General features: G+C 40.8%; 8 protein-coding genes, 2 long non-coding RNA genes, 1 other non-coding gene and 1 pseudogene across 33 annotated transcripts; 2 read left to right on the top strand and 10 right to left on the bottom strand.

Annotated features, from left to right (window-relative positions):
• Positions 1-2,099: 2,099 nt before the first annotated feature.
• Positions 2,100-9,444, bottom strand: LOC107501892 (translational activator of cytochrome c oxidase 1). The gene is made up of 5 exons (XM_016128469.2): positions 8,895-9,444; positions 8,501-8,607; positions 7,040-7,167; positions 6,335-6,512; positions 2,100-6,001 (listed from the first exon to the last, which is right to left on the bottom strand). Exons 1-5 carry the CDS (start codon positions 9,172-9,174, stop codon positions 5,801-5,803), a joined length of 894 nt encoding a protein of 297 aa, XP_015983955.2. The 5' UTR covers positions 9,175-9,444; the 3' UTR covers positions 2,100-5,800.
• A 4,390-nt stretch (positions 9,445-13,834) lies between these two features.
• On the bottom strand, positions 13,835-36,776 carry DCAF7 (DDB1 and CUL4 associated factor 7). 2 transcript variants are annotated; one of them, XR_004951360.1, is made up of 8 exons: positions 36,427-36,776; positions 24,275-24,433; positions 23,491-23,602; positions 22,969-23,087; positions 21,949-22,158; positions 20,910-21,027; positions 18,528-18,764; positions 13,835-13,911 (listed from the first exon to the last, which is right to left on the bottom strand). XR_004951360.1 is itself a non-coding variant. In XM_036222635.1 (7 exons), the coding sequence occupies exons 1-7, from the start codon at positions 36,562-36,564 to the stop codon at positions 18,592-18,594; spliced, it is 1,029 nt and encodes a 342-aa protein (XP_036078528.1). In that variant the 5' UTR covers positions 36,565-36,694; the 3' UTR covers positions 13,846-18,591. The 2 variants fall into 2 exon arrangements, 1 of the variants encoding a protein (XP_036078528.1); XM_036222635.1 differs by having other exon boundaries at positions 13,846-18,764; positions 36,427-36,694.
• LOC118603851 lies at positions 30,114-36,418 on the bottom strand. Its single transcript, XR_004951361.1, has 2 exons — positions 35,707-36,418; positions 30,114-32,079 (listed from the first exon to the last, which is right to left on the bottom strand). It is a non-coding gene; the product is annotated as an uncharacterized LOC118603851 (long non-coding RNA).
• Positions 36,777-39,399: 2,623 nt separating the features above from the next.
• KCNH6 (potassium voltage-gated channel subfamily H member 6) lies at positions 39,400-59,790 on the bottom strand. Of its 3 annotated transcripts, none has more exons than XM_036222634.1 (14): positions 59,715-59,790; positions 58,674-58,904; positions 53,384-53,545; positions 53,076-53,281; positions 50,315-50,740; positions 48,571-48,970; positions 47,364-47,563; positions 46,955-47,207; positions 43,781-43,974; positions 42,104-42,208; positions 41,684-41,777; positions 41,405-41,573; positions 40,540-40,726; positions 39,400-40,218 (listed from the first exon to the last, which is right to left on the bottom strand). In XM_036222634.1, the coding sequence occupies exons 1-14, from the start codon at positions 59,788-59,790 to the stop codon at positions 39,922-39,924; spliced, it is 3,000 nt and encodes a 999-aa protein (XP_036078527.1). In that variant the 3' UTR covers positions 39,400-39,921. The 3 variants fall into 3 exon arrangements, with proteins under 3 accessions (XP_036078527.1, XP_015983936.2, XP_015983931.2); XM_016128450.2 differs by lacking the exon at positions 41,684-41,777 and having other exon boundaries at positions 42,127-42,208; positions 48,571-48,656; positions 48,816-48,970; XM_016128445.2 differs by lacking the exon at positions 41,684-41,777 and having other exon boundaries at positions 42,127-42,208.
• A 3,085-nt stretch (positions 59,791-62,875) lies between these two features.
• Positions 62,876-73,840, bottom strand: LOC107502259 (angiotensin-converting enzyme-like protein Ace3). Its single transcript, XM_016129315.2, has 13 exons — positions 73,682-73,840; positions 73,131-73,289; positions 72,788-72,875; positions 72,447-72,590; positions 71,386-71,577; positions 71,191-71,288; positions 70,940-71,112; positions 70,355-70,578; positions 70,092-70,236; positions 68,213-68,311; positions 67,608-67,730; positions 63,801-63,985; positions 62,876-63,285 (listed from the first exon to the last, which is right to left on the bottom strand). Exons 1-13 carry the CDS (start codon positions 73,838-73,840, stop codon positions 62,876-62,878), a joined length of 2,199 nt encoding a protein of 732 aa, XP_015984801.1.
• A 1,271-nt stretch (positions 73,841-75,111) lies between these two features.
• Positions 75,112-75,230, bottom strand: LOC118604914 (annotated as a pseudogene).
• A 1,525-nt stretch (positions 75,231-76,755) lies between these two features.
• ACE (angiotensin I converting enzyme) lies at positions 76,756-96,849 on the bottom strand. Of its 3 annotated transcripts, XM_016128346.2 has the most exons (25): positions 96,547-96,849; positions 95,746-95,913; positions 95,046-95,139; positions 94,253-94,396; positions 93,596-93,787; positions 92,904-93,001; positions 92,330-92,502; positions 91,776-91,999; positions 91,294-91,438; positions 90,909-91,007; positions 90,494-90,616; positions 89,918-90,129; positions 89,110-89,246; positions 88,097-88,255; positions 87,726-87,813; positions 86,405-86,548; positions 86,034-86,225; positions 84,198-84,295; positions 83,824-83,996; positions 81,704-81,927; positions 81,271-81,415; positions 80,836-80,934; positions 78,799-78,921; positions 78,252-78,439; positions 77,679-78,065 (listed from the first exon to the last, which is right to left on the bottom strand). In XM_016128346.2, exons 1-25 carry the CDS (start codon positions 96,838-96,840, stop codon positions 77,836-77,838), a joined length of 3,966 nt encoding a protein of 1,321 aa, XP_015983832.2. In that variant the 5' UTR covers positions 96,841-96,849; the 3' UTR covers positions 77,679-77,835. The 3 variants fall into 3 exon arrangements, with proteins under 3 accessions (XP_015983840.1, XP_015983832.2, XP_036078793.1); XM_036222900.1 differs by lacking the exons at positions 94,253-94,396; positions 95,046-95,139; positions 96,547-96,849 and having other exon boundaries at positions 95,746-95,814; XM_016128354.2 differs by lacking the exons at positions 89,918-90,129; positions 90,494-90,616; positions 90,909-91,007; ... (7 more) ...; positions 95,746-95,913; positions 96,547-96,849 and adding an exon at positions 89,374-89,911 and having other exon boundaries at positions 76,756-78,065.
• Positions 96,850-96,870: 21 nt separating this feature from the next.
• Positions 96,871-100,842, top strand: LOC118603870. Its single transcript, XR_004951403.1, has 3 exons — positions 96,871-97,356; positions 97,672-97,796; positions 99,446-100,842. It is a non-coding gene; the product is annotated as an uncharacterized LOC118603870 (long non-coding RNA).
• A 4,485-nt stretch (positions 100,843-105,327) lies between these two features.
• Positions 105,328-112,538, bottom strand: LOC107502213. Its single transcript, XM_036223353.1, is given in 7 exon segments — positions 105,328-108,103; positions 108,481-108,583; positions 109,346-109,386; positions 109,389-109,495; positions 109,498-109,561; positions 109,563-109,915; positions 112,382-112,538. Coding segments are annotated over 7 exon segments (1,191 nt in total). The 3' UTR covers positions 105,328-107,737.
• A 2,463-nt stretch (positions 112,539-115,001) lies between these two features.
• On the top strand, positions 115,002-128,430 carry LOC107501825 (cytochrome b561). 11 transcript variants are annotated; one of them, XM_036222901.1, is made up of 8 exons: positions 115,873-115,988; positions 116,420-116,608; positions 121,326-121,536; positions 123,999-124,216; positions 125,005-125,103; positions 125,280-125,383; positions 125,822-125,979; positions 126,215-128,430. In XM_036222901.1, exons 4-8 carry the CDS (start codon positions 124,012-124,014, stop codon positions 126,405-126,407), a joined length of 759 nt encoding a protein of 252 aa, XP_036078794.1. In that variant the 5' UTR covers positions 115,873-115,988; positions 116,420-116,608; positions 121,326-121,536; positions 123,999-124,011; the 3' UTR covers positions 126,408-128,430. The 11 variants fall into 11 exon arrangements, with proteins under 11 accessions (XP_015983880.1, XP_015983912.1, XP_015983873.1 ...); XM_016128410.2 differs by having other exon boundaries at positions 115,874-115,988; positions 116,539-116,608; positions 121,421-121,536; XM_016128379.2 differs by having other exon boundaries at positions 115,874-115,988; positions 116,539-116,608.
• Positions 128,431-131,078: 2,648 nt separating this feature from the next.
• On the bottom strand, positions 131,079-419,443 carry TANC2 (tetratricopeptide repeat, ankyrin repeat and coiled-coil containing 2). Of its 8 annotated transcripts, none has more exons than XM_016128285.2 (28): positions 419,289-419,443; positions 373,842-373,935; positions 338,657-338,728; positions 319,295-319,366; positions 287,382-287,492; positions 258,582-258,730; positions 253,181-253,367; positions 247,790-248,053; positions 234,703-234,828; positions 214,048-214,329; positions 209,840-209,973; positions 197,144-197,375; positions 193,122-193,288; positions 188,964-189,571; positions 174,430-174,538; positions 168,467-168,589; positions 167,677-167,913; positions 163,019-163,204; positions 157,951-158,044; positions 151,989-152,122; positions 150,934-151,057; positions 147,155-147,330; positions 146,719-146,851; positions 145,898-145,927; positions 144,973-145,064; positions 142,885-143,031; positions 140,179-140,279; positions 131,079-138,606 (listed from the first exon to the last, which is right to left on the bottom strand). In XM_016128285.2, exons 2-28 carry the CDS (start codon positions 373,906-373,908, stop codon positions 136,638-136,640), a joined length of 6,126 nt encoding a protein of 2,041 aa, XP_015983771.2. In that variant the 5' UTR covers positions 373,909-373,935; positions 419,289-419,443; the 3' UTR covers positions 131,079-136,637. The 8 variants fall into 8 exon arrangements, with proteins under 8 accessions (XP_015983771.2, XP_015983742.2, XP_015983780.2 ...); XM_016128256.2 differs by having other exon boundaries at positions 319,184-319,366; positions 419,289-419,442; XM_016128294.2 differs by lacking the exon at positions 419,289-419,443 and adding an exon at positions 364,724-364,801 and having other exon boundaries at positions 319,184-319,366; positions 373,842-373,932.
• On the bottom strand, positions 141,622-141,740 carry LOC118604565. The gene has a single exon (XR_004951780.1). It is a non-coding gene; the product is annotated as a 5S ribosomal RNA (ribosomal RNA).
• Positions 419,444-458,455: the final 39,012 nt, after the last annotated feature.

Raw genomic sequence — 458,455 nt, 5'->3', positions numbered from 1 at the left:
CCGCTAATAACCAATCACGTAGAAGACTTTGAGCACCCGCCTCTGCACATCCCTCACTGGCTCGCCTCTTCTCTCTCCGGGAGGTGTTGGTTGCTCCAATCACAGCTCACGCGTGAGGCTCCGCCCACATTCCCACCTCCCGTCAGTCAACCAGAAGCTGCCCCGGCGCGCGGGCTGGCGCGGTTCCCTACTGGCTACCTTGGGGCCGAAGTTTGGGAAGGCGGCTGGAGGCGACCCCCAGCCTCCCGCCCTCCGGACTCTCTGCGGTCCCGGTGGTCTCTAAGGCCAGCTTCTTGACCCTTCATGTGGCCACCCGGTGCGTTATCAGCAGGGAAGGTTTTGGCTCTGAGCGCTTCCCAGCGTGTGGCTACCTCTGCCTTGGGATCCCTTGGCAGACCCTCCGGTTCAGACGCTATGCTTGCCAGAGGTAGAGGCGGCCTCACCACTGCCAGCCTTTTCCTGGGCCTCATACCTCCGGGGCCACACCCTCCGAGGGGCTGAGGTAGTACTGGAATATGGGTCCTCAGAAATCGGGGAATTCCGCGACTGGCCAGGGCCGAAACCAATAAATGGCAAAGCCAACAAACTTCTTTGGGGGAAAAAAATTAAAAAATAAAAAACTTTTCCAGTTTCTAAAAGCAATGCAACCTCTTTGTATTGTCATTGGTGGGAGGGGGAGAATCCCACGTCAGAGTTAATTTTATCACTTTCCTCCTAGATATACGTTTGACAAAAAATGGCTCATATTGTTTTGTAGTATGCTTACATTTTATTATAAGTGTTTTCCCGTGCCACTGAATATTGTTCCAAAACAATTGTACGGAATGCATGATATTTCAAAATGGATGGTGACCATAATTAATTTCCCCAACCCTCCGTTGTTCAACATTTTGTATACCCAGATCTTCAGATTCCAAGTCCACCACAATAAGGACTCCCTTCCTCTGGTGCCTGTTCCAGTCTAATATTCTACAGGCCAAAACTGAATTATTTTTTCCCTAGTTTTGTATTTCCTTTGTTCATCTTCATTCTCCAAGTTGGATACCTTTGAGTTATCTAACTTGGAGAGCTCTTCCTCTCCATTCCCTTCCCTTTCCCCCTCATCTAATGTTGACCATGTCCCCAGCCTGTCCACTCCTCTCCCATTCCCAGCTGCACCATCCTAGTTCAAACCACCAAAGCCATTTACTTAGATTATGTATGTGTGCTCACATCACAGGGTGATCTTTTCAAAACAGATACCTGATCCTGTCATGCTCTGCTTAAAAATTTTAGTTTTCCATCGCCCTTAGGATAAATTGAATGTGTGAATGTTGCTAAGAAGGCCATTCCTTCTTTGGCCACAAGTTGTTTATTTCCTACCTTTACCAACCACACTGTTCAAATTCTATGCTCTGGCCACAGGGAACCACTGGTAGTTCCTCAAACATGACTCTTGGCTCTATACCTCTGCATGTGCTCTTCTCCATTCTTGCCCTCTACCCTTCTTTCAGAGAAGAGCTAAGTCTAAACATCACTGCCTCCACAAAGCCTTTCCAGATACCCCCAAATCTGGGTAGCAGAGCACCTAGTACTTTCTTCATCAGAGCACTTGTCGTACTCTACTGTAATCGCCTTAAGCAAGCATAAAAACAGAAGCTGTGTCAAATTGGCATGCCTACCATCTTCCATGGCACATTCAAAAAAATATTTGTTGAATAAGTAAACTTCAAATGGGGATGTTAGCAATTGAATGTAATTTCCACAGGTGTGTGTGCCCTTTCAGCTATGTATTTTGTGTTCTTTCTGTATGCTGTTTCTCTCCTCACTCTTTATTTCCTGCTGTGAAGCATCCCAGCTGGGCCATGCCTTCTCCAGTCTGTTCCCCTGGTTTTTACACTGAGTAGACGCTCCTAGTTAAGCGCCTGAACCATATCTGACCCCAAGAATCAGTGTGCAGAGCCTCAGAAAGTGCTGGTTGCATTTAGCTACAAATTTTCCTTCTTCCAAGAGCATAGAGACACTTAGACACATGACAGGGAACAATAAATACAAATGAATGATCAATCTTAGGGGATAGCTGAATGAATTTGGTGTAAAAAAGGAAACCAACAAACCTATCACCAGATTTAATGAAAATTCTTTTAATTCAGGGGTAAAGTGGAATATATTCAGATTACCAGTTCAACGTTAGTTTATCTGCATTGTTGAGAATGATATACAAATTATAGATTTTTTACAATGACAATGTTTATATATTATTGATATTTACTTTTAAAGAAAAATTGCTTTTCATTTTGAAATTCCACTTTTATAAATGTATCCTAAATACTTTGCAAGTGAGTAAAGGTAAAGAATGTTCACTGCAGCATCTTTTGTAAGACAGACAATCCAAATGTCCTTTGATAGAAGACTCGTTAAATAAATTATGGCACAGTAATAAATACAATAAAATACTATGTGGCTACTACAAAGAATGAAGCAGACTTCTTCATATTAATACCAAAAGGTGCCCAAAATATATTGTGAAGGGGGGAAAGGCCAACACTTATTGAACACTTCCTTATTGAACACTTTTTGATCACCAGGCACTGCTGTAAGTGCTTAACTTATATTAACTTATTTAATTCTCAAAAGAGTCCTATGAAATAATTACTATTATCCCCATTTTATAGTTGAAGAAATAAGTGCAAAGAGATTAAGTTCTCATCCAAAGTTACTCACAAATGGCAGAATTGTTCCCCAGCAGATTGGTTCCAATGAGTAGAATAATATAGATTGTTAATGATGGTTGTATCTTAGGAGGTAGGATTAGATGGGACTTTTATTATTATGTATTTTGATGAGGTTTGCCTTTTTAAAAAAGCAATAAATATGACCTTTCTTGCATAGACAAAAGAAAGGTAAAAAGAGGAAAAAGTAAAAACTGCTATCCCATATCTAAGGATAGAATAAAGAAGGCAATTTCAGTCAAAACTAGTGTAGCTGGCATAACACTCTTTTGCTAGACCTACTGGCTCATTTCACAGATTGTCACCAGAAGAGTCTCTGGGGATTTGAATAAGACTAGAAGTGGGGTCTTGTAGAGTTTACAGCTTTACTTACTGCTGTTTCAGAGACAGAAAAGTAATTCAACCCCATGGCTGAATCTCCATAATGGGCTGGAGGCAGAGCCTTCGCTGTTCCTGTTTGATTCAGCCAGGGCCTCTGGCAGAGGGGAAGCAGGTACACGCCGCGTTAGTGCTTCTTGTAAGAGGCAAAGGCTATGGACAGAGCTTATTACAGATATCTCCATCCCACTGAAATGATACCTGAAAGTGAACCCAAACCAGCTACAAGGTGCTGAATGATTTTGTATTGCTAAGACAATGACCAAAAATAAGGCAAAGGCAAGCCAGGACCAGATCGCATTCTTTTGACTTTAAAGTATGCCTGACTTCCACCCTCTCACACGTTGTCTCCCTAGCTGGACAATAATACAATTAGTTTTCTTTTTTAAAAAAAAGTTTCCCCTGATGAAAGTAATACATGATTATAGAAAATAAAACTCAGTTAAAACACCATCATCTAGAGATAATCAGTTTTGACATTTTGGTATACTTCCTTCTAGTCTTTATGATGGTACGATAGCTATTCTAAAATGTGGACCATACATTATTACAGTTTTACATCTTTGTTTTCTATTTAACATATTGTAAATATTTGCTGACAAAATATTCTTTGAAAAATATCTAGTGAAAGAATAACTCATACCCTATTTATTTAATGATTCAGTTAAATAGTTATTTAACTAGCTTATATAGCTAAGGGTCTCTTTACCAGATCTAGAGGCAGAATAGGTTCAAGTAAGGTTCCGTTTCTGCCTGTCTCATAACTGCAGAAGACTGTAAGGCACCACCAGGGGTCAGTGCAGAGCTGTCCTGTATGCCTTGACATAAGAAAACTGATTACACAATACACATTAACAAATTCTATTAGATTAGAGGACTACTCCACAGGAGTAGGCAAGTTCCCTTCCAGAGTGGGCTTCCTTAGTTAAAAAATGATCACATTCCTCTAAATTAATTTATATTCAACATTTACAAAATATCTCTTTTAAAAACCAAGGTCTCTCTATACAAGATGTAGTATTAGACCTGTTCACTCACACCTACTTGGGCATAAATACCTGGCGTATTTTACAACTATTTTTGTGTGGCAATAAGATAAATAAAATATGAAAGTATCTTACAAATTATGAAGCAGCACTTAAATTTTAAGTTGCCCTATTTTAACGATGTGCTATTCAGATATTTGGATGAGTTATCTCCTGTAAAACCTAAAGAATCTCAAGGAGTAGTAGCATGATTATGAAATGAGGTATAAGAGCATCGAGGTATAACAGCCTGTCCTTTGGCAGGATCACGTATTATTTCATTGGTTTTCCTCCCCCTAGGCTTCACTTTCCAGCTGTTGAAGTCATCGTGGAATTAGTAATGCTTTTCCTAGAAGCTGAAGTTATCATTTATAACTAATTTGGTTTTACTTCTTTTCCATCCTTATTTACCTAAGGCTTCTTCAAGAAAATTGCTCTGATCTCAGAACTGGCTTAAACAACTTATAAGTAGGTGAATAACAGGGATCAAAAACTACTTCAGGCCCAACATGTTTGATGGGCTCTGGCACAGGTGGTTGCCACTCCTGATCTCTCTAAACCCAGAAGTAACTTTTAGGAGCAAAAGGCATCAAGGGCCCTATTTCCCATGTAGCCAGGCTTCTGGCTCAGCTTTCACCCCTCTTTCTGTTCTTGTTTCTTCTCCAGCTCCCAGTGTCCCATCGTCTGGCATCAGGGATGAAAAGGAGCTAGGGCTGGGCATTCTGGGGACCAAGCAGCTTTCCAAACCAGCTTGGCAGAGCCTTTTCTGAGCACAGCCCAATCTGCTGACAGGTCCATCTGGACAAATCTCACAACACACAGAGGCCTGGACAAAACAGAACCTGGCAGTTCCTTATCAATAGCACCTGATTTCCGATTAGGCTAGAGCGTTAAGGTCCCTGGCAGAAGAAGGGCACAGAGGCCACGTGGAGAGGATGCATGCACAGCAGCTTCAATGCCCTAGGACAGCTCCAGTAGAGAGTGGTCCTGTGTCTTTCCTCTGCGGGCCCACATCTCAGAGTAGGACCTAACAAAGGGCATCAACTGAACACCTTGTGCTCTTGATAAGTACAGTTCCTGGTACATAGTAGGTGTTTGATAAATATTAGTTGCATGAATGAATGACAGGTTTTTAGGCCATTAGACCATCATTAGAGCACAGACTACTTGGAGGGAGCTATATTTCTAAAGACGATTAAAAAAACACAAACAACAGTCCTGGGATCGGAAGAGAAGAACTAGGCCTAGAGACTTGAAAAGAAGTCAAGAGGGTCCAAAAAGCTGGCCACAAACCCAGAAATACTCAAGAGCCATACAACAATGCAGCAACCCAGATCAACCACTGTTATTATTTAAGAGCAATTTCTAGTATGAGGGCCCTCAGAGGACGTACCATCCCCACAAGGTGCAGCTTCCTGGAACCAGATTGTGACCAGCTGACTGGCCCCAGTCTGCATGTAGGAGGAAGGGGGGAACTCATCCAGGAGGGCTCTGAGACACCAGAGAGATGACAAAAAGGCCCCAGAGAAGTATGGAAATTCCCTTGGCCACAAAGCTGCAGGTCTTGTGTCCCCAAACTTGCTAGGCCCCTGACCTGCTTTTGTCTTAAAGGACGCTGCAGAAACCAGGACTCCAGAATGAGCTGCCAGTTGCCTAGGAAGGAGCTGGGAGACATGTGCAGTCTGGTTACTCAATGTTGTCATAGACCTGGATCACGTCCTCATGGTTGCCAAGAGCCTGGATGAGGTGGGCAGCCAGCTCCAAGTCAGGGTCAGCAAGCTGCACCTTTGTGTTGGGGATGAACTCTAGTGTACAGGACACAGGACACAAGCCCAGGAAGTCCAGCTTCTTTCTCACTTCGTGCAGTGAAGAGGCATCACAAATAAACTAGAGACAAAGGAAAGTTGGGAGATGAGCCAGGAGATAACAGGACAAACCAGACAGAACATTGCAAAATCTGAATGGAACTATTGTAATGTATCACTGGGTTTAAGCCCTTCATTGGCAGAGATATAGTTTTCAGTGTTTGGAATCCTTCTCGTGGTCCTCAGTAGAGTAAGTCCTATCCAGTATTCACTTAATAAAGTTTTGTGGAATATGTGAACTCTTTATCTTACCTGTATCCTGGGTGCAGGAAAAAAGAAACCAAGAGAGGCATGCCATCACATGGCTGTCAGGACACTCTCGGAAGTCCATCAAACACTACGGCTTCATACTCACTTTAAAAATGTTCTTTTCCTCTTCATCTTCAGTTTCCTTGACATCTTCAGCTCCTGCTTCAATCGCCAGCTCCAGGGCACGCTCTAGGTCCACTGCTTTCTTTTCTTTGTCCTCCACTCCAACTATGATCACCCCCTTTTTGTCAAAGGAGTGGCGAGCTCCTTCAGCCATCATTCCCCTGATAGGAAATGAAATGGGCCAGCACCAATGCCTTTAAACACTCAGTCTCCACAAAGCACTGCACAGTACTGTCTGTCCCACCCAGTCTCTGGAATATATATATACACACATGGAGCAGCTCTCTTCCCGAAGAAGATGCAGCTACCACTGGGCAAGGGAATAATCCAGACATATCCCCACTGTCTATTTTATGCCCTGATTGAAGTCTAGAGGATGCAAAGACTTTGCTCATCCATTCCTGTGCCATTTGGATTCCAGTCCTGCTGGTACATTTAAGATCTGGACATTAAAAGGCTACAGATGGGATCATGGGAAAAGAAGCCCCTTCTACACCTGATGAAAAATCTTTTGGATCCTGCCCAGTACAGAACACATTAAAGAAGAGTAAATTATCCCATTTGGATTCTGCTAAGGATGAAATGTGTGTAAAACCTGAACAACCACCAGGAACAACAGTGCTTTCCTTACACAGAATTAGAACCTAGAGATTCCGACCCCTTTCACTCTCTCCAAACACACACCTACCCATTCTTGTTCAGGATATGTTTGATGTCCGAATGGCACTTGGAGCCACTGTTAGATAATGCCTCGATGAGTAGAGAAGAGCCACCAGGGCCTCGACCCTCATACAACAAATAAACGCCCTTGGTTTTCTGCAAAAACAACACAAGCACATTTCCCTTTTTCCAGTTCTTTCCTGCATGCCAGCTCAGAGTCATAGACACCACCATCACAAAGTTGACTCCATGAGATGGGCTCTCTGGGTGCAACTTAGACTCTCAAGTCTTTATTCTTGTCCCCCCTCTCTGAGAGGAGGCCCATGGGACCAACCTTTGAGGTTTTTGGAATATTACCACTTACTTGGAAAGGAGTCTGTTCCTCTGGTCACTGAACAATCAATCAGCCATCTCCCAGCTTTGTTTCTACCCCTCCCACACCACTCCCACTAAGACATCCTCTTATACTCTATCCCACATGAAATCTACCTGTGTTCCTACCCCTTGGTTATGCAAATTCACACACCTATGCCTTACCATAAGAGCTACTGAAAATAGCATGGCCTCAAAATTTAAACACTCAATCAAAAACTCTAATGACTAATCTCATTTGGACTTCCCAAGCTGCCTCTACTCATCCCCTGCCAATGCATCCTACCTTCATCACCCTCTTCAAGCACCCTGCCCTACTGCCTTTCCAGGAACTCTCGACTGATGACTTCTCCCTTCCTCTTTCACAAAGGAGGAAAGGGACCACCAGGTGGGGGAAAATCCTCTGCCTCCACCACCTTGTCTGCACCATGGTCAACGTGAAGGCATAGGTTAGAGCACAGGCTCTGAACTGACTATATGGTTTCAAGTCTGTCATTTTCTGTGTGACTTAGTCAAGTAGCCTAATCTTCCTGTGCCCAGTTTCTACCTGTTCTGAGGATTCAGTGAGATAAATGCATACAGAGTTTTTATCAAAGTACTTGGCCTGAGTAAGCACTCAATAATTGTTAGCTATTAAGATGATTATTATTTCCTCAGATCCTTCTCACTTGGCTCAGAGGAAGAGTCCACTCAGCTGGGCTCAAAGACAATTCCCACACCAGGGCTCTACATCCCTGCCCCTCCCACCATCACTATCAACTGTACCCTCTCTTCTACTGTTTTTTCTCCTTTAGACATAAATAGCAGAAAAACAAACCTCTTCCTCAATTTAACATCAGGGGCTTTCCCCACACTATGTCCCTTCTTTCTACTTCATCTCCTCACAACTCAGCTAAGCAGTCCTAGGCTCTATTGTTCTGTACATTGTCTATCCATCCTATTCCAGACTGTGCTCCCATAACGGCCATGGAAATAGAGCCACCAGAAGGCTCCGGATTGAAGGTGTCAACCACATTGCTACCTTTCTTTGATAACTTAAGGAATGTTTGGTGGACTTCCAGACATGGGCTCTGTAGGGACTGTGATCAATAACAAGGTTGTCAAACTGAAGACACACCTCCATTTTCAGCGATGCCTCAATCGTTGACTTGGGCATGTGTTTGCTGCGACACACCTCTAAGATGTTGGCCAGGTTGTTGTTGAGCTCAGGGTTGGGGCCTCCTTCTGAGATAGAAAATTATGAGCTAAGACATTTCATTATTTCTAGCTCTGCCCCCCACCCAAAAGAGTGGCAAGTCACCACTTAGCTCTCAGGTATTTTAGAACACTTTATACAGTGTTTGTATGGGATATGGAGAAGTGTTTTTCAAAAGAATTTTTTCATTCACTGTCTTTAAGAAAAATGAAGGGCTGAGGCTAGAGGTGGGCCTTAGCCCGGCTCCGGGAGACTAGCAAGGCCTTATGCAGAGAGGGAAACAGCAGCCAGTGGTGGGCGACAGTGAGGTTCTCACCTTTAACCGCTAGGCGGATGCTCAGACAGAGCTTGGAGAAGATGCGACTCCTTTCGGTGTCCTTGGGACCCTTGATGTGCCGGACTTTGGACCACTTGTTGTGCCCGGCGGGGATCACCGTGGTTAGGTGCAGCGTCCGGCCCAGAGTGGGGTTGCACCCAGGAGGGTCAGTAAGGGAGGCTAGGGGTACGCGCGGAACAGCCAACCGGGCCCCAGGGCCTAGCGCTCGGAAGCACGCGATAGCGGTCCTGCCCAGGCTGACAGCTGCCCAAGCCGCCATTGGCTCCGACCCTGGGCCAAAGTCACCAAAAGCAACGAAAGAGCAGCGGGCCAAGGTCACCAAAAGCAACGAAAGAGCAGCGGGCCAAGGTCAGCCCGTCCCGTCCGCCGCCAAAACAAGCAGGTTCGGAGCCTGTGGTCGCCCTCACCTGTCACCGGTAACTCAAAGGTTCAGGCCCCGCCGGGAGTAGCCCGAACTCAAAGGACCGCGCACTGACCCCGCGGCAGCCAGGAGTAGGTCCTTTCAATGGGGTAGCACACTTCCTTTCCTTGGTCCGTTGTAAAAACGCGTCCCCGCTGCCGGCAAAATCCGTTCCGCTGCTGCACCCGTACGCACTCCTCTCTTTCCGCTGCTCAAAACCTGACGGAGGTGAAGCCTCCCGGTTCCCCGGAACGTGCCTGACTTTATTTCCTAGAGAGAGCTCGTAGAGATACATTTGAATTAAAAAACTGATTTTGCTTCCAAATTGCCTCTCAACTTTGAGCAGGTTTCAGAACGATAAATGTTTTGTTGCAAAGGAATATGTAGTTGAACAACCTCATTTTACGAGAAAGAAATAGCCACCCAAAGATGAGATTTGCCCTATTATTTAGTCTCTCTAAACTTTGTCTTTGCTACCTGTAAATAAGGATGATACTGAAGAAGGGCCCAGTTGAGATCCCATCCTCACCCCTCACTACTAGTAAAAGTCACAGCGTCCCTGGCTTCACTTTTTCTTGCCCTATAGCCTAACAATAGAGTGTCCCCAGCAGCTTGACCCAGAGCTTGGAATGTCCCCTGCCATAGAAAGTTGCCCTGCAACTTATGATTAATGCCTTTATGCTTACTGATCACAATCCTTCTGGTCTAGCATTCTTTCCAAACTTACTCCCATCTTTGTTCCTTGGGTGCTAAAGCTACGGGAAGGACCACTGTTGCCAGAGAAACAGCTCTTTGAAGCACAACAGACCCCTCCACCCCCAACCATCACGTAGTCTCCGCAATAATGCCCATATTTTCTTTTAAATACCCTAAAAGGGACTAAGAAAGGAAGACAGTTTTTTTGAAGGCGTTAACCTGCTGCCTTCTCATATCACCCGTACTGACAACAAGTGCTTATTCTAAATATACCAACTCCTGGGTAAGTCTGAGTGGCGCAGACAGCCCCAGCCCCAGGCTCCATAGCCCTCCAGTTTCAATACTTGCTTTACCAATACAGGAAGGTTGAAAACACAAAATAAGACCTTGGAGCTTTAAGGTAATAAACTCATTTAAATAGAAGCAGCAATCCTAATGATGAAGCTCCTAAATTCAAGAGATGGCTTGCGATTCAGATGAAACAGGCCATTCTGAAGAGGGAGGGTGATCAGAAGAGGCATCTGGAGCCAAATATCCCTCTCCATTTTCCTTCTGCTCTCCCAAAAGAGAAAATTGAGGTCATTAGGAGAACATAGAGGAGAAACAAAGTGGCAGCTGCTGAAAAACCTTTTAGTGGCTCCTCATGCTGGTGAGATTAATTCCAAAGGATTTGGTGTGATAGAAAACTGGACAGTTTAAGTTTGCAGCCTCTGGAGTTAGACTGGGTGAGTTCAAACCCAGTTGTTATACTTACAGGTGTAACCTTGGGCAAGTTCCTTTACTTGATTTCAGTTTATTTACCTGCTGAATGGCCTTGTGAGGATTAAATGGATTAATGTATACAAAGTACATGGGCATAGATTTTGTTACTTATTATATAAAAACCTCCATAATCTCAAATCTACTCATTTTCCCATTCTCGTCCTTACATTACACTCTGGTTAGAGGGAATTACTCACTGAACTCTGAATACAAATTCTTTATCACTCTCTTTGCTTCTGTCTCTCTGATAAGATCTTTACCATGCTTCAAGACCCAGTTTAGCCATCACCACCTCTATAAAACCTTGAGTCCACCCTGAATTTTTAGCTGTAACTAATAATTCACTTATGAATTGTTCTTTTGTTGTGTATTACCCAAGATGCTTGGGCTCAGCTCTCTCCTCCTTGTACTTTGCAGATTAGAAACACCAGCCTGCTCCTAGTACTTCTCCCAATTCCTGTATTTTTGCTGCTCTGTGTTCCACCTCATTTCACTTGGCTCATTTTTGTTCTTCCTTCAAGATTCTCCTCAGACATTATTTCCCACTGGAGGAAAAGATCTCCAGATTCTCCAGTTGGGTTCAGAAGACCTACGCTGAATGCTTACATAACCCTTCTGTGTGTCTGTACCTTAGCACTTACCTTTTTTTATATCAAAATGTTTGTCTGTTTCTGTTACAATATCAAATTATTTGAGAGCAGATTGTACTCCTATACCCAGTTCTTCATTTTTTAATAACAATTTTATTGACATATAATTCACATATATGTTATCAATTTAAAGCACACAATGACTTTTAGTATATTCACAGATTTGTGCAGCCTTCACTACAATCAATTTACATTTTAACCATTTCCAAAAGATATACTATACCCACTAGCAGTCACTCCCCATTTCTCCCCAATTTCCCTAGTTCTAGGCAAACATCAATTTACTTCTGTTTCTATAGGTTTGTCTGTTCTGGACATTTCATATGAATGGAATCATAAAATATGTGATCTTTTGCAACTGGCTTTTTTCAAATGTGGAATGTTTTGTTCAGAAGCTGTACATGTGGGCTGGAAATCAAGGCCACTTCTCCATCAAAATGACTTAGAGTCTTCAAGCAAGACTGCAAGGCTTCATTTTTACTTACATAATTTCAAGCAGCAAACTTTTTGACAGTTTGATTTTAGAGAACAAAATTTGTCAGTGAATTTTAAAGTCACTCAGAGAAGGAAATTGTTGTGACACTTTAAGTTGCAGTGTATTTGGGAGAAATATCGTTTCCTGTTAACTTTGCGGCTGCTTTTTATCTGTGTCTGTTTAACTGTGATGAACGGCAGGGCAGATTTTTACTTTCTCAGTCTGAGCAAATATTTACTGTCTCAAGATAAATTCACAGGTGACTGGACAATCTCTAGAGATCTGTTTGTCAGGACCACTGGTCATTAACAATGAACCTTGGATTTGAAGACTGGCTAAAGGCATCATTCTGTTAGGTCTGAGTATGCATTGTCCATACTAACAACTCTCAGTGAACAAGATGACGTTGGTTATAGTCCAGACATTTTGCTAATTTCATGGTGTGCCAGAGGCATTCCTATTTATTCACCACTCTATTTCCTCTTCCTAGGTACATGGGAAGACTACATTTTTGAACTTCCTTATAATTAGACTGGAATCACGTGACTAAACTTGGCAGATATGGGCAGAAATAAGTACTTCCAGGCCTACCCTGAAAAACACATCTCCTGCCCTTTTGTCGTGTTCAATCTCTGAGATTTGGGGGTTTGTTACTGCACAACCTAGTCTATCGAGATGAATAGTCAGCACTACTCTCCCAGTTTTCCCCTTAAAAACTAAAGAGTAGGAATCATGTATTTCCCATAAAATATGTTGTCAGACCATATAGCACAGTTCTAACAGAGCCAGCACTCATTTGGCCACAACAAAATTTAAACCCTCATGGCACATACTTCTCTTCACAGACCTATCTGCCACCCCCAGCTCCATGTCTTCTGACACCATGGCAGACACCAAGTCCTGGCCCACTGGACCAATCACATTTTGCTTTCCTTCTCTTCCCTTGAAATGGCCTATGGCCTAACATGAACAAAGACCGACAATAAAAAATGAGGGGAGTACTCATCATGGGCTCATAGCTTTCAAACAGCAGTGGGGACAGGAATGCCTTCCCAAGCGACCATGTTGGGAAGTGGCACAGGCTTGGGAAACTGGCTTGGACGTGGAAACTCTAGGCATCACATCGGAGGCTGGCGTCCAAACCCACAGGATCTGGCAGTTACCACTTCCTTGTCATCCTTCACAGCCAGTAGATTACTGAGTCCTGATCATCTCACCTCTTCATTCTCTTCTGTTGTGCCCTGTGCTCTTCCCTGCTGCTCCATTGTTCGGGCTTTTCCCCCCTCCTCACTTTAACAAGTGAACTAACTCCTTATCTCATCCTGCCCTCGGAGGCGCTTTCTTCATTGCCTCCTAAAATACAATTCTGAGCATATTTCCTATGTAAAATTTCCAAATACAGGAGTAAGGTCTAAACTTTCTGTATAGAACAAAAGATACTGTCTGACCCAGCTCCTGCTTACCTCTCTAGCCACACTTCTTACCATTCCCCATACAAAACCCCACATCAAATACAACCACATTCTCTTGCCTCTATAGATTGGTACACAGATATTTTCTCTCCCTTAAATGCCTTTCCAGATTCCCAGAGAACTTCTGCTCAGCCTTCAAAACCCAGTTCAAGCATCCATCTTGTGAAGTTTGCCCGGACCCACTCTGGCTCCCACCCAGTTATAGGTGATTCTTCAGGGCCACCAGTAAGCCTGAACACCCCTGTTATGGCACAACACTGCCAGTATGTGTTTATGTGAATGGAGTGTGAGCATCTTGAGGGTCATGTTCCCTGGCGCTGAGTGGGTTCTCTGTGTTTTGTTCAAGGTCATGAGTCAGGCTGTCAGATAGTGATGGACTGATGGGCTTGGGGTGAAGTCTAACCCCCTAGCCAGTGTCTCTGCAGTGGTAGACTGGGAAGAACTGAATTCATCACAAGAAGAAATTCAGTCAATCTATACATGTTCAAGTTTTATTACAAAGTATGATGGGCAGAAAATACGGTACTTCTTATACAGGAGGCTGAAACAGAATGAAAGGGCAAAAATTAGGTTTAATATACTCAGGAAACAAGAAATAAAGTCATAGATATAACACTCCACTTTCAGGTGCCTTTGAAGTAGCCTTCAATGGGGATTTACCATCATGGTTTCACAGCACAGTGTTAAAATTTTATTACAAGCCCTGTGTACAATCAGTCCTGTGAAAATAATATTTTAAAAAGAAAAATGGTTACAGTACAGATCTGCAAGGGGCAGCTTCTTCTCCACCTGACCATGGGATGCCACAAAACCTAGAGTATAGAGAAAAAGTTTAAATATATAACAAGAAAGTAAGTTCAGACACACTAAGCTAACGGGGACAGAGACCGACTGGCTAGAGCTTACATTTCAGAGAACAAGAAATCTCATTTTCTACATAGAGGTTTGTACAATCATGCTACAAATTCACACTAGGAGGAGGAGGAATGGAAAGTCATTGACGGGGGGCGGGGGGGGGGGAGTAGGGGAGTCATAAAATACACAGGAACCAAAGCAAATGATTCATATTCGACTCCAAGAAGTCAAAGCTTTAGCTCAACAAGTTTCATTACATACCGTATATCACAATCAACCCAAGGTGATAACGTATCTTTTAACTAGCAGATATCACGAATTCATATTCACTGGGTTGTCCCAAAGGTGGGTACTCATAAGTTTTCTAGCTGTTACACAGACTGCCAACATCTTTTTTTCTTGAACTGATACTTTCATTAGCTTATTTGTTTCTGGTTCAATATACCAGTCCAAGCCTTTTTGGGAAGGCACCTGCACATTTCAATATTCAACAAATAACATCCAGAAAGTAGCCTGAGAGGACCTGGCCCATCTTGTGTGGCCATACATTTGACTTTGACCATTAGCAGCAATGACAACTGTGGGAGAAGAAGAGGGTGCATGTGGGAGAGGTGGGCAAGGCTCTGCGACATGAGACACTCAGTAGCTGGCTCAGCCAGTACAAAAAGGACGATTCTCAGAGAGCCTGGCCCAGAGTTCACAGTGACTGCTCAATTCAGCTTCTCTCCTAGGGAAAACCCAACTGAAATGCCAAGCATGACCCTCCTTTGGCATCTTGAAGTGCAAAGAGTAAAGGAAAGAGTCTGCTTTGAGCCTTCTACTTGGTCTCCCTTAGCCCAAGCCAGGCAGTTGAAGCAGCTGCCATATTCTCAAGCTGGGAAGGTGGAAAGATGATAGTGGGCTAGCCCTTCGATGTTCGGAAAACCCTGCGACTCCTATACCTTCTTACACCCTGGAACTCGAGGCGCAGGTTGCAGCAGAAAAAAAGTTCTAGAGTTGGAAAGAAGAGAAAAGGCGGTGGGGAGAGTCAGCATGACTGTTTACAACCTCTGCTTCTTCTGCTCTCTACAAACCTGCCACCAGGAAGAGCCTTGGTCTGGAATGATTGCGGAACTCCCAAGACCTGAAGATTTCTGCCACCAACATTACCTGTGGCTGCACTGCTGCAGGGAGAGGCTCCTCTGCCCTGAGCTGTCATCCTGTCCCCACAGTTGCCCAGCGTCACAGACACCCGATGAATGGTCCAGGAAGACTGACACAGGCTGAGGACACAGTCTCACTCCGTGGCCACACGGCAGACAGCCTGACCGCTTCCCCGCCTCAGGCCATTACTGCCCTCTGATATTTTCTCTTTTGATCTCAAGAAATATTTACCATTGATTTTCTCCCGCATCCTAAATCCCCTTCTAAAATTTCAGCCACAATTATCATTAACACCCTGTAGGAGTCTCAATTTTTTCTTTTTCTTCCCAAATCTTAACCAGTTCTCTGAGATCCGATCCTGAGTCTGGTAAGAAATTCTCACCTAGTTGTCAAATACCTTCCCTCTTCGAATCCTCACCTTACAGCCCGATCCCTCTCCGGATGGAGAGGCTTCCAACTCTTCTATTGTAAGCACTCAAGCTCTTGAAGGGTTGTTAGCCATTCACCAGCTCTCTCATGTGGAGCCTGAGGCCTAATTTGGTCAGCACCTCCCTCCTCTTCCCCTCAGAGCAGACAAGGAAAAGGCAGCTTCAGCACAGGAGGCCAAGAGCACAGCAAACAGCCACCACCAGCCAAGCCAAGCCCAGCAGTGCTGCTGTGGCCTTACCAGTTAAATTCCAGCAGCTGCTCTTCTCACACTCAGGGAAAGCAGAACCTCCCATCCATGCTCTCTGGCTGCTCTTCAAACTACAACAGACTCTGCTTTCAGGACACGACTGGCTAAGAGGCTTCCCGAATCCAGAAACTACAGAAATCCCTTCCTAAGCCATGAGGCCACCTGGCCTGTGGCAAAAAGAGAGAGTATGAGCCGGGACCTCCAAACACCAGCACCCCAACAACTGTGAGTGTGTGTGTGTGTGTGTGTGTGCGCGTGTGTGTGTGTGTGTGTTTGCTCAGGGAGACTGCGAGCCCCACCTGGGCCCCAAGTGGGATGTCACGAGGAGGACTGCACTGTATGGCCTAGGGAGGGCAACAGGGCTGGGAGTCCACAGGGTGAGGAAAAAAATAAATTAGAAATTGTTGGTTTCCAGAGTAAATAGCAACTTTACCTAAATATATTCTAATTACTATTAACTCATTTTTTTCAGGTTGTTTTTGAGTTCCAATTGGTTAATCTTCTCACCATTTGGACTAGATTTAAGTGCAGATCAGAAAGGAACCTTAACTCTGAACTCGGTGTAGTTAAGCTCCGCCCCTCTGCTACTCTGCCCTCCACTTCCGACCCCGGACCACAGGAAGGAACTGATGGCCTCCTAGAGCAAGCAACCATCAATGTAGACATGCTACCTTTGAGAGAAGCACCCTGAACCATCCAATACAATTACAAGGAGAAGAGGGTTTGGACCAAGAACTGCTCACTTTATATCTCCAAATGACACAGGGCAAATCTGGTGGAAAATGCAGGAGGGTAAACCTCAAGCAGATGGCCAAAGAGCCCCCAAATCAGAATAAAACAAGTAAAAAGGTAAAAAAAGAAAATACCCTGACTAAAAAAAGAGCCATTTCCTTTGGGACAAGCCCCTGTGTAGTAACGCCGAGCTATGACTTTGGGGATACAAATACATCTGCTTCTGAAAAGGAAGTCTCAACCAAGTGAGCTACAGGGCTCAGAGGAGCAAAGCTAACTGTTTTGTTTCTCAAGAGCAGGTGAGAGCCTAAGTGGACAAAACCACTGGCCTTGAGCTCTGCTACTCTCCTACTCGATTCAAAACTCGGAGGGTCTCAGAGACCTTCAGGCACTTGGCAGAGCATGATGAACCAGGCAAAGTCCCGCGTGGACTCAGCATCTCTCCAATTCGGCCTGCCCAAGAACTCATCTACCACCAGAATCACACACAAGCCCCCTCCATGGAACTCATTTATGTAACGGAAACAAGACACCTGCAGCCTACAAGTCCAATATTGCTCAGAACCTAAAGTGGGGGCGGGGCAGTTAGCAGGTGTGTGCAGAGCTCTTACCTGGCTGACCCTGGGACCTCTGATTCTTTTGTAGCTATTTTTACTTGATGACCTGGGGTCATCGCAACCTGTCGGTCCCTCCCTTAAGTCCTCCACACTCAAGGAGATCTTGTTCAGGGTTAGACGCACAGATTGTATGCCTCTCAAGCAGGAGTCCCTCACCTCAGAGCACTCGGTTGACAAGAGTAGCTGATATACCACCAGTCACAGTAAACTAAAGAAAGAGATACCGAATTTTGGCTTATAGATCATTCTTACCTATCACTCGAGACATGAGAATGGCCCGAAGCTTACATTTAGAGGGAAAAACAGACTCTGAAATCATGTACTGGAAATATACTCTAAGCTCAGCTTTCCTGAAACTATGCCCCTCAAATCAGGTACCCCCATCAGCCTATCTCAGCTCCAGCACGTTCCCAAATGGTCCCAGTTGGGTTGGACAGAAGTACTTCAGGGAGGATCAGAAGGCTTCACATGGCTATTATGGAGCCCAGAATGCCCTTGAGAAGAGCCAGGCTGAGCAAAGGTGTGAGAGCTGGTTGACTTTAGAGCACCAAGGTGGTTTGGAACTCCCGGTCAGGTACGTTCTGCTCAGGCAGTGATTCAAGAAGGCAAACTGCTCATGGGGTCAAAGGCAGAGGAAGGTGCTGACAGGGAGGGCTATGAAACAAAGGAAGAAACCAGGGAGTAAAATCCTTTTCATAAAAAAATTAGCCTGATAGATAAAAAATATACAAAGTTGAAATTTGTTATAGACATTGATAATAGGAAGAAAGACAACTTCAAATTGTTCCCACTTAAGTGCTAACATGAACATGGACACAGATCGCTGCCTTGGGCAGCAGACAGACAGACATCTGGAGCAGATGAATACAAACACAGCCAGTGCCTGTAATGCTCATTAACACAACGGCTGACAAACAAATACACAGAAAAATTTAATTGAGAAACCAAAAGAGAAGAGGAAAGGAGAGAAAAATCTTAAAACTCAGCCCTAGGCTGAGGAGGCGCCACATAGCACTGAGTCCGGCACAGAGAGTGATGGGGTAACTGGCCAGGTACTCCTAGAGCAGCTTCTGGTAACAGTGGGTGCAAAGCAATGAAAGACATACTGGCCACCGGAAACATGTTTCTTCTTACTTTGGGGGTGGGCAGAGGCAGGAAACACACAAGCCCCTGCCCCGTGGGCATGGCGCCACAAACACTACACTCTGAGTATCTCCAGGCAGTTGTTGTAGCAGATGGCAATCCAGTCAGGCTGAGTCGAGGCCCACTGCACGTTGTTGATCTCTCCTTCAGCTGTATAGGCCAGGATAGGGTCCTCGATGGCCCGGGGCATTTGCTGGATGTCCCAGATGAGAGCCTGATGGTCATCCGCTAGGGACAGAGAAAGCCAGCAAGCAAGGTCAAATCTCTGGCAATGAGGACGATGATTCCTGCATTTGGTGGTGGAGGCAGTAGTAGCCACAGTTTACAAAGCATTTGTTCACCAAAACCCCAATGAGAGAGACTTTATCTTAAACCCCGATTTTATAGATGAGGAAACAGATTCAGGAATGTTAAGGTACTTGCCCCAAACCATAGAGCTAAGCAGCCAGCAAGTGGCAGAGCCGGGTCCCACAGTGAGGCCTCTGGCTGTCCCAGGGCTCTGTTCACTGTAGCACAGCTAGGACAGTAGAACAAAACTTAGATGGACACCTCTCATCTTAGATGGGTAGGGACCAAGAAAGGACAATGGGATAGGATCAATTTGATCCCAAAATAGGACATTTTCAACTACTTAAAGTACTTGAGTGATTAAAGAACCCTTTTGATGATTCAAATTAATGGAATTTTCCCCCATTTTATGGACATTTATACTTCATGAAGTGTTATACAGATAATGAGATAAAGTGCTATTTGAATGGATATGCGGTATTAAAAACAATTTTCCCAAAAAAAAGGGATTTGGGAAACACCAAGAAGAAGGCAATCACCTTAAATAAATATACAAGCACACGAGAAATGACTAGAAGGAAACACATCAAAATGAGAACAGCCATCCTATTAGGATGGTAAGATTATGAGTTCCTAAGTGATCTATAATGTGGCCATATTACTCTTAAAATCAAAATAATAAGTTCTTAATTTAAGAGATGAAAAAAAGGCAAGAACCTTTAATAACATTAATAATCCCTCCTGTCCATCCTGATGTGGCAGTCTGTCTCTAACACACAGGGAGCCTGAATAAACTCAACCCTAATTGGCCAGACTCATGCAGGAAGCACTGGCCTCCTGCCATGACCGCAGAACCTGGGCGAGGTGCGAGATGGCCTCCTGGTAACGATCTGTGTAAGAGAACTGGGGAGCCGTTTTAAATACTCAGCACCTCTAAACACCAAGTTCCTTGGCCTCAGGGCTCAACCACACACTCTCTTCAGCAACAGCTCCTTCAACCGAAAGGACTCCACACAGGTGCAACCCACGCAGCAGCAGTGAGCCAGGCGGAGGCAGGGCCAGGAGCAGACGATGGCCTTCTGCTGGCAGCGGGGGCCACTCCTGTTCCCCACGAACAGTGGACAACACCTTCATTTTTTCCCTTCTCCCGCCCCTCCCTCCCTACCCACACCCCTGGGGAAAAAGAGTGTGATGACAAAGAAGTCAGACCACAACCTAAGTAACGTGCGGGGGAAGGCAGCTTCTCTGGCTCCATAATGAACAAAACATAAGGATAGTACTGACTAGTGGGGAGAGGAAAAAGTATGTTAGAAAGAAACCAAGGCACTGAAAAAGGAGAGGAGTACTATGGGGCTAGAGCAGAAGCCCACCTGAGTCACATAAAAGGACAGACATTCATACTGGCCTGCATGCGCCTGCATACACCCACATAAAAAGGTCTGGGAAGAGACACACACACTGTTGTTAGAGGTCACCTATGGAGAGCGGCACTGAGGTGGACGCGGGATAGAAAGGAAGGAGAAAAGATGACTTTCATCTTCCTATTTTATATAACTGTAGTTTTAATTTTTAATGAGACATTATTTCTAAAATAAATAAAAGTACATGGACAGCCAGCATATTTTTAAGGAGTACTCTTTTGGGGCAGGCAAATGGAGAAATGAAAGATACAAGTCACACACCACAGACCAGGCAGGGCTATGCAGGGCCCTTCAATACATCCAGAGCTCACTGTGAGTTCACTATATCCCAAGGGAGATGTCAATCTTGGCAGTCCCAAAGATTGTTACATCTAAGAGAGACTGGACCTCTTCTCCATGTTCCTGAGTCCTATGGCAGCCTAGGTTTCTAGGGGGACAGTATGAGACACAAGCCTACTACTGATACATGATGTAAATAGTATATGGAAGGGGCTCTGTTATCACAGAGGGTCAAAGATCATCTGGAAATTTGGACTGCTTCAGTTCCACAAGTGGTGGAGGCTCTCACAATTGAATTACTTTATGTAAATCTCTTAAAATATCCTTGGAAAATAATAAGGATTACAACTCCCCAGGCTTCCCCCTGCCCCACCACCATGATTACCTGCAGTACAGATGTGGCAGGATGAATGTGGGGCCCAAGCAATGCCATTGACACATGCTCGGTGGTTGTTTAACCTTGCAACAGGTGTGCAGGGAACTCGGACATCCAGAATCACTACCTGCAGAAATAACAAGTGAAAGGCCCAGGAACATCAAGGTGTGGCAGAAAAAAATAGAAAGAAAGAAAGAAAAATACACTACACAAGAAAAAATTTTTTTTTCTAAAGCACGACTTCTTCATTTGTGGATTTAAAGACTATTTGATACAGAGGGTCTCTGTCCCAAACACAGCTACTGGGTTGAGAAAAAAGAAAACCAAGAAGACATAGTAGTTTATAGTCTGTACCTAAAGCGAGACTGATAAGGAAGGGGAGATGCAGAAGTAGGTAACATGCATTTGGATAATGCACCAAGTCCTGTTAGGTGCATGTGCTGAGATTCTATGCATGCTCAGTGGGACGGAATGAGAGCATTCCCTATCCCCAAAGCAGAGTTTGGAATGTAAGGAATCTGAGGTGCTGGCTTCCCCAAAACCAAGTTAATCACTGTATCATCTCTACCTACAACTTACTGCTTTTATCCAGAAAGAGGCTACAGAGAGCTGCCACTTTCATGTCAGTTTGCTGAAGCTGGAAGAATCTGTCTCGGCTACAGAAGGGGGAAACTACCTGTCTCTTCACTCAGCAGCATCAGCGTGTATGACTTGGTTTAATTTTTAGATACTGCTTTTCTTGGCTCCGACTCCAACTCTCCAAGCATTAAAAGTTCTTAACATGTTGTCCTTGGTGTTCTCAATCTCAGGACTATTGACATTTTTGGTTGGATAATTCCTTGTGGGGAGCTGTCCTGTGCACTGTAAGATGTTCAGCAGGATCCCTGGCCTCTGCTCACCAGATGCCAGTAGCACTGCCCTCCTTCCCAAGTTGGGATCACCAAAACTGTCTCCAAAGATCCATGAGGGAGCACACAGCCACCAGCTGAGAACCACTGTGCTAGATGTACTAAGCAGTGCTGGAGTTAGGTAGCAGTGGGGTGCTCACCTCCATTCCATCCATGGCCATGGTAGCCAGATAGTTAGGGTCCTGCTTGTTCCAGCAGAGGCGAAGCAGTGGGTGATGCTGTGGGTCTTCATAAATGATGGTGCTGTGTTCTAGATGGCGAAGGTCAAACATCCGCACTGAGCCATCAGCGCCCACAGAGGCAAACATGTCCCTGCCACCCCCAGCCCGGCTAAATGCGATGTCATAGACCTGTTGGTGAAGAAGATGTTTCAGTCAGATTCTGATCCCTTACCTCCTTCCTTTTCCTATATCGGGTTCATTTCTTCAAGACCAGGGTGCTGGTCTTGATATTAATACTCCTCACTGTGCAAAGTAAGGTAGAAGAGATGAGGAAATACTACCCACAGGAAATCAAGAGTACCGGGAGCATGCAGAGGCTCTGGGAGGGAAAGATTAATGACCATTTTCCAAAATCACTCAGAATGCTTTGATTAAACCACAATCGCAAATAGCTCTCACGGCTTTTCAATAAACACAGAAGAAACATCACCACCAAGATAAATCATATTCAATTCCAAATAGTTTTAAAAGTATAAGTATTAAGTAAACATAGTAGAATTTCATGAAACAAGTTTAGAGAAAAATTGATGAATTACATTTGTCTGCCAGGAAATTTCTCTCCTCCCTCCTACCGCCTCTCCTCCTCCCAAAAGCAAATATATTTCAAGATAAGTGTTACTCTAAGATTCATTTTTAATTGCATCAGGTCCAAGTTTGTCTATAAGAGAGTTCATTATTTAAAAAACAGCAGTTTCCAGCATGAAAAGAAAAACATGAAAAGACTATAGAACAAATTGTTCATATGAGCCAAAAAAACACATTCCTTTACAACGGTGTTATTTTCCACTGTTTTGACACGTTACTATTTTCAATTCAGACACAACATCGGCATTATGATTTTCCACATCACTTGCAAAACAGTGAGGACAGTCTGACCTCACACTGAAGGCACAGAAGGCAGCGGAGGAAAGTAGAAGAGGAACAAAACTGCAGGATTACCTCTTTGTCATGGGCGATCAGTTGGGTCTTCACATGGCCAGACACAAGATTCACTCGCCCCAACACCTGCCCTGTCTCTAGCCCCCAGATGGTACAAGTTGTATCAATGCTGGAGGTACCTGGAAACAACCAATGAGAGTCAGTAGCTGACAGGAGTGAGGCTCCTGTGCAAGCTTCTCTCTTTGTGCCTCCTCAGTTCAGCCCAGGGGACCACATGCCACAAACACTTCCTAGCATAGGAATGGGCACCAGGAGAGCCAAAAAGAGAGTCACGTGTTCAAACATTACCACAAAACCTTAGACTCTGACTAAAGAGACAAGATATATACACATGGGAAGCTCCACTCTGTACAAGGAATTAATAACCACATTATATATTTAGCCTCTTTCCCACTTGGCCCCATTCTAGGATGATGCATGTTACCTCAGGACCCTGGTCAAAAAACTGGCCGAGTGTTATATCTGAGAAAGTGTCTATCTTTGCCTCTTCAAGCTGGAATCCACACTCTTTTACTCCCTTACCTAAAAGATAAGGATCCACCTCATTCCAGTCGAAGGAGGTCAGAGGAGCACAGAAATCTGAGTTCTTGTTATTGTTCAGCAAACATTCCAGCCTGGTCTCTGTTTCACCAACCTAAAGCAATAATTTTTAAAGATCAGCCAGTCTTACTGTCACAAAAAAATCTTTAAAGCCCTGTTTAGACAATACCTTAGTAAGGGGAGTGAACTTTTTTTTTTATCAGAAAGAGTAATAAAACCCAGAATAACTCTCTGAATGTTATTCTTTCCAAGGTTTCTCCTCTGCCCAGCTTTATTTTCCAAGTTTTTCTAGAGAAGAGGTCTCACCTTACCCACCCAGGATCTGAGTACCCTGCCCAGCTGGGCACTATATCTCCAGGCTATAGGAGATGCTGATGATGAGTTCAGCTGGGGGGTGGGGGAGGTGAAGCTCCCTTACTAAAATCAGTGGTCTGATATTTTGTTAAATTTGCTCAAAAACATTTTGGCTGTAAAGCGAATAAGAGGCCTGCAGCATCCTTACCCCCACGGAAGGTTTTATCAGGCTAATTGAGCCTTGGGTTTCCAGAGCTGCCTGCAGCCAGCGCAGGACTTCAAGGAATCTTGGCTGGGTTTTAGGAAATTTGCTGAGCCAAGCAAGGTCATTCCAAATACACTACCAGTTGTTTCTCCTGGGCTGAAACACTTGCTGCCTCCAACCCGTTTGTTCTTTGTACCTTTGTGTTGCTAATAACAGCTGACACGGAGAAGGCCCACTCGTCTGGCTGCTAACTGAGCACTTGCTTACCCTCCATACACGGAGATAGTCGCCACTTGTCGCCAGTAAGTCTGGATAGACGCCTTTCGTGTCAGGAATCCACATGAGCTTTGTGGTGGGGTACGGATGGTCAAAGGTGTTTCGGCAAATGAACTCCGAACTCTCTTCATCTAAACCAACAAGCTGAACCTGGAACACACCAAAATTGAGGCCCATAAACATTTGTGTTTTTCCAAGCAGTGTCAAACACATCAGGCCTCTGGTCAGTGACAGAAGTCCTAACACTGCACTGCACTTAACTGCAGAGTCAAGAACTATTACAGAAAGAGAGCATCTAGTCTAAACATCACACTGCTCGGATGAGGAGACCCAGACTCGGAGGGGTTGTGTTACAGTTAACACTGCAAAACCAGGAAGAGGCAGAGACTGAACGCAGGTTTTCTGACTCCGACTCCTGCACTCTTGACCCGGCGCCACAGAACCACACCAGCTGCGCAGCGGGTCTCACCTCCCTCCACACCTGAGGGATCTGACGACGCGTGGTTTCAGTTACCCCAATGGCTTGAAGTGCTGTGGGTACTCAGTGCCCAGGGCCAGGAACATCAAACGCCCTGTGCGCAGTCCCACAACGAAGTGACTCTCACCTAAAAAGTTAACCGTGTCAACTGACCACACCCTCTCTCATTGGCTAGTAACATGTTTATACATAAAGGTGTGTCAAACCAGCATTCAAGAGCTCAAACCATTCTAACTGGTAAAAAATAAAAAATAAAAAAAAAGGGGGAGTACCACTGATGAGAAAGTTCCCTGGTTCTGGCTACTTTTTCTGAGTCAGTTTTGGGCCAATGTTGACTTCCATTCTTTGCCATCAAACTCAATCTAAATCAATGGGAAATGCCATTTGCTTATGAACTTCCACCAATTGGAATACAGAATGGGAAATTTTTGGTAAAGCTCCATAATGAGAGGATAAGCACTAACCATATGCAGACAATTAGCATTCTTTTTACTCCTTCCAACTTCAGTCTTAGATACAAGTATGTTCCTGTCTTTTTAACAATTTTATTTCAGTTGCATACAATAAAATTCACTCACTTTAAGTGCACAGTTCAATGATTTGGAACGTAGACATGAGCAAATGTATACAGTTGTGTAACACCTCACAATGATTAAGATATAGAACATTTCTATCTCCCAAAAAGTTATCTTGGGCTTCTCTGCAGTCAATATTCTATCCCTACCCCCAGGCAACACCTGATCTATAGTTTTGCCTTTTCTGTAATACTGTGTGTGGAATCATGTAGTACTGAGTCTTTTGTGACTGGCTACTTTCAGAATGATGCTCTTGAGATTCATCCATGTTATATCGGTAGTCTTTTTTATTGGTGAATAATATTATATCACATGGAAACACAATTTATTCATTTACCAGTTGATAAACTTTTGGGTTATTTTTAGTTTGCAGCCATTAGAAATATTACTGCCATAAACATTCATGTATAAGTTTCTTTTTGGATAAGCTTTCGTTTTTCTTGGGTAGACAACTAAGAGCGGAATTGCTGCATCATATTTTATGTTTAACTTCAGTAAAAGACAAAAACAAGCTGCTAACCCATTTTCTAAGTGGCTTTGTCATTTTGCATTCCCACTAGCAACATTTGAGAGTTCCACACGCTCCACATCCTTGTTAGCACTTGGTATTGCCAGCTTTTCTTTTTCAATAATTCTAATATATGTGTAATAGTATTTTCTCTAGTAACTAATTATACTGAACATCTTTTCATGTGCTTATTTGTCATCTACAGTTATTCCGTTCAAATATTTTGTCCTTTTTAAAAAGATTTTTTTTTAGATTCACAAAAAAATTGGGCAGAGTTCCCATATACCTCCTGCCCCCACACATACACAGCCTTCTCTCCACTATCAAAATACCTGCACCAAAGTGGTACGTTTGTTCCAACTGATGAAACTTCACTGATATACCACCATCCAAAGTCCATAGTTTAGACATCAGTCTTTGTGTTGTACATTCTATAGGTCTGACAAATGTATAATGACATGTATCCACCAGGATAGTATCATACGGTATAGTTTAGCTTCGATTTTTACTGTGTTGTTTTATTTGTTGTTTATGGAATTCTTTGTATATTCTGGGTACAAGTCCCTGGTTATGCGGTTTGCAAGTATCTTCTCACAGTCTATGGCTGCTCATTTTCTTTCAATGTTTTTGAAGAACAGAAATTTAAAATTTTGATGACATCAATTTACATTTCTTTTCTTTTATAGCTCATGCCATTTGTGTCCTAGCTAAGAAATCACTGCTCAACCCCAGGTCACAAATATTTTGTTTTCTTCTAAAAGTTTTGTACTTTTAGACTTTACATTTAGGTCTATGACCCACAATTTTATATGATGCAAAGTATGAATCGAAGTTCACTTTTTAACACATGAATAAAACTGTCCCAGCATCATTTATCAAAAAGACTGCACTTTCTTCTTCGAATTACCTTGGCCTCTTTGCTGAAAATCAATTGACCAGGTATTTGTGCATCTATTTCTAGATTCTCTATTCTGTCCCATTGGTTTATGTGCCTATCCATTTACCAGTACCACACTGTCTCCATTACAGCAGCTTTCTAGTTAAATATCAGATAGTGTGAGTTCTCCAACTTTGTGGTTCTTTTTTAAAAAGGTTTTGCCATTCTATATATTTGCTTTTCTCTGTAAACTTTAGAACCAGCTTGTCAAATCCTACAAAAAACTGGGATTCTGATTGGGATTATTTTGTGTCTAGAAATCAGTTTAGAAAAACTGTTATTAAAAATATTGAGTCTTCCAAACTCTAAACGTAGTAATCCTCCACCCATTTAGGTTTTCTTTCTCCCAGCAGTTTTGAAGTTTTCTATGTACAAGTCTTGTATTTCTTTCATTAATTTTATTCCTAAGTATTTTAATGCTATTATAAGTGGAATTATTTGAATTCCATTTCCAATGGGTTATTCTTACTATATAAAAATACAATTGGTTTTTGTTTTGAATCCTGTAACTTTGCTAAATTAGTTATTAGTTTTAGTAGTTTTTGTAGATTCTTAAGGGTTTTTCTAAGTATTAATTATAGATCTTGACGTCCATGTCTGACTTTAAAAAATTTGTATGAAAATTAAATCTACATATTCATTTTTACAGTGCACCTGTAGGCTTTCAAATATCATGTGTTGGGAGAGATAATGTAAAAGGGGAAAAAACCCACTGCCCTGAAACAGTAATAAAGTGATGCTGCAGGTAATATATGATTATCTGCTTATTCATAACCCAGATAATACCTGGTAATAGTTTAGAGGAACGAGTCATACATCAAAGTGGGCAAGTGAGGAAAAGTGGAGTTAGGACCTAAGCAATCATCAGAGGTGTGAGGAAAGGTTTGGGGGAGGCAAAGAAAAAAGCGAAGACATCCAAGGAAGCTGGGACAGAAGAACAAATGTACTAAGGTGGCGAACTAAATGGACCCACTTGGTGGCAGCAAGAAAACCTGTTTGAGAGGAACCACCTGAGAGAGCTGTGCGGACGAGGCAGGGTGGACAGCCTGAAAGCACCCCGAGGATGGTGGGCTGTTCCCTGTGAAGGTGTCTGAGAAGGGAGCAGCAGGACTCAGGCCTTGGAGGTACGAGCCTGAGGCCTGGTAATGCTGGGCAGGACTGACTGGATCTGGGAAGAAGCTGGAGCCAGGGAGCTCGGCCTGGAGACCCACAGGGAAACAAGTGGGAAAAGTGCAGGCCCTGTGGTGACCGGCAGTGAGAACGGCAAGGGATAAACAGCAATGGACACAGAGCGATTTTGACCAAATGAATAGTTCTTAGAATTAAAAAGTTGACATTCTGACCTTCATAGAAAATAATATGTAAAGAAGGAAGACTCTAGATTGGCATCAGCCTTGGTAGGGCAGGGAGGAGCAAACAGATGAGAGGCTAAATTTGGGGCTTCATTGGGCAGAATAAATAAGCCTCATAGATTTTGAGCCGGATAGTTCATTCATGTATTTACTCAACAAATATTTACTGAGTGGCTACTAAGTGCTGGGGATACAGCAGGGAGCACCAAAGACAAAAATCCCTCCCTGTAACCCCGCAGATAACACTGTGAGGTTAAACTAGAAGCGAAAATGCTACTCACTTCTAAAAGCCTTTCAATTCATCATATTTCCCCTCAAATCTTAATTTTTGTTCAGATACTCAGACATTTAAAATTTAATGATGAAAGTAATTTCTTTGTGAATATTTATATAAAACAGAGTAAAATGGTAAAGTATCCCATTGTTTCACTATTATAAACAATACTTTGTACACGGGCAAATGCTTTTATTGGAGAATGCTAGAAGTGTTAATTGTTGCGTCATACATTTTAAATGTTAACAGATTCTGACAAATAGCCTACAAAGAGGTTGCTTCCATGTACTTTCATTAACAGTATATGAGAGTGCCAATTTCCCCATACCTTTGAAAACACTGAAAATAATAAATCTTTTACATTTTTGCTAATCTGATGAATAAAAGGCACTTCATCACCATTTCACTATTGAGGCTGAGCATATTCGTTTACTATTTTTATTTCTGAGTAACAGTAACTGTTCATATCTGAGTACTTACGATGGACCAAGTCATAACATTATGCTTCGTGTTTTACATGCATTTCATATGCATTACCTCAACACCTCGATGAGGTGGGTTCTATTACTCTTTCCACTTTTAGAAGAAGATACTGAGTAAAAGATAGGTTAATTTCTTGCATCTTAAATATAAGCAGTCCCTTCCCACAACCCAAGCTCTTCGCCATTATGCAGAACCACCAACTTAAAACATTTGCTGTCTTCCACCGAGTTGTATCTTTTTCATGGTGATTTGCGGGAACTCTTAGAGATGGCTACTGTTCCTTTATGTTACAGATTTCCTTTGGTTAAATTAACCCACAAAACTGAGGGTGGTTCAGTTTTGGAGATAGATCTTTGACTACACTTTCAATTCTTCCATGACTTTTAAATTGTTTTCTACTCCTTAAAGTTTAGTACTACTTTGCCTTAAAACAGATTTTTAAATTTCATTTGGATCATTTTTTACTGTAGTCTTAAAAAATTGTAGCAGCACTCTCTTTACATTCCTAGTCAATTTTCTTTTATTATTGTTTGTAGGATTTGTCTTTGGATATTTGAAATGGAATTGAGTTTCATAAATATGAATTAGACGGTTCTGAATTTTCCTGCCAGATGGACAATTATGTCATACAATTTACTATTTTTTCCCCAGTGAATTAAGGTTCTATCTTATCATATACTACATTTCTATATATATTTAAATCTGCTTTGGAATATTCTATGTTTTTCTACCAACCCCTCTGGCTACAACTATACCATTTCCAGTATGCTTATTCTAATCTGGTAGGGTAAGTGTTCTGTTCCCCATTGTTCTTCAACATTTCTTTTTACCATATATATATATATATTATATATTATATATATATTTTCTGACACCAGTATATATTTAAGACTTTGGAGACAGACAGTATTCCAATTCTGGCCCTGCTATTACTTTCTATGTCACTTTGGGCAAGTCACTTAGTATATCTGGGCTTTAGTTTCCTCATCTCCCCAAAAGTTTTGATATGTAATATTTTTTCCAATCTATTGATTTCCCTTAAATTAAAATTTTGTCTTAATACGTCAATTTTTATAAACTGAGTTATCTTTTAAAAAGTGCATACTTTTCCCCATATAAATCTAATATATTCTTCAGTGTATTCTAGGGTATTTACAGTAACACAACCTAAAACAGTTGCAGATTTACAGACATTGCTCTATTACCCTGTGACCAATTTCTCCTTTTCCCTCAAGCATTTTTGCCTCGATGTCCAAAAGACTCTTCACCCTTAAACTATAGAAACTTCCCTAGGAAATGTTTCAGTGCCAATTTGTGACATACTTCAAATCTTTATTTCTATTAAAGTCTTTAACTAAATATGAGTTCTGTTTCATTTCTTTGGTTTTCTTCAGGGACACCAATTATACTTAAGTTAGATCTTTATTTTCTATATCTAGTTATGTTCTAATTATTTATTTCCATTTCATTTTCTCAATCTCTCTTCCCTATCCTTCGCTGTGTTTTCAGCAGTTGATACTCATTTTTATTCTTTCTAAGAGCTTTTAAATATGTAATAATTTTTGTTTTTGCTTCCATTATTTTCCTGGGCTCTACCCGCTGTTGTTCCACTTTCTCCTGTCACCATGCCTTATTTTATCTGATCTCCTGTATCTCTCCTTGGAGTTCCTTATTTTCTTAAGTTCTCTGACGTTACAGTGGCAGGAGAGGCACTAATTTCAGCTGAGGTAAAAACATTTTCCTAGGGTGGGTACTTTACCTGCCACTTGTTTCCCTTTGTTTCCCTCCTTTTTTATAGTATCCTTCTGTAACTACTGTGCTGGTTCTTTTATGAAGAGTTCTTCCTAGATAATGTGAAGAAGGTTCCTGTGGGAGAGAGGTCATGGCCACGTTCCAAGTTAGCAGAAACCTGTAAAGCCTCTGCATCTCTCCAGCCAACAAGATGAGGAGGTGCCAAGCTGCTCACAATTTAATCTCTTATTCAGCCTGCCTCATCTAATGTTTCTTAAGAAGATGGCACAACTACGTGTCTCCTTACATAGCTTAGCTCCTCTCTTGCCCAACCTCCTTCTGTCAGCCTGTGCACCCTCTTCTGTCTCAAAGGATTATTCATTTTGCCCATCAAAATCCTATCCTGGAGAACTGTGCTCTTCTGCGTTTGAAACTGCAGCCATATACTCTTTTGTAGCATCTTCCTACACCCATTTGACCTTCTTTGTACTGCCATCCATTCCCACTTGTCGGAACATAAGGAAAAATTGTTACTTAATCATCTTGTTGTCAACATTTAGGTTTCCCCATCTGCCTTTTTCTCCCATCTTCCCTGTCCTCCTGCTACGCTTATCTCCCACCTCCACTGCCTGTCTGTAACTACTGCTTCACAACACTTTACCCCACATGTGAAACAAATGCCCCTACAATGAAAAGGCTGTGAAGCAAGATCATTGTTACTTATTTTTAAAGTGTGGATATTACTACGTCAGATGTCTCCTAAGGAGCAGATACATAACATAAAATATTTACTCCTCGAAGGCATGACTACATTTTTCACTTTCACTTTTATTACTCTCGGGAATAACATAAATTATCGTTCACATTACCCATACCTTATATTTTTAAAAAATTAAAAGATGCCATGTCTATCTTGTTAGTATAAGCTCCCCGAGGGAGGAAACAGTGTATTCCATTTATTACACACAGTGCTAGTACCAGAACATGAAGGTGAATGTGCATTTATATATATATGTGTATATATAGAATTTTTTTAAAAGATCCCAAGTAATCCAAATCATTTTACCACTCTGGTCAGTGGAATATTTTCCCATAACCATAATAGCTGAAGCAAAATTCTGAGAGAATAAACCAGCTTATTTTGGTCTTTTCCATTTGTCTTCCCTTCAAGCTTGTTCCTGACTACTGTTGATCAATGTCTCCGGAGAGATCCTGCCTTGTCAAACTTTGAGATGAATTCTGACACAGCACCCCTTCAGCTCTTTGCTCAGAGGCTGAACAATGAGCTCTGGCCTCACAGCCTTAGGCAGGCCAGACTACCTACAGAATGTAGATTCATTCCTTGTTCAAACCACAACATCTCCAGTAAGTCTGTGTGAACCAGGTTAAGGCAAAAAGCAATAAAGAAGCAGCTCTTTTATCCAGGTGGTCCTATGGAGGAATTAGTTCTCTCATTGTCTAGAAAAAAGAAAGGAGGAAGTTAAAACTAGAAGAGTTTTATGTTTTAAATTTCCCTGCTGACAGTCTTGTGAGGGCCTGATGGAAAATTGCAAAATTTGCAAAATTCTAAATATCTATCAAAAATACTTATGTATATTAAAACACTTTCTCTTTATTGTAATCGATATCACATCTGCTAACAAAGGTTACAGGTTACCAAGCATCATCACTGTGCCTAAAACATATATGTACGTGTTCAATACGTAACTGTTGAATTGATGAGCAAATAAATGAGAATCCTGAAGGGCTGCCACAAACACTGAGACATGAAAAATTATATCCCAGAGTCAAAATCATTATGCACCAAATAGCTAAAGTAATTCTGCATTAAAAAAAAAACTCAGAGGAATCAACACAGGCTGACAAGTCAAGCATTCACCCCATCTGTATTTCAAGTACAAGTTGGTCTGACCTAGATTCACTACCAGTATTCTTCAAGAAGCATCAGGTATACCTATAGTCTTTCTTCACAATCTCAAAAATGTTTTCTAGATACTAAATATTAAAGCACGAGTAGTCAGCTAGTTAAAAGTAGGGCAAAATAAATCCCAATCACCCTACCAATTCTATTCAAAACCAACCCTGGAACATGCAACTAAGTGGACTAGAAGCCCAAGAACTGCTGCCCATCTTTCTCCACAGATATTATCAAAACTCAGGAGAAATAAATACCAGAGTTCTTAGATCAGTTACTGCGTCTAAGCCTAGTAGAACAAAAGAAAATGGCCTTAAACTTGTATATTATAATACTTGGAGTCTGACTACATGAAGTTTCCAGACCACAAAATGAGTTTTGTTGAAAGGAATCAAGTAAATTTTTTCTCCTGGGTCTTTAAAAGACAGAACTGAACATAATGACCTTTTAAGGTAACTTTCTTACCCAGCGTCTTGCTTCCTCTCTGAAAAATTCAGAAGTCAAATTTACATAGCACCCATATAATTCTCCTTGATTATATTTCAATTATGGGAATGATGATGATGATGATGAAATAATAACATTTCCAAATTGCTTATTATGTGCCAGGCAGAGTTCCATTACATAAATTAGCTCATTTAATCTTATTACACTCATTTTACAGATGAGGAAACTGTGCAAGGCCACACAAAACTGGGAACTGGCAGGCCTGAGATCTCAACCTAGGCTATCCAGGTTGGCTATCTGGTAGTAAAGCTTTTACCATGGGATGAAAGACAGAACCAATGTTTAGGCGCTTGTAGATACAAAAAGATTGGATTCCTGCCTCTGTTAAGCAGATGCCAAGGTAATTCCAGGGCAATCTGGGCTACCTATGTGTGAATCACCTGAGCATCTATTAACTTTAGGGGTGGATCCCAGAAATGTGCAAATCCCTCAGATTTGACACATAAAAATTTAGAGAACCACTGCTCCAAAACCAGTGCTGCTGCATCCCCCAACAGAGACCACAAAAATAAAACATAAAACACAATTACGGATAAGGGTACTTTTTATTCCAGGTGTAGTTGACAGGTTCTGGTTCTTTACTCTGCAGTGATTCCCAAATTTATTCAGACAATGGAACACCTGGAAGTCAAACTGTTCTCGAAATGCTAAGCGATTTAATTCCATCAAACTACAAATAATTTTACTATAGTAAAATATAATCACGTTAATACAAAATTTAAAAATTATAACCATGTTTTCTTATAGTCAATGTCTCCACAGTAAAAAAAAACTATTTCTGGGCTTTTTCATCAATGTTAATTTGCTATGTCCATTTATTTTCTCCTTTGCTGGCAATCACTATTAAGGTCAAGCAGGAACCAGAGGTTTAAAAATTCAAACCAATATTTAAATTACTGTAAATTATGAAGTCTGGTACCTCCATGTCAAATTGTCTCCAAAACTGAGCCTGAGAATCACTACTAAAACGAGATTTACTTCCCACCATCCCCTAGGCACAGATCCTCTCTACAGCATGACTTCTTGGGGTCTATGAACTTGAACTGGAAAATGACGTTCATACTTTCACTAATTTCTAGCTGAAATTCAGCATTTCCTTCAATTACAAATTAATGTGGCCACTCACAAGAGCATGAATACCTGTGACTATATCACAAACATAATCATTGATTTTTTTCACATCGGAGTGGTTAAACATCTTGAAATGCTGTTTACCTTCATCACTACTTTAAAAGTACTGTAATAGTTACACTGCATGATATAATTTAATGAGTTAATTTAAAAGTACGCATTACTATGTCATCATTTAAAAAAATGTTTTTGGTAACTGTAATTCAGTGTTTCCTTCATAATCCTATGCATATTATGCATTTGAAAATGTAATGATGAAAAAAGGATATTGGCTTCTTTCTGATTGTCAAAGGTGTCCATGGGCGTGCATGCTCACTCACAAACACATTAAAAACCCTGTCCTAGATAGGTGGGGGCACAAAAATAGTTTTAAGACACTGATCACCTACAACACAAGAGTTAAGATATAGTTAACTGCTTATTCTGTTACTACTGGGATTACTTTGCACTACACTACTAAGCCACACTCACTGCCTGTGTGCCCAGCATGAAGCAGCTCTTGAACAGTTGCTAAATCAAAGTACGAACTTTGGGGTAAAGTTCCTGCACCTGAGGTTTGACATCAGTTATTCCCAGCAGCCTGTGGCTCAGTTTGTCCTCTCTTAGAAATATAACTACTACTGCTTATGAGGCTAACCCTGGAAGAACCTTCAAGAAAAAAATATCTACTTGTGTGAAAAGACTCCAGGCCTTTGAAAGACACATTTTACATTTTTGTTTTTTTACATGTATCCTTAACAATAGTTTTAGTGCTATCAATTTTACTAACATGGGTTTTTACATCACAACTGTGAATTCCATTCTCAGCTCTGCTGTCCACTGCGGCCATAAGGAAGTAAGAGAAATCAGAGAAAAGAAAATAAAGTTATGTCTTGCCAGGACTCTGCTTTCTGCGGGCAATGGGTGGACTTCAAGATCAGTGTGTACTCCTTGGTATTTGTTGTAAACTATATATGTGTAATGTCTGGGCAATGAGAGTCCTTTGCTTTCATCAGTTTCTCAAAGGGGATTCCAAAAAGTTAAAACCTAACTCCAGAGAAACAACTGTGCTCCTGAAGAACTATAAACAAATTCATAGTGGTCAAATGTTTTTTACGGTACTTTCCTGTGTGAAAAAGAACCCCTTTCCTACAGCAAACTGTGGGTCAGAAATACTAAGATTAACATGTGCAATGCCCCACAGCTAGTCAACAGACCAGACAGGACTCAATCCTAGACTTCCTGGATTTTTTCCCCTGCATCATTTCTGTCAATGTCCACAGTTTTATTCTTAAGTCATGGTATTTATGGTGTCAAGCAGGAGTACTGGCTTTAAACACACTAGCCAAGGCTTTCAATTGCTCCGAACCCTAACAATAACAACGTTTACTAACACAACAAAAGGAAGAGATTAAGAGGAAAAAGACAAAAAATTCTTCCCACTGAGTTATTCAACAACATTCAAAAATAAATTTATACTGTACTGCTAGCTTAAAAGCTTCCCCCTACTACCCGTGCTTCTATGAAAGCCTCGCAAATTGATGGATACTTACCACTCAAGATTATGTAGCTGTATTAGCATGAAAGAAGCCAAGAAAAGATATGACAAGTGTCATCCTTCTCAATTCAGAAAAAAAAGTGGCGGGCTCAAGGCCATAGGCCAAGATTTCCAAAAGAAGATAGCTCTGAAGTGGACGGATACGAGCCAGCAAGAGCAATCCTGGCAGAGGGGCTGGGTATCCACGAAAAGTACCTGCAGGTGGGAGCAGGGGGAGGGGAAATCTGCGCAATAAAGAGCCTAATAGAAATCCAGCGTGGCCAGGCGTGAATGACCACCCACTGAGGTACTAGCATTTTCCTTCGCAATCATTACTCCCCCCCTTCCTTCCTCCGCACCCCAACCTGAAGCAATGTGGCAGGAGGGGAGGGAGATAGGGAGTGATAAATGGCGTAGCTTTGAGGTGTAAATTCGGGTTCGAGACCTGTTTCCGCCACAAATAGATGTCTGACTCGGGCAAATCACAACATTGTGCCTCAGTCTCCTCATCAGCAAAATGGGGGAAGGGGTAACTACACTTCAACTACACAGGAACGCTGTTAGGATTAAATGAAACAAGTGCGAACCCCTCTGCTCAGGACCAGACTCAGAGGAATCGCTCCGTGGCGCTAAGGCAAGTCCGCAAAAGGGTCCTGAGGTCTGGGCTCCTGCCCGGAAAGGGAGCTCAAGGGTCCCGCTCCCCGCCAGCCGGGTTCCGAGCCCCTGCCCGGCCCACCTTGTTGTTGTACTCCTCCACGAAGCTGCCCAGCGCCAGACGAAAGCGCTTGTCGGGCCGCACGCTCCAGTTCATGGCGTAGACGGTCCAGGGCGCTTCATACTTGTAGATTTCCTTCCGTTTGCCGTGCAGGGACATGGTGGCGGCGGCAGGTCCGCAGTGCGGGCCGGGTCCGCAGAGGGCTGCGGCGGGCGGGGCGCGAGTCGGGCTGGGAGCCGGGCCTGGGGCCCAAGGGTCCGAAGGGAGGCGGGGCGGGGGCGGGCAGGGACGGCCTAGCCCGGAAGCGGGGCCGCGGCGACAGACAACGACTGCCGGGCCCGACCCCCAGTTTCAAACCAGCTAGAGCTCGGACGACAACCACCTTCCGTTTGAGATGCTGCCCCGCCCTCTCGGAACGGAAGCCATGCGTCCCTTCAGCGGCGTCGGCTGTTGGCTGCCTGACACGTCCTTTAGAACAGTTCCCTCTTCTCATTGGCTATTTTACCCGTAGCTTTTGAAACATCCTCTCTATTGGTGTAAATGTCTGTCATTTCAATCACTTGTCCCACCCAATGCCAAGGGGCTGGCACTTTCTCAGCCCCAAAGGTCATTGGCTGACAAAGATGTCAGTCAGGGAGATAACGGCGCAGTGCGGGTGAATGGGGGCGTGGGTGAAGAGAGGGGAGCGTGCGGAGCCCCAGGCCTCCAAGTTCTAGGCCAAGTCTCTGAGAGTGAAGTGTGTTGTGTGACCTCCTTTGACTTCCACTTTTGCAGCTGCTATTCCGGGCGGCTTCTTAACGCTGTCGAGTAAAAATTTAAATCCTGCCTTACGCGAGGGCCCGCTGCATTTCGTGGCACTGAGCCCCGCGGCCTGGCAGTCTGGCCCACGAGCCAGACGGGAACCACGGGAACCACATTTCCTCTTCGCTCATGCCAACGCCCCCTTTAAGCCGGGAGAGTTGTTCTCCTAGTATTCCAAGGGCAGGCCGCGGACAAGCTGTTTGCGCACCCACCCACCGATGTACTCGGAGTCAGGCCAGCTTCAGTCTGGCCTTCCCTGGCTTTCCTATCCATTCTAGAAATGCTCAGAATTCTAGGGTTGGTTTTCAGTAGACAGAGACCCGACCAGCTCGGTCCTAAGTGTTTTTTTGTTTTTGTTTTTGTTTTTCTTTTTTCCTGTTCCCGTTCCATCTTTTCCCGCCCCAGATCCCAAGGCAAATGCTAATCAAGCTCTAAATCTACCGGGTCTTGAGTTTGAAATGGAGAAAAGTCCGAATCTTTATCATTTAAATGTTTCCAATTCTTTGCTTAAAAAAAATATATAGTGTATTGACGTTAGATGTTATCATTAAATATCGTTTTTAAAATAAGTGTGACTGTTAGATGACTATACATAACAAACCTCTTAAGGTCTCATGTGAACAAGTTTTCTCTGTGCTTAAGTTTTTTAAAAAAGGAAATAAAAATAGGAACAAAAGTGTTGCTGAAACTTGTCTTATTCTAATAAAAAAGTGATATTCATCCACATACATGAGAGGGAAATATCCTCTTTTAAGAGATGCATTTCCAATAAATTTTAGTTTTTATAAAAATATGTATATATTGTTTTGAAAAACTCTGTAATAAGTATAACCTTTGAAGCCTTAGTAAGATTACAAAAATTAATTTAAAACGTTCAATTTATATATTTGTGTTGCAGAGATATGATAAAGTTATCAATAATAAACTTTAAAGCATGAAAATAAATTAGATGCAGCATAAACTGGGAGGAATATATTGGAATGATGAGAAGAGAAAAAGCAATGATGCTAAAGAAAAGCTTGTTCTAGTGTTTTTAAAACTAGTGATGCTGGCTCTCAAATCACTATGCTATTTGGATCGAAATGGATCAATATAAATGAAATGGTTTATAAAGTGCCACTATTTACAACACACTGGAAATTATATCATTTGCATCTATTTAAACTTATTAATAAAATATCTCAGATGTCAATTTAAAAATATGTGAGAGGGCAAACACATTTTCAAATTTTTTTAAGGGAATATTGGAGCAAAAAGAACCAAAGATCGACAACTAGGTATATTTTAGACAACAGCCCATTTCAGCGAAGTAGTTAACTGCATGTATTCTCAAGCCAGACCATTTGGGTTGAAATTATATCCTCTTTTTCCTGTATTGTTGGGCAAGATTCTTTTTCTTTTTTTCCTTTCTTAATTATTATTTATGCCTACAGCAGCACCTGGTCTTCCTAGGTGGTCTCCCATCCAAGTACTAACCAGGCCCAACCCGGCTTAGCTTCAGACAGCAGGCTTATTCAGGGTGGCATGGCCATAGACCCAGACTGTGGCTCCACTGGGACGTGAATCCAGGACCTTCTGTGTGTAAAGCAGATGTGCTAACCGCTACACTGTGGAACCATGTCCTTTTTTTTTTTTTTTCCAAAGTATTAGTTCCACATAGAAGTGCACATATTTTCACAGCTTGAAACACACACTCATGTGGCCAGCATCTAGATCAGGAAACAGAACAGTATCGGCCCCCTAGAAGTCCCTTTCATGCTTGCGTAAATTTCTTATTCTCTCTCTGCTTCTGATCCCACTTCTCTAAAATAGGGAGAATAACATTGACCACACAGGGTTGTTGTGAGGATTAGATGAGCTAATATCTGCAGAGAAGTCAATACAGTGCCCACGACAGGGTGAATGCTATGAAAGTGTTGGCTGTTGTCATGATTCCCAGTGACCACCAAGCCAGTACCTCTCTGCTTCCCTTCACCCCAGCTTGGCTAAGAGCCCCATGATCCAGGGACTCCTGGGTCCAGCAGAAAGCCACCTTCGGGTCCCCAACACATTGCTCCTTGTGAGAAGGGCTTAGAGAAGACAATAGATGTTGGGATCATAACACAGTCAAGGACACGATTACCCTCAGGCAAGTTACAGACCCAGCCCAGTGTGCAGACTTTATTAGCTGTGACACACTCCACTATCCGCTAGAGTCCCAAAGGTCATCACAGAACCATCAGGGGCGAAGCAGCTCCAGGCTGGAGCTCTGTGCCCTGATATGTCCACTACAGAGGACACTTTCATCTTAAGCCAGGTCACAGGGTCTCAGCAGGAGGTCTGACCAAGCTTGGGTGTTGGGCCAAGAGGCAATGGAACAGTTCTGACTCAGGAGGTGATTGTACCCAGTCCAGGACAAGGCTCTCACACAGAAGATCAGGAACTTCTCTTTTCCTCACTGACCCCTCTGTCCTGTAAGCTACCTCTACACTCAAGGCTCACCCACCCTCCACCAGGCCTGCTATCTAAACAGAGCCTTGGAGGAGGCTGGGAAAAGTCCTGAACCTCCTCATCCCTGGCATCTTGGGTCACCTGGGTTAGAAGTTTGTAGCTAGTCTAGGAGAATGGTTTTCAGAGGCCCATTCGGGTGGTTGTCTGCCTCCCCCAAACCCTTAACTCTCACTTCACTCACTTTTAATTCCTTCATGATGTCCTTTATCTTGGGGTTCAGTGGCTCTAACTCCCCATAAATCCAGGATCTGAGCCATGTCTCTGGAACTCCAGGTGCTTAGGGACAGAGCCGAGGTGTTCAGGGAGAGAGGGGAAGCGGGGACCACACACGAGTCCCTGTACCTCTAGGGGACACAGAGGTGAGGCTAGGGGTGACAGGAGCCCCTCAGGCTGCTCTGGGGGCTGCTCTGGTTCCAAGGACAGTGTCAGAGTTTTGTCCATCTCCATGACCAGGTGAGGCATTCTGGAAGAAGAGTTCCTGCGCTTCGGCCCACATTTGTCCAAGTCACTGTAGCTTGCGGTCTGAGAAGGGCAAGGAAGAGGGAAGTATGCAATGTGGTGAACCCCCCCCCCCCCGAAGCCACCCTGACTTGAGGGCTAAGAACTGGCAGGAACTGTGTTGTTGTACCCTTGACCCAGCTGTGGGGTCTCAGTCATAATCCAGGCTTTGCCGCTAATTGTCCAAACGGCCCTGTCATGACTCAGACCATAAAGGAAGACAGCAGAAGCCACAGTTACTATCCAGCCACTAGGCTCTAGGCCTGACACCACACTGAGACCAAGGTGGGGGCAGGAGAAGGCATGTAGTTGCCTCCAGGCAAACGGATCCCCTCACCTGCTCACCTGTGCTGGGGGCAGACTGCTCCGGGGCAGCCTGGTTCCTGGAATCTGAGTCGCTGAGGTCACAGGAAACAAGGCCAGGTCATTGGAGGCTGGGGCTCCCAGAATGTAGCTGGTGTGGCCTTGGGGCAAGGGCTGCTGAAGGAGCTGCAGGATGCGGCTGAGGTCTGAGGACATGCGGGACTCCAGCCTGCCCCACAGAATTCCACAGTCAGGGTCAGATCAGGGTCAGGAGTTGGCAAGAGTAGTTCAGGTCCTAAGGACAGCTCTCAGTTTTGTAGCCTACATGCTATTCCTGCTGGATGGAATGGCAGCCTGGGACCTATCTGAAGCTATTTCCCTGCTACAGTCCACGGCCCCTCCCCAAGTGCGCCTTAGCACAGCCCTGACTTCGATCATAATAGTGACCAGGCACCATGGGCACACATCATTCGGTCCTCATGAAGAGGACCTCACAAAAGGGCAAACAGAGCTCTGCTCAGAGTGGTTAAATAATTTGCCCACACTCTTGCTGGTAAGTGGCAGAGTCAGAATTTGAACCCAGGACTATCCTCCCCCTAAATCCTCATTCTGCCACCACAGTCCTGCCTTCCACAGGTCACGCCCCCTTCCCAAGAGCCCATGGAAATTATTTCTGCATGAGGTTATGCCCCCCACCCCTTTAGAAAACTTCCTGGGCATGTTCCGGGGTTTGTTGGGACAAGAAATTATACTTAGCGACATAGAGATATTTAAATGGGGTAGGCCATTCTGAAACTCGTAGGACACCCAGTGATGTCCCTGAGTCACCAGGAGGGGGCACCCGTGCCTAGCCTGCTGCCAGGACTGCACCCTGTAGCCATCGAAACCTGTCCTGCAGGGCACTCACCTGTTCATCTGGGCCTGGAGCTGCTCTAGCCTGGAGCCCAGCTCCCGAGGCCAGCAGTCTGGGTCTCTCTGAGGGTCTGAGGGGCTGTGCCTTGGCCTTGAGGGCACTTGCTGCAGCAACTCAGGCCAGAGGCCAGATGCATCTGAGAGGCTCAGGGAAGGGGCTGCACCTGCAGGAAGGAAAGTCTGAGCTTGGTCTAGCTGGTTCCACAGGCTTGAGCCCATGCCCCTCCCCCTACTCGCTTTGGGAACACAGGGTGGGAGAAGTGGATCTCCTTACCTGCCTGCCCTGGAGTATGAGGCCCTGCCCCCATAGAGGTCTGGCTTCCAAGACCCAGAAAGTTATAGCCCTGAGAGGGGACCTGAGATCCCAGCTTCAGGGAAGGGGGCTGGCTGGGTGGGGATGCCCAGCCCTCGACTCACTGTCCAGGAAGCTGGGTCCCCTTGGTGCCTTGACATGGAACCCCAGGGGCTTAGCCGGTATCTCTGCCGTGTGGCCACATTGGTTACCTGGCTAGCCCTCACTCTGGGTATAAGGATACAGTGGGAAAGAAGGGGGAAGGGCCTGTAGTACTGAGCCTAGGGAGCCCTTTTCCAATTCATCCAGAGGCTGGGGAGGCCTCTTTCAGGGGAAGCAAGATGGAGGATGGAGAAGGGGCAGGAGGCTGGCAGAGGCTTTGGGCTAGGGTAGGGCAGACACTGGTGGGCGCCGGTTTTGCTCACCTGAATGGTTGTCACTGAGGAAGAAGCCCTGGTGGTCCTGGCCTGGAGCCTGTTGGGGTGATGACTGGAGACCCCCATCTGCCTTGTGGGGAACAAGAGCATCAAGTAACAGGGACCAAATCTGGGACAGGGGCTTCTTTGTTCGCTCTTGCGCCCCACCCCCCCAGACCCTTGTGACAACTAGGTAAAAAAGAAAAGTGGTGACAAGGGGCTGGGCTCTTCTCTGACTCTCCAGGTACCTTCCTGCCAGCTCTCTCCTGCTCGGGAGCACAGGAGATGGACAGGGGTTTGGGCATGTGCCGGACTCCATGGAGTCTTGGGAGAGGTTGCCTTGGGCATGAAGATTTTGGAGGGAAGGCAGAAGAGCTATTCTTCTAGTCTTCCCTTTCCTGAATGCCCTGGTACTCCTTCAGTATGGGCCAATGGAGACTCTCCTTTGAGGAGGCTGGGTCTGAAACCCCCGATCCATTCAGGAGGTGCCTTTAGCAATGCCCTTGGTAGCCCACCCTCCTGGTACCTTGAGACTTGAGGCACCCAGGGGATGCAGATGCCCCAGACTTGTGGGGACCACAACCCTTTGGCCCTGGTGTCCAGCTAGTGAGCACTCAGGCCACCTGATGGCTCCTAATGGCTGGGCCCCCCAGGACAGAGTCCTTACAAAATATCTCCCAGACTGATGAGGTGGGAAGGGAAAACACTGGGGGAGGGGGAGAACAGACCGCACAGGGTGGCGAAGGCTGTCTCTAGTAATGAAAACCTGCCTCAGCACCATGCCCTCCACCTGGGTGTGGGACCTAGGCCAGCAGAATCCCACCTCCTGAGGCTGGGGGAATATGTGGGAGGAAGTGGGGCTCAGACCCCGGGCCTCAGCCACTGCTGCCCCACCCAGCTGTGCCTGTTCTTTCCTTCCTACTAGCTGATTCCAGGCCCCCTCCTCCATGTACCGCCTTTCTTGGGCTTCAGGCTACGCCGCCATCCCACTCCTTGGCAACCCTGAGTTCCCCAGAAATTTGGTCTCCCGGCACACCCTCGTGACTTCCGTGGTTGTTTAACTACATGGCTCTTTATTGTTCTTTAGTCGTTTAATCTCCTCCACTGAGTGATAAGCTTGAGAGGAGACACAGCTTGATCACTTCTCAACACCCCTAGGCCCTCGCACTATAAGCCCCTGGACAGCAGACACCCTCCCTTTCAGCTTGGTTCAAAGTAGTGAGAAAAGCCTGGGCTATGGAGTCACACAAACTTGACTCCACAGATTGGCTCTGCCATTGATTGTGTGGCCTACTGTGAGGATGTACAGCTTTGGTCAATTTATTTACCCTCTCTAACCCTCAGTTTTCTCATCTGGGAAATGGGGATAATAACACCATTTGCAAGGAGAGGACTAAATAAGATAATGTAAAAGGAGCCCAGTGCTTAGCACATAGCTGGGGCTCAAAAATTGGTAGCTATCATCATACTCAGCATTTTGCTGGCTTTGGAAGACACAGAAAAACTTATGGTGAAGGATACAGCATGGGGTTGAAAGGAAAGGAGATGTCAGATGGGTTCCCCGGGCGAAGCAGGCCAAGCTCTCAGCAGGCTGCCTGGGCATTACCGGTTACCAGCTGGCCAAGGGCCACCACCCACCCTGGCCCACCCAGCCCAGACTCACGTCCCGCAAGTTGAAGGTGACTTCCAGCTTACTCCAGAAGCTGTCTGCGAAGGCAGGGTACATGTCCAGCACCTCCAGCAGGTCTGCGCGCTGGATCTTGTGCAGGTCGCAGTAAGTCAGGGCCCGCACGTCAGCGCTGGACTTGCCTGGCTGGGCATGGAGGCTAACGGGCTCCCCAAAGATGTCATTCTTTCCTGCCAGCCAGAGGGGCGAGGGTCTCTCCAGGGTCTGGCTAGAAGCTCTCTTCTGAGGCACCTCCCTGAAATCCTCTTGTCCATGACCTCTCTCCCACCTCAGGGATCTTGCCCGGCTCAGGCCTGGTACTCAGTACCAAGTTCCAGGGACAAGTCTGGATGTGCTGGCTGGGGCTGAGGAGTATGGTTCTACCTTGTCCTTTAAGCTCTGCAGAGACCCCCACCCCCCTTCCATCATGTGGGTCCTTCCGCTGTCTCCAGGACCCTCAAGACCACCCTCTATCAGAATCCCCAGTCCTATTTCTATGTGCTTTGGCACTGTTCCGCGCCCGCCCCCCACCCGCTGCCCACCCCAGGAAAGTGTGGGGCAGTAAGAGGCACTAAGGGCTCTCTGCTCAACCTCCTCCCCTCTCCTCAGCCCACCGCAGTGATGTAAGGGTGCAGGAAACCCAGGTCCAGGAGCACCTGGCTCCCCCAGGCAGCGCCTGAGGCTTCTGTCTCTTTGTATTCCTACTCCCCACTGTGGGGCCAGGTAACCAGCATAGCCCTGGCAGAGGAAGCCTAGAGAAGTCACTTCCCCTCTCTAGACTCCAAGTTCCTCATCTCTAAAATGAGTATAACCATATTTGCCTTGCCTACCCCACTGGGTTGTCCAGAAGAGCAGATGTGATGCTTGAGAAAGTGCCTCAAATAGCAAGAGACATCAGACAGGTGGATGCAAGGCATTGGTAGCAACAGATGTAATAGAGTGGACATGGGCTGATACTTGGGGCATGTGACGAGAGTATTGGGCCCTCCTGGTGCCAAGCACTGTGCTGGCCATAGGGTGTAAACAGCAATAAGATGCTGTCCCTCCCACAAGGATCCCCTAACATCCCCTTGGGACAGCCACATAAGCAAGTAACTAGTTTGTAGAATGATCCGTAGAGGCTTAGAACAGGGGAGAACCAAGAGCTACGGGGCTATAGAAGAGGATGGGGCTAATTCCACCAGGGGTGGCTGAGAGTAGGGAAGAGGGGGGCTTACAGAGGAAGCTAAGTGGGGGCCGGATTGTGAGAATTGTGGAAGACAGGGTCCCAGGGGAAAGGCAATCCGGGCAGAAAAAAACTGTGTAGTTCGTGCTGCACTCAGGGCTGTGGGGCAGAGAGCCCAGGGGAGGGGTGCCAGGAACCGTGATTGCTTTGATGTCCACTCCCTGAAGGAAAGTCCAGCCCCCTCAGCCTGGTGATACCACACAGGGTCATTAATAGTTTGCACAGACAATGATGGATGGAGGTGAAGACATGTCGCCCAAGAGCACAGACTCAAAGGCCATTCACAGAGAAGGGGACTGAGGCCTAAAGAGGGAAGGGACTTTCCAGGGTCACGTATGAAACCCAAGAGCTTGAAATCTGGGTTTATAAAGTGATGGTTTTCTAGTAGATGAATGATTATGCTCTAATGTCCATTTCCACTCAGGACAAAATGAGAGGATTTCATGTCTCTATCCAAAACTTAAATTGGACTGGCTTCTTAATTATTAATAATAATTATTATTCCTCCCACATGGATGGCACTCCTAAAGTAGGCTAGGAGTGAGGGAAGGTCGCATAGAGGAGCCTGTGCTTAAGCTCAGCTCAAAAAACGACTAGGATCTGCCAGGCAGGGGCGCAAGGTAGGTGCTCCAAGCAGAATGGCAGCATGGGCAAAGGCACGGACATGTGACAGAGACAGGCAGGTGTGGCTGGAGCCTGAAGTATTGGGGGAGGACTTAGGGTAGCCAGACCGGGAGGACTGTGCTCATAGGGTTCACCCTTGTGTCGCAGGCCATGGGGAACCATGGAAGGATTTCGAGTAGAACACGAATCTCAGGTCACCGGCAGAAGGTGGAAGATGGTGTATGGGGCTAGACCAGATGCAGGGCCATGGCTAAGGAGCTCCTGACACCTGCCCAGGAAGGCCGCAAAGAGGGTCAGACCCAGGCAGGCCGAGGAGACAGGCGTGGGATAGAGAGGGGAACAGTCAGAACTATGTGGCTGCCTCGTTGGTGGGGGTAGTGGGGCAGGAAGGTCTCTGGCCCAGGCAATGGATCATTCACAGCCAAAGAGGCTGCTTTTGAAGGCAGATGATCGTTTCAGACTGAGATACGTTGTTTGCTCTGCCTATGGATTAGAAGGGTGGCCCAGGAAGGAATGGAACATTTTAGTCTAAGGAGAGGTTGGGGCTGGGACAAACTGCTGTGGCATAGGTGGAGGCGGAGACCCTGGGAGAAAGGAGCTGGCTCAGGTGAGGAGAGGAGAGCAGAGCCGCACACGCACTTGGCGAACATGAGTTGACAGCAGGCCAGAGGGAAAGGAGTTGGCAGAGGAGCCAGAGGGGGCCTGGGCAGAGGGGTTGCAGGAGAGCCTGGCCATGGAGACCAAGGGAGGGCAAGGCTGGCATTCTAGTCAGGGACTTGTGGCGGGCTGAAGTCGGGAGGAAGGCAGCGAAAATGAGGAGAGAACCCTGTGAGGCTCAGAGAGGTGAAATGCCCTGCCCAAGGTCACACTCACACGGCTGGTAAGCGGCAGAGGCTGCATGTGCCCCACATCTGTCTCCTACTGGGTGCTCGTATCCTTCCTCCAGGGTCCAGTTGTCTCTGCAGCTGTACTGAAGACCCCCCCTCCACCCCAGACAAACCCTCGCCCTCTCATCCTGTGCTCCCCAAGAGCGAAAGAAGAGAGAAGCCTGCCTGGACTTCTGAGTCAGACCTGTTGCCCTGGAACCCCTGTTTGGCCACTTAGCAGCATGACCTTTCTGAGCCTCAACTTCCCTATCAGGAAGATGGACCCATGGCAGAGGTTTGTTTTACGGATTCAGTGAGCTGGGAATAAAGCTCTCTGTGGCACACGCTCAGCACATATATGCAGGTCATAAAAGGTGCCACCATCATCATTAAGAATGAAGCGATGCAGGCAGGACATCTCCGGTCCCACTACCTCACCCTCCCTGCGCGACCCACCTAGGATGGCCACGACCACGTCATCGCGCAGGATCTCGATGGAGCCTCGGGAGATGAAGTAGAGCGTGGAAAGCACGTCGCCGAGGTGCACCAGCGTGTCCCCCGGTGGCGCGTGCGTCGTCTTGAACTTGACGGCGAGGGCGCGCAGGCAGCCCTTGCTGGCACCGCGGAAGGCTGGGCAGTGCTGCAGCAGCGCACGGTGCAGGTGCATGCAGATGTCGGCTTGCAGGCACTCGGGGAAGCCCTTCAGCACCTGTGAGGCAAGGCGGATGGAGCTGGGGAAGCGGGTGGGGAGAGCTCTGCGGGCGACTCGTGCTGGTGGGACCTTGGCCTCCGCCCAGGCATTAGCCAGAGCTGGAACTTGAGCTGGGTTACCCGTCCCAACCCAGGCAGGGAAGAGGGGGCTCACCGCGTTCATATCGATGCCGTTGGTGTAGGACCAGGCGTGCTGGAAGTACTCTTCCAGGCGCTGCCGCAGTGGGTTCGGGATCTGGTGGAAGCGGATGAACTCCTTGACGCGCAGCATCTGCGTGTGGTAGCGCGCCGTGCCTGAGTACAGGCGCTGGATGATGGCAGATACGTTGCCGAAGATGCTGGCGTACATGAGGGCTGGAGCAGGGGAGCCGGGGTGCAGGGAGTGAGCTCCTCCGCATCCCCACCAGGTCGCCACCCGAGAGCCTGATCTAAGCCTCCCTCTTCCTGGGAGCCCCATGGTCAGAGACTTCTCAAGTCAGTGCAAAGTCAGAATTGGCCAAGACAGCACCGGGGGCACCTGGGGGACAGAGGCCCCTGGGCTTCCTGCCCTCCTCCCTCTTTCCTGTGCCTTTTGGCATCTTTCTGGGCCCAGAGTCCAAAGTCCTGAGAAGAAAGAACTAGGGCAGTGGAATTTTTTAGTTCAGGTTTGTTTTCTCTTTCAGTTGTAAAAACACAATAAAGGGAAAACTCTTGGTCTACTGTTTTCACCATTTTTTTTTCTTTTTGTTTTTGTTTTTCTGGGTTTTCACATCTCTAAATACTCTGAACATGACAACTTAATCTACCTGTAAAATTCCACTGCCGCTTATGTTCCTAGACCAGGTGTCTTGGGGGTGCAGGCAGCTCAGTGCAGGGCCTGAGACCACACGCAGCCCCGGGCTGGAATTGGGTCTTTGTGTAGCCCGTGGTAAGTTAGGACCTTTCGTTTCTTGGTCTGTAAACTGAGCTGACAATATGGCCCTCAAGGAAATGGCGAAAACAGAATGTGGGGCTTTGATAAGCACTTAGAAAAGTGCCTGACAGGGTGGCTTCATAGATGTGGGACCTAGGCTAAGAAGGGCCCCACGCGTCATTTAATTTTCTGCTGTCGCCAACTTGAAATTCTTAATACTTTTTAAACACCGGGCTCCACATTATCATTTGGCACTGGGCCCTGCAAATGACGTAGCTGGCCCTGTGGCTGGCATATAGCAAGAGGGTTAAAGTCTGTGTATAGTTGATGTACACAATGCAATATTTCATTGTGCCGTATGCTTAGGACCTGCCTATCACACACGTTGTTACTGTGTTACGTCGTGCCTCATTACAAAACTAAAAATCGAATTCTATGGGTAAGGCCTGGGTCGTGAAGTGGCACTCACAGCCGATGAGCATGACGCAGATAGAGAAGACTTTCTCTGAGTTGGTGTTGGGGGACACGTTGCCAAAGCCCACGCTGGTGAGGCTGCTGAAGGTGAAGTAGAGGGCGGTGACATACTTGTCCTGCACGGAGGGGCCCGAGGCCGGGTCACTGCCATTGTAGCGCTTGCCGAGCTGCGCACCCAGGCTGTCCAGCCAGCCGATCTTGGGCTCCAGGTAGGGCCGCTCCACGTTGCCGATGGCGTACCAGATGCAGGCCAGCCAGTGCGCGATGAGCGCGAAGGTGCACATGAGCAGGAAGAGCACGGCCGCCCCGTACTCCGAGTAGCGGTCCAGCTTCCGGGCCACGCGCACCAGCCGCAGCAGCCGCGCCGTCTTCAGCAGCCCGATCAGGGTCGTGGTCTGGAGGCGCAGAGATGGGGGGCCACAGGGGTAGGGGTCAGCCCTTGAAAGGTTGTGCTCAGGACCACATTCGTTTACTCGTGCATAGTCATTCAACAAACGCACTGCATTGAACGCACAGTCATTCAACAGACAGTCATGGAGAACCTGCTCTCGTCAGGCTTTTGGGAGTGCAGCACGGTGTGGAACCTTAGGAAACTCTCAGCCTAAATCTCAAAACAGTGTTATGGTTACTAGGAGAGAAATCTAGAGAGAGTACAGGGGAACGGGAGGTGAAGTCTGCAGGGTCACAGAGCAGGGAAGCTTTGTGGGGAAGGTGACAAATAAGCTGAGTCTTGGGAGATGAGGCTGGGCCTCCAGGCAGACAGGCGAGAGAAGGAAAAGGCCTTCTAGGCTCAGGGAGCGGCAGGAGCAAACGCTTGGATTGTACAAAATGGCACAATCCACGTGAGAAACCAAGTGTGGAGCTGCAGCCTGGAGCACAGGGAAGAAGATGGCAAAGTAGTGAGAAATGATCCTGACAAGTGGGCAGGGGCTGCTCTCGTGGGCCTCGGGGTCTATAAGGAGCTCGGCCTTTATTCCAAGCCATCGGGGAGCCATCGAAGGTAACAGGGTCAGATAAGTGATCCAAAACTCACTTCCGTGTGGAGGCAGTTGAGGCTGGTGCTATAGGGCTGGGGCAGAAGTGGGTAAGAAGGCCACTCAGGCAGGGGCAGTGGGGGTGGAGAAGAAGGGAGAGAACTTGGGGATTTTCTGGGAGTGGGTGGGCCTGGGAGAAGGGAGTCGTGAGGGCCAGCCCCTGATGGACAGTCTGGGGTGACCGGGGGGGTGACTGGAACACAGAAGGCAGAGTTAACTAGAGTGGAAAGCTGATCCCAAAGAGGTGGGGGCAAAAGAACATAGTGGGACTAGAAGCTGCAAGAAGAGCATGAAAATAGCCTCACACCAGCTAAGGGAAGCAGAGTGGGCACAGCGGAGGGGTGGGGGGTGAGGAGGGGGTCTGGCTGCATCGAGGGAGCAGCTTGCAGATTCCCTTTCCAACTCCAGTAAGTGTGGTTTAGAAGTCAGCATGAGGGGCTGGGACTGGGGGAGCATCCATCCCAGAAGACGCTGAGTTCTGGAGCACAGGAGGGGTACCCAGGCCTTGGGCACAGCCTTGGTTGGTCCTTCTCCAGGGCTGGGAGATGTCGGATGTCTGAGAGGTCCCCTTTTCACCTCCACTTGCTTTGGAGGAGGTGCCCAATGCCAGGTGCTCTCTGTACCCAGGACTGTGAGGCCAGGGAGGCTCCAGAGCTAGGGCACAGGGGACAGCTGCAGGAGCTGACCTACATGGGGTTTGCTCACCTCATCAGAGCCGGTGCGGAAGATGAGCAGGTCAAAGGGGATGGCGGCCACCATGTCAATGAGGAACCAGCCCTTGAAGTAGTGGACGGCAATGCGGCGGGGGTGGCTGACCACCTCGTCATTGGTGTTGACGTAGGTGGTGCGGAAGTTGATGACAATGTCCACGACAAACATGATGTCCACGATGAGGTCCACCACGGTGAGTGGACTGCAGGTGTAGCTACAGTCTCCGCGCCGAGACTCATCCTGGTGGCTGAGCAGGAAGGCGGCCGAGTAGGGCGTGAAGACAGCCGTGTAGATGACCAGCAGCAAGATGAGCCAGTCCCACACGGCCTTGAAGGGGCTGTAGTGCAGGAGGGTCCCACGGTGAATGCGCGGCGCCTGCAGCTTGTACTCTGGCAGCACATCCGCACCCAAGGACAGGACCTGGGGTGGGAGCCATGGGGTGGTCAGTGGGACGGCCATCACTGGGTAGACGGGTCTGGGAGGGGTGAAGACGTAAGGATGAGGCCTGGACCAATGTGGGCCTCCCTGGGGCCAACTCTCAGAGCCTTCCATCGGAAGAGTCAAATTTGGGTGTGCAGCTAATCTGGTCCTGGGTACCAGGGAGCCTTGACTATTTAGAACATGTCCAAGGGGGTTTGATCATTACATTCAGCTGAGCCCCCTTCCACCCTGCCTCTGACTCTCTGGCAACATCGGATCAGCAGGGCCCAGCCCAACACACTCAGGTTCGACCCAGATGCCCAGTATAAAAAATGGCTGGGGCATCTGCAAGGATATGAGTTTTGAAACCATACTTCCCAGGTTGACCCTGGATCTGACATTATTATGTCTATCTTGGGCAAGTTTTATAATCTCTGTGAGTCTCTGTTTCCTCATGGGCAGAACAGGATAACAAAGCACAGCAAACTCCATGGGCTTATTGTGATTAAGTGAGATGGTGCATCTATCTGGATGGCACATGATTCCTCCTTCCGCTCATCCTATGTTAGACACTGCCCCAACAGGGGTGGAGCCTGAGGGGTGCCCCATTAACCCCACTACCTCCACTGGATAGGGCCTGGCAGATGGTCTTGGTTTAAGAAAATCTGCGATGTAATGTTCTGACCTTGAGAACCAGATGAGGTCACAATAAGGAAGAGTCACCAGAGGGCTGTTTTTGACATGAGGGGCCCTGACCTGCCATCCAAACCCGCGGGATAGGCCACAGTGTCCCCACTCTGCAGTGACCTCCTTCTTGCTCAGCCTTTAGGTCTCAGCTCCTATTTTGCATCCCCAGGAAGTGTCCTCTGGCACAAACTTAGACCCTCTCTATCCAGGTTCCTCCTATCCCCGTGAACACCTCTGACCATAAGGTTGTTTTCCACTGGACCATAGGCCACAGTCCCCTAGTTCAGCATGCCCATCCTATATGCCCAGCACTTAGGCCACACAGAGGCTCAGCTAAAGTGGACTGAATGAGCACGAAAGCTTGGACCATCATAGCCACTCCCCCTCATCCCAGGGCTGCTGGATCGAGACCAGGCCAAAGTGAAACGGCAAAGCACTGGGTGTGGGAGGGAGGCAGCGGGAATTGGTGAGAGTGGGGTGAGAGGAGAGTGTCCAGATGGGGGTGCCTTTTCCCCCACCACACAGACCTCCAAAGTCTCCCACTGCCTCTAGAGCCAACAAGAAGAGCCTTTCCTGGCACAGCCAACCCTTCCTAGTGTCACCTGGAGCTGCAGGGCCCTCAGGATGTAGGAACTCAGCTGTGGGATCATAGCCCTCTAGGCCAGGAAATTCTGGTTGAGGCCAGCATGACTTCCCTGCTCTGGGCCCATGGCGGCCCCCTCCCCTAAGCTCTGTCAGGCACCTCCCTACCTTAGTGTCCACATCGGATGGGCTAGTAAAGCCAAGAGGAGCTAGGGTGGGAAGCAGGATGGGAACAGGCCTGTCAGCCTTCGTGGGCAACTCTAGTACAACAGCTCCACCACCCCTGCAGCCAATTTAAGATCCCTGGGGTGAGCAACTAGGTGGGCTTCCCAGGGTCAGGCCACTGAGCCACCTGCCTGACCTCCAAGGGCCCAGCCCCGCTGCCTGGGGTGCTTTCTTCTCCAGGGTTCTTGTGCTTGGTAAGGGGCTGGATCGTAGGGACTATTCCAACGCAGACTGTGCTTCAGGTGAAAAAGGAGCAGGAGAGAAAAAGAACTGCTCCCTATCCCCCCCCCCCCCCCGTGAAGGCCAAGCCCCAGGGGAAGCTGGAATAGGCCCTCTTCCATGCTCGCCTCCTGGGACTGGTGTTACTCAATATCTAACGAGTCCTTGGAGACCATGTCATCAAGTTCTGCCCTCCAGATGACAGCCTGGGGCCCAGAAAGGGGAGAAGATTTCTTGCCCAAGGTCATGCAGAGAGTTAGTGGCAGGACCTTGGTCACCTGAACTTGGGGCAGGCTGTTTGCATCTCCTTCTGAAGTGGTCATGTGGGAACTGGGCACTGGTGTCCATGAGAAGGGACAGTTGGGTCAGCTGAAACAGAGGACCCAGGGAGCAAGCTTTCCTTGGGCTGGCCGAGTAAGGGCTGAGGGGTAGGGAGGCATTCAGGGCCTGATCCCAGAACGCTGCTCAAAGAGAGCTGAAGATACCTGTGCTGCCTTCCCTTTGCCTGGACTGTAAGAAGATCCTGTTGCGGGGAGGGGGTGGCTGTCACCTCAAAGGTAAGGGGCAGAAGCAACCCTCAAATCCCGGCACAACCCCAGCTGCCCTGCCCTGCAGGCCGCACCTGAGTGACCTTCTCGGTGACATTCTGGGTTCGCTCCACCACCTTGTGAGGCGCGATGATCTCAATTTCCGTGGTGGAGCCTGAGCGGTGCTTCTCCAGGTTGAACTCCACAAAGTTGAGCGTGAACTGCGGAATCTGGCTGATGGTTCTGTACTTGACCCTGCCTGCGCCAGGCCCCTGTGCACCTGGCCTGCCATGAGAACCCTCTGAAACCAGGGCCAAGGTCAGAGCAGCCAGGGCCTGGGACCAGGTGCTCCACCTGGTGCCCCCACTTCACCCCTCCCACCGCCACTTGCACCCTGCCTCACCGGAGCCCAGGAAGCTCTGGGACAGCAAACGCTGGGACAGGCTGCGGCTCCCGCTCTTAGCCAGGAGCTGCGCCAGATCCTCGAAGTTGAGGATGAACATGATGACAGCCCCATCCTCATTCTTCACAGGCACCACGTCCACCAGGCAGCGGAAGCTGGAGGCTGCAGACACCATTGGCGGGAAGTGGGGGTGTCACTGAATGGGTCCCCTCCTATAGGAGCCAGCTTGGGGAAGCTAGGGAGGGGGCTGGGTTAAGGTCAGATTAAGGACAGCTGTAGGGTGAGGAGGCCTGGACAGAGACCAGAGGTATTGGGCAGAGAGTTGGTGACGCTGCCCAGCAGTTGCCTCACCCACAGGGCAGAGGTGGGGAGAGCAGCTAAGCTGCTCATTAGGAGATAATGTAGCGTCGGGTCCAAGGCAATGCTCGGCCCTCAGCTCAGGGCTTAACCTTGAGGTTTGCTTCTGCTGTAATTAAAGCTGAGCAGATGGGAGTGGATTAAATGGGAGGTGAGGCTGGGCATTCTACCCCATGAAGCTCTGGCTGGCCCTGGGTTCAGCTCCCATATTCCCTTCCCACAAAGCTGCCCTGTGCCCTTGACATGGGAAAGATCTCATCGTTGAGAGCACACTAAGTGCTGGGCACTGAGCCAGTTGGCACCTTAGGCCTCAATCTCCATGGTACAGCCCAGTGGGTCCTTGTGGAGAGGCAGAGACCCCCGTTCTGCAGATAGGAGCCTGAGGTTCCGAGAAACGGACTCGCTGGGGCTGGGAAGGGACATGGAGCAGGGATCCCAGAACTTTCAACACGCAACAGCTTGGAGAGGGGAAGGGATTGTCTGGGATTGGGGATGCTGGAGTGAAGGTCAGGCTACTCCAGGCCTGGAAGGGGCGCAGGGACCCAAGGCAGAGGCACTGGGGCAGGGGAGCAGGAAGGGCAGTGACCTGGGGTCTGGATAATAAGAGAGATGGCAGAGTGGGGGCAGAACAGGCCTCTCCTGCCCCTCTCTGCACCTTCTTGTGCAGAGTAGACCCCGCCATTTGCCTCACTGTTCTTGTTCCACTCCAGGGTCCTCCTCCGTCCCCATAGGTTGGTGGACACACCATGAACCCCCTCTCCATGGTACTGGTGGTCCCATGTCCCTCAACTCAAGCTGTTGGTGGGTATCAGATCCAAAGAGCAAGATCCTAAGGGGCAGGGGCCTCAGGTAAACATGCAAATCAGAAGGCAGAGCTGCTCAGGTCTGGGTCTGCCTCATTTGCCAGCGGCCAGCCCTGTCCCAGATGTTGATTGAGTGAATGAAATTATGCATACGTAAAAGTGGGAGGGTGGAGGCTGGCTGGCAGGAGTATTGCTACTTTGGGATCCACTAGAATCACTTTCCCCCAACTCCCCATTTACTGCTCGCTTCGCTTGGTGCTTCCTCACAACCATCAGCACTGGCGTACAGCTGAGCTGCCCCAACCTCCCTCCCACGCTCCTCCCTAGGAGCAGGAATCTCCTGGATCAGATTCCCGGACTCCCAGGCACCAGGCAGCCATCTGCCAGCTGCTGTACTGGGCCCCTAGGGAGACATCCACACCAGAGAGGCCACCCACCTGCCTCTGTGACTTACTCCTGGGCTCACAGCGCTGTAAGCCTGCCTTCCAAGCCAGAGCCTGGCACTCTTGTCAGCCCAGAGCATGGCAAGGCATGGGCACTGGGACATAGCCAGGAAGCCTCCTTGGACAGCAGCCCGAGAAACTGCCCCCAAGGTCAGACTATCTCCTCATTCTCTTGGCACTGCAGAGATCTGGCCTGACAGGGAACAGGGAGAGGGCAGAGCTGGCCAGAGGGACCGGGCCTCCAGGATTTCTGTGCTGCTAGGAGCTGCCAAGGCCTAGTCACTGAGTGGCTGTACCCAATCACTGATGCTATCTTTGGAAAACTGAGGCTGGAAAGGGACTGAAGACCAGCCCATCATAGCACTGAGGGCTGATGGGGGGCTGTGCATGGCACGCCATGCCTGGCCTTCATGCTTGCTGCCTGTGGGGTGGGCAAAGACAGGAGGCTACGAGGATTTGGATGAGTTCAGAGCCTTATTTTCCTCCATCCATATGCTGTTCTTGCTCATAAGTAACTGTCTGGGTGAGTGTGTTGCCCTAGGTTGTGCCTAGAAGTGGCGGTCTTCCTGCACCCTTGCCCTGTCCCTGGAGCGGGGAGCCACAGTCACTGCCTCATACTACCTTTCAGGGGCTCCTCCTGGCACCCACCTCTCTGATCAAGGGCAGCAGGTTTGCCTGCGCCTCCTGTCCCCTGGGACACTGCCCTTCTGCTCTTCTCTGCCTCTTGGATGTGCTCCTTCCTTCAGTTTCTCTTCGTTCCTGCATCCTCTTCTGCCCTCTGGCCCTTGCTCCTCCTCTGCACAGCCTCACTGACATGTTACCTCAGTTTCTGTGTGCACACCCCATCCAGGACTGCGGTGAGCCTTCGGGGAGGAGCTGGAGCAACAAATAGCTGCCGCTAAGACTATGGTTGTTCGGTACCCTCCCTGCCTGGTGTTTCTGGCATTCGTTGGTGAGTGCGCGGAAAACACTAGGGCCCCTGACCTCAGCCCTTGCCCTGTCCTCCTCCGGAGCTGAGGACTAGAGGAGCCCTAGGCTTCCTCTAGTCTGGTTTAGGATTAGAGGACTTTCCGGTTTAGGGTCATCAGAGAAGAGGACCTGGCAAAGGTGGACAGGGCTGGGCCCCTCTGGCAGGTGCCCAGTGGAGGCAGGGATAGGGGCGGGGGAGATCTGAGTGCTCTCCATCTCTCTCTCTCCAGATTCTCATTGGTTTTAGTCTTGTGGCCATCCCATTCCTCCTAATTTGTTAGATTCTTTCTTTTCCTATAAAGGCAGATGGAGGAAGAGCCATTTTCTTAGGGGTCTCCGAGTCTGTCTCCCGGGGTAATTTTTGTCAAGTGCCCTAGCCTCTTTGAGCCCAACTTTATGCAGCTGTATATGTGGAAATATATGGAGACAGACCTTCCACTTTGACTTGGAGAACTGTCAGTTCCTTTAGACAGAAAGATAATTATAAATAAACTAGCTAGAGTTCTGTTCAGGACACTTTCCCACCTCCCTGGAGTCAAGGGGCAGTGGGCCAGAGGAGATAAAATATCTCTATCAGGATGCCTCTCGGCAAAGATGTATGTGAATATGATATATATATGTGTGTGTGTGTATATATATATATATACACACATATAAGTCGTGCAGTTAGAGTGGACCGTAAAGTGAATGTAAGTTATCTGAGAACCACATTCTTCCCTTAGGGTAGTGTAAGCCAGCAAGCTCCCCTTTCTGGGTTTCAGGCCAATTTCAGGCAGTACAGGTAGTCAAAGTCTTAAACTATAGGGCAGGGAAGGGCTTGGAGTAGGGGTGGAGGTCGACTGAGATTTGGGGGCTTCAGGTGTGTGGGCAATTTTCAATTTTTACCCAGGGCCAACCTCCAAAACTAGCTTGCTGGAGTTTCTTCTGATAACTGGATCATCCCAGCTGGGTTTCGAAGAGCTGCGTTCTAATCTCAGAGGGCCAAGGCCTGGCTTTGACCTTTGCCCCCTGCCCAGTCACATGCAGGGTGCTGAGGAGACCCTGGAGCCCTGATCCAACATCTCTAGGAATCTGGGATCCTCACCCATCTGGGACCCAGGTAGAGCTCTGGGGTCAAAGAAAGGGACAAAGGAGGACCTGTTGGTCCCCCTCATATTCTGTTGTCCTATCCTGTTCCCCCAGGACCTTTCTCACTTCCCTGACTGTCACCTCCTTCCTGCAATGATATGAGAAGGTGAGGTCGCAGCTTTTTAAAATATTCTGACTTCATTAACCATGTGCATGCTGTCAAACTAAGCCAGATTCTTTCTGGTCCCCTAATCTCTAACTCTGCATTCACTTGGGTGCCAGCAGCAAGAGACAGCCACAGGGACAGCCAGGACCTGCCCAAGAAGCACCCTGGAAGCCCTTAAATACACACACACACACACACACACACACACACACGCATGCACTCACACACTCATGATTACATGCTTCCTCTACACACACACCGGGTCCCTGGTACTAAAGCTCTCAGCATTCCTCAGTCCCAATCCAGAGGTACCTGCCCTCCAGCTGCATTCAGGTGGCCCTCATGCCTGCCTTCCCCGGGGAAGCCCTCTTCTGGGGTTTCTTCTTCCAAAAGTCCTGCCTCAGAGCACACAGGCAGTTGGGCTCCATTCTCGCTTCTTGGCATTACTCAGAACTGATGTCTCTAAGGAAGAATCTGGAGACTTGGGTTCCAGCCTTAAGTTGGATCCCAGGAGTAGGATTCTGGGCAAGTCCCTTCTTTTTCTTGGGTCTGTTTCCTCATCCATGAAAAGAAAGTATTTGTTTAAGTCGGTGGTTCCTAAACTTGGCAGAACATCTGAACCAACAGATTTTTCCAAATACACCTACTCAAGCCTCACCTCATACCTCCAAGTCAGCCTCTCTCTAGGAAAAGTGTTTTGGAAAACACTCCAGGTAATTTTGATGCAGAACCAGGTTGGTGGTGGTTGGGGGTGGGGAGGTTTCGATCCATGATCCAGGTAATTTCAAAGGGACTTTCAGGATTCTAGTCCCCCCCCATCTCCTCCCTCCCCTTATCCAGTGGAGACTCAGAGAGGTCCTGGGTGAAGGGTCTCAAAGAGCTGCAGAAGTCTCTATTTATTATCAACCTCTGCCCTATGCTTCTGTTCTGCTTGCAGTAAGCTTGGGCTGGCAGTGACATCCCAAATTAGTTGAGCCTCCGGGTCAAGCCAAACTCCAGACCTTCTTTCTCCATGAAGCCAGGGTGGGGTGAGCCAGACCTACCCCTCTTTCCCATCCAGCAGCCCCCATGCCTTGTCTGGCCAGAGAGGGGGTGACTCCTCCCCTAATCCCCAGAGCAGACAGAGATGAGGAAAGGTTAATTTCCGTTCCAGCTGCCTGACAGCTGGGGCTGACAGTGACAGAGTAGGCAGCCAGGAGACTGGGAACATGGGGGAGGGACAGTGGAATGGGAAGCCTTGCCTGGGACAAGGACAAGTCAGTGGCTCGGCCTGGTGTCCAGTCTCTGAAAAGGACCTCAGAAGGCATCACATCCAATGCCCATGACTTCCCCCACACAGATGAGGAAACTGAGGCCTAGAGAGGAGATAGGATTTACCCAGAGACCCTTGGTCCTGGGATCAGTACCCTCCCCATGACCATTCTGGCAGGACAAGAGAGAGGCCAAGCCTGCCCTACACAACCCGTGGCCCGAGGGCACCTCACCATCCTTGCGGTAGTAGAGGATGTCCACCTTGCACTCCTCGGCCCCCAGCAGGGCCTGCGCCAGGCGGGACATGGCACTGCGTGGGGTGTTGGGGCCCGTGAGGAAGTCACAGGTGCACGGTTGCTGCATCACCTCCACTCGGGAGTAGCCAAAGAGTTCACAGAAACCATCGTTGCAGTAAATGATGGCGCAGTTCTCCATCTGAGCATTGGCGATCAGGAACTTTCGACCTGGGGTGGGAGGGGGTGGGGGGAAGCCCATGGCAAACAGAATTGGGTGGCAGGGAGGGAACAATTATAAGGACTCTTGGTAGCAGTGAGGGGGGATCTAGAGCAGAGCAGTGACTAGAATGAGGTAGGAGGAAGTCAGGTCTAGGGAGGGTGGAAAAAACCGAGGAGGCCAGAGTTATGGAGGAAGGTCATGAGACTCCTGAGAGTAATGAGGGGTAGTCAGGAGGGGAGAATCAGGGCAGTGAGCAGAGAAATGGTGGAGGGGAAGTCAGTTCTGGGTGTTGTGGGGAGGCCAGGGCAGTAATGCAGTCAGCCAAGCGAGAAGGCAGCCTAAGGCTTCCTGGAGACTGTGAAGGGGGTCCGGAGAGGGGAGCAGGGATGTGACCAGATGGGGGTCAGGCATAGGGAGAGTTCCTAGAAAGACCGGGGTGTTCAGGGTCAAGAGGTGAAGAGGAAAAAGTCAAGGAAACCTTTGGAGGAAGTGCGCGTATGGGAGGTGGGTGTTTAGAGGGGGAAATTGAGGCAGCGATAGGAGGCGATGTCAGGGCTTGAGGAGACAAGAAAATAACCCAGGAGTGGAGGGTGGGGCTGTGCTCTGCCACTTGCTCTCCAGAAGAGAAGAGAGCGGGCATCGGAGGCAAGCGGGGCCCGCTGGAGGAGAAGGTGTTGGGGACATTAAAGGATTTTGCATTCAGCATCCCGTAGCCCACACCCTGCTTCCAAAGAAGTTAGCAAAAGGGTCTGGCTACCCCTGCCACCGAACCACGACTCTGGATCTTCCCTCCACCCCGCCCCAACGCACACACTCACTCTGGCCTTCGAACTTGCGGATAATGGTATCCAGGTAAGTGTTTTGGGGCGCGACGTGGCCCCTGCGGACAGGCATCTTCCGGCCGCGGCCTCTGCCCGGAGCCACCAGCGCCCCGGCTCCTAGCGTCTCCGCCGGTCCTCGGGCTTCGGGGTGTCCGGCTCTGGGTGGGCGCCTCCCCCGGGGAGGGCCACGGGGCTCCGTGCCCCGCCCACCCGCCTGTGTCTACCGTCTGCTGCCCTCTCCGGCCCTCCCCTGTCGGCCTTTCGCCGCGCTTCTTCCCTTCGGCGCCGGCCCGGGAGCTGTCCGCGCCGCGGTGCTGAAAGAAGCCGTGCGGCGGCGGAGGGGCGGGGTCCGCGGGGCGGGGGCAACTTCTCCCAGACTCGACGGGGCAGGGGCGGGGCCCTGACTCTTGGGGGGCGGAGCTAGGCAGGAGTTCGCAGCCAGGAATCGCGCCGGGCTTCTCTGAGGATCCCGTGTTCTGCCCTTGTCCCAGTACACAGTGGCCTCGGCCCCTCTCGAACCGTCTCCCGATAACGAAGGGCAGTCCGGACGTTTCCGGGCGAATCTCTCAGGGAGGGGAAGGGGCGGACAGAACGAGTCGTAGGACTCAGGTGGTCTTTTGCTGAATGTTTCTTTCCTAGTTTTACCGCTAGGCCTGCCCCTAGCAATGGTATAGTTAGATCTGTTGCCTGCCCTTACGAAGTGCCCTCCAGTTGAACTCAAATGCCCATGCAGAGCTCCTAGTAGCAAGCCCATCTACGACCTGGTCCTGGGAGAATGGGGTAGGAGTACACATGAAGGGTACAAGAAATATGCAATAAGTTACTTTCTTCAGAGGCCTGAGAGCTCTTGGCATACAGACTCTACTTGAGAGGAGACCAGATTTAGAATGAACTATTAGCAAGTGACCACTGATAAAAGTTTCTGAATATTGATTGTAAATACACTAGAAGAAGCAGATGGGGTTGGATGAGGTTTATTGAAAGAGGCTTCTTGGAAAAGAGGGAGAGAAAGAGACCACTGTTCACGGAGCATCTTGGTGGGCTTGGAGCTTTGCAGAAGGTCCAAAGACCAGTTTTGAGCCAGGCCTTGGAGGGCAAGCATTCAAATGGAACATGTACCTTAAGCAAAGGCCGATGGTACAATCAGTGCAAAGGGGCTGAACTAGGGGCTGGGAGCAGTGAGATTGGAGAAAAGGGGGATTGATAAAGACCCTCAGATGCCATTTTGAACATCTAGATTTAATTGGATGGACAACTAAGTTCTTAAGTAGTTAAGGCATGAAGGAAATATTCCGGTGAAATAAACTTTACAATGGTAGGTGGGGGAGGGAGGATAGACAAGGAGGCTCAGTGAGATTTTTGCTGGAGTCCAGGTGAGAGGCTTGGAGTCCTGGGCTGGCTGTGCCTTTGCCACTCAGAGCCACAATGCCTGATGGGGCCTCTTTGGCCACTGTGGCTGGGGGATGGGAACGCTGCAAATGTGGCCTCCTTGGGGGCAGAGTTGTCTTGGCTGCCCCTGTGGGGTGGGGCAGGTTGGCTGTGGAGGAAAGGTGGGGCTGTTCCTCATGGGCTCAGTCTGTGGGGTGCTGAGCTCTGAGGAGGGACTTGAACAGTGGGACACTCATTCACTCACTCATTCACTCATTCAAACATTTTCCAGGTCCCCACTATATGCCATGGCCCATGCTGGCTACAGGTGTTACACCAGGGGGCACAGTCCTAGTAATGGGGACAGATAAGGACATTACAGCACAGCAATGTAGTGATAGAGACATCAAATGAGGGTGCTGTGGAGCCTGCATGAAGCATGTGGGCTCAGCCAAAACTCAGGACAACCTTGTGAACCCTGGGCAGAGGTAGAGTCCTTGGAGATCTCAGCCTAGTCCCTGTCCCTGGAACCCCTGATTTCTGGGCTCAGATCTTTCTTTAACCTAGAGAGAGGTGGTCCCATCTTTTGTCCACCTCCCCACCAGCTCAGCTGCAGCCCTGGTGCCTCCTCTCTGTAGTTACTAGCTGTGATGCTATTTCCCTCCCCCACCCCCAAGGCTCCCTTAGTCTCTGATAGGCACTGATTCTCAGCCTCCCCAGGAGCCCCTGGGGCCTCAGTTCAAATTCAGTTTGTCCCCATAATGGGCAGACCCAGGCTGGAAAAAAAAGAGCTTGAAGGAGCAAGAACAGAGGCCTTCTCTCTCTCTTCCCAGGCTTGTCCTTAAAGTATCATTTCTCAAATGTCCTCCAACAGCATTCTCTCCCTGTCTGGCGCCCCCCCCCCCCTCCATTGAGTGTGGAAAGGTGCTGTTTGCCCTGTGCTCAATCCCCAGGGCAACAGGCCAAGCAGCAGGTGTGTGTGTTGGACAAGGCAATCTCCAGAGCAGAATGGCTAGAGATGAGCTTTGTTTAAATATTCAAGAAGTCAATCATTAATCAAGCCTGGCTTGGTGCCCAGCTACCCACTGTTTCCATTTGGGTGGGCCTAGACTGGAGCAGAGGGGGCTGTAGGGCAGTTTGTGAGGCTACTCTCGTGTCAGGTGGCTGAAAAGTAGCTTTTGAGGGCTGGATTATGCAACTCAATATAGGGCAGACCAGAAGATTAGCAGAAGAATGTGTTGGCCAGTATACAGAGCACTGCTCATAAACTGGGCACCTATGATTTACATAGGAATGTCCAGTTCTATTTTATTACATTTTAAAAGGGGACTGAAGCAACATCCTCTTTCTAACTAGAGCAAACATTCCTTGGACACTGCAGTCCCAGTCTAGCCTGACAAATTGGGCGCCTGAAGAAAACAAGGCTGTGTGAAGAACAAGTTCTGGGCATGAATTGAGGTGGAGGCTGTTTTGGAAGGATATAGCCACTGAGTCATTAAAACCATGGTTCCTGGGTCCCTAGGGGAAGGAGATTGGCCTAGAAGCCATGACATACATGGAATGTATGGAATCACGCAGAATCAATCACCTGTGCACATGGCCTTGCATACATGAATTCACAAACACACAGTTACAACTTCCCATGTACCCAGATCTGCCAAGGCTGCACTCAATTGCAGTTGGGCACTATGCGTGCAAGCTGCCCCCTCCGCATCCTCCCCCCGCCCCCCAGCCCTCTCTGGCTTGGCCTTCCTCCTCCCATCCCCAAGCCTCACCAGTTGCACTGGTGTCTAGTCCAAGCTCCACCATTCGGCGCTCATCCATGGAGGCTTCCTGTTGTGCTGTGTGAAAATCCGAATGGTCAGGATGATTGAGCACAGCATCAGGATGAGGCAGAGGCTCAGAAGAATCCACTGTCTTTTGGCAACCTTGCTGGGCTCCATGGCTATGCCCAGGAAGTAGGTGTTGGATTGTGTCTCAAGTAGTTTGGTTTTCTGTGAACCGGAGTCCTGTGTATTGGTGTCCTGTGCATTGCTGTCCTGAGTCAGTGACCTTTTTTCCACGGAGTACAGTCTGCAGGCCAGCAGGAGGACCACCAGGAACAAGACAAAGCTCAAGGCCAGCAACACCCACTGCCCGAAATTGGCCTGCTGAGAGTCCAGCTGTAGACTCAGGAATTTTACCTCGCCCGTGTCTTTTTCTGTGGAAGACATGGGAGTCTCATGAAGCAGGTGGAACTGGGGAAAGGGCCCTGAGTTGCCCTGTGGCCATCAGAAAGGGTCTGACTTCTACTGGCCTTTTCTCTCCGCCTCAGGCACCTACCTTCCATGCCACAGGTGAGAACATTATGCTGGAAGGAGGGTGAGAAAGAGAAGTAGAAGGAAGAGAAGGAGTATATACCCCATGGAGCCTATCAGGGGGTCCATGCAAGGGTTAAGAGGCAAGATGCCCACTCTGTGCTCAGATGTCATCCTGGAAGTCTAGCCAGACAGTGCACGGGAAAGCAATTGGGGCATGGGCTGGGGCATGGGCTGTGTTCTTGGCCAAGGCTGCATCAGGTGCAGATAGGGTCACACAGCAGCCATGTTGTGCTTGTTCAAGCCAGGTGATAGATTGGCTAGGGGCTAAGGCTGGGTTGGGTTAGGGGCTGGCCTGGAAGGCTAGTGTAGGGTTTGGGGCTGGACCAGAGCTGGGACCAGGGTCAGATTATCAAACCTTCAAAGGAACAGGAGAAGTCTGGCCAGCCCAGGATCTCCCCTTGACGCACGTTCTCGGTGACCAGCCAGTTTAGCAGAGGCTTGAAGTAGGTCATAAGGGCCTTTGTGGACATCTTGCTCTCCCCAGTTATCCTCTGCAGGACCTCTGGCCAGGGTTTGCTGGAACCCAGCTTTAGGATGTCCCTGAGAAGGTGGGTAAAACTGTAAGGCTATGTAGAGTCATCAGCTGGTGCTGCTGGGACCCCCTCAGTATGCCCAACTTTGGCTCAGAGCTCAGCACAATGGATAAAAATCATAAGCTTTGAAATAAAACCAATCTGGGCTTGAATCCTGATCTGTCATTCAGTAGCTGTGGGACCTTGGATGAGTAACAACCTTTCTAAGCCTCAGTTGCCATATCCGTAGGAGATTATAATAGTACCTGTCTCCTAGGGTTGATGTGATGATTGAATAAGTCACAATGCTGGGAGCATAGTAGACAGGCAATGAATGTTAGCTGTCCACATGGGACAGAGGAATAAAAATTACTATTATTATCATTTTTAAAAATTATTATTACTATTTTTATTACCACTACTGTGGTGATTATTATTCCGCTGGACCCCGATGGGCATGAAGTCTCGAGGCACTGTTTCCCATGAGGTACTCAGTGTCAATAGGGAGAGGCAGCTCTTCGGCCCCTTTTGGTCTCACAAGGAGTGTTTGAGAGGATTAGAGAGATAAAGAGCATGGGATGTGATCTGTGTATGGCCGTAGTTCTGCACAAATGTCAGATCTGCTCAAGACACGCCCAGCACTTGGTGACAGGGCATCAAGCCTCAGGCTCGGCCTGCATACTCGTGGTGGGGGTATAGCGTGCTGAAGCCAGGCCTCTAGGCTCTTCCAACTGAGGATTCCTGCAGAGGCAGCATGGGCATATATTAAGGCTTCTCAACGTGTTTCCCAGTCTGAGCAGGAGAGAGATGGGGCTTAGAGGCTCAAAAATCAGAGAGTGGCGTCTATACCAACAGGACGCAGGTTCAAGACCTAACAGTGTTACTTATGGACTGTATAACCTCAGGCGATCAACTTAACCTCTCTTAGCTTCAGCTTCCTCATCAATAAAATGGGTCCCATTAATACCTGCCTTTCACTGTGGTTAAGATTAAGTCACATAATGGGGCTGAAAGAGAACTTTGTAGCTTGCAGACACATCACTTAATAAACAACTAGGAAAGAATGAGGTAGGGAAACTAATGGTCAGTGAGTCCTCAGCAGAAGCCACTGGGATAGAAATGTAGTTCAGATCCAAGAGAAATGGAAGAGAAAAGTCATCAAGATTAATAGAAACAAAAACAAAAACAAAAATCCACAACCAGCTTTAGGTAAGAGGATTTTATCAGATGCTGGGGCCTGGGAAAAGGGAAGGACCCTTGTGGGTGAAATGCTTTGACTATTGAGAATCTGCCTACTTAGAAAGAGTCCTTCACACAGCGTAGAACAAAAGGTTAGACTTAAGCCCAGCTGATGACCCATGTGGGCAGCATATGAGACTTGCAAAGGTGGCATCTGGAAATTGCCTAAAGCTCTGAGCTCCAAGGTAGCAGCAATGGGCCCCACGGACAAGGTCAAGTCCACCATGGCTGTCTGCATGAGACAGAGGGACTTTGGGAACTTGGACCAAGTTCACTTTGACCCTCCATTTACAACAGAACCAGCCAGGAGGCTGTCTCAGGGCAATTCCATTTAGAAAGATGAGTCAAAAGTAGCGAGATCAAATTTTCAGATAAAGTAGGCAACAGAGCAGCCAAGACTCTTGCCCCAACTCTTCTCCTGTATAAACACTCATTTCCCCCTCCCCTCCACAGCCCATATTTCACTCTGCTACCATCCCACCTCCCCAAAGCTCATGACATCCCCCTTTCTCAGAGACCTCTCCTCTGCCCTCTGTAGTGGTGTTCAAAGTCCTCAACTTGGAACTTAGGGTCTTCCCTGAGCAGGGGTCTGGACAATGATGTATGAGGACTTGTGAGCAGTGACCAGCCACATGTGGCAAGTCCTCTACATGCTTTGACGTCAAGTCATGCCCTGGGTGAAGTGGAGGAGGGAAGTGGTGAGAAAGATTGACTCAAATGTCCCACCAACCAAGTGGAATGAAGGCTCAGAGTTAAAAGTGAGTTGATGTCTAGAAAACAAATGTCTTATTTTTGGCACTCTTGTGTTTGGGGACAGAGATCCCTCCTTTGTGCCGCAGCATGACCTTCTTACCCTTTTTGCATGTTCACCAAAGTCCTTTTCTACTGCACCAGCTCTTTTTTTGTATTATTGTTATTGATTTATCCTGTGACCCATTGCCCCCTGCTGGATACAGACAGGCTGGTCACCATGGGCACAAGTAAATGTTTGCTGAATGAATAAATGATGGGCAGTCAGACATGAATTCAGAGAGCAGAGAGGCCCCTTACGTTCCATGCATTCAGAAAAGCTCTACCTAGGCAGTCAACTAGAATAAACCCCTGTAGTGTGAAAAGATGGAAAAACAAATAGCCTAGAGAGACAATAGGCTGGCAAGGTACAGCCTTCCCTGGGAGCAAAGCCAGGGGATCAGTCCGGTAGCTCCATCTGGCCTGGTGGTTACTGACAAACTGCATGGTGGGATCACAAATATGCTCATTACATTTGCAAAGGATACTAAATGATGTGGATTTGTTAATCCTCTGAGAGACAGGAATAAAACTAAAGATGACCTTGACCAATTAGGGAAATGGACCTATTGAATGAAATCAGTTGAAATTCAAAGACCGTATCAGTGGTTGAAGCACTGATCCTAAGACCAGTAGACCCAGGTCTGACCTCAGAAGAACTGTATCCTTTGACTGAAAGCACCAGGGTGAAAGATACTGTGTTCTAGATTCAGTTTGGGGCTCAGTGCATGACTTTGCCACTTGTCAGATGACTGACGTGCAATCACATCACCTCTCATAGTGCCTGTGTCCTCGTTTGTGGAATGTGTATAATACCCACTTCGCAAAGTTATGAGCTACTAACATGAAACCTTGTAAGAGCACTCATTAGCGAACTTAGCCTAGAGTAGTAAATGCTTCCTACCATCAGGTCAGCTTGCTGCTACGCCCTCGGCCTCCCCCTGCCAGGACCAAAATCCAACTCCACAGGGGCAGGAATGGAAAAGAGAGGCAAGATACCAAGTGCAAGAAAAAAGACTTGGGGGAGAGGGTCAAAGTGGACCAGAGGCTGGCCAGAGCGTGCCGAGAGGTTGGTGTGAAAGCAGCCTGGATCAGCCTGGGAACTGGATCCAAGCACCTCCAAGAACAGGGGGCGAAGGCAGAGTGCACCCAAAGATGCATCCAATGCTGCCAAGAGGATAGGCAAGGACCTTGCAAGAAAAGACTAAGGGGTTTCAGATGAAAGACTGAGGCCTAGGCGGAACTCTCACTCTGCCTTCTCATCTGGGATAGTGTGATTTATTGGCATGTGCGAGTGAGTGAGTGTATGCATGTGAGTGATTGTGTGTGTGTGGTGGGATGTGAGTGAGTGGTGAGAGTGTGTGTGAGTGTGTGAAAGTATTGTGCTCATGCATATACGTATGTGTTAGCAGGAAGGGCTAAACAGTCTCTTTGACGGGAGTGGGGGCTACACGAGAGGACATGGGCTTTGATTACTGCAGGAGAGACTGCAGTCCTACGGGAGGAAGAATTTCTGTTACAGGACAAGCTCTCCTCAGGGTGCCTAGGAGAGGGGCCTGGGGCGGGCTACCAGCAGGGGAGGGAGGAGGAACAGAGAGCAAATGAGGGAGGAGGGCACTCACTCCAGGACCTTCCCAGCCATCTTAGAGTTGTAGATGTCACACCGGTGCAGCGGACCCGTGTGGCCTGAGGCCTTGCACAGCGCTTCATGGAACTGGAACTGGATCACCAGGCTGAGGAAGTACCTGGGTAAAGGAATGTGAGGGCAGACTGGGAAGTGGGTATCAGGGGTGGGCAGCCCAGGGCCACGTGGAGCCAGTCAGCTTTGACAGGCAGTGGCCAGGAGGGTCCAGTCACCAGGCGCAGCCAAGGCCGAGGTTTCTTTGGCCAGGCCTCCCCTTGGGCTGGCTCTAGGATACTGCAAGGCCTCTCCCCTTCAGCCCTGGAAACAATCCTTGCCTCCCTCTTTCCCACCGTCCTCTGGGGGACAGCAGAGATGGGTTAGAATAATCGCATCAGCTCTGCCCTCCCCACAGGATCTGATGTCAAAGCCCACAGGATTCCAGGCATGGCCCTCTCAGGGCCGTGCGACCTGATGGTAAGAAGTGGGTGGGGACGCAGGGAGATATCTGGATATAGGGCCTTCCTGGAAGTCCTCAGCCTGGTTCCCATGTCCCTAACCCCCAACTCCCTAAGCTGGTCTTGCTGGCAGGGCCCAGACCTTTACCGTAAGTAGGGCACGCTGGCGGAGATGTGGAATTTGGCACCTGGATCAAAGTCGTCCTCTGTCCGAGGGACAGGGGGACACAGGCCCTGGTACTTCAACCTGACAGGGAAAACAGGGGATTTGATGGTGCCACCCTTTAGGGTTCTTGGAGCCTTTTTTATTATTATTATTTTGAAGCACTTGCACAGCTATCGAAACAAAACCTGGTGTGCAGAGGACACTTAATGCATTTTTATTGATTAAATAAATGAGTCAAAAACATATGGGACTGGGAGTCATAACACAGTAACAGTAGTTAACACTGACTGAGCACTTCCTCTGTTCTAGGAGCACTCAACACTGTCCTGGTTCTGGGGATGCAAGAGGGAATGACAAGGTCATTTTATCTAGAAACAAGTACCAAGAAGAAGACAGAGTAACATCCCTGTGGGGTAGCCCTGCTGTTATTCCCATTCTACAGATGAGGAAACCAAGGTTTAGAGGTCAAGGAACTGGCTGCAGGACACAGAACTAGTCGTTGGCAGATCCCGATAATATTCGGGTTCGTCTGGTTTTGCCCCTGAGCTGTGAGACTGTGGGAAAGTCACTAATTGCCTCTGAGCCCTGTTGTAAAATGGGGTCTGTAAAATGTGCAGAAAATGACCCATCTTTAGGATGAGACAGTCTTTGAAAAGGCTCGTTGTTTTATCGTTAGCTCACTAGAACCTCTGAATCATCCTCTGGGGTTGACAGAGAGTTGGGAGGTTCCTCTCCCAGTTGACAGGGCCTTGTTCAAGGCCCAGAGTCGCCACTTCTCTCCCTCAGCCCCTGGTCTCCATCAGGTGGTGCCGGGTGTGGTCCACAGAAGGAGGAAAAGGGTCCCCGCAGGCGCCTCGGGTGGCTGGTAGGGGGTGCCCTTGTAGGGGCACAAGGCCAAGACTCTGCCAATCCTACTGGTGAGACCTGGTCCTGAACTTGGGGTGGGGTTGGGAGGGTGAAAAGACAAAGGAAGGAAGGCCCAGCTCTGCACCCCTGGGCTGCTGTGCAACTGTGGGCTGGGCACATATTCTTCTGTGAATGACTGTGGGTTGTTACAAAGGCTCAAATAAACACAAGGGCTTGTGCAGACCCTTCATGGTTGCTCCAAAACATGCTATGGCTGACAGATTTGAGTGGTCAGTTTGAGGCCGGATGGAGAGGGAGGTGCTCTGGCCAACAGCATTCATCATACAATCAAGTGGCCAAGGGTCAGTGATGGGGGGCCATGCCAGTGCTCCTCACTCAAGAGTGAGGCTGCCTGACTGCTGGTGGCTCCTTCGGCAGCCAGTTCTGACCTCAGACATGCCGGGGATGCTAAGTCAGAGGCGGGCGTGCATGCGTGTTGGGACAGTGGAAAAGAAGACAGTGAGCTTGCCTCTCTCTTTTGGGGACTCTTTCCACAGGAGGGAAAGCGTTCAGGTCCTCTCTGCTGGCCCCAGCGGTGGGAACAGAGAGGGAGGAGAAGAGCAGGAGGGCCTGCCTGGTGGTCGGTGTTCTGTTCTTGGAGGAGCCCAGGTGCCACCATTATGCTAGGGTCCCAGCCACCCAGGGAGCAGGTGGGGCCACCACCAGGACCCCAAGAAAGGTTAAGAGGCCTGCTCAGTGCCGGTGCCAGATTCAACGGGAGGCCTCATGACCTCCCATGCTGGCACCTATCCACTTCAGCAGGGATGCTTTTGTCTGGTGACTGCAAACAGCCAACACTGTCCCAAGACTTCCCAGAGGCCCCCAGGTCACCAGTATTGCATGCCTAGGTCTGTCTTCAGAGGAGACTTGGCTGCCCCCTTGAGGCTGACCTGAAAGGCCTGTCCACAGCAGGGGTGCAAAGGGGCAGAAAGCACAAGGCAGAGGTCTTCCTCACCTGAGGTTCCACCACTCCAGGTTGTAGGAGCTCTTCTGGATGGTGCCATCAAAGACCTTCCAGCGAAACAGGTCCATCAGGTAGGCGAAGGGAATGAAGGCGATCTTGTCCAGGGCAATGCCCATCAGGAAATTGACCTCCTCCTCTGGGGAGGGTAGGGCAGTCAGGAGGTGGCTCCTGGCTCTCCCTCCCTTCAGCCTTGCCTAGGGAGCCCTAGCTCCAGGCTTCAGCTGTCCTCCTGTGGTCCTCTCAGGCCCTATCACCTGAGTCCTGGTGCTGATGGCTGAGCAGGCCTCTGTTGAGCAGGTGCTTGCGGGAGGAGGCCGAGAGGGTGACCACCGACCCTACAGCCTCTTCAAAGGCTGGGTTGGCGCCTGCGCGGAAGATCACTGGGAGGTTCTTATACTGCATGAAGTACTGGATGTGGCCCATCTGGTGGAAGATGGATAGCAGGTCTTCCAAGGTCACCTCAGTGCACTTCTTTATCCTAGGGTTAAATGACAGGGGTCAAGGAGCATGGGGATGCGCTGGGAGGAGGAGGGATTTCTCCATTCAGACTCGTAAGGGATTTGGGTGGTTGGGCCAGAGATCAGCAAGGCCTCGGTTGCTGTTTTTTCTGCCTCCAGACACCATATCTGACCAGTGGCCATGACTTTTTGTTCTCACACTCACCTCGCCCATGTTGCTGGCTCACATGCTCCCTCCTCTGCCCCACCTCCACTCTGCCCGCCCCTTTCTCCTACTTCTCCTACTTCCTAAGACAGGCAGGGCAGACAGGTGGGGAGTGGAAGGGGCAGAGGAAGAGCGAGAGAGGGCCAGGAGGGTGGTGCCGGCTGCCGGGTGAGCACCTGAAGTCCTTGCCGTTGAAGAAGTCCCAGGCAGAGGTATGGCATTCCACCTCCCGCCCGTCGGTTGGTCTTTCTATCATCGACTTTTCCCAGAACTCAGGAGGGGTAGAAAGCAGCCCCAGGGAGGTGATGAATTTTTCAGCCTCTTGGAACATTTTCTCAGGTTTCCAGTGCTGTGGGGAAGAGCAGGTGCGTGGGGCCCGGCCTAAGGGTGTAGAGCAGGCAGGGGCAGACGGAGGCCAAGCACTTACCTGGATTCGCATGATCTTTGTGATGTCCTCAGGGGGCTTATCCGGGAAGGGCAGGACCAGGTCTAAGATTTTGACCCAGGACTGAGCCCACATGTTCCCTGGAAGGGGAGTGGAGGGGCTCAGAGGAAGCAGGAGACAACCCCTGCCCTTACTGAGTGCCGGCTTGGAGGCCTCCCCTGCCAGCCGGGGCTTTACCTAGGAGGTGGGCAGGGATGGGCCCCTTCAAGTTGATGACTCCGGGCCCATAGTGGCGGTGCAGGGCCCGGCGCACATAGGCGTGCAGATTCAGGTAGAGTGGCTGCAGCTCCTGGTAAAGCTGTTCCAGGTCTTGTTCCAGCGTGTTAGATTCATAGTGGGCTCGCCACTGGGCTCCCATGTCTTTGTAACCTAGGATGGCAGGGGGTGGGGGCTGGGCTCAGAGGTGCTCACCACCCACCCTTCAGCCCCGGCCAGGCAGTCAGGAGACCTAGGCACCTTCGAAGGAAGCCACTTGACATCCCTGGTCCTTGGGGTGTTCACCTGTCAAATGGGAAAAATACCTCCCAAGGCCACTGTACTGGATGAGATCAGAGGTAGAGAAGCACTTAGCGCCATGTGTACTCTGGGCTCCACACCGAGCCTGGTGGCATAGGACATGGATGAGGCCCTGGTCCTTGCTCAGCCACCCTGAGTCCCACCCATCCAAACCCTGCAGCCACACTGGCTCCTTTCAGGTTTTCCCAAACGCTGGCTTCCCCCATCGTGGAGCCTGCGATGCTCTTACTCTGTGCTCGCCTGCCTCGTTCCCATCTCTCAGGCCTCGGCTCTGTGTCAGAGAGGCCTTCCCCGACCACTTATCTGAATGAAGCAGGTTTCTCCTTATGCTCCCTCTCTCAGCAGCCCCTGCCTTCTCAGCGTTCAATCCGAGTGGTCACTGGAGACGTGTGTTTGCAGGAATGTCGTCTGTGTCCCAGAGGACTGAAAGCCCTCAGAGGGCAAACACCCTCTCCGTTTCGGTGCTTATACATCCTCAGAACCTCCTTAGCACCCGCACATAGTAGGCGCTCAACCAATGTTTGTGGAACAACACAGTGAATGAACCACCTTTGCTCTTCCCAGCGACAGGTCTCAGGGTTCCCACCTCCAGGTCCAGCTACTGCCCTCCCCGCTCTGAAGACCCTGCTGCATCCTTCTGGGGCATTGATCTGAGACCCGTGCGTGTGCTGTCTGCTCGGGTGGGGCTGGCCTGGTGTGTGTGTGTGTGGGGGGGGTCTTACCATTGAGCCTTGCAGCCTTGTTGCTGAGGTGCACGTAGTGCTCAAAGGCGACACGGAGCTGACGCCCCGCAGCATCCCTCCAGCCCTGCCAGGCCCACAGCAGCTCCTTCTGGTCCCGGGAGGTGGCCATGACTTCTTCGAGGTCTGTGCCCGGAAAAGGAGCCAAGGTGGGACCCTTACTCCCTCCTGCTTTCCATCCTCACCCACCCTAGACAGCTCCCAACCCCCAAACAAGGAAACACAGGGGCAGGGAGGAGGATGGGAGTTGGGAGGGGCTCTTGGAGGGGGCTGGTACAGTTGGGTGGGGGGGAGGCGTGTAAGAGCAGGGCTTGGGCACTCACCAGGCTCCAGGGGCATGCAGGGCCCCTCATTCAGGCACACCTGGGCCGTGCTGTACGTTTTCTCCATGTAGGCCAGAATCTTGTTGTACTGGGGGCGGGCAGGTGTCACCCAGGGCAGGCCCGTGCTGCGGGCCCACCCCCAGTGCCAACCCCACCAGCTGGGAGAGGGCCTGGCTGAGGCATCTTCCCGCCAGCCTCCGCTTCCCTCCCTCCCCAAAGGAAGCTCTTGCCCTGCCCACCAACCTCCCTCCTGCCCCATGCACTCCCAGCTCCCGCCCTGCAGGCCCACCCACCCCTGGGGTGGTGAGCATGCTCCTGGAGACCTGGGGGCTCCGTCCATCACCTCCCGGAGCTCGTCCTTGGGCAGGGCCGCCTTGTCTATGTTCTGCAGCTTACTCAGCATGCGCTTAATACTCGGGTCCTGGAAACTGGCATTCTTAAACAGGCGGGCCCGAGTGCCAAAGTACAGCATGTGCTGGGACTTCTCTGTGTCTTTGTGCAGCTGGAAGGAGGGTCACCATATTTGTCATGGGAGGTTGGGGGAGGGAGTGAGGGTCCCACATTGAACTCTAGGGCCACGGCCCCCCAGCCTCCTCCTGATCCCTCCTTTAAGGAATCGGAATCATCGAAAGTTTGCTAAGAGGGAGAAAGGAAGGATCCTGGGTCCCTAAAGGCAAGTAGGGGATATTCACAAGGGGAAAGCAGCAAGAGATTCTTGCCCAGAGAACCTTTAGTGCCACCAAGAGGCACAGAGCTTGTAGCTTGTTTTAACAAGTGCTTTTGGGCTTCCCTCTTTCCGCTAGCTCTGGATAGGGGGTGCAGTGGATTCCACAACCCCCAAGACCCCTGAGAAGAGCGAGGGGAGAAGGGGTTAGAGTGAAAGTGGTACCACACCATCTCATTCCGATTTTTCTTGGTGATGTTGGTGACATAGTTCCAGGTGGCCTCCATGAACTGGTTCCACACAACCTGGGCTGTATGCTCATAAAACTGCAGGAACTCCTTTGCCACAGTCTCATGGTAGAGCTTGCCTGCCGAGAAGGAGATGGGCATCGTGCTGTCCTGGTAGTGGCCTGCCCCTGCCTGGTCCCCGTGTTACATCCCATGCTGCTTTGGGTCCCAACCTCACCTGAGCTCTGATAACCCTCGGTCCTGAGCCATGGTAAGAGCTGCCCATAACAGAAGAGTACAAGTAGGGAAGGTCCATGGCAAGTCCATCTTGTGCCCATGACCAAGAGAACAGCAGAGCTGGGGGAGGCTATAAGCCAATCGCAATCCAGCTCCATATTATGACATCAGGGCCTAAAGGGTCAGCCATGGAATGTCAGAACTGGAAAGCTCCCACCCACCTTCCGGTTTAACTGTCCCCATTTCACAGGTGAGGAGACTGAGGTCCAGAATGGCCAAGCCATGTGACCTGGTTCTGACAGCTAGTTAGTGACAGAGCCAAGAGGAGAACTGGGGCTCTTGACTTTTAGGCTAGAGCTGTTCCACTCTGCTTGTTCACTTCTCCCTGGCTCTGGAGCCATCCTTGGGCCTGGACCAGGAATTGAGGAGACCCCTCCCTTCACAGGCTGGAATCACCTCTGAGCAGGTGGGTGGGGGTGATGGATGGATGGATGGGTGGGTGGGTAGGTGAAAGTGACATCTCTGAGTCTCTGGACTCCGGAATCATAGTTCTCTCTCCATCTTCTTCCGCTTTGACCTATGCTCACATTTTCTCTCCGTGGGATGTGCGATCATCTCCAGGGCTGTGCAAGACCCTTCTTCTCTCTCCCTTGCCTGTACACTTTTTTCCCCAGGGAGAACCTGATATTACGCGTTTGCAGTCAGTGGGAAGAACAAAAGAGAGAGAGGGCCGTGAGGGGTGTAGGGAGGTGTGGCTGGCACCGTCCATGCATGGTGCACGTCCCCGATACCTGAGCCTGGCGTGAGCACCAACCGTCAGGATTCCAGCTCTCTGCCAGCCTTTAGTGACTCCCCAGTAACCTGACACAGAGTCTGGGGAGACCGGCCCCATCTATCTCACCTTGGGGTTCCTTTCTTAGACTTACTTTCCTCCACAGCCCGACTTCCTCCGTCCTGCGTTTCCTTCGCTCACACTCCTCAGCCTAGTGCACGCACATCCTCATACCCCTTCACACAAGTCGATGTCATTACCAGAGAAACTGACCGAATCACTCTTCAAATATGATGTTACACTCAAAAGTTCTTATTATTTATTTTTTATTTTTTTAAGTGAGGCAACCCTTGGTTGACCTCACAGATTGCAAGGACCTTGTCAGCTCACAATCCCTTATTTAAAAAAAAATTTTTTTTTTTTACACCTATAGCACCTGGTCTTCCTAGGTGGTCTCCCATCCAAGGACTAAGCAGGCATAACCCTGCTTAGCTTCCGAGAGCAGACAGGATCGGGTTTGTTCAGGGCGGCATGGCCATAGACTATAATCAAAATTTATTTAAAACACGAGAAAAAAATCAGTGACACTTCTGGTTAACTGGCAGACGGATCCCTTGGGGAAGTCCCTCCTCCTGCTTCAAGCATACAGACACGCTTGATCAAACGGTATTTTTTGTCTGCTAACTATAGTCACCATGATATACACTACATCCCAGGACTTATCTTACAACAGGAAGTTTATGCCTTTTGACCAACTTCACCCATTTCATCCACCCTCTCTCCTTCCACTTCTGGCAACTACCAATTTGTTCTCTATAAGTTTATTTTTATCTTCTTGTTTGTATTTTGTTTTTTGATTTCACATATAAGTGAAATCATACAGTATTTGTCTTTTTCTGACTTATTTCACTTAGCACAATGCCCTCGAGGTCCATGTATGTTATTGCAAATGGCAAGATTTCCTTTTTTAGGGCTGAATAGTATTTCGTGTTCCATTCATCTACCAAAGTGGGGTTTGGGAGGTGCTGGAGAGATCAGAGAAACTGCCCAGCAACCATAACTACCTTTGGCCCCTGTAGGTAAGAGTGAGCTGGTCACCCAGGAGTGGTGCCTGGCAGGCACAGCATGGGGAAAGGCTCAGGCTTCAGGCCACCAGTAGAAGGTGCTGGAACAGCCTCTATTCCCGCTTTCAACACTTCTTCTTCCTGTGCCACCTTCCAGGTAAACATCCTCCCTCACCCACAGTGGCAGAAATAGGAGTCTAAACAATTTTAATATTTCAAAAGGCCTAGTGGATATGGCTGATTGGGCTGACTGCAATATGTTTCTTTGCCCTCATTCTGCAGCTCAGACCTGTGGGCATTGAAAGCTGGTTCCTTCACACTGCTCACGAGCTCTCATAGGCAGCATGAACCTCTGAAGATCATAGAGATAGGAAAGAGGGTAATGTGGAGATGACCTTTGTCTGCCAGACAAAGAGCTTTCAAAACATCAGGGTGGGGAAGAGGGTAATTAATGGAGTCTATTGTGGGAAAGGCTTGGAACTATTTAGAGGATTTGTTTATAAATTCCATTGTCCTAAGTAACCATAAACTTCCACACTCTTGCGTATCCCAAATACCTCAACTCCACATCCTGCTTTGTGGAACAGGCCTGTACAATCAAATCTATGTGCAACACACACACATACACACACACACACACACACACACACAAACACAGACATACATGCAGCTGGAGGTGCAGGGAAAAAGTAGATTAAAGGATTATTGGGGGACAGATATTAGGGGTTGGGCCTCAGCAAAGCTGGGAAGAAGCTCAGGATCGAGGGTCCTGACAGAGGGGGGCCAGGCTGGCAGCGGAAGCCTCTGGCCCCAGAAAACTGACCAACTTTCATTTGGTTAGGTTCTGGGTTTGGCCTTTAAATATCTGAAAAACACATCTAGTCATGTTCCCTGGAAAAAGGCTACACAACTATAAGTACAGTGCGATTCCGTTTAAAATAAAATGTGTTGAGAAAAAGGGCGGGAAAGGTATACACCAACATGTCAACAGTGTTTATCTCATGATATCGATATAAAGGGCTTTTATTTTATTATTCTCTGTATTTTACAAATTTTCTATGATAAACATGTCGATAAAAGATATAAAAATGTCCCTCAAAATGATACTCCCTCAAACCCGTATTGGCCTTCTGAGGGGAGGCTCAGGGTGAGGGCATGCCCTGGGGGACAGGCAGGGGTGGCCTCTGGCAGCAGTTCCTGCATGGGCGCCAGCCACTGCCATGCTCCAGCATTTAGGGCCCCTCTCCAGCTGGGGAGAAGGGACCTGGACCTGGGCCCCAAGGGCAACACTCAAGTGAATCTGTCCACTTATGCAAGTGGACACGGAGCTGATGTAGGCAGGAGGCTGAGGGGACCGCAGGGCCAGTTCTGTACCTTCAATGAGTCAGGCACAGGCAAGGCACTCTCCCGCAGGGGAGCCTTCCATCTGGGAGACCCGGCTATTTATGGAAACAGCTGGGGTAGGACTCCCGAAGCAATGGGAATGTGAGGCCAGAAGCTCAGGATGTCTGCTTCCCAGAATCCTCCTGGGTTGGTGCCTGGGCTGGGCAGGGACTGACTGCCAAGGCAAGGACACTGGCCGATTGCCTTGCGGGAGGGAAGACAGGCGTGGGCGCTGCTGGGTGGTGCCAGAGCCAGAGCGTGGGGTCATTTTCCCAGGCTCTTCTTGGAGGGGTATGAAGACGCCCATTGAAGTGACCTGCTCGGCTGCCAGGAAGCGGGAGAGCATCCCTGACCTTGTCCCTGGCTTCCCGCGAGGGACACAGACTCAGATGGGAGGGCAGGACCTTTAATTGTATTCACAGAGAGACTGGGGTTGGGGTTGGGGGTTCCTTGTTAGGTGGCCTGGTGCCTGGAGACTGGAGAACAGGGGTCAACGCGGTTCGGGATCTGGAGGACGGAATCTTAGCGCAGGACCGGAGGTGAAGGGAGGTGAAGTGGAGAGGAGGGACCGGGCAGGAGGAGGAGGAGGGCGGACTGGGGTGAGCTGTGAGAGGAGTGGAGGGTCCTCAGCCCACCCCGTGTCCCCATCCGGGTCTCTCGGTGGCAGATGCTCCCCGGCTGGCCCACATGGCCTGGTCATCTCAGGAGTGTCTCAGTTCCACCTCAGAGCCGAATTGGGGCCCGCGGTGGGGCCGGCGCAGGTTGTGGTGGCGGATGCTGAAGAGCCGCTGGGTGAGGCCCAAGGTGGCCACCAGCAGGGAGACGCCCAGGAAGAGCAGCACCCACTGGCCCACGCGGGCCTGCTGCTCCTCCAGGTTCAGGCCCAGGAAGTTGACGCGGCCGTTGCCCGGGAAGGGGCTTTCCGAGCGAGCTGGGCAGGGGAAGCAAGGAGAGCAGGGCGGTGGGCGGGGCAGCAGGCGGGGCGGGGCTCACTGAGGCTGGCTTCCCTATCCTTGCTCTGAGGTCAGACTTGAACCTGCCTGAGCTGGGGAGGGGGCCCGGTCCTGAGTGAGCTCGGGGGGCCGGCCCGGGGCTGAGGTGGGGGTGGTGGTGGTACCGGAGTCTGGTGTCCAGTTGTACTGAGGCCAGCCCAGCTTCTCCCCGTGCCGCCCGTTCTCCGTGAGGAGCCAGTCCAGCAGTGGCTTGAAGTAGTTCATCATGGCTGAGGCAGTCATGTTGGGCTGGCCCGTAATCAGCTTCATGGCTTCCGGCCAGGGCTTACTGAAGCCCAGCTTCATGGCGTCCCTGGGGGAAGCACCAGAGAAGGGAAACTGAGTCAAAGGACAGGTCGGGGGACTCACTGCCCCTCTTGCCTCAGCCTAATACTCATCCTCCAAACCTCCCCTGCCAGCCTCAATGTCCCTTTGGGTTTGGAAGGGCCTGGGCAAGTCTGGGGTGGGGTGGGAGCTGGAGGATGGTCCGGGCCCAGATGGCTCCGGTTCCCTCCTGGAGAGGGCACATCCACAGATGGCACAGGCTCCACCTGGGAGTTCCCAGCCTGAGCCCCCAAAAGGCAGTATTTGCAGAAGAGCCCCCACAGGGCCCCTCAAGGCTGAGGAGTCAGAGGGTGAAAAACAGTCGAAAGAAGGCCAGGAAGGACTCACGCCAGGCGCTTCCCTGCTTCCTTGGACTGGTAGATGTCACACTTGTGCAGGGGGCCCTTGTGGCCAGCTGCCTGACACAGCGCCTCGTGGAACTGAAACTGGATGATGAAGCCGACAAAGTACCTGGAGGGGAGCGAGGAACTGGGTGGGGCTGGGTGGCGAGGGGCCTGTGCCATCGAGCCTGGGCGTCCCCCGCTCCCCCGCCTCCCACTGCAGCCAGGATGTCAGAGTGAGCCCACCCTGGCCTTCAGAGCCATCGAGGTCCCCTTCCACGCCTCCCACCTGAGAGAGAGGCTCCCTTCACATTTCAGGAGGGCCTGTGCTGAGGAGCTTGGGGGTCACTCGGGGAATAAGGTCAGGGCAGAGCCCTGCAAAGGTTTGGTAGGAAGCTTTAAAGATAGTGAGGTCTCCATCCCTGGGGTATATGCAAGTAGAGGCCAAGCGTCCCAAAGAGTCACATCTATCTGGCAAAGGGTCTGGGCAGGGAAGCCTGCCTGAATCACCTCCTTGATCCCACAGCAGCAGGGATTGCCTGGTAGAAATATGCTGGTCAAGGCCAGAGCAACCTCTCAGTTGGCAGAGGTTTTGACTGTCCCGAACAAGCAGCACAGGCCTCCCACTTTGAATGCTGGGCACAAGCCACGTGCCACTGACTTTCCTGGTGTTTCTTAAAAGTACTTTGCCAAAGCTCCTGATCAGAATTGGCAATGAGTCTTCTTTGCCCACTCCTGCCTAGGGAATTGTCTACGCTAAGGTCAAAAGCTAATCATCACGTGGGCAGCTTCTGTGTGATACTGAGTGCTGGCTTAGAAGCCCAGAAACCAGTCAAGAAGGCCAGTGAAGGCCCTCCCTACAGGTCGTGCTGGCACACTGTCAAGGTCGGACCTGTTCCAAGGCGCCCTTGAGTTTCCTTGGTCCCTTGCCCACTGCTGCCGAGCAGGCTTTCTTTCCCTTTCTGGACCCTGGGGGACACAATTCATTCTCTCCACGCTTATTTATCACGTCTTGATTATGTGCTGACATCATGCCAGGTACTGGGGTAAGAAGGTGGGTATGGTGGGCCCTCCCTCACTGGGCTTCCAGGAACCATAGGAGGTGAGGGCCAGAGGGGGTCAAGCCCTCATTGCCCTCTGTGCTTTGCCTCACAGGTGGCCTGGGCCATCTGCAGCCCAGGGGCACCTGGAACCCCACGCTGAGGCCTCCCCAGATGCCTACTTCCTGGGAGAACTCCAGATCCTACAATCGCCCATCCCAGCCTGCAGCACACGGAAGGAGAAGGGCTGTCCTGGACACCTTCATGCTGTGGCTGCATGACGCATGGTGCTGGTGCGTGGACACATGCCATTTCAGAGAGTAATTTAATAATGATGTGTTATGGCCGCCATTTCCCAGGCCTGCTACATGTTAGTACGTTAAGAAGTTAACTTTTGCAACTATTCTGAGGATTATGGGATTTCACAGACGAGGAAACTGGTGTTCGCAGACACTGAGGGATCTGCTCAAGGAGAAGCGAAGGCGTGGAAACAAGATTTGAACCCAGCTCCGTCTGTCCCCAAGCCCATGACCCTATGCCCTCTCAGCACAACCTCCCAATCTAATTGGGTCTCTAATCCTAATTTTAGTGCATAGAAGGTCTTCTAGGTACAACTCAAATTATATTGCATAGAAGGTCTTCTAGGTACAACTCAAATTATATCTTGACAGAATCACAATTCTGTCAAGAAAAAATCAACAACAACAGAACAGAACAACCGTGCTCAAGCTGCCATTTAGCCATGGGTCATGGTTGATGATGTTCATTACTCAGCCACGGTCTCATAACCATTAGCCAATTATAGTAGAGTTTCTGTTTTCAACAGTCCAGAGGGGAGAGGCTCTTGTCGTACCAAAAGAGTGAAACTGTGGTCAGCCGTGGTCACAGGCGAGTGGCTCAGGTACAATGTGCCATGCGGCCAGGCCCCTTCAGGTCACCGTGACCTGACGCAGCGGTGACAGCAGTTTAAGCACTGAGTGGGCCTCGCCCCTTACTCTTGTTACCTGATATAAGGCACACTTGAAGGAATGTGGAACTTGGCGCCTGGGTCAAAGTCGCCTTGAGACCTGGCCACCGGGGGGCAGAGGCCCTGGTATTTCAGCCTGTCGAAAGGGAAGATGCGTTGGAGGGAGGGTTTGGAGAGAATCAGGCCAGGGAGGGTTGGCATGTTTGACTTTAAAAACAGTCCCTGCACCTGTGGCTACACTGGGCACTCAGACTCTGGCATGCTACACCTCTGTGCGCAATCACCCCCTACTTACCCTACCATTTACACACAGAAAGACTCATGTGCACATGCACACACACACATACACACTTAGATGTCATATACTCAGACACATTTACAGTGTGCACATGCACACACATGGGCATGCACAGACACCCATGGAGACTCCCCCCCCCCCACACACACACCCCCTTCAGGAATGTTCTAGGACCTGAGGCTCCACCACTCCTGGTTGTAGTTGTCCTTGGTGATGCTTCCGTCAAACACCCTCCAGCGCCACTGGTCGATGAGGTAGCTGAAGGGGACAAAGGCGACCTTGTCGAGCGCTATCTTCATCAGAAAGTTGATGTCTTGCTCTGCCAAGGGAAGGGAGCCCACTGTCAGATCTACACCTTCCTCCGGCCGCATCCTAGCAACTCAGCCGTGATGCGTTTGTGATGGGCGGACAGGGGAGGAGTGGGCTGTACCTCTTTGGGTCCTGTGACCTGCCTCTTGGGGTGGTCTGTGGGTTTCATCCTCCCAGCTCCCTGCTGGTGGCCCTCTTATTCCCCATTACTCTGTCCCAACCTCTGCCTATGTGTCTTTAAGTCCCCTCCCCAACCTCCTAAGTCGCTGCCCGCCAGGATCTCCCATTCCTCTCTCACCGTAGCTGTCACCATCACTGCTCAGCAGGTTGATGCTGTGCAGGTGCTTGGGGGTAGACACTGAGAGGGCCAGCACATCTCCGATGGCCTCGTGAAAGCCAGGGTTGGCGCCCTCCCGGAAGGTCACAGGCAAGTCTTTGTACTGCATGAAATACTGTATGTGGCCCATTTCATGGTGGGCCACCACCAGGTCCTCCATGTTCACAGTGGTACACTGCTTGATCCTGGGAACAGGGAGAGGGTGTGGAAGGGGACAGTGAAGAACCCTGGGGCAAATGGATCTGCTGTCCTTACTGCATACGGAGCAGACCCCCATCACTGCTATCAGCAGGAACACAGCATTATGGGGGAAAAAAACAAAAAAAAAATGAAAAGGAGTTATGAACTAAGCCTGAGAAAGAGGGAATCGGGATTGGAAGCCCCTAAAGTATAGTTATTCTGGCCATTCCTCTGCCTCCAACTTCCCTGAATAGCTCCAGCCCACATGGCCGAGTTGCTTTCTAACTATGCACAGTACTTGCTCTAGAGGCATTGGGACACTTGGTTATGGCCAGTGCAGGACTTTCTAGAAGCCCTATGGTTTCTCATGCACGTGATTTGGCTCTCCCAAGACTTAGGCTTCCTGAAGGAAACAACAGTATTGGAGCTGCTCTGCCTCCCACACGGCCAATGGCAGCAAGCACAGTCACCCATGATTTCTTGTGGCCAGGACTGAAATGACATTGGCAGAGCCATCCAATCCAGAGTTTCCACTTCCCTCTTCATCCTTCCTCATTCTCTTTTGTGAGCCAATGAAATTCACCCTAGGATCGAAGCAGAGCCCTTCAGTCCAGTCGACCCCATTTTTTTGCCACTCCATCAGGAGAGGAAGAGGTGCTCTGTGTCCTGGTTACAGTGAGGCTGCGTGTCTGTCCACCTTCCCCTATGACTCCCATACAAAAATGTGCTGCCCCACTCGAGTCTGGCTCTGCCCAGCTGTAGTCCTCATGATTTTGAAGGAAGGGCCCAAGGCCAGGTGACCCAGTGACCCATCTGGTTTGTTCCAGGCTCTCCGTGTCACAGATCTCATAAGAGACACTTCGTTCACTGTCACAGATCATCTTTGCCCCTCTCCCAAGAGGTGGGGGTCTTCTTTCCCTTCTCTCAAATGTGGGTTGGCCTTGTGATGTGCTTTAGTCAATAAAATCTGGCAGAAGTGACTCTGCTCATCGTGGACTTAGCCTTTAAGAGACCTGGCTGTTTCTGCTTTCATTCTGGGGGACGCCAGCTGCCAGGTAAGAAATGGGACTGCCCGATTTCTATACTGTGAGGAAGCCCAAGCTAGCTGGGAAAAGAGAGATGTCCCACTAATCCCCAGCTGTCCTGCCATCCCGGCCCAGGGAACCAACATATAAGTAAAGAAGCCAACTTGAACATTCCAGCCCCAGAATGTGCCACATGGAGACAAATTGAGGAACCAAACCAATAGCCAGAACCACGGCCCCAGACAGACGGCCCCGCTGAGCTACCCAGCCATCTCTAGGCATCAGAGCTACCCCCCAGCTGAGGTCTCCAACACTGCAGAGTAGGGACAAGCCATTTCCACTGTGTTTTGCCTGACTCATAACATCATGAGAATAATCAAATGGTTGTTTTATACCTCTAAGTGCTGGTGGTTTGTTATGTAGCAATAGGTAACTGGGACACTATCCCCTGATGAAGATAGCTTCTGAGTTTCCATCAGTGGTAAGGACATATCTGTATGAAGCACCCCCTGTCCTCATGTGCCTCCCTGTGTCAAGGCACATGCACCCAGGGGGAGGCTGTATTCAGGGGCCACCCCGGGGTGAGGGAAGCCTGGGCAGCTTACACCCAAGACTGGAAGCTTAGGTGCCAACAACTGACCAGGCTAGGTCGGCACTTGGGAAGACCCTTGCCTGGTGGATGGGGTTTGCCTGCCGGAAGCTCATGGCCAGCCTGGGACCAGGCCCCATGCTCTTGACCCTCCATCCAAAGCTCTGGTCCCTGCACCCATTTCTGTTCGCTCTGGCTGAGAGGGGACAGAAGTGGAGGCTTTACTTGGCTCACCGCCTTGCCCACTGGGCTCAGAATAAGGTCCCCTGGCTGCGGCCTGGACATACCTGAAGTCCTTGCCATTGTAGAAGTCCCAGGCAGAGGCATGGCACACCACTTCCCGCCCATCAGTCGGCTTCTCCAGCATCGACTTGTTCCAGAACTCGGGAGGCACAGACAGCAGCCCCAGGGAGGTGAAGAAATTGTTCGCTTCCTCAAACATCTTTTTGGGTGTCCAGCCCTGCAAACGGAAGGAGCTTTGACAAAACTGGGGACTGTGGGGACAGACTGTGTGTTGCAGGGGGGAGGGGACTGGAAAAGAGCCCAGTTGGGAGGAACTCCTGGATCAGAGGGCCCTCTCCCACCCCGGCAGGCGCCTCCCTTGCCCTGTGTCCTGGGGCCTCTGGAGGAGCAGGAGTACAAGGAAGGAGCAGGAGCGGACCTGCTTTATCATGGCCTCCGTGGCATCCATCTTGGGGGCTGAAGGGAAGGGTACCACTATGTCATAGATGTTGGACCAGGTCTGCGCCCACATGTTCCCTGGAGACGGGTAGGGTAAGAGATGGCGGAGAGAGGAGAGATAGGTGTTATCCTTAGGCTCAGCATCACCATGCAGGGCAGGGCGAGCAGACCCCAGCCCTGAGGGTCATCACGGTGTCTCCTGAGCTCCTACTCTCTGCAAACTTTGCTGGGCATTTGACATACATCATCTTCAGTTTGCATAACCAGCCCACAAGGTCATTACTTTCCTGGTTCACAGGTGAGTCCCTTGCTGGCCATCAGGGAGTCAAGGTGGTCCTCACTGTCCCTGAGCAATGACGACCGTGCGACTACAGCTATGTACAAATGTAGACGTTCTGGGTTCCTGGAGCATTTTTGCATACATGGCCACCACCTACTGAGAGTCAAGTAACCCCCGGGGGCCCATGGCTCCTAAGTGAGGGGGCTGGGGTTTAAAGGGGCGGGCAGTCAGGCTGTACGCCTGACCAGCCAATATCGCCTGAGGTTGGTTTATGCAGTCACCTGGCAAGAACCACCCAGGAGAGGTTGATGCCTTTGCATTTAGAGCATGAGAAGAGGTCAGTTTCCAAGGAATGGAGAAAAAGAAGATATTAAGAATGAGTGGAAAGGTCCAGAAAATTAGATTCGAAATAGAGAGTCTTTCACAGCTGAAGGAGATTGAGCTTGAGCTGACATCCAGTGGGGTCCAAAGTACAAAGCAGTGAGAGTGAGTGAGAGGGAGGAAGGAAGGGAGGGAAGTGGGGGGAGAGAAGGAGAGAGACAGAGAGACAGACAGAGAGAGACAGAGAGAGACAGAGAGCGCGCGCGCATGCGGGCAGGCCCGCAAGCAGCTCCAACCAGTGCCTGGCCACTCAAATCCCAGGGACTGAGTTCTAAGCCCAGACTCTGCCTCAGCTGCGCAGGCCACCTGGGCACATCGCTTCCCCCGCCAGGGTCTGTGTTTTTCAGTCATCGAGATGATGTCCACTCTGATGTTCTTTGGTCTCACCAGACAGGGATCAAGGACAGCTGATATCTTGGGCTGCAAAGACCCTCCAGGTTGAATGGGAACTAGACCCAAAGCCAGGCCAGCTTCTGGGATCTCTCTCTTGGTTTGTAAATGATCTGTGGCCCTGTCTAGCCTCTCTGCTTATAGTAACGAGTCCCCCAGGAACGTGTTCGCAGTGGCCCAACAGGGACAGGAACCTGGTAGCCTCTACCCTACCATCCCTTATTGTCTTTCACTATATACATCACATGTTCAAGGCATTTGAATTTACGATCTCTAAGAGGGATGGAAAGTTGACGCGCGTCCACCCCCTCAGGGTTCTGTTCTTCTGGTTCCCCGGGCCTGAAAGGCGTGTCTGCCCTGTCACTGCTTTTTCCATCTGGCAGAACCTCTCGTCTATCAAGGCGTCACTCGCACGCCTCCCCTCGCAGAGGCCTCAGTTCCCACTCACAGCCCCTTCCTCGCCCTCCACATCATGCCGTCCTGAGCTATGATGGGTGACGTGGTCTCCCTGGGACAAGATCGTGAGTGCCCCGACTGCCCCATCCACGGTGACTTGCACCGCGTGGATCTGCAGCAAGCCGGGGCTCTTCCGCCCACACCCAGGCCCACCCCACCTCGCTCCAGCCTCTGCGACATTCCTTCCAGGCTCAAGTCTTTTCACTCCCCCAGCCCAAAGAGCCCTCGGCAGACCCTTCCGCTCCTGCCCGTTGCTCTCGCCTCGCCTCACCCTCCCTCATGCTGACATGTGCCAGCACCTGCCCTCACCCAGCAGGTGAGCGGGAATGGGGCCCTCCAGGTTGATGCGCTGGGCCCCGTAGTGGCGGTGCAGGGCCCGGCGCACGTAGGCGTGCAGGTTCAGGTAGAGCGGCCGCAGCTCCTGGAAGAGCTGCTCCAAGTCTTGCTCGAGGGTTGGCATCTCATACACAGATCTCCACGAGTCCCCTGCGTCTGTGTAGCCTGCAGAGGGGACACAGCCGAGCTCTCCGAACACCTGGGCATTCCCTGAGCATCCCCCCAAACCCACCACCTTCTCCGGTGACCTCCTTTTCACCAGGTTTAGGGGCTCTGAGGACCTTTCTAAGGGCCCCAGCGGGGCTGGGACCAGAGAGCCAGTCATATTGATGGGAGGGACTCACCATTGAGCCGGGCAGCCTTGTTGGAGAGTTCCACATATTTTGGGAAAAAAGGGAGGATGGATCGTCCCACCTCATCTCGCCAGCCCTTCCATGCCCATGACAGTTCTTCATATTTCCGGGATGTGGCCATCAGGTTCGTCAGATCTGGGGAGGGTGGGGGTTGAATGGCTTGAGCCCCCAGCCCGTGGCCCACCTCCCTCCTCCTTCCAAGGTGAACTCAGTCACAGAGTTCAGAGCTGGAATAAAGCTGTACAGGTGGCAAGTCTAGTGAAACAGGAGAAAGGGTGGTGTGTCCTTTCTACAGGGTGCTGGGCCCAGGGTGCCACCCTGCATGGACGCCATTCATAATTGGTGGGGTGGGAGGGGCTGAGGGCTTCACACCCTTCAATGCTCTTTTCCATAAACACACGCAGACACATACGCACATACACGCACACATGTGCACATGCACGCGGGCACCGCCCCGCCCCCCCCCCCCCCCAACGCTTTGCGTGCATACTCACACACACAACCCATAGGCCAAAGCCCTGTCCCGGGAAAGCTGTTTCTCCCTCCTGTTTATTTTCTGTTTCCCTTTCTATTTGTTATTGCTCTAATGTGGGAGTCGGGCAGAGGGCCAGGAAGAGGTTGTTGTTTCTGGGTGGAGATGCCTCAGGAAGCATGCTCATGCCTCTGGCTCCCCAGCCCCGGGAAGGCTGGGTCGGGAGGGAGCGGGGAGTGGCTCTGTGTGCAGGTACTTGGGTGCCCAGGGTGAGCTCTTTCAAAGGGGAGAAGGTAAGAGGGACCAGCCAGGGGGGTAAGAGAAAGGGGACGAGGAACAGCTGGTCCGCTCTTTCCAGCAGGAGGTGGCGGTAGAGGGAGTGAAGTGGGAACAGCGTGGCCCCTGGAAGTGGTTTCGACAGGTTGTGGCTTCAGTTTCTGGGGGTGGGTGGTGGCGAGAGAAGGGCCCGAGAAGGTAGGGAAGCCTTGGATAGGATCAAGAAATGAGCGCGGAGGGGAGGTGCCTCGAAAGACAAATGTCAGGTATGGGCTGCTCTGAAGAGAACAGCGTGGGGAGGAAAAGGGCATGGGAGAGACTGGAGGGGTCCCAGAGGGTGCAGATGGGCAGATCTGAGGGCGGGCAGTGGATGAGGGTGAAGAGGAAGTGGGTGCTGGGTCTAAGTGGTGACAGAGAAGCCCCACCAGTGGAAAACGGGGAGGTGAGTTTCCTGGGCATGCTGCCACCACAAGTGAGGAGTGCCTGAGCCCCTTTCATAGGTCAGCACCCCCAACACTGTGCGAGCCACCCCCAGCCCCTCCTTCTCCTTCCATGTGTGCTCACCAGGCTCTAGCTGCAGACAAGTGCCATTGGAGTGGCACACAGAGGCCACACTGTAAGTGGTTTCCATGTCCAGCAGGATTTGGTTGTACTGTGAGAAGAAGAAGAGAGACCGTGAGCTGCACCCCCTTGCTGCCTGCTTCCCCCGGGCACCATCACAGTATGGGGAAGCTCTGGAGCTGGGAGAGCGTGTTCCCAAAGGTGCTGCCTTCCTAGTAATGCTGTAGGCGCAAGTTGATACGGCAAGTGTCACAGCTTGATAAATCAAGGAAGCAGCGGCAGCATGCCCCATCTCCGCACTGGGCTCGCTCCCTCAAGCTAGGACCTGGCCTTGACCTTGGACCTCCCACCTCCTGCTCCCTCCAGCCACACACCTCCTCCAGCTCCTTGACAGGCAGTGCTGCGCGCTCTAGGTCTTGAATCTTGTGTATTATCCGCTTCATGGTGGTGTTCTGGAAATAGGTCACGTCAAACCGCCTGGCCCGGGTGCCGTACTTTAAGGTGTGGTTTGCCATCTGTATGTTCTTCTGCAGCTGAAGGCACAGGGGGAACCGTGTTGTGAGGCCCAGAAGCTTTGGAGAGACCCCGGAGGAGGAAGTGCCATGCAGGGAGCCAGAGGGACTGGGAGTGGCAGTGAGGAAGGCAGTTTTGTCAAGTTGTTGTCATTGTCTGTAAAGACCCTCTTTGACCTGGACTGTGTATAATGTCCTGGATGCAGTCTGTGTCTCTCAACAGATGCCCACAGACACGCCTCGGCAGGGGTAGAGAAGAGGTCCTCCCACCCTGTATCTTAAAGGCTGTCAGGATGGAGGCAGCTTGGTATTAGCATCCTGGTCTCCCTGAGCCTCGGGGTCCCATCTGTAAAGTGGGAATAAGATCGTAGGTTTTGCAAGGCTGTTGGAGAATGCATGAAGCAACAGATATAAAACACCCAGAGGTCAGCATCCGGTGGTCTTCAAGGGACGTTGGTTCCCCGCCGCTTGCCCAGCTGTTATCTGTGCTCGCCACGCAGGGGTGGGGGGTGGGTTTGGAGGGAAGGGTATGATGGTACACGTGGTTCCACGCTCTTCAAAAGCTGACTTTGGCGTCACTTGTTTGTGTACAGACCACTCTTTTACTAACAACAGATCGTTAATGAAAAACAACTGTTCGGGCATTGCGTATACGCTTGCCCAAATCTGCAAGTGAGCATTGTTCTAAATATTCCATTTGGAGTCTTCACAAGTTCCGATAGCCTCTTCACCGTGAGGTGACACGGGAGGGAGGGAGGGGGCGCCCTGCCCTGCCTTGGGGTCTGGAGGGTCGGGCCCTGGGCGGAGGGGCCCGTGAGCGTGCTGTGCGGGTGCGCGGGTGTGGGCGTGGGCGTGGGTGTGAAGAGGGCCCCTACCAGGGTCTTGCTGGCCTCTGAGGTGATGTTGATGTTGTAGTTCCAGTTGGCCTCCGCGTACTCGTTCCATACCACCTGGGATATCTGGTCATATTCCTCCACAAACTTGCTGGCCTCAGCCTCATCAGTCACCAGGGCTGTGGGACAGAGTGGACGGAAACAGACAGGCCTCCCCTTGCCCTCTCCTGCAGATGGGCAGAGGAGCCGCCACGCCCCCCTGCCGCCCCCCTCGCACAGCCCGCCCCATCCCTCCGCTGGTCCCACTTGGGCTCTGGGTTGTCTGGCTGCTGGTTGTTGCCTGGTGAGTTGTTGTCTGGCTTCCAGTTGTTGCCTGGCTGGTTGTTGCCTGGCTGGTTGTTCCCTGGTCGATTGTCACCTGGCTGGTGACCTCCTGGCTGGGGACCAGCAGGGGGTACCCAAAGCAGAGCAGGAGGAAGAGGAGGCTGGGCAGTCCTGGGGCAGCCCAACCTTGGCCCATGGCCGCAGGATTGCAGAGCCCTGCAGCCACCACCCCCCTGCCAATAAGAGCTGAGCTTGCAGTGTGACCTCATAGAGCAGTGTGGCCCGGTCAGCTGGCCCCAGGGGGCCTCAGATCTGGGCACACCCTCTTTAGGAAGCTGGGGAAAATATAGGCCCATCCCTACCCCAGAGCCCTGCTTCCGAGCTAAGTGGCTGCCTGGACCTCCAGAGCTGGGCTCCAGGGCCCAGCTGAGGGGAGCTGAGGGGGACCTGGAACGGGGCCTGGGTCCAGAGCTCAGAGTGGAGAACTTGCCTCAGTGCACTGCCCCACCCTCACTTGGAAGTTTACCAATGTCCTCTGGGTAATCGTCGGGCATTGGTGGCTGCCACTGATATTCCGGCCAGCCCAGGACCTCTTTGTTCTTCTGATTCTGCTCCTGTAGCCACTGGCTGACTGGCTGGAAGTAGTTGAGTAGTGGCTGAGCGTCCAGGGTCTCTGAGCCGATCATATCCTTTAGGACGTCCTGCCAAGGCTGTGAGGAGCCTGCCCGTAGCACTTTCCTGTCAGGGAAGGCAGGCACCGTGAACGGGACTCAGGCTGGTGTCTGCAATCGGCCTACCTGCCTCACGTCTGGCCACTTCTGCCACACACTGGACGGTAAGAACAGTGGCACTGAGCCTCCGGGACCTAGGAGGCAGGGCACGTTTGTCTTGCCCCATGCTAGCCTGCCCCGGGGGCCTCAGATCTGGGCCCATTCAATAAATATTTGATGAGAGAAAGAAAGGAGGAGGTAGGGGTGAAGGGCGCCCTCCACCGGGCTGGCCCTGCGGTGTCCCCACTGGAACAGCCAGTTGCCTTCCAGACGTCCCCATCAGCAGCCTCTCCTCTCACCCTCCCACTTGCCCTCCCTCCCTCCCCACGCACCGGAGCTTGTCCCCCGCCTTGGTGGACTGGTAGATGTCACAGTGGTGCAGTGGCCCCTGGTGGCCTGCCTCCTTGCACAGGGCCTGGTGGAACTGGAACTGCAGGACAAAACTCACAAAGTACCTGCAGGCACACGGGGGGGCGGGGGGGCGGGAGTCAGCGGGGGATGGTGGGGGTCCCTTGCCCAGGAACCAGCCAGCTCCCCACAGAGGAGGGCAGAGGCCAGACCAGGGCCTGCCTGCGGCGAAGGGAGAACCAAATCTGGCTCAGGAGGGGGGCCCACTCGAATTCCAGGAAAGAATGTGGGGACAAGCCCTGGGAATGAGGGGCCCAGTATCATAGAGTAGAGTGAGGGGGCTTCAGGTATGACAGAACTGGGAAAGGGAAGTCGGGGGGGGGGGGGGGACAATAGTACCTGATGTACGGTGTCACATGTGGGACATGAAACTTAGCTCCGGCATCGAAGTGAGTTTCGTTTCGGACGACTGGAGGACAGATGCCCTGATACTTAGTTCTACAAGAGGATAGTTAAAATGTCTTAGGATCTAAGGGTTGCATACGGGTTGATTTAGCCTTTGCAGAAAAGGCTGCTAAGCAGGAATTCACGCCCAGCCATCTCTTCTCCATCCTGGTGAACTGGGGAAGAATTCCTGGAGGAGGAATTCTATGCAGGAAAGGAGAGGCCAGTGGGTACAAGAGTGGAGACAATATCGGAGAGGAGGGGCCCGGCACCGGCGAGGCTTGCCCAGGAGCGTCAGAGGGCTACTGGGGTTAGGCCCTTCCTGTCCCTGTTTACTCACCGAAGATACCACCAGTCAAAGTTGTAACGGGAAGGCGGGGTACGTCCGCTAAAGACCCCCCAACGCCACTGGTCCACCAAGTAGCCAAAGGGCAAGAAGGCAACTTTTTCCAGAGCCATCTTTAACAAGTAATTGATGTCGCTTTCTGTTGGGAGATGAGAAGACAGAGGTCAGAGAAGAAAGTCCAGCTAGGACAGGGTGGCCTGGGGAGCAGCCAGTGAGAGGGGAGGCTGGGCAGATGCAGAGAAGGGAAGGCTGGCCTTCGAGACCATGGGCCCTGCTTGGAAGAGGGTGCGTGGGCAGTATCGCGTTGGGACTCAGCATGCGCCGTAAGGCTCCAGGAAGATCCCCCAACCTGCCTGACCTGGAGCAGTGAGGCAGAAACAAGAAGGGAAGGTGGGAGCAGGGGCAAGTGGGGTCCTGCTGTGGGGTGGAGTGGGGTCTGGGCGGAGCTGGGCTGGGTCCTCTACACGCCCCCATACCCGTGTCATTGACGACATGGTCCAGCAGGCCAATTTTGTGCAGATGTGCAGGAGTGGAGACAGACAGCGCCAGCACATCCCCAATGGCCTCGTGGAAGCCAGGGTTGGCACCTTGGCGCAGGGAGACAGGCTGGTCCTTGTACTGCAGATAGTACTGCACGTGGCCCATCTCGTGGTGCACCGTGGACAGCTGGTCCATAGCGACCCGTGTGCACTGCTTGATCCTGGGATGGGGAGAGGGCGAAGGGCAGGGCGGGACAGGAATCAGCATGGGGAGGGCACTGTCCCGGGGCTGGAGGAGCTGGTGGAAACAAACCGACCCTTGGCCCCGCCCCACCCCACACTCAGGCCTTTCCCCTCCATTCCAAGGCACAGAGTTGACACTGACTACCCGTCAAAGCTGCCGAGGGCATTTGGCCTAATGGCAGCCCTAGAATAGACCGGCCCCCAGCCAGTGTTGGGGCTGGGGGAGAGTGGGCTTGGGAACTGGCTTTTCTGTGCTTGGGCTGCCCGATTCCCGCAGCCCCAGAACCCTCCTCATCCCGAGTCTAGACCTGAAGTCTTTCCTGTTGTAGAAGTCCCAGGCAGAGGCATGGCACACCACCTGACGTCCGTCGCTTGGTTTTTCCAGCATGGACTCTGCCCAAAACTCAGGAGGCATGGGCAGGAGCCCCAGGGAGGTGAAGAATTCCTCCGCCACCCGAAACATGTGTGTAGCGTTCCAGCCCTGGTGGTAGAGCGTGGGTACAGTTCAGGGGCTGGCTGCCAGCAGCTCACTGCGGCTGCCCCGAGGCAGGTTTGGGGTCCCCCACCCAGGTCAGCTTCCTGCCCACGAAGGGTGTCTCCTCTCTGCACCCTCCCTTCCCAGTGGTGGGGTCCCTAATGACCACAGAGGATAAGCAAAGTGAACTCCTCGCACCCGACCAGCGGGGACCTGGAGGGAGGGGCTGGCACCTCATCAAGGACTCAGACCCCTGCTCACCACTTATACACACACTCCAGGCTGCTACGCTGTAGAAAGGGAGAGAATGAGGTCCCTGCCCAATCCATCTCCCTCATGTGACTCCTTCCCATCTCTCTCCCATGTCTCCCTCTTGTTGCCCCCACCGTGGCCCACCCTGAGCTTACCTTCTGCACCATAGTACTGGTCACATCGAGATTGGGCTTGTCAGGGAAAGGCACCACCATGTCATAGATGTTGTCCCAGCTCTGGGCCCACATGTCCCCTGGACGGAGGAGGGGAGCCGGACAGCTTGGCTTCTTGTCCAGCCAGTGCCTGTTCTCCATGCCTGTCACTGACTAGTATACTGGGCCCCTGGCACCTGCAGCCGGGGCACTCCTGGGCAGAAGCCCGCTCAGCTGGCTAAGGCCAGGAACCTCCACATCAGTCCCACCCACAGTCTCAAGCGCTCTGTGCCTGGGGGCCGGCAGAGGCCAAGCAGGAGCCCAGACAAGGCTGCTGGGGCCCTTTCTGATGGGGCTAGGGTCCCTGCTTTCCAAGCCTGAAGCAGGGCCACAGGACTGGCTTCTTGGATCACACACTAGGATTATTATTACTCTTCCCTGGACCTGGAGTCTAAGCCTTAGGCTGTGACTTTTAGCCCCGCCTTTTACTAGCTCCCCACCCTCTGTGCCCTAAGTGTCAGGGTCCCTGTCTGGAAAGTAGCAATGGTAATGACAATGAGAAAGATCACCTGCTTTCTGGTGGTGTGGGTGAGCCACATGGGCTCATGAATGTAAGAGAGGACAGTGCAGTGCTCTGAAACATGACATGATGAGGACAATCCCTGGGACGTGTGGAGGCGGGGCCAGATCCTTACCCAGCAGGTGAGCGGGGATGGGTCCTCTGAGGTTGACATATCGGTCCCCATAGCGGCGGTGCAGTGCGCGGCGAACATAGGCATGGAGGTTCAGGTAGAGGGGCTCTAACTGATGGTAGAGGTGCTCCAGATCCTCCACGAAGCTGGGTGATTCATACCAGGAGCGCCAGTAGTCCCCTGTGTCCGAGAAGCCTAGCAGGGGGTGGGGTTGGGTGCAGCTCAGGCCCAAGGCTCTGGTACCTCCGCCTCCCAGCTACCACTTTGTCATTCTCCTGGCTCAAGGCCCGCGCATCTGCCAGCTAGTGGAAAAGATGGCTTGGGGATTGCTGGTCTACAATTTTCTAACTAGGGGTTGAATTCCAAGCTAAATAGATCCTGGAGAGCATGAGAGGCAAAGATGAGTGCTGGGTGGGGGGGAGTACCTGGAGGGGTAGGCAGGAGGGGCCATGTGAGGGCAAGCAGCAACCTGGTGGAAGGCAGACGGGGCTCAAGTCTGGTTCTACCATCTACGGTCTGCGCAAGACCTTGGGCCAGTGTATGGAGTCATCCTAACAGCTGCTCTGTCTGTTGGGGCTCAGTGGACACACAGGATGAGAGAGCACCTCGCAAGCTGGGGAGGGTGGCACCCACACAAGGGGCGGAATGGGGCATGCTCACCATCCTGCTTATGAGCCTCATTGCTGAGGGCAGTGAACTCCTCATACAGGGGTTTCAGAGGGATGCCCACAGCATTGTGCCAGCCCTCCCAGGCATAGAGCAGCAGGCCGTAGTTTCTTGAGACAGACAGGATATGCATGAGATCTGAGACACAAGTGAGCAGTGTCAGGAGACTTCTGCGTCGAACTCAGCATCAGCCCGGTCCCACACTGGTCCTCGCCATCCCCACCTGCTTCCTCAACATTGTGATACCCCCGGAGCCAAAGGCAACCAATAAGCTGGGTGGGATGAGGCAAGCACCCAGGCAGGGCCCTTATCTCCAGGTAAATGATGATCTAAGGAAGGCGATTAACACAAAGAGGACATTCAGAGGCTGCAACCCGGACAGACCCTTCATGGCTCTCTGAATGCGGTGGCTAACCTCAAGGTTGCCTCGTAAATGGGGGTAGGGAGTGGGAGAGAGGAGGAGGGTATAAGTGGAAGCCATGAGAGGTCTAAGGCCTGTGGAGGGCTCTTGGGGAGACTGAGAGGACCCATGAAAGGTAAAAAACAAGGTAATCTGGAAGAAGGCTAGTGGTAGTGGGAGAGGCCAAAACACACAAAGGGTAGGAGTGGAAGCTAGGGATTCCGGAAGTTGGTCTGTCAAAAACAGCAGGGGTGTGGAGGCACTTGACAGTCCAGCCCCAGCTGGAGGTCAATGCCTTTGGGTTTATCCACTCTCTCCACCAGCCATCCTCCTCGATGCGGGGTGATGGGGAAGGGCTAAGGTGCCCCAGTAGTGATGGGGCCGTACCTGGGTCCAGAGACCAGCAGGTGTCATTCCTGTTGGGGTAGCAGACCTTGACAGTGGAAAAGATTCTGTTCATGTTGTTTAGCAGAGAATTGTACTGGGGAGTTAGAGTTGAGAACATGTTAGTGACAAACAGCCCCAGGATCACCTGGTCAACCCCTCCTCTTCTTGCTAGAAGGCAAAAGAGGCCTAGAGAGGGCATGTGGCTTGGACAGGCCACTCAGTGGCACTTCTGATCACCAGTATACCTGATTGCCCTCCCAACAGAGCAGCCTGTGGAGGTGGAGACAAGGTGGAGAGTTAGAGGTCAGGGTTCAAGTCAGAGCTTGGCCACCACCTCACAGTGAGGGCAAATCCCTTTCGCTCTCTCTGGCCTTGATGCCTTCTCAGGTCTCGATATTTCTAAAGAAGCCCATAAACCAAACCAGCCTATGGAGAAATTCTGAAAACCTGTTTCATCTTTTACGGTTTACTCGAATTGTGCTTTCTACTTCATAATACTTGTTTTAATATAATAAAGTAACTTCCCATCCCATCTCCAAGGAAAATTGATGCTTCAGGAAGCTATTCTATGCTCATACTGGCTTCCCCTACAGATCCCAGGGCCCTGCCTAGCCAGGCTCCCCAATGCCACCACCACAGTTGGGCCCAGGGAGGCCCCACCACCACTTCTGCCTCTGCCCTTCGGTTCCATGGGGCTCACCTTCTGCCGCTTCTCCAGGGGCAGGTTGGCAGGGCCTAGAATGCGCACACCTTTGAGGATCCTTTTCAGTATTGGGTCAGTGAAGTTCTGCCAGATTGGGTCATACAGCTCCTTGGCCTTCTGGCCCCAGGCCTCAGAAAACTCCTGGTTGAGCAGGGCGGCTTCCTCCTGTGGGCACCAGGAAGGCAAGGGAGTCTATGTAGGGGACAGGTCATGGTGCTGAGGGAGGGGAGAAAGGCCAAGGGCTCCTGGAAACTAGGGCTTCCTAGAGGGCTATTTCCACCTTCTGTGCCCTCAGGGGCAGGAACTAGGAGAATCTGCCTCCGGGGAGCGGTGGAGCAGAGATTGGGGCCATAAGACAGGCAGGAGGAGGACAGGGAGAATAGACAGTGACGAGGGGGACAGGATCAGTGAGGGAGGGGCAGGTTGAGGCCAGAGAGGACCAGGGCCCAGAGCAGAACGAGCCCCGTCAGTGAAGACTGCCGCTGACTCAGCCGGAAGTCATCCCCGGGCGCTGCCACCTGGGGGAATTCGGTGTCAGGGGAGCCAGCCTTATCCATACGGTTCCTGTACTGGGCACGGACCATGTGCCCAGCACCGCGCCAGGGCCACCCAATGCCTGTCCGATGGGGCAGGGTGGGACTGCGTGGAGGGGCAGTGCGGCCCGCCGGCCCCACCCGGTCCCCGCGGCCCCACGGCCGGGGGCGCGCGCCCGGCGGTGACTCCCCGCCCCCCAGCACCGGCCACAGGCCTGTGATTGGGCGCCTGGGCCCCGCCCCCGCCCCGGGCCCGCGCGCCCACCTGGCGCCGCGCGTTCTCCTCGGTGATGTTGGTGTCGTGCGCCCAGCTAGCGACCATGCTCTGGTACAGCACCTGCTCGGCTTTCGGGTTGAAGCTCTGCACGAAGAGCTGCGCCCCAGCCTCGTCGGCGGGAAAGTCTCCGGGCTGCAGCGCGGGGTCGAGGGCCAGGGCGGCAGGCGGCGACGGCGGCGGCAGCAGCAGCAGCAGCAGCAGCAGCGGCGGCAGCGGCGGCAGCGGCAGCGGCAGGAGCGGCGGCCCCGGCCCCGGCCCCCGGCGGCCCGACGCAGCCCCCATGGCGCGGTGAGCGGTGCGCGGTGCGCGGCGCGCGGTGCTGTCCCGTCTCCCGCGCCGCGCCCGCGCTGCGGATTATAAAACCCGGCCGCCGCCGCCGCCTTCCGACACACCCCCACCTCCCCGCCCCGCCGCGCTTCCTCCTCGGCTTCAAAATCCCCCGGCCGCGCGGGCCTAACGGAGCGGGGCGGAGACCGGCGCTTCTTGGCCCGCCCGGGCAGGGGCGCGGGCCCGGGGAGGAGCCGAGGCGGCCCCCTGCGAGATGCAGCCCGGGGGTGGCTGATGGGCCTTAGGTCAGGCTCTGGTAGGGGAAGCTAGCAAGGGGACCCACCACCCCCGACACACACACACCTCTGAAGCTGAGCGACCAGGCCGTTTGCTGGAACACCCAAGCCTTCCCACCGTGCCCTCTCCTTGCCATCGCGCAGCCTCGGCGCAGGCACCCGGGAGCCCTGCGGTCTCTGACGCTCAGCCTTCCAGCCTAACAGCCCCTGGCCTCTGGGGCTCCTGAGTGACAAGGTGGAGGAGCTGTCCTCAGCGCCGCTAGCGCAGCAGGGATTGGGTTAATGATCAGTCACCCCGTCTGGCTTCTTCAGTATGCCTGGGGCGGGCGGGGGGGGGGGGGTAAGGGGGAGGGTTGGCTTTTGCAGGTGGGGGAAGTTTAGACTTTGGCAGGCACCTGGGGGAGGTACTGCAAAGATGCTGGGAGCCTCTGTGTGCCCCCCCCCCATCTGGAGACTGGGTTGGGGGGCTACCAGGAAAGGGCGAAAGAATGATGGGGGTGTTTTGGGAGGGGGCACAGGCGTGCCCACATACCTGCCCTCTTCCCACTAGGACACAGCTGTCAGTTGCTCATGGAGAAGCAACCACACAGACTGTCAGCCTGTGAGAACTACAAAGATGAACCTGGAAATGAGAATAGCCCCTTCATTTGACAGATGAAGAAATTAAGACTCAGGGTGAGTGGCTTGCTCCAAGTCACCTCAGGTCTCCACACTCCCTGTTAGTTTTTCTCTGTCTCATTCCTCTAAGTGACAAGCATGGGGCGGTGGTACAAGAGAGTGGCATCCTTTTTGAGGTGGTTATGGAGGCCGAGGATCCTCCCTTAACTCCTCAGCACCATGGTGTCTGTCCCCAGAGGTGGGAGGACCCTACAGCCTAGCAGACACCCCAAGGGTGTGGGAAGGGACCGTGAAAGAAGTGTAGGCTGGGCAGAGAGAGCAGGGAAGGAGCCCGTGACAGCTACTTAGGAGTCCCCAGCCCATTTGGCAGCTTGGGGTCTTTGGGAGTCACCTGGACTCCTGGGTATCTGCATGTGGTATGGAGCCCCGGGCTTTGAGGGACACACAGGCTCAAGTGTCACTCGGTATATGGAGTGTCCATGGGAGGCTGTGTGACCTGAGTACTCCTGAGGTCATGCTGAGTTGTCAGATGACATGGTGCCAGGGAGAGGTATGTAGAGGAGGATGGCGGTAGAGGTGGGGAGGAAGGTGGGCAGAAGAGGAAGGCGGATGCCCCAGCCCTAGGAGCGGGGGGAGGCAGGGCCATGCCAGTGAAGGGGAAAGAAGAGGGAGATGGAAGCTGGAGGCCTGTGGCTTTCCTTCACACCAACGGACACCACTTCAGGGCTGGCTAAGTGGATGCCCGCGATCGGAGCAGCCCTAGCCAGGACGAGGGGCCAGGCTGTGAGTGAGGCAGTGGGCCCGGGCTCTCCTCCTCAGGGCCACCCAGCTCTCCAGTGGTCCTAACAGCTTGGTTCTCCAGGCTATGAAGACAATGGGCCATAGGCGCAAGTGAGCTGCTGTCTTCTGGGAGGGAGGCTTGAGGGGAGGATTCTGAGAATGATACCCCTTCAGGCCCTGAAAGAGTGGTTGCTGGGGTGAGTGGGTAAAGGATGGAGAGAGAGGAACAGGAGGCTGCGGCTTAGCCTGTAACCAGGAAGCCCTTCTCTACTATCAGGAAAGAAACTGCAGAAAGCAGGATAGAGGCAGGTTTCAGCTAGGGCCTCGCCTCTGAGGAGCTCCTGAGAACCAACTCTGGGAGGATGGTAGCGCAGGCTGTCTGCTCTGCCGGTCCATCCTCAGGTCTAACTGTGGCATTGAGACAGTGGCTGTAGAACATCTGGGTTAGGGCCTGAGCCTCTGCCTCAGTGAAAAATCATAGAAGCAAAGGCAAATCAGGGTTGGAAGATACTCTAACCCCCTGGTTTACATGGAGCAAACTGATACCAGGGCTGGTTGGAGGCATCACCCTGCATCTCCCTCACGGTCACATTTACTGAATGGCTCGTTGAAGTGCACAGCTTCATGTTAACTGTGAGCTCCAGAAGGGTGGAGGTTGTGTCTGCCTATTTCTCTGGTTTCCCTAGAGCTTGGCACAGTGTCTGGCACAAAGCAGGCCTTCATTCAAGGGGGGGGAAATGGAAGGGATGACCAACATTCATATTTCCACTCCCAGTGTCGAGCTCACAGCCTCCAGCAGGAATAACATGAAAGGCCGAACCTCACTCATTTGGAATTTGCAATAATACAGACATTGCAACCTCAATCTCAATGAGTAAAAGTTAAAAATAACTTCTCTCTCTCTTTCTCTCTCTCTCTCTCTCTAGGTCTTATTCATGAGGAAGAGGGATAATAATAAGAATACACCTTACATCTGGACAGCACTTTAGACTTTTCTAAATTCTTTTGTGTAAATTATCTGACTTGTTATTTACAATAACTCTGAGAAGAAAGAGAGAGACAAGGTCTTTTGTTCAGTCAGCTACCTCCCAGCTGCCAACAAAATAATGGAGGGCCTTCTGAATCCTGCAGGAGGCTGTAATTAGGATGAGGCTGTGCAGAGAGCCGTGGGGGCTGACCCACCCGAGGAAATGCAGTCTGCTTAGGGGATCGCTCCATCTCTTCATCGCTCTTCTAGGGAAAGACAAGTCACCAGGCACCACAGTTTTGAGAAAAATATCTCTTAGAAAAAATGCCCAACAGTGGAACAGAATTGAGAGCCCAGAAATAAACCTTACATTTATGTTCAACTGATTTCTGACAAGGGTGCCAGGATAATTAAACGGGGTGGGGAAAAAGGGAAGAAAGTCTTTCTAACACACAGTGCTGGGACACCTGGATTTCTACATGTAAAAGAATGAAGTTGGATCCCTACGTACAAAAATTAACCCCAAATGGATCAGAGACTTAACGTAAGCGCTAACACCACAAAAATCTTGGAAGAAACATAAGTATAAATCTTTATGACCTTCGATTAGGCAATGGTTTCTTAACCAAAAGCACACGTTACAAAAGAAAAATTAGATAAATTGGTCTTCATCAAAATTTAAAACTTTTGTGCTTCAAAGGACACCATCAAGACAATGAAAAGACAACTTGTGGAATGGGAGGAAATATTTGCAAAGCGTGTACATGACAGGGGCTTGTGTCCAGAATATATGGAGAAGTCTTACAACTCAATGATAAAAAGACAATTAACTCAAAAAATGGGCAGAGGATTCAAATAGACCTTCTCCAAAGAGACATACAAATGACCAATAAGCACATGAAAAAATGCTCAACTTCATTACTCATCAGGGAAATTCAAACCAAACCACAATGAGATACCACTTCACACCCACTAAGTTGTCTAAAAGAAGATGGACAATAACAAATGCTGTCGAGGATATGGAGAAATTGGAAGCCTTACATTTGGCTGGTGGGATTGTAAAATGGTACTGCCTCTTTGGAAAACAGATTGGCAGTTCCTCGAAATGTTAAACAGAGTTACCATGTGACCCTGCAGTTCCATTCCAAGAGAATTAGAAACATGTCCATGCAAAAATTTTACACAAATGTTCAAAGAGGATAATATTGTGAATAACAGCCAAAATTTGGAAATAACCCAAACGTCCATCGATGGATGTGTCAATGGATGAATGGAGCAAAATGTGTTATATCCATAAAATGGAATGTTATTCAGCCATAAGAGGAAACAAAGTGTTAGTTTTATGCTACAACATGGACGGACCTTGAGAACATCATACCAAGTGGAAGAAGCCAGTCACGAAAGGCCACGTATCATATAAATCCATTTATATGACATGTCTAGAATAGGCAAACCCACAGAGACAGAAAGTAGATTAGTGGGGCTGGGGCGTGGGGGTGGGAATGGGGGTAATTGCCAATGGTATGGAGTTTCTTTGCGGGGTGATGAAAATGTTCTCATGGAATTATTGGTAATGGCTGCACAACTCTGTAAATATACAAGAAACCACTGAATTGTACACTGTAAAGGGGGAATTTTATAGCCTATGACATATTTTGATATTGCTGTTATTAAAAAATATGCCCAAATGTTTACTTTCATCATTCTACATTCGCCAAGGAATCTCCTGATCGTCGATTGGTTTTCAGAGAAGCCATGGTTCTCTCAATGAATACCCTCTTTGCTTAGGCGAAACCCACCCACCTCTCAAAGCCCAGCTCAACTCCCTCTAAAATGAACTGCTCTAGTTCTCTCAGCCCACGCTAACCTCTCCTTTGTATATTTATTCAGCGTTAACTCCTGGGGGCACCTAAAGCAAGGTGCAGGGGAAATAGCACTGGATTAGGAGCCAGAAAAATCTGGGACACACAAGTCTTATGACCTGAGCATGACGACCTCTTTCAACTTCAGTTTCCTCATGTGGAAAATGGCTGTAAACATTTCTACCTATTCTCCTCTCAAGGGTTGTGGGGAAGACAGACCCTTTGTCAGATGTCATGCAAAAACAAGATATTAATATCAAAATCATTAGCTGACATTCCTAGATGCAAGGTCCTGGGCCAGGAGAGAAATACAGGGTTATCGCCTTTAGCTTAAGACTCAGGGTGAAGAGAGAATCAGCTGTCTGAGGCTAAGTGCTTACGGCTGGCAGCTGGAGTGAATCTCAGACGCTAAGGAATCGGCAGGAAGATGGCTCAGGCAGGCTGGACGGGACAGGCAAGACAGCTTTACTAGGAGGAAGGCAGGGTTTGGCCTCAGAGGATCAGGGGGGTTAGAATGACAAGGCACAGGCTCTTATGGCTGCAGGAGGGCGAGTGGACTGAGGACCCCCGGCGATGGCGGGGGTGAGAAGACCTGGCTCCTCAGTCACCCACCTCCTCACAGCGAAGGGGCAAGAGGAGCCCCACCGAGCTGGGGAAAGAAAGGTGTCATTTCTGTCCACGTTCAGAAGGGACCGCCCTGGAGGTAACTTCGCTAGGAGCTAAACCAGAAGAGGTGGGCTTAAGGTTTGGAATTAAAAATAAGAATGTCCTGACTCAAGATTATAACACTTGTCCAGTGACAGGAGACTGAGGCAGTGAACATTCTGGAGGGTGGAGGAGGAGTGGGCCCTGGGGTGGCTCCAGTGTGGGGCCCTTGTCGACCTTTGCACTTGGGCTCCAACTCTTGTGTAACCTTAGCCAATTTACTAACCTCTGTGTGCTGGTCTCCTCGTCTGTGAAATGAGAATCTTAGGGCTGCTAGGAGGTTTAAATGAAATTATGTAAAGCGTAGATGCCTGGCTCAATAGACACGGCCTGATATTATACGTCGTCATATCCCCAGCATCCACCCAGCACCCAGAGCACAGGAGGGGCCATTAATGCTGGTGACATGGAGAAGGAGGCACTGTCAGGGCCGACGCCAGGCCTGGCTCCGCACAAGGCCCTGGGCTCTGAGTGTGCCTTCCCGGGTCTTGGGCTGGCTTTTGAACTCCTTGGTCCTTCCCAGGCGGCTCTGACCTGCCACTCCCCCAATCCCCTAACAGCAACTGCCACAGAAAAGTTGGTGAGCTGTGAACGCACTGGGCTTGGGGAGTTGGGGGGAAACTCGACATCTCCTGAAGTGTCTCTGGGTGGATGCCTGGCCCAGCAGCCTCCCAGGGCAGGTGGCAGGCAGAGACAAAGGGCACAGGCTCTTATGGCTGCAGGAGGGCGAGTGGACCGAGGAGCCCCGGCGATGGCGGGGGTGAGAAGACCTGGCTCCTCAGTCACCCACCTCCTCACAGCGAAGGGGCAGTGCCCTCCCAAATCTCGTCCTCTTCTCCTCATCCTCACGCCACCTAACCTGCTTCTAGAACATTCCCCTCCTAGGTACATGCCGTTCAAGGCATCACCCTCTTATTCCCCCTCCATCCAATCGGTTGCTATCTCCTTTGTCCCACTGGTCCCATGTCCCTCTGCACACCTGTGAATCTACCACTCCTCTCTGTCTCTGGCTTACCTCCCCCCGCGCCCCCACCCTCTTCGTGGCTGTCTCTTGACCCTGTGTCTGGGCCTTCTGAGTTTGCTAATCATTTATCTCCACTAATTGCTTTGAAACACAAATATAGTCAGGGTACAGCTCAACCTAAACCTCCCTTGGGAGGAGTCTGACCTCCCACCCTGTTCTTTGGCAGCCTCAGCTCACACCCCAGTGCTGACGGGGTGGAAATTTCTTTGTATCTTCTGCTTGACATGTGAGTCTTCCAATGACAGGTCTGCTGAACTTTTACCTCTCCTTCCAGGGCTCAGTCCAAGTGACATCCCTAGCCAGGGGCTCAGGGCCCTGCACTGCCTTGGGAATTATTTGTAAAGCTCCCCGGAGTCTGTGTTGGTGAGGCCACCTCTGGCACAGGCACCGTGGTCTCAGGAGAAATGTGTGAAGGAACAAGTGAGAGAGAGGGAGGGAGGCATTTTAAATGAAGACCAGGCAAGATTAGGCAATAGGAGATGGAACAGATATGGGGCCGGGATTACTCAGACCTTCTGGGACAGGGAGGCGGGGCTGGATGATCACTGTCCTCCTGGAAGCAAAGCCGGGCCTCACCCTGGGCCAGGGGTAAAGAAATGCACCTCCCCTGGCCCTGCTTCCTCGGAGTCGGGGGCCTGACACCCCAAAGACAGAGTGTAAGGGGGACAGGGTCCAAGGAGGCTTAGCTGCCACAGGCCATTGTCCTTTGAATGTAACATTAAAAAAAAAAAATAAGTTTGTTTCTTATTAAATTTGTGCTTGACGTGAAGCTGAGCGCAGAGCTAAATGGAGACGGGAAAGTTAAGAAAACTTACTGAGTCAGCGCAGTAAGATCGAATCCTATAGATACTCTGCATTTAGAGGGAGAAATCAGACGCCTATAAATAAACTGTTAATTTTTCACATGAAAAATATCTGTGGGGTTTCGTCAACTCCCAAGTTCAGCATGAACCACAGGGCTGACGAGGCTGCCAGAACGGCTGCGAGCCTCTCTGGCTGCACCCACGGACTGACACGACCTGGATCAGGGCCTCCTCTGAGCCGGGTTCTCCCCAAACGACGGTGTGCAGTTTATGAGGGTTCTGGAGCAGGGGGTGCGCAGCGCGGAGGGATCCAGGAACCACCTGCTCCCAGGTGTTTCTCCTGGAGAAAAGGGGACATGGCAGACATGGTGCTACCTCTCATGTCGGAGGGCGGACACAACAGAGAAGACTCGCTGTCTATCTAGAGAGAGGAGTGGCGAACAGTGAGCAGCAACGACGAGGCAGGAGACAGAGGGAGCATTAAAAAGCAGCGAAAAGCAGTTTACAACAACTGGAGCGGTCAAGCCCACCGAGGCAGTGAGCTAGGCGGTGAGCTTCCTGGCCCCGGCAGTGTTCAAATGCAGGGCGGCCTCACGAAGGTCACAGACGTCACTGGCGAGAGAAAAGTGGCTCCCAAACTGTTTTTCTGTTCTAAACATTCCGTTGTTAAGAAATCCCATGTTTTCAAATACTGTCTCTTTAATAAATTGTACTCACTCGAAGTAAAGATTATTCCATGTTAATAGTCGAAACCCTGCATACTGCCAGTCATCTGATGCTTAGATAGGCCTGGGGCCCACTGAACAGAGGAAGAATTGACTCAGCCTCGGGGGTCTGGAAATGCTTTTAAGAAGAGAAGGTCATGCCTTTCGGCTGGAACCGCATCTTCCAGTAATTTGCCAAAATGACCAACACGAAGGGAGCAAGGAGAGTCACTGCTGCATGTCCTTTAGGCCTTCTAGAAACATGGAGTTGTTCCTTTGGACACGTGCACGTGAATCTATAAGAAAGGTGGTATTGTAGACATCAGGGAACGGGCGCTCTTCAAAAGGAATGCCCCACAAATGTTACCATGGCAAAGCTGGCCGGGCCTGCAGTGTTGCCCTGTTGGCATTGTTGGAAACAAACAAGCTAAGGTCGTGATTCCTGCCAAGAGAATTAGTGTATGTACTGAGCATGTTAATTACTCCAAGAGCTGAGATGGCTTCCTAAAATATGTGAAGGGAGGTGATCAGAAAAAGAAGGAAGACGAAGAGAAGTTACTTGGGTTCAACCGAAGCGCCCGCCTGCTCCATCTAGAGAGGTTCGTTTTGTGAGAACGAGTGGAAAGGAGCCTGAACCGCTGGAAGCCTGTGAATTCATGGAGTAATAGGAATTTAATAATAATAATAAAAGACTTCTGTGCTCTGAGAGAGAGAGAGAGAGAGAGAGAGAGAGAGAGAGAGAGAGAGAGGGAGAGAGAGAGGGAGATGGAGGGAAGGCAGGAGGGAAGGAAGGAAAGGAAAGAAGGAAACACAGAAAGGAAGGAAAAAGGAAGTTGTGCCAGCGCTGGGGTTCGAGGAATGACTTGGGGTTCTATGAGCAGACTAAAGGAGGTCTTTGCAGCAGGGAAGGACTAGCAGTGAAAACATAGACCCTGGAACAAATTACTGAGTATAAAGTGGGCCTGAGGTAAGGCTGGAGGCAAGAGGGTGCAGATTCAAAAAAAGGGCTATCCACGGCCTGCTCGGAGCTTGTCAGTTCAGTAGGGGCCCTGCCGGAAAATGGCTCAGTCTGCAGGGAGGGAAGAGGAATGAGCCAAAAAAGGAAAGAGTAGATCAAATCCAACTACTGTAAAAGTAAGACCTTCTGTTATTAAAAGACACCCCAAGAATATTCAAATAAGTCTCAAACTGAGAACGAGATCTGGAATACATTCAAATGACAAAGGGCTAATATCTAGAGGTTATAAAGAACTGCATGGTTAATAAGGAAAAGGAAAAAAAATGGGCAAAGGAAACGAACAGGAGTAGCACAGAAGAGGATGCACAGATGCCCCATAAACATACGTGAAAATGTTCAACCTCATTTAGCGATGAAGGAATGAAAATATCACACCCACAAAAGTGGCACAAATTTAAGGATTGAACAGCACTAAGTGTTGGCGAAGGTGCGGAGCTGTGTGGGAACTCTCACCCACTGCTGGCAGAATGCAAATCATTACAACTATTTGAGAAAGCAGTCTGACATTTGGACGGCCTTGAATTTTTGCATACCCTTGACCCAGCAATTTTATTCCCAGTATAGTCCCTAGAGCAATATATCTCAAACCGTGATGAGGAGCAGTTTTGTTTTGTTTTAATTTTCAACCTGTTGGCGCAATAATTCTTTTGTACAACTCGATAAAAATGAATTCCTAAAAAAAAATGAACTGAAAAAAAAATGCAGCCTACAAGTCCTGATATTTCCTTATTAGATTCAACAGACATAAAGTATGAATACCAAGGAGACGTGTACAGGAATGTTCCTGGCAAATTGTTCTATAATAGATAAAAACAAGAAGTATGTCCAGTGACAGGATTGGAGATTGGAGAAATAAAGCGTGGTGCAAGGGCACGATGGGTTATAGACGATTACAGAGTTGTGAAAATAAGTGAATGGCAGCTCTGTGCGACAGTGCCAGTAAAGTCTCAGAGACATAATTGAGAGAGAAAAACGAGCCTCAGAGGACTATAATATAATGCCTTTTCTAAAGCAGCTTATATTGCCATGTTAATTCACCCATTTTAAGTGTGATTTAATGATGAGATCATTTAGAGAATTGTGCAACTATCGCACTGTCTATTTTCAGTACATTCCCATCGCCCCCAAAATATTCTCGTGTCCACTTCCGGTCACTCCCCATTCATTCCCACTGGCAGCCACGGGCAACCTCTGCTCTATATTCTGTCTCTATAGATTTGGCTTTTCTGGACATGCCATATAAATGGAGTCATGCAATATATGTAGTCTTTATGTCTGGATTCTTCCACTCAACACCACATTTTAGGAGTTCATCCATGTCGTAACATGCTTCATTCCTTTTTATGGCCGAATAATATTCCATCGTGTGGACGTACCACATTTGGTTTACCTGTTCACCAGTTGATGGACATTTGGGTTGTTTCCCCTTTTGGCTACTTTGAATAAGGCTACTTTGCAGTCAGGGCTTTGTGCAGACATGGTATCATTCCTCTTAGGTACATATCTAAGAAATCCCATTTTTATAAAGCTCTTAAACAAGCAAAGCTAAACCGCGTGATGTTTAGAGATACATACAAAGTACTGAAACTACTCTTGAAAAGAGAAGGAAATGCAGGGATGCACATGGCGGGAGGGGGGGATGGGACAGGGAAGGGCAGGGATCAGCTAGACCAGGGTAGTGCTGGGTGGCGGGGGTATGGGTGTGCTCTTATTACGCTTCATAACTTACATATACATTAGATAGCTCCTCGTTTAGCCTGATCCTGGCTCCCTCTGCCCCAGCCCTTTGATCTCTTCCTCAAAGGCAGAGCCGCTCCTGCAGGTGCTGGTGACTCCCCCGAAAGGCCCTCTCCAGATGGCTGCCCTCGGGGCCCTTCTCCCCTCGCTGCCCTCAGCGGGACAGCACACCTGTGTCCTCCTCCCGTCACCTCACCCCTTGGCCTCATTTGCTTTTTGACATCATCGCCCCCCTCATACCTCTTGTTTATTTGTTGTGTCTGTTGCCACCCAGAGACCCACAAGTGGAGAACGTCAGTTCCATGGGAGCTGGGCTCCGTTTAGCTCATCGCCAAGTCCCCAGCTTTGGTACCCAGCTTCTCCCCTCCTCTAGTCCCGCTGCCACTGTCCCCACCTTACTACAGACCCTCATTTCTCACCAGGCCCCTCCTCTGGTCTCTCCCTTGGTCTCTTCTCCCCCCAGTCCGATCGTATACAAAGCTGTGAGAATGGATGCTTGCCTGAAGCCTGAATCCGATCACAGCATCCATTCGCTTAAAATGCTTCCCTATCCTGGTCATCTGAGGGGCAAAATCCACACTCCTGAGCGTGAAGTCCAAAGTCCTTCCTGGTGTGGCTCCAGCCTCCTCCATGTGCCCAGGACTTGCCTGACCTCCATGGGTCCCTCTATCAGTGCGTCCCCGAGGCCAGTCACCTGAAGGGCCTGGCCCCTGATAAAGTGCTCGGTAGTCAGCATCGAAGGAAGACAAGAATAGTGAGGCACACGAAATCAATCAGCACGTATCCATCATGTCGCCAGCCGTCTTTTCTCGGTTACAATACCTTTTATTCCAAAGAGCCTTTCTTTTCTTTTGTATTTAAGATATTACTTCTTTCATTAAAGGGTAGTAAGAGGAAAAATGACATATTCTTTTAATGTCTTGGAAAACCAAAAAATGTTTGCAACTCTAGTCAGATTCCATTTTTTTTCCCTGACGATTTCATGGTCCACAGAAGCTGGCCCCACTGGCGTGCCAAGCAGAAGCTGATCTCTTGGGGCCCTGAGGCCTTTGTGGCCTTCCATTCCTTCTGCTTGGAATGTCTTCTTCCTGCCCTTCCCCACAAAGGCTTGGTCATCACTCATCATCCCTCAAAGCCTGACCTGACCTTCCTTCCCCGCAAGCAAGTCCTGGAATTCTGCACAGTGTCCAGTGAAGAGGACAACACTCATCTGCACATCCGTCTTCCCACGGAGCTCCAGGACACTAGAAACCGGGCGCCATCACAGCCACATTCCGGAGTCTAGTGCTGCCCAGGCTGCATGGACATGGCAGCTTTGCTGACGGCCCGACTAGAACAAATGAATTCCGACCGCTTTTGCAGCAAGTGAGAGTGTGGTGGTGGCGGTGAGGGGCTGTGTGTGCGTAAGGGGGTTCCCAGGCCTCCACTGGCTTCAGCTGTCAGGCTACATTCCTGCCTGGGCCTCAGCAATGCCATCTCCCTCCTGCTCAGAGGCCCAGTGGGGCGCCAACAACCCCCACCCCCAACTCCACTGGGGCCCAGCTTGGAGCTCAGAGGCTTGGGGGCTCTAACTGGCCCTAAAGCAAGCCCAGCCCCTGTGTGTATCTTACTGTGGCTGTGTGTATCTTACCGTGGCTGTGTGTATCTTACCGTGGCTGTGTGTATCTTACCATGGCTGTGTGTATCTTACCGTGGCTGTGTGTATCTTATGCACTGTTCCTGGACATGGGCCAGTAAATGAATGAAACCACCCACACTCTGGAAGCCCAGGGAACCTCATGCAGACAGGAAGACAGATGGAGGGAAGGGAGAGAGACTGTGAGAAGCTGAGAAAGAAAGAGACAATCAGAGAAACAAAACAAGGCCTGCGGTGGCAGCAGAGAAGGAAATGTGGGGGCGCACAGAGAAGGGAGGGTACGAGGGGCCCTTCAGTAAACAAACTTCCTGGAAGATGGGTCAGATGAGGGATTCCTAGGGGAGAAAATGGCATTTCGTTGTGATGTTACCTTAGGGTAGTTTGCTTTGTTTTAGGAAACCCCTCTGGGGGAGGGCCTTTGAAGCAGATGTTGGGCAGAAAGTCCCGTGTTGAAGGGAAGGTGGCAGCGGACTTCTGTGGCTAGGCAGAGGCCACCTCCTGTCACTCCCCATGACAGCGGGCTGGGTGGTTTGACCAGCACGCAGAGGAGGAGAAAATAACTGAGATGAGACCCTTCTATCTTAGCAGGCCTTCTCTAGGGTTGGCTGGTGAGGAAGGCACGGACCTCCGGGGAGAAGACATTCCCTGGAGGAACCTGGGTGGAGCCAGGCTCCGTGGGGGCCCCAGTCGCCTAAGGGAGGCCTGGTGCTGGCCGCTGCTCGTGCCGATACTGACCCGGCTACCCGAGCACTGTGGGGATGACAGGTGGCACGGGGCCATCTCGCTTGCTGGTGTGCAGCTGCCCAGGAAAGCAGGTGCCACTGGGTCCTGACTCCACAGTGAGGTGGGGCAGCCAGGACTGAGCCCTGGGCTGAATTAAGCTCTGTATGTGCGTGCCTGTGTGTGTGTGTGTGTGTGTGTGTGTGTGCGCGTGCATGTACTTTGATTTATCAGACGAAGAGAGGCCCGGGGGACGGGAGAAAACTCGAGATGGATGAGAGTACATATCATTTGGACCTGACATTGCCCCTCAGGCTGGGAAGGGCGCCTCACTTCCCAGTGGATAATGGGGTGTGGGGATGCGGGGATGGATAACGGCTTATTAAAGACTCCAAGTAGTACCCTCTCATTCCAACAGTCTTAGGCCTTGGAGCTTTGGCGTAAGGCCCTGAACCAAGCTTGCCCAGACTACCAGAACTCTCTGTGGCTGTGAGGGCAGGGGGCCCAGCTCCAGCCCTGCTCCAGGAACTGGCGCCTGTGGCGCCTACGGGAGCAGGAGGCATGCCTGCCCCACAGCAGGTCCGAGGCAGGAGACCGAGAGACTGAGGACCATTCCAAATTCAGGGGCCCGCTGAGAGGCATGATTCTCCCTGGCACTGGGCCACCTCTTAGGATCCCCCACTGGCTCAGAGGGATCAGACAAGTGTGGCTTCTCGGGTGGAGAAGCTTCTGCGCTAAGGTCAAAGTGCCTTCAAATCGAATCTGTTCTCAACGAGGACCAGCTGGCGGAATTGGCACACTTGAGGCAGGAGGCATCAGTCAAGGTCAAGAGAAGCACACAGGATGGAGACGGGGGAAGGGCAGGTAGCACGGGGCTAAGCGAAACCTCTGACTCAGGACAAGTGTGTTGCTGCCTTGCCGTGACCCTGGAAGTGACCCGGGCTCAGCGCGCTCATTGGAGCCAGTACCTCACGTGACCGCCCCTCCTCCTGCTCTCCCGGGCTCAGCCGAGGTCCTGCGCGGGGAGCGGGCTGCAGTGGAGGAGCACGGCCGGTGCCTTCGCCCATTGTCCACTCGGGGCCCCCTCTAGGCCATGCACGATTTGGTCGCCCTGCACTTTTGGCTCAGAGTGGTCACTGCATCCTCTCCACACTCCCGGCATAAGGAGCTTGGCCAAGAACCAAGGCGGTGGGGAGCCAGGGTAAGGATAGCTTTAGGACCCAAGACGAGAAATCGGAGCTGTCACAGGCTTTCAACAAAGTGTAGACGTCCCAGCCCTGCAGTTTATGGCCGGTCTGTGGAGAGGGTCAGATGACCGATGATCAACAGCTCCGATCCTCCCTCTCCGCCCCCTGCTGACGCCATCCAACGCTGTGGCCGTCCCTTCATCCCAGGCCTCTGGGTGTTTCTTGCTCTCGTCAATGCTTTTAGCACTCACATAGTAAGTCTCCCATGTTTGTTGACTGACTAACTGACTGTCTGACTGAGGGAGAAAAGCAGGGAGGTGAGGACTGAGCACACAACTTGGACACAAACTCCTCACGATTTCCTCCCTGGAGAGGAAAGGTGGCCAAGGTGAGTTGGAGCTGGTTGCCTCCTGCTCAGGACACACTACCAGCCGCAGAGCAAACCTTCTGGGCTGGATGAGGGGAGCTTGGTGGTGCCCTGCTGACCGCTACCCAACGTCCAGATTCTCCAGTGTGTGGTGGACACGGTCAAGGTCAGACACAACTACAAGCACAGGCCTACGGCTCCTCAGATGCCCCAGGAACCGCTGGCAGGGCCCTGCTCCACACCTCGCCCTCACGCCTTCCACCTCTGCCCTCTCGAAGGACTCGTTCTATTCCTGCCTTTGATCTACACAGGCTGCTAATTTCCCCTGAGCCCGAGAGGGAGGCGGTTAGAGGGCAGGCCATGCACACTCCTGCCTCGGGGCCTTGGCCCTTCCATCCTCCTCCCTCAGCTGGAGCGACCTTCCTCTAGATCTTCACATGGCTGCACCCCCACTAGGCTCTAGCACCCCTCACCAGTGTCTTCCCTCCCGTGACGCTCCGGGCCTTTCCCCTGCCTTATTGTCTTCATCCACTTGTTGCTACAGGCTATCGGGTCTCTGTGTACATACGCGTGTATTGTGTATATATGTTGTCTGCTTGTTAGTGTACTTTTTAATGACCTGCTTCCTCACATCACGTAAGTTACACGAAGCAGGGACCTTGTCTGTCTTGTTGACTACTATCTCTCCGGGGCTTAGAACAGTGCCTGACGCAAGTAGTGCCCAATAAAACTTTGTTGAAAGAAAGGAAGAAAAGGAGGAAGGAAGGGAGGAAGGAAGGAAAGTAGGGAGGGAGGGGGGAGGGGGCGAGGGAGGAGAAGAGAAAACGACTTCTTCCTGACCCCTCCCTTTCCCAGAGTGCTGCACAGAAACACATCGGGAGGCTGGGAAAAGCCGCCTCTTTCATTGCCTCCCACCTCGGGTACCCGGGTACCGGGCGCTGTCATGCCACCGCCTGCACCTGGCTGGTCCCCGCCACTGCATGTCCAGCCCACACCCTCTTCCCTCAGTGCCTGGCAAAGGTAAAAGGTGGCCTGACTGTCCTGGTTCTCATCACTTCTCCAACCACCCTACAGTGTTATTTTGGCTTGTGGGCAGGTAGGTGGCTCGTGTTTGCCTAAGCCGTTTTCTCACACGGGACCAGCTTCAGGGGCAGCTGGGACCCACAGCTTGTGATGTCCCTCAGTCCCATCCTCTCAAATACTGGAAGTGCCAGGTGACTCACCGTCTTCATCGGAGGCTCAGGAAGCTTGTGGCCCATCCCCGGCCCCACCGCCTCTCCCGCCACCATCGCTCCTGTTCTGCCGGACGCTCCCGCTGGGGCTGTTCCTTCTCCGGCCACCTCTGCTGCCCTGAACCTAGAAGACAGGTTTTCTCCCTGAGTGTTTATAGTTCCATTTTAAACTTATCAAAGTAGCCAAGCACTTTCAGATTCTGACTAGTTTTCTTTTCAAGGAAGTTGGAGCAAATTCCCCAGCCTTCTGTATCCTGTCAGGGTAGATGCCTTGCCATCCCGAGGCAAGGCCACCTCCCAGAGCTGGAGCGGGCTTTGCTTCGGGCATGTTGATTACCTTGGTGGCCATGAGCCCTGAGGGTGTGCTGGTTAGGTCTCCTCTGCCTTCCAGCACAGCGAGCTCTTGTTCCTTTGGCCAGGGACACCACTGTCCTCTCCCTGCCGTCCCTTTGCCAGGTTAACCCCTGCCAGTCCTGTAGCTCTATAATTTGATGTCACATGCCCAAGAAGCCTTCTCTGACCCTTTCTATGTGCTGACCGTTAAGGCCTAGGAGAACAAGGCTGTACCTGTCATGTTCATTGCTATATCCTCAATGTCACCCAGCACCTGGCACATGGAAGAGATTCCATCAGACTGTTGTAAAGAGTGAATGAATTTTATGTGTCTGCATCTTACCATGCCTTAGGACTGGGGACCATCTCCTGTCCTGTACTCTCTGCAGTCTGGGGTTAAGGCCTCTGCCTGAAGCATGTGCCCAAGAGGAGTTAACTGGGTGTTTCAGCTTGCTGGGGGTGGGGAAGCTTTGCTCGCAGGGTCAGAATGGCTAGGAGGCCTCTCTCCTGTACTTCCTACATAGGAACAAGAGTAGGATTGCCAGATAAAGTACAGGACACCAAGTTCGATTTGAATTTCAGATAACCAATGAATGGTTTTTTAGTATACTACATGTAATATGTGGGACGTACTTATGCCAAAAAATATTAAATTCAAATTTAACTGGGCCTCCTGGTTTTTTCCTTCTTTCTAAATCTGGTAATCTTAGCAAGGGCAGATGTGATCGGCCAGGTGCTGGGGGATTTGAGGTCCTGTTTACATGGCGCGTGCTGTCTTGCTTCTTCCTGTCCTTTAAATACTTTTGGCTAAAACACAGGGTGAGCGCAAGGCGTGGTTTCCCAGAACTGTTACTACACACTTATTCTAGGGTATCTCTCTGCATTTTAATACCCGACCCCAACTCCTGGACTGGATGGTCAAGGAAGGCCTGAGGAAGGAATGTTCAGAGTTGAGATGTGAAGGAATGAGCCAAGTGATGATGATGATGATGATGATGATGATGATGATGATGTTGTGCTTGAGGGGGGGATGGGCATGCCAAAGGAGAGGTGGGAGTGGACTTGGTGACTCTGAAAAACAGAAAGTCTAGTGTAATTTTGTGAGTGTGCGAAGGGAAGGGTTTGCATGGAAAATGTCATGGGCCACATCCTCAGGCCCCGGGAAGGGGCCTTGAAGCTGCTCTCCTTTCCCGCCCCTCCCCCAGCAAAAGGGTGGATGCTTTTCTGGCTTCTGGGGCAGGAGTCTCAGCAGTAGAGAGCGAGAGGAGGAAGGGAGAGGGTCTGTCATTCTGGATTGGGGATTCTGACAACAGGGGCCAAGGCCACAGGGTCCCAGTGCTTGAATGTAGTTTAGTGGGATCGCCTGCACTTTAACATGGCTGAGTGGTGCCATGAACCCTTTTTCTAAGACCCCATGCGGCTGGTCCCCATGGAGGCGCCCCGCCTCACTCAGAGCACAGCCTCCATCTCCACACTTTAGGCAGACCCCTGAGGGCACCGCTGGCAGGGTGCGCTCTCTCCTGAGGGGACCGCATGGCCGTGTGGGGGGTGGCAGTGGTGGGAGGGGCGGGGGAGGGGCTCAAAGGGCCCCATCCTGCCTCAGGAGGAGTCTCTCTCCTGGCTTTGGAAGGGGTTCACGGCACTCACATCAAGTTCACAGCAAGGCTCTGCTCCTCTGCGCACCCTCCCCACCCCAGAAATGGCTCGCAAGGTGTTTGTTGCCTACTGTTTGCCTGTTGGCACCCGAAGGAAGCTGTTTCTTAATTTCAAATGTCCATGAACTCCCCTCCCACTGGGAAGCTACCCCAACGAAGTTTATGTTCATGGAAGGTTTAAGCTTGGTCACTCTGAGGAGGTGGGCCCAGCTGTGTTTGTGCAGTGGACACCCTTGAGCGCTTTGCCATGTGCTTGAGACTGTTCTCTCTTTAAGGGAGTACGGCTCCCAAGGCCCGCCTTGGCCAGAGCCCTTCTGGCCACTGCCCATGGTAAGCCCACAGTGCTGGGGGCAGGTAGGGGAGGGGTGTCCTTTTGCTGAAACTCATTTATGTCTCCAGGGGAGGAAACCCCATTTCCCTCCTTCCCTCAGGCCCTTGGCAAGTCTTGCCAGAAAACCCACAGGAAAGAACCTTTTGTTCTGAGCTGCTTATCTACCCACAGCATTTCCTGAAAAAAGGACCTGGACTGGGGCCGCACTAAGGACTGGCCCCTACCTAGCCTTGGCCTTGGCCCCGCCCTCTCTTAGCAGCTGCGGCAGGATAGGCTGTCGATGGCAGTCTAGGCCTTCATGAGAGGCTGGTAAGGGCTGATTTGTATCCTGAGGCTGGTTGACCTGGGGGTTTGGGTAGTTTGTCTCAGCAAAGCCCCATGGCTTGGGAAATGGGGCAAAATGCCACCTAGTATGTGTAGGGGGGAGGGGAAAGGTAGAGCTGAGAGAGAGGGTTGTCCAGCTTTCTTGTAAAGTGACATCTCCCCTTTGCGGCTGGGAGGGAAGAGCGGCAACGTGGGCTAAGGCCCGAGCCGTGTCTGACACCTAGTGGCCACCTGAGCCCGGGGCGGGACGAGGGGCGGCAGGAGGGAGGGAAGAGAGGGAGGAAATCAGGAAACGCGGAGACTAGGCCATGGCGGGCTCGCGCACCTGGCTGGCACTCCGTGCCCTCCGCGCGGGGGCCCAGTCCGCGTCCCCGCCCGTCCCCCGCGGCTTGGAGTCAGGCCTGGGCTGGGAGGGCCCCCTCCACATCGATGAGGTCGCAGGTCCCCGTGCTCCCCCCAACGTGAGGGACCCCGCAGGCCAGACGGTTACCCGAGCTCGGGTCCAGAAGGCGGGTCACGGTGGCTGCCCTTTCGCCCCTCATCGCCCTGCGCCGCATCCCCTGCCACGCGGGCGTCCAGGTTTGGGCCCGGGTCTGGCGGGGCCCCGTCGGGACCCGGGGCCCATCGCGAGTTGGGCCCTGCCCCGAGTGCGGGGACGCGCCAGGTCACTTCCGGCCCCCCGCGTGACCCTCGCGTAGCGCGCTGAGCCGCCAACTCGCCGTCGCCCGGTCGTCATGGCGACGCCGTGGCACCCAGGGCGGCGTGGCTCGCGGAACCGGCAGAGCAGCCTCGGCACTGAGCTGGGAGCTCGCGGGCGGGTGAGCTGCGCGGCGGGGACGAGCCCCAGGCCCTGCACCTGGCCAGGTAGGCGGCCCGGGCCGGTGCGGGGAGCGGAGCCCGGATGCAGAATCTGGGAGGGGGCCAGGTGTGCGGGGGTGGGGCGGGCCCAGGTGTGTGTGTGTGTGTGGGGTGGGGGGACGGCCGGCCCAGATGTGCCGGGACTGCGGCAGGACCGCGTCCGCTCCGGAACAGGCCAGGCTCCGGAAGCCGCGGCCAGCCTTTTGTCCGCCCTCACCTGGTGCCATACCTGACTCATCCGCTTTCTCCGGCTTGGGGCGGAGTGGGAGGTGGAGCAAGACCTGAAGTTAAAGAGCTCGTCTTGCTCCTTTCTGAGAGGTCAGCTTTGGGCTCCGGGCCTACCTCTGTGCGGGGTCTCTGTGGAAGTTAGAATGGAGGGGCAGGTGACCCCGAGGCTATCTGTGGGTCTATGGCTAATGCTTTGCCACGTTCTACAGCAAGAAGTAGGGGAGAAGATAGGAGTAGTGATCAACGTTTGCCGCCACTGGTCTTTTGAAACCTGAAACCCAGAATGCCAACTGCTTCACCTCCCTCCACCTCACTTTTTTCCCTGTAGCAGGGTCTTGGGTTGACATGTCTGGTTAGCGGATCCCTTCCTTGCTGTCCTCAACATCCTCAGCTTCTTGGTAAGCGCTTCCTGTTTGGGGAAATCCTGACTCGTTGGGTTGGCCTTGGTGGGTTCTGACCTGGGGTACAGGGGGTGCAGAATGGAGTTAAGGGACATGCTGCTGCCTTTGACACCAAGGCGATGCTAGGGCCACCTCTGCTCGTTGCCTGCTCTTACCCCCAGGGGACCACAGAGATCCACACAGACCCTGGAGTCCTGACAGGTCTTCAGAGGCTGGCACCCCTCCCAAGTCCCTCTCTTTTCCGGTTGTCTGTCTCCTTTCATTCATTCTATCCTGGTGTTCTTTGAGGATTTTCTAAGACTCATTAAACGAAGCTCCATCTTAGGATGCCCGGATGCTGTTTCTTCATTTTCAGAGAGAACGAAAAATAAAAATAAAAAATAAAAAAACAACCCTCAAAACGAAAAACCAAAACTGCCACGTTCTCATAGATACCTTGATTTCTCTTGTGAAATTGGACCGAGGCAGCATATTCAAGTAACTTGTAAATGTCGAAGTGAGTCACGAAGGGCTGCCGCGACTCTGCCCCCGTGCAGGCGGAGCCTCGGAGGTGGAGCCATCCGGCTCGCCCCGCTGCTTCCCCGCCCTGCCACCTTCTTGTTAGGCAGAGCCTGGGCTTCTGCTGAAATGGACTGGTTCAGCGGCATCAGAAGTCGTGCGTGGAGGAATCCACCCCAGATCCAAAGGGCTGTGCCGAGTGGGGAGCTCATGGCAGACGGAAGGGAGTGGATTTCTCAGAGGGTGTCTTGCTGTCCACTGCTATCTGGCTCTCTGTCGCACTAACCCTCATGTGTTAACAGCTTCTGATATGTGACTTCCTAAGGTCCTATCAAGACCGGATTCAGTTTTCGTTAGATTACTGATTAAATGCGTGCTGTGTTGCAGGCACTGTGCTAGGCAAGGTAGATATTTATTCCACTAAATCTTTGCTTTGGGCCAGTAAAATGGCTTCAGTGTCTTCCTGCCTTATGAATGAGGAAGGAGGCTCAGACAAGGGACCCGCTTGCCTGGGAGCACACAGTCACTAACAGCTTTGAAATCACATTCTTCTGACCAGGGCTGCATTGTAACTTCCATGAGCCCTAGGCACTTTGCCACCCCGGGCCCCTTCATCTATTAAAAAAAAAAAAAAGTATATATATATATCACCTGTGTTGGTCTAAAGGCAAACATCTAAGGTGGATTAAAAAATAAAACATATGGTTCCGTCCCATCTTGGAAGCTAAGCAGGGTCAAGCCTGGTTAGTACTTGGATGGGAGATCACCTAGGAAGACCAGGCGCTATAGGTGTAAAAATAAATAAATTAAACATTTTCTTCCACCCTAATTTTTTTTTTTTTTAAATCCCTCCTGATTTTAACACAAATCAAAACATTTCTGAAGGGTCCCTACAAGTAACGGGATCCCTGGCGCTGAGAAAACCAGGCTCCTCGCCTGACTTCAAGCTCTGCTTTCTTCCTGGGGGCTCCTTGGTGAGGGCGGTAGCAGAGCGCCCTGCCTAGCAGCTCAGCCCTCATTTTGCCTTCTCTTTCCTCGTATCCTAGGACATTCTAGGACAATTGAGCTGTTTACCTGCCTCACCCATCAAGAAAAGATCTAGTCCTGGCCCCCAACACTGTCTTTTCTAACTCAGTTAAAACCCTGTTGTTGATAAGGAGCGTGGTGGCCAGGCACCCGGCTTCTAGGCTGTAGGACATGTGCAGTGTCTGGTCCCCATAATGAGATTAAGCCTGGTGACCTTTTAATGACTCACTGTGAGCATGGGGAGAGAGAGTGATGTTTAGCACGTTTGAGCCCTGCGGGTAGTTCCTGTTCCTGTTTGATTTCATTAAGTGGAGTCTGACTCAGGTGTATATGGGAGGGGAGGAGTGACTGTTCCAGAAGCTGCCAGAGATCTGTCATCCCCATCCTGTGCCCTGAGAGAAGAAGGAGGGTTGCAGTGTAAGGGGCCGCATGCGCTCCCTCTGGTTCTAAGACTCTGGTCTCCTGGACAAAGGAAACGTGTGGGGCCAAGAGTGGCTGCTTCCAGGTCCTTGAAACTGCTGCCCACATTTCTGCTCTGGGAACACAGGAAGCCCAAGAACAGCCGGGGTCCTGGGGGCCAACCCGGTTAGGAAGGAAGAGCACGAATGTTCTCATTGTCCAGACGGGGAAATGAAAGAGCATGACCGAAAGTCATCTACTCACTAGGGAGTGAATCTCACTCAAGCGATTTCAACATTTCAAGATGAAAACGCGTTTGTGGATAGGTCAGATTCCATCCAGCGTCACTGAAATGTCTTCTCTGAACACCACCCCCCCCCCCCAGCATCAGAAGCAGCCGCTCCTTGCACAAAGATGGGTTGTCAGTGTTGTTGAACTGAATAAGCAGTGTTGCCGAAGGAATCTTTCGGTTCATCTATAGAGCACAGAACCACTCACTACTTTGTCTTTTTTGTCAATCTGGATTTCTCATACTTAGATCTTACTGACTGTGAGCTCTCCTATGAGCGGCAAGGCATAGGCTTGCCCAAGGTCTCGCTTGGTGTGAGTTTTCCTGTCACCCCTCATACTTGGACTTAGAAGGGGGTATGGCAGAGACAGCTTGGGCTCCCATAATTCAAAATGTCATTCTTTATCTCTGGCTTCCTCCTGGTTGCCTGTTTACCTGGAGCCCATATGAACCAAGAGAGCTGCTGCCTTTGGAGCAATTGACATGAAGATCTTGCAACTAGCTTGCCTCCTGTCACCCCTTCTCTCTTGACCAGTGGGTCTGGCCCTGCTGCCTTTTCTCCCCGGAGAGCCCACAGGGGACACCAGTGCTCATGTGACTTGGGTTTAAACTGCTTGAGGAGCGTGGTTCCCCCAGGGATGAGGAAGACACAAGAGAACTGACATGGGATGGGGAGAGACTGTCTTGGAGCCCCGGCTCGGTGTCTTCCTTGGCAAGCACACATTCAGATCCTGGACGGGCTTCAGTATTTGCAAAGCATGACAGCTCTGCCCTAGTTACTGGGTGTTAGAAAGTACAAAGTCACACCACCAACAGACAGCCAACTCAAAGACGAGCTAGAGGAGCGTGCCACTGGAGTGTATTAAAGTAGGGGAAACTCTTCAGTGTGTACAGCGGAAAAAGCTCTCGGAGGCCTGAGTTTAACTCGTGGCATGAATCCTTACTACCCTTACCCTTTACATCAAAGTCTGCCTCTGTTCTGCAACTTATCTATGAGCCACTTGAAGGCAGGGACCGTGCCTGACCTGTAGAGTTCCAGCATCTGGGAAAGTGTCTGGCATATAGTAAGTTCTCAAGAAACAATTGAGTCAAGCAGCAATTTGCTGCTGATTATTTTGGGTATGTCATTTATCCTCTGTGAGCCCCAATCTCATCCATCCAATTGGGATAATACTCCTATTATTGTGGTCTTCTGGAGAAGTTTAAATGAGAGAATGGGAGGTGCCGAGTTCAGAGCAGGGGTCCCCGAGCCGTGAGGTCCCCAGTCCTCCCAGCAAACACGGGCATGCCTCTCTACTCCACCACTGTGGGACGCAAACAGTATTAGGGTTCCGACTTTCAAGGGCATTCGGGATGTGAACTTACAGGGCAGAGTGTCATAGCACACACTGACTGGGTGTCCTGCAATTCAACACAGCCCTGACACTGTGTACCTGGAGACAGCATCCCATCCCTCAGGTTAGGGGCTCAGAAGACCGCCTGCTCCCCGCCCCCAGTCGCAAGACCAGATTGTTACATGTGCTGCTGACCGACGGGGCTGCATACAAGAGGTTCCCAGGACTCCCTCCTTGGGTTCAAGTAATTCTCTAGAGCCGCTACCCGAACTCAGAGACCATTTTACTTACTAGATTCTGGTTTACTATAAAAGAATATAACTCAGGAACAGCCTGATGGAAGAGGGGCATCGGGCGAGGTCTGTAAGGGTCAGGAGCACTGGAGCTTCAGTCCCCAGGGAACTAGGGTGGGCCAGTGTCCCTGATCTCCACATGTTCATCAACCTGGAGGCCCTGGACTCCGTCCTTTTGGGTTCTTATGGAGTCCTCATTACACAGGCATGATTGATTAAATCATTGGCCTTGGCCGATTGAACTCACTCTACAGCTCCTCTCCCCTCCCTGGAGGTTGCAGGGGGTGGGGGGGGGGGCGGTGGAATTGGAAGGTCCATCCCATATATTCACTCATGGTTGGTTCCCAGGGTAACCAGCCTCCCCCCCTCCACCCCACCCATTCTTAGGTTACCTAGGGGCTCCACTTACATAAGATACCTTTATCATTTTCTTCACTTGGTAAATTCCAAGGGTTTTAGGAGCTTTTTTTAAAAAAAATTAAATTTATTTGGTAACATTGGTTAATAACCTGGTCAGAATTCCAGGTGTACAACTTTATAGCACAACAATACTTACCGCCCGGAGCCTGGTCTCCTTCCATCACCATATATTTGACGGCCTTTACTCTTTTTGTCCTCCCCATACCCATACTCATCACAGATTCGAAGAGACCCTCACTCCAATTTCTGCCTGTCTCCCTGGGAGATTGGTTGGGAGGGGAAAAAAGCTGGCTTTGGCCTGCCTTACCACCTAGTGGCTCCAAGGTACAGGGGTGACAGTCCTCGGCCGCCCCGAGTTCCCACCTCTGTCCTTGCGATTCACTCCCCTTGGCAGAAAGAAGCTGCGGCAGGTTCGCCAGCAGCAGAGCATGTTCCTTTTGTTCTTCCTAATTCAGAGCTAATCAGATTCTGGCCGCCCTGGGCTCTCTGGGGATGAATCTAATCAAGGCGAGGAGGACAGCATTTGTCTTCGGTGCATTTTGCCTCTTAGAGTTGGGGCAAAGGATTAGATCCCAGAGGACACGTGAGGAGTGAGACGCGCTCTCTGTCTACAAGGAGCTTCAGCCCAGAGGTCCCACCAGCTCACAGGACAGGACGCCCACGAGGGTAAGGAAGCTCCAGGCCAGCCTTGGGGGCGTGGAGGAGGGGGACGGGTTGTGGTGGAGGGTGGGCTGGGGGAGTGGAGGAGGTGACCTTTGGCAGGGGCAGGGAGCGTGGCACAGGGGAGCGTGAGGTGGCGGGAATGACAGCAACAGGTTGCGTTGTTAGAGCCTGGGAACTGGACAGTCTCCCCTGAGAGGACTTGGGGCTGCAGATGGAAATCGAGTTGGTGTTTCGCTGGCAGGGAGTGGATGGCTGTTTGTGTGGGGTGGGGCCACATGATTTTGTCTCTGTCCCTGGGGGGTGCGGGGGGTGGGGTGTCAGGCAGATTGCAGAGGGTAGAGAGACAGGGCAGAAGCTCTGTGCCCCTGGGCTTGGGTGGTGACAGTGAAGATGGTCAGGAGGGAGGCGATGGCAGCAGACTTGGGGGAGGACCCCCAGCATTCGGTGGCTTGTCTGCCGAGGTGTAGGTGCTGGGACTAGGAGAAGGATAGCCACGCTAGCTACCTGGGAGGTCAGCAGAGGAGTGTGACCTCAGATGTGCTGGGTTTGAAGTGTCTGAGGATATCCAGGTAGAGACATTGGTGGACAGTGAGAAATGGGGTTTGAATTCAGAGGATACGGACAAGGCTGTCACTAGATTTGGGAGTCACCGGTGTAGAGGTGACAGATAAGAACAGAGGCAAGAGTTCTAGACATAGAGATTCATTGTCTGCCAGGGCTTCTGGAAACAGGTGTTCGCACCTGCCATTGGGGCGTTTCCTGGAAGACGATTTGACAGGATATATAGAAAACAAAACAAAACTAAAAAAGAACTTAGCTCTTGCCTCAGGATTCCATTTCTCCATTTAGGAGTTAATTAGACAAGTGTTTATTGAAAAAAATGAAGTCTAGTTAAATGTTTAACAAAAGGTATGCCTGACATATCATTAAGTTAAAAAAGCAGGTTAGAAATTGGTATGATCCTGTTTCTATAAAAGACTATGTATATATTTCTAGAAAAAAAGGATATAAAGATATAAAGCAAAATGTTAATTACTTGTATTTTTTTTTTCTTATCTGTGTTTTACCGTAGCGAGTGTGTATTATCACACCCCGGCCTCCTTTTAAATGGCGGCATTGTCAACAGTTGTCAGGCTGGCAGAGAGAACTGGGGTAAAGACAGCCCCGTCACCAGGGAGACGAGGCCAGGCCAACTGGAAACCAGTTCTCAGCAGTAAGGGTAGAGAGTTGTGCTCAGTGTTAGAGGGGCGACCCCCGAATTTGTTAGCCTAATGTCTGCCCAGCAGTCATTCTCTGCTGATAATGGAGAAGCAGGATGTCTGCTCTGCTGCTGGAGAGGCTGGGACAGTGGGGCGGAGGCCGGCGGGCAGCCACCTAGGGAGGGGAAACTGCTCTGCCCTCTGCCAGCACCTTGGTGAGGCAGACGGAGGCCTTGCCGTTCACCGCCTGCCTCCCCTCCTCCCATCCCCCGGGGTGTGTGGGCCAGGCTGCAGGGGGGGAGGGGGGTGGTTCAGGAGATCCAAAAGATTCAGGGTGAAGAGCTGTGCACAGGCCGCCCTGATCTTGGACGAGGCTGTGGAAACAGGGGGGACAGGCCGGGAGACTGGGCAGAGGAACCAGGAAACCCGCTCTCACATGGCCCCCAGAGCAAGGCTTTCCCAAACCACCCCGAGCTGCCATTTTCCCGTCTATAGAATGAGAACAGCGACAAACTTGTTCTCTTATAGGACGGTGTGAGTTAAATGACTTGTGTGGGACACACCGTCAGCTCTGAGCCGCGAGGTCTCACCTCATAGGTCTCATTTATCGTGCCTTCAGTTTTGGAAACCTCGCCGGAGGGAGCAGTGCCTGTCCAGCCCGCCCTCAGTGGGAGGGGAAGGGAGGCAGGAAGGGTGACAGGCTGCCTGGCTGCTCCTGCCCCCAGTGGGGTCTGCATGGTGGAGGCCAGCTCCGGGCTGTGCCCACGCCTGCAGGGGTGGGGGGTCGAGGGCTATGTCTCAATGCCAGCTTCAGGGTTAAAAACCAGGCATGGGCAAGGCGGGGTCCCCATTTCTCACCCCAGATATACTTTATAATTCATCTGGAAGAAAAACTGACTAACTCTGTACCTTTAAGGAATTTACTCCTTCTGTGTACTTCACCTGTGAACCCCACCTGAGAAAACCCACAGCCTCAGGAAACAGAAAGTAAAGCCTAGGCATTGGGCCCAGAATTTGGAGGACCTTTCCTTGTGCCATCTTTGCGTGAGGAACTCCTGGCTCCGCCAGTGAGGACAGCTGGACCCTCCTGCCGAGTGGGAAAGCAGGGTGGGGGGCGGGAGGGGCTTGGACGGTGATTACTGCGATAGCACCGAGCCTGGGGGACTGGGGCGCGGGGGGCGGGGCAGAGGTCGGCCTTGGGGGCCCTTGGATGTGTCATTTGGAGGTTGTGGGCCACCCCTCTGAGCTCTGCTGTCTTTCCTGCAGCTGCTGCCTCAGCATGGAGAGCCAAGCCAGCATGGCGCCCACCCCCAGGGCGCTGCCCTACTACGTGGCTTTCTCCCAGCTGCTGGGCCTGACGGTGGTGGCCATGACGGGTGCTTGGCTCGGTCTGTACCGAGGAGGCATTGCCTGGGAGAGCGCCCTGCAGTTTAACGTGCACCCCCTCTGCATGGTCATAGGCCTGGTCTTCCTGCAGGGAGATGGTGAGTCGCCCCCGTCCCCCGAGATCCCTTGGAGCTGCTATCCTGAGAGGCAGTTTGTGGACTGATCATCCGAGGGCTCTTGCTGTTAGATAAACCTAAGATTCTAGAAAAGACAGAGAAGGAAGCTGGCTTAGAGCCTGGGGACACTGGGGGTCCAAATAGGGGCACTGAGGTTGCTGGGTGGCAGGTCCTTTCCAACTAGACCCAGCTCTTTCACCTCTTGCTTCGATAAGGAGCACCCAAGGGTGGGTGTGCTTCGCAGAGGGGAGGTCCAGGGGCTGGGCTGGGAGCTAAGGCATCCTCTTCAGGGGCAGTTTGAAGTTGGGGTAAAAATATCGCCTGTGGGGGGCGCACATGCTGGACTTGGAGGCGGAGCTCTCCTCTCCAGTAGTCTCGAGGGGTGTTGGCCCCGCCCCGCTTCCTGAGAGCAGTGAATTTCTGATCAGGCTTCAAAATTGGACAATTCGAGAACCATCATAGCTAAAAGGCGTCAGAAGCTTGGGGACTCCTGTGTGTGACTGAAGGATCAAGCTAGAACACAGCCTGGACGTAGGACCCCCGACAGGAAGGTGGCGGTGGGTGGGGCGGTGCCGGAGCTCCCTTGGCCAGAGGGCCCTGCGGAGCCTTGTTTCCTCTGCGGCTTCGCGGCTTCTCGGTTTCTCGTGGCTGAAGGACCCGGGAAAGCCCTGAGCTCAGAGCGCCTTCGGCCCAGGTGTGTCTCCTCGCTGCCCGCGGCAGGAAGGCTCCCGCTCCGGCGAGGGCACCGACCTTCCCTCTCATTCCCGCAGCCCTGCTGGTTTACCGCGTCTTCAGAAACGAGGCCAAACGTGCCACCAAAATCCTGCACGGGCTGCTGCATGTCTTCGCCTTCATCATCGCCCTGGTGGGTGAGTTCCTGGGCTCAGCCCTCCCCACCCCCACTGGCCTCCTCCCCCCTCCCCCTTCCAGGCATCCCAGGCAGGGACACTGGCTGCTGGGACAAGAGCCCAGAAGTCCCTGCTAGTCAGGTTTCCCTTGGGTCCCCACCAGCCTGTCCTCACGTGAGCTCTCATCTCTGGTCCAGGCCTGGTGGCGGTGTTCGACTACCACAGGAAGAAGGGCTATCCTGACCTGTACAGCCTGCACAGCTGGTGTGGCATCCTCGTCTTCGTTCTGTACTTCGCGCAGGTGAGTCCTTTCAGCCTCGCAGCGGTGCGGGGAGGTGGGGAACAGGACTAACCGCCTCACAAGGGCCCGTTCTCCAGGTGCACCCGCAGTTGAAAAGGCTGCTTTAGTACAGCCGGATGCTGCTTTCGGATTCTGAGATGGGTGCAAAGGCAGACTTTGCAGGCGAGGGGGCCTGGGGGGCCCGGGGCCCTTCAGCTGCGCACGCGTGTTCGGCCACCGACCCGGCCCCGCCCAGTGCTCAAGTGTGATGCGTGGGACGAGGCCTCAGGTGCCCGGTCCGGGACCTTTCCCACAAGTGCTTCGTGCCTCCCCCGTAACTGCTCTTCAGACGGAGGAAACCCATGATGGGTGGAGGGATTTGCAGGCCGCCCGGACGTCCCTGGGTTGGTCAGACGGTGGCCAGCACCGTCCCCAGCACCACCCCGCCTTTCCTTCCAGTGGCTGGTGGGCTTTAGCTTCTTCCTGTTCCCTGGGGCTTCGTTTTCTCTGCGGACCCGCTACCGCCCACTGCACATCTTCTTTGGCGCTGCCATCTTCCTGCTGTCTGTGGGCACAGCCCTGCTGGGCCTGAAGGAGGCGCTGCTGTTTAAACTCGGGTGAGTGTCCCCCGCGTTGTGATCCCTTCAGAGGCCGAGCCCTGTCCCGCTTCCCTGGCCCTCCTCCGCCTTCCGAGCCGGTTCTCGGCGGAGTTAGCCGCCTGGAGGTTTCTCTCTGGGTGGGGGACGGAGGGGCTGGGGCTGGGCCGAGGCGTTTCTCTGGCCCAGGTGCAAATGGCACTTGGCCTGATGTTGACTCCTTGGGTGGCTCCTCCCTTCCACCCTGACCCTGCAGGACCCAGTACAGCACGTTCGAGCCCGAGGGCGTCCTGGCCAACATCCTGGGCCTGCTGCTGGCCAGCTTCGCTGTGGCTGTGGTCTACATCTTGACTCGATCCGACTGGAAGCGGCCCCCCCAGGCGGAAGAACAAGCTCTGTCCATGGACTTCAAGACGCTGACAGAGGGTGACAGCCCCAGCTCCCAGTGACTGGGGCTGTTCTTGTCCTGCGGGCAGGGGCCTGGCTGTGGCTGGCCTCCTCAGGTCCAGGGGTTTCTGACAGGTGTCTTTCTACAACCACGGAGGCTGCCTTCAGGGCTCCCGCTCCCCACGAAGGCTGGGTGGGGTGGGTGGGGAGCGTGGGGGCAGTGTGCCTCTTTGAGCAATGATTTCTGGGATTTGGAGCTTGGCCGCCTCTGCTTTCCCCTCCTCGCTGCTGCTTTAGTATCCTGTTAGTCATGCGCACACCCTGGCCCGGGTCCCCATCAGCCCCTCCAATGGAGAAGCTTTGGGTGGTCAGTTCTGGTCACAGAAGCTCAGAGCCCTGAAGGAGACAGAGTGCGTCCCTCCCCCTCGAGGCAGCGGGTGCTGGACGGAGTCCAGGGGCTACAGAGAGCACAAGGCAGTGGGAGGAACCCAGGGGCCTCAGTGACAGGCTTGGCAAAGCCAAGACTTGCTTTGTGTAACTGAATTCAAACCAGGAGTCTCACTTGCTGAGTAGCACGTGATCTGAATGGGCTCAGTCTTTGGCAGGGGAGCAAGTGATATTATGTGCAAACTGTGCTGGTGTTCAGAGCGAGGTTCCCCAGGAGAGGAGAGGGACTGGCCTCTGGGAAGCTCCAAGGATGTGGCTTTGGCCCAGCAGTGCTCTGGAGCCTTCTCTAATTTTTTTTTTTTTTTTTTTTAACTCTTTGGCTCCAGAATGGCTTTGCTGGGCAAGGGGATAGGGGCTGGGCAAGGGGATAGGGGCACAGGACTTCAGACAGACCTGCCCTTGGGAGCTGTGGGCACTTGCAGAAGAGGAAGGAGACAGCCCCCTGCAGAGGCTGTGGCGGGCGGTGGGTTCCCTTGCAGCTCAGCCTGCACACTCCCATGTCCCCCCCTCCGTGGGCCAGCGCAGGCACTGGTCTGACCAGAGGTACGGACACAAACCTTTTTAAACGAAAGGCTGCCTGCACTTTTGGCCCTTTTCATGTACTTGGGGCGGGCCAGGGCTGCCCGCTTCTGTTGGGGGGTGGGGAGAGCCTCATCTGCCCTCCACCTTCGCAGGAAGTTGGGACGGAGTCGGAATGCCTCCGACCCCACACGTGAGTTATGCTGTTAGCTGAGTCACTGTTTGGCCTCAGTTGAGAGATAACGTGATTGGGGCATTGATCTTGTGCTTCTCTGACTTGGCGAAAGCTCTCTCCTTGTTTTCCTCGTTTTCTGGGCTTTGGGGAGTATGACACAGTTTGAGACAGACACAGTTTACTTAAAAGAAGAAATTAAAAAAAAAAACGAACAGACCAGATTTGACTGTCGTTCTTTTAGGGGTTGCTTTTTCCACACCTAAATGCTGCTCAGATGTCTAATCCGCCACTGTCTCTGTGGGCCCTGCCTCAGGTGAAGCCACTTCTCCCAGCCGGCAGCAGCGGCCCAGCGCCCTCCCCCGCCTGGGCTCCCGGAGCCTCTCTCATCTCCACTGCAGCCTGGATGAGGGTGTTGGCCTCCTGTTTAGATCATGAATTAATGGCAGGGGTGCCATTAATTCATCACCTGGCACACCACACACTCGTGTAGTCAAATGTTTACATGTGGGAAAAACTCCACCCTTGACAAACTACCAGAGTACAATGTGTATCTCCCTTGCCAGAATGCCACATAGAAAAACGACACCTCGGATCTGCAGTGGGAGTCTGTAAACTGGTCTGTTTGCCAAAGTGTATGTTGGAGGACAAAGGAGCCAAAAAGCCCCCGAAAGCGGATTTGCGGTGGTTTATTTTATTTTGCCCGCGGCCAGTCTCCTGTGTTGGTGCAGCATACGATCTAATAAATGTCCAGAGCACCTGTCTTGCCTGTTCCCTTCATTCACTGCGACGATAAAAGGAGCCAGTGCTTTTAGCAGGGTTGAGAGCAATTGAATATCCCCAGGTGGGCGTGGAAGGTAAAGGGACTAACGATGTTTATCATGGCACAGGCTCTGAAATGGCCTGTAACTGTCTGTAACCGTCCAGTCTCTGGACCAGTGGGGATGCCGTCCTCGTGGGGAGAGAAACCCTTTTCTCAGTCTGGAAAGAGTGGCCAGGAGGGTGGAAGCTGGAAGGGCCTGATAAGGGCCTTGGCAAGAAGTTTCCTCCAGCATTCAATTAACCTTTTTCTTAAAAAAAAAAAAAAAAAAAAAAAGTCTCTATTCCTTACGGAGCGAAGCTTTGAGAACAAGCCAAGATTCCACCGTGGGTCAGTTCCCAGGGCTCAGCAGATGTGTTTATGGTCAGGCTGGGTGGGATCTCATCAGGATGCACTGCGCTAAAACCCCTTCAAAACTTAGCCGGGGCCTCGCTCTTTAAAGGGACCCTAACAGCAAATGCTCTGATAAGGTAAATGACCCTTCAGTGGCATGAATTCTTCCTAATATTTAAGTATGGTATCTAGTTTCTAATATCTAGGAACCAACACCTGAGAGGTCTTTGCTTTACGTATCTGTGGAGTCCTCCAGAATCAAGGCTTCTACATGACCTTCATGTGCTTCCAAGCACGCAAAGCACGTGGCTTGATACACATCACAAGCTGGTCTCTCTCTTAGGGTCAGGGCTGGGTCTCGCGGTGAGGACAGAAGCATCTTGACCCTGTGAGTGTGCCATCTCACTTCTGGCTTTTGTGCTAGCCTCCGACTCTCAAGGGTCATTGTGTCTGTGAATATTAGAACAATCTCAGACAGGATGATGCCTCTCCCTCCAGAGGGTCACCCCTTTACCTCCTCAGGAGGGACCTCACCGTCTTACCGGGTTCGGAACCCCTGGAGGTCCCGAAGTTATTCTTCTTGCCCTTGGCACAGTTGTTTCTCCAGAGGCGCACAAAGTAGGACTCTCTAAGCTTCCTTCTTAACCCACCGCCTGTGCTCCACCTGGTGCCATTCAGGTTGCTTGCTTTTCTCCGATTGCCCCTTCTGAGGAGGGAGCAGCACAGCATGGGGCGGGGTGGGGGGAGGGAGACTTTCCAGGCAGATCTGATTCAGACTCCCCCACCCCCCACCCATTCGCCTTTACTTTGAGCAGTTCAAGCTCTCAGGACCTGCATCCTCATTCGTGACCTGTAGAGAGCAGTGTCGTCTGGCAGAGGTTATGTGAGGGATACGAGAACACACGTGTAAAGTCCTACGCACAGCGTCCGGCACATGATGGGCACGCCGAGAGAATGGCCCATTACAATGCGCCCTGAGCTGCGTCCCTTCTGAGGGACCTTCCTTTTTATCACGGGGCCTTCTGGACGCAATGCCCTTACCACGAATGCCCTATCCCTGTGTCTGGGGGTGGAAGGACTCAGTCTCTTAATTTCTCCAAAATCTCCCAGCTTCCATGTTCAAAGCTGAAAGAGGGTGACACCACGCTCTGCCCCTCAGCCTCTGTGTACCCAGCCCAGCCTGTGGTGGGGCCCTGGCGTACCGCACGCACGTGTGCACGGTGGCGCGTGGACGGGCACCCGTTAGGGAATGAACACAACAAGGGGACAGTCGGATTCGGGACTTCCGAGAACCGACGAAGAACTTGCTGGGTTAGCTGTTTGCTGCGCCTCTGAGTGGTTTTAAAAATCAGATTCAGGACAAATTCCTTTTAAGAATTAGCTTTTTAGGAAACAGTTCCTTTCACCTTTCTTCCAATGTCCCAGGAGTCCTTAAAAAGTTTTTTTTTTTTGCCAACCACTTTTTTTTGGCAGCCATTTTTGATTTTTAACGAAATAACTAGAGCGACCCGGCGATGGTTCCAGACTACGCAGGTGAGTCCTTCGCGTCCTCTCCTCTCTAGAGACAATTCCGGTGTCCAGCCAGCAGGGGTGACCGCATGCCTGGAGTTTCCTGCTTCCCCAGCTTTGCTCGTTTTTGGGAAATGGATGTCGCTACACAGCAGGCATATTTGTTCAGCACTGTCTGGTGTCTAGAGGAAGTGGTCTCCTTCCTTGCTTGTCCCTGACGTAGACAGAGGGGTAGCCAGACAGGAAAGGCTGCAGGACTCAGCCTGCTGGACACTTTTTTAAAAAGGTGTGTGTCCAGCCAGTTTTGGGAAACCTGCAGCCTCTCCATTCACGACACAGCCGTCTAGCTCTCTACAGCGTGAGGACTGGCGTATCCGGCCAGATTTTTAAAGAAAATGAAAAGCCACTGGAAGCAGTGGGCTTCCGGCCCTGGGAACCACAGCCACGGCTGCCCCTGCACCCGAGGGGAGCAGTCTCTGAACTCAGTAGCTCTACCTGGCGGTCCGCTTCAGCCTTGGGTTTTGGTACGGTAGCTGGGTCAGGGTGCAGCCTGGGCTACTGACGTGAAACAGGAGGGCTCCGCACTCCTGCGGTATGGCCGAAGAACTCCACTGAGGACAGGGCCTCCCTTTGTCAACAGACGCAGTGAGCCTTCACGGGCGGGCCCTCGCCCACAGCTGTCCGGTGCCTACTGTGGTGTGTCCAGCTCCGAGCGGGTGCTCAGCCACTTCACTGAGTGAAGAACAGCCTGAAGGGGAGATTGTGAATGTCCCGCAAGAGACCAAATCATCGGGAATTTGGCCATCACCTGAATGTGCCAAGGTCGTCCTCAGGGGAGTGTCCTTGGCACTGCAGGCCTCAGGGAGGGTGAGCTTGAGAGTCAGCTCCCTGGAGAGAGATCGTAAAGGAAGGAGGAAGCACCACAACGCCATGTTTTTCCAAGTGTTACCCATTTATAAATAAGTACATTTGCTTTCATACATACAGTTCATTGTACAGATGGCGATCTGTATACATGGGCAGAAAAATGCATTCATTTAACTTTTCACATCTATCTCACACAGCTCACATGTACAGACAATAAAACTGCTCAAGCAAGTACAGCAAAGGAAAATGTCTTTCCTTATACACAGGGGGCTAGATGCCTCTGTTGGGTGTGGGACATCCCCACGGCACGAGTTCACAACTGTGTGGTGTTCAATATATCGGGATAGAGAACAAACATGCATTGAATAATATACTGTACAGAGAAAGTCCTTTACATCTGAGTTATAGAAAACCTAAAGGAAAACTAAGTGCATTAAAGCTTTTTCCAGCAAGTGTCTTGAAAGGACAGCAAAGAGGAGGAAGAATCAAAATCATATTAGTACAAATCGCTCTTTAATTGTAGACTGTACACGTCTGTACTAATTAAAATCATCCTGGATTTGGAGGAGACGGAACAGAGACAAGGATGCTGTGCGAGATGGGAAGGAGGCCACGCCTGAGAATGGCACCTGCCCTGAGCCTGACGAGGAACTGGCCCCACTCAGCAGGCATCAGCCAAGGGGGGAAAAAATAAAAAAAAAACGGAAACAAAACAGAAAAACATAACAGGAAGCGTAACTTGCAGATTTCCAAAATAACCTGTGAATGAGAGAGAGATCTGGAGCCGGCATTTCTAACTCCTTTTTTTTTTTTCCAGTTAAGTTGGTACACAATAAGGCAGGTACAGTCAAGTACTGAATTTTCCAGAATTAACCCTTTGTCTGGTCCTGGGGACTGGGGATCGAGTCCCCCTAACCAGACGTTCTGGTTAGTGCTTAGGCAAAAGAAAAATCCGGCCAGCAAGTGCTACAAAAACACAGCAGCTAGACTCCTTCCCTCCCAGAGTAGGTCTGTCTGAGAAACATGGAAGCGACGCTGGCCTGCACCTACAGGCATCCAGCTAGAACCTGACAGGTCAGCTTAGTGGAGATATCGCAGACTCGGCAGGAAGAAATGAGGTGATGTGGGTGAGGAAACATGAAAGTAACACTTGATTTTTGGTGTCCAATTATGCGTTCATTTGGTACTGACTTTCAAAGCTCTGACTGTGGCCACCACACGGCCACAAGCATCTCAGGGTGGCTCAGCTGCTGTGAGGCATTGGACACCGAAATGCAGGTTACCAACACTTCAGCCCTTGAGTGGTCTGTGTTATAAAAGGAGTTGATGAAGACCCAGTGGTTATTCAAGTAGCTCTGCACATGGCTCCACCAGCCCCATTGTGCTTGTGTCCAGGCCCCCAGCCAGCCACCTTTTCTCGGGAGCAGCCAGAGCTGAGTTCAAGGCATTGCATGGTGAAGGTTTCCATGACACGTCTTTGTAGGTAGCTCTAACCCCTAAGCCCTTTGTTCATTGTTGTTAGGCATGGTAGATGGTCAGTCTGGAATTCCTAGAGGAGAAGAAACCACACCTCCTATATCGCACATGCAACAGCAGCACAGGCCTTGGCGGGGCGGCAGCAACGGGCTGCCTCTGCGGATCAGCTTGAGAAGTGGGCAGCCCAAGGACGGACGGGCAGGGCGAGGGAGGCTGGGATGGGGCTGGGTGGGCACGTCCTGCCCCTTGAGGGGAGCCTGTTCCATTTTGTGGCAAAGATTCAGTGAACAACTGGTTTCGTCCAAGGCATTTCTGCGGTAGAAAAATAACTATCTGAATCAAGCCATCCAACTGTGACACTTCTGGGGTCATAAAAGTTGGAGGCCAAGAGGAACTGCGATGGGTACTGATAGGGAAGAAAGGGGTCTCTCAGCCTCTGCCTGGCCGAAGGTCCAAAGCAGGCAGCATTCAAAAAGCTTATCTTGCCACCGCTGGCGCGGATGCACGAAGACCCCGTTCCAGACCTCTTTGTTCCCTCCTTCCTAAACCCTCTGAGCGAAGGGCCTGCCTGCTGTCCGGGTAGTGGCTTCTCAAGAGGAGATGCGTCATTCTTTGCTACCAGACAAGCCTGGTGCAGAGCCACAGTGACACCTAGTGGTAAGGTATGGTGAAGCAAGGTGACATCCACAGAACCCACTGTCTATGACTAAAACCTAAGGAAAATACGTATGGATATTAAATTAGATACCGATTAATTTTTCTATTGGGTACATCTCTGGAATATAAAAATACCAATATTTAGAGAGGGGTTCATAAACTACTATACAATATAAGGACTGAGAATACCTTTCTGTAAGCTGTTCTGTTTACAATAATTTAGGAAAAGTGTTTAGTAATCCAGGCTTAACGAAATTAGCAAACTTGTATCTCTGGACAACGACCTGGGGTACTGTACATGATTCTAATTAGTGGAATTTTCCTGAGCCTTCAAGTTTCAGTTAAACACATCTAAAAAGAGGGCACATGGGAGAAGAACAAGAAGGGTTTGTGCTCTATTAACTTGGGACTTTAATAGTGCACATCTGCCACCTGGACAAGATACAACAGCAGATACAAAATGGTCTCCATTTTGTCCATGCCAAATTCTCATGTTACACAGGTTTTCCCCTTTACTTTGTAAATAAACATTAATTTTTAAGTGTTAATTGTGTGCCTTACTGATCCAGTAAATAAAGTAACCATGTCTCAGGAGTCCCTAAGAACATTGCTGGAAAAGCACTTTAAAATCACTGCAAATATTTTTTTCTTGTATTTAAAAATTCTTAATCTTTTTGATGCTTATATACAAGTTATTTCTTGTGCTATAAATGTTGTGATCCACTGCTTGACTTCTTTTTTCCTTTTCCTTTTCTTGAAAAATACACTAAAAGACAAGAGCAGTTTTGCTATTTTCTAATGAAGACATTACTCACACTTAAATATCCAGTATTAGTTACAAATTCAAACAGTAAAGTGCACCCATTTATAGACATGATGTGACGGAAACCCATTAGTGCAAGAATTCCGGGCAAACAGAACATACAATTTGGTGAGAAACCTATAAGCTGGTTTATCACCACTGTCTCCATTTTGGGGTGATGTGAATTGGGTGAGAGGAACTTACCAGTTTCATTTGAACAGCTTCCCCCCACCTGAAACCAGACATTGATTCAGTAAGTGCTGCTGGGGGAGGGGCACCCCTAAGATACAGTACTAATCCCATGGCAGTGAAGTAGCCAAACAGGGCACAGGAAGTCTGCTTACAAAGAACTCTGCCCCCTCCCCGAATAAGGTCCAGTTGGCATTTTCTTGTCAAAAACAACTGGATCCCAGTAGTGATATTCACACCTTCTACGAATGGCTAAAAAAAGAACTGCATTTTGACTGTCGACATTTTAGGTGTTTTGCCCAGTAAGGCATAGACCCTAAAATGTTTAACCTGGACAACCGAAAGAGAGACCCTGGGAGAAGCGGCATCAGTGGCGTTTGTAAGACTACGGAGCCTATTCACCCACTTAGGCGAGTACAGGTGGTACGTGTCGTGTTCCAAAGAGGCAGGGGCACTTTACTGATAGACACTGAGACGTTTTTCAAAATGTAGCAGCAGCTCATCAGTGAGAGATGGTTAAAAAGGGGTAAGATGCAAAAAGCCCTATCGGGTTAAGACCTGGACAAACAGGAAGTGAGGCTGCCGGGTGTAGGCTGTGCTAATGCTGTACATTTCCTCTTTGATGAGAGAGACACAGAGGAGGGACGCAGACGCCCACTCTGCTCTCGCTGAGTGCGAGAGTCCTTCGGCATCGGAGAGTGGAGAGTGTCTGGGTCTCGAGTGACCTGGGCGGTTTGCTTCTAGCACAGGGACAGGTCCTGGCCTATTTTGGGCTTGGGGGTGGAGGGAGTCCAACTATTTGGCAGAATCTAAATTAGTAAAGACGTGTTTCTGATCTCAGTTTCACGCACCCCGTCTTGGCGATGCTTCTGGAGGACACTTACTACTACAAAGAGGTCTGGCCACATCTGGATTTTTATTCAAGAAACTGCCCTTCCTGTAGCCCTTTACTAACAAGAGCAGAATGATCCCTAATGACAGAGAACGAACCCTCTTTGCTCAGGCTTAGCCGTTTGTTGGACTATGCACTCAGTCCCGGGCCTGTGCTAAGGCTTTGGTTTCACTGTTCTTGCTGTCATCACAAGCTGGCCTCAGTCACTCAGAGGACAGCTGAGCAAATGACCGCAGGACACACAAGATGTGTGGAGGGTGACCGGATCAGAAGACTTGCTGTCTATCTCGTGTGCCCCCACCCAGGCTGAAAGGGGTCCCTCTTCACTCTAAAAGGAGACGCTCTGTGGTGTCTTGTTTTTCAAATATCACTCCTGCCTGAAAAATGAAATAGATAATGAAACTACAGACCTTGAAATGGGATCAGACGACATCTACTACGGATTGCAATGGCCCTGGGTGTAAACCCTGGAAATAAGTTTTTCAGTCTCAAGAGAGTTCAATTTGCTTCTCAAAGAACCAAATTCTTCACTATACCATCTGGGTTTTAAAAAAGAGGGCCAGTAGAACGAGATCTGGCTCTAGGTGAAGATCCAGCTAACAGGATTATTGCACCAGCTAATCTTCAGGAAGAGTTTGCTTTTTGTGGATTATGATGCTCAGGGATATATCAGGATCTAAAAGGGAGATTTCTACAAGCAAAGATTTTCTATAGCCTTTCACTGAGAATCAGAAGTCTTTTTTTTCTCTCTTTCTATATATTTATTTACTCCCTTCCCCACCTGTGGAAAATCAGTAGTTTTTAATGGTTGTCAGCTTAAATCTAAAGACTAATTTTCAGTGGCTTATTAAAAAATACCCATGATTCTCATCCAATTTCCTCGTCTGACGGAAATATTTAAAGGGTTGGTTGTTTTCTAAATGTTCCTACAATGCTTCTTGGAAAAATTAATGTAGTGATATTTCAAATAACTATGTATATTTTTTCTTCCAATTTAATAGACTCATTTCTTCTCTTTCTCCTTGATCCTTTTACCCCCCCATAGGAAGACCAGTAATAATTTAAATGAACGTTCAGGACCTGACTGCAGGGAGCTGGAGCCCAGGGGAGAAGCCCATGGCCCGAGAATGCACTGGGGCTGGCTATTTGGATAACACTGGATAAGGACGCAAAGGCAAAGGGGCATCACACTCTTTCTAAAGTTCCTAGGAGAAAACAAACGAGAACATCTCATTTTTGTAAAAAAAAGGAGAGAGACATTTACACAACGAGAACATCAGTGAAAGCGATTGTCTCCTGGAAAAAGCTGACCAGTGTGTCTGATCTCCCTGGGTTAAAGCACACGGCACAGCAATCTCCTCGCTGGCATCTGACGAGAGAGAGCGCGAGCGCATGTGTCTGGGGCACAGACAAGAGAAACAAGTCCTGGCTCACTGGAGGCCAGCTTCCCAGTCGGCTGCATGCAAAGGGTTTCAGCATGTGAACTGCCACCTCTGAACACCACACAGAAACTACATGAGAAAATAAGCCAGAGAACTACCTCGGATGTGGAAACCAAGCCTGAAAATGTGCAGTGAAAACATAGGGGTCTCACTCCAACAAACGTCTTTTAAACATTAGACTCCACAAATGGTCTCTTTGGTTTGATAGGGGATGTCTGCCCTTGTCGAGAGTCCCGGGACAGCTGCCTGTACAGGTTGTCCTGGTATGCCTGAGCCACAGGGAGGGTCCGAGCCACCTTCACGTCGGGATACGAGGAGGCCTGGCCGACTCTCTCCAAGAGGTCTCCGCGGGACCCATTAGCCAGCATCCCATGGGGGCTGTAATAATCGTCCTCCAGCAAATGGCCATTCTGTGCATTGTTGGTTTTGTTATAAAAGGCAATGTTGCTGATAGAAGATGGTGGGCTGAAGGACTCAGGCTGGGGCAGGTTGCCTGGAGAGGTGGGGCTGAGGACGGTGTCCACTGACGACACTGCCCAGGTCCGATTCTGCTGGTGAAGGTGGGGGTACTGTTGAGTCCGGGCTGTTTTATCTATGATCCCCATGAATGGTGTGGTCCTGGACCGGGTGGGCTCACTGGGGTAACCTCCCTGCGTGGGAGACACTGGCGACAGCTCGTCACATGACCTATCATACGCCGGCTTTAGTGGGATCTCCATTTGTTGGATCGAGGAGGATGGCCGGAAGGTGGGAGCTAGGTTGGAGGCCGACGAGATGCTATGGCTGGATGGAGAGAAGCGAAGGCCCGCGCTTTGGGAGTGCAGCAGCGGCCTGGGGGTCGGCGGGTGCGGCTTGATTTCATTAGGGTTGACACTAATAGGTCTTCTGATTAGATGTGACACGTCGGGGGAACCTAGCTGGCTGGAAGAACGCTCCAGATCTAGTTTTGAGTGACAGACTGGGTAATAGGATGCAGACTGGCTCCGCCCAATCTGTGGCGTTTGGCTGTATCTCATGCCACCTCGATATGCTGAGGAAGGCCGCTGGGGAAGGTCTTCTTTGGTCAACCCTCCATGCTGACAGATGGCGCCTGCACTCAGACTGGCCTGGACGTGCTGCACAGGTCTCCCATCCCCCACAATCCCCCCAATGGACCCTTGATAAACCAAGCGGCTCTGGCTTACTCCCAAGTCTCCTTGTGAAGACTGGTATTTACTAGCCATGGAATGGGCTACTTGGCCATAGGCCCCTGTGGAGATGACAGTGCTTGAATGCACTGCGGAGCTGGGCTGGTTGCTTCTCACAATCTGGGCCTTAGCGGGCTGCAGCCTGAGCCCTTGCTGGGGAACCGCCACGGGAAGCTGAGGCATCTGGTAGGGCCGCTGGGCCATCTTGGATAACGGAGATTTTGGCCGGCCAGGAAGCTGGCTGACATTTGTTTCTTGCTGATAGCGCACGGGTGAGCCAGACTGGGACCTGTAGACACTCATGCTTTCGGCGGGAGGGCTGGCCCGGTACTGAGGGCCTCTACGGAGAGGGGAGGGGGGCGGGCTTGGGTACTCTTTGCCCTGCCCTCCTGCAGGAGGGGGGCTAAAGCGGTACGATGCACCCTGGTGAGCTGGGGAAGTGTGCGGTGGGCTAGGCCTGTAGTGAGAGTTCTGGTGAGTCGGAGAAAGAGCGGGTGAGGTGGACTGATAGCTCTGTCTAGTGGGAGAACCTACGGAACTCCCGGACCGGAAGTCAAAGACCTGGTGCGAGCCTAGCGGGGAGCCAGAGATGTAGGCGGAGTCCCGGTGGGCTGGGGAGGACGGTGGGCTCTGGATGATCGGGAGGCCCTGACTGGGCCGGGCCTCTGTCTGCAGGCCGATGGAAACGTTTTCGACATCCTGTTCCAGGTACTCCTCCTCGAATATGTCTTGCACAGAGTATATATCGTCATGCTGTGGTTCCGGTTCCGTTTCTTCCGGGAGCTGCTGCTGGGGCTGCTGCGGCGGCGGCGGCGGCGGCGGCGGCGGCTGCTGCTGCTGCATCTGTCTGCACTCTTCCTCCACTCTCATCAGGAGCCTCTGGATCTCACGATTGTTTGGACACAGCCTGATGGCCTCGTTCAGGTCCTCTAAGGCTGCTGCGAACTGTCTGCTTGACAAAAGGTAAACACAGGAACTGGAGTTATTCTGAAGCGACAGGAATCCCCCAGGGCTGAGAACATGGTGACTATTTCAGAGGACCGTGGCAGCACCTGTGGGAGTTAGGGGGTGGGGTTTGGTTTCCTTTGATTTGTAAGGAACGAAACAGGTAGGCTGTCATTTTAGAAGAGTCCAGAATGATTCCCTAACCCGTTCAGCCTCCACCTTCCTTCTGGCCTCTCTGGGATTAGTGGGGGAATGTCCCCATTTTGCCAGTCCAGTCAGGCCCTTCAGGAAGATTTTCTTAGTGCCCAAAGGCACACCAGGCAGTATGAGGGTTGGGTGGGGTTGTCATTTACAGGGTCACTGTCAATGAGCTTAGGAACAAAATAGCAACTACCATATTTAAAAATCTTGCTGATCCAGCAGAATTTTTTTCTTTATATTCTTGATTTTTTGGCTCCAAATTTCAGGCCTGTTCCATCCTAGGCAAGAACTCTGTCCTCTGCCCTTTCTAGCCCTCACCCCACAGGAACTGGGGCTCCTCCATTCCGCTACATCAGAGCTGGGCAGGCATTATTAGGCTTGCTGACTACACAACTCAGACTCTAATTTGTAAATGAGGACATGGACCATCAGAGATATTCCCATCCTCTCTATTCACATTGCCCAGAAAAGGAGCGACTGGCCTTGTGGGGAAGGAATTGCCCAGTGGGAAAGAGAGTTTGACAGTCAAGCTTCTGTAGGAACTGCGCTACCCCGGCTAGCTGAGGCTAGGATTACTGCCACTGTCATCACTAGACTGAACCCGGGGGCATTTCCAGGACCCTTACTTCCCCTGGTCATAGCAGTGGACCTGAGGCACTTCCTTCCTGGGCAGTTTGGGAGAAGGGAGGGGCGCTGGGCAGGAGGCATCGAAGACAGTGACAAGTTATCTCAAGATCACCCATGGCAGGTTCCAGGTCCTTCTGGAGCTCTTTCTGCCCACTGGCCGAACCGCAGCAGATGGGCGTGCGGGATGGGTTTCTCTTGGGCCCTCTCAAACCCCGCGGCAAGGACCTCCTGTCTCCACGTGTGTGTGGTGTGGTGGGGGGTTTAGGTGAGAATTGGGTTTGATGCTATCAGGCTTGAGGAGAGCCCCAGAAGGAAGACTACCCCCCAATGCCTACAGGAAAAGAAAGAGGGGCTTGTGACGTAAGTGACTCATCCTCCTTTTCCCTTTAAAAGGGTCTGCTTCAGTGACCTCTTCTTAAGTCACTGGTGTCTCTCATGCTACCTGCTTTGGGGGTTAATAAGTGACTGAGGTATGGCAGAGGCTTCTCGGAAGAAGGTGCCATTCTCCAACAATGAAAAGGCATTTTTTTTTTTTTACCCAAAGCAAAATGCTCTAGAGTCCCACAGCCCCGAAGATTTGCCATTCTTACGCTGAGCACTGTGCTATGGGAGTCATCCCCGAAGCTTGGCCCGAAGAGTCCTCGGGGACAGACACATTTGGGTACTTGTGCCCCAGGATGGCCTACGTTGCCTCGGCCAGATGTAGAAAAGGGACCTCTTGCTTTTCACCCTCTCTCTCTCTCCTCACCTGCTGCTGCGTTTTGCCCTTGCTCTTGCATAGTAAGCTTCATAAGATTTCGGTTTCAGCTCCAGGGCCTTAGTAGCAAATTCCTCCGCCATTCCAAAATCCTGTCATTACAATAGGTGTGCAAATGAGTCATTGAAGAGATATAAAAAATAGACAACTTGGGAATAACACAGATCATATGTACATTTCTTTGACACTTATAGACGGAACACCTGGGATTCCCGACATGCCTAGAATGGCTCTAGCCACGTGGCCCAGTGCTTGAAAGTTCCTTCTGCCTTTGCCCTGTGTGGCCCTGCGACTGCTCATGGGAATTTACCTGCCCATACGTATGGAAATACTTTAAATTTGCCTTCTTTCTGCCTTTCCAACAGAGATCTTTCTAGCCCAGAAGCCAAATGTCAACCCAACGAAGCACCTGACTTTGGAAACCTAAATCTCGTTACGCACGCATGTAACGAGGAGAAGACACACCTCTACACCTCACGTGCAACCTCGTCTTACCTCCCCCGCCCCCACACACATTCTTGCTGCACCCGCTACTCCTTGGCTTTCGCAGAGATGAGTGGCATCCAAGAGGATGGGGCTTGTGAAGGAGAAGTGCGCTGGCTACGGAGACTACATGGGGGAGGAAGTCAGACTCGGGCTCGAGTCTCTGGTTTGCTCTGAGTGCGCTGTATGATTTCTCATCCATCCCTACTTCACAGGTAGGATTAAGAGCAATAAAGCATTTAAAAGCTCTTTACACAGTTCTCAGCACGTCGTAGATGCTCAATAAATGGTAATTTCCTTTCTGTTTCACAGAGGCTTCTCTGGCCTGTTCCTTAACTGGTTCCTTACTTAGGACACATTTAAAAACAAAACAAAAGGAGAGCTAGTCGGTGGCAGGTCCGTGCTGTCGCCTCATCTCTAGATCACTGAGGACCCCTGGACGGACAAAGCTGGGGCTTGTAAGGCACCCTTATGTAAAAGGGAAGTTTCTCCTCCTTTTTTAGTGTCAGAGCCATAGTACAGCACAGGAGCCTCTGGTTACACTTGTGATTCCTGACGCAGAAAACGAGGCCTTAGGTAGAAAGAAGGCCCTGGGGCATAGGTAAACATTAAAACAAAGTCAGTGGGCAGTTGTGTATCAAAGAAGACAGACTTCATGTGCTTGGCCTAGCACTGGCCATGGGAGGTGATGGTTAACTGTTTCTGAACAAATGTGGAACTAGACAGAAAGTATTCCATCTTAAAAGGGTTGTCTTCTATCCCTACTCTGTTTCTAACCATACTCTTTAATTTTTTCTTTTGGGACACTCATTATTTCTGGGAAGATGATGATGATGATGATGATGATGATGATGATGATGATTTATTATTATTTTTTTTTTTGGCGAGGCCAGCCTTGGTTGACCTCACAGATTGCAAGCACCTTGTCAACTTACAATCCCTTATTTTTTATGCCTATAGCACCTGGTCTTCCTAGGTGGTCTCCCATCCAAGTACTAACCAGGCCCGACCCTGCTTAGCTTCTGAGATCAGATGGGATCGGGCTTGTTCAGGGTGGCATGGCCGTAGACTGGGAAGATTATTTTTAAGAAAAATAGTGTTTGTTAGGCAAAAAAGAAACCAGCTTTGTCTCGTTCTCACTAGCTGGTATAATAAGAAAATATGGTGCAGATTCTTCTATTTCACCCAAGAACCTCACTGCCTCCCCCTAAGGCAACCACGCCCCTCACCACAAGAACCTCTGCCACATCCCCACTCTCCTCAGCACCTCTGCCACTTAGGGTCCTAACTGTGTCCTTCACGACACCCAAGGCTGCATCAGGGCTCTTCGTCAGGTTGTAGACGGATGGTATGAAGATCATACACGCAGATAATCTTTCTGGAATTGACAGCAGGCCCATTGCCACTGAGGCTGAAATCTGACTTTAGTACAGCTGAGTTCCTTACTGATCGACACTCCTAGCTGGCTTGGATTATTTCTATCTCTTGGCGAACTGTGAGACCTCAGGCTGGTGGACGGCAGCTCCCCGACAGAACCTCAGCTATCCCTGCCACCTGAGGGAGGGCTCTCGACCCTCTGTGTGTCGAGGCTGCTGAGGGCACCAGAGGTTGTGTCTGCGAGGCAGGCAAGAAGGACCAAAAACTACTTGGGAGACAATGAAGGACCAGGAAGGGTTCTAAGATTCTCTCTGTGAAAGGAAGGGACATGGCCTGCTACCACAAAAAGATGAGGAAAGAAGTGAAAAGTTCGAGATTAGCCTTAGAAATTAAACCTTGAAATCCATGGTCCTGAGCCCTCTTTCCAGCTCTTCCTTAAATGACTCAGGGGTCTTCTAGAAGGGGAGGGAATGACTAATTCCTATCTAACTGCAGCTGGAATCCTAAAGACAATCGCTCTCACATTTTCCCGTAGACCAGAAAGTTGACTTGGGGGCTAGGAGAGGGTCACGGAAGTATTCCAATCACATTCAGTTGGAATTACGAAAATTCAGAAAGCGATAAAGTGCCTACAGCATTAACTTTTTTAAAGTTTTGAGATATGGATTGTACTCAAGAGTTGATTTCTTTTAAATCGCAAATGTCAGTGCTCTGTGAAGGACAACCAAGTTCCAAATAGGGCAGAGAAAGAGTTCAGGGCCTGGTAGAAGCTAGTGAGTGACATGGACTGTCAACCTCCAGGACTGCAGTAAAGGAGCCGGGATGAGAGGGACTTACATTCATTTTCCTGCGACATCGAGAGAGGTTGAGGAGAAGAGACACCTTCAGTTCCCGAAAGGTTTTCAAGTCCTCACCAAACCCTTCTCTGGGGAATTTCTTCAGAGCGTACTGGTAGCGTTGGGCAGCCTCCTTCACTTTGCCTTTCTGATGGGAGGACAAGACGGCAAAGCACACAGTTGGTCGGCAGAGACTCTGGGTGAGTCCGGCCCCGCCCCCTGCCTTCGTCACCAGCTGTGCCTAAGGGTCAGCCCCGCCCAACCGGCTGCCTAGAGACTAGCTTTAGCTCTGATGGTGAGAGCAGAGGGTCCAGACTTTCCTTCAGGAAACCGGCCCAGCAGGAAAGGCACAGTGGAAGGGATTCCCCAACACACAAGCCAGAGAAGGGAAGCCTTGGTGAATGAAAGGCCTGGGACCTCAGCTTCCTGACTGGGTTCTCAAGATACTGACCCTGCTCATTTCAAAGGAGCTTTTCTTGACCCCATCTCCCTGGCACATGAATCATGCCCAGTCCCAAGCACGCCAAAGTTATTGCTGTTTCCTTAGTTTTGGCTTGTCTGGAAAACTCTTTCCTTGTTTGCTGATCCACTTGTCGGTTCTCTAGAAGAGGTTATCTCTTCTCTACAAAGGATGCAGGAGCTGAAACAATCTAGCTGCTGGTTCCCGAACCTCACGGCATGAAACAGTATCAGTCAGTTTGCCCTGCTTTTGGAAGAGGCACGGGGTAAGGTGGTAGCAGAGAAGCCGAGCTGAGAACCTGTGATTCCATCTGACTACATAGGAAGGATTTTTCCAAGACGAAGTAAATCTATGACCCACCTAGGAACGTGGTCACAGGGGCCTTGAATTTCTCCTATAGTCTGCATTTGAAAACCTATAAACAGCGCAGAATGACGCAGAAGGCACCGCCCGTTCTCTTAGCCGATCCCGGGCGGCGCCGTTCCTCCCGCACTGCTGCAGCTTCACCCGAGGGCCCCAGCTCTTATTTTCTCCTCAGCTCTTTTCATTAAGGAGAGATCTGGAGTCTGCCAAGGCAGCACTCTGGGTGGGAACGGTAGTGGCTCTGCCCATTCCCCTTAGGGGGTAGGACTTCCGATCTTGAAGTATCAGAAGCCATATTCTAACCAGGGTTTGGACTCTTGAGAGCAACGCCATTTTCAAGTTCACAAACATGACAGCTAATGAGGCCCTTCCTTGAAGTCATGTGAAATCATGGTTACATCAGGACTCAAGTTTCCTAGAGGCCTAAGAGTCCTAGATTATCAGGACTCATACTGAAGGGTCCTCAGGAAATGTTAACTCTGCTCTCAGGAACTCTGTACACTCCTTATGTGGAGGTGGGGGGAGGGGGGGGCGAGGTGGAGGGTAGTGTGCTTCACAATTGTTTCCTAGTCTTTGGGCCTGGGGATGTCTTCCTGACGCCCACTGCCAAAAGCTGGGTTGGATTTGTGTTTACATTTAGAAGATTCAGCTAATCTGGTAATTCTGACATGGAATGTTCTGAAGAGACTTTCTATAGGCCACGAGAAATTGTGTTAGAGTATGAAGCCTTCGGTTTGAATTGTGAGTATAAAAAGACTCCACTCTTTTTTTTTTTTTAAAATTGCTGTCATTCGGTGAGTGACTTCAAGCAAATCTTATAATTGCTATTTGTCTCAGGTACTTTATCATACTCAGAGATGCTGATAAACTATTATTATTAATAGACAATCTACGTATATATTAAATATGAAAGCTAAGATAAGTGACTCTCGATCTTGCATAGACTGGAAATACCTGTACTACATAATTTTACTTGCCCGTGAATTTTCGGGTCCCACTGAGCAGATTCCATGCTGCCTATCAGTGACCAGGTAAAGCTAGGTCTTCAGGATGATCTGCTGTGGGCACGTGCGGGCCACTCTTGCTCTCTTGTCGGGAAGGAAAAAACCCAAGATTCTCAACTTATCAACCTGTTGGTGAAGGATGGCGTTTTCCTTGGCCTCTAGAACCATAGATGCGAACTATCAAGAAGTCGGTAGATGCTAGATGCAGGAAACAGTCAGTGGCTGTTTTGAGGAAACGCTGCCCCTCCCTCCCGTCCCTCACCTTATAAAACATGTCCCCCTCTTCCATCAGCTTGCTCAACAGGATGATCATGATGTCTGGTTTGGAGGTGGCCATCGCCCAGGTGGCTGGACCTGTAGTGTACAGGATGCATGATGGGTAAAAAACTCATACAATGTAAGGGTGGTAGGAAGCTAGGTGAAAAAAACATCCTGGGGGATTTCTGCTGAGAGAACAACTTGCTCCACAACCATTGCCTCATCTTTTAGACCTGGGAGTACCTTAGCGGCTCCCACCTCCAAGAAGCTGCACTGGATTTGTATTCACCTTAAAGTAAGAATATCTGAACTGTCTGAGTCTTCACCACAGGAGGGCAGCAAAGCATGTTGTATTTGGCCAGGCAATGGCTTGGGATGGAGTTATTCGAAATAAGAAAATGAGGAAAAAGGGTTTACATTCAAAGTCACCATAAGATTTTAAATATCTAAAAAGGGTAATTTGTTTTAGGATCTGGGATGCAAAGCTCCCAGCTGTTTCATCTGTTAATATTTAAACATGTACTTTGCAGGAGGGAAACCATTCCAGACTTTCTAAAGGCTCCCTTAGTCTGTAAGTGTCGAACAGGACTCTGTGGCATTTACTGTGAACTGGGAGCACAGTCCCTACGTCAAACAGATGTGAAACGAGCCAACGCTGCTGAGGGTTACTTTACCCCCAAAGAGAAAGAAAAGGTTAAATTGATTAGTTTACAGATACCTGGATTATTTACCAATCAAGCTTTTCAGGGTTAGTTATCAAAAGTTCAAGTTATTCTCTACAACAGTCGTTAAAAAAAAATCTTCTTTTAAGGTGAAGTAAATTAAAAGATTAGAGGTGTCGGGAACTCATGCAGGCTAAATCAAAGAGGAGAAGGCAAAGCTGACCAAGCCATCAGACCACGCCTGATGCTGACAGCGGTGAAATATACCTCGTGGGCGACTCGGTAACGTCTGACAACCTTCAAAGAAAGGAGAAAACAAAAAGTTGTAGGAGAGGAAAAAAAAATGGATGAAGGTGAAAAAAAAAAAAAAAGAAGAAGGAAAAAGCAGCAGTGAGAGGCAGGCAGCAAAAAAAGCCAGCATTTCAGCCAACCCTTGTCTACAGGTCCGTGGACGGGGGGAGCAGATGGGGCAGCAGCAGCGGGGACCTGAGAGTCTGAAGCACATACAGAGCAGGGGAAGCAAAGGCTCATGGCCGTGCAGGGATCCAGGACGCTCACAGGGTGGGCTGGCGCAGAGGCATCAGCACTAAGAGGCGCTTAAGACCAGAACAGCCTCCTGGCTAAGGCTACTAGGGGCATGGCAGATAACCATGTGATTTTGGACACACGGCAGTGTAGACCAGAGGGCCCCAACCTTTTTAGCACCAGGGACCGGTGCTCCTATCAGAATCTAATGCCTGGTGATCTGAGGTGGAGCTGAGGCGGTGATGCTGGCGCTGGGGGGCAGCTGCAAACACAGACAAAGATTCGCTTGCTTGCCTGCTGCTCACCTCCTGCTGTGCGGCCCGGTTCCTAACAGGCCATAGACCGATACTGGTCCTTGGCCTGGGGGTTGGGGACCCCTGGTGTAGACTATGGCTCAGATGGCTTTCTCAGGGCCAAGAGTCTTCCTGCTCACTTGGACAATAATTGGGCCAGGGCAGAGGGGAAACTATACGCATTCACACCAAACACCCAGGGCAGCCAGACCACTGGACCAGTCTGGCCCCTGGGCACAGATGGCCGGCACCTTCTTCCTTTTCTCCTACCTATCTTGGCTCCTTTCTTCAGAAGAGTGACGACGACAGAAGTGTTCCGGCACCCCACTGCCCTGTCCAAAGGGCGCATTCCGCTGTAGTCAACGTGCTCGATCATGGCCCCGTGGTCCACCAGGAACTGGACCTAGGACGGGGATCAAGCAGGGCAGTCAACGCGAGGGCAGCGGCTCAGCACCGCTCCGCTGGGGCTCTGGCCGCTGTCTGCCCCTGGCTCAACTGCTGGTCTGGACCAGGCTGGGCAGCCGTGGTGTTCAGGTCACATTCATGTTCTTGGTCTTTAACCGTGTTCTGAATATTCCTGTTCTCTAGCAAGTATAGACCTGAGAATTTTGTTATCAGGGATCATCAACGTGTTCCTCTACCCTCAACCTCAGGTAAGATTACGGACAGGGGGCCGTCCCCCTCCCTACTTGTTAAAGGCACTCACCACCTCGGCATCACCATAGAAGGCTGCCAGATCCAGCGGGGTGCGGCCATTCTTGTCGGCATGGTCTGTGGCAGCTCCGTTATCCACCAGGGAGCGTACGACTGAGAGATGACCCTTCAAACAGGCCCAGCTGAGGGCTGTCAATCCTTCTTTGTCCATCAGAGCAATAGAGGCGCCTATAAGAGCCAGGACAACATGGCCAAGGAAACATGAAAAACACGGAACTTGAAATGGAAAGGAAAGCTGGTACTTGAGGAGTGCACGCTGCCGAAGGGCGGCTTTTGTTTTTGGAACGTGAGTTCTCTTTCAATAAAACTGTTTAATAAAACCCCTGCCCCTACAGGCCATCAGTAGAATGTTTTACTGCCCGGTTGTTTTACTGGGCATTCCAGGTCCTCTACCACCTAGGGACTCTCTGTCCTTAAGTTCATTACTCCTCTGGGAAAATCCTCTACTTTGTCCAAATGGATGTGCTCGCTGCTTCTACAGTATTCTTGAACCCTCACTTTTGATTATGTTACCCTTTCCCTCCATGACTTGCCTATTTTTTTAAACCCAATTTGTACCCATTCCCTAGGAACCACTTCGAATTCCAAGACACTTCTCCCGATTCACTGTTACCTCATCCTCAATCTGCCTGCCATGTTACCTTAGTCTATTATTCATCTTTGAAAATATATCCTACTTGCATGTAATAAATTCTCAATGAATGTTTTCTGAACTCAGTGAAAGTCTTCTGTTTAAAACAGTATAAACTCCTTGAGAGACTCCTGTAAAATAAGTCAGTGCACGCTCGTCACTGACGACAGAGCCAGCCACCTGCACCTTCCTGAGAACGTGGGGGAAATGGATTCACGGGAAGGGACTGATGAGCCCAGGTCACAAGGGAAATCTGGAGTTGAATGAAACTCGTCAGCCTCCAATAATCCCATCCCCACTCTCTTGGCGCCTTTTATAGTCTTCATCTGCCTTCAAACTTTCTATTTTCATCTGTCAAGATCAAGCGTACTCAACACTGTTTTGTAATTAGTCTAAAATTCAACATAAACTTGGTTCTTACTTAGGCTGTACGCTCTGCGCTGGCAAAGAGCCTATCACTCCCTTGCTAGTTCTGAAGAGCACCCTAAGGTAATTCTTTTCACACAGCTGGCATGTCATCCTAACTAGAGATGGACCGACTGCACATGGAACACCCGCCAGGCTGCCTCCTCAGCAGGACAGAATTCAATGTCAGATCGAGCTCGAGACCTGCCACAGCCAGCTCAGGATCTACTCAGCAGTCATCTGGCCTATCACCTTTGTATCCCTAGGGTCAGACAACCAGACTTGGTGGCTTCCCATAGCAGGATAAAGGGCTGGAAGGTACCATGGCTCTAAAACTGATGAGAGACATTTATGTACTGATTATCTTTTCATAATGGCAGAGTCCGCAACTCAAACATTGCCTCTAACATGGAATGGCTTTGAATATGGGACAGAATCCAAGGGTTTCTTCTCAGACACGACATCCATAAATTGCCTGGACAGAGCCTCCGGCGGTGGGAAGAGCAGGATAAGAAGGTTCTGGATGTATATTACAGATAAACTCCTTTTCCAAATATAAGGAAAGTTGGAATTTCAAAAAATTAAAAGGAGATACACATGAAATGTATTCAATTTACTTCCCGAACTTAACTTGTAATCTTCCCCCTGTCTCTTTTCTCCAACTTGCAACTAAATGAACCACAGTTCTCAAAGACATCAACCTTAAAACTCTGGCATTATCTTCAACTCATCCATCCTCATTTCCTCCATGCAATCAATCTTTATATCCAAATTCTTTTTTGCACTTGCCCTTCTGTTCTGTTCTAACAGCTACTGCACCTGGACTGGGGCCTCATTACCTCTCATCTCGTCTACTACAATGGCTTCCTAATTGATCCCCTGGCCACTATAATTCCTTCATCAAATCTATTCACACTACTGCCAGAGTGATTTTTTTTTTTTTTTTTTAAAAGCACAACTCTGGCACCAATTCTTTTTTTTAAAAAATCTTGAAACGCTCCCCGTTGCCTTCAGAATTAAGTCCTAACTCTTTCAATCTGCTCCTTTTCAATTTCTTTCCACACATGTTTCCCATTTTATTTCCCAATCGTCCCCATGTACTTCACCGGACAAACTTGCATATTTCCCCAAACCTGTTGTGTACTCTTCCTCCTCCTCCACTTCTCAAGTCTATTACCTCCCCTCCAGATATACGGAACATTTTTCCTATTCAGATTTCACGGTCTGTCCTATTCTAACTCAAATACCTTTATCAGAGCACTTGGGATTCTCTGCTTTTTAAGGTAGCTATTTATCTTTGCTTCATCTCTTCCTTGCCAGATCACAGACCTTTTGAGGGCACAAATTATACAGTATATTAATTAAAAAAAAAAATCACTGATAGTTCCTAGCATAGTTTTCTACAAATAATGTAGGCTAAATGTTTGTAGGATTTATTGATTTAGTGAACATTTCTGATTTAGATGTGAAAAAATGAAATAGTACAAAGACCAGAATGTCTGCAGTGATAAGGGAGATGAACTCTCTGCAACCTGTGCCTGATGAGCTTCTGCTGGAATGTGGCAGACACAGTGTAACTATCTAAAGGTTATCAGTGGCTGAAGAGGTCCTGCCTTTTCCAGTAGACTCGGCCCGTTCTGGACATTTACTCCTGCCACAATGTATCCTGGGAATCTAGGCACATCCCCTTCCTTCCCCAGCCCCCAGAAGTGAGGGGAGATAGCATGAAACCAGACCCGTTTGGTGGCTTGTACTGGGGAAACAAGAACCACTTTGCACACTGGGAGAGCAGTTCTCTGATTGTGACCCAGTCTTGTGAGTCTGAGGCTGTGGAAGGAAATCTTCTTTGGAAGATACAGCTAAGATCCAATAAATCTCTAACTGAGTTGTAGTTTGAAATCTTAGAAGAAACCTTGTCTGCTTCCTAAGTCAACTACCCTCAGCTGCTTCAGCTCGAGCATGATTCTTCAGAAGGCTGGTTTCCTTAAAGTGTATGTTCTTGTGGATATAATTAGACGTTTAGGTCCGGTTTACTAATAGGGGAGGCTAGCTGGAATGGAATCGTTAACAGTGGTTGCAATCACAGTGCGCCCTGCTTCATGTCAATGCTCAGGCTCCACTAGATGGTACTGTAGAGTCACCAGTGACCCGAGCTTTTTCTACTACAGAGGTCCATGTCCACCATCACTCGCCACTGTTCTCACAAAGGTGACTAAGGTCATAGCAATCATAAGAAGCCTGAAATGTTCTGATGGTGTTGTGTATCCTTTAACTTACTTCTCTTTCACCAGGAATACAGGAATGTTGGTGAATGTCAAAAGGAATTTATAACAACAGGAGGATAATAATATCCCGATTTCTCAAATAGGGTCCCATTGTCAGCAACTGTCTTAACCTCCCATTGCCTCCTTGGGATACAAAAAAGGTATCAGTGGTGCAGGCCTACGAAAGAACTGATAAAGGTGAAGTCCAAATACACTCCCTGGAAGATGAACATTTACTGAGTGTACATTAAAAATTCCAAGTTTGGAGATCATGGATTTAAATTAAAGAGTTTTAAATATGTTAATTGGATGAGGATACTAAAGACCCCCTCAAGCCATAAAGAAACAGAATGTCAGAGTTGGAAGGGACCCGACTGCATACAGGAGAAGAGCAGATGGGCTTTCATTTCTTAACCAAGTGGATTACTAATATCTATTCCGACCATCCAGCTCTGGCCTCCCAGTACTGACCTTGTGCAAGCAGAAAGTCCACAGTTCCAAGATGGCCTTCAGAGGCAGCCATCATCAGAGGGGTACGGCCCTGCTTGTCTGCCATGTTGACATCAGCTCCATGGGTGAGTAAAAGATCAACAATCTGGAAGGGCAGAGAAACAGACCAACTAACTACCCAGGAAGAGCCGCCACGCAGGCACGCGCAGGTGTCCCCCGCACTGTGGACTCCCGCTGCCGTACACGAGTCGCTTCTACACGTAACTTTCCACTACGAGAGCCCCCTCCGGTTCCCGCCCAGCCCTAGCACCATGTGACTTGTGCTCGGACCCTCTTAAGGACAGCCAAACGAGAATTCAACTCAATGTTTGACTCAGCCACCAAGGAAAAAAGAATTTAAGATAACAAAGGCCAAGATGTAGACTAAACAATCATGTAACTGAAGCTCCAACACAAGTCACTACTTCTGTCACTGCCATTTTATGGACCTCTAGGAGTCGCAAACCTGCCTGCAGTGAATCTTTACGACTGAACTGAATACAATAAAGTGCCTCTGATAAGTCTTTAGCACTGTCGGGCTTCTAGAGCTTTTAATCTGCTCAGATTTTGAAAGATTATTAAATGATATGCTTCCTTTTCCACCCTGTGTGTATAAACTTATCCAGAAGCCAAACATCTGGAAAGATCGTATAACTAGAATTTATATACACCACATTTTCCTTCAGCAAGTCTGAGACACCTGCAAGTAAGTGGTTAGCAAGGATCTGTTGAGATATGAATCTTTGCAAGAACCTGTGGACACTGAAATGTCCTCTGGAAGGAGGTCATGCCACGACCAGGCCAAAAGGAGCTAGTCTTTCTATAGTCTAGAGCATGACGACAATTTTGAACGTGAACTTTTTGATATATTCTCAACTAACCAGAATATTAATAACAAATGCCCAGGTCCTCAAACTCGATGACTGCTGGGTAACTCAAATTTTGTGATTGTTTTTTTCTTTTTTGCTCTCTGCATCAGAAGTTCCCACCTAGAACTCACCCTTGCTCATGGGACTGGAAGCAGCTACCCTGCTTACCTGCCAGTGGCCTTGGCGAACTGTGCTGAACAGGGGCACCGCCCCTCGGCGGTTTGGCTGTGCCACTGCTGCTCCTTGCTCCAAGAGCAGACGACACACCTCCAGTTTGCCCCTTCCGGCTGCAGCTGTCAGGGCTGAGGGCAGAGAACACAGACTGAGGACAGGTGGTTCCCGCCCTCTCCAGCTCTGTGTGTTACGCATGGCAGTGTACCTGTATTTGATTAATATAACTGCTCCTTTACCTCCAAGAATCATGATTTTAGCTACTTTTGCCATGAAAGAAAGTTTTGGAGACAAATAATAAAATAAAACAATAAAATTATTGAAAAATCACCTTTGGTCAAACTTCCTTGGTTTCCACTTTTCCTACCCTGATCGTCTTCTCTGCTTTTGACCTACATCTGTTTTGGTATCCCTTCCTAGCTACGATCCTTCTACTGGTCCATGCGTGGCCCCAGAGAGAATGGCCTTCTTAGAATTAGCTAGGAAGCACCTCTGGCCAACCTCTTTTCCTGGGTCCTTAAACCTAAAGAACCAAAGTCAGGTACTACAGTCTAAGGGCCTTGGGCCAGTTTTTATTCTTTTTCTCATTAGTCGAGACAGAAGTTTCTAGTATATTTGCAACCATTTTTATGGGAGGATCAGAACTGTTCAAGGTAATAGTCTTAAAGATGAAAGATGTGACAAAGGCTCTTTTCTTCTGAATATAAAATGGAGTCACAGATAAAAAATAGCTCTAGTGAGTATGCAGGACCTAGCAGGAGAAACGTAAACATTCTTTATGTGCTGTTGGCCACTGTTGAAGATTTTTGATACAGTGGAGATTCTACGAGTGCCTATTTCACCCTCTGAGCACTATTTCAATAGTTGCAAGAAGAATTGAAGCTATACTTTCTACTAAGTCCGTATCTGAACAAATATGTTTTTGTCTCATTTAACTGGGAATCTCAAACATATAGGTTCAGTGTTTAAAAGAATAGATGAGGGTAGGGAAGATGGTAAACACTGTTAGAAGATAAAGAGGATCGGGAACTTTCTCCCAAATTAACTTGGAAAACTGATGTAGTAGTTTGAGCATCCTTCCTTTATTATGGCTACCTACTCCAATGACAAATCAGAAAAAGATAACATTTGGCAGATGTTATCCCAATCCAAGCAGACCTTGGCTAGTTCCCCAGCTGTAACCTGCATCCTGTCTGCCTCTTCAAACTCCTTAGATGTTTCCATCTGAAAAAGGACCATTTGTGTCAGATAATCTCATCGGATCCTGACAGGCTAGGGAACACATAGATGAGGTATCATAGAAAGGAGGAGTCTTGGTCCTTCCTATCTGAGTGAGGGTCATTTTTAAGCCCTGAATGAATGAGCACAGGTAGTGATGGGTGTGATTATTTGATTGAAGAAGTTTGACTCTTATTCTTTAAATCAGTGATCTTTCCTCTTTCTCCAGTTTATATTCCTAATAGTTCAGGAAAAAAAAAAAAAACCACTTTAGTTCTTGGGTCAGAACACAAGAGCAGTTTAAGAACTTGACTGGAAGTCATCATGTTGTACACCTTAAACTTATACAATGTTACATGTCAATTACAGCTCTGTAAAGCTGGGTTGGGGGTGGGGTGGACTTGACTGGGTCCTATGTTTGTTAGGAACCAGAGTCACCTTATTGGTACGTAAAACAAATGATCTGGAAAATCTCTAACTCCCATGTTCTGATTCTATTTAAAGTAGCTACTAGGTGATAGGGTTGCTGCAAACTTCCCTTTTAATGTCCTGTGTATGGGTGGGAGGGGAAAACACATTCTTCTTCTCAAAATAATTTATAGTGCCCTGGAGGAAATACAGACAGTATTTCAGAATCAAGTATCTCAGCAACGATGCTGAGAGAACACAGAACAGAACACATTTGAAAATGCACAACCAGTGCCCATCTTGAAAGCTAAAGTTATACTGTCCACTCTAACCTGGAATTATATTGCTCTGACTGGCCCGTTTCACTCCACTGGATAATAAACTTATGTGAGAGAGAATGTTCCATTTGGACTTTTTCTTTGTTATATCTTCTCTATTGCTTAGATCATGATGTAACTGGGCAGGAATCTCCGGCTGATAGCTGCACATGGTCATTAACACAGCTGGCCAATTTTGTCTCAGAACAACACAACTATGTAAAATGGGATCTGGGCTTTTCTAAATCCAAGAGCAAGGAGTTGCTTTGGCTGGATTTTACAGAAGTCTTATCAAAAACTGTTAAAACTTTTGGAAAAAAAAAAAAAAGATTAAAGTAAAGCCAGTTCTGTAAAACAACAAGCTGATTCTTAGAGCAAATAGCGATTTAGAGCCAAATCTCTTCCGGAGAGACCAGTAACAGAATTTATTCCCTTAGCCTGTCAGCATCTGATGAGATTATCTGACACAAATGGTCCTTTTTCAGAAGGAAACATCTAAGGAGTTTGAAGAGGCAGACAGGATGCAGGTTACAGCTGGAGAACTAGCCAAGGTCTGCTTGGATGGGATGCTGACACTTATTAGAATGCAGTGAAGCAAATGGTTCTTTTGTTTTTCTATTTTCGACCTTGAAAGAATACAGCAAATAGGTCATTTAAGACCAATAGGAAGGAGGTGGTTGGAGAGACATAAACTGATTACTGCTATCCAAAACAATATTAATTAAACATTTATTGAGCTATTTGTCAGACACTGTCTCTGCTCTCAAAGAACTCATGGTTAAAGCAAGGATAACAGACAAATAAACACATATATTATTCTACAGCGTGACATGCCCAATGGAGATAAGTCCATGGAGGCTGGTAGTATAGAGGTGGCAGAGAGGAAGAAGTGTCTGAGAATGTCTCCAGGAAGACATGACAAGCTGAGCTAGACGCTCTAGGAGAAACAGGACACTTATAGGTAAGCGAGGTCAAGGGAGAGTATGTATAAAGGGAAGGAGATGGGAAACAGCATACTTATTTCTTACTGGAGTTGCTGGAGAAGACAGGTAACAGATGAGGCCAGACATCACGACTGGACTTTTTATGCTACCTTAAACAACCTAATTACTACTACAGGTGGTCACTGAAGGGTGGTAGGCAGGAAAGTGACCCGAATAGACTGTGGCTCAGAAAGATCACTCTGGCTGAAGTCCAGGAGATGAATCACAAAAGGGTGAGGCTAGGCACAAAAAGATCCACTACGAGATAGCCAGGTAGCCGCAAAAATCTAGACCAGAGATAATGAGGGCGTGAACTGAGAGCATCTTGTTTCTTTTGTGAACTCTCGCTTCTTTGGGGCTACGGGATGGCTCAGGCCCTCCAGAGTTGCTAGAAGCTTTTAATGCTGGTCCCAGTCTGTGCCCATAAGACAGGAGAGGAGGGGATGGTGAATGATCTCGTCACCTTAATTGCTTCTGTGTTGTTCCATAAGAAGTCTGTGAAAACCCTATGGGATGCAATGGGGTCAGCCAGCCGGGGAAAGCTGGATGTAGGAAGATGCCATCTGAAAGGATAAAGAGGCTGCAAAGGGGGACAAAGACAACTAGGGTATTTTAATGATCTGCTTTTAGAAAATCGAATATGTAAAAACTACATCTCAGTTACTATTTCCCTATATGCTGAGACATGTTTCATCTATTCTAAGATGCACGTTTTCTTCTTCACATTTTACCATGTCTGAAATGAGAATGCGTCTTACAGCTGATGTGACAATAGAGAATTGTGTCAGTTTAACAGGCAGAGTTTTTTTTAAATTTTGTAGTGGCACATAATATAATGGTTATACAGTTTCTTACAGTTAGTAGTGTCAGATTCGATATAGTAAGTGATACGGATTATTGGAAACATAATCACTATGGTATTTTCCTTAGGTAAAATTATGCTGTTTAGGCTAGGGTTGCAGATATGAGATGCCAGCCAGCTGACTGCAGGTCATAGCCCTTCATTCTCCACATGACAGAAACATATGAGATTTTGCCATTGGAGGAAACATTACAGTTCAATGGGTGTTTATCAATTATAAATGATGTATATGCTACAGGTTAGAACGGAACGTGTGTACTTAGTGAATCCATCACTATGGACAGAAAAGCAACTTGGAGTCTATTCTATGCTCGTAGTGGGTTGTCGGGACATTTTTATATAGCAGTGACATTGTTTCCCAGAAATTTTTCTGAGGTCAAATAACTTTTTATAGATCTATAAATTATATTACAAATACACTTCATTCTATCTCGGATTTAAGTAGCACTTCATGTTTATAATGCTGAAATTATTTCATATAAATAGCAAGTTAAACATAACACAATTCTGATCATAAGCAAAATGACATGAAGCTTTGATTTTTTACAATCTTGAGATATGATACATATGTTAAGACAATGGAACAAGCTTTACTGCACAGTTTAAAGCATGGCAAGTTTTAAAAGTCCTGAGACCATAAAGTTTTATTCTAATAAGAAATTCATATCAATAAAAATGTCTTCTACTTAGCCCACACACTTCCTGAACAGTTCTAAGGAATTCAGTTTGGCACTAGAATGTCTGACATCTATCACTGTGTGAGGCTGTGATGTCTGTCCATCAGCACCGCTGGACCACGCCTTTTTTTTTTCCCTCCCCATGGTTACATGTGCATGGCCCAACGACAGGAGTCTACTGGGAGCTGTGGCAACGCTGTGCCGGGGAAGGCTTTGTTGATGGGAGAAGGAAACCAAGGTGTTGCTTCCGCAGTGCTAGGTTACAACACGCATCCTCCAGAGCTGCTGGTGCCTAGGCCGGGCTCTTTCCCTCCGTCTGCGCTCTGGCTCCCTCAGGGTGGGGTCCCAGAGACAGCAGCTGTTTCCAGCTGCACATTTTCCTTTAATCTGTCACAGGGTCTTAAGCTGCAGCTGCCTGGCATCTGCTCTCTTTGGCTCTTTCAGAGGGAGAGACTGTTTGAGAAGTAGATTCCTGGGCTTTAGGCCATTCTACAGGATGTTAAAGAAGCATGAAACCTATACAAGATTTTTGCCATGGGTGGAAACATCACAGTTCAACAGGGAATTATAAATTTTAAGTGAATCTGAGGTGTCTTTTATTTTGAATAACACTGTGACTCTAACCAGAACACATACCCTTCTTGTTTGGTCAAATATTCTCCCCAAACCGGCCAACTCATTATGGGTCTACTTCTCCTGGCAAAAATGGCACATACCTGTGGTGACACTACAGTTCGCATTGCTCTGGTTTCAAAAAAACACATACGAGGTTACTACGGTTTCTCCAGATGTTCCAGTTTAGACTTGGGGGAAAGACAACAATCGCTTCCTGCAAGGTCACAAGGAAGAGCGTGTGTGTGTGTGCTAAGTACCAGGGAACACAGAAAGCGCCACGCTGCAGACCCAGAGAGGCTGCACGGGGCCGGGCTTCACAGGGTGCTGCCTTCATCTGGCATCCAGGTCGCCACTTTACTCACAATGCGCCAGTTTAATTGTGTCAGATACCACTCTGCCATGAGAACACTTGGCTAGGCCAGAGATGGGGATAGAAATTTAACTTCCTTAACTTAACTTCCTTTAACTACAGGTGAAGAGAGTTATTTTGATGGGAGAAATAGATATTCCTAACTGTTAAGAGGATCGCATTTTTAAAAAAAAAAAGAGAGAGAGAAAGGCCACAACTATTTTCTGCTCTGGTTTGGCACATTGTAAGGAAACTTTCAGTCTTTTAAAAATATTTAGGAACAAGAGCAGGGGGAAAGTTTTGTTTGAAGGGAGACTCTGGTGTTAATGTACGGAGAGTCCAAAGGGAAAGAGGATTAAAAAAGGGAACTGCTTGCCTTTTTACTTTGGCTGAACTGGTCTCCGGTACCAAAGCCATCAGAGAGGCCCGAGGTATGCTAGAGAAAAAATCGGGGTGGGAGAGGGCAGAGAGCATCTCCACACAAACACAACGCACTCATGAGAGGACAGAGTGACGTCCGTGACAGGTACCTGTCTCTCCCCAGAGACTGTCAAAGCTGTTGATCTGTGCTCGCTCCACCTCCTCTTCATCTTTTTCTGGAAGATCAAGTAGGTAGGAGACAATCTGAAACAAGAAGTTGTGTCAGCTCAAACTTCGGGTGGAAAACTATGCTACTGGCACTAGCCTGTGAGGTGTGGAAGGTAACCGGGTGATCCCTCGCACACAAAACGAAGCCGGACTGCCCGTCCCGGCAAGGAAACCCAAAGCTGTCATGACGAGCATCTGTTCAGGTACACTGTACATGTTTCTCTTGGACATAATTCACTTATACAGCATGTGATTTAAAAAAAATTACATATTTATCATATTTAAGACGTAACCCCTCATCTTCCCCATAAGATACCAATAAACAAACAAACAAAAAAAACAATCAATAGACAAAAACCAGAAAATAAATAAGGAGGAGACTTAGGGTCTGCATTTCTTCAGAGCAGAGCGATGATCTTTTTCTCTCTCAGAAGTACCAGGACTGTTCCGAGGACAGTGAAGGGAGAACGGCTACCAGGAACAAAGGAAAGTGACAGCTCCGTCCCCAGGAATTTGACTATGGAGAGAGTTAAAAAAAATCTCCCATAGATAATAAAAATTCTAATTTTACTCAATATTCCCGCGGTGACCTATTGGTTCAGCTGACGGGATAGCTGTGTCACTGAATCATCTCACGCAGTGGTGAGTCAGCTTGACTGGTCCATAAAAGCTGATCATTAAATTTTCAGGAATTTGGCAAGCCAGTTGTTAAACAAAGATGTTTATTAAAAATTAAATTACAATTAAATTATACTTAAAACAAGGTCAGAAAGAAAATCTCATAACGTCCTAATTACTTAACTACATTTAACTATTATCTATGCTCTTGAAATTATTTATATTTATTGTGCCTGTATGATGGAAATATTACAGAATGGTGTAATACTGCGCATCTCTTTGCAACTTTGTGTTCAGAGGTGTCACACTGGTAGCTTGAAATCAGCCATGGGGGGAGTATTTACACCCTGAAAACCGGCAAACATTACAAATTCAGGATCTGCTGTAGTGCTAAAGCTGAAAGAGGTTCTAGTTTAATTATTATAATTTGCATAAGGATGAGAAGTAGTTTAACAGTAGATCACATACCAGATTAAATGACAATAAAATTATCAGGAAAAGAGTTAGTAAATGTGGTACGACTCCATTTATCAAATCATGGCTGAGTATCCATAGCAACCATAGGCTGGCTACGAATACAAATTTAACGAAAATCAACAGAATCATTCAATTAAGAGGACTGTACATTCCACTATTATTTGAAACTGTATGCTGCTACATGTTCTTGACATCAGTAAAATTTATTATAAACTTAAGTGGTCACGCATTGCTTAATGATGGGGATACGTTCTGAGAAATGTCATCAGGCTGGAGCTGTCATTAGGTGATTTTACCTCTGCGGGAGCATCACAGAGCATGCGCACACAAACCTGGGTGGTTAAGTCGCACACCTAGGCTATGTGGTACAGCCTATTGCTTTTAGGCTACAAACCTGCACAAAATGTAACTGTACTGAATGCTATAGGCAATTATAACACAATGTTAAGTATCTGTGTATCTAAATGTATCTAAACACAGAAAAAGTACAGTGAAAACAGTCTGGAAGATAAAAATCAATAGAACCGTGAATGGAACTTGCAGGACCGGAAGTCGCTCTGGGTGAGTGAGTGAGTGAGCCGTGAGTGAATGTGAGGGCCTAGGACATCACTGCACATCACTGCAGACTTCATAAATGCTGACTAAAGGCTAAATTAAAATTTTTTCAATAATATTAACTTCAGCTTACTGTAACTTTATTATTTTGTAAATTAAATTTTTTAATTTTGACCTCTGTAATATTTAGCTTAAAACACAAGCACATTGTACAGCTGTACAAAATAATTTCTTTCTTTATATCCTTATCCTATACATTTTTTCTACCTTTAAAATTAATTTATTTTTATTTTTTAAAACTTTTTGTTAAAAACTAAGACACACACACACACACACACACGCGCGCGCGCACGCACACGTTAGCCTAAGCCTACACGAGATCAGGATGGTCAACATCACTGTCTTCCACATTCTGTCCCAAGGGACGGTCTTCAGAGACAGTAACACCCACGGAGCTGTCACCTCCTGCGGCAACAATGCCTTCTTCTGGAATTGCCCCCGAAGGACCTGCATGCCACTCTTCTTGAGGAAGTGTCACTCTTTTCAGAAATATGTCCATGGGGGTTTGCTTTTTTTTTAAATCACAGATTTGCACATAAACAGATAATGTACCATGAACATTCCCCTCTTAATGAAAACGTTTTGGTGTTGCAGTCCATGTTTTCGAACTTATTAAGGAAGGAGCTTGCTGAGGTCTGCAAAAGCGTCTGCTGAACCCTTCACTGTGCATTTTCTTAAGTGTTCTTCTTTTTCTTCCGCAGTTTCCTTTCTCCACCTCGTCTTCAGCTATGCGTTCCTGTTCCAGTTCTAACGACTCCTCATCGGCCAATTACTTCCTCGGGAAGCACCTCTGGCAGATCCTCAGTGTCATCCTCAGCCTCACCCAGGTTAAAGCGTTTGCCACCTCAGCCACAGTGCTGCTGATTTCTGAAACCTCCTTCTTCTTGGTAAATCCCGTGAAGTCATGGATGAATCTCGCTTGTCTTCTTCCAGGTGCCATTCATATTCGCCTTGGTGACTGCACCCCAAGCCAAAGCAAAGTTCCTAATGCAGTCGTAGGTGTGGTAATGCTTCCAGAACTGCACTGGTGTCTTCCTCAGTTGCAGCAATAACTTGGGCAAAGGTCCTCCTCTGGCTGTGGGCCTTAAAAGCCACTATGACACTTAAATCCATTTGGTGGATCAGAGAGGTGGTATTTGGATGGAGAAACATCACTTTGATATCAGAATGAAGATCACCGATAAAAAAAGGGCGTCCAGGAGCACTACTGACAAAAAGCAAAATCTTGAAAGATACGGTATTCTCCAAACAGTACTTTTTCATTTTGCTGACAGAGCAACTCAGAAGGGCATCTTGGGAGAGGAGCTGGGTCATCCATGACTTTTTATTGCTCCTACAGTACACCTGCAGGGTGTGCTTACTGATATGCTTGAAGGGCCTGGCCTTCTCACTGTGCCTGACCACAAACGGTTTCAATTTGTAGCCTGCAACATTGTCCCTAAGCAAGACTGTTATCTGTCCTAAGAGCCTTGAAACCAGCACTGACTTGGCTGCCTTATGTTTGAAAGTCCTTAGGTATGAAATGGAAAGGCATCGTTTCCGGAATAGGGAGGTTGCATCCATAGTGAATATTTGCTCTGGCAAATAATTTTCCTCTATAATCAGCTTATCGAGTGTTTCTAAAAATTCCTCAGCTGCCTTCACATCGGCACTCACAGACTCACTACTCGCTTTCACATTATGTGATGAATAACAATTCTTGAATCATTTAAACTACCCAGAGCTAGCAGTAAAGTCAACATCATAGTTGGGTCTGGACTTTTCTTTCGACATCAAAAACAAGCCTTTTGCTTTGGCCATGATCGCGGTGGCTGTGAGGGATATGTGTCCATGTCTGGTCTTTAGTCCAGGCCATTAGAAACTTCTCCACGTCTGATGAAGGCCCTTCTTGAATTTTTTTTTTTTTAGTTCCATTGCTTTCGATGAAGCGGATCGTTTAACTTCACTCACTTTGTTCTTGTTCTTCTAGATTGCAGCTATCGTGAAATGGGACTCGCCTGACTGGCGAGCAGTAACCCTCACTGATTTTCTACCTTCGTAGTTCCTGATCACTCTTAATTTTGTTTCCAAGTCAATCACTTGATGTCACCTCTAACTAGCTACATTAGCAATGGATTTTGAATGCTTATGGCCACAACGAACAAAACACCGTGAGATTAAATCGGGTGTAAGAGAAAATGTGCTCGATCCATTGGTTGAATCACAGAAGTGGTAACACAGTAAACACGAGATGTGTGAGGCCACTGCTGGCATCAGCGTGCGCAACGTTTCACACCAAACTTTTATTTTATATGTAAAAAGAGTTTATTCTAAAATAATAGTAAAAAGTATATTTTTTATTAAAAAATAAAAGTATGCATTGTCAAGTATTATGTACTGTACATAACTGTATGTGCTGTTCTTTTATATGACTGGCAGGGTAGTAGATTTGTTTACACCAGCATCACCACAAACACGAATAATACATTGCACTGTGACTTTACAACGGCTGTGACATCACTGAGAGACAGGAATTTTTCGGCTCCATTACGATTGTATGGGACCGCCCTCATATATGCAGTCCACCACTGAACGATGTGTTGATACGAGGTGCATGATGGTATGTCCGTACCCTTCCTCCCAACCTTCCTCCCTCCTCCCTCCCTCCCTCTCTCCCGATCCACTGCACTGCCCTCCCCAAAGCTGGTTGTCAAACATTTCCTAGCACATTACCGATTCCTTGTATTTTGCCACTATATTACTAGCATTATTAGTAAGTTAGCAAAAAATACCGTTTGTATAGTGTTTAACAGTATACAAAGCACCTTTCATTAATAGTCTTATAAAAAAGAACTAATCAGACTCTCTTTACTGATGGGAAACTAAGGTTCTAAAGAGATAAGGTAAATTGCCTGAGGTCCAGAGCTAATGAGTAGCAAAGATGGGACTCAAGATGTTGTGGTGTTCCCATGACTCCCTGTCCACCCATGGGAACAGACGTCAAGAAATAATCCCTCTGAGCCTAGTGTCACTGTCTATTAAATAGGGTAGAAAGACAGAGAGGAATTGGGTTAGATGAGTCCCAAGGTCCTTTCCAACTCTCACATTCTGTGCCCATAATTCTAAGTATCATGACATTTGAGAATTAAGTGCTTCATGGAGTCTAATGTCCCTATTCCTCAGAGTCGTGACCAAAAAACTAATTCACATTAATTAGGCTGGCAATTTTGTAATAAAGCCACCCTTTTCTCCCAGTCTCTTAGGTCTTTCAACACATAGCTTGAAAAAAACAAAACAAAACCTCATCACGTGCTTTCTTACCTCGGTGTAACCCATGCTGGCTGCAGCAATGAGGGCCTGCTGGATGGCGTGGCTCTTCTTAAACACCCCTTGCTGCTGGCCAGCCATCGTCCAGTCACACTGAATCAAGAACTTGACAACCTCCAGATGACCTCGGAGTGCAGCATGGACCAAAGCACACTGCCCATTCTTATCCAAGTGATCCACCTAAGGGACAGAGAAGCCCGTGTGAACGAAGGCCTGTGGCTGTACTCCCAGCCCCGTCATATGAGGCCACTGCACATGTCTAGACTACCAAGGTCTGTCCTTCCTTCCCCACCTCCGGGACTAAACTCTGAGATGCTTCAGAGGACATGCTCCTGCTCAGGCTAGAGCTCCACTGGCTACAGGTCTGGCAGACGCCTCCCGGCGGAGAACCTCATTTCATAAGGTCAGACTTTTGTTTTCACATCAAAAGAAACCAAAAAGCAAAACTCCCAGCTCCAGCTTTATTTTCCTGAGGTACATTCTCCTTTGTTCTTAAATAGTTCTTTTCTGACCAAAATTTGAAAGACTTGTAGCTCTCTTGGTACAAAAAACTGTCTTTGAAATCATGAAAGGAAAGAAAAACATTTTGAAGCTCAAATTTTTTGGTCTTCCAAAGAAGCAAAATATCTCATATCATGAATCACACATTTGACCCCCAAGCTTTGGCGAAGGCTGCTTCTCTTTTCCAATGGGAGGGTGGAATCTCAAAGATCTGGCCAAAACGGCCAGAGGTGCTTGGAGCTTAATGCTAGACTGAGTTCCAATAGCAGTTTTTACAACTGCAGTGCTGGTTACAAGTTTAGGCTGAAAGAAGAGCCTGGTTACGCTCAATCTCGTGGCAGGTCCCTAGCCACGAGTCTCAACAGATGAGGAGCCTTTTCTGGCAGGTAGGAGGTACCTGCCAGTAGTAGACAGAGCACTTGAAACAGAAGTTCTCCATCTGATCTCCCTAGCTTCAGGTCCACTTGGCCACCTTAACACATGTGTACTGAATGCCTACTATGTGCAAGGTACCACAAAGGATAAAAAGGTGAATGAGATGGTAAAATATAGATTCTGTGCTCAAGGACTTTTGGACAAGGCAGGGGATGTGTGACGAGTATGACAAAAGCCTATCCAACAAAGGAGTATATAATAAATGCCATACGGAAAGTAACAGTGCAATACAATTTCAGAGAATTCTCAGCTGGAATCAGGAATGAATTCAGAGGGAAAGGTGTTATGTCTGAATGTTTGTGTGTCCCCCAAATTATATGTTGGAATTCTAAGCCCCAAGGTTATGTCATTAGGATGTAGGTATTGAGGGCAGAGCCCCCATGAATGAGATGAGTGTCTTTATATAGGACACAGAGAGCTTGCTTGTCCCCTTCCACCGTGTGAGGGCACAAGGAGGAGGCATCATCTGAGAACCAGGAAGCTTTCACCAGACACCGGATCTGCTGGCACCATGATCCTGGGACCTACCCTCCAGAACTGTGAGAAATAAATGTTGTTTATAAGCCACTCAGTCTACAGTATTTTGTTATAGCAGCCCCAATGGACTAAGAAAAGGTTTATCTCAATTTGCTGAGATAAGAAATGAGGAATTCTAGTTTTTGCAAGGGTAGGGTACATGAAGGGGAAGTTTAAACTACAAAGTTGAGGTGGTCTTTCGGGACCAGAGCATGGATATTTTGAATTCAGTCTAAGTGCTCTGAATTTTAATCATTATAATAGAGAATCACTGAGAATTTTCATGCTCAGAACTGTATTTTCAAAAACTAAGCGGATGAATAAAAGAAGCACTGGTTTCTCGAAGAAATGGTTGATTTCATGGCCAGGACAGTACTAGTAAAAGGTGAGTCTGGAACATCTCGTGGTGCCAGGAAGTATGGAGGTGCTCATAAAATAATGGGGTGGGGGGATTTGAAAGGACAAAGAAACCAACTTGAAGGAGCTGCCAATGGTCAAATCTGGGCAATTTGAGCAACAAAATAAATAATAATGGCAGTGGGTTACAAGTCACAGTATAAAATCAATATCCAGGAATCCATAGTATGATAAATCAATAACTGAATGAATACTTGGGGGAGAAGAAATAGCTCTGCTTTACAGTAGAATTCCAATTAATAAACGTTGACAGAATGAAAGAAACAGAAAATCGCCCTTAGGCAAACACCAGAGCAATAATTATTGCAGTAAGAATCACTGACGGATCCTAAAACTAGTGGACAAAAGGATGAGAAACAGGTATCTGCCTAGTCACGAAGGCATCTCCCTAAAAGGTAATTCTCAGTTAAAAAGGGAAAACAGTAACTTTCGATTTGAGAAACCCGGAAGACACTACCTTAACCAGTGACGGAAGTTAACACCCTCTCATACCGTCCGGAAGTGCTGTGCTGTGTTAGTGAGGGCACGGCATCCCTCCTGTGGTATTCTTTACGAAAACAGACAAACTCAATCTAACGATGAGAACATACCCGACAAACTGAAATTCAAGAACACTCTACAAAACAACTGGCTAGCATTCTTCGGTATTCTAATGCTGAAGTCATGGGTGAGGGGACAAAGGTGGAGAAGACCAGAGGACAAAACCTTAGTGAAGTTAAGAGAAGGAAGAGAGGCAAGAGGAAAACCAGGGGAATATTACAAGTTTTGAGAAGTGTAGTCAATACCGCCAAAACTATGGAGAGGTTTAGAGGGGTGAGAGATGAGAAAATTTTACTTTATTTGGTGACTGGCATTTGGTAGTGATTTCTGAGAGAGGAGCTTCATTTGAATGCCAAGAGGTTGGGTGTTTCTTTTTTAAAGGCTATTATTTACTAGGCACTCCATGAGATTAGAAATTTCATCTCTTTTTAAAAAGGCTTTAGGACGTAGTTCCCTACTGTAGCGGTTAGCACGTCTGCTTTACACGCAGAAGGTCCTAGGTTTGCTCCCAACTGGAGCCACGGTCCATGGTCTACAGCGATGCCACCCTGAACAAGCCCGATGTCTGATCTCGGAAGCTAAGCACGGTCAGGCTTGTTTAGTACTTGGATGTGAGGCCACCTAGGAAGACCAGGTGCTGCAGGCATTAACAATAATAATGAATAATAAAAAAATAAATAAAAAGACTTTATCATTTTCAATTCTCAAACTGACTACAAATCCTTTTGCTAGATGAAAAAAATGAGATTGAGACAGGTTAAATGATTTGTCCAAGCCCTCAGAGAAAGTAAGTGTGAATGTAGGCTTTGACCAAGTTATGTTTAATTCCAAAGTGGATAATTTTAAGTGGCTAAGAGTAGCAAGGAGGCAGAGGTAGCAAGTAGAGATGACTCCTAGGATGGGCTTGGTGGACATGGAAGGGAAGAGATGGGATGGCAGCTTCTGGTTAGTAAGAGGGTGGAAAATTTCTTTTTGGGATAATAGGAGACATTAGGTTTGTAAAAACTGGGGAACAAGGTAGTGTGAATTTAGAAAAAGAATGAAATAAAATGAGAGAATAAGAAACACTGAGATAAAAAATAGATAGGTGGAGGCAATTGCTTTGGAAAAAAAAGGTAAACTCTCTGTCCCCGAGGTGGAAGTGAAGGTGAGTGTGGGTAAGGATCAGAGTTCTGAGACAGGAATATTGAGGTGAACTCCATCTTGGTCATGTGGGGGGCAAAAGAAGTGTGACAGGGTCTTGAGAAGAATACAAATGATGTATATATACATCTGCTCTGCGGAAAACGAGAGATGAATAAAATGACAGCTGAGCAGCAGAAAAGGCCCAGCTGAGATTAGAATACGAATTTAGAGCAATAATAACGAGGCCCAGTTTTTCTGTTCCTAGAGATGTTCATTCCCATGAACAGGACGTCTTAGGTGGGCCATCCCCGGGTCACAGTGAACATCTAAGGCTCTGGGATTTCTCAGAGAGCCCCAGGTCCCAGTTCCCAAAGGAATCTGAGGTCCCACTCTCTTCCCTGGTAAGAACATTGGGCACCTCAGCATGAGGTCCTACATATTACCTACATTTCCCTGTAAAAACACCAAAATACTCAGTTTATTTTCAGGACTGAAACAAAATACCACGAGGCTACGATTTTCCCCAGAGGCCTCCATTTTTGAGACCAGCACTTTTCTTCCCACCAACATTTTGAAATTAAGTTCCTTTGGATCTGTTGAGATACTATAAGGCAAACGCATTTTTTTAAAGAAACATTTTCAGAGAATTAAAATATACTAACAGAAACACTTCTGAGTGCCTCAGTTTGAGAATAAGCAGAGAGAATCGTCTTCTCCCCCTGCCCCACGGGGGTGATCTCCAAGGACAGGATGAGGGAGTCTGGTCTCTGTTCTTATCTCCACGGCTGACTTGTCTTCCTTCCACATGAAAGGCTGAGAGTCTGCAGGCACCACCAGTTCAGACTTCCCACTGCAGCCTCCCTGCTCCTCCACTTCCCCTTCCTCACCCTGCGCTCAGGAGAGGATTTCTTGGTTGTTAGGTCAGGGCTGTTTGTGGCTGCTGATAATGTGTTCTCACAGGTTTTACGATGCAGAGAGCAACTTGTGTGCAAAAGCCCTCCCTTTGATCTGCTCCCTAATAGGGTTTGATATGCTCTACCTAGACCCACGAGATGACACGAGAGAAGGAAGACAGCAGCAGGAAGAAAGGAGGAGCAGCAGAGCCAGGTGGCCAGTACCTGGGCCCGTTTCTTGCACAGCAGCACCACGATGCTCAGGAAGCCCGCTGCGGCGGCATAGCCCAGGGGCGTCAGGCCGCTTTCGGAAGACGCGTCCACATTGGCCCCAAACTCCAGCAGCAGAGCCACCATTTCTGTGTAGCCAAGGTGAGACTGGACACACAGAATTGGAGCATTATTTAAAACCTCTGTCCGGTAATTAATGTTGGCACCTCCCAAAATCAGCAGTCGGCTGACCTAGAAATAAGTAGATAAATAAAGATAATATGGAGACAAATATCAGTCGCATCTTTTTAGTCATCATTTATCGAGTCATCTGGGACCCCAGGAGTTATTAAGTGCCTAGGAGCATTTCATAACTACTTTGTTTTCTAATCATCTTTTGTTCCTTTTTCCATACTTTGCCTTTGGAAAGGGATGTAAAATGTCTCCTTACATAAACCGCTCAGTAACCAGAGCGAACACCACTCATCCTGCAGCGCTGGACGGTCCCCACTAAGCGGCTGTTGGGCGGAAAAGCTCCAACCCAAATGAAGGCTCTTCGAGACCGACGGCTCCCTAGAAGGAGCAGGACCTGATCCTGTCAACCAGAGGCCGCTTACAGAAGGTCAAGAGGCCTGGTCTTCAATTCACGGAATAAAAATGTAACAGTTTAAAATACATCAAATTATCAATAAAAGGCTAATTGGAGACAGTCTAAGGCAAGTCAAAGACAGATTAAATAGCCACTTAAATGTCCTATTTTATTTTTTTTCAGTTAATTCTTTAACTGTAATTTATGTGCATTTACCTTTATATTTGGAGTGTAGAGATTTCGTAGAGATGCCAACGCCATGGAAAGGCCTTCTGTGCTATAGGAGATCCAGAGACCTTGGAGGATGGAGGAGGAGACGCCAACTTTTTTACTCAAACCCTGAAAAAGAAATATATAGACGATTAAATTCTTAGCCCAGCTATAAAGTACCATCAGAAGTAAGTTACTGCCCTCTAGGTTTGTGACACTAACAAATGAGAGTAGAATCTTGCTCTAAAAACATTTGTGCCCAGCAAAGCCAATCCCCTGATGGGGACAAAGACTGCTTCTGTAGGAACAAGCTAAGTTAAACTATCTCTACCTTAGCAGTCTCTGGCAACAAATCTACTCAATATCTCTCTTTTCTGCTATGTTTCAATGTAATTTTTTCCTCATACTTTTCTTTTAGCTCTCTTGAATCAATCTCTTAAATTGAAGTTAGTAAATGACATACTGTGACAGAGATAATGCGATGTGATCATGGATCTCCATCTCACTTCCTGCCTGGGCATTTGGGAAAACTGTATTTCCCAGCCTCCCTTACAGTAATGAAGGCCATGTGATTGAATGCTGGTTAATTAAATATGGGCAGAATATGTCGCGTCCGGGCTTGGCCCCAAACCTCCTACGTATTTCTCCACACTTCTGCGGTTCTTTTTGATTGTAGGCCAGAGGATCCAACTGAGGTTTCTGAGTCCCTAGGAGATTTCACTACTACATGAAAGCTGCTGCTCAGTGATCTGTACTGGATTACAATATAGTGAGAAACAAACCTTTGTTAAGTCATCACTATTTTGTATGTTTGTTATAGCAGCTTGCACTCCTCACCTTGACTAATGCATCCTGCATTGATCATGTTAGGAAAATGACAACATAGGTTGACTGCCATCAGCAACAAGTTTTCTCTGGTATCACTGGCTTAGGACCTATGACATGAACTAATGTTTGCTCCTTTCACTTGGACTTCTCTAAAAGGAAGCTAGAATAATTTGTTTTTTTAAAATTTTCTGTTGTTACAGCAAGACTAGCAATCTTATTGTTCCGCCAATATCTGGGTCAAGTGAGTTACGGTAGGCAATCTCGAGGGCAGGAAGATATTAACAGTGAAGTCTGAGACATGATAAGCAGGTCTGGGGAGGGCTTCTTTTTGAAAACTTAAGCTACCTCTGCTTGCTTTTTCCTTGAAACAGAGGTTGTTCTTGCCTAGACTATTATATTCAAATCAGCCATGTAGCTTCTCTGAAAGATACAGCAACTCACTTCTCTGCTCAGGGCCTACGAGTCTGGATTTGGTTTCCTTGAATGTAAACTGCCTTTTTCTTCCTGTGTAATACCCAGGACAGTTTCAGGCATTTAGAGTACCAAAGAAATTTTAAATGAGAAAGCCTAAGATGTATAGGGAAAAGCTGGATGTTCCCAGAATGCCAAGCTATAATTTTTGCTAAAGGGAACTTGGGTGAACTTCCACTTCTGGTAAGGGTGCATAAAGGTAATTTGGACAAACATTCCTGCTAAAGACAACTAGGAAAAGTTGTACAAAATTAAAAAAAAAATCCGCCTTGATGACATGGAGGGCCAGCAAGTTGGAGAAGAATAACTGGGCCAAGATCCAGGATACAATGAAGCCCAGGAGAGCAGGTTAGAACTGCCTGTCCACCCGCTGTGTTGCCAATTCTGCAGTTACCTAGGAGTATTTTTGATAGTTTTGGAATTTGGATACTGTATTTGGATACTATAATGGCGGATACATCACATTATGCATTTAGCAAAATCCATAGGATTGTACAACACAACGGTGAATTCTAATGTAAACTATGGACCTCAGTTAATAATATATCAATATAGGTTCGCCAACTATAACAGATGCACCAGACATTAATAATAGAGGAAAATCTGGTGAGGGGAGTGAGTATATGAGAATGATCTGTATTTTCTGTTCAATCTTCTGTAAATCTAAAATTGCTCTAAGAAATAAAACCAATTAATTAAAAAAAAAAACTCCAGGACAATGAATAATGAATGACCTCTATAAGTAAGGCTCAGAAGTAAAGTGCTTCCTTTAGGTGAAAAGGTGAAAGTTCTTTAACAAGGAAAAAACAACCGTATGCTGAGGTTGCTAAGAACTATGATAAGGATGAATCTTCTACCTGTGAAATTGTGAAGGAAGAAGAAAATCGTGCTAGCTTTGCTTTTGTACCTCCAACTGCAAAAGTGATGGCCACGGCGTGTGATGAGTGCTCAGTTAGGATGGAAAAGGCATTATGTTTGTGAGTAGAAAGCACTGAGTCTGCGTGAAGACTTCGGCAAGGGATCCCCTGAAATGAGTGACGCCAAGCCATCTACTGCAAGTAAGGAATGGTCGCACAGATTCAGGAAGAGGTTTGGACTAAAATCTATGAAAGTTACTGGGGAGGCTACATCTGCTGATGAAGAAGCTGCTGCCATATCTGCAGGTGAGTCGAAGGGCTCGGCACTATCTGTGGTTTCGGGCATCCACTAGGGGTCTTGGATCGTACCCCCCGTGGATGAGGCAGGACTGCTATATGACCAAAGGTGAACACCACTGATTGAGATCTATAGACAGATCTCCAATATCCACAGAAATATATAAAGAGTATGATACTATTTATGCCAAGTTAAAAAAAAAAAGGAAAAATTTTGTATATTTTTTATGAATATATACCTATATTGGAAAAGTACAAATTATAGATGAGGAGAACACATGCTAACTCAAGGGCAGAAATTATCTCTGAGAAGGGGGAAAAATGGGGTAAGAGGGAGATACAAAGGGGGTTTCTATATTTGTTACATGTTTGCTTCCTAAAAATAAAGATTTGAGTCCATGACTTTTGGTTGATGTCAAAGGATTTTTACCCTTCAGATGCCTATTTACAGCACTTTGCCCCACCCTGGCCAATAGTTTTGTTTTGTTATGAAATGTTATATGGGTGACCAATCAAAGGAACACTTTAGAGGGCAGTATTTAGGGAGCTAATGGTAAGAGTACTCTGAAATCCTTCCAGTGACGAGACCCAACCCAGGCAAACACCCTGCATTACAAACTAGATTGAAATATCTCTGGCCACAATTCACAAACGTCCTGCTTTCTTTTCACAGATTAAAAAAAAATCTGAAGGGCAATTTGAAGTTACAAAAGATTTATAAGTGCTCAACATCATTAGTCATTAGGGAAATATGAATTCAAATCACAATGAGACACTATTTCATACCCACTAAAATGGCTAAAATAAGACAATGTCTAAGAAGTATTGGCAAGGGTTTGAAAAAACTGGAACCCTCATACATGGCCGGCGGCATGGTGCAGCCACTCTGGCAAACAGATTGGCAGGTCCTCAAAGTGTTAAACATAGTTGCTATATGTCTAGCAATTCTACTCCTAGCTATCTAACCAAGAGAACTGAGACATGTCCACATAAAAACCTTACTCGCTAAATGTAAATGCCACTGAGTTGTGCATTTGATTTTATTAAAAAAAAAAAAAAAAAATTAAAAACGGAAAAATCTTTATGCTAATGTTCGTAGCAGCATTATTCACAATAGCCCAGACACAAAAACAACCCAAATGCCCGACTAGTGAATGGATAAACAAAATGTGGCATATCTACAAAGTGGAATATTATTTGGCAGTAAGAAGGAATCCAGTTCTGACCCAGGCTACAGGATAATGAACCCTTAAAACATTATGCTAAGTGAAAGAAGCCAGACACGGAAGATCACATATTGTATAATTCCATTTCTATGAAATGTCCAGAAAAATCAAATCTGTAGAGACAGAAAGTAGATCAGTGGTTTCCAGAAGCTGGGGGAAGCATGGGAGTGACTTCAAATGGGCACAAGGTTTATTTTTCGGGCAATATAAATATACCAATAGTGGTGATAGTTACACAACTCTGCAAATATACTACAAGTCATTGACTTGTGTACTTAAAATGGGTGAATTTTATGGTATATAAATTATGCCTCAATAAAGCTTTAAAAACAAAAAGAATGAAAAGGGCTCTGTAGCCAACCTGAAACCCAGTGGTACAGACCCTTAATGTCATATTTTTAAGGTGATTAATGGCATTGTGTGCAGCTTTTCAAAAACAAAGATAAAACAAGGGAAATTTAAAATTAATTGGAAAGAAATGGAAATTGGACTACGTGTCACCTCTGATGAGGAGCTCAAAGTGGTACTGATTATAAGAATAGAGCCTGTGTTTGCCTTTTCATGACCTTCAGCTGATGGGGACTGAGAATTCTAGCACTCTGCTAGAAGCTAAAGCCTATCAACGGGGAGCACTCCGCATTTAAATAACCCGGAAAGTGTGGCATCAGGAAAACCATGGTCCAAGCGGACATTCTTCAGCTCACAGTCATGTCATCACCATATGCTGTACACCCGAGTATTTACATTCTGAGTCGCACAGGGAGCCACTCTTATCTCAGGCAACCATGTTGTCTGGAGCAACATAAAACTGTGTCAATGACAGGAGTGTATGGTTTAAATAGAGGTCTCCATGTATTGGATAAAGTCACACTGGGTCAAACAAAACTTCATATCATTTATCTGTTAATGTGGTGATTATTTTATGCTGCAGAAAAGACAGGCACAGACTTCTTTGCATCTGATCCTAGGCAGATGGTGATGCTAACCGTAAGTGTTTAAAGTGGCGATGCTCAAAAGTTAAATTACTTTCCTACCTAACTGAAGGCCAATGATCTCAGAATTTGCAGAAGTAGCCGAAACCCTTTGGTCCACTTGAAACTGGAATGAAACACCTTGCCTCTTATGTTAGTCTCACTCTACTCCCACTGAGTCAGGTCACGGGGTAAGGTCATTCTTTTGGTACAGTGATTTGTTAGGAAAGACAATTATAAGTCAAATAAAGAACCTGTCGCTGTGGGTTTTGCTTCTGTCTGTCTGATGAACAGGCTTCTCTGGCTGTGTGCTTATATACTGGGAAGGATTTGCTAGGCTCTTGGAGTTACCCTGAATGCCATCTTTTTCTCTCAAGAGAACTGTTTTATCTTTAACACTATCTTCCGGGGGAAGTCCGAACCAGAGAACTATTTAAGATACCTGTATTTCTCAAACCTGAGGCAGAAAAATCAGTCTGGAGACACTGCAGGGATTAGAAGGAGCAGACTTCTAGCAAACTCTGGACTAGAAAAATCAGAAAAATGTATTTCTTCTTCGACCTTTGTGCTTTATCTCACCCTGCTTTCAACGCGATAAATTTCTTGAGATTAGGGGCTGTATCTTTTTTGTTTCTGTATCCCTCTTACCTAGGACAATGCCTCAGTAAGCACTGAATAAACAAACAAATGCATAGGCGAGCAAACTGAACCGATGTGCCCTCTTCTGGGTCCTCCGTTCCAGCCTGGTGGATGTCGAGAGATGGGGCCTGATGCTATAGAGTTCTTAAAAGTTTCGAAACTACTAGGAGAAAAACTGGGATTAGAATGTGAAGAGAGAATGGGCGAAGTAGCTCGAAAGAAGGCTATCGTTGGTTCTAAATAGTTTGAAAACACCACCAGAAATATTAAGATCTTCACTAAAACAATTGTAAGAAAATTGAAAGAAATTGCTCTTAGCGATTTTTTTTTATACATTGCGAAAATCTGCAACCAATTGCTACAACATGACTGTCCTCAGGAGAGTGGAGGTCACGTATGGAATACACAGGTATATGTATACATGCTTCTAATCTAAGTGATTACACACGTACATTTCCTGGAAAGCCTGGCAGTCTGCTAAATAGGGAGGTGACAAATGTGGTTTTCTTTCAGAGGCCTGTGGAAGAACAGGCCATAAATTTTAGAAGATGGACCCGCTTTGCAGCAAAATAATTTCAGAAAGCAAAACTACACTGAAATAACAGTAGCTTCATAAACCTAGTTTTAAGGAAACCCTGCTGGAGATGGACAGAAAAAAAGCCTCCAACTTCTCTAATTACCTTAAAAATGTGTGCTTTGAGGATGTGATGTCCCAGTTCAATAGTCTGCTGTCGATTTAGTTTTCCCTCTTGGCGGGAAAACCAGAAGGCAAGCAGCGTGTGACCACTCCTGCGAAGAGAGAGAGACTCATTTTAGAAACGTCAACGCCCCCGCGCTGCTCTGGGGTGGGGCGCTGTTCAGGTCCGGCCGTGAGTCTGTCTCGCTGTTCCCCAGGGAAGGACACCTGCTACTGCGCAGATGACGGGCATTAAAAGGTTCCTAGCTTTTACCCAAGTCACACGTGTGAATACCACAAAATGTCATTTCTAGCTGGCTCAGGCCCATCCCACACACAGATGGCATTAAAAGATTTTCATTTTTATTCTCCATCTCTGTCAACTCCTCTGATTTCACCCATGCTTTACATGTCAGCGTTCCTCAGGACCTCATTTTTGGTCCCAGTCTGTCGTCTGGATTAGCTTATCCATCCTCAGAGCCTTCGCCACCACCTACATCCTCGATCTTGTTCCCTAGTTAGACTTCTCAGTCTTAGGTCAATGTACATCCAACTGTGGATTTCCCCATTCTCCACCTGGCGATCCCACGGTACCTCAAAGCCAGCGTGTCACACACGGGATTAACCACCTCTTCCTCGAGTGAAGTCTTCTGCAATCAGCTGCCACCCCTTCCCTCCAGTGGAGAAAAGGGAGGACTCTCCCTTGGGTGGTTCCACTGCAGATGGCACACACCTCTGGCACAGCATCTGCCACACTGTGTGCTCGCCCCTCTACCTGACTGCCAGCTTCCTGATGGCATCCGTTTCCCCCTATCTCCCTGCTAACAAATCCCCAAACTGTCAAGAGAAAACCTCTGCCTCTCCACATTTGTCCCTGCCCAGGATGTCCAGAACTACTGTGGCCCTCTTGTAATCATGTGCCGGCCTAAAACGAAGTCAACAGGAGGGCTAAGCTAAGAGAATTGGAGAAATACAGAGCCTGAGCCCTGACTGTACAGCATGAGAAGCTGCCCGAATTCTGGACTTCCTCTTATATGACATCACAAATTTCTTTATTATTGAATCCATCTGAGTTGGAATTTTTCTTCCAGCTCAAAGGATCCTAATGATAAGAGTCCTTTAAGTGTGAATGTATATATGTATGTATACATATGAGTGTATGTGAGGTAAGTATTTCTGTTTATGTCTATAACAGAAATTCTAAGTTGCTTCTCGCCACGGGCTCTAGCTCGTAGGAACCGTCCACCCCACCAGGCCGGTGGTCGGTGGAGCTCTTTACACGACTGGCCACACGACTCTTCTATTCCTTTCATGGAAAAGGGAAATGAAATCATTTTCTCAGTTTCAAATCTAATGAATTAATCCAACAGAGGGAAAAAGTAGCAAGCGAATTTTTGTTGGTGATACTTCTATGAAAGGAGGCCCAAGACATCTACTGGACAGTTCTCTCTCAGATTAAACACTGGCTTCTCTGCCAGGTTTAACATGTGAAGACATCTCACACTAGAGTCTGAAAAATAAACATGTCCTTTATTTTTTCTTTTTTAAAAAATGTTTTAAGCTTCAGTGGAGAACCTGGAGAACAGGGGACAGGAGAGCACCTATCTTGTAGGAATCGTCTCAGAGATTTCATTCCAATAGGCTTTAAAAAGAAATTCTACCATGTTCTAACCTTGAGCTTCACAGAACTTCCGAACTCTTGTAGATACCACGCCACCTTATTTGAGTGGATAAGATGAACCGTAATGGAAAAGAAGTTATTTAATTGAGAGAATGTTTCAGACAAGTGTAGTCTGCATGGAACCATGAGTATCATCTGAGCCCGGGGTTGTTTCACACTCATGGAATCTGAAAATTGCTACTGTACTTTTATTTATCCCTTGAAAGCCCGATTTAGTTAAGCTATTTTAATGGTGCATAGGTAAGTCAGAAAATAATGAACAGCATCGATAAAGTGCCATATCTCAAGTTCTCAAAATCCTACCCAGTTATTAACGCTGCAGTCTCCCTGGGGAAAGAACTATTACTTTAAGTGACTAGTCCATGACCGTACATAGTGACCATAACTCTTGAAATACAGGCCCCCGATCCACTACCTATGCTTCAGGCCATTAATGGGAATCCATACCTATCAGAATTAAAGGAAAAAAGCTCATGCTTGACACAGTAATGAGTTTTCAGTTAGACATAGAATTGGTTTTACCCTGGTGCTTTCCTTTTTACTGTCATAACTAAGAAACCCTGGTAAGATGTTTGCATGTCTCTGCTATACATGTATATCAACTGCGGATAACAGTGCCTGCTTTTGCAGGTGTTGACCAGGCACTCAGGAGTAACGGCAAGCAAAACAGGCCAAGGAAATGATGGAAGTGACAACTGTAGTTCACTTCCTTTTGGATACAAGCAAATTACATTATTCATAGAAGTCTGATTCTGCCTGGTTCATTGGACTCAAAGCTTATGGTGTTCAGGACACAGAGGGTAACAGTAATTTACATTATATGCTGGCATTTCATTTTGTACCTTATTATGATAAAATATGGTGCCAGTGGCTAACCTACAGTCCAAATGTTTACTTGCATTTTTATCATTTTCTCACTCCTCAACTCACTTCCTTTTGACTGCTAGTCTCACTATCCGCTAAGATCAACAGTAGCTTCTTATTTGGTTTTCTTTTAGTCTTTGATCTTGTTTCTTTCTTTTTATGTTCTCTCTTCAGCATCAGGTCTTACTGACTACTTACCTTGAAACTGTCTCGTCTCTCGACATCTGCGACACCACCCGGGTACTTCCCCTCCCCTTTCCTTCAGGGATGTAACTTCTCTGCTCCATCCCCTATTTATTCTTCTCTCTTAGGTCACTCTCATCCAGTCTCCTGGTCTCAACTCTAACCTTGATGTCAACGGCTCCCACAGTGACTTCTCTAGCACTGAAATTTCCCTTTGCTTCTCTAAGTGCCTGCTGGATCCCTTACCTCCAAGTGACCTGCCAATGACAGTTTGAAGTTGAAGCTTTCCCTCAAAACCAATCCCCCTAAGACTTCTTTATTTTTTAAAGTATTGCCATTCACTCAGGCATAAAACCTAGCAGTTGCTTTTTCTTCCCTTTACACTTTCTCTCCCGGATAACTGCAAGGGCCTCATTCTCTCCCCTGCCTGTTCCCTGAGCCGTGTCAATAACCTACACTGCAAAACCCCAATCAAAGTTCTGCTCGAAATTCCCTAATGGCTTTATAGCTCCTGCTATATATAATTTAAACTCCTTAGCATTATATTCGAAGGCTCTTCACAATTTGTCTCTTGTCTATTTGTCTGTCTTTACCTCCTTATCTTGCATTTCTAATTTCAGACAGAGTAAATTATTTTATAGTTTCAAACATGCTTTTCCCTCTGCCTGGAATTGTCTTCCCCATTTAGTTCACTGGGCAAACAGTTTCTCATTCTTCAAGTCCTAAGTAATAGTACTTATTTGCAGAATGAATAAATACGTAGTAGTACCTTACATTTACACACTATCTTATGATTTTCTAAATACTTTAACATGTATTTAGATAATCACAAACACCTATACTATAGGCGTAGGAGTAAATATTATAGTTAATATGGCGGAAGACTGAGATGCAGCCCAACTGAAGGACAGATCTCAGCTCACGTGGCTACAGGATGTAAAAGAGATGAAATGAGAACCCGGGGTCGTCTGAAACCTCATTCCATTACCTCACTGACAAGATCAGCGACTTGGTTTTTCATTTCTGGGCAAATTTGTGTGAAAAAGTCAACCAGTGAAGAACAATATGTTCATTTATATAGTGTAAACTCTGAATTCTTAACATAATTAAAATTAACAACTGTTAATTTTGATATTTTTTGATTGGCATTTTGGGAGACAGTAGTTAAGAGAGAGAGAGCCCTAGTGTGACATGATTTCAGGAATGACTGAACACAACTGTTTTCTCTTTATAGTTAAAGATGGTGGTAAACAAAATCAACAGTAACGCAGGTTCATATGTAATTATAAAGACCAGTGGGGGAGGGCAGGCTTATATCCTCCATCGTAAATAGCATAGTGCTACACTAAAGAAATGAACATTAATCATAACTGACTTTCAACACTGGAAGATGGCTGTGTGCTCCAACAGAACTTTACTCTTTCATGTGTGCAGAGTGAAATGTGATACCTTACCCTTAACCCCAAATCCTTACCCCTCCACACCTTATCCCCACTACCTTTACAGCCAAAAGAGAAATCCAATAATCAGGGGAAATTTATTAGGTGTGGGTGCCATTCACTGTTAGTCAATGCAGGAAAACTTGGTAGTGAAACTTTAGGCAGAGACAGGGGATAAGGACAGAGCTAACTGGTCCCTAAGAAATAAAATAAAAATCAAGCTAACAGGGATAATGATAAATTTCTCATACAGACCAGAGATTTTCAAGAGGATATCAAGGTATTTCTGATTTTAGATATTTTAGGAGAGACTCATTCACAGCTCAGAGTTGAGGCTTCTTCCCCTGGCACTGTCCCCATCCCCTGTCCTGAATATAAGTGCTCTGTCGAAAGACAGAGCAGGTAGTTTCCAGGAAGAGTAGAGGTTAGATCCAGCCTCCATCCTCATTTACAAACATCGGCAGCCCCTTCACCGTGGATTACTGGGGACGGGTGATACCCATCTTTGGACAACTCTGAATTATAAGACAGTGAGGTGCAGCCATTACCTGATGACGCTGCACCCCTATACCACAAGGGTTGAGGGCTGTGAAGCCTCTTAGAGTAAAAGCTTTTCTCAAGCGAGAAACACCCTGCCTCCTCACCTCGCATTTGACAGTTTGGAAGTTGAATAACAGTTGTTTTACACAAAACAGTGGCACCATATTTGTTTTTCTAATAGATTTTCACTTAGCACCCCAGGGAGATAGCTAGTTTTAAAGTTTCTATTTGTAGCACTAAAACACGCTAACAAATGGACTCAAATATTTCCAACATGGATGTTTTCTCCATTGTTCTAGTCACAGTCACTAATGTGTAGTCACAAAGATTTCATTAGCTCTTGCGATGACAAAGTCGATACACAACACTTTAGTGTTTCTGAGAAACAATTCTGAGATGTTCTGATATTTGTGTGGTGCTCAGGTGACAAAATGATACAGTTACAGTTGGCTGGCAAGGAACTGCTTACAATCTAAAGCCTATTTCATCTTATGTGGGCTAAAATAACGCGTGCGGCTGTGGAATGCCTTTGTATCACAGAGGTGAATGTGCGGAATTACTTGGGGAGACCTAGTGAGATCAGAATTACTGGGGCAGAGATGGACAGCCGCCTACGGAAGGTTTGTGCTCCCCTCCACAGTCAAGAGCTGTTGCTGGGAAGTGGCTACTTTTCCAGGGATCTCACACTCGCATTCAAGTGGGGTCATGTGACTGAGATCTGACTAATGGAATTTAGGCAGGAATTATATTCATCGTTTTAGATCTGGCCCAGAAAAATCTCCTTTGACTTCTGTGACCTTTCTTTTGTGTCACTTTCTAACTAATGTTACTCTTGTAAATTATTTAATTCATCTTTTTCCCCTAGCATTTAAATACAACTATTCTGTTTTCACATTTCTATACTTTCTGCTTTATACTCTTAACTTGGGTGATCTTGTTTAGTCCTATGGCTATACTGTCAATTATTTGCTGATAACTCCTAAATCCATAACTCCGTTCCTTAGCTGCTTCTTTTCCTATTTTCCAAAGTCACATGTCTAAACATATTTTTCATCTTCTCTTGGAGGCAATTCATTGTAAACATGTCCAAAATGGGACTCGCTTTCCTCCTGCCTCTGCTCGTGTTGGAACCTCTCCTCCACTCGGAATGCTCTCTGCTGGTCAGTAGCTTCACTATCCTCCACTATTCAAGATAACGGGTGAAGTCATTTTTGATCCCTCCACCCTTACCTTCCACACATAAAGAAAGACTAAGTGCTTGTGGGCATCTCTCAAATGTCTCTCCCCCAAGTACCTTGCTCTCTGTTCCCACATTATAGGTCTTGGCATTTCTTACCTCGGCGACCGCCATAAACCTCGTAACCAGCATCCCTATACGCAGTCTCTCCTCTTCTTCGACTTGCCTTCCACATACCACTTGTCAGAGCTATTTTTCACATCATCAGAGTATTCTGATCATTGTTTCCTCCTCCTCAAAAAGTTACAGAGACTCCCTGTGATCTACAGAAAAACTTGTAAAGCCTTAAACTTGGTATTCAAGGCTTTTTTCCTTTTTTTCTTGACCATGTGTCTTATTCTCTAATCACAGCTTCTCACAATTCCCCCGCGGCACTCTGTAGGTTCCTACGTGCTTTTGTTCCTGCCATTACCTTCCCTTGACTGTCTACAGTGCTCTCCTATTCCAATGCTGCTGAATGGAATAAATTCATTCTTTAAGGCTGAACTTGAATATCACCTCTTCTACAAACTCTCTCTTCTTTGTCTAGGTCCCTGTGGCACTATTACTGGTTGCTATGTGTCTGCATTGCCTTTAGAGGGTACCTGCTTTAACTGGTTTTAATCTCGGTGTCTTACTCACCTAAGTTTCTCTAGTGTATAGTACAGTCCTTGGTGTAGAGTCAAAGTTTAATAAATGTTTCATAAATAAACAAATGCTAAGCAGATGGGTTCCAGAAAGAACAACACAAGAACTTCCAGATCCACTTTCCAATTCACTACCCGATTCAGCCTTGAATTCGCAGGCATCTCTATTGCCACTGTTCGACTGTGAAAGAATGTGACTATGACTCAAATATTGAAAATAGCCTGACAATCCTCATCTTTTTCACCTTTCATCTTAAAAATTCTGCCTGCAGTTAAACTTCGGTGATAGCAGCCTCACAGTCTGCTTGTTGCTATTGATTCTTAGCCAACGACACCCACGCGTCTTTGCAAAAATTCTTCAGCTTAGCAGTCGGTAACTGCTTTGACATATTCTTTTCATGGCTTTCTCATGGAACCTGAATACATGTACATTTCTAGTCAGCTTATCTTATCGCTTCATATTCAATGTGGAAATGAAAGAGCCAGATGAAAGTGAACTCTAAGTAGCAGACTGTAAGTATAAAATACGCCCAAGATCTACTTCTGCGGAAATGGGTGGAACAGCATTATTTCTTTTTAAACACAGATCTGGGATTGCTGCTTTCTCCCACTTTGCCTCACAGATTCCTACCGCCCTTCTGTTCTGCTAACACATCACTGGCCCTAGGAAAATGGCCACCCTTCCTCTGCCTCTCTGACCGAGTCCTTAGGCAGCTGGCCGAGCTTCATGAGGCAGAAGAGCTATGACTCCTCTGAACTGTCGTAGTTTGAATCACCAACTATAGGAACAGGAAGATTTATCAACTCTCTCTTCCTCTTCCATGTTTCTTAGCTCTTCGTTTATACCACGAGAACTGTGCTCAGCCTTGTTATAAATATAAATGTGTCTGTTAAAACCGCTAAGCTATAAGTCCGGGCAGACAGATCTATGGTACGCGTATTTGTATCCCCTGCGGTGGTTAACAGAGAGCTCTGAATAGATTTCATAATAAATGTTCATTAAATGCTTGTTGAAATGCATGTCTTCACTTACTCCTGACACATGGTCACAGACTGAACAAAAGACAATGTCTACTGAACTGTGACAAGAGTTCCTCAAAAGGTTTTCAGTTGCAAGTTTATCATTCCTTTGTTCACTAAGTCATTCAGTTTTTCTTTTTAATACTGAGTGCTTACTGTATGCCACTATATTAACGATGAAGAAGACCAAGGTGAGCATGGCAGAACACGTTCCTGTCCTCACTGAGCTCACTCACACTCTAGAGGGGAAAGTTAAGGAGAAAGGCACATTCACACATAATAATGTAACGAGGGATTGTGATAAGTGTTAGAAAGTAAAAAGGCCACTAAAGAAAAGCAGGAGAAACTTACTTAGATAAGGTGACAAGTGGAAGTCTCTCTGAGGAGGTGGCATTTAAGCGGAGATCTAAAGGGGGAGTGCGAGATCTTGCCACGTGACGCGGGAACGTGAGCTCTAGATGGGTGGAACTGTTGAGTGCAAAGGCCTAGAGGTGGGAAGGAGCTCGGCAAGTTCTAGGAACTGGCAGATGAACAATTATAACCAGGAAATTGTGAATAAGAGGGCGAATAAATTAGCTCAATTTAGAGAGGTAGGCAGAAGCTATCTTTGTAACAGGGCTTCGAAACTTTTGGCTTTGATTTTACTCTAATCACAATAAGAAGCCATTGAAGGATTCTGGGAAGCAGAGATGGAAATAAGAGGGTACCTACAAGTAAAATCTGGGTGGTAGGACCAACTAGGTGCGCTACAATGAATATGGGTTCTTATAGTTGAGAAACAGAAGACTATTAGTGCTAATTTTACCAAATGTGGAGATTTAGCTGTTCTTGAAAGTCTCTAGAGACAGCTAAGTTGCTTTACTCACAGAAAAGAAAATGTGCTGTCATATCCCGCTACGCTGATGATAACTCCTGATTGCTGTGCCATTAATCTTGGTTTGACAACCTAGGAAAGTCTGTGGGAGCCCCATCCTTTCATTCAGCCAGTGTTGCTTCAGAGACTCATTAACAAGACAAATTAGCCTCTATTTCCTATGTAACTTTCAGTACAGTAGTTCCCCCTTATCTGTGGTTTTTGCTCTCCATGGTTTTAGTTACCTGCGGTAAGCTGCTCCAAAAATCTTAAATGGAAAATTCCAGAAATAAACAATTCATAAGTTTTAAATTGCATGCTGTTTTGAGTAGTGTTACAGAATCTCATGCCATCCTGCTCCATCCTGCCCAGCACATCAATCATCCCCTTGTTCAGTGCATCCAAGCTGCGTACGCCACCTGCCTGTTAAGTCAGGTAGTATAGCCAGTTCAGTTATCAGATCGATTATCAGAGATAGAGAGAGACACAAAGAGACACACAGAGAGAAACACACAGAGAGACAGAGACATAGAGAGAGACAGAGAGACCAAGACTACATTCAGATAATTCTTATTACCGTATATTTCTATTATTGTTCCATTTTATTATCAGCTATTGTTGCTAATCTTTTACTTTGCCTAATTTATAAGTTAAACGTTATCATAGGTATGTGTGTACGGGAAAAAACAAAGCACATATAGGGTTTGGTACTATCCAGTTTCAAGCATCTGAGGGTCTTAGAACATATCCCACGTGGATAAGGGGGGACTGCTATACCCCAAATTTTCCTTAACCACCTGCTCTACTTCTCCCTATTTTTAGATTTTTGGGTGAAGTTGTTTTAACCAGCATTTGCTATACCAGGCATATTCACCTTAAAAAAAAGATACATATTATATATATATATATGCATACATCTATGTATATATATACACACACATATATGCAGAACTATATATCTCTCTATTTATTAACTTATCAAACTTCATATGAGTTTTTATGATAGTAAGAATAAGTAGTTCTCAGTTTTAAATGTGTTGAAGAAGAATTCTGATTACCAGCTTTTTCCAAACTTAATTTTGGATTTGGAAAAGGAGAAAAAGATTATTGCTGCCTATCTTCAAAGGTATGAGAACATTAAAGATGGGAGCCGTTTGCCTATTTGACAAGTAGATGTTGGTTCCATGATTTCTGCTGAGAAAAAACAAATTTGTAGAGTTGAAGAATAGTCATGCATTGGCAAACTGGACATATTCCAAGGTATATATTAGATTTCTTGTAATTTTCCCCTTGCATTACATCATAAAACCATGACTATGGTCACTAGAGTAATACTTCAGATTTGAGGCTAAAATCTATTCTTGATGCCAATAGGAGTTAGAAACTTAGATAATAAGAAAAAAAATTATTGGCAAATTAGACAAATTCCCAATAATATTACAGTTTAATGAACTCTTTCCCTGGAAATCATGACATCCAAATCATGACATCCAAAGACTGATTTCCCCTCAGTGGTAGAAAAAAATTAGAAGTGAAGCAGTGTTAGACCCAGAGCGGACCAGAGAAATAATAGTTTTAGGCGGGTAAGGTCATCTACTAATAGTCTAGTGCTGGTGAAAGATGTTTGGTACACCCCCTTCTCTTGCTTCAACCCATCCTAACCTCCTAAGGGCTGATTTAGCTCCAGGAGCCCTTTTTCTCTTCCCATGATCCATGACTTTGCTCAATTCTTTCTTAATGCTTTTAGAAAGTGGAACCCATCCCCCATTTAAGGGTTTGTCATAGGAGTCTGAGATGGCTGTCGGAAGAAGTAACCGTGAGTCTGTGCTTGGGGTGGGGGTGGGGGGCGGTAAGGTTAAACGTCATCTGGCCTGGAGGTTCATGCTCAGATGAAAACAAACAAAAAGCAACTCACCATTTTGCGGCCACTTCAGACCCACAAATTAGACAGGAAGCCAGGCTGCACAGGCCCCCAGCACAGAGTTAGTTTTCCTTTATAGGAAGAATGACCTCTTTTTTCCCCCTTAGATAAACTGCTTCTTTGACACTCTGCTCTGCGGCATGATTTTGGAGCACCAGGTCTCCAATGTTTAATTCGCTAATGTGGCCAAAATAATTAGCAAAAATCTCAACAGACCACAAGTTATAATACATCAACTCTGCTCACAATCAACTAAGTACTCCACTATCCTCACAGATGTAAGTCCGATTTGAGTAGCCTTTTCCTTTTCATCCTCCATAAAACCTGCTTCTCTTAGTTTGAGGAAATCAAGGCAATCCGAATTAGGTTCCCGAATCACCACCTCAGGCTGAATCAGCTCAATACTCATGAAATAAAGTTCACAGCAAGCTTTATATGTTTCAGTCAAACACTTAAAAATAGGGTAGCTGAGTCTTCTAATCTCTGTATCAAAATCTTACATATATATTCCCATATATACATATATAAGCTGATCTGCAAGTTGTCCCTGGGGAAGGGGAGGCTAGATGCCTTGAAAATAGAGATATTGATGAAAGGAAACATAAAAAAAGAGCAGAGATTCATTCGGGGATAGCCTAAAGTTATGGACAAATATTAAGCAGCACCACCGGGCTGGAGGGCCCCAAGGGTCTACTCTATCAGCCTCGAATTTCCACTATCAAGGTCATTAACAGGTTGGATAACAAAGGCTGGTGACTTTTCAAACGCCTTATTTAAAACGCACAAATTGTTTCAAAAGGGTTTCTTACCTCCCTCTTATTAGCATAACAACAGAGATTACCTTATTAGATTTAATCTGATCTCTCAGTGCCCCAGGGAATAAACCACAGGACAGAGTCATTTCAGAGTATGACAGTGATGAATAATGGGAAACAAAGCAGAATAAGGTGGGAGGTCTCAGGCCTGTGAGTGCTTCAAGAGGCATCCTTTTATCCAGAGAGCAAATCTAAAATTTTACAAGTTTTGATGTGATAAAAGATTTCTGAGTGATTCTTTAAGTTTGATTAACGCACACATGCGCACACATACAAATACCCTGCCCTGTTACCAAGACAAGAAAAGACATCTATAACTCATCTCTTTCTGTGACAGTTATACATCTGTGTGACATTAAGTCATTCTCTCTGGGATGTCAATTCTCTGCCCTGATTCTGGGACAACAGAAAGTCTGATATTTAAAATAAAGAAAACTTTGTCTCAACTGTAGCGGTGACCTCTGGCTCTGACATTTCATCTTTCTAGCACCATCCTCAGATGACCAACTCTCTTCAGCTTAGCAGAAGTACCTCCCTGGCTGGCCTATTTCTGATGAAGGTCAACTACTTTTGGCTTCGGCAGAATATTCTCATCTGTGTCTAATTCCCTAATAAGGTCAACGAGTAAGAGCTGACAGTCCAGGAAAACGGTCTAGAAATGATGGGGATGTTCTGGTGCTTCTGAAAGGTCTCCTTACGCAGAGACAGGCATGTCAGGCACGGGCCTGCCTACTGTGATTTCAGAGGCACTGAGCTGGTCTTCTCTGGTCTCCTGAGATACATCAGCTGCTCTAGAGAGAAACTGGAGAGAAAGTGGAGAGAGAGGGGAACAGTGTACAGAAGTAGAGGCTGAAGGCCACAAAGATGAACCCTGCTTAGAGCATCCTGCTGATCAGACTCGCCTGAGATGGAAAGTAATTAGTCGGTTTCTTTGAAAGGCCAGTTTAGGCTTTGCCAATAGCATTAAATTCTCAGTGAATTTCTATTTCATTGACCCATGGGGCCTCAAGCTTGGAGACAAAGCTGGTGCCACAGTGCTGGGTAGAAGGCTGAATTCCAACTGAAACGAAACGTAAGAAAGCTTTTATGGTAACCCCTGGTCCTAGTATTTTACTCTCTGCTACTAGTGACATATGATGATCCCTCAGAAGCGCCGTGTGTTACTTAATCCCCGGGCACACCTCATTTTACTGCACCCTGCTTTATTGTGCTCCATGGATGCTGCATTTTTTAAATCTACAGACTGAAGGTAAGACCCTCCATCAGCAAAAAGATTACAACTCTCTCTATGGTGGTGGTCTGAAACCGAACCTGCGGCATCTCCGAGGTGTGCGTGCATGCGGCACTTGAAGTGAAAAGTGTCTGCTCTTCTCGCCCCAGTGTATCAGCCTGTTGCCGAAATGTTCCTAGTTAAGAAGCCTGTAAAGCCATGTGTGGCTTCATAAATAATATATGTTCTTCTTTGGGAGCCCCTGAGGTTTCATCTGTTATAGGAATACTGTTAATCCAATGAGAGTCTGGCTGTCTCGGATCTCAGATTTCAATCCTCTGTCACGTTCCAGGATGAGAGAGCAGACCAGTTAGCAAAGTTTCCCTGGAAACTGATTTCAAAGTGTTTACAGGCAATTCTAGATTGGTCTCTTTTTCTTAACCATGTGGTTGCCAACTGTGTGTTAAGCGTCAGTAGCAGTAGTAGTGGGATTTATAATAAAACCCTCTTGGGAATGCCATACAATACTTAGAAGAGACTCAAACTCAGTTTTGTTATTTTTGAATCTTGTGCCCCTAAATGTCATGGCATAAGGCTGTTGCTGCCTAGCCAGTTAGCTACAGGAATCAGTACTTGAAGGGTCTATTACTTTAAAGAAAGGGAAGAAAAAAGAACACTTCCTAAACACTTGGTTTGTCCTCTGTACTATTCCAAGAATTACACCTACTCCACGTACTCACTTAATTCTCGACAACTTTAGGAATTATTATCTCTATGTAGATAAGAAAACTGTCTAGAAATATGTAACTTTCCAACAGTCACAATTCCTAGAAGAGGTAGGATTTATAAGCAGATAATCTGACTCATAAGTTCAATGTTCTTTCCACTGCTTTCTTTAAAAGTTTCCCTCTCAGGGAAAAATACCATGAAATCTACTGCCTGGCTTGGTATCTTCATCAGAATCTGGAACTAATTTTCTAATGAATCAGCATGAAGTAGGCTGAGCAGCAAGCCCACAATCACAGTTGTCTCTAATAAGGCTGGGTGAGGAACATGCTGGGAGAGCAATAAAACCCCAGCACGGTCAGAGAGGTTTAGTTTCTCTGATGAGTCACAGCGGCAGGCGCACTCAAATCTGGCCTATCTTCTTTGTGGGCCAGAAGAAGCTCTACAGTTGCCAGCAATGTTGTTGGTGTCTTCTTTGTTGCCAGGAAATAAGGCACATACCTGCTTTTGAAAACACCAACTTTATTAAAGGCATAAGTCTTTTACAAAGTAATGTGGAAGGGTACGAAGCACACCCTGCTAGGATGCTAGAGTCCTGGGTTCTACCCAAGAGAATGGGAAACCATTTCCTATCTACTCTAGTTTGTTGAGCTCAGAAAGAGTCTTAAGTCAAGGTCAAGCTCATCAGGAAAGAGTGCTGGGGTAAACCAGTGATGTCTGCTGTGGCTGCAGGACAGAGGAGTGGGGGGGGGGTGTACATACTGTTCGTCTGCCATCTCTACTCTAGTCGCTCCTCCTTTCTCTCACGTATGATTGGATGACACTGGAGAAGTAATGCAGAATCTTAAGGCCTTTGTAGTAAAATGGGGATCATGACACCTTATCAAAAGGTAGAGTGGCTAGACCAGCTGATCTCTTAAAGTCTTTTTTCGGCTATGAGGTTTAACATTCCATTTTCCGGTATAAATCTGAGCACTGGTTGGGTTTTAATGGGGTCAGTCATTGGTGACTTTAACAACGGTATGGCTTTTAAAATGACAATCACAATCTAAAATGATTCTGCTCTAAGTCAAAGAGATGAATAATATATCAATTCTTTCTCCATCTCTGAAGAACATCGAGGAAATCTGTTAAATGGCTAAATTAATTATTGTCTGAGAACATTGGTGGCATTAGAGACGATTATTTAGGAAAATACAGGAATGTATGAGAGCATTCTAAATATTATACGGCTTTTGAGTCTTCAGGAAAAAACACTGTGAGGAAATAAATCAATCTCATTACAGCCCTGTCTTGAGAGAAACCTTTCCCTTATGTGAAATGTTCAATGAAGAACACTTCTCATGTTTTCAATACCCATGCTCCATGCAATAAATACAAAATAGGCTCAGAATTGCTTATTATAGGCCTACAGGTGGCTTACCTGGGGTCACAGAGGAATTTGGTTTTCTCTCCTTCTTCTCTCCAGATAAGCCATTCTCGAAAAGAAGGGTGGACAAACATACGAGTCATGTCTCTGCGCTTGATCAGAAACATGGAGAGGTTCTCCATTCTCTGCTGGAAGTCCTCCCATTCTAGCGTGCCGTCAATGCTACCAGCATTGATGGCCTGGAAGATATGCTCGTCAGTCAGTGGGTGGAGAGAGGCCACTGCCACATTCAGGAGAGGCATCACTCGGTCAAAGGAAGACTGGGTTGGGAACTTCATATTGCACTGGAGTAAATAAACTTCAGAGAGCGAAACAGGAACGACTTTGTAGCTAGAGCTCTTCAACACTAGGTAGCCTTTCTCTATGAGGTCAAATGTGAGCTTCAGGTATAGATAGGACCCTTGACTGAGGGTCTTGAGATGAGAACTGAGTTTGCCAAACGTAGTGTTGTCCATTTTGCCATTAAGTGAAATGTTATTCTGGATCTCGGAGCTGCTGTGTATCCGGTGTAGGATGTAAGCCTGTAGGTCCTGGTCTATGGCTTCATTCTCTTCTAGTCGATCCAAAAAAATCCTATGGAAAGGCAGCAACTTGGTAATTTCCTAAAACAGAGAGAGAGAGACAGAAAGACCTTCAGTTTCCCCTAACTCTTATGATAAACTATGGGGTCCAAAAAAATCTTATGCTGAACTTCCTAGTGGCCAAAGAAAAGAAGGAAACGTGATGGGCTGTTAGTACCCAAAGGTTAAAACAGTTGCACAAGAGAAACACGACTTTTCCTAATATTGAGACTTAAGATAATTTTTTGTGGGTTTTCATAAAGAACACTTTAGGAGTGATTTAATGGTCACTATTTTAATAACACTTTTAAAAGAAACAGAAAATGGAGCTCTATGTAACTTTTTTGTTGTAACTTTTTTCAGTGTAAACACGGCATAATGTCAAAGTACGATTCAGTAAAAAATAAAAGTGGCTTTCTAACCTTTCTGATACAATGACAGCGTTTTAATGTAGGCCTTTTGGAGCTGCCTTAGCGCAAAGGAATACTTCTCATGGTGGGAAGCTCTGTACTTGGCTGATCTGCTTGGAGATTACACTGGGGAAAGTTGATGGGTGACAGAGCTTTGCAGTGACTCTGATGCCTGGGATTCCATCGTATCTGTTCACAGATTTTGCTCCTGTCAGTATCCATTCTCGCTTGCATCAATTTCTTCTCTCCTACTGGATCATGTGGACAAATGACCCCATAATTCTGCCCCCCAGCTACAGTCCTATATCTTTGTTCCTTAGCAAAATGGGACATAAAAGTGTTCTCTATGCACGAGATCCAATTCCTCCCTTCCCCTTCTCTCCTTTATTTGCTGCAATCGGGCCTCAACCCCATCTCTTCACTGAAATGGTTCTTGTCAAGGTTATCCGTAACCTTCACCTTGCCAAACTCAATAAGCAAGTTGCAGTTCTCATGCTCCTCAGCCTCTCAGCGGCAGGTGACACAGGTGACCACACCTTTCTCCTTGAGTCGCTTTCTGCAGCTTGCTTCCATAGCATGTTTCCCTCTTAGCGCACAGGCCACTCCCACTCAGGCTTTTTCACTGGCGCCTCTGCCATTTCTCAGTCCACGCGGGATCAGGTCTCCATTCTTTTCTCTGATCTAGCCACTCTCACTCCCTAGAACAGTTCATTTGGTCTCATTGTTCTAAATACCACCTATATGCAGGTGACGCCTAACTCTGTTTCCAACTTAGTCACCTCCCCTGAGCTCTCATCTTTTATCTCTATTAAACATTTACACTTTGATGTTTCATAGGTAACTTTAATGTAACCAAATCGGAACTACTGAATTTTGCCCCCTTCCACAAGACCTCCCATGCAGTAACTGGTATTAACATCAACCCTGCCACCAAATCGTAGAAGTTATCTGCGATCTTCCTCCTTTCTTCAAACCAGCATTTACACACTCGCTCAGCGAAAACCCACGACTCATTCTTGAACTATCTCCCTAGCTCACACCCACATTCAGCCCGTCATCATGTCCTTCTGATTCTCCTTCACAATCCTGTCCAAAAGTGAGCACCCCACAGGGTCTGCACCAGTACCGCTCCAGTCTAAGCCACCGTCATCTCTCACCTGTGCTTCTGCTTCCATTCTTGAACCCCTACATTTTATCATCTACACAGCCAGCAGCCAAAGAAATCTTTTAAAAAGGTAAATCAGATCTCACCACCTTACAAGCTCCTTGAAGGGGTCTTTCCCATCTGCCCTATCTAAAATAACTATCACCCCCATTTATTGCTTTATCCTACGTTATTTGTCCTCAAAGTACTAACAGTACCTACAATTTTAATGTTTATTTATTTATTGTTTGTTTGTGTTCTGCATTAGAATATAAGCTTCTTGAGAGAAGGGATATTGTGTCTTGTTCACTGTTGTATATTCAGCTCCTAGAAAGTGCCTGACATACTTAAGAAGTGTTTGTGGAAACAATGAATGATCGATATGAGGGTTCATTTTTTTAAGACCTATGAATTATTTCGCTGTCAGAGCAGAATAAAAAATAATTTTTAAAACTTCTTGGTTGAAGTGAGTGAAGTATCTGGGAAGTTATTTACAGGGCTTAATTTATAAAGACACTGAAATTTGAACTTTGTAGATTAATAGGTATAGTACTTTTCCTATTCTTTGGTATAGCTGAAAAATTAAAGACATCTACTCTACCAAGTCATAGTTAAAATGTCTTTTCCGATTACACATGGCATTAGGTAAAACTATAAATGATGAAATGTCCTAAGCATACATGTAGTACAACTAGTCAGGAATTGTGTCCCTGAAAGTTTATTTTATGCATTCTTCATCTTTAACAATGAAGCTACTGACCTGCAATGGGAGATTACAGATTTTTAGTTGTACAGATGCATTTATGTTGATTCCCACATTATTTAGTTCATATTTCTTTGAGATTAATTACAAACATCTGCAAGGTAGTGGACAGTATTAGAAGTACAGTGTTTGATCAAAGAAGGCAGCAAAGCTAATGGGTCAGTATCCAGGAACAATACTAAGTGCCTGGGAAAAGGAAAAAGTAGGGAGCCGAGACTATTTTCTGTATATTAGCTGATGATACGAGGGGGCTGCATCAAAACACAGTAAATCTTTACTTAACATTGTTAATAAGTTCTGCGATTTTAAGCAAAACAAAATATAACCAAAACCATTGTTACCATAAACTAACTGATACAAACAAGAGTTAAGTTCCTATTGCATCTCATCACTGTTATAACGAAACAACGTTGAATGAGACAACAATGTTATTCGAGGACCTGCTGTAGTGGAATGGGTGTATAACCTATGAGATTTTAATGTTCATCGAAAGAGGCGATGGTTAGGAGAAAAAAGGTTGAAAAACTGTGTTCCAAACCAAGTGCGAATATGTAAAGAATGGGAGATACCAACTCGGCCGCAGTGAGAACGGTAGAGAAGGTAAAGTTATTTATCCTTAGCCCAGGCTCAGTGCCACATTCCTAGTCCTTCTTCCAGGTCCTTAAGTGACCAATGAGTGAACAGGAACTTAAAAAAAAAAAACTTATCTCTTAGTTGTCGTTTAATCTGAAGTCTTAACATTGCCGATATTTCCTAGAGGAAGGCACATACAGGAAAAAGTCCATCTTCATGTTATAGAAAAGTTGTTCAAGTGGAAGCAGAGGGAGGAACTAGAAAACCTGGCTCTAGACTGTAGACTGAACTGACTTTGGTGTGGCAGTAAATGATAAAAAATATATAAGATAAAAGTTAAACAGTAAATTTGAGTGTTTAGGGACTCTGTTTGCATTGCTGTCTGTCCTCAGGACAAAATCTAGAAAAATGGACTTTCTTTGCATGCTATTTTGAAGGACACTTTATTGAAAATTTATCCAGAGCAATGGGAATGGGAATCTGAGTGAAGAGAGTCGTATATAGAGAATGTTCTCTCCAGATCATATTTCTTACTCCCAAGATATGCTCTTTGGGAATTATTCTTGCTAGGAATTATTCTAGGGCTCGAGGACATGGCAGAGGTTTAGAAAAACTCATCACTAAAGGAACAAGGACCCAGAACTTTTTTAGCTTAAGCGCTTGTCAAGGGAAATAATTTATGGTCCAAATGCAAACACATACCTGTAAACTGGTCCTAACCGTTACAATTAGTTTGAGCCAGGAAGGAAATTTTCCAATCATTTTACTCAGAAATGATACAATTGTATCCCCATAATCCGGTTTGTGAAATTCTGCTTCATTTAATCCATCAATTAAGATGATGAAATCTTCATCTGGAATTTTTCTCTCTGAGATAGAAAGAAACAAATTACTTAATAATTACCACGTAGACAGTGAATTCGTTTGGGTCTTTGATTTAAGTAATCTGTTTGGAAAAAAATATTAGAAAAGGTCTTTTGTTTCTTTTCTAAATGCTCAGGGTGCATAATTAATTATAAGGACATGGAAAAATTCATTCAATGAATTCACTGTTTTTTATCACATGTGAAAGCTTGTCACATATATATGAAGTGTATACATCGTCATCATAATTTTCCGCATGTAATCAGATTTGAGACAGACTGAGCATTGCATTCAGATGAGAATTTGCACATAGCAATTCATTTTTTCTCTTATACATGAAAAAGCTGAAAAGAATTTGTTGATTTTTTTCCTAACCTATAGCATGTTCCTTTGGGAATTCTCCCCCTTGCCCTCTCCCCGCAAGGGGGTTTAATTTGAAGTCCAAAGTAGTATATAGACTACATTTGAATGTATAGTGGGAAAGAAGAAATGGAGAAACAGAGAAAAAAGCAATTCTGGCCAACGGACAGATCTGAACTAGCCAGGTTGGATCAAACAATCTCACGGAACTAGTGGCCTCCTAGACTATCTCTAGGATAGCTTCAAGGAGGCCAGACCCTTGCACGATTTTCCCAAGGGAGTAGTCACGTGGGGAAGATAAATACCTGTCCTTTTGTGTCCGGCTCCCTCCTGGACTATACTGTTCTAAATTGACAAAATCAGTTTATCTTTAGGACTAGGCTGTACAAGAAGGGTTGGTGAGATTTCTCACTTCCACTCTCATTATATGTTTACTGATTTTTAAACTACATTGAACAAGGTGGTTAAAAATCCCCAGGTTGAATAACATTTTCATATAAATGAATTGTGAGTAACAAGTAAAAATTACTAGTTAGTAGGACCTTATAGATTCTGAAGGGAGGAAGGCAGTTGGAAGAGAGAAAGGAGTCACCGGATGCCTGAATCGGGAAACAGGTTATAGCTGAGGAGGAATAATATTTAGCTGGGGACAGAAGGAAAAGTCTATGGACTTCTGACCAAGACGGGCTCTTTTAGCCTTTTAAAGAATCAAGACCAACTGAAACTACATAAATTGGTTTCACATTTGAAAATAATGTAGTTTTTCTTTGCATGATTAATAGGACTTTATATTTCCCCACTAAAGTACAAACTTTATATAAAGGAATTTAATTTCAACATCCTAAGTATTATAAGTCAGTTCTCAAATGATGAAGAGTTTTAACCATTACTTTGATCTGGTGCCTTTTTAGAAAGAGAAATGAACTAGGATTCCAGCTCAAACCATTAACAATGATTATTAATGAAATGGCATTTTATATGATATAGTACTAAGAAAACACATTCTTCCGTTAGGGAGTCTAAAGAACTGAGAGAAGTTGCTTGGCACTAATTGGGATTTAACCATATGACTGGGGGCTCCTATGTTCTTGATTTTGAGGACCTTGGCTCCCTTAAATGTAACTGTGTCTTTAATTTCCATGGAGGAATTTTCTAGTTGCATTCCACTGGGCAGATGTAACAGACTCATCCCTTGTTGCTGAGCACTGCTACCTAACCCCACCCAGTGGTGTGCTGGAGCCATCCTGACTGGTTCAGGAGAGCCCACTGCAGTATTTTCAAGAGCTAGTTGTTAAGCAGCTGGTAGCCTGCAAATGGCCAAGGTGGGGCTATTTATTTATTTATGCAGTGGAAACCCACAAACCTTACGAGCCCTCCTCTGGCAGCTGGCTGTTAAAAATTTACCAGCACATCACTGTCTCCACCATTTTAATTATAAATCCTTTAACTTCACTCAGCCTGCTTCATAAGAAAGCCATGATTTTCAAGTGGAGAAAAAAGTTGATGATAATGCATCTAATTCAGACCTTCTTTGGGAAAAACATTTCAAACACATTCTCAAGCATACAGATCTAAATTGTGATCCAGACATTTTAATGAACAAAGTAATTCAATGGCTAATAAAATTTAAATTTTTGTTTGCATAAGTTCCCAGTAGAGTATATTATTCATCTAGTGAGTTAAGTAGACAATGCATTATGTTTTTTCTTAAAAAAAATGTGCTCCATTTACGATAATTATATTATTCCAAATCTTGTTTTTTCTTTCTTTTTTTTTTTTAAAGCTTCCCTTCCTTTGAAGGAGTTACTTAGAAGTCACCTATATCATATGTGGTATGAGGTGTCAAAAAACATTCCTCTGTTAAGAAATAAGGATGGCATGTGTATCTAAAGATACATTCTTTAGGATTCAGAAGAATAAATGCTAAGAATTTCCAAATGGTTACTAATATTGCAAAACGATGAGAACCAGTCCTTAAAAATTTCCTTTTCCTTTGCTAAATGATGAAGTTTTTCAATTATCAACTTTAGAAGTGAGGCCCTAATGATCTTTAGACTTTGCCTTTCAAATGCAACCAGCCTTGAAAGAATGCTCCTGCATGTTCATTTTCAAACTTTTGTAGGTTATTTACATACACACCCTAACTTGGTAGCTTTAAAGATTTTACAGACTAATGAAAATTTTTTAAAAATTGGGGACCAACAAAGGATTGCATATTTTGCCACGTAAGAACATTTAAAGTACAACTACTATCCACTATCACCACTGTTTCAAAGCATAAAAGATATGCTAACATTAAAAAAGTAGGAGAGGCATAATTTATTTAACTTTAACTACATGTACATGCAAAACTACAACTATATCCACGCAAAGTCTAGGCTATTTCTCTTTCCTTATTCCATCACGGACGAATGAAAACCTCAAATGGAGTGCCTCTTAGGAGCCACCGTTCTGGCTGGCCAGTCCCTGGGAAGGTTTTCCAAGCCCCTTAACCTTTGTTTTAAATCCTTTGTAAATACAGGGATTTTTTTTCACCAGGGATTCTCCAATGCCCTCATTTACATGCATACTTAAATGCTTGAACTGTCTTCTTAGTAGTGCCATCCCAAGACTCTACCTAGGTACCTGAGAGAAATAAGAATTATGAAGACTATGAGAGAAGAGATGGTAGCTAGTGCTAAAGTCAAAAGTGAATCCTAGTGCATGAGATCTTACGATTGGTGTATTGTATAGAAATTATCAAAAGTGAAAAGAAGACTCATATCAGACAACATTTTTGTTCAGAAAGCTACGCATGAGAATTATCTTCCTTTCAGTCGTGATAACAATATCTCCTTTCATTTCAAATTGGTGGCTGAGAAACTTCGATGGACAGAAAATATGCTTACAAATATTTGTGGATCAATTCCAAGATTTAAAAAAGACTAGAGTATGGTAAAGCTAACAGGTAGTAGAAGTGCAGACACAGGTCGTCAGAGTTGAGAAGAAAAACTCTGATATCTGTGTAACTAGTATAGAAGCACAATAACTAATAACCAGTAACTTGAAATAACTGAAGATGGTGGCCAGGGGAACGGAAATTATAATCAATTGTTCTTATGAGTATCTCCAAAACCCCTGAGAAAGGTAAATAAGCCTCTCAGGAATCAACAGGATTGCTCAGGAAATCTTGTTCTTACTCAAGTCTTTTTCTTTGGCTTCCAGCATTGATGAAACATTGTTAGAGACAGGTAAAGGAGTTGGGTGCACTTTAGTATAAGAAAACTGTATTATATTTGAAAATGAGAATGGGATTTTTTATAAAGAAAAGAGGAAGTAGCAGTTCCTGTAGGAATTTTAATTTTTTCAAGTAAAATCTTTTTATCTGTGAACCTGAAGGCCATCAGCTATGGAACATTTAGTTTGGCTATGTGATTAAAAAAATCATATCTATGACACGATCCAGGTGAACTTGGGCTCCAATGCTTTTGCCTTTCACCTTTTTTGCACCTCATCTGTACCTTTGTGGAGATTCTCCAGGGGCTCCAGGACTCCCCTCCGGAAGGAGGCCATGGGGTCTTGAACACAAGACCTAAGGCTCAGCATGCTCTGTAGGTGAGGCTCCCGGAGAAGCTGCTCCCGATAGGCCGCCAGTTGAGGTGAGCGGCAGAGAAGGGCAGCAACGTTGTGGACAAATTCTGGCACCAGGCAGGTGTAGGCATTATCTGCCTGGCAATAGTGATAGGCAACCACCTATCAAAGAAAGATGACAATGCAGATGGGTTGATCAGTAGCAAGAACAACTGCCATGGTTATTATATGATCATTCTCTAACATGGTCTTCTATCTCCTCATTCCTCAACTTTACAATTAAAAATAAAAGCTGCTAACTCAGGAACTGCCTGATTTATCTAAGAGCAGAAATTTGATACAATATTTCTATTGTAGACATATGCTATGATAATTCACAATTAAATATAAATACAAATTGAGTTTTCCCTCTGGATTATAATAAAAAGCCTGAGAATAAATATTTACATTAATCTCTATAATATTTATTCAGCATGGAGCAGTATAGGAAAGAGTTAATTTATAACAAAACATTAGGAATAAAATAATCACAGAAAAACTATGTTAGTTTCAACACACACCGATGCCATCATCTTTAAAAATTATAGCTGTGTTATAAACGGCTTTATAAAAAGTAAAATAATTCAGACTTAAGAATTATCATTAAATATTTTCTGAATACCTTGAGAGAAGAGAATCAAAATTAGGTAACAGGAAGATGGAAAGGAGTGAGATTTTTGTTAGATGCAGGTCTTAAATTCAAAGAACTCAGAAAATGTTGTGAGTCTTAGTATCATCCATGGGCTGCCTGGCTGGAACCCAGAGTTTTAAGGTCTGTTCTGTTTCGATTTGCACAGAGCTCACTCTTTGCCTCAATGCAGAGGATGATTTTAATCTAGATCACTCTGTTAGCTCAGTAGTACACACAAAAGTGATGGGATTGTGTAGGTAACAAGAAATTGGCAGGGAGGTTCAGCTTGAATGCATGGAGAGCACTTGGCATGGTGCTCAGCACATACTACGAGCAAAGTAATGTTAGCTGTCCCGTCATCATTGCCGTCCTCCTCCTCTTCCTCTCCATCATCATTATCAAGGTTCTGTATACTCGTTTGTAGCTACTGGCTTTGTGCCTGTCGGCATCTGAAATTTTCACTAGAAGCATTCATAAACCACAGGGACTCCAGCTCGTCAAAGATCTCCCAGAGAATAGTCAGCTACTAAAGAATTTTGTTTTGAACGGACTCTTAATCTGTAAGTACCCTACCTCTTTAATGCTGGAAATGTCACTGTAAAAAAAAATACCTGAAATCTTTCTCCTTAAGCATAAGAATAACTGAACAATACAAGTAATGTTACTACACATATAAATCTGAGGATAGGAATTGCTTGTTGAGTGAAGCAATGCTATGTGAGCACCATATGAACTCAGAAACAAGAAGTTATACTAAAAATATCTTCACTTTCTTTTAGATAAATTGGTCATTACTTTATTACCTATCTTAAGCACAGCGTAAGGAACCCAAAGAAAAAGAACCAGCAACAATTGATCTGTCCTCTTAATGAACAGTGAATGTCAGTGGTTATGTCCACATGGATACAAATCTCCACTTTATAAAAAGCGAACAGCAAACCTCTGAATCAATATGAACTTTCATCATATTTTACCTCAATTGATTCCACATCTCAAGGAGAAAAACAGCTGAGCAAACCAGCTGCAACTTGCCCTTTACCTAAAGTAATAGGATTAAGTTTGAAGAGAAAAATTCTGAAATTTAGGAAGAGGGTTCTTTTACTGATTTCATTAAAAATCATCTGTGCTCTTGGCTGAATGAGGTTTTACCCACCAAGGTTAGATAACATGACTAAAGTTGCTACCTTTCTTTTAATTTTAAATATTTCTTTGGCATTCCAAATATAAAGTCATGATTCCTTTGTAGAATTCAGGCAGAAAGATCATTCAACATCTTTATGAAATTTGCACTGTGGCTCAAAACAGGTTATTTACTAGACATTTCAAAGTAGTTACGTACATGAACATACAATCTGTCAAAAACATTTGGAACTTCCCGAATATTGTTGATTGATGTTATCTGCAACTTTTCCTACGTATACAAGTAGGGAACAATTCTGGGAAGGCAGTTTTTTCCTTCAGTCTCTCATTGTACCAGTGTTCAGTGATGGATATTAGGTCACCCCCTATAGCTCTGAGGAAGTCGTCATGACCGCCCATGCTCAGTCACTATTATTCCAACTTCCTGGAAATGGTTCCCAATTAGTCCACTCTCAATATATCAGCAGGTAAAACCTTTCTCCGCAGTGAATTGTTTCTCACAATGACCTGGTAAAACTTCATTTTTGGCTATGTCTTTCTTATATTATTAATTTTTACAACTTGTTTTCTCATGTTAAATTACAAAACTTTAAAAACATGTTATTTATCGGTGCATAATATTATACTATTAAAATGATTTTATCCAAAATACATTTGATATGACCAGAATCATATTAATTCTTTGAAGAAGACAGTGAGTACATTTTAAGATTACTTCTGTGAGGGGAAAAAAGAAAAGAGGGAAGTCTGTAGGATATATAGACAAAAGAAAAGACTGGAGGTCAGTATAGCCTTGGGTATAAAAAGCTTCATCCTCATTCAAAAGCCCTAATCAAATGATGGAATGGCAGCAAATCTGTCAGCCTTGTGTTAAAAGTTCCAGGCCTTCACTCTCCAAAGACCATTTTCTACTTCAAATGAATATCGACAGAATTAATCTAATCTCACATAAAGAAAAAGGCAGCTTTGAATATTTGGAATTCATTTGGACATAAAAATTTAATTTGCATAATGACCGGCATCTGTATCAGTTAAATCCTAATGCTGCAGTTGCCCTTCCTTCAGGCCTGCTCTCATATTCTTACTCCACGTTGCCTTTTCATCAATCTTTTTTGAAAATAATTTTTAAAATTTTCAATTATAGTTGACATACAATAGTATAATTGGTTCAGGTGTACAACATAGTGATTTGACATTTACATAATTTACCAAATGAGCACCCGGATAAACTTGGTACCTACCCACCTCAAACCAAACATGGTTATTATACTATTATTAATCATATTCCCCATGACTATTTTGTTATTATCAATTTGACTTTTTAATCTCTCCCCCTTTTTTCACCCACCCTAAACCCTATCCCATCTGGCAACCATCAAAATGTTCTGTCTCTATGAGTTTGTTTCTGTTTTGTTTATTTTGTTCCTTTGAGTCCACATATAAGTAAAATCATACGGCATTGTCTTTCCCTGTCTGACTGATTCCGCTCAGCGCAATACTCTCTAGGTCCATCATGTTGTTGCAGATGGCAAGACTTCATTCTTTTTTATGGCTGAGTAATATTCCTTTGCATATATGTACCACCTCTCCTTTATCCATTCATCCACTGATGGACAGCCAGGTTGCCTCCATATTTTGGCTATTGTACATAATGCTGCAATGAACATATGGATGCACATGTCCCTTTGAAGTGGCATTTTGGGCTTCTTTGGATAAATACCCACAAGTGGGATTACTGGGTCCTTCTTTGTCTCTTGTTACAACCTCTGTTTTAGAGTCTATTTTGTCTGGTATAAGTATTGCTATCCCAGCTTATTTATTATTATCATTTTTGGTTTCCAGTTTCACGAAATTTCTTTTTCCATCCCTTTACTTGCAGTCTGTGTGTCTTTTGATCTGAATAGAGTCTCCTGTAGGCAGCATATGTAAGGGTGTTGTCTTGTTATTCATTCAGCCACCCTATGTCTTTTGATTGAGGTGCTTAATCCATTTACAGTTAAAGCAATTATTGATAGATATGTAGTTATTGCTATTTTATTATTCATACATTTAATTATTGGTAGGTATGTAATTACTGCTTTTTATTATTCATATTTTTCATCTTTTCTTCTTAAAGAAGTCCTGTTAACTTTCTTGTAATACTAGTTTGGTGGTGATGAACTTTAGCTTTTTCTTGTCTGGGAAGCTCCTTATCTGTCCATAGCTTCTACATGATAGCTTTGCTGGGTAAAGTAATCTCAGTTGTAGGTCTTTGCTTTTCATCACTTTGAATATTTTGTGCCACTCTTCTGGCCTGCAAAGTTTTTGTTGAGAAATTAGTGGACAGTCTTATGGGAGCTCCCTTCTTTTCTCTTGTTTTTAAGATTCTTTGTCTTTTGCTTTTGGTATTTTAATTATGATGTGTCTTGGTGTGGGTCATCACCGCTTCTTGAATACACTCATCACCACCTAATGGACTTCCTACTCAGCACATCCCTTTCAACACTTTATTTGGCTTTCAGTATTTCTAGGAACCTGGAGGCTCAGTGTAAATAACTACTTTCTCTTTTTTTTCTCCTGTTCCTCAACACTGACTCTAATCCTCGCCCTGGGACTGAAAGCTAAGAACAGCTCTCAGATTTGAGTTCTGCCTCAGTAGTTTTCCAGCTTGGAGCTCTATCCTCCCATTTTTTTTTTTTTTTTGGCAGTAGTATTTTTGTTTTATTTAACTTTTTATTTTGAATTAATTTTAGATTTATAGAAGTGTTGCAAAAGCAGTACACAGAGTTTCCCTATATCCCTCACCAGGCTTCCCTGATTATTAACATCTTATATAAACACTGCATAATTATCAATACCAGGAAACAACTCTGGCACAATACTATTAACTAAAGTCCTTATTCAAATTTTGCCAGTTTACCGCTGGTGTCCTTTTTCTGCTCCAGCCGTCTATCAAGGACCCCGTACTGCATTTAGTTATTATTTCTCCTTAGACTCCTGCAGTTTGTCAAGAACCCCTCAGTCTCTGCCTTTTATGACTTTGACACTTTTGAAGAGTACTGATCAGTCATTTTGTCAACTGCCAGCGAGTTTGTGTTTGCCTGTTTTCCTCAATCTGACTGAGACTTTCTGGCAAGAATACCACAATGTTGACATGTCTTGTCACTGGTGATGCTGACCTTGATCACTTTCTGCCGGGTTTCTCTACTGTAAAGTTACTATCATCTTTCCTTTGTAGTTAATAAATATCTTGGGGTAGATACTTTGAGATAATGCATATCCTGTTTCTCCTCAAACTTTTGCTAATTTTAGAACCCATCAGTGGATCTTGTCTGCAACAGTTATTACTGTGGTGTGTGCCTAATGGTGATTTTCTATTGCTCTCTTTCCTTTTACATTTATTAAGTGGAATTCTACTGGAACAAAAAGCTAGCCCTTCTTCCTCATTTATTTACTTGACTACTTAATAAATATGGTCTTATTTTATTCCATGGGTTATAATTTAATACTATATTTATTTATTTTTGCTCAATTTGTTCCAACTTTGGTCATTAGGAGCTCCTTCAAGTCGGTATCTGTGTTCTTTCAAGAAGCCCCCAACTTTTTAAAAGCACTTTCTCAATTTCTGGAACTAAAAAATGTTCCAGGCTCATCTTGTACTTACCCTGCTCCATATCTGACATCATTTACTTCTTCAGAGCCTTGGTTCTGTTTATTGGAGAATGGTGTTTGGAAAACAAGATCTGAGCAGTAGGTGTACTTATTGCTAATGAAGTACTATTGCTTTGGGGCCCTCTCAAAGGACAGAGCTAGGAAGTGCATGTATGTATACTAACTCACACACAAACATCCATCTATATTTCTGTATCTCTATCTCTATATCAATAGATACATCTCTGTCGTCTATCTATCTGTCTGTCGGTCGGTCTGTCTATCTATCTATCTATCTATCTATCTATCTATCTATCTATCAATCATCAATCATCTTTTTTAAACTATGAGTGTATACTGATACCTCGAATTTCTATCCGTTGTCACCTGGTTCACTTTAGACTTCTCTTTCCTCATTTGTAACTTCTTTCTCCAACAATGAGAATCTAGGCTTTGTTATTTACAATGTATTTACTTATTCATTTAGTTCTAGTATGCACATGAATGATTTTCAGAACTGTTAACACATTCATGTGAGAAACACATTTATAGACTAGATTACAGCATTTATGTACATTTCCTTTTGTCTTTAGCCTTATAGCATTCAGTCAAGATATTGTTTTCCGAACTTACAGGGGGGTTGTACCAATTTTCATTCCCATTAGTAAGAGGGTGTCTGCTTTCTAACAGCCGCATCAACAGATGTATTTTTATAAAGTTTTTTTTTCCAGTCTGATAGATAAAAATGATGTCTCAATGTTGTTTTTGTTTGCATTTCTCTAATTGTGAGTTGGAACGTGTTTCCGAATGTTTGAGGACCATTTTAATCTCATTCTTGTAAACTGTCTGTTAGTCTTTTCCCCATCTTTCTGTCATGTTTTTGGTCTTTTTTTAAGTTCTTTAAAAATAAAGGATCTGTGGTATATGTTGTGAATATTTTCTCTCTTTTTTTTTTTTAGTTTTCTTCTGACATCTTTTGTTATGAAACATTTTTTAATGTAGTTAAATTTATCAACCTTTTCTTCTACTCCTCTATTCTTAGACCTTAGAAAGCCTTTTCCTTCACCATAGAAAGAGAAAGTCACTCACGTTTTCTTTTGTTATCTGTCTGGTTTTATTTTTTCACATTTAGATACCTAATCCATTCAGAGTTTATTCTTGTTCAGGGTGTGAGATATGGATTAATTTTATTCACATGGCTACTTAGTTGTCCCAGCACCATTTAATTAAAAAGTTCATTTTTATGCCAGTGTTCTGAGATGCTGTTTTTTTTTTTTCATATGCTAAGTATCCATATGTATTTGGGTCTAATTCTGAACTTTCTATTCTACTCGACTGGCCTATTAGTCTATTCATGCACCAGTACTACACTGTTTTGATTATAAAGGTTTTATAGCATGCTTCCATCTCTGGTAGGGAGAACCCTATCATTTACTTAGTTGTAGGAAAGCACTAGGTAATGTTTAAATTTGTTATAATTTTAGACCTAAGTAGCTGCATCCCATAGATTGTTACTATTAATCAATTGTAGATCACTGATTAGCAAGGAGGTGAGGACTAATACCAAATACAAATTTTCAGGAAAAGTGACTATTTTATTTAGTTCATCTGCAATTCCTAGAGAAGTAGGACTGGTACAGTATGATAGCCCAAGTGCATTTAATCCAGAGTTTATGAAACTCTGTTTCAGAGAACTGGTTGAATTTCAGACTCTTCACCAAGATTTTGGGCATATGAATCTGATTCTAATTTGACCTAATAACTTGGTTGGGAGCCATTATTATGAATAAGCACTCAGTTAAATGTCCATGATTTCCTAATAGAAAATATATCCTCAGTACATATTAATTGAACTTTCATTATGTGCAGACATACAATAACCTGCATGACCTTCACAGTCTAGCAAGAATGAGAGACAATTAAACAAGTGATAATAATAGTTAATAAGCACTATGAGACAGAGGTTCCTCAGAAAATTAAAAATAGAACCACCACATGATCTGACAATTCTGCTTCTGTAAAAGGAAATCGCTCTCTCGAAGAGATATCTGCATGTTCACTGCAGCATTATTTACAATAGCTAAGACATGGAAACAACATAGGTGGCCATAACTGGATGACTGGATTAAGAAACTGGGATCTAGATACATAACGAAATATTATTCGGCCATAGAAAGAAGAAAATCCTGCTATATGTGACAACATGGATGGACGGCATTATGCTAAGTGAAATACAAGTCAGACAGAGAGAGACGAATCCTGCAGAATCTCACTTGTATGTGGAATCTAAAACAATGGAACTCATAGAAGCAGAGAAGACTGGTGAGGCCAGGGGCAGGGGGTCAGGGGTGAGGGAAATGGTGGAGGTGGTCAAAAGGTACACTTCCAGTCATAAGGTAGATAAGTTCTGAGGATATAATAACCGCATGGTGAGTACAGTTATTAATACTATATTACATATTTGTAAGTGGCTAAGAGGAATCTTAAAAGTTCTCATCACAAAATTTCGGTAACTATGTGAGGTGATGGATATTAACCAAGCTTATTGTGGTAATCACTTTGTAATATATACATATATCAAATTTCTACGCCGTACATCTTTAGCTAATACAATGTTAATGTGTCAATTATATTTCAATAAAACTGGGGGAAAAAAGCCACTCAGAGAGAGGAAATACAGGGTGCTGGGGCAACACACAAAAGGGCATCTAAGTAAGTAACTTGGGGAGCCAGGGGAGGCTTCTTAGAAGAAGTCATATTTAAGCTAAGATCTAAAGACTGAGGAGGAGTGAACTGAGGCGGTAAGTAGTAGTGTTCCATGCTGAGGAAAACAGTATGTGTGAAGGCCCTCGGGTAAGACACAGTTTTATACATTCGAGGAATTTGAATCAATTTTAGTGTGGCTAGAGTGTGAGTGAGTGGAGATTGGTGGGAGATAAGACAGAACAGCGGTTTTCAACAGGGGTGGCTTTGCATCCCAGGGGACATCTGGCATTGTCTGAAGATTATTTTGGTCATCACAACTGGGAGTGGGGTGGGTGGGGGGGTGATGCTATTGGTAGCGAACAGAGGCCAAGAATGCTTCCAAATATCCCACAGTAAAGGGACAAAACCCCTCCCATACAAGCAAAGAACTATCTGGCACAGGATGTCAAGAGTGCTAACACTGAGACACCCTGGGCTGGATATAAAAGGTAAAGGCCCAGTCATCACAGTGCATATGGTGTTTTAAAAAGTAAGTCTGGACTTCATTCAAGTGCAGTGAGTAGACGTTTACAGATTTTTAAGTAGCAAAAACAAATAAATATGTTTTAGAAAGATTATCCAGGCATTAGTATAGAGAATACACTATTCATTTATTTAACAACTATTTATGTGCCAGGCACTGTGCTAGGAGCTAGGGAAACAGTGGTGAACAATATTTTAAAAGCTGATCCATTCTGGTAGAAGAGAGAGATAAAAACACTGAAATTGACAAACAAACAAGGTTGTCTTCCATATTCGGTATCCTGAAGTTAGATGAAATCTGGGTTTATTAACTCGGTGTTAATTCTTAGAGGAAAGAAGCCCTAGACACATTTTATGAAACATCATCTACAGGTCACCTGTTTAGTTTGGATCTCATTTCTCCTAAAATGTAGATCATTCTAAAAATAGCCAAAGGCAACACAAATAAAATTTTACAGTATAAACTTAAATCTTATAGTATATATTTATATCGTTAAGCATAAGCTTTAAAATGTCCCATCTTTAGGTGCAAACAGGTGGATTTATATATTTTGCTAAGGAAGAAATAATCAAGAAATTTAAAATACGTTCCTTCAGCAAGTGTAAATAACCACTAATTTCCTACTTAAAATGTTTAACATTTTCCAAATATCGAATATAAACATCAATTTTAATCTAAGGAGCCATTTCTTATACAATGTTTAATATAAATTAAAAAAAAAATCCCACCTCTAGGTAAAAAAGGATTCATTTTTATTTTGCTTAAAAAAGACACCATCATGGAATTTAAAATGTTATCACTTTTCAAGTTAAGTGTAGTCACTAATTTCCTACTAACAATATTTAACATTTTCCAAATATTAAACATAAACATCTCAAGCTTTCTTCTCGTGATGAGAGAGACTGACGAGTGACAGCGTGGTGAGACTTAATTCTCCGAGCTCTTTTTAGCACTCATTACCATCTGACGCATGCACGCACGCACGCACACACACACACACACACACACACACACACACTCGTTTGCTGGCCTTCCATCATGACAATGTGGGCTGCATGACACCAGGGATTGTGTCTATTTTGCTCGCTGCTTTAACATCAGACTTGCATTATGGGAGGTCCCAACATACATTCTAAATGAATGAATGAATGACTATGATGATGGAAGCTCTTCAACATTCATGTATTTCTAGGATGATATTGATTCTGAATATTTAGAAAAAAACACAGATGTCTTTTAAAGTTGCACTGAGTTAGCAATGAATGAAAAGTTAGCAATGCCCAATGAGGGAAATCCTAGGCTTTTTTTCCAGAAGCCCACTTATAAAGGGATGTGTACCAATAAGTGGGGACAATTAAAAATGCATTTGGAGGAAGCATGCTGTTTCTGCCTCTGAGCTGGACTGGATTTTATTAGAACCTTATGATATTGCAGATGACTCTCTGTTTCTCATTACGAATTAACTATGACAAGACTTCTTTAAATACTTGAGATAGACATTTTACATTTTGCTGTTCTCTTGAAAATCCTCAAAAATAAGGAGAATACAAAACAGAAATGTAAATTTCTACAGGGTTATCTACCAATAATCTCAGATTATAATACATAAAGATGGAATGTGTATGTAGAATTCATCAGTGACCTGACAGAAGGTGAAGCAAATGCCTGCTGGGGGTAATAACAGGAGGGAGTCAAAGCATCTCTAAAACCTCAGAAGAGCACAGGACTTAGAGGCACCAGGTATTGTGGGACTAGGAGTGAGGAAGGGAATTGAAAACACAGAAATCATTTGAAGTTTATAGAAAAAGCAGTTAGAGTCCCCAAATATCCATTCCCACCCTGCCCAACACCCACAGGAAAGAGAATTATATTCACTAAAGAAACTAAATCAGAAAGAATCTAGACTTAGGGACACTAGACACAGAGCAAGTGGGACTGAAAAGAGGCTGACGTAAAAGTCCCCATAATGAATGGTAAAACTCCAGCCCTCTTCTCCTGCCTAGGTCCAGAATGCTGGCACCCGGGATACATATCCTCCAGGAAGAACACCGATGGATCCTTTGCTAGAGAAGATAAATAGCACAAGAGAAAATCTAACAAACACTGACTCTGGGGTATTTCCAATAAAGGCTCGTGGGTCATATTAATGCTCTGTAGTTAAAGTCTCTATGCACGCAAGCTTCCAGTAAGTTTTTCAGTGCCTAACTATTAAAGAAGAGATATGAGAACATATTGCACCCATAACATGAGAATGGATGCTATGTAAAAGAAAGGAGCAACTGGAGAGAAAGAAAGAACTTTAGAAATTAAAATTGTAATAGTAAAAAACAATTTTTTCTGAAAGGATTGGAAGGTAATGTTAAAGAAATCTCTTAATGGTGGATCAAAAACCAAAAAAGCAAAAAGTATAGAAAATAGGAAAGAAAAGTTAAGAAAACTAGAGTATCAGAATAGGAAATCTAATTTTTGATTAAAAGGAGTTGTAGAAAAACAGAGGAAATGGTGTAAGGAAATTATCAATACATAATACTAGTATTTCCCAGAATTAAGAATATCTGCAGGTTTTGTTAGGTATCAAGAGAATAAATGGAAAAAAGACCCGAGAACAATGGTGATAAAAAGAAAATACTAAGAGAGAGAAAAAAAGCAGAGAGGAAAGGCATATATAAAGGATTAGGAATAAGAATAGAACTGTATTATTTAATAGCAATATTGGAAGCTCCAGACAATAAAGCAATGTCTTCAAAGTTCTGAGGGAAAATAATTTTAAACCTAGAAATATATACCATGTTAAACAAATAGTAAAGTAAGAGAATGAAATAAGTTGCTTTCAGAAACATTAAGTCTCAAAAACACCTCCTATGTATTCGTTCTTAGGAAACTACTGGAGGATGTGCTCCACCAAAATGAGGAACAGAATCCAGAAGGAAGATGACATGGTATCCGACACAGAAGTAATAAGAATTTTGAGGGTACTGATTAGGTGATAAGCCTTGAGAGCATCTCAACCACACCTAGCACAATGAAGGGCTCTAGGCTAGATGTGGAATGTAATTAATGTGGAAAAGCGTATCGGCAGGTATTTTACAAAGCTACTAAGGGTTATGCAGTGACTTAGATGTAGGCTTAAAGAAAAATGAGCAACTTTTAAAATGAGGCATTTCATAAACTCAGGAAAAACAAAATTGTTCAAGAAGGAAATTGTAATCCTTGGTTCCACAGTGACCCATATTTGCATAGTATTAATAATGAAAATATTATAATATTGATTCAGACAAAAATCATGGTATAGCTGTACTGAGATGGAGGAAGGAGGAAAAGAGCTAAAATTCTCATCATGATAAGAAGTAATAGATAATGTGTAAAACTTAAAAAAAAAAAAAGGTCACAGTGGTATATAAATATTAGTTAGAAATATGAAGGTTAAGGTCAGAGAAATAGTCCTAAGAGGTGACAGTGGCTGTCTTTGAGAAGACGGTAGGCTGAGTGGGGAAAGAGAATTGCAGGTTTTTATGATAAGGCTTTGAGCATTATTTGACTTTCTAAACTATATGCATACATTACTTTGATAAAAATAGAAATTAAAAACCCAAACACATAAGAAATATTACAGTGTAGTATATAGCAGGATGAGTTTCGAACTAGAAATGAAAATAAAAAGCTTTTGATTACTTATACTGTGATCTTGGGTAAACCACATAACTCCTTCAAGTCTCAATTTCCTTATCTGTTCATTAGAGGCTCTGACTATTTCCAAGGGCCTCTGCAACTCTAAGGTTCTGGTTCCATTGTAATAAAGTATTTTTCTAGAACAGCAAAGAAAGAGAAACCCTTCTCCATGTTCTCGTGGTATACTGGTACATGTTTTCGTTTGCTTTGCCAAGAGTCTCCATACCTTTGCCCCCTTGAATGTTCCAGTGCAACTCGCGCGCTCGCGACCTGGGATCCCCACTGTACCTGTGAGGCTAGTCTCCGCATGGCCTCCTCCTGCCGCCGGCGCATTTCTGGAGTTCCCGGGCAGCTCCCACTGGTGATGGATGAGTGGGCTGAAGTTGGCTGTGTGAGTGGCAGCTCTCTGTTGGCATCCACGTCTGGATTAAAAAGATGAGATATTTGCATCCGATAATCATACGACTCTGAACTAAAGGAAGATTGGTTAAATTCCATTTGTTCTATGATCCAACAACTCTACTCCTAGGTATGTGCCCGAGAGAAATAAAACATATGTAGATGTAAAAACTTGTATACAAATGTTCAAGGAAGCAAGATTCATAACAGCCAAAAAGCAGAAACAACCTATATGTCCATCAATTGACGAATGCTTAGAATGTGGTATAGCCATTCAATAGGCTAGGACTTGACAATAAAAACAAATGAGAAAGTGACATATACTATAATATGGATGACCTTTGACAATATTACACTCAAAGAGGCCAGTTAAAAAAGACCATATATTGTATGACTCTATTTATATGAAATGCCCAGAATACAGAATCTATACAGACAATAAACGAGCGGTTACTGAGGGGAGGGGGTAGGACGTGAAGGGGAGTGTGGAGACAGATTGCCAAAGGGCACAGGCTTTCTATCGGGGGGATGAAAATGTTCTCATATTAGATTATGGCGATTGTTGTAAAACTCTGTAAATATACTTACAAAAACACTGAATTAAACATTTAAATGGGTGAATTGTATGGGAGCTTAATAAAACTGTATATTAACAATTCCATTTGTACGTGTCATTCAAAAATGTCTTACTAGTAGATATTATAGAATACATTTATGAATACAGATCATATTTTAGAGATAAATACCAAAAGAAGAGACTATTTGATAGTCAATAGCTATTGAAAGGAGAGAGAATCAGGTAAGGTGGTCCTCATTTAACGGGTATGTCTTCCCTCCATCAGCTGCGGTAATCCCTGGGTCACTGCATAGAGATCTGAAAAACTGGAGGAGGATAAATGTGGGAGATGGCAATGAAAAAAACTTGAGGAGACGTGTCAGCTGGGGTAAAGTTCGATGACTGTCACTGTAGCATTTCTGTCCTTCGCTCCCTTTCTTCACCCCGTTCCCTTTTATCTGCTATCTGACTTTGTAATTATCGTCTGAATACCTCTGTCTTCTAGCAATTTCCTTTTAAAGATGCCTTCCTTTTTGTCTGAGTGTCTCTCCTTTCTCTTTGGTATTTAGAGAACAGTAGAAATAAAGTTAACATGTAGGCAGTGTGCACAGCAAACTGGCAGAACAGACTTCTGAAATGAGCGGAGTGGGGAGGGATGGGGTTAGTTACTAAACAGCTGTTTGGGGGCTTGGCAGCTGTTGGCAAACGTCAAATCCGAACAATAACTACACTGAGACTTTTAGCGACAGGAAAGTACAGTCTTTTATTAGACAGAACTTCCCTAACTACAGTACTGCGTATACTTGTTAATGTAATAATGCCCGAATTACACAACTGGTCTATTTTCACAAAATGTTTTTGCTCTTTGGTGTGTATGTGTTGGGGGGTGGGTGACGACGGTGGTGGGGAGACTGATGGGGGAGTCAGGTTTGGGGAGGGGTGTGGGCGGAAAGCAGGATGACAGGCTGGTGCCTGCCTTGACAGCTTTTCTGTACCTTACCAGTGAAATGACAAGGAGGGGGCGGGCTGGGGGCTGAGTGTCTGTGGGGGAGGGACAGAGCCAGGCAATTCGGTGCTGCGGGCTAACTGCTCCCATCTTCCGCAGCAGCGCTGCTCAGTGCGGAGGCGGCAGGGGCAGAGGAACGAACGACAGATGATGCAGAGATGGGAGCTGGCGGCTCCAGTAACGCTCCACATGTTCTCATCATTACGACATCACTGGCATCGCCGACTGAGGGTTAGGAGAACCAGTGGCATTCCAAATAAATCTACCCAAGCTTAATGTAAATTAAACTGTAAAAGATTAAGACGAATCTCTACACAGACATCATTCTTATTCTGCTGCTGCCAGCAACATTCTAGTGCTGGCTCATACGGTAACAGATTAATGCTTAAAAACGGCTTGGGCTTTATCGGTCACTTATTTGTGACCTTTCTTAAGGACTAGTGGTTCGGTGAAGATGGCAGAGGTAGAATATAGCTTGGACATCAAGAGATTACAACAAACATTATTTTGTTCAAGTTAACTGCTGGTTCGACCTCCTTTGACACATTTTCAGGTTTTGAAAGTTAACTATCAGGCCAAATCTACAGTTTCAACATATGGACATTTATCTCATGAATGGGAGTGTCCTGGTATTTTTAGAGTTTCTCTGGAGATAAAAGGCAATGAATATTAGAGAATAACTTAATGAACTACCTTCAAAGAACCTCTGCTTTGGGGAGCACATGGCTGTTTTCTATTAATTCTTGCTCTCCCAGACTTAGAAAGGGGGCACTCCCAGGTACCTTTGCTTTCTGAGAAAGCAGCTCTTCTTGCCCTTGGCATTTATCCTCTGCATGCATGATTCTACCATTCTGTTATCTGCAACAGTGATAGACAGAGGAGTCAGAGAGACTATCAGCTATCTGCTTTTCTTTCTGACACACTCAAATAGTCAACCTCTTGGATTACTCAGATAAGAAGCAGTTTGGTGTGATATTTAAGTAGCCAAAGGAAAATACTGGAAAAGGTGTAGAAAATTACTTTCAACTATGAAGACGTTCTTAGAATCACCTAATTTTAGCACAGAAACAAATCTTAAAGTAAATCTCGTCCAACATCCTCATTTTACAAATGTGAAAACTGAGGTTTAATGAATTAAAGCAAAACTCTCGAGGTTACAAAGTACAGCCAATTTGAGTGTTCGGGCTCAAACTCTGGGCTCTCGACTCCCATGACACTATGCCAATCTACTCCAGAAAAGCTCATGTAGAAACTAAGCATGACATTACTCTTAAGAAAATATTTCTTTAATACCAATTCTTACCATACCCTGGTAAAAAAAAGACTCTTGATTCAATCAGTTTTCTTTCTACATGTTGGATTTCCATAAATTTATCAGAGGCAATCTGCCTCCTTAAGGACACGACACTGCTAATGAATGTCAACAGGAAGCCAGGATGTTTGGAGAGTGTTCAGTGAGTTCCTGTTGAGTTTCAGCACTGTGCTAGACTCTGTAATGACTATGATCTCAAACGAACCACGTCTAGTGGTTGCTATCTGAAAATCTGTGATGAGCTGGATTATTGAGTTGGACTAGATGCAATAGTTTCATTTTTTTTTTTTTGTTATCGAATAACAGAAGCCAGAGAGACTGGTTCTATACATATAGTGTGTGTGGGAAGAACATCTATACATCTCCTTTTATTTCCTTTACTCAAGTGAGTTCCACCAATAAGGAGAGGCGGCACAGCAAAATGGGGAAGAGAACAGCCTCTGAAACCAGACTGCTTAGGCTCAAATGCTGGTCTCACCATTTAATGGCTGTGAAATCTGGAAGGCTTACTGACTGAACCTCTCTGAGCCTCAGATCATTTATCTGTGAAATAAAAGACAATGGAAATGACCTCGAACAGTTGATAGGATGATTGGATGAATTAATATTTGTTAAGCTCTTAGAAAGTGTCTTGTATTAAAAACCACGTGTGTATCTTAAGATTAAATAAACAAGATCTTTGTGGTGATCATTAAGCTGCGCCCTGCCTAGGCTGAAAGAACCATGGATATATATAGGATCTCAGCATCTTCTCACAAGGGAGACGGAGAAATCCCTCAAGGACACGATGAAGCTCGAGCCCAAGCAGTGCTTGGCTGACATCAACGGCAAGTAAATGAAGGCTGCAAACAGACTGTGCTGGCATGTAACTAGAAGACATGGGCACAGGCTAAGAAGAAGCTGACAGTGATGGATGCAAATGGCTCTTATAGGCAATTGCTGCAGTTATTTTCCACAGGACAGAGTAGCCAGACGGCCAGTAGATAAGAGTCATAAATTTATTCTGAGAGAAAGGTTTTTTTTCTGTCACACTTAGGTGACTGTTGGATATGTGGGTTAAATATAAACAGAGTATTAGATTCTTTCCCTCAGCTCTGAATAAATGGTCCTCGCATGCGAGTCAGGTTTTGCAGATCAGAAAATAAAGGGATATGAGACTATAAATACGTCAGAAAACATTTCAGAGCAATGAAGCAAGGAGTTCTTTAAAAGGGAATACGTACGTTTGGGGGAGGCATGCGGGCTGTCCGAGGCGATCTGTCTCATCCGAGTTCCGTGGCAGCTGAGGGCCACAAGCCGGGAGATGATGGCGGTTTTGCCGAACCCAATGTTTCCCACTATCACTACTCCTTGGTTCACGCTGGCATTTGAACTTTGAAGTTGAGCATCTATTTCGTGGAAAACCCAATCCCGGCCAACGAACACTGACTCTGTAGTGATGCTGGGCACTTCAAAGAGCAGAGGCTTCAGCGAGATGTCTGGAGGCCTGTAAGGTGCAAAGCGAACTGCAAGGAACAATAAGAAAACAGAACTCAGACCAAACTATCGACACTGAGAGAAATAAAGAAAAAAACCAGTATGGTTTATGAGGCTATGAGAGTTACAGTATGATGGCGTTCTGGTTTATTCAAAAAATAATAAAACTGAATTTTGGTTCTATACACATAAGCAATGGCAGGTGAGCTAAGGCCATCTGAAAGTCTAGCTGGCAGAACACAAACACTGTTGAAACAGTAATGATTTATGGAACAGTGAAAAAATTAGGGTTAATATCCAAATTATTAAACGATGGGGATGGCCTGGGAACCAGCGATTAGGATAGATGCAAAAGGAGGACAGAGGAAGGGTCTTTAAGGTCTGGAGATAACCTTTCAATTGAAGGACTGTGGGGAGATACAGAGTTAGGAGATCCTGGGGGAGAGACCGGGCTGCGGTGGAGCATCCGGATGGCTGGCAGGGGCAGCTCTTTACCAAACAGTGAGAAAGTATTTCAACATTTAACTACCAATATGGTCATACCAATACATATCAGTCCTACAGGAAGCAATGCGAAGGAGAGCTGTCTGTTTCTTTAAAAATCCCAATAAAAACAGCGATTCCTTTAAGTTCACAAAGGTATTTTTAAAAATCTAGTAGGTATATTAAGGGAACAAAGCCTCTAAAAGGTCTGATGGAAACAGATTTATAGGTAAAAACAAATTGATGACTAACTGATGGGAGGGGGGTTGGCGGGCTGGGTGAAAAAGGTGAAGGGATTAAGAAGTACAAATTGGTAGTTACAAAAGTCACAGAGATGTGAAACATAGTATAGGGAATATAGTCAACAACATTTAATAACTATGTATATACCAGGTGAGTACTAGACTAATCAAGGGATCACTTCATAAATTACATAAATGTCTAACTACTATACTCTTCACCTGAAACTAACATAAAATATTGAATATCAACTCTAATAGAAAAATAAAAAATAGAAAAAAAAAACAAGAAAAAAAGGACACAGTATTACCACCTGCATGAAATTACAGTTTTTAAAATAACGATTCTCAAAATGAATAACTTTGTTATTTTAATTATCTTTAATATGAAAGTACATAGACTACAGTTACCTGATTTTGGTTATATATATTTTCACAAGTATTTTTAGGGAAAGGTTTTAACTGAGTTTATATTATTTATATTTGTAGTAATCCAATTTGTCTAAGGTTACCTATAACGTGTTGAATAATTTTTGTGTGCTGACAAAAAAAAGCTCTGATGGTTTCAAAGGCCGTCAACATGCTAAACAGTTAAGGAAGCAGGAACTAAACTTCCATCTAATGTCTTTGTACCTGCACTAATCGTATTCGTGGCAATCAAAAAAAAAAAAAAAAAAAAAAAAGGTCTTCGGCTTATACGCACCTGTCTTGGGGATGAATCCCTATTGCCTTTCTCAAGACTTTTTTTTTTTCTATGCTTGTATAGTTGTGGGATGTGTTAAGGGCATAGCATGAGCTCTTTTTTCAATAGTTCTCTAAAAAATGCATAATAGATGAGACTTCATTTCAACGATCAACCTTCTAATTGTATTGATGGTAAAAAGAAGTCCTGCCTGACCTCCCTTATCTGGGGTAATACTCTCCTAACTATTCTGAGAGTAGCTCTAAGATACATCATTTTATCTGTCTGGCACCAGGTATTTCATTTCTGTATCTTTAACCTTAGCACAATGCTCTCACATAGTAGGTGCTCAAACAATATGAACTGACAGAATAGATTAAAAATAAGATATTTCACTACCTCTATTTAATACTGTGGTGAAGAAAGGCCAGGGATAGGAAAGGGAAGAGATGAAAGGGAGATCATAAAGGGAGAAACGAGATCTATTTATACTGCCTTTATTATCCTAGAACCACTTACACATCATAAAATGAGACCTAGAGATGGCAGCTGACTTGAGAAAACACACGTAAGCACGTATACACGTACACAGTCTCATTTACAAATGTCTGAAAGCCATTAGAATGGTAACTGAGCATTTAAAAAAAAAGGATAATAATTATGCAAATCACGCAAATAATTAAATCTATAAAGCTAAACTCTAATGACAGAAGCAAACACTTTCCTTTATCACTTATCAAATTTTCACTTAAAAAAGGGGGTATCCTGTGGAGATATATCTACGTGGTCACTTATAATTTTCTGATTCCCATATCTTTGTCAAAACTTACTATTTTAAAATCCATAACTATAATTACAGAATTCAGTGAAATATTAAGACTTCAACTTCCTAAAGATATATTTTTAATTCTAGGGTCTTGCAGCTAATAGAGTCTATTTTACTTTCCTTAAACATTATTTTATTAATCTATAATTCACACGACATAAAACTTGCCCTTTTAAAGTATACAATTCAGTGGTTTTTAGTATATTCATGAAGTTGCGCGACCATCACTAACTCCTGAATATTTTCATCATCCCCTAAAGGAACCCTGTACCCATTAGTTGTCACACCCCAGTCTCACTTCCTTTAGCCCCTGGCAACCAGAGACTTCTTCTCTTTACAGATTTGCTTATTCTGGACATTTCACATAAATGTTATATACTATGTGGCCTTTTGTGTCCGGCTTCTTTTACTTAGCATGTCTTTGAAGTTCATTCACGTTGTGGCATAATCAGTGCTTTATTATTTTAATGCTGAATAATATTCTATTATATGGATATATCACATTTTGTTTATCCATTTATCAGCTGAAGAGCATTTGGGTTGTTTTCACTTTTTGGCTATTATGAATCATGCTGCTATGAACATTCATGTGCAAGTTTTTGTGTACATATGTTTCCAATTCTCTAGGGTATATCTAGGAGTGGACTTGCTGGGTCATATGGAAACTCTATGCTTAACTTTTTGAGAAACTGCCAAACTGTTCTACTTTACTTTTGCTATTTTTTTTTTTAGAGAAGTAATATATATTCACCATAGAAAATTTAGGAATAGCAGATAAACAAAATAACAATTGTATTCCCACCAGCCAGAAACACCATTCACATATATTCTGAGTTCTGTTTGTACCATATGCACTTATTTTATAAACAAGAAATGGGATCATAGTATAGACACTGTTTTATGATCTGCTTTTTTCACTTAGTAATTTCGGAGTCCCGAAAAAGTTGATTCTGTCAGACTTGCCAGCTTAATGGCAAGTTAATCCTTGGAGTGCCTTACTCCACCATTTTCCATGATGTCACTTGACAGTAGGGGGCTGCTAACCACTCATGCATTTGGTTTCTTAGGTATCTGCATGTCCTTGGTGGACACTCAGACAAACTGGCTGAACGGTCATAGGACTCCCCAGCAAGAAAGAGAAAAATGAAAGAACAGGTGGCTTGAGCTGAGTCTAACTGGCCCAGAGAGACCGAAGGTCACACAGAACTTGGGGAAGGAATACAGAGCTGGTTTCAAAACTAGAAATCAAAACCTAACTCTGACTCCAAAATTCAAGTTTTTTCTATTATATTATGCTGTAACTGTTCTATAGGATGTCACTGTTAAGTCTTGAAGTGACACACGAGTTCTCTCATTGATGAGCGGAACCGACAGGCTTAGGTGACATGTTAGGCTATCTTCTTTCTCTTTCACCTCTCCTGTGCCTTCCTTTAGGAATGACATGCTTGGCCACAGATGACCTTTCCAGGGAGGGAAGAGCTACTCAGAGACACTCGGCTGCTTTCTAAACCGACTTACCTCTTCAGGTCTGAGATTACTTACCTTTTGTATCAAAAGGGGCTTTCATGAACGTGACTGGTGCCAATTTATAATATGGAATAAGCATAGACTCAATTTAAATGCTTAAGTTTTTGATAAAAATTCTATTAACATAACTTGTTCTCATGTTGACGTAATCTCTCATATTTTATTCCACTGAGAAAGCTTTGACATTTTAAAAAGTTATTTTAAAAATTTTCTAAAAATGTAATCAATTCACAAAAGCCTCAAGGGAAGAACAGACAAAATTAGCCTAGTACCATATGGTAAAACAACTGTAGATATCAAGAACAGTCTAGAAACAATTTCTGTACCTCTGAACCTAAGGCTTTTGTCAGATCCATACGATAAAACGAAGACATACTTCTTACGTACCAATAGTAAATTTGGGTCACATGAACAAGAATGTACTTTGGCCTGTATTGTGGGACATGGAAGTAATGAATATTCTCTGCAGAGTTCACATTCCTAAATAATTGTTTCTTTGTCTGGGAAATCGGCTAGTTCCTGGGAGATTTTCTAAGGCAGTAACCACTGAAATAATCCAGTGAGAAATGACCACTGCAACTATAGCTGAGCTAAGGGAAAAGATGAGCTAATCTGTACCATTTGTAACAGAGGTGGCTTTCTTACCCTTGGCACTCAAGTTGTGGCAGCCCCTGGGCAGGGACAGAGCAGGAAGTCCCTCCTATCCTTTTCAAAACATGCCAGTAAAGTGTACTGATATCTGTAACTTACTTTGAAAATCGTTAAAAATGATGAGTGAATAAAGACTGGGTAGACGGATACAGATACGTGATAAAATAAGACAGTAAAATGTTAGTGATATAATCAAAGTGGGGGGTATGTATTTATTGTAAAATTCTTTTCTTGTATATTGGAAAATTTTCCTAATAAAATGTTGAAGGAAAAACCATGAAAAGGAAAAACATTTGGACAGGGCACGCAAATAAGACAAGCTTCAGAAAGCAGCTTTTAAAAGGGATTTAATAACCATTCCAGACTCAGATTAGTGTGTGCATCTATCTCTTCAATGCAAATTAGGCTCGCAGCAGACAAATGAATTCTCTCTAGGAAATAGTCGCTGTGAGACCATCAATAAGTATAATTATATATCTAGGCTCATAGAGAAAGCTGACCTTTCTTTAACTTTAAGGTAAAGAGTAAACATTTAAAAAACAAAAGTGCATTCAAGCTAGCACATTAGCTTGCCCAACTGCAGATACGAACAGCTGCGGCAGTGGGGAAAAGGGAAGCGGAAGTGGGGGCCAAGGAGCTCAAACTGGACTTACACTAAAGCATATTTACTCATGGAAACAACCGGGCATCATCGCAAAAGAAGTCAGTCACAGGACGGCAGAAGAAAGAGTGTGTGTGACACAGCCAAGGTCTGGTGCAAACAGGAGCAGAGCTGCGTTTCCTCACATTCTTCCATAATGACTGTAAAGTCTAGCCTGGAAGAACCCCCGTTCCTCAGAACAAAAGACAACTTCTTAGGGTTCATGCCATGCGTGCGTGCTATTCACAGAGCAGAAGAAAAACACATGTGCTTCAGACAAAACCTGGTATCACATTAGCACAAAACATAAGTAAAAAAATACTTTTTTTTTTTTTTTTTTTAAAGAAATACTTAAACCGAGGCACAGGCTCATTTGTCTATTGAATTTCCAGAAGGCTCACTCACCCATTTACAAGAGTCAAATCTCTTTAGGGTCTGTTGTTTATTCTTGGCGCTCTGAAATAGGACTACAGTAGGCAGCTATTCTTACCCCAGGAAATGAGTTTTTGAAGAATGTAAAGCAATTTGAAGTAGGTCCTAAAGGACAATCTAAAGATAATAGTCTGTGATATGTTCATTCCAGATAAAACTTCTGTTTAAAAAAAAAAAAAAGGACTAAATAAAGCAGAACCACTTTCTGGGTCCGCAGGGAAGCACACAGCAAAGTGTGTAAAACCGGATCAGAGCCGGATGCCTCGGCTGGTATCCTCCCGTGTTCCTCACTAGTCTGTGACCCTAGGACAGCGACTCGTGTTCTTGATATCTCGGTTTTCCTCGTTTTAAAAAGAGAGATAACAATGATTCTGTGAGCATTCAATGAGTAACAAGACCTAAGTCCAGTGATTTTTTTTTTCAATCTTTAAGCTCCTTAACCACCCTCAGTATTTAATACTTTTAACTAACACTGACTTTTTGAAATACATTCCCTTCTTGGGCTGAAGATGACATTTTCTTCTAGTTCTTTTATTTGCCTTCTGGTGTATCTTTAATGATACCTTCTCTTCCGCCTATCTTTAAAATATTGTCAATCCTAGGTTCTATATTTTTTCTTTCTTTTTCGTGATCTCCCTGGGTAATCTCAAAGGGGTATCTTAATGGCTTTCACAACTATCTAAGTGGTAATTTTTTTTTTTCTATTCCTGATGTCCTTCCTAAGCTCCTGTACAGCATTTCTGACTATTTGGATTTCTAACAGAAATGTCAAACTTAAAATGTTTATAACTAAAGTTACTGTCTCACTCACCTTAACCTGTTTATTCTCTTCTATTTGTTATCTCAGTGAATGAAATATCACCATCTGCCTGGTCTTCCAAGATAGAAACTTGAGACTTACCAGGATTTCTTCTTTCTTAATCTTTTTCTTTTTCTTTTTAAGGCAAGGCAACCCTTGGTTGACCTCACAGATTGCGAAGACCTTGTCATTTTATAATCTCTTATTTTTAAAATTTTTTACGCCTACAGCACCTGGTCTTCCTAGGTGGTCTTCCATCAAAGTACTAACCAGGCCCGACCCTGCTTACTTCCTTAATCTTTACATCTAATATGGCACAGGTCCTATTAAATATACTTGAGGAATATCATTCAGATCCGATGCCTTTTTCCCCCTACTTCACTACTACTTCTAATGGTGTAACCTTGGAGGAGTTGCTGAATCACTCTAAGCATCAGTTTTGTCATGTAAACTGAAGATAATAAGAACATCTATAAGGTTAAATAAGAAAATGTACGTTAAGCTTTTAGCTCAGAACCTTAATCCTCAATAAATGATGGCCACATAGTTCTCAACATCTCTTGCTTTTACTATGTACTTAAATAGGCTTTTAATGGGTAACCCTGAGCCCTGCATAACCCTTCTGTCAGCAGCCGACAAATATATGTATCTGACGTGTCAATCTCTATATGCTTCTACCTTCACATCTCACCAACTCACCCTACTAAAATCACCCAACCGATTAAGTCCTTATTAACTAGTACAGTTCTTGTCATATGGCATGTATATTCAAAAACATTTAATAAGTGAACTCATGAATGAAAACAGTGACTATGGGTTTTCCATTCTCAACTGCAGGGAAATGTGTACGGACTTGGTGTTATTAGAACAGGAAGGGTAGAGGAAGACAGTTACAGACTGCAAATCCAGGTCTTTGAAAATCATTGCTCTGTGCCAGGATAATGAAAGGAAATAAATCATTTGTTTGCCACCTTTTAGGGATATATTCCTGTTTAAAGGCTACGGTCATAAACATTAAATAACAAGACATGGGAGAAAACTGTTATTTTCCAAGCTCTGTGCATATTATAGGCAAGGCCTGGATGTTGGCCAAGGCACCGACAATCAGAGAACTGTATTCATACAGGAAGCTGGGGGAAAAGAGAAAATGTGCCTTAGAGTTAGTGTCCAGGGAGGACAGGATGTATTTTTTTAAAGACTATTTTTTCCTTTCTTTTAGAAAAGTTATTGAGAAGGCTGAATCTACACGTATCCATTTGGGTAACTAAGTTCTTTCTAATGTTATAGGTGAGATTAACTGTTGTGATAAAAATGACCACATTTAATTCATTATTATAGGTACAATATGTATTTTAGCTTACAGAAAACCCAATTCTAACTACCAAGATAGTCATTTTCTAATGCGAGATGGATTCATGCTCTAATCCACTTTATCTATAATTTTCTTTTTAAAAATTTGATATGAATTTCTACTTCTGGCCAACATGGAATAACAAGAACTAAATTTACTCTCCCATCTAAAAGAACCTCCAAACAAACAAACCTCTAGTCGAGATATATGAAATGATAGTTTTCAATACACTAGACGTAGGCAATGAAAAATAATGATCCCCAAGAGAAGAAAAACAAATGAGGCAAACTCTATGCTTACCTATGGCCCTGAGAAAATTTATAGGCTACAGTATAGGGAGAGAGAACCCAGTTAGATTCTGGCAGATTCTCTTAGTTTAGGAGATGAAATTGAGAATCTAAGGAGACCAACGCAGCAACTGTTAAAAGAGCACTGGGAAGGAGAAAGCGGTACAGAGATAATTCTGGAGATTTGTGGAGATTAGCGCTTGAGTAATTAGCAGAGTACAGACTGGTATGCATATCTGAGAAAACTACTCAAGACCAGGAAAAGACCTATTCCCGAGGATTAGAGAGAAGAGTGTGCACTGCTTACACAGGGCCAGGAATAAGTGCCTGTTCCTCATACTTTACAGGACTTTGGGTAGAATACATAGAAAGGTCTTGTCTCAGTAGTGTCAAATAATGAGACCTGTAATAAATATTGTTCTGGTCCTACTCAACAAATTTTAAAAGCAACACCCAAAACTAATCATACTTTTTCCAAATAACTTAATCACATTCCAGAAAAAAGTTTAAGAATATTTATTTATAAAAGTACAAAAATATTCAACACCAAGTAGAATTTACAATATCTGGCATCCAAACAAAGATTATCAGCCATGCAGAGAGGCTAGAAAATATAAACCATAATTAGGAGGAAAACCAATATATTGAAAGTGACCCAGGACTAATAAAAATGTTCTAGTTAGCAGAGCAAGATAATAAAACAGTGATTATGACTATATTCTATAGGTTCAAAAGTAGGGGCACAAAAGATAAAAATTGAACTTCCAGAGAAGAAACTACAACATCAGAAATAAAAGACACAATAGATGGGATTAGTGATAACTCTGACATTATAGAAGAAAAGATGATTGACTTTAAAGACATAGGAATAAAATCTATCCAAAATTAAACAAACAGAGAAAAATGAATCCTCTAAAGTAAAAAGAGCATCAGTGAACTGTGAGACGACTGCAAGTGGCCAAATACAGGTACAACTGGAGTCTCTGAAGGTGGAGGGACAGAAAATATCTTTAAAGAAATAATGGCTACAAGATTTCCAAATACTATAAACTCACTGATTCGAGAAGCTCAACAAGTCCCGAGTGCAACAAATATGGAGAAAATGATACCAAAGCACATCATAATCAAATTGGTCAAAGCAGTGATAAAGAGAAAACTTTAAAAGCGCCCAGAGAATAAGACACATTAACTACAGAGGAACGAAGATAAAGATGACAGTCAATTTCTTTTCAGAAACAATGTAAGTGAGAAGGCAGTGGACCTACAGCTTTAAATTCTGAAAAGAAAAATCTATCAATCCAGAATTCTATACCCAGTAAAAATCTTTTGAAAATAGTAGTGAAATTAATCCTTTTCAGCTTTTATATGTCTGAAAAAGTCTTCATCACCAGCAGATCCACAATACAAGAAATGTTAAAAAGAAGTCCTTAGGCAAAAGAAAAATGACACTTGACAGAAATACGGATAAACATAAAGATATGAAGAACACTAGAAATGGTAACTGCATGAATTATATGTACATATCTTTTCCTTATTTTTTAAAAACTCTCTAAAAGATACTTGACTCATCTGGTGGAGGTTTATAACATTTATATAAATAAAATATCTAACAATGATAGCATAAAGGCTGAGAGGACATAAATGAAAATACACTATAGTGCAGAAAAGAGTTAATGTAACAAGTCTAAGACTTTTACTCTTAGAAAGCCTGCTTGCAACATTGGCCCTTACCTGAAGTCTGGGAATGTGGATTTTGAGAGGAGTCCTAACATTCTCAGAACTATTAAGAGTGGCTCACTGTGCATAAATTGTTTTATGTTGAACACTGCTCTTCTTGGAGTCTTGAATTTTGGTATGTTTTAGGCAAGGAGGTCTATATGATCAGATCCCAGTAAAAATCTTGAGTACTGAATCTCTAATAAGCGTTCCCGGCAGACAGCATTTCACATGTGTTGTTACAAGTCATTGCTAGAGGAATTAAGTGCCTGCTGTGTGACTTCATTGAGAGAGGCTACATGGAGGCTTGTATCTTGTTTTCTCTAGACTTTGCCCCATGCACCTTTCTTTTTGCTGATTTTGTTTAGTATCTTTTCACTGTATTAAAGCATAGCTATCAGAATTACTATATGCTGAGTACTGTGAGTCCTCTTGGTAAATCACTGAACCAGAGTGGCACTTTTGACACAAGTATTATAATTAGGCCTTATACTATGCATGAAATGGTGTAATATAACTTGAGGTTACACTGCCATAAATTAAACCTATATACTAAAAATAAAGTAACCACACACAAAAAAAGCAAACCAAAACAAAGAGTATAACTAATGAACTGGGAATATAATATATACACTCATAAAAATACTCAATGCAATAAACAGAAAAATAGAGAAAAGTGAGAAAAGAGAGTAAGGAATAGAGGGGAAAATGGAAAGCAAATATCGAAATGTAAGATTTAAAACTACCTAAATAAAAAAATCAAATAAATGCAAATGATCTAAATATATCAATTACAAGTTTGGATAAAAAACTAATACCCAACCATACGCTGCTTGTAAGAAACCCACTTCAAACATAAATATACAAATAGGTTAGAAGTAGAGAGAAAAATACACCATGCTAACAAAAATCCACAGAAAGCTGGAATGGTTATATTAGCATTGGACAAAGTAGATTTCGAAGCAAAGGAAATCATTAAGGATGAAGAAGGCCATTTCAAAAAGGTCAATGGGTTAATTCATTGAATTCATCAAGAAGACATAACAATGCTAAACATTTATGCAACTAATAACAGAGCTCTAAATACAAGGGGCAAAAATTGTCAAGAAGTTATAGAGAAATCCACAATTATCATTAGAGATTTCATTATCCCTCTTTCAATAACTGAGAAAATAAGTAGATAGAAAATCAGCTATATACTGAAATGTTGAACAAAACAATCAATTGACTTGACCTACTTGATATTTATAGAACTATCTATGCTAAAACTGCAGATTATTTCAACTGCATGTAAGATATTTATCAAGAAAGACCACAGTTTGGCTCAAAAAATTCCATATAAATTTAAAAGAATTTATGCCATACAAAGTACGTCTTTGGATCATAACAGAACTAAATTAGGAATCAATAGCAGAAATACATCTAGAAATTCTCCCAGAAAAATGCATGAGTCAAAAAGACAGCAAAAAGCAAATTAGATTTTAAACTGAATAAAAATGAAATTACAAAATCTGTAAAATGCAGCTTAAGCAGTACTTAGAAAGAAATCTATCGCACTAAACGCCTGTATTAGAAAAGAAGGTCTTATATATCAACCTCAGCTTTTACCTTAGCATATTAGAAAACAAAGAAAAAAAACAAACAAGAAAGCAGAAAAAAATAATAAAAATCAGAGAGGAAATAAATAAAACAGTAAATAGGAAAATGACAGAAAAAAAACAATGGAAATATTTAATAAGATCAATAAAACTGAACAACCTTTAAGAAGATTAATCAGGAAATAAGAGAGAAGATGACATACCAATTAGAATAAAATCAAGGATGAGAGTAGTTACATGACTACAGATTACTAAATGGGTAAGGAAATATTATAAACAACTTTATGCCAATGAATTCTACAGTTTAAACAAATTTCTTGAAAGACACAACTGCCAAAGTTTACTAAAAAAGAAACACATAACCTGAATAGCCTTATGCCTACTAAATTAATTGAACTGATAGTTAAAAACGTCCCATAAAGAAAACTCCAGACCCTGATGGCTTCATGAGCAAATTCTAACAATCGTTTAATGAAGACATAATACCAATTTTATACAAACTCTTAATAAAAACTAAAGAGAGGAGAATACTTTCTCATTACTATGGAATTAAAACCCAACAAAGAGATCACAAGGAAACTACAAATGAATATCTCATGTACACTGATGCACACCCCCTTAAACTGAAGCCAATATATAAAAAAGTAGTACATTACTAGGAATGCAAAGTTGGTTTAACATCTGAAAATCAATGTAATGCATAATATTAACAAAGTAAAAAAGAAAACCATATTATTATTTCCACAGATGTAGAAAAATCATTGGACAAAATTCAACATAAACTCCTGATTAAAAAAACAAACAACTCTCAGCAAACTAAGAATAGTAGAGAACTTCCTCAACCTGAAAAAGTAATCTACTGTACTTATCTAATGGCGAAATACTGAATGTTTTCCTCCAAATAAGAATAAGGCAAGGATTTCTGCTCTCTTCGCCTTTATTCAACATTGTACCAGTTCTAGTCAGAGTAATAAGGTAAGAAAAAAAAAAGGAAGAAGTAAAACAATATTTGCAGACGGCATGATCATCTATAGAAAATCCCATGGAATCTATAATAAAGCCATTAGAAGGAAGTAACAAGTGAGTCTAGCAAGATTTCATGATACAAAAGCAATATATAAAAATCAACTGTACTTCTATGTACTAGCAATGGACAATTAGAAATTAAGGTAAAAATATACTATTTATAAGCGCATAAAAATACGAAATACAGAGGGATAAATATGATGAAATATTTTCAACATCTGTACCTTGAAAACTATAAAATACTGCTGAGAGAAATTAAGGAAGACCCATACGATTGAAGAGATATATTATGTTCATGGAATGGAAGATTCAATATTGATAAGTCAATTTTCCCCAAATTCGTCTACAGATCCAATGCAATCCTCGTCAAAATTCCAGTGGGCTTTTCTGATAGAACTTTAAAAGGTTTCATATGGAAATCCAAAGAACCTAGAATATCCAAAACAGCTCTGAAAAAATACAACCTTGAAGGATTAATAATACCTAATTTTTTTATGGCTGAATAATATTCCATTATATGTATATGCCACATTATCCATTCATTCATTCATGGTTAGGCTATTTCCACCTCTTCACTATTATAAATAACGATGCAATAAACGAGAGTGCGAATGTCTCTTCGAGATCCTGATTTCAATTCTTTCGGATAAATACCTAGAGGTGGGATTGCTGCATCATACGGTAGTTCTGCTTTTAATTTTTTAAGGAACCACGATACTGTTTTCCATAGCGGCTATACTATTTTACAACCTAATAGCAATACACAAGGGTTCCAATTTTCCCATTTCTTTGTCAACATCTGTTGTTTTTTTTTTTATACTGGCCATTGTAATAGATGTAAAGTGTATCTCACTGGCATTTTCATTTTCATTTTCCTAATGATTAGTAATGTTGAGTATCTTTTTATATATCTGTTGGCCATCTGTATGTTATCTTTGGGGAAATGTCTATTCAAGTCCTTTGTCCAATTTTTAATCAGGTTATTTGCTTTTTTTGGCTACTGAGTTGTAGGATTTCATTATATATTTTAGATATTAACCCCTTATCAATTAAATGATTTGCAAATATTTTCTCTGATTCCATAGGCTGTCTGTTTATTCTATTTCATTTTAAGTACTTTAAAATAAAGATGCCAAAGTAATTTCTTTCAATTATAACTCCTGTACTTTTGGGTTCTAGATATCTTTCACATTAGAATTAAACTTCCACCCTTATCTTGAATATAATTTAACATAGATTTATTTTTCTATTTCTTCTTTCTTATACTCTACTTGTCTCCCCTGTTATGATGGCTCAGTTAACACAGCTGAAAATACTGAGCTGCTGTCAGTGACTCATATGGAAAAGGACAGTCCTACACATTTTATTGTGTTAATTCTCAACTGACATGGAAGTGATTTTAGTCTTTATTTCTTTTTTCTTTTTTGGATGAATTAATAAAGTTCATTAAGGACTGCCTGGGCACTTTCTCATGCATTATCTTAGTACAGTTGCTCCTGTAGTTCATGGCCCATCTGGCAGTGCCCATTTCTCAAAAAGTTCTATAGCTTTTCTTATGTATCAACAGAGTTAATTTTAAAGGTAAAAACCTCTCTTGTCCAAAACTACTTTTTAATTTTTCCAGTTTCTATACTACACAAGAATGATAGCAATGATAACCGTAAGACAGAGAAAAGACAGTATGTGCTGCATTTTAGAAAGAATAATTTGGCAGCCAGGCATTTGCTTCCTTAGACTATGGAAAGTCCCAGAGCAGGGAGACAAGCTAATTAGCTGTACCGAGAATGGGGAACAGGGAAGAGTGTGAGAAATTCTGACAGGAGAACCCTCAGGGCAAAGAAAATGGCTGGATATAAGAGATAATGAAGATGGTGATTCTAAGCTGACTCCAAGATCTAAAGCCTGAATGAGAGGGAAATTGGGGTACTATTAATAGAAATAAGAAAGAAGGAACTGTTTTGGGCTTATGAATCACTGCGGTGTCTTCTCTGATCATAGCCCCTGATGAAAGGACAGCCATCTGGCAATTAGTGTATATATGCAACTCTGTTTCCCATCTAAAGCCCCAGAGTATTGAATATCTACAATTAGCCATTATACTGCTATTATTATATTGCCTGTTGCCTATTATCTTATATTGTCTATGACATAGTGTATAGCATGGTGTTTAAGAGCAGAGGCTCTAGAGTCTGCCAGATATGAAATGGATCCTGGCACTGCCAATTACTAGACATGTAACCTTAAGCAAGTTATTTAACCTCGCTAAGTCCCTGTTTCCTTACTACCACTACGTACATCAAAGAGTGTGAGGATCAAATAAGAACATGTTTAAAGCCCCAAGCACAATGTCTATAAAGAATAAGCGCTCCAATAAATGTAAGCTATCACTTTTATATCTGTTTAAAAGTGTTCTATTCTCAACATTTGTCTTAGTTTTTTAAGAAGTCCATTGTATTCTATTAATGTGGGGATAAAAAAGGGGAAAGGCTTATTTTACCCTAGAAAGTAACACTTTGACTCTGAATAACTTATATATTAAATTTAGCTCTGTGACACTGGTCTCATAGGAAAATACTTTTTTTGAGAAAAACCTGAAGTCATTGCTAAGTAGAATTTTCAGAAAGGGAACAAAGATCTTTGGAAGACAGTAAAAGAAATAAGGAAAACAACCTAACTCTCCCAAATATCGCTACTTTTTACACGTCTCCTAATATTTAATATCACAAAATGTAGGGGAAATATAAAAACAGTAATGATTTTAAAATGTGAAATCTTTCATAAAATTATATAAGTATGTCAACATGATTTTGTGCTATTACATTGTCAGCCTTGAAGGTGAGACACAGATTTATTTTTACTGGAGAATTAAAATTGGCTAATTATTTGAAATTTAAGATTAAATATTTTTAAGTGAATTCTCAGTGATGAAATAGCTATCGTCCTACAAAGGAAATTCTTTGGTTCTGTATTTTATTAGTATCTGGGGAAGTTATTCCATAAAAGTCTTTTATATGCTAAAAGACTGGAATGCTTAGATCATTCTACTGAATCAAACCAATGTTGTGCAGTGTTACCTAAGTAAATTTGTTGTCATTATGGCTAATCTTCAATAAGGTTTAGTCATTTTTGAAGAAAAAAAATGATTAACTGGGAAGCTAGTTCTTTAAATCTAATTTAGATCAAAACATCAAAATGGCATAATGGTTTGTTATTTTTCTTTATTGTACTTAAGGTATTTATAAAATATTTTTGGTTATTTATTCTTTCAGAATTAGATATCATAATTAGAATTTCTTTCATGTTACCCCATAGCCTTTCTTTAACTCATGTGTAGTGTAACACAGGAGATCAATGTGTGCCTATTAGAAGATTATGTACTTTATAGACTCTTTCTCAAAGGTTATTTCTCCCTTGTGGATCTTAGGGGGGAACTTTGCTGTATGTTAACTATTGTTTGGGTTTTCAGAATTTAAGATGGAGTTTACCAGATAAGGCTGGATTATGTAAAAACCAGATTTGTGCACCTAACTGGAGATAGTTTAACAAGTAGTGATCTGCTTTAAAAAAAAAAAAAAATCATAGCCAGGCTACTCAAAAAGCAGAAACTAGTTTCTAGCAGACATTCAAAGACATCCCGTTTGAATACTGCATTTAGTGTGTTTTGCAAAATAACTGGCTGGGGTGAGAGGATCAACCTCACACTAGTGAGGTTTACAATCTACCCATCTAATATTTACATGTAAGGCAATTATGGTAATGCAACCTTAGCTCTGGATTTTGAATTTACCTAAAAAGAACAATCTAATCTTGCAAAAATAATACAATGAACAAAGAGATAGAAAAGAATGATGGAATATTCCCTTGTAAATGTGAGAGCCAGCCGGGCAATGATTGAGATGACTAAGCAACTTCAGGGACATGTGACTCAGTGGGCTAATGCAAGAGTAATAGCTTCATGACATGCATCTTAGTCATCTTCATAAAGGATTCATTGTTTTGGAAAAAGGACTCACAAATGGTGTAGAGCACTGATTTTATTTGATAAAAATTGAATTCTCTGCTTTGACAAAGCCAAGTTAACTATGGCAGGGTCAATTTCACATAAATTCTGCCAATGAGTCAGACTATCATTTGCACATACACCCTTCAATAGTATCTATTAAAGCAGCTATTAATTAAACCCCAATGCCTGCAAATGGCCACTTATATAATGGAATTTAGTAAAAGTCCTAAGGAAAGCAGCATATTTTGAGAAATAAGTTTTAATTAGGAATGTGTAATCTCTTCAAGCAGAATGATGTGATGACTTAATATCTCGCAGGTTAGAGTCTTACCATTAATAATTTATTGTTAATTTACCCCAAGTAGCTACTATTCAAAGTCATTATCCTATCATTTGCTTTGTATGTTTTAATTCTCCCTTCTTCCCTTTATATATTCCATCGCAAAGTTTATTACATTTATCCATAAAAACCAACAGCTTCTTCCATCCTTTTCCTAGCCAGCAAACTTAGTTTGTCTTTTTCTGGGGAATAAGGGATTCCATTAAGATGGTCAGAAAGAGTGAGCAGTTTCAGGTGGGTAATTCCTAGCATTAACTCCACATTAACATACTGACAATTAAATTTTTAAAAATGGACTCCGAAATAATTTTAAAAACTGGAATTAAAAAATTTAATAAGGTTTCAAATTAATATCTGTCAAGGACGTCAGGCTTTGAGACTAGAAAAGGCACTTATGGAAGGTTAGCCAGCTATATAATTTGCGCTAGTACACAATCTTCCATAACCATTTTATCATCAAAGCTCGAGCCCATGGATGATTGACAGCTAGGAATCTAGTAACTTGCTGCAAAGGGATCCCGGACAGTGCACTTATGTGACCTCTCCATTGTTGAGTTGGGTCTCTGGAAACATCAATATTGGCAGAACAGCTGTTTAAAACAGCTGCCTTAAGTAAAGAAAAAAAGACTTCACCAATGAAGCAAATGTTAATGTTAATGCCCCATGTGAAGATCCAAATTCTAGCTTGGATGTTACTCCAGCAACTTTTATTTCAGCGAGCAAAGGACTGACTACCCATTACGATCAAACAACTGTAGTTACTATGAAGGCAACTGTTAAATAAACTATGCTTGTACTCTGAAACTATGTTCATGAACAACTTCTAACCAATTCTCAAACATACTTTTTTGCATTCTGTAAACACACTGCATGGTTCCTAAAGACATAAAATTTACCTTCAATTATGGTAACCTCTAATCAAATTGTTCTTGGGAATGTGATTCAGGACCACCGGGGGTTCTCAAGACACTTTCAGGGGGTCCAAAAAGTCAAAACTATTTTCATAATACTGAGAGGTTATTTGTCTTTTTCCACTCTCACTCTCTCACAGTGTATAGTGAAATTTTCCAGGGCTTGCATGATGTCAATACATCATGCTGTTGTTTTAAAAAAATAAACTGATATTTAAAAAATTTCTCAGTTTTAATTAATAATATAATATCAATAGATATAACTCATATAAACACAAGTTTAGGGTCCTCGAATTTTTTAAGTGTGTAAAGGGATCCTGGGACCAAAAAGTTTGAGAATCACGGCTTTAAACAGATGAGTACAAGAATGCCTGTATGAAGCATCTCATAAATGCTTGCCACCTCTTTAGACATATATTTAAGAAATATTATTTCAGATAATCTCTATACTTGAAATCAGTCAGTAAATTTAGTACCTATTGAATACATTATAAATGTCCATGAAGTACCTTCCCCGAAGATCTAGGATCATTTAAAACCAGAATTCTTAAAAAACTATTTCATATGACTTGTTTGAATATATTTTTTAAAAAAGAAAGATATACTTCTAATGTAGAAAGGTATATTTTAATTTATACTTAAAAAGGTTTTCAATCATTTTATTACTTACTTTGGGTAAAGTTGTTCTACTTCAACCATAAGCAGAAGAAAAAGATATAAAACTGAAATATGACTGCAATTTGTATGTTCCTTTAAATAAAATTAGCAAGCATGATATGACATGTTTTGGAAAATTATGCTAGGAAAACAATATGATTCTGTTTCTACAATAAAGTGCAATGTTTTGGGTATAAAAGCTTGCCAAGCAGGTCTATGGAAACATAATGACAGTCTGTCCAAGTTTGCTTTCCTTTCCTGTTAATGTGTTTTAAGTCATATCATAAGCCACAGAGTATATTTGTAAACAGTAATCAAGATAACATGATACTTTTTGAGGGAAGATTATTGTCCAGGGCCTCAGAGTTCTAAATTAAAGTATGCTGATTTTAGAAGGCAAAATACTGCTAAGTAAACATCCAGTCTCTGATGGATTAATGCACTTATCAGGATGGCATGTACTAACCATTTAGATTGCTGAAAGAAAACCTCTTGAAATAAAAGATAATTTTAAGAAACAGAAACTCTAATATCATAGTACCTTTATCAGTGGACAAACTCCATCTTTAATTATTAATGTAAACAACAAGTAGAGACACTATCTGCAAGGGATATAAGATTTGTTTGGTTAGGGATGCATTATTTAGGCACAGAGCTTCCTAAAGACGTAGGTACACTTTGAATGAAATCTGTGGATGTACTTCAGTTCTACTGAATGTTTAGGCTGAAGCTCAATGCAATGAAAAGGATTTTTGTTGTGTTCAGATATAACTGATATCTGTGTGTAAACATCAGGCTCACTAGAATGCATTTGTCAAAGATCTTATTAATTCTTTAGATACTAGATGCAGACATGTGCCATCAAGTATCAATAAAACTCAACCTGAAGAGTTCTGAAAAATACATAGCTGAAAGCTGTTAATTAGTTTTGTTTTTTATACAGTATAAAATCCATTATTCATTGACTAGCAAAGCAGAAAATAAAATCAACAATGTCAGTGTGCTTTTCAGTAGTGAAATGCAACGTGATACCAATGTGGCAGATTTCCAACTAAATATGAAGGTCTATGTAGATCAATAGTTGTATCTAATCTTCTTTATTATGGCAATAAATCTGGTCCTGGCACAATTTATTTGGTATTTTGACTAAATTTACTCAGGCTTTGGATGTACTATAACTAAAGTAATACTTGATATAACTCCACTTTCTGAGTTGAAATACATAGTTACATATACTAAGCAACTAGCATGTGGCTAACTGAAGAAATGGCAAGCAGGATGGGTACGATTAAGAACTAAAACTGTGACTAGGGCCATCAACTCACTGTTGTTGATGGGAGATACCGTAATTGTAGCAACATAATCAATTATTTTATGCTCCCAGTTGCCTAGCTGTCACTGAGAAACTGTTAGCATAATGACTTCTGGAATGGACTGCAGGTGTCTGTGAACCTCTTCCTGTCATTTATGCATGTGGCACTATGTAGGCTGGAATGGGACATAGGACAAAAGGTGAGGAGACACACAAAGGAAAGATGAAAATAATCTGTAAAATATAATAAAAAATATACTCAATGTAGCTGAGCGGTGGATTACCAAATACTAGAGAAAGCAGGCCATCTGTTCAGATTATCGGAGATAGTTTGGTTCAAGAGATAGTTTGGTGAACAAGAGGCATACAAGCAGAGATACCGATAATGGCCTCTCAACTGGACTGTGGTTATAACAAACTGAAAATCTTTGAAAAGATCAGGACCTGCTTGTAGAAGCATGTAGCATGCACAAAGGGTGAAAAGAAACAGGGGCCTGAGTGGGAGAAGGCAAGTTGTGTAGATGTTGCCAGTGCAGGACTAGAGAAATGGCCACTAGGATAAAAATGAAATAAATTCTCTAGCAAAGCACACAATTATCAGCATGAAGTCCCCCTACAATATGGCTAGGGCTGAAGTTGGTCAAGAATCGCTTCTGAAATCCAGGACGTTAAAAAGGTTATTTCCCTCATCACCACCAGCACTTTACACCTTTTTCTTTCAGAATCATAAGGAATAGAACCTTCCAAATGTTGGTAATTACAACACCTTTGGGCAATCTATTTGTATTTATCTTTCTCTTCTATGGTTACATGCTCACCCCTTAAGGGAGGTTTAAATAAGAGCGGAAACTGGAAACAAAGGAATTTTTGCCTACTGCCCAATTCCATTTTCTCCTGGGCAAAGCCCTCCTGTGGTTCTAACCTCTTAAATCCTGTTGTGTGCGAACACCGCCCATGCTCTGTCTTGGCATTCGAAGAGAAGTTCTCAAAGGTGTATGTCTCTGCTCATCCAGGTAAGCAAGGTCCTCCAGGTGGGCTGAACTGGTGGCTGACAAGACAGAAAGTTTAGTCAGAATATGTAAGTTTTCAAGAACTTTCGGTTCGCCTGTATCTCCCAAACTCTATAATCAGAGATTACGCCAGCAAATACATTTACTAAGAGTTTGCTAAACTCAAAATCCTCATCAGTGTCAAGAACACATGCCAGGGAAACATGTCAAGAGCTGTCTTCAGCTCCTTCATCACTGTCAACTGCCTGAGCTTATGGAGAGCACTAGCAACAAGTTGGCAAACATTAGTATCTGACAACAAAGATTATTCATTTTTGCTTCTTTTGGGTCACAAATCCCATTTGCAGAACAAGATATAAACATCATCAGTGGAGAAACCTGTTTCAAATTATATTGAGCTGTAAGAAAAACATGAAGCTCTATTTTCAACATTTTCTCTTCATGGTAAAGAACATGAAAACAATTTTCGTGTGTGTGTGTGTGTGTGTGTGTGTGTGTGTGTGTGTGTGTTGGAAATGTGGACACCTGGGACAATGGACAGAGACTTGCCAAACAGCATTTAGGGAACTGCCAATGTTCATAAATTCCAAAAAAATATTCTGTTGCTCTCTCAAGATAATCAAATACTAATGGCCTCACATTGCATCTTTAAATCTTTTAATCCCTAACCCAGCCATGAGAGAGCAGAAATGGCAGAGGATAGAGGAAAAAACTGGATATTGGCACTGCTTTATATGGAGAGCTGTTAGGTCCACATACAATGAACCAAAAAGTGAGGAAATCAAGGATCAGGAAGCACTGAAGACAAAATAAGTTAACAAAAGAGGAAAAAAAAAAACCTCCACAAATTTCTTTCAGAAAATGGTTGTCTAGCACTTATAAATCATCACTCAAACCATTAATCCAATTGGTTGCTAACTATGTAAGATACTGTGCTGGGGGTTAGGTCAGTTATTCAATGACAATTATTCACTGAGACTCTACCATGTGCCAGGCACTGTTCTTGGCGCCCTCCCTGGCTTAGTTGCCTCGTTTATCTCTGGTGACTTTTTTGAATGGGTGAGAGGAGCACACTGTGATCACTCTTCCTTGAGCTCTAATGAAGTACTGTCCCCATCAGGATAAGACACAACAACAATAATACAAAGTAGGTTATGATACGCGGCACAAAGAAAGTCACATAGTGCTCTATGAGCTGGAAGAGAGAAGCGACGGAGAAAACAGAAGGCAGGAGGAGGAAGGGGAAAAAAAATAAGAGAAAACAAGTGCACGAGATACATATTTCCCTTATCCTTCAGTTGTTACAATTGTCTGAGTTACCTGGGTCTCCTGGGAACTCAGACAAAGGACAGACCAAATTATAGATAGAGTTTTCATAAGGAAGTAAAAGTCTTTGAAAGCTGGTCTAGGGAACTTAAACCAAGAAAGAGAAGTCAAACGGCACACTAGAGGAGAAAGAGTATCAGAGGAATAAAGATAATCTTGATCTCTGCATTCTGAAATTAAAACTATCCAGAGTCGATAACTAATCTTTTATTTAAAAACACTGGGGACGATGACTCTCACACTATTCCCACTGTGTTCTAATGTGGTTCTGTGAATTAGTTTTTCTTGTCCCTCTTGCTTTAATCAAAATCTGTTTCCTTGTTTGGTTCTTTATTCATAGGTGTGTAGCTACCAAAGGAAGGGAGCCCTCAGAAGTCACATCGGATACAGAGCCTTCCTTGGAACTCAGACATATTAATTCTCGTTGAGCAGGGCCCAGTTCACAGGGATGAGTTTCAGCTTTGTGGGGTTTTTCCTCCAGTCTTTGACAGTTTAACCTCATCACCTCCTTGTTCCTCAGGCTCAAAGGTGGTAGCTGCTTCCTGCAGTCGCTTAGTCCATGGTACTGCGGTGTTCTCCTTTTACCCTTTCCATAATTTAAGATCTAGTGAACAATTCTTTTCATGTCAAATTATCTGTTTAAATAACTGTGGTTTCTGTCTCCCGGCTATCCCCTGCCTGGTAACAGCATAGAAAATAACCTAGACAGCAATCCCTTTCATATATATGATGCTGATAATAAAGCATTACCATAGAATGCAGATGTGAAAGGAATCTTAAAGGCCATCTGGTCCAGAGGTCAGCCAATTAATAAAATAAATAGCCTTGTCTGTTCATTTAAGTATTCATTTACAAAAGAGTTGAGTAGTTGCTACAGAAGCTATTTGGCCTGCAAAGCCTAAAATAACTTACTAGCTGGTCTCTTAATAAAAAGTTCATTGACACCAATCTAGTCAAATCCCCTCATGTCACAGATTAAGAGGCAGTAAAATGACTTGTCTAAAGTGAATCACTCATTCATAGTAGAGCCAGGCTTTGAAAGCAGAGATCCTGACTCTCAATTGATTGAGTGCTGTTTGCATTGTACCTACATCCCTTTTTAAAGCTAAACAGACTTAACTCTCCCTTAAAAGGCTTATTTTCCATCCCTTACTCAACTTTGTCACTTTATCTCAACTCCCTGTTGTTTATGGCTTTGAAGGACAGTAAATCAAACGGTGGGCAATAAAGAAAGGCCTTGTTAATGCAAAGTAAAGGTGCCCTGCATGTCACAGACTAATACATCTCAGCACTTAAAATATTCTCCAAAGTAAGAAACTAAAAGGTAAGAATAAACAAGAGCCCCAAATTTGTTTTTGTAATAAGTACTTATAAGATATTTTTAAAGCTGATATACTGAAGAGTAATATGAAAAGAAGATCAATGAGAATCTTTTATTCACATTAAAACAAAATTCAAAGGAAACCTTAACCGCCGGATGAATGACAATTTTTGGTTACCATTATGGCAATATTAATGGCAGGGTACATAATTTTAAAGCAAGGTCCAGCATGGTTCTTTTACGAAAACAGGTCTATGCACCAACCCACTAACATGGTTTGATATGTTTTCATAAAATGAGACTGCGTATCATTCATTAATTGTAGGTAGAATGGTATAGAAATATACAACATGGAGTGGAGAAAAAAGCTATTGCAAGAAAAAAATGCCTAGAGTCCACCTTTCTTTCTTGTATCTTATCTATCCATGAATCTTTTAAAGATTAAACTAAGGGAGATCTATAATTTGAGTACAGATTTAAGTTAAATAACAGTTACATAATCTATTTAAATTCCCTTGTATTAAAAAAAGTCTTCTGGCAAATACTTTTAGCGTTGGTTTTACATGTTTCACTTCTCAAATCCAATGATGAGCTGTTGACAATTTCTGTAAAATCTAGATGTTTAGTGTGAACTTAAGTTTTACTAAACTAATCTTTACCATGTTATTCCTGGGAAAATGAATATCAATTGTTTTATTACTTTATTTCACAAAGCCAAGCGATAAGGTATATATATTGTGGAATGAGCACATTTCTCTATTTCAGACAGATGACATTAGAGGAAAAAGACAAATATTGTGATTACTGAGCTTTATTGAAGTTCATTCTTTGACAAATCCAAATACTGATAGGCAAAGTGAATCAAGGAAAAGCAGTGATATTCAATTATCAAGTGCTGTGAAGCCATGATTCAGGGTTTAGATAGGTCTGAAATTAGCTAATGGGGAACTACTGCTTTAATCTGAATCACAACTAAATCATGGTTGGTGTTACCTAAGTTTACGAAAACATTCGTTCTTTTTCTTATTTTAGCAATCAATATCTTCTTTGTTGTTGTCTCTGAATTCATCACTATTTTTTTAATCAAATAATCCAAAATAATAATTATTATTTTTCCTTATTAAATTCTTCTTCGTAGTCCTATTTTAAGTTTTTCTATGTTATCATTTTAAAAATTCTTGTCCCTTCAAATTCATTATTTAAGGGATAAGAGATGAATACTGGAAAGATCAGCCAAGAGACCTAAAATTCTGTTAGCTGTGGCTCTTTGTTCTACTATTTGTATGTAGTTGTTCTCTCCCTCATAGCCACTTCAATCTTTTCCATTTGCAAGCCACTTTCTGAGAAAAAGTCTTTATCACACTTTGTCAAACTTCTCACTCCTTGTCAAAATTTGCTCAGGCTACACTTGCTCTGTTTCCCCGACTGATCCCTAAGTCAGATTAACTGTGTCTTCTTTTCAGCAACCACATACACATATTGCTAATTAGAACTTGTGTTAATTGAGCTACTTGTTTACATGTCTGTCTTCCCTTATTAAATTACAGGAGGTTCTTGAGGGCAAGAAGGCAACATCTGATTCAGCTTTGATAACCCAATCCCTTCAGAGTGTCCTACACGTAATGCTCAATACAGACATGAATTCCCGACTAGTCCTACTTAGATTTAGAAATCTGACTGGCTCTGTCCTCACCCCTCTCGTTGGCTCTGCTTAATGCTTAACAGACACTACTGCAGTAAATTTGCTTGTCCACGCAGATGTGCATTCGATCCTTTCGTGTACTGTTGATCTTTTACTTTTCTCTATAGCGCATATCACTTTTTACCATACCATATAAATTACTTGTTTATTACATTTATTTTACTTTCCCTGGCTAGTATGTAAACTCCGTGAATGTAAGAATCTTTGTTTTGTTTATTAATGATTCTAAAGAGCTTTAAACAGTCCCTGGCATATATACAGTACATGCTCAATAAATGCTTAATGATGAAATAATTGTATTTAATGTATACTTTGTGTTTTGGCTACATTTAAACAAGCGATGGATAACAAATTAGGTTTTGTCTTACTGGGCTATTTAAAAGCTAAGGATGAAGGAGGTGGTTATAGCGACAATGCCTTATACATCACCATTCCTTACAAACACCTATGACAGCTCTATACGAACGTACACATTCCCACCTCACGGTGTTACCCTTACTATAAAACTGTACTGGCAAAGTTTTTTGAGCTAATTCCATCAAGTTCAGTTAATACTATAATATTTAATAAACGCTTTCCAGATACATGTGTAAGAGATAATTAGGTCAGTGGAGGGGAATTGAATAAATAGGAAAAAATGAATCTGTAATAAAAAATTTTATGTAAAAAGAAAATGTTTCAAGTTTAAAAAGTAAAGCCATAAAATCTATGTCATTAAAAAACTTTGTTTTCAGAGAAGGAAGAGGAAATAGAAAATGAGAGCGTTTTTTTTTTATTTTTTATTTCATCAGATTGGAACAGCTGACTCACTTATAGAACATTTAACTGCTATACTTTTTTGAAGTCAAAATAATTTAATACACAAGTGGGCAGAAAAAAATCCAGCAGACACCATTTGGTACAAAACATTCCAGAGGCAACTCTATATTGAGTCTGAATCCAGTTTGAATTGTTTCTTCTATCAGTTGCCACTAATGCAAACAGATTTTAGTAGCACAATTGTCATTCTGGCTGATCTGAACAAGGAGCCTGAAATGACACTTTATGTTTGCTATAGCATGGGCAAGAAGCCACTCTGCTGTCCTTTAATTCATAAAGCCAACATTCTAACTGCTGAAAAGCCTTTTTTTTTTTTTTTTTTGTAAAACTTTCATTATAGTTTCTGACTGGATTCATTTATATCCCCCAGGATTCCCATTTTGCATTTACCTGATTTTAAAGATCCTTTTCTTAGGAAAATGTGCAGCTCCCTCCAAACATTAACAAGTAGATGGTAAGAGTTTATATTCTAACTGACTTCTGTTGTTTGTGTTTCCCTGATACACACCTCATTCTCACACAAAGCACTGAGGACAGCTGTCGCAAGCGAACATTTCCTGCTTCCCACATCTCTCCAATTCATTGCCAGTCTCATTTTAAGACATCCAGGAGGACTATAGGCAGCCTACTCTCTGATAATTCTGCATGCAACCACAAGTTCACAAGGCTTCTCTACTTCCTTCCAACACAATAGGCTTAAAAATAAATATGCAATAGTGATTTACTTTTGAAAACAGTAAAAGACATAGTTCTAAGTTTCTTCATATTTTAGAAGTTTAATTGAAAGGTATATAAACACCTAAATTTATATTCAGAAAACTGAGTTACTCCTGGAAAGAGCCTTAATGCTACAGACTGCCAAAACTCAACTTTCATGACTTCATCATTCTAGTTAAAAGTTTCTGTTTTCAGTAAATAGTACTTTCTTCATATATGGTATATGGAGCTTTTATTTGGTATATCTTACTATAAGACTTCACTTGTTTGAGGCTTTATGTTTCTAAAAGTCTATATAGCTAAATCTAATGACCAATATATTTATAAAATCAGACTTGTTTTAATAGTTAATAAAAAGTACACAATTGTTTAAAAGATTTCATTACATATATTTCTTCCATCTTAATTGTGAGTTAAAAGCTCAGAAAATAATTTAAAAAATAAATCAACATAAACATTTGTATATGCACTGACTCCATTCTCTGTAACAAGTATTAGAAAAGTCAAAGTGTTATAAAAGCCACATGTCCTCTCCATTCTTTTTAAAATCAAGGGTTTTATGAAATAATATAGTTTAGAGTTCAATCCAGCAGTAACCTCAAAGATGGTAAGTAATTCCTTGGCAACTTCCTGGTCCTGCTGGATGTGGCTCTGGAAAGATGCCAGCGAGCTCAGGCAAGAAAGGGGTGCACCCCTTCTCTAAGTGGGGAGCAGCCTGGAAGGAAGCAAGGACCACTTAAACAATTACTCCCCTAGGTTTTTTAAAAACTGAGGCAAATAGTATTTTCACATCATAATTCAGCATTATTTGGTAGCTAAAATAAATAATTGTATTACTCGAACTGAGATAAAGGTTTTTAAAATGGGGAAATTTAAAAGCTGGATTTGAACTTTTATTATTGGCATTCAGCACCCCCTCCCCCTCAGCTGTTTGTATGCTTAGAGCAAGTGAAGAAATATAAATATACTGGAGTTTTTCCCTATTTCAAGCTCATCTCATATTTGAAATCCTCAATTATTCCTGGTAACCAAGGAGATTTGAGTATTTGATTTCCCTCAGTTTGGGGAAAGCACTTCTACGTACACACTGGAAAGTAAAGGGAAATATGTATATCTAGAGCTAAAAGGAGAAGAGAGGACCCTCTTGAGTTAAGAAGATTTATTTAAAAAAATGATTTGGATAGCTAATCACTAAAACTACCAGAGGCGGTGGGCTTATCAAATATTTACACACATTATACAGTTAGCAGAATCATTCCCTGTGACAGCAATTTTATTTCCCTACATTCAGGAAATATTTTCAACCTTTAATCTATTCAAGCTTGAAAATAACTGAGTCATTTGGTTTATAGCTTTTTCCTGCCTCTTTGTGAGGACATCGAAACCATGGTTTCCAGATACAGAAAACAAACTATTTCCTGACCTGTGACTTGCCCTGCAGGCAGTAGTAGGTCTGTTTGTATACTCTGACGGTATAAAATCCTATTCTCCAGGACAGATCTATCTGGCTTCTGATGGTGCGCTACCTTTCACCCTTCCTTTCTTTTGAAGAGCATGATCAGTACTGCCTATGAATGTGAAGATCTCTGTCAGCCAGAAAGACCGGTGCAATGGGATGACCACTGGGAGGGGATGGTAGGTGAAAAAATAATCAGTAATTAAGGTCTATGAGTGTAACGATTGAGACTAATGTTATCTCTTTTATTTACTGAGGGAGGGCAGGAGAGGGAAAAGAGAAGAGGAGAAAGCATTTACATGTGTACAGAAAAAATTTTCCAATACTTGAAATAAACTCCGATAAAGAAAAATCACTTTTAGAACTTGATATATTTTCTATTCAAAAAAAAAAAAAAAAAAAAAAATGACACCAAAAGCATGGTTTTTAAGAGAAAAATCTGATATATATTGATATCATCAAAATTTTTGTGCTTCAAAATATATCAGTAAGAAAACAAAAAGATAAGCCATACAAATGAGAAAATATTTTGCAAACACATTTCTGATTAAAATTTATATCTAGAATATGCAATAAATTCTTATATAACTCAATAAGAAGACAAACAACCCAATAAAAAATGTGTAAAAGATTAGAACAGATATTTCACCAAAGAAGATACATGAATAGATAATAAACATAAAATAAGCTCAACATCATTAGTCATTTGAAAAATGTAAAGTAAAACCACAACAAAATTTCACACCCACGAGAATAACTATAATGAGAGATAAGACAAAAACAAATGGTAGAGGAGATGGAGAGAGACAGGAATCCCCTTACTGTGGATGGAAATGGGAAAAGGTGCAGCTGCTTTGGAAAACGGTTTGGCCATTTCTTAAAATGTTAAAAACAAATTTACTCTATGATCCAGCAATGCCACTCCCAGTTAGCTATCTATCCAAGAGAAATAAAAATATATGTCCCACCCAAAGTCTTACACATGAACGTTCACATAGTTTAAATTGGCACTATTCACAATAGTCAAAAATTGTCAAAAACCTCATGTCCATCAATTGGTGAATGGATAGATAAAATGTAGTAACAGCCGTACAATGGAACACTATTTGTAATAAAAAGGAAAGAAACTTCTCATACATGGATGAACCTTAAAAACATTATGCCAGACACAAGAGACCACATATTGTATGACTCCATTCACATAAAATGTCCAGAAAAGGTAAATCCATATAGAAAGTAGATTAGTGGTTGCATGGGGCTGGAGGCAGGAACAAAATTAACATTAAATAGACATGAGAAATATTATTGGGATAATGAAGTTCTAAAACTTATTTCTAGTGAAGGTTGCATAGCTTGGTTTAGATTACTGAAGATTACCAAAGATTACTAAATTGGGTGAATTACTTAAAATGGGTGAATTTTATGATGTGTAAAATATGGCTCAATATACTTGTTTTTAAAAAAGGATAAAAAAATTCACACAGAAACTGCTGCTTCAAGAGTTTATCTAGGCTACCACAGAACTACGGTGGCAATTAGAATTATTTCTGGCCAATCTGGGTACTGATCCTAGGTTTATGGTCTCTGTTAGGTTATTTTTAATCAACACTAAACATAGGCATTTCTTCAAATGTCTAGTTATGTTGCCTAGGACTGCTATTTCTAAACCAAAGATAGGTAAAACCCTTCTAGAAAGACAGGAGCCTATATATACTTTACATGTATTTTAAGTTGAGGTATGATTTACATACATAAAGTCTATAAATCTTACATGTATAGCTTAAGAAAAATTTTAATATATATATACCCATGCAACCATCATTCAGATCAAAATATAGAAGGCTCCCTTAATTGGTATCCCCACCAAAGGTAATCACTACTTTAGTTCTATTGTCACACAAGTGTCACAATAGTGTCTGTTTTTCTGAACTTTATATAAATATACATACTTCATACAGTATGTACTCTCTCTGTAATGTTATCTGTGGCACTAGTACATTCTTTTCATTGTTGTATACAATTTATTTGTCCAGTTTACTGTTGACGGACATTGGAATTATTTATAAAAAAAACCGACACAAACATCCCTGTAGTTGCCTTTTGTTGAACCTGAGGACTTCTTTTTGATGGGCATTCTATGTAGGAGTAAAATTGCTAGGTGTTAGGCAACATGCACACATAGCCTTATGCACCTTTGATGCATCTTGCCGGCAGCTTTACAATTTATTGGCAGTGGGAGTAATGATCTTGATATAACTCAATCAGCAACGTATGACAATTTCAACTGCATCACATCCTCACTAACATTCAGCATTCTTTTAATTTTGTGAGTATGGGTACAGTGGTATCTCATTGTTAAGAACTTTGAAGGATCTGATATTTTATCCTTCTAAGCTAACAGGCTGGGATGCTTCAAGAAGACATGAGACGTCCAGGTCAGAGATGAAAGACATTTGTTCCTCAGAGGAAGAGCAGTAGCCAGAGTATCGACATTTCTGCCAGTTCTCTGAGCCCCAGTTCCCACAGGGAAATACACAGAAGGCTAGGTGATACCTGCACATACAGATAGTTACAGAGAGGCATTCTGTGTCTAGAGATTTGATTCCATTTTTGGGGACTTTATATAAATGAAATCATAGTATGTACTTTTAAAATCTGGCTTCTTTCATTAAGCATCTATTTTGCGATTCATACATGTTGTAGTATCAACAGTTCATTTCTATTTGTGGCTGGGTGGTATCCATTGCAAGGATATACTATAATTTGTTTATCAATTTACCTATTGATGGGCATTTGGGATGTTCACAGTTTTTGACTATTACAAATAAATCTGCTACGATCATTTGTATACATTTTTATAAGAACACATGCTTCCATTTCTCTTGTATAAATCCTATTGTTTTTTTCACGTCAGGTCTCATATGTATTATAATCATATGTAGATATATAATGTGAATATGTATTTTAAAGAATCATGCATAATATTAACTGTAGAAGAGAGCTGGAGAGGAAAATCTCTTAGGCCACTTCTCAACTCTGCTGATAAAGCCTTTGACTTGGCAATTCATTCCCTTTCATTCTGCAAAATACCAGAGCTTTTAACTATTTTCTCTAACTCATGGCTTTCCTTCTTCAGTCTATCCTATATGGATCGATTGATTTATCTATCTATCCATCTATCTACCTACCTACCTGTGTATATAAATATGTACACAAGTAGTCATTTTTCTAAACTGTAAATTTAATATGGCTCCTGCTTAAACTCCTCTGTGTCAACAAAATAAACCCAGCACTTACTGTCTGAGTACAGTAAGTCCTCAGTATCACCTTTCGACATCATTTGCTACCACTCCTCCCACGTACCCCAGGCTCTACTCACGCAGAAATACCAATAATGTGCCTCCTTCCTTTTTTTCTGTTAGTCTTTCTTGCGATTTCTTAGTCATCCTTCTCCATGATGTCTTCTATTCCTCTCTACTCTACTCATCCCCTTTGCCCTTAGATGCTTCCTCCTCTGTGTTCCTACAGTCTTTTATAGATTACTGTATTATAGCATTTATCGCACTGTAGGTGAGTGTGTTACAAAAACAACAATAGGCGCCAATTAGAATTTCCTCCTGTAATTCTCCAAAAAATTCTTATTTTAATATTTGCTTCAGTCACTGTTCCAACGGATATGCCACGACTGTAGCCACGGTTATGTTGGCGCCTTAACCAGTAAAGTCGCTAAATGGCAAAAGCAAAAACTATATCAAGGGAGGTAGTTTAGAAGCCCCCAAATTACAAATTGGGTGACAATTCTCTAACAGCTGACCACAATTTAAAAGATTTTTTAAGTAACTAGAACATCAGCTCTTAATAAGATAAAATTCTAAATAAACTACAATCTTACAACTCATGTAATGAAAGAATGTATTTTGATACATTGTCTGATAAAATACTGCTTGCTTTGTAAAGTTTTTTTTTTTTTTTTTTAAGACATATTTCAAATGATATTTTGACCTGGTGATTAAAGTACCTGGTATAGAAACCTGGGTTCTATTTTCTGTAATAGAGTTATACAGTCAATTTCTTCAATATCTATTAGTTAAATAACTGGTAACTTATTAATACTTTCGACAGCTGCCTTCTGCCAATTTCTGAAAAGCAATAGTGTTAGGAAGCTTGAGAGACAGTGAGGGAAGAATCTTAACTGGCTAACTAGTCTGGACAACTCTTTGGAAACCCTAAGATTAGAATTTGTATAGGGTAAAATAATAAATCTCTACAAACATTTATGCTCAAGAAGAGCAACACAGGTTATAATCTCTTCAGTAAACTAAAAAGAGGACATGAGAAGCTTGTACCTCCATCTTCTAGAGCCCGAATTTTCTTAGGAATCACTGCAGCTTAGCTGTGAAGGGAACTGGATGTACCATTAAGGAAGGTAGCTGAATTTCCCCGTTTTTATATAAGCAAGGATGTAAATCCTTCTTTTCGGGATGGATTGAATTCGTCTAGCACTTTCTCGTAAGTTATAACATTCTAGGATCCTAATATGACATCATGGTTAAGAATCAACATATTTTAAAAAAATGAGAGAAAATTTTCTGTCATTATATAAAAGCAAATAATCTTGAAAAATTAATAAAATCTTCTGAGTTACTGATCTTCCAAATGAACCATTCATTCTCCCCATAATCACATCTGATGACAGTCACTGATGGTCTCCCAGAGGATGGAACAAAGAAAAATGGTTTAGAAAAGGTACAAAAAGGAAATGAGAAGGGCAAGAAGCATTACGCTATCCCTTGCATAACATAAATAATTACATCTGAGAAATATGAGCTCTTGACTACGGTGTTTTATCATCTTGTGTCAGTGAGATAAACATATCCGAGCAAGTAAGACAAGCATAACTTTGATTTTGTAGTATAGACAAAGTTCAGATGATGATGAATTTTGGAAATGCCAGAATGCCCAACTATTCTGCAAAAGCTCCTGGTCTGAATTAATAAATAGCAATTTAGCTGTATAAAAAATATCCCTTGACTAAAATTCCAAGCTGCTGCTAGAGAATAATGGCTCCATATTCTAGCCACTTAAACTTCTGTACCATTCCTTTATGACAGAGACTGCTAGTGGTGTTTGACTTGTCTTTTAGCAACGTAGGTACCTCATGGTTTTGTAATAAGAGCCAGGGGATTGTGAAAATATCGAGCCCTCAGAATGGGGAAGCTGAATTCTTGCCTGCCGGCCACTCCCTCAAACTATGGGTATATTATTTCTGATAATACAAATTCTACCGAAATACACTTCAATTTAATAATGTTTTTTTAAAACTAAAGTTTTTAAAAACTTAAACCTCAAACTGAAATCCTTTTAAAGACATCTGATGTGAAAAAAAAAATATTTTTAGTATTTCGACAATATACTTTCTAGGTTCTGTTTCTGATTTTATGTGTGTTTGTATGTATTTTAGGAACAGAACTAAACAACCACTTGAGGAACACAAGCCTTCCCCTGGGATCAAAAAGATAAGTACATGTACATTACCAAAACATAAAAGGGTAGCTTGATCAAAGAAGATTCAAATACTGTTAGAGCAGAACTTGGTTTCATTTCATTTAAGATATATACTGCAGTAAAATGACCATTAAAAAAAAAACAACACCTTACCTGCTACTGAATTTGGTCGTGGCATAAGATACAGAGGAATAGACTGTACTGATTGAGACAAAACCGTTTCCAAATTCCTCTCTGGGATCTTGTTCAGGCTATAGGTGGAAGCTGTCATGTTTTCATCTACCCGATACAAACAGGAATCCATGCTAGATTTTTGAGACTGCCACGGTTTCAGGTTTCCTCCAGATCCTAATTCTTTACTGCTTTCTCCAACATATTTTGTGCGTTCCACATTTTCAGAATAGCTTGTCAATGTAGCTGGAAAAAAAAAAAAGAATAAAATGAATTAAAAAAAAAACACCTGGAGATTAATGTTAGTACTATCTGAATTCAAGACTAAATAATGAGATTAGTAACATTATTTTAAAAAGTAACTGATGATCATTTCATTTCCACCATGAAGTTTAAATAATTCAAACTAAAATATAACTATCACATATTTTCTCTCACATCCCTCTCATGTTTACCTTAACAACTCTAAACATTTATACATCGGTGCTAAAAGACCTACAATGAAGGCCTATCAATGCTAAAAATTTCATAATTTCATCAAAAGGGAATTTATATAATTTTCATAAACCACTGGAGTGCTAGAGGTCTCAAAAAGATCTTTATATTCTTTTTATCCTATAATTTCCCTCATGTAAATTTACTTCCAGGCCCTTTACATGTAACAAAGAATTAGAAAAAAGTAATGGTCCCTAAGTAGAAGCTAATACAGGAGAAAGAATCTGTCCAAATATGGAAGCAATACAGGGTATTCTTGTTTATATAGCCGACTATAGCTCTAATCCTATGCAAGTCCTTTAATGAAATTAAACCAAAACTGAAAAGACTTCTAGAATTTTATCTAGTCTTACCACTAATTATAAACAGGAAAATTTTCATCAACCCCAGAAGTGGAAGGATTCAATACATTAAAATCTAGATTATAAAAATCTTAGCAATAATTATAAAACAAGAATAATATGTCATTCCAGGGGAGTTTTTATATGTTAGTTCATATTCTCTTCTTATAGTTAATATAACTATTGTTAAAAAAAGAAATCTAGGTTCATGAGGTAATTTCCATGACTCTTTTAGTGTGGTTTTCACTCTGGAAATTTAAATGGAATTCTGGACTTTGTAGTAACACGGGAAGAAGATGAATTACAAAAGACACCTGGTTGCCTTCCAGCCTTGCTGCTCTTTATGATATGTCCTCCTTGCATCTGAGAATGAAGTGCTGCCAACTGGTCTCTGTAGCCTCACGGGTATTAGGGAGCCCGGCTCTGTGGCAACATCTCCCTGTCAACCCCATCAGAGAGGGCAGTCACCGTTAGGCTTCTCAAAATGCCAGTCCCTACCTCCACCTAGTTATGAGTTATTTTTTATATGTTGTCCTGCGATCCTTTTTACACACTGCAGGATTCAAATGGTAAGAGTTTCGTTATGTACTTTCAGGTCTATGTTCATAACAGACACTGGTCTGTAGTTTACTGATCACATCAAGTCTTTGTCTGGTTTGGTCTCAGGGTCATGTTGGCCTCAAAAAGTTTTCTGTTCACTTCAACTCCCTAGAGCAGTTTGTGTAGAAACGGAATCATTTTTTCCTCAAATGTTTGGTGGAATTTACCTGTCAAGGCATCTGGACTAAGAGTTTTCCTTCTGGTAAAGTTTTAAACAAAAATTTCAATTTATATTTAACAGGTATAAAGCAATTCACATAGTCTCTTTCTTCTCAAATGTGCTTTGGTAGTTTGATATTCCAAGAAATCTGTCCATTTCATCTAAATGGTCAAATTTATTGGCATAAAGTTGTTCATGATAAAGTTATTCCTTTATCATCCTTTTAGTTTCTGTAGGGTCTCTAGTGATATCCTTCTCTCATTCCTTAATATTGGTAATTCATATATTCATTTTTTTCCTGATTAATATGGCTAGAAGTTTATTAATGTTATTGATTTTCTTAAAGAACCAGCTTTCAATTTCATTGATTTTTCTTCACTGTTTTCTATTTCATTGATTTCTGTTCTTTACTATTGCCTACTTTCTGTTTACTGTGGTTTGAATTTCTTCTTTTTCTATTTTCCTTAGTTAAAATTTAGTTCACTAATTTAATAACTTTCTTCTTTTCTAAAATAAGCATATAATGCTATAAATTTCCTTTTAAGCACATCTTTAGCTACACTGTACAAAACATTTTTTGTACGAATGTTTTGTTTTCACTACATTAATTAAAAAATATTTTCTAATTTCTAATCTGATTTTTTTGACCCAAATGTTATTTAGAAATGTGTTGTTTATTTCCAAATATTTGTGAAATTTCCTGATATTTTTCTATTATTGGTTTCTTGTTTAATCACACTGGAGTCAGAGAACACAGTTTGTAAGGCTTGAGTCCATTTAAATTTTTGAGACTTGTCTTAAGAATCAAAATATGGTCTATCTTGGTTATTCTTCAGAGTGTATCTAAAGAGAATCTGTTCTCTGTTCCTGCTGAATAGACTGCCCTGTAAACAACAATAAGGTCAAGCTGGTGGATAGAACTGTTTAGGTCTTCTATATGTTAATTGATTTCCTACTTGTTCTATCAACTACTGAGAGATGACTGACAGAATCTCTGACTGTGGATATCTCGCATTTTGAAGCTGTTATTAGGCATATAAACACTTAGAATTATTTCTTCTTAATGCAATGACCCATTACCATTATGAAATGATCGCCCTTTATAGGTGATCAGTCTTTGTTTTGCACTGTATTTTAACATTCTTTGTTCTTAAATGGGTGTAGGAATGAAATAATAAACATACGTTATGAGCTCCAGGACCACTAGGAGCAGGAGAGACTTAATCTTTATTTATTAATCCTTCCTAAATCTTTTTGGGAGAATGCACTAGCCACTTCCTTGAAGGACTGAATTTGGACCTCTCCTCTCAGAAAAGAACTGAGAGTATCATAGCATCATGTTCCCGGATGACACTAGAAGCTAAAAAAGAATACTATGAGATCTATGTGGTGCAAGGGTTGAACTGTACGGGATTTGCCGCCCTAGGTATATTCACCTGCCTGTAATCTGGCTGCCGTGGTCCTAGCAATGCTGCGAACCATTCCCCTGGACTGAAGCTGGGTCCCTGTTACTAACATCCCTGCTGGTCACTCCTAGTCTTTTGTGTTGGTCATGGGCACAGTGAACCAGTGCCTTGTGCCTTGCTGCATAAAGCCTCTCTCCTCTGTTCCTGGACTTCCTTGTTGTCAATGAGACATCAGAGGCAAGCTACTAGATTCACACAATAAGAGTGGGGAAAATAATGCTATATTAGGGCTAACACACCAATATGAGAAGGGAACTGGCAGGAAAATCCCCTTCTAATCCCACCTTCCACAGTTCAGAAACGTGGTCTTGCCTAAGACTTCCAGCAGGAGCACGTAATCCTTGCCTCATCTTTGCTCTCCCTCTTTTGCTGCCTCACGCCCCCCCCGTCATTCACTCCTGCTTCCCAGGGTTACATTTCCTTAATAAAGTGTTAGCATGTAACCTTCCGTCTCAGGATCTGTTTTCTAAGGAATTTGTGCTAAGGCCACCCTGTTGGTGAAAATTTTGGGAACCATGAGCTAGAAATCCTTAAAGCTAACTCAAATGTTAAAGTCATATTAAGTTATATTATTTTGGTATGTGGTTAAAATCATTTACTTTTATTAAAAATTAATTTCATATATTCAGTCTTTCAGTCAAAAATAGCCCAATGGTTCCTAAATTTTTGCCACCAAACTCAATGTTGCACCTTCCCTGATGAGATTTTTATGGATTCCACAGCATATTTTATAATTATAATTTCTAAATGTGTTTAGTGATATATGTGTGTGTGTGTGTGTGTGTGTGTATACAGTATTTATATTATGTGTGTATATATCTATGTGTATTCTTTTTTAACAGATACATGCTTCTTATCCTAATTTCTGGAAATTGTCTCATTACTTTAAAATATACACATTTTTCAGTAAAATCTGACTGAAATGTAACTTCATTTGGTGTGAAGTTGTGGAGATTCAGCTGGCTTTGTAATTCTTAGCTAGAAGCTTGGAGTTCACACAAGTGCCAGGGTCAGTATAATGAAAGCCAGAAAATGGAAACTCCTATTTCCCAAAGGACTTGTCTACATGTAAAGTATCTGTTATTTAACCCCTTGCCTTTCACGATTTTTTCTGTGTTGTGTCCTAGCAGAAGTTTTTATCATTAAGTCCCAAATCAGAGTTGGCTAAGATTTACTCATATCTGTGTGGTCTTAGCCTAGTATATATCCCAGAAACATATCCCCTATTTTCAGATAAACCATGAGCACATTCAGTAGGCTCCAAACATTAAAACACAACTTATTTAAAGGTCTGAGAAGATTGCAATGGGTTTCACTATTTTCAATATTTCGAATTATTTATAAATAATAATGTTTACTAGTAACTAGTTAACTAAAACATCACGCTTCTGTAAACTTAGCTGAAATTGTATCAAGGATGAGAGTACCAGTTAATTCATTTTGAATAGAAGCTTTGGCAGAGATATATTTGTATGATAAATTAAAAATGAGAAATGTTAAATAATGTTAAAATTTCTTTCAAAAATATAAGATCAACAGAAATTATAAAAGTCCTGATTGGTGGTAGAAAGATTTGAGAAACTCTGACTTAATCTGTGGTATAAAGAAAGAATTATTCAGTGGTCTATGGACCCTTTCTTATTATTCAAATCCTAAATTTTATAATAAGGAAGGGCTTTTATGGTCATGGTATTTAAAAGCAAAGACAAGGAAGACAGTTAGCTTTCCCAGTGTGAAAGGGTACTGGTGTAACTTTGCACTAATATTGTAGTCTTTGCATAAGCCAAACCTATTATTACATGGTTCACTTGTTTTTCAAAAGTGAAGCCAAGAGTATGCCTTGCCCTTTTTTCATTAGAAAAAGTTTGATTTCCCAAAACTTCACTCATCCCCATGTGACTGACTGATTCCTCTTAACAAGTATACAACAGGCAATAAGTGTAAGAAGAACAGCGAATCTCCATGAATGCCACTAGCTCGGTAAAAAAGGAACTTTTTCTGAACCACTTCTGTTGGTATTTAACAAACATGAATTTACAGAAAGAAGTAGAAAACACTTTTTCTATCCACCACTCCTTTTATCAGGTAACGCCTTTACAAGGGTGGCTACGCGGAGAGGGACAGCTTTCATTTTGTGTACTACTGTTTCTCTCTCCAGCATCATTACAAAGAGAACACATTTTATATATACATTTCGACGACTCAAAATCAGCTTTTTTTTTTTTTTTTTTTTGGAAAACCTTAAGCTTGTGTCATTATTTTAAAAAGAAGAAAAAAAAAGACAAAATGATTAATATAAAAACCCACTCACCAATGATGCCACTATCTCTGCTTTCGAGGGTGGAGGTCGGACTAGTGACCGCCCCGTAGCTGCAGTCCTTGGCAGTTGCATTTGTACTGACCGGTGGGAGGGTGGAGCAGGGGCTACTGGCTGGCGGAGAGGCAGTGCTGCTAGTCAAGGTGGAACAGGGACTTATCCGCTGGGTGATGGCTGAGGTCTGAAAAATTAGAATGAAAAATAAATAAGACAAACTGATCAGCTGTTAAAGTAAACTACATCTAATGGTAAAATATAAGCTTTGATGAGAAAAAGAAGAAAATCTACATGCGCAGCTTTTATACCTTTTAGGTTCTATTTGTTTTTGCTTTCTAGGATAAGAGATTCTGCATTCCACAATTAAGGTGAAACTTAATACACTTAACATGAGCAGAGACTATGGCCTTGGAAATTTCCAGTGGCAAGTATTCTTTATCATTGCAATGAATTAGTAGAATAATTTTTAAAATTAAGAACCAGTTATCCTTGCTATTTCCAATCAGTAAAACTTACGAAGTCTTTAATTTTGTCTTGTTAAGAATTTCCTTTAGATAGAAAAAAAATATGTACCTCCAGCTGAGGAGAAATAAAAATAAGGTTATTAATGCAAACAAGTAGGATTTTTTTTGATACACAGGTAGCTGCCTGGAGATAATAAATGAATACAGAGAAAATGCCTTGTTCTATGAGTCTAATAAAACAGATCAAACAATATTAATTTCATACAAAATTAAATTTCTCTGTAGAAACTAATTACAGACAAAGATTATTTTGTATCCAGAATAATTCTTACACCAAAGTTACATCCTTTTTAAGCTTCTGATGGGAAGGAATAATCACCAAAACGATTGGTGGTAATATATTCTGGTTTACTGAATGTAATGACAATTCACTTTTCTTTAGCTCTTTCTATTCAAATTACTGAAATAATGAATAAACATATTTTTTCAAAAACTATAAGAAATTTTATCCTTTTCAAAATGATAAGTGATCAGTGACAAAATCACATGGAGGATTAACGATAAATTAGACATCTTTAATTCTTAAAAGAAGCAGAAGTTTTTCAACTTCTTTAAATACAAGGTCTTCATATTCTCTCTGCTAAAATTAAAGATTTATATTTAATACGTGATTGGAAAACATGTTGATCACTAGATATGAGAATTTAAGGCTCTTTGACTCATTCTAAAAAGCTTTCTAGATGCAAGCCCTTGTATTTAATCATCTGTGTAGGATCCAGGTTTTGATTTTTAATTTAAATGCTATAATCTGGTCACAAAAGATACATTCAGCTCAACCAAGCCCAAGTGATATTCTCAGAATCCTGCAGGCAAATAAATCTTTTCAATCATATTAATAATATTAGGAACTGATTTTTCTTATGTAAGCCATCAAATCTACGCCATTTCTCCTCAATTACATAATTTTCCTCCAGAGCAGGGAGGAGCTTCAATTTCTTTGTATCTATTTTTTTTAATAAAATAATATTGACCTATCGGAGCAATGATTTTTAACCAGGCATGCAGTACAATCACCTGTGGAATGACAAAAAACAAACAAGCTCCCCTACAAAACTGACATACTGAGCTTCACCCCAGACTTACTAAATCAGAAACCTCTCCAGTTAGACTTTGGCATGGCAATTTTTAACCTTCTCATTCTCAGTTTAAGAAACATGTGGGTAATGAAACGAACTGTACTGGGGTCTTTTACATAGCTACACCTGCAGCCATCCCACATTGAAAAAGTTTCATTCTGGTATGGATCTATTACTTCTATAGCAACTCATTTCCTCATTTCCATTTTTAGACAAGATTTGCAGTCTGTTCTTTGAGAAAGGAAACTGTATTATATGCATTAATATAGCCAATTGGAAGGGCAAGCTCAAAGGACACTATTTTTACTAAAAGTTATTTTCTGCAAAATATAGCATATATCACAGAATGTGTCTTTAAAAACTTTAACTATAGAAGCAAAGCTTAAAGGTCAAGCCAAGAGCAGAAAATTGTTCATGGCTTATGAACTAAAAGGCAGGCTTCACATTTATTTAGGGAAGCCAGTTAAAGAGATAGAAACCTCTTAGGCACAGAAAGACATTATCCACTTTCCATGCTGCAGGCTAAAATGGACATCTACTTAAGCCATTCCACTTCCAAAACCTTTCAGTGGTTTCCCCACTGTTCTTAGTGTTCCTCAGAAGGGTCCAAAAACTCTCAATCTGGATCTCTTAAAGGTCCTACAAATACAGAAGAACCTAATGATGGAATTCATAAGGCACATCCTAATACCTCAGAAACTACTGAGAGAAGAAAATACAGCGATCAACTGATTATCATTTTCAGTATTTAGTTTTTTGCAGAAAAATGATACATGCTAACTTGCCTGTGCTGGATTCTGTTGTTACTAGTACCAAGGATTCCATTGTTATTATTCTGTTTAGCTCAGAAGGTCACCAAATGAACATGGCCTCCCAGTTCTTAGTAGTCTTCCCAAGAGCATATATTCTGATGGTCAATTTAGCCACTTACTTCTGTGGCTCTAAGGTAGTTTTATGGTATATTATATTCCAAGAAAGCTAACATTAAGCTTCATTATTAATACTTTACATTTGTTTAATACTTTACAATTAAAAAATTTTTAATGTTATTTCATTTACTTCTTATCAACCAAGTATGAGACATAATGAATATTATTTTTCCCATTTAAGAAATGTGAAAATGAGACCCCTGTAAGCATGAGCTATACATTTTCCCTAAATCATACAGTCCTCACAAATATTTACATACTAATTACAGTGCATATTACTTTATATCTTTTATATATACGGCATTTTACACCTTACAAAGTGTTTTCATATTCGTGATTTAACTTGATCTTCACGATAACCCTGTCAGGTGTTGTTATTATTTCATATTACACTGGAACAGCATGGTGTAGCTGTTAGGGACATGGGTATTCCTTAACAGGACTACCCATGAAAGCAGACTGCCTGGATTTAAATACTATTAAATCTCTTTTGGCCGCGTGTTTCCTTTTTTTTTTGTCAGTCTCGAGATGGCTTCTTCTGTAGGTCCTCAGTTGAAGGATTACTGTTGAACTAACCTTCAGGTGATTTTTAATGATGGTTGCTCTGTAGTCTAGTTGTAATTTTGATGTGGTTGTGAGAAAAGGCAAGCACAGCATGTAGCTACTCCACTATCCTGACTGGAATTCCTGTGTTTTCACTTTTTTAATCTAAAAATTGGAATATAAATAGATCCTACCACACTGGGTTGTAAGAAAGCTTAAACAAGATAGTGCAAATAAAGCAATTAGTACAATGATTAGTACACAGTAAGCATTTAATAAATGTCAGTTATTATCATCTATGAAAAATCTAAAGTTCGGAAATGTTAAGCGACACGTCCAAATTTACAAAATAGGAGGTGGTAGAGTTGGAACCAGAATACAAGTTTTCTACCTCCTGGTTTGGTGACTATTCTATTATACGATATCACTTTAAGTACACTGAATCAATGATACTACTCATTTACTTATTTCAGACCATATTTTTCAGTAAATACACAAGTAAGGCGCGCTCCATAGATTTGTGACTTTATTCAGAAATCATGGCAACATGCTGTAACGTGCAGTATCTCAGAAACAACAAAGTACAAATTTTAGCACCTGAAGAAATGTAGCTTTTTAGAAACAACAGGGTCCTCAGAAAATAGACTGAAATGTCATGTTAGCTAAGTCATTTTTTAGAGCAGACACATTTTAACTTGTCACGAACCTCAAGAAATAAAAAGTAAAATAAATGTCTTATTTATATCAATATTTAAAAAGCCCTCAACACATATCATCCTCATTTTTTTATTCACAGGGAATAGGACTTAAATGGTTACAATGTAAACTGATGAAAAAAATCATCACTCCTTGCCATCATGACACTGCATTCTTCTATGAGATACAGAGCAAAAAACCCCAGAGCAATGAAGTGAGGAAGTGAGGTACACGGGGAAAGCATTCCAGTACGAACGACCGTTTTATGTGTTCGAGGCATGACAAGGAGGTCAGGGTCACTGAAGAGCTGCAGGTGAAAGGGCGAAGGGCAGGAAATGATGCTGGAGAGGTTTGCAAGGGGTCAGACCAGGTGGGGCCTTTCCGGTCATGGTAAGGATTTTAGATTTAATTCTAAATTGGATGGAAGTACAGTGGAAGACTGAAAGCAGAGAAGTGAAAGGATCAGATTCCCATTTTACAAGGATCTCTCTGGCTATCATGTACGCAGACGACAGGGGGTGATAGTGGAAGCAGAGACCTATTAGGTGGCTATTTACCCATGCGGTAAATATTTATCTAGCACCTACTAATTACAGACACAGCAGTAAAAAGAACAGGTAAAAGTTTCAGGCTTTCCAGTCTTACATTCTAGTAGCTGTTGTAGCCCAGGCAAGAAATGACAGTGGCTTGGACTTAGGTGGAGCAGTGAAGACTGTGAGAAGGGATCGGAGTTAGTATACATTTTGAAGAGAGCCTACATGATTTGCTGGAAGAGTGAATGTGGAATATGACAGAAAAGTCAAGAACGGCTCCTAAGCAACGCAGATGATACCGTCTACTCAGACAGAAAACACTGCAGAAGGAGAAGGTTATGGGAAAAAATGCAAGGGTCCAGATTTTGACATGTTAAATTTGAGATTTAACATATAGGTAGAAAGGTGCTGTAGGCAGCTCTATACGCGGATCTGGAGTTACAGGAAAGGCAGGGCTAGAGATAATGTCTTGTTATATTATGTTTTTACTATTTCAGTTTAAAATATTTTCTAATTTTTTCTTTGATTCAAAGGCTATTTAGATGTATGTTAATATCCAAACATTTTCTAAGTTATCTTTTAGCTACTGTTCTGTTAAGTCATTTTGTAATTGATTAATTCTACCATGGTCACAGTAATTGGAATCTTTTGAAATGTGTTGAGATCTGCTCTATAGCTCAGCATGTTATCAATATGGTACATGATCCATGTGCACCTGGAAACAATGTGTATTCTCCAACTTTTGGGTATGGTGCTCATATACATGTCAATTTTGTTTGTTGGCTTATTTACTTATCTACTTATTTATTTTCTCATTTGTTCAATAAATGAACCAAAACCTGAAAGTGGCTTTTTAAAGCTAAGAATGAAACTAAAAGATGTTTCACAAACTGAAGAATATAGAAATTATGAAAAACTTAAGTTATATCTCCAAGCCTCAAAAGGCATTCGACTGGGATTATTCTCAGAACACGAACACATACACACACACACACACCCCAATCCAACACCCCCCCATCTCCCATGACATTTTTCCTTTCCTGATTTAACAGGATGATTCATCTCATGTTTCACAAAGTTGGTTACAAGCTGTTTACCTGATTTTCATCCTGTACTTCCATGTTGTATTGGTCACCTGGCTGAACTTCCGTGACTTTCTCTCCAAGGAGGAAACCCAGACGAGTCATGAGTGTGTTTGCTGCCTCATCTACAGATGGAGGGGGACCAAGATCCTGTTCAGCATCACCTAAAACAGGAAGACATTGAAACACATGAATATTTCATAACAAAATGGCCGAGTTCTGCAAATATTCTTATATTCAGTTTGGTCGTTTCCTTTGTTTTCACATTCTAAACCCAAAATTACAAGGTCCCTGTCTAGAACCTGATTTTTCCATGTTTATATATTATAACTGCTATACAGTCTACTCAGATTATCCTCTACTTAATGTGCTCAAAAAGAGTCTGAATGTTTTTGTAACTTACTGAACAGCAAAAGTTTCCCATTTCCTTGACAATTAGACTTCCAATACTGTCCTAGTCTTGGGATCTAGTTCCTGGCTACAATCACTACCTTCATTTAGGTTCATTCATCTTTTTTTCACCCTTAAAATTTGTGTGAATATCCTTTTTTTATTTTGAAATCAGTTCAAACTTACACGAAAGTTTCAAGAATAGTACAAAAAATATTATTTTCCTTAACCATCTAAAAGTACTGACATGCTGTTTCATCCTCTCCAGATAGTATGTATTTCCTTATAAACAAGGATATTCTCTTACATAACCATAGGACCAGCAGAAATATCAGGAAACTAACATTTTACATTACTATGCTCTCATCCACGGACCCCATTTAAGTTTAGATATTTGTCCCAGTAATGTCCTTTCTAGAAAAAAGATCCAACAATTCAGGATTGTATAATGCATTTAGTTCTTAGTTTTTTTTTTTTTTTTATCTCTTTTGATCTAGAACAGTTTTTCAATCTTTTCTTAATCATGACCTTGAAACTGTTTAAGATTTTAGGTCAGCTGTTTGCATGATGTCTCTCCATTTACATTTATCTAATGTGACCTCATGATCTGATTCAGGTTATCCACTCTTGGCAGGAATATCACAAAAATAATGCTGTGTTAACTTTGACCACTTGGTTATGGTAGTGTTTGCCAGATTTTTCCACTCTAAAATTATACTTTTTCACTTTGTAATGAGTAAGTATTGTGTAAAGGAATTCTTTGGGATTATGTAAATATCCCAGTCCTCAACAAAATTTTAAATTAAAAAAGGTTTGTGATAAAATACACATTACAAAATGTGCCATTCTAACTATTTTAAGTGTAAAATTTAGTGGCATTAAGTACATTTACAATGCTCTACAACCATTGCCACTGTCCATTTCCAGAATTTTTAATCTTCTCCCAAATAAATTCTGTACCCATTAAATAACTCTCCATTACCCTCTCTTACTAACCCCTAGTAATCTCTATTTTACTTTCTGTCTCTGTGAATTTGCATATTCTAGGTATCGCATATAACTGGAATCATACAATATTTGTCCTTTTATGTCTAGCTTATCTCACTCTGCATAATGTTTTCAAGGTTCGTCCATGTTGCAGCATGTATCGGAATTTCACTTTTTATATTTCACTCCTGACTGAATAATATTCCACTGAATGTATATATGCCACATTTCGTTTACTTATTCGTCTCATGCTGGACATTTGTTTCCACCTATTAAATAATATGAATAATGATAGTATAAACATTGTTGTACAAGTATCAATTTGAATCTCTCCTCTATAAATTATTTAGCATCCATTAATGTTTCTTGGTTGAATTGACTAATATTATGTTTGCCGAACAGTGATTTTTCAAAATCATTACTCTTTCTACAGTGTACTTTCTTTTATCCATTTATCCATCCATCCATCCATCCATCCATCCATCCATCCATCCATCCATCCATCCAAACTCAAAGATTCTTCTCTGATTCAATGAGTTGTAGTTTGTTACTATCATTATTTAGTTGCTCAAATTGTCCCAGAGTTGGCCAGGGTAAGCCCTTTCAATTTGGCTTCTATACCTTTTAACATATCCCTGTCATTTTCTGAGCACTTCTTTGCTTTTTGGCATAAGATATTCCAGGCTCATCTTGTACTCTCCCCGCCCTAGTCCTGGACTGAGTCTTTTTTCCAAGAAAGCCCGGTTCTTTTTAGTAGAGAAAGGTGTTCAAACGATCAGGTACGCTCACTGCTATTAGGATGTCACTGACCTCTCCAGATCACTCAGTAGGCAGAGTCAGGCAGTGTGTTCACACATACCCATGCACACACACATATACACATATACACACATTTGCATTTACACATATTTATATCCATCTTTATTTGTAAATCCACATACACGTGCACAAACATACACATATACATACACATACACATGCACACACACATATACACATATACACACATTTGCATTTACACATATTTATATCCATCTTTATTTGTAAATCCACATACAAACACACATCCTAAAAGTTTACAGTGACACTCTAACTCCAGTTTAATACCATAGGGTTAATTCTAGTTTTCCTCCTTTCCAAAATTGTAATTCCATTCTCTAATAGTGAGAAATCTGGCTCTCATTATCCTTACTTATTTAATCTATTCCCCCTACATGTAACAAATTCCGCTGTTGCTCATTGCCACCCTGCACACAGATGCTCTACTAATCCCTACTGAGTTCCCACCCCATGCCAAACAGACCCGAGCTACCACTTCTCCCACAGTCAGAATCATTTTTTCAAAGTTGATATGTAATTAACATATGTACCATAGTGGTTACCAACTATAGGAATTATTCTTTTTCAAACCTTTTCACTGAGGGATGTTGAACAAAGTCAGTATAAGGTTTTCCCTTTATCTCTAAATAGAGAATTTATAGAAATCACATAAAAAGGAACCTGAGAACTCAAGATGATCTGTTCTAAATGTGATGCAGAAGTAATTTACTAAACTGAATATCTGTTCACAATAACTCGATTCGCTATCAACATTTTTTCAGGGTTTATATATATATATATGTATATATATACACACACACACACATACATTTAGATGCATTTAATCTAACCTTGTAACAATCCACAATAGCACACATCCTGTCAGACATCACAAAAACAAATTTTTTTTTTGGAGTCAGATATGTCCTTTCAGCATTTGCTACAGTGTCATATAATTTGATGCCAAAAATACAATAGCTTCTTAATTTTTAGGACACTTAATATTACACTATAAACTATTCCAATGACAAGTGAGATTTATATTGTTATTATTCAATTTAATAGTTATCTTAACTTTTCTACTAAAGTCACAAGCTGAGGGTCAGAGGAAGGGACTATATGTATATCTTTGATGGAATTCAAGTGTTCCATCTGTGAAAAATCTATATAGAACTCTCATTGAATTTATGTCAGAGTAGAAAAATTGGCTCAATTTCCCCTTCTCTACTTCCTCTCCAAGAGGCAACAAAAATTTCTCTGCCACAGAACAGAAATAAGAGATTGGTAGAATGATTTTTACATTACAAATATTTAGATTCCCTCTGAGAATGATTAAAAGCTTCTTATTCCTTGATAAAATAAAAAGGTAATTGCTACATTCAAATTCATAAATTACCCTTTTCCCTTCTAGAAATTAAACTGGCTAAGCTTTTACAAATTCTCACATAGATTCCTGACTTGTAGATTTTCTGGTGTTCCATTTCACTTTTTTTTTATAGAAAGTTATTCTGATAATTACCAAATATATTTATTTACATGTTAACATTAGGTATAATGAGGATATATATAACATGGAGAAGTTACAGTTACTGACTTTGAAACATTTATAATCTACATGAAAAATAAGACATGGTTCATTTATTTAACATATAGTGCTTATTATGTACAAGTCACTAATCTAAACACTTTACAAATATTAATTTAATCTTTATAACAGCTTGTAAAGTAGGTATTATTATTCTTATTTTACAGAGAAATTAAGTTGCCTACTCAAAGTCACACAACCAAAAATGGTGGAGCCAGATTTATAGTCCAGGTTCCTTGACTCCAGAATCCATGCCCCCAACTAGTATGTCATATTGCCTCTCTCACCAGAAAGTAATATTACAATTAGTGAGCATGTTTAAATAATACACAACTTATTAACAGGCATATCACTTACAGTATTTGTGATATTATGCTATAATAAGAAATACATATTCAGTCTTTGTTCTCAATTCCTGAAATGGAGCTTCTAACCTCTTGAATTTCCTGAGTGACAGGGGTGAGAGAAATGTCTTTTGTTTTTCATAATAAGCCCCTTTCAATCACCCATGAGTTTATATCACTGTAGTGACTCTTAGCGGGATACTAGATAGTGTCAGGATAAAAACTGGTTGCCAGAGGACCCAACCATGTGTTTAGAGGACTGGAACTTTCAGTCCCACCCCTGAACTACAGGGAGGGAAGGGAACTGAAGATGTAGTTAATGACCAAGGGCCAATGATTTAATCAATCATGTCTACATAACAGATTTCCATGAAGACATTAAACAATGAGGTTTGGAGAGCTTCCAGGTTGATGAACATATCTGCCTTTGGAGGGGGTCGTACACCTGAAACTCCGCAGGGACAGAAGCTCTTGCGCTTGGGACTTCCTGACCTCCCCCTATGGACCTCTTCATCTGGCTGTTCATTTGTATCTTTTAAGATATCCTTTATAATAAACTGGTAACAGTAAGTAAAGTGTTTTCTTGGGTTCTGTGAGGCATTTTGTTATTTTGAGAATGTTAAAGAGCAGGAATTATACTCTGTGTAAGCTTTTGAGATTGGCTTTTTAAAAATTCAACATTATGCCTTTAAAATCTATTCAGATTATTGCCTGTTTCAAATAGTTTGTTCCTTTTCATTTTTGAGTAGTAATGCATTGCATAGATGAACCACATTTTGTTTAACCATTGACCCACTGGAGGACATGTGGGTTGTTTCCAGTTTCTGGACAGTTTGAATAAAGCTGCTGTGAACATTCATGTACAGGGTTTTATGTGAACCGAAGTTTTCGTTTCTCTAGAACACACACCCGGGAACACGATGGCTGGGTCCGTGTCCCTGACGGACTGATGGTGGGTACATGCTTAACTTTTTCTTCTGGTTATGTTCTCTCTCCTCTTCTCCTTGTGGGACTCTGATCTTAGCAGGCTTCTTGAAGTGGGCTCATAACTCACTTCTAGTCTTTTTTCACTGTTTTACTTTTGATAGTATCTCATTTTTTCCCCTGCAATGTCTAATCTGATGTTAACTCTACCTATTGTATTTTTAATTTAAATCTCTGATAATGTACTTTTTATCTCTAGAAGTTCACAGTGGGTCATTTTTATATGTTCATGTCTCTAAAATACTATTTCCTCTATCTCCTTGAACCTATGGGTTAAAGTTATAATAACTGTTTTACTGCTTTTGTCTACTAATTCTATCACCTGAATAATTTGGGCATTGACTTTGATTGACTGATTTTACTCATTATAGGAAGTATTTTCTAATTCCTTTGCATGCATTTTGTTACTGTTGTGTGTGAATTTTCCTTCTTGGCCATTTGGATACTATTTCTAAACTACTGAATTACCTACTTTGCATTATTAAAAATTACTAAAGTCCATTATAATAATAAGAGTATGTATAGTACACGAAATATGAAGTAAACAGTTTTTGATTAAAATGCTAACCGTTATTCTTAAGCTATCTGTAATAACATAGTATCTAACCTCATTAGATTTCACAACACATTACTATGCCATACTACACACAAATGGCAGGCAAGAAGCTATAATTATGTATTATAGTGTCATGCATTATTCACAATAGTCCAAATGTTACTCATTTAAGAAATGAGTTTAGTAATGAGCTAAACTCTTCTTTTTCTTCTAAGCTTTATGCTCATGTCACTCTTATTCTCACCGCATCACTCTAATCTCTTAACTGCTTTTCTTCTATGGTTCTTATAGAGGCTGAAAAGAAACTAATATTTACTACTTTTAAGAAGTCCAAAAGTTCATATACTTTATATAACACTGAAATATTTATGGGAGAAATGATATAAAGATCAGTTCTGGCTGAAATTGCTACAAAAATGGGGAAGATACAGAGAAGCAAAGTTGTCAAAATTATTGTTTTCTGCACTACTAGATTACACTATAATCTTTTCGGTCCTCAATAAACCTTAGTCTTATAATGGTACATAGACAGGACTCTTTTGGGTTACCTTGTGTATGTCAAGGATGGGGAATTATATCAAGGCACAGAACTTAAGACTAAAAATATATCTCATATTTTTTACATATTTTAAAATGATAACAGCTAGTACATACGTGGATTAATCATATGTGAGGTGCTGTTTCTTAGTATTTTATATATATTAGCTCATGTAATTATCACAACCGCTCTCTGAGATACAGCACTCCTATCTCCATTTTACAAATAAGGAAAGTGAAGCACAGAAGGGATGAGTAACTTACTTAAATTCATATGGCTATTAAGTGGCTGGGGCTAGGTAATCTGGACCTAGAACTCAAGTTCTTAACCCCTAGAGTTATATACACTGTCATCCTCGATTCCAGTCTCTTCCCGTGCTGATGGGCATCACTCCGTACCTCTTCCCTGCCCAGGGCATTTGCTCAAAATTCTCGAAATTCTTCTTAAATCCTCATACCAAATATTTCACCTATCTTTTTGTCTCGTCCATGACCATCTGGGCGATGTGAAGAGGGTGTCATCTTCATAACCAAACACGCCCAGTTAAGGTATGTCCCTAAACAAAGATAGTACTTTCCTTGAGTGGAATTCTACTTGTGACTTCTTTTAAAATGATGAACTTGGAGTATGATAAACAAAACAAGATGGCTGGTAGAGTGTTAAAAAATAATGAGGCACAAAGTAAACCGTACAGCATCCATACGTAATGCTTATAAAAGCTATTTAAATTTACAGCTCTTGGTTTTATTTTGGCTGTGTGGGAGTAGTGTGTTTATGCATTAGGCTTTGCTCCCAGACCACGGAATGAGAAACACTAAAGGATTCTAAAATTTACAAGGATATGGAAAGATCCAAGAATAGTAAAGAAAACTTGAAGAATGACTTTTATTACTTAATATCAAGAATTAACAGAGGGTAGGGGGAGGGGAGAGATAGACAGGGTAAGGGGAGTCAAATATGTGGAGGCAGAAAGAAATCTAACTATGAGAGGAATATACAGTGTAAATATACATATGCCTTACTGTTAAAAAAATTAATATAATGCTAAAGTAATTAAGGCAGAGTATAACTGAAAAAGTATAGATAAAAAGACCAATGGAACTGAATAAAGATTCCAGAAGCATAGCTATACATATATAATTACCTCATTTAGGACAAAGGTACCGCTGCAATATTTTAGTAACAGAATAGTGTTTTCAATAATTGGTGATAGATCAATATGACATGAATAAAAATAAAACCTGTTCCTACCTCATATCATATACAAAAATCAATTAGAGATGAATTATAGACCCAAATAGAAATGGATTATAGAAAAGTAAAACAATAAATTTTCTGTAAGACTAGCCAAAGACTTCTTAAACAGGAAAAAAAAGGTGCTAACTATAAAAGAAAATATTAGTAAAGTGAAGTTTATTAATAAGAAAAACTTCTGTTCACCAAAGATCAATAAAGACAGTAAAAATGCAAGCCAAAGAGTGGGGGGAAAAATATCTTTAATTCATATATCTTACAAAGGACTTATATCTAGAATATATAAAGAACCTATACAAATTAATAAGAAAAATACAGACAGTCCAATTAATAAACAAAAAAAATCTATATGAGAATTTATAAGAAGACAGCCAATGACCAATAATCATAGGAAGAGCTGTTCACCACTACTGGGAAAATGATAACCAAAACTACAATGGGATACCACTACATACGCACAGTGCTGAATAAACCTGAAAGAAACAAACCGATAAAACACTCGACAATATGCGGTGAAAGAGCACTTAAATACTACTGTGCTGGTGGGAACAGAAACTGGTTATCATCAAATGTGGAAAAAATTTTAAGAAAACCTTACAACTCAACATATATGTCCACTACCAGGTATATACCAAAAGGAGAAGTATGCACCAAATATATGTAAACAAACATTCATAATAGAACTGTTCATAATAGCCATCGATAGTAGACATAATGAAATATGACATCAATAAAAGAGAATCTGATATACTACTGAACAAAAAATATGTATAAATGATTTCATTCATATAAAGTTTGAAAACCAGTAAAAGAAATAATTGATAAGGGTAATCAGAATAATGATTATGCTTGTAGGGAGTGGAAAATGATGTAGAGGAAGAATGAGAAAGCTTCTGAAGTGCTAGTAATGTTCTATAACTTGATTTAGGTGTGATTACATCGGTGTGTCCACTTCATAAAATTTTATAGCTGCATTATTATAATTTGTGTATCTTTCTGTACTTACGTTACATTTTAATTTTTAAAGATTACGGAAACTGTATTAAGGACAAAGGACACTGGGTTTGAGAATGAAACAATATTCATAATACCCAGGTTTTTTCCCTCCAAGAAGGATGTCTAGAGTTATGAAAGTAGCCAGTGTACACAGGAAATATTTTATAAGTTAAAGAAAGTACTAGAGAGCAAAGCAAAAAATGAACTTGTCTTAGAAGAGTGGAGGGAGGAAGAGGTGGGAAGGTGTTCTTGGAAGAGGCTATATTAGAATTTCTTGTGATGGAGGAATCTGATTTTTTTAACAGAAGAGTTAGGGAAAAAGAACACAGGGAATAATTTTCAGATTCAAATTCGGTATGACATACCACTCTGACACAGATACAGAACTCTAAGATCAAATCTGATTAAATGTAATATATTTAATGTTTTATTTCTGGAATAACAATATTGGTAGTAGCACTAATAATAATAATAACTAACAATGAGATATTTTTGTCTGGTACTTTTCTAAGTGCTTTACGTGTATTAAATCATTTAATCTTTACAACATTTCTTACCTTACAAATAGTAAAAGTGAGGTATGCAAAGATTACATCCTTGCTTGCCCATGGTTCTACAGTTAGGTGAATGACAGAGTCAATATTTGTCTGGGTTGGCTGGCTCCTCAGCTTATATTCTTAACTAACTCATTATTTTGCCAGGAAATATGTGATAATATTGAGTATAAATTGTTTACGTGGTCATTTTATTTATTTTTATCTTAATAGTATCCAGCGGAATTATCTGATGATAAACGATTAGAAAAGCATTCATTAATTTAATGAATATTTATTTAGTACTTTCTGTGTGTGTCTAGCACTGTATTAGGTGTTACATATTCATTTATGAAGAAAAGGCATAGTCTCTATTCTTAAGGTGCTTATGGCCTCATGGGGAAATTAGAAAATAATTTAATTAACTCATAGTGAATTAAACTCTATGTTAAATATAATGTTGAAAAAAACCTAAGTGCTGAATATTTCAGAACATTTTGGTCTTTATTATTAAATTAAATTTATTGGGGTGACATTGGTTAACATATTTATGTTTTAAGTATGCCTTTATTTTTCTTGATGACACTAATTCCCCTTTCAGACATGGTTTATACTTTATAACATTTGCAAAAACTGCCTTCTACTTGAAGTAGCCAAACTGCAGAGGGATTAAACAATGATTAAAATTGTGCCAAGACATAAAAACAAACACAAAGATCAATGAAACAATAGAGAGCCCAGAAATAAATCCATACATATATGGTCAATTAACTTAAGACAAACAAGGTAAGAATTTATAGTGGAAAAAGAACAGCCTCTTCAATAAATGGTGTTGGGAAAACTGGACAAACATGCAAAGGAATGAAATTAGACTATTTTACACCACACACAAGAATTAACTCAAACAGATTAAAGAACTGAATGTTTGATCGGAAACCATAAAAGTCCTGAAAGGAACCATAGGCAGTAAGCTCCCTAACATAGGTCTTGGATCTTTTTTGGATCTGACTCCAAAGGCAAGGGCAACAAAAACAAAAATATACAATTGGGATTACATTAAACTAATACGCTTCTGTAGGAAGGAAATGAAGGAAACCATCAACAAAATGAAAAGGCAAGCTAATGAATGGGAGAAGATATATGCAAGTCACGTATCTGGTAAGGCATTAATATAAAAAAATAAGATATATATATATATATATATATACATATATATAGTCATACAACTCAATTATAAAAAAAATCTGATTAAAAATGGGCAGAAGGTCTAAATAGACCTTCCCCCCCCCCTCAAAGAAGACATACAGATGGCCAAAAGGTACATGATAAGATGCTCCATATCACTAATCATCAGGGAAATGCAAATCAAAACCACGATGAGCTATCAGATGGTAACCAGACATAGTGGTGATCATTTCACAGTATATATAAATATCAAATCATTATGTCATATACATGAAATATGTTGTGTGTGTCAATAATACCTCAATTAAAAAACTATGCCAAGGAATGAATGCCTAATAGGTAATGCATCCAAATCCCTAATCTGTATTCCACATATGGTGAGGCTACACAAAGTCTAGTTGCATAGACTCTCTCAATTTTCAGCATTTTCACATTGGGCTGTTTACATTTTCCTTTATGATCTGTTAATTATAAACTGCTTGTTCTCATCTATTTCAAATTACTCAGAAAGCTGTATTACATTTAATCAAATAAAGAAACCCATACTTTCTCTCTAAGAGAGTTACAAAACCTATGATTAGCTTGGCCCAATTGCCAAAGCAAACCTGGTTACATTTTCATTTCTTAGTTCTTAAATGATTACCTAAATTTTCCCTTTTCTGATGAATATTGAAAACACGGATGACTACTAAAAGCACAGGCTATTTGTCACATTAAGTGCTGAATCAAGAGGCTCTTCCACATCCTCCCAGAACTGAAATCCAGATTGTGAGACTCACTGCGTACCAGCGACCAAGACCCAAAGCAACCACCACCGGCTGAACTCCACTCACAGAGAGGCTGACTTTAAAGCATTTATTCCCATCTGCCCCCACCACCACTTCTTAGTTTTCTTGGGAATACTTAAAGAGGGGGAAGAAACCAACGAAACAATTGTTGAAACTGGGGGATGAGTAATGTGAGCTTCTTGAGTGTGTTTAAAACTTTACATGATAAAAAATTTTTTTTCTGGCTTGGCCTTGTGACTTTACTTGGACCATGGAATGTTATGGGCAGAGGATTGAGAAGTGCCTGTGCATTTGGTTTTGTTCTTGTTCTCTGCTGACCCACCAAGAGAAGAGCTTCTCTTCACCTGATGCTCCTTTAGCCTGGACTCCAGAAAGAACATAGGCAGACCTGAGTCCAACCTGAACCCTAGAGCTGCTCAGCCAATGCGCAGCCTAAAACAGAGTCATTCCAACCAACATTTGAAAATCCACAGGTAAGAAAAAAATGCTTATTTCTGGTCATTACAAATATCTGAGTGCTTTGTTACACTGCATTATTATGAACATTTAACTTTTAGATATTTAATTTTTCTCAAATACAACCATAACAACTTGCAAACTACAATGACATACTGGTGGTTTTCCTATCATGTATTTTCTGATCAATATAACCATTCTCTTACTCAGCTTCATATGCACTCTCCGTTGTCATCTTAGTCTAGATTCTATTTCTTACTCATCTATTGATCTCTTTTTAAAGATATAATTTACATACAACAATCATATTCCTATAAAGTGTACAATTCAGTGAATTTTGACAGATATACACATCTGTGAAACTGCCTTCAAAATCAAGATACAGAACATTGCTATCATCTCTGGAAGTTTCCTTGTGTCTGTTTAAAGTCAAACCCTCTCTCAGTCCCTAGCCACGGGCAACCAGTGATCTGCTTTCTGTTATCTGATATTAACTTATATTTTCTATAACTTCATACAAATGGAATTAAATAATATATATTCTTTTTTGTCTGGCTTCTTTTATGTAGCATGTTTTTGAAATCCATCCATGTTGCTGAGTATTTCAATAGTTCGTTCCTTTTTATAGCTGAGCAGTATTCCTTCACATGAATTTACATTTTGTTATTTGTCCCCCACTGATGGACACTGGATTGTTTCTGCTTTTTGGCTTCTATACATCAAGGTGCTAGGAACATTCATGTAAATGTCTTTGGGTATATTTTTTAATTTCTCTTGGACAAATTCAAAGGTGTATAATAGCTGGGTTATAAAGATTAAACATTTTAAAATTTAACCTTATAAGAAATTGTCAGTTTCCAAAGGGATTGTTAAAAATTACATTCTCAGAAGCAGCGTATGAGTTCTAGTTGCTCCATATTCTCACCAACATCTGTATTGTGAGCTGTTTTGAAGCCAGTCATACTAATGGGTGCCCAGTGGTATCTGATGGTTTTAACTTGCATTTCTCTGATTACTAATGATGTTGAGCATCTCTTTCTGTATTTATTGGCCATTCTTATATCTTCATTTGTGAATGTCTCTTCAAATCTTTTCTATATTTAAAAAATTAGGTTCTCTTCTTGTTAGTTTTAAGAGCTATTTATTTTGGATATAAGTCTGACAGACATATGTATGTTAATATTTTCTATTCTACGGCTTGGCTTTCCCTTTTCTTAACAGTGTCTTTTGAAGAGCAAAAGTTTTTAATTTAGAAAAAGTCCAATTTTTAAATTTTTTGTTTTATAGCTAACACTTCTTATGTCCTATCCAAGAAACCTTAGCCTACCTCAAGGTTGCCAGGATTTGCTTCCTACCTCTTATATTTAGCTCTATAATATACTTTAACTTTTGTGCATGGTATAAGGTAAGGGTTAATGTTCATTTCCCACTGAATTTCTCTCACACCGTTAGTGAAGAATAATGTACATCTTTTAACTTTGTTATTTTCTGAAAATTGCTAGGTCATTTTCATTTTCATACAAATTTTACAATCATGTAAATTTCTAAATTTAGGATAATATAAATCTTGTAAATTTCTACAAGTATTTTTTTCCTTGGGATTGCGGTGAGTCAATTTAGGGAATATTGCCTATTGTCACAGTAAGTGCTGTGACAATATTTTAACAATATTGAATCCTTAATTTTTAAATACAATATATCTCTTCATTTATTTAGATCTTTAATTTGTCTTGGCAATGTTTATTTATAAATTTAGTGTTCATGTTTTGTTAAATTTATCCCTAACTATTTCATGATTTTGGATGCTATTATAAATGAAACTGTTTATTTTCCAGTTGTTCTTTGCTAGATATAGAAATACTACTGATTTTTATATAATGACCTAGCTGTCCTTCTCTTTTGAACTTGCATTAGCACATTTGTGCAGATGTAATTGGAAAGGTATGTTGCAAGTACTGGTTTGTCTTTGGCGCATTGCTCTGCTAATACATAATATAATAAACATTATATACGTATATACTATGAAGGTAACTGGAGTTGGAGAGGGAAGTTCCACATTCACTGTGAAACGCTGACATACCAAGGCAGGTTCTCAGGGGCTTGTTTTACACCAAAATTGAGAGAAACAAGGATGAGACACTCAAGACTTAAAAAGCTCTAGTATTAAGATTCGTAACCAGAAAAGGGAGTTGGACAAAGATTATCTCCTGAATTCCTCAGGCATGTCCCTAAACTTTCTTTAATGTTAGTAGCAACAATTTGGGGTGGAAACAACTTGAGATGTCATTATAATGTTTTTAAACTTAACTCCAGAAACCTGGTTCTGAGTTCCTCCAACTGGGAATAAAGATGGGGGAGTGGAGGTAGTGTAAGGTTGTAAGAAAATGAGGCTAATAAGAGCACTGTAAAACTAGGGGTGCTGTAAAGAAGTGAAGGATAAGTTAATACTAATTCAGAAGCCTGAGGAGAGCTGTAGTACTAGTAAGCTACAAAAGGGCTTTACCTTAGTGACATGAGATGACTAGGTCAAAAATTGATTAACGTGGAATGTGATACATTACCAAGGTATTAATAGATTCAAAGTCATGTCCAGATCTGCCTTTGTCATTGGGAGTAATGGCATGGCAGCTGTCATGAAGGTCACAAAGTGCAGATGGGAGAGAATGGCACAAGTTGCTGCAGAGAAGGATGCTAAGGTAAAGGTGTAAACAACGCAGGCCAGGAAAAGGAATAACCTGCAACTATGTTGGTCCAAGTAAAATATTGTCCTTGTCATTTTTACTACCACAGGTGCTGTGCTGTAGTTCTCATAAAGTGTAGTGTAAAAATCACTTTGCTTTTTGTGTACATAAATGTGAGTCTTATCAAACAAAAGCCTTTCTTTTGTATATATTTTTTTTTGTGTTCAAACATGGAAGTCATATATGTTTTACATTAGAATACTGCAATTATGTTATTTGACAAATGTATGGAAATAAATGAAGATCACCCACATAAGAGAAAGCAAAGGCTATTCAGAGCTTCCTACAGAGTAAAGGAGTCAGCCACCATTACTTGCACTTGACACAGACTCAAAAGCAGGCAGAACAGAAAAGCTTCACAGTGGGGAAAAAAGGAAAGTCTCAGGTTTGCTCTGACTGAAGGCACTCAGCATGAAGAAGCTGAAGGTGAGCTACTAGAAGCCAGGTGTCCTACGTGATTGGACAGGGGTGCATATTTAGCTCTTTGTGGTTGGTCCTAAGTTGGAAGTCAAAACAAATACTAGGGAAGCTGCCAGTTAATAATCAAGCCCAGGTCATTTTGTTCCAGTTGTTACAGGGGTTATTGCTGGCTTCCTGGACTGGCTGCTGGACATGGTAGTCTCACTTCCCACAAGTCTGACTTGTAGATAGTAAGCTGACTTCCTGAGCTAGCTGCTGAAGATTGGAGGTCAAGAGTTCTGTTTTCTTATATGTTCTGGCTATAGTATATATATTCAGTTTCTCAAAAGATAGTGTTAAGTTTATTCTTGTTTTTCTTTTTCCTGATCTTTAAGAATACATGTCACATGGCTAGTAGATATTTTCCTGAAATCCTCATTCTTTTATTTTTATTATGTCTTCTAATTGCATTTATTACAGTTTACTCACAGCTGATTGATCTCAGCTGGCTGCCTTGGCAGAATTCTCATTCGGTGAAGTTTTATGCCCCTTCCCATGTGCTAATCACATTGGCCTTGTATGCAGCCTTTTTCTCACGGAAGGAGAAAGTTTAGCAGAAATTTAAAACAAATAAGATACAACAAATCAAAAACCTCTGAAAGAAAATGCCACTTCCCAATTCTTGACACCATAGTGAAATTACAGTAAGTCCTCACTTAACATCCTCAATAGGTTTTGCAACTATAAGGAAAACTACACACACAATGAAACCAATTTTACCATTGTCTACTTGATATAAACAAGAGTTAAGTTCCTATGGCAACTCACCATTACAATGAATGATGCTGAACCTGCTGCACTTAACAGGGATTAAAAAACCACAGTCCCATCTGTTCAAGTATACGAGCCCCTTTGTAGTAAATTAGAGAGTGAGCTATTCTTAATAGAAAGAAAAATATGTCATTTACATATATTTATAACACACTAAATTTTTCATTTTCTCTTCCTCTGACTTCTTGGGTACATTTTACTCATTTCATTCAACACAAACTGAATGAACATCTACTGTGTAGTAGTCACTACACTAAGCACTGTGTATACAGTGGTTAAGCATAAGAGAAGAAATGCAGCAAATTATCCAAATGGCGTTTTTGATACCTTTAGTGTTTATTTTTTGTTGTTTGGATGTTTGAGAAGAAATGGTTAAGGAATAACTATTATTCGAAAACTTTCACAGAAAAATGCGTTGGCGATTCAGCTATACAGCAGTCCCCCTTCGTCTGATGCGTTGCTTTCCAGTAGTTTCAGCTGCTCACGATCAATAGTGGTCCGAAAACATTAAGTAGAAAATCCCCAAAATAAACAACTCATAAGTTTTAAATTGCACGCAGTTCTGAGTAGCATACAATCTTGCACCATTTTGCCAAGGACGTGAATCATCCCTTTGTCCGGCATATCCACGCTGTCTACGTCACCTGCTCATTTGTCCTTTAGTAGGCATCTCAGTTATCAGACTGACTGTTGTGGTATTGTAGCGCTTGTGTTCGAGTAACCTACTTAATAATGGACCCAAAGCACAAGAGTAGAAATGCTGGCAATTTGGATATGCCAAAGGGAAGTTGCAAAATTTATTATAGATATATATATGCATGTCTGTATAGGAAAAAATATAGTATATATAGCTTTTGGCACTATGCAGTTTCAGGCATCCACTGGGGATCTTGGAACTATCCCCTGTGGATAAGGGAGGGGACTACTGTAGTTTAATTCTTTCTTTCTTCTCTGTAGGGCAAATACCATATCATCTGCGTCATTATTTTAAAAATGTTACTTGGTGAGGGAAAAGATAAGGCGTATGTTGTACTAGCAAATTCATTGTCTAGAATAAATTTTAACTAAGAAAATAAGCATCCTTGCTCTAGTAAGGTACCAGAAAATTGCATCTGTATTTTATGCTCTTGATTGTAATGGAAGTTTTACATGTATACAAATAAATTCTAACCAGTGTTCTTTCACATTAAGACTAATAAATAGAAAAATTATTTATATAAAACAAATAATACTTTTAGATTTTAAGGGTAGCTTTTTTTATAACATCAAAGATAATTCACATGGATTAACAGAAGAATAAGGTTTTAATATATACATTAGGCATCTTGTGGTATAATACAAAAAATGTATTATGTGGCTTTTGATATTCTATGTTTTAATAAAACATTAACCAGCAGATAAGAAAATTTCCTTAAAATTGGTTTGTAACAGAGCCAAACAACAGAAAGCCAGACGGTAGTAAGCTTGTCTCATGATCTTATTCAAATGTTAAAAGAAATTCTCCAATCATTTTGCATAATGACTCCTACTCCCTAATAAAATTTTTTTCTAGCAGCAATATAAACATCAGCTTCATCTACTTTCAGTTATAATTTAACTAGTAAGGCTATTGTAGAAGGTAAGATAAAAGCAGAAAACATAATAATCCTAAATCCACCTCAACGATCTATAAAATACATTGGGGATTCATGGCTAAATGAAACAGACATTTAATTTCCCTCCACAATCTAATTGTAATAGGTCAAATAATGCCAGATGGAGATCAGGAGGAAGAAGGAAAGTTTTTCAGCGATTCAGAATCATGAGTGATATCATAACCACAAGAGGTAAAATTTGTCAAAATTTTGATGCAGAAGATTGACTTTATTGACACTGAGTTTCTAAGTCCAAACCAGAGACAATTTGCTAACGACATGGACCATGAACCAATTCTAAAAGCCTGCTTGAAAGAGAACTTCTTTATATTTCAAGTCATCAACTGGCTAATAATATCATTTCAAATTCTTAATATATACCTCTCAGAGTTTAAGGGGACTGGTTTGTCCAAGGAGGTAGTGTTCTAAGACTGTTTTAGTGTACAGTCTGTTCCTATCTAGCTTCATGAGGAGCAGAGACCATTGAAGTAAAGATGCTTCTTTTATGTACCTTAAGATGTACATGCAACCTAAAACACAAATGCTAGAATTTCTTTTCTCCAAAGAAAACGATGGTGATAGGAACCTTTCAGTAACTGGATACCCTCCAGCTGATGACAACTAATAAAAACTGGACAAAATATATTTTAAAAACCTTTTAAAAATCATTAAAGACTTACAAGGTGGTGATAAATTTTCAAGACAAGAACAGAGAGAAGAAAATCCAGATCTTGTGTGGCGTGAAGGGCCACTTTAGCATTTGTTAACGCGGAAGAAAGGCTTGAGCAAATGAGCTGTGCTTTTGACTGTCTCATGAGGTCAGAGACAGTCAAAAGGTCAAAAGTTGGAACCTAGGATCTGCCAAGAGTGGACATTCTACTAAAACACCTGCACTTTTGGTTGAGACTCTCAAGAACTATACCCTAGGAGTAAAGGTAAATCAGAAGTAAACTAGGCCTTGCAGTCCTATTTGTATTGTCTCATTAGACTGGAAAACCTCAAACCTTGAACTTGGATTGAACTTGTCCCAGGTGGCAGAAGCAAATGAAAAGCCTCTGGGGTGGGGGGGGGGGGGAGGGGGAAGGGCACAGGAGGGATCTTCAGATTATTTCTACAAATACTTAAAAATATTAAATCCAGCATACAAAAATAACTAAGGGTATGAAAAGACAAGAGAATTAAAAGAAATAACGGGCAAAATAAATAGTGGTAAAGAAGATGGGGTTAGAGTACTGTAATTAATCTCAATTATTGGATCAAGTATAATGTTTCCTCCTGGTATAGCTAAACCATAGTACTTAATAACAAATGATATTTCAAAGTGTAGCATATGTAAGCTAATAAAAGATGTAAATCAGGAACTTGATCTAAGGTTCTCTGATAATGCTCTTTTAGAAGTCTGTGAATTCCCTGAAATTTATGTTTTAATAGGGAGAGAGTAAGGAAAATTTCTTTCTCCCATTCTCCAGTTCTTCTCTGCCACCTCCTAAGGAACATAACGACTCCCAGTAATCCACAGCAGAGGCTGCAAACTCAAATACCTTCAGGATACAAGCAGTTTTAATATACCTGGCCTGGCTATGGGTAACGGTGGTAGGATTGACAAAGTATACGTCGAACTGCAGAGTACATAGCAAGCCTGAAGGTATTCTAATTTTTTTAAATGTGCTTGCCAGTTTTTATCCAAAAAATTTTGTCTACTGCTTTACAGTTAAATATGAATTGGAGGTTAGTTAAGATGGTGCTATGAGACGTTTTCCATAATTCTGAGAATGACCTCTCACTGTGGGGGGTTTAGAGGGGCTAAAAGGGGGAAGAATGGTCCCATGAAAGTAGATGAGAAAACTAGATCCACTTTTTGCTATCAGTGACACATGTCATTGTCAGTCCTCAACTGGAGTAAAAGATTCCCAAGTCAGGGCAGGTGCACAAAAATCTAAGGAACCTTTTCTCATAGGACTCCATCTCTGGAAAGTGGAAATATTTGAATCTCTCCTATCTACACTTCCTTTCTCTTGCTTCCCTTCTAAACTACTGCCTTCTTTAAACTAACTCACTTAGGGCCTAAGTTAAAAGAAACAACTCTTAGGAGATCTTCCCTGTTGTAGAGGGGAGTTTTCAGATGCCTAGCTTTTGCGTATGGAATGGGAGCTGGCAATGATGCAACTCTGTTAGAACACTCTTCGTCTTTGAATCTTATTAATTTTGGTTTGTTAAGGCTATTTTCTAGATAAAACTATTACACAGGGCAAACAACCCTAAATGTTTTATTTATTTATTTTTTAAAACTAGACAATATGCGAATTGTATGTAGGTGTAATTATCTGGAGAGGTTGTTCATAAATTTTATCAGTAATCATTTCCCAATAAATACATCAAATTGTCATGTTGTACAACTTAACCAATGTTGTATGTCAATTATATCTCAATAAAGCTGGGGAAAACAAAGAAAAACTATATGCGCCCTAAAAAACAATAAATAAATTTATCTACTTAATCTTCAATAATCCTATAGGATTTTTACTAAAAACTTAGATATACACGAATTAATAGAAAAAACCTTACACACACACACGTGTGGTGGCTCAACGTTTTGCTATTTAGATATGAAAACCTGGTAAGAAGAAGTACTTAGCATTTTTAGAAACTCATCGGTTTGGCACTTCCCTAAGAGAACAGACTTTTAAATGCTTATAATCTTCCATCACAACATCCCATTATCCCGATTCTCTCCCACTAGAAGTGGTAATCACTGTAAAGACAGGATACACAGAGACAGAAAGTGCTCACTGCTGGCAACACTTACACTAGTGTTTCCTTGCCTACATAATTGTCCCCAAAGTACAAGAAGTTCTACATCCACACTGATGCATGATGATATCTGGCTGAAATGAAAAGCGATAACTGACAAGCTCAAGACTCTAAATGCTTCAGTGAGATCTCTGACTGATGTTTCTCCCTGAGCATTCCTTTGGGGTTTACACTCAAGTTTCTAACGTCTGCTTTGAACAGACATATGTCTGAGATACAAATTACGGTAAAGATGTGTTACTTCTGTAATATAGTATTTCCATATTATTTATTCCCTTAGTGGCCTGGATTTCCTTATCCATAGCACAGTTTATTCTAATGTGGAAAGCAGGACATTCATACACTGGTCAACATAAAAGAAGTATTATCCTCAAAAGTCACGTTTGTCTAATTTATTCTGTTGGCTTCCAAATCCGAGATTTGTTTTTAGAAATTGCAAACGAAAAAAACGCGATGTTAATTACCCAGGCTTAAAGAGATAAGCACCATTCTAGGAAGTATTTCACTGTCCTGTAGTAGTCAGCACAAATTAAGCAAAGGGAACGACCTACAGATAAGTTATAACATAAAAAGGGTGGGATACCAGGATCTGGTGAACCAGTAGCTAAAATCTTCGAAGAATGAGTGGCACAACCTGAGTCCAGAGAAACTGCAACGGGAAAGGGTAGTGATTGGTATGGTTTGATGAAGTGAGATTTAAAGCTGAAGTATTAGGGGAAAAAGCAGAATAGTCTAGAATCAACTCTCCTGGGTTAGCTCTTATTAGAATTTGAGTATATTTCATATACTCCTGATCAATTTTTCTATCCTTAATATCTACTATTATAAATCCTGAGTATCTACCTCTACCTTTTATTCTGATGTTTCTCTTGTTTGAAAAATGTTCCATTTTTTTTAGTAGCTGCTATTATTTCATAGTTGAGAATATTTACTCATTTAACATTTGCTGTGTACTAGATAGCATACTCTGGGGAAACAGTGGTGAAAAAGTTGAACAAGTCCCATGTTCACAGATCTTATAGTTTAGCATAAGAGTTCATGTAGCATAAACTAACATCTCAGTTCCCTGGATCACAATTTATTTAATCCCGTTCTATGTAAAATATCTGTTCTAATATGGTGACTATAGTCTAAAATGGTAATTGGATATAATGTATATAGTTTATTTATTTTTTTTTTAGCATGAATATGTTTAAAGACTGGCCATTTGGATCAGGGGAATAATGTTATATTTTGAAAGACAATTTTGAATAGTGGTACAAGAGAAAGGTATAGTATAAAGGGATGGTAAATTATCTTTGTTCTTCTCCCTTTCTACGTTGATCAAGGAGAACAAATCAGTACTGGGAGATAAATCCACATACGTTAGCTGTGCATCAGAATCTTAATATGGCATCATGAGACAGATTTCCCAAGCCCATACCTCATGAAGTGGAATGAGTTACTTTATATTACTTAGTTATTGTCAGTGAATATATTTTTCTAGGTAAGTCAAAACTCATTAAATTTAAAAGTATAGTGGCATTGCTTATAACTTGCTTAATAGTCAGTACACATTAATCTAACCATTTGAAGTCTGTAAATAATCTGTACAAATAAATCAAGGGGAAAGACCTATAGCCAGTCATAAGAGCAGTTAGGAAGTTTTGAATATAAAAAGGGTGGAGTACTAAGAATACTATGGGAATTTTCTATTGGGATGCAAGGATGAGAAGAATTCATGCTTCCAGGCCCTGAATGAGCACATATTTTAAAAAGGAAGGAAAATTCATTGCTGCATTTAAGCAACTTTCCTAAAGATTCCAATCTTCTCCCTTGAGTGTGGACCTACTGACTTGCTTCTAACAAATGGAATACGGCAAAAAGTGCTAGGATGTCACCTTTGAGATTATGTTATAAAAGACTGTCACTTTCACCTTGCTTGCACTCTTCCTGCCTCTCGCTTGCTAGCTCTCACGAAGCGGGTTCCCAAGTTGTAAGGTGCCCTACTGAGAGGCCCACAGGGTAAGGAACTGAGGGTGGCCTCTGCTTAAAGGCCAGTGAGAAGCTGAGACCTTTGGTTTAACAGCCCACGAAGAACTGAATCCTTCTAACAACGATGTGTATAAACTTGAGAGATGACCTTCCACAGCTGAGCCTAGAGATGACTACAGGCCAGGCTGTCATCTTGACTGTAGCCTGTGAGAGACCCTGAGCCACAGAATGCAGTCGGCTAAGTCGCATCTACATTTGTCACCCACAAAAACTGCGAGATATTGTTATTTTTTAAAGTTACTGTTATGGTAATTTGTTAATAGCAATATATAACTAATACAAGGATCTATGCTCGAGGGTACTCAATAATAGTAAATAGAACTTAAGCAACACCCCCACGAGTCTTATAAATAGTATAATGAATAACTTCTGGATAACGAAAAACAAAAAGACAAGGATTTAAGTGACTTAGAGATAAAGAACTGCAGTGGTGACATCAGATATGAATCGGAATTCACAAATCTCTAGTTTCTTGGGTGTCAAAACTCAAGTTGAGAATACATTTCTGTCCTTTGCTCCCATATAATTTTTCATTAACATCGGGCTGTAGGACTATAATATCTACTGCTTAGGAAAAGAAAAACAACAACAAAAAAACCCCATTTATTTTCAGAAATAAATCTATAATAATACATACATGTGAGAGATGTTATTAGCCATAATAACTGATGTTCTAGATATTACACTGAGTAAATTATGTGTATTTTCTTATTTAATCATTACTAACACCTTATGGAGTGGCAACATTACTCTCTTTACAGACAAGGAACCAGAAGATTAGAAAGATTCATATAAGTTATACAGCTGGTATGTATCACAGCTATAACTGAATCCAAGCTTGCCTGATCCCAGAGCCTGAGCTATTCACTGCTATGAAAAACTGCCTCCATTGAAAAACCAAAAAAACAAAAACCACACAACTTAGTATCTATACATAGACATCAACTGCTTGTGAAAACAGACAAATGACTAAAGATTACAGGTTTAATTTTATCCTCTTTGTGAAGCACTCATAAAAGAGCCTTACCTAAAGCATTCCTAGAAAAAGGCACTAAAGGTTCTAAAATGCTATAAGTATGGCTAAGATTTATATAGCACAAATTATGGACCACATAACTGTTATTATTTGACATATTTTAATTTATTATATTTTCACAGCATGCCTATGGTGTAGGTAATATTATAATCCCTGTTGTAAAGATAAGGAAATTAACCATTCTTGTGGTTAAGTAATTTGCCCAAGGCTCACATGAGTAGTAAGTGGCAGAGCTAGTATTTAAACTCTGTCTGGCTCCAGGTCTATATTCTAAACTAGTGTAGTTTAGTTTACTCCAAATCAGAGGACTTTACTGCCTCAAAACCAAAATTTAAAATGGTTCTCAGAGTTAATGGGAAAACTGTCCATTTGGATACCTATCTAAATGATAGATCTAAGCACTATACTCATAGGCTAAGCCTTCAGAATTCGTGATGCAAAAACACCTTGAGAAAAGTTAACCTAAAAGTTAGTGTGATGAGACTAGTAATCTTTTAAACGACGATAAAATATAAATCAGGAAAACAACTAAAAATGTTCAAAGTGAAAAGTTTTATTCAACAAAGCATCTGTCCACTGAAATAACTTCCTAACATGTTGAGAACTTATTAGTGGATAGGGGAGTATGGAAAAGAAAAGCTAGTCATATTCATATTCTAGTCCTTTGGTATACTTATTTTCATAACCTATAACCATGCAGTAGCTCTCATCTTTAAAATATACTAAAATTATTTGTTTCTCTGCTTCTGATCCCTATTTTCTATACTGACTTTCTATACTGATTAGGGCAACACTGCAGTTCAATTATTTCCTCCATTCGACTTACGAGTCTGTCTACTATCTAACTTTTAGAATTTTTTATGGTTCTATAATTGTGCCACTAACAGCCTTTGTTTCCCTTTAACTTTTACAACAGTATTTCCTTATGCCCTTTTTTGGGGGGTGGGGAAAATGTGTGTCACAGACTGCTTTGAGAACCAGTTATAGAAAGAAGCACATATGTACATGTAGAATAGTGTTTGTATATAATTTTAAGGAGTTTAGCCCCCCCCATTAAACTCACCAATTTAACTGAGTTTAAAAATCCTGCTGTACACTTATATATTGTGTTTACAACATAGTAGACATAAAGAATACAAACACAACATAACGGGAGATGTGAATTGCAAGAGAAAGTCTCCTGGTACCCAAATGGGAATCAAAAATAATATAGAGGGTTTCATTTATAAGTGTAAAATTCAAAGCAAAACAAATGAAGCGTGCCTAACTATTTAGGATAAAATAACATTTGATAACATTTTCAGGAAAGAAAAATGGAAGGAAGAAAATGAGAAAATAAATCACCCCTTTCTTTTAAATAAAATGACCGTGATCATATAGGAGTTAGGAAAAGAGGTTTCAAGGAACTACTCATTTTAAATAAAACATTTTATTTATTTATAGTGGCCTATACTTGTGCTGTATATAGAATATACAATGCTGATAAGTAATCCAAATAAGAAATCTTTTACAAATTCAAATACACCACACACACACACACACACACACACACACACACACACGAATGAATATGCACCAAATAACTCTCATAAGACTCTCCTCCATTCTTGAATTTCGAATACACATTTTGTTGTCACCTTTAACATTGTTCTTTTGCAGAAGAGTGCTATTTTAAAAAAGATTTAAAAGGTTCTATTATAAAAAGATAAATCTCAAATTTCTCTGAAAATATTTGGTATGAATAAGAAGCCCGTCTATTTTTAGAACACTGGCCTGGACTTTGGTCCTTAACTTCCCACATGTAGTCAAAAGTCCTATAAAACTGTCAAGTTGGCCTGCTCTCTGTATCAAGGTTCATTTCTACACTTGAAATTATTTATTTATATGATGTGCAACATAAAAACTAAAAAAAAAAAAACAACAAAAAAACCCCCTAAGATATAAAGAATATACCACCCTTCAACAGCATCTGATTACTGAATATTTTCAGTACAAATTCATTGTAGAAATTTTAGGAAATGAAAAGTGTAATGATGATGAGCAGGAACACTGCTAATATCTCACGATTTTGTCTGAGCTAATAAGCATTTGGCAAATACATTATTTTATTTAATCTTAACAACCCTATGAAATACATCTATCATTTAAAAAAACACATTTTTATCACAATTTTACAGATAAAAAATTTAAGGCTATGAAAGTTACATGTAGTCACACAGCTAGTAGGCAACGAAGTCAGAAATTAAACCCAGAACTAAGTCCAAAACTTGAGCTCCCATTCACTAATATATGCTGCCCAAGAAAGAAAATTAAAACCACCTGTAACCCCACTCCCTAGACACAACCCCTGCTAGCATGAGCATTTCACCAGCCCCACTTGCTCCTGACTTCCCAACAATCCCAATTCTCTTCCTCTTTAGACGACCAATGTTAGTTTCACGAATTCTTCTAGATATTTTTGCCTACGAATGTATATTCATATATCTATACAAATACATATTTAACTTGTTAAATTACAGAAATAATATCATGTTATATATAATGTTGTGGTGACAGGAAATTCAAGCAGAGAGATGTTACATGACACATTCAAGATCAAAAGACTAGTAAGGAGAAAGTCAGAATCGAAACACCGTAAGACACATTTAACAAAAAATGACTCTAAATCTTAACATCTCTTTTTTTCCTGATATTTAGAAAACACTTTAAGACCTCGTGTCAGACCTCAGGATTATCACTATAACAACAAAATAACTAACAGTTACGAACATTTACTCTGAGCCAAGCATTCTGCTAAGTGCTTTACATTTATGAATCTGATTTACGATTATGTCCCCCTTTTTACAGATGAGGAAACCAAGGCTTTAAAAAGACTAAGTGACTTGCCTAAAATCATACAGCTAATAGTTAATACTACAGGCAAAAAAGTTAATAATTTGTTCTCTTATTTTGGGAATTGTTTTATTGAAATCAGCGATGTTAGTTAGTTACCCTAAAAACAGAATTTAGCCCTGTCTCATACTTGTGACCTGCTTGTGACCCTATACAAGTCACTTAATTTCCACTGCTGTAAGATAATTATCAAACACGATTCACTTAACATTTCCTACCCTGGTAGTTTAGTTATGTAACATCATCAGTCATCTCCATGGTTTCAGTTGCAGAACCAGGACATATTGTTTACTTGTATTTTTCTCACATTTTCTGTATATAACAAGTCTGATTTGAAGAAAAGTAAAACTTAAATTAGGTATTTTAGAATCTAATGCTGTGCAGACTGAATCTCCCAATTTATTAGGCAGATATTCTGGAGGAACAGTTTTATCCCGGTGTAGCTTTCCCTAGACTTTCAGACCAAATATCAATGATTAGTTCTGGTTTGATCCACAGTCTCCTCTTCATATAGGACAACACTGAAAACCAGACATGGGTACATAGAACCAGGTACAAAAAACAAAACGAGAAGAATATGTGTTTCTCAGACACAAAAGCTTTATTCTTCCAACCCGAAATACAAGCACTAAAAAGTTTAAATTTAGACAATACAGAAAAAACACCCCCAATTACTCCTCAGAAGTCAACAGCAGAATGATCCCTACAGACTCTTCCAGCACTGTTCATTGGACAAGCACTGGATAATGCTGTAAGCAGCCTGCAGGAGCCCTGCAACCCAGATGGCTCCAAAGTATGGAAGTTCAACCAGCTGTTTCAGCAACACCTGGGAATTTGTTAGAAAAACAAATTTCTCAACCCACCCCAGGCTTATAGAAGCAGAAACTCTGGGGGTGGGCCCAGCAATCTGCGCTTGAACAAGTCTTCCAGGTAATTCTGAAGCATGCTAGAAAGTGAGAACCACTGATCTCACTTCTGGCTTATAACTCTTGCCTCTGTGAGATGTGACATATTCCTAAATTTGCATATGATAATGAATAATGGACAAGAAGATATCAGAACACTAGCTTTAACTGCATTATTATGTAATTATATGAGTATACAATAAAATATGATCATGACTGTTAACATATCCTATGTAAAGGAAATTTAAAAAGAATGAACAGTTATTTGTTTGCTTTACAGTGTACTGAATTCATTTATTTATTGTTAATTTTTGGTACTATGTGGAAGCTTCAACCCTCAGGTCATTACTCTTATCTCAGTAGAAACTTATTATCAGAGAGTTTAATAATCTTATTATAAAAGAGCACAGCACTAAGAAGTTTCTGTGCTTAAACCTGCCTTCAGATAAGAAAAGGAGAGCCTGCAGAGCATGGCAATTAACATTTTGGCAACGTGTTTTAGTTTCTTCATGGCTTTCTGAAAATCTTAACTGAGGTTTAGTTTGGTTCAATTCCAATTCAGAAAAAATTCATCCTTATGGAAAATATACGTAAATAACAAGGATAAGATTTTTCACAGTGATTCCGCCATGGCATTCCAACAAACAGCAGCTACCTGGCTTCTTGACAAGGGCTAGATTATATTAAGGATGAGCAATCAGGAAGTGAAAACCCAAGTCTCCCTTACAATCATTCTGACTTGCAAATGTAGGGAGGTAAAAAAAGGCCTTGGACAGGGTGTCTCTTTCAAAACCCAATGCAGGAAAAGGGAATTACTGCATTTGTTTGTTTTACTTCTTTACACCAAAATCTGTGTGAACAAACACAAAGCACAATATTCTATTGCCCAAAAAGTGTGACAGTACCTCAAAACATGAAAAAGATTCTTCTAACAAATGTGCTACCGTGCCATTGAAAGAGCTATTTTGTTCCTTTTAGAAAAAGAAACCCTGGTTCTTAATACATAACGGTGATTGACTTAAAAATGAATATTCATCTACTACAGTCGATGACACTCAGGGTTCTGCACCCTGAAAGTGAAATCACTAAGTCTTTTAATATTCAAAAGTGATTCTTAAAATGGAATGTCTCTGATCAGGTTGGGCCCAAGTTTTTGCCTATTGCCTTTTTTTTTTTTTTTTAACATGTTTTATCTAGGTTCAGAGGTATATTATCCTGACATTTCAGAGGAAAGCTACTGATATCTTCCCTAGAACTAGAAATCATTTTATTCTGCTTATCCTCAGTGCTGTAAATATGTAGTGGTTGTATTTATTGTGGTTTAACATCAATTTTAATGAGCAGAAATAAACAAAAGACCTAAAACCAAGTCTTCTAAGGTCCTTTACTGAAGCTCTGATCTGTATACTCAACGAGAGCTGTGAACATTTCTGACACAGCTCTATAGACTTGCTGTAGAGTGAGTGTAAAGGATGTTGCCAGGCAACCCATCTAAGTTTGGAAGAATCTGAGCATTGATAATGAGTCTGTCTCAGTTTGGCTCCCACACAAGAAGGGTTTAGTGAACTCCCACATGTGCTTACAGGCCATTCATGAGAAGAGCTATTTCTAAAAGTGAGTGTCCAGGAGTCCAAATCAGGAACCTATAATGTTTCTTTTCTAATTCAAGTTTAATGTTTCCAACATCACAAATACTTTCTATAACTGCCCAAAAATCCAATAGGAATTAAGCAAAACAGGTCGTATGTAGAGGGGTAGCGCTGAATGAACATTTTTATTCATCTCTTTATAAACATTCCTGTTTGCACAAGGCCAAAGCAAAATTTCTTCAAGTATCTCAAATCATGAAAATCACCCTGAAAACTATCTAATAAAATTATCTGTTATTTTGAAAATTATCTTTGAAATTGTTTTCAAGACTTACTCTCATTATTATAGCAATTGTAAAAAAGGATGCTCAGTAAAAACCATGTTCTAATAAGGAAAATATGTGATCAGTTACGAAAGAGGTAACAAACATGTTTTTATAAATAGGATACATGCAAAATACTGCTCTGCTAGATGGGCCTGTTCCAAACCTCCCTCTTTCGAAGCAGACACTTCGCATGCGTGCTTACCAGGGCAGTATGCGTCCACGTCCAGTTTCTGAGCTGAAGTGAGGGTTGGTGAGCCAAGCTCGGATTCTGGAATTCGTGGGCTCTCAACAAACTTTGCCTTCCTCAAAGGGGCTAAAGACAAAAAAAAAAAAAAAAAGAAAGAAAAAAAAGAGAGAGACACAGAGAGAGGGAGAGGGGGGAATAGGAAGGAAGGAAGGAAGAAAAAGGAAAGAGAAACAGAGGGAAAGAGAAGGGAAAGAGAAACATAGAGGGGTCATGAGTAAGGGGAACAGCAAGCAACAGATGGAAGCACTTAAATGAACGGCACACTCTGTCAGACTCGGATCAGGTTACCCTATTTTTTGTGCCAGAAAAAAAAAAAATAAATTGCATTCTTCATAGAGGAGATGGGTCTTGTTAAAAAGTCACTGCAAACTGAAAAAGCTAAAATCGAATATTCAAAACTATGAGCGTGAGTAGTAATTGTTTATAACCGTTAGCTATTTTCTCTCTCTTTATAAAGCAAAGAGCTTTCCTACTTTGTCTTCCTTTGCCATTAATTACAGGTATTGACTGAGGAAAGCACAGGGCTAAGTTTTTAGGATTTTGTTTACAATAATTGTAATCAAAGGTGTTCTTTATCCAGAAGTAACTACTATCACACTCAGTTGTGATAAATACCACAAGCAGGATTCATTTACCTAGCTTAACAAGGAAATCAATCACCTGCCTGTTCAGCTACTGCGGTAAGAAGTCAAAACTGCTAGAGAACTAAGATATTAACTAGGCCACGCCAGTCTGACACTGGATGCTAAAGAGATGTGATTTAGTTACATATATAATCATGAGATCTATTGAATAGAAATAATCCATGCCATGAAATCCATTCATTCTTATAAGAAATGAAATATAAGGTACAATTCACCAATCGAAAGTTTTACTTATCGAAAGCTCATATACATTTTATTTACTGATAAATACTTCAGGGAGAAACGTTAAGACACTACTGATACACATTTAAATCATCAGTTAAATATATTAAAAGTTAAAATTATGAAGACTGCTTTGGTACTTGCAGACTGAGTTCCTTTAAATAAACTATGATAGGGTGAAAGTGTTTAGCATAGTATCAAAAGGATTTGTTGAATCTGAAATTGATTTGCATGCAATTCATTAGTGTTATGATTATAGGTGTTCAAGACATTGAGTGCTTAAGACCATGTTACTTTTTTTCAAAAGTTTCTGCATGTTCTTCAAAATCCTCATCTATTACTGATCCACAAGGGACTCTAAGTTATTCCTAAAAGACTCTGTAAAAACTAATATAAAACTTAGTCATTATAATGGCCAGAATTCTCTACTTTCTTTGGAGGATAAAAATAATAAGGTATTAAAAAATACAGAAAATACTTTTGAAATGTGCCAATATTAAAAACCTATAGACAAGTAATTCACACTTAAAATCCTAGGGCATATATGTATATTTTAAGTGTATATTTAAAAAAAAAAACGCAGAAGCCCATTACTATCTCTATGGCAACAAAGCCTAAGGGTGCTAACAGTACAGTTTTCTAACCAAAAGTAAGCTTTGAAATAGCAGAACTCTCACCTCTGCTAAGAGTGCAATCAATACCTGAGCCTATTTTTAAAAATCACTATCACAAATGAAGATCTCAAGTGATTTATATGCATATCTGCAGGCCACTAATAGCCTATATTGGAATCTCTTTCATCATAATCTCACCAATCAATTCTAAAATAATGAAACATTTATCCAATACTTCTTAGTATAGGAGAAATTATTATTATTTAAGTCTGAAAGCTCTTAGGCCCTTTACTAGAATTTAATTAATACATTGTCATGGCAGCAGAATAACTATTTTACCTGCTGAGTTCTGACAAAGAGAACACTGGTCCCTGCTCAAGGGACTCTATATATCTAAAAATCTTAATAATAATGTTCATAATAAAATTTGGGGCTAGTAGAGAAACAGAAATCAGCAACTGAAGGTAGATATGTAAGGAAGAAATTAAAGGATGGCAGGAGAAACACAGAGAGATCTGAGGAATGTACAAGAATTATGAGATGAAGTCAAGGGGAAAAATCAGGATCCTAGAGATCTGTGAAGCTCAGTGCCACGTAGATTTCTCTGTTTTCCCTTCTCAGGGAATTCCAACTGTGGTTATCTTTATAGCTTGTAGTAGACATTAAATTCTTTTTTCTACCTTTATCTCTCCTTCATCTATGGGATATTTTATATGTCTATTAATGAATTTAAATTATTTTATAAGTTGAATTATAATGTTGCTCTGATCCAAGTTATAGAAAACTAGTGTTATCTGTAAGTCAATTGAACACAGAAGGTATAATCGCAGGTATGACAGGTTTGTCCAATAGTCTTAATGCTGCTTGGTAGAGAACATAAAAGGCCAACTTGGAAGATGGGACATGGTATATTGCTTGGAAGCCTTGAATTTTAATATACTTCATTGTAAAGGAAAAAAAAAAGGTATATAAGCTGATTCAGATGGGTAAGAGAATTCTATGTCAAAAGGGTTTACCAGATAGCAAAAACAAACAAACAAACAAAAAACTGGCTGAAATGAGATGGTTAAAAGGACTCTAAAACCAAACCAGGATTTTATTGTGATATAAGACATAACAGGAAACTATGGCTCTGAGAACTGATTTGAACCAACACTGGGAACATGATTCTTATGCTGTAGGAGACTTGAGTTTGGGAATCTGGCAGACGTTGAAAGGAAGGATGCATGTGGGTTCACAGTATAGGCTTAGTCATTTCGAAGATTTAGGTCTTGGCTCTAGTACTTATCAGTAGTAGGAAACTGAGCACCTTACTTAGCCTTACCAAGCCTCAGTTTTCTCACAGAAGCATAGGATTATCTTAGGGCGTGTAATTCCAAGCACGTAAAGTACTAGGCACAATGCCTGGATATGATGATAAAGCTCATCCACGAGTTTATTAAGACAAGGAGAGGGGAGGGCTGTGGCTTCAAATAAGCAAGTGGCTTCAAGACATAGGATGGAGAGGCGGCATAGCACAGCACAAGAGTGAGGGCTAGGGAGCTTAGGGAGTCAGGATCTGGGCTCTGACTCCAGAAAGCCTAACTTAGACTCTCGGCTCTTCCCACTTTTTCCTAGCTGTGAGAAACTTCCTGGGCCTGTTTCCTTATCAGTTACTTGGGGTTAATAATAGTACCTACGCCATAGGGATGGCAAGAACAGTGATAGCAGCCATTACTTTTTAAAAATTGAGATGAGAACAATGCAAAAGAATGAAATTGGACCTTTATCTTATATCATATACAAAAATCAACTCAAAATGGATAAAGCCCTAAATGTAAGAGCCGAATTTATAAAAAATCTTAGGAGCAAATATAGGGAAAAAAGATTTGAACCATAGAACTGGTAAAGAAGTAAAGAAACAAAGGAAAGTTTATCTGAAAGAGAAAACTGTATTTTAAAAAGCTTTTAACAGAGCTTTCATAGGTAGAATCTTACAATATTCATAACATTTTAGTTTCTAAACATTTATTTGAAAACGAACCTTTGGGTACCATGAATTTCCTAGAATGAGTCGGGGATAAAAAGTATAGAATAAGACAGATCATTTGTGACACTCTTTATTTCCTCCTCCTTAAACCCCAATCTACTGTGGGTTTAAAATTTGGAAACTGGTGGTAATAGCATCCTTCCAAACTATCCAAAGTCAATGATATTTACCAACACAAACCTCAGTTACCGTGTAAGCCATGATGGGCTCTCATATGAACCTTTCCTATCTCTACTGATCACAGTGAACAGCTTTAGAAAGAAGGATATCAGAATTCATTTTACCTGAGCAGAAAAAGCAGCATTACATAGTCTTACCATTTTCAAGACAAAGAACAACTATATCCATTTAAAAAAAGTTGAAAGGTAGCTAGCATATTAACATCGACTTATGGCATTATGGTCCCACTAAAAAGAAGGGGTTCTACTGAACATAACACAAAGACTACAGAAACCATACGAGTGTAAAAAAAACATTGACTTTCAATCTGATGAAAATCTAGTAATTTGAGTATCGAAATTAGTTCTTTTAAAGGAAGTACCTACCACCTAAAGATTTATAATACTAACTTCCTAAAATAACAAATCCAAATAATTGGAATGTCATTAAAAATTTTTAATTCATAATTAATTCAACAAAGAATGGAATTATTCACTAACAGTGACAGCAAACTGCAAGAGAGAAATAATAAACAAAATGGAATTTGAGAAGGTCTTTGGCATGTTTATTTTTTTGCACGTAACAACTTCAAAGCAATGGGTTCATACATTCATAAAGTTGTCTACTGACCAAAATATACAGGTTGTGATATCAAGGGCTGGATGCTTTCTTTACTTGTACTTTCTTCATTAGAAGTTGTAGTTGAGAGGTATAAACTTATACATAGACGCACAGTGCAGAAAACCCTAATTATAAATCTAATTTCTTCCTGTTTCATTTTTCATCTTTAAGGTATCCCCTTATTTAAATAAACTTGTAAAAAACACAACCAGAAGATAGGGGAAGATGGAAGGGGTAGTAAAAGGGATCAAATATGTAGTAAGGGTAAAAAATCTAACTATGGGAGGTGAATACACAGTGTAAATATATATATATATATATATATATATATATATATATATATATACACACACACCTTACTGTTAAAGGGTACAGCTGAAACTCATTGGATTTTGTTTACCAATGTCAACATAAAAAAACAAAATTCATTAATTCAAAGAAAACCCCATTAAGGCTAAATGAAATTTTCACATATAAAAGCTGATACTTTTAAAGGGAGAGTTATTCTGTTAGAAAACTACATACAGCCATTTGTAAACCAATTCTATAAAATGTATGAGAGATCTTCTATTCAATTCAACAAAAGCTACTGTGTTCCTGCCCTGCGCAGAGCACAGTACTAGATGCTTCAGCAGATTCAAACATGATTAAGGCATTTTCCGACCTGAAAGGACTCCAGACGGGGACAGGAGAGGACATGACCAGCTATGATACAAAGCAGAGACAGCTCAGCGCCATGAAGAAGGTACAAATCGGGGGCTCCTTCAGAATGCCTCCCGACTTGGTACCAAGTCAATAAATATTAATTTTTTTATTAAAATCATAATTATAAGATTACTTTAAGAACCTAGTTTTGAGAGAATTGCTAATTTACCTTTTTTACATTTCGGTGAAGATTTTATGATTATGAATGTTGAAAAGTTACTAGAGAAAAATATGCTCAGTTTAAGCTTTTAAAAAGTTAAAAAAGAGCAAACGAAACATAAAATCGAGCAGAAGCAAGAAATGATAAAGATTAAACAGAATGCAATTGAAGACAGCAATGAAATCAGAATTTACTTCTTTGAAAAGATGAACAAAATTGAAAAATCTTAAACTAGACTGACCAAGAAAAACAGTAAAGACACAACTTAACAAAATTACAAATTAAAGAGGAGGCATCACTATAAACTCTACAGAAATGAAATTATAAGGGAATATTATCAACAACTTTATGTCAACAAATTAAAACAGCTTAAATTAAATGAACAAATTCTCAGAAAGACACAAATGATCAAAACTGATTCATTAAGAAGTGGAAATCTAAATAGATCTATAACATGTAAGGAAGTTGAATTAGGAATTAAACAGCTTCCCATAAAGAAAAGCCAAGTCCCAGATGGCATGAATGGTAAATTCTATCAAATATTTCAAGAGGAAATAATAGAGCTCTTTTACAAACTCTATCAGACAATTAGGGAAGAAGTTCAGACTAGATATCAATTTAAATGCAGTTGCCTTAATACTTTACTCACAAATCAACACAGAATGGACAAGACGTAGAGGATTAAATCAAGAGTTGCCCTAGTGAGCTACAGTTTGGTGCACCATTTCTCAAATTTCATTCATTGGCACAGTATCTTCATGATTTTTGCCATACTTCCTTAAAACCATATTTTACCAATATTTTCTTCAGATTTTATGTTTTTATTGAAATAAATTTACTTTAAAAAGAAACTACATACTAGTCAAACTGGAAAATCAGTATCACATGCTACATGTGATTTACTAGAACATTACTTCTAAATACCTTCAAATGGTTCTGAAGCTAAACTCCTCTCTCTTTGTTCAAAAAGAGGATTAGCTAGTATTAGCACCACATTAAGATTTTCTTCTTGACACATTCAGAAAGATTGAAAGATAAATGAAAAGGGAGTAACACTGTAGCTATTTCATTAGTCAGAATACGGTCAGACTGTACTGTCATAACAAACAACCTTAAAAATCTCAGTGGCTTAACACAACAAGGGTCTATTTCTAGTTCACCCGGCAAGGCTGGGCAGCCTTCCAGGACAGCTGTCGTTTACACAGCAACGCAGCAATCCAGGCTGCTTCAATTTTGTATCTCCACCATCCCAACGTGAGACCCCTCCGTGACTTTTGTGCCGGAGGAAGAAACAGACTGAAGAATCACCAAGTTATGTCCCCTGACCTTTTTCTCAGGGATCACATTACCATGCTATCAATTGTCCAGGGTCTGAAAACAGTTGTTTCTAGTGGAGGGGCAAGTCCAGTACTGGTTACTCCATCATACTGGGAAGAAGAGTTATCTCATGGAGTTTTAATTTGCCTTTTCCAGATGTTTATTATTCACGATGTGTTACACAAAAGGCAGAACCTTTGTCTTACATTTTGCTGTAGCCTTAGTAATGTTTATGATACTGTGGGGCACAGAATTAATTAACTATGTTTATATATTTTTGGAGGTATAAGTAATCTGTTTTATGTCTTTCATAAAATTAGTGATTAAGATCTAAGAGAACTGGTGATTCTAAGCCATAATCAAGGTAACTCAAGAGTAAGTCCGTTCCCTCAACGTAGTTCTATTTTCGTGTAATTATGTTGTATTACACAAAAGGATATACTAGACACATTGACATACGGAGAGACCATACAAGCAAGATGGTATGGAGATGATATGGTGCTCCAGAGAAACTTATTCCAAGAAATGACTGCGAAAACTTTTAGAACATTCCTACACTTACTTCAATGGAATTTCAAATAAATTAAATAGAGATTCTCATTTCAGGAAGAAATTGAGATTTAAATCTTTGTTTACTCAAATATGTTATTACAAAGAAAAAGGCAAATTGTGTACTGTACCACTCATTGTTGTAAATGTCATCTCTTTCAGCAGTGAATGGCAAAACTTGGGGTATATGAGATAAAATAAGGCAGTGTAGATTTCAATTACCTATTTTAATATCTTTGCAGATACAAATCAATAATCTGAGTTCAGAAAAGCCTTTTAAATATTCTAACACAATACTCAAATGCCAATTAGTTTAATGGTATTAGGTTTCATTTCCATATATCTGAAGAAGCACTAGATTTCTGATAACATAAAAAGGAGTTCCAAATTTCAAAATTTTGGATATGTTAACTTATGTGTGATTATTGGTTTACTGATATAAGCAATTCAATATATTTGTCAGGCCAACTTCTGAGTTTTAAAGTAGCTATATAATATAACTACTTTTAAATTTAAAATATTACATAAACATGTTTCATTATAGAAAAATTGGAAAACACAAGAAGCAAATATAACACAATTAAAAATTATCAGAATCCTACCTCTGTTAAAATTTCAGAGCATATGGCCTTTCCAATTATTTTATATAAAATAGTAATGCCAAGAAAAGCAGCTAAAAATGACTGATGACCTCTCTTTTAATATATGGCTTTTGAAAGGAATACAGAGAACCTAAAAGTGGCAAGTGAATTTATGGGACACCATTTTACGTGAAGTTGACAGTATAATACCTGAGAAGAGGTATATCCCTAACATGAGCCTGAATACTGGCCAAAGTTTTTCCTTTAATTGACTCACACCTCCTCAAAATATAAAAAGTCTGAAATAAATTTTATGTACGCAACTTATAAACATATGACATATTTATATATGTAATTTGTAAAATAATACAGAGCAGACATGTGGTATGATTGTACATGTTCTAAAAATTAGTTAGTATGCCCCATTTCTCCCAAATTACAAGAAAAAAAAAAGTATCTTCTCTAGTACCTTTAGACAAAATATTACATCTGTAATTCATATCTTCTCATCATATGCCTATGAGAAGTAGGAAAGAAATAGCAGGATAAAGAAAAGAAAATAGTGGTTAAAAGAAAAGGGCTTTAAAGTGAGAACTGTGTTGCATGCCTATATTACGTGGTCTCCAAAAAATTATTTAACTTTCCTAAGCCTAGATTCCACATCTTTAAAATGTGAGCCATATCTCCCTCTTAGAGTTGTTAAAAGGATTAAATTTAAAAAGTAAAGTATAAAGTTAAAAGAAAGATATTAATATTTATTACTCTTTGGAAATAGGCAGCTGAAGCATAATGTGCTACTAAAGGCCACAGACTAAGCTACCCCTGGGACAGAAACTAAAATATGGATCTTGAATTTATGGATCAACCATAATGCACACAATAGATGCTCTATACATCTCTAAACTAAGTGGCCTATGTAATCACATAATAATATGCCACTTTCCTCTCAAGGTTATTCTAACAATTTAAACAAATTCATCTTTGAAAAGGAATTAGCATAGTGCCTTGCACATAACTGTGCTCAACACTAGATTGTTATTATTAGCAGATGATGATGATGATGATGATGATGTGATAGGTAATGGAAGATCACAGACGTAGACAAAGTAAATTTTAAGATGCTAATCAGAATATTTGACATCTAGAGGGGATGGTTTATGATTTCACGCTGCAGGAAGTAATGTACTCATACATCTTACCTCAGTTCTGTCTCCCTACCCATTGTATCCAAAAGAATAGTGGATTTAATGGATGAAGTTATTCTATTTAGTAGAATCTGTATCATAACAAGAGTACTAGCACGGATCCTCCTGTATGTGGGATGGGGAAAGGTACAGTATGATGGAGAAGAGGTACTTAAAATATGAGGAAACTAGTAGCTCATCCCTTTTCGAACATTTTACAAACTGATTTAAAAGTACCTTAAGTTATATAACATTGGACCCAGGATTCTGGTGTTATAAATCTGAAGTATAAATTTTATCTACCACTATTATTGTGTCTGAATTATCGAACCTTACTAGAGTATAAGCTCTCTGAAGGCAGGGACTATAGAAAAATCACCTTAGAACAGTGTTTTGAGAATGATACATAATGCCATCACATTGCTGTTTTCCATTTTGCATTAGCTATCAATAATGGCTGAAAATATACTGACTATATATAACATGAAGTTCCTTGGATAAAAAGTTTTACACATACCAAAGAACTGAGAGAGAAGTAACCTCTGATATTAGCATGTAAATAAGTCAGCTGTCATTTACTGACAACTCCAAAGTGATTTCTCCAAGGCAGACCCAAAAGGTCTAGGATTAACGAAGAAAGCAAAAAGTTAAAAATTAGGAGAGAAAATTAAAATCTTTTTTTCTTTTTTAAAACTTAACAAAAGTAAAATTAAGAAGATCCTAGGCTGTCAATGTGGGAGGCAGAGAACTGCTGCGATCTGCATAAACATAAACATTGTGGCAGACTGTAATGAAACCCTAGAAGGGGAGATTAATAGCAAATTAAGTCTTTGTCCAATGGACAAAACGACTAGTGAGACATTTTCAATGATTAAGTGTGAAGGACGATTAATTTTCTGGTTTGTTTTTGGAATGCGCAGTTGCTACTAATCTTATAATAAAGAACTCAAAACAGAGAACACTTTACCACCAACTAAAATGTAAAGAATCACAACACTTCTCTAACTTTAGAATATCTGTCAGCAACTCCCAGGCTTTGTAAGAAGACAAGTTGCTTTTCATCTCCTTGAAATCCTAGAATCACCTGATTGGGAAGGAGTAGGGAAGAAACTAAGACGATGTGTAATTAACTCCTGAGAAGAACACAGTATAGAAAGATGAATTGAGAAGAACACAGTATGGAAAGATGAGTTGCCTACTCTGATGGAAAGTAAGCCATGAAAAAAGAGGGTTAACTGGAAGAAGAGAACTATTGTTCTACCAGGTAAGGCTTTGATTTAGAGGTAGAAGCAGGAATCTTATTTCTGGCTTTCCTTAAATACACAAAGGCATGAAATACTATTTGCTTTACTCTTCTTAGTTGTATGTTAATAAGAGGGTGGTCTATAAATATGCAAAATCTGATTTAGCTCAGAGGTCTTTCTTTTCTTAGGGTTTTCATTAGACACCTTCCATTTCTGGTTTTTAAACTAATAAAACATATTACTCTATTCACCATATTTCTTTAAAGTTGAAAAAAAAATTTCAATAGTAGGGTGAAGGTAGAAGCAGTGTTACAGAATACAGGAAAGAGGAATGGAGGCAAAAGACTAAATCTCAAATTTAAAAGTTTATTAACTTTTCTTATGATTACTGTCATTTTAATAATCTACCTCACTGGATGTATGGTAAAGAGAAAAGATGTAAGGATGGAACAATAAATAGTAAGGAAAAGAACACTAAAGTCAGAGTTTCTATAAAATTTGGCACTAAAGCTAAACATCAACTACCAAATGCATAAATATTTCTATGGGTAGAAACGAATAACCTCTAAGAAACTGTCGGAATGTATGTAAGATGAAAATCTCAAAATCCTATCGGGGAGGTTCTGCTTCTGTACAGACAAGGTAGCTTCTCTACCAGATAGATCCTTCTCTATAGACTCTATAAACTCTAAACTCTAGACAGAATATTAAAAAAAAATACTGCATGGCCCTGGAGATTGAACACAACAGACAGATTCTAGAGGAGAGCTGACAATTACAAGAAAAGAGCAGAATGGGATGAGCTTCCCATTTTCAGGGGGCTTTCGGCCTACAAGCAGACCAGTCGGCACTGTATGAGGTCATTAAAACTCTAACAGGAAACTTAGTTTTTCTAGTCTGAAGTTTCAAAAGACAGCGCAGTGCAGCACTTATGGCAAAAAGGCAACAATAGTCACTGAAAAGTAAGAGACGAATTTCCAAAAAAGAGAGAGATGGCTACAGCAGGTAGCCCAGATTCTGTGTTTAAACTCTGCTCACACTTCTGGCTGATTGCTGAACCATGCATTGGGCAGATCGACTAACAATAAACTGAAGTGAGCTGAACTGATGCCTAAGAGGCGGTTTTCCATTGAGTCAAACCAAGTCAATTGCTTTCTAAAAGAAAAACAATAATACTCTTTGAAGAAATATGACAAAATCCAGAGTACCTACCAAATAAAATGTCCAGGATGCAAACAAATTACTCAATATACGAAGAACCAGGAAAATATGACCCATTATCAAGAGAGAAGATGACACCAATCCTGAAACACTCCAGATATTGTAATTAGCTGAGGAGTAATTTAGAGCAGTTATTATAACTATTTTCAGAGAGGTAAAGGGATATGATATGTTCTCTTAATTAAAAAAGGAGAGGAAATCTCAGCAGAGAAATAGAAACTATAAAAAGAACCAAATGGAAATTCTACAACTGAAAAGCATAATAGCCAAAATAAAAAGTCAATGGATGTGTTTAACAGCATACTTAAATGCTTAAACATGACAATTTAAACGACAGATACAGTATGTTTATAAATGTATATATGTATGTACACACATACACACATGTATAGTATACAGTAAACTGAAAATGCTTTACAATGACATAAAAGTCAGTGAATTTGAAAAGAGATGAAGATTACAGAGAAAGAAACAAACCTCAGAATCTGTGAGATGATATCCAGAGGTCTAATATACATGCATTTAAGGTCCAGAAGAAGAAATATTTGAAGAAAAAAATATTTGAAAAATAATGGGTAATTTCTCAAATCTGTAAAAGACAAATTTCCATGACAAAGAAGCCAAAAACCCTATGTAGGATAAATATAAACAGAACCACGTTAGGTGTGACAGAGTCAAATTGCTAAAAATTAAAGAAAAAGAGAAAATCTTTAAAGCAGCCTGAGAAAAACAATATGTTACATACAAGGGTCTACAAGTTGATGTCTAACTTCTCATCAGAAACTGTGTAGGGTGGGAGAGCTAACACCTCTTACAAAATGGAAATCAAGAATACTGTCTTCGACCTGATGGGACAAGAAATACAGAAACAAAAAATAGAGTATTTATGGCTATAACCAATAAAATAAAAACCAGTGACATAATTGTGACAGGAAGAAAGGTGGGACCAATGCAAATAAGCTGAATGTTTCATTAGCTATATTTGAATCAAGGAATTTCAGCAGAAGTATCACAATTTAGAGACAGAGTTAAACAAAAGAAGAAACAGCCAAAGCATTTAAGTGATTGTCCCCCAGAGAAGTGGAATTAGGAATGAGAAAGGATGAGGCTGGGAACTGTAACTTTTCATTTCAAGCCCTGCTGTACAATCTGATTTTTAAAAAAATCATTTGTGTGTGTGTGTATGTATGTATGTATGTATATGTATGTATGTGTGTATGTGTATGTATATATATGTATATATACCTTCATTAAAACAAATACACACACATAAAACTAATAGAGAACTAATGCTTCTCCCATTTTAAAATTCTGAAACCAATAAGTATTTATCGGGTAATTTTAACATGCGAGACAATATGATAGGAACCCAAATCTGCTTTTTCTCTTCCTCAATACCTAGTCCTTTATATGATATGATCTACATAGAGCCGTTGACAAGGTGGCTGGATTTGGTAGTTATAGTTGGGAGCTCATAGGAGTCCTGAGTTCCTGATATCAACATATTGATGATATTTTAGTCACTGGAATGTATTAGATCACCTAAAATACAGAATGAGCAGACAGTAAATTAACAGATTTATAAAGTGATTGGCAATATTGAGCCTTTTAAGAAAGGAATTAATGAACAGCTAATGAAAAATAGTAAATCTTTTATTGTGCTACCAAAATGGGAATTTAGTTGAGAGAAATAATTAACTTAAATATTGAAGGAGAAATATACATAGTTTTCCCAATTTATTTATTTCCTATTTTATAATAGTATAGACCTATAACAGAAGGTTACTATAAGGGAAATAGAAGGTGGTGACTACAATTTATTTTTCCAATTTAAGTATTATAAAAACAGGTAGAACACTGTTGATAGATTGTGAACTCTCTTGCTCTTAGTTGTTATATGTTTCTAGGCACAGGTGTATTTTAGACTTAGTAGCTCTAACACATCTTTTTATACAAGCACTCAAAATTATGTACACTCTTGGTAATAAAGACCACTTTAAAGTTTTGTATATCTAACTGTGAGCAAATAATAATGGTATAAGCATAGGTAATAGACAGTGCTCATTATATGCCGCACACTGCTAAGTTAACAAGGACTAATAATGTGAAACTGTTCCAAGCATTTTACTCATTTAATCCTCACAATAACCCTATGAAGTAGATACTATTATTACCTCTTTTCATTGATGAGAAACATGAGAAAAAGTGAGGTTAAATTACTTGCCCAAAGACAGAGAACTTGGTGTCAGTCGGGATTCAAATTCAGACAGTCCTGGATTTGAGTCCACAGTGTTATATACCCTTTATGCTAAACTATATTGCTAAATCATTTAATACTTATATCTATAACAAATGCTAAAATGGAAAAGTCCACTGTGCACTGAATGTATAACTTTATTGGAATTCTAAGCATCTTATCATAGCATAATAATATGACAATATACTTATTCATTCATACTTTTTGGAAGGAGGTTCTTTTAAATTAAGTAAGGAAGGGAATATTATACACATATCAATTGTTTTAGTTTGAATGTGAAACCAGATTTCACTGTAAGTCATATGAATTCACACTGAAGTACCCTTCAGTATTAACGACTACTATACCAGTGTTACGGAGAGACGTCAACACCAGTACCCACTGCTCTTTACAGAGAGATGTTTTCTAAATCCAAGCATGTTTTAACCCTTCTGTTCAGAGCTTTAACTCTCTGCTCACATTAAACACTTAACCTAACAAGTAAAAATAAAAAGTTTCCCTTCCCACCAAAGAAAAAACTGGATAAGTAAAGAAAGGTACAGATGCCGATAAGTGACATCGTCATCAATTATTATTGAGTACTTACTAAGTACTAGAGGCTGTTGTAGATATTTTCCCTTTAAAAACTCATTAAACTCATTTAATCTTTACATAGAAGAGGAAATGGAAACACAGAGAGGTTATGCAACATAATCAATATTACAAAGTAAGCGGGAGAATCTGAACTACTAACCATTATCACAGATGTCAATGTAAGAGCGTCATCTTGCCTAGCTTCGCTAAGGTAAAATAACAAAGGGAAATTTATTGGGGTGATGATGTTAAATGGAGAGAAAATTACTTTACCTTCAAGTTTTGAAGAGTCCTATATGTGACCATAAATTAGAGGCACCAAAAAACCAGCTAGAACTCTAAAAAGCGTATCTGGCTGTGAATTTTTCATCAGATGCTACCTTCTCCTACCTACATTCCCACCCATTTCATGTGACCCCTCTCATTCTCCTCTTTAAAGCAACAGAATACAATTATTTGCCTAATGTGGACCACTGCAGCCAAGAGTTTTGACTACGGTTGGGGAAAGCAAAAAGCAGAACCACGTAACAGATTCATGGTCCCATATAAATCGGTATTTATGAATTCTATGTGAATTTGAAAACAGTGATTAAATATTCTCTGAAACTTTCTCAAACCTCAGCTTCCACAGTAGTTAGACCACCTTGGTTCTCCCAATATATTTCAGACTGCTCCTTACTAATCTCATCTGTCTTTTAACATGAGTTTTTCTATTCCTTAGGTTTACTTCTTGACCCCCTTAGAGTAGTAATGAAGTTAGAGAAAGACCTAAATTGGAATCATGATCTCTTATGCCTAAATTGCTTAATGATTAACTTGATTAGGTCTTGTTTTCTTCATCTATAATACCAGGGCTATAATAATTCAAAATGCTACTGAAAAGATCAAATGAGTTAAAGTGAAAATGCTTGGTAAATGCACATGAATATTTATCCCCCATCTTTTCTATTTATTTGTTCTATTCTTTTAAAAGAGATTTTTACCTATTCTTAAAGTTTTAACTATTCTTTACGTGTATAACTTCCAAACTTATATTTTAAAATCTTATTTCTTTTTAAAGTGTTAAAACCACAGTTCCACTCTAATGTTGTACTATCATCCTGAACTCAATGTGCCTCATTTTCTCAAAATCATCTCTCCTAATCTCTCTGTTTCTATAAATGAAGCCGTCAATTTCCGTTCTTAAAATCCTGGAATCATCTTTGACAGATCTTCCATATTCCTGGATTCTACGACTAACTGGTTGGTCACCAATTTGCTTACTCCTCAAAATCTTTTTTCTCCTTGTACGTTTTCCACTGCTACCATCCTAGTTTACCACTGCTCCAAAGGCTGCCTTACTCTAGTCTCTAGTTTTCTCTTCCACAGCATCCTTTATGCTCCAGATTAACTAATGTATTTTACCATTTGAATACATCCTGTCCTCTTGCTTCAAGTTTTTACTCAAGTTACCTTATTTATCATTTCCCTTTCTAATCCATCTGGTAAGCACAGTCTTTTCTCCCACCTAAAAAAATACTATACTACTCTTTAAAATATTAAAGCATGATTTATCTGGGGGAATTAGAGCAAAATGTAGCTTTTCTATAATATTCTGGCGTGCCAAGATGATTGCTGTCATACTTTGTTCTACAGTTACCCATTTTTCTTTCCTTCTAAATAACATAACTTCCTGTAGTCACTTAACTCCCTAAATGTGCTCCTTGGTACACTTACTTGTTGAACAAGATTCTGTAGGTGCTGCACAAGAAAACAAAAGGGGCTCTGTTGTTAGATAACTTTCAGAGATGCTAAACAGTTAAATAGGTTCCTTTATTGCAAGACTTCTCACAGCTTTAAGAATGATCAACTATTAGTTTCTCCGTCATCATTCTTCTTTATTTCTGACATGAAGGTATTCCTTTCATATCTCACTACAGCTGGACTCGGCCCCTTACCACTACTCACTCCTTTGAACTGCGTAAGCCTTTTACCTTTAATTATATTTGTTTTTCATTCCTGCCTCTTGATTCTCAATCTATTTTTCCAGAGAAATATACACTTCTTTTATTTCAAGAGATTTATTTCCCCCAAATAATACCCAGACCAAGAGATCTAAGTAGTATGTCTTAAACTTGAGAATTCATACAGATAGGTAGTAGTATATAAATTTATAAGAGAAAATGTAGCATATTTTCTTGAAGAGTGAGTTTAATTAAAGATTTTCTTTGGAAAATATTTTTTTATGATAAGAAATGTAGAATGCAGACTATTTTAAAAGAAAAAAAATATAGGACTTCCAAAATATTTCCAGGTTTGCTTCTGGATGCCCCTTCAGAATACATCTCACACCCCTTGGTGCACATTCAAGTTCCTCTGTCCTAAAAATACTCCCAAGGAAAAGTCCAAGAACCACTGAAGTAGGCCAGTGGAGATGAAGGGCAGAGAAAGACAATTATTACTTAGAGGATATTTCCATGATGACAAGTACTATACTAGATACTTTATATAGTCTTTCTTTCTTACAATGGCAATACAATAAGGCATTATTTCATTAATTTTATAGAAGAGAAACTTCAGAGAGGTTAACATGTCCTAAGCTGCAAAGCTTACAAGTGGTTAAAATGTTTTACTATAGAATGCTGGAGCAATAAAGAAGACACAATTATCATACAAATATTATGACTGACTCCCATGAGGAAAAAATAACTAGAAATCATTCTTTTAAAATAATCACCAATGTGAGACTTTGAGTCTTAATGTAAATCCTGACAGAAATAAGGCACCTATTTCCTGGTAAAAACCTATTAACGGACTAACACATTTTTAGATAATCAGAAGTGTTATTAGGATGATGAGCTTACATTTTAGTTAATGGAAACTAGGGAAGAAACTAAAGCCTTTTATATTTATAAATTTAATATATTATTTATTCACTAGCACATTCCTCCCAAATAAAATCAATGCTTACTATCAACTAAGATTTTACCCAGTTATGTTATATAAATAATATTATAAAGACTTCAAAGAATTTCAGAAAGTAAACATGAAGATGTTAGACTATTTTGAAACTGAAGGACTAAATTATAAGTCCAAAGCACGAGGCTTATTTTTATCACAGAATGCTGCCTGTTCAATCTGCAACTTGAATCTTTACATACTAAAATAAACCAGATGGGTCTTACATTAAGAAAACCTAGTACAGAATACAATATACAGATTCACCAAATTGGCTTATTACAGAATCTCTCAAATAGGGAGCTTCACTAGTGGATTTTAAATTAGACAAGTTACAAACAAACAAATATGCTTATATATAACCTTTTAGGAATATATGCATTGGACAAGGCCCCTAAAATAAAAATATCACAGGATGTGGTCCAAGGAAGATTACTGTAAAATAAATAAATCTGTATTTAAAAATGTAGCCCTTATTAAAAAGGGCTACATTAATAAGAATTATGGTTTCCATTAATAAGAATTATGGTTTCAGAGGCAATGGAATACAAAACCTTTTGTATACATTCGTGAGGACAGACTAGTCATAAAAAAAGTGTTAACTTACAATGTGCACAGTTATTAAAATATACATAAATTTTAAAATTCATATATTCTTGGATGGCAATGGTCAAAATGTGAATATTCAATTTATTTAATCTATTACAGGCTTTCAAACCAAAGTAAAATCTTGTTACTAATGATAGATATGATGGTAAATATAAGTAATTAGTACTTTCATTATCCTTTAATATATTAATTCTCCCTATTTAAAGGTTTCTTCAATATTAGACAAAGTCTTATGTACACATCTACAGGCAAAAATCTCAAAATATAAAAAGAATATAAATCAAACTGCAGTAATAACAAAATAACAAAACCCTTTTTCCCTAATTGTGTAAATTAAAGGAACCCAGTTATGTCCCTAAAGTACATCTTCTCTGAACAAAATGTATTTAAGAAGAGTAATTAAGGAAGATAAATAACTCAAAGAATAAGCTCAGATGAAACGCCTTTTTCCTTTGTGAAGTGGCTGGAGATCAGTTTAAATATTCTAATTTTGAAAAACCGAGTTCCTACTTTTAGTCCATTTCTAAATTACCATGGTTAGCTAAAGAACTAAAGAGAGAAATTAAAAGCCAAATAGACAAAATCTTTTGAGAAAAGTCAATCCATAAATTCAATTTATCTTAAAGTGATAATTAACAAATGGTCTAAAAATAAAAGGATGGAAAATCTCTCATTTACCTTTCTCAACTGGGAAAATACAACATAAATCAACATAACTAGCAAATAATGTCAAGTTTAAAAAATCCTTAAAGCAATGCAAGAAGCATTCATTTGTAAGCACTCTAGTTAATGAAAGAAAGATCTGATGTGTTAAAGAAGCATACTAACAAAATTCTAAATTTCCGTAACTGTTATATTTTTAAAATGTACTTTACATGTAGGGATATTGCAATAGGAAGTAGAAATCTATTCTGGAATCACAATCTAACAAAAAAAGCATTCTGACCTTCACGTTTACATTTTATAAAAATGAATTAATAGCTTTCTTCACAATGAAATTTTTTAAAATATGAAACTGTTTTAAAAGATTCATATATACACACCCATAATTAAAAATTAATGTGTCTAATGACATTTCTTAATGGCTTCCCTGAAAACTAAGTGTCAAATTCTTTTAGGTTGCGTTCTTTTTATACAAAGCTCAGAGTAGGCCTAATAGCTAAGCAATCCATGCAACACACAAACACTCTGCTCATCATACTCACAGGCTTTAGTTTGTCTTCCTCATTAGTCAATACTAGATAGTCTTTTCTCCTGAAAACCTTAAAAGGCTTCTTCTTATTCACTGATCCTGCTGTTATCAGATCTGATACATCAGTAATGATCCACACTTTAATCTTCTCCAGCCAGCTCTTCACACTGCCCAGAACTTACTGTGCGTTACAGGTGATACTTCATACAGCAAATGTTGATTACGGTCCCAAAGCACAAATGATGCTCCCAAAGGAGCTTAGAACCCCTAACAACATCACCTGCTTCTTTTTATATCCAGAGATGCAATGGGGTATTTGTTTTGAACAGCTAATGATTTCAAGACAGATTACATGGACGAGCTCCTTTCGTTAGATAGCCTAACCTAGCTTATCCTTTCAGAATACTGCAGCAAATATAGATTGCATGATTCCCTCAGGAAAAAAAGAAATACTTTTATACAGTCTTTCTCTGTGGCGCAGTTTAGTTTACCCTTCTGTTAGCCCAAATTGCTGGAAGAACTGGTTCTGAGGTTTCTAATGGCGCAGCGTTAACATAGTGAATGATTCACGGATGTTCTTAACATTCAGGAGTAACACGGAAGGCTAGCAATGCAGCCCAGGTCCAGAGCCGATGAATGGTGCAGTGCTGCTGTTGTCATAGCAACCAAGAGGAAAAAAGCAGCACCATATAAGGAGCTGTGACATGGATTCTGGGAACGATTTATATTAAAAACCTGTAAGCTCCTCATGCCTTAAAGCTATAAACTCCTCTCTGACTGATTCCTCTCCAGATTTTTCTCTTTCGAATTCCTAAATTGGAGCTGTGTGAATGAATATATATTGCAAAATATAGTAACTAAGTAGTCACTAACAAAAAAACCTGCATATAAGGTAACTAAAAAGATTAACAATACGTTAGCAAGCTCATATGTGCCTGTGTTATCGTCATAATTGATTGGGTAAGTGGTAAAATTAGACAGTGACAAGTAAGGAACTGTCTAGAATGTAAAATTGCAGAAAGTCTATTTTTAAATACTAAGAGATATTAAAAGCCTGATTAAATGCCTTTCACTCAGGTGGTAGCATTAGATATCAAAACTACAGAACCCTCAATTGACTAACTAATATAGTAGCAATGGCACCAATTTCAAAGAGAGATATACTACCTCCTGTATTCCTCCTAGATGCAGAAAGGTTCAAAAGACAGTAACTTCCCTGAAAATGAGCACAGCCTTTTCCACTCATGGTATAGGAGATTCCTTGTGTTAATCACTGGTGAAACAGGGTTTCTGTTCCATCTCATGCTTCTCAAGGCCTTTCCCTACTGGGCTTGGAGAACCTTCCTGTTGTCATAGCTTCTCCTCACCTCCCAGGAATCCAGAAGAGTCCCTTCCCTTCCACTGGACAGCAGGATAGCTTTAAAAAAGAATCATGGGAGAAGAGGGGAACTTGGGAACGTGTCAATGCATGGATGTAGCAGTGCTAATGGTACTCTCTCTGCAGTATTCTAGACATGGCTCTGAACTGCCTTGTATCGAAAAATTTTTTTCAATAGGGTTCTAAAGCATGGTCCATTGGTGTCATTCATCTACTTAGAGCAATTCTATATGAAACTTCAACATTATATCAAAGTATGTTTCTTTCCCATCACCATATATTTAATGAAATGTTCTGACACAAAATAAAGCAAAACAATTAGGTGATTTTATTACATTGTTCTCTTATGTGGGCAGCACTGCCACTATAATAATTTTAGTATAATTATATATTTGTTAGTCATAGGTTTATGATGTATTGATCTCCATATATGATGATAACTTCAGTTAAATGTAAATAAAAAGGACTGCAATTCTGGTAGGAAGGACGTGCACTTGACTAGTCTTCTAATCTATTTGTAATAATGGCTCACTTGCTTACCGCACATAACCCTGGGTAAACCACTTAACTCCACTCTTCAAATTCATCATCAGTAAATTATGGGTAATAATATATTTTTTACCTTCCTCCTAAAGCAATTATGGAAATAAAATATAATTCAATGGCTTGAAACTCTAAAAATGTATGTTATCTTATTTAAAAATATCTACTTAAGCAAAACAGTAAAGATAAAAAGGGGAAATGAATTTCAATAGAACTCAACAGACGGAAAATAGCCTAAAAGAGTAAATTTTTTTTTTGAGCTACTTTTTATGTTTGATTGAATATTTGGTCTCATCACATTGCACATATTTGTTGCAAAGAGCTATTTCATTTTAGAATTATAGTAAACAGATGCTGTGGACTAGTGTTAAAGAATTATTTAACATAATCATGTAAAAGTAATTCTATTGCACCAGCATGACTTATAAATGTCTTTTAAAAATGATAACTTGGCAATAAAGAAGTATGAGCAATTTCTAAAGAACATGCAAAGTGAGAAATTTGTTCCAAATGATTTTCAGTTACTTTTTATTTTACCTAACTAGAAAGCTGTAGAGCAAACTTAAAAATAAGCATTTATGTTAGATTTGGAAAATTCCATGAACAGCAGACCTCGGTTTTGTTTCCTTGACAGTCTAATCTCTTCTAATAAACTTTTTAAATAAAATATTGTCTTGCCCCAATGATTATTTCTAAGGGACACTCTCTGTAGTTGTGCCTTTTAGAAGACCATTAACTCAATACCTTAGGAAAAAGAGGGCAGGTTCACCTCTCCCCCAAGTCAAGCTGAGCTGATCCATGCATTAGATGGATTCCAGAATAATTCTGTAAAAAATACAAACCTGAACAACAAATAATTTTTCCACTGGCTTTCATTTTCATGTTGCTTATGCTCTGCATGAACTGACTGGCATGAGGAAATGGCTATGGTACCTTAAAAGACAAAGTACATAGGTTTTGTTTTATTTTTGGTTTTGAAAAAAAATGGATTTAACATAATATAAGGGTAGAAAGAGATTTAAGGGGCTAAACTATTCCCATAGCTAATTTTTAACTCCCTTCTGATTAATTTAAATCATTCTAAAACTTACAGAGTTTTATATTCTTTTTTTTCCCCCAATTATTTTCCCAGTCTTTCCCCTCTATAAGCTTTCTAAGGAGTAATTATCAGTGCTCAACTACACAGTGCTTATAGATAGGGTAATACTTATAAAGAAGTGAAATATAAAATCCCTATTCTCAGAAAAGTAAGAAAGTATCCATTTTACTTGTTATAGTAATTCAAGCTTTGGCCAGATTTCTAATGTGGGATTTTTTCCTTTCCTAGGAATCATTACTGCCCCAGATCAGGACTTCAATTTGTAATGACTAAAGGAGAAGGAAAAAAAAAAAAAAAACTATTTAAAAAGCCAACCATTCATCTGGCGGTCAATAAAGAGTAAGATAAACTAGCAGGGTTGGACATATTAAGAAGTAGTATTTCTGTTTAATGAATGTCATAAATGATATTTAAGGGATTCGTGAGGATAATTTTCATTATATACAGTTTTTGCTTGATATGTTTACTTTATTACCTAACCCCTGAATAAAATTTTCCCACATGTATGATTCTATCTCTAAAATCAACATTTGAAAAAGTTCATTAGCTAGCAAGTGGCTCTTTCAGAATGTCTTTATTGATAAACAGAACATAAAAGGGAATATTGAGCTTTAAAATATACATATCAAATCTTTCACTTTACTTAATTCATTAAACAAATCTGAATTTATTAAATTCACTGAATGACACATATACACATATATATGTGTGTGTGTGTATGTGTGTGTGTATACATATACATGTATATGTATATGTATATATCCATCCTATTTTTTTACTAGTCACTTTCAGAAGCCAGCAATATAGACTTTAACTAGAAAAGGAGGGAAAACATTGATGTTCAACCAACTCCGGTATGTATCAGAACATTGTTCATTATGTTGTCTAAACAAAACAGATTATTCATACATACAGACAATTCCTAAATGGCCTTATTTCTTTTTTTGATGTTTTACTATTTTTCTTTTTTCAATTAAGAGTTAACATTCAATATTATATTAGCTTCGTGTGTATAGCATAGTGTTCAGACATTTATATAAGTTATGAAGTTATCTCTCTGATTAATCTAGTACCTACCTGGCACTATACACAGTTATTATAATATTATTGACTATATTCTCTATGCCATACTTCACATTCCCATGAGTATTTTTTAACTACCAATTTGTACTTCTTAATCCCTTCACCTTTTTCACCCAGCCCCATAACCCCACTCCCATCTGGCAATCACCAGTTTGTTCTTTGTATCTATGAGTCTGTTTCCATTTTGTTTGTTTATTTTGTTCTTTAGCTTCCACATGTAAGTGAAATCACATGGTATTTATCTTTCTATGTCTGACTTATTTCACTTTGCATAATACCCTCTAGGTCTATCTATGTCCTTGCAAATAGTAAGATTTCTTTTTTTTTTTTTTAAGGCTGAGTAATGTTCTATTATATATATGTACCACTTCTTTATCCAATCATCTATTGATGGGCACTTAGGTTGCTTCCATGTCTTGGATATTTTTAAAAGCACTGCAATAAACATAGGGGTACAAATATCTTTTCAAATTAGTATTTTAGTTTTCTTTGGATAAATACTCAGAAGTGGAATTGCTGGAACATAAGGTAGTTTTATTTTAAATTTTTTGAGGACTCTCCAGTTTTCCATAGGGGACGTACCAATATGCAATCCTATCAACAATGTACGAGGGTGCCTTTTCTTCACATCCTCACCAACGCACTTGCTTTTTGATCTACTGATGATAGCCATTCTCATAGGCATAAGGTGATACCTCATTGTGGTTTTAATTTGCATTTCTCTGATGATTAATGACATTAAGTATCTTTTCATATGTCTATTGGAATTGTCATATTTTTAAAAAGGCAGCCAATGCCATGAAAGAATGAATGACAATGATATATTTATAATGAACATGTCCTTTGAAACACTCTGCCCTCTAGTGTTTAAAATGTTCACCAGGGAAGGAGTATTCTGTCATTGCACCTATTTATTACTCATATGGGCTGAATATATCAATTAATTTGAGCACATAATTTTCTATAAGGAGGAAAAATATGGTTTAGCATTATAATAAGTTCTATTATTTTAACATGAATATATATTCAGTGCTAAACTTTCTATAATCCCATACTATAATTAATTCTGTTCGAAGAGTCGCTAAAAGGATTTCTTCTTAATCATGAATATTTTACTTATTTGTCTTTCATGATGTTTTGTGAATGAGAAGTACTTCTGATGAACAATGTTTAGTCTTTACATTCAACATCTGACACTCTGTGAACTGCTCACATTCCATAAGAGGTGGGCAGATAAGGAAGCAGGGGAGACAGAGACAGTTAAGTATAAAAACAGACTTCCTATAGGAACTGTGGCACAAAATCATGGTGCATTTTCTGGGGAAGATAAAAGAGGAACCATGGACAAAGAAGAATTATTTTTCTGTAAACTTCATGGTATCTACTATGTTTAAAAGTGATACCTCTTAGAACTACCAGCTAAAAAGGATTGAAGGGGTTCAGAACAGGCATCCCCAAAATGTGCTACTTTGGCATGTAGATCATTTTAAGCTGAAGGCAACTGAGACTCTGGAGGTTCAGAAGAAACTTCTGCCCCTCCCTTAACTACCTAGAAGAATCTAACTTTGGGGGCCTTGCCCATAATAAGAGTTATTACTAGAAATATTTCCTATGACCCAGGTCAGGGCAAGTTCCTAATGACTGAGTACTGGCTCATCTTACGGTCAAGCGAAAAACCTCCCTCTCCTCTGAAGCCTCAAGACTCTTCCCTCGCCCTTTGCTCAGGATGCCACATGTACCCCATTTGACCTATCTGCCTCTGAACCTCTCATGTATGTGAGGTTTCTGACTCTCTCATGTACGTGGGTTAAGACCAGCCAAAAGAACCTAGAAGGATAGACAACCTTTTCTTCTTCCCTGGACAGGATAGCTGAGATTATTGACCAAGCGACTGTTAACTTTTTCGCCTGTTAAATTTCTTTTATCATTTTTCCCCATACAGACTTCCATTTTGAAAGATTTTATCTGTATAAAAATTTATTAATTTAAACAATTACTGTATTGATCACAATAAAGTGACATAATTTCATCAAAAGCAAAATAAGTTAGCTTATATAATTTTATGACAAGTAAATATGTCTTTTCTTTTAGGCTTTTTTAAATATTGAGAATTACATTCTGGGGATAGCACTGAATGTTATAGCACTTAATGGTGTTTAAAGATAATGATATTTAAAAAGCAATTAACTGTCAAGTCAAATGTTTAACACAGTAAGTGCTAGGTACATAGAGAAACTCTCTACAAACATTTCTGTATTCCTCTCAGCTCTAAGGTATTATTATTCCTACTTACATATAAGGACAGATGGTCAAAAAGAGTTAAGCTGTCCAGAGATATAGCTTACAAATAAATGAGTATGGAATTTTAACACGGTCTTTTGACCTACTGAAAAGCCTGGGCTCTTGACCAATACAGCACTATCCAAATCCAGTGTGTGTAAACATCACGAAAGGATTCATTTGATAATATATGTTGACATTTTGGTACTCGAAATATACATATTGACAAAGACTCTCTCATTGATTGCCAGGCTCCTTCTCAGCCCTCTTCTCCACTATGCCTCATAATTGGGCCTTATCATCTGCAGCATAGCCCAGTTGTAGCAAGAATCCTGCTAAGTCGGTTTAGCTAGAATCTCCCTTGATATCTGATCACCCTGGCCTACCTTTAGCAAAAGTTCTGTTAAATTGGTTTAGCACGCATCTCCCTATTGTTGATGTCTCCTCTTAGTAATTTTTCATACACTGTGGCCTGCCCCACCTTCCTCCTTGGCTATAAAGCCTTAACTGTCTGTCTTTACTACATTAGAAATTGAGGTCTATACTGAGGTCTCTTTTTCCCCATTGCAATAGTTCCTTAATAAAATCCCTCTTTACCACTTTACTGTCTGGATCTGATTTTCTATAACAGTATTGACTCCTGAAAACTGAAATGATCTAAACTGAATTAACTAATAACCCCCTAATGTTCTCTACTTTCGGTCTGAGAGGCTACAGGGCCAGCCAGGGAAGCCGCGGCATCACGGAGTGAACCTTGGCATCTAGGACAGTATCATTATCTATCTTCAACCCATAAAATCAGAGACTTTGAGTTAGAAACAGTACTTGAGTGAGGTCTAGATCCAGTTTAATTAGTACTATCATTCTAAGAGCTTAAAAGTGTTCATATACAGTTTCTCACTTAGCCTTTAAAAATATCTGGTAAGATACTTTATCTATATGGAAATTAAAATAGAAATATCTAACTTAAGACTAATGGGAGCTTAGACGACCACACATGTCTACTATATTTTTTAATAAAATTCACTATAATACATCTTGAATTCTAGTATTTTTTTCTGAAAATACAAGATATTTACTCATGCTATGGCATCATGAGTACAATGAAATAAATCAGACCGTGTAGACTAACATGATCTCTAGGCTCTTTACATTTTCAAATTGGCTTTTCAATAATTTTCTCAAGACTATGTTTCCATTTTATCCAAGATAAAAATGAGAAGAAAATTAACATTTATTCAATGTTTATTACATGCTAGGTTGTATGTTTAAGAAATCTTATTTAATTTTCACAGAAACCTGTATTTTTTCTAATAATAAAATTCACTAAAGTATATCCTGAATTCCAGTGTTTCCAAAAAATTGCAAGATAATTATTCTTACGTGAAGAACATACCATAACTACACAAGAATATATCAGCCTATGCACATTAACATTATGCATAGGCTCTTTTTAATGTTGCAATATCTTTAAATGATTTTCTCAGGATGTCTCAGAAACAAGTCGATGATTCCATTTTATTCATGATGAAAATAATATTTTGGCTGTAGCTAGAAGCTAAAATAACTAGGCTGCAGCATGATCAGATTTGTTATTGTGACTTATTTACCTTCTAAACTGGCTTTGCTACACAGTCATTCCCAGATAGTGACAGCAAATACTTTTTAAAATAGGGTCAAAATTGTGTTCCCCCCCGCCCCGAGAGACTACATAATAATCCATCTGACATCAGTATTTGAAGGTTACTCCTCAAAAAGGTAGAGGGACTCACTTATGGCAATGAAAAAAATGCTTGAAGGTCACCTTCCAAAGGTTCAGAACTAATAATATTTGACATAGCCAAAAGTCATACAAAGCCCTTAAAATTATAATCTTTGCAACTAACATTTATTGACTACTTAATCTATGTCAGACATTGTCTTATGAACTTATATGTACCAACTCATGTGGCTCTCCTAATAGTCCTATGAAGTATGTAATATTATCATCCCTATGTGAGAAACAAGGAAACTGAAGTGCAGACACTTAGAGCGAGCACGAGTTTACACAAAAAAGAAATGGTGGTCAGGGTCTATCGTTATGTTGCCTCATGAGATTTTGGATCTTAAAGAGGTAAAGAATACAAACAGAGTAAACGGTATACAACAAAATTTGTCATCCCTCTCCCACTTCTGAGTTGGTTATTGCATCTCCACACCAACACCAAAGGTATACATGTGTACATATCATTTTAAAACACAAATGGACTTCTATTACTGATATTTAGATTTTCATTTTTACTGTATAAACAATATTATACATACATGCAAACATAAATGTATATTTCAAATGTATTCAAATTTATTTATAAAATAAACTCTTAGTAATAAAATCACTGTGTCAAGAATTATGTGCATTATTGCATCAATTTATACCCCTACCAATAGTGTGAATACTGAAAATTTAACTTCTACTAAACTTACAGAGTACATAATAGGCAAACAGTATAAATGAGTATGTGTTGAATGAATGAAACTATTGGGATTCTAATCATCAATATTTTAAGGAATAAGCTGATAGGTTTCATGATATTATGATCAAAAACATCTTGGAAAGAGCACTGAATAAGAATCTAGAGAACTGTGGCAATCCCGTTACTGCAAACGATGGGGGCCAACAAAGTGTTGTCTTTACATACTCTCTTCCATATCCTCCCTAATGCACAGCAATATCTAACTAAGCCAAGTGAACCTTAAGGTTTGCCTGGCCTCTGTGACTTCTAGTCTCTCTTTACTGTTTAAACCATTTGGGTGTATCCTCTGCTACTTGGATAAAAAGGGATTAACTAATATTCCAGATGTCTTGAGTGAGTTAGCTAACTTCTTTAAACCTCAATTTCTTCACTGGTATAATGACATAAATTTGGGGTTTAAGGGCCTGGGTATTAACTTTGGCTCTGACAGCTTGCTAGTTGTATTATTTTGAGCAAGACATTTTACCTAACACTTAACTGACTCATGTGTAAATGGAGATACACGTGAAGAATACAGGAGCTAATATGTGTGTGTAGGCATTCAAATGAGAATTATCATGATTATTACTATCACTCATTTAAAAGTATGATTTTTAAAACATGCGAAGTTTTAAAGTTCCAAGTTGGTATCTAATGTTAAAAGTAATTTTAAAAAACTCCCCACCAAATTTAAACAAATTTTACTAACAATAACAGCTAACATATTTGGAGCATTTAATGTTTGTCAAATGCAGTTTTAAGCAAGCATTAAACAGTGTGATCATCATCAATAAGCATGAGTTACGACAAATTGTTATCCCCGTTTTACATGAAGAAACAGAACCACACAGTAGTAAAGTGACTTTCTCAGAGCAGGATTACAGACTCAAGCAGTATGACCACAGAGCTAGTTTTTCTCTCAACCACTTTCACGAATTGTATTAATTTGTTTTTGTATTGAATAAAGCAAAGTAGGTAGGTAGGTAGGTATGTAAAAATTAGTTTTCAAGCTCCAAAACATATGTCTTTATTCTTGAGAAGGCCTTTCCCCATTCTCACTCCATGAAGACTAAAGATAAGTATTTGGAAATGGAATGGATCTATTTCTGCAAATGGGTGTTCCTACACACGTGTGAAGGACTAAAATAAATATACTAAGAGTACATCAGTTATATAATAACAATGACAAGAAACAAAAAAAGATTGTCTTTTCACCACTTTTTAACTTGTTAGAAGTTAAAGATCTATTTAAAGATCAGGAAAACTTGTACCATGTTAATGAACAAGGGATGAGATTCCCTAGTCCCTCCACTTGCCAACAAAATTTGATTAAAAGGGAAATTGGATCACATTACTTCCCATTCCAGCTCTGCTTAACATCCTACAGAGTAGGCTCCTTACCATGACGCTAAAAACGCTGGCCTCTACTTATCTCTTCAACTATTTTCTAGTACCCTCCCCTCTCCCCTTCTCTGCTGAAGCCACTGAAGCCACACGTGTCTTCTTTTAGTTCCTTGCACATGCCAATGCTGCTTTCTGCTTTAGGACTGTTGTACTGGTCTGCATGGAGGGCTCTGATCCCAGATCTTCCCAGGGCTGGCTCCTTTTCATCATTCACATTTCAGTTCAAATATCTTCCTCTCTGACTCTCTCTGATCACTCCATAGAAAGAAATTCTAACTCCACCCCGTCTCTACGCCATTTCCTACTTTATTACTTTCGTAGTACTTGTCACTATCTGAATTATTTATTTATTGGTTACGCATTTATTATCAGTCTCTCTCCAAAATGGAATATTAATATCTTGAAGGTGGGGCCTTAATTTAATTGTCTCTTTCACTACTCTTTTAACTGTGCCTAGCGCAGTGCCTGACATCTTGCAGGCCCTAAACAAATACCTGTTGAATGATTAAGGAAAAAAGCACAGAAGAATAATAAGCTCACTACCTTGACTATGGCATAGACAAGGGACTAAATATCAGAATGTAAAAAAGAAAACAGAATAAGATGACTATTCTAGCCCTACTCATTTAATTTGGTTGGTAATATGAATATGAGAAATAGAAGGCACTTGAAAGTTTAAATGCATGGAAATAGATAAATTAGTAAGTACAGTCCTATTGGCTGGATTGAATTAATGCATTTTGTTAAGAATCATTTTCTGGAAGACATTTCCTCATGGTTAGCTAATCTTTCTTCATTCACTTTCTTTTTATTTATTCATAACAAAATATAATTAGGAAAGATCACTGATGAAAAATCTATTATGATTTTAAATTTAAATTTCAAAGTAATTTCATTCCATGTTAAACCAGAAAATTCTTATCATCTGCTTCAATTGGCAGAAAGTTGGCCACAGAAAATTTTCATGGCATCCTCGTTCAGAAGGCAGATTCCTTTCATTCAAAAATTTAAAAATGCATTGCCAATCTCTAAATCCTTAGGCCCTTGACAGTCTCTCCAGCAAATAAAACAAAACTTTGACAGGATACATTTACTTTGAACACTGTAAAATTAAAACGGAATCATTCATAGATGTATTTAACCAAGTATACCTCTTATTATGGCCTCCCTGCATCACTTCTGTGATATTTGGCATGTTATTGACTTTGATATTAAATGTGTTTATCTTTTAATAAAGGTTTCCTATTTAAGTTGAAGTTCAAACTGGGACAGGTAAATGGGATAGGAATGTGATTATCTCTAAAATCTCAAGAAATACAGCTAACTTGTAGAAGAAAATTAAATTTTTCCTGCTATTTCTTCCAAAGTATGTGGTAAAATGAAGCACATTACTTGAAAGCCATCAGATTTGGTTATTTGTTATTTTCAGTAATCAATAATATCTTAAATTGCAAGAAGGGGGAATTTGTAAGCAATAAAATTTTAATAAAGCCCAATCACATAAAATTTATCCTATTTTTTAGATATCAGAAGGAAATAAGTATTTTAGTAAAATGTCATTAAGCTATTTTATTAATTTTATCCATAGACCCAAGAATCAAAGTAGGCTTTAACTCAGTTATTTGAAAATGCCTTAAAAACAATAAGATATAAGAAAAATAACTTATGCTTTGTGGAACTATAGACTAAAGAGATACTATTATTTTCATAAAAAGATAAGCATTGTGAAAATTTCATTCAAAATAGATGGAACAGTCTAAAAATTCCATTTCCTCCACTCCTCTTATTTTCTTTAGAATTGTCATACAATAATTAACATCCCCCTCCCCTCCTGCCACTACTGTCTAGCTCAATGCCAGACACATAGGAAGTGGTCAATATATCCTTTGGGAATAACTTAATTTCTTATGTCCATACATTCATAAACAATCAATACCAAGTCAATGTACTGACATCGGATATATACAGATGTTAAAAGAAATCGAATAAAATGATTCATATTTTCACACATAAGTATCATCGAAGACACTAAAATTTATTTCCTGATAAAGGTTAAGAACAAAAGTTCACTTAATAAAGACACAATTTCACACCTAACAACTTGATCTGAATGGGCAACACATATTGTGAGATCATATTAAAGTCAGTGCAATCCACAACTTATGAATGATAGAAAACATATTAAGAAGTGGAGGAATGTACGATGGAGAGGAAAACATCTAAATCAGTTTTTAAAAATGGATATGAAATACACGAACCAGGATTTCAAACAAAAATAAGACTGATGTACCTCTGCTGAACTATGAAGCTCTTATCCTAAAATTATAATACCTCCATCTGTTAATCTGACATGAACAAGCTGATAAATGAAATCAGAACAACAGTGTATTCTGGCAAAACCTGAAATTTCCTGAAAGCCTAGAAAAATATGTCTACAACAGATGGATCATTTAGAAAATAAATACATCAATCTGTCAAACTGAGTACTACTCTAATTCCCTAAATTAAAATCACTAGGCGCTCCACTTTCCAAGAGTCTGTCACATTAGGAAGGCCAAAAAGGAAAACCTAAAGAAGCACATAAACATATCTGATATGACCCAAAGTGTCATACTGTTAGGTTTCCTGATAAACATACTAAGTTTAGGTAAAGTCCTTACCAGTTAACTTCTTCACAGGTTGGAGCCGAACACTGATAGACTGATGTGTGAGTAAGGGGGAGGATGGAAGAGAGCGAGACATGCCCTCCATAATCCGAATGTGCTGCATACCTTCACTCACTGGAAGTGGTGGGACGGCGTAGTCTGGCTCAAAAGCACAATCGCTTTCTGTGGAGATGCCACCTGTTAGAAGAGGAGACAATGAAGCTGGTGAGAAAGTCTTCCCTGTTAAAATGTATCTTTTAGGATGATTCAGAACAACATACACTGATATTGATCTTCACTGTGAAAAGCCAAATAAATCATTTCTAACATATACATTCATTTCTACATTTACTGGGTACTTAACTCCAGGCCTAGCACTAGGAATCTGAACACAGGTAAAATGGGTTCTTCTTTCTAAGGGTCTCACTGTCTCAGGAATGATGTAGTCATAGAAAAAATTAATTACGGTACAGGGAAATTAGAGCAAGTGAGCTCCATAAACTGAAAAGTTTCTGCACAGCAAAGGAAACTATCAACAAAATGAAGCTCAATTCAATAGCAAAAAACAAACAAAAGAAAACCCACCCACCCACACAAAATAACTTAATTAAAAAATGAGCAAAGAGCCTGAATAAATATTTTTCTAAAGATGATACACAAATGGTCAACAGGTACATAAAAAGGTGTTTGATGTCACTAATTATCAGAAAAACACAAATCAAAACCACAATATCACCTCATATGTATTAGGTCAGCTATTATCAGAGTCAAAAGATGATAAATGTTAGCAGTGACGTGGAGAAAAGAGAATCTTTGTACGCTGTTGGTGGGAATGTGAACTGGTACAACCATTATGGAAAACAGTACAGAGGCTCCTCAAAATATTTTAAAAAATAGAACAACCATACAAATCAGCAATTGCATTTCTGAGTATGTATCGAAAGGAAATACAATTACTAGCTCAAGGAGATATTTGCCCTCCCATGCTCGTTATAGCATTATTCACAGTAGCCATACTATGGACACAACCTCAGTTTCCACTGATGGATGGATGAAAAAGACAGATAAAGAAAATGTAATTTTATACATACACATACATACACAGAGAAATACCATTCAGCCTTTAAAAAGAAGGAATCTTGACACTTGTGACAACATGAATGAACCTGGAAGATATTACAGTAAGTGAAATAAGCCAGACATAGAAAGACAAATACTACATAATCTTACTTATTGTGGAATCTAAAAAATAAAGTCAGACTCATAGTAACATAGGGGGAAACAGTGGTTACCAGAGGTTGGGGTGAAAGAAGAAAGATGTGGTTCAAAGGGTACAAACGTTCAGTTATTAGATGAAAAAGTTCTGGATCTTAGCAAATGGACATCTTAATTAGCTTGATTGTGGTCATCATTCTACAATGATTTTTAGGTTTACCAAACATGTTGTATACCTTAAATATATACAATTTGTATTTGTCAATCACCCCTCAATAAAGCTGGAGAAAAAAGAGTAGGAAACTAAAAAAAAAAGAAGAACATGATATTACATAAAATGATGATAATGTAGTTTAATTGAGAAGATTAAATCGAGTGTCTCATTTAAGGCTCCCAATCGTTACAGTTGTCATTTCATCATATGTAATTCTAACTCATTTAAAAACTGCTGTAGTATATCATGTACTATAATTTAATCAGTTTCTTGTTAATGGCCACTTATGCAGTTCTTTACTACTTCTGTAGATCCTAGACACAGAATTACTGGTCAAAAATGCCGAGAGTTTCTACTGAGAAATATTGACCAAATACTGTATTAAAAGTCTCTGTCATGTTGCATGTTTTAAAAAAGTAGTGTGCTTAATATTTAAGAAAAATAAAAGTTTAGAATTTCAACGATAAATTAAAATTGTGAAAATAAAAACTCAATAGATTGAATAATGGTTTAGACACAGATAAAGAGAGAATTAGTACACTAGAAGATAAAACATGTGGGCATCAAAGACACAGTCTTCGAGAGTAAAAAGACAACCCTCAGAATGGGAAAAAATATTTGCAAATCATGAATTTGGTAAGTGTCTAGAATTCAGAATATATAAAGAATCCCTACAACTTAACAACAGAAGACAAACAACTCAATTTAAAAATGGCAAAAGACTTGAGTAGACACCTCTCCAAAGGAGATACACAAATGAACAATAAGCACACGGAAAGACACTAAACATAATTATTCATTACAGAAATGTAAATCAAAGCCATAATGAGATACTACTCCACACCCAGTAGGATAGTTATTTTTTAAAATAATAAAATAAACAGACAACAAAGAAGTGTTGGTGAGGATGTGGAATCAGAATCTTCATACATTGCTAATGGGAATATAAGATGGTATAGCTTCTTCTGTATAAAACAGTTTGGTGGTCCCTCAAAAAGTTAATCACAGAATTACCATATAAGCCAGTCATCCCTTTTCTGTGTACACAGCTCAAAGCAATGAAGATATGTTTTCAAAGAAAACCTGCATATGAACGTCCACAGTAGCATTATCATAATAGCCAAAAAGTGTAAAAAACTCAATGTTATTAACTGGTGAATGAATGAACAAAATGTGGTATATCTCTACAATGGAATATTACTTAGCAATGAAAGAATGAAGGCCTACAATATTGCTACAATATTGATAAACCCTGAAAACATTATTCTAGCTGTAAAGAGCAAGACACAAAAGGCCAGAACTATGAGGAGGAAGGAATGGGGAGTGACTGACTGCTTAACAGGTAAAGGGTTTCTTTTTGAGGTGATGGATTAGATGGCAGTGATGGTTGCACAACATTGTAAATGTACGAAAAGCCACTGCATTGTATACTTTAAAATGGTTAAAATGGTGAATTTTACCCCAATAAAAAAATTTTATGTAGCTATATATCTACTCAAATGTTTATTTAAACCAAAAGCTTAGCAATCTTTGTTCATTTCTTCCTGATACAACCCTTTGCAACAAATGCATGAGCAGTTCTGTAGGCCATCGACCTAAAATAGATTTCAAATCTGTATGTCCTCTCTCTTTATCCCACCACTACCATAGTCCAGAGCACTATTATCTTTCCCAAAAACTTCTGCTGGCGGAAATCTAGTATTTATTACTTATCCTTGGATTTTAGAAATTTTACCAGCACAAGCATTAATTTTTCTCTTCTCAGTAGACTGTGGGTGCTTTCTTTTACTATGTTTACAAATTCTTCTCTTCCAACTGATAATTTTCCTCTCTCTGGAACTGTGATCAGATGGATAGTGTATATCCTAGACCTATTTCTCGTCTCTTTCTCTCATATAGAAATAGATTTCTCATATTAAAAATGGATTTCTAATCTTTGAGTTTTCATGAATAAACTTGAGATTGATTTATATGGAATTATAGTATTTTACAGGTTTATAAACAAAGAGGCATGTCATTAGTGTAATTCGCTAACTGATGCATCCTTTTATTGAGAAAAATCAGCATAGAATTTTAAAAAGCAATATATCTAGAAGAATACATTTGATTTAGTGAAGCATCTCTTCTCACTTTAAATGTTCCAAGATTAAAACTTAGCTGATAAGTTTAGAATCTTGTAATACTCCTTAAGGAATAATACTGTAATTAGTCCAATCTAGATGTCCTAGTTTACTTTTCTGCTTAAAAATATTTTTCTTCATCTTCTCTGTCCCATAAATGCACTTGAACTCACTGTAGGTATAGAAAAAAAATTAAAAATATATGTATCAATTTTTAAAAAGGACTGATAAGTATTCACTGATTTGACTGTATTTGTCAACCTTTCTTGGGTAAATAGCAACCTCAAAATCTCAGTAGTCTATAACAATATTATCTTTATGTTCATGATGTCTGCAGACTGACAGTGGGTCAAATGATCTAGGTTGGGCTATCAGGTTCAGAATTACTCCGACATGTCTTTGATATTGGGCCTAGTCACAGAAGGGGCAGTGAATACATGAGAAATGCTCTTCTCATGGTAGATCACAAGAGTGCAGGAGGCTGAGTCAAATCAGAGGGGCATATTTAAGACCTCTGCTCACTAACATTCCACTTGGCACGCTTTAGTGGGAATTACTGAAAAGGTACATAGCAAAAGAAATGAATGTATAATTTTATAACAGGGAGGAAATGAAACATTGGGAATTCAAATTACCAAGTACATAAGATTATAAATACTGGTACTTCAAGTTACTCAATTTTTATTTTCTACCTTTCTTTTTCTACTACTTTTCCTGCTTCAATCAACCAAATAAAAGTTACTGAAATAATGTGATAGAGATATGGCAGAATAAAATAAACTGCTAATTTGCCAAAAAAAAAAAAAAAATTCAGTTTTTCTGGATCTGGACACCTAATGATTAGATATTCAAAAGTTGAACTAAGAAAGCAAGGGATATTAAGTAAACACTTAAAAAATGTTAGAAGTAGTTATGATTCGATACAAACTTCAGTCATCACTAGTCATATTTAATACAGATGCTTATTAGATATTAAACTTTAAGTTAAAAAAATTCCTTAGCCTAAGGAAATACCTAGAGAACTGCCTTCTAATTTTTCAAATTACATAAATAACCACAAGTAACGCTTATAAATAAAAAAATAAACCACCATAATTCATTGAATTATATACATGATTTGCAAATTTTTCGTTTACAAGTATCCTTCAATAAAAGTTTATATTTTTAAAAAGTACACAGAAAAATAAAACAAAACATAGCATGGTGGCAAACTAGCCCATAAAGGCAGAGAGTTCTTATAGTTAAGAAACAAAGGGGTTCTACCTAAATTATTCCAAAAAATCTTTTTAGATCAAGGCTAAATCACTCTGTAACTTGGTTAATATTCTCATTACATCCATCAGGCAGAAAACAGGCCAAGAGAAGTGTAAAAACTAGTACGGGATCATGTAGTAACTCAGCATGATTGCTTATGTAGAAAATTTTAAGGAATCTACAAAAAAAAAACTTATAGAAAAAAATAAGTGAGTCGGGAAACTTAAAGGTCAGAGTCAATATGTAAGAATCAAGTGTCTTCTTGTATACTAGCAATGAACACTTGGAAAATAAAAAACTTAAAAACCAATCATTAAAATAGTGCCATTAAGAACATAAAATAATTAGGAATAAATCTAACAAAATATGTACAATATTTGTATGCTGAAAACTATAAAACATAATGAAAGAAATAAAAGACCTACATGGAGAGAGATACTGTGCTTATGGATCTGAAGATTCTCTATCATTAAGATGTCAAAGAGGTTTGAAGCAATCTCAATGAAAATCCAGCACAGTTTTTCGGTAGAAATCAACAAACTGATTTTAAAAATTATATGTAAAAGACAAAGGAATCTAGCATACACAAAACAATTTTGAACAAAGAAAAACAAAGCTTGGAGTCTCATAGTAGCACCTAATTTCAAGACTAAGTGTAAAGTTACAGTAATCCAGAGAGTATGTGGTATTGGTAAAATAGACACAAAATCAATGAAATACACTAGAGTCCAGAAAAAGACCCACACAAATATAGTCAACTAATTTTTGACAAAAGTGCAAGAGCAATTCAATGTCAAAAGGATAATCTTCTCAACGATAGATCTGGAACAATTTGATATCCATCTGTAAAAACATAAACCAATACCTTTACTACAAAGTCAAATTGAAATGGATCACACGCCTTAAAATTATACCTAAAACTATAAAACTTCTGGGAGAAATATAGGAGAAAATCTGTGTGACCTGGTGTCAGGGAAAGATTTTTTTACAATGGACCCAAAAAAAGGTGACCCAAATAAGAAAAACTGGTATGTTGGAATTCACAAAAATTTTAAATTCTACTCTTCAAAAGATACTGTTACAAAATGAAAATCCAGTATCAATTGAGAATATGTTTATAAAATACATATCTGATACAAGACTGTTATTTAGAATATAAGAGCTCTTTTTAATTCAGTAACAAGAAACTACCCCAATTTGAAAAATAGGCTAAACATCTGAACAGACAATACGCTAAGAGCTATGTATGTCAGATAAGCACATGAAAAGATGCTCAACATCACTAATCATTAGGGAAGTGTAAATTAGGAGATGTCACTACACCCCTAGTAACATGAAGTAAAATGGCTAAAATTAAAAAACAAAATGCTGACAAAACCAAGTGCTGAGAAGGATGAACTAGAACACATATATTGCTGCTGAGAATACTAAAGGGTACACAACTTTGGGTAACAGTTTCACAGTTTAAATATAAACATACCATATAACCCAGCAATCTAACACCTAGATGTTTATTCAAAAGAAATAAAGACACATTGCCCCCCACCCAGGTCAAACAGTAGACTTAATTCATAATCTCCCCAAACTGGAAACTACTCAAATGTCCACCAACTGGCATATGAGTAAACAAATTGTGGGAATTTACATACAATAAAATATTACTCAGAAATAAAATAAAATAAAATGCTGATATATAAAAAAAAAATCCAAAAAATGAATGAATCGCAAGAGCATTAAAGCATAAGGAGCCTGAGCCAAAAGGCTACATACAGTATGGTTTTATTTATAAAATATTCTGAAAAATATTACAGTTATAGAAAACAGACCAGTAGTTGACAAGGATCGGGGCGGGAGAAAGGGACTGACTACGAAGAGGCATGAGGGAACTTCACATGATGAAAATAAGCTATATTTGATTTTAGTGGTAGTTATCTGACCATATATGTTTGTAAAAATTCATGATACTATATACTTCAGAGAAGCAAATTTTACTACATATAAATTTCAATAAACCTGACTTTTGAAAAACCCAGATAGCTTTGAGGGAATATGCTGACTACATGCACATTTATGATTTGTGAACTTTTCTGACTGCATGTTTTATTTCAATGAAAGTCTACTTTTTTTAAGTATAGGGAAAAAAATAACAGTACAGGTGATAAACTGGCCCCTAAAACAACTGTCATCTTGTCAAGCATACTATACATAATAATGCATAATTTGTCAAAGGGCTTTCATGTATTTCTGAAACAAAGAGGTATGGCCTAAATTATTCCTAATGTCCTTTCAAGGCAAGATTTATACCACTCTGAGTCTGCAACATTCTTAAAAGTTCATGTGCTAACTTGTAAAAATAAGGCAGAGAAAGTTTAATAACTAATATAGGATCACATAGTCAATCAGCAGCAGAAGACAATTAGAAATCAAACTCCTTACTGTAGTCTATGCGGCCCTATACGATCGGGCCCCACCTACTTAATTTTCGGACCTCGTCATACCTCTCAACTTCTCCGACTTCATCACTTCCCACTTGTGCCATCGATTCATATGCTTTTGTCACACTGACCTTTAAGTTCTTTGATCCAGCCAAATTTATTCTTGATTTACAACCTTTGCCTTTTTCTACCTAAAATGCTTAGTCCCAGTATCTCTGCAAACCTGGCTTTCCTTTGTCTTGAAAAGGTCCTAGCTCAAATGTCACCTCCTCAGAAAGGCCTACCAGGACTAATCCAAAGTTACCATCCCCTCTTCTCCCTACCTCTCATTCTCAAGCACGTAATCCTATTTTATATTCTATTAAGTTTTTATTTCCAAATGTTAACATTTTACTTTATCATATTCTTTCTATTTACATATTTGCATGGGTGTATGTATGTTTTTCTGAATGGTTTGAGAGTAAGTTTTACACAAAATGCCCCTCTGTGCCTAAATCCTTTAGTACATATTTCCTAAAAACAGGACATTCTCTTACATAATCACAAAATATCAACATTGAAACATCATTATTAATACAATATTATTATTTAATTCACAGAAATTAGATAACTATGCCAATTGCCCACTAATGTCTTTTAATAGTAAAATAATCACACTTTACATATAGTTGTCTTATCTGTAGCTTCCTTTAATCTGGAAAGTTCCTCCACCTTTCTTTTTTTCATTTTTTTAACATTGTTGAAGAGTAAAGTTCATTTATTTTGTAGACTGTCCTTCAATCTATGTTTATTGAATACTTTCTTATGATTAAATTTAGGTGGTTTTTTTTTGGGGGGGGGGTCAGAAATGATGTGTCCTCAGTGTAGCGTATCATGAGACACATAATAGTTATTAGCCCCATTAATGGTGATTTAACTGATTCCTTTTTTTATTTAATTTTCTCAATTTTTATTTTTCAATTAGAGTTGACATTCAATATTATTTTATATTAGTTTCAGGTGTACAGTATGGTGGTTAGACATTTATATAATTTATAAAGTGATCCCCCAATTAGTCTAGTACCCACCTGGCATTATACCTAGTTATTACAATAATTATTTTATATTCTTAATAGTGCTTATCATGACATGAAATTGCCTGCTTCTTTTATTTATCTCACTCTCCTAGAATAAAAGCATGATAACAATAAGGATTTTCATTGGCTTGTTTATTGCCCTTGCCCCTCGGCCATACTGAAACCTGGGCAGTAGGATAGCCCCTGGGTGGACAGGAGCGTAGCTGACTCAGGCCTCTAGTCTTCTGTGGGAGCCCAGATATGGTCCTTCCATCCGCCTGGGATGCCCGGCCCTAGCGTAACCCATTGGTACTCTCCTCTCACAATCATGTTCCTAGCACAGAAAGAACACCCTTCTGTGCAGTCCTTAATGCACTGGCTAGGATTTCTAGACACAGTTGAAGAAAAGTGGTGAGAGCAGGTATAAGAGAGAGAAAACTCAGCTTTTCCCTACACTGTCTTCATCAATGAGATGCAGATAGAAGGGAATCTTATGGTGAGATAACTTCTATGGATGTAATCTGTGTGAAAAAACTTTTAGAGGGAGTACTAATCTTATTTTGAAGGAGAGAAATTATAGAGGAGAGACAAATGATGAATGCAAGGATTTTAAGAAAGCCTTCAGTAACTACTATTTCCATTAGAGACATGGGAGATTTCAAAATGAAGAGAAACTCTTCAAATAATTTCAGAGCAGGAGGGCATCTGGTCTATAGTTATCCCCCAAAAGTACATGAGATGTCAGACTGAAGACAAAGTTTATTAATGCAATTAGTGTGGAAAATTCCTCAGAAACATCTCTAGTCTTGTGGTGCACTAAAGAATACATACTGGGAAGAAACTATGAATCCAAAGACTTATAGGAAAAGCTTTTGCGGGATCACTCATTCTACTGCTCACCTGAGCATCCATCCACACTGGGGAGAAACTACAAATGCAATGGCTGAGAAAAGACTTCAGTAGGAACGTTAAGCTCACAATGCCAATGTGAATATGTATAAAGGAGAAACATTCTGACTATAATGAATTCAGAAAAGCCTTCAAAAAGTACTTTATTTAATGTTACTGAACACATGAGTACATCCTGAAAAAAGGGTCTATGAATGCAACAACTGTGGATAAGTTTTCAGAAGTCATTTATCCCATGGGAAAAATATGAACACATACAAAGAAGGGAAATTGTATATGTGTAACGAAAATGAGAAAGGCTTCAAGATCCCTTTTGCCTTTACAGACACACGGGCATTAACACTAGAGAGGAATCTTATGAATACATATAATGTGGGAAAGCCTTCAACCCCTAATTTTCCCTTGTTCTATATTACAGAATTAATAGAAAGAAACAAATCATATGAGTATTTTACAAATACCAGCAAGGACATATATCCGAAAAACATGATTAGGTTCCAGTTTCATGAAAGACAGGATAAGTATATTCTACCTTTACTTGCCCACTGAATACAACTATAAACCCTTAAAAACATGACTAAAGCTCACTTACAGTTTTCTGAGAGAGAGGGGGAAAAAAAACTCAATGGAAAAGTACTGGTGAAGTTCACAGTCCAGGGGCACAGACTTACTAAAAGACTGTGACCTAATCGTAGGACTGTAGAACGCTTTCCCCTCTCCCACTCCTTACCCTTCCATTACTATTAACACAGTTCATTTCACCCAGTACATCACGTCCACTTTGCAGCAGAAACTCACATATTAAAAGTATACAAAAAAGCAAAACACACAATCTGAAGAGACAGAATATACATCAGAACCAGAACCAGACATGGCAGGGATGTTGGAATTATCGGAGTGAATTTAAATACTTAGGTAAAATTCTGACAAAATATGTACAAGATCCATGTGAAAAAAAACTACGAAACTCTGATGGAAGAAATCGAAGACCCAAATAGATGAAGAGACAGTCCATGTACCTGAATAGGAAGAATCAATATTGTCAAAATGTCAGTTCTTCCCAAAGTGATCTAACAGACTTGATGCAATTCCAAATAAATCCGAGGAAATTATTTTGTTGATATCAACAAACTGATTCTAATGTTTACATGGAGAGGCAAAAGACCCAGAATAGTCAACTCAATATTTGAAGTGGAAGAACAAAGATAGAAGGCTGACACTACTGAACTTCAAAACTTACATTAAAGCTACAGTGATCAAGGCCGTGTGGTGCTGTGAAAGAATAAACAAAAAGATCAGTGGAACAGAATAAAGAGCCCAGAATCAGGTCCACACAGTTAACTGATCTGTAACAAAGGAGCAAAGAGGGAAAACAATAGAGAAAAGATAGTATTTATAACAAACGGTGCTGGGACAACTGGACATCCACATTAAAAAAAAAAATGAATCTAAAAAAAGACCTTATTGTCCTTCACAAAAGAAATAAATCAAAATGAATCATATACCTAAATATAATATGCAAAGCTATACATTTTCACTGTCCTATATCCATCCTATTAGTCTTCCTGCTCTAGTTAACATTCTAATCCATAGAGACCTTAATATATCCATTTCATAGGGTACGACGCTGGTCTACCACACTGATAATTTCATGCTGATTAAACTTGATTAACAGGAAGCAGCAACTGATGTAGATACTATGGTAAAACACATGCATGCCAGAGTGTGGGAAATACATCCCACAAAAACTCAGCAGTCTTCCACATCGGTGAAATTTCTATGAGCTCTACGGTCTTGAGCAATCCAAGATAGCCCTTCCAAGGTGAAGAAGTTGCTGCACCTACTCTCTCTTACTACTGAGAAAAATGTACAACATGCCTTGGCTTTTTGAAGCAACTGTACCTGATCTGGGTACTATGAACCACTTACCAGGACTCTGGATGTGAGAAAGGCCCAGATCAATAGAAGGCTCTGAAACAAGTATGGGCTGCTGTGAAAGCTGCTTTGCCACTTGGCTTATATATTTTTGCCACCAGATTCAGTGTTGCGTGAAGTACCTGTGGCAGATACGATTCTTGTATGGTGCTTATTGCAGAACTTGAGGTGAATCTCAGGGTAGAGCTCTAGTATTGTATTTAAAAACTATGCCATCCTGTGCAAATAACTATTATCCTTTTTTTTTTTTTTTTTTTTTTTTTTTTTTTTTTTTTGAAAAACAGCTTTTAGCTTACCACAGGGCCTTAGAACAAATGGCTGACCATGGGCTCCATGTTGCCATGTGATCTGGGTAGCCCATTGTGAACTAAGTATTGTTGAACCAACAAAACAATATGGTTGGTGTGTACTGCAGTACTTCATCACCAAAAGGAAGAGGTGCACATGAGATCAGGCTTGAGCAGGTCCTAAAGGCATAAATAATGTGCATGAGCAAGTGGCCCAGATGTCCGAGGTTCCCACTCTTACTGTATCACTCCTTTTCTCTCAATCTAGACATATCTGATCTCATAGAGAATTATGTGACCATCCCACTGGGGGCAAAAAAAAAAAAAAATCAGGCTTGTTTACTGATAGCTCTACATGACAACATGCAGATGACAACAACGCTACTGCCCCACTGTAGGGTAGTCTTGAAGGACAGTGACAAAGGGAAACCTTCCCAGTGGCAGAAACTGGCCAGGGAAATTAGTTGTTCATTTTTGCCTGGAAGAAGAGATTATGTACAGTGACTCATGGACAGTGTTTATGGTATGACTGGATACTCAGGGATTTGGAACGATTACAAAACTGATGAAATGTCAATTTGAGGATGAGGTATATGGACAAAACTCTTTGAAAGAGCGAACAGTATGACATTAATTTGTGTCCCAAATGAATGCTTACCAAAAAGCAAACTCTGTAGAGAAGATGCTTAATAACTGGGCAAATAAGATAACCTGTGTGGGGGCACTTGGCCAGTCTTTATTCAGCTGCTCTCTCCTCGCCCAATGGATTCATTAACAAAGAGGCCATGGTAGCAGGGATGGAATTTATACATGGGCTCAACACTATGGACTTCACTCACCAAGCCCAATCTGACTATAGCCATAGGAGAGTGTTCAACAGTCCATGAATGCTGCATGCTCTGGGGAAGAGGTAGAGAGAGATGCCCCCAATATATAGTACCGTTGGTGGGATGGTCAGCCAGTCATCTCTCTACTCATTTCTAGCCCCTGGTGATTTCCCCTTCCTTCTTAATAAATCAACTATGAATTTAAAATAAATATTGTTCATAATGTGAAGGTTTTCAGGTTATCTCAGTCTGCCCCCTTGTGGGAACCAGCTCTTCAATCTCTCACTGGGAATAAAACTTATTAAATCCAACCTGTACCTCAAACGAAGCAAAACAGAAAATGTATTTGCTCAATTATAATTTCACCCCAGGCTTTACTAATAGGTCCCTTCCTTATCCTTTTTTATCCAACTGTTTATAACCTTTCATTAAAATATTTAGTTTTTCAAGAAGGTTTTTAATGATTTTTACCTTTTGCCAGAAAAATTCAGATAAGAATATTTTAAATCAAAATATTTCTACATATTTAACATATCTTTCCCAACCTTTCTAGTTGCCATGATTTTATTCCTTTTCTTTCATAAATATGGATAAGCAAGGAGTGATCTGTATAAGGCTTCTAAGTGTTAAGTAGGCTGATTATCATAATACTAAGTGGGAAACTTAATATGTCCTGACATAAAATGTCCTTGGGGTTTGCACAGACCAAGAGTTTAAGATGTTACTAAATTATTATGAATCATTTTGAAAATATGAACACTCATACACAAACGAGGAAATGGTGGAATAAATATGGGTTACTATGTTAAAGACCATTATACAGATTTTAAGAAGTTAGAATTTCAGTATGTTCCTGAAGAGACAGCAATACTATACTGTTAATTGGGAAAGAATAGAACTAAAATTGCACTTTATTTTTTAAATATTCAAAAAAATACACACACGTATCCTTGCACATGCCAGTATGAGTTCAGTGACACATCCCCAGCACCCCAAGATAATAAGAAATTGTTGGCTAGAGGCCCAATTTCAAGTTTAATTTTATGGAAAAAGAGTGTTACACAAAGAACGATCAACAAGAAGCTAAGTATCTGAAGAAATATAGTACTAGAAATAAAGACACTTCAGAAGAATTTATCATTTAAGGCCAGATCCTTTTTTCCAAGTCTTATCCAACCACAAACAAACAAATTTGTATTTTAAATACTGGAATGGAAATACATGCTACTAACAAGACTGATTTGAATAAAACTTTGGATGTAGATCAGTATAAAGCCTGAACCATTCTTCTAGTGAAAATAATACCTATTTCACAGTATTATTCTGAGAAATAAATGAGTATTATGTGAAAGCACTTAACCCAGAGCCTGACACATATATATTATTAAATGTTATGTTTATTTTCTTTATTGCTAAAGCAATCTATGTTGAAAGCTTAATGTTTTTTTTATAATGATAAACTACTAAAACAACAATAGTTTTGTACATCAATGATGCCATTCCCAGATGCCACTATACTCTTACATTAAGACAAAGAAATTATACACTGAATATTGAAATAATTTTCTTTATCAATCTATATAACAAAACACTGTTGGCTTAATAAATCTTTTTGTGTATGTTTTAAGAACATGAACATCTCATTTCTACTAAATATTTTACGTATTTACAAGGAAAGAGAAAGAATCCGAAGATAGAATATTTGCCAATTTAGTATATTATTACTACAGACACGTCAGCATGTACGAATCAAATAAAACTGGCTATAAATAATGGGAATCATGTAAAGCCAAATACTGTACAGCCTCTCAGTCTTCTAGCAGGAGCTAGTCATGAGCATTATTATAGCAATATACACCTTGTATCTCAGAGCCTAATGCCTGCATAATGCAATCTTTGCAAAAGTAAATCAAAATTGGGTTTCAATAGTATCACACTGGCTCACGAACTTATTTAATATCTAGAATCAAATAAGTTCAGTCTGTGTACAGATGACTTCTAATAAAAAATCATTTGGTGCAAAAAAAAAAAAATGGAGCTAGTACAACAAAAAATAACTGATTGAGGAACCAACTCCCAAAATACACAACCAGAATTCCTAGAATTGATGAGCTTCCTTCATTAATTTGATGGCCTAAATGCAAGATACTGGTACTATGATAGATGCGAAGATCCTACTGTTAATGAACTCCTAGATTACTATGAAAAAAAGTAATCCAATAATTAAGACCAAATATGGTAAACAATATAATCCTATTTTATACAATATGCTATAATGAAAAGTGGAAAATAACCACCCAACCCTTGAAGACCCTACTGGGGTTAAAATGGCATAATCAGTTTTACAGTCTTATTTCGAGAGCCTCATTTCACAAATCAATGGGTAGTTAATAATAGTCTGACAAATTACCCACCTTCGACAAATTTCCCACACTGCTTTACTTTTTCAGTTATGTAACAGAAGTGAACATCAAAACAATATGTGGCCTGGGCATGTCCAAATACCTCCCCAATACACTAAATGCTAGGTATTTGTTCATCCTTCCATTTAACAAATACCACCAATTTTTGTACGAAGGTGTTCTAGGGCTACAGTGATAAATAGGACAAAGTCTCTTTTCAAATGAAACCTATTTTCTAGAAGTGGAGATAACAATAAAAAGTAAATAAATAATTAATTTCAGGTAGTGATAAATACTGTGTGGGTGTTTAGGTAGGATGGTCAGAGAAGAACTCTTTAACCTAAGCAGAAATCGACAGCCCTTTAGTCAAGAAAGAGCTAGTGCACTGGCCTTGCAAATAAAACTCTTAACATGTTTAAGCAAAAAGGCCAACATGGATGAAACAGAATTGATAATGGAGGGTGTGGGAGGATGTAGAGTTGCCTTAGGAAAAGGACAACTCAGGCAGGGTCATGTAAAGAATGATAAAGACTTTGGAATTTATTCTGTATGTGATAGGAAGACACTGGATAATTAATAATTTTGTTCCAAGTTTGGGGAAATAGATGATTTGATTTGTTTTAATAAGAGCACAATAACTATCAATTGGACAATAAACTGTATGTATGTTGGCAAGAATGGAAATAATAAGTTAGGACACTATTTATCGTAGTAAAAAAGAAATGATGGTAGTTCAGACTGAAGTAGCAACAATATGGATCATGTGGAAATGACAGAAAATGTATTTTTAAGAACAAATTCTTAAAGCATTATAAAATGAAACAAAAAATTAATACTGGAGAAGACATATTAAGAAATCCATGGAAGGAAGACAGAAATTAGATACAAGTGGACTGAGGAAATTATAGCCCAAACCATGCATGGGAGGATAAGTGAAAGATGAGTGTGTCTCTGGGTCTGTTTTAAGCACAGAAGCAACAGATACAAGGAGCAGAAAGTGCCAAGGGGCAGAGATCTGAATGAGTAGGGTGGGATCTGATTCAGTGCAAATAGTATGGCCGTCTCCCATCTCCTACATTTGATAAGCAGAAGACAAAAGAGGTCTCTGTCCCTACACTAGAGCAGTGAGTGTGGGTATGTCTGAGTCAGAATCCAGTGAACCTGAGACAGACCAGGGGCTGATCTAGCTAGTTAACACACAGGAGTAAGCGCCCATGCTCAAAGGATAAGACATCTCACCAGACACCTTACCTTACATGTCTATTATTATTAGTGGAAAAGTGATGTTAAATAGAAACTGTGTCCACAATCAGGTAGAGCAGTTTATTAGGTACTATGTACTCATGTAGGTATATCAGTTGTTAACAATTAGTGTTTGTTCTGAACAGACTACCGTCTGTTCTGGTTGGTTGATATTTATGGCATACTAATTATTAAATATTTTGAATATCATCCCTCCAGACAGGCAAACATGAAATACAATGAAATGAAAGGGCTCTGGTTCTGGGTTAAGATGGAGTAAGCACACTCCACCTTAACTGATACAACTAAAACTCCTGAATGTAACTGAAAACCTGGACAGAATGATGGGGCAGCAATCTGAGGACTCAGGGAAATTTACCGCACTACAATTGCTGTATTAGAAAAGTTCCAGTGTCACTGACCTCAACTTCTACATTAAGTACCTAGAAAAAGAAGAGAAAATTAAATCCAAAGCAGGAAGAAGAAAAATAATAATAAAAAACAAAAACAAAAATCGATGAAATAAAAAAATAGGAAAGTAATAACAGAAAATGAATGAAAACAGAAATTGATTCTTTGAGAGCAGTAAAACTGATATAGCTCTATCCAGAATGATCAAGGCAAGAAATATCCAAATTATCAATATCAATAATGAGAGAAGTGACTCCACTACAGACTCTATAGATTTTAAAAGGTCACTCAAGAAAAAAAGATAATTCAAATAGCCCTATTAATTAAATAAATTTAATTTGTATTTTAAAAGTTTCCCACAAAGAAAATTCCAAGCCCAGATGGCTTTCCTAAGAAATTCTATCAAGGATGTAGTAATAGCGATTCTATACAAAGTATTCCAGGAAATTAAAGAGGAGAAAATACTTCTGAACTTTCAAAGTAAATCTATGAGGCCAGGATTACCCTGATACCAAAATCAGACAAAGACATTTCAGACTAGAAAACTAAAAGTCAATATCCCACGTGAACACAGATGCAAAAATAATTAAAATTGTCTTAGCAAATCAAATCTATCAGCTGTACAAAGACAGGTCACACAGGCTAGATTTGCTCATCTTGCTTCAGAGCACCACGTCCCAATCATAATGGTCCAAATCAAATAATGAAAAGTGAAGGAAACTGATAAGGTTTACTACTGGAGGTGACTGGCAAGGACATGAGCTACGTAGCACCCTGTCCCAAGGCCTGTGGACTTACTCTAACAGCTCCTTTCCTACACGCTGTTTTACCTTGAATTTAGATTTTTTTTCACTTATTTTTTTATGTATCACCAATTCAAACCTGAGCCTTACGTCTAAATCTTTCCTAAGGATAATTAAACACATAAGGTTTCTATCGACCTCCTTTCTGAGGACTCTTCTGGAGGCTTCTAACCTACTCTCCAGTTTAGTCTAGTTGCCCTCTGTCCTTGTCTTTTTGTTGTCGTCCTGAAGATTTCACCTTTCTCCTTTGTTAAATTTCCTATTTCCTGTAACCTATTTGGCTGACTTTCTATTTATTTATTTGACTTTCTATTTATTTATTTATTTTTACTTTCTATTTTTTTGCTGTTGCTGTTGACTTTCTCATTTTGATGGATCACATCCTCCAACGGATTCTCAGGAAACAGTATAAAGCAGACTAAGAAAAACCTTACATGTTGTAAAACATCTTAATTTTATTCTTATAGCTCACTAATAGTTTCAGTGCATATGAAATACTAAAGTTAAAATTATTTTCCTTCAGAATTTTGAAAGTGATGCTCCATTTTTCATTCAGTTTCTAATGCTACCACTAAGGAGTCCAAAGCTGACTGATTACTATTGCCTTGTACATAACAAGTCTATTTCTTCTCTGGTCCAGTGATTTGAAATTTCCCCACAGTGTACATCTTAGTTTGTGTTTATATTCACCCACTGTACTGAGCACTCAGTAAGCCTTTCAACCAGAAACCTCATGTTCTTTAAGTTCAAGAAAATTCTCTTGAATCATTTAGTTCACTGTTCCTTTCCTGTTATCTCTGTTCTTTCTTTTGGGAACAACTATTATTTGAATAGTGTAATTCCTTCTTTTCTATAATCTTTGTCTTTTTGCTCAACTTTTCCAGAGATTTCTTCAACATTAATTTTCTAATACTTCTAACAAAGCTTTTGATCTCTGTTATCAGAATTTTAATGTCTAAAGCCTCTTTTAAAATCAAAATATTATTCTTTTATAGTATCTCCTTCTTGTTTCATGGCTGTATTATTTTTTTCTTATTCCCCTGAGGCTGTTAATAATGGTTCTATTATTTTCCTCTGCAAAATTTGTTCTCTCCAAGCTGCTTTATTCTGTTTATTTTAATCTCTATCTTTCATACATTAGAGAGATTCTTTAAATATCTGGTAATCTTTGATTAGCTGCTTATATTTAAGAGAAAAGAACTAAAAGGCTGATTGGGAGCTTTGATAAATGGAGTGATCTCGCTGTTTATTTAAGAAATCTCTGATGACAGCGTTTGTGTGTTTTTCTTTTTAGTCAGATTCCTCAGAATGATTAAATATTAGTATAAATTAAAATTTCCAAATTGACCTGTATAAATTATTCCTTTTTATTGTGCAACAAACAATTTTATAAAAACAGTATAATTCTAAAACCTGGGAAGAGCAAACTTGGAAGAAAAAGGGAACAGGATTATGGAATAAATGAACCAGGAGCTTTCACAGAATTAAAACATTGCATATTTGTAAACCTAAGCTTTGTTTTACTTGTAAGTAACGCTTCTCTAAAAACGTAACTCAGTAATGAGTGCCTGAAATATAATACATTCACCAGTTTGGTTTCTCGATTCTCATTCTCTTAAGAGAGCACTTCATTCAACAATATTTTTTCTGTAACTACTATATACCAGATTATTTATTTTTGGTACTGAAAATATAGCAATGAACAAATCAGACAAAAATGTCTGCAATCTTGGAACATTCATTCTGGTTTCGGACAGAGAAAATAAAATAAATACAAAGGTGATAAGTACTATAAAGAAAAAGAAAGGTGAAGAGGCTAGTCATGTAATTTTAAATAAGTTAGTTAAGGAAGGCATAGCTCAAGACTTCACTGAAACAATATTTTTACCTACTTTGAAAATTGTCGCTTCAAAAAAATCAGTAAGAAGTCAATGAAAATAAATTTTAAACAAAAAAGGAAAATAAGATCTTAATGTAAGACAACAATCATAAACAAAAACTGTATCTCCTAAGAGAGATAAGACAACAAATACCGTATTGATAAAATTTTAAAAAGTCAGTGTGATAATACTCCAACAAATTTTACTATTAAAAATTTACTTTTGGTTATATTCCAAAAGTGATATCCAGACATATACCTCAATGCTCCAAAATTACTTAAAACCTTAATGTCATTTTTAAAAAATGACATGAGACTTTCATTTTCTTTTATCTTAAACAAATGATATCATACAGCACTTTAAGATTATAATATTTAAAGCCCTAGAATATCTAAAGTAGACCTGGCAGAAAAACTCCAGTCCTCAGAGATTAAGTACTAGGAAGGAATAGCTGATATCTTTTCTTTTTAATGTAATAATAAATGTAATGAAAATTTACCTTGCCCAGAGCAGCTTTGGCGAGAGTCTACACTTGACTGTCTTCGATCCGGTGGTTCCTCGCTCCCTCCATCTGCATAAAATTAGAAAGAGAATAAGCAAATAGATCATGAAATCGATGTAATATCTTCTCTGGTTCTGCCTATATCTTAAAACTACTGTACCTCTCATTTATTTTCATTTCTTATCATTTCAATCATTAAAATATTTGAGGCTATTTCCTATATAAATCAAAGGTTCTTACTCTTATTTTTGTGGGGATGGTTTACTCTCCCCTCTTAAAGTCTAAAGACAGTGAAGGAGTTCTTTCCCTACTCTCATACATGTATACCCTACTTTGCATACAATGAAGAAATGTTATCGGCTCTACAATTCATTCACAGATTTCGAGTTTAGAAGTCTTGATTTAAAGCAATGCCTAAATTAATTAGAGCTGCTTATTTGTCCAAAGTACAACAAATAATTCCTAGAGCTATGTATTTTACTATAATAAAAATTACATTCACATGTATTATGAGCTATATTAATATATGAAAAAGCAATAAAAAACAGAATCAGAAAAGCTCAGAAATGAGAAGACAGAAACCAAGAATTAGAAATAAAACAAAAATCATTTCAGTAATAAAGACTAAACTATAAGAAACATAAGATCAAATAAACATAAGATCTTAAAAGAAATAGAAGGTAAAAGGATGAAAATCTTTAACAAAATTAAACAAAAGATTAGAAAAGATTTGCAAAAAGGTGCCATGTATTGGAGATAAGCAAAGAAGATCCAGCGTAAGGATAAAAACAGAAGTCATTAAAGAAAAAACCAAAGTGAGAGAACAGAACAAATACTAAAAACTATAATTCAGAAAAGCTTTCCAGAAAAAACAATGTGTGTGTGTGTAATATGTATAATTACATGTCTTTGTAAATACATGTATATGTACATACACATATACATACATAGACATATGAAACTATGTATTAAAAGAGCACAACGTGTACTTGAGACAATCAACTTAGATCAATGTACCAAGACACTGTCTACTAAAATGACTGTACTTTAAAGGAAAAAAAACATCCTTTGGGCATTTAGGCAAAAACATCACATGATTTATAAGAGAAAATAATAAAAGAAAATGGAATAATATATTTAAAGTACACAAAGAAAAAAATTTGAGCCAAAGATTGTACATCCAGTAAAATGTACCTTTAAGTATAAAGAGTAAAGACAAATTGTTATCAGCATGCAAAAATTCAGGGAATATTGTTCCCATGATCTCTTCCTAGCTCTAGTAGAGAACTAACTTTAGGCAATAAAAATGACTACAGAGACATCAAAATAAGGACTGGTGATGAAGAGTAAATATACAATTGATTGTAGAATTAAGACTAAATGAGAGTTTTTGAATGGAGAGGTTACAATATGAATGGCTATAAGATCTGACGATGTAGATACTATACAACCATAAACAAATGGGGGAAGAAATGAAGAAAGCATAAATGAATGAAAAAAATTTAACTCATTTCAGTAATCAAAATTGGTGACGGTAATGCTTATAAACGGGCATAAAACAAATGAGTAATTATGGGATACTCTAATGCCGTCGTCTCCTTGAGAACCAGTGTAGAAGGAAGGAGTTATAGAAATAACAACCGAAGAAGTCACATAAAAAATCTGTGGCACTGAATCTGTAATTGGAAGCATCAGTACAATCTTATGTCGCAGGTGTATCCTAGCTCAGTCCACTGAAAATGCCTAGACCAGGGACTGACCGAGTAATCATGACCATCCCTAGGGCCCAAATTGTGATCTTGAAATGCAATTTTCCATTAAAAGAAACCAAGACTTCTTAAAGAACTAGCTTGTTTAGCAAAAGAAATACACTAGATAAACCTGAAATGTCCTGACATATTCAATAGTAAGGAAGCTATCAAAGACAATATACGAGTAGGTCATATCAAAAAGATGCAGTGAAGATGCTCTCACTGCCATGAGATCCTAACACCACCAGCACACTAACTGGTTACCTTCGGAGGGTAGCGGGAACTCCAGTCATTACCTTGAAAACTGGAGAAATAAGAGGATTAAGCAATTCAGCCTATATTTCCTATATAAACTGTATTACTAGCCAAATAGTACATAAAAGATATGTCTTTATAAAATTATTTCAGATAATAAATGAGAAACAAGATAGAATTAGAATAGCACCATTTCACAACTCCTAATGAACAGCTAGCTCTACAGGCACCAAGCATCAATGGCCAATAACATCAAAAAGAGTAAAAACCATACATTCTATGCCTCCTGATGATAGGAACACAATAACTAAAGTTTTGCCAAAGCAATCCAACTTGAGTCCGGTCAAACCTCTGAACACAGCTGTCAGTTTTCAGAAAAAAATGAAAAAGAAAAGAAAATGTTGAATTGTTCTGTGTACACAATCAACAAAATTCAGACTGTGGAAAATTCTGTAGGTCAAACAAGCCAGGTCTTTCAAAAGATTAAAAAAAAAAAAGATTAAAGTATTATGAAGTCCTAAATTATTATAGAATAAGGATTTAATAAATAAAATTATTAACTTAATAAATTTCTACTTATTAAAATAGAAAACTATTCCAGAAATCTATAGCATCTTATATCAGGTATCAGGATGCGTAAATATGATCCTAGTCAATTTTTCTTCCTAGTGATCATTTAATTTCTCATGTAAGTATCCTTCTTTACTTGGAAATCAATTACAATGAACAACAGTCGTATTCGGGCATGTTTTAAATTTTCATTTTTTTTGTTAAAGTAATATATATGTATCACATTCTCTTTTTTAACATCAAAACATGCCCTCGGAGTACGTGAGAAATAATATGAATAAAACATAGTCATTTCCCCTTACCAGCAATGTCTTCCTAAACAATAAAAGGAGAAAAAAAATAAAAACAAGGCTTCAAATAGCATTACATTTGCATGATTTGCAAAATGTCAGGGTATCAATAAAACAATCCACAGGAAAAATACAGGCAAGAAATGGTTTAAGACACAGTTTTGACTCAGCAAGCCAATGAAAATCAGAAATATGTTGCAGTAAATTTGAGTAATTCACTCCTCTAAGGCTGAAACCTTAATCATGTTTTATCCCAATGAAAACTAATCATGAGTTGAAATTAACTCTCAGGTAAAAGTTAACAGTTAAAGATTTTTTTTAAAATAATAAACTCACCACTGCCCTAAGATGGTGTAGAAAAAAAATTAGCCTCTTTAAAAGTGTTTGTGGTTTGCCTATGGAACCAATGAACCCATTATCCAAAAACAGCAAGACTGCAATGATGTACAGTATTTTAAATGTTTTTGCTTTGCTTAACACACAATTCCTTCAGTATAGATAAGACCTCCCACACATAAGACTTACATCTATATTTATGGACTAAACAGAAGACATTCAGTCACCAAGCAAGTCATTTGCATAATACTGATTACCTCATCCTGGAGTGTAGAAGGTAGAACAGGGCTATGTCTGTGAAGTTAAATTTACTCGGCAAACTTGAGTTAAAGACTTACTTCAAATATATTGTGAACTTTACAGAGGAAACACCACTGATGTCATGGGTACGGAAATAAAAAAGAAAAGACCTGACTGTCCAACTCAAGTGCTAGCTTTTCCAATCAGAGCTGAGGTTTCCTGCATTTGAGATAATCATCAGAGAACATTTTTTTTAATAAGCATACTGAATTAAATCCGGCAAATAATATAAAATGATATACCTTTAATACTAAGAAACGTGATTAATAGAATTCTTATTCCCGTTATTTCAAAGAGGAAAATGTCATAAGAGAATTTACCTCATAGACAGCTTTCAACTCTGGTGTATTAAAGCACTAAAACATTTCTAGTAGAGAAATACCAACCATATAAAGAATATTCAGTATCTAGTGATTTCCTATGAAGGAATTTAAGTTAAGGAAAGTTAATAATAAATGGCTAAACAATTCCAAGAAAAAAATGTTTTATTTCCTGTAAGTGGAGGATACTTTAAATGATTATTTTTATCAATCCAGACTCAAAAATATTACAGTTGAAAATAAACGACTTAGGTGACCTTGAATTTGGCAGCCCAAGCCTATCTTTAGTGTTCTCAGATACGTAATAAGCTAGAATCAACATTAGATTAGATTTCATGAGTTAAACTTTTTCAAGTTGTTTATCTTCAATCTTCATTTAAAAACTTAAATATATGACCCTAATAGAAAGGGTGGGAGGTATTAAAGCTGCATGGAATACAATACATATAGATTAAAAGTTTTACTATTCAGGTATGAATACTATACCCTTAAAGAAGCATATACAAGAAGGTATTCACTTTATGCCAACAAGGACAGACATGAATTGGAGAACATAAACAGATATTGAAAGAAAATGCAAAAGGAAGACCGGGATGATAAGCCACATTTATTTATTATCCAAGGGCCATTTATAAAGAGGTACATACATAAGATGTTCCCTGACTACATATGTACTCCGATAAACAGAAAAGATGAAAAGTAGCACATTTGTTTGGGGTAGGAAAGAGAAAAGAAACCACTATTTATTTATTCAATATCTATTCTCTGTTGGGTTCAGTGCTGGTAAGGCTTTTACAACATTATCTCATTATTTCATTTAATACTAGTAATAATTCAATGAAATAAGTATTATGCCCATTTTGAATATAAGACTGAGATTCAGGAAGTAAAGTTACTTTCCCCGAATCACATTGCTAGGAAGTAGCAATCCTAAAATTAAAATTGCCTGGTTTCTAAAATCAACATTCTTCTCAAGATTCTCCACTTCCCTCTACTAAAATAAAATAATCATTAAGGTAGGGCAGGGGGTGGGCAACAACTAAAGATAGCAGAAGCAGATAGAGACCAATTAAGAGGCTACTATGAAAATCAGGGCAAAGAATGAACACTTAGACTGAGTAGTAAGGTAGTCAGATTCTGGACGTATTCAAAGGCACGGCAGAGAGAATCTGTTACCAGGAAAAAAAAATAAAGAAAGAACCCAAGAGTAATTCCAATATTTTGGGCCCAAACAATGGATCTGCAATTTACTGAGATAGAGAAGACTGTGAGAGAATAGGTTTGGGGATGAGAAGAGTATCCAGAGCTCAGTTTTGGACCTACTAAGTTTGAGATGCATATTAGACAAACAGATATAGACATACATACGTTATCAGTACTTAAATCACATTTAAACTACATGACATCCCAAGAAGAGAGTATAGATAAAAGACAGAGACAAAGAGATAGAGAAGAGAGGTAAGAGGACTAAGCCTTGGGGCTGAATTCGACATGTAGAGGCTGGGGGTATAAGGAGAATCCAGCAAACACTAAGAAGTAGTGGCTGGAGAAGAGGAACAAAACTAAAAAAGCACAGAAGACAAGGGAAAAAAAGTTTCATGGAATGAAAAAGATCAGATGTTCATAGGGCAAGTAATACGAAGACTGAGATTAATCCTTAAATTTAGTCGATGAATGAGTTAGCACGGTACCTGTGGCATGGTGGGGATGAAACCTGATGGGATTAAAATCAGGAGACATTAGAAAGGCCTTCTGGAAAGGGTCTGTCTGTCCCTAGACTTGAAAGGCAACCCATGAGATCCTGGATATTCTGGCTCCCTTCTTGTGTAAAAAAAAAAAAAAAAAGACAGGAGGGGGAATAAACCACAAGATAAATAAAGTTAACACCATGAAAATTAGGGTTGGGGAGATGAAAGACAGTATGGTCCTTGCTGACACTGAATTACTAAAGAAAATCATCTATCTCTGGACTACAGTTATATAAGACAATAAAATCTCTTCATCATATAAACCAGAGGTCAGTAAACTAGTCCACAGCCAAATCTGGCCTGCCATCTATTTTTGGACAGAGAGCTAAGAATGGTTTTTACATTTTTAAATAACTGAAGTTAAAATAATACTTTATGACACATAAAATTATATGAAATTCAAATTTCAGTGTCCATAAATAAAGTTTTATTAGCACACAGTCATGACCCTGCCTTTTCATACAGTGTATGGATGCTTTTGCACTATGACAGTTCAGTAGTTGTGACTATATGGCCTACAAAACCTAAAATATTTGCCACCTGACCTTTTACAGAAAAAGTTTGCTAACCTCTTATATAAGCAATTCTAAGTTAAATTTTCTGTTATCTGCAAATATAAAATCCTAAATAATGCATTCCCCTATATTAAGGCAGCACCAAACTACTCGATGATATTCAAAGAAGAAATGTATTATAATAATGCAAAGAGAAAATGCAATTTATTCTTTTTGTTTTTGCTACCTAAAATGCAGTTGCCTCCACTTGACAATATAATCAAACTATATTCAATGTTTATTACTGGTGCTCGGTGTTTAGCAGAGCTGAGCTGGACTCAATCAGTAGCATGAATTATTATTGCTTATATGACCTTATGAAAATTAAGTTCTCTGAATCTCAGTTTCCTCATCAGTGAAGTTGACATAGTAACAACCCATGGAGTTATGGTGAGAAACAAATGTACTGATGTACAAAAAATACAGCACACCATCTGATACTAACATTTATTACATGGTAACTGGAATCTTCATCTATTATCATGATCAACAACAACATGTTTTCACCAAAAGACGGCTTAGATGTCATTTCCTAGCTTCTCTATTAAGATTTTCGGAATGCCTGCCAGAAAGAATTAATTGTTCCCTCTTCTGTGCTTCCACAGCACATTATACATATCTGTTTTACAGCACTGCCACACTGTATAATAGTTAATTATTTATAGGACTATCTCTGGATTGTAAAATGCTCAAACTGTGCCTTTGAAAGCCTTTTTCATCGTATTTTCAGTGCCAACTTGGAGTCTGGTATGAAGTGGGTAATCCAAAAACAATTGTTAAATTAATTTTGTCAAGGGCCAGCTGTAAAATTAATGCATTCATCAAATCAAATCAAGTTCCAGAAAAAAACAATAAGTGGTATTGATGTGGTATGAGATACAGTTTAAAGATTTCAATGTTTTCCTTTTCTTATCCAAACTATTACTGTAAAAAATGAACAGCATTATTCCAAAGCACTGTGGCCTTCTCCTTCATAGCAATCTCAATGATCTTTATCATTATGAATTTTGTATGTAACCCCAGACCTAAATAAAAATGATTTGGTTCGTAGGAAAACATCTACAGGGTCTCTTCCTCTAAAGAGAAAAGGAAACATTCTTCGCTAAATAAAATATACTAACATAATGCCACCAGTAATATTGCTAATACTTTTCAAAAGTATACTACAAAATATTTCCAAAACTTTACAGAATATAAAACTGGCAAATTCATGGGTTTTCATAGCTGTATACTCTAAATCTAAAACAGAAAAACAACTTCCTTGTGATGAGTTATTAACTTATATTTGCCCAAGGCATCCCAAATGTCCCAGAAAGTCTGATCTATAACTCGAGAAAAGTTCTGCTAAATGCAGAATGTTTTGATTTTCATGATACCTCTATGCATCAATGATGATGACTGACAACAGGAAAACAAAGGCGACTTGCTAATTGTAAATGGAGCAATCAAAATAATGTCAGTATTTTAAAGGCTGATGACTGTGCTTTCAAGGTGCATGATGAATATACAAAATGCCAAACATAACAATGACTTAAATTAAGAGTAACTTGAAAAATAAATGTGCCTACAATTATATATTTTTGCTTGTTATTTAAAAATAAACCTTTTATTGGGGTGGTTCCATAGAGTAGGGGTTAGCACATCTGCTTTACATGCATAAGGTCATAGGTTTGCACCCCAGTGGAGCCATGGTCTGTACCCCAGGGTCTGTATGCCAGGCCCCGGGTGCACCAGGCCCTGGGTGCACCAGGCCCCCAGGTGCAAGCTGCAAGCGTATGGGAGGTGACACCCCGCCTTCAGAGATCCAGTTCTTAAGGGGAAACAGCAACATCAGTAGGTTGGGGTGGAAATGTGTGTGTGTGGGGGAATTAATAATAATAATAATAATAATAAACCTTTTATTTTAGAATAGTTTCAGATTTACAGAAAGCTTGTTAAGGTAGTACAGAGAAATCCCATAAACCCTACACGTGGTTTTTCATCTTAGATTCATCTATTCATTTGTCAAAACTAATGAATGAATGCCACATTATTTTTAACTAAAGTCCACACTTCAGATTTCCTTAGTTTTTATATAATGTCCTTTTTCCACTCCATGAACCACATTACATTTAGTCCTATCTCCTGAGGCTCCTTAGACTGTGACAGTTTCTCAGACTGCCCTTGTTTTGGGTGACTTTGACAGTTTTAAGGAGTACTGGTCGAGAATTTTGTAGAATGTCCCTTGGTTGGGGTTTGCCTGATGTTTTTCTCAAGATTAGACTGGGGTTATAGGTGATGGGGAGGAAGACCACATGGGCAAACTGCCATTCTCGTTAAATTGAGATACTATCAGTAGCATGAAACTAACTAAACTATGCGTACACAGATACATAACCTACATAACTGAAAAGGAAAAGCAAAGCTTCTAGCTTCTCAGATTGTGCCAACATTAAGGAAAATAGCCATTACCCATTTGGTCTTCTTACTATGTGTCAGGCACCATGCTAAACGTTTTACAAATTTATGCCACTCAGTCCTCAATGAAACCTTATGAGATAAATATTATTTTTCTTCTTAATAGATCAGGAAACAGGAATTGAGACTTTAAGCAACCTTGGCCACAGTTGTCGAGTTGGTCAGCGCAGGATCCAGGATCTGAAACTAGGCCAGATTCTAAAGCTTGCCCTCTTCCCCACCGTTCTACGTCACTTCCTTGCAAAAGAGAATCGTTTATTTTCACATCTAGACACAAACATACCACATGTTAGAGAGCTCTAACAATATCATTATAGGAGAACCAAAAATATTTTAAAACTTCCAAGGTGAATTTGAAATAATCTCTGATTTCAAACTTCTTCCTCTCGAATGGGATACTCAATTAAATTAAGCTCATTCAAATTCTTGAGCTTAATTTAACAGTTTCCTCTACATGTTTCTCTGGAGCTTCTTAGTAAGTACAGCTATTTTTACAGATAAGCACTTCAGAGATTCATAGAATCATAGAGCTAGAAGTAGTTTTGAGTTTTGCTGTTGGTTTTGTCAATTTACACGTTTTTAACAATCTGTAAAGTTGGAGCTTTGAAAAAAAAGTCCAGCGTAGTAACTTGAAAGTTTCAAAAGTACTAATAATAAAAGATTTTTATTTTGTCACGTTGTTCACAATAAAATAAACCCTTGTATTCATTCTTTTTACTCCCTGAAAAGACAATAAATGCTATTGACAGACTAAAAACTAAATCTCCTCCTCCTCACTTCAACCCCAAGAAAAGGCATATCTTTCTGTTTTGATTGATAAGTATGTTTAAATGTAATGATACTCATTGAAAAAACAAATAAAAAGCCAAAAAAAATCATATTATCTAAATATACCTTAAAAGTTTCTCAAATAAATTATACTCTATATATTCTATATGCCTAATGATACTTTGCTGTTACAGGTTTATATTTATATATAAATATATTTTCAAAGTGGTTAGCACAATAACATGCACTTGTAAGCACTTAATTTTACTGTATTATTTGTGATCATGATAGCAATGAAAACAAAAATTCAAGATCAAAATGTCTTACGGAAAAAATGCTATTAAAGCTAACAACATGAACTCGGTATATGTAATATACAAATTCTAAAACAACATTCCTTTCCCTAAACTTGTCTTTAGTAAGATTCTTACAAGATTATTCCCATTTTTTATTTTTCTCCTAAGGAACTGGAAAACCTGAATATTACAATGACTAAATGGTTGAATAATAGGAATCATTAAGATCAAGTAGAATATAGAAATATTTAGTCACACAATAAGGAAAGAACTAAAGAACCCAGAAAACAGACTCACATGTAAATAAACCGTATATAAAAAAGTAGCATTAAAGAATGCTAAAGAGAGGAAAAGGTATTCAACGACAAATAAGTTAGGAAAACTGCCTTTCTCCATGTCAGAAAAAATCAGATCCTCTTCTCACACCACAATCCCATTACCAAAAAAATTAAGGGAAAAAAAGAATTGAAATGTACTAAAAACCTGAAAGTAAAAAACAGAACTTTAACCATGTTAAGAAAACATAGGAGAATACATCTGTGATCTCTACGGAAATATTTGTGAAACATAGGAGGAAAAAGATTAATAAATATGAATAAATTAAAATTTTAAACTTCTACTCAACAAGTTTTAGAATTTTAGTCTTATGACCAAAAGCAAAATATTAAGATAGGACAGAACCTGAGAGAAAATATCTACAAGCAATGTCACAGCCTAAGGATCAATCTATAACAGGGTCTACTAACTCCTGCAAAAAGAATAAATATTTTAGGCTTTGTGGACCAAATGTTCACTGTTGGAACTACTCAACTCTGCCACTATTACGCAGAAGCAGCCCTAGACAATATGTAAATAAACAAGTGTGGCTGTGTTCTAATAAAACTTTATTTATGAACACTGAAATCTGGATTTCATATAATTTACATGTGTTGTATAATTTTATTCTTCTTTAATCTTTTTTTCTGAATCATTTATAATAAATGTAAAAACTATCCTTATTTTACAGGCTGCACAAAAATAGATGGTGAGAGGAATATGACCCATGGCTACAGTTTACTAAGCCTTGTCTAGATCATATAAAGAAAAACCATAGATCAATTTTAAAAAGATAAATAATCCAAGAGAAACAATGCATAAAGGATATAAGGAGGCTAGTAACAAAAAAGGAAATCTGAAAGGCCAATAGACACATAAAAAGATAATTGACCTCATTAGAAATTAGAGTAAGAAATTAAATCAATAGAATATTACTTTTCACCTACCAGACTGGGGGAAATAAATAAGTCTGACCATATGAATATTGGCAAGGATACCACAAGACAGGAACTGTCAAACACTTCTAACTGGTACAATGGCACAGGAGAGAAATTATCTAGTAAAAGTGAAAATGCAAAAACCCTACATCCTGGCAATTCCCCTTCTAGATACAGCCCCTAGAAAAACTCTTATTTCTACATAAGAGTTATTCCTACGTGTGAGTACGAATATTCACTATTTACTGTGGCATTGTTTGTAATAACACAAAACAAAACAAACATTGAAATAAATTCAAATTTCTATTAGGAGAAAAATAGATAAAAGAAATGTGCTCATGTTTTCCATTTTTTTGGAAGATTAGAAAGAAAAAGTTGAGAACCATATAATTTCACTCATATGTAGGATATAAAACTAAAAGCAATAAACAAGACAAAAAACAAAGGCAAAGACAACAGTTTAGTGGTCCCATGAGGGAAAGGGAAAAGGTAGGGAGGCAGGTAAGGGTAAAGGGGGTCAAATATATGGTGACAGAAGGAGATTTGAGTTTGGGAGGTAAACACAATGCAATATACAGATGATGTATTATTAAACTGTACATCTGAAACCTATATAATTTTATTAACCAATGTCACCTCAATAAATCTAATAAAATAAAAAACAAGAAATACGCTCATAAAATTGAATACTACACAATATAGAAAAGAAATAAACTGTATACCCCAATAAGAGCAAAATAAGCACGATGAAGAATACAGAGATAATGATATCACTTAGTAAATTAAAAAACACACACACGATACTGAATTAAGAATTCTTCATGGATATATTTATATTGGGATTTTTTTATCTTTCATAAATAAGATTCAACCACCAAAAGTTTTTTACCAAACACTAAAATTTGTCTCTATGAGTCTATTATCTATGTCTGTATGCATCTGTGTTACGATATGATTATAGCAATGAGAATGAGTGAAAAGATATGCCATATATTATTCTGAAAGTTATGGGGATTTATATTTATGAAAATTCATTTTTAAAGCAAAATATAGAATGGACTAAAGGGTACTGAGACTGAAGACAGTAATTTAAATGACAACAAAGAAAATCCTAAAAAAAGTGAAAGAGAAAAAAAGAAAACAAAATTGAGAAATATTCAGAAGTTTTAATCAACTGGACTTGATGACTAATTAGATGTTGGCAGCCATTTCGGGGAGTGTAGAAAGCTTCGTGTGTTTTCCAACTGCTTCCTGAATACACTTGCTATGGGCTTTTAAATAGCTCTTAGAACTGACATCTACATTAGCTAATGATAATGGATCACCAGTGATAGAAAAAGGATTTTAGAAAACAAAATATCAATTAAAGCAATTTTGGAAGAGATGCAGCAGAAAGGTATTCTCTGCTCTGCAGTTTCTGCCAGATTAGATACACAATGTATGCTCCTGAGGGCTAACAAGATTATTGAATACTAAGACACTTTAATCTTCAGATACTGGAGGAAAAATTATGAAAACTTTCCAGACCACACAAGTACAAATCCTGGCTCCAACATGTAACTGTATGACTTTGGTTAAGTCACTTAACTATTTTTTTTCTCTGCCCCTGTTTATTTATTTATTAAATGAATATGATAACTGAATTTATCCCATAGGGTTGTAAAATTCAATGAGTATAATTATGTATGTATTTATGTATATATGTGTGTCTTTGTACACACACACAAAGTATTTGCTATTATTATCCATTCATCAGTTACTAGGTATCCACTAAGTATTGGGGCATCATTCTATGTGCTACGGAAGCAGAGATGACAGCCTTACATTGTTTGTCCTCGTATAGTACATAGCCATTACACTATGATTGACATGTGAGCTAACGTGCTGTCTTCGACCTAAGTAATTAACAATTCCTGAAGCTATTTCTCAATCTATCCAAGCCTATTAACAATTTTAATGTCATTTTATCTTTCAACAATTGCTAAAAATCAGTGGAAAAAGATTTATAGTTATACAGAGAAAAATCTTTACTAATATACAAATCTATGGATGTTATTTTCTAAACTATATTTTTTATTCTTATCTCTAAAATTTCCCATTATTCTATTTCTTCTTTCTAATAGAATCTAATCTAAGATTCATAAATAAATAAAACTCCCAGAAACTTAACTACAAATTTCCCCACATTCTCAGTATGTATTTTTTTATTTCTTTTACTCTTAACCATACTGTTAATCTGAAAGATTCATAAATAATACTGGCAGAAACTACCTGGATTTTAGAATTACAATGACAATAATGATTAAGAGAATTTTAACAAGAATTCTTTATTGCTTAGTTGAAAATGAATTACTCTGTATTTATAGCATAAAACCTTTTGATTTTATGCTGTAATAGAGTAGCTGTCATTTTCTTTAATAAAATGATGTTTCTTTATTGTCAAAAGCATGCCATACAACAGTCATCTCCTCATCAACTTACTTCGTAATATTCTCCTTCAACAAAAGATATCTTAATTGTATCCAGCTCTCTATCGCAAATTTACAGTACTAATCCTTGCCAGCCATTTTGTTTTCAGCTTGTAACACTAGCAGCCAGCTGCCTTCGGCCTGACTCTATTAGCATATTGGATAATTTAGAAAATAAGCACCGATATGGAATCTAAAAGATATAGTTTGTTTTTATCCGACTATATCTATACATTATATATTACTCTTTAAATATGCTTTATTTTTGATGCTTTTCTACTTCCTTTCAACAATTTATTTTCTTAATTTAAATGCTTGTTCCTGCTCGCAGTAATTTTTCCCTCCCCCAGATCCTATGAGGTTGACCTATTATTGTTTAAATACAAGATTTTTCAAATTTTAATAGAATAAACTGTAAGCATATTATAAATATTTTCTCTAAAAGGATAAAAGGGTTGGATACCGTAATTTACAACTATATTCCAGCAGACCATTTAGCAAAGAATAAATAAAAGCTAACATATATTGTTCTCACATCTCAAGGGTGTTTCTAATAGCTAGCAGATAGCAAACAATTCTCTACCTGTTTTGACCTATAATAGGCTGTTGTTTGAATGTCAATAACAACATGCCCTCACCAAGCATCACTGAAGTTTCAGAAGACAAATCATCTAATGAAATTTTAATATGATGTACAAGGGTAGGGCCAGTGAGTTCCGATTACCTGTTCTTCAGAACTCTTTTCAATAACCTCCTCCCCCTCCCCAAGAAGTCCCACTCATCCATATTTAATAAATGTTCTGAATTATATTATTCATTAACCTATTCTATAACTTAACATAAAACTCCTTTTAGAGAGACTCTTGTAGTTCACTTAATAATATTATTTAGAAAGTTTGTTAACTTAATAGACAATCAGAAAGAGAGAGAGAGAGAGGCTGAAGGGGGGGAAAAAAACCTGCAAGAAAATACATAGCTCAAAGATAAGGATTATAGAAATGCTCTAACAACTTTATTTTCTCTTCCAAACCCCTCCCTGTCTCCAAGGCATTTTTGTGTTTTTACTGTGATGCCAACTAACCATCCAGGCTGCTGTAGAAGCCTCTGGTTAGAATGGATTTCAAGGCTGCTGTGTCTTGTGAGGAACCAATCAGATTTCTTTGTTTCATCTGCAAAATTCCATCAGGGTTATATAACATTTTAGATACATGAAACATTCTAATAATACAGTATAGCTAGCTAGCTAGCTAGCTGTCACTAAACTTGGCACATAAAAATCCCATAATTATTCAATAAAATAATTTCAATAAAAGCAAAGGAATATAGTACAGAAGAAAAGGGTTATTTTTTCTTTTGGCGGAGAAGAGAGAGTAAATTTGTTTCCTCTAAAAGAAACAGTTTTTGAAAATACAGAATATGAGCAGACTACTTAGATCAATGCTGATTCTTATTATTTCTGTCTATAGCAAAGTGGGTGAGGTAACACAACACAGTGGCAAATAGCCACACAGTTGTTAATTCTTATCACCTACATGTCATTAGTATAGAATAAAAAATTATAAATAGATTTTGAATTCAGGTTTAATCTTTTGCAAAGGATTTTAAAGCACAGAAAAATTAAGTGAAGTATTTTAACTGCCCGGACAAATATTTTCTCAAACAGGACAATCTGAACTCTAAATGTCACACCCCAATTTAACATCCACAATACTAACCAAAAAATGGTACAGCAGCAGCATTGTTACTTATATGATCAAGAATACTTGCACTACACTTGTACTGAAACCATACAAATCTTGTTTTCTCTCCCTCTCTCTCTGCTAGGAAGAATGCTGCATAATTTAAATATCTCTCTTCTTCTATTGATATAGCAACTCAGATATTCAGGAACACATTAAGCTGGAACCTGTGAATCCAGTATTTTCTTTCCTTTTACAACTCAAAGGCATCCCACATATGATGGTTACAAATCAGCACAGGATTAAAGTAGTGCCCAAGTACATAAAAAAGCTGAATCTGTTGGGTGTGGCTTAAGTAAATATATCTTGTCTCAACTGGACAGCTCCCAGTAATATGCAGCCACCAAAACCCAAAACATATGAGTACATAAGTAAAGTGCTTCCGGGAGGGGGTGGGAAAGCAAACCTCCATGTTTTTTCTATACTTGATGTTCAATTGTTTCTTATACTGTACTTATAAAATGACAGTGCCTTGAGTCAATGCTGAGCATTGCTCAAGAAACCAAGGACAGAAAAATTTAACTTGTCCTACTTTCCTTATTTTATACTCACTGTCTACAACATGGCCGTTCTTACAAACATTTTACTTTCATAAAAGAGGCAATCATTTAAATCATGACTATGTGCAATGCGAACTCACACTGCATTACAGTCATCAATAAAAGATGAAGTGCCAACTCCAGTGTTCATTCTACTTATTTTCCATCTCACCAGAGAATACTCTAATAATGTTCCCTAATATTATAAAATGAACAATATAAGAAAAAAGACATTGGTAGGAACTGCGACAAATGTGCAACAGAGAAAATATGAAATCTATAAGTGCTTACTTTTAAAAAAATCTAGTATTAATAGGAAAAAATCCTTCATGTATATGTATATGTGTAAATATATATACACATCGCACATATTTATTACAAATATAAGTCTGTTCATAAGCTACCATGCATGCATTGATTAACGCTACACATGCAATATACCTGAAACCTCTATATACAGAGGGCATGCAGATTTCAGAACTATACATTTTCATTCTCAAATGGCCATCATCAAATACTAAAACAGCTAAGGATATCTGACATGCTGAACTGTATCCAAGCTTTTAATCTCGTTAAACAATTTTCCCTGCTATTCAGTATAGCAAACCCACCTTTGAGGCATATTGATGGTTATTTTTTTCCCATGCCCTGTACGTGCTGCACCATTTTGTCTGTCTTCGGACAGTGGAGAAATCAGCAGAGCAGCAGTGAAGGAGTACACTGGAGTCAGCAGAGGCAGTGCCAGCCTCCTACTGCAGTCTGTATATTGAACGCACTCAAACCCACAGGTGCCTACGTAAAATCCTCCGGCTGCAGCCTGCAACTTAATGTTTCCTTCAGCAGCAGCTCTGTATGCTACTTTCACTTTGCTTTAACCCAGTAAATGGACAAGAGGCACAACAGTGTACCGCCTTTTAAAAATGAATTTTATATCAAACACTTACATAGAAATTGTCTCTGTTAAGTAGCCAAAAAGGAGTGACTTTTATAATCAAAAGGATAACCACCAAATTATGAAGATTTAGGAAGATAGTTACCAAAAGAAAAATTCACTTATAACATTTTATAAATTCTAAGCTGATAATTTTTTCAAGAAAGGATAACATAATCAGCTAACATGATGGGTCTTATATCTTCTTGCATATAGTTTACGGAAGTAATTTTTTTCAAATACCACAAGTCTATAATGTATAAATGCATAAAGAAGCTTGCCTCTAACCATACCTTTTCATTAACAAATAATCTATTTATAAGAACATAGAGAACTGATCTATTAAAAGGTAACGTGAATCTAAGTAAACCAATGTTCAAAAACTGACAGATGAAACAAGAAACAGGGGCTCACAATCCTTTCGTACAAACTCCAAACACATACACTCTTATCCAGAATAACAGAATTTAAAAACTGTGAGGAACTTTAAAGAGAAATAAATCAAACTCTAATTTTTCAGATGAACAAATTAAGGACCACAGAGGTTACGGCTAAACTACCTTGAGAAATAAATAATAATTACTGAAACACACGTAAGATTAAATAGTAATCTGAATATTCCTATAACTATTAAAAAATTAAGTTTAAGTTTGTGGTTAAAAACTTTTACAGAAAAAATATCTCCAGGCCCAAACGGTTTCACAGGTGAATTCTACCAGCACCAAATATTTAAAAAAATAACACCAATTCCACACAATCTCTTCCAGAAAACAGAAGAGAAGGAAACACTCCCAACTAATTTTATGACAAAGTTACTCTAATATCAAAGTAGATAAAAACATTACTAAAAGAAAGAAAGAAAGAAAGAAAGAAAGAAAGAAAGAAAGAAAGAAAACTACATACCAATATCCTTCATGAATACAGAAACAAAAATCTTCAACAAAATATTAGCAAATCAAATCCAATAATGCATAAAAAACACACAAATGCCATGACCAAGAGGGGTTTATCCTGGGAATGCTAAGCTAGTTTAACATCTGGAAGTCACTCAATGTAATCCATCATATTAATGGCTCAAAGAAGAAAAATCACATGATTATATCATTGATGCAGAAAGAGCACTTAACAAAATTCAATATCCATTCATTATAAAAACTAGAGAACCAGGAATAGAGAAAAATTACCTCAACTTGATTGTTTAAAAAACCTACAAAAAACCTGCAGCCAACGTTATACTTAGTGATCCAAGACGGAGTGCTTCTGCCTAAGTTCATCAACAAGGCAAGACCACCTACTCACCATTCTCAGCCACCATCATATTAGAGTCCTACTCAGTGCATACAGATTGGAAAGGAAGAAATAAACTGTCTATTCTCAGAAGACTTCATGTCTATTTTTAGAAATTCAAAGGAATCTACCAAAAACAAATAAAGAAAAACAAAAAACATCTCTTAGAACTAAATGAGTTTAGCAAAGTCACAATAAAAAGTCAAAAAAATTAATATTATATTTTTTATGTATTAGCAATATACAGTTGGCCAAAATTTTAAAAATACTACTAACATCAGCTTACAAAAAAGAAATACTTAGGTATAAACACAACAAAACCAATACATCTGTATGCTTGAAACTACAAAATGCTATGAAAGATATCAAAATGAGGCCTAAATAAATGGAAACACGTATCACGTTCATGCACTGGAAGACCTAACTCCAACCGATCTACAGATTTAATACAATTCCAAAAAACAGCCACTACCCTGTTTTAATCACATTACTATAAAGTGACAGTAACCAAGACAGTGTGATACTGGCAAATAGAAACCAATCAGTGGAACAGAGAGACAGTGCAGAATAGATACAAAACAATATGGCCAACCAATTTCTGGCAATGGCACAAAAGCAATTCAAAGGAGAAAAAGGAGTCTTCAACAGTGGTATTGGAACAACTGCATATTCATATGCAAAAAACAAACACACATCAACCTTAACCTCACATCTTATATAAAAAATAACTCAAAAATGGATCCTAAATCTAAATCTATAAAACTATACACCACTTAAGAAAAAACATAAGAGAAATCTTTATGACCTGGGTTAGGCAAAGAGTTTTGAGATATAATAACAAAAGCACAATCCATTACAAAAAAAGATAAATCTGACTTCATTAAAATTTTAAACTTTTGCTCTGCAAAAATCAGTTACGAGATAAACAAAACAAGCAAGTCGCATTCCAACAAAGGACCTATATCTAGAATATACAATGGACTCTCAAAACTCAATAGTAAGAAAACAACCTAATTTAAACATGGGCAAAAGATCTGAACAGACACTTCACCACAGAGGATACATGAAAGGAAAACAAGCACATGAGAAGATATTCGACATCATTAGCCATTAGAGAAATGAAAACTAAAACTGCAAAGAGACACCACTATACACTTTAGAATGATTAAAACTCTAACAATATATACTGACAATATTAAGGGTTAGCAAGGGTGTGGAACAACTGGAACTTTTATACATTGATGGAGGGAATGAAAACTGTATAGCCATTCTGTAAAAATAGTTTAGCAGTTTCTTGTAAAGTTAAAGATACACATACCATATAATCCAGCAATCCCAGCATGACTCTAGAGAAATGAAAACTTACTTTCACACAAAAATCTGTACGTGATTGTTTATAGTGGCTCTATTCACAATTGCCAAAAACTGGAAACAACTCAAATGTTCTTTAGTGGATGAATAAACAAACTGTAATATATCCATACAATGGCATACCACTCGGCAATAAAAAGGAACAAACTACTATTGCTGGATGCAACAACTTGGATGAATCTCAAAGGCATTTAAGCGGAATTTTAAAAGCCAGTCTCAAAAAGCCACATATTGTGTTATTCCATTTATATGACATTCTTTAAAAAAAATAAAATACTACAGAGATGGAGCATAAATAGCTCTTTGGGTTCCAGGATTAGGGGTGTGAGAAGGGTGTGACTAGAAAAGGATATAATGTAACCTGTACCACTACAGTACACTAATTGTGGTGACAGCTACCACATCTAAACATGTGTTAAAATTCACAGAACTGCACACACACACAGTAAATTTTACTTTAGAGTACGTTTTTAAAACTTCGCCACCACTACATAGTCATGACTTCTAATTCTAAATCTCTTACTTGCCTGCCCTCTGGGCCCTTAACCCATGTATCTAACTTCCCATGGATATCCCATCACCACTTCGAACTTATAATCTTCCAAAAATGATTTCATTACATTTCCCCGCAAACCTCAAATGAATGGCGCCCACTATTCACCCAGTCACCTAAGCCAGAAACATGGGTGTTCTTCTTGAGTAAGTTCTGTGAGTTCCTACATGACTAGGACAGGAACTTGAACTATGGCACCCTTATCTCCAGTTGCTATAACTGTATCTAGCACATAGCAAGCATTGAGTAAATATTTATGTTGAGTGAATGAATGAGTAAATAAGATTACGGCTCCTCTTTTATTTGACCCACACCCAACTCATCAAGTTCTTTCTTGGAATCTCTTTATCTCCACTTCTACCCTCTTAGTTCAGGGTTGTTCATTATTTCTGACCTGGATGTTGCTGCAGTAGCTCCTAATGATGACCTGTGTTGTTTTGCCTGCCCACCATCACACTCACCTCTTTCTGGGAACTACCCTTTACCAGCCCTCATTCCATCTACTAATTCACTCTCTCCCTCTGCCACAGTTGATTTCTACCAGGGTGGGTACCTACCCCAAGCTGAGATGATCACAAACCTTACCTAAACTCTAGTCCAAAGGATAAATGATTTGTCCAAGGTGGACACCGGATCTAAGTTAGGCCAGAGATAACCTGCCCAGGAGTAAATAGATTTAAAAACAAAATAACTGAGTCAGTAACCTCATCCGGGTGCCTGGACTGTAAGATGTAAAAGTCAAGTGCTGTTGGTAGCTTAATACATATACATGCTATTCTGATAGTAGTCTGAGTAGAACTTAACCCTAACACTTCTCACACTGTATTTTAATAGTATTGATTTACTTGCATCATAGTATACAATCTGATAGGGACTGTCTTGTATCTCTGAGTAAACTGTATCCCTCAGTACTTTATCTGGCCCATAGGAAGAGACTGCTACATCATCAGGGATGAAAAGAAAGCATAGAGAGAGGAAAGAGATATCTAAATATTATCTAACAGTACTTTAGACTCAGTGTATGAAGTGATTGTAAGATTAACAAAAGGGAGATTTACTAGTCTAGCCATCAATCTTCAAATGAAAACAAAGAAGAATAGCAAAATAATATAATATTCTGAGTAAAGAAATGACTGCACTAACCAATTAGACCATGAATATCAGAAGTAATGGATTGAGGCATGAGGTAAAATTTTAGAGCAAAAAGGTACAGCCAAGCAATATTTTGAAAAAATTCATTTTTTTCTTCAGTATTGTCTTTCCTCCACTGAATATCCTCCTTTTCAAGCAGCCAAGACTTTTATGGTTATGATGGGAGGTGACAGCAAAAAGTAGACAAATCTGTTACAAATCTTTGAGTTTGAAAAACCTGTCCCCTTTGAGACACAGAAAGGATTCTTACATTTAAAAAAAATATTCAGGAGAAAGACTGAGAGCAAATCTTCCATCTACTCCCATTCCAGACTAGAAAAGAATACCCCTGGATGAGAGCAATCATAGAAATCTATCTTCTGGGGTTGTCTACCAGTTTGTTTCCCTGGCAAGGCCTCTCACACAGTAAAATCCTATGGTTCAGGGCCCAGTCCTCAGCTTCACAAGTCAGAAATCAAGTCTTAAAAGATTTCTAAAATGGGTGTCTCAAAGAGACTGATTTACACCGTAACAGCTCTATGTTACCCAGAAACTTCGTAGCATAAGTATTAGTATTATTGACAAACATATTCTTTGGGGGAAAGTGTGGGCTTGTCCTTCTAACTCTTGGAATTGGGAAAGACTGCTAATTTTAAAAATAAACAAACAAAACCCATAGCTAGGTTAACAAAACAGAGTGGCAGACTCCACTGATTGCTTATCCAATCCCTTTTTTCATACTAATGGAACACTGATTTTATTTTAGGTATTTGCTTCAAAGGAGGCTGATTCTCCTCTAAACCTCAGGAGATGAACCTTAATTAGTTAATGAATCTTAATAACAACAGCTATAATTCCATTAATTGGTTTAAGAAAGATTGTGTGCTATAATTTGGCCAATGGGATGTGAGGCGAATGGGAAAGGGGGAAAAGTTTGCTTTCAGGAAAGTTTACCTAACTCTTAAAAAGGGACACAAGAAACGGCCAGTTGTTCTACCAGCCTTTGAACAATGCTGTGTGTGGATATCTAAGTTGAAGGTATGACAGTCCTCTTACAGTTACAAGGACAAGCCTGAGAACAATAACCAAAATACTGAAAATGGCAGAGCAGAAAGATGGAAAGAAACTGAGTCTTTGTTGATGCTGTTGAGATTTTGGAATTAACTTATCTCTAATCACCTCAGCCATTTTAAATTGGGTCTTTGGTATTCTGACCATTCTAACTGCTACAACAGCAAATAAAACTGACCATAGAAAATGCTACATTTAATCAAATTTAATCAAATTTAAATTTTAACATAAAATTTTTATTTCCTCTAGAAATTTCCAATTTAATAAATCTGAAGACAGTGGTCCTGAGTTTAGATATTAAAATCCTTTTTTAAACCCTGCATTGGCTCCCTTGTGGCTTTAAGGCTATAATCCAAACTCTTTAGCAGGACATACTAAATACTTTATTAACTAGTGAGTGATTAACTGTCCATTTTTTTTTTTTTAGCAACTTTCTAATTACCCTAGGTTCTAGGAAGAGAAAATTCTTGCAGTTGCTAGAATGCACCAAATAGTCTCCTATCTTCATTTACTGACGAATGCTACTTTCTCTATGTAGACCCCTAACCAAAGCTCAACTTGGATTCTCCTCTCCTCCCTGCCTATCCTCCAACTGTATTATCACCACTGGTTTAGGAATCTCTTCTATTAGACTTTGAGCTCCCTGTAGCAGAAGAAAGGATATGGGAAGTTTCCGTACCTTCTCCTCAATTTTGCCATGAACCTGAAATAAAGTCTATTACAAAGAAGTAGAAAGAGGAGGAGGGAAAGGAGGTTGGGAAGGCAGGCAGCATTTATTTATATTATCAAGGGCTCTATAAGCTTCGTAAGAAAGTCTGAACTTCATTCTAAGATCTATTGAAATCCATTGTGGGATTCTAAGATTAGGAATCAGCAAAATTTTTAACAACTCTGTGAACTGTCTTGACAGTAGAGAATAAGAGTCAGCCAATTTTTCTATAATGGGCCAGATAGTACATATTTTAGTCTTTATCCCAACTATGGAATTCTGCTCTTGCAGCATGAAAACAAACAGAGACATGCTACAGTATGCTGTATCATAAAACTTGTATTTTATTTTCAAAGTAAAATTTTATTTACAAAAAACAGGTGGTAGGCCAGATTTAACCTGCAGGCCATAGTTTGCCAACTCTTGGTATAGAAGGTGAAAGAACCCCAAATTCAAAGATAAGTCTCCCTGCCCACAGATTTGCCATAAACTTCTACCAAGTTTGTGGTAGCAACAATCTGGGGGACTAGAAGCTAGACAATAAAGGTGAGAAAAATTTCATAATCAGATGGTACTTAGATCCCAGAGTCCTGCTAAAGGGACTGACATATATTTAGAATATACCTCACCCTAGATATTTGAAATACATGTAAACTGAGCAAACTAAACAGCAACCTAGCCCTAATCCACTTCGACACTCCATCAAATCCCAAGAGATCAGACCTTCATTATAGTTGCCTTACATAAAAAAAGGTTTTTAATCTCCAGAAAAAAATATTATTTACTCCAGTGTCTACAATTCTTTTAAACACAATGTCTGGAAAACAACAGGCAAATGTTGGGAAGATTCTAGACAATGTGATCCATAATCAAAAAGAAAACCAAATAGAGGTTTAAAACAGGAAAAATTGATGCAAAGATTGAAAATGTCAACAGAGAAATGAATATTAAAAGAACTAAGTAAACACTCTATAACTGAAAAATTAACTAAATTAAGGATTAACTGGGCTTAAAAGCTAACTGGACAGAGCAAAAGTATCAATAAATGTGAAGACAGACTAAAATTAACCAAAAAGAACAAAAATGATCATAGAACAAAGAAAAAGAACACAGTTTGAGATATATTAGGGATAATATCAATCTACCATTCAAACTAAAGTTCCAAAATACAGAAGAAAAAAAGATAGACTACTTGATGAAATAATATCTAAGGTTTTCCACAACTGATGAAATACATCAACACTCAGACTCAAGAAGCACACCAAAATCCAAATAAGATAATAGAAAGAAAATCATACACCTAGGCATATCATAGTCAAATGCTAAAAGTCAAGATGAAAAAAAAAAAAATTTAAACAGGAAGACCAAATTAAAAATGAATAAATAATTCATATTACATCCTAAGGAAAAAAATAATGAGGATGGCTCACTTCCCATCGGAAACAATATGAATCAAAAGATAATAGAGTAACATTTTTAATGTGTTGAAAGAAAATAACTGCCAACCTAGAATTTTATGCCAAAGAAAAATATTCTTCAAAAATGAAGGCAAAATAAAAACATTATGAGAAAATTAAAGCTAACATAATTAATTGCCAGAAGACTCACACTTTAAGAAATGCAAAGAAAGTTCTGCAGGGTGGAAAAAAATTATCCCAGATAAAACACTATTTCGAAAAAAGGAATTAAGACTAGCTTAGAAGAGGCAAATATAAGGATAAATAATAAAGTAGTTTAAAAAATCTTAAAAAACATCTATCTTAAAGATTACTTAAAACAACAGTAATATAAAGTATTATGAGATGTATATTATCTTGCGGGTAAAATATAAGACAACAAAAAAATGGGGACGTTATAAGGTCCTTACAATGTTCACATAGTTAAATAAAAATTCAAGTCAGTATAAAAAGTTAAAAATGTACATTGTAATCCCTTGCATAATCTCTTTTTAAAAATCCGAAGAAGGTACAGTAAAAAGGCCAAGAAAACAAAAATGTAATAAAAAATATTTGATAAATCCTAAAGAAGACAGGAATGAGGAATATATGAATGCAAAAGAAATAAAGAATAAGACAGGAGACTTAAATCAACTCCTGTCCATTGCTAGTTATATAGTCAATGTAAATGAATTAAATATACCGTTTAAAAATAAATCAGATTAGATTTTAACCAGACAAAACTACACAATATTTACAAAAAATATACCTTAAACACAAAATCCAGATAGATTTAAGGCAAAAGCGCTGTAAGCTCAACTAAGCAAAAAATTAACATCCAGGAGCTAAAAAATTAGTAAAGTTTACTTCAGGATTGTTGGCTGTACAGTCTCTATCACAAATGAGTGTAGTTATGTTCCAATAAAACTTTATTTGTAAATACAAGTAGCTTGCCTATAGGAGGGAGTTCACCAATCACTGCTTTAAAGAGAAGCAAATGAACAGGTCACAATTTCTAACCACAGTGCATTAAACTAGAAAAGGGTTAACAACAATAACAACAAAATCCCCTGGAAAATTTTAGGCCAATTCAATTCAAAAAGAAAAACACTGCAATTACGAATGATGTAAAAAGTTAATAATGAGAATACTGAAAATCACAATTTATGGAATGCAGCAAAAGCTATCATAGGAAAATTCATAATGTAAATGAGAAGAAAAAATAAAAATAAAATGAGTAAATCCAAGAACTGGGTCCTTTGAAAAAGCTATAAAATATATAAGCTTCAGACAAAGCTAAGACATGGGAAATATAAAAATCTTCATTATTAGGAGAAACTAAATTGAACTCAAATGAATACAACATGTGTAACTTTATGCAAATAAATTTTAAAATTTCAATGAAATGGATGATTTTCTAGAAAAATAATTATCCAAGTTGCCTAAAGGAAACCTATTGCTCAATGACAATAAAATAAAAAATGTCAGAAAAACTACACCAAAATCCCCCAAGAAGCCCAAGTCAGCCAGTTTTATGTCTGAGTTATTCTAAATTTTCAAGGAATAAATAATTTATACGATACGTAAAGCACAGTAAAAGATGGAAATCATGACAAATCATCTTGAGAAATTAGCATAACTCTAAAACTACTCTGAAAATATAGGACGAAAATAAAACTAGAAATAGATTTGAAAATGTAAGTGTGAGTGTGACTATCTGATGAGAAGTGCTAGCAGCTGAATTACAGAACTGCTACAAATATCTGAAATATAAACAAAACTAGTCAAATCAGATTTGTTTCAAATCTTGCCACTTTTTTCACTCTTTAGTCACATTTATTTTTAGGGCTCACTGTCCTCTACCACCAAATAAGAATCCTTATTCTCTCTTGTACAGCCACATTCTGTGACTTCCTCTAATGACTTTTTACCTCAAGTTCCATAACAGCAAGAACAAATAAATTTCCTGAGGAGTAAACATCTCAATAGTCAACCACAGATCGGGCAAGCTGATGGGCAGAGAAACAGAAAGAAAAACAGCAGTCACAAAAAATATGACAAGTTTGTGTTTTATTACAAAAGATTTTATAGCTCTATAATAAATAAGCAAAACCCTTTCCTCATTAAATAAGAGTGCATCTTTCTAACCAAATTTGTTAGAACAAGTTAAAGAAGAGGTAAAAAATCATTGAAAAGCTTATGTTGTAATTTCATGGTTTATTAGTGAAATAAAATCTACTGTTCCTGAAAGGAAAAAGAAATTTTTACAGTATAAATATATTTGTATTAAATACAATTGTACGTGTCATTATAGTTTATTGTGAACATTTATTCAGAGCAATAAAGATTTTAATTAATTTCAATGCTCAGTGGATCCCGCCAAAAAACCCACCAGTAACAAATGCTTCTAACAAAGTGCCCTATTTTCACAGATGAACTGATTTTTGCACATGGGTGGTTAAAGAGAATTTAATTCAATCTCAAATATCAGGCAACCAGTATGCTACTGAGTAATAAACGCCTGTTGATGGAAACCAAAAGCACACATGATCTGTAAAAGTAATATCTGATACACTGGACTTCATTAATATTAAAAACTTTGCTTCACGAAAGACTCTGTTAAGGAAATAAAAAGACAATCAACAGACTGGGAGAAAATATCTGCAAACTACATGTCTGACAAAGACAAGAATATATAAAGAACTATCAAAACTCAATACACACACAAACAAACACAAATAATCCAAGATTGCCAAAAGACATGAAGAAAAATTTCACCAAAGACGACATACAGATGGCAAATGAACACATGAAAAAATGCTCAAAATCATTTAGCTACTAGGGCTATGTGAATTAAAACTATGATACCAATATACACCTATCGAAACAACTAAAATAAAAATAGTGGCAACACTAAATGCTGGCAAGGACAAGAAGAAATCCGATCACTTATTTGTTCCTGATGAGAAGGTAAAATGGTATGGCCACGCTGTAAAAGAGGTGGCACTTTCTATAAAAACTAAACATGGGACTAAAATTATGTCCTGGAAATTGTAGTCCTGGACATTTACCCCAAAGAAATGAAAACATATTCACACAGAACCATGCACATTTCTCCATATGACCAGCAATTCTACTTTTAGATATATTCCCCCAAAAAACTGAAAAGAGAGACTGAGATATTTATATGACAATGTTCATGGCAGCATTATTCACAATACCTAAAAAATGGAAATAACTCAACTGTCCATCAACAGATGAATGGGTAAACAAAATGTGGCGTATACATACAAATGAATAATATTCGTCATAAAAAGAAATGAAGTTTTGATACATGCTACAATAGGAATGAACCTTGAAAACATTATGTGAGGTGAAATAAGCTAGAAACAACAGGACAAAATAATATAATTGCACTTATGTGAAATATCTAGAAAAGGTAAATTCACAGAACCAGAAGGTAGATTAGAGGTTATCAGGGGCTGGAGGGAGGGGAAATGGGAATTTGCAACCTAATGGGCAACATAATATATGGAGAACAGTGGTGATGGTTGCACAACACTGTGAACGTAATTAATGCCGCTAATTATATAACCAAAAATGGTTAAAATGGTAAACTTCATGTTATATATATTTTACCACAATAAAAAAAAACTGTTAAAAATCAGTCCATGGCTTGTGATACTGGTGCAGTGTCTAGCAGAAAAGACCATTTCAACGATCAGCAACACTACATCCCCCACAGAAAACAATTCCTTCCTGAGATGAGCTCATAAACAAACCTCATAAAACACATGAGGAAATAATCCACCATGAACAAATCATTAAACATAAAAAATGTTTATGTTTAACATTCTTTATGTGTACCCCAAGCACTTAATACAGCAATGCAAGAAAACGTAAAATCTAACACTTCCATTATCTCTAGTTCAGGTCTCAATCAAGAGCAGGCTCTGATTATTTGAAAATTTAGAAGGTATCTTTTGGTCACAATGGCAGTGTGTCCTATAATGCTTTGAACAGTTCCACAAAATGAAGCAGCTGCTCTTGCCCCATTAACACCATGATATACCTTGCTCTCTGTGACAGACTATCTAGCCTATTTGTCTAACTATGAGACCATGTATTTATTGTTAGTTTTAATACCTTATAAGTCATACTTCCACCAAAATCAATTGCTCTTTTTCATCCTCGGTTATTCTCATTTATTCTTCCATAGAATTTTAAAGTTATTTTACTCAACTCAAAATGAATCTGCTGCTTTCCTGAATGGAACTGCAATAAATTTATGTATAAATCCAGAAATATATCTTTCTATTTATCCTAGTCTAATATACCCCAATAGGTTTCTTTTCTTTTCTAATTGACTATATTCCCTATGCTATATTTCATTCACATCACTATTTTGTAACTATCAACTCGTACTTCTTAATTTCTCCACCTTTTCACCCAGCCCTCCAATTCCCCTCCCATGAGGCACCATCAGTTTTTTCTGTTATCTATGAGTCCGTTTCCATTTTATTCGTTCATTTATTTTGTTCTTTAGATTTCACATGTAAGTAAATTACATGGTATTTGTCTTTCTCTGTCTGACTTATTTCACTTAGACTCTTAGCATAATACCCTCTAGGTCCATCCACATCGTTTCGAATGGTAAGATTTCAGTCTTTTTTATGGCCAAGTAATAGTCCATTGTATATATGTGTACTACTTCTTTATCTAATCATCTACTGATGCGCGCTAAGGTTGCTTTCATACATTAGCTATTGTATATATCACTGCAATGAACATAGGGGTGCATATATCTTTTCAAATTAGTGTTTTGGTTTACTTCGGATAAATACCCAGAAGTGGAATTGAGGAGTCATAAAGTAGTTCTATTTTTAATTTTTTTGAGGAACCTCCATACTGTTTTCCATAATGGCCGCACCAATTTGCAATCCCACCAACAGTGCACAAGGGTTCCCTTTCCTCTACATCCTCGTCAACCCCTGTTTGTTAATTTATTATCAGCCATTCTGATAGGTTCGAGGTGATATCTCATTGTGGTTTTAATTTGCATTTCTCTAATGCTTAGTGACACTGATCATCTTTTCATGTGTCTGTAAGGTTTCTTGTCCAATTTATTCCTGAGAACTTGATGGTTATAATTGTGAATATAATATTTTTCCCATTTACATTTCTAATCGGTAAGTATTGGTAGAGCTGAAAGTGCCAACCACCATGCCAAATTATATTATTATCTCTAGTAAATATTTAGTAGATTCTCTAGAGTTTTCACCTCATTTAAAAATTATGATGACACTGTCCTTTATTTTTCAATGTTTATACTAGTCATTTTATTTTCTTGTCTTTATTGCATAAACAATTTTGAAAAAGAGTGGTAAGAGGAGAAATCTCTACCATGTTTCTGTTTTAAGAACTGGCTTCTACATTTCTTTGTTTAGTATGATGTTTTGATGTTGGGTTTGGTGAAGAGTCTTTATTATATATAAAGCCCTCTTTTTTTATCTTAATAATGTCTTTAGTGGCTGTTCAATTTTACAAAATGCCTTTTCTGAATATAATGATATAATAACATGGTTTTAAAATTTTTTTCTAACTTCAAAATTTCTGTTCATGTTCTGAGATAGAAACATCTTGGTAGTCCTGGAATAAATTCTACTTGTTATAGTACATTATTAGCAAAATATTTATATTTAACAATAAGGTTTACTTACTTTGCTCACTTTTCTATCTGCATCTCTTGCCTTTCTCACATTTATTTTTTATTTTGCTAGGAGACAGCCCTGAGTAATTTTATTTTTCTCTCAACAGCTGTGTTATACTTAAGGTACTTTCTCAGTTCTTGAATACCTAAAACTGACAGTATTTCTCTCCCTCATACTTGAATGATGGTTTATCAAAACAATGACACAATGATACCAAATAATGACATTACTTATATCAAAAGCATATTTGAACTTTTACTAATTACTTTCATGATTTTAAATAATAAAATTATAACAAGACTTCAGAAAAATGGTATATATTTAATTTTTAGTAAATACAGAAACACATATATTTTCGTTATAATCCATAATTCAAAAGAGTCACACGTTTTCTTTTTCACAAAATTTAGAAGTACCTACTCTTACATGCATCAGAAACAATTTTCACATCATAAATCTGAATTAAGTTATAAAATTAAAGTTGATATTCCCATATCCTTAGGGAAGAAACTGCACCTGAGAAAATTCATTTGCTATTACTTGATATAAAATCAAAATATTGAAATATTTATTGAGTAGCACACACAAAAGTTCAGATCAACTATTTAAAAGACAAATTAGAATAGGCAATGCACCTTTATTACAAATGCTTTTCAAACTAAATAGTAAGTTAGTTTCCTAAAACAAACAAAACAAAGCAAATAATTATGTCCATGACAAATGTTACCTTACTAATCTTAAAAATAAGCCATGAACCAAGTTAATGTAAAGAATAAAGTATACATCCAATTATTCATTAATGCCAAAAAAAACCTCTAATGATGAAACACTAATTATGTCATTCCATAAATATATTCTTTCTTTTAATATACAATTTATTCTTGCTTTGGAATTCTTGCGTTGGAGTATGTTTGAAAAACCATACGGTTCTCTAGAAACAGGGTTCTTTCCATACAAAATACAAATCACTATTTTTGTAACTACTCTAACTTACAACTACTCTAAATTATAAACATTTTACAAGAAAAACCACAGAGAAAAATAAATACTAGACTAAGACCCCCCAAAATCATTATTGATATAATTAAATACCTAGTAAATCAAAGGAATTATCTTTAATGCTACAGTAGGACCTTGACATGTATGGAGTTAATAATATGATATCTACTAAAGCGGTAGTTACTGAAAAGTCTAGAATACAATAATTTGTAATTTTGCTAAAGCACAAATCTGATGCCTACTTCTAATAAAGACAGAATGTGGAAATGAGTCCCTATTGGTACTCAAGTCAAAAAGACTATCCAGTATGTGCATCTTAATATGACTTTATTTAAAGTTTTCTACCAGTTCTCTTTTATGAAGTAATTGTTGTGAAGTGAGAGAAAAATGCAAGTTCTGGTGTCAAAAGTGAACAATTGAAGACATCTAAGAAAATCATAATTCTAGGCCAGAAAATAAATTTTAGATAAACCATTTCTTTAAATGTCAAATTGGGAGGAGGCAGCTTGGATCCCTGACATATTAAAGTGTGTGTGTACACACATACACACAACCAAAAAGTAACCAGAAGAGTGGTGTCAATTATTATTTGTCTTATGCCAAAACCAACTGATGTTTGGGAGGCACAATAACTAAATGCAATGCAGTTCTCTGGACTGGATTCTGGAATAGAGTGAGGGCATTAAGGGAAAAACCAATGAAACCCAAATAAAAGTCTGGAGTATAATTAATAGTAATATACCAACATTGGTTTCTTAGTTTTAAAAAATGCACTGTAGTAATTTACGATGTGAAAATTAGGTAAGGAGTATACAGACATTCTCTGTACTATCTCTGTAATTTTTCTGTTAAACTACCACTAACCCAAAATAAGAAGTTTATTTTAAAAAATAACTAGTACAGAATGAAATAAATAACATTAATAAAAATCAAAAGAAAGAGACAATAGGAAAACACACATTTAGAGTTCCCAGACACAGATTTGAAGATAGATATAAATATAGACTTACTATGTTCAGGGTGATAAGAGACAAGATTGAGAATATTAGCAAAGACTGGAAACCACAAAAAGACCCAAATGGTATGTACTTGCAGATTGCTTTTAAGTTGTAAGGGAGAAATCAGTATCCATATAGAAGAAAAACTAGACAGCACCTTTATTTGGTCATCAAAATCACTAATGAGTGAAAGGTGAACATTGTATGCCTCCAGCTGTGACATCCCCAAAATAAAACAACATTCATTTATGTGTAACTGTCAGATACATAACCTGAATCTAATCATAAAAAAAAAAAAAATCGAGCACACCCCAAATTAGAAATCTTCTAGGTTTTTTAAAAAAGAAAGCTTTTAATTTTTTGAAAAAATCAAAAAACACTGAGAAACTGTTTTGAATTAAATGAGAGTAAAAAGATGTGATAAGTAATGCAATACCTTATCTTAGACTGGATCTTAAAAAGTAAGGGGGTAAATTCTATAAAGGAAATTACTGATAAAACTTGGAAATCGAAAGGTAGATTGAATAAAAAGTTTTGTATCAATGGTCAACTGTGGTTATGTAAAAGAATTTCCTTGTCCTTAAGAAATACACACTGAAATTTTTAGGAGTAAAATGGCATGACGTATTTTACTCTCAAGAGATTTAAAAAGAGTGAGTGCATGAGAGAGGTTGAAGTAGGGGAGAGAAGCAAACAGTATGTGTGAGAGAAACTGGTAAAGTAAATGCAGTAAAAAGTAAATAATTTGTGAATCTGTGGAAGGGTAAGTGGAGTTCTCTGAACTACTGCTGCAACCTTTTAGTAAGTTTAAAATTATTTCTAAATTTAAAAAAATTAAAGAAGCAAATGGAAGTTCTAGAACTGAAATATATAAAAACTAAAATTAAAAACTGAAGATGGTTTCTTAACCATATATACCAATTGTATACCAATATATACCAAATTAGATACCAATGAAGAGTGAATTAATGAAGTGTAAGCTAGACCAAAATATAGAAAACATAGCATAAAGCATATAGAGACAAAAGAATGTAAGAAACATGGATGACATGCATGTGGGCTATCAAATGTATAACTGGAGTCCTACAAAGAAAAGAAAGAAAATGAAAAAAAATTAAAATTTGAAGAGATAATGCATAATAGCTTTCCAAAAGTGATGAAAGACATTAAGCCACAGATTTAAAATACCCTAAAATATAAATAAATGGAAGACAATAATAGATAAAAAGAAAACCACTCCCATGCACAGCAATGTAAATCTAGATTAATAACAAAGAGAAAAAAGACAGATTGCCTTTAGAGAGGCAGTAATTAGGCTGACAGTTGAGTTCTCAACAGAAATAATTCAAGAAGCCAGAAGACAATGAATAGAATATTTAAAAGTGTTGAAAGAAAATAATTGCTAACCCAGATTCTACTCCCAGCAAAAATATTCTGTAAAACAAGAAAAGCAAAATAAAGACATTTGCAGATAACAAAAGCAAAGTAAATTTACCACAAGAAAATCCCAATTAAAGAAAATTATAAAGAGTGTTCTCCAGACAAAAAGAAAGATTATCCCATCTATAAAATGAGGGATGCAGGAAGGAATGAAAATCAATGAAAAGGTCAAATGTAAGTAAATCTAAATGACAGTGACTACAGAAAACAATAATAATGTCTTGTAGAAATTAAAATACACATAGGTGAAAGGAATCTAAGGTTCTTGCATTGTCCAAGAAGAGGGTAAAAGTATCAATTGATATCAAACTTTCATTGATGTTTTAATCTTTAAGGTGACCGCTGAAAGAATTATAATAGGATTAAACTTCCAAGTCAAGAGGGGGAGATACGGAATAATGACAAATGTTTTGATCAATCTAAAATAAAGCATGAAAGGAGAGAAAAAAAATCATAGCACAAGCAGGATAAGTATAAAGCACACAGTAATATGCTACATATAAACCCAAATATATCATTATTGAATCAGTGTAGACAAACCAATCCTTAAGAGAAAATACTTGAATGAATAAGTAAAAAAAGAAAACTCAGCAATGTGCTATGAACAGCATAACATAAAGAAATGTTTAAAGGAAAAGAATGAAACAAATCATACCTTGCAAACACTAATCAAAAGAAAGCTGGGATAGCTATCCTAATATTAGACAAAGTCAACTTTCAAACAAAAGGCAGTATTAGAAATAAAGAGGGACATTTCATTATAGTAAAACAGTCAATTCACCAGGAAGATATGGCAATTTAAATTTTAATAGATCTAATAGGACAGCTTCCAAATTTATAAAGCAAAAACTATCAGGAACTAGAAGAAATAGTTCCACAATCATAGTGTTGGAGATTTAATCTCGCCTTCCTCAGTAAATAATTTTTAAAAAATAAGTGCCGGTATAAAAATATTTGAGGACTACCACTAACAAAACTGACCTACACTGCATTCAATAACTACAGAATCCGTATTATTTTCAGGTGCATCCAGAACATTCACCAAAATTGATCATATGCTGAGCTGTAAGGCAAATCTCAATAAATACCAGAAGAATAAAACAATACAGGGTAGGTTCTCTGATAATAGTACAATTAAGTTAAGTTAATAATTAGATAACTAGGAAATCATCAACTGTTTGTTTGGAAATTAACAATCATACTTTAAATACCTATGGGTCAAGAAATCGCAAGAGGAGTTTAAAAATATTTTGAAGTGAATGATATGAATATACTGCCAATGGAAACTTATAAAATGAAGAAAAATTAGAAAACTGAAAATATTAAAAGAATATAATAAATACCTACAGCCCATTAATAGAAAACAACCATTTAGTACAATTCTCTTTAATATTTTTTCCAAAAAAAGTATTTATATAGTTTTGGTATATTTTAACCTTAAAAACCTAAAAAATACCCCCTTATTTTTAAACAAATGTTTATAAACTTTATTTTAATGACTGCAAAAATCTTCAATTTATATTTCATCTTCTTTACAACCCATTGAGGATGGTTCCTATTTTTACGGTCTCATTCCTCAAAGAGTAAATAGGACTAAAATAATTTCACATGTTAATTCAAAAATTAAATTTAGATGTAGAAGGTTTTTAATAAGTAGTACGCAAAAAACACTCTTTACTCATTTATCAGAAATAGATGTTTTTTCACATACTTTACCTGACTTTACTGATGAGTATTCAAGTGTTTCTAAAGAATATGAAAGCCTGTAGAAATGTAATTTTTTCTAAATTAAATAAACCATATAATGTACAAATACATAAAGTGTTGTAGCATTAATCCAGCTCTCTAAAAGAACTTTTTTCTAAAGTATCACACAGAATAAATGTAGCAAAGTCACTTACCACTTGATCTATTTTTACGACTTGATTTCCCTCCAGTAAGAAGCATCTTAAGACTATTCCGAAACATGGTTGTGCTGTTCTAGTACTCACAAAACTGCAAAATAAAATGTGAGAAAATACGTTAGAAAACTTAATTTTCTATTCAAAACACTACCAAGAATTAATTTTAAATGTACTATCAGAAATTATGTTTAAGGATTTATCACAGAAATTTTAATTATATAACAAAAACATTTAATTAACAATTTAATTAAACATTTAACTATTCCTTTATAAGTATATTATAAGACTTTGAGTACCATAGGAGATAAAGGTAGATATGACTGAGAGGACACAGAAACAGAATGAGGTAGTTATAAATACAGTCTACCTCTTCATTTGACTCTCCATTTCTTGGACAATTTTCCCATATTCCCGATCCACACACCTAAATTTTAAGAGACTAGCAACTGCATATTTTCCTTTGGTTAAGCCAGAATGCCACCTCACATGACTACTGATACACATGAATCAGTGTCTTTCCTCTCTATGTCCTACTCCTATCAAAGAAAAATCCTTCGAACTGTGCTTTGAATTATGTTCTCCTTCACCTTCTCAAGAACTTTTATCCAAAATTCATCTTCCTTCTCTCTCTCACACAACTTTAATTTTTTTTCTCTTTACTGAATCGTTCCAATCATAGCATAAACATGTTAGTATGCCCTAGCCAAAATCAAATAAGCAAGCACCTCTCTTTATTCCCACATGGTCTAATTACTACTCCTATATCCTTGCTCTTTACAAAAAAATTCCTCAAAAGTGTTGTCAGTACTTAGTGCCTCCAGCAGAGTGAACAGAGCAAATGTGAAATAGATTAGAGTTTAATAGAAAACATCCAAACCAAAGCACAGAGAAAGGCTGAAAATATAAAAGAGTATAAGAGGCATATGAATTCCACTCAAAGGTTCTAATACACATATCACTGAAATCCCAGGAGGAGGAGAAAGAAAATAAGAAAGAAGCATCTGAAGTGATAACAACCAAAAATTTTCTAACATTAATGAAAGACATACAGCCATATCTTTAAACATCTAGAGAAAAAAAATAAACACATTTTAAAAAGCGACAATCTATAGACTGACAGATAATTTTCAATAGAAACAATGAATAGCAGAAAACAGTAGGATGACTTCTTAAAAATTCTGAAAGAAAACAGATACCAATCAAGAAATCTATTCACGGCTAAAAATATGTTTGAAAAATAAAAATAAAAATAAAGCGATTTCAGAAAAAGAAAAAAATAAAGAATTTATCAGTAAAAGAAATACAAAAAGGGAATTCTTCAAACAGAAGGAAAATGATATTAGGAAAAAAAATGTAGAAATGCAAAAAGAAAGGGCTATAGAAAAAGTTACTATGTTGGTACATATAAACAATAACAGTAAAAAATATTACTAGATTGTTAAGTTTAAAATATATGTAGATTTAAAATGTATGACAACACTAACCAAAGGCAGGAGTAGGTAAATAGAGTTAAAGTTTCTAAGATATCTGCATTGTGCAGGAAGTGGCGGAAGTAATAATTTACATTAGACTGCAAAAACTCAAAATTCATGAAGTAATTTCTAGGATAACTAATAAAAGCTAACTGAGGTGAGAAAAAGAATTATTAAAATATTTTATTGAGCCGAAGAAGGTGAGAACAGTACATGGGGATAAAATATAAAACAAATAGTAAAATGTTAGCTTTAAACTCAAATTATATCCGTAATTATGTTAAATACTTGCTCCTCTAAAAGACTACTTATGGACACTTATGGAAAGACTACTTTTGGAAAGACTGAATATAAAATGATTGGAAAAGATATACCATGCAAAAACCAATTAAAGGAAACTGGCATATTATGCCAATATCAGACAAAGTAGACTTAAGGCAACAAGCACTTCTAAAGATAAAGAAAGACTTCATAATAATTAAAAGGTCCTACTAATAAGAGGATATCATAATTCTAAATATGAATGGACCCAATGACAAAGCTTAAAAATATATAAAGCAAAAATATAAAGACTAATAGATGATATCGACAAATCTAAAATCACATAGAAGACTAACACACCTTTGTCAATAGCTACAAGATAAGCAGACAAAAAAAATTTACTAAGGTATATGAGATTTGAAATACATAATTAACCAACTAAACTTGATAAATATAGCATGCTCTTCCATGTAAAAATAGAATATGCAAATGATACACAAAACACATATCAAACAGACCATATGCTGAGTCATAAAGCAAGTCTCAACAAATTTTAAACACTTTAGTCTTTGAGAGTATACTGTCTGGCTACAATGCAATTAAGCTACACGTGAATAATTTTTAAAAATCAAGAAAATCCCCTACCATTTAAAAATTAAGTGTTGCACTTCAAAATAACACAAAGGTCAAAAAGTAAATAAATCACAATGGAAATATTAAAGTATTTGCAATGAATGATAATGAAAATACAACTTATGGAAATATACAGGATGGAACTAAAGCAATGCTTGTAAATGAATAACTTAAATGCATGAATAACTTAAATGCATGTAAACTTAAATATCTAAGCTTCTACCTCAAAAGTTCAAAAATGAACATCAAATCAAATATAAAGAAGTTAGAAGGAAACAAAGAGTAAAGAGTATAAATGAAAACAATAGAAAACATCCACAATAAATAAAATCAACAAAGCCAAGCACTGCATTTCTGAAAAGCAGTAAAATAAACCCCTAGGCAAAGCTGACCAAGAAAAAAAGAGACATTAACAAAATCAGGAATGAAATAAGGGACATCATTTCAGATAGTAAAGGCTTTTTAAAAATATAAAGATATTATTAACAACTTTACACTAAATTTAATACTTTATATGAAACATTCTTTGAAAAATGTAATTTACCAAACACTATAAAATAGTTATCAAAACTCTTTCCACAAAGAAAACTACAGGGCCAGATTATTTCACTGGTAAAGAATACCAAACATTTAAAGAACAAATAACACAAATCTTAAAAAATTCTTTAAGAAAACATAAGTAATGCTTCTCAGCACATTTTATGAAGGCAATATAATCTTTATCCCAAAACCTAACAAAGATTACAAGAAAAAAAAAATTACGAATCACATACCTCATGAACATAAGGCTCAAAAATCCTTAATAAAAGATAATGAAAACTACAAAAGTTTGCTACAAAAACATCAAAGATGACCTATAAGTGGCGATATACCACATTCATAGATTGGAAGGTTCAATATTGTTAAAATGCCAATTCTCCCTATATTGTGCCAAAGAGATAATGCAATCTCAAATTCCAGCAGGCATTTTTTTCTTTTTGTAGAAATGGAGAAGCTAATTTTAAAATGCAGAGACATAAAAAGAGCCTAGAAGCAATTTTGAAAACTAACGAAAAAGTTGGAGCACTTACACAACCTCAATTACTGTACAGCTCCAGTAATCATGGCAATGTTACTGGCAAAAGTATCATCAAGTAGATCAATGAAATAGGTAGTCTAATAATAGACCTACATTTATACCATTTGTTTTCAACAAAGTCATTAATGGGTAAAATCTTTTCAACAAATAATGGTGGAATAAATACTATATAAAAAAAATTAATCTTAATCTGTATTGCACACTATACATGAAAATTAATTCATAATAAATCATCAAAAATCACATAAATCCTAAAACTATAATGCTTTTAAGAGAAAACAAAGGAGAATGTCTTTATTACTTAGAGATAGACAAGGATTCTTAGAACACATAAAGTAATAACCATCTAAGAAAAAGTTGATAAAAATCTGCTCATTAAAAATAACACTAAGAAAATGAATAGGCAAATCACAAATTGAGAGAAATTGTTCGCAAAATATACATCTAACACAGAACTGTTATCCAAGATATATGAACAGCTACAATTCAATATTAAAGAGACACACATTTTTTAATGAGTAAAAAATCTGAACAGACATTTTTTAAAAGAAAGTATATGAATGACCAACAGACATATTAAAAGGGCTGAGCATTATTCGTCATTGGAGAAATACACATTACAATGAGCTACCTCTATACTCCCAACAGAAGAGCTAACTCTTAAAAGCCCAACAATATCAAATATTGACCAGGATAGAAAGCAAATGAAACTCTTAATATATTGTTTTAGGAGTGTAATGGTACAACTGCTTTGAAAACAAGTCTAACTGCTTATTATAAAACTGAGCATATATGCAATGCATAACACTACGCCTTACATATTTACCCAGGAGGACAAATTAAAATGCATGTGCATAAAAATATCAGTACAGCAATTGTCATAGCAGATTTATTCATAATAGCCAAAAAGTAGCCTAGGTGTCCATCAACAGGACAATGGATAAACTGTGAGATTTTCATACAGTGGAATACTACTCAATAAAAAGATATGAACATTCATATATTCAACAACATAGATAAATCTCAAAATATGCTGAGTGAAAGAATATTACATAAAAGTATAGGCAGTAATCTATGGTAGAATAAAATCAGAATGTCTGTCTCTGAAGGGGAGGTGTGAGGATTAACTGAGAAAGCATGAGGAAACTTTCCAAGATGGTGGTAACACTCTGTACCTTGAGGGAGCTTGGGATACACAGAAGTATGTGTCAAAACTCAGCAAATGTTCCCATCAGAGTTATGCATCACATTGCATATAAATTTTACCTCAAAAGAATAAAGTAAACAAATACTGAATTATATTTAATGATATTCATGTTTAACTGCTGAGAGGAAGGTATACTGATGTCTCCAATTACTTTGAAATGCATCAAAAATAAGAGGAAATAAAGATGGAGAAATGGGAAGGTAGATATGAAATAAAGCATTTATAGCAAAATGTTAACAGTAGATTCTAAGTAGTGGGTACACATGTGTTAAAATTATGTTAAATTTCTGCATGTTTGAAATTTTTTATTTAAAGTAAAAACATATTCCCACAAAGGAAACTCTAGGCCCAGATGATTTCAACAATGCATTCTACCAGCATTTAAGGAAGAAATAATACCAGTATTATACAACTTGTTCCAGAGAGTAGAAAACTAGGGAACATTTCTGAACTTGTTTTCTAAAGATAGCACAAGTTTGATAACAAAAGACAGGAAAGTTGTTACAAGAAATAAATATTATAGACTTCTCTGTTGACAGAGATGTAAAAATCCTTAGCAAAATGTTGGCAAAAATAAAATCTACCAATATATTGATCAGGATCAAGTGGGGGTTTAATCTGGAAATGTAAAAATGATTTAACACATGAAAATCAATATAATTTACCACGTTAACAAGAGAAATAAATCATATTATCAATACATAAAGCAAAAGCGACTGATGTCGATGCTCATTCAAGATTTTTTTAAAAACTTGCACAAAACTAGAAATAAGAGAAGTTCCTTAATATTGTAAAAGTGTAGCTTTTTAAAAAACTATAGCAAACATTATATTTAAAGGTGAATGAAAATATTCCCCTGAGATTGAAGAATGTGACCACTTATTATCACCACTTGCCCTAAATATGTTCCTGGAGGTCTTAGCAGGTAGAAAAAGGTAAGAACAAAAAATAGAAATTATAAAGAATGGGAAGAAAGAAATAAAAATGTCATTTTCACAGACAATATAATTCTTTACTTAGAAAACTTCTTATAAAAGAATTTAAAACTAATAGAATTAATAAGAGAATTTATCGAGGTTACCAGATATAATGTAAAACATAAAGACATAAGATGAACACCATAAAATAACTTATCTTTTTTATCAGTGAAGATAAATATGGTAAATATATTTCAAACATTTATGATTTGTTTTATATATTTGTCTTGAGAACTATTCTTAGTTTTCGTCCCCCTGATATTACTTTATGATACGGAGAAGAAATTCTAAGTTTAATGAGTATTTAACTTTACTAATATTTCAAAGACTTGAAAAATTGTGTTATATGTAAAGATATATATGAAATATACTTGTTTTAACATATACCATTTCTTTTTATTGATATAATTAACAATATATTAATTTCATACGTACAACAAAATGATCAATATACATATTGTGAAATAATCACAATAAGGCTAATTAACATCTGTCACCATATACAGTTACAGAATTTTTTTCTTATGAGAACTTTTAAGATTTACTCTTACCATGAAATTTAAATAGTAAATCTTATAACTCTTCAACTTGTATTTTCTAAGAGAATAAACTATTTTCTTATATAACAAATTCTCTATGTGTACACAAGTGAGAACTATATATGTAAAATGTTTTACATATATGATCTCATTTAGTCTTTATCAAAACTCCCTTAAGACAGATTGTACTTGCTTCATTTTATAGAGGAAACTGAGGTAAAGAATAGTTAGCATGCCCACAATTAAAGATCTAATAAATGTTTAAGGCTGTATTTGAACCTATGCTTGAGATCCTCTTCCTCAGTGCCTATTCTTAAATAAGAAACACTTAATAAATCTATTTAAAACATTAACTGAAACTATAAAATTTCTAAATCTAATAACCCAAATTAAAAGTTTCAGAGGTATTATTCCACTTAGTTCTTATTTTTTAAATATGTATAATTCTTTTTATTTGTGTGTCTGTGTGGCACTATCACATATAAAAACTCACTATCACATCTACTGAGTTTTAAAAAACAAAGTACTATTACAGGTTGCCATTAGTCTCTGCAAAAGCACTAAGAAAAACTATGACAAAACTCACAGGGCAGGAGGAGAAAGAAAAGATATCCTGCTTTAGTGGATACTATGATGTCCCACCCAAATCCCCATCACATATCAGTGTACTCATCACCCACCTCCCCCGCCCCGTGTTAACAGCTCAAAGCTGCTCCTCCTTCTCCAGAAAATTGCTCTTGGCTGACTAAAGCCACTAGTGACTCATTAATACAGGTACAAAAGACCTGCTCCTTTAACTCAAGGGGAGACAACTTTGTGGTACGATTTATGCTCCAAAGACTTCACCCATGTCTTCCTATGCTTTATTTTTCTTCAAATACTTATCTTTAAATGACGTGTTGTATACCTATTTGTTTACTATCAGTTCCCCCGCTACAATATAATCTTCATAAGGGCATGGAAGTTGCTTGTTAATTCACTAATGCAAGCAACAGGTTCAAAATATATTCATTAAATTAATCAATTATATTTCTTCAGTTAGTTATCACTGTCCAAAGAAATCCCTTACTCCTTTTATCTTCAATGCCTCTCATGGAAGACTCAACACTTCTTGAATGAATAAATGAATGAATGATTGAACAAAGACTTGATTCATCAGATTATTAAACTAGTAAAGAGGCATGGGTACACAAGTAAGTTTCAACAGACAAGACGAGGTTATGAATTAACTAGAACAATGAGGAATACCTAGGGTGATTGTGCACCAGGGATAGTCAGGGAAAGGCAAAGGAATTCTAGGCAAGTGGAAAATCCAAGGAAATTCTAGTTGTACTTCAAACTTTTGCCTGACAGTCCTTACTAATTAATACATATGCACATACCTTCAGTTCTGAACAAAAAAATATTATAAGCAGATTATTAGAAAAACAAATTATTTAAAATTACGAAGAATAGGGGTCAAAAAGAATAAAAATCTCACATCTAAATATAAACCAAGATAACATTTGAAAATTAATTTAAGTAAAAAATGATAATGGGTGAGGTAAATTAGTTATACTGATGATCCCTTTCTGAAGTATGGATTTTTTTTTTTCTTTGCTAGTCTAAAACATTTTATAAAACTTGACAGAAATGTATAAAGAATGAAATGAAACATATAATACTTATTTAAAGCTAATTATCCATCTCACAGTTACATTTTGGTAAATGACTTTCTTATTCAAGTTAACATACCACTAGAAAATTTATTTTAATAAAATATTAATATAGAAACTCCGCCAAATTGAAGCTAAGTGGGAAATGGCAGTTTGATCTAATTAGATTTATGATGGTAATATATGGCTAAATGTTATCCTACTTTTCCTAATTTTATATCCAAATTTTAAAATGTTAACTCTCTCAGGAGAAATCATTAAATAAATTCCTGGCAAGTAAATCTCTGGCAGGATAACAAACAAGCCATTTTCAGGCCCCAATCAGTTCTAATTGTCATCCACTTAACTGATAAGAACATTATGCTAGCCACATGACCCCTAAGCTTTTATGTTTGTGACACCTGGTCTAAACCATTTAGGAAAGTATTGACTATTCTCCTCTTAATGACCTACAAAGACTAGAGACCCAAATTCTTATCGCAACCTCTTCTTGCACTATTTTATTAGTGGACAATCAATCTTCATTTTCAATGTTCATTCCACCTACATATCTAAAGCCCATTTTTTTATCTTGTTATTCAATATAGGAGTGCAATGTCCCCCTTTCATTAAAATGTCTATGGAATAATACGATCAAATTAACTATTAAGCACTTCTGCACTATTTAGACCAAATAATCACAGCACTCTCTTCAACTTTTCCTTATAGGATATTTTCCATTCTATTATCAGCTTTCTTTAAAAATCTCTTTTTCTAAATTCTTTTCCATTTCCAGTGGTTTGTAGCATTTTTATTCTTCTTTTTGGTGGTGTGACGGATTGATTCACTATTTTCCTTAATTTTAGAAACAAGTTCGTTAGCATTAGAACTATGCCTAATAGATAAATTGTATAATGCTTTTAAAGTTCTATAGGATCCGAAGAAAATGTTTCAAATAAGAAAATAAAAACTGAAAAGTAATATACTAAGACATTGCCTGTAGAACTGTAATTACAGAAACAAGAATGCATTCTGACCCAAATGATGAAGTATTATCTTTCCTTACTCAAGCAAACACTATCTCCTTTTATAATTCTCTCCACAATATTAATTTGAATATTGCCTTCAGAGTCCCCTTGAGAACAAATCTGTTGGTGTAACTATGAAAAATAAACTATATATCTTTTAGTAAATGCTACCCATTTTTGAGCATTTATCAACCTATAGTTTTCCTTCAGAGAAAGTTTTGTAAGGGAACAAAACACACACATACTTACTAAACATTTCAAAAAATTTTTTTAAATATTCCAGGAAGGATGCGGTGATTAATGATACAAATAAATGTAATAGAAATGTTAGAAAAAGAGTAGTAATATTTTAAAATATGTGATTTTAATGGAAGAGATACCAAGTAGTTAAATACTTATCCTTGATATTAAAACTGCATATTTTAAAAATACCTAAAAGATAGCGTAATTTCTTATACAGAAAACCTAAAAGAAAACATTGCAGAAGAACGTAGCTAATGACCATGTAGCTGTCTAGTATTCATTCAGTATATGTTTCTCCAACTAGACTATAAACGCAGGTCACCACTGAAGACCTTAAGGAAAACTTTAAGGTTGTATAGGTTGATAGCAAGGTTGGAGCCTTAGTATCTGAACCCCTTGTATATTCACAGCACATGCCAATATTGCTGTCCTTATGAGATAAGTTATGAGACTCTGTGGTGTCCTGTGAACTCTTTAGATATGGTGTAAAGTTTTGATCAATGTGTGAAATTTATCACAAGAAAAAGATGCGCACATAAAAATCTTGCATGCAGTGGCACAAGAAAATATATGCAGATCTTTTTTTTCTCCAGATTTTAGGAGTAGTTTCAACCAACGTGGGGATAAAAACGAAGGCTTGGAGTCCTAGGCATCAGTCTCCTCTGATCTTTAGTTTCCTCTTTCTCTAAATGAGAATCCTTGATCTATCATTTTTATCACTCTCCCACTAAAATCCCAAACTCCCTTGGCTCCTTTGTTCTCTGGTTCCACATAAAAGACAAAATCAAAATTCACGCTGATTCCAACTACATAAAGGAGTGCTAAGCACTACTGGACAAAATCACATTTAGTCACTGATATACCAGAAATTCATGGTTGCAAATTTCAACTGACCCTTCTCACTGCTCAACAATCTACTGTTTTCTCTAGTTAAACCCCTCTGCATATTCTTTGGCCTCCCATTTCTCCCATCACTCTCAATTAATGGTTTTGTCTCCTATAACACAAAGAAAAATATATCAAATGGAATTTCTTAAACTACTTACCAACAAACCTGCAAACGAAAACCCATTAGCACAACACACCTTCTCCTCCTATTTAAATGTATTCTTGTAAAATTGTCTACCTTTGTTCTGTATCCCACTCCTCTCCCACTCTTCCTTTTATATTTTGACACCTGTATTTTGAACTTCGTCCTTTAAGGGCTCCTATCAGCATTTTACTATGTTCAAGATCCTCCCATTAAAAAATAAAACCCATTCTCAATGTCTTCCCTCTCTGTGTATCTGGATAACCAAATCTCACTCCAGGCTTCCTTTCTAAACAACTCTCCTCCAGTATTTCCTAGCCTAGTAAACTGGCATTGTCATTACGTTGTTCAAGCATCCTTTATTATTTTTTACTTACCTAACTCTTCTAACCAGTCAGTAGATACCTTTACTCATGCCCCAGACTAGATTAGCTCTAGCAATTATAACTTCCAATACCTAAACACCTTTTTCTTGGCCTTTAATAACATTAATAAATGACAAAGTTTGACTTCCACACCAAACATAAATATGCCCCATAAGGCTATGGACCATGTTTGTCATGTTCATTGCTATCCCTGTACTTGCACACTGACTGGCATATACTAGAGACTCAATAAATAAATAAATAAATAAATAAATAATGAATGAATGAATGAATGAATGAATGTAAAGCCAAGGCCAAGTCATATATTATATCTAATGAGAAACAAAGATAAACATCATAAGTCAATATGAGGCATATTTTTTCTAAAACTGCTGCAAAATAAAGGGAATATGTATCTATGCAAACATTTGCTTGGCTGCTACATGCACCAGACACTGTCCTAGGTGCTAATGATAAAGTAAGGAACAAAAAGTAGTCCCTTCCCTCTGAGAGTTCATAGTCCAACTAATCAAAGGAAAGAGATATCCTTTAGTGGGATCTAATTCCGATCCAAAAAACAATACAAGATATGGCCCCCATAAAATAGGAACATGAAATAATCATTAAAAAAAAAAAAAAGACTGACATTAAAGGACAAAAAGGAAGATAAGTGACAAATGGATGGTTTACCTAAAAGATAACACACACACGAAACCCACAGTTGTGATATATAAAGAACAGTTAATGCTGTGGAAAAGCAATCAGTTCAGCAGGACAAAGGGAAAGCTTGGTATAGCTTCCCAGAATTCAGAAACCAGCCCCTGGTAAACACTAATCTGCTTTCTCTTTCTGCAGATTTACCTAGTCTAGATATTTCATTTAAATGAATTACTTCTACTTATTTTAAATACTGTAATTTAGATTGTTGTTGGAAAAATTTCACCTAATTTTTCAATTTTTTTAGCCAAAATTTACATGCAATATTTTCTTATTCTTAATCTCCATTAGTTCAGTAATTAGATCTTTTTCTCTCCTGCCTTCGATTGTTATCATTTTTTACTATATATCAGGCAATATACTAGGTGTTGAAGGTAGAAAGTTGAAAAGTAAAGCCAGACAAGATTTTCACTCCCCAATTTAGAAGGCAGAAAAGGCAAGAAATAAGTAAACAAATGGTACATTATCTAATTTCAAGTAGTAAAAAATGTTATAAAGAAAAATAAAGAAAAGTGATGATTAGACAATGAGATACGGTGCTATTTTACATAAATAAGATCAGTGGTTGTTTCTCTGAGGGAATGTTATTTGCCGAGACCTGAATGAACTAAGTAATCTTTCAGAATATATGTGAAGATCCAGGTCAGAATAAAAGCAATTGCATAAATACTGAGGCAGGAATGAGCTTGGAATGCCCAAGGAACAACAAGAAGGCCTGTGTGGCTAGAAGAGGAGGAGGAATGAATGGCAGTTGAGGTCATAGGGACAGCCAGCATTCAGATTATAAAGGATATTATAGATCCTGGTGAAGACTTTGAATTTTATCCTCAATACGATGGAAACCATTAGAGAATCCTGATGAAAGGCTGCTCCTGTGATGAACGGATTGCAGGGAGACCAATTAGGAAGCTTCTGGAGTGGCCCAAGAAAGAGATGATGAAGACTACCACCAAGATGACAGAAATGATCTGCTAACAGGTCAGAATAACTATATTTATTTTTTTAAGGTAAAACTTACAGGATTTCCTGATATGGTAAGTGTGAAGTGTGAGGAAAGAGATTAATGTTGTTTATATGTATTTTCTCCTTTTTCTTGGCCAGGGATTTACCTACTTTATTGTTCTTTTCGAAGAACTAGATTTTGGGTGGATTTGTTAAGTCTATCTTAAAATGTTCTGTTTTACTGACTTTCACATTTTTAAATTCTTCTCTTTTAGTTTTTAATTTATTTTCTTGTTTTTATCTAGTTTCTTGGGTTCAGAGTTAACTCATTTATATGTTATGTTGTGGGCTTTAACAGAATTCATTTTAAAACTATAAAGTTTTCTTCAGATACCACTTGGAAACCTCTGATAGGTCCTCAGAGATGTTCATATCTATATAACCGATCATTTCACTTCTGATCTTTTTAACCCACGGGTAATTTTTAGACAGAGTTTTGAAATTTCCCAAGTATTTAGGATTTTTGTTCTGTTTTAACATTTCCTTCTGCAGTCAGTATCTACTTTTATTATTTAGTGGTCAGAGAATGTGCTTCTTAGATTACTGCTCTGGAAAATTTGAGACTTTCTTTGTGGTCTAGTACATGCTTAGTTTTCATAAATGTTCTATTGCTTTTTAAATGTATACTCTGTTTATAGGCAGATTCAAGCGTAAGAAGGGAAGAACTATACCAGACAATCCTTAAAAAAAGCAGTGAAGCACAGTGATTAGAGTACAGACTTACTGCCCTACCTCTTCCTAGTTATATTATACTGGGCAAGTTACTCAACTCTCTGTATCTTACATATGTCTGGCTGTGAAATGAAATAATTCATATTAAAACTTAACATAGTGCCTAGCTTATAAAAAAGCCCATTGTATATTATTTTTTACAGTAAAAGTCCATTAAATATTAGTTATTATTTTAGGAGACTTTAAAGCCTTACATTGTATAATTGTTTTATTGAGATTTAACAAAATGAAGAGATTTATGGAAATCAGAGAGTCAAACATCCTTCTATCTCACCTTTGTCTAACTCCCACTCATCCTTCAAATTTCAGCTCAGACCATCTCCCGGAAGGCTCCCATGACACCCCCGCCAATTTCTAGTTACTTGTTCTCCCTTTGTCCTTCCCTTATAAAACACTTTATGATATTCTATCATAATTGCTTTTTTAACTGTCTTCTGTACTAGCCTATCAGCTCTATGAAGGAAAGAACTAAACTGTCTTTTTATCTTTGTACCTTTTGTCTCTAACACATGAAAGGTGCTCAATAAATATGTTCAGAATGAAGACATAAACCGATACAGTGATAACTGTACTAACAAGAGGGAATGAGATGATGACATCTCTACTTGGTCTATTCCCTCTCAGGACAATTACCAACACACACACACACACACACATCACATTCCCAGAATCGTGATCCATACTAAGGCAGAATGTAGAAACTATCAGTGTAATAATTCACTAGAGTTTTGCTCTACAAAGCAATCAATATTATCAAGATAAAGATTGGTTTATCTTGTCAATATATCATTCTAAGACTAGCTACTTGAAGGACTTGACAACAACACCGTTTTTAATGGAAGAGACAGAAGTGGCTTCAGAGAGACATATTACTGTGTTGACAGCCATAATAAACACAGTGAAAAATGACTCTTTAAGCCTCATCATCCCGAAGGTGGAAAGAACTCAGACCTCCTTAGTAGGGGTATCTTAGTTAATTACCCTGCTGCCTAGTACAACATGTCCTGACCGATTATACCCATCCCAAGAATCTCTTCCATTTGTTGGAAAAGGAGATAGAGAAACAACATTTGAACCCCAAGCTGGAATTACTCAGACTCCACACTGCTTTACACTCAATTCCACAGTGCTATTTCAAATAGCTTCTACCTTCCCCGAGCCTGGTGGGTAGCAAGTGAAGGTTTCAATAAGAATAAGAGCCTTATCAAATTAGTTGAACAAGCCACAACCATTATTCAGTTGGTCTAATTTGCTACACCTGGCTCACATACACACGCCCACAAAACTGAACAGGCTGGGGCTCTGGTAAGGTACACCAGTGGAAAGTCTGGAATTTCTAAAAGAAATTTGGGATTAAAGAAGTAGAAGTCACTATTTTAGCAGTATGTCCAGACTATTCCAACCTGACCAACACCAATGCATTATTTGGTATCAACTGTGATACAGTGATTTTATAGTAAGAAATTTACCTTTGGTCTTTGTCCACTGTTCCTGGCACCAATATCCTAAAACCTTTGGAATTTCCTAAGCAAAGACTGTGATAAAGTTGTCTTTAGTTATGTTAATGAGATGACTTTTTGAAAGCCTCTAGGTTACCTAGAGTTACCTCTAGGTAACTCTGCTAACTGTCAGAGTTGTCAACCACACAGGTAATTAGAGGGTTGGAACTTTTGGTCTTAACCCACTAGAGAAAGGAAGGGCTTGAGGTTGAATCAGTCACCAATGTCCCCTGATTTAATCAATCACACCCATGTAATGATGCCTCCACAAGAACCCAAAGGATAGGGTTCAGAGAGCTTCCACTGGGTTGCTGAACATGTGGAGCTTCCAAGAGAGTAGCAGCCCAGAGAACATGGAAGATCTGTGCCTCTTCAAACACATCTTGCCCTATGTATCGCTTCCATCTAATTGTTCCTGAGTAAAACATGTCTCTGAATTCGGTGAGCCACTCCAACAAATTAATTGAACCCAAGGAATGGGTGTTTGGAACCTCCAATCTATAGCCAGTAGGTCACAAGCACAGATGAGAACTTGGAAAACTGGCATCTGAAGTAGGGTGGAGGTGTAGTGTTTTAGCACTGAGCCCTTAATCTGTGGGACCTGACACTGGCTAATGTCAGAAATGAGAAAAGTGCTAAGTGGTCTTGGAAAAAACATACACTGGACTGACCAACCACAATTTATTCCAGCTAATAGCCCTATATTGTTGGTTACCAAACTGGGTGCAATACCTGGTCAAGGTCTGGATATATGCTCTGCACGATAATTTTATACAATCAGAAGTTGTGAGGACCCAGGGGACCACCACTACATGTTTTCACCAGAAAATTCCAAAAGGTGGTGACACAGTTTTGATTTCAGCAATTTTCCAAAATAAAAGGGGCATAAGGGATTAAAGCAGCAGCTATGAGGCAGGAGTAACGTATTTCCACTCTCACTTCAATGAGCGGAAATAGTTTGTACAAGAAGAGAACAGTAGTTAGAATTACAGAACTTTCAGGAATTTTTTAGCACCTTCTCAAAAGATTGCTCTGTCACAAGTTAATTATTTAAGGGCCCATATTAAGTTTCTTTATTAAAAAAAAAAAATGGGGCATGACAACCAAGTCTAAGAGTTTATATTAACATTCAAACATCTAGTGAAGACATAACCATGAGGAAGGCCTTACAAAGAACAGGAGAAGCGATTCTTTAAGGTACTCTTATCAGTTAAGAAAGTTAAGACTCTGTAACAAGAGAAAAACCTCAATTCTCACTGGCTTGGGCAAAATGTAGAATTTATTGATCATTTTAGAGAATAATCCAAGGGTAAGGTTGACCTCTACTGCAACCAAGGTTCATTGAATGTCACCAGGATTCAACTCTTGGCTCTGCTTCATCTGCATGGAACCTATTCTCACCTCCACATTGTGGTCACCAATGACTTCAACCCCACAATATCAGCACTCTTAGTCTAGCAGAAGAAATCTTTGTTCTGAGTTTCACTCTGATTTGATGGTCTAGGTCACGTGTGTACCTCTAAACCAAAGCAATGTGGTTCACTGATCAGCTAAGGCCTATGCCACGTCCTCCCATCACACGTATCCCAAGCCCAATGCAAGTGACTGAAGGAATGGCATCCAACACTAAAACTGAGGCAATTATCCAAAAGGAGAGCAGAATGTAAGCTGAGGAGACGAGCAACAAATATCTAACACAGTGCTATACTGCCTACTGGAAATGAAGTTAAAACCATCAGCTGGATGAGTGCCAGTTCTCCCATAACTCAGTAAAAGAAGCTCTAAGTCAAGAAGTTAATTTCTCACACAAGGAATAGACACAAAGAAGATTTTGCCTCCTTCAAAGGCTTTATTGCACCACTCTAGAGAAATGTATTTGAGAGATTAAGCAGGCATTACAGGTAGACTCCCTGGCACTCACTAAGCCCCTTGCCAAATTGACCAGAGAGAACCTGGCAGGCCTTAGCATACAAAATCAGCAAGAAAACAGCAGGAAGAAATGTGTGAACTTAAGAGTCAGATACCTGATCTAGAGACTAATTTTGGGGAGAGATGTGAAAAGCTTGCAAGCAGCAATTTTAAACAACAGTGGACAAGTCAGTGCCCCTGTAATGACGTTTTACAATCCCAATACTGACCTTTGCACAATAACCCTTTATACACTCACCTTAGATGACCTAAACGGCTAGGCTGTACCAAGATGATACATTCAGAAACCATCCATCCAACAGAAAGACAAATATACCATTAATAAGTTTGCATTTTACCATTAAGTAAATTATCCAAAAATGTAAGGAGTATGTACAGAGATACCCTTATAAATACAATAAAAACATCATACATGTCCTTACCAGCATTAAACTGAATATCACGGGGCAGAAACAGTAACCCTTAAGCTATGATCCCTGTATTCATTATTGACAATGCATAACAGCCCCCACCACTAAACCATTAAGGCAATATCTAAGAGGAGTGGCGGTCATCTGGGTTCTGAATTGGTACTGGAGCAGCCTTACTTTACATAATCTTAAAACTTCGGCCATTGCTCCCAAATGAAAGTGGCATATTGGTATAGAGTGGGAAGATGTGTAGCATCTTACAGCAGTAGGGGAAAAAGTGAACAGTGAACTCTTCTGATAGGAGAGATTAAAGGTCAAAACATTCTCTATTCCAGTAATGGCAGAAATTATCACTAATAATGGGAATTGTATAAGGTACTACAGTGCCCCAGTAAATGAGCTTTGGAAACAGCTGTATACTATCTCGGATGTACTGTCCAATGATGCAGAGGGATACCTGCCAGATTATGTAGTCCAACCAAACCAGGGCCAGAACTGGTAGAAAGAAGGGAGAGGAGCCATCCCTGCCTGCCAACTGACACTAATAAACACAGATTAGAGAGTAGTGCTCTAAGTGGGAGCAGAGAAGAGCCTCATTCACATATCACCACTCCATGAGTAAGCAGAACACAGTATCATAACGAGAGGGCGGCGATACACAATGCATTGGTGTGGGATCCTTAGTTCCTTCTCAAAAGAAAAGTAAGACATCTCCCACTATCATACATGGAAGCAGTAAATTCCCTTCCACAGACTTAAATGAACAAGCCTCAGATTGTGGCTTGTGCCTGTGATAGATCTAGGGCAAGAATATGAGAATGGTATCAGTCCTGGAGAAGGATGGGTAAGGGGTGGGAAGGAGGCAGTGAGAAGGGTGGGAAGAAATCTCAGTTCAGCAGTAGAATGGCAACATAGGGAATCAAACCAAAATTCTCATCTATCATGAATTAGACACAATGCTGCATAATGTCAGTGCGGCACACCCTCTACTGACTAAAGGGGCGGAGGGAGAAGTATTCCCTTTTACAAGGAGTCACAAGATTCAACTGGGGAAGAGGGTAACAGGACTCAGTCTTCTCACCTATGCCTACCCTATCCATCTGTACTGATTCAAGTCACTTAAGGGTTATTGATCTACTCAGGTTTTCTATTTCTTGAGCGATGCATTTCATCTAATTATTGAAATGGGCTTAAGGAAATGTGGACAGGAAACAATGGTGTTTACTCGAGAATGGAGAGGCCCTTATCTCTTAATCACTCATATTTTCCATCTGTCTGCACTGCACTCTGGACAATTTCTTCAGATCTGTCTGCAAATCGCTAATTCTTTTTTCAGCCATTTCTACTTCGGTAACTTAACCCGTCCATTGAGTGTTTTCTCCGCTTCTGTGCTGTACTGCATATGATGTTACAACAAGCAAATCGTGTTATAACAGTGACAGCTGACAAACCATTGCATCTTTCGTAATACAAATGAGCAACATGTATTATTCCATTCTCCTTACTCTGTGTCACTTTGAAGTGTATTATTTTTCTGAATGATCTTAGCACATTTCTCACATTCCAAATCCTAATTAAATTTTTCATTTCTAGGAGTCTTATTTAGTATTTTTCAAGTTCATCTGATTATTTTTGATAATTTGTTCTTTTTTTGATTCTCTCGTTAAACATTTTAATCATATTAAATATAAATATAAATAAAGATACAAGGAACATATTTTATAGATGTAACTTTATATTTAAAGTTTCAATTAGTACCAGTATCTGAAGGTTTCTTAGCTCTGGTTTTGTTTTTGCTGTTTCTGATTATTCTTAACTTGTGCCGGTTTATTTTCCTGTGTTCTGTGAATCCGTGCGTGTTATGTGTTCTCTATTCTTGCCCTTTAAACTCCCTTTTCACACATGCTAGAGGTTCTCAATCTGCCTTCTAACTTCTCTTTCATACTTTCTACTTCTTTATCTCTGGGCATTTCTCTACCAGTGCCCCGCATGGACGGTGAAATTACAGACTCTATGCCTGACCGCGGTGTTCTCTGAATCCTGCCAGTGGCTCTGCTGCCTCTCGCTGTGGTAAGCAAGCAGCACTTTCTAGTTACAACTCCCAGAAGTCGGAGTATTACCTCAGGCCAAATTATACAGATAATCCACAGGAGAAATGTGAAATGACAATCTGAAAAGACGACACGCTCTATGATTCCAACTATACAACATTCTGGAAAGGGCAAAACTATGGGGATAGGCAGAAGATCAGTGGCTGCTAGGGGGGGTCCGAGGGAAGTGAGGAATGAATACGCAGAACAGAGGATTTTTAGGGCAATGGGACTATTCTATACACTATTACAATGGTAGATATGTGTGACTGCACGTTTGTCAAAACCCACAGAATGTACACCACCAAGAGCGAGACCTAATGTAAAGTATGAACCTTGGGTGATGATGATGTGTCAATGTAGGCTCGTCAGTGTTAGGAATGTACTACTATCGTGCAGAATGTTGATCATGGGGAAGGTTGTACGTGTGTGGGGACAGAGGGTACATGGGAACTAACTCGTACTTTCTGCTCAATTTTTCTGTGAATCTAAAACTGCTTTAAAGCTAAAGTTTATAAATTGTTTTTTAAAAACAGAAGGAACAATAAAAGAGAATGAGGGAGAGAGAGAGAAATGGAGGACTCTTTAATAGGGAAATGAATGAATTTTTTGACAAAGGAAATACTATGAATTATGAAATACTATGTATGGTTTAACAGTATGCAGCACATCTATTCTAAAATGAAAAATTCTCCAAGTTTTAATCTTATATGAAAAAAAGCAAGTCACAGAGTTATATGTAAATTATGGCCTCATTATAATTTTAAAAACTAGGTGTTTATGGACCTGTATTAAATATATGTTCAGAACTGTGAAGTAAAACTTGTAAGAGAATACGCATAAAACTTTACAGTGGTTCCCACTGGAGAGGAATACAGTACTGAAAGGGAGAGAAAGGTGAAATTTTTATTAAGTATATTTTTCTAATTTAAAAAAACTAATAAATAAAATTCAGTGTGGCACGTAACACTACATCCACCATCTCTGTCTAGTTCCAAAACATTGCATCACCCCAAAAGTATTTATTCATTATTGATGGGAATATAAATTTTTAATTATTAAGTAGTATAAATTTACTGCGACTCTCCACAAAGCAGATAAGATCTCAAAGGGTAACGGATAAGAAAGCACTTGAGAAAATCCTTGCCTTTCAAGCTGACTGCATCCTCGAAGAGTCATCCCACCAACCTACGATGTCTCAACGCGTACCCAGTGACAACATGTACCAAAAAACCCAAAATCATGGAAAAAAAAAAAGCTTAAGAATGTAGATCCTTTTTAATAGACCCATTTTTCTAACAAAATATTTTTAAGTTACATTACAGAACTGTTTTGTCACCGGTTCAGTAAGAGGTCAGATGAAAAGAGGGGTATTTACAGAGCTGCCACTACCACTTCCTGCATCATTTGCCTTCCCTTGGTTTCTCCAAACCATATAATGAACTGGTCCAGCATGCCTGTGAAGTTAAAATTAAACTGCTATTTTAGAGGGCTAAGGCCAGGCACTAAGCATTCTTATAAATAACCTCAAGAAACAACCAAAACACATACACGCATAGCAAAAACTTTATTTCAGTAACATATATTAGCTAAAATTCTTTACAACTTATATTCTTGGTTTTAGGAATATTTCTCTGTTTCTAAAACGCATGAAATACAGATGTCAAGGGTGCCTCAAATCCTTTTCTAGTATTAACCTGTAAAATTTTTAAATGTCTTCTGAGTTTCTATTTATTTAATGTTTATTATGAATAAACTAAGTATAAGGCCCCGAGTAGATACTGGAGGAAATTTTTTTTCCACTGAGTGTTTTCCTAAAAGGAGCACCAGTCTGGTAAGAGAGTTAAGGAAAAGTGAACTCAAGTACAATTCAAGATAGAAGGTGAAAGTACCACAAGAGACCTACAAAGTATAATGGGCATTTGCAAGAGGGAGAGATTACTTAAAAGTTGAAGTAAACATTTCTTAAGTGTATACTCTCTGCCTAGCACCATGGCGGGTACGAAGGATGGCAACATTGTCCTGCCATCAACAAAAGTGCAGCCTAATACAGGGAGTAAGAGACCACATTCTAAATGGCTTCATATAATGAATGTAAAATTCAGTGATGGAGGTAGTCACAATGTGCAGGGGAGTAACAAAAAAAATGAGAGATGTTTATCTACCCACCTTTAGATAGTGGATGAAAATAATCCTACTGAGTCAAAATTATTCCCCTTGTTTTTAATTTTGGGGAGTTAAAAAATACTTAAAGAAAAAAGTATAAGTGACATCCCCTATTTTAAAAATATATTTTAAAGTCATTATCTTTATATACATGGTGATTAGACATAAAGATGGCTTCTAGGGAATTTTATGCAAGACACCAAGTGTCAAAGTTAAACATTCTTAGTGTCAAAACACTAGAAGAACTTATAACTAAAAACAAGAATCTATACAAATACATTAATTTCTTGTGATTCCCAATAAATAGCCACAGATAAAGATTCAACTGATATAAAGCATTAATAATTAAAACAATTAGTTATTGATATAGGTTCAGAGAGAGTCCAAAAAAGTTAAGTACAGGTAAAGTGTCAGGTGAGGCATGATAAATGGAGGAAGAGGATTCAGTAAATGTTGGGTGGCAAGCCATTAAAGGAAAAAGAGGATGACAGAGATGGATGAATTTTTTCTTTTACCCATACACAAAAATAAATTCTAGACATATCAAAAAATAAATATAAAATATTAAAACTAAACTATAAAAATAGTAAAAATCCATCCTAAAATTCTATGCAAAATGATGCAAAAAAAAGAAAAAAAACCCAGAAGGCTTATGGAAAAAAACGGGGGTAAGAGAACACTCAAAACTACATCAGCAGAGCATTAAAAACAAAAAATGATAGAAACCTAAAAAAACAGTAGCACAATTTTATACATATTAAATAGCTAAGAAATAAATATTATAATAAATATGGCCTTGCAAACGACCTGAGATTTGCTTATGGAAATGAGTGTTGGAAGGGTCGCAGCTTTTAAGTTGTGAAATGGTAGAAGGAGGGTTTTCAGATGCTACATAAAAAGTTCTAACATCAAATGTGGATGGATGTAACTCATAACACAAAAAGTAAACTGAGCCTGCTGGTAGATGTTTGAGATGGGTGCTATTTGTGTATTCCTAAGACACTTGTTTCAGTTGGGTACAGTTTTCTGTATGTACATATTATTTCTCACAGAGGATATTGTGCATAAACACAGGCAACTCCTGTTATGCTCAAGTCGTTACTGATACAACGATCACACTAGAAATAAATTCACATTTTCAAAACAAGTAGTATATTCACTCTATTGGTGCTTATATTCACCTAAATTAAAAAAAAAAAAAAAGAGGAATATTCAAGTCTCAATTCTTAGAGTGCTGAAGACAGGAAATAATTCCATTTTCCTAATCGATATTCTTAGAAAGCAATGGCTGGATAGTCTCAGACACAACAATAACCTAAAACCAAATAAAGACTGTCAAAAAATTCATAATTTTATAAGCAATTAGTAGAATAGCTACTTTATCATTAAAATCAAAATAAGTTACCCACAAGAACACTTTAACTTTCTTTATTCCAAATTTTTCAATTAGAGTTGACATTCAATATATTTTATATTAGTTTCAAGAGTACAGCATAGTTGTTAGACATTTATATAATATACAAAATGATTCCCCAACAAGCCTAGTACTCGCCTGACACCATAGTTATCACAATATTATTGACTATATCTATGCTATACTGTACATCTCTCTTTTGTAACCACCAATTTATACTTCTTAATTCTTTCATCTTCCTCACCCAGTCCTCTAATCCCCGCTAATCTGGCAACCATGTTTGTTGGTTTCTCTATAAGTCTGTTTCTATGAGTGAGTCTGTTGCTTTTTCTTTGTTCATTTACTTTATTCTTTAGATCACATATAAGTGAAATCATATAGTATTTGTTTTTCTCTGTCTGACTGATTCACTTAGCATAATACCCTCTAAGTCCATCCATGTTGTCTCAAATGGTAAGATTTCATTCTTTTTTATGGCTAATATCCCATTGTATATATGTACCACTTCTTTATCCATTCATCTATTGAAGAGCCCTTAGGAGGAACACTTGAACTTTGAACTTTTGTTGACCAAAGTAATTAATGCCAGGGATAACTATACTGATGATTAGCTGTAGTAAAAGTTAACTGCTCTTATACTCGTATCAGAATACCTTTCTTCCAAGGCAAATTTTTCAATTATTGCATCATGAAACGTGAACACAATCAAACTGATTAGTCTTCCAAATATGAACCATCTTCAAAATTTCAAAAATGCTATATAAACCTTCACATGGCTCATACTCTATTCCCAGCTGTCTACTTTGAACATTTAAAAATAATACCAGGACAGGTGCCTTCCTAAAACCGACAGAAATAGGAAAGAGAAGATAACAGAAGGGAGGCCAGGACTGAAAAGATCACTCAGAAAAAGATACAAGGCAGACTGTTCCATTATCTCAGAATTTTCACCAAGTTAGAACTAGCCTTAGGAATCAAGTTTCCCAATATCTTGCTTGAGTCATCATTACTGTCATATTTGATTGTCTTTTCATACCAAATAAGACATTTAATTATATTAGTGAAATGGTAAGAAATGGGGCTCTGGGGACACTGCCAATTGCCATTTGCTAGTTTTATGAGCGTGAGCAACTCATTGGCCTCTCACAGCCTTAGTTTCCTCATCTATAAACTGAGGCTAATAACATAAAAGTACCTTTCCATTTGCTTACTGTGAAAATTAAGGGAACGCAAGAAAAAGAATCACTTAGTACAGTCTGACCTAATAAGCAACCAATAAACATTAATTGCTAACTGAAAATCAGTAATAATTGGGGATACTAACCATCATCAATTTTTCCCATATCTTCTAATCATCACTTTTCTAAACTCTTTCCTTCTTGGTTTATACACTGGCTGCCTACTTCTTTTTTAAAATGTCACCCTCTTAGAAGTAGATTTTTGCATAAGTAAAATAATTTCTCTTATCTTCTCTGAGATAAAGGTCAAGGAAAAGTTTATACAAGAACCACGGCTTCTTCTCTCCATCCTGAAGGACAGTGGGGTTTTAACCTTGCTTCCTATGCCTCTATGCTCAGGCACCAGGCATACCGAAGAACCAGGGCTGGTGCTAGTTTTGTCTTCTGAAAGGAACTTCGGAGCTGTGCTTGAGCGCTGGGTTTGTAAATCTGGGGCATCTAAGTCATACTCAGTAAGAATCATTATTTTTGCCCTAATTCTGTAGCCCTAATCGTACACCATTAAAAAATTTTTTTCCTTCCTTCCTTATTTTCTTCCAAATTTCTGATTCATGTATTTTGGGCTATATATAACCCAAAGCAATTGTTACTTTCCCTTAATACATGATCTCACTGTACATTGATTGCATTTAAACTTCAAAAATCATTCTTACACGTGAACATGGCTATTCTCAACATACGATCAAAGAAAAACCTCATTATAGTATGCACAAAGCTTAAGTGAAAAAAAATTACAAAAAAGTTATTAGGACAAGAAAGTAGGTATCGTCTAAGACATCCTGAGAACAAAGTAATCTGATTTCCCAGATATTTATCCCTTATCTTGCAATAAAAATTACTGCTCTCACTACTCAAAAATAGCACAGGTGAATCAAAAAGATAGTGTTTAGTAGAAACAAACAAACAAAAAAACCCTCACTTTCTCTTCACTGGATTGTGTATTTACTCCCTACAACATGTTCATCATCATCACAGTAGTGTATAATAGTTCCTAAACACTTACTGTATGCCAGAAACTGTGCTAAGCACTTTATGTGCATTCATTCAATCTAAAAATCCTAAGAAACCAGTCTTTTGCAGATGAGAAAACTGAGGCTTCAAGGGGTCAGGTAACTTGCCACAAATCATATACTCAGCAAATAAAACAAGTCAGAATGTGAACTCAGGTGTGTCAGACTCCAAACCTGTGACTGTAATCACTTCCTCCCTGTATAGTGAGATATTCTTTAAATTCATCTTTACATCTTTAACTCAAAGTTCACTGTCTGGCACGTAAAATTCAATAAATATTCTCTGAAAGGATAATAAGTTTACTTTAATTACTCTGACATTCAAAGTCCCCACTGAGAGAGATAAGAAATTCCCTCTGTTACTTGAGAGAGGTTTGCATTAACCTCTTCCCCAACCAAAACATGACCACCAACCAGCAGGGGAAAAGGAGGAAGAGAAGAGAATGTAGGCTTTTCTCAGTGTAAATAATAATTTCTACTTGTTGTAGTATCTCCACCTATACAAATCTAATTTTAAGGTCTTTGACATGTTTATAAGCAACACGAACATGTTTTAATGAGTAGGCATCAGTAAGACTACAAAGAAAAAAATGTGGCCCAAACAAGTATACAAAGTAGCAGTATCTGCACATAAAACAGTAAAAGAATATAAAGCAAAATAAGAACTATTTTGCCAATTTGAAGACAAATTTATTCTTAATAAAAACATTTATCAAATATCAGGTTGGTGACACTGTAATTTTTGCTACATAGATTTTTTTGGTCAAATATTCTAAGGAATATTAGTATTTAGAAATGTGGTGATTATAAATCACAGAATAGTAATCAAATTAGGAAAAGAAACCTGAAATGATCTGTTTTCTGACAATCCACAAATTGTTAAACATTATATCTAGTTTAATTTGAAGTCGCCCACAGTCCTTATCAGAGGCTTATAATCCTCTATCTACACCCACAGCATTTACTCTGATTCTGATAAGAATCTCATCATTTTTACATATCTAAAAGATCAAGCATTAGGAACCCTCTGGTACTAACTGTAATTTTTTAAATACCAATAAACTAGTCTAAAAGAATGTCACATTTTATTAAAATATCTTAAATACTATTTATACAAAATCTTTACTTAAATCAGACTGCTAGAGAATAATATAAAGAAATCATGTAATATTAAGAGCACAGTCTTTGTCTTTTTCCCTCCCTCCCTTCCCCTCTTCTTTTTTTTCTCTCTCTCTCTCTCCCTCCCTCCCTCCCTCTCTCCCTCTCCTTCCCTCTCTCCCTCCCTCGCTCCCCCCACTCTCTTTTTCAAGAAAAGAGTGTTTGGACAGAGATTTACCTATGTCTATAACCTGGCTCTATCAATTACTATCTGTATGACTCTGGACAAGTCACTTTGCCTCTCTGAACCCCAGTTTCTCCTCTGCAACAAGCATGACACCATCTAACTTTGCAAGGCTGTTTTAAAGAACAGATGTATGATGCATCCCACCTACCAACTACTAAGGTTGCCTACTCCTAATTCTCCCTCTCTTCCTCATTAACAAAACACTAATTTTGGATAAGGTAGTAATGTGCCTAAAATATCAATTTCCCAGACTCCCTTGAGGTATACGGTGGCCATGTAACCCAGTTGTAACCGATGAGATGAAAGCATAAGACTTATGAACAAGGAATGATGGAAAACTGTTTTGCTGATAAAAAACAAACAAACAAAAAAAAACTAAAATGGGGAGGAAATAACTCTCTTGCAATCCATGTGGCAAAGGCCACCCTTCAAGGATAGCAGAGGAGAAACACAGTAAGGGCCTGAATCCCTGATGGCACTGTGGAACTGCCGTAAGCCCTGGACAGCTGATATGCATGTCTCCTGTTACCTGAAGAAAGAAAAAAATTCTTTTTGATTAAGTCACTATACTTGAGTTTCTGTTACATACAGCTAAACACAATCCTAACATCGTATATTAAAGCACCTAGGAAAAGAACCCAACACCTAGAAGATCAGTAGAGGCAATTATTCCACACAACTTCTCATTTAATTATTCATCAGTAGTGTTAAATTATTCAGCAGTAAAGCAATGACACAGTAGGATGTCCACACACACACACACACACACACACACACACACACACACACACAGACGCATGCACAACACACACCCCAGGTATTAAAAATGGGGTAGTATAATGTATTCATTAAGATAAAAATTGTATCAGTAGATTAAAGAACGAATAGTTTTAATCAAGAAAGGTGTCTTTGATGAGGTAGAAAAAAATGAAAATGAGTGAAAATTCTATTATAGCTTATAAGTTCATTCACTAATATTTATAGCATACCCACACCTTGATGTGCAAGCCCTAAATGCTGTGGACTAAACTATATAAATTTGAGACAGCTGTTAGAAATTAGGTAGAAAATAAAGGTCCAAACAAGAAAGGGAGAAGTAAACATAACTAGAACTAAGGATTCTATTTTGGATTCAATAAAATTTTAAATGGATAATTAATGACAGATAAAGATTAAGAAAAAGTTTATTTTTTTAATAAGTCATAACTCTTACCTTAAATAATGAAATAAATTACAAAGTGATAGTCAACAGAAAAATACTACCAAGATAATTTTCTGGATCAGAATATAGAAAGAGGAGTACAGGGTATAATATGAAACAAAGAAAAGACAGGTAATTCAATAATCAGGAAAAGGGGCAGGGAAGGTGTGAGGATAGATCAAGATGGTCAGAAAATAAAATTAGGGGTAAAAAAAAAGAGATAAAGCTTTATAGATAAAGTTAAATTTAATCTACTTATGACTTTAAAACCTACACCTGTCACCTAAGCAAACTTATTATCACCTTTAAGTCTTTTCCTCTACAAATTACCCCAGCCCTCCTCCCTAATATTATCTCTTTCCTTCTCCTTTTAAGTCCTACAACATCTATTAATATCCTATTTTTCTGACCAGTTTTTCTAATAATCTTCACATGCATTCATATTTAAAACAATTGTTCTAAATGTACTTCTATAGTAAATGAATCAGTTTCTCCTTCTTCTGATCATGAGTCATGCTGAAGTTTGAGAACCATTGCTCTAAGTTGAAAAAAATGAAAACCTTAAGATTTAAAGAGTTCTGAGTTCCTGAAGAAAATGATGAAATAAGCTATGTAGATACCTGAAAAAAGAAAATTCCAGGCAGAAAAAAACCGTGACTGCAAGCTGAACGAGCATGCTCAGTTTGTTCAAGAATAGCAAGAAGCCCTGGGTAGCTTGAGCACAGTGGATGAGGGGCCAGGAGAGCGGGGTGAGGGAAGTAGATGAGACCAGGGAAGTGACTCAAGCCACAAAGTGTAGGGCCTTACTAGCACTTGCAAATACTGTAGCTTTTATTCTGGGTAAGATGGGAAGTCATAGGGCGGATATTAAAAAGAGTAAAGACGAGATCTAACATATTTTAAAAAGATCACCCTGGCTGCTTTGTTGAGGGGTAAAAAAAAGCTATACATGCAAACCAGTTAGGAGGCTGGCTACAGTAATCCAGGTAAGTAATATCAGCAGCTCAGACCTGGGTGCAGGTGGTCAGTAGTGCTGAGATTCTAGTTATGTTTTGAAGGTATAGCCGACAGATCTCCTGACGGATCGGATATGGGCAGTGAAAAAGAAAAATCAAGGATGACTACAACATTCTGAGCAAGGAAGGATGGAAAACAGATGGGGGAGGGGGAATGGAACAGTGAGAAGTACAATTTTGGACAAATTTGTTTGAGGTGTCTATGAGGCATCCAAGCAGAAATGTCAAGTAAGCAGCTGGATATATGAGTCTGAAATTTGGGAAAGAAATCTAGACTGGATACATACATCTGGGAGTGATTAACATAGAGACAGCAAATAAAAGACACACGATTGATGAAATTATAGAGGGAGTGAGTGGCGACTGAGTTCATACGAGATGACGGTTTAGAACTATTGCATTGAGCGACATGGAAGTCACTGAGTCCTTGATAAGAACACTTTCACTGGAAGAGTGAGGGCAAAACTCTGTTTGGAAGGGGTCTGAAAGAGAATATACTCCAATAATATGAAAATATACACAAGAGGTTATTCATTACAGTATTATTTTTTATTATAATGTACTAGAAACTACATAAATGTCCAAACATAGGAAACTGAATAAATAAACCATGGTACATATATACTATGCAGAACTATACATAACTATAAAAAAAAAAAAGAATAAAAATTTATATAAATATAAAATTATTTTCACATGCTGTTAGGTAAAAGACAAAAATATAAGAGTATTAAAACATGAGAAAATAAGAAAATATGCATATATATGCTAATTTTTTAGAACAAACATGGGAAAGATAAACCAAAAATATTTAGCAGCTAGGCTGTAAAGCAGAGAGAAACCCCTCATTTCAGAAAGCTGGGGCTGAGCTATAAAGCACAGAGAGATCTCTGGAAACTTGCCAGTGCTCAGATACCAAGCCCTCCTGACAAAAAAAGTCCCAACCCCACCCTTAGTACAGTTAAAGCGAATGGTGAACTGAAATAAACTAAACTACAAAAAAGCCCAGTCTCAAGTCAAAAGATGAATCACCCTCCCGCTCTAGTTACTAGACAGCAGTAACTAGCAGCATGCCCTTCTCTGGAGGTAAACAGTGCTTACCTCCATCTCCACTGTTCTTTTATATAAAATGCCTATCATGCAATCAAAACTTAGGAGACTCCAAAGAAGAAAATGTGACCTGCACTAATAATCACTCTTTTGCCTCTTAGGTCCAAATTCATCCTTTTTTGCCTCTTCTGTATAAATGGTTCTGAGCCCTTTAAATACTTTTTTCTTTGCTAGCTGGCACAATGTCAAGCTCTGTCAGTAGAAGTCACTGGACAGACTCTGTAGGAGGAAAGAGTTTTGTTTCTGGAGTCCAGTGTGCTTGCTCAGCACACTCCCACAGTGTGCACGGTTTCTCCAGCACCTGGCTCCTGCAGCACAGGAAGTTCTCCACTGTCCTGCTCCTGACCTGCAGATGCCAGCAGCACTCAGCACCTGGCAGCCAGCATCCTGCCCCAGCACGCTCCCTCTGGTGGTTTTATACCAGAGTGTCTTTAGTGGGACACCCCTGTACAGCTTTCCATGGCAGGGCACATTTCCAGCAAGTTCTGAAGAACAGATTTCCGGAAAGTTCTGCCAGTGTGGTATCACAGCAATTTCTCTGCCATTCCATGAGTCATGGCCATGTTCTTTCCAACGAAATCTGGATGTCAGCTAGGGGCTGGAGGGCACAGTCTGATTTTGATAACTGTATGAGATATATGAGAATGCCCTTGTTCTTAGAAAACAAATACTATAATATTTAGATTAAAGACATGGTGACACAACCCACTCTCGAATTATTCAGAAGAAAATATGTACACAGGCAATCACATATTGACAAGAGGTTAATCTGCATGAAGGAAACTGGTTTTTTAAACCATTCTTCAAACTTTGTATTTTCGTTTCAAAATAAAAAGCTGAAGAATGAATGGAAGGAGAAAAACTGGAGAGAGCATTATAGACAACTCTTGAAGGGTTTTCTACAAAATGGAGTGGAGAAATTAGGTGGTAACTGGAGGGGAAAGTGAAGTCAAAAAAACTTTTAACATGGAAGAAATATCATGTTTGAATGCTGCTGGCAATAAATCAGAGAAGAAAAAACTAACAGGGAAAAGAATTGCTGAAGCAATGTTCTTGAGTAGGCATGTGTGGATATGACCTCACGCCCAAATGGAAGAAATACCTTTCCATAAAACTACGCACAGTTCTACGTAACCGTAAGAGTACGTGGAAGCAAATGCTGGTAGATGAGACTGTGGGATTCTACAAAAGTTCTCTTCAACTTTTTCAACAGAATAGGAAGAAAAATCACTAGCTGAGAAAAAGAATGAAAAGAATATTAGTAATGTGAAATGAGAGGGAAAAGTGTGAAATAAATCATCCATTCTCCTACCACCTAGACTCAGGTTGTTCTACCCCACCCCACCCCCACCCCCACCACCACCATATTTGGCTTCATGGGTGCAGGCATGGAATAGGTGGAAGGGCACATCTAACTAAGAATGTGGTTTTGGCACAGTGAGGACAATGAATAATCAAGAAAGAAGAAATGATGTCAAAGATAAGTGCAAGGTAGACTTATAACTGATTTAAGCTGAGTTAAGAAGGGAGAGAGGATATGAAGAGGGTGGTAGAATCAAGAGATTAGAGGTCCTAGTGGGGTTAAGGGATTACTGGAGTCAGGATACTAGAGGGGGAAACATGGAGAGACAGCGAGTGGTGGTCAGAGAGTGGGATGCATGCAAGTGAAATTATGGAGAGGTTGCGCTTATTAGTCAAGACCTAGGGTATGACTTTGGTAATGAACGATTTAGGCAAGATGGAAGACAAGATCACTGAAGGAGATTCAAAGAACTGAAATTTCAAAGAACCGAAAAGATACCTATCTACATGATTGAAATTCCAAGAATTGAAATCAGAAACAGTATTGATGAGAGAGGAGGAGCTTAATAACAGGAGGGGTAATCCTGTGTAATAAAGAATTTGGCTGGCTTTTATTCCCAGTTCCTGGGAACTAGTCTCAAATCCCAGGAATTTCCTGAGTGATAGGAATGTCTTTGCTATTCCTGGTGGGCTCTGATTGTTTATGCTAATGATATGACTCAGAATGAGGGCTGGCTACACCAAAAAGACCAACCACATGATTAGAGGGTTGGGTGTGAGCCATGTGATAGCAACGTGACCTCCATGGAGGGGAAAGGAGTTGGAAATTGAGTTTAATTAGTGGCCATGGTTCAATCAATTATGCCTATACAATGAAACCCAAACAAAAACTCTGGACAGCAAAGTTCGGGTGAGCTTCCCTGGTTGGTGAAACTCTGTGTTTACTGTTATACAATGATGTCCCAGGAGGATGACACGTCCTGATTCCAAAGGGAGAAGACACCAGAAGTTTCACATTTGAGAGCCTCCAAGACCTTGCCCTACATGGCCCTTCTTCTGACTGGTTCTGTTTTGTATCTTTTTTGCTACAATAAAACTACAATCACAAGTGTGGACGTAAGAAATGTTCGAACCTGTAAAGAACTGTTAAGAGTTTATCTGAGCCAAAATGACGAAAATTGCTCGGAAGCAAAATCTCAGTGGACTGAGAAAATGCTATGGAGAATGGCATTTTTTGTAGCTTATTTTATACATTATAATCAAAGGAGGAGATGTAAGGAGAATTACACGAAATCCATTGGTGGTAGACTAAGGGGCAGGAGAAAGCGAAGTGGGGAAATCTCTAGGATTGAATAAAAACAGAGACACATACTTCTTTTACATTGGTGGGTACAGGATAGTTAATAATTAACATTTACAGCACACAGAGATGGTATGCAAGTAACAAGATAACAATGAGGGGTTCTGTGGTCTCATGCTCTGGTACAGCGGTTGTGCCTTGAGGGGTCTGGAAAAGAAGACTGCTCTGACACGTCAAAGCTATGTTATCTTAGACGCACAAAGACAATAGACAGGCTCACTTAAGGTAAAGATAGACCTTTGTCAAGGAAGCTAAAAGCCTAGGACATGACTACCCGCCTTGAATTTATTTAGTTAGGAATTTTTGTATTCATAGTGGTTACTTACACGCTGGTCTCCCCTGAGCTTGTGGCCCCATTTTTGTCCACATAGGTAATGCACGTTCCTGAGTTCTATGAATTGTTCTAATGAATTATCAAACCTGAGGGAGTAGTGGGAACCCTTGAATTTACAGCCAGTTGGTCAGAAATGAGGATGATTCCAGTAACCCTCAAGCTTGTGACTGCTGTGTGAAGTGAGAGTAGTCTTGTGGAGGACTGTGCCTTAACTTGTAAAATTTAGCCAGATTCCAGGCAGTAAGCATCAAAAGTCATTGTAGGGAACGAACCAGAAGATACGGTCAATAGCAATAATAAGGGGTTGTAGTAAATAAAATCTGATGATATGAGATTCTAAGCTAGAGAATTTCAGGGAAAGGGGAGAATTATTTGAATGCTGAAGAGAATGAAAAAAGATATCTACTCTAGCTCCAGGTTCAGTGGTATGTGGGTTATAGGGGGAAAAAAAGGGAGGGGATTATCATTTGAGAGGGTAGAATGGGAAAGAGTGAGTGATAATGGACAATTGATGGGAATGGACTTCAAAAGAGGAAAAGACAGTTAAGTCACAATAATTGGTAAAGATGGGAAAACTGCTTCTATTTTCCTAGTAAAAGAGAAAGCATGGTCACCAGCTGAATGAGAGAACAGCAAATGTTGAAAATGTGAGTTGAAGGGAAAGATATAATCATCTAAGCAAATGGAAAGTGTGGAAGAACTAGAATAACACAGCAGGACAGCTTGGTGGCACTAGGCGATGAGTTTAAAGTCACTGAGCCCTAGCCAAGAATTTAAAGTCGATGTGGTTGTTCTGCTCCAGCCATAATCACCTACAGCTGTACAGGTGTGAAACAGGTAGAGCTGGTTTTAACCAGATCTGAGTTTTGCCGGGCAAGAACCCCCAAGGAGAAAGGTCAAGGGGGTTGTGGGTAGATGCGGGAGAGCAACTGTAATTATGGACCATGGGAATTCAGCTACTTAGAAAAGTAAGTGAGGACGTGAATGTCCTGAAGAACACTGAAAAGGTGGTAAATTAAAAAGTCCCAGTGAGGTCAAAGAATTAAGGTTGTTAGGTACAAGAAGTGAGCCAGAAAAACTCAGGGTGGTAGTTGGAAAGTAAAATGCCAGAAACTGACATTATAGAAAATTGCAGTTATTGGTAATAACAAATTTAAGGCAGTGACTCTCAATCCTGGCTGCACATTAAAGTCACCTTGGCGAACTGTTAAAAATAACATCCCAAACCACACCTCAGACTGACCAAATCAGAATCTCTGGGAGTGAGTCCTAGACAACGGTAGTTTTTCAAAGTTCCCAGTTAATGCAGATGCACTGAGGGTTTAAAAACATCTGCAAAGGATATACCCTAGAAATGAATGGCTGAGTGAGAAGACAAGATCAGTAGAGAAGTCAAGAGGCCACAGTATTAGAAGGATCATCTGTTTGGATACTGAAATCACCAACTACAACTGGAGTAATAGGAGAGCAGCAGTGAGCACAGAGGAAATCTAGCATCAGCTATGAAAGTAAAGAGAACTTAATGCATCTCAACAGGAAGAGCCACTACTTAACTCTTTAGGGAAGAGTTAAGTCTCAGTTAAAGAAAGAAGGTAGTAATGTTTAGGTAAGAGGTTAAAGATAAAAAGGAGTTATGCAGATGACTGGCAGTGAGCCCTAGAGGGCACAGAGAAAGGGCATCATGGTCATAAAGGGTGAAAATTAGGATCAGAGAAGAGAGATAAAGGGAAAGTCTAAACAAAACTACTGGAGAACAAGGCCAGGAAGTCTCAAAAAGCAAGCTTCTATATTCTTTACCATTACACAAAAACAACAAAAGAAAAGGCTTGGTGAAGTCAAAAAAAGCTTTCCTGAATCTAGCTACATTCTAAAAGATTTTTTGAAATTAATTTCAAATAAAAATGAATCACAGAGAAGTATCGATTTCAATCCCATACAAAGTTATTATAAGAAAAGAGAGAATAAGGAGCAGATTAACACCCCTCTAATGAAAGCATGCCAGAAAGGCATGCCCACATACAAGATCAAAACTGTAACATGCTATTTCAAAACGAGCTAAAAGACCTTAAGAAAATGACACGAGACACGAAAGAACAACAGATGTAAGAATTATACAAACTCAAAAGAGATGACATTAACTCAGGAAAGGATTAAAAATAAAAGGAATGAATCATTTCAGAAACGAAGAGTCAATAAAAACGGATAATCCCTTAAGAAAAATAGAAGGTAAAAAAGAGGAAAATTTTAAAACTCAAAAAGAGATAAAAGAATTCGAGAAAAAGCGATAAACAATGAATAAAGGCAAAGAAGACTAAACATAAGATTATAGGAATCCCTGAAGAAGAAAATCAAAACAAACAGTAAAAACAATAATTTTGAAAACTTTCCTAAAATAAAATATATATATATTTGAAATTACTTTTTGAAAGAGCACAATGTGTACCTGAGAATATCAACTCAGAATGACCAAAATGACTTTACTATTACTAAACTTTAAAGAATAAGGCAAAAAAAAAAAAGAAAAGGAAAACCTGGGGTCAGAAAAGGGGAAATAATGAACTACATAGACATGAATTAGAGTCCAAGAAATAAGACATGAACTGGTAGTCTTGGGTTTCTCATGATATAAAAGGAATAAAGTACATAATGCGATTAGACCTGATCATTTCAGAGCACCAGAAAAGTGGCAAACTGCGCAGGAGATAAAGAACCAGTTATCTGTAAAGAAAGGAGAATCAAACTGGCATCAGACCCATCTATTACACAAGAAGCTTGAAGACAGTGGTATAAGATTTATATGCTATATAGGAAAAAAAGGATTATAATTCGAGAACACTACATCCCGCCAGGATATCATTCACTAATGAAGATAAAAAGAAAGGCATCTTTACTCAATAAAGGAGTCAAAAATTATACCACAGATAATCTGAGAAAATTACCACAAAATCTTTATCAAATGCTTTTCTGGCATCTCTTACGACAGTCTCTTTCTTCCAGTCTCCACCACTACCAGAGTTGTAGCTGGCAGTACATATACGGCCAAATCTAAGAACAATATCATATACGACCAGTCCTAAAAATGGCTTCAAGAAACTTAAGATCTCAAGGAATACACATTTTGCCAACAAGAACAATAAGACCTCAAAAAGATTTAGGCCAACGTTTCCAAGGCAATGAGCACCTATACAGAGGCCAAAGAGGTGCTCATTAAGCTCAAAGTAATCAAATAAAAGATCGTAAAAGGTGCCGGCCCTAAATTGGACATGCTCGCCCATATCATCCATTCCAGTCTCTGGAAGTGCGCTTATTTCCATACTGTCAAGGTAATAGGCTTTGACAACCAAAGGCCAGTAGTGAGGTTAAGGTCCAGGCCCCAAAAAGTCCCCCCCAAAAGCCCCAGAATAAAAGGATTTTGTTCCTCAACTTTGAGGATCAAAGATTGGTACAACATTTGGATTACTGTTCACATGGGCAGGAATCTCTCTATGCTATTTTGTATAAATAGAATACAAAGTCCCTCACCTCACCCCAAAAGACAGAGATAATCACATAGTCTTTACCTTGTAATTTAATATAATAAATTATGTTAATATTTAACTGTTCTTGCCTTCCTAGAATAAACTCTACTTGATCATGATGTACTGTCTTTTAAATACACTGCTGGATTTATGTTGATAATATTTTATTTAGAATGTTTGCTCTCTAGTCATTATTAAGAGTTGACTAATGTTTATAGTAGCAAAAAATGAAAACAATCTTAACATCCATTAGTTGGTGAAGAACAGAATAAATTACAGTATAGTATGCTATGGAATGTTATTCAGCTTTTAAAAATTCATTAGAGTTCCATTTACTAAACTGGAGAGTTAGCCATGATATATTCTTAAATGAATAAAGCAAGGTACAGAAAGCCTGGATATGTGCGCATGTGTGCTTATATGTTTTTCAGCCAAGAGGAAGATGTTGAAAAATACTCAAAAGTGTTCGTGAATGTTGGCTACCCCAAGGAGTAAAAGTAGAGAAGGGAGAGACCTGAGGGGAGAGAAAAATATTAACTTTTTCTTTATTCACCTCTGTTTTGATTATTTTAGTGCTTGCAAGCAGAGTATTTTATAATTTTTTTAAAAGGTAAAAGGGGTGGGGGGAATCAGGGGCAAACACCAGTTACCTATTATAAGTAATGGCAACATTTGTTGACAACTAATGGCTACTGTTAGACATTTTTAGCCAAAGACAAAAAGAGAATTAAATTATCAAAAGCGAGGAATAGTTATAAAGCTCATTTATTTAAAAATACAAAATCTAACCTCGAGCCAGATTTGCATATAAGCAATCTTTCCCGAGATGCCCTCTGGAGGACCTATAACTAGCACAAACATCAGTTCATGGCTATTATGACAACTAAGAATAAAACCAAGAGGTAGTGAGTCAAGTCCATTTGAAAAAACATATTCAGTGAGTAATTGTAAAGATGATACACGGATTAGCAGAAATGGACAAAATGTTACAGAAATAATGAAGTTTGGGGGGGAAATGAGATTTTGAATACTTAGCTTACCGTACAAAAGAGGGGTAAACTCTTTCTACTGTATTATTTTGCACTGTAAATAGACAAGTCCATTTTATTAAGTAAATAACAAAAGAAAATCAACCACCTTGACGGTCACATACAAGATTTTTAAAAAGAAAAATTACAAAAAGCTATCGACATCAAACATGGGGGTCAGGGGATAAAGTTATTACACACAGAAAGTTTCAGTTATTCACAAAAGGGAGAGATGTTTGTAAAAGTTGAAAACATTTACATGAGTTCAAAAAAAAAATTGTCAAAGAGCTCATTGTCTCAAGAAATGCTGTGGTTTGCTATCTTATAGAGGAGATTAAAAATTAATTTTTTGCCAAGTTTGTGGTGCTTAAAAAGAAACAGTTCAAAAAGAAATATATACTAAGAGTCTGCCCAACAGCATCTCTCCCCTATGAGTTTTTATTAAGCCAAAAACTCTTTCTCTCAACTCTCATCAAATCCTTCATAAAAATTTCAGGACAAAAATCAGTAGCTCAGTTACCATGGTTTTTTAATGCCCTGCAAGGCTGAAAAGGAAAGCAAGACAACAAGGAAAAGCTGGGCTGGCAATGCTAGTAAAAATAGTGGGGAGGAGCTGTGCGAAGCACATACCAAAAAAAGAGAAATCCAGGACACTTTCCAAAGCCTAATACAAATGACCACTTATCAAGTACTAGACACTGTCCTAAGGATTTTCACTTATACTATTTCATTTCATCATCATCAAAACCCTGCAAGATAGGTTTTAGTCCCTTTTAAGCAACAGAGCAATAATTCGAACCTGTTTTCATAATTCAAAAACTCACAAATTCACATTCTATGTACTTTAATACAATGTGTCCCATGATTGTAGCATTTCAAAAGCTTCTTACAACAGAACAGTATGTCATCGCATAATATGGGAATATATCAATAACAACTTCCAAAGGCTGTCTCTCTTCCGCTTTAAAGCCCTAAAAAAGAAAAGCAATGATTCTCTGATGCTGAAGCAGAATTTGGGTGTGGAGTCTTCGTCCCACATGTTTACCAAGCTAATTACCTTCATTCACCCTAATTCTCAATCCCGGGAAGCCCAGATTTCATGGAATTTGAACAGAAATAGAATTCCAGAGTACAACAAATACCCATCAAGCTTCAACAGCCTGACTAGCTTGGGCTTGTCAAATTTCAGCAACTACAGCTAGAAATTGTAGGACCCCCCACAACACAAGATTAGAAATAAAGGGCTAAGTAAAGACTTCATTTAGGGAGAGGGAAACTGAGGCAGATTGCCCACGACTAAAATGATTAAATCACAATATCTACATACCCACTCCCATTTCCAACTTTAATAACTAATTAATCTACTTATAGAGCTGGAATCCAAAGGTAAGAAATGGGGGTTTCCATGGCAACAAAAAGCTGATGCCGTATTTCTTCATGTTGTCAATTTCTATAATCAGACATGTCATCTGACATAATTAGATATGACCATGCAAGCATCGTTTTACAGACAAGGCAATAAGCACAGCTAACCTGGTCCAAAGATATCCATTTGAAATAACAAAAGTTTTCCATTATTATTGCTTATATAATTTTCTTTGTGAATTGTATGTCTGCAACATCTGCTAATATTTATAAAAAGGGATACATAAATCACTGTTTTCCTTTTCATAATAACTTTGTCACCTAAATAAAACAGTAAGACCTACCAACATTGGCCAATGAAACTTTAGGGAAGTGACAAACTTTAATATTATATTTTAAACTATATTTTCCCCAGAAGTAGAATGAGTATCTAGGACATAAAATTCTAAATTAAAATTTTAAATTTTATTTAAGCAAGACTATGAAATGTCCACCTTCAATCGAAACACTAAGCAGTAAAAGTAACTACTTTATGTAGTAGTCGATAGATACTTAAGTGAATGATTTAATGTTAATAATACACTGAATAAAAATGCAATTTTTCCAACACAACTAATCTAACTTAACTCATATTCCTTTAACATAATATGTCTGTATAACAGACCAATATATAAAATCAAGGGTTTTTTTTTTTTCATATAACAATGATTTTCAATGCAAAATATGTATGAAAGACTGCGACCTGAGTGAACTAAGAAAAATGTGCTCTTATTTGCTGTGTTCCAAACGTCTCTGCTTGGGATACCTCCTCTAAGAAAAGGAACAAAATTGAATGCACACTTTGTCAGAAACTTCTTCAGAGTTAGACATAATATAGGTGTCATAAGGAGGAACAGTAAGAGCCCTCTGTCAGATAAATCACTACTAAAGCAAAATGGCCAATCTTTTCTCAGTAGTAAATGGAAGAGGCCTTTAACAGGCATAGTTGGTTAGTCTCCAACTTATGACATTTAATGAACATTTAATGGGCACAGACTACATAATAGACCAAGAACTGGTAAACTAGCGGCAAAAGGTCAAGATGGTACATACATATTTAGGCTTTGTGGGCTATATTTGTGTCTCTATTGCAACTACCCAACTCTGCTGTTATACTCAGAAAACAGCCATAGTCAATATGTAAATAAATAAGCATGGCTATATCCCAAAAGAATTTTCTTTATGGCCTCGCTAAAGTTCACACGGAGAGCTCTCTAATCTGCCTCCCTACACTCCATGAAATATTAAAAAAATAACAAAATCTACTTTATCTTTAGAGTTGGTTTTAATTATAGTTCAGGAGTTACTCGGAATAACATTCTAGATGGTGTGTGTATGTATGTATATCTCTCTACACAAATCTGATGTCTAGAATGTTTTCTGATTCCACAATAATAGTTGAGGTTTCAAAGGCATAACTCAGGTAGCTCAACCATCTTTATTCAGTAAGTTGATAATGAGCACCTACTATATAGTAACTATGCTGCTGCTGAAAGTAAAAGATGAAAATACATAGTACCTCCTTTCAAGGAGCTCACAGACGATAAGACATAAATAATTAAAATACGATGTAATGACTACCATAATGTTCATATTTAACAATACAATGGGTTAATAAATAGAAAATGGCATGTCCGAGCCCACTCAGGAGAGTAGGCAAAACCTATTTCACTCAAAAGAAACTATTTAGGCCAAGATATAAAAGCTGAGGAGCAGTGGAACCAGAGCACAAAAGAGAGGGACAAAAGTACTCCAATGCAGAGAGAATTTCATATATAAAGGAATGAAGAGGTAAGAGAATTATGTATAGAAAGAATTGCAAGTAGTTTAGTACTGTTGAACTCTGCAGCAAAGTGGTAGGCAATGAGTCTAAAGAGAAGGCAGGGACTGGATCATGAAAAACTTTAGATGGTTTGCTAAAGAGTTTCCATTTTATCCATTAAGCAATGAGGAGAGGCCACAGTAAGATTCTGAAGAAAAGTGACTTGATTGGATGACTATGTTAGAAAGATCACTCTGGCCACAAAGTACTGAGAAAATTATTTAATAAACAGAATCCTTATTTAAATTGGAGTCAGAAGGCTGGAAGGGAGAGCTTTCATGCAGGAGTCACTCAACACACACTAATGATGCCAACAAGAAGGGATATACTTTGTCTCTCCATCACTTTACTACCTCAGCTGGACGAAGAAAATATTCCTTCTTGCCCACTTCAGCCAATGGGAGACTGCCATAACTCAGCCAATGAAAAGTCACTACACTTCCAACTTTCAGTTTCCTCCAACGGACTCTTCACTTACAACAGCCCTTCCCCAGGCCATATAAGAGCAGTCCTTCCCTTAGTTTCTCTGGATTTGCTTGTGGTCTGCCATTAGACCACAGTGTACCCAACTGCAATTCTTTGTTGTTCCCAAACGAACCCTGTCTATTTGTTTAATGTCAACAGTATCTATGAAAGAAAAGAACATAAATTTGACATAAAGAGTAAAGATGTCTACTGGGCAATTGGATTTTTAAAAAACATCCCAATGAAACTGTTTACAATAATGTAAACTACTCAGTTTAAATGAGTGATGTAAGAATCTCTCAAGTTCTAATTTTTATAAAAAGAGTTTGAGAGATAGGATATATACCATGAACTGAATAAAGGTAGAAATTGATATTATGGGGGGGGGGGTAAAGAAAGGCCATGATTAAAACTAACACTAACTTAATTCTTTTGCCTCTTAAACTTACATTCAACTATTGTTTACTTTCAACTATACAAGAACTAACAGAAGCTGAACAACACATTTTTGTAATGTGAGGCCCATAAAAAAGCAACTAGCTGATACTTACAACATCCACAAACACAACTTTTAAATGATTCATAAAGATCTTTTTTAATAAAATAAACTGACCAATAAAGAAATTTGTTTCCATAAATAATTATGGTATCACAATTACTTAGAACTTTCTGGAATAAAAAAGATCCCTATCAGAAACTTTTTTCATTTACTGCATCCTCAACCTGTTCTAGCCTTCTAAAACTCAGGCCCAAATTTCTTGTTCTCCATCTAGTATTACCTTAAATCTTAAACAATCGAGATAAAAAAAAAAAAAAATCCTCTAAAAGAAAGAATAAAGGCCATTGGGTGGAGAAACAGAGCTGTCTTTAAGCTCTTCCTTTTAATCAATTTCTTATCACAGATTTTTAAAGAGATTCATCAAGGATATGTACTTTCCATCACTATATACAGATCTCCTTAACAATCTTTATCTACTACAAAAGAGGCTATTTAAATAAACCAAGTGATAATTTTCATGGTATAATGAGGACTAAGCTATTTATATAGTATATTTAATAATAGATTTTGATGACAGTGCAGATATTTCAAATCAGCAGGTATTTCAATTCATTTGGAGGGGGAAAAATATCCAAATAATTAAACTAGATTTCAAACTAATTTATAATCTTTGTTACCTTAACCAGACTAGTGCTAAAAAAGTAAACAACATTCTGCTTATTCTAGCTCCTTGAAATAAAATCTGGGTACTAGCAGTAAAAATATTACAGCTAACACCGGTGATTTTGTGTAAATACAATTCAACAAAATCTAATTAGTGTGCTCAATCAGTGTGTCTCAAAGATTCAATTTTAATTCTATTTTAAGAGGAAGAAATATGACAAGGAGAGAATTTTGATGCATTCCTTTTATGTATACTTGTTCAACCTTATCAACTACCCTCATATTCTCCTTTTGGAACTATATTGTTTTCTAGGCCTACTTTTTTCTCCATTCAAAATAATGCACAAAGAGTTGATTCAGAAAATACTAAAAGAGCAATAACATTTATGGGGAAGAGGTGAAAAAAGCTAGAGCACTAACATAGGATGGTCAAGAATCAATGATAGAAGAGGGAAATAATCTAATGTTTAATAATGTTTGTAAAACTTTAGGATAAAGATGCAAATAACAAATTAGGTTTTACAAGTATACGAAAATGAACTATCAATCAATGTAAATACAGAGCATGATCTGAGTCTACGACAATGTATTAAATATACTAAAATATATAAACGTACATCCTGAATGCCTTAGCCATAATCAGTAGATTTAACTTCCTTATCAACAAATGTATATAAAGTGTTTGATTACATGAAATATGTGATTTACAGAATGGCAAAAAGTTTGGCTAAGAGAAAAAAATAGTTGTTACAAGTGTAGGAGATGACATTCACTTCTTACTCTTAATACTTTAAAAATTTAAAAATATTATTTCAAATGTAGTTGATATTTATAATACAATATTTAAGGGTGAGAAAAATCTGAATTGATGGAAGTAAAATGTACATATTCATCCAATCCATTTTCATTAATTACTTTTAAAATAAAAGAGGCCAGAAAAATGTGCGTAGGTAGAAGAAAACAGATAATTTCTCCTTAATTTTCCTAGAGAAAATCAGCAGTAAAAGTTTACTGCTAATTAAACAGATAGTACGTACGTACGTACGTGTACACACACACACACACACACACACACACACTCTCAAACTACTTGAAGGTAACTTTCTACCTGTAAAGTTTCCCCCACAGCCAACCCTGCATCACAAATATTTCCTTAACCACAATCAAAGTGCTGATGACATTACCCCACTCATAATCCCAGAATTACAAAAACTCCTAAAAAGTTCATGCTGTATTTTTTGGTGTATTTGTAGGCTTAACATTTATGTGTCTTACTACTTAGGTTTATACACATCTACAGTACTTGTTTTTATAATGGGCGTTTGCATTTTAATGTGTGTCAATACTAATTTGATTGAGAGGGCAATATACTGGTGAAGAGTACAGAACGTGAAGCCAGAGATCCTGAGTTGAAACTCAGCTTTCCACTTGCTAGCTGAATAATTTTGGGGAACTTATTTAACATCTCTGTGTTTTGGTTTCTCAACTGTCAAATGGAAATAACAGTACATACCTCATTGGGTCTTGAAACTGTCTAAAACATCTCTAACAGAGCAGGGGCTGTGTAAGTAAGGGTGGGTTATTACCACCAGTACTACTTCTAGCAACGGTACCGCACCATCTTCCCGAACATATTGAAAATATTTTTAGCAATTTGAATTACTGACTAAAATTAGACATTATTTTAAAAAGACACGCAATCTGAAGGCTGATTAATAGAAAGTTTAAAGCACTACAACTTTGAAGAGAATAGGTAATTAATAAATCTACATAACCATTCTATCAAGAACAATCGGAGGAGAGTGGTTTCCCGGCGTGCAACTATCAATTTCTTCCCTTACACAAGGGGGCAGTGATAACAAGAAAAGAATGGGGCTCTGCAACACCTCTTCCTACAGACAGTAGGGGGTGGCAGCACATATGGCTTACAGTCAGAACAAAACAGGAAGACCCAACAGAACTGCTCTTTATTCTTTTCTGGCCCTCTCCTCTCTGCTTTAGCCCCAACATAGCCCTGAGGCGAAGGATATATCTACAGAAAAGACCAAAACCCGAAATTAATCACCAAGGAAAATCCAGTTTTGTCTTTGAAGCAGAGGATTCCTCAATGGCTGAATTTGGATCAAGGAGGAAGCCAATCAGTATGAATTTTCAGATTCTGGCAAATTACTTACTGTTCTTATTATAAGAACAACATTCAGGCAAGTGATACGATGTCGCTACAAGAATTATAACATAAAGCACTAAATTCTATCAATAATTAAATATGTTGATAAACATCCAGATATTTCTCGTTTCATAGTGTACAGCCAGTAATTAAATGTATACATATAAGTTATATTAAATAGCTCATGGAGCTGTCTTTTGTTACTCCTGAAATCCCAGCTATGTTCTGACAATCCTCTCAAAACACAAATGTTCTTAAATGGAAGTCACAATGTTTTGCAGCATGTTTTGCAGCATATATATATGCGGGGAGGGATATTTAATATATTTTTTTGTGCTAACATTCTTAAGATGATCTACCTGGGAAATACTGCAAGAAGCACTCCACTGACAGAATCCATGTTGTTGCTTTTTATGCCACATTTACTGTATTCATTTTTTTTCCCTATTTTGCCACCCCAACACCAAGAACGTGCAAGAATATAGCAGTACTGTCATTGACTGTAATTAAACATTGCAATAGCTTTTGGCTCCAACCCCTCAGAAATGCCTGAAAATTTATCCCTTTTGTTCACCATATTGTTTTGTTTTCCTCATTCCAGATATTTTCACCTGTGTAAAAATGAAGGGGCACATACGAAAAAAATGTCCCTTTGCCTAGTGATCTCTAACTCAGAATTATAGTCAAGATGTGGGGGGGGGGGGGGGTGGTATGTTTGTTTCTTTTCTTTTCCCGGAGAGGAGTAGAGAGTGACAGACACCCAAAACACCAAATTTTCTTCCCGTTAATTACCATTGTTTATGTTTTGTGATAAACATTCTAAACATTCCACACCTGGAATAGGAGGCAGGGTACAATTATATCAGTTGCTCTATGTGCTGATGTCAAAACCTGGAATTATTTTCTTTCCCTAATTCTTCTTTCCCATCTCACAACCCAACACAATTTGCTTCTTCTTTCACGTGGGTACTATATCTCAAAATTGCATATCATAACTCCTCTCGATTTCCTATCATAAAATATCTAGCAAGGAGCCCCAGTAATCCTTTCTTATAATACGCTCCCTTTCCCAGGGGAATTATCAGTATCACTAATAACACTTCTACGATGAATTTCAACGTCGCACAGGCCAACCCACCCTGTGCCTTACCTGGCACATTTCACTACTTTTATACTGCATTCTGGGGGCATATTTTGCGACTCGTTCTGCACCACATTCCCTGCCACGTTTAGCAATCTGCCTCGCACATCTCATCCTGGGTCCCCGTCATCCGGAGGCTCTCCCGGTACCAAATTCCACGACACCTCTGGTGACAGCGAAGTGACCGATGCCGGACCCATCGGCAGCCGCCCAGAGTGCCCCGTCTGGAGCCGACCGTCCCCACGCCTCGGACACCGGAGGCACTTCGCTACTCCTTTCGCCGTCTCCCCGCTCGCCCCCGCCCCTCTCCCCGGAGTCGAGGCGTCAGAGAACGCCCCTGTCACTGAAGCGACCTCTCCCTCCCTGGCTCCCCCCCCCCACCCCGGGTCTCTTACCTGCCGCTCGGAGGGGGCTCGCTGCACCTCGGGGTCAAGCCCGAGAGCCCGGGGTCTCCCAGGAGCCCCGCGCCGCCCGCCGGCGCCGCCCGCGATCCCTAGAGCGCCTCGCCGCGTGCCGACGCCCGCGGCGGGTCTGCGCCCCGGAGAGGCGCGGCGGGGCCTCGCGGCCGGCGATCGCAGCCCGCGGCGGTGCTCCTGTCAGCGGCGGCGCGGTGCAGACGCTCGCCCCTCGGCGCGGCGGCGGCGGCGGCGGCGGCGGCGGGCGCCTCGCTCCGCCTCGCGCGCGGTACAGCCGGGAGGTGAGCGCGAGGGGGATGGGAGCGGGGGCGGGGCCGCGGCAGGCGCAGAGGGCGGCGGCGGCGGCGGGGCAGAGCTGGCGGCCGCAGGCCCCGCGCCCCGAGAGCTCGCAGCGTCCCCCTCCCGGCGGGCGGCTCGCGCGCCGCGGCTGTGCCAGGGGGCCCCGCCGGAGCAGCGCGCCCAGCCTCCCCCGCCCGCCCGGCCGACCGCTCGCTAGCGCCGCCGCCGCGCCGGGGGCGTCGCACCTTCCCAGGCCGCCCGCAGCCCCGCCCCCTCCGGGCCCGGGTGGGGAGGGGCGCGAGCGCGGAGGGAGCGCGCGTGCGTGGGGGCGCGTGCGTGGTGGCGCGCGCGCGCCCCCGCCCCCTCCCCCTCCCCAGCTGGGGGGGCGGGGAGCGACGGGGCGAGGGAGCGGAGAGCAGCCCTTCTCTGCGCGCGGAAGTTAAGCCCTGTCTCTGACGCTCTGTGAGGTCTGGGCATGTCTTGTTCCCTCAGGGGGCTTTGGCTAGTGGGGTCGATGGCTTTGAGTGGGGATGAGGGGAGGAAGCTCAATAGCAGACAAGGCCCTAGATAGTTGGCTCCGCCCCGAGGGGTGATGTCACTCTCGAGGTGGTGCTGCTGTCACGTGCGCCCACTTCTGGGCCTGTCCTGCTTTGATGGCCAGAACGTTCCTGTAGGTTTCGCCCACTTTGGTCACCTAACGCACATATCACTCCTGGAATCATCAAACCCTGCACGTGTCAGTTATTCTTTCCCCATTTTCAATCGTAATCTGTAGACTGCTTCAAAATGCCACAGTCTGCTATGGTGGGACTCGGAACGAAGTGGTAGACCTGCAGTAGTTGGGTGGGGGTGGAGGGGAGAAGTTTGGGAAGGGAGGAGAGAAAAGGGAGACTGTTCTCTAGAATAACTGCTGAAAATTCACTAACCACAGCTTAAGAGACTGAGGTGAAGTTGTGACGCCTCTTCTGTCACTGCCGGGTTGGACAAGAAGTGATGTGATTTTAAGAGCCAGTCTGCAAGGCACGGAAAGCCACCACATTAAAGACTCCTTGAAGGTCGTATTTCCCCCCACTACCCTCCACCTAGATCTTCTTCCCCTTTACTCTTCCTTTCCCTTGCGTCATAAAACAGCAAGTCAACTGTGGAAGATATCTGAACATAAATTTATTCGTGTGCTGTAAAATGATGCAAAGCAATCACTATTACATGCTCTGGCTGGCTAGTCTTTCCTTCCATAAACTGAGATGACCTTTCATAGTCATCTATTTCGTAATGAGGCGCCATGATTGGAAATAGATGCACCAAATTACTTAAATCAAGGAACCTGTGTCTGTGGTGTTAGGTTGGTTTGTTTGATACCAGTCTTCTGAATCTGTTTCATCCAGGAATTTCTTTGAGTTGTTAAAAATTAGTATTAATTTCGGAATATACAAGAAATTGAATATGAAGCCATTTCAAACAACTAGTCTAGAGCTAGAGCAGCTTCGAATACTACAGCTAAAATGGCAAGGTGAAGTGGTATATGGAGTCGTGGGTAATAACTCCAAAAAGTTAAGATTATTCTAACTAAAACCTATCTACCTGTGGTGATAGAGGCAGAGTGGTGATTATTTATGGGGGAATCAACTGAGAGGGGGCAGGAGGAAGCCTTCTGGGTTGCTGGAAATATTCAATATCTTGATGTAGTTATTTATTATAAGAGTTAATATATGTGGAAAAAGATCTATGTGCTTAATCTTAGTTTTTAGCATCACATTACAATGTCATCATGATTGGAGTCAAGAAACCTGGGTTTGCATCCCAGTGTCACCAACCACTTACCAGCTATGTGACCTTGAGCAAGTCTGTGAACCTTCTTTGTTGCTTCATCTATCTAATGGGGGTAAAGATTGAATGAAAATATTTTTGAAAAAATACTTAGTTGAGAGCCTGGTATATAATAAGTGCTCAGGAAACAGTAGCAATTATGTTATTCTTCTTGCACTCAGATTTACCCTACTTAATTCTCCTTTGGTCTTTTTTATTTATTTTAAAGATTACTTTGTTTCTAAGCCTTCCCTGTGAATTTCACTGAGGCTAATAACATTCCTTCCCTTAAGAATTAACAAAAGGCAGTCAGGGATGTAATGTGTTGATTTTCAAACTAGTTCAGGTGGCAACACTTAGAAATTATGGTGCAAAAGAAAGAAATTATGGTGCTCATTGTGGAACACCATGAAATATTGATACATTTAATTCTACCATATCGACTTGATACAATTTTACAAGCACTCAACCTGGCTATGTTTATGCAGATCTCCACATATAAAAAATAATGTTTTTTTTTTTTTAAAAAAAAAGTCTACATTTTTCCTTTAAAATTTGTTTGCAGCTTTTCGCACGGTAGAAAGCGCCAAAAGTTTAATAATAATTCACAAAATGAAAATCTTTAAGCCCATTTTTCCTGGAAATTAGAAAAACACCATAATTGTTCAATCTTAGCAGCATAGTTCTTTATTGGATTTTCCCAGAGTAAGCTCTAATAGCTGTGACCCATGGGGTCTCTTGCTGTGATGAAGTGAGTAACTCTGACTCACCATCCTCACCATATTTCTAAAGATCACTATCCATTTCTTTTGGCTGATCTTTCTCAAATCTCACGTTCACATTGAGCAGTGCCAGTGCCCACTGGAATGAATTCACTGCTTCACTGTTTTGATCATCTGGCGTGATTCTGTTAAGCCAATTCTCTTCCAGTAGTTCTATTGTTAAGTCACACAAATTGCTGCCACACTCTAACTTTGTAGAGGAAACAATCTGTCCCTGACAAAGGTAAGGGTGGGATGCAGTAGGGATGGAGAGCAACATTAAATAGAGAAGTCACCTCTGTCCTCAACTCCTCTCTCTGATTTCCTTTTCTGTCACTAATACCTGAAATCCTAAGAATGCTATTTTTTTTTACCTCCTAAACATCCATTCTAGTCAAAATGATAATATAGTCTATTACTTAAATGTGGAAACTTAACGGATACTATGGAAGAAGAACCTGCAAATTATTGTCCATAAAGTAGTCCAACCTTACCCTATACCTCCCAACTTTTCAGTGCCATCTATACCATTCAAAATGCACTTTCTTAGTCTATCAACTCTGCACAATCACTCGCCTCTACATATGTCTTCCCCTGGCATCTTTTAAGTAAACCATCAGGCCCACCTTTTTCTACCCTTTCCTCCAACTCTCTCTCTCTCTATTGAATAAAGAGCAGCAACACCTACCATTGATTGATTGCCTTCTGGCTTTAAATACTTTACTAAATTCCTTACATATACTACCTCATTTAATTGTTACAACATTCTATCAGATAAGTATTATTTCAATTTTCTAGATGAGGAGGGGGAAAGAGGCTCTGAGAAGTTAATTGACCAGGTCAAGGTCAGACTGAACAGCAGGCAGAGCCACAGTCTGAACCCAAACATAAAGTTTATCAGTTACCCTCAGGATAATGCTATATAAAATGTAAATGAAAACACAAAATGTAAATGAAATGTGAACCATGTTTCACAACAAAAATATTTCTGTAAAGTCGATGTAAAAGAGATTTTCTCCTTGATTATTTGTTATACTCTTATTTCTTTTTATCTTCAGCTGATGACTTCTAGCTCCATATCTTCAACATTTTCCCCATCAACTCCCACCTCAGCCTTTTGATAAATATTTAATAATTTCTAGACTAATACTTAAAAGCATTTCCACATAGAGGAGCTACTACTTAAAAGAAGTTTCTAGTAAATCTCTTTTTGGATAAGTGAAAAATTCATGTATAATGTAAATAAGCAAAACTGTTGATTTTTACATTGACATTTATAAATGCTTGATAAGTATTTGTGCCTGCTATATATATATAATTATATGAAGTGCAACAGGGCATATTTAATTAATTTGACAGAAGTCTTGCCTGCTAGAACTTTATAATCAATTTGGGAAATATGGTTTTTAAAACATTTAAATATTAATACAAAAAATAGGTATCAACATGAGTAAAACAGTAAATTCTGTAATAATTCATAAGAGGAGGGGAAATAAATTGACTGGGGTGGCATGAGACCACTTATTGAGGAAAGTAGAATAAGAAAAATATGTAGATTGAGAGAGAGAAAGACTATTTCAGGGAGAGCCCTGGAGAATCAATAAAAGTTCAGAGCAAGGAATGAGCATAACAACTCTTAGGTCAAAGAATGACCCCCTTTTGGAGATGAGCTGCTTTCTTAACAAAGATAAGCATTGGTGTGAACTACAAATAGACATGTTGCAAGTCTAAAATCCCAACCAGTAAGCAAAAGTGTGGATGAACAGAAGAGTATTTACTAATCAGGAGATAAAACATCAGTTGGTCAGAGATTGGAAGGGTGGACCAGGACCAAACTGCAGAGGGTCCTGCCCAGGAAAAGGGATGAGACAACAGTGTTTAAAACATTCATCTAATACACAGGGTGGACTTGAGCAAGGAGGGACAAGTAATAGAGTCTGATTAAGAAAGTATTCCTATTTAACAACCTAAAGAAGATAACAGCAGATAGTGAAGAATTGTGGCAGTAGAAATAGAAAGGAATAGTTCTAACAGCCATTGCATGGGACAAAGTAATAGAACTTTCTGAATAACTGAATGCGGGATGTAAAGAACAGTGAGCAATCAAAATACAACAAGGTGACTAGACTAACTGTCCAGAAGACTGTGTTACCAGCAACAGAAGCAGGGGAGTCAGAAGGACTGGTGTAGTAATTCTTTACTGCTTTAGAATTTCAGATCACTTCCTTTGAAAATCTGATGGAACAAATGGATGCTCTCCAGGAAAAAAAAAAAAATGTATTCATACTTTTATATAATATGCAATTTGTAATGGACACTGATAGAATTGATTGCCAGAGAGCTCTTTAATCAAGCAGGGCCCATAGAGTGCTTTCTAGAAAATTTATACTTTATATCCAAAGAATCAAGTCAATCTCTCCCTCATAGCTGAAGCTATGGATGCCGTTAGCTGATGTGTTTTCTAACACGTGAGTCTGAGAAACAGAGGATGCTCAAATGCAGAATTTTAGTCCGTGGATCCATCACATGCCTATTTTTAGATTTCAGGAGACCCTTTACTGATGTTCCTCCATGGTTAAGTTTGTTTGAGTTGCATTTCTGCTTCTTACACTTGAGAGTCCTGATTAATTCACAGGTTAAAGATATTAATTGAAACCCAACTATAGGCTCCAGGTAAGAACTCCTGACTTAAGCTAATGGAAAGTCACCCAAGTGGAAACAGGCAGGAAACAGATGGAATATAGGTGAGAAAGGAAGGAAATGAATATTCAAGGAGAGGGAGTACAGCGCAGTTATTAAGAGCAGGGACCCTGGACTCAGACTTAGGACTCCAGTCCCAATTCAACCATTTACTAAAGGTATGACCTCAAGCAAGTTATTCTATACTTCTAGATCTCAAGATATGCATCTGTGAATTGGAGATTAAAAACTACACACCCCCTTATAGAACTGGTATGAGGTTTAAGTTAGTACATGTAGAAGTACTTGGCCCCTAGCAAGTCTCTATGGACTATATTCAAATTAACAGGCCTATGCCTAATCATCTCACATATTCTATATTTTTTAATTCTCATAAAAACTTTACACGATTAGACTTCTTATTCCCATTTTACGAGAGGTAAACACTGAAGCTCAAAATAACTTGCCCCATGTCCCACAGTAAGAGACAAAAACAAACTAAAATGCCGATCTAGAATTTGGATAAAACATGAAGAGGAAGATTTTTACTACAATTAATAGAGCATGCTGCCTATCCTAAGAATATATCAAAGTAAGGGGAGGTGGTAGCCTTAAAATAGAGAAAATAGGAGTCGGTAAAACATTAGCATCACTGCCAGGAGAACACGGGAGTGCCCTGGCTTTCAGACTCAACCTGCCCAGTCCCATGGTGGATATATACTTATTAGCAAGCTGGATACATCTGGCTTAACGTCATCAAACATTTAAGTCATGCAACATACTCTGATTCCTACTTACTGAATTTAGATTTACTAGATCTTAAGCTCCATGATGACAGGGAATTTATCTGCCTTGTTCACAGTTGTCTCTCTTACATATATCTGGCATATATATAGCATACACACACACACACACACACACACATACATATTCAGCATCTATCTCATGTATGTGCTGAATAAATATTTGTGAATCCAATTTATTAAATAATCAATTCTATAAAGAGAGGAGATAGAAAGATTGTTCATACCAACATAAACATTCTAATCCATGTATAAACTTCCACTGTGAAATAAAAAATTGGCCTTCTGGAAAATATGATCATGTCTCATGTTTTTATATACCCCTAACCACTCTCCCAGAGTTCAGTCAGGTTGAGGTTACAGACAGACTAGAATTCATGGACCTGTAAAACTCAGGACAAGACTCTGGACCAAGTAGACATTTCAACCAATCTCCCTCAAACAACTCTCACCTCATGGTCATGTCCTTTCACTTCATAACAACTTGGAGCTATGAAAATAAATTAATTTACCATTAAAAATTAGACATTTAGTTTATGAGCTAAAACCTTGAGAAACACCTTTATTTGAGGAGAAAGTCGAAGTCAGCAAAGAAGACAGAGAAGCAACAGGGAGAAAGTACATCTGTATGCCTGGTACTGCTTTAGGACACAGACCTCTTACTCTACAGCATTTGAAGGTACTTAGTATTGATGATCTGAATTGTATCAAAGATATTTGGGCTGGAAAAGGAGAGTAGATAAAGTTCCATTTGGAACTCCCTAGAGGTGGACCCCTGGTTTATTTCCTACCCATTCCTACCCAGTTTCTTAATACATTCTTGATAGTATATACGAAAGCTGACTATGAAAAAATTAAATGCTTAAATCATTTCTTCAATTAAAAAATAAATTAAAAATAAAAGAAAAAAATAAATGCACTGTATATTTTAAGATATTTTCCACAGAGAACTGAAAAATAGTGTTAAATTTCTAATTACAACTCGCCTGTAAGATATGATCTTTGATAAAGTATTTCTAGCATGTATTTTCTAATTTTGTCCTCTAATATCTACCTCACCGAGGCTAGAGTCACTGCTTCGTATATAGCTAACAATTCTATCATGGCTCAGTTGTGTGTATTAAGTTTAGGATACCTGTGCTTCTTATTACTAGTATCAACATTTTCAATTTTTCACTTTTTACTCATTTATAAATAGTGGTAAAAGCGTAATAAAGTATTCAAATAATTGCATAAAGAAATTCCAAAAATGGTGATACCACTGAAAATAAACTCTTGACTGGTAAGCTATGCCATTGTGTAAGAGCTTAAAATGTTTGTCACAATTCAATGTATTTAAAAAATGACTGAGGAATGGCATCACATAAGAAAATTTGAGTTGATCTAAAGTTGAAACCATGAACATCGATGCCCACCTATTTTGCACTCATAGCTGACTTTTTTATTCCCCCAAGGGCAACATACTAAAGAAATCACAACACTGTCATCATCAAGGGTATTGTGCCCAAATACAAAAATGATGCTGCTGGCCCCCCACTAATAAGACATGAAGTTCGAGTTGATTTGAGTCTCTAATAGTAGTTTGGGTTTTATTGAACCTGCGATAGTCCCTCACTCAAAACACTTAAATAATTACAAGGTAGTAAATAAACACTAGGAGAACAGTCAGCAGCAAAGGAAGAATGATTGGCATTTGTGGAAAGTGATCACACAATCATAATTTAGCACTACAGCTCTTATCAATTAGCCATGAGAGGGGAGGGGGCTGGGAAAATGGGGTGAAAGGTTAAAGAACTACAAATTAGTAGTTGATAGATGATCACGGGGATGGGAAGCATGGCATAGGGGATGCAGTGAGCATTAATGTAATGGCTAGGTGGAGAACCAGAGGAGAGAAGGAGCAATTGGGAGGACTGTTCTATAAACTATATAAATATCTAACCAATGTACTGTATACTTGAAACTAATAAAATTTTTTTAAAAAGTAGAGCAATAGGAGCAACTATTAGAGTAGCATATTTGCGCATTAAAAAAAAAAAAGAATATGGTAGAGTTGCTTAAATTGCCTTTGCTTTCCCTTTGTATAATGGAATGCACTTAATTTCTTTTTAGTCAAAAGAGGCTTTAGACAAATGATTTTTTTTAATATAAGGGAATTATAGCTCTGTTGTGAAATGTACAGTGGTTTTAATTATTAACAAGGTAGGAGGAAGAAAAGGTAAGAGAAATGAAAGTTTAGATCGGACACACATCTGAAGCCCAATGAACAATTTCTCTAGGTTTAGTGAACCCAAAAGGAACAAAAGAAAGTAAAGAATCAGAATTTAGCAGAGGAAAAGGGGCATTTTAATATTATATTACCAGCCTAATTGTAATGAAACCACTTATGCGGACCTTGGCTATCTGACAGTCTTATCTATTTGAAACATAGCAATGAACCGAGGAAATAAAGGAGACAGCCAAAGGCCTCTGCAGAAACAAAATGGACATCACCACAATCCATGCCCTAAAGATCCTGCCCATTATTCCTAAAGATTCATCAAAGGCCTTTCTCAGAGGCTATTAATTTTACTTAGATTCAACCTGGCAACCTGGTTTTCAAACTCATAAAAAATTGAAAGCAGTAAACTAGAAGAGGGAGGAGAAGCTCTCACAGTAGGCATGCAGGCCGCAGTGAGAAGTGAAAGCCGGAAGTCTGTACACAGGATAGAGATGGGAAAAAGGGCTTAATGATTAAAAAGCACAGCAGTTTAGTGCCTTGAACATAGGGGCAAACAGTCCTACCTGCCTCTGTAGGCCTTGGCGAGGAAATTTTCAAAACTGATTCTATATCGACCCTGAGTAATCAAGAAAATTAAGTTACATTCAGTATAAAGGCATTCCTTGAGTTATGCAATACTCAACGTGATATAAATAGTTCCATGAGGCACATAAAATTTTGAAGATGTGGGAGATTTTATATCACGTTGAGAAGTGCAAAGAAGTCAAGCGTACACACGAACACCGCAGAGTAAGCACGCAAGGCCAGAAGTTGCGGACACAAGGAGGTAATGGCCTTCCGCGTCTTGCATGCCTTTTGTTCCCACACAGATTCTCACTGCAGCAGCTTGTGCTGTGACACTGCTGTTTGTTTAGTCCCCATTTCGTTACTTTCTAATAGTGTCCAAAAAGTGGCTACGTGATAGGAAGGATGCAGGACCAGTTGGTAAGAGTCAGTAAATTGAATAAGAGCAAAATATTAAAACTTGAAATAAGTATAAAAGTATTTTCAATTTACCCTAATTTTGTGTTATCCACAACTTTTCAGGGAATATCTGTATTATGCATAAGATACAGAAATATCACTTAGAGGAATATATATTGAGGAATAATCCAAAATAGAACAGAAATTTATGCATAAAGATGTTCGTCACAATAGTATTTAGCAAAATTTAGCAAAAAATTGGAAGCAATCTATCAACCTTGAAGGATGATTAAATTACGTCACATAAATATTTGATGGGCAATTACACAATCACAAAAACTATATTTTTACTAGGAAATTTGGCATAATATTAAGTTAAAAATAGGATACAGAATTATATCTGCAGCATAATCTCAACAATGAACAAAGTACATAAAAAGATAGGATGAAAAAAAATCTCAATAATAGACACAAAAAATTTTTTGAACCCTGGGAACAAACTATATGTATAATACCCACACTAAGAAAACTAAATATTTGCTGAAAGAAAATTTAAATACTAAATAAATTAAAAGTCATACTATGTTCCCTAATAGGAAGGCTCAATATTGTGAAGATGCCATTTTACCCAATAATTTATTAATTTAATATAATTCCAATCAAAATTACAATAGGATTTTTAAATTGACATGCTAATTCTAAAACTCATGTGGAAGAGTGTATGCTTAAGAATAGCTGGGACTTTTTTTTTTCTTCTTTTTGAGTATAAGGATTGGCCTCTTCCTACCAGATATTAAAACATATTATACGACCACAGTAATTAACGTATTATATTGGCTCACAAATAGAAAAATAGATTAATGAAAAAGAATAGCTCATCAGCTACCGACACAAACATATGGAAGCATTTTGAATAACTGAGAATAGATGTTGGAACAATTGGTTATCCATTAAAGAAAAAAAAGGATATATCTCTTACATCACATCATTCGAAAATAAATTAATTAACTTCCTCTTCCTGGGGACTGGCATAGCTGGAGCCCAGCAGGCAGCAGGCAGCTGGCAGCTGGGGTGAGGCTGAAGAAACAACCTGCAGGTCAGGGAGATGTGTTGTATGCAGAAGTAATGGACAAATGAGGAAATATACAGAAGACGATGAGAACAGGTTTCTCTCTGTCAGAGAAGGGAAGTGAAGCCTGAACATGGAAAGCGAAGCCTAAAATGTGTTGGGTTAGAGAAATCGGTGTAAACTCAAGGTTTTATATATCTATTTCCTGATTTGGACGCTTGTGCTCAGGTTATGCAGGATTTTAGGAAGTACACATGGAATTATTTAGAGGTAAGAGCTTCATGTCTACAATGTAACAGATATTTCAATGAATCATAAAAATATAAAGTACATATGTAATATATATGTGAGAATGGGGAGAGAGAGAGAGAGTGTAATGAAATGATAATTGGTGAACCAAGGTGAAGAGGTTAGGGGAGTTTGTTATGTTACTCTTGTAATTTTAATGTAAGTTTGTAATTATTTCAAAATTAAAAGTTTAAAAAATTTTTTCAGATGTATCGAAAATCTAAATAATTCTACTTTTTGGAATCTATCCTCCCCAATAGTCTCATGTGGACACAAAGATGTGGACTGTGAATAGGAATTCTTATTTCATCATTCTTGATCATAAAGAAAAATTAGAAATAGAGCAAATATGCATCAATAAGGAGTGGTTAAATAAATTATAGTGTATTCATACCATGGAATGATGTGCAGGTGCAAAAAAGAATAAGGCAGATTTATATGTACTGATATGGAAAGGACTCCAGGATACATCCTTAAATGGAAAAGCAAGAGAGAGACCAAGAGGTAGAGTATGATCCCATGCATGTTTTTCAAAAAAGTTTTAAAAAACATGCTATGGTGCAAGAGTGTGTGTGTGTGTGTGCGCGCGCGCGCGTGCATGTGCGCGCACTTATACACAAATAAAAAATGGTCTGAAAGAATACACACCACACTATTAGCAATGATTAATTCTAGAGAAGAATAGTACTATACTTTCTGAGTTTTTCACAGCGGCCATGTAATAACTTTGATTATCAGTTGAAAGAAGCCTAAGTACAAAAAGGCAGGAATATATACAATACATTCTGAAAATTTTCCAATCTAGATGATTGTAATATTTAATACTGGGAATTACCTTTAGTTATGGGGAAAATTCCTAGTCCAAGCCTCACATATGCGGACTTGGCCTTCCAGTGGACTGTGCTCAGGTACACTTTATCATTAACTTAATAGAGGGATTAGGCAGCCTGCTGAGCCACTCCCTGCCTGCCAGGCCAACGTCCAGAAGTGAATTCCCTTACAGCTCTCCAAAATTAGGTCAAACAAATCCCCAGGGACTCTCAATATTAAAAAGTTGCCAACGGCTAAATTTGGCATCAAAGCCAAGCCCTGGACTGGAATAAACTGTGCCAGCATTTTTCAGCTATGCTTTCAAGACCTTGATCAGAATAGGCAGGATTAGATAGATAGCTGTTTCCAAGAGTGGCTTAGCACCCAAATTGGAAACAATTGTTCAAACCAGAGTTTTGGGGTGAACCTGAAAATATAAAAATCCTTTTCTACTTTTTTGACCACTGTTATCCTTTATTTGAAGAATAGTTAAATTCTCCTTCCTTTCTTTTGGCGCCAAGCAATTTTATCCTCGTGATAATTCCTGCAAACCTGATTAGATCTTCAGTTTGGCCCTACTGAGGGAAGACAACCTATCTTTTCTTTTGTTTTTCCTTTTTAGGTGGAACTGGTCAGTTTTGTATTTATGTTGCTTTTTTTCCTTACACAATATTTTCTTGAGTTGTAATTCACATGCCATCAAATTCATCATTTAAAGCCGCAGCCCCAAGGACTGGTGGTCCTATGAGAACTTAATGCCTAATGATTTGAGGTGGAGCTGAGACAGTGATGCTAGCCCTGGGGTGCAGCTGAAATACAGATGAAGTTTGTCTCACTCGCTCACCAATCACCTTCTGTTCTGCAGCCTGATTCCTGACAAGCCACAGACGGGTACCTATCTGCGGCCCAGGGGTCGGAGACTCCTGACTTAAAGTATATAATTTAGTCATTTTTAGTGTATTTACAGAGTTGTGCAACCATCACCACAACAGATTTTAGAACACTTCATCACCCCCAAACAAATTCTTTACCCATTAGCAGTCACTCCCGTTTCTTCTCAACCCTTCTAGTCCTAGGCAATTACTAATCTACTTTCTGTCTTTCTAGATTTGCTTATTGTGGACATTTCATATAAATGAAATCATTCAACATGTGGTCTTTTGTGTGCGGCTTTTCCACTTAGCATAATGTTTTGGAGGTTCATCCATGTTGTAGCATGTGTCAGTACGCCATTCCTTTTTAAGGCCAAATAACATTCCACTATCTGGCTACATCACATTTTCATTGGTTTATGGATATTTGAGTTGTTTCCACTTTGTGGCTATTTTGAATAATGCTGCTATGAATATTCATGTGTATGTTTTCGTGTGTATATACATTTTCCGTTTTCTTGGGTATATGCCTATGAGTAGAATTGCTGTCATATGATAACTCCATGTTGAACTTTTTGAGAAATTGCCAAACAGTATTCCAAAGCAGCTGCACCGTTTTATATTCCCACCAGCAATGTATGCAGGCTTTGATTTTTCTGCATCCTTGCAAACAATTGATGTTGTCCATCCTTTTGGTTATAGCTATCCTATTGGGTGTAAAGTAGTATTTTATTGTGGCTTTGATTTGCATTTCCCTACTGACTAATGATGTCGAACATATTTTCATGTGCTTATTGGCCATTGTGTATTTCCTTTGGAGAAATAGCTATTCGAATCCTTCACCCATTCTTTTACTGAGTTGTCTGTCTTGTTGAGTTACAAGAGTTCTTTATATATTCTGGTTAATAGTTCCTTATCATATATAGTTTGCAAATATTTTTCCCCCACTCTCCCACTTTTTCTTTTCTTGATAGTGAAGAGGAAGAGGGGATAATAGAGAGTGACTATTGATGAGTAAAGAGTTTCTTTTGTGGGTGACAAAAATATTCTGGAATTAGCAGTGATGGTTATACAACTCTGAATGTAATGAAAAACACTGAATACTCTAAAATGGTGGATTTTATGGTACATGAATTATATCTCAATTTTTTTTTTAAGTATAAAAACCATTTTAAAAAGTGTGAGCTGGTCCACCTGACTTCAAACCTGATGTCACCATCTCATTCAAGTTCAACAATTTTTTCCTGTCACTGCTAGATGCTGAGATACAAAATGAAAAGACTTTGTCTCTACCTTTAAAGAGCCCGGAGTCTAAAAGGGAGGATAATCAAATGCACACTTCATTTCAATCGAACTTGGTTAAGACTAAGACAGAGATGTGCTTTGGGATCATGAGGGCCTTACTAAGAAACCTGGGCTTTATTCTAGAGGCAGTAGAGAACCACTGAAAGTTTTTAAGCTGGGGATTGACATGATCAGTTTTGGGTTTTAGACATATCATCCTGACAGCTGTGTAAAAAACTCATGTATGAAGGTAACATGGCTGGTATCAGAGAGATCCGTTAGGAGACAATTGCAGTAGTTTGAGTAAGAAATGGTGGCTGCTTGAACAAAAGCACTGGTGGTAAGAATGGTGAAGAAGAGGTCAGATTAAAAAAATATTTAATAGATAAAACGCTATAGGATTTGGTGTGACGACGAGTCAGGGAAAGGGAAGTCTGGGATAACTCACACATTTCTGGCTTGGTTCACTGGGTAGATGGTGGTGCCATTAACTGAGAAAAGAAATATAAGAAGAGGAAATTTGTGGGCTGAAATGATGAGTTCAGTTTTGGACAACATTTAGTTGTAAGACACCTGGAAAATAATCAAGCGGATCTATCCAGCAGGCAATGTAACTGTAATCTCTCTCTGATGCAGTTTCCTGATCTGTAAAAAGGCAGCATTGTAATAGGACTAACAATTATATATACTATATAATACACATATATTTAGATACATAACAGATTTTGTCAGTAGGGGTGTTCATCCAATCTGCTTCAGGGAAATTGCAAACTCTATTAACTATGAGATGTGTGCCTAAGCTTTCTACAAGAAAACTTGCTCTGTGGTATCAGAGGCATATTTATATTTACAGGTGCAAGTTGATTTAAGCCAACTCAATGAAATGCAGATGCACAAAAAAAGATCAATCAGAGGGTGACAATTGCTGCCCCCAAAGACTCAGCATAACATTCTTTTAACTAGGTCTTCCTCCCAATGAATAAAAACCAATTTGCCTTAGAGAAATTAGACTTACATAAATTTCAAAAACAATAAAAGCTAATGTTTATTTTGTGCCTGCTACATGCTAGGCAAAGTGCTAAGCTCTTTATAAGTATTATCTTTTTTATCCTTACAATAATCCTATTGAGTTAGATACTATTAGCATTCTCATTTTACAAGTAAAGAAAGTAAAGGCTTAGAGAGATTAAATAATAGAACTCAAATCATTAATCTGGTAAGCATAAGCAGTAAAGCCAGGATTCAAACCCAGATCTCTCTGACTCCGAAGTACAGGTTCATGACCAAGAGCTATTATTTAATATGTAAAGCAGAGGTTATATGAATGCTCAGATCAATTTAATGATCAAAATAATAATCTGGTCTGATTTATGTGGAAATTATTGACCCTTCACGATCACATTTATATTCTTATTCTTCAGCTCTCTCAGTTAATGTCTAGATTCACTCTCTAATCGTCACATGAGGTCCCACGTCCTCCCTGTCCATCTCCCCATCCTCTCGTCACATTTTCTATTCAGCATACAAGTTGGATATATTCAGTAAACAATGAAGGCTTTGCCTTGAAATAGCAACATTTATGGTATATCTGAGAAGGCCCTTCATCAAAATAATTTCTTATTTGTAGGACCGCTAAGCTTACCATGGCTCAACCTGAAAGCCCATCAACACAAAAACTTACGGGAGGAAGAGGAAAGGCCAAAGCAAAGGTATATTCCTGACAAGATGGGCTAGTGGTGCCAGAGGAATTTGCTGAGTGGGGGGTGGAGAAGTGAAGAGTTGTTTGTTCTTCTTAAGAGTGTGGCCGTGATATTTCCAGAAAATAGGAAGGAAGCCAGCTGAGCAGGCTCATCTCTAGCACTGGCACATTTGGGAACACAGAGAATAGGCACAACAGGATTCTTCACAAGACGGGGCTACGCTGGCAGTTGCTGCCAGGGACTAGCCTAAAAGATGTCCTGATAAGGGCATTTTCTGGTCTTCTCAGACCCAAGTAGAGTGTTTAAGTGAGGGATCCCTGCCTGTGGTTATCTCTCTGAACGGTGACCAAAAGTTTTGAGAAGAACCTTGCTAAAGGACAGAACTTTAATTCAACATGCAGATTTTTAAGAATCGTTGGACCTAATTTATCTTTTCATGTTGAGAAGGCACCTCGAATAATCAGAATGCATTGTGTTCAGGACCTAATTTCCCAAATGTCAGCATGTAGTATGTTTGAAAAGTAATTCACTTTGCAATGTGTTTTTCCCATTACATTCATATGGCAGAAATTATTACAAATAATAGCCTAGGAAGCTGGGATCGTGACTAGGCTGTTGACAGTCAAGGTTACTTCTTTTGAAAAGAGAAATTTCTACACTATTTAAAAAAAGTAAACAAACTTCGTATCTTCTGTCTCTACCCTTCTGCCTCTCTAACCTCACATATTCCCTCCATTCCTCAAGCCTATCTGTATACAGTTGCCTGAAGATAACTTATTATTTTGTCTCTGTGCTTTGTTTTCTCCCTTAGGAAATCTATCCCATTTCTCTTCCATATACTTCCATCAACCTTCAAAACTAGAACATACCTCTTTTTACATGCCTTCCCTAGTAATCATATTCCAAGTGTAATCATCTATTGTTTTTAGTTTTCTTATTTATTTCAGCTTTATACCATGTTTCCTTGCAGTTGCTAAAACGTTTCTTTGGATTTCATCTCAAATTGTTTTGTGTGAGTATGTTCTAGCCTCCAATTAGATTTTCCAGTCTTTGGAGAGATTCCGTGCCTTTATTTCTTCAGATCCGGGAATAATACAGTGACTCACATTAAAATGAAATAAATGCCACACTTCTGATATACTCCAACTAGCCTTATATGTTTGACAGTGACATCAAGAAAGATCTAATTAAACAGGCATCGAATCAATTTCAAAAGGTTAAAGATGTAATCTGAACATCCAATCTTTCCCCATGGATCTTTCATCTAGAAGTTACTAAAACTTTTCTTATATATGTTTATAGTAGTTGCCTTTATGAAATCTCAGGACAACAATTTGTAAGTAATAGAAGGAAGATTCTGTCCTACAAAATAACAAGGTCAGCCCACTCATTACCAATTTATTCTTCAACAAATTTAATTTTAAACATTGAGCACATACTATATAGATAACATATAATAGACACTTTGAAAGGACATTAACTCTGCATCTATTTGAAAAACTAAGAAACACAAAGTAAAATAAAAACGAAAAGTTGTTTCAGTTTAAGTTCTGCATAAGTGACCCACACAACATGGTGCCGAGTTAGAGGGATAAGAGAGGGGACGTAAATGAAGGAGTGGCCAGTGAAGATGTTATAATGTAAATTCGGCCTCAGAGGATGGGGCCAAAGGCCCAGAGGCAAGGATGTACATGCTGTGTTTGAGTGACTATGGTTTTGGTCCATCTGTATGAAAGGGTACATGAAAAGCTTTTTAAGCACTGCAAGGCATAGTATTGTTGTTGCTGTTATTTTAAACAGTGAATACTAATTTAGATGTCCTCTTTCCCAGGCTGTTTGTTTCTTCCTGCTTTTCGGGGCTTCAAACTGGGATTCTTTTGACTTCTACTTGAAGAATTCCTTTTATTATTTCTTTTGGAGCACATCTGCTGACAGCGAAGTCTGTATGTTCTGATTTTAATGACAATGTCTCTGTTTTATCATAATTTTTGAAGAATATTTTTGCTAGGTATATAATTCTAAATTTGAAGTAATTTTCCCCACTCTTTAAAGATGTCATACCATTGTCTTCTGGTTTCCATCATTTCGATTGGAAAAATTAGCTGTCAGTTTTACGGTTGCTCATCTGAAGACAATACGCACCCTCTTTTACTCTGGCTAATTTGAATGTTTTTATATTAGCATTTAGTTTTCAGTGGTTTGACGAGGTTTGGTTTTCCTTGGATTTATTCTGCTTCCTATTCATAAAGCTTCTTGATTCTGTGACTTAATGTCTTCTGTTTGGGGGAAATTTTTGGCTAATATCTCTTCAAATATGGCTCCTGCCACATTCCTTGTCTCCATTCCTTCAGGGACTCCACTGACAATCGTAATAAAAGATCTTTCATCATGTGCCATATGTTTTTAATATTCATTTCTCTATATTCCACACTTTTTTCTAGCTAGTGAACCTATCTTCCGGTTCACTAATCTCTTGCTATATCTAATACTGTTAAACCCATCTAGTAGATTCTTAATTTCAGTAATTATATTTTTTAAGTCTAGAATTCACAATTAATTCCTTTATATTAATACAAATTTTCTGGTGAAATTCTCCATCTTTTCATCTAATTCTTTTATATACTAACCACAATTATTTTTAATTGTGACTAAATAAATAACTCAAATATGTTTGTTCCTTGTAAGTTTGTTTCCACGATCTGTTTTATCTCTCGACTTTCAGTCATTTGGTCATATTTCCTGGCATTATTAATTTTTTAAAATTGCATGCTAGATTTTGTATATGAAAAATTATAAGACTCTGGCTGATGACCTTATCCTCCACAGAAGAGTTCACTTTCTTCTGGCAGTGAGATCAGCTTCAGACACGTCACCTTTATCCAGGTAAGACTGGCTTGCCCTGATTGTGGGGCTTAGCCCTTTCACGACTCTTAATTATCAGAGTCCTTTCTCCTTTATGGACCTTGTGATGGTTAATTTTATGTGCTGACTTGACTGGGCTAAGGAATGCCCAGATAGCTGGTCAAACATATTTCCGGGGATGTCCATGAGGGTATTTCCAGAAGAAATCAGCATTTGACTCAGTAGAGTAACAAAGATTACCCTCACAAATATGGGCAGGCATGTTCCACTTGTTAAGAGCCTGAATAAAACAAAAAGGTGGAAGAAAGGAAATTCTCTTTTCTTAGCTAGGATATCCATCTTCTCCTCCTCCTGGACATTGATGTTCCAGATTCACTGGCCTTCATCCTTGTGACTCTGAAATTTACACCAGCAGGCTTCCATTTTCAGTCCTTTGGCCTCAGACTGGGAATTACATCATTGGTTCCCCTGGTTCTCAGCCTCCAGATTTGAACTACATTATACCACCAGCTTTCCCAGTTCCACAGCTTGCAAAAGGCAGGGCATGGGACTTCTTAGTCTCCATAACTGCTTGAGCCAATTCCTATAATAAATCTCCTCTTATATGCATCTAAATATCTATATCTACATGTACATCTATATCTATATCTATATTTATATATCTCTATTGGTTCTGTTTCTCTGGAGAACCCTAACTAATATAAATTCTGAGCTCCCACTTTCATCTCCCCAGGACTATCTCAAAATAACAACACTAATATTACCACCATTATGGGTAATAAAGACATTTAAACACCTTGTGCATTTGCTCTCCTACCATTTTTTTTATAATTAAACTACATTTACATTGTCCACGCATACAGCCATTATATAATATACTATCTGTATTTCACCCCTCATTTAGTCTTAGTTATACCAGTATTTAATGTTCACCACCAGTCCTTATGTTGATGTCTAGTTATTTTATTTGTTTGAAGCTCATTTGCTAGTAGATTCCTTGGGAAGGGCTCATGGGAACAATATTCCTTGAGTTCTTAGATGTTGATAATGGTTTGCCTGTGTCCTTTGCATTTGACTCATACTTTATCTCCTTAATTATCTTGAAGATATTACTCCATTTTCTGAAAACAATCTAAAAAACTAAACCTGAGGGTAATCTCATTATCTTTCCCTTGTAAGTTATATACAGTTGACCCTTGAAAAATGCATTGGTGAGGAGTACTGACCTCTGCATTGTCAAAAATTCACGTATAACTTAAGTTGACCTTCCACATATGTGGATTCCCAACCTCAGGTAGAAAATATTATATTCTTTTTTTCTAGAGCCTAAAGGATTTTTTTTCCTTTTTCTATTAAATCCTGTAATTTTACTAGAATTGGTCATTTCACATTTGTGGTACACGCTCTCAGTGTGTCATTTCAAATATTTTTTTCCAGAAAGGTTTTCTTGAATATAGTTTTAGTATTTGTTTTGTTCCCTTACTTTTGTTTTCTTCTTTAGAGATTTCTGTTTTCTGTATTTCATATCTTCTTTGTTATTCTTCAATATCTGTCACTTTCTCTAAAATCCTTTTTTGACTCTTTCTGCACTTAAAGTTTTAAAAAAGATCTTCTTCTACTAATAGGTTACAGTTTTTCTCTGTTTTGTGGGATGTCTTTCTGGAGTGCTTTCATCATCTGTAGGAATGTTATTTTGTTCCTTGTCCCCCTTTGTTTCCTGATAAAAATGACATGTCGTGTATGTTTTTCTGTTGCTTCTTATAATGTAACATTAGTTTTCCTGAATTTTTGTTATAAGGTGGCATTCACGAAAGCTTTCTTTACGTCACAGAACTTCCTCTCTTGATTTTAGAGTGATATTGCACCACATTGGTCTGGAACTTTTCTTTCCCTTATCTCTGGTTGTCTCACATCCTGTCCAATTTTCATCCTACTTCAAGCGGTTTCTCTGGTATGAGGCTTTGTCTCACAAAGGGGTTGGTTTTGAGAGTCCATAGGAGCTAAGCTGCTTCAGCCCTGTCAGATCTTTTCCTATGGATTTGATACTGGTATTGGTCAAAATCTCTCTCAGTTTGACCTGCTATTCTCAAATTAGCCTGCCTTCTTTCCAGTCAATGCCTATGTCTATTTTAGGGTCCTCCTGTTCTCAAGTCTATCAGATGCAGCTTTCTTATCCTTTCTCCTGCATAGACACTTATACCATTCACGTGTTGTGGCTGTTGGTGATTTGTACCCACTCACTTGTATTTTGGAATTTGTAGGGATAGCACCTAGCTTTTTTGTAAACATTGTTTACAGGTTTTAGGTTTTGCTATCCAGTTGTTTTCCATTTTTATTGACAGATTCAGAGAACAAAAATATGCTTCCTGATGCTGTCATCGTCACAGAATCCTCTCCTGAGTTAATTCAGTTATAAATGTATGTTGTGTTACGGTCCCTTTGAGAGGCTGCTCATAATTTATGGGTGACATCTTGCTTCTACTTGGGCCTGGAAAGGTTAAGGACTTTAAATCTTAGCTATTTATGATATTGCAATTAATGACCAAACATAAGGAAGCTATAATATAAACATAGTAAATTGCCAACTCATGAATTTTTTAAAAACATTTAAGTTTAATTACAGCAGAAGTATTTCTGAAGATTCAAGGATTGTTTTTAACAATAAATAAAAGAAACCAATTGTATATGTAGTCTCACACGATAATGAAGTTTTTTTCATGGGGTACCAATGCATAAATTACTTGCATACAGGCGCCATAGGATATAACATATTTGCATATATTATTATAAACTTTATTTTAACTTTTCTACTCCTATAGTGGGGAAATTGCAACAACTGACAAAAACAATTTAATTTTTTGGTAGGCAGGCAGTTAATTGATAGTATGAATTGCTCTAGCAGAATCCAGCATGGACCCTTAAAACTAGAAAAAGTCTCAGGTGGTCATCTTGCCCAGACCACAGCCTCAAGGATCTTTCTAACTAATACATTTAAGAACAGAGTATTGCGAATAGTTAACAATATCTGTAAGAAATGGGTTTTTGGTTTTGCTATCAGAACTAAAGTGTAGTGACAACAAGCACGGCAGATAGAAATGATACTTAAGCACAACCTGAAAAAAAAAAAAAAAAAAAAGCAGAGCTATGGTAGCTAGGAAACAGCAGCACAGATAATGTGTTGAAGAGGAATAGTTGAGGAGCCAGGGGTAACTCTAGGGCCATGTTATGATGCTATGTGAGTGGCATTGCACACGGTTGCCATAGCTACAGACCTCACAAGCTATAGACACACAGACCCTATGTACCCACCCACTCTGCCGCCACTGCTTTCCACACCTGCCCCTCTGAGTTTTCTCTAGCTCCAGTGTAAGGAGGAAAAGGTCGTATGGTTTAAATCAAAATATTTTTTTCACTTCTAAAAATCAGAATATCAGAGATTCAGAGCAGAAGGCAAGAAAGCATGGGAAAACGCTTATTTCCCAGGGGTCAAGAAACTTCAAAACATCCACTCTGGGAGGAAAGGCTGATGACCCTTAGTCACTCACCTCCAAATCTACTTTCATGTTCTTTTTTACCCTCTCTAGTCCTTTCCTGACCACACAGAACTTGCCTTCCCCACCCCCAATTCCCTGTCTTGACAGCAGTGCCAGACAGTTATAACATTTTTCAAAGAAATACATGTGGATTGAAGTGGGAGAGCAGGGATTAGGTACTTTGGTATTCTGTTTTCTTCCAGGAGGACTAAAGAAATGCTTTCAGATGCCACTGCCAGATTTAAAGCAAAACCAAGGTGAGCTGAAGAAGAAAAACAATGGTTGTCAGAAGTAGAGAGTAGAGAAGAGAAAAAATGAACAGAAGAGGGACACATCTTGGGATTTAATCAGGGAGGTCCCTAGATATCGCCCTGAATTTGGGGATGGGGAGATGGGCCATGACGAACACATGTTCAGGAGGGTGCCCAGTGGGAACATATAATTTTCTTCCTGGTTAACTAATTTGTATTCGGTCAACTGGGGGGCTTACTTCTTCACCTTCATCAACCTTATAATGTGAATAAAATGGTTTAAATGCTTTCTGGTTCCGTTTTTGGGATTTCAGATGAAGTGAAATCTCCAGACCCTTTAAGCACATATTCTTTCTCTGCTCATCCTATCTAAGCCAACCCTGTCCTGTCCTAAATATCTAAGACAGTGTGGCATAGAAGAGAGATAGCTTTGCCATTTGCATTAATTTCCTAGTCGGTTAGCTGCTGTAACAAAGAACCACAAACTGGGTGGCTTAGAACAACAGAAATACGTACTATGTTACAGGTCTGGAGGCTTGAAGTCTGAAATCATACTTCCTCTGAAACCCGTTGGTGAATCCTCCCTGCCCTTTCCTAGCCTCTGGTGGTTTGCCTGCTATCTTTGGTGTTCCTTGGCTCGTAGACACGTTGCTGCAATCCTGCATTAGCACATGGAGCTCTCCTGTGTCTCTTCTCACACGTGCTTTTTGTATTGGATTAGAAGCCCTTTCTACTTCTGTATGACCTTAACCGATTACACCTGCAGTGACCCTATTTGCCAATCAGTTCACATTCTGAGGTGCTGGGAGGTTAGAACTTTCATATATCTTTTCTGGGGAGACAAAGCTCAATCGATCACACCATCCATTCTATCTGAGCTCAAATCCTAGCCGTATGATCATGGGTAAAGTCACGTAGCTTTGAGGAGCTGAGGTTTCCTCATCTGTGAAATGGAGTGGAGGGGGAGGTTATAATATCTACCTCACAGGGTTGTTGCCACGCGCAAGAGTAGAAAAGGAGAGAAAAGAAAGGAACACACGTGGTGGGGAGTTAGAGAGGCTCTGTAGACTTGTCCTTTCATAGGAAGAAACACTTCTGACTCAGTGAGTGAATATTAGGGTATTATGGATAAGGTGGCAGGTCTGTGATCACGGGTGGGTGAGTAAACCTCTTCACATGACCATGTGCATCAACTTAAAGTAAAAAAAATTTGATATTCTTCAAATGCAAAGGAGGGATGTAGTTATGCCTTACATTTGCCTAATACCCAGTCTTGTTCTGTAATGAGGTATGTTCTCCCATGTATTCCCAGGATACTTGCTTCATTTTATTCTTAAGAGGCTCAAGAGTGCTAAGTATAGACACTCTGCAGTTCATTTGTTCTGTTCATCTTTCATTCATTCAACAAATATTTGTTGAGCAACTACTATGTGCTAGGCACTGAGGAAAAAGAGAGAATAAAGGTAAAGAACCTACTCTCATAGAGCTTTCATTACAGAGGGGAGATGATGAAATAATCAATTAATAAACATGTCAATTTCTAATGCCAGATAACTATACACACTATAAAGAAAATAGAGAAGAGAAAGGAGATAGATCATTAGGGATGAGGGTGATCAGATATGCAATTTGAACTGAAACACAAGAGCCATTGTGCTGTCTGGGGAAAAGCATTCTAGGCAGAAAGAAGAGTAAATGCAAAGACCCTGAGACTGGAACATACTTGGTGTATTCAAGGAACAGCAGGAAGGCCACTGTGGTTGGAGAATATATGTGTAAAAATTTAATACTGCAAATATATAATACAAATTTCATAGAAATTGTGGGAGGCAGTATGACATAGGAAAAAGAGTGTAGCTTAAAAGCCAACAGGTCTTGAGGTCATACCCACGCCCCGCCATTTTCTAGCCTTATGTGTTTGGACAAGTTGTCTAACATGTATGATCCTCAGCTTTCTTATCTATAAAGTGGTAAAAATGAGTTATTTTGCAGTAGTGTTGTAAAGTGAAAGCGAGGTTTTTCAAATGAGGTTTGAAAAGGGATGGTCTTTGGACGATGGATTTGTATTTGAATTTCAGTTCTGTACCCAACTTGCTCTGTGGCCATACACTGAGATTTGACTTCTTCTGCATAAAAAAGGAAAAACGATATTAATGTAATAGGATTGCTATTAGAATTTAACTAGATGAAGTATGCTTTTATGTTCTGCAGTTTTATTATTATGCATCTGAGTATGAATTCGTTTTTATTTGTCTTTCTCTGGACTCGATATTTTCATTTAATCTGAAGACTTATCTTTTTTCAGTTCTGGAAAATTCTTATTCATCAGCTCTTTGAATGATAGCTCTTGTTTCTGCTTGCCATTTTTTGGATTTCAGTCAGGATGGGCTATGTTATTCAGCAGAAAAATAATCCCAATGTCTCTGTATCTTAAAACAATAAGGTTTATTTGTCATATCTGCTGCATGTCCACTGAAGATTGACTGGTGGTCTTGGCTCTATGTTGTCCTTACTCTGAGACCCAGGTGACAAAAGCAACCTGGAATGTTGCTGGCTGCTTTGGCAGAAGAGGGGGAAAGAGTACAATGAATTACGTAGTGAGTCTTAAGTCATCTTCCCAGAAGAGATGTGTATCAAGTCCACTCACATTGCATTGGCTAGAGTAAGTTACATGCACACCTAACTTCCTAGTAGTGGAGAAGTGCAATTATCCCATGTGTCCAGAAGAATAGAAAACATTTGGAAGTCAGCACTGATGACCACCCTAGTCTCTCTCTTGAATTCTCTAAAACGTATATTGAATTCTCTCATTCTGTCTTCCATGTCTCTTCATTCCTCTTCCACATTATTTCTTTATCTCTTTCTGAGCTGCATTTCTTTAGTCATTTATGAATTATCTCTTCAGCTATATCTAGATTACTATTTAAATCAACCACTGACTTTCAATTTTTTAAAACTACATTTTTCATTTCTAGAATTTTTTTTATTATACTGTCCCTTTTTTGCCTAATGGATTTTATTTCTTCCTTTATATTTGTCAATGTATTTAAGTTGCTTTCAGATCAATCTATTACGTCTAGTATTAGGAGTACAAATCCTCTTATCAATTATATTTGCTTACTTTGTGATGATTTGTTTTCTTGCCTAGTTTATAAATTTTTATTATGAGCTTACTTACAGTGAAGGTAGTTCCATATTCCCTGGGTTATAGAAGTGTTCCTACAGGGAAGTTTCACATTTGGCTCTGCAAAGGCCCTGTGGGTATCACTGGACCTGGACAAATTCTCATATTAGTGCCATCTCTGGGATCACAGAACCATGTGGGAGGTATGAGTTCAGACCCAGCACTCTATTTACAGGTAATATGGCCTTGGGTTCTACTTTCTTCTGGGTAAATGTCTTCCCACAAATTGTCTTGGGTAGATACCCAGCTTTGCTTACACTTCCAGAAGCTGGTGAGAGGCATTTTTGTCGACCCCCATTTCACTAACAGCATAGGTCTTCGTGATTTGGACCTGGATGCCCAGTCCCCTGCAACACGGGTCCTGCAAACTGCACTTCGCAATGTGTGCTGACGTTGGAATACCAGCTCCCATACTCTAAGACCTATTTTGGGCTCTGACATTCCTGTAGCCATTTGCTTTTTGATCTCTTTCATCATTCTGATTTTCAGACCCTTTTCCATTTCTAGGACCTGTTTGAGCTATTTAGTTATTTCTTTAAGGACCTCCCCCCCCCCCCAGTTTATTATATTTTAATCAGCATTTCTATGTGTTTGGGAACGGGGTTCTTTTAAATTGCCTCAGTTTTCCATATTGACAAGAATTTTGTATACCTTTTAAGAGAATAGTCTTAAAATGAATAAGTTCATTAAGATGATAGCTAGTATTTTATGAGAGGTGAATAAAAAGATTTTGGTGGGTTTTTTTTTTTTTTTCCAAGAGAGAAGACATGAGCATGCACATATGCTCGAGGAAAGAAACTATGGACAAAAGAAAATGGCAGATATGGGATAAACAGGGAATGACTGCATAGGAACAAGGCTAGAATCAAGAATGGAAGATCTTAGCACTGGTACAAGGTAGAGGGAGTAGCTTTGAACAAGAGAAGCTTTACCTCGTCCTTAGCAATAGCAAAACAGAAAAGAAAGAGTACAGGATTATGTAAGTACTTGAGGAGAGTCTGGAAACTGAGGCTGGATACCTCTATTTTCTCTGAGGTTGGGTACAAGGTGAGCAATGGAGATGGAAGCCTGGGGAGTGCCGAAGTTTGTAGTATCACCTCTGAGGAACAGGAGAGGGACAAATACGGACACATAAAGCAATTTCCGAGCAGACAAGCTGATGTTGTCATCGACATCAGTGGCTGGGAAAGATACTTAGGGCTGGGTAAAACCTACACTGCCCACTCATAGGAGTAGAGAAGTATGTGGTTGGGTTGGTGGAGGGTTAGAATTTGCAAGGCCATTACAAATAAAAGACAGTCAGGTAAGGGTACAAAAGGTGGGATGGGTATAGATGAAGTGATGGTGAGCTGACCATGAACTAAAGCCATTCACAAACAGTAACACAAAAACAAAAGAAACCGGGCCGTGACTAAGGACACCGCCCCAGTGGCATGGTCGGACTTCTTGAAATGACAACATCACTCAGGATGCAGTTACTTTTATGAGCAGGTTTTCTTCTTATCCCTTAGGTAATAATTGCCCTGTCTCCACTTCTGCTTTTGCTAATCTTGATTTGTAGATTCTCCATGTGTCTCTAAACTCCCCAAGAGTGAGCATGTGGTTGGTGTGACCAATATTCAGCCCTGATGGGCAGGGCCCTTGTACCAGGCCATCACATAGGCCTTTGGCCTTTGGATCAGGCATCTAACCTTGGCCCAGTCAGCTAAAGCCAGGGTGATGAGGTCACAGGGCAGGCACGTACTCGATGCATAAGAGACTCCTCGAGAAGGTCTAAGACTTTCCACAGTACTTTCCAGGAGGAATAAAACTGCAGACAGGACTTTTCCCATAGACATTGGAATAGCATTTCTCCTCTTGGACTTCATAATACATCTCCATCATTTCTCCAGTCATTACTTCTCTCTAATTTGGGGAGCTGGACACAGTTCAAAAAAATTCCTTCTCTAGAGCACCTAATTGTGTAAGTTGCATATGTTATATTTGCTTGGAATTTACTCCGCCCACACCCCCTTTCACATACACATATAAATAAGCTCATACACTGTTTAAAAAAACTTTGGCTCCCATCTTGAGAAAGAAATAAATTATTTTCTACACATAATTTTCTTTCTGGCATGCCGATGTTAACAGTAGTGGTGTAGAATCTTCCAAAGTGTGATAAAATGAATGGTTTCAGTTTCAAGGTGGAATTTTTTACCACTTAATATAAAACACTCTGGCAATGTCTACCAATTTATATTATCTAGGGCAGGGCTCCACAGACTTTTTCTGTAAGGGGCCAGATAGTAACTTTTTTAGCCTTTGTGGGCTGTATTACAACTGCTATCCATCACAACCGCTCGGCTCTCTCATTGTAGGACAAAAGCAGCCATAGACACTATGTAGATAAATGAGTGTGGCTGTGTTCCAGTAAAGCTTTATTTACAAAAGCGGGCAGCGGGCTGGCTTTGGCCCAAGGTCGTAGTTTACTAATCCCTGATCTAGAGAATAATTATTTACGGTTTTCTGCTGTTTGGCAACGTAAGAATCGAACCTCACAAAAGTAGTGGTTTTTCTAACAGATGACGTGGAGTTCCAGTGTTCTACTGACTTTCCTTATGTAGGTGAAGTTATACAGTAATAAATAATTGACGGTCACCACGTCACACATGTACTTGCCTAACCTGCGTGGCCACATGCAGCAGCACTGAATGTACTTACAGTGATTTTTTTTGCAGTTCCAGTGTGAGACCAGATTAAGGCAAAGGAATAGGTAGTGTGTTCATTCATTCATCCATCAGCATATTGGTTCAGACACTGTGATAACCACCAAGGACACATAAATAAATCAAATAAGATCTTTGGCCTCAAGGGGCTTATGGTCTAGTAAGATGCATTAGTTTCCTAGCGCTGCTATATCAAAGTATCACAAACTGGGTGGCTTATAAAAACAAAGTTCATTGCCTCACAGTTCGGAAGGCTAGAAGTCTGAAGACAAGGTGTCAGCAGAACCATGCTCCGTCTGAAGCTTCTAGGGGAGAATCACTCCTTGCCTCTTTCTAGCTTCTAATGGTTTGTCTGGAATCCGAATCCTTGGTGTTCCTTGGCTTACAACTGCAGCTCTTCAATTTCTTCCTCCGTCATCACATGGCATTCTTCCCTTATGTATCCGTATCTGTGTGTCTCTCTCTTCTCTTCTTACGAGGACACTAGTCCTAATGGATCGAAGGCCTACACTACTCCAGTGTGACCTCGTCTGAACTAATTACGTCTGCAACAACCCTGTTTCCAAATAAGGTCGCATTCTGAGGTCCTGGGGGTGAGGGCTTCACAGGTCTTTGGGGGGGGAGGGGTGGAGAGGCGAGGAGGACACAATTCGTTCTATAAGATTAGTCACCAAGAGATGTGAGATAAATGTGAAAAATTATGGTTGTTCTGTGGAACACTGTGAAAGCCTTTAGGATAAAGGAGCCTGAATACATCACCTGTAACACAGTCCCAGGCCCACTGAGCTCATTTAATTGTCAGCATCCTGTCAAATCCAGATTAACCGGAGTTCTCCGGGCACCAGTATGCCATCATTCTGCCCAGGGATGTATTATGATACCAACCGCAGCAACTGGCAAGGCTTTTCATTACACTGACAAAGCATTTTACTCCACAATTTTCAAATTAACCCTCTGTTTTAGAATTCCATTAGTAAAACTTGATATACACTATTTATAACTATAGAATTTTCCACCACCCCTTCATAGCTCTTAATAAGCAGAAAATGTTTATAGAGAGCAAGGAGGTCACAAAACAAGATTTAAACACTTTGTTTTCTGGCCCAGGAATATTTTCTCTGTCTTAATCAAACCAACTATTCTCAGGCACCTCACTGTTGGGAAATAGGACTCAAAAGTGTCATTTTTGTATTACCACTTCCCAATGTTTTATTGAAAGATCTCATGTCTTCTCACTTAACCTTTGGCCCCTGGCTCCTCCCTTGAAGTCTGCAGATGAATTTCACACTCTGAGGCAAACCCTGCTTTCCTGCCATAAATGAAAAACAAAGGCATGTGTAGGCTGAGCTATCTAATTGGGTGCACCCCAGGGCTACAGTCAGCTCAAGCTGGTCTTTTCACTGTGATTGCAATAGTCAGAGAAGCCCATTCAGGTGATTTCTTCATCACTGGGGAAGTAAACTATTATTTTTAGCTGTATATTACATTGAGACCCCTTATTTATGTGATTGTACTATATATGCATCCCCAGAACCTTACCTGAATTTCTCACCTCTTATTTCTGAAAAATGCTTGGTAAATATCCCTACTATTTCCTGCAAAGTGAGACTTAAAGAAGACACAGCCTCTTATTTAAGTGGCAAATAAGCTACCAAAAATCCTATGAATCAGGATACTATAAAGTGATGGGAAAAAAAAACAACAACTCTGCTTTCCATCTTTTAAGTAATACAAACTAACACTGAGAAGAGCTTTAAAAAATCTACCTTCTCCTTGAGAAGGTGTTTCTTGCTGTTGAGATAGGTAAATAAAGCAATTTTTACACAGATTTTGCAAGTTTAGTTAATTATAATTGTTGAAGCTAATAATAGTCACCACTTGCTTGATTCTCACTCTATTCTAGACACATGTATTATCTTATTCCTTAAAACACTTAGTGGTTTTAAGGAATAAGTAGGTAGTATTATTTCTATTTTACAGATTTAAAAAAGAAAAATAAATGAGGAGGCTTAGAAGTTAGCCAGAGGTCACAAAACTACTAAATATTGGAATCAGGACTTAAATTTAGAACTTCCTGAATCCCCTACCATACTATGGGCCTTGCAATAATATAGTATATTAAATCTAATAAGAATACATGTGTATTATATTAATGAGCTATATTCTAGTTAATGTGTTGCTCCTTCTCAACCTAAGTACTCTGATTTTCAGTTTGCTTTCAACTTCCAGGAAAATGTCAAGACAAAATTTCCCTATGGTCAGTCCCAGATCATTCTTATTACATCTCAGGTGTTGGCAGCTCAAATCCCTTTATGCCATACCATTTTTTTCTGCTCCCTAGTTCACAAGGTTTGGCCCTGAGTCCCCAGAGCACTTTTCTCTCTAGTCAGAGAGAGTCCTTGTGAAGAGAATTGATGCTCCTTTTCACCCCAAGGTGAACTCTCAACAGAGCTCTGCACTCACGACTTCACCTCTCCCGTGGAGTTCAGCCACCAACAGCTGGGCATCCACGAGACAGGGAGACAGGAGCGGCATAATGAATCACCTACTTAAAAATGCAAGGGGGAGAATTTCGAGGGCTTGGATTCTTTTTCCCCCCTCGGTCTCTTTGTAAGCATTTTGATTTCAGTTAATGAAAAATTACTGATATTTAGAAAAATAAAAAGTTTAAATCCAGGTTACTTTTACAAGACCTTAGTATTTATTTTGAGTTTATTAGGTGGGCTTTGATGATTAACTCTAATAAACCCTCAACTAGCCTGTTTGCTGTGAAAGCGGCTATGCTCCCCCTACCTGCCCCCACCTCCAGGCCCAGGGGCGGGACTCAGAACACCTACCTACATTATTACTCATTTTCACCTATAGTTTACTTGGGAGTGGGGGACGGAAATGTACTCACAGAGAGAAGAGTAACAGTCTGGAAGCTACTGACTAGATAGTTATTTTATCTACTGTAAAACCTATTTAATAAAATTTACGTAACGCGATATTTGCGATGTTTGTTATGAATTGTCTAAGGTTTGTATTTGCACTGTGAATAAAAAGGATTTGCTAAGCAAATAAATAATGTCTACATACTTGCAGTTTGTAAAGAAAACGGGATGTTAAACCTGAAGGAAAATAGCATGTCTTTTACTGTGGACTGAATTGTGTTTCCCTTAAATCCATATGTTGAAACCTCAACCCCCAGTGTGATGGTATTTGGCAATCAAGCCTTTGGGAGATAATTGGATTTAGGTGAGGTCATGAGGGTGGGCTCTCTCGGTGGGATTGGAGTCCTTATAAGAAGGGATACCAGAGAGCTTGCTTGCTGTCTCTCTGCCGCGTGAGGACGGGCACGTCCGGGGTAGCACTCCCACAAGCCTCACCATGCCGACGACTGATTTTGAACTTCAGCCTCCAGAACTGTGAGAAAATTAATTTCTGTTATTTAACCATCTAGTCTGTAGTGTTTTGTTTTGGCAGCCTGAGCTAATTAATACATCTTTCATTACTTTAGAAGTACCTATTTGCATGCAAAGATAATAATTTTACGGTTACCGTTTGTGTGTGTTTATTAAATCAAAATGGATAGGATCTCTTGGCAATGCTTCTACGATACTCTTGGAAGTGATAAAACTGCCTTTAAAAAATTGCAAAGTGTATTTTGTAGCTTTTTCAATAGTTTGGACAGAATTGTAGCTATTCAGAATTTGTGAAGTTTTATTCTTTTGCCCCAAAACTCTAACAAAGTTATTATGTATTAGAACAAATGTTATAGCCTGCAAGACACCTGGCACAGTCTCACAACAAAATTTCAGGTTTTATTTTAAGAGCATTAAAACAGGATTTATTTACTTGGATAATTGTTGAAGTTCGGTATTAAGTACATGAGATTCATTGTATTATTCTCTCTATTTTTGTAGGTATTTAAAAATAATATGAACTAATAGGTGGACAAATTCACTTTGCAATATGTGTGGTTGCCTAGTTGCGTTTTGGTCTACAACCATGTTAAAAAATGGAAAATAACAGCCTCCTGGCCCCTTTTTAAACAGCACGAACTGTGCCAGCTGATTTGAATGGGAGAGCAATGTTTTACACTCTATTTTCACAGCTGTCTTATCAGTTTCCTAAACTCAGTGAGGGTGGAGCACAGGAATTTCACTATGGGGGGACTCGGGCTTTGTTGTTGTGGTTTGAAGATAACTACTATCTTCCTAGGCTACCCTCTCGGAGAGAAGACAGTTCCCTGGCGGAGGGGGATGGGGGCAAGTAGGACCTTAAAGATGTCTTCATGTAGTTTACAGAGTGACTGAAGCTTGACAGTCTGTGGACAGCTCTGCCAGCCTTGTGGGAAAATGATTTTGGTCTTCATCTTTTTCACCTGGGCACTTTCCCGCACTATGCATAATTTGACCAGATAGAGCCTCTCCATTCCATCCTACCCCTCCTCCACCCTAAAATTCCCTGAACTCTGGGTGTGGCAGGCTTCCTTTGTGCAGGATGAAGTAAGTCAGGAGCTGTCAGGTAAATGAGGAAAGTACTCTTTCAGTGTTCTTGCCTGCTGACGTCATGGCTGTGTCCTCTTGGCTTTAGTATGGAAATGACAATTTCCACGGTTTCAAAGGGAGTGTCTGTTCATTACCAGCTAAATAATTATTTAGGTTCCTGACCTCTTTACGTGATCTGGATTTCCCTGCCTGTGAGATATGAATTGGGCTGAGGACTTTTATAAGAAGGAGAAGGATTTTTTTTTTTTTTCTCAGAGTTTTCATTTTACGCGTAACCTAGTTTTAGACGGAGATGTGGGTGGTGAGCATCCAGGCCCTTTGCAAGGCATTACACAATCTATTAGAGTTATAAAGAGTGGATAGAAAAGTACCTGTAACCCACTTTTAAAAAGGGTTTCATAATATAGACTCTGAAACCTTGGAAAATTCTTCAGGGCATGGAATTATTGCCACTGTTTCTTGATTGAAGAGCATTCTCAAAACAAATACCCATTGCTCCTGGAGTTCACAGGGTAGAGGGGCAAAGGATGACAAAGGTGACAGACTAGGGACATTGGGGAATGCCTGGCCTTTGGGACTTGTCAACCGCTTATTGGTTTAAAGGTTTGGACCCCAAACCTAGAAAAGTTCTACATATCTGGGGAATTGCAGTGGTGTGACTATTAGATTTATCACAACAGATTTTCATCAGAAATTTTCATTATAAGGAAGGCATACATTAAGGTCTTCTCTTTCCCTTTGTCTATCCAGAATTTTAAAGCTCAATTTGTTGTCTATGCTTTCATCATCATGAATCATATTTTGAGAGCTAACAAGATACGTAGTAAGGAAGTTGTAGAAGTTTGATTCATAATAGTCCTGGGTTTCAAAGATCTTATCTTTCACTAACTAAATATTTCTTGAGTGCTTCCTATGTGCTAGGTGCTGGACATAAGGCAAAACATAAGAAAGACAAGGTTCTGTTCTCACAGCGCTCGCATTCTAATGTGATGGACCCTCACAAAGCAATGAAACACTGGGTGGATTGTGCTAATACGAAAATAAAACAGGACAGTGTGATGGAGACTAGACGTGTGTGTTAAATTGGGCAGCGAGGGAAGACCACTCTGAGAAGGTGGCATTTGAATCGAGACCCAAATATTGGGAAGAAACCAGTGATGGAAGATCAAGGGAATTCATATTCTAGGGAAAGGCAGTAAATCGTACAGAAGCTCCAAAACATAACATGCTCAAGGAACAGAAAAACAGGAGGTATGGCTGGGGCTTGCAGAAAAGGGGAGGGAGTGATCTGGTCACAGAGAAGACCAGAAACCTGTAGAGTCTTGAAGGCCAGATTTTATGCTAAACACAATGGACAGATATTGAAGGGTTTTAAGCAGAGGAGTGATGCTATCTGATTTGCTTTTTAAATTATTACTCTGGCTACTATGTGGAGAATGGATTATATCGAGTGATTGTAACAGTAATTCCAGTAAATGATGATGATGGCTTGGAGAAGAATGAAGATGGAGAGAAGCGGATAGATTTGGGGTATTCTAGAGGGAAAGGAGAGTCGATAGCAGTTGGTGGTGGATTTCATGTGGGAGCTGATGAAATGGATGATTCCAGACCCCTGGCTTGGGCCCCAGTTGGAGCTATTTGCCAGATAAGACAGCTGGACGAGGAGTAGATCAAGCTGCGGAAACAAGAGTTTGCCTTGGACCACATTAATTTGGAAATTAAACATGCAAATTATATGTAAAGTAAGTAGCTGGTTAAGGAAGAATGTTGTGCCCGGAAATACAAATTTGGGCAGTAGCAGCGTAGAGAGTGGGACAAGGGCCAATGAAGTGAGTTGAAGAGAGAATGAGAGGAGAGAAACGAAGACATTGGCTACACACAACTTTTTATAAGGCCGCCCTATAAATGGGGGTAGAGAAATAGGGTTGCAGAAGCATATGGGGTCAAGGACAGTAACTGTTCGTTTGTTTTTTAAATACTATTTTTTAAAAAATGAAACTCTAAAGTGATGGGATTCATGTGGGACAAGAAAAAAATTACAATCCGAGAAGGGTCTTTAGGGGTTACCTATTCCATCTCCTTCAAGCATAGACTCAAAGAAAGATGATTTGGAAAATGAAAAGGATAGCTTGTCACTTGGTGTGTATGTATTGCAGGCTTTGGGAGAGGAGAGGAACAGAAGATACGCATGGGAAAAAAAAGGGGTGGGGGAGGGCAGGAGAAGAAGGAAATATCGTTGAAAAAAATATTATCGAGTCAGAAGATACATCTTTGGGACCCGCGGAGGGGGCTGAGGAATGAATGAGTTACACCTCTACCGTCTGGAGACAAATTTTCCCAAGAACCATGATTAGTTCCATTGTCCACTAAAGTCTTCCTGTCTAGAGAGGGCAGCAGTCAAGACCGGTGCTGATAAACTGGCTCCTGTTCTTGCCGAAGAGGAGCAAGTGAGGAAACTGCTCTGTGCCCCAGTTTTTTCGCCTGAAATATGGGCTTAGAAGTGCTCACCTCATGGAATTAGTGTGTGAATTGAATGAGATGGTCCTTGTCAAGCCCATGGCACACCTAGCATCATTCCAGGCAGCTCTAGCCTTTAGGCACATGCTTCTTTAAGTTTCTTGAGGCCAAAGGACACGTCTTATTATTTAACTTTTTATGGCACCTAATATGTAGTCTTAACTGCAAGCGAATTTTGAATACTTGCTTCCTTTTTGTCCCTCCTTTTCTCTCCCCACTTTTATTTATTTCTGCTATATTAAATCCTATATCTCGTTTCCAGCTCCCTGGCCGCAAAAGCCTATTTCAAAACTCACCTGTCCTCCTCCTCTTGCAGCTCATCACCTTACCTCATGCCCCTTTCCACTTACATTTTTGATCTAAAGAGTGTTCTGTTGCATGTAGAATCATAGAAAGTCAGCACGAGGTAGGGCTTTAGCTTTATTCTGTCTTTCCTCTCAAAGCAAGAAAGATTTTAAGTATAATTATCTTGGTTAACAATGAAAGTTTATACCAACACTAAATTTACCTTTTGTCACAGCGTTCATATATAGTCTCTCTTCCTGATCTAGTTCATTAACTCCACAAAAATTGGTTTCCAGGAAGCTTTTCTACCCAAGATAGCAGGAGCTTAATCCCTATCAATTTTTAACATTTTTAGTCCATTTCACCTGTGTGTATTGTGTGTATATGTGTATGAGTGACCTCTTCCATTAAAATGTAAGCTTCCCAAGGACAGAGAACCTGCCTAGTTCTTTTCTAAAAAATGTTTTATTATGAAATATATCAGCCAAAGGAATCGGTAAAAATAAAATACGTGTGTACATTCTATTTAATTTAAAATATTTTTACACAATTGTAGCTGCCCATTTCCCCATTCTTTTCACAAATAAGCTCTATCTTGAATTTTCTATTTATCATTCCTATGCAGATCTTTATCCTTTCACTGCATACGTATGAGTCCGTATCAAGTTCTGCTTTCCTAGTGTTTCCAATGTGAACACACAGTAGGTTCTCAAAGTTTGGTGAATAAATGACACTTGCTTTCTTGAGAACAGGAACTGGGTCTGTTCCTTCCTTTTCTCACATTCTACATGATTTGGAGGGTAAAATAGGTGCTTAATTATTATTGACCAATATAAAAATCTATGACATAAATTATAGCTATCCCACCAACTCTCACGATGTGTTCCTCTAATGGGGACAGAATGTTATATTTCAAAGTTGGGTGACAAAATCACCTATGTATAGAGGGAGAGGGGTTTACTAGGAGCACTGTCAGTTGCCCTGTGGGGACATCTGCCTTTCTGGGTGCTCATTTTTCCACAGGAGAACGTGTTCCACTTAGACTACGCTAAGGAGAGGCATTTGCATAGATCTGGAAGGGAAGAGAAGGAGAAGCCATTGTTTTCTGGAAGCAGTTAGTTATGGGCAGAAGTCTAGGCACAGCAGATGGGATGGCTGACGCGGGATGTTGCCTACAGCTTTCGGGTGTTCTGAGACTCCTCCCGTGGGGTCTACAGGCAGCTGAGACCAATGGCAGCGGCTCCCCTGTGATCCCTGCACTTTCTGATTTCCTGAAAGAGATCCTAACCGCCATCCCTCCTGCAGCATTCTCAAAGTCGTGAAAGCCTCTGATTCCCTGTGTTAAACCCCTTCCTATTTGAAATACCTAGAGTGCTGACTTTTCCTGACTGCACCATGACAGATTAGAGGACCTAGTCTGCAAGCTTCCACTGGCAACCCTAGGAGAGCAAAACTTGCTTACAGAAGTTCTCTGAGCACCTCAAAGTAGCTGTAATGGGACTTTTGAAATTGACCTTTACTTTGGCGATTGATTGGAGCTCTTCTAGTCGTCACTCAAACCTATGCTTGTGAGACCTGAAAATGGGGTTTATGGTAAAAGTAAAATAATATTTAATCTATGAAACTGTATCGAATCTACTGAGACAAAAGGAATGAGATATGAATAATTATTTTAAACTGCAGAATCTACTGAGGCAAAAGAAGAGATATAAAAAATTATTTTAATGTTTTACTACACACATGTGAGTGCATCAACTATCTGAATGACATACAAACAATACAGGGCAGAGAACTAGGTGGCTAAGGGACAGGGCTTAAGAGAAGATTTACTTTCCACTGTATATGCTCTTGTACTTTCTGAATTTTATAGCATGTAGGTATATTATATGCTCAAAAAACATTTATATTTAATAGCAACAGTTATATACTTTTTTCGTATACAAATTTTGCAATTATCAAATTTTTTAAAAAAAATCGCAAACTCTGACAACATAAAATGTTGACCATGAAATAAAGAAACAAGAATTTTCACCCAGTGCTTATGGGAGTTTGTAGAACTTCTTGCAAGGAGTTTGAGAGGGTGTCAATTTGGTAATGTATAGTAAAGTAAAAAATGTACCAACCCTGTGATCAGCAATTCCCTTTCTATGTATATACCCTGGAGAAACACTCGTATCAGGAGAATGATACAAAGATGTTCATTATAGTATTGTTTATAATAGAAAAACTGGAGTCATAAAAACGTCCATTAATAGGTAAATAAATTGATATAAAAAATGAAATACTATGCAACAGTTAAAGCAAATGGCCTAGGTCTTTAAATATCAATATGGCTCATTCTCAAAATGTATTTTTGAGAAAAGAGCTTCTGAGTGATGTATACAGTATGGAAGTATTTAGGTAAATTCTAAAACACACATGGTAATAGTAAAGTATTTTTAAAAAATGGTCTAGAAAGGTGTATACCTAGTTCGTGAAAGCAGTGGCCTCTTAAGAGAAGTGATAGGGGCTGAGATGGAAAAACAAAAGAAACTTCATTTTTATTCTATTTCTTAAAAATCTGAAGTCAAATGATAAAATATTCCTTTTTCATTCTGGTTGTAGACAGCTTTATGTTATCTGTACTTTCATATGGTACTTTTCAAAGTAATATTTTATATTCCCTAATCTCCCATTCATTCCCTTGCCCACTGCAGTCTGAACTGTCCTGTATCAGGATCCCAGCAGGAACAAAGGGTGTACCCAAGTTGGGTAATTTGAAGAGAGTTTAACATAGGGACTAGTTACAAAGATGCTGACAAGACACAAGGAAGCCAAAAGAATGGTGCAGCACCCCAGGGGCTGGTACCACCAGGAAGCTGTCGCTCCCCCAGGCCTGCAGGGAGAGAGGAAAAGCCTTCATAGGAACAGGGCCTGAGAGAATACTGTGTAGAGAAGGCCACCTAACAGGAGATTGGCCTTCGTCAAGGAACGCAGTCAGCCTATGGTGACCCACTTCAAGGGAGCCAAAGAGGATACTTTGACCTTTCTCCTCCCTCCCTCTGCTAATGCTGCCCATACAGTCAGCTTTCCAGAGCTCAGAGCAGAGGCAAACCCAGGCTATCCACAGGCCCCACATCTCCCGAGGTTTGCCAGTTGTCGGACCCTAATTGTCAACTCCAGGAGACGTTTCAGATTTTTTAAAACGTAGTTTCTTGGCTTCATTTTACAATTGACTTCTCTTCCTTTATATCCCCTTCTCTAGTTTTCCAGCTAACTCAAATGGCCCCTTGTTGGTCTTGTTCACTGGAAACTCTTCTACCTCAAGTACCAAAATTATCCATATTTCCACTTCTGACCCTTTCCTGCTCATTGACTCCCACGCACTTAACCTCCCAACCCTCTGCTGATGAAGACTAAAATCTTTATGTCTAGCCATGACCTCTCCTCTCAATTCCGGACTCACTCACTGATAACATGGGACTGTCTTATAGACATCTCAGACTCAGCATGATAACTCATTTGCCAGACTGGCTTACAGAACTCGGGAAACTAGTTAACTTACTAGGTTACCGGTTTATTACAAAGGACGATATAGGATACAAATGAACAGCCAGGTGAAGAGATACATAAGGCAAGGTCTGGAAGGTCACAAGCACAGGAGCTTCGGTCCCTGTGGAGTCTGGGGTGCACCACCCTGCCAGGATGTGATATGTTCCTTTTCACCAATCCAAAAGCTGAGTCCTGCCTTTTTGAGTTTTTAGAGCAGTTTTATTACATAGCCACGATTGATTAAATC

The sequence above is a fragment of the Rousettus aegyptiacus genome, unplaced genomic scaffold, assembly GCF_014176215.1.
Source record: "Rousettus aegyptiacus isolate mRouAeg1 unplaced genomic scaffold, mRouAeg1.p scaffold_m13_p_6, whole genome shotgun sequence".
Classification (NCBI taxonomy): domain Eukaryota; kingdom Metazoa; phylum Chordata; class Mammalia; order Chiroptera; family Pteropodidae; genus Rousettus; species Rousettus aegyptiacus.
The sequence above is the reverse complement of the archived record's forward strand: the minus strand, read 5'-3'. Positions and strand labels throughout refer to the sequence as shown.

What these genes read in the sequence shown, in the direction of transcription:
- ACE (XM_016128346.2), bottom strand. Translation starts at nt 96,840, where the DNA reads ATGGGGGCTGCGTCGGGCCGCCGGGGGCCGGGGCCGGGGCCGCCGCTC. An exon ending in CAGTGATGGTGACAGCTACG is followed by an intron (nt 81,416 to 81,703) that starts GTGAGAGAGGAA and finishes TTCCCTTGGCAG; the next exon opens with AGCAAGACATCAACTTTCTG. An exon ending in CAGGAGTGGTGGAGCCTCAG is followed by an intron (nt 80,935 to 81,270) that starts GTCCTAGAACAT and finishes CCCTTTCGACAG; the next exon opens with GCTGAAATACCAGGGCCTCT.
- LOC107501825 (XM_016128394.2), top strand. Translation starts at nt 124,012, where the DNA reads ATGGAGAGCCAAGCCAGCATGGCGCCCACCCCCAGGGCGCTGCCCTAC. An exon ending in GGTCTTCCTGCAGGGAGATG is followed by an intron (nt 124,217 to 125,004) that starts GTGAGTCGCCCC and finishes TCATTCCCGCAG; the next exon opens with CCCTGCTGGTTTACCGCGTC. An exon ending in GCGCTGCTGTTTAAACTCGG is followed by an intron (nt 125,980 to 126,214) that starts GTGAGTGTCCCC and finishes CTGACCCTGCAG; the next exon opens with GACCCAGTACAGCACGTTCG.
- LOC107502259 (XM_016129315.2), bottom strand. Translation starts at nt 73,840, where the DNA reads ATGCCCATCTCCTTCTCGGCAGGCAAGCTCTACCATGAGACTGTGGCA. An exon ending in CTGCATGCCCCTGGAGCCTG is followed by an intron (nt 72,591 to 72,787) that starts GTGAGTGCCCAA and finishes TTCCGGGCACAG; the next exon opens with ACCTCGAAGAAGTCATGGCC. An exon ending in GCCAGCGTGCCCTACTTACG is followed by an intron (nt 67,731 to 68,212) that starts GTAAAGGTCTGG and finishes TCCTTTACCCAG; the next exon opens with GTACTTCCTCAGCCTGGTGA.
- LOC107501892 (XM_016128469.2), bottom strand. Translation starts at nt 9,174, where the DNA reads ATGGCGGCTTGGGCAGCTGTCAGCCTGGGCAGGACCGCTATCGCGTGC. An exon ending in CATATCCTGAACAAGAATGG is followed by an intron (nt 6,513 to 7,039) that starts GTAGGTGTGTGT and finishes ATTTCCTATCAG; the next exon opens with GGGAATGATGGCTGAAGGAG. An exon ending in AGGAAAAGAACATTTTTAAA is followed by an intron (nt 6,002 to 6,334) that starts GTGAGTATGAAG and finishes CTTTGTCTCTAG; the next exon opens with TTTATTTGTGATGCCTCTTC.
- TANC2 (XM_016128256.2), bottom strand. Translation starts at nt 373,908, where the DNA reads ATGTTTCGGAATAGTCTTAAGATGCTTCTTACTGGAGGGAAATCAAGT. An exon ending in ACCTGTGAAGAAGTTAACTG is followed by an intron (nt 287,493 to 319,183) that starts GTAAGGACTTTA and finishes TTTTGTCTTTAG; the next exon opens with CCCCTTTGAGGAAGGCAAAG. An exon ending in TCTACACTCCAAATATAAAG is followed by an intron (nt 167,914 to 168,466) that starts GTAAATGCACAT and finishes ACTTATTTCTAG; the next exon opens with GTCAGCCGACTGCTGATTTT.
- KCNH6 (XM_036222634.1), bottom strand. Translation starts at nt 59,790, where the DNA reads ATGCCTGTCCGCAGGGGCCACGTCGCGCCCCAAAACACTTACCTGGAT. An exon ending in CTGCGTCATGCTCATCGGCT is followed by an intron (nt 47,564 to 48,570) that starts GTGAGTGCCACT and finishes CCCCTGCTCCAG; the next exon opens with CCCTCATGTACGCCAGCATC. An exon ending in GCAGTCTGCCCCCAGCACAG is followed by an intron (nt 40,219 to 40,539) that starts GTGAGCAGGTGA and finishes TGCCCTTCTCAG; the next exon opens with ACCGCAAGCTACAGTGACTT.
- DCAF7 (XM_036222635.1), bottom strand. Translation starts at nt 36,564, where the DNA reads ATGTCCCTGCACGGCAAACGGAAGGAAATCTACAAGTATGAAGCGCCC. An exon ending in TGGAGGAGTACAACAACAAG is followed by an intron (nt 24,434 to 36,426) that starts GTGGGCCGGGCA and finishes GGTGTGTTCCAG; the next exon opens with GTTCAGCTTGTTGGTTTAGA. An exon ending in TGATCGCCCATGACAAAGAG is followed by an intron (nt 22,159 to 22,968) that starts GTAATCCTGCAG and finishes CTTCACCAACAG; the next exon opens with GTCTATGACATCGCATTTAG.